The sequence below is a fragment of the Leuresthes tenuis genome, unplaced genomic scaffold (genome assembly GCF_036924035.1).
Source record: "Leuresthes tenuis unplaced genomic scaffold, fLeuTen1.0.hap1 SCAF_8, whole genome shotgun sequence".
Classification (NCBI taxonomy): Eukaryota; Metazoa; Chordata; class Actinopteri; order Atheriniformes; family Atherinopsidae; genus Leuresthes; species Leuresthes tenuis.
The window spans coordinates 10,442,914-11,019,629 of NW_027325362.1; the positions used below are offsets into that span (position 1 = coordinate 10,442,914).

Genomic DNA, 576,716 nt, shown 5'->3' on the forward strand with positions numbered 1-576,716 from the left:
TTACTTGTGTTCTCAGTGGATGAACATAACTGGGACCTTATGGGATTCACAATGTAAGCACAAATGCAGAGTACAACACAACTCCAGCTCTACATCACTCATGGCCATGTTGTCATGACAGTTTAAGGTGAAGGTGTCTTCAAGGTTAGGTTTAGATTAGGCTTACGCTTGGATCAACTTTAAGATGACGTTACAGCATAAGCAGGTTTAGATGGAAGCCATGGCAGGAGGGTGTGACAAATGGTCCACAAAACAGCAGATAGACACTGTTTGAGTTTCCTTTTCAGCAAGAGCAGAATTCTGGCTGTGCAGGAATGCTGATTAAAACCCAAATGTCTGAGTGAACAACATATTGATCAGAAAGGTACTGTTTTTCCTCTGCAGCTTTTCAGACCAACTCTGCAAACTTGCTGTGTTAAATGATGGAAAACAACTGGTGTGCTGCCAAAACATTCTGCATGGAGCTCTCACTCTGGCATTTTTACTTAAGTGGGGAGGTATGTAGACATGAATATACTCCTGACAGTGGTTGCTTGGCTCTCAGGACATTCTAAAATTATGGAAATTTCATTCAAAACAGTTCAGGACAATTACTAATGAATCCCAAAATAGTTTCTATTGCATGTTATTTGTAGTTAACATTTGCATATTGAAAACTGAAATCCAGAAAAAAAGCAGAATCATATGTATGACTTTACATACTATAGAAGACTTTCTGCATCATAATTAAATGCCAGTGGGTACATCAGTGACTGAAGTAATACACAGCAAATGTAACTGATCCAATGACGGTGTCCGATGGTTGAGCCATATTTTATACGTAATTATAGGTAATGTACTGTGTATTTAAAACCAATAATAATGAATCTAGGAAAGATTCCGAGCCAAATGTCTTTAGGCTGACAAACAACAGCTAGCTTTGCATATATGGCACTGTAAAATGATGGGGTGGCTGGATCTTTCTGAATGTTGCCCTGTATGCTTCCTTGTAGGGTAAAACCTCTGTGTCCAAATGCAGAGCTGTAACGTGAGTCAGAAATCAGTTATATTTAAAAGACAAAAGAAAGGAAAGTGTGTAGGATAGTGTTGCTGTAATTTGACCCTGAATTGCATTTGAACAGTGACTCTTTTTGTTTCTGCCCCTGAGTTGAGTTTGGGAGCTCTTGTCTGGCTTAAACTGTGACTCTTTTGCTAAAAGAAAAGCAAATTCTCTGTGATATTAAACTGGCAATAGCCCTTCATCCATGCTGTCATCCCCAGACACTCTTTCCAAAGTAGTTTCCTTTGTTCAGTTCCTTTTCACTGACCTGTCAGGAAATCTCTTGATGCCTGCCAGCCGGTGTTGTATGCGGGCTTCCTTGGGAGACACACAGGTTGAGTCTTGGTCATCCACATACAATAAGGCACATTCTCTAGTTTTAAGCCAGAAGGTTGTTTTAGCGATGGGGATTTACAAGTGGGTTACAAATCTCAAGTGGGTACACTATTGATTGAGAAAACCTACCTCAGTTTCTTACATTATTCCCTCACGCCAGTGAGCTGTTTTCATTGACCTTAATGTGTTATTGTTACTAGTATCTGCCAATCCTGTCACGATTCTGAATAAGTGCTTCTCCTTCAGTTGATTAAATATTTACAGCTATGTGTCCAGCACCAAAGTGCAATCTAATGGCTCATGTTGGTCCGCTGTGGTTTTTTTGATTGAATCGGACTACTCAACTGTTGCCAAACAAAGTGTGTTTCTGCAAAGCAACAAATCCAAAGCCACCCACATAGACGGTGAATTTGCAGTTTATACAACTGTGGTGAGCGTCTTTAAAACACAGTTTGATCAGGAATATATATATTTTTTTGTAAGGCATAATTAAACGGAGCATCGTTAATCCGTTAAGTTAAAAGATTAACTTAACGGAGTAAAAGCAACAAGCTGGCTACCTTTTAAAATGAACTGTCACCATGAAATCCTCTTGTGATTTAGGCAGATTAAGTACCTGCAACAACCATTTTATTGTGTGATAAAAAGGATTTCCCTTGATGCTTAATGCAGCTTCATTAATCCCTAACCTCACGCTTTGAGGCATTACTAAAATGCTTGAAGAATTTGTTCTTAAATTGACCATAAAACCAAGCATAAGCAGTAAAATGCATTACATTAATGAGCTCCTGCCTTCACATACTTTTTTCGTCATGCGCAGTCATGTCATCCAAAAGTAGAGACACACCAACACTGCAAGGTGTAACCAAGATGTATTTACCTTTGACATCATTCACTACATATAAAATATTGTACCGCTTCCCTTAATTGTGCATGTTTGTATATAACTCTAGATTAAAACAAAGTTATTCTTTGCTCCATTAAGTTTAAAGTGGACTTGGTCTTCCCACAGCATCCATTTGGTGGGAAACTGGCAAGCACCTTGGACAGATCACATTCATCAGAGCCAATACAAAGAGAGAGAAAAATTTATACACATATTGAAGACTTCAAAACACCTGTCTTACATGTGTTTTGAGTGTGGAATGAAAATGAAGCTCTCGGGGAAAACCCAAGTCAGGGAAAAAGAACACATGCTCTGCACATGGAGTACTTTGATAGTTAAATCAGGAGAATATATATTAATATATACAGTATCCTCTCTTTCTGGGCAACTGCTGTGCCTTAAAGGGTCTGTTGTTTATCCAATGAAGCGCTTCTGACCAAATTTTTACATGTTTTGTCTCGTGAGAGTTTGACAGATCCCTACCTTCTTGTTGCAACTCTTATTTTCATATTGATACACTGTCTGCTTGTAAACAAGCATTACCACCTTCCAAATTACCATTTAGATTGGACAGCTCCATGCCGAGGGAAAGCCAATTACTCAATGGCGTTTAGTTGTGGGGGGCGGGGGGGGTGCTGGAGATGAGTATATGTCCCAGCAGATGAGGTCCTGTTGCATCACTCTGCCTTGAATGTTGTATTGCACCAACATCTTATTTCATATCATTGGCTTTAGGTTCAGATCCGCAGACAGAGTAGATTTGGTCTCTGCAGGGCTGTTTTGCACAGTGATCTGTGTGAAAGGAGTCAGGTGCTACTTTTAATAATTGAAACTGGCAAGTTGGCTCACTCAGTGGTAAGCTCAGGTAGTTGATCCATTTTTCAGCCAAGTGGAATTATGTGCTTTTCAAAAACTCAAGGCTGAGAAGCACTAGTTTATTGGAAGAAAATACCAGAACATTTTGGTTCCTGTTGCTAAACAGAAACGGGAAGACTAACTTGAAGCCAAGAAGATGAATAACAATATTGTTATATTAAATTTCTTAAGACTTTGACGCAAAGTATCAAGTCAGGATTGGTTCAAAACAAAGTTGTCAAAATGTTTTTCACAGCTGTGTGGGCACCTGCCTCCTCAGCTGTTATCCACCTTGTGCTGTGTGTGTTGGTTGGGGTATTGGTGGTAGGTGAATTTCCATTACTGGGGATCAGGAAGTGTATTTTTTCAACACTATTCCAATATTTAGTTTCAAATAAAGTAATAAAATGAATTGAAATGTCTTTTTTTTTCTGACAAATGCATGTTATCAGACAGAACTCAAGTAAGTTGCTCACCCACCAATATCCATTCACTAACATGTTGTATGGTCAGTATAAGGTGGAATTTGAGAAACTTTTTTCCCCTTTTTTACACTCTGCATGTTACAGGATGTTTTAAGTTGCTGCATGAAAAAATACAGCTGCTGCAATTAGAGCAGAGGAAAAAAAAGTGTCTATGCTTCTCATTCAGTGAAATTCAGATTCAGCATACAAAGAAGTCATCTGGCCTAAAATATGAGACTTCAAGTCCAACCTCTTGCACAGAAAACTGACTCAAAATGATTGATCATAATCAAAGAGGTTTTGAAATTATGAAGTATCATTTTCTGGGACAAACTGGGATCTGAATAATATGTGTTTTATCTAGAGAAAAATCATAAATCAAAAAGGCAGGGCTGCATGTTGTACCTCACGTGTTGGTAGACGTCCTTCAAATGCAAGTCAGGGGCAGCTGCCTGATAATACACTTGGATGCAGAATTCTCCCCGTTCATTATGTCCTGAGGTTCAGTTTTGCATAGTAATGCGAATCATTGCATCCCATCCTCTCTTGCACTGCTCTTCCACAATAAATGGGACTTTTTGCAAGTGTCACTGTAAATTACATGAATATTCTATATGTATATTGTTACCAGCACACTGCACAAAAAGGGTCCAGAAATGTTAATTTAAAAACAGTTTTCCTCCCTACATGGCAAAAATGATAAGCCTGCACCAGTTCTGCCCTGCCCTCGGGTGGCTTTGGCTGCCTTTAATGGCAAGGCAAGAACAAGAGTTACTACGTTGGGTGTCAATACCCTCACCTCTGGTAAAAGGCTTATTTGTTTCTTGACTCGGCAAATAACCCAGATATATCCAAGAGAATTTGATCATAATCATAATTAAGAGTTAGAACAGTTTAATGAAATGCCATTAAGCGTAGATACACTTCTGAAAAGATGTTGATTTGATGATATGTTGTCTCAAAGTTATTAAATGGCTTAAAGCAAGTGGCCGACCTTATTTAGAAAAGTGTCATATATAGTAAATACTCAAAAGCAAAAAAAATTCCCCAAGTATTCATCATTATTGGCTAATCAGAGCCAGCACAGTTTGTCAGTCTGGCATTCTTTCATGGTGTAGCTGTTGGCTATGAATACCAGCCACTATTGATGCTGAAAAGCAGCGGTCTTATGTTCTCTTGCATGCAGCCACAGAGAGAAATATACCTGCACTGCACACAAGGTCATGGAGAAACACTTTTGGCCAATATCTGTCTGGAGGTTATCTATGTGATATTATTACGTATGATGGACAGCCTCGGTCACTGACTGATACTGATCTCTGATTTCTGCAAGGGTGACAGTTCAGGCTGGTTTCCCTTGAGATGTTGCATTTTTGATTAGTTGCTGTGACTTATAGCCTCTAATTTTTTAAACATTTTTCTTTCAGCCTGTACGATTAGTATCTATCAGTTAAACACCATGTAACTTATTGAAGCTTAGTAAACTAGGAGGCTTCAGATAGAATAGAATAAATCAAGGAAATCAATGTTTCAGTCTCTCCCAAATTTTTGTGTAACTACAGACCAAAAGTCTTATGACATAATTACAACACACTGAACACAGGTCGTCCTCATGGTCAACCACAACTTGGCTCATTGCCCCTCCCTCCATTGTATTGCAATCACATGCGCCTCTTGATTAAGGTTTGAGTGTGTGTACGTGTGTGTGGCCTGCAGAGGTTTCTGAATAGAAATATGGCCTTGTTGTTTAGCATCGTGATTTGGCTGGATGACTACTACTCCTGTCTGTCTTTGTCACTTGTCTTTCCTTACTGGTTAAAACAAATAAGTTACTAATTTCTTACACAGTACCAAATTGATTGCTCTTAGTTATCATGTGCTGTTTAAGTCCAGTTGTTTTGGTGGTAGTAGTTTGCATTTGATTGATTTGTTTTTATTGGTTTATTGTTTTCTCTCGGGGTAATATGCCTGATTTTTGTCATATCGATGTTATAATCCAGGACCATTGCTGTCAGCATTATAAAGTGTTTCTAGAAGGATGTTATGGATACGATGCTGAAATTACAATGACAAGAACTCCTTATATGACTTAAAAAAAAAAAATATTCAACATCAGGCTGATGATATCGGAGTTATTACAGTCAAGAAACTTCATATCAAATCAGAGAGAATATCAGTTTGCTTGAGGGATGCACAGCAGCAGGTTTAGTGCTTCCACTTGTGATAATAGTTAATATTATAAGTGAGTGACTGTAATAATTTCATTACCCCTTATAGTCATACAAAATATGTTACATGTTTAGAAAGCAGGGAGCTCTCTGTTGAATATTTTGTTTAGCTGTGAGTTATGTCAGAAATTATGCTGCCTGGCTTTCCAACAAGCCCCCAAATCAAAATAATCACATCGCTCAAACCAAAAAAAAAGACACATAATGGTGTTCTGTAAAGTACAGTCCTGCAAGCGAACGGAGTACAATTGGATTATTATAAGCATTTCAACATTGGAGCAAATTCTCAAAGTTCTCAATGGGAGAAAGGGTTGACGGTGCTGTTGTGCAGGGCCCATGTACTTTTGTGTGATATGAGGTCAAGATCGGATGGATAACAGTCACATGGATGGGCCTTTCACTTCCCAGCCTGTCCTCTTCAAGGTCTATGGCTGAAAGTTGATTGGGAGTGTTTATTTCAAGTGGCTTCATTTGTATGACATCACTTTACTAAGAACAGTTTTGTCACTTCATGGCTAAAGTATGTCCTTTTTCAACCCAGTCTCAGAGCTGTTTCAAGTCCACAGACATGATTTTTTTTGTTATTTAACACAAAGATAACGCCACTGAGTCACAGCATTTTGTGAAATGGTAACACCTTGACTTGTCATCACATTTTGTGGTGGAAAAAAAGTCCACATTTGGAGGTCAGAGGGGTTGGGATTGTGCTACTCACACAGTTATCAAATGGGAGGGTCAAGATGAAATCGCTGCCTGTGCCTCCAAGATACTTAACTTTGAAGTGTCATAGTTGCATTCAGTCTTTTTTTTACATCTTATCGCGGTTTTTTGGTGCTTTTACTCGCCGTTTTGCACTTTACAATCAACTCGGTGAAGGTTATGTATTAAAAACAAGATGCTTGTGGTCAGGCAGACATCATTGCTTGCAATAAAACTTAACCTGTGTTAACGTATTTCAACAGAATATCCTTTTTCCTGGATTACTGACTGCTGAGTGCCGGCCTCTTGGTTAAGCACATGAAGCGCATTGGAAGCACAAACCAGGTGTCCTAATGAAATACTGTACATCACTTTGAAAGCAGTACCAGATCGCATGAGCAGCATGAATAGATTGTTTTCTGTTACATGACTATTTCACTTTTTTTCTTTAAGACTGGGCTGTCTTCTTACAAACTGACCACCACCTTTTTGGTGGTTGTTGTGGTTACATGTATAGACGACACATTTTGACCAAATGTTGTCACTTACTATTTGGATTTTAGCAGTAACGTCACTTGGATAGGTATAGAAAACAGTTATGGTTAGGGCTAAAATAATTCTTTTTCACTATGTGAACGAACAACCACGTAAGACTTTCTTTCTTCTTAATGCTAAAGGTTGCATATTTTTGGAATGTCATAAGTTATATCTGCCCGCATGAACATAGAAATTGTGGGCATATTTTTGGAAGGAAGAAAGTCTCATCTTGGTAGGAGAAATGTGAAAATATTTGAGAAATGAATCCATGCTGCAATGAGAGTTTGATTAGACTTACGTCTAGTTACGAAGTGTAATATATTATTTGCCTTTTTCTCACCCTCCTGCCCTGATATTGATTTACATGGATGACAGTTAGAACAACCGTATGAAAATAATGAAGAAGCAATCTCAGTGTTATGGCAAAATAGGATTGCAGGACAAAATGATATCCTTTCCCTTCATAAAAGAGGGTCTGGTGTTTTCAATGCTAAATGCTATTGTAAAGGAATCACTAAAGTTTCTTACCTTCGCATTTTTGAGAATTCAACTAGCTCTTTTCCTAGCTGCCACTCAGATAATTGCAGGTCATTTAGGAACCGTTGGCAAAACAGACTTAGACTGGATCCCCTGTTTACTTTGTCTTGTCTTATCCCCTCTTCCTACTCCTTTCTCCGGTTTTATCTGTTTATTTGGCCTCTGATATACCTTTTCCTTAGCAACTACCTGCTAGGACACCTGCAGGTTATCATTCAGTCAACTCTCAGTAGTATTTCTACTCCAATGCTCACTCCAGTTTCAGCCAGTTTGTTCCCTCAGCCAGTTTGGTAGCAGGTGTGTTCTTTGCTAGAAGATTAAGTAAAGTCAATTCCCATGTTATTCTTTTTCTTTACTAACTGAATTTTCTCTGTCTCCATGGTCACGTCCAGCCAGACCAACTGATTGCTCAGCCCTCCAGTTTTCAGTTTGTTAGTCGACTTTCCAACAACCAAAAGCATAAATAAAAAATAAAACCCCTGAACTGCTTCCAGAGTCACCTGTTCTGCTTTTGGATCTGTTTTGTACTGTAACTTAAAATAAAAAGAGTGAGCTTATATCACCATATTGAAAAGAGTTCCAGTTTGCTGACAACACAGTTCTGTCCCTTCCCTGTTTGGATTTACAGGTTTATTTTACATTAAGTCAGTTATTTTTCACATTTTATTTGTGAACGTATCAGTGCTGCTCCCTCGACTGTATTAGATTCTCTCTTTTTTATCAGAACTTTCCATTAACATACAGTTCTTAAACAAATTAGAAAGTTTTGAAGTAGGTCTTTTCCCATACAGAGATGACTTGTAAATCCTGTAGTATTCACATTCAGTCACACTTAAGCTTTTTTTCCCCCACAAATCTCACTTAAATGTTTGCAGATTAAGGTGGGCGGTGCATTCCACTGATGTCCTGCGAAATGCAACCAGAAGGGGTACTCTTTGATTAATAACTGCTTTTGCTCAAAATGAATGTGACATGAGATGCAATAGAGTTTGTAACTTGGTTTTCAATAAATAAAACTTGGCACTCGAAATATTTTGATCTTAATATCCACTTCCTCTTTTACTTCTATCTGCACCCTCTGTATTTTAAAACGGACTTTCATGACATGCTTTGACAGACACTGTATTTTAGGATTTCAAACAAAGGAACCACTCAGACGTTTCGGTGCTTAACCCAATTGCCCTGAGCTGCTTCTTTTTCAATATTTGTACTTTTGGAGAGATTTACAGTTATGAAGAATAAGACTGCAGCTCTACTATACTAATACAGTTTGAAAGACGCCAGGAAAAGTTTCAATATTTTTTGCCCGTGGGTGCTTTTCAGGGATGTTATGTGATGTACAATTTTGAGAACATTGTGTGGCTGTGATAAGAATGTGTTGTCATCATTGGACACAGTGTTCCCACACAACTGTTGCAGTTAGCTTACTCTGTCAGTCAGTCTGTCTTTGTTCACTCCCCCTGACAGATGCAGAGTATGGTGTTGCCTCCAATCAGTGAAGGGGAAAGAGAGTGTTTCTCACAGAACAGCCTGAGTGTTGCAGTCTCTGAATTAGGAGCCCAGTTTCAATCTTGACACTTGCCATCGTCCCACTGTAATGCACCAGTCCCCCTTTAGTGCAGTTTTACAACATGCAGGATAAGTATTGTTTTCATGAGTGTATTTGAAGCCAAGACCAAGTATTTTTGATGCCGATAACCAAACAATCAGCATGGTGACATGCACATTTAGTCCAGCTGCAGCTTGACTTAATTAATTTAATTTAACTGGACCACCTTCCTTGTAACTGTTAACATGTGCGGGAGCAGAATGGTGTTATTGACTGAATGTGAATGTATATAAGAGAGGGAGCGATTGTCCCAGCAATCGTCTTACACTGGATTTGCAACACAGTAAAAGAGTGAAAAAGCATTAATTTCAGATATAATGTGAATCCAGGTCTTTAGAATTTAGATTATGCAATTTACAAGGCTATACTTTGTGCTTTGAGCTGAATAGCGTTCTTTACAGTCTGAACTCTTGATCCTTAAAGCAAGGGCATCTGGTGGCTCTTTAATGTTCACATTTGTCCTCTCTGAGAGAGAGATCACTGCAAATAGAAACAAAAGGACAAAATGAATACAAACTTATGCTAGAATGAAACATTTCTATCTTGAAGGGATTGGTCTCTTCCAGCATCATAGTGCCACATTTACAGGACATGATGGGTCACTATGTGGTTTCATGAGTGTAGAAAGGGCACTAATTATACCCTATTATACTTCCTGGGGTCTAAACCCAGTACAACCCCTTTGGTAGATTTTGGACTGACAATTTTCTTCACCGCTATTATCAAAGAACCAAATAAGGACATTTATTCTAAAGGAATGGTGGTCTTTTTTTGTTTGTTGGTAACATCCCATAAGTATCACGCTTGCACTGAGGCTATCTTTCATTGAAGAGTTTCTATGTATGAAGTAAGTTTAAATTTTTTTTCTCAACGTAAACACATGCTAAAAAATATCCAAGGCTTTATTAGTCATATATGATGACAGATAAAACTACTGTCCATTACTTTGTAAATTTAATACATAGCTGATTGGTTTTTGAAGATGAATAATTGCTTTACTTCGATCAATTTAAAAAAGTAGGGGTCAGATGATGCAAGGTATCAAGTTGTGCCAAAACACTGTCTTGTTAATCCCAAACACTGCAAAGCTGTTCATTAGCTTCTTTGGGTTTTTAACTTTTAATTTAATCCACTCAGTCCAGAAATAACAGTTAGAGAGAGTAGGTAGTACATCAGGGTCAATAATCTAGTCCAGTATATGGATCTGTTGTTTGTCCTTCCTTGGCAGTACATTCAATATCTCTTTGTGAGGTCAATTTTCCTTCTGCCTTCATTTATTCCCTTCTCCATCGAATTTGACCATAATGACGAGCATTTTAGCCAAACAAAACAAGTGGTAGTCATGTGGAAACTGTAGCAGGCGCATGTGAGTGCTCTTTCAAAATGATTCTCCCGTCTTAAAAAGCAAGCATGGCATATACCTTCATGTTCTCCTGCCCTCAGTTTAAAAACTTTTGCCCAGAGTGCAATATATCCCTTTTGCCTTTCAGTCTGTTTTCGTCATTAATGTGAGAGCTGGAGAAGGAGGATGTAGGGTTCAGAAAGGGGATCAATTCCCATTTAAAAGCACTCTTAGCTTTTAAATTAATCTGTCAGTGGATTAGCAGGGAGAGTTTTTACAACTTTAGGATACCAGAACATGTTGAATTAAACTTATAAAAGTCATGTTAATTTTTTGCAATTTTGCCAAGTTGCTAGAGCTGAAGAATAAAGTCAAAGAATCATCAAAGTTAAAAATCACCACAAAAAACACAAACATAAATTTCTTTATCTCCCAGACGCAAGCACAAAAGCTCAGGCAGGTCACCTAACTGTTTTCTTAGCATGGCTTCGAAAAATTCAAGTCAAAGCACTGTATTTTTAATGGCTACCAAGGGAAGGTAGTGGAGATGCTGTTCAAATCAAAGTGGCAGTGACTCGGTCCAGCTAGCCATGTTGCCCTCCACAGATAATGATTCTTTATCTCTGTGTGGCAGTTCCACACCAACATTCAGACATTTATCGATTGCTCTTATTATCTGTCCAGAACACTTGCCTTTCATTGTCAGCTTTTGATTCTAATAGGATCTGTTCTCTCACTGCTCCCTTAGTTTATCACCTTTACAAACTCTCTCATACACTCTCGTACACACACTTCACTACGTCTCTTATCTCAATCCTTTGTATGTTGTAAATCAGCTTCAGAAAAGGCAGACAGACAGCTACTCTGGTACTGGAATTGCTCAGTTACCTTGACCTGTGGGTGCTCATCTTCAATGCAACCATTCTGGATCCAATCCAGTTCTTCAACTGTGTGTACCTCTTCATTGCTCTTTTCTGTTTGCGTAAATTGATAGAGCGTAAGTTGATAGAGTTGATAGAGCTGTTTGTGTAAGTTGATAGAGCAAGGACTTGTATCATATAGTGGCTAAGATAAAGGTTTAGTCATTTGACTCCTTCATTCTTATTTTTTTCCAAGGAAAATATAACTAAAGCACGGTGAGAAGTAGAAATGGTGAATCTAACATAGTTTCAGATTCTAGTTATGTTGTCTCCACAAATCTGACTTAATTTGTGTGCAGAAATGACATTATGATGATTGGCACAGGAGGGCAAGAGAATTTTAACTGTTCTGTGCAGCACTAATTGGCTCCTTACAAGCCAATTTAGAGTGAGCAGCCAGCATGTCACAACCCTTTATCGCCTCTCTAATAAGGAAAACAAACAAATCACCCTGTCTGTTTAAGGCATTTTGTATAGTTAAACAAAAAAAAGTAATTCTAAAGTTCCTTAATTAAGCAGCTTTTAATTTGATGCTTTTTAACCTTGGCTTGGTGTTGTTAAAAGTAATGGGGAGTGCTTTTTCTTCTAAAGTAGAGCTTTTGCCCCACAAATGTAATACTGATACCATATATGTGGACAATAGTTTTGCTGCCTTATCAGACGGTGTGACCGAATCTGGATCAGATCCTGGCACAGTTCTCAGAAGGAATCCACTAGTGGGTTGACCGAGATGGAACGGCAGTGTGTGTCTGTATAATGAGCAAGAGGTGCAGTAAGAAAAAGAAAAGAAGCAATTTCTCATTGAGAAAAGAGGTTATTGATGGTGTGAATGCAGGCAATAATTGGATGAAGTGGGACACAAGAGGACAGAAGAGAGGCAGGACCAGAGAGAGAATGATGTGTATGAACCTGGCTCAATCTCATTGTTAAAGCTGAGCTTCATGTTAGTTTGGACAGGTGGGTCGTAAATGCCGGTCATGTCCCATTTTTTCCAATGTTACTTGAATCTATTAGCATGCTTTTAACTGGAGCAGCATCTATACATTCTTCTTGCTTTAAATGCTGTTTCAGCTCTGAAATGTATCTCCCCCACCTCCCAAGCCTCCTCCTGCATTAGCGAAATGTTTTCATTATTCACTCTGTGTTCATTCGACGTAGTGAATTGCTCAGCCATATTGTAAGGCTCTATCACAATATATTTTGAGGTGACATACTTTATCTACAATCATGTTGTCTTTTTACATTATTGAATTAAGCTATAAAATTCATTTTTGAGTTACATCAGAGACAGACAAGTGCCTGAGTGTGGGGACAACTGAGCCTCTTCTTGTGGACACTCTCCCTCCCAGATGTTATTTGCACCTGCAGCACATGCTGTGTCCTTCCTCTCAGTAGTGGCAGCATTTTGGCAGTCCTCGATGCAGAGCCAATAACACAGAGGTGTGATCCTATACACAACAAGTGGTACTAACATGCACACGCCTTAAACAGATTGTAGGTGGAAAGTCTCATGTTGCTTCCTCAGGTCCTTAGCCAGGTCCTGTTGCAGTCTGTTGTAGGTTTTGAGCTCAGCTGCTGGTGGTTTCTTTGGCTTATTTGAGAACAACTCTTGGGAGATCTGTTATGGTGAACAGTTCATTTTGCAATAAGCGTTGTGGCACCAAGGTATAACAATAGTTATTTCTGGGTTTGAATCTCTTCCCTGGTACATTTGTTACATGTTTTATTCATCTAAGGTGATACCTTTTACATACATCAGGCCTGATTTACCTGAAAGTGAAATGAAAATCTGCTGCGACTTGAATTCTACATTTGAAGCTCAGAAGCTATTAAAAACAGACATATCTGCCTAGGACATTTTGTATTTAATCTGCTTTTTAAATGATCTCTTGTGGGAGCTTTTTCAGGCGTATGTAGGTTTCAAAATCATTGCTGATTTGCTGCTAAAAAGTTATTTTGAAATTTTGAATTAAATGTACACTAAAATCTACATCCCACCTTTTCTGTATCAAATTCAAGTTTAAGTTTCTTCATGTCAGTTGGAAGATAAAGGCATTCTCTGTGTATCACTGAGAATGATATGATAGGCAGTGCATCAGTTTTGATAAGCTCAGATCACATTAAGATCATGTGCACATTTGCTAATTTATTTTGTGAGGCCTAATTGAGGGACTGCTCAGCTATGAGAGGTTTTGCCTGGAATATGATGCAGTGCATACCAGACTAATGCACTCTTAAAACACATTTGTGTAGCACTGAATGATTTATGATCTATCAATCTTCTATCTTGCCTGCACTATATTTGTATGTTTTTGTCTTTGGAAAAGGAGATAAGGAGCATTTATTAGATGATGTGAAAAATGATGAAAGACAAGTAGTGATCTTTTCTTAACTCTAACCAAGTGATTCTAATATGCAAACCTAACCAAGTGTAAGGAGTCCACAACCATGACATCTCACTTTCAGATATGGACTTGTTTCTCATTAAAACTGGTAAACACTCCTTTTGTGAAGGTTTGATATCTTTACATAAGGCTCTACTCCCACAAGTAGTAATTTAATGTTCACAAACAAAATTTACATTTTTTGACAGTTTCATAAACTGCTATTAGACAATGTTGGTATAAACATACACATTAGTTGTGCTTTACTTTATCTTCAATCTCTTGAAAAATCTTGGATTTCTAGCTTAGTGCCACCAGCAAGTTAAATTGTGTCTTGTTTGACTTGTGACTTTTATGAGGCCATTTACACACAAGCTGAGCTTGGGGTGAACTTTTAGAACATACACATCCAGGAGGATCAACAGCAGTCTTGATTTTTTTTCAACCTGTGAATAATCTTTCTTACTGTAGAATGACAGACTTGTTTGGAGATGGCCTTATATCCCTTCCCAAATTGATGGGCAGTAAATGTTGCTCTCTAAACTACAGTATCTGTGTTCCTTGAACACATTAGGGATGTTTCGTTTTGCAGCAAAACTCGCAGACTCCTGTAACGATGTCCTTTGGACGAGAAAACCAAACACAGCATATCAGCACAAAGACCTCATGCCAGCTGTGAAAAATTGTGGTGGAGTGTTGATGATTTGAGCTTGTTTTGCAGCTGGGACATACAACAGAACAGTGATTCCAAACACACCAGAATATTTACAAGAGAACTTTTGAAAATAAAAGTATCAGAGTGTTGCTGTGACCCAGACAAAGTACAGACATCAATCAGATTGAAATGCTGTCCTGAAACCTTAAGAGAGCTGTGCATAAATTAAAGCCCACAAACTTGAATGAACTGAGATAATGCAAAGAAGAGTTGAACAAAATTCAGAGACTGATAACATCCAACAGAAAAATAAGGCATCAAGTTATTGATGCTGGAGATTCTAGGGTAAACTTCTGAATTTTTAAAATACTTAAAACACTTTGGCCTAGTTTTGTACATAAATAATTGACCTAGTGTAATATGTCAGGTGTTGTTTTGAGATTTTGAGACCTGGTAATGTCCAGATGATTTTTCTTAATAATCCATTGCTACATAAGACTCTAGAATTGAGAGGGGGTGTTCTGTATTATTTTGCAGAGCTGTACAACAGTTTTTTTGTCTAACTTGTATCATCTCTTGTAGATTTTGCTTTACATAACAGTATCTGCACGTATCTCCTTATGATGTTAGACATAATGAACTTGTAAGAGAACTCTCCTAGTCCATCAAAACAGTATGATCCGGCATTATCCCGTAAGCCCGGTTGGGATGGCTATGATTAGTATTGCATGAGCAGATAAAATGAGACTAACAGCCGGGACCAGATGTGTGCCTTATTCAGAGGGCTGAGGAGCAGCAGGAGGGGGACATTTATCGACACTTAACTTGATTATATAAGTGCAAAGAGATTAACGTAGTGAATTTGAGTACTTATAGGTGGACATGCAGAACGGCCTGTTTTGTACATAGCAGCAGGCACCAGACTACTGCAACGTCCTCCTAACTGGTCTCCCAGCCTGTACTATGATTGTTGTCTAGCAGTGCCTACACCATACTCAAGACAATCCAGACTCTTTTCATGTGTCGTTCCACGATGGTGGAATGACTTACCGAGCGCTACAAGAACAGGGGCGTTCGTATCTTCAAGAAACTCTTGAAGACCCAGCTCTTCAGAGAGCATCTCCTACCCTAGCACTTACCCTGTACTTCCCTACCGCCTCTACTGCGCTTTCTCTTTCTGTACTTCCCTCTATGCCTGCAATGTCTACCCTGTCACCTCTGACAGAGCCTGACTCGTGGTTTTCCTTCTATGTAGCTAATTGTTAGCTTTAATGTTAACTATAATGTTATATCTTCATTTGTAAGTCGCTTAGGATGAAAGCATCTGCTAAATGCATAAACACAAATATGTTGAATAATAAATGCACACAATTTTCTTTTGTATTGCTTCCCTCTATTTGACTTTGCTTATCTTGATCATTTATTCCATCCATAGATCTTATTCTAACATCTAAATATTGTAGCCAAGCAAATTCTCAAGAAAATGCTTGAGAGACCAAATAAATGATCACTTTTGTTTTAGTCTTCACATATCAAGGTTCAAAATGCAGATATTGTTTTCTGTTATGAGTCATCCTTCCACTTCTTGTTTTTGTACAGCTTGTTTTCTCACAGTCGCACTTTCATTCCTTATCACAAACACACAGTCACACACACACCCCATGAGAGCTTGGGTTTTAAACTGCACCCAGTAAAACCCCCACTGGGTGTATTTCTTTTATGAATATTGGGAAATAAGTATTTGACTAACCAGGTGTGCAACATGTGGACAAAGCAGCATGTGGTGAGTGAGGGCTTGGTCGATGCTATACCGATACAAATAGTGATTCATGCTCTTTGGCATTGTGTTATTGGATGTGGGGAAAGCCCTGTTTTTGTGGCTCAGGCACGAAGTAGTCCAACTGAGTCTGTCAAAGCTCTGAGCCGTACTGTAAGTTATCTCAAGCATGGAAAAGCTTCAGTCTGTCCCTGTGTGCTTGTGGAACAAAGAACGCTAATGAATGTGATTTGTTGCTAAATTTCTTCTGTGAAAATTTGCAGAGTATTTATTTTGACTTTCAAGTTTATGCATGATGTGTGTTGATTGCAAACTCTCTGAGCAGCTTAGTGAGAGAACAGAGAGGTCAAAAGATAATTAGATCCATGCTATTTATCTAAAGGGATGTTCCGTACCACTGGTAGTGATAATTAATTAGCTTATTCCTTCAGCGTAATTAAAACCCTTGATAATCTGACTTTTGTTCTGACTGAAGAGCTTCTGGGTATAGTGACAACATGGGACATGGACAGACAGAGCTGACAGAATAGTCCAGGGTGACACATTGTGTTTGAACAGTTTGCTGCTTCCTATTGATGTTTTCAAAAGCAGAGTTGCCACTCGGTTCATTTAAGCAGTCATTTAATTTTGCATGACTGCATTAAGAAGCAAATGTGGGATTTTATGAAGAACAGGACTGTGTCAGATGCATCCCAATGAACCAGTCCTGACAGCTCCTTCACCTTGAGTCTGACACTCAACGATAGCTGACAAAACATGTGGCTATTAGGAAGACCTCAGATCGTCTGGTGGCTGTGTTTCATATGGTTTTTATGTTTTTTGAAGTGGAAACAAACTCAGGGCCTCTTGTACTTCAAAGGGACACTTTTGTCAGATTTACACTTGAAAGTTTGTTTACATGTTATAAGCACCAGCACTACTGAACTCATAAGATAAAAACAAACAAAACAGTTGTATAATGTCTACTTTGAGTCTGGGGGAGCCATCTTGAGCCTGAAGAAATAACCCTGGTGATGTAATTGAGATGTCTGTAGGTTTCAAGCTGAATTCGACTGAAATTATGAACCTGTATGGACAACCTTGAGTTGTGGAAAACATGGGACTTTGTCAGAAAAGTTGCAGGTTGCATTATGGAAAGGAGGCAGGTTTTCAGGACTAAAAGTCAGGATGATTCACCCTTGATGCCTCAGTTTTGTCATTCTTAGATCTCAGGAAACCCAAACTTTCAATTTTTGTGGAAATGCAACTCTAGCTATCAACCAAAGCTCAGTTTTAATAGAGAAGGGATGGTGTATCAGTATCAGCATTATAAAGATTAAAAAGGTTACCCTGCCTATAAGCAGGAACAATGTAGCATTACATGTTCGGAATATTGTGTAAGTATATATTTATTAAAAGTATTTTTTTTGTATATTGATCATATAATTATATCTACATATTTATTTTCTTATATTTCCTACAATGCAAGACAAAAACAATGCTAAGTTGTGCTAACCTTTTGCTTGGAATATGTCACTGTCCTTTAGATAAGTAGTTATCACGAGTTTGTGTTAATTAATTTAATATTTCAAAGCCGTTTTACAGCATTATATTTTCAAATCAAGTTCGGTGAAAAGATTAAGCAAATGTTTGCTTCATCAAGGCTGCCAACTTTTGAGATCAGCTTGGAGTGAGTAAACTCAAAGTGGGGTTAAAGAGCAGGTTATTTGAACAGCACAGATCGACTTACGTGTAGTTGTGTAAAAGCCTAACATTGCGCTATGATTGTAGACAGCTTTATGTGCAGGTTTAATGCTGACTTGTTTAAAGTTAGCTGGAACAGGTTGAGGTCAACAAAAACACAAAATATGATAAATGACAAAAGACACACAGGTCAAAAGCATAGACAACAGCTGCATGGGACAATCTTTATAAGTTCAACACTTAGATTCACTCCATTACAGGGAAGATCTTTGTTCAGCTGGCCTCTATCTTTTCCACAGTAGAGGAAAGCTAAAGGACCAACAACAGCACCAACACAAGAAAGAGCAGCCCACACCTCAGATTGTTTCATATATTTCTAAAAGTTCCCCCAGGTGGCACCGATATGCTGTTCGTGTTGCTGTTACCTTTTTTTTTCATGCTTTGTGCAGCTTAAAGTTGTTGCGGAATCTTGAAATATTGGGGGCTTAACCCACTTATATATTACTTATATTGGAGTAAAATGACTGAAATGTGACAGGTTTTTAGAACATGAAATAAAAACAAAATAAGCATAATCTGAGTTCTCATTAAACCTTGATACTGTTTTCATTGTCAGCAGCAGAAGTAACACACTACGAGGACATTAGAGCCTTAACAGTCATGAATTGTTAAAGTGTGCTTTGCTAGCACTGTTATTAATTTATTTTTCTATTTTACCAATTCATGTCTCAATGTTTTGCACTTAGCGTGTGACCGTGGATGCTTCTGAACTGTGACAAAACCTCCTCTTCCTCACCTGTTCAGCTCTCATGATGTTCTATCTGTCTGCTTCACTCCTCATGGCCTCTTCTCCTCCCTCCAATCCTACTCATAAAAATGCAACCAAAAATTAATTACAGTATACTAATACAAACAGACTACCGTGTGTAAACACTAAATAGCCTGTTTTATTATGGAACACCAGTGTGCTTTGAAATAAGTAGTATTGAGGATGACTTTGGCTTTGATAGCTTCTACTGTTTGTTCATGTACAGCTTTGCACAATGTATATTTCAAACTGTGCGATCTTTTTCAGGTTCTATTTTTATTGTCAGCTATTCTACCTCATTTAAGTTTTAAATGATGTGTTTCCCATGTTTCTATTAATCTGCTAACTGAAGACAGTTATTATATGTACTGTGTCTTATCCTATCTCATTTTAAAGTGTAATTTCTTTCTTATGCACAAATTTGTTTTCAACACAAATTGTAAGTGGTGTCTCTATCTTTACTTTTTAATTAGAGTCTGAACTAACCTACAATTGAGTCCAAGCGGAGTGGAAATTTGATTTACTCCAAACATTAATCAGCATGTGCCACCAGTCCAAGCACAAAAAGCACTTTCTCTGCATTTAGCTCTATTTGATTGTGATTACACTTTGTCACAACAGGGTACAAACTCTAACCGCAGGCTGTTGACCTCTGAGCGATTACTGACTGATTGCCCAGCCCGTAGTTTTCTTATAAATGAACCACTGAGACTCAAACACACCCATTTGGATGCCCTGCAATCCCTGGTTGTGTTTGGAATGATCTCTGCATACACTAATTTGTGTGGTGAGTTTTTAAGGGTGCTTAGTGCATTAATGAGAAAAATGTGACCGAACATTTTGTGTAGCAATTTTCCCTTTGAAGTGCTTTCATTCTGAAGGACTGAGAATCCAACTGAAAGGCTTTATGGCAAAATATGTTCAGCAGGGAGACGGAGTGAGACTACTTGTATATTCAACTAATAGCTTGCTAAAGAATGGGGATGACAGTTGAGATGACAAGTCAGGCTATGATCAAGGTCAGCGTTGAAATGTCACGCGAAAAACAGAAGAATTCTGTTGGCAGTGATAGGATTAGTTGTTTTATTCATGTTTTAAGAGGGATGAACGGTTGACAGCAAAAGAGAAAATGCTTGGATCAAATCTGTGTGGGTGAGGTATGAAAAACTAAACAAAATTAGAGGTTGGAGGAAACAGAAAAAAGAAATATTTTGGAGCTGGGATTGGTTGATAATTCAACACATTCATATGCTAATATCTTATTGCACCTCTCAAGAAAGGACACAGTCACACTGACACGGAAACCACACACCCTCACAGTGAAATCCTCCCAAGGGTGTTGGCTTGAAATTATTTTCACACAGACACATACACAGTTTTGAAATTGAAAAGCCCCCCAGATAATCAAAGAGTGATGGTATTCGTCATATCATCCACACCAGTGCCCAGCTTCCAACCAAACATGGGAATACGTACTGTCGCATTTGCTTTTTTAAAAATGTTTTTTATTTACAAATGAGTTCATCTTAAAGTTTATGTAAAAATGAGATAATTAGCTCTTAGTGGTAGTAATTCACTAATCTCTGCAAATGTGTTTATCAGGAATATTTACCAGCATGAGGTTTTAAGGTTTCATGTACATCTAATTTAGAGATATTGCAGAGAAATACTGTGAAATCACAAGTGTAATACTGTATCAGACAGACAATATTTTCTCAGAGTACAAGACTTAATAAACAGATTTTTCCTATGAAATATTGCATGATTAAAGCACACACACACATATATATATATATATATATATATATATATACATATATATATGTTTTCATGTTGTCAACTTTGTTCTTTTTGTACTGAAACACTTTTGCCTGATTGTATCTTTGGTTTCCTTTCATTTCTTCCCTGTCAAATGTTAATACCAAGTTCAGTCAACCAAAACCTAAACTATGTTGAAGTTTAATTATTCCAAACCACCACAGCTAATTAATTTATTTTCTCACATCTTCTCATACTGGATTTTTTTTCAGGATTCTAGAATTAAAGCTCTAATTAAATTGTTTAAATCCTACGTTTTACTGAAAACAGTAAAAAGGCCACACATGAGATGTTAATATTGAGAATTTCTTTCTCTCTTTTTAATTTTTTATTAACTTAACTTTTACATTTTGTATGGAACGTTAACTCCCCACCATGCAATAAACACCTTCTTTGGGCTCATTTTAGGTTGACTGAGTTGAAGACTGTCCTATAGTCTAATGAGTCAAAATTTGAAATAATGTTCGGACATTGTGTAATTCTGATCCTCTGGGGCCAAAGTGAAGAGGTATCATATCAGCTGGCATCTGTGATGGTATGGATGTACAATTAGTTTTGATAGGTTGTCTTCATGTTTAATTGACAGTTGATATTTATGTCTGAGAAGCTTTGGATTGGACTTGATCAAAATGAGCTTAACACCCTTTAAAGCCTGTTCATGTCAGTCCCTTTGTATTGAATTGATTGATTTGGAGCTTGAAATAATTCCTTTAGGAGCTTTAGCCTTTAGTGGTGACACTACTGCAAGGTCTTTTCCCCAAGATGCTATATGAAGGGTAATTTTATCATTCAGGTAGATTTCTTTCATGGTGTTTTCATACCTTTTATCAGCGTCAGTGTAACCATCATGAGAAAAAAAGCTGTGAGCATTTTTGAAAAACAAGAACTGGCAATGAAGAAGAATCCTGTCTGCTATGACTGATCTTTAAAAGAAGCTGTTGGATCAAATGTAGATTAGTTTAAGATATTCATCCAAAAAGAGAGTTCCTGATTCTAATCTTATGTGTTTATTTCAGAAAAAAATGCTCATGGGTATTTTTTGTGGGCTGAGAATGATCGTATGATAATAATATGAGAGTGAGAATATCACAAACATTTGTGGTAATTTTTTTTTCTGACTCCATGTTCGCCTTCTAGTACTCTGGCAGTACTCCTTGTGGACAATGCTCTTTATTCCTTTTCACTGAATGCTATTTCCTACAGGGGGAATTAGAATAGGAGTAGCATGCCTGAAGAAGGATTTATCTTTTTGTTAGAACGTCTTTAGAACCTCAAACCTTTCAGGTGAAAGCAAAGAGTTGTTTGGATATTAAAAAAGTAAGAAATCGTTACAGTGTTTCCAGAGAATCTCTCTCATCAGATTTTTGTAGACACTTTTCAGAGGGGAAGTTTATGGAAGAGGCCACGACGAAGGGAAAAATGGTCTCCGCAGACCAGTGGACTACTCTGTTATCAGTGTGTTCATGCAGTTCTTCAGGAATCAGACAGTGTGAAATTGCAGGATGGTGAATGTTGAGGCTCAGCGTAGAGTTTCTGTTTATTGAGGCCCACTTAACAGGTATGCTGGACAAAAACCACAGGTTCTCTTTGCTTGTTTCTTATTTATGATTGATCCTGGATCTTAAGTGGATATGCATGACACATTGTTTCATATTGTTTCAACACAATGTCTATATGATAGTTATGATAAACATAATGCACTGATTATTGTGCTTTAAGTCATAATTGTAGATATTATTTCCAGGCATCCTTTCAGTGCTTTCTGTCTCAGCTTTGACAGACTTTATCATAAAGTAAACTTACTGACTTTGTATTAGTATTTGCACTTATTTTGCTTTAATTATTTGTCTGTTGTTTTACATAGCTTCTTCACATAATTGAAAGATTCTTTCAGTACAGATAAACAGATATCCGGGTGGCAGAAGGAGAGTACACAGCACAGCCAATTTGAACTCAAGACCACTAATTAACAAGATCAGCAACTTTCTATCTTTCTCATCAACTTGCAACAGACACAGTGTTACATAAGCCTCCACACATATTATACAGACCAACATCCAGATAGAACGAACTGGTTCTCCCCTCACAGGATGCAAACAAGCTCCTGCTGGGAAAGTACACTCAGCCACTATGTTAACTAGCCTGCAACGCATTAGGTTGATGAGAGAACTGCAAATGTTGGAGGAAGTCGGCACAATATCCTCTCCATGTTTCTTACCATTCTGTGTTTTCATAGAACTGTTACCCTTTCATTGCATGCAACAGGAAATGTGGTCCCAGGGTCTGCACTAAGTCTAAGCAGGAAGCTTTTCATTCCATGTGTCCCTGCAGTCAGCCATCACTGGCTTCCACATTCCTCCAAGGATTTCCACTCACTCCTTATTTTTGTTTATATGAAAATATTAAAACATTTGCTTTGGCTCCTCCAGTTACATGCAGACAAGTGTCATCACACTCTCCATACTGGGTGAACTCCATAGCCTTATTTCCATTTTGGGTGAAATAATCAAGTAAATTGAGCTTTTCTTTCTTCTCTACTTTAATACGTTTCTATTGTATTTCTGTGTACATACAGTATCTGTGATATTATCTAGACTCACTCTACTTCCTCAAAGATATGCAGACCGCTAATTTCCGAAGGAAGCAAAGTTGTATCTGAAAAAAAAAACACAAATATGAATTGCTTGTACTAAAAGAAAAAAATGGCTCAATTTGTAATATCAAATTAACATTTCATGCAAGATTAAACGACTATAAATGACATTCTCGCGACTAAATGTATTTTACAGACGGAGCTGAAATTACAGGAGGCTAATGTATTGATCTTGTAACACTCTCATATACGTTTATACGTTTAATCTGTCGGTGTGAACTCTGACCCCTTTTACGTCCCAAGAGATAATGTCCATGAATGAATCTTAAGCTTTTTTTATTCGACGGGTGTGCCACCTGCCGGTGCGTCACGGCTCCTTTGTCCAATCCTGACGCAGAGACTCTCCGTGCGCCCTTGGAGATCCCACGGTGCTCCTCACATCGCCGCCCAATCCGTGGACTCCGTAACCGTGGAAGGTGGCGAAATGTGTTAGTTGCGTGCATTTAGCGCTTCGGAGGTGACAAGCTCGGACTGTCGTACATCTGCTGAGCCAAACATGGACCCATGAGAAGTTTGACTGGATTGTCATTTTCCCAATCTACTGGTGCTGAGTTTGACTGCGCGCATCAATAACTGACATGAGGTAGGTGAATGAAGACAAAAACTGAAAGTTATCAAAATATCTAGTGAAAGTGATTTGCTTGGTAAACTATACACCCAGAAACGAATTAAAACGTCTTTAGTGTGGCGCGTTTTGTCGTTCAACGGTGCACTGAAAAGTTGCAGAGAAATCCGATGTTAATATAAACATGCGCATATCCCTAAAACGAGCGTGTCTCGTGTAAAGCAAGCCTGCTTAAGACGTGCTTTTATTTAATTTGAAGTTTGGCAAACAAGTGCCGCGGCTGTTCCCCCGCTGCCCGGCTCAGCATCCCTGCCCAGCCCTCAGCTCCCTTCTTCCGAAAAGACGACGTGGCTCCAGCATATTCTCACACGAAGTTGTATGAAAACACGAAAATAACCAGTTGTATTTTACTTGAATTCGTCAAAGTTTTCTCAGATCTTAATTAAAACACTGTCTCCTAAAGTTGAGTGTTCTCCTACTCATGCAGCTTATAATTATTTCAGTGATGACGGGAAACCAAATCAATCGTGTCCTTACATGGGAAGTTGAAGGCTTTCATGAATTAGATTGAATGTTTATTTATGAAGGCCTTAGATGGAAATGTGGAGGAATGTTCTCTCTGAGTGACCAGAGGATACTCTGACATTGTGCTGCATAATGAGTGAGAGCAGAGGGAATGGCATCTGTGCCCTGGTGCAAATATTTTCCTTTTGGGCTGCAGTAATTCATCATCACAGGAACCAGAGCATGAGTTTGACGTTAGAGTGGTTGTTTATGAACCACAAACTATTCACCATGACTGTGAACCTCTATAGTTTCACATTTTATTATGTTGCTTATATCAACAGAACCAGGGTGTTTTTGTGTCAATATGTCAACAAAAGCCCTGCTGGAGAACATATACATATATCTGTCATGGTGAATGCATTATCTGTTGACACTCCATTGCCTCATGTGTGGAGAGATATAGCAGAAGACATTCAGAAAAAAAAATAACATGAAAGAAAGGTGAGCAGCAATAGAGCTTTCATGGAGTGATGTATTGTTTGAGCCCCGGTCAATAATATATTTTTTAAGGATTTCTTCTTTTGATAGATGGTTTTGTTGTGCATGATGCTACCACCTTATTGATCATGGTTATGACTTTCCCAAATGGGTTGTGGGTGGAAGATAGTACACTGATTACACCGACCCCGGTGACGGAGGTCTGAATGGCACCAAGTGGGATGAAAATGTCTTTGCTTTTACCTTCTGCTGTACCTGTTGTTCTGCGTGGATGATGTCTTGGCAGACTGCACAGATGCTGAGGCTTCCACGTACTTCAGATACACAGGATTTTGTATCGAGTGGGACACAAAGTCATTAGCAGAATTTTAGGCTTGCTCGCTCTTTATTTCAGTCTTTGTTCTAAGTAAAGCCTTTTATCTGCAGCTATTGCTTCATATTAAAGCAAGTCTCCTGAAATGTTGAACTGTTCAGTAGAATGACTATCAGCCATCCTTCATAAAATCTTGTTTAGTGCTTAGGCTGTTGAAAGTTTGATAGAGGTTTGAGGGAAAGCTTGACCTGGACAGCAGTTTCTCAGGAGACTGGTTAAATTAAAAATGTAAAAATATAACAGTACAAACTAAGCAATAGATGATGAAAATCATGTAAGAATCAGATAGTAGCTCTAAGAGTATAACCATGATGCTGCATTGTGCTCTTGCTGGCACCAGCAGGCTACTTTTAGAGCAGGCAGTAGGAGACAGTGATGGGTATTTTACAGGAGTCAGCTGGCCAAACAGACGGGCTAACTCCCCCATTGGGTTTCATTAGAGCTCATCTTGATGTTAAAGCCTGTTTAATCCACTTTCACGGCCATGCAGACCACAACAGAGCAAAGCACGGTGTCTATCTTTAGACAGCACACAGGCTGAAACTTTTTCATCTCAACTCAATTATTAAAACAACAGCATGAAATTCCCCGTCATTGGCCTTTTAATGTTTCAGCTGAAGAGGCTCTCGGTGCAAAGTTTGTACCGCTAGTTTCCTGCTTCAGATAGAGGGCTGTCAGTCACTGTCCGCTCAATTAACTTGTCCATAAGCAGCTGTGTTTATGCAGCCCTGCGCTCCCTCTCCCGTCTCCTCTGGTTCCTTCTGCAAGCGCACTGCTGCCAGAGGGTGTGATTACAGTAAAGCCTTATGAGGTGAGTGCTTTGCCTCTTTGTCTTTGTCTCCACTCTCTGGGCAGCTACTGTTGTTGTCCCACATTCATGGGGCCTGCTTTGCTTCAGAGACACAGTGCTGGAAAGACAAAGACAGACTTTAGCATGACATTTTTTATTGTTTGGGTAGAAATGCTTCATATTTCATATGGTCGTTGATTGTGATACAATACATACAAAAGAGTTTGATCATAGTTATATTGGCACCTTATGCAAATAACATGCTATTGACACAACATTTTTTTCTCATCTTTCATGATTATCTTACTTGCAGAAATGGCGCCTTGTGAATGCAATTCAGGCTTTTATAGCCAGTATAACATACCTCTTGAACTGACACTCATACTCCCTGACCTTTTACTAGTTGTTATAGCCTTAGTTGGTGAAGCCCCTTATTGGTGGCAATAAGGTTTTAACTTCAGGGCCGGTAACAACACTGCTTCTCTGTTTACTTTAGGATATTGTGTATGTTCAGCACATAACAATTTACACACAAATCAGAATTAATGCAAGTGAGTTGCAGTTCGAGGGTCAGGTATTAGGCAGGAAATTAAAAGGCAGCGTGGAAGTCAACAACGGTTCAAGTACAGTACGTCTTTTAGGTGAGCAAAAGTTCAAATCAGTTCGGTGTAAGTGTAAATGCTACTCTAACAAACAGCCCACAGTGCTGCTACGGACACCAGTATTTCTAAACAGATGATAAATGTCTAGCAAGCCCTGCTGCACTCCACTGCAGTCTTTGCTCTGGGTTATTTTTTCTCCCTCTTTCCTTATTTAACATTCTTAGTTTTGTCCTACGTCTCTTTATTTTTTTTTTAACTGAGTCTTCAGTCAGCCTTTCACTTTCATTCATTGCCTCTATCATGTGCCACTGCTTTTCTCAAACTGTCTCACTCTCTTCTGCTTCCTTGACAAAGCAAATCTCACTTGGGGGAATTCCTGTTCATGCTCGATGTATGACTGTTAGGTTTATGTAATGTCTGTATTTTGTATGCTCTTAGCAATTAGGTCAATAAACGTTACCTGCCATTATTTTCAGTGGCGGTCCCAAGGGATGGACTAAAGGCAAAAGAGAGCTGAGGGAAAAAAGTGGAGCAAGACAGTAAAGAATATTAGCTCACTATTGGTATGTGCATTCTGTGAATCAAAATGATCTAATATAAGTCATTGGACAGTTGTTATCGGTACATGGGAGGAAAAAGCATGAGCATGATAGATGTTTTTGATTGAACCAGCCTCAAACCCTCAGTATTCAACCACTTTTTTTACAAATAATGTTGACATCATTGATGGCTGGTTTATTATTCTGCGTTAATGTAGTTTCACACAGCATTGATTACATAAAATATTGCTTTATAGATTGAACTCCAAGATACATTTAACTTTCCCCCCTTCAATATAACTCAAATGCACTGAGATATCTACAGCAGCGCTGTGACATTGAGTTTGTGTAAAACTAACACATTTCTACAAGAATGTGCTCTTCCTTAAACATTTTGAGGTAACCTGAACTGAATGTTTAGTTGTCTTAATAAACTCTGTGGTTGGCCTACTACTTTCTTTTCATGAAGAGGTTGGCGGCTGCATTCTTAAGTGTTAATGCGATAGCAATTGTTGCTGTCTTCACTTTCATAATACTCCACAGCTAATAATCTTGAAAATAGCCAGTACAAGATGTGTTTAAAGAGCAGTTACTAGACGCCTGTAAGTGTGGGTGAAGTGCTGCTGTGGATGAAGGGGAGGTGCAAGTAGGAGAGAAGAAAAGAAGATAAAAAATCAGAAAATTCAATCATAAGTCACGTTTTAAAGTATTTAGAAATATTGATTCCTTTTTTATTTTAGCTGTACAACCAACTTGGACTTTTAAAACATATTATCTGACACAAAAGAGATGGTTGTTTTTCAACACGAAGGCAACGCTATAAGCCATGCCATTTGCATTCATGACTGCAGCAAGACAATGTCTGTTAGTGGGATATTTCATTGAATTTTGACAAATAATACCACATTTACATAACAATAGTGTCATGGTTAGTGGTATTATACATAGGCACGGTTTGATACAATAAGATGATCATATACATATATATATATTAGAAGTAATTTATTATTTGACATGAGGGCTTCTTGTAACAGTTGTTGTATATCTACATAAACAGATATTGGTGTGGACAAACAAGCAGCTCTTTTTCTAATTAAAGAAAAACTTCTTCAGCTCTTGAATGCTCTCTACAGTGCGCATACCATACAATCTGACCATGTGCAGGTGACAAAACCTGAAAAATAAGTGAGAGACACCGCTCAGATGGTTGCTTCCTCAGAAATGTTCTGCATGGTAATTAAGCAGTAACCATCCAGTCATGCTTTGTGGCTTGTATGAAACTGTAAGCAGGCACAGTTGATTTGTATCAAGATGAGAAAAAGAAGAAATAAAGGCAAGATCTGAGTGAGACAGTTCGTGCTCAGGGCAGTGACAGCAGGAGCCTCAGTCACAAAGATGGATTTAAGTTTGTAATAAATACATGGAATCCTTAAATATGGTTGGAAATTGTGTTCAACATGGCAGATTTGATGCTTGTTGTGCTCGTGCATTAGTGCAGTATGGAGGGAGAAATAGATGGCTGTCAATGTAGGTCGTGATCAGACTTTGTTAGTAAGACCAGTCCACAGACACTTACACAGCGAAGGGCATTAAAGTGGGGTTACAGTGCAGAAAACAGCATTCCAAAGATCCAGACCTACCAACATAGATGTAGGGAATATGGTTGGAATATGGTTGAATCTTTGATTCCACATGTTTATAACAGGTGAATATTTGACCCTTATGATGAAGAAACATAGCGGCTCTATTAATACTGTGGGACCCACAGTTGTCCCCTTAAATGAAAGTGCCACTTCAAATCAATACAAGTAGATCTGGTTGATGCTTTGAAGATACAGCTCTTTTCTGAAGGCAGTGGTCTCCTTTAAGATGAAAATTTTCCCATTCACATAGATCACAAAGGGCCAGTGATTGGTTTGATGAAAGTAATGTGAATCACATGCTGTGATGTCTGTCTCAGTGGCTGTTGGATCAAACCTGGACACCTGTTGGTTATTTTAGATTTACAACTTGGGACAATGCCGTCAAAATTATAGAAAAAACTAAATGAGGGACTATCATCAGGGAGAATGGTGCTCATCCTCCCAGTACACACAGGTTTTGTCCTTCTGCACAAAGAAAATGTTTCTTTTTGCTTCATTCCCACCCATTTGTGTGGCTAAGTGTGCACAGGCATATTCATATTCTTGGATCGGTAAGGATATATTTTCATTTACGGTGTGATGTGATTGCATATATATTCTCCTATGCTAATGTCAAAACAAGAGTCTTCTAATTCAGAACTAAATTGAAAGTCTTCAAAGTCAAATCATTCCTGTATAACGTTAGATTAGATTCCGCTTTATGATTTGGTTCCTGTCAGAATGAATCAGTGTGCAAGTCCCATATAAGATTCTGCCAAGAAATGTTTTGCACATCAGATCTGAAAAATGTCGGATGCACCTTTTGTCATTACCTCCATTTGTTTCTTTCTGTCTGACTCCCTCCCGTTTTTGTAATACAGTGCATCTAGCACATTTCAGCTGAGACAAATTGTATGCCAGGCATGCAGTTTTAGAGTATATTCTGGCTAAATCACATTTTTTGCATTTGTAATGGTCCATCTCTAAGTCATGACAGAGGCTGGAGGGAGGTGAAAAGCTAACATAGAGTAATTGATTTAATCTTTGCGACTTTCTTGTTTTGATTTTGTTTTTCTACAATGGGAAATAAGACCCTGTCTTAAAAGAGAATGAACGCTGTCATATTTGCAATGGCCCTGAGCTGCAAAAGGCAACATCATTGTATAAAACACAACATTAAAAACAACAACAAACGGAAAGGACAACTCAATTTCAATCGACACAGCCACCTTTTAGAAACATAACATTAAAAAAAAAATCAGAAAAAGAAAAAATGACAGGATTTCATGAAGACTGGGGAAAAAAATCTCAACTAACTCTCAGAAAAGACAACTGCAAGGACTGTATTAGAAAGCAAAATTAGTGGCTTAGTGAGTGATGATGAGCCAAATGTTATCAGTGTCAGTTGGCCTGGCTAGATCACCATGGAAACTTTGTCTCATCATGGTAACCTAGTTTATGTTCAGAGCTTTGGATTAAATTGTTAGAAAAAAAAGCAAGATCCTTTCACAAATTCTCATCCTGTCTTATACTGTCATACCTGACTAACTCACTTAAATGTCATCAGGCAGATAATGTTGCATTATCAAAAAATGGACTAAAACTCAATCATTCAACCGTCATCTTCAAATGTCAACCGGTGTACCACATTTAGATGTTGATGAAATGCTGGCCTTTTAATCACCAAATATTACCACAATACGACGCTGATTTGATGACACCTTTTAAATACGTAAAATATAAAGTAGTTGATCCACCACAGATCCCTTTTGACCAGAGCTCAGTGTTGAATTAACAACTTGCTATCTAGGTTTTTTAGCCTAAGGAAAACATTAAACATCCCAACCTGTTAAACAGGTTTGATTTTGAAACTAATTAGGTTTGCAGTTACGGTGAAACACATTGTAGGATGTGCATCATGTTTATATGGGAACCATGCATTCATTGTTTTTATGCAGAAGGTGTTAATCATGCTCTTGTATCGTGTTCCTATAAGCCAACAAGTCATTCTACACTGCTGATATTGGATCTGACATGCATTAGAAAATGAATCGGTCTAGGGCTATATATCCTTATATATGTATGTATATATATATATATATATATGCGATATTATGGGACAATGTTGGAGCTGAATGCATTTTGTCAATCAATCAAGTTGATTGCTTAAGAGCTTTATTTGTAGCTGTCATGATATAAATGGTAGACATGTAATGTTTTAGTAATTTGTGCGACTCAATTTTCTGACTGATTGCAGCAACTGTTCTTTCTGTGATGTTTTTTCACATCTCTATTCAAACAAGCTCTGCTTCTAATTTCTTATGAAGAGTGAAATAAAATGTCAGGCGATGTCAAATGATGTGTAAAATATCCATTTCATTTGTGTACATTTGGAGCCTGAGGGGGAAAGCCTGAGATTAAGAAAGAAAGATCGTAGTATCTATCGTAGAACCTAATATTTCTGAAGAACATTTCAGAGAGCACATTTTAGAAGACACTATAACATTTCAGAAAAAAAACAACAACAACAAAACCAGAACAAATACAGTTACATTGTACTGGTTACATTTTTGAGATGCTGTTTTCTAGAACGTTGTCACGATTTGTCTTGCTCTCATGTTTCCTGCAATTTTTTTGCCTTTTCAGGGAAGTTCTATTTTTGTTGATGTGTTTTGCATCTCAGAGCCAGTCGCTTGAACAAATTATATCAGTTACACAGTGATTTGCCTCCCTGTTTGAGAACTGACATCAACCTCATGCCTTTCATGCATCATGACTCCCGTACCGCGCTGTTATTCAAATGCATGATGGGTTGGCCTTTTCTTACCACTCGTTCATTTAGCACCTGTTACACAATTAAAACAGAGAGTGATCTGATTCTAAACCAGAACTAATCATAAAATCCTTGAGGAGCAGCATGTAGCACAACAGAGAGTGAATGGGCTCTAATGAGATGATCATAGCTGTGGATGTAAAACAAGGACACTTTTAAAGCATATTCACAATGTCATGCAGTTTTTAAAGGACAAGTGAGAGCTTTTTTAAAGGGATTTGAAGCTGCTGATTAACTACTGTGCCAACCTGTTACAGCTAATACTCTGAGTAGCTTCCACTGTAAGAATTGGCTTCTGTGCAAAGCATTTCTAAGCCTACCACACAATGTGTTCTGTAGTTTAAAATTCTGCTATCCATATCATTGCATCAATATATGTCGACTTCCTAACACCACATGATTTATCATATTTTGAAATTTTGCTCCCGTATTTGTGTTGACTCATGGTTGAAAACAGCATTCCAGGTTTTTTAAACACATGTTCTGTCTTGGGTGCATGCAGGCCACCAGGCAAACATATTAGTAGTGCTTATGAAGCCCTTCAGGATAACGTCTTCTCTTTTTTGTCTCTCAATTGTACCATTAAGAATTTGAGCAGATGTTGCAGTCATGCTTTTGAGACCAAATATTGATCTTTGAAGTTACAGTTAGGGCCAAGTCAGTTGTTTACACAGCTGATTTTCATTACACCCATTCACCTGAATAATCCACTTGATGAGGTTTGTTTGTTCTGCCTGTTTGCTCAGTGATGCGTAAAAGTGACTGTTGGGGTAGCGTTATACCTGTCACAGCCTCATCATCACCTTCAACCGAACGCCACAGTTTGACTCACAAATTTAAGATAAAGATAAATAAGCACCTCTGTTGATGTGAATCTCTTGATATTTCTCCCCTGTAGCAGACTTAAGTGAGACAGTTTGTGTCACGCTTTAAGTGAGCCTGACCTAGCGTCTAGTGTATTTCTATTTCCAAAGTTTGACTGACATTTTGCAAAGAAACAGGGAGCTGTAGAACTTATCAGGCTTGGGATAGCTGTAGAGCAAACCTTCTGGCTACACTTATTAATCCAGCAAGCCAGCAAGCTCCTCTGCCTCCAGGCACCTCGCATTTACATGAGTCTAAAGAACGCTAGGGGATACAAATTGTTTGACTCCAATTTGCTATCTTGTCTGTGAATACCTAGAGGTGTTTGGGTCAATACTTTGTTATTCTGTGCAGCACAGTTTATTCCTATTGGACAGGTTGAAGCTGAAGACAAAATTTTACAAGAGGGACACAGATGCATGCACATGCTGGGATAAAATTATTATAATTTTTTTTTTGTTATGGAAAAAAGCAGACACCATCTGATCACAAAAAGGCAAAGAGAAACTGTCTTATCCCTCTGTAGTTTGCCCCATTGTATGTGTGTGCGTGTGTGTTTGTATGACTCTGACCAAAATAGTTTTATCAATAGAATTTGTAGACCAGGTTCAATAACATCAATATTACTGACCCATTGGTGTGCAAAGCTTTTTCTTTGTCCACCTTTAATCTCTATTTTTTTAACGTGGGAGAAATAATGTTAGTTTTTTAATGGCAGTTTTAAATTTACCTCTGGCCTGGTGATAAGGATAAAGAAAAGTTTTCCAAGTGTCAATAAGAACCAAAGGCAGGGTCAGTGTGGTCTTGCAGGAGCCGTCTCTGACTGAGTTTCAGGTCTCAAAAATATTCATAACAATAACATTACAACTACAATGTGAATACTCTAGTGTGATTCTTCTTCCTCTGTTGCACTGTGCATGCAGGTTTGATAACAAGCTCACATACAGAAAATGAACCTTCTAAACTACAGCAAGAAAAAGTCAGTCAGAATGCAGTTACATTGCCAACTCCTGATTGTTAAGGGAAAAAAAAGACAAGAGAATCTGCCAAAGTAACTCAAAAGGACCTTTTTGATTCAGCCTCTTGAGTCAACCATCCCTGGGTGATGAGGGAGTGTCAGCTTTCCCCTTGCTGGTTTTCCACACCTTCATGATATGTGGATGGAAATGTGTAAACCTTTAACACGTCCACAGGGATTACTTCCACTTAGCAGGGGGATAATAATCTCAAGCTTATCACAGGAATGTGTGTAACTTGGCATGATATGAAAGTTTTGTTGGAGAGGTGCAAAAACATGAATCACTGCACTACTTTAGAGAAGCTGTCATCTGTGTTGTCTTTGTCCTCATCAGCTGTGCAAACCCTCTTCAAACAGCTTTATCAAGGAAATTTTGTACAAGTCATTAAAGTTATGGTGTATAGATTTAAAAAAGATGATGAGCAAAATTGACAGTTTCCGAGAACTGGATATAAGTGGTCGAGGTTTGAACAGTCAGAGTAAATTAACTTTGGTGGTGTCTTTGGGATGTGGAGCTGGCCAGAAGTAAGAGAAGATGGATAGAATTGCCTGGCATGTTTCCATCCAAAGGTTTTTTGGCAGGATGATGTTGGTAGAAAAAAAGAGAAACTGTTTATTGGCCTTGTACCCTCTGTGTTCCTTTGAAATGTAATCATAACCCAAGCTGGTCATATTTATTACATATACATGCTGCACACTGGGTTTATGGGAGCTTGTTATTTATTAATATTTTGTCAGCTGAAAATATGGGGTAAACATGAAAATACAACGGCTAAATCAGCGTGATTTATCAGCTTGGATACCCGGCATGAACTTAATTTAAATCTCTGCAAATGAAAAAAGGGCAAACAAGGAAGGCGAAGGACATGATGGGCTCCTGCTGTGGAGTAGTAGCAGAATGGGCAGGCGCACAAAGCCAGACACCATTTAAGTTTGGCTTTGGGAATTTTGCTGCTTCAACAAACCTCCAAGCTGTAAGGGAATGAAGGAGCACAGCTGACATTGTGTTCATATAGATTAGAAGGTTAGAGACAGATTTGCTAAACTTTGTTGGCATGATTTTGTGTCTTCAGATGTGTCCTTTGAGATGAGTTACATTTTTGTTTAGTGGTTTTTATTGTCACTTATATGACTTTTATATGACTTTTTGGAACAGATCTAAATTCACAAATATTAGAGTTTATAATGTAAATAACTATAAAACTTACCATCTTCAGCTGCTTGTCGGAAGTTAATGAATTATATAAATGCATGTTGGTGTTGAGCAAGAGTAACAATACACAAGTTCTCTATCTTTGATCTTCTAATTGGCTAAATATCCATCCAGCCATCCATTTTCTATACCCGCTTAATCCGTCGGTTGGGTCGCGGGGGGGCTGGAGCCTATTCCAGCGGTCATCGGGTGAGATGAATAATATCTGAATCAAATTTAATTACACGGCCTCCCATAGTTGTCAAACACATATTTCAAAAACTAACAAAGCAAACCTCCTGTAGGCGGAAAAGTTTCTCATATCCTCTCACATAGCAGCAAGACAGCTTCAGCAAACGGTTGTTAAAATAACAAACAATGCTTTTAGAGTCTCTTGTTCTTGCCTCCATCTTTGGTTGAGTGTTTAGTTCTCTTATTAACAATTTGTACGTTTATTTGTGATGATTTTACATTTCTTTTTTCCACCTTCCTGGTTAATCTCTCTGTTGTAGTTTTGAGTCAGTTTGTCATTTTTGAGACATTTAAGCTTTCCTGTTTTTGTTTTTCTCATTGTACTTGTTTTAAACTATTTTTTTTTTTGCTATTTTTGGGCCATTTTGAGTCTCTGTTGTTTTTGGGGAGGTTCTTTTGGTTGTTTCAAAAGGGAACTCTCGTATTTTAAACCTAGATCTTATTTCTGGCATGAAATACGTTCATCTACTCACTAAGAGCAGTTTGGTGAAAGTCGGCGTCCTTCGGAAGATATTTAGATTCCTCGAGATCCATATAACGGAGTGAACGGGGCCATAGACAATGCAGCCTCTAAATAAGGCATTATCTGTCTTTATTTCACCAATACTTTAAGACGAATGAATGAATGAATGCGTACTATTGCACTGTTGGTTCATAGCTGCAATGCTATTGTTATTGGCGGCTATTGGGGGGCTTATAGAGGGCTTTCTACACACTCATCTACTGGGATGACATCATCGACGCCCACCGCTGCAGCACAGCTCATTCACTCCGGTAAGGACATCCATCGTACTCAAAGTTATCGTCCACGTCGTCAAAATCTGATAAATATCCTGCCATGTTGCACTAAACTATCAGTAGCAAACTACATGTGAAGTTAGCTGACTGTCACAGAGCACGGAATAAATGAGCTTTGCTGCAGCAGCGCACATCGATGACGTCATCCCAGTAGACGCGTGTGTAGAAAGCCTTCTATAAGCCCCCCGATAGCCACCAATAACAACAACACAGCAGCTATGAGCTAACAGAGCTATGGTACGCGTTCATTCATTCATTCGTCTTAAAGTATTGGTGAAATAAAGACAGATAATGCCTTATGTAGAGGCTGTAATGCCAATGCCCTGTTCTCTCCCATTATATGGATATACGCGGATCTTGACTAATCTAAATATCTTCCGAAGGACACCGACTTTCACCAAACTGTTCTCAGTGAGGAGATAAACGTATTTCATGCCAGAAATAAGGTCAAGGTTTAAAAATACCGGAGTTATGAGGCTATTTGTGGTAGCTGTGAGTTATTCTTTGTCATTGTTTGGAGTCATTTGACATGTCTGTGGCCACAGAATAAATCTTTGCCACCAATTGTAATTGTTGTTAGTTATTTTGTATTTTCGGTCATTTTGAGTGTCTTTGAAGTTGTTGTGAGCTTCTTTTTGATTGTTATTAATCTATTTCTATTGTTTTAAATTGTTTTTTAGTGTAGTTGTAACTTTAATGGGTGATTTTTGAGAATCCTTGTAGATGTTGTGAGTGTGATTTTAAATGTTGTAAATATCTCATGTAATTGGTTGTCGAGAAGAGAGTGTCTTCATTCTCATTGTGGTTGGATTGAGTAACTTCCTCCTCTGTGACTGAGGCTCTGCACCACTGCCTCTCCTTGGACCCCCTCAGCCTGTGCCTTGGCCCCTCAATAATCTACCAAAACACACTGCTATTTGAGAAACAATTTATAGCAATTGTGGTACATTAACTGAGAGCCACAAGCATGTTTTTACCCAGATTGTTTAATCTTTTTACAAACAAAAGCTTATGTTTCCAGAACAATCTATTAAACACTGTAATTACATATTAATTCCTAACATAGTAGCTAGAAACGTTATTAGGATGCCACCGAGATATGGGAGATCCAATTAAAAGTGTGAGTTTTGATTGCAGAGAGCTTTGAGCTGGTAGGATCAATTGTTCTCTTCTCTCACACACTAGTGTTCACTATGTATTTTGATTAAAAAAGTTAATAATTTTGATGACCCCAAGTAAGTTCTCAAAGTTTTCTCTAAGGCTGTGCCATCTTTTTTGTTCAGTCCCTGCTGTTCGTATTTATTTAACCACTCTTTTTTAGTGAGATTAGACTGAATAAAGCTCTTTAAATGAATCTTATTAAAACACCGTTTTTACATAGGCACTATTGGCCAGTAAGGGCTTGTAGTCATCTGCCTAATTTTCCTTATGCTTATATCATTACATCAGTCACATCCTGCTTAATCCTCAGCTGGTGAGAACCACCAGGGGTGAGGAACAACTATGTGACCTCTGCTGCCTCTGTTTATTATTTGTAAATTGGATATAAGGATCTAAGGTGATATAATAAGTTAACAATGATCAACTGTTCTTTGGAGAGCAAGAGGAACAGGGTATGAGTCATTCCCCTGGTTTGGTAATTATCCCTTTTATTGTATCTCAGCTCTGGCAGCAAGTTTAAGCACAACACTTTGCTCTCCATTTATCATAATCAGGATGTGGCAGAGGTTATTTATATTGTTCACAATCCAGTGTTTGGACTTCGTCTTAATTCCATGGTTAGTTTCCGAGTACTATCTAGTGCTAAATGTTGAGAAAGTTAATCACATGAGTGCCAAGCCCATGTGTTTAATTGCTAGTGGCTTGATGGAGTTGGGGTTTAGGCCACTTGGCTGTTGTATGAAAAGCTTCATCAGTGAACAGTAAGATTAATAAGAGAAGAAAGAGAGAACACTGCAGACAGTTAAAATTTCTCGACTCATAGGTTTTGACTTAGTCTTTGCAATGCCAGGTGTCTAAACCAGGATTTATTTGTCTGTCTGCCGAATGTGGCTGAGAGCAGCTGAGGGGTGAAATGAGAAATCTATCCAAAATGCTTCAGATAGTTACATTCTAATCGGGTTATTTAATCGGAACAAATTGTCTGGACAGATGTTTCAGATGCAGCTGTTTACCTGTAATTCACAATTTGGTGTGCAACCCTGTAACTTCAAGCAGTTTATTGCTTCTTGTGTAATCTTATCAGACATGCTCTGCAACATCCTTGTTTGTTAAGCAGAGTTTTAGATCATACTTTCAACTTTCCTGTAAATAGGATTAGAATGAAAACCGTGGAACTATACAAAGTAAGGGGAATTGTTTTGATGCATGTGTGCAATCTTTAATGCAAGGACTATAGCTCTCTAAAATGCTGTAACCAAACAAACCCATTGATTTAGGCTGAGTCTATAAGAGACTGGGAGTTTTCCAAAATATTTTAGTAGTTTTGTGAAGAGGCTCGTGCAGCCATGAAAAAATGATGGCACAGTTTGCATCCAGTGGACACATTCTTCCTCTGGAGCTACAGTGACTTTCCATTTTTGTATTTTACAGAACAAATCTGAAAATATGTACCTAAGCAGAAACTTTTCTGTTGAATTATGCAAGTTTGTCAAAACTCTCCAGTCATTATGCAACAACTTCATGTTGTTTTCACATCTTTTTATCATTGTAACAGTAATAGCAGTAGTAATTTAAAACTAAATGTTATGATTTGCAAATCTAAAAAAACTATATCTTATTCATGATATATCACAGTCACAGATAACACTGAGTCATGAACAGTTTGTAAATGCTTGTGAACTCAGGTGCACAGTTACTGACCCTATTCTTGTCTTATTCTTTCTGCTCATCAGTCCTGGGTCTTCTTTGTCATGTTTTGAATTTTATGATACCACACACGTTTTCAGTTGGGGAAGGCCTGCACTAGAGACAGGCCAGTATAGCACCTGGACTCCTCTACTGGAAACTACATGCTGTTGTAATAGATACAGAATGTGGTTTAGCATTGTCTTACTGAATTATGAATGCTATCCCTGGAAAATGCATCATAACCTCTGTATACCTCACAGCACTAACAGTGTTTTTCTAACATAGGTACAAATACACACCCATACCATCAGAGATGCAGGATTTTGAACTGAGTGCCGATAACAAGCCTTTCCTCTTTTATATGGAGGATGCAATGTCTTTGATTTCCAAAAATATTTGAAAAAAAAATTCACCACAGAACAGTCGTCCTCATTTATAGTCAGTACATTTTAAATTAGCTTTGGTCCAGAGAACATGACAGCATTTCTGGATCTTGTTCAAAAATGGCTTTTTCTTTACATGAAAGAGCTTTAACCCGTGTTTGTGAACGTCACAGTGAACTGTGTTCACAGACAATGACTTCTGTAAGTGTTGCTGAGCCCATTCGTAGATTTCCATGATAGACTCAGACCTGTTTTTAATGCAGTGCTGCCTGAGGGCCTGAAGATCACAGGCATCCAATATTGATTTTTGGCCATGTCCTTCGTGCAGATGTCTACAGATCCTTTAAATCTTTTTTTTTATGCTGTTATGTACTACAGATGATGGAACATTCAGAGAAACATTCATGAAATTGCTCTACAAATTGCAGACTCAGACTTTTGCAAATTGCTGAACCTCTGCCTACCTTTACTTCTGAGTGACTCTGCTTCCCTAAGGTGCCCTTCTTAACCCCATTCATGACCTCCTGCCAATTAACCTTACTTGTTAAAACATGTTCTTCCTACATCTCCTTCAATGGCAGCTGTGATAGGCTCCAACCCCCCAGTGACCCTGAGTTGGATAAGGCAGGTACAGAAGCTAGATGGATGAATGGATGTTCTTTCTGCTGTTTCTTTTTAGTACCACTTAGTTTTCCAGCCTTTTAGTGCACGTGTCCCAAGCTTTTTGAGACACGTTGCTACTCTCACATTCAAGATGAGCTACTATTTTTCATTAAATACTTTAAACATTTGACATGTTTTCATTCTATTGAAGATAAAAATATGTCTTGAAGAGATTTACATATCATTGCATTCTTTTTTTATTCACATTTTATACCTTTTTTCAACTTGTTTGGAATTTGGGTTGTATGGAATTAAATGTTTTAATTGTGTCATATGAAGAGATTATTTTAAGAGGTTTCTAGATGACTCCACCACTTCTCTTCTTTAGTCTTTGGAGATCTAGTTGTCTAAGAGAAAAACAATTATTTCATTGTAAAACGATTCTGAGGACTCCAGGGAAATGGAATAGGTCCCTCATCTCTTAACCCTCTGAGGTCTATGATCACGCTGGCGTGATCATAGACGTCATTACAGCTCGCACGTCATTACCCCTCGCATGACGTCATTACAGCTCAGACCCCAGGGGATAATATTCACAGAATTTATTTACTGGCAGAGCTGCTGGGGCCTAATTTCTCTTAAGTTTTTTTTAAATTAACAGCCCACTGACTCACAGCTTTTACTTTCTCTTCTAATTGATCATGTTTACATGATTAGCCTCTTACCCTCCCTCCTTATGGACACTTGCTGCCATTAACAGTGCCTTGTCGTTGTGATTGTACAGGCGTTTTCACATTCACCTGCAATCAGTCAGTGAAAGTGACAGAATGTGGCTCAACCTTACACAACACTTGTTTAAACAGTGAAGTCATTTGATCTCTGCTTGTGCTTCACATCCAGACCTCTGTTGTATCTTTCTGAATAAGACTCTATATGTCTTTGAAACTATATGTCCATAAGATTGAAAGATTAAACATCTGATATTTATATGAATTCTCTTTAGTTGAACCACTGATAACAAGCTTTTCATACAAAAGCTCATAGGAAATCCTAGGATCTTATAATACCTTTGCTTAATTCATTTATCACTTCTGTGCTTTGTGTCAAGGATGGTGAGGAAATGTGAAGTTCGAAAAGGTAAGACGAATGGGTGATATGACATTTGTGAACTTGTGCAATGGTCTCCCCAAAATAGAAAGTAAAGAAGCAAAAATGTAATCTGCAATGCTTGGCTGAGTCTCTACGGGATCTGTGGAAACAGCAGATTATGAGTTCTGTAGACTTGCACATTCACGTGTAAACCTTATAAGAGCTTTTACATTATTGTAATGCCCAAGAGTTCTGAACCACAGAAAAAAAGTATCTTGTGTTTGAAACAAACGGTGCCAAAAGCACATCGTGAATAAAATCAGCCGTATTGCTCATAATGGAAAATGCATGTACAACACGTTCTGCAATTGTGCAGTTTTCTCTGTATTAATCGCATGCTGGAGAAATACTTTTGACATGGTGTATCAAAATTTTATGACGTCCTCTTTAGTGTCAAGCATCCCACAGACTCAACAGAATCTTAACTTTTTCACCGGTATAGTTGATCTTGCACCTTTAAACGTACAGTGAGGCTGAAATGCACTGAGAGCTTGTGTGACTGGTTCAATTAAAAAAAGAAAATGGAAAATACATTTAGCCTCAGGCTGAGAAATCCATATATCATTCATGATGAATAATTATGAGCATTGAAGTTTTTGGGTTTTAGATTTTGTCAGAAGTTGAATCTAAGCAGAACAGTTACCATACGCTTTTAAAAAAATCCTGTGGTTTTAAAAAACAATGCTGCTTTTAATTTTTTCCACATGGGCGTCTGAATATTTTTTAATAGATGAAGGCTTGTCATGGTCGGCGCTGGATGTGAGTGTAAATCCATTTTGCTCCATCACCGGCTCACTGTTTGCTTACACTGGGCATAATGAATCATTAATTCACTGCTGTCACTTGCAGCCCACAGTTACTTTGAGCAGAATTAACTCTTGATCCAGCAGAGCAGAAAAGCAATGAAGGCATGGAGGAGCACAAACCTCTCTGGATTTTTGTGCTGGTCCAAACAGCAAACCGGGAATCCGTTTATGAGTAGTGTTAATAAAGCTGTTATGCTGCTCTCGTTCATACATGCTGTTTTGATTGAATTTGCCATGAGTATAAACTCATTGTCTTCCATTATTCTCCAACCTGCTGTTCGTTTGTGTTGCAGAAAGTTTAAAGAGCAAGTGATTTGCTATTGGATGGTGGGTGTTGATGTGTTGCTTGAGGTGCTCATTTGATTTAGTTTATCTTGTTTAACTGCCCTCTCAGACTTTGGCTAGATGTTACTTCAACAGCTTCTGAGGGTAGATGAAAACATTTAGTGTTGTCCAGTTCTCTGGAATTGAAGATTGTAAAAAATGTTGATTCATAGTAGCAATTTGAGTACATTAAAACTCTCCAGGTAGTCAGAAAATTTGTGACTTAAATATTAAAAAGTTGAAATGAATAGCTACCACCACAAGTGTTAAAAGTACAAAAATACCTATCATATGTGAAAGTGGCTACTGTAGTATACTTTTACAGTACAAAAAGAGGCAAATAGTATAAAGCTATATGCTGATGCACCGACACACCAGTCATATTATGTCGTCAACCTGACCGACCAATCACAGCGAATTACGGGCAGTGACGCACTTTCTTACCTGCCTCCTTGTTTGTGTGTGTAGCAGTAGCTGCATGGAGAGCTATGACTGAAAGCCAAACGGAGGAGTTGGTCGCTAAAAAAAAAATCCACCTCCATTATATGGAATTGGTTTGGATTTTCCGCAACTGATCAAGCGCTAGCAAATGTAATTTTCAAAGTTTGCACAGAAACAGTTCGCACGCCGGGTGGCAACACGACGAACCTGTTCAATCACTTGAAGAGGAAGCATCCCAAACAGTATGCTGAGAGCCAAACAGCGAGGGGCCCGGTGGCACCGGCACCGCAGGCGGAGGCAGCAGCTAGCTAAGACCAAAACAGACAACATTAACACAGGCATTTGACAAAGGCACTCCTATGACAAGTCAAGCAAGTGATAGAAAGAGGTAACAGAAGCTGTTACCTTTTATCTCGCAAAAGATAAGGTACCGTTCAAGACGATAGAAAAGGAGGGGTTCGAACGTCTGCTTCAAGTAGTTGACCCGCGGTATGACCTGCCCAGCCGAAAATACTTCTGCAACACTGTCTGTTTTTCACTTTTCAATTTAAGATTGTGATAAAATCGAAATCGTGATTTTATTTTTAAAAAAAATCGTGATATAATATTTTTGCCATATCGCCCACCCCTAATTTAGAACTCATGTACCTTAATATCACTGTAATTTCACAAGATAATATAATGTATCCCAAGGATAATATCTTTGGGACTCCAATGGATAATGAGGCAGCATTCATCCATCCATCCATATTCTGTACCTGTACATACAAACTCCACACAGGAAGGCCTCAGCTGGAATTTGAACCAGGAAACTTCCTAATGAGACAGAAGCAAAGTTAGATATGTCACAGCTTGAAAGTTACTCTTTAAAATGAAAGGTTCCAGCTCATCTAATGATATTGTAAAGTTCATGTGTTGTTTGAAAGTGACAGAGAAGAATTTCTTGAGATGAAGGTATTTAAAACAAGTCAGCAGGTTGGGTCTGTGTAAGGCTCTGTAGCTCTTTGTTCAGTTTACACTTTGAAGATAAATAGAAATGGGTTTTTAAAATGGGTTTCACTTAGTTCAGTTAGTAATTACATTTTCCCCTTTTTAAAAAAAAATATTTCTTATCTGATGAGCAGCAGTTTGGTCAATGAGTTAAATATATAAAAATGACTTGACTTGAACTTACTTGACTTCATTTACTTTAAAGATTACAGGCCAGCAGTGCTGGCTTGGAGCTGCTGTCCAAGGGTAATGTCACCATCCATCTCTGATACTGATTCTTTTTTTGGTACTACCTCAGCAGAGGCTCAGAGCCAAGCTTATACAATACGATGATGTGGAAAGACTGCAGACGACTGGTTGAAGTGAAGGAGAATCATCATCAGTGGGTGTAAACAACTATATCCCTGCAGAAGCATACATTGATGGCTAAACAAATATAATAAATACACACACAGGTGAGATATCTTATTTCTGTGTTGCCACAACTTCACAAATACTGCAATAATAAACAGCTGATCCCGCCCATGTCAAGGGGATACTTTCTCGAAGAAAATAAGCATGGAATTGCTCTGCTGAGTTGAACTCTTCTGTATCATGTGATGGAAAAAACACTGTTATTGTAGACTTTAGCATTTTCTGCATGCAGGTATTTTGTGTCAATAACCAACATGCTGGATTAACACAATGAAGCTGTGTATATTAAACCTGAGACGAAGACTAAACAAGTACTTTTTAATTGTCGACTGAATTTCACTAATTATGTACAACATGAGTTGTGTCTTGATCAGATGGCGTAATGAAAGTAAGCCACTGGGTCCATGAGTGGCAATGGTACAATGTGACAACAAGAATGTAACAGAAATGGACGAGTAGAACACCAATTCATTGTTTATTAGTTTGTGAAGTAATAAAACTTTTCAATCAAATAATCAAAATGAGTGATATTTTAATGACATGGTCTGAACAAAAAGCTGCACACTGACCTGTTTTGCTAATATTCCAAATATGTATTCCCTTTTTTAACTGCAGGGGCCATTTTCTTTACCAAGTCATATTTTTGTTAATCCTGTTTGTTCGCTGTTTTGAATTACCATAAAACTTGAGTTAAATAAGATATTTTATTTTCTTACTTATAGTCTTACTGATTACATTATGTTCTTGATCTTGTTCTTTTATCCAATCAAGAAGTTTCTCTTTACCCGCTTCACTCACCAGTGTTGCTCACTTTTTAATTTGTTCTTGCAGTGGGGAGTCTGGATCTGCCTCTTACTGTTTATGACCATATGTTTGTGCAGCATTAAAAGGTCGAACTGCACAAATAACTTGTGAAAAGGCAAACAAATGGCCCAAAGATGTTGTTCCCATGATTTCTACAGGCAAGTTTTCTTAACACTCTTAAACATATGATTCTCTCTGGAGGGATTCTTTAAAGACGCAAGCGCCTCTTAGCATTATGCATGCTTAGTTATGGTCATAATATATTAAGTCACCCGATGAGTCTCACTGATGTGTGAGAAAAGACTTGGGATTTGTCTGTGTGTTTGTTGAGACATGCAGTGTGCTCTTATTTAAGACACCACGTTTATTCTTTTAAGTTAATGCTGTTAGCGTCAAAGTTCTGCCGAGATTTTTTTTTTGTAAAAAAGATCTAACGAAAGTTAGAAATAGCTTTTCCCTGATGGAAACCAACTTTATTTGAAAACAAAGAATATTCTTTTGTTGGTACTGGCGCTCTGACAGTGCAGTTAAATTCCTTTTTGCTTGAATAATTCTTTTTTAGCCTTTTGGGACATTGTAATATAGTCCTCTTGCTCAACCAGTCCTGAGCTTAATGGAAATGGAATGAGGTACAGTGTTTGGGAGTCAGTGTTCTCCCATTTCTGATGACCGATGGCAGAAGAGAGATGAAAGGCCTGATGTAAAAAGCCATACCTCTGCTTCTTTTCCTCCCCACCTCTTCTCCTCTTCTCTTTCCTCCCTCCTCACCTAAGCTGTAGTGCATCTTTTCAGTGTCATTAAAGAATGCAGGGAGGTGGAGGGGAAGGAGAGGGGGGGGCTGCCAGTCTAGTTCATGTACACAGCAAATAGATGCAGCCACATATTCTGCCTCCTCTGCTTTTCATCCCATATATCTTTATGCCTCTGCCTAGTCCCACTTTTCTCTCCACTGTTTTTAAGGTACATTATATTTCATGAGGTAAGTAACAACAGCCTAGACAGTTTTGGCTGAGTGAACACGCTTTTAGTGAGCTTTGAGCTATAGAGAGTTCCTTTATGCTGTATTGTGGTTTTTGTGATCATGAAACCTTGGATGACAGCTGGGTTGAGGAATTTCACTCATTGCAGCAAGGAAACACACAATTTATCAAACAAGCAGCCTTCAATGATCCATTTAACACAATATTAACCAATAGCTTGAACGTCAATGACAAGTTTATTTGTATACCAGCTGGATGTCACATTTTCAAAGCCCATGATGAACAGTAAGTGGCTTGTTCTTTGGTCATCTTGCTACCATATACGGAGAAATTTTACAGTTGTTTTGTTTTTTTCTCCCTCTGCAATACAGAGAGCAGATTTCATATTTAAAAATGTGCTCTTTTTGTTTTTGTCACACAGTTAGTGGTCCCTTTGAGAATAATAGTCACATTTGTTCACACCTCTGTGGCTCACGCCTCCTCTTATGCTGTCGGCTCACATTCAGAGTGTCTAATTGAGTTTTTGGACAGCCGACCCTGTCTCAAACGCGCCATGATAGATAAAAGAAATTTTGCATTACAACATCAAAGTGGTGCCCCCACACTTTCACCCCATTCGGCTTACACACTCACCAAAACATGAGGAGATCAAATGAACATCTGAGGTCAGTGTAGCTCTGAAGGGTTAATGATGTAGAGAACGTGCTTGGATTTTTAAAATTCACACCCCGGGCAGATAACTACCATCAACCGGGGTCTCATCTTTTTACTGATGACTCATGTACATTGCACTTTGCCAACATTCTGTTTATCTAAAGCATGTTGTATTGACTTTAATTTGAGTTGGCATGGCATAGACCTGTTATTATCTAACACTATCTATTTTGCCAGGATCAATAGGGTGTTGACAGCAGCAGACATCTAGTCGAGTAAATTCAGCAATGAAATATTTTGTATAAAGACTCACCTGTTTTCATCTGTAATTTACAGTAAGGAAAACTTTCCCCAAATAATTTCTTGAGTAATTTCTATCTCTTTTAATGGTAACACCGTGATTTCTAAAGCGTGTAGAGTGCAATGTTTAATACCAGCCACGTCTCTTACTCAGTTACAGTAGAACATGCTCCTGTTGCTTCATACAGTTGATAGAGATTTAGATAAAACTTCCATATCAGGCCCAACAACTGAGCAATCCATTGAGTTCAACTGAGGGAAAATTGCTAGATGAATGCAGGAAAGTGTGTTTTTTTCCCAATGTCATTTACAAGACAAAATATGACCGTCCATTCAGTTATCAACCCAGCGAGTATCCTAATTCAGAAATTGTTTATTGCTCTCAAAATAAGTAATGGTTTCTGGGTGTAATTACCATATCTCTGCCAACAGTCCTGGCCCTGATCCAAAGGCCAGAGGAAATTCAAAGTAAACTGCAGAGTAAACAACTGCACAATGTTATTCATCAGCGCTTGTATCTGTGAGGCCTTGCATGTATCTTTAATAATTTCCTTTGCAGAGATAACTATTAGAATATGTTAAGTCCCAGCACTGCTCTAAGCCTGTAACCTTCTTGTTTTTAATTGGACATTACTGTGTTTCTTTTGTCTGGTGCTCCTTCACTATCAGTGGAATAGTGCAAAACTAGTGAGAAAGCATCTGTGCTCACAGGCTGTGTTGGCTAATCGAGATTAGAATCCAAAGTTTATTTTTATCAGCGTGCGTATAGAAGTGAGAATTAATTTGAACACAACACAGGTTAAATTCATTATACATTGTCACATGTTCCTAGGCTACAGCATAGTTCATCTTAATGATGGTAACCAACAGCTGCTAAATTCATTGACAAATTTGATTAGGATGTTGTCTGGAGTGAGTTAAAAAAAATTAGACTGACCTTGTATATATATGGAGCTCCGATTATGCTTTTGAAGATCTTGACTCTTTAGTCATTCATGCTGTTGCTTTTGGAAGGTTGCAAAGACCTGTTCTGTCACCATTGTTGATACATCTGAAAACAAATTGAATGGTGCTTTAATTTGTCCTAAAATTAGCTGTGACAGCAGAGATATTCCTGTAAGTCCCTGTAAGAACTCTTTAGAGAGAATCCTTTTAACAGATGCGAGAGAGTGAAACTGTTTTGGCTAATTTTCAAGGCCTCTCTGATTTTTTCTTGTCTCCTGTTTCTTGGAAAGATCACATAAGAATGCATGTCAAGTGACAGTGTTGCAGATTATTTTCAACATTTTTATTTTGAGACAGTGGCAGTAAAAAGGGTTTTTGTTTAAATGTGTCAGTGAAAATTGTCGTTGTTCAACTTTGTCCGTTTTCTCTTAAAGTAGCACCAAGAAATATGCAGAGTGCAATTTTAAGTCTGATGACCTGAATTAGGATTTTCTTTTTTCTCTTTTAAGTTTTGAAAACTTACTTCTTATATTTCATCTTTTTTTCACTCTATATCTCACAGTTCCTTCCTTTACAGCCTTGTGGGCTTTTTCGTGGCTGCTTCTCTTCCATCTGTTTCCCAATCAATTTGGTCTCATTTCCTGCCAATTGGTTCACCTCCATGGGCTAAAGATCATTTAACAGGAAGCACCGCATGTTGAGATCATCGGTCATAGTTATGGCGATCAGTCTGCGAACCTCTTAGTGTCGGAGAGGCTTGCTTGGATTATGGTGTTTGAAGTTTTGAGTATGTGTGTTTGTGTATGTGCATGGGAGAAAGCATCAGTGTTTAGCAGATGGCTCATCAAATTGACTCTTTTTAACAGCACGAAATGTTAATGAAAAAAATAAAAACATTATTCCTGTGGTTAGGTTGCTGTCAAAGTGTTACATAGAAAACAAAAACCTATCATCCCAGTGCACTTCCTGTGACTCTTCATTACTTTATTGCCACTATCTTAAACACTTTATGATCTTTTATTATCATATGTGTGTTTAAGATGACCATAAACATGGCGCCTCTCTCATGTCTTAAAAAAGTAATGTTACTCCCTTACAGTATTTATCAGTTATGCTTTCTGTGCTGTTAGAGCTGCTGTCCTTAACCAATCCCTATCTAGAATTAATGTGGTAAGGCAAAGGGGAGTCTCACAAAACAATTCACAGTGTCCTCACTGGTGCTACATCGAGATATATTTTTTCTGTCCTGAATTTCAAAGCCAGCTTTAGCTCACAAAGTGTGGACTGTTGAACAGTAGAAAGCAGAGCTGCTATGCCAGTCAGTTAGTTGCACACATACTTACTTCTCTCATTAATATTAAAAGACACTGAAGAAAATCTCGACGTTTGGCAGTCTACGTACTCCAGTTAAAGTCTTATTATTTGGTTGAAGTTGTTCTGGCTTCTGACTGCTTACAATTGAATTTCTGATTAATATGCGTAAACCAATTAGTCGTTTGTAGCTGGAAAACAGTCTTTAGCAGAGAGGGGACTTCATGGTGCCTTGCATATCAGCTGCTTTTGCACCAGTATGTCATTACATATCTAAAAAATGAACAAACATCAGCATCTAAACTAAACATCAACCCTCTGTGTGAAGATCTTGCATTCATTTTTACAAAGCAAGAGAATACCAATTTAGTTTAATCACGCAATATTATGCACAATATAGAGCCAACGTGTCTGCCTGCTGCTCATGAAGTAGCCAGTCTTATCAGTGGGAGCAGATGGAGAGTATCCAAGAGAGAGGCTCAGTCTGGCTCCATGTATGTCATAAGTAAGAGGATGACCTTGGCTGTATCTCAGCCACAGTTCAGCTATAAGAAACACACTGTTTCTATCCTTTTCCGCATGTCTTTCTGCATGTTTTTTCCTCTCACAAACATACAAACTGCCTTGCTCCTGAAAATTCCTATTTGCAGTTTAACAACTGGAGCCAATATGCACTTTTCCAATCTATCATTTAATCTAAAAAGCCATTTTAAGCCACTCAGTGATGCACAGATACTCTTGCAAAGCCCTTCAAGGCAGGCTATGTGATATCACAATAGGATGAAGTATTTGGTTGGTGATTAAGATGATGCTTACTGGTTACTATCATTAGCAGTAAACATTCTTCCAATTTTTGTGAATGTTAAAAGATTTAGCCTCTTTTTTTTTATCATGCCCCAGCAGAACTTGCAGCGCTTAACTCTATCCAAGAATGGGTGCTTGACTCGTTTAACATAAATCCCAGAACACATTAATCAAGGGCAGTTTTTAACTGTGTAGTTCTTCCCAGAAGGTAGGATAAACAGTCAGTGAAAGAGGATATCAGTGGATTTTCATGACAGTAAATTCTGTGAGCCTTGCTAGCAGATTTATACTGGACCCAAGCTGAGTGAGATAAGGGGCTCCATTTAAGAAGTAAAAAGATATAGGACTCTGTGAAGAGGTGTCATGAGATTTGCACTGGTTTGTATTTAGTCTTCACAATCCTGCCTGTCCTGTTGTAGTTGCTGCCACTCTGGTTCTATGCGTACAACAGTGGCTGTGTGCTGCAATTGTTGGTTCCCACTATTGGTTTAGGAAGGACAGAATATCTCTTGAGCCCTTTTTAAACATGCTTATTAAGATCCTCATCAATCTCTTAAAGTATTCTGTCATTCAGACCATTTAACTGTTACTGAGAGAGCTGCGGTTCTCATGCAATATTTGTCATCCATTCATCAGATTAGAAGGTACATCAAACTAAATATAATGAACAAGGCTGGAGTTTTATCACAACAACATTCAATGTTGTCATGAGATTTCTTATATTAGTCTGGCAAGCCTACATGGTTGTGTAAAACATTTTGATATTAGCTGTTGAGCAGTTTTTTTGCACTTACAGTAACAAAAGTATTTAACAGCCACATAAAAACAACGTGTCTCCATTAGCCTGAGACAGTCTGCTGCTTCTAATTTTCTGACAGATGACAGATCATCATATATGAAATTATAGAAAAGAATAGAAAAATACTTTATTCCCCAGTTTATTACCCCCAGTGGGAGAAATTTGAATTCATCGAGTAGCTCAAATGAATAAATATTTACAATGATTGTATACTATACAACAACAACAACAACAATAATAATAATAATAATAATAATAATAATAATAATAATAATAATAATAATAATAATAATAATAATAATAATAATAATGATCAATAACGAAATGAATACATTCAAGAAGAACGTGTGCAGTTACTATTAAAGTTACTATAAAACAGCCTTATGGCTGTGGGGAGAAAGGACCTCCTGAACCTCTCAGTCCTGCAGTGCAGTGAGATGAGCCTCACTGCAGCTGCTCCTCTGACCTGCCAGGATGCTGTGGAGAGGATGTATATTATTCTCCAAAACAGAATACAGTTTCCTCCTCATCCGTTGCTCCACCACAGCACTGAGAGGGTCTTGTCTTCTACCTACAACAGAACTGGCCTTTTTTTACCAGTTTGTCAAGGTGCCTACAGTTTTTGTCTGTAGTGCCCTTCCTGTACACTGCTTCTATGTTGGCATACCACTCCAGTTTATTATCCAGCACCACCCCCAGGTATTTGAAGGGTCTGAACAGTCTCTATCTCCCCTCCATCAATGCAGACTAACTGGTGTGGAGTTTTAGATATCCTGAAGTCCACCACCAGCTCTTTGGTTTTGGTGTTCAGGAGCAAAAAGTTATTTTTGGTCCAGCCATAGAAGGACTCCACAAGGTCCCTGTACTCCTTCTCCTGTCCACCGCGCACACATGCCACAACAGCCGTATGATCAGAATACTTCTGTATGTGGCAGGACTCTGAGTTGTACCTGAAGTCTGATGTTTACAGGCTGAAAAGAAATGGAGCCAAAACGGTACCCTGTCAAGCCCCAGTACGGCATTCTAGTGTTCCTGGCGTATAGCCAGATTCACTACACAGATGTTGTGTTTATGTCACTTGAATCTGATTTTTGTCTGATATTATAAGATCAGAATTTTATTAGACTGGGGTGACAGTCTTAAAAAGCTTAAAGCAACTGCGAAGTACAGAACTCCAAAGTACATGTTTGAGTCTGGTTGAGTATATGCATGCAGCAGTGATTTGAACCCAAACTACATTGTCTGAGTGTACTCGTCCAGTTTTGAAAAGGTCAATTTAGCGCGATTTTGGTCAGACTGACTGAATTCCACTTTTGGTTGGAATAGCATACCTTTTTTTTTTTGTCATGTTTTGTCATGTTAACACATTTAGTGTGTGTGACATACAATGAGGAGAGGCAGCTGTAGGACCACATGAGACTAAAACAAAACAGAGCTGAATTTACTTTTCATTTATTTTTTACTGTCAAGTAATATTTACCATATATTAGATGCATCTCTACTTTACTACATGCTTCTCCATTTTCTGTTACCACGTAAACATTTAGCAATGTCTCATTGCATCGGATATTGAGTGATTCAAAGTCTGTCAAACTATTCTGGATGTTGAAAACTAACACTAGACTTCTGATCTTGCATCAATATGTGAGGATTTGGAGCGGGAAACGGATGGCAGATCTTGTGCCAAATTTAGACCCATCCTCTACTTGTTTGAGCCTATTTGTCAAAGTGTTTGCAGCCAGACTTCAAAGTGTTCAAAGTAATATCCAGATGTTAGTAGTACAATTGCTGTTCCAAAATTTCCGGAAATATGACAGGGGACATGAAGACATAGAGCCGACAACTTCAGTTGTCATCAGATTGATAGAAAAGAGTGCATGTCTGAAAGGGGCTGTCTTTTTTTGCAACACAAGAAGAGGCCAGATGGTTCTTTTCACAAGACACCAGCAAGCTTCACTACTGCATAATGCATACAGAGTTATACCAGCTCTTTATATTAGTACATTCCTACCTGCCTGAGTTTAATAGAATATCTTATTAATACTGTTTATACATCTCTATTCAAATGGGCTGCATCATGCTAATGTATCATCAGTTTAGAACAAGCAATAAAGAGATGAAAGGGTATAGAATTGCTGTCTAAATTGAGAAACTAAATACAGTGATAAATTGTTATTACAATTGTTACTTGTTGATGTGCTGGTGTTTTCTTGAAATCGATTACTCACTTACATATCACATTGACAAGCTTACACATTGCTCAAGTTTTAAAACCTTTAAAAGAGCTAGTAGGCCCTGAGACTTTTGGAAAGTCTGAGCACACAAACTTAACAGTTAATTTACAAATAGCTGATGAAAGATAAATTCAATCCCCATTATGTTATATTTGTTTGTATTTGTAAGAATTGCGAGATCAATGAACATAACATGATATCTGCACTGCGTCCCATCTTATATAACCACTAATTCTACCTCTGTTGCAGGGCAGTGTAGCAACCTCATGTGATTTACCCTGCCCAGGTACACAGATGCATATAGTCACAATGTGACAATGTTTCTTTTCATATCCCACTCAGTTGTTTTTTGAAAATTAGCAGTTCAGAGTTTTTCTCTCAGAATAATTTGATGGGACACTAGAAACTAAAACTTATTTAATGACTTGACCTTTTATCTGTTACTTTAAATGAGTACCCGACGCGTGCACTACAAGAAAAGTTGCTGTTACAGATTGGTAATGAGCTACTGTGCATGCATATTCTCTATCTGTGTAATTGCCATTTTATGTTATTGTGGGAAAAGTCTCATCATTATTTGGGTTTTTCATGTGAATTGAGGTTCAAATCAAGCCTTGGTACAGATTTAAAGTGCTCATTCCTCTTTATGGCTCACATTAGGGCACCTCTGCAGTCTCGGCTTAAGTTTGGGGCAGATAGGCCAAGCGAGGTCGTTGGTATTAGTATGAAGCACTCTTTCCTGTTGGGATGCCTTTTTTTAGATGCTACATGACAGTTGCTGATTTCTATTTAAATTACGTGCATTCATATTTAGTCTCCGTGCAGCCAGCGGAAATGTCAGCACTACTAAAAAAAGATGTAAAGAGAGTAATCTTTGCTTAGAAATGTCATGCAACCTCCCATTAGAAAAGACATGTTTCCTAGACTGACCTTTGAGGTATAATTTGTATTTGTAACACGAAAAGGAAAGAAGAGTGTTCATTGTTTTATATGACTGGAGATGAGCAAGTTGTTTTATTGTTAGTATTAAGCCACGATCTTGACTATCTGCTACTTTGTAACCCTTTTTCATTAACCCACTGGAGCCAGTAAAGACTTCCGTTTTAAATAAGTGTATTTCCAGTCTGGGAACTGCTCCATTACCTCTGATTATTTTTAATGGCAAGCTCATTCTTTTGTAGTACATTCATATTTGTCTCTCAAGCCTTGAAGAGCATTTTAATGAGCTCTCAAAAGGTCTCCTTCCTTAGCCCCTGGCTACATCCAGTTATGTGCAGCAGGCAACTCTACTAGACCCAGACTATATAAGGTATGAACACTTCCCTAGACATGAAGACATGCCATTCTTCCATTTGACAGATATTATCCAGTGGGGAATGGTAGCCACATAACTTGAGTAGATCCTTGATTAAAACATATTGAATAAATAAAGCATAAAGATTAAAGATTTCAACAGAGCTGCAGATGTTAAGGTATATTACATAGAGCAATGTGAGCTATCTGGCTTTTAGACACATGAAAAATAGACACTTGAGGTGCAGAGTGATGACTTTTGGCTTTATTCTATGATGGAAAATGTATAATTTCTGGTGAGAAAGAGCAGCCATTTTGGCTCATAGCAGATGTCTGAAGTGCGGTAGTTCTTCCCACCTGTTGATGTTTGACCTTAAATTCAAATGCTACAAAAATCTGTTTGGTATATGTACTCCACTTCCTAATTTGGACACTTCTTTTTTAACACATTCTCTCCTTTCGTCTCCTTTTCCCTCTGCCTCCTTGTTCCCTGTCTGCCTCTCAGACGCCATGATCTGGCTGGAGGAGGATAATCATGCACCCTTAGTAGACAGCCTGGACACCAAAAGGCACTCCGCTGAAAGGTGACCTCCAGACACCTCACCTCCCCACAATGTTTGGTGAGTTAAGAGTGAGAGAATTCCTTGTATTCCCAGATGACACCATTTCTCCCCTCGACAGCTGTCTGCAGCTCAGAGCCATTTCCTAATGTTCATGTTAGACATTTTAAATGGAGTCCTCTAAAACAGAAAACATTGTCTAATGTTGCCTTATAAAAAAGAGGGGATGTTCATTTGGGATTTGTGGTTTGATTTTTTTCTACCTCCTTAAAGCATTACTTTACTCATTACTGCTTAAAGTTCTTGTGTGGCACATTTAAAGATTATATAAGCAGAAATGCATTTTCTGAAATAATGTTTTATTTTTACATTTAAATGAGAATTTTGTATCCAAAGAAGCAGTTGTTTTCCAACCATACCTCTAAACTATGTCACCCTGCCATGTTTATGCAGTAGCCCAGAAGGGACAAACCAGATCTTGGCATTTTGACTTTTTCTTACATACTTAGAAGGGTAGGATGAGGAAGTTGGTGTTAAATTGATTGCAATCTGACATTAATCCTACAGGACATCACTAAATCTTACATTCAGAGTGTTGAATTGTTTCCTATTTGGCTTAAGTGGAGTTAATTTTTTTCTTTGAACTTAAGTCATGAGGTAAACTGCTACTCATTATCATTCTCACATTAATATATATTTTACATCCCATCAGAAACTTCATAAAATTTCTGGGTACATTAACCTCCTGTATAACATGCATCCCATATTGTTGTGTCTTTGTCACAGAAGCATCAGTGAATTCACAAAATGCAACCAGGCAGGAAAGTAAGCTTTGTTAGACCATAAAAACTGTGGACTGTATTCTGACAGGCTGTAGTTTGCACAGCCTTCAAAAACACATTATTCTCAGTGATGAAAATAAGAAGCAAAAGAAGAAGAAAAGGGCCAACCAAATAAATCCCACCTGCAAGTAAAAACGAATTCCATATGTGATGTAATATGACAGACCAAAAAAGAAAAGAAAAAGAAAGAAGAACTCAGAGTGGACTTTCTTTTGGATTTCTTCATTTATGTCTCATAAAATACCTTAAACTGATCAGTTACTTCGGAAATATGCACATTTTCATTTGATATAGTACAATCAACAAGTCACACTTTAAAGGGGAACTCCGGTATTTTTAAACCTAGACCTTATTTCTGGAATGAAATACGTTTATCTACTCACCGAGAACTGTTTTGTGAAAGTCGGCGTGCTTCGGGAGCTATTTAGATAACTCAGGATAGGCGTATATCCCTTAGAGTCGTCCCAGTAGAGTGCCTGTGTAGAAATCTCTCCATTAGCTCTCCTATAGCCACAAGTAGCCACCTAAAGGCACCTATGAGCTAACAGAGCAATAGTACTTGTTCGTTCATTCATTCTTCTTAAAGTATTGGGGAAATAAAGACAGATAATGCCTTATTTAGAGGCTGCATCTTCCCTGCCCTGTTCACTCCGTTATATGGATATATGCTGCGAGTCTAGATAGCTTCTGATGGATGCCAACTTTCGTCAAACTGTTCTCGGTGAGTAGATAAACGTATTTCATGCCAGAAATAAGGTCTAGGTTTAAAAATACCGGAGTTCCCCTTTAAGTAAGGCTGACATATTTTTTTTTAATGACCAAATTTACTCGACTTTTCATGTGATGGCACTTTAATAGCATCAGTGAGACTTGTACATTTGTAAAAGGCACTGTGAGAATGTGTAAAAAAGAAATGATATTGGGAAGTGATGATTTGTGAACTTGCTCGTCCTCTTTGTTGTTTGTGTTTTGTGAAAAGTCTTACTACTCCTAGTTTTGAAGAAGAGACCACAAGGCTGCCTTAAACTCCATACACTTAATGATTCCATTTTCGCATTGTGTGGAATGACACAGTCAGTCTGCTGAAATAAGCCAAAATTAAGAAAAGACGTTCTAGTCAGTTTCTAAATTCCCAACTTTCCTGTGGACTATCTTCACCAGTGGAAAAATGCAAATAAAGTGTTCTGATGTCTCTTTTTTGATCATAAATATAGTTTTCACTGAAGTGTAAGACTTATAAGGATTTGTAAAACAAGAAATACTTAGTGATAATAAATGGTAGGTTTTGGTCTTTTCATCAGCTTTGTTTGCATATATTGAATATCCCAAGAATGCTACCCATGGAGGTACCCATGTGCAAATGTTGGTGAATCATGTTTGATTTTAATTTGGATGCACATTCCAGGCAGTTTGTCATTAGTTAAATGAAGACCCATTTGTTAAAACAGTCTTCAATGGTTGTAAACCATCTGCAAGTTATTACCTGTGGAAATGTAAATGCACACAAGAGGGACAAAAAATAAACAGGGGAAATAATGATAGTAATTACAGCCTGACAACAATAATCACAATACCAAAACACTGGTGCTGCTAGCCCCTCCTTTTACTTTTAGTAATAGTTGTGTTATATAACAATGGGTAATGTGAAGAGGGGGCCCAGAAGAGCAGAGACCCTGAGATATGAAGGAGGCTTATGTGTGGTTTGACTGAGACAAGAACACTTGAAATGTTGATGGCAAAATTTAAGTGTCACAAGGAGGGTGACGTGCAGTTCTGTTGCAACTGAAATGAGTAAGTATGCTGGAAACACAACTGGAGCTGCTGGGATTTTGGTTTTATGACCTTAAATTATTCTTCTGACCTTGCAGCATCCAGTCCTCATATTGCTTTGGTTTACTATTTAGGGTGTCAAGAATGACAACAGCACACTATTTGAACTATTGTAAATACACAGAGACCAAAAGTGGAAAACTGTCACTGTTTTCACAGTGTAGCTCTATTCATTTATCTCCTAACCTAAAACTTTCCTCTATTACACATGGATAATAACCATAAATAAAGATTTTGCATTCATTTTAAACAAATTAGAACGAGAAGTAATTAGGAAGTGATACAATTCAGCCTCTGAGTGCAACTTGCCTACAGATGATATGGTGTGATCGAACAAATTGGACTGTGGATATTGTTGCAAAACTTGTTCTGTGATAAAACGTTGCCTCCAAACTTCCTGTAAAGTTAGTAACTAGCTGTGGGTGTAAACACCAGTTTATGAAAATGGGGTCTTGTACTGATTTGATGATTGATGTCAGACAATAAATTGAAAGTAGAGAACCTCTGGTTATAATCATTACACTCCCTGTAAATTAAACATGCAATAGAAACATTAGAATCTAGCAAACTTGCCAAAGGCAAGGCTCATTTGTCACTAGAGTTGTAGTACATAGGTACATTGTCAATGCCGACACAAAGTTCAGTGGGTTTATAGTTTGTCACCCAGCATATTTCTCATAGTGAGCACAGCAAATAAACTGGTTAAAAGCACTCAAGCACTGGACAGACTTCAGTACGCACCCATTTAATTTGGGTTTGTGGTAGCAAGAGGCACAGATATGGTTGTACAAGAGATAATGACAAACACATTTGTGTATGTGTAGGCAGAGACACATTAACCATTTCTGTCACTTCATCACACTGAATACGATTACCTGTGTGAATAATGTGTTTGTCCTGATTTGTTTGATCTTGTCTGATTTGTGCATTAGCATCCAGTTTTTTTTTATTTTAATGGACATTCGCTTTCTTTTTTCGTGTAATGCTTTGAGGAATTTTGTTTGTTTGAAACTGATTTTTAAAGACACACTGGATAATTGTTTCTCAGTGGCTCATTAATACTCTAGAAGCACTGAGACATGTTTAATTCAGTCTATTTCTAGTTAGAAATTGTAATAGCTGCATGCTACCCAGTCTCATGTCAGAACATGTACGAGCTACGTTGGTCCACAGCGAAAAACACTGCAGTGTCATAATAAAGGGTCAGAAATTGTGCAATTACAAAATTTTCCTCTCACTGTTCCTTAAAGGGATGCAGTTTAAGTTTTGTTAAGCATGTGATCGTAAAATGTCTCCATAATTGTTCTTATGTCATGGTGTGGTGTAATTTTCAGTGTCTTATGTTTATGGGGAGGAATGAGGGTGGATAGTTCCAGACATTCTGCACAGCATTTTCCATGGGGCTTTCAGTTTTCTACTTCCTTCCCACATCTAATTCCCTACTTTTATACGGCACTTTCACCCATGTACATTTAAGGTTTGAAGTTAAAAGTTCATCATTAGGGTAAGAATGAATATACATGGTTAGACCTACTTATAAAAATGGTTCAAAGGTTACAGAAATCTACATGCTCATGTTTTACACATTTACTGTTCGATGGTTGCAATTTCCTTCATGTCTGCTGCCCTGCAGAATTTACAACTCTGGATTGTGACACCATGGCGTTATGGGAATGGGGAAAGAAAGAAGATTTTCATCACATTTTCTAACAATAAAATTTTTTTTTTGATTTTCCAAGATATTTCAGAAAATGCTTCAGTAAATACAGGGACTGTCTTATCCTCAGCAGAAACTAAGAAAACTAACTGCTATAGTGACCTCAGCTTCAGTTTACAGACCACTTAAATCGATAAATGGCATGAATATAGATTACATTTTTTCTCTTATTTATTTGAGATAAACTACAGTGTTTCAATCTGTGCAAGTAAATCAGAACTACATACAGAATATTTTATAATTTATCACCTTTTATCCTTTTTATCGTTTAGTTCATTTTTATAAAGCCATGGTTCTCTGTTAGTCATCATTTCTGTCACATTTTTGCCGGATATCTGTGAAACTGATGAAGGGGTTTGTAAGAACAAAAGGTGAATTATAGTGAGGAAACCAGTCCAGTGGGACTTCATTAGCCAGTTTGGCTCTTTATTATAATACTTCATAGATTATAAAAAACCTAGTTGGTATTCAGATGTAGTTCTCAGGAGCTTGTACTTGCAATTAACAAATAATCTTTGACTAAGATAAGATTCCAAGTCTATTATTACACATATAGATATACAGTTAAATTTGCTGAAGTCTTTGCTGTCCGCACAATGTTGTAGAAACCTTAGGAGGATTAGTCGATTTAAAAACATAGCAGTGTTTGTTTTCAGCGTTTTTGCTTGAATTTCTACTGAAGCATGTTTATGTGTTTTCTCATACTCTCTGAACCAAATCATGAGCCTATTCAACTGAGTAGTTTCCACACTATTTCACATTACTTTACAGAAGCACAGCAGTGTGCTTAATAAACTGAAGTTACTTGTGTAAAATAATGGAAAAACATAAAAAAAAACTTGTTCTGCCTTTTATTTATTGCTTGCTTTGCATTATAATTTTGGTGAATCATTTTGGATTTCTTGAGACATAAACCCTTCAACATCGCCTTAGCTCAAATGCATGTACTTTGATCAATAATGCTCTTTGCTGTCAGTTTATAAATATCCTCATTGAAATTCTTGGCTGATGTGATTTTCTTCTTCGTCTTCTTTCTAAACGTTTTGCCTCTTTTCTCAGAGCTGAATTATTTGACACTCAGTGGGCTACATTAAATAATGGATCAGATTTCCATCATCAAATGTAGACCTGTTAGTGTTCACAGAAAAATATGTCATGCTTGGACATGTTGGTAGGTTTGGGACATTTTATTCGGAATAGTTCACTTGTTTCAGTGTAAAATTCACACCATTAGTTACAGACTTATCATCAAGATGTTATAAAACCTGTAGAGCAGACATGTTATGTGAAGAGATAGGCTGACTTATAAGAGGATTGTACAGGATAAGATAACTTACACTTCTAAAACAATAACAGTCTCCCATACTTGCGATCAAGTAATAAAAAACTGTGAATCACAGAGTAAATAAAATCCTCATAACAAGCATCAGTGATACTAATATTTGTGAGTATGCTCTAAAAACGCACCTGCAGGCCTGCTTCATCTTTTGCTACGGAAGGAAATGTTAGGAAACTTTACATAATCTGTAGTCATAGTACTAATAGTTTAATGAAAAAGGTTATATTTGACAACAACACACACTTCAGAAAAATTTGATATAATGTCTTGAATCTTGTGAATGTTCCCTCTTTTTCAGTCAGGTCTTTACGGTGTGCATCTGTTTATGCCATGCATATTAGCTGCTTCAGGGGACAATGGTGAACTTCAAAATCACACAGTATGGTTGCTGAGATGGAGGGGCCCTGTGGGTATGAAATGAGCCTTTGTGGATAGATTGAAGAAGTCATGGGTATTAAAGAAAGGAAAAGTACCACAGCTGGGATCGTGCAGAACATCAGCCGTGACATTGTGTCTGATGACTTTTTATCCTGGAGTCAGGGCTTATAGGCGTTGTCATGTCAAGAAAAAAAAGCTGTGTCATTCCACTAAAATATACCACAGAAACTGTAGTGCGTTATGATTTTTACTCTTTATTTGGGAAAAAAAATACAGACTGCATTTTTTCTCAACTGTTGTAATTGATGTTTTTAGTATTTATAACTAATTTCTCCTGCTATTCCCCTGCGGTCTTTACTCACCCTGACTCATGCGCTGCAGTTTTAGGTTGGCACATAATATGTTCAACGTAATGAGTCTGATTTGATATATCTCCATATTGCCAAGTCTCATCCTTGCACTAAACCAACTCATCCACTGAATGTTTTGTCCAAAGGCAGCTTTGGCTCGATTTCCTGCCTCTGTCACTGTACTTGCTCCACTGCAATCTGTCTTCACAATGATGGAGTTCTCTGCTGCAGAAAGATTGACATACACACAGCACTAATCTTTTATACCTTTGCTGTACTTGACCTAATATTTTGAGGCCCTTTATATACCTTCCAGGTGCTTCTTAAATGTCATTATTGTCATGCTTGCAATCAACTCAGTAAACCTGATATAGGCCACTTTAAAGTGATTTATCAGTACAAAACCGAAGCACTGCATGCTCCATAGGATTCTGAGAGTTTTTTACCCAAAACATTAAATGTCCAAAAGTAAAACAAATAAACATCTTATCTTATATCTAAAGAACTGTGATCTAAAATATATCAACTGTTTCCTCAAGATTCTTTTGCCAAAGTTCAGGACAGTTTGTACAGTACAGTGTACGGTACCAGTACATCCTGGTACTGCATCACATCTATAAAGCACTAAAGTACCAAGTCTCAGCTTTAATTTTGGTTCACATCAGTATTGAAAGACCTTTGAAAGAACCTTATCATAACATTTTTCAAGAAAAAGGCAAAGAGTAAAGTAATTTTGTAAGTTTTTCTTTTGGGTGAAATGCCCATCTCTTTCTCGTCATGAAATTCTGTACTTTTTAAAAAATTCTTCCTATTCCAGCTGCCAGAACTCACAGTACAATATCTGCAGACAGTTTCCAGATGTGACTTTTTAACTTTTCTCCTGTGGTGCAAATATATTTTTATGCAATATTTTGATTTACACACTTCTTGAGTCAACCAATACATATGTTATTCCGCGGGCAGGGAATGCTTTACTAGAAACAGCACCAATGACCAATACCTGCACATAGAATAGAATAGAATAGAATAGAATAGAATAGAATAGAATAGAAAAATACTTTATTCATCCCCCAGTGGGGGAAGTTCAAATTAGTCTAGTATCTCAAAAATGTTTGAAATATTTAATGCATCCCATACTATACTAGATACTCCAGGAATTGTAATGAGTACCTGCTATACTCTGGCTTTTTGAGTATAGTAGCCTTAGCTGTTACTAGTTAAAGTTGTCTTTAAAGTCTTTTTTTCCACACGATATGAAATATTTCTTGACGGGTAATATAATTTGGGAACTAAAAAGAACAACAGTACACTACAGCTTGAAACTATCAAAACTACCCATGGTCTATTGCTTCTTTACATAACAGCATGATTTAATTAAGAGAGAATTACTGATTTCAACATTTGTTAAGGTCACAGAGCTTTAACAGTTAAGATGACTAATATTATATTCAGAATGCTTAAATTGTATTAGTGATGAATGACTCAATCACACTTGAAGTGTTGTTTTAACACAAAAAAATGACTGGAACAAGGCAGTTGAAGTTGTTTCTGAACAGATAGAAAAAAAAGAGTTAGATTTCACTGTTAGAATTTAAATTAGATTATTTTCTAAATCTAAATCTAAATCTAAATTTAATTCTGTTGTATGAGTGAGCCCGTCTACTTGCTTTGCCCCATTGCTTATGCATGAAATGTGTCTCTGAAATTACATTATCCCCTCTATGCTAAATGCTGTATTTGCTTTGCCTCTTAATGCTTGATCAAGATTTACATTGCTGGTGCATCACTTCTAAATCAGCAAAACTGTCAAGCAGGTGTAAGTGAGATAAAAAGCAACTCATGAAGATTAGATTTAGTCACAGTAGCAGCCTATGGATTGCGTCTCAGACTGAAACATATACCTGACTATTTTGGTTTGGCATGAAATCTTGTACAGATATTAAATGTTACGAACTGATTCACAGTGCAAGTCTTTATTGTGGTTTAGTAAATCGAGATTTTTAAAGGAGAGAGTATGGGTGGGTGCAGCTGGAGGGTAAGTCTGGCAAGCAGAGCTCGTTCAGTTGAGTGCAGAGGATATCGAGGCAGCAAGGGTGAATGGAGTGAGTGGCCGAAGGAGGATTGGCATGCAGCTAAAAGCGTGACAGGTTGGTGGAGCAGCTTGGCAAACTGAGGAGTGAGACGGTGGAGCTGTATGAGCCAGGCAGGATGGAGACGTGACGTCGGTGAGGATCTGAAGCACAGGAGAAAATGAGGGATTACAGAAAGAGTCACAGAACAAATATAACCTATACTGAGCTATAAACTGAAAGTCTGTATCACATTAGTGAATTGACAGATCTGGCTTGAAGTTATGCAGTGGCCTAATGAGTTGATGATTCAGGTGCGCAGGATGGATTGTTAGAGAAACAGGAAAGGAGCGTCATTCTTAGACAATTATTACATTGCATTTACTCATGAGACAGATGCTTTAACCAATGTGACGTAAAAGTGAAAAACAACTTTCAAGCCTCAGCTCAGTAAGGGAACCTGGTGTAGGCATTAATTACTAAATCTGAGAAAGAAAATAGAGAGAAAGAGCAGGAAAAGAAGTCCAAAACAAGTGTGAGTGTTAGGGTGTTAAATGTATTAAGAGAGGTGTTCTCAGAAAAGATCACAGCTCAACTGATTCTTCAAAGAAGAGAGGGATGCCTCTGCTCTGTTGGTTTTGCTATTTTTACACCAAAGTAGCATGTTAAAACTTTTCTGAAAGCTGTTAAAATCCTATTGCATTGCCAGCTGTAGTGTGTTTAGCCTCTGAGCGCTAGAATATATTCAGAACCAATCCAGTAACTCCCACTCCCTCCAAGGTGACAAGCCTATAAACTACAACACAAAGGAGTTAGATTTTATTCTGTGCTGCAGGCTGTGGTGGACTCCTTTCTGACAAGCTCAACTTCTAAGATAATTAGGTTAGCTAATCATTTTTGACTGTACTGTGGAAGTCAGCCCCACATATCAGGATTGAGAGTAAGCTCTCAGTTGTCTTGTCTCCTTTTGTCTATGTGTTCTTGCTATTAGTTTTAGAGCTTCCAAGTGAGACATTGCACTAAAAGTATGTTTCAGTATAGAAAAAGCTCTGCCTATTGTAGGCCCATTGTAGGCCAGAATAATTAGTGTATGGACCAGACTGTATTGGAAATTAATTTCACTATTGTGGAAAGAGAACAAGATTGAGTGGGAGCATAAGCACATGTGATTGAGTTTAATTTATCATTTAAGGCAGCCATGGGTGGACAGTAGAGATGAATTACTAGTGGCGTAACCCACACCCTTGTTGGTTCAAAAAACATCAACCAAGCCACCACATTCTGGACCTTCTGTGATGTTTTACTCGGATGCCGCGAGTACTGTGAGCGATGCTTGAGAGCAGTTGAAAGCTACCAGTGACCAAGAACTATGTGGAATACTGAGCCAGATATGGTCTGATTTCTGATGTTGTTAAAAGCAAAGCAACATGACTAAGAGGCAGATAAGATCAGTCAGTTATGGTATCCAGGTTTCTCACAATGCACACATACACTCAAAGAGAAAAAATTAGGAAAAAAAAACTGAGAAAACAGTAAGTATGACGGTACAGCCTCAGTTCATGGCCTCAAGAGAATGAACCCTGCTGCCTTGATAGATTATTATGACTTTTCCCTTTAATGGTCAGATTTTATATTGATATTATAAAATATATTTATATTGTTTTTATTTAAATGTCTATCCGCTTTTGGAAGCAATGCTATAAAATTTCAAGTATTTGTATCCCCCTCCGGAAGACTTGGGATCAGTTCAGTGAAGCACCACAATCATGGTGACATTTGCATTTAGCTCAAAGTTTTTCTCTGTTTCAGCACAATGTCAAGGAGCTCACAGCATGGCGGTAGATGCTTAGTATTGTCAAAGGAAATGTCACAATAAATCCCTGAGCCCTTTGAGTAGAAGACAGGAGTTTACTTTAGTAGTTCTTATCTTTAGTATCTAGTGTTGAGCCAAACTGTGTATGCCACAGATACACAAATGAAGTGGAGGAGGGCCTGCAACTTTGCACTTCCAGTGCAATTTTCACATCCTCATAAATTCTGTGGTGATGAGTCTCATAAGGAAAACAAGCATGTTTAGGGCAGGCATGCTTCTCGTATATCAAAATTTGAAATTCTTCCAGCTTCTCTCAAGTTACTCATCAAATGACAGTAACACTTGAAGTAGAAGGTTGAAAAAGACTGATCGCTTTTTCCCTTATTTTATCTTTTGAACTTCTGTCTTAGCATTTAAATTATTTGGTTTTCACAACCCCTCAGGAATTTTTTTCCTTTTTAAAGTCTGTGATTGAAATCAAGACATGCGTCACAATGGTGTGGTGAAGAACAGTGCATCATTATGATGATAAAATATTACAGCTTCCACATTTGCAAAGTTGCTGATAGGCAGTAAAGAATAGAGACTTCTGAGCAGAGCATACAGTTATGACTACCAGGCATAGTCTTAGGTGTTTTATTCACAAACGTTTTAGTGAGATAGCCAAAGCAAACACAGGGAGCTCTATCTCTTTGACATATAAGATTGAGAGTCAGAGTCACTGAAGCAACTTCCTTATTAGAGCTTTTGACTCATCTTTTGTTCAGCATCTCTGTGAGGGACCTGTAGCATTTTTGCGTACTGCAAAATTGTTATTGAGCTGAAAGTCTGACACAAAATGTACAATATGTCTGCTCACAAAATGTCTGCTCATTTATTTTCTGTCATAGTCTCTTCATAGGTGATCCTCTTCTGTCTTACTTGTGCACCCATCCCTATCCTTCCTTTTTCCCTCTAATGCTCCCTTCATTTCTCTTTCAGCAGGTCATTCATTGTATGCGGGATGTCATTGAGAAGCCAGTCCTGATGTCACTCATTGTGCAAAGCATAATTTGCAGATATGGCTCCTGTTTGATAAAAACTGCTTAGAAAATAAGGGGACATCTGTCCTTGGGATCTTTTCTCTGCACTTGTGCTGCTCTGAAGTAACATGTACGCTGTATTTATTAGCAATAAGCAGTATCCTCCAATGAACCTGTGCAATTCCCTTTTCCCTTTACAGGACAAAGAAGAAGAACATTTATATATATAATGTGATAAATGCAGATTGTTACTTTTATCTTCAATGTTGTGTTGGCCTTTACATTTTTATACAAAAGGGTTTGAAAATTTGGTTGATCAAGTGCCTGTATTTTATCTTACACTTAACAACTCTCTTTCCGATGCTTATATTGCTTTGTTTCCAACTTAAGCTTCACTTGCAGCCAAACCACTCTTCCATTTTTAAGGAGTCAAGGTGTCTGAAGATCTAAATTGATGATTCTGGCTTTAATTAGTATAGCCTGTTTTAGTGATATCAGTAATTCTTTACAGGCTATGCTAATCTGTGCCAGAATCAGCAATGCAAATGGGATGGATGCATTTCTCCATGACATGAATTCAGATAGCTTTCTTGCACTGCTGTAATTCCCTTTAACTTCTTTTTTTAATGCTGTTTTTTAAGGGAAAGGTTTGAAAAGATGACTAAGAAAAAAAAAGAAAGAAAAAAAACTCCTCGAGATGGATGGTTATTGACACAGGCTTTCTGTCAAAGTGTATGTCTCCTGTCAAGCTATAATTTGTAATAACCTGAATGAAAAAATACCTGGTAGCCTATATGTCTTATGTGCTGCAATCAAGTGGCCTTTACTGAGACTGATGGGCAAATACTTGATGAGTGTAAATGTCAAAGATGATGTCAGTATCTCAACCTCACTGTTGGCAAAGGTGAATCATTGGTGTGAAAAACTATACATAACACTAGCTCCATAGTTACTACCACATTCTATTGGCGTTATTTCAATTAACCTGGTATGTAAGAGGTGTCTAACCTGTAGACACTTAATTAAACAGCATGCCAGGCCTTTGAAAAAGCCATTATCACTGCAGGATCTCATTTGACCTCTGCAATGATCAATGTGTAATTCTGTGTCTATTCATAAATTCACATTCGGGGAACACATTCTCCATAGAAAGCTTGATTGTGCTTTACTCTATCAAATCACCCTCTTTTTTTTTACTTTTGATTTCATTTGCTATTTTAGAGTTGTTGTTTAATTTGGTAAACTTGGCTTGTGTCATGGCTATCATTTGATTAATTAGAGTCTTAACTAGAGTGTCTCACAGAAGTTGTGAAATTAGCTTAATCTCTTAACACTTTAAGTGGTGAAGGCACATTATTATGAACCCATTTCCACACACATTCATACAGTACTTCTATTCTCCACACTGATCGCACACCCCAATCACACAAACTGGGTATGCTTAGCATCAAACTACTGTCTTAACTCCTGAGCCACTCCCAGTGTTGAGGCCACCTTTTCTTCTGTTGTGTCATTATCAAAAAAAAGCAGTGATTTAGTTTTTTGGTTTTTTTTGTCAAAAAAGAACAGAGAAAATATTAATTTGGTTAGAGGACAGCAGACATTAAGTTCTGTAGTTGCTTGTCAGATTTTGTTTGACTGCCCCTTTGCCATATACTTCCCTCAGACTGGCCCAGTATTTCTGATGCCTAAACCAAACTGTGGCGTGCCCGTTGCCACTGCGGGTTCTCTCAGGGAGACTCGGAGACAGAGGACGGTTCAACATATAGTTTATTTAACCCTTTGCACGGTGGAGTCGTTCGCAGGCCTTCCCTCCCAGTTCGTGCTGCCGACTCCACTTCAGTCTCGTCCCAGCTCCAGCCCCACGTCCAGCACGCTACTGAGTTTCTAAACAGAGGAGAGTGATTAGACAAGTGACTGCTGGTGTACTAATCACTCACCTAGTCCTGCTCCCCAGAGCTCTCTCCACAGCTCTCTCCTGCAACTGATGCACCACGCCCCCTCCACACAAACCAAGTAGCTTTTTTTGCCCAAACTGTTTTAATGACTAAATGAGGGCTCTACTCAGGAACTGGACCACTGTTCTGTCCACAAGCTGAGAATTTGTGTCCACCACGACTGTTTAATTTTCAATTGGGATTGTATCTATGATGGCAGCATGCACATTCTTGTCTCCACCATTAAATGCAGTATTTTTTTTTTACATAGAGGTTTTACATATTTTTGTGATATCTTAGTACCGTCTGTATACAAGGTTAGCTTGTTAATGACAAACTGCCTTTCCTGCACTAGATTTAAATGGCAAAGACATTCCCAGATAGCCATAAAACAGTGAATGCGTGTGTTTGGCAAGACAAGAAGAACAGAAGTGGTGCATTGCACAAAATTGGTATGCATGCTTGTATGCCAGGCGTACTGAAGGAGCAAAAAAAAAAAAGCTTGCTCATAGTGTTTTTCTGCCCTCATCAGTTTGTGTACATGTAACGTTTAAAATACCTGGGACTTTCATTATATTTATATTGACAATTACATTTTATGATCCAGATAGTTATTATTACTGTCCTATTTAAAGATAGTCATAACAAACAAAATACTCTTAGGCTAGAATATTTCATGACTGAAATGTTTTAACAGCGGTAAAAGGTCTTCCCTTTGTTTTAGGTATCTGCTACATGCTCAGAGCGTTTGAGTAACATTGACATACAGGTAAAGCGCCTGTAAACCAGGACTCTGTGGAACTGCCATTCCGATGTGGCCTTTGATTGGCAGGGGAGCAAATGGCACCAGCATCTGGAGGCACTCTGATCAGACTGTGATGAAAAAAAAAAATCACACACACAGGCATACTATCCAGCACACGAACATGTGGACACTCACACATACACAGAGTGCAGCTAGAATCACACTCAACCCTCAAGCCCTCTTAGCTTTGTCTGACTGAGCAGGGATATCAATCCACCTGTGTAGGCTTCACTTTGAAGCAGCAGAGAGTTAATGTGGTCCCATTAACATAATCACCCCATGAGTTTCTCTCATACACAAACTATAAAGCTTAATGTTTTAAGTAATTTCCAATTAGAGATTGTTTAGTTTTGCGAGGGGATATGATTAAGTTGTACAGTCTATCTTCATCGCACAAAATATAAGGATTGATTTTGGTATATTAATTAGCTGCCTGCTGCGTCATGCAATTTACATCTATATTTATTAATCATATTGTCTTTCTGGCCAACAGCAATTAACTTTGTTTATGTTTAAAATTCCATCCATCTTGTCCAATTTCGTTTAAAACCCTAATGTGGCTGCTTGAATCAGACTCTACAGAAAGCCAATGATTACATTACTCTTTCTCCTTTACATCAACTTGGACTCCATGAAGTTAATGCTGCCAATTATCTATTCCCCAATCAGGCTTTTATCCCTGACAGTCTTTTGTCTCTTCGGTTGTCTCATTAGTGGAAATATTGTTAGTGGATATTTGTCATTTGTGGAAGAAGTTTTCAGGTCCTTTAGTTTATATGAAAATGTGAAATTCTTTTGGGCAAATTGCTTTTGCAGAAACATTTCTACCTCATTAACATGTGTGTGGCATTTTAATAATATATGTTTAAAGTTTGAGGGGTTAAATCTACAGGAACGTATCACACTGTATGTGTATTGTTGCTGTGCAACACAAGACATTGAGATTATTGTTTTTTCTTAAGAGAATAAGGTAATTTTCTCAGAAAAAAAATAATTCACCACTTGTAAATGTATGGCTTTCTCAGGGTGGGGCATTAAAGAGAAATGTGGAGAACTGTGTACAAAAATATGTGTTATTCATATTGCAGTACGTAAAAAAGGATTACTTAAGTAATTTACATGTCTCTTGAATTTGTATCCAAGAATAGCACTTAATGTTTATTGTACTTTACTACCTCTGATAATTGTGTTAATCACCACACTTGCTCACTGTTTTATATCAAGTGAAACAAGATTTCTGCTGTGTGTTCTGCACATTCTCATTCTCAACTTGTCATGTCCGCTGCTTGATCAAAAGCATCTTTTTGGAATACATGGAATACCCTAATGCACAGGGACCTACTATTTCAGATTTAAATTTGACTTGATTGACGATGATTCTTTAAAAATCATACTCACGTCAGAGGATATTAGGAGACTCTATTCAAGAGCATGGGTTGACATATGGATTGCATTAATATCACTTTATTTGAACCTACTTTGCTTTGCACTACTTTACACTAAACGTCTTTGGTTTCAAATAGGAAAACATCATGGTTAGCGCTTGAAAAAGACAATAGTATAAAATGTGTTGTGGAAAGCTTTGTTGAGATTTTCCACATTGTCCTGGTGATGCATCCAGTGACTTTCATGTAACCAATATGGGAACTCCTGCTCTTGACCAACTGTCAGTATGTGACGAATTGGAAGTAAGAACAGGTTTGTGTATGGCAGGATGAAAATATTGGCTTTTTATTTATTTTTTTACCAAACACTTCCTTCTTAGTTTTATTACAGGGAATTTGCCAGTGTGTGATAATGTCCTATTGACCCTCGCTGACAAAATCCCAGCTGAATCTTAACCATCTGTAGACAGAAAGATTAAAATGCAGATCACCTCTCTGTGTTATATACCAGAGCTCCAGGCCCTTCTATTTACCATTTAAGTCAGTACCTCTCTGTCTCTCAACTGTATGCATGGGAAATGTTGTCTCTGAGCAGATATTAGCTCTTCAGCTGCTTTGAGGTACCTACTATGAATGTGGGTGCATAGGCAACAGCATATGCTGGGTATCTTTCCCTCTGTCTGCAAACAGCGATAAAGGACACAGAGGGAGAATTTCTCTGTTTTTCATCGCAGCCTGAAGAAGAATTGGGGGGGGGGGGGTGTTGGGAAGAAAATAATAGTAATCTCACTTTTCACTTTTCATTTGCATAGAAGAGATGATACCAGTAAATGCCAGTAAAAAACTGGCAAGTTCAGATATTCAGGATGGAGAGCCCAGGTTCTGTATTATTAAATATTACCCTTTAGGGTTTAGTTGTCTATATTCATGTAGTATATTTTTATTTTCGAACTTTCCAAGGAATCTCTGCCCTGATTCAGACGATTTTGAGTGATAATGTTATATATTAAGCAAATGTCAGAAGTACGGTTGAAGTGCTGATTGAAGTAGCTAACCAACAATTTGAAATAATTTTTCAAACATATCTTCTCAAATGTCAACTATGTATCACCAAATTACAACTGTCTTTGACTATTTTAGCATAATAAAAAAAAAAGGTGGTGGTTCTGAAAGAAAATGTTCATTCATTTCTAAACCATTTTCTTTTTAAGTCTAATCAATCAGAACTTGTCCATTAGCGAAGCTAAACACTTGCCAGTGTGATTTGTGTAGTGCAATAGTGCTCATGGCCATTTCCTCAGGGAATTATCAGAGCTGAGAAAACCACCTGTCCTGCAATTAATGACTCGCCATTGATTCAACACATTTCTCTTTGGCAGGAAAAGAAGAAGTCTCTGTTAAGGGTTGTACTTCCTTCAGAATCTCGTGTTGGGCATAGAACTATTTAGCTTGGTGCTCTTTGTTAAAATAAGTATCTTGGGTCATGATTGGTAGAATTTCATCAATATGTTAACATTAACAAGCCTCAAATCAAGTCCACCCAGCATTTATTGTGCAAACAATATCTGTGATTTATTTGTAAAACCATGCCTGTTAAATTGAACTTTTTCCTAGTCAAACACACCTGCCTTTCAGCATTTTACACCACCCAGTAGGACAGGTCAGTTCAAAATTGCTGATGGTTGAAAGTCTTTTTTTTCCCCCTTGTCCTCTCCAGCATTATGGCAGCAGAATTGTAATCTGAATACCTTTTATTCCAAACAGATTTGCTTTGCCATTTATAAAGCCAAACAGAGCTTTATAAATGTAAAGCTCCCCTTGATGCCCATCAACTGCCCATTTATTTATTTTTGTTTACAATATATAACATGTAATAGAGCCGAACCGGACCGGGGGACAAGGAAAGAAGAAGAGGAAACAGAACAAAAATAGAAACAAAAACCAGACAACCAGCTGCTACACCTGTAAAAACAAAACAGACGACAATCCACAGCCTCTGTTGGGAATCCAGCCTTAGCGCCACCAGGAGCACCTGAAAGAAGACAAGCAGACAAAAAACAAACACAAAAACAAGCACAAGTAGCGGCAATCGCATACAACACTACTGTGGATATAGATATCCTGAAACCACAGGATAACACATCAACTGCTTAGCGAGCATGCTACTGCGCTAATGAATTTGTATGTGTGTGTGTGTGCATGTGTGTGTGTGTGTGAGTATGCGTGTGCATGCGTGAACATGCAATAAAGGTGGCACAGGACCTACATGATAACCCTGCTTAATTATGAGTGTATAAGTAATCAGAAGCAGGCAGAAAGGGCCACAAGACCCAGGCCACCAGCAGCCCCCACAGAGCACAGAACCCAGGAAGCCCACCGCAGGGACAACCACGCATCCACCCAGAAGACCGCAGAGGAAGCCCCCGGACAGAGCCCCCATAAGCATGGGCCGTGAGCCCCCAGACATGGGCCGTGCACCGGACCCGGGCCCCAGGAGCCCAAGCGCCCCCAAACCCCCATCCAATGCCCGAGAGGGCCAAGCGCCCCAGACAGCCACACAGTGGGCCAGCACCTGCCCCCAAGTGCCCTGGTAGTCAAGATGTGCCCACAGGTGGATGAAGTCGTGAGCAGCAGGGAGAGGGCCCCCCCCCCCCCCCCCCCCCCAATCGGGAGCAGCACAAGCAGGCCATATGACAGCAAGTCCCAGACCCAGGCCCAGTCATCACCACACACACTTGCACTTCAAAGTACTGTCAATAATCATCAACAGTCCCAGTAGAAGGCTAAAACTAGTCACATTTCCTATGATACTTTGAGAAATGGCAGCTGATAAAAGGAAAGATCTCGATCCTAGTGCTAATTCCTTTCCAATTGCTGTGCCTCTGTCTTCAACGATATCGTCTTCCTCTTTTCCTTTAAACTACATATTGTACATGATGTTCAGTTTGAAATAACCTTACCCACACACTTGCATCCACACTCGCATATTCACAGAGCTGGTAGATAGCACAGCAAGCCTTCCATCAGCATTATGGGGCGTGTTGAGTGCGCCATTGGTTAGAATCCAATGGCGCCAAAGGACACACCAGGGTGAGGCAGCGGAGAATGCAACTGAGAGGATGAAAAGTAATACAGGAGGAAGGCTGAGTATAATTTCCTTGAATGAACCCCAAAGAGGTTTTCCTCCATTCTGTAACCTCTGTGATTGTCACACTGTGCAGACTGTAAGATAATAAGATTTCATTAATCTCATGCAGATATGAAATGTAAGGAATAAGTGTTGTAACATCGTGCTTTTATACAAGCATTTTCTTTTTCCTCAGATGTTAGTCTGCTTTTCACAATATTTTACTGCATTACTCAAACCTCTACTTGATACTTACACTTTACTGCATTATGTAGTTTCTCAATTAAGTGCATTTGTCGTATTTTATCTCATCCACAGCATATAATCAGTTCTGGTGAATTTAGAAGCCTAATTATGTTGAGTACATCTTTTAAGGAGGATGAAAATCTGTGTTGCAACTGAGAGGAAAAATGACTCACATTTCATTGTATATACACTTACACTTATCTCCTGAGTTTCCTTAGTTTCTCTGCACTTTAAGAAATTAATGTTTGGTTAATGTTGTATTGTGTGTGAACAGAAAGTCAGAGCTTGCCCTCATTTCTGTAATTTGCTCACCTTTTGCACATTTTGTTTTTTAATGATAATGAGTGTTTTGCTCTTTGCAGATACAAATGAAAGCTCTCATATCATAGATTATAATAGGTTGTATGTAGATAGGAATAAATTGCCTCCTTATGAAGCTTATATTAACAAAGAACATTCACTCTTATTATTTACTTACTTATTTTATTTATTTAACTGTTAATGAAACAACTCACTTGGATTTTTGTCTTGATATTTTATCTTGCCCGGTCTACAGATTGTAGTGGTTTGCTTCTGCATTCACGTCTCCTTTGCTGCAGTCTGCTCCTCCACAAGTTTGGAAAATCTCCTTTGCAGCAAGACTCTTTGCAGAAATAAATAATGTTGTTTGTGAAGCTGAATCTGCTACTGATGAAGACAAAAGCGGAGACAAAGAGCTCTGATCTGATGGGAATTCTAAAAGACACCTCGATGTGTAGCCATTGACCGGGAGATATCCCAGTGACATGCTGTTAATGACTTGACTCAAGCCTCAGGGCACCAAATGATCCATCCTCATGAATTTGTCCTTGTGAAGGCAGAGGAGGGAGGAACATGAATGTCAAACATGTTGCTGTATTTAAGGCTCAGTCTGTGATAGAGTGGGATAATGAAGATTTAATGAGTTAGTCAGAGATAGTCTGCCGTAACAGCAGCCTCTAATGTCTGAAGTCAAATACACTCATTTCAACATCTTCATAGTTGAAGTAGCTATGTGTTTTATTTTCTAAGAAGCAGATCAAGTCAGAACTAAAGTTACAAAATTGAACCTGATGATGGCAAAAGAAAAGCAAAGAGGAGGAGAGTGAGAATACAGCATTGTTGGAGTTGTCTGCTGTTCAAGTCACTGTTGCAAACTAATTAAGAAAGTATAGGATTGATGGATGTTTTAGTCTTTCTCAGACAAAGTATTGTGGCATGATGAATAGAGGAAAATAGATGAAACTGGAATCCTATTTAATGGCTGCGCATGTGCTGGATTTAATTGGAGCTTGACATTAGTGCAGTATGACATGCCTGACAGGTCTGTTTCACCACCATAGTAACCTTCCCTCGGTCTTCGCTCCCTCCAACTCTGAGGTATTTTCTCTAACATTTTACATAATGCTGTCAGAATTCAAATGAGATTTAAATCGCCAGAAATTAGACTTTTAAACTAATTGTTTGTTTTGTTAATTATCCTTTGATTATTTGGGAAATTCTGCAAACTACAATGGTCAGCTCTTTATTTGGCCACAGTGATTACAAGCAAATGGTTTTTCATTGTTTATCATTGTCTCAGTCTGATACGATTCCAATTGAAGCAACCGTTTTACTCACTGTTTGTCGTTATGTTTCACTACAAAATTATGTTGGCTATAATCAGTAAACAGCCTTGTGGTCTGCACACACTGTGATTCATTTCACTGCAAGGTCACTCTGTGCTAACATAATCACAGCAGCAGGACAGTAGTTTATCCAACACCTGACCTAGAAGCACTATATAGCAGGCCATATGTTTGTCCAAACACTTAATACAGATCACATGCACTGTTTAGTATTACCCAATTCAATTCTCATGTGGGTAAGTGGAGGAGAAGGCCATAAAATATGTTCTTACTCTCACGGGCCGGAAATCTGACTTCCAAATGGCTGCATGGATAATTTAAGGTTTGCAGCAATAAATGTCTCACATAGCAGTATTTCATTAGTCGAGGCTCTTGGGTTATAAAATGCTTACTCGATTCCATTGTCTCACCTCCCACAGTAAGAACTCTATTTCATGCCTCACATGAAATGTTATCTGAGCCTGTCCCATGTGCAATAAATGCATATCCACCTCACACTGATTTTATTATTATAAATCAACAAAATCAGAGAAAATAAGTGCTTTATAATGTGGCAGCCACCATCTGATAAACTGACCTGTTATGCTATAGATTGTCAGCACCATAAGCAAAAAGTAGAAGAGACACAATATGACCGGTCTTATTCTAATAAGTGGTATATTTTTGAACAAGGTGCACATAGTCTCTGCATCTTTGCATGAAATGACTGCCATTTCATCATAGTAATTCTAGCTTTCCTAATGAATTCCCTCCTTTTTAATATCAGCTACCCTGCTTCAGAACAGTCTAAATTTGAATTTGAAGTGACACAATGCAATGGACAATAGCTCACTTTAAGAGGGGAGTCTTCCCTGGTTCTCCTTGAATGACTGGAACCACTGAGACCTGGCAGAGTGTGTTGTGATTTTCACTACTTAGCTGTCGCTCCTTCTGAGATAACCTGTATGAGCAACTCGTGAAGACAGCCAAAAAGTTTTCTGTCTCAGATGTGTCTGTAGGGAGGTGGGTGTAACTGAGCTGCTAGTAAGCCTGTCTCCTTATTGGACAGCCTCCTGTGACTTAAAGAGGACGCTGCTGAATTTATTGGCATGTGCATTCTCTGTTAGACTCAACAGTTGGAAGGCCTCATGGCTGTCATTCTTAATTTATATTGTCTCTTCCAACCGTTTTGTGGTAGTTATTGGAGAATGACAAAATGCAGTTTGCTTAAATGATGCTGAAAATGATAATTGACAAAGCGATTTAGACAGTTTATGTGATAAACCAATTACATGTTTTACTTGTCCTGTTAAATTATTGCTTTTGCTTAATTTTACAATGCTGTCAGTGTTTTAATCAACACATTAAGTCATGACTGACAATTTGTAATGAGATGATTATTATTTTGATGTGTGCGTGCCAAAGCCTCCAGTATAAAGCAAAGATTCACTGTGCATTCTGATGTGGAGCACTTGTCATTCATCAGGGTTGGCAACGGCTTGATAGACTGCTAAAATGATCACCTTTTCTTAGTAATGAGCCCACAAAGGACAGTAATTCTGATTATCATCCCTTGTTGTGCAATTAGACTTCAAGTCTGAAAAGCTTTTGTAATGACTTCTTACTTTTTGCTGTTTTTGTTTGTATGAATACGTGCCAACATTTCTCTCTAGCTATCTGCAGGACTTTGTATTTCCTGAATGTTTCCATGTTGATGATAAACACCTAAAGGCAGTTTGGTTTTTGTTTTTTTTTCAGTCAAGAAGACTTTTTTCTTCTCTTTTGTTGATTGTTTTTATTTTCTATATTTTTCAGTTTGAATTACTCTGACAGCTTTAAAAAAGGGCATTGATAATGATAGGAGTAGGAGTTGAGGGGAATAATCTGTTGCTTGATGAAGTGAGTGTCACAATTCTATTATTTAGGTTCTGCAGATGAAGCGAAGTGTCACTTTTATTAGATATTAAAGTCAACAACTTTTCATCATGTTGTATTTTAGGAGCAGTTCTGGAAATTCTCAAGGCTTTTAAAAAAAAATCGTGGATGTTTGAAAAAGGGTCTTCACTGAGAGAAGTTTCTGCATCCAAGCACATAGACATTCATTGCACAGCACCATGTTTGACAATGATAAAGATGGTAGACATACCTTTCTAGATGAAGTAGCAGTTAGATTAGATTTAATGTTGCTAAACCAGGTATAAGTTTGTGTTTAGTAAATGTTGTAAATAAACATAACATTTCAATGGAATATAATTGAAATGACATGTAGACTTTTATTTTAAAAATAAATTCCTTTAGGAATTTAGGAACAGTAAACAACAGTCTGTTGTTTACTGTTCCTAAATCGTTCTTGGTTTTCTTAGTACCTTAACTTGAAAAATCTGTAAAGGGTTTGGTTTGGACCCAATAGCAGCACAAAGACAGGCAGGTATATCAATATTATAGTATCAATATTCGCCCGAGACGTCCACCTCCATCCCCTTATCCCCGACAGCAGGGAATGCGTTGTCCGCGTCAGAGTGGGGTTCAACGCTGCACCCATCAGCATCGGACTCGTCATCTGATGGTTCTGATTGATGGTATGGTCTGGGGATATAATTGGTTCTGGTGGGTTGATCGGGGTGACGCTGATGAAAGTCTCTAATGAGGTGGTGATCCAGTATGTGTCTGGCAGGGACCCAGGATATCTCCTCTGGGCTGTATCCCTCCCAGTCCACCAGGTATTGGAGGCCCCTCCCACGTCGGCGGGACTGCAGGAGACAGCGGACCGTGTAGGTGAGGCGCCCTTCGAAGAAACGAGGTGGAGGAGGTGGGATGGCAGGGGCCAGGGCACTCTCTTGGACCGGCTTGATTCTGGAGACGTGGAATGTGGGATGGACACGCATAGATCTGGGGAGTGTGAGTCTCACCGCTGCCGGGTTGATGATCTCGACCACCTCGAAGGGACCAATGAAGCAAGGGGCGAGCTTCGGGTGGAGAGCAAAACCTTTTGACCTAGCTGATATTCTGGAGCCTGGGAGTGGTGGTGGTTGGAGGCAGAGGCATAGCGACCAGTGGCTTTGAGAAGGGCTCGGATCCAGCACGGATCCAGGTCCTGTGGCAGCGGCGGATGAAGGCCTGGACGGATACACAGGAAGTCTCTCTCTCTAGGGTCGGGAACAGAGGTGGCTGGTAGCTGTAGATGCACTGGAAGGGAGAGAGGCCTGTGGCGGAACTGGTCAGGGTGTTGTGGGAGTATTCCACCCACAGGAGCTGTTCGGACCAAGATGATGGGGATTGTGATGTCATGCAGTGGAGTGCCATCTCCATCTCGTGATTCTTGCGCTCTGTCTGACCGTTAGACTGGGGATGGTATCCCGACGAGAGACTCACAGTGGCCCCCAGGAGCGAGCAGAATTCTCTCCAGAAAACAGAGGCGAACTGGGGACCCCGATCAGAAACCACATCCACTGGGATACCATGGAGATGGACCACATGCTTCAGCAACAGTTTAGCAGTCCCCTTGGCTGAAGGGAGTTTGAGCAGGGGCACAAAGTGAGCCATCTTGCTAAACCAATCCACAACGATCAAAATGGTGGTGTTGCCGCTGGACGGTGGTAGACCGGTAACAAAGTCCAGGGAGATGTGTGACCATGGACAATAAGGTACAGGTAGCGGGTGCAACAGACCAGCAGGAGCTTGAAGTGTTGGTTTATGTTGGTTGCAGGTGGGGCAGGCGTTGACGAAGGTCCGAGTATCCTCAGCCAGAGTGGACCACCAGAAGCGATGCTGCACGACCTCATTAGTCCGCTGGATCCCAGGGTGGCAGGTGAGTTTGGAGCTGTGCGCCCACTAGAGGACCTCGGACCGGAGGTCAGGTGAAACGAACAGGCATTCTGGTGGACAGGAACTGGGTCCGGGCTGGTCCTGGAGGGCGGTTCTGACTCTCTCCTCCACCTCCCAGGTAAGTGTGGTGATGAGACGTGAGGCTGGAAGAATGTATCGGGTTTGCCAGCCTCCCTCATCTCCTCCTGGAACTTTCGAGACAAGGCATCTGACTTGATGTTGCGGGACCCCGGCCGATATGAGAGGGAGAAGTTGAATCTGGTCAGGAAGAGTGACCACCGGACCTGGCGGGAGTTCAGTCTCTTGGCTGACTGGATGTACTCCAGGTTTTTGTAATCTGTCCACACCAGCAACGGTAGTTTGGTCACCTCTAACCAGTGTCGCCACTCCTCCAGAGCCAACTTCACTGTTACCAATATCATAGTTTCTTTCGGCCGGGGTCAACCGCCTGGAGAAGAGGGCGCAGGGTTGCAGCTTCTGGTCGATGGCGGCCCTTTGAAATTGAACGGCCCCAACTCCCACATTGGAGGCATCCACTTCGATCACGAACTGTTGTTCTGTGTCAGGTATTACAAGGATGGGGGCCGTCGTAAAATGTGTCTTCAGGGACTGAAAAGCCTCATTGGCGGCCGAAGACCACCAGAAGGGCACCTTGGAGGAGGTGAGGGCAGTGAGGGGGGCTGCCACCATGCTGTACCCTCTAATGAACCTCCGGTAAAAGTTGGCAAAGCCCAGAAAACATTGAAGTTGCTTACGGGAGTCCGGCGTGGGCCAGGAGATGACAGCGGAGACCTTAGCAGAGTCCATCTGGACAGTCCCCCTCACTATGACGTACCCCAGGATGGAGACGTGGAATTCACACTTCTCAGCCTTGACGAAGAGTGAATTCTCCAGGAGGCATTGGAGAACTCTCTGGACCTGGTGAATGTGTTCGTCCTTGGATTGTTAGAAGATCGGGATGTCATCGAGGTAGACGGAAACAAACTTATTAAGCATGTCCCTGAGTACATCATTAACAAAGGCCTGGAAGACGGAAGGAGCATTCGTGAGGCCAAAAGGCATCACCAGGTCCGGACCAGGTGGTAAGCGTTGCGTAGATCGAGTTTGGTGAAGACTGTGGAGGAGCTCAAATGCTGAGGTGATGAGGTGCAGGGGACAACGGTTCTTCAACGTAATGTCATTTAGTCCTTGATAGTCGATATAAAGGCGGAGCGTCTTGTCCTTCTTTGCCACAAAGAAGAAGCCCACCCTTGCTGGATAGGACAAGGGCCGGATGATGCCCGTGGCCAAAGAGTCGTTAATGTAGGTGTCCATGGACTCTCTCTCAGAGGTGGAAATGGAGTACAGGTGGCCTCTGTGTGGAGCAGAACCGGACTGGAGATTGATGGCGCAGTCGTAGGGTCAGGGGAAGAGAGGTTGCTTTGGCTTTGCTAAAGACCTCTCGGAAGTCTAGGTATTCTGCGGGGGCCCCCGACATATCTGGAGCAGAACTGGAACAGGTAAACGGTAGACGGGGAAACGGTGGCTTGCTTAAGACAGACCTGATGACAAGTTGGACTCCAACCCAGGATTGCCCCCGTGGTCCTATCTATGTGTGGGTTATGACGTCGGAGCCAGGGGAATCCCAGGAGGAGCGGATGACAAGGAGAGGGCAGGATGTGAAACTGGATAGTCTCGTGGTGGTTGCCAGACAGGAGTATGTGGATGGGCACCATCTGGTGGGTGACAGTCCCCAGTAGGTGACCGTCCATGGCATTGGTGGGAAGAAGAACTGGCAGGCGAATCCGACCGACACCTAGCTGAAGTGCTAGGTCGTCGTCAATGATGTTAGCGTCTGAACCAGAGTCTATGAGTGTGGCAAGAGTCTGAGAGCCTCGGGGTAGCAGCAGTCGGGCCTGACAAAGGGGACGTGAGATGGAGGAGGGTTTCGATGTTTGCCTCACCAGGACCTCCCTCCTCACTGGTGGACCTGACCTTTTGCCGGACATCTGGAAATGAAGTGTCCGGGCTGACCACAGTAGAAGCAGAGCTTCCCTCTGTGGCGTCTCTCTCTCTTGTGGGGTTAGACTGGCCTGGCCAATCTGCATGGGTCCAAAATCCCTCCTCGGTGTGCTGGTGGGCGTAGTTAATGGTCTGTGAGGAGCTGGAGGAGCAGGAAGCCGTTCCCCTCGTCCCTGCTGTCTCGCTCTGTGTCTACCTTGAATCTGTCTGTCCACACGGGAAGCCAGCTCGATGATATCTCCACCCGGTGTAGGCGAGCCAGCGGATCGGAGCTGTGTGCTGGGTCCATTCTTTGGTCAGATTGTACTGTAAAGGGTTTGGTTTGGAACAAATAGCAGCACAAGGACAGGCAGATATAGTTGGTAACAAACTTTATAAGCACATGTCCAGGAAACAATGGTAGCAGGCAAAACAGTCTGTCCTCCGGCCGCTGGCCTTTAACAGTCTCTTGTGAGGATTGGAGGTTAGGCCCAGCCGACCCAGACCAGGACACTGGTGAGTAATGTCTGTGAAACTTGAATCTTGTACTCACTCAGTGAAGGAATAATCAGAGTCACAGAACTGCAGGAAGCCACAGAGGAGACAGGAGTAACACTCAATCTGTAGAGCTGAATCAGGTAATCACTGGATAGCCAAGGGAGCAGACAGGCAGAATCCAGAAAGGGACAGACAAGGATCGTTGTCGGGGACGGAAGGTTGAGGTTATTTCCAGGAGATCCGTGAGGCAGGGTAGTCGGAGGCAAGCAAGGTCGAAACTGGGAGATCAGGCAGAGAAACGCTGGAGAGTCTGGTGCAAGCATTGAGAACAATCTGCCAATGAGTGAGTGTGGAGCTGGGGCTTAAATACAGCCAAAGCAGAGCAGAGAGCACAGATGAGTGTAGTTGGCTTGATGAGAGGGGTGTGTCTGATTGGCTGATAGAAGCAGGTAGGTGATGAACTCTAACAAAATCAACACTAGTGAATGTGGCTGATTCTTGATCCAAGAGCCCAGATAATGTAAAATTTCTTTTTTTCTTTTTTATTTCTGAAGTAAAATTGTTGGGAGCTCTTACACTCCTTTCTATCAACCACAGCCACCACCTAGTTCCACTTTTCAAGCCATCATAATGATCCATGCCTCTGAATGTAATAAAAATTGGCTTTTTGTGTTTTTCACAGTAAGTGAAAAGCAAAGAAAGAACTCACTTATTTGGCTGAGGTGCATTTAAATTTTCAGCACTTTCCAAAAAGAAATTCTTTATAGCTTTAACTTGTTATCTTTGAATCTCAGTGTGGTCGTATGTCACCACTCTCCTGCACCGAGGGGGAGGGAGCAGTGTAGCCAGGTGGAACCAGCTGTAATTAGACTGCAGAGAGAAATGATGGACATGCAAACCAGTCACAGACAATTTACTCCAGAAGAGAAGATACATTCCCTGCCTTTTCCGCCCCAACAACCCCATCCTGCACTGCAGCTCCCACTTCTCATTCAGCGCAGTCGAATGTTACAACCACATAATCACCTCACTCCATAATAGGTCATAACCAGTTTTTATGTGCTTATATCCTACCCTTTTCCTTGACGGGCCTTCTCTCGCTTCTAACATCCTAACGTTATGCCTCATTACTTGTGTTTACCTTGGCGTCCTTGGTTTCCTTATATTTCTGTCTTCAACTGCTGCAACCTGTTTGCACTTGCCTGCTCTTTTTTCTTTCCATTTCTTTTTCATTTGTCTTTCTTGTCAACATTGAGTAAGACTTCTGTTTACACGCTATCATGTGTTTATGTCACACACAGTCACATCTTTTTCACTCCCAGTGCCATCATCGTCATCACCCTGAGCAACAGTTCTAAATAACCTATTTCCCTAAAGATTATTTTTCAAGATAATGGGTAGTTTTGTACTGGCAAAATGCCTTTTGGCAATGTGGTGCTGAATTGTCTTCTTCCTAACTCTGCCTTTTCACATTTTAACAGCCTGACTATCCATCACACATGCTGTGTTTGTCTGTCTCTGGGTTAGAGGTGATTTATTGTCCCACTGAAAATGACTGTGCTGATGTTGTCATTTGGTTAAGAAGAAAACACCCTCACTTGAAAATTTTGTGTTGAAAAAAGGAGACCAGCTTTATTTTTTATTCTGCACAAATTTAGACTGTTATTTATTACAGTTTAGTTAGCTAGTATCTTTTCTTTTTTTTAATGTAATGAGGAGATTCACAACCACATAGGAATGGTAAATTTCCTCTATGTATTCATTTCACTCTTGTCACACCCCTGTAGTTTGCCAAGACCTTTTAGAGAATTGCATTCAGATTGCATCATCTTTGAGGCCTCATCATATTAGTCTGCTTTTTCTTACCATTCTATCCTTTAATCCTTCTTCCACTCTTTGACTTCAATACTCAGTATTAGCTTTAACATATACTTACAGATGAATACTGAAATTAACGGGCGTTGCTGCTTTCACTCAGTAACCAACAAGCCTCCTCCTGATTGAAGGGATATCTGAAGTTTTTGATACTTTACTGCTTTGTGTGATTTAAAACTTCTGAATTCTTAATGGCAACAAATTCAAAATCAAAGCTCCTGATCTTTGCTCTATCAGTCCTCCATCAGTTACTACTTTCCCAGGCTTTGATGCTGAGTCAGTAGCTCAGTACAAATACAGAGGAATTCCATTTGATAATTCTCTTTTCTGCCTCGCATACAACTGGTTGAAAGAATAAAGAAAAAGAGAATAACTGAGGCTAAAACAGGGTTTTGCTTCAGACCAAGTTATTTGAGGCCTATTGTTTTATCAATTTTGAATTATGATATTGTGATCAGCACGTTGGCATGCTTTTCTTTGATACTTTCTGTGACAGTGCATTGATGTTCATAACAAACATTAAAACCCTTACTCAAGTGGATCGTGTCGCTCCTACTTCTCAGGACCAGCGCACAAAATGATTTAAGTCTGGTAAACACTGTGTCATTCTTTGCTGTACCAGATGAAAAATGACCAGTGTTAAGGTATATTGGGGATATCTATGTTTATGGCTAAAAACAGTAGTCCTAAACATCTTACAACTACAAGAAATCAAGGGTGACCATCCTGCAGTGGAACTTCTGCTATTGCCTATGTCTCCTAACCAACTGATAGAATAGTAGCATGGAGTGACACGTTAAAGAACGTGATTTGTGCAAAAACTAAAACAGGCCTCAACCGTGTGTATGCAAGCAAAGACAGCAAAATGTAACTTGCGGAGTTCAAACAAGGAAGCAAGTATGATTAAATTGTGGCAGCGGAAACCTAGTCTGTATCATAAGTTCTGAGCTAATACATTAATACATACAGTGGTAAACAGGATAGACATTTTTAAGTTTGTCAGTTCATAAAACCTAGCCTACTTTAGATTGACAAGATACTTAGACTCAGTTTTGGCCAGTTGCTACAATCCAGCAGTGTACGGTCTGCATACATCAAATATAATATTGTGCCCAAAACTATCGCATGCTTGTTACACAATATGGCCTGCAGTGAACTTATAAATCTAAAGCTATTTCCCTGCTTCAATACCTAATTCAAAACAATGAGCCATAAACAGACTTCTGCAGAACTTGATATCAAGCTTGAGGTAATCAATTGATTTGAATAAGGTGTAATTGAGCAGGGACATATAGAAAACATGCAGTGTGTTTGTGAGCTGTATAAACTACTGGATGCCCAGAATTTTAGTGAAATTCATTCAGAATTGGGGCTGGGAAACTTTAATTTGCCCTGTTATCAAATATGACATTGGGATTTTAATTTCTAAAGTTATTCATTGGTCTGCTTTTATTTTTAATACAATTTTAAAACAGGAAATTGTTTGCTTTGCTTCCAGGATTTATTTGTTCTATTCTATACCAAAAAGGGACTAAACAGGTGTTTAATTTTGTTGCCGCCTCCACTTGGAATTAACTGCAAAACTACTTCATGGATTCTATGAAATTTCTAATAATTTTGAAGCAGGCAAATCTGGCTGCAATATTTGCAGTGACCTGTGACGTTTTTTAAATTTAGATTCTTCCCAATTCAGATGTTTCTGTGGCTCACTCTTTATGATATGTACACATGTATACTTTTTTGTGTATATTACTACGTGTATATTTTGTGTGTTTTGTTATATAGCAAGCACCCACTGCCCTGTTGCCTTTGTGAAAATGGTACTCTTGCAAACCTTTCCTGAGTTCTACTTTCGTAGTTCGATAAAATTGAAAAAAAAAATTGATAGTAAATAGGAATTAAATTTTTATCTAATGACATCTAATATAAATGGCTGTGACATCAGATAAATGACCATTAGTATTTCTGAAAGGCACTCTCACCTATACTTCAATTTGATAAATTCACAGTTAACTGTCTCAAAATAACAAAAAGTTCTCTGAGATTTGCGGAACTACTGCTTTAATGAGGGAGGAGGGTTTTTTTGCTGTTACCACAACAGCTATACGAATGATGGATAACCTTAGAATTGGGTTCACACATTCATGTTCCCCTCAGAATGGATTGTTGTAAGCTTATTAATCATCATTTTAATTTGTCCTGACTGATGACATTCCCAGCAGCCTCAGCTGTACTCTGTGCATAGTGCTAATTTGCAGATGTTACACTTTAAAGATGGTGACCACAGAAAACAGTGTACCATCTCAGTGTTTAGCTCAAATAACCTTCATACAGCTTCTTTGAAAATCTGGTGTAAGGATTCTCTTACACACATGATTTGGGAAAGGTTATGTTGTTATTGGTTAATTGGTTTTTGATAAGCAAAGCAATATCAAAGATACTGATTTTGGATTCAAAATTTTGGAATACAGGGTGATCTTTTCATATCGTTCAGTTAATTAACTTGAAAGACCTAGCAAACAAAATGGAATTTTGCCACTTGATGTTTGACAAAGTTTTTTTGGCAAGCTGGGATTTATGTGTGTGCGTCTGTGTGCATGTGATTTAGTGTGTGACAAGGAACAGGGAGGAGGGAACACAGATACACAGTTTGGCATTCGTTGTGTCTTTTGGAAGTGTTCTAAAATTTCACTTGAGTACCAAGAACACCATCAATCAGAATTAATGCAGATGTAGTGAACTTGTCAGTTTAATGCCTGAGAGCTAATGGAAAGGGTCATAAAAGCATATAATGCAATTATAACTTAATGTAGGGAATTAAAAAAATAAGTTGCTCCTACTGTGCAACAAATCCATAATAACTTTCTCCTTGCCTTAATGAAATCAATAACCTGCATCCCTAAAACATAATTTATCTTTCTCATGCACACACTTATATGCATTACTGAAAAAGAAATATGAAGCTGACATAACCTGCTTTTCTTTGGAAGAACTGAGCGAATAACATACAATACTCTTCATGTTTTCCTGCACATATGAGATTGGATTTGGAGCTTCAATCCTTTGGTTTCCAGGGGAGAGCTTCCCCCTCACCCAGCGGTAGATTATTAGGAGTGTGGAAGGATGAGGTCAATCGAAAGAGGGTTCTATCATCCGTGACAAAATCATGTACAAGAAAACCCATGAACATGAACGGATTGGCAAGATAAACAAGATGATGATGAGTGTGATTGAACTCTCAACAAACATTGGAACTGTGGTCTACTGAGCATTTGTCTTCCTTTGCTTTTCTCATTTAATGTCCTGGCTGGGTCAGTGGAAGTTAATTAATTTCCCCTCACATGATGTAATCATTGCCACACAGACATATTTAAAGGTGGATTCTGCTGATAAAACTTTTGAAACTTCCAATGGTTTCCAGTCATTTATCTACACAGTCATTTAATGCATACTAAATTCTACATACTACATCTGTAATGGAAATTCTAAACATTTATACAGTAAATACCAAACGGCTGTAGCTCAGGAGGAAGAGCAGTCACCCACCAATCGGAAGGTTGGTGGTTCGACTCTGGCTTCCCCAGGCTACATGTCGAAGCGTCCTTGGGCAAGACACTGAACCCCACGTTTCCCCCCCAAGTGTATCATTGGGGGTATGAATGTGTGTATGAATGATTAGAAAAGCACGTAGTTATGAATCTTAAGACGTGCTGTATGAATGCGTGTGATTGGGGTGAATGCGGCATGTAGTGAAGCGCTTTGAGTGGTCAGCTAGACTAGAAAAGCGCTATACAAGTACAAGTCCATATTACTCTCAAACTTTATGTGTACTGAAGACCTGTCATTCATTATTAAGGCAAAAACTGCAAAAACTGAGGTCACAGGCAGATTGACACTTGTGCACAAAGTCTGCACTTCCAACTGTAAACAAATTAAATAAAGACTTTATTCCCAAAAGCAATAATTTCAGGAAAATGTGAAGCAATATGCTCAACATATGCTGCTAAAATAATATTCAAACTTTCCTTATTCTTTCCTGACTGAGTCCCAACCTGTTACCCAAAACAAACACTGTGCAGATGGATTGTAATTATGGAAAGTTGAGGGAGAGTACAGAAATTGCTTGCAGAAAGTAATTGGGAATGCAGTAAACATGTATGAGATGAGCTGATACCATCCACAGCTGAGGGGCAGACCCAGCCAAAGAAACCCACTTGTCACTGACATCAGATCAATGAAATCTCATCCAACCCTGTCCTCCCTCAATTTAAACCTCCTGTTAGACTACTGATATCACTGCGCAAATCCCTCATCTCAGGCAACAGACCGATAGAGAGTCTGAGGAGCAGAGAAAGGCAGGAAGAGGGTGTCTGAGGGTACAAGCTTGTAAGAGTCAGAGGAGCAGAGAAAGGCAGGAAGAGGGTGTCTGAGGGTACAAGCTTGTAAAAAGACACACAAAAGATTAAATAAACAGCTCTGTAATTTCCAAGCCAATTTCCTTTAACAGAGAAAGAAATTTATAGAGTGAAAACCACTCTAATGACATACAGAGAAAAATCTAAAAAGGAAAATATAGTAATTTTTCTTATTTTCTTAAGAAATTGAGATAAAGCTTGACACAGTGGGAACATGAAATAACGACGCTGTAATAACAAACACGATGCTTACTTTTACACTTCTGCCCCAGCTTACTAAGTAAATATGAATGTTGTATCAGTAATGTTTGATTGTGTTTGTTTGTGTAAACAAAAGGATCATTGCGTGAGTACAAAGTGGTGTTACAAATTCAGCATAGTTGAAGTCAGAAAACAATCTAGTGTCTCTAGACACTACACTGTTGCACAGTCAACGCCTTCCCACTTCAGAATGTGTGATATCTTTGCTGATCCACAGTGCAAAATCAAGCTTTGAAATGAAAGGCTCAAAGAAGACACAATTGCAACATTTTTTCTGCCTTTTTTAAAAATGTTTTTGGAGTACTGGTGGCATTTATTTGATAGTCAGAAAAGAAACTCAAACCCGAGCTGGCTGCATTGAAGACCTAGAGCCTCTGTACATGAGGTGCTTGCTCACTCAGTCTGCTTTTTTAAATGGTGATATCCCTAAATTTTGGAATACATGAAGCTGTTACGAATGCTTAACAAATTGCCATAGTTTCAAGGATCCACTAATGTTACATAACTTAATTTTTCTTTTTCTATACAAATCATTACATCCCCTTTGCATCAAATGAAACTGTCCCAAACATGATATTGCACCACGAGTTCAAAAAATCTTTCAGGTAGAAAAAGGTGAACAGTGTTTTTTTTAAACTGTGGCCTATTCATGTTGTCTAGGCAGAGCCTTAAAAACTTATGGAAAGCTTGTGGGCACAAACACTCACTCTAAAGCTGTCACTTTGGACTATTTTGTATGCTAATGAGAGAAAACAGATTTTGGTAATAGTCAAGTAACTCCCTGATGTTAACAAATAGAATCTGTTAAATTTGATACATTTAGACATACTATAGCACCAAATTTAAAGACAAGCTCATTGATGCTATAATATTAGCTAATTGGTAAATTGATCAGGTGAACGAGATCATTAGTGTGACCCAAATATAGTAAATTAAATATTGTGGTTATGTTTAACATCTGTCATGATAATGTAAGATCATTAGGCGGATAAGATGCCTTGTGGTTAGTAATTTAAATGTAATCTCATCACAGTGACCCTTTGTATTTACTGCTGTAATTACAAAACTCTTCTCACAATTAGTGTGCAAAGCACAAAGCAAAAGTCCAAGAGCACAAAAGTAAGACTTGTATCTTTCAGAGAAGATTTAAAAAGAAAAAAAAAAGACTTACTGTTCAGTATGTCTGTTGGCTTAAAAATCTCCCCCATTTTTCTCCAGTTCAAGAAAAAAAACACCATATAAATCAGGTAAAAATTGCCCTGTCAGGTTCCATTTGCAGTGAAACACTCATCCTTATAAAGCATTCATAAGCAGTTAACTGCCAGCAAGTCAGGTCAAAACACAAATTAGATATTATAACTCTGGGTGAGCTTCATTAATTCATATCTCAATGAGCCCATGAAGCCTATAAGCATGAATGGCTGACATGAAAGACAATCACTTCAAAGCTCAAAGCAAAGCAGTTATATTGGTTCAGTTTTTCCGCAGGGTCCAATAAGCCCTAACTGTGCTTATATTCTTATGTTAACTTCCTCATCAGTTGTAATCTATGTTGTCCTTGGTTTAATATGACGTCTGTTTGATTGATGAATATTTTTCCAGTGGGGACCAAAGATTTCTTCACAGTGTTCCATATTATTCTGGAAACAGTCCAATAAAAGAGAAGCTACCATGTGCCCCATCCCTCCATTACTATCTTCAGAATTTTATCCTTGACTAATATATTCAGAAAATATGGATAGTTAACCAAAGTGCTGCATCATGAATGGGCCTCTCTGAATTAAAGTAATGAATTAGATGCATCAAATATGTGGGGGTAAAATATGAATGAAATAAAAAGCATCATGTCAACAACTGACACTTTAAGATTTATATATCCTCAAAGTTTGTTACCTTGAGACCTAACTTTTCAAGATATTGCATCTCTTTCCACTGATGTGTTACGAACAATGTGTGTGATTAATGTAAGATGTTCACACTGCACTAAGTGAAAGGAAGTCATACAAAAATTATGGGAGCATAAACTTGCTTCGGTCTGAAGGGAGCTTCTCATTTATTATTGTGTTTTTAAATCAATTGGAGATCAATTGGAGGGTTTAAGTTAGAAAAGTTGCTGTGACTGCATTTGTGGATAATTCTTAGCCTCACACTTATTGGACCATCTTAAGATATTGCATGTCAAAAGTCCAGGCACATTAAAAGGCACTTAAATTAAACCTGACAATAACTAAATGCCTGTTCAAATGACGAACGGATGTGCAAAAGTGCAAATAACAGTCATTTCACACCAGTCTACATTCCTTTTGTTGTCCACCAAGGCAGGCTGTAATCATTACCCTTCTTTATTCCTCACAGTCAACTAAGCCTGTTCTGCTGTGTTAATGTACAACAGCTGAATTGATAAAATGTCACTGATATTACAAAATTCAAGGATGGAGATTTTGATGGAAAATGTTACCAGCTGCTTTGCTTATGTGCTCGAATTAAATCTTGGTATATTTTTCCATGTCTCCACTCCAGACCTGACAAACCAATCATTTAAACAGCAATTTAACTGCAGTTAGGCCTGGAGAAGCAGCGACTGACTGTGACATAAAAACTATTCAGTTTGTTAAAGTTTTCAAGTTTTAGAGTTTAAGGGCCAATTTGATTTCTTTGATTTGTAGCGTCATTATATTTGACATTATTAAATTATTTGAAGCATCATTGTGTAATCAGCATGTCAATGTTATAGCTGCTGGATGTGGGCTACTCTGAATTTACAGGGATGCAAGATGTATCTGATGGGTCATTAGGTGATTAATGGGAAAGGAAAGAAGAAAAATAAAGTGCTTGTGTGAAAATCTGCTTTTAGTTTTTGGACTTTTTCGTTTTGAGTTTGGTGAGATGTGAAATGCACTTAAGTGAAAGTACAGTTGAAAGAATTACAGTGTACCATTAAATGGGAAGCTCAAATAGACTACAGTTGTACAAGATGTACAATATGTGAATTAATATGCATATATGCTCTCTATAACTGATATAACTAATTAAATCCTGGAGAATATATTCTGAGGGAGGTGACTTCAAACAAGGGGCAGGTGAGGCAAAGAGTAACTGAAACACTGGTGTGATACAGAGAGTTAACAGACCAGAATACACATGAGAACAAATCCCTTATAAAACAGGATAGAATAGAATAGAAAAATACTTTATTCATCCCCTGTGGGGGAAATTCAAATGCAAGTTATGGATGCAAGTTATGCAAGAGGGGGAAGTAAACTGGTGACAAAGAAGGAAATCCTCAGCATAGGAAAACCAAGAAAGCAAAAGCCAAAACACAAAAACTCACATCAAAGTCACGAGAGTTTCACAAAAAAGGCTTAAAATCATTTTCCCTTCACATATATAAAAATGCATATTGACCTATGCGCTCAACTGTTGCCACATGTCCAAGCACGAAGGCATCATGCTGTGACATCTTGCTACATGACAGTTTACATAAGTTACACACTTTTGTATTTGGTACTAAAAATGAGAAGAAGTAAGAGTAGATGGTGTTGGAGAACAGTAATTGAGACTTAACATTTCCACCGTTATTTCATTTTTCTACTTAGGAGTAAATATTACAATGTTAGAGGGTTAGAAGAACACATTGTTGCACATTTTCTCTCTTGGTCGCAGTTTCTGTCATGTGACCGCTCTTCTATAAAAAGTAACAATACACATGGATTGTTACAATACTATGTTTTGGACATGTGGATGAAGTAAGTGTTGCATGTTTTGTGGTGGGACTGGGCTGGTGAAGAATGTACATTGAATAATCTTACAGAATGATATGAAAAAAACAAAATCGGATGAGAAAAACTAGATTATTTTTTCTCACTAAGTTGTTGAGACAATACCTTAATTGCTTAGAGTCCTTAGTCCTTAGTTCTAAGTTTGTGCATCTGCATGGACGATACTGCAGACAAATAGTGTTTTGCAGTATCTATAAACTGTACAAATTAAAATAAAATAATTAATTTCAATCTGGATCTGAACTGTATCAGTCAACAGGTAGACTACATAATACCCTCTTTCTTTCTACCTACCCCGAAAGAGACTTCAGCTTAAAAATTACTTATTAATTGTGCACAGTGCGGACAGGCATGGAGAACCAAATGTAGTATTTTTGCTAAGGGTACATGAACAGGCTCTAAATTCAACACTACCATAACACTGGAAATCAGCCTGCCTGCCTTCTTGACACATGTTTTCACCTGTATGTTTAATGTCAAGAAATAAAAAAATAGTTTTGTATCAAGTTAAAAGTTTAATTTCAGGTTAGAAGTAGGAACACAGACCCCCATTAGTAGAGAGTTCTGCTAACATCAATCATTCTCATAGAATAACAGAAGCAATGACTTGCTCTTGTACAAATGTGACTTAAATAGAATTCTTGTTCTTTGCTTGAAAACTTTGTGGATTTTTAAAAACATTTACGGTTTGTAGCATTTTTTAGAATAAAGATCTGAAAGATGGCCTCGTGTTTTCTGCCAGCAAAAGTAGTGTTACAGTATACATCTGGTCACTTTTAGGTTAGATAATGAAATAATTGCTCAAGCAAGTAAAGGGTCAATGATGTAACTTGAGCGAAAGCCTCATTTGGTTTTACATAACTGTTAGATCTTTAATTAAGCTCTAGAATTAAAGGGAAGCTGTTGCAGGGAAACTGGTCATGTCTGTGGGCTGGCACAGCTCCAACTCAACAAAAAAGAAGTGCAGAAATCCTGGCATGATTAAATAAAGGCTTAATTACTTTTTCCAGATCAGCAGAGAAGAATTTGAAATGTTTTCTAACAGAAGAAAAAAGATCATTTGTTTTGCAGATTTTCAATGTGATTCAGAAATGTAATATGCACAGTAAATTTGAGCTATGTTTACAGAAGGGTTGCCCTTGATACCCAAGAAGCATTATGTCACAAAGGCAAACAACTCAGTGAGCTGCTATGCATCCATTAAATTGACAGGTCCCGGATGAGGATTTGTCATGAGATTCCTGGTTCAAATTCTTTGTATGCTCTATAATCTACAAATGAAAAGTCCCCTTTTATAGATCTTAGTAATTCATTAACTGAAGCAATAAGCAGGCGGTCTCATACAGCTGTTTAGAGACTGGGAATCAACTTTCACAAAAAGAGCAAAATTGATTTTTATCTTCCAAAGAAAAACTTTACTTTTTTTTTTACCCCTGATATGATTTTCAGCCCTGTCCAGAAAACCGGTTTTCCAAAAATGGCATTTCTTCCCCCAAGGCTTTGTGTGAAACAGATGAAAGTATCTGACATTAAGGCTTATTTAGGATTTGCACATGACGGGAGTGCAGTACTTCAATGTGACTTTTGAGTTTTAAATGGAATGATTCTATCCATTTTGGGACTTAAAAGAAGAATAAAAAGAAAAGAAAAAAAAAAGTTAATGAAGCATTGCGTTTATTCAGGCAAGACATGTACTCATAGTCATGTGCACATTGCAGCCGGTTGTCAGTTGATCCAAAAACATGAATCACATTCTGTGACTCTAACAAGACAATTGTCTGCTCAAGGCATTGGCATCAATCCAGTTAATATATTTAAGTCTCTTTGGGCACTACTGGCCATTCTTTTAAAGCGTCTGGAGAGGAAAGTGGGCTGTAAGAGTGGGAGACGATATGCAGCAAAGGACTGCTCTTTACACAGGGCGGCCACTCAACAACGCGAGCTACCTGGAACCCTATATATTAATGTCTTTTAGAATACACACTTTACTTAATATTAAGTCATGTAAAGTGATATGAATAAGAGCATCACAAATAGGGATTTTCAGAAATTAAGAAAAAGAAGAATGCTGTGCGAGACTGCATGGGAAAAGTTCAATGCAAAACAGCAAAGAAAATTTAAAAAAATGCAGTTTGCATCAACCTTCCCTATAGCAAAGCTTCAAAATGTGCACAGAAAACCTTTATAAAAACATGCCAATAGTTGCCAGTAGTGGAGTTAAAGCAACATAGATAATCCCTGCTGCAGCTTTTTAAAAACATGTAGCATATGCATTTCCAAAACAATAAATTGCCTCTTGTCGTCTTTGTTCTATTTTCAGTTGTCGTTTTAAAAATATATTGTATTACCTGGTCATTTTTTTAATGCCCAAATTCACTTCCTTAGTGAAAAAATTCTGACATGACAGTTGCTTTTAACATGTACTGAACATTGGATTGATTTAGTGCACCCAGTTGAGCTTCAACAAAGATCATTGATCAATATTTGTCCACAGAGTTCAATGACCCACATTTCTAAAAGCCTTTGACATCATATTAAATGGATGATCAACAAGTAGGATGTCTGCAGTAGTTGACTTAAAGTTTAAATAAGTAAGAGAGGGAAATATTGGAGAATTATGGCTCATGACTGACAACCCTTGGAAAATGTACTTGTCAGAGCAGAGGTTTACGGCACACGGGAAATGAATAGATGGTGGAAACAATATCATTGAAATCCAGCACACGCAAGGATTTTTCTTTCTTTGGCTCCTTTCCTATGTCAAACTTGCCCTATTCTCCAGTCTGCCTGTTTCTCTCATTCTAAATGAGTCCATTTCAGTGCATGAGATAAAGCTATTAGCTTTGGGAAGAAATTCTGTACTGGGGATGAGATAAAAAGAGGAGCTGTATTCCAGAAGGTCTGATTGGGTTGATGATATTTTGAAGCTTCAAGGCTAAAACATAGCTGCAACATCTATGACATAGTCTTCAGGAATTACTGGGACACTTGAGTAGTGATAGTGTTTATCTTCGGCCACTAACCTCAGCTTTGAGTAATATACTCACACTCAGAACTGTTTAAATAAGTTTAAGGGCCTCAAATCCTCCTTCTTTTGCCGCTGACATTAAAAAAAGAGACAAACTAAAGACTGTTGGGTGAGAAATGTTTTTTGTTTTTTTTTAAATTGAAAACTTGCCATTCCTGGTGTGATAGTGGGTAGAATTACACAACGCTGCAGATGTAATGAGATTATGATAAATGACTATTTTCAAGTTGGGGCAAATTTTTGATTGATAACACAATTATGAGAGCTATTTGTTATGTTACGGCGTGTAGTATACAGGGTGTCTTCTCAAAGTCTTAAGAGTCGGACGATTGTCTAAACAATTTTAAACAACACCTAAAAAAATAAATGAAGATTAGGTGAATATTTAACCATCACTGCTAAAATTGACTTTAGCTGTATCATTACTTTATAGCCTGAGAAAGATTTTCATGGCACAGTCGCTGACTCTATATGGTGTACTCTGGGTTGTGGGTTCCCTCCCACATTGGCCTGTTACAAGTACAATAAGAGTCAAAGAGAGTATTTTTCCACACAGCAGGGCTCCATATGGAATCAGAAGCTTATGAGCATATCATCACTCTCCATCCTTGTAATGTATCTGTCACTGTGCCGGATGGGAACTATTACATCCCACTGATCATCACTCAGTAGTTGCAGGGGCCCACATAAATGGCTCTAATTTTATTGTGTAAGATATTAGTTCATTTGTGTATGTGCACAGTGGTTCGCCCCGTTATGCTAATTTCAGAGGGTGTCACAAGCGGTTTGTGGTTTGTCCTAAGGATGGTGAAAGACAACAGGCTTCTTTTCGAAGGAATAACACTACTCAGAGTTATAATATGTCAGTTTTTGGCCTCTGGCTTCTTCTCAAAATGCCTTCATGCCAGCTTTCGCTCATGAATGGACTATTTCAAATATCTCTCCCTTGTTGGATATTTATTGACCGATCAATAATGAAAAGGGGTCATCAGTGTGGCTGATCCATCATTCATCTGTCACCATTAGCATTCATGGATCATTAGCCAGCAAGCACCCAATATAAAATGTAATTGTAGGCTATAAACTTTGTTGTGGCATTCAACCACTGGCACCCACTGAGCATGTTTTATTGTTTGGACTCTTCATGTGCCTCTATTCTCAGTGTGTGGACAACAGATTTTTCATACTATATTATTTCTTTCTCTCAATCTTTTTTGATGCAGCTTTCTCATCTTATGTGTCAGCATATAAAAATAAGCATATTGTTTAAATCCGAGACTCCTTCCAAAAACAACCCCATGGGTCTTTTGTTCGTACAGGCAGAATTAACTTCTTAAATTGATCAAAGAGTATGTGCCATCTAGTGGCAATGATAGCAATTGCGTGTAAATTGTAAAAATGTCGTTCAATGACATGAATCAGCAAAGGTATTTTAGTACGAACTAAACAAAAATTGTGATGTTTTTTTTTTTAACTCTGACCAAACAGTTTTGATTTATAACCCTAACCAAGTGATTTTGTTGGCTGGATCTAAGCAGGAATTGACAGTGTGACAGTGTGTTGTTGTGTTGATGTGTAACCAAGGCAATCAGCAAATGGCATCAGTAAAGGTGACAGTCACATTGTGAAAATAATGTATTTTAGCCCTACAATGATCTTTTTCAAACTTTAACCCTAAGTGATGAAGAGAATGAAGTTTGCTCTGATGTGAAACATATTTTACGAGTCGTATTCCTCCTCTGCCACTTGTAGGGGCAATGATTAAAGGACCCCATTATGGGTCGTATTTAATGAAAGGTATGTAAAAACTACTTATTTGGTTGTTTCAATTGGAGAACTTTTTTTCTGTAAGTTTGCGTTGTGCCACATACAGAGAGCCACAACCAATGAATATTAAACTCTGTAGTCCAATCCTATGTAACTGTGTATTATTTAGAAGATTTAAACCTACCCACATACATTAATACTAATGTGCCATGCATTTTTAACTCATAAGTGTAAACCTGAGCCGGTGAGAGCAAAGTAAAAAGTAAGTAATTGCTGAAGTACAGTGGAAGACGAAAAGTGAACAGATTGCGGAAAAGGTTGTGCGGGTCAGGATTTGAACCAACAATCTCACAGACCAAGGGATTAGATGCCACCCACCAACCCCTCTATCCCTCTTACATGACATTTTTTCCTAGTCCAGCATTGCAACTGTAGACATCCTTATGCTGTGAGTGTCAAGTTGTAATCAGCTGCTCGATGGCACTTGTACCAAAGTAGAGAACAGAGCGAAGAAAACATGGCTTTTGTACAATTTTTGTGTCTATTGTGAAACTGTAATGTATATTTTATGGACTAAGTTATGTATCTTCCAATCTGTAAATCGGCTGTTTGCTCATATTCCATATTCTGGTCAATCATATCCTTATATACATCGTCACTGAAGTATTCAGGTTTCTCGTCTCATGTTCTAGAGTGGCACCACACTCGTGGCAGCCTGCTGCAGTACCTCTGAACATAATGTGTCTGTCTTTGCATCTTCTTGAGGTTTTTCTACTGTTTCTACTAAGCTTTTTTTTTTTTTTTGAATGCTCATTCTATGCTGGTTTTGATGCTGTGCTGCTGGAATTATTGCTGCTGGTAATTCTGGCACTTTTTTTTTCACATCTTTTATGTTGCATAACCATGGCAACAGGAAAGTGGCTTGCATGTGGGCTGATTGAGCTTTCCAAAGCAATGCCTGAAATAAGACCTAAATTCAGATGAGTTAAAGAGGAGATGCCTAGTATGCAGAGTGAGAACAAAACAGAGGAGAAGGATTAGGTAGTTTAAAAGGTTCCTTCCCTTGTTCACCATAGAAAATGTGAACTTGGAGCCCTGTTGAGGATGCTGCAGGAATATCAGAAAGGATTTTTTGTTTTTTAACTGAAAACTGAAACTGCAGGAACAAGTCTACCACTACCTATCTACCTGACCATAAGACTGTCCAGACAGAGGCTACAGACAGAGGTAACAGTAAAACAGGAGAGATTACAGTGCTTGTTAACAACAGATGTAATCCTTGGAATATCTCTGAGAAGGAGCATTTCTGCAACCAAGATGTTGAACGGTTGGCTTGGAGTTTCTGTCCGTTGTCTGCTGATGAACTTCTCCTGCGTTGCCTGCCAACACTGTTTGTGCACTCTTCAGCTAAGTTGTTCCAAAGCCACAAAAAAACCACCCAAATCCATTCATGTCAATCCCTGAAGATTTCTACCACTCCTCTCTGCTACACTTCAACTGTCTCCATATTTCTCAGCATGTTTATTCTACTCATTTTAGGATATATCTATAACAATAGCATAACTTTAACTTATTCTGCAGCAATAATAAAGCGTGAATAAAGTATTATTGAAGTGAATTGTGTTGAATTTAAAGTGCAGTGCAGTGCATTTTTCTTGTTATCTCAGCCACTATGATCTTTGGCGACAGAGAATGTTAAAAAATGGGGAAGAGGTGTTTACATGCCACGGTGCCCTGGTTTCTATCGGAGTGCTCCTGGTAGCATTAACGTTTCTCACAACCATACGAGACCTTTTCCAGGTTTCTGGAAGTAGAATAGGATGTTTACATATACAACACACACTAGGATACACCAAAAAACAGACAAGCAGAAAATTGGTGCACTTGTAAATCCATTCATCTAGTTATTGCAGACTTTCTCTGAAATACTATATAATAGCTTAATAATGATGTTTTGGATATATTTATTCTCTACTTCCTTTGTTTCATGATGACTTTAGTTTGAACAAAAAGTAAATATTTCTCTTTATAATCAGATTTATCCAGTCTGTGTTTGTTGGAGTGATAACCCCAGAGACTGCTTTTAGAAGCTTTTTGTGTTATCTTCCTCCAGGTGCTTACTTTTTTGCTATTGAGTCTTTCAGCCTCAGGATCAGTGCGCTCAATTTAAAACATTTTTGACTTGCATGGATATGATTATGCTGCTCCCACTGCTTACAGTGAATTAACATCTGTTGATGTCCTTTTTAGTATAGACTTTATAAGGATCCCAAGGTGTTTCAAAACGACTACCTCTGTTTTAATCTCCCAAGCACTTATCTTCGTATTATCAAAAAGCACCTGAAAATTCATTTTCTCCTAATTTCTCCCATATAACCACATTACAATTTGGTTTAGAATTCAACATATGGTGTGAGAGTTAAAGGAAATAAAAACTGAGCAATGCAAAAACTTATCTATAAAAATGAATGATTCAATATTCTGATGCGCTACACTACCGTAACAGCTGAGATTCTATAACATGTGAATAAATGTGAGTGTATATGTCAAACAGCAACAGGATAGCATGTTCCACCCAATCTGTTCTGTGTATGTATGCCCACCCGAGTGCGAAAATGTTTGAGCAGGCAATTCTTTTTTTCTTATATCTTTTCTTTTTTCAGTTTTCATCAGACATCACCTGTCTCTGTACATCTAGACATTGTGTTTGGGTTCATCTGCAGCTGGTGAATGGAGAATGAGCTTTTGAAACACACAGAGAGTAATGAAACCACTATGACTTCCCCTGAGAATTTAAGGAATCAAATTTAAAAGCTATTTTCAGCTCCAATGCCAGGTACAGTCACGTCACCTGGGTTATTAATGGATTAAATAAGATACACCCCCTGTCAGTGTGTGTGCATGTGTGTGGGTGTGTGTGTCTGTGTGAAAAGAAAGACATAGAGCATGGAAAGGGTGAGGCGACTGGGTCGGCAATGTTTGAGTAAATGAGGCAGAGGGGCAGACAGCAACAGAGACTGTGTGTGTGTGTCCACATCCCTGTGAGTGTTCATGTTTGTAATACATTTAGTGCTTTGTTAACTGTCTACGTAAGCCTGTCTACATCCGCCAGGAGAAGTGTTTGGACTGTATCATAACCAGTCCTGTCAGCAGCACCTCTCTTAGTGGCCATACGGTACCTGGATCATTTTCAAGACTTCCTCATAATCACCTTGTTGACTCACTGCCCCATCAAGTGTTTGAGCTTTGGCAGCTCATCATGTGTGTGTTTGTATGCCTGCGTGTGGTGAAAGAGCTGTGGGACAGAGTCAGTACTGCTAAGGGTGTTATTTTTTGTAAGTCTAACTAATGTATGCATATCTGCAAAGTGCACATGCATGTATGATGTTCGGTAAAGAAGCACACTGTACTGTTTGCAGACATGGTCTCCATCACCTTACAGCCTTTCGTCCTGAGATGAGAGGTCTGTTTTGTTCTGCCTCTCTCACATAATATCCCATTCCTGGATAACTTACACTCCCCCAAGCAGGACGTGAGGTTACTTACATCTCCTCACACATTCCAACCCCCCCCACTGTATCCTTTCACCTCCTCCCCTTACTCTGCAGTAGCCCTCCACAGCCCTGCATCTCTGCCTCCAGCATTTAAAGACCCCTCTCCTCCTGCTGAAGCATGTTTACATAGAGGGGAGTGTGTGTTTTTTCTCCTTCTGCTTCTTCTTTCGAGTGCCTGTTCAATAGGCAGATGGTTGCACTTCCTTTTAAGGATTGATCCCAATAGGCTATTGCAGTGGTTACATGTGTATAGCATCTGTGTAGGGTTGTATTAAAGTGCAGACATGAAGAGCGAGGCAAAGGGTCAGGGTTGGAATTAGACTCACACGAAACAACTTTGTTTTTCAAAGTGTGGTATTTCATAGTTTGGGTTGTGGGAATTGTTAGGAACTAGCTGTCACTGTGGCAAATTTAATGCTCAAACTGTTTCTTTCTCCTCTGTTCCTCTGTGACATCCACCATAAAACTCAGCCTAATTTCATTGACAGCACCTTTACTTTTGTTTTAAAACGCACACAAAAGGTATGTGCTGGACCTCATCCAGATTCAGATTTACAGTGACAGAGAAAGAAAGGTTAACTTTCAACATTCTCCATGCAGTTTTTCTGAAGTGGCCACAGCTTTTTGGTTTGACATATTCCTGAGCCATTCTTCCACTGTCTCTATTTTGCCCCTCTGTTTTTCTTCCCGTCCCTTCCTTTCACATACACACATACTACACAGGCATGTCTAAGTGTCTAAAAGTGCCATGTCTAAAGAGTTCCAGCAGCTTGTAACAGAGGCTGTCAAAAAGCACAGACCCACCACAGAGGTGAGGATGTGTGTGAAATCCCATGAGTCTGTAGCACAACATCCCACTTCTCTTCCCACGTGGAGATTTTTCTTTTCGCACAGCAACTCTAATACAACAACTATGGTATATGTAACAAGAGAAATGACTTTTAATGTGCACACAATGCTATCAGATTATTTCAGTGTGTGTAGGTAGGCACTTCATAGGTTGCTTTTTATTCAAATCAGCATATATAAGATGAAAAAAATGTAAACTGACACCATTTTGTAACCATCAAATCTTTTAGTTAAAAGCCAAAAGAAATGTTTCAGATGATGGAAAGTTATGTGTGTCAAAATTATTCCGTTGTTAAGATTGGAAAATCTGATTTAGATCCCAAATCTGACGATTGGTAGAAAATGGAAATAGTTCAAGTAAAATTTTTGTTGACCCACCAGCTGCTCCAAACTCCTGTCTCTGGGTTATTTGCGCCTCCATAACGGCTTCTTATATTTCCCTCTTTTGTATATACACATATATATGTATGTCTTTATGGCCTTTAGAGTCCTGTCAGCAGAGAGTTATGTTACCTGCGTACAAACTGTGGATTCTTACTGAAACCACGACAGGCTCTACAGATAGCCCTATGGAAATGTTTTTTGCCTGGAAGCAAAACCTTTTAAATGAAAGTGTTCACTACATATAATTGATAGTACATTTTCTTTCAGTGGATCAACCAGAATGACCAGCAGTATTGAGTTATGCTTAAAAGGCTCTCAACTACCTGAACCAGCTTTGCGTAAATACCAAAATGTATCATGTGATAAACGTGAGGCCAAATTTTAAAAGCACTTACAAGCTGTTGGTTCACCGTTACTGTCTGATGATACATGTCAGATAACTGTCTATAGTGAGAAAAATAAGACTAAAACATTCAGTAATTAGTAACTGCTATGGGCCGAAGAAAGACATTTTTAATTTAAATGAAAGAAACAATGCAAATATTTATGACTTCAGCCTTATGCTTAACATCAGATATAATTTATTTTATTTAGTTTCTCTCTTATTTTGAGGTAATTGTGTAGCTGTAAATATTTACATATTCTTAATAAGGAAAGAAATCATTGTATTTTAATTACAGTAATTGACTGGTGGCTATGAGGACTTTTAAATGAACGTATCCACAGAGTCAGGTAGAGTGGGGAGCTGCTTTCAGTCAGATTTATTTTCCAATCTATTATGTCTAAAACTATGAGCATATTCTGAAGTGTTCTAGTATATACTGCATATAGCACCAAATATAACCATAAATGTCATATATGTAATTGTACATTAATAGTAGTTTTGGTTGGTTTGTTTAAAACTAAAATAGCTTATTAACATGCAGTTTTATAGTTTCTGTTGATGGCACAACTCTAGATATAATAAATAAACTTTTGAATAGATATGTTTCATCTGAATCAGGTGTGTTGAACCAAGGAAACATCTAAAACCTGCAGGACAGCGGCCCTCGAGGACCAGATTTGGACATACCTTTTGTAGACTGGCTTGCAAAATAAAGAACCTTATGTACAGATTCAGCAGATCAAAACTGAACTGTCCTAGATAAAACAAAGTAAACAAAAAAGACAAACATTTTGAACAAAAGAGTTTGCACATTGTAGTACTTTTTTACCAACGTGCTCTTGACACACCAGAGATCTCTCCAAGAGTTTTGGCTTCAACCCAACAATGCTCTCACTCTGGCACTGTTCATAACCTCTCACTCTGATTGTTTTTTTACTTCCACACATTGTTATTTTACCAGACTAAGCTTGTGTCAGACTGCAGTCTGTTTACGGTCTGTGGTGCCGTAAGCAGGAATCAGACCACAGTAATCTGGATTGCGGCAAAAAAGACACCTCAATAAAAGCAGATCTTCTAGCTGCTCACAGTCATAAAGGAGAATAAACAAGGTTAGGGCAGAATAATTATGCTGAGCTGCTTCCTGGTAATAAGGGACTGACGGGACTTCTTCCACTGTACAGACACTCCTGTTTTCTGAGGGCAGAATAGTTTACACTGATCAAATTCAGTTTCCTTTTGAAGAGGAATATTTGCGCTTGATTACATAAAATGTTGCTATTTTTGCTCATGTATTCCTAAAACATCTATAAAATAAACAATTTAATCTGTGTTGGCTCAGAAATACAAGAAAATATGAGCATAGATATGAGTATTCAGGTACAAATGTCCTTTCTTCCCCTAAGGTTTATTTTTAGGGAAAGCCATCTCAAATGTCTTAGAGTATATCTAACCCTAAGCAGTAACGGAACTTTGGCTGCCAACTATACCACTGAAATCCATTTTTTCTCCACAACAGACAAGATAACAATTAAATGAACATATTACAAAAACTTCTATATAAAATTTGAAGTTGCTGCACACTGAATGTGAACACTCACATGCACAGAACATTAAGTACTCACAGACTGTACTGTAGCGATAGTAACTGGAGTTACTAGCATTATAAGCACTCAGATAACATTATGAGCTTTCCTTATGTTAGTTTAAACAAGCTAAGCTTTCTTGACAAGCTTTATTCAACAGCTGTAGCTGTCACAGTAGCAGCAAAATGTCAGGATATGAATATCTTATTGAAAATTTTAGGTTAAAAAAATGATTAGATAAGCCTGTAGTTCCTGCGTCTTTCAATTAAAACACTTTGGACACTGTTTTCATGTTGGCACAATCGTTCCAAACTAAACTGTTGTACTCGTTGCTGCACCTGCACTTTCCATAACTTCTCCTCATGCTTTCATTGCCCTGTGTGTCTAGTATTTTGGTCTTTTATAAGCCCTTTGACACCAGACTGTTCTGAGTACTGCCGAAGTGGAGGCTAAAACCTGAGAGCTTTCTGGAGAAATACACAAATTTATGTTGTTTCTGTTTTAATTTTTGCTGCCTAATGAAATGCTGAAATAGGGCTTTAGTGGGCAATAGTTGCCATAACAACTGAAATCACGTTTTAACTTTTTGGCATATACTCAGTAAATCCTGGACTTCACTGTCTGACCATTACTGTATTTGTTTCATTTGTCAGCGCTGAGCTATTACACAAATAACATTTTACCAGTTTTTATGAGGGTTGTTTTCAAACTGCCAGAACAAGGATTGTCCTCAGATTGTGTAGTGTGGACTCCATCTTTCCTCTATCTTTTAAAATTCATCTTATCAAAATGTAGATTTTGAGATTTATACACTCATTTAATCCTTTATTTCATACTGGCCTATATATAAAAATATATATCAATATATATATAGACATATATATATTTATATATATGTTGTTTTCATTGTCGTTGATGAAATACAAACATTAAAATGAAATTGGAAATGACCGACTCACATTTACTGGGAATAGGCGTGATACTAGCAAAAGTTAGATACTTTCTCGTAAACATGTTCAATGTAATGAAATCCTAGAATACATTTATACCCAACACTAATATGAACACAATGTCATCAACTGGGGATGTTTCCCAGTCTATAAAAATCATCATTTAACTCAGAAGAAGTTGAAGTTTGTTTTTTGTTCCAGAGACGCACACACACCACTAACATAGAAAATGACTTGATGAATAAAACAAGTCCTATGTGAAAGTACACTGAATGCTTACTCCCAAGAAAGCAGACCACATGTACTATAAAAATTGGAAGACTGGAAATATTGTAAGAATTATAACTAAAAATAGAAATTATTCAGTGTTAATAGAATGGTTTTAGAATCTTTTTGAAGGATCTGTAGCTCAACGGCTGATTCTACTTGTTCATTCACTGCTACTCCTCGAACTGCTTTTGATGATTATTAGCTATGGTTGCCCTCTACCACTGCATGTTGCATTCATCTTTATTCAGAGAAGATGTTCCTAAGACTTCACATAATAACTCCCTCACTTAAGATTCGCCTCACTGGTAGTCTGTGAACTTTAAAGAATTGATGTAAAGTGTAGCTCATGTACTCCAACAAGTCCATCTTGTGCCAAGAAAGCACTAAATGCTTGTTCTGTCGGTACTGAACACCTGACAGATGGCCTCATGCTGTTTCACAGCCCCTTCCACCGTCTTCTGGCAGCAACACCATCATCATCAGCCTGTGACAGATTTAGCTCATCCTGAGTAACTACAAAAACGGCTTCTTCCCCAACCCTCCTTTAGTACATACATATAATGAAAACATATTTTTAGAATAAAAAAACTATATTTGTTTTTCCCAAATTATATTTAGCAAACCAGGAAAAATGGACATTGAACAATCCTGTGCAGATATATCATTGTTTGTTGTCTCTGCCTGTATTTTGGCATAACAATGCAAAAACCGACCTCATTGTGATTTGAATATATGATATATTTACATTATTCTCTAATGTAAGGTAGGGATGGGGATATCTGTGTTTTGTGTACTGCTGAAGGAACTGAAGGAAATCTCTAAAACTGGGAGCTTGCACAAGGGTCAATAACTTTAATTAGTGCCTTCAAGTTTTCTTCAGAAAAGTTTTCTTTTCCACCCTTCGGAGCATTAAAAACTTAATTTCCTGCCTGTATTTGAAGTTTCAGGCACCAGTTTGTGCCTTTTCAGCATCAGTTTATGATAGAAAAATCTTTTGCAATGGAAAAGACTATATTTAGACATCACACATGACAATTAAGAATTCCAACTTCTCACTTATTGAGTATTGATTCTAAATAGTTTTTGCCCTGCAAATACAGTTTTAATGAAGCTGAATCAACACACTTAAATCTGATTACTTTACCTCTTCTAATGAGGAAGTTGCTGCTTTAAATGTGGATGGGGAACTATTCACATAGCTGATAAAATCTTTTATTTTCACTTGAATACATTGCATGTGCTTCAGAGAGGTTGCTGCTAATTGAAATTAATACTTGTACCCAAAGGCATGTGGCTGCTCCCTGGGAAACTAAAAACCAGAGCACTTTGGTTCTTCAGGGCAGACATCGTATATACGATTGAGGTAATATCACTGGGAAACAACTATTGATTTATTCCTGCTGACTTCCACCACATGTTGTTTCTCCTCTCGATGAACATGTCTCTGTGTTGGTATCTTTACCAAGGGAGATTTGGTCTACACATTTATAGATGGTCTATATCAGATATTAAGTAGGGAAGAATGTACCAAATAGCATTTGCAAGCTTTCAGGGTTGTCTACTTCTTTCAGTCTAATTTTACCAAATGTGGTTATAAATTACTATCTATTGGAGTACTTTTTGCAGATGTAAGATAATATGCCTGGGTCAGAGAACTCCAGTTTGTGCTTTGCAGCAAGGCTGCCTCTCCACACACTAGACAAAATCGATAACTCTACACTGTTGTGGCACTGCTTGCCAGATCACATTTCACCCTTAAGCAAGCACCCTCTCTACCTTCACCTTGAATGACCAATAATAGGCTTGCCATTTCTATGATTGTTGTTCTTCATTGTGCAACGCCACATCAAACTTTAGAGACAAGGAGAGGCCTTACTAAGAAGATTTGTTGGATTCTTTTAAAATAACAAATCTTTAATGAGAGCAAAACTAAGGCGTTATTGCTTTTAACACATGGCTGGTGTCTTGACCCTCTCCCATACTAGATGTTCTTTCCACAAGCAGGATTCTGCTTATTTTATGGTGATGCAGTACTGTCCAGGCAGTAATCACAAAACCCATACATCGGCTGGATTATCCGAATATGTTTGCATTCAGCGGTAGTCGCTCTCTTGGAATTGCTAGTGTGTGAAATTTTGATATAATCTATGTCTGCTGTTGTTGATAAAAAAATTTTCTACTTTGTATGTAGGGTCGAATTGTTTTTTCTTTTGAGTTTGTTGTGTGTATTTCTGCCTTCTTTGGCAGAACACTCTTGTGTTCAGATTGCTTATGCCTGAGTTATTTTGGAAACAATGCCTGATTACAGTAAGTGTGACAACTCCTTTCTGCTTCAGATGTCTTTCTGCCTGGGGCTCCAGCAAAACGTGCACATTTCATAGATTAGAAATCGTTAAATAAAGTGTAAAATTGAAGATGAAGCAGCATTAAAAAAAAGCAGTTTGACAATATTCCTTGTATTCTTCAAGCACAGATACTGCTGATTAAGCTTCCATGACTTTATACCCATGTGAATAATGGGAAAAAAACAATATTTTTATCTCTTAATGAAAGGTATGTTGTGGATGTCATGGACTCAACTTTAAGCAGCTTTACCTATCTGGCCTAGTCCCCCAATTTAGATGGATCCTTGGACCCAAGCTTGGATCGCGCTGTCAAAGCAAGCTGGGACAAAAGCTCCGAAATGCTGGGCAAGAAATTGTGTTCCAATCCAGTAAATGAGTATTGATCTCTCTTTGTACAGGAAACTCTCCCATCTATGTGCCTGGGAGTCAAACTTAGTGTATACTATAGGGCCGAACACTGACACCACGATGGCATCATTGCAGTAGCAGTTGGTTGCTGAGATCTAGCTCACACGTTTGAAAAGTATGTTGTTCTCAGTCGCATAGTTCTCCATTGGGGAAAACCAAAATCAGCCTCCATCTGCTCAGCCAATTTTTGCTCCCTGAAGGGTACAGATGGAAATTTCTGGGAGTTCAATCAGTAGCAGCAAACAGCAAAACATACTTGATAAATATAATGTAGGATTATTTTACGTGTGGTATGATTTCATGTTCTGTAAATTCTTACATCAGGGGTACTCTCTTTCATCATTTTACATAGGGTCCAGTGTTTTCTCCCCAGCTCTGCAAACCTCGTATAATTGCGTTCACCCAAACAAGACAATGAGTGCCTGAAATTCCTTTTCATTTATTTTTGTGAAATCTTTCCACCTATCTTTCTGTTTACAGTGTGTCTAGGTTGAAGATTAAAAATGGATTTCCCTACCGTTTAAGCCCTTATCTACACACAAACATGTTTTTGCCCTAGTAAGCCAATTAAGAGATGCTGAACATTCATTAGTAACACATTGTTGTAGTACAAGCTCAGTAAAATTTGATTTGTGAAAAGTTTAAAGTCGACTTTGTTCTCTTACAAGGCTTTTGATCTTGCAATATATCATAAACGTTGCCTTTCTTGAAAGGCATTGTTCTTTGAGACTTGAGATGTGATTTGCCTTTTTCATTTGCTGTATTTGTTGCCTAAGAAACTATTCCTCAACACAGTTATAATGTGTTCATCTGTGCATGCATAAACACTGTATTTCCATGCAGATGTGCTTCAAATTATAAATACTGGGAACTGTGTATCTACATGTATTGTAATTTAAGTGGTATATGTGTGAAATGTGAAAGCATGCTATTCATATATGTGCATGAATGAGGTGGGTACGTGTTTCCAGCAGGATCAGCAGGGTGCATGCTGATTATAGTTGCACCAGAGTGCGTTCAGTGTCACAAACGACTATCAGACGCCGCTGGCTACTGGGGTTATTCAACAGCTCTATGGGAGGTCTGAGACTGTAGGCACAGGTGCAGCACTCAGCTTCAAATGTCTCTCCCCGTAGGATGAAATTCTGTGAGTAGGCGATTGCCATTTTATTTCTGTTTGTGAGAATGGGGTTTGTAGCCGTTTGGTTGGGTTAGAGGAGGGGTTAGATGTTTTTACTTGTGCCTGTCACAATCTGCACAGGCAGATTGTTGTTTGTTCAGTGGACATGGTTAAGTGGGCATCATCTATCTAAATCTCCAGACATTTCACATTCCAAATTTAAAAAAAAAAAAACCACCTGTACCTTACTTAGTTTGGACATTTCAACACATACAATGATTTATGAAACCATTGCTTCACTGTCAAATGTGTTTTCAAATGGTTATGATATGTCAAACAGTAAGTTTGCTGTGACATTTATTGTCTTAACATAAACAGTACTGTGTGCACGCTATTTTATGCCTAAACATTTTTTGAAATACGACTTTTAAAATTTTATGACATGTTTGCAAAAACAGAAAAGCTATGTTATTTTTCTTCCACAGAAGCATCAAATGTGTTGCTTGTTGTAAGCTTTGTTGGCTGAAATAAACTAAATTTGTTTTGCCTATGATGTCACTGCCTTAACTTGCAAGAAAACTATTACTTGCAAAGTCTGGGGTGTAATGGTTTCAATTCTTGCAATTTGCTTAGACACCAACAATTGCCTTTTGCTGTTGTTTTTGTTATTGTATCTCTTGTTTCTGCACAAGGAAGATGCACACACATCTACTTCTAATAGAAATTAATAAGGTGAATAATAATTATTTTGAGATTTCAAATTGAATAGAATATGCTGCTTTAAATAAATTTAATTGTTCTCATTGTTTTATCCATTATCAAGTATGGCTTAATAAAAAAAATCAGGCTCTATAAATCATTGATTACTTGCAATGATCCTTAATTTTAAAAAGCAGCATTGTTTTTTTTATCACTGTTTGCGCATGACGTTTTCTTTAACGAATGATTTACTTTTTTGGGGAAAACAAAAAAACAACAAGAATTGACATATCCAAAATAAACAGTTTCAGCTGGGTGTCATAAGAAACAAGTATTGATTGCATTCTTCCTTTTCTACTGAGAGCTGTCAAATATGGATTATTATGAGGTCAGGTTGTGTATGATACATTGTTAACAGTTCATGAACATTAGGCGTACAGATTGTTCTCAAATTGAATTACAAGTGAAAGACTAATTTGACCCTAACATATTTGCCAGCCATGCACTTCCAATTTGGTCTAACAGGTTTATAGCCTCACCTACTGGATATCAACAGGACTGTCAGTGACTAACCTTTCTCCATTTTATTCTCTTTTGTTACTTCACATCAATTTCTTCCTCTTTGCTGCTGTTTATGTACCATGTTCTTTTCCCCTCCCTCTCTCTTTGTCCCAGGTTAACTTATCTTTTTGTCTCTCTTTGTAGAATATGCCAGAACATAACAATGAGCTTCAACAGCACAGACTCTGGTCTTCTCCTGACTGCCATCCCCTCACCACCAGTGTCCGGAGCCTACCCACCATCCAATGCCCTCCATCGAGGAGAAACTGAAGGAGCACCCTGGTTGATGTTTAATGCAGATTCTGTCAATGATAATTCCTCTTTCACCAGCAAACTCTTAAATTTCACTTTAACAAAAGGGAATGAAACAGCTGCCACTGACTCCCTGGGTGGCCACCCTGTGTGGCAAGTTGTCCTCATTGTCTTGCTGACTGGTACGCTGTCACTGGTCACCATCATTGGCAACATTCTTGTAGTGGTGTCCTTCAAGGTTAATCGCCAGCTAAAGACAGTCAATAACTACTTCCTGTTGAGCTTAGCAGTGGCTGACCTCATAATAGGGGTAATCTCCATGAACCTCTACACAACTTATCTTATAATGGACTACTGGGCTATGGGCAACTGGGCCTGTGACCTCTGGTTAGCTATTGACTATGTTGCAAGTAATGCATCAGTTATGAACCTACTGGTCATCAGCTTTGATCGTTACTTTTCAGTCACCAGGCCATTGACTTACAGGGCCAAACGAACCACAAAGAGAGCTGGAATCATGATTGGCTTGGCTTGGTTTGTTTCTCTTGTTCTGTGGGCCCCAGCTATACTCCTCTGGCAATATTTTGAAGGTAAAAGAACAGTGCCTTCGAATGAGTGCTATATTCAGTTCCTCACAGAGCCCATAATTACATTCTGCACAGCTATAGCGGCATTCTACCTGCCAGTGACAATAATGAGTGTTCTCTACTGGCGCATTTACAAGGAGACCCAGAACCGTTCAAAAGAGTTAGCTGGGTTGCAGGGTTCAGGGTGCCGTGGTGGAAAAGGGGGCAGAGTTGGGAATGTGGGTGGCGAGAGAGCCCGTTTTCTTCATCAGACAGGAAGTTCAAGAAGTTGCAGTAGCTATGAGTTGACCAGGTTGTCTAAGAAAAAGAGCACATGTCGAGAGCTGGTTGGACGCTTCCACTGCTGGCCTGGGGTTCGTTCCTGGAGACCTGGTAGTATCCGGCAAGGAGACGCCGATCCAGACCAGAGCAGTAGTGACAGCTGGAACAACAATGATGCTGCTGTTTCTTTGGAGCACTCTGGGTCCTCAGATGATGAGGACTGTGCAGGAGGAGAGATCATTTCCCAGAGTCATGCTATTTTTTCTATTGTTCTGGGCCTCCCTGGCATTAAGGCTGCCGTCAATTCTCAGCTCACCTCATGTGAGGATCTAGATGCAGCCTCAGAGGTGGATCCCCTCAGGGTAACAGAGTACAACCGAGACAGCCTGTCAACTGTCACCACCAACACCACTGCCACCACTACACCTGAGGGAACAAACAGTACAGAAAATAGCTACCACCAACGCTTCTGCTCACGTAAGTCTCAGTCAATGTCTACCATTCAGGCAAACTGTAACCAAGGATTTCTGGATGGTACTCCAACAATCACTACAGCTGCCACTAACAGCACTACAACCAGCATAGCCACCAAGTCACCTACTGTCCCAATGTCCTTCAAAGAAGCAGCTCTGGCAAAGCGTTTTGCAGCCCGAGCTAGAACTCAGATCACCAAGAGGAAACGCATGTCCTTAGTGAAGGAGAAGAAAGCAGCTCAAACTCTCAGTGCTATCCTCTTAGCTTTCATCATCACATGGACACCTTACAACATCATGGTGCTGATCAATGCCTTTTGTAAAGTTTGCATCCCAGAGACGCTGTGGGCAGTAGGGTACTGGCTGTGCTACGTCAACAGTACAGTCAACCCTATGTGCTATGCGCTGTGCAACAAGACTTTCCGCACAACCTTTAAGATGATACTTTTGTGCCGCTGGGACCAGAAGAAAAGGAGGAAGCAGCAATTCCAGCAGAGGCAGTCAGTGGTCTTTCACAGGAGGATTCCCAGGGAGTCCACGTAAATGACTGAAAGTTTGATCGCAGAATTTAAAGGTTGAACACAGGACAAGGAAAAGAAAGAAGCCTCCATGTTGAGTTTCTTTTGACAAGAGATCCTTAATGTCCTTCTCTGCTGTTATGTTCAAACACAGCAAACCTATTTGGTAGAGTATGGTATGTGATTGTGTTGGTGGTTGTATAGTGTCTGAGGGTATGCCAAAGGTGAGGTCCATAAACGAAAGCTTTGACTTTCTCCTTGGAGAACTCTACTATTTCACACAAGTAAAGAGAAATTGAAGAATGTGGAAAATAAATTGTAAAGGGCTTGTAAGATGCATTGTAGGAGAACTGTTGAAGTGCAATTGACACAAATAGAAAGCATGTCTTTGTCACTGGGATGGGGATTCACATTTCTTATCATTTCCCTCTGTGGGTGAATAGATTTGTAAAGTGCAGAGTGGTTTTGCATTCCAAACAAAACTCTTTATCTGTAAGATGTCCCTGAAAGCCAAGGTAAAAACAATTTCATGTTCACAGGCCTCTACATTTTGCCGTTTTGCAGTGACATCTTCTTGACTGGCATGTGTTTTTATCACAACTTACAAGAATTACCTTTGTACTTGGATATAGTTTTTCTGTGTCTAATGGAATATAAAAAAGTGCTTCGGTTGTGTCCTTACTTTCAGTCAACAGAGATTTGTTATGTTTGTGATATTCATCTTTGGTTTTTTAGGTATTCCAGAGATATTGAGCCAGTCTGAAAATGATTCTTTTAATGAACTGAGTTGTGAATATTCTGTGTGGCACTACAGTCAGTGAACTGCTGTTGTGTTCAATGTGATTGTTGTGGTTTTATATGGTGGAGACAATAAGTACATTGATTGTGTTTTATGTACTTCCAGTTTTCTGTCAAAAGTAATGATTATACAATGATAATATTCTGTTAATGTGCATTTGGATAATTCTGACTTGCTGCTCAACGACTCGTTTCACAAACAAAGATTCTCATTTTTAAAAACAATGCATTTGCTTTTGCACCAGCCTTTACATTTCTATGAAATTACTAATTTATGGAACTTTTTGTTAAAGTACAACCATCTTTGATACAGCAATGGCGGCCTCTAGTGACTAAAAGAAAGACCTGTATCCAGGTTGTAATATTGCCAACGTCTTATACTGTAGTAAAAAAATTGCAAATTGTAACATCATCAGTGGTGCATTAGTTATTCAAAGTCTGAGGCCATCTTGTTTATTGTAATGGCTTGTACATGTTTGTCATGTAAAAAAGGATGGCCACAATCAATGAAGGTATCATATTTGTAATTTTCCTTCTTTTTTTGAATTAAGTATTTCTTCCTTGAAATGATTCTTAAGCCTCGCAGCATATGATTTGTATATACAGTGGACACCTGTCTTGGTATACAGCATCATCTGATTTTCTTTTACAGAAAGTTGGCAAACGCCACACACCAGCCACCAACAGTCAACATAGAGATGAAAACTTTCTTTGAATTTTTATTTTGTCATGCACTTTGTATTATTCTTATCTTAAGCTGACTCTTTTTGCAGTATTGCTACACCCACATCTTTCAGTATTTATATCTATCAAAGATACTGAAGGCAAATGAGAAACATATGATGAAAAAGTAGTTTATAAAGGAATAAATTATATAGTGTTGGACGCAGTGGTCATATTTAATGATATGAATTTGACTTACGTGTAAATTAGAAAAAAGAAAGAAAATCCCCAGCTTTTCAACAGTGGATATTTGCCTGCTTTGAACACAGTGTGCTCCAGTGACATGACAAATCATCATCAAAACAGGACTTATTTTGTACTTTGATATTGGGAATGTAAACTACCAAAATGATGAATAGTTTGTCTCATTTTAAATATGTCAATTATACTATTATTTGAAGTCAATAAATAAAGAAATTCAAAAAGACTTTTTGACAAATTATGTGTTTTGTGTGTCACAATAGCAAAATTCAGGTAATTGGTATTTATTGGGGTTAGCACCGTCGCCTCACAGCAAAAGGGTTCCAGGTTCAATTGAAAGCTGGGGCCTTTCTGTGTGGAGCATGTTCTCTCTGCGTAGGCTTCCTCCTACCATCCCAAAAGCATGCATGTTTGGTTAATTGTTGTCTCTAAATTGTCCGTAGGAGTGAGGGTGAACATGTGTGTGGCCTCTTGCCTAATGATGGCTAGGATAGGCTCCAGCTCTTCCCGTGACCCTACAGTTGGATTAAGTGGGTATAGAAAATGGAAGGAGTGATATTTATTGGTATTGCTCTTCCTCACATTTGGATCTGAGGCCTATTTAATGCTGCAGCTGCTGAGCAGTTAGACCAGTGTGCAAGTAATAAGTCTGTGTTTTGTTCAAGATTTATGGTTGTATAAGGTAAGCTTTGTCACATAAGTCATTACCGGTAGTTTGTTTTATGACTCTACCCCATAGATCATTTCATAAAATCATGAGAAAAGTGCAAATTAATCACTTAAATAATGCCAAAAATCTTTACGCCAGCTGCGTTGTCAGTTATGTACGTGGTTATTATTTGCTGTTGTGAGATATATTGACATGCTTCACGATGAACTCTAATTCTTTTTTAAACGTCCAATCAAATAATGTAAAATCACTGGTCTGTCTGTTATTCAGATAACATCTGCAGCATGCATGATGATTATGACCATGTTATGTCAGTGCAGGGTCAATATAAAGCAGTGACTTTTTTCCCATTTAAAAGAGGGGCATTGTGTTGCATTACATTCTTCATTATATCACCTCAGGAGAGACTTTTAATAGAAGGAACTTACAAGTGAGGAACACATTGGGATACATTGTGGTTCAGGACCTCAACCAAGGACACTTTAACATGTCAATTTGGGTAGTTGCAACCGAGTCAACAACTTCCGATCTGAAGAATGAGAACTGTATCTCCTGAACTGCAGCTGTCCCATTTTAAAATCAATCCTGATTCATGTAGCTATTTCCACATTCAAGAAAAATGTAAGCCCTTAAAAGTAGGTGCAAGTATAATTAAAATCCTTTCTTTTAGATTTTTGCTCAATGTCACAAAACTGCTTCTTGAAATATTGCATACACTAGTATTAGAATAAGAATAAATATATTTATTTGATACTTGTCAAGATGTTCTTTATTAAAGATTATTTTTGACATTTGAGTTTGAAGTTTTAGAGTAATGACTGAAATTGGGAAGTACAGACACATTCCATATGGTTTCAGAACTCTACTAACTATTATTATGTCAATATTTTTTTATATATTAAAAAACTATTTTCTTTTTGTTATTGATGACTTTAACATGATCTATGTAGCTGAATTAGCTATATCCAGTCCACAGGAAACCTGCAGTTTTTTTTCTTAGGTCACTGCTAGGTCTTCTGCTGGGTGGACACAGCTGAAGCTCATTTGCTGATTGGAAGGATGGACTTCAAAGTGACAGTGAGACACACGAAATCAAAAATGGAAAAAATTGGATGTGTGAAGCTGAAAGCATTGTCTTGCCTTCTAATAAACATGATTCATGTGTCACTGTTTAACAGTACCATTCTAATTTCAACAGCATGAACACAAAAGTGGTTTTTGACTTGTCCACATTTCTGTATGCTCTCGTGATGAGGCCTGATGAAGTTAGCGAGGAGAGTCTCAGACAGGGCTGAATGCAAGATGGCCATGGAGACTAGACATGTGATGAGGAAAATACCAACTTCATGTGACCCATGGCTAAGGAGCGGCTCATAGGCAAAGACAAACACCCATTTGTGTTGTTTTCCTCAGTCTGCACTAAACCAGTGAGGAGAATCCACCAGTCAGGCAAGTACACTGCAATTTGAATTATGTTAAACAAATGTAACAGAGAAGTTTGTCCAACTTTATTTTGCTATTTCATGTTGTTGAAAGCTATTGAAAAGTATACATTTGAAGCTGTTAATGTTGCTCACTTGTCGTGTTAAAGTGAAAATATTTTCTGTTGACTTTCACCAAGATCTGATGTAAGGACTGTTTAAGATGTTCTAGCTATTTGTGCATTTTAGGGAATTTGTGCATTTTAGCTCTATTTTTAGCAAGGATCCTTAAATCAAGGAGACATTATGATTAGTGACATCTGTATCATTACTTTAAATATATTTGGTTTGACTCTTAAACTAAGGAAAGAAAACGTTACAATTGCATTTAAGTGGCCCAACTTAAGTTAATGAAACATGTTATAATGCTGGGTCAGACACCAAAAGTGACAATTTGCTCAAAAATATTTTAAAAAAATGTTCTGTTTTGCAATAATATTTCTTCATTATGATGACAAGTGACAGTTTGAGATGATTTTTTTAAGACAAACCTTTTTACTTGGAAATAAATGAGTTTCAGGAGGATCTGATTTTCTTTTCTATTTTTAGTTAATCTGACATTCATCTCAATTAATCAATTATTTATTTTATGAAACCTCCAAAAGAAAAAATCTGTCTCAATTTCCAATAGCCGTCATTTTTTGGAAATTCTTTTTAATTTGCTGCCTTTTTAAAGTTTTATTTGTGGTTCGTCGTCATTGCTGAGGAGGATTTGACCCACGCCCATGTGAGCATTTATGCCCGTGCAACATTTTTTTTGTATCGGTTTCCATTTTTAAACCTCCAAAGCTAACTGCAACTGAAAACAATAAATGATAGATGCAGTAACGGGAGATTTTAAGTAGTTTTTGTGTATCCTACACCTTAGGAGACACATCAGCACCATAGGTTCTGCATATATCTTATTTAGAAGCAAAAGTCCGGTTCTCTAAAGATTACTTTTTTAACTCAATAACTGTGGGTTGTTGTTTTTTTTGCATTCTGACATTGCTAATAATAATGGGATTATTTTTTAATCTGTCCCCTGAAACAGGACATTTATTATTATTTTTTTAAATCTATTGACATTACAATAAAATAAAATTCTTTGCGGAATTCCAGGAACAATGAAAAACAGTTTGAGATGATTACACTTTATGTACAAAAAATGTATGAACTGAAGGAAATGCTAGATAAAAGGTTAAATTCAAAACTTTACCTACTTATTCAAATCAGTGGGCAGGTTTCTCCAATTTTTAGCATATTGCCTCCTCTCAGCTATTCTGAAAATATAATAAATAATAAACAAGTCAGTAAGATTTTGCTTTCTCCCTTTTCTTCAGCCTGTGCAGATCTGCTCCTTTCTGGATGAAGCCAGCGTGGTCATAATGCACACTATAAAGACAGTTGAGACTCAAGTTCCCTTCCTAAAAGAAAGTTTCTTCACTTCTACCTTCAAAGGCAGGAGGAAGAGCAGTGTCACGCACATCCTGCATAAACAACAGCACTCACTTCTTAATCAACAACAGTGCATTTTAGAACACCAGCAGCACAGTCCTCAGCATTTTAATCCATGTCCAGTTGAAAATGGAGCAGGGCAGCGAACTCCTGAGCATCAGCGGCTCGCTCGCTCGATCAGCAGTCCGTTATGCAAGACACCCGAGCTTGAAAGAGCAGATGGGGAAAGGAAGGAGGGGCAAAAAGAGAGAAAGGATCACAGAGCAAGTGAGGATGTGCAGGGGAGGGGAGGGGAGTCTGCAGCTGTCAGTACCAGTCCCCTCCTCCTTTCAGCATCAGCAGTGCTGGGGGAGCCAGCATCATCCTCACAACTGCCATTAGCTGTGGTGGGCAGACAGCAGGGATTAGCTATCTCTGGGAAAACTCTGACTAACATAGGACCGTTAACAACAGCAACCAGTGAGGATACCCAGCATGCCCAGCCCCGACCCCAGCAGCATGGCCTGTTAGCTAAGGGTGTTCGCTTGCTCAGGAATATGGGAAATCAGGAAACCAAGCCGAAGAAAGGAGGAGGTGGTGGAGCAACTGGGGATGTCGCCTGTGATGGTGAAGCTGATGAGAGAGAAGTGGACAAACAATCTAAGAAATCCCACAACAAGAAAGGTGGGGGAGAACATAGTGGTAAGAAGAAACCAAAGGCAGAGTCGAAGGGTTCTGTGTTTTCTGGAATGAAGATCAGGAAGAGTTTATCAAAGGTGAAAGGTTTGTCCAAGGATGACATGTTAGAAGATGCAAGATCAGGACCTGTTGGCAGAGCTGAGCTAAAGCCTGGTGCAGAGGCTAGCCAGTCTGCTGATGATATAGGCATGCTATCAGATGTCGAGGGGGCTCTCAGCCATTTGACCGCAGACAGTCAACACTCTGTGGCGGAGTTTGGCCGAAAGACAAGTTCTGGGTCAGATGCTGACCTGTACAGTTTTCATTCGGCTGCAGCTGAAACTGAAGACCTGCTCTCTGATATCCAGCAAGCCATTCGAGATCAGGGTGTGGTGAATGAAAAGGTACTGGAAGCTGTGCCCAGCTCTTCAAATGGAAAGCTGACCTCTGAGACAGTCATAGCTTCCCAACTGTGTCATCTGGATAAGGGGCCATTATTCTCATCTGTTGGTGGCGTAAGCGTTGATAACAGCGACATACCCATATCAAGAAATTCATCTGCTGAGAGTGGTCCACCATCTTCAGCTCTTGATACTGAGAGAAGCAGTGGCAGCATCTTCCCAAAAACTAACAGCACTTACAGCTTCCAGGACACTACTGCCACCACCAGCCCCTCATATGAGAGTGCTGAGGAGCCCCAGGATGACCTGGAGAGCCCAGTTCTGCGTCTACAGCAAACTCAAGGAAACCAGGCTGCACAGAACAAAATTATTTCTGGCTATTTGGATCCCATGTTTGCAGGCACAGGCTCGATTGGGACTCACAAAAGCGCGAGCAGCTTGGACCTGTCTGTTGAGAGGGAGGATGAGGAAAGTGTGAGACGGGACTTTTTGTCCCTTACAAGGAGGAAGAGTAGTATGTCTATCAGCCATCTGAATGCAGACAGTACTCCCATTTCCCAGCCTAGATGGACATCTGCCAGCTCCCCCACTACTGTCAAACTCTACCCTCCAGTCCACCCCTCTTATGTTAAGACAACCACACGACAACTTACCTCTCCAGTTGGTTCCCCACTTACCAGTCCCAATGTGCCTCGAAAAACTGATAACACAGTTGAGTCACTGGAATCCAGCAGAGCTGAGGGGTTGCTGAGGTGCAAGCAGAGGTCTTGCTCTATCGCTGGGCCCCACAGCATCTCTGCTGACTGGTCTGAAGAACTAGATGAGCTGGGAAGAAATGAAAATTCAGTGGCTAAATTCTCAGAGCCAGAACCCTCAGAGAAGAGTAACATAGGTGGAATCTACTGGACTTTGGGCTCCAAGAGAGCACATTATGGAAGAAAAACCTCAACTACTGCACCCTACCTGGATGTCTTCTCTGGTGAGTCACATACGAAACAAATTAATGATATTATCAGAATAATAAAAAAAAAGGTTTTCTAAAACGAATATTTATTTGTGGACACCCTCCCTGATTAATGCCTAACATTAGAAACAACCATGTTATCACTTAGCAACATGAGCACCTCCTAGTTATACTGGATGGTTCCCAGTGACAATGTTACTCTAAAAGGTCACATATATTGTGTTATTTAAAAGATTAAAGCGTCCTAAATTATATTTAAAAAGTTGTACAAAGTATTTGGTAACTTGTGAGGAGCTACTTCTGTCTGCACATTGGGAATATGGAGAAACAGCTGTACCTATGTTTGTAATGATGAACACATCACTCAGTATTACTAATAGTTTGACAATAATGGAGGTCTGGTACACAAATGAATGATATTCATTATGTCCCTGCATATTTGCTCTAATTAATGTGAGCAATACATTTTTTGTACGGTCTTATTGCCAATGAAGTAAACATGGAATATGAATAATCTTGCTTTTTAAATCTTGCTTATCTTAATTCATTTATAGACTTATAATTTAGTCTATAATTTATTCCTACATTTGCTGGGAGGCCCCAGTAGGTCAGATGTGACTATTTGAGGACCTTCAACACCATTGTAAATTCATATTAAATTATTATTCATTAGCATTTTGAACATATGATGTTCGCTTCTGATTTTTCTTTTTTTCTTTTTTTTTTTAACATTTTTATTACCTAAGTATGATACAAATCATTACAGCAGGAATTTTAACGTTATGAGGTTGAAGAAGAATGGCTCATGAAAACAACGATGAATCAGTAAAGGCTACTTTGCACTCTCCCACTCTGTCCTCCTTTGTGTTGTGGGGCCTTTCAAGAGCTCAGCTGTTGTCTACTGTCTGTGCTCATACATCAGGGAGACAAAGCTGCAGCAGCACCAACGGTTATGCCATCCTCTGATTCCACTGGCTCAGATATAAACACATGCAGTCACACAGACAGATTCACACTGGGTATTTGTGGATGTTAAACACAAGTGACAGTTTGTCTGCAGGACAAAAAGAAGTCATGGAATGATCCATTTGAATTTCATCAGGTGAACTCATTGTGGCGAAACATTGGAAATACACGGCATCTTAGAGCCACATGGAAATTCACATTTTGCTTTTATATAGGATAAGGTACTGATTTGGCATGTTTTTATAACACAAATTCACAGCCTATTTTAACCCTCCATGTGATATTGATCTGTTGAATTACTTTTCCAGGTCACATCTAACAATTTAGGGTTGAGTGTGAAGGCGGAGATGAAACATTCAACTGTCAAACGAGTAACAAAACCTTTGCTGTAATTGACAAAACAAAAGCTATATTCGAAGTCATTGACAGAAAGCTTAAAACCTAGTTAAGTTGGTCTGAAGCTTGAAGAATTTATCATGTACTGTGAATCCTTTCAAACACGGATTAAATAAAAAAAAAAGAGGGGAAATAATCCAAAATGTTCATTCATTAGGGCTTTCCAAACACTTCTAAACTACTCAAATCAATATCCACAGGCCCATAAGTCATGGGGCTTTATTAATTGATGTGACGTTGTCCCCTGAATCACATGCTTTACAAAAAAGGGAGGGGAAGTCAAGCTCATCCTACAGCATTACCAACGAACTGCACAGTGTTTTGGAGACTGTCTTTCAACACTGGCTGTGTTTTTGCTTTAGGCTCCAAATTCACATTGTCATGCAGTCAATATTTTTCCAACCCCTTAAGATCCTGCTGCTCCTCAAGAAGCAAGATATCTTTATCGTCTTAGGTCCAAACCTACCCAGGAGCTCTGGGATAAAGACTAATTTATCATAGTTCAAATGTACTACTTTTTACTCCGTCATAGAACCAGAGTCTGCTAACCAGGACAACATACTATTTTCAATGCGATTCTGTATATTCAAATGTAGAGTTAACAAGCCCTTTACCCACATTAAGTATAAACCACATTTTAAACCATAAAGTTTTAACAATTAACACCATATCTCATCGCCTTCGTGCAAATGGTGTGAGCAGAGTTTGCCCATGTAGGTGTTTAATTATCACATCTAAATCTGAAACATGCGAAACTGTGCCCTGATTAACATGAGGTGTCTTATAGTTATTGTTCCTCGACTTAAACATATAATATGTTATAGTAAGATTAAATATTTTTTTTAGAATATATACTCTAGGGTTCAAACTCCTTCTACTCTGTTGTCAGGTCGTACTCTGTTGGACAGGCTTTGTTTGTATCATGGAGATGGGTCTACAGAGGAGGAAGCAAAACAAATGTGTCTGAGAATGCTGGTCTACGGTCTGCTGCAGCCCTTCACTGACAGCACCACAGAGCACCACAGTGATGGCACCGTCTCAGCTGTCTTTAATGTAAGTAGCCTCCCTTCACCATCTGCCATCACAATTGTTTTACAAAAGTGACGACACACAGTAAGTTTGTCTGCATTAGCTCGGCCCAAGAAAATTATTGGAGCAGATACTTTACATTCTCAGTGTGCATTCATATTTATGTGCTGAAACTATATGAATTAGCAATTTTATTGAAAACATTTTAGATATTAAAAGGCTATAACTTGATTGTGAAAGTTCTGATTATTAATAAATGCTTATTTTTAGCAATGTGTGAAGTATATTGCTGGTAGGAAATAATTGCTCACCTTGCCTTCTCATAGTGTTTCAGATTGTGAGAAAATAAAATTTGAGCTGGTGAGCAAAAAAAAACTAGTATGTGCTGGTAACAAAAACAAAATAAAACTGCAAAGCTGTTTGTAGTCCTTAGCTAAGAACAATATGTTGCGCAAATGTAATCTGGTGCATTTTACTGTGATTCATGTAAGAGATTTCATCTTGTTACCTGATGAGCAGTGATGCATGTAGACAGAGAGACTATGTGAAAGTTGATTTCATGAATCTTTAATTTTCCATTCCAGTAATGCATTGCTCAAACCTTATCATGCATGCATCACATCCCCCTGCAATGTTCACCATGGCCTGTCTCCGACCCATTTTATCAAGTCCCCTTGAGGCTCAGTCATCCAACTGTACATCATTTTGTTGTGCTGTAGCTTTGCATTAAGAATAACTTTTGAAAAATATAGTTGAATCATTTGGCCATCCATCTATTTAATTCTGTTGAGTGCATACTTGCTCACATAGATTAGTGTGATCATGTCTCAGAGGAGAAGAAAATTAAAATGGTCATTACAGTGTGAAACACTGAGACTAGTTTGTTCCTTATTACAAATTCTACCCACACACCATATCTGAACAATTATTGGATAGTTTGCTATGACTTTTTATATAGGAATTCATATGCCAGCTACACAGTATAACACCCTCTCAGATGTATATGCACAGACATTAACATACTAATGCACTCAATGGCCCATTAGTGAGCAAATTAAGACAAAACCAGAAAATCTAAGACCTAAAGCTGCTTATTATAGTTTCACAGCTATCAAATACAGGCACATGTTATTGCTTGCATACTGCACAATCAAAATAGGCCACGTTTTGATGTACAAACTGTCATGCAACAGTAACATGAGTATGCTGAAGTCCCATGCACATTCCTATACAAAAGGACAGCATGAGGCACTCGTACATGTTCAGGCTTTTTCTCTCATGGCTGGATTAATGGCTCTCCCTTTGACACTAAATCTCGCACACACACGTACACAAATGTATGCTTGAGTAGACCATCTGCTGACCATGTTATGTAACAACTCCACGTGCCTTGGGCTCAGGCTGCCCTTCCCCAGCAAAAAGCTGAACATGTCAGGATTGGGTGGAATTGTCCCTGCTCTGTCTTGCCCTGAAGTCCTGTATTATTCAACTTGACCATGAATAACCTCTTTTGCTGCCATGAAGAGTGCAGATGTCATTATTAAGGTTCTCTATCTTGTAGCTACTTTGACGTACAATAAACATGTAAAATGTACAATAAATCATCAGTCTGTCTTTGCTTCTCTACAAATATGAAACATTTATGCACTCCTTTTGAATTGACTTTCCATTTTGAAAGAAATCACTTATCATATCTACTATTTCCTCTCTCTACAACTCCTCTCTTTCTTTATTCTCATCTTTCATCCTTTCTTCCCTTTTGCTTCCTAAATATGAATGTCTCCACTTTCATAGTTGTATTTTGATTGAGTGAGTATGAATGCTGTCTGCCTTGTTTTACATACAGCATAAAATTAAATTCCTTTACACTAAATGCCTTCCTTAACATTTGGTAAACCATTATTAAGCTGATGAATAGCCTATGGTGACATGAGTTTACATGAGTTTGAGCACTGAAAGAAACACTTGGAGAACATTTGTATTTGTCTTGTTGAGCAGTATAGGGCAAATATCTCTGAAAAAGAGTAGGCGTTCATGCTGATATGATTTGTCCACATATTCATACTGAACAGATTAGACAAATTGACTTCTTAGGATAGCTATACATCCATGTTATTCTAATACATTTTCTGAATAATTATATAACATGTTTACATATGCCCAGACCCATATTTGCCTAAAATGTGCATGTTTGCTAAAAGGACAGTGAGCACAATTTTACAACTGACACCATTAGATGCACAGTTGAGTTTATCATGAATGACTGTCACTATATTTGTGTGCCCTGTAGTCTCGTATGAGTTCTTAAAATAAATTCTGTACCATCATGTCTATCTAAATGAGTCACATATTTTTTATACTCTGCAGCCTGCAAGCATTAATTCCAAATTTCAGGGCTGAAATGAGCTTATTTTCAACTATTTACATAAGGGCATTTAGATCTGATGGCAATTTCTCCTTATTTGTGCACAAACTAACTCTTAGGCATCACAGAGATTAAGTTAAAATTTTGCAAATAAAGCTAGCTCCTCTCTCTGCCACAGGTCTCTTCTTTTTTTAAATGGTATTTTCTGCCAGGAAAGGTGCTGTCGTGTAGACGGCTTTCTCCTGTTTTATTAGCAGTGGTCTCTCTAGCAGAATATTGTCTGCTGTTAAACTCAACCCTTTTGTAATGCAACCAGCCGCAATTCCTGCAAGTGTCTCAGCAAATTGTTGCAACAGTTCTGAAAATCAAAAACTACTGCTTGTTTTTCTAAAGTTAGATTTTGTATTCCAACTTTGTAACATAACTGAACCTTTTCTTCACCAAGCAGCTGCTTCTGCTCACACTTATGCAGACTATTGCCCAACTGTAACAACTCACCTGCCTAATGACATCGGAATGTAACTTTTCCTGTTACAAATCTTCAGCTGAGATCTTCAGTCATGTTATCAAAAATGTATGACAATCTGAGCATGTCACAAATGGAAGTTTGTAACTGTGTTTTAATCACATCGAAGCTGTTTAACAGTTTCCTGTCACAGTGTTGTCGCCCAATGAGAGTCTGATTGCAGAATTATATTCTTGTCTGTATTTTTACTCTCAAAAAGAACAAAAAAAAAAAAGACAAAGTTAGGAGATATCAGCCTTATCCTTCATGGTGATGAAATATTAGTATTTATTTAGTATTTATAAAAGATTAAGCAGAAATCCTTGAACTATGACCACATTGCAATAAAACAATAACTCTACTTCAGCATTTGTATTTGCTATGGATACTGACAGTCCCATTTAACAATCTATCGCTGGGACTGCAGAATGAGACCTTTTTGTGAGATTTTAATTCAAATGTCCATGTGGTTATGAGGTGCACCATCTGAACAAAGATGGAGGATTGAGAAGAACTGCAGAAATATAATATAATATAATATATAATAATTTAGTTGCTTAGTGCTTAGTGAGTTTTTTAGGCTAAGGTTTTGTATCGTAGCATTGGCACTTCTTGATGGAGGTGCAAATCATTTTGAAATGATTGATAAGAGTTCATGATGCAACTGGGGGGGAATGGTTTTAAAACAATGTTACAAGTCTTCAGCTGAGATGGTTCATTTTCACTGAAAAGAGGAAAATGTTGTGGTTGTATTACTTGTGCTTTTTCTTTGTTAGTATTCCTGCAGAGCCAAGTTTGATGTTGCTTTGAAACTTTTAATTATGGCTACGTCCCGCCATGTTAAAAAGCTACTAGTCCTTGGAGGGAGAAAAGAGTGACTCCGGAGTCGAGTATAAAACTGACTCCATTACTGTTATAATTATATTTACATTTTCTTGTTTTCTAAACTATGTGCAGGAGGAGCAGCTGTACACCTGGGCATCTGTGGGCCTCCCAGTGTCCTCCCACCTGTGGGAACTGTATGGGGGGCGGACTGCAGGCAGAGTACAGCGTTTGAGATCCCCTTTGCATCGCTCATCAGCCAAAACCCCCAGTGCTCTGCACTTTCAGGTTGGTTACACCCTCTACTCATTAATGAATATTTTAAAGCATGTTGTCCCATCTACAGAGGTGGAAAATTCATGAAAATTCTTGTTTTGAAAACTTGTGGATGTAAAAACTTTCAGGTTTGCTGTACAGTATATTAAACGCTCCCACAAATCCTTACAATGTAAAGGAAAGAAGCATTGAATTAAATATTTTTGCCTCTTGCATTTGGATTGAGATTAACTTTTTTTTTTTAGAATTTAATAAAATACCATTACAACAAAATACTCAAATTTTAAACTAAATGCACAAATAACAGAATAAAACTATTACATAGGCATAAACAGTCCAGTGGTTTTGAGACTTAGTGGTTTTCTTGGATTTTTTTTTTCTTCCTCCTCCTTAGCAGTCTGTTTTGCTTATACGAAATATCCAACATTATGCAAAGGGATTTGAAGTTTTAGTTAAAGAGAAGAGCCAGCATATATATATAGATAGATAGATGGATAGATAAAATGTTAAAAAATATCAGACATTAAAGCTTGCATCTAGATTTTAAATGTAAAACTCAATGACCAATGTCAGTTTTAATGCCTCAGCTGTAAATTGTTCTTTTTCCACCAGAGGTCAGACTTGGTTTGAGAGAGATGTTAAATTATCACAGAAAAGCGCTCTCTGTTTTTTAGAACTCTAAACTAAAATAAATAAATGGATAAAAGAAAGGGCCCGCCTGACTGAGCATACACATTGTTAAAGATGCAACAATGTGACCACAACTGGGGTATGTATACAAGAAGACAATTCCTCCCTGTGCGAGGCCCAGCGAGACTCACTGTCTCTCGGGTCAAATCTCTTGGAGTTCCCTCATCCCTGCTTTAACCAGTCTGGAGCCAGAGGTCTAACGAAGTCTAGACATTCTGGATTTTCTTGACCCATCCACAGCTCATAGCTCTGCTGCTAATCTCCCTTAGTTGTGGGTATTTTACTGTGAATGAATTTATGTAATGATAAGGTGTCTGACATTTAACAGAGTTTGTGTATGTACAAGCACTTGATGTTTTAAAATTTTTACTACATTTTCCATTTTGGCCTTAATTGTTTGAATTCAAATATAACATAATTTTTTTTTCCTTTTTTACTCAATCTTTTTTCTTTTTTGGTTCACTGACAGACAGAATCCAGCAGGCTGAAGTCGGGTCAGTCGTCCTCAGAGGATGAAAGCTGTCTCATCCCTCAGCTAGAGAAGACAATCGATGACCTGCAGATTAAGATTGCTATGTTGCAGGGCCAGCAGGCCTCTACGGCAAAGAGCACTGTGGATGATATGGGAGCTCTGGGCAGTAGCCACCACAAGATGCCACAGATGATGGGAGGAAGATTGGAGAAGTTGAGCCAGGAGGTGTCTGTTCAGACCTCACCTGTGGAGGAGGGGTTTAAGTTTGATGTGCCTTTGAACGGAGGATCTGACAGCATGTTGTCCTCTGCTTCATCTTCCATCCCCAAATCTGCAGTAGGCTTTGTTTGCATGTGCCAGCAGAAGCAACAGAGCAGCCTCCACCCAGTTCCTCCACCTCCACCTCCCCCTCCCCCACCCTTTTCAATCTCAGGGAGTATGCCCCCTCCACCTTTACCAGGAGTTGCCATCCCTCCTCCGCCACCTCCTCCCTTACCTGGTGTAGGACCTTGTCCACCACCACCACCACCACCCCCTCCTCTACCAGGTTTCGGGCCTCCACCACCTCCTCCCTTACCTGGTGTAGGATCTTGTCCACCACCACCCCCTCCTCTACCAGGTTTTGGGCCTCCACCACCTCCTCCACCGCCAGGTATGGGCCCTCCCCCACCACCCGCTCTGCCAGGAATGGGCCCCCCTCCTCCAACCCCGCCCCCAGGCTTTGGTCCTCCACCACCACCAGGTCCCATGCTGTCCATGATGGTCCAGGAAGCTGGCCCTGCCAAGGCTATGATGGAGCCCCCCAAGCCAATGAAGCCACTGTACTGGACTCGCATACAGCTGAATGCAAAAAAGTAAGGATATGCTTTACAAAGTAAAGATGGATATGGATCATTTGCACAAAGATATACTCTGAACAGTAGAGATTTGAGAGGAAGCTTGTCCACTTAAGATAATGATCGTCCACATGCTGTGACGGTAATGGAGATGCTAACCTTGTGGAAAATGAAAGAGATGCAGTCCAGGCATTACGGTCTGCAGATAATTTACTTGAACCAGGTTTTTTTTTCCTTATTAGGGCTTGGAAGACTGTAGCTGAATGAAAGTTTACAAATTGACTACTTGATTTACTTGCAACTGAGAAACTTGATACTGATACTTGATACTGCTGTTGAGTTTGACATATATATAACATTTGGATTTTTACTTTACAAAAATATCAAGCACTTATAAATTGGCTTCAGTATACATTTATCAGAATAAAGCTGCAGATTTAACTCCTATTTGTAAAATAAATAATTGATCTCTTGCTCTGTCTTCAGAAATACTCACCCCCTGGTATGGGAGAACATTGAGGAACCTTCTGTAGATTTTGAAGAATTTGTGGAACTTTTCTCAAAAAGTGCTGTTAAGGAGAAGAAGAAGCCAATTTCAGACACAATCAGCAAGTCAAAGGCCAAACAGGTAGACATGTTCCTTTGTGTCTGTTTGTAATAGACCCCTCTTTTCTTTTCTTATTTTATTTCATTTCTGGAAATGTGTGTGTTGGTGACCAAATATGGCACTTTTCAGGGATTTCCCAATCTTCACTTTCAGTTCTCTCATGCCTCGGTCCTTTCCATTTCTCCTCACTGTCACTCCCAGAGTTGCTTTGAGTGACAGGAGGAACTGCTGCAGCCAGACAGTTATTATGTGGTGTGAGCTCTGGCTCCCAACCGACTCCCTTGTGACCATCTAGTGGCACCAAGCCAATGACTCGCGTGCGGTGAAGAAACCTCACTGCCACGATGACTGTGGAGAGAGAGTGGAAAGGGGAGAGGGGAAATAAATGAGGGAGTGGGGGAGCTTGGGAGTTGTATTTCATGCTGTGGTTCCTCCCATTGTGCTTTCTGAATGACTTAGTTTAATAGCCAGACTGTTTCCCTCCCCTATACACTTTATGTCACTCCATCAATCTGCAAGTCAAGCATCTGGTCTATGGTTCAAAACTGCTCTTGTCAAGATACTCAAGTCAATGTGCTGTTTGTCAAAAGTAAGTGTTTAAATCACAAATAATGTTGCACCAGGGAAGAACATTTCACCCATCATCCATAATTAAGACTCTGTGGAACAATTTGCAGTTTTTGCAGAGGTGAAATGTTAGCAACAGGCATAAAGATTGTTGGGAAATCTTCTTAGTTTTATGGGAAGTGTTGAATCGAAACTTAGCGCTAAAAAATAGTGATATATTTTAGTGCTGAGTTAAGAGAAAGTATTCTTTGAAAAAATTCAAGGTGAATCAAAGTTTAAGAGACAATGATTACATACAATGATCAAAGGAAATCACCTTCTTAGAAGACCCAATTTGTATAATACTTCATGAATAGGTGTTAGCAAGCATACTGTTACATTGATATGCATGTGCGGTTCACTGAGCTAGCGAGACAGTGGAGAGCTTGGCGTTTATGTCGTGGAAGTTCTCATATTATTAAGAATTTGTGGGCGAGAAGGATAAACGCTTTCACAGTGGAAAAATATCTTGTGCCTGGGTGTTTAAAAAGTGTCTATTAATACTAGCAGTGAAGAACTTTTTCTTCTCATTTCTCTAAACCTGGCTTTGAATTTGATTTTATGAGGAGGAAAGGGAAAAGATAAGCTTCCTCTCTGAGAAAAATAATTACTATGTTGCTTGTTATGTGGTGAATAAATGTATCTAAATTTATAACCAAAGTGTACCAGGAATTGCAAGAAAGAAAGGCACAAGAATTGAAAAATTGCACAAGAAAGGCTGAACAACATTTTTGTTATTCTGGTGTCTTCACACACCACCCAAAAACTTATGTTGCGTTAATTGGCGACTCTAAATTAAACGCAGGAGTGAGTGTGAGAGTGGATGGTTGCTTGTCTCGTTTGTCTCTGTGCCCTTCGATGGACCAGCTCCTAAGCACCCCATTTCTAGATCTTAACAGTTGATAATATCTCTCGCTATTTTGATTATCCCATCCTCTTGTACACTGTGAACTCAACTGTTTTTTGTTTTTGTTTTTTTATGAGAAAGAACATGCATCCTCCCAAGAGCCGCCACTAGAGAGCAGCTTTGACGTCAAGGCTTGGCCAGTTTAAAGGCCTCTGCTGACATAAGTAATAGCTGTCAAGAAATACTATCATTGCCCAGTGTCAAGGGTTGACTCTTTATCTATTTGGAAAAAGGCTTCAGGGAGAGCTGTCTTGCTGTTGCCCTTTTTACACTGAGGTGCACTGACAGAGTGAATATGCTGCAACTTTGCAGTATGAGATTTACATCTGTTCAATACTGAAGATGATGAATGGCAGTAGGCCGTTTGCATTTCCTCAGGCATAAAAACTAAAATCCATACAGGAATAGATTTTAGGTTCTAAGATGATGCATGGATAACAAATCTCATTCTACATCAATTATTTTCCTACTTGATAATTCCTCTGGAAACTTTATTGCTTGATTTGTCAATCATTTGGTTTGTAAAATGTCAGAAAATAATAAAACGGTCGCTGGTCTGAGCAACGGTTCACATCCCCAAAGACATTCAGTTTATGATCAGAAAAGATAAAGAGAAACTGCAAATCATCTGCGTCCTTGGCATTTTTGTCTGAAAAATTGCTTAAAAATCCTCTCCAGTCATGTTCAAAGATGGCTAAAAAAAACAAATAGTCCGCTCTGAATAGTATTTGTCTGTTTTTTCCATCAAAAAAAAGTTGAATTACTGGTTAGAAATTCCTTAAATGGTATCTGCATCTTCTCCTTCACTAAAGAATTCAAACATCTTTCATTTCCAAAGTTTACCAGTTGGATAGAGGATGTCTCCTACAACTCTGAAATACCACTCATGATGTATGAGCAATGCAATTTTTCAAATCTTATGTAAGATTCCTTTTAAGTCAGCACTGACCTCAAAACTAGGTGGGATGACACAGAAAAACACTGCTTGTCTTTAACACCTTTTTATTCTTTTTTTCTTTCAATTTTACTATAAGCTTTGCAATGACACTCCACCATACTGAAATATGTTACCTTTGAGTCGGTGGGGTCGGTCAATATACATTGAAATGTTCATAGGCTAACTTCTGACACCATTAAAGAGTGCAGTTATGACCACTGTTGTCTTTGCACTGGATGGATCTCATTCATTGATCAATGGATCTCACTGACAGAATGAAACTTTAAAATGTGCTGACTTCTGGGCGAGGTCTTATAAGAAGTGTCGTTAATTCTGTAATTTGTTCTGTTTTTTATTCTGATTTATTCTATATTAATTACAAAAAGTTAATGATATATAAGTAAGGCAAATCAAGCTTAATCTAAGAACAGCTACAACTCTACTTGCTGACAGTTATGCTAAAGGATTCCAAATTAGAAGCCAAACTTGAATAATGGTATACTCTTTTCCTAGACTTTTTCTTCTCCTTCATTTAGATAAGTAATGAAACTCTGCAAATCAATCTTTCTCACCAAAAATACAAATCTCCCCATTTGAACACATTATCACAGCATCACCTGATTCTTGTGCCAATATGTTGCCAATATATTGTAAGGCCTAGACATTTACTGCTCCGGTCATATTGTCAGGTGATTGGCCTCTTTGAAATATGTTGGAGGTCTGTGTACATGCACTGAAGTGTGTTAATCTAGCTCTGAACTCCTGAGTAGTTTTAGTTCAAGTCAGTGCTTGTTTCCAAAGTGACAGAGTAATCAGATAACTGATTACTTTTTGCAAACTTCAATATTGTTTCCTCTTAAAAGCTCTCTTTAAGCTTCTGAGAAACCAAGTTGTACCAACTCAAGTTAACACAACCTTATCTGTATATGTCTTTCAAATGCAAGTGTAACATAAAGTGCTTTACAGAGCAAAAACAAAATTTAGACAACCAGCCAAGGTAAAAAGATAAATAAAAAAAAATTGAGGCAATTCATTAAAGCAGTTAAAGTTGTAGTATAAGCAAGAAGTATTTAAAATAATTGTTGTAGGTATACAAAAGACACAACAATGTATAATAAAACAAGTAAATCATTGACGTATCAAGGAATATCAATAAATTAAGAATAGACTTATTCAAAAAAGTAAATTTTAAGCTTACAAAAGTTGGAAAATGAAGGCTATGCCTCCTCTTCTAGTTCTTGTGATTTTGGGAATAACAAGTAGACCAGAGTGCTGAGAGTGAAGTGTTCCTGTCGGGTGATGGGGAATAATAAGATCTCATAAGCAGGAGCCTGGCCATTAAGGGCTTTGTATGTAACGAGAAGGATTTTAAATTCTCTTCTAAACTTCACAGGGAGCCAGTGTAGAGAGGCCAAAACTGGAGAGATGTGATCTTACTTGGCAGTACCGGTCAGTACTCTGTCCACAGCATTGTGGATCAACTGAAAGATCCTCAGGGAATAAGTTGGACAGCCAGCTAAAACGACATTGCAGTAGTCCAGCCTGCATGTGACAAATCCATAGGCCAGTTTTTCACTGTGGGACAAGATGCTTCTTGGGTTTTGTCATGCTATGAAAAAAAGTGTTTCCCACGTGATTCAGAGCTATATGAGACAACATGAAAACCCATATTGACCCAGATTAAATGATTCACAGATCAAAGGGGCAACCTATAATTATTGACTAAAAGAATCTCTTTAAATCAGAAACCTATGAACAGTTGGTTCCCATGAGTACGTTAAGACATTGCATTAGATAAATCCTTCAGGGTTGTTTTGTTGAAAATGTTAGTCATAAAAATAATTTCAGTCATGGTTGATGAATCCAGTTGTTTTTCATTATGAAATAACACTAATCTATTTCAAAATCATGGGGGGGGGATTCTCTCTAATATGCTGTAAACTTTTTTCTTGTACATTTGAATCAAGTCAGCTCATAAGACATGACTGAAGACTTACATTTAATGCTTTAATCATTGCTATTAAGCAGTCACCCTACTCCATAGATGCCACCGGCTCAGGAGAGAAGCAAGTCGGTATTGCATCTCAGTCTGCCTGCCCCTTAAAACTTTGGCTGGGCCTGGCAAAACAGACAGTTGGGGCCTGGTGATATAACTTCCTGTGTGTTTAAGAGGTTTGTGGTCTGTGTGATCTGGTTTCGATGGAAGCATTCTGTCTGGATCACAGTAGGCTTCGGGTTTCCTGTCCTGTCCGTTCACTACTTTGCAACCCAGCGCACACTTCTGCTTACTCAGGCGAGCTGTGGTTCATAATATCTCCCTGAAGATTTAGTTCTTCATGCATAATAACACTGGCTAGACGTCCAACACATGGCTTTTTGACAACTGGGAGCTGTTATTATTCTGTTAACTTTTGCTAATATTCTACTTCGGTGAGATGTTTTACCCTGGGTTTCAATTGTTTTGACTGTAAGGTACGATTATGACTTTTGATTGACTTGTTTCGTCGTAAAAGAATGTTCCAAACGAAATAAAATAACAAACTGTAATTTTGTCAAAAAAAACTTTGTATAAGTCTTTGTAAGTTTAATCAGTTCCAGAGATTGAACCAATGTGATCATGCTCTGCATTGAAAATAAGCCCCTTTTTGTCTTAGTGATCTGCAAGTATTTAATCACCTGATGAAAGGATGATGGATATACAGAATTGGAGACAGGGAAAAAATAATGACTATAATTCAGCCAGACAGCAATATAATTCTCCTTATATTTGTGCATGAATCATTTTGAGTTTCCTTTCCACAGAAAGAAAATTGATTTCTTGTTTTGTTTTCAATCAAATATTGAATGTTTGGTCTGTTTTGTGTGCTTTGTTCTTGAAATGCTTTATAGAGTTATAATATTCCTCTTTTCTCTGACTTGCTATAGCCTTGCTGCTCATATCCCTCATCATTGTCTCTTAGGTGGTGAAACTGTTAAGCAACAAGCGCTCACAGGCTGTTGGTATCCTGATGTCCAGCATTCATCTTGACATGAAGGACATTCATAATGGTAAGTGTTATCATGTTGCCATGAACATAACTGTCTGTCTAATAGTCTTGACACTTTATGACACAAGTGATTGCAAAGAGAAGTGTTCTATGTTGGCGTACTGAGGAGAATTGAGCTGTTAAGGACAGCAGTCTAATATTCAGGTGGTGCTGTTGAAATTCATGACATGGATTGACATATTCATCAGTGACAGGAAGACTTAAATAAAATAAATCTAATTTTCCACGACATGATACACTTTTGTGTATGTATTTACATTTCAATGAGGTTTTTACTGGCAATGCTTGTAGCCTTGTTGTAGAGATGATGAGGTCCGTCACTTGTAAGCTTACTGGCCTTTCTGAACATTTTGGACACTTGGGTCCAGATTGAAATGTCTCAGCATCTTCCTGGACTTCCTTGATGATTTGAAATCATGAATGGCTTTAAATATTCTAAACCTTAATGAGGGGGGAAAAAAAATCACAATTTGTACTTTTCAACCCCCTGACTTTCATTCTCACACCTCATTGGTGATGTTGGTCCTTAGTTTTAAAACACCTTTTGCCAAAAATACGACAGGTGATTTTAGACAAGAACTTCACGCTGGACAAAAAATACTGTCACCAGGGCCAGTTTTCCAGCTTAGGAACCTTGCTAAGTTGAAGCCCTTTTGCACCTTTACTGACTTTGAGAGAATTTTGTCTTTATCTCATGCTGATCACATTTAGTCTGTCTTGGCTTCCATGTGCTGGCTCCCAGTTAATTTTAGAATATATTCAAGAATATTGATGTTTGTTTTTAAGCCTTTAAATGGGTTAGCACCGCTCCATCCTTTTTAGCTTTACACTCTCCTGAGAGATCACTGTGATCACCTGAGCCAAATGCTCTTGGCTGTAATAAGAGGTGGATTAAAGGACAGAAGATTTGGATTTCTCTCTAACCGGCTTTGAAATAATCTGCCTTTTGTCATGAAGACATTATCAACACTTGACATTTTTAAAACTAATTTAAAAACTCCTTTCTATTCTTTGGCATTTAAGCCAGACTAAGCGATAGACATTTTCTCATTTTGTTTCCGTCCGTTTGATGGTGTTGTGTAGTTTTTGTTTTTCTTATATTATTTTAGCTGTAAAGAACTTTAATGCTCAAAAATGCTCAGAAATTAATTGCCAGCTTTTCACTTACTTTCAAGAAAATGTGATTTGATATAAAAAAAGCTAGCAGTGTATAGGTCAGAGCTCACCTTACATATTGAGCCAAGGCTAATTGGCCGAAAGTTTGGTCCAGTCGGGAAGAGCGAACTATAACCGAATTAATCACAAAAAGAATCAAGCACCCAAATTGATAAATGAGAAGCATGTAAGAACAACATTGACTTCTGTCTTTTCCAAAGCTAAAGACCAACAACAGTTCCAACACAACTAATAATGGCTCAGATTTGTTTTTCAAATGTTTCTTATACTACCCCCAAATGGTAGCATGTACTCAAATATATATGCATTTGAGAAGCCCAACACAGATAACCCACAGAGGTATGTTTGGGCCTTTTAAGTTCCCTCATAAAAAACAAAAAATTTATTTATCCCATTTGGTTTTTGACTTAAAAACTTGCAATACCAATTCCAATAGGCCAAACACATGTTGGCTGTCTAACACACAAAACTAAAAACATGTTGAAGATTAGCATGATAGTGACTGATGTGAGCACCGCTGCAAGCATTGAGCTTAAAATGTGCAAACCGAGGCTTCTATCCGAGCTTTGCCAGTGTTCTCTTCCTCCTTTTGCAGAAAATAAACTTATTGCCAGGTGTATGGGGGGGGTAATACATTTCTACAAACAATTAAAAGCAGACAAGCATACAGTGAACAATAGGTCTGAATCACTCTCTGAAACCACAAAGTGCAAATGAGTGCGATTATATAGATTTTTACAATGCTGCTATTCTTGTTCTTTGTCTACCTATAAGGGAGTGAGATTCTGTATTGGATTGAAGGCCATTACCAAAGCATTCTCTAGTAGTTAAGGGTTGGCTTTATCACATGTCATAAGTGTTGAAAAGCATTTGAGCTATTTCTCCATTGTTACTCTCCGCCTCTCTGGTTTTCCTTGCTCTCATTTTGCGTAATCTCTCCCCATTTAACACCCACATTATGTTTTTCTGCGGCTCTCTATGTCTCTCTGATGAGTTGTCACCATCTTGTCTTGGCGGCTTTGTTGAAGTGAAGTCATTTCAGAGATGTTGATGGGAACAGACTGTCTTCCTGTTATAGTTACACTCTGATTGCTCTCCAGTATTCGCTCATCTGTGTGTCCAAACACTGTTCTCTGTTCCCCATTCATTCCAATCCTACTACAAAAGAGCATTTATTACCTCCTCAAACCATAATCTCACCGCACCACAAAAACCTGGGAAATGTGGTAATGTAAAATTTTTCTGTGGGGCAGTTTGATCTGTGGTGTCCTCTGCACTCTGTGGGACTAAATGTTGAGTCATTATCTTAAATGTCTTTGATACATCCATTTTAGGTCAGAATGAGAGAGCAAACGAGGGCCATTCTCATTAACACCGTCATTCATCTCCTATGTTAGGACAGTTTTGTAAAGGAACATAATTAGCACTAACTCGAAATGTCAGTATATCACAAAGGCGTAAGATCAGAGAGGATATCTTGGTGAAGTGGGTCTTGATAGTATGTACTTAATTCCCAATATATTGAAAGGTTTGCCATCTTTAAAAACAAAGAAAAAAAAACAAAGTGTGTTTAATTTAATTTACTGTCATTCCTTTTAACTGAATAATTTTCAAGGCATGAATAATTATGCCCCTTGATTGCTGTGTATTTCACACAAAGCACAAAGTTCAAAGAACTAAACATTAGTGTCACTATTGTCTTCTTGAAATGATTTCATGTTCTTTTGAGCCATTAGATATTTGAGATGATTTAAGAGTCAAAGTTCCATTTGTTTACAATATCTAAGGATTCAGTCATAAAAGCTTTGTAATTGTTCTGATTGGTGCTGTAAAAGAATGCTATTATCTATTGATTCGTTTGTATATCTATGAGTTGAAGAAAAACAACCTGTGAATCATTGATTTTGGTAGTGTTGGTTCATGACAGCTAAGCCTCTCAGTTAGAACATTTTTCCCTTTCCTTTGCTCACAGCTGTTGTTGTTTGTACTCCGACTTGGCCGACACTCTGCATGTTTCATAGGACACTTCCGTGCTGTGTCTGCTTCCTGTGAGGCTTTGGAGCGCCAGTCACAGTACTGGATGGTGGTTGCCGGCGCCGTGCTGGGGTTGAATGTGGTGGTAGGGGTAGATGTGGGCAGATGGTTCTGGCTTTTGGTCATAAGAGGGCCGCGTCCCATAAGCGTTTTCCCCATGTCTTTTCAAACTAGCCTCAAATCAAACCAGTCCGACCAACTCTGGTTCAGATGGTAATGAAAACCAAATGGTTAAAAAAAAAGCTAAAAAAAGTGACAGTCGCAATGGAGGATTTTTCTTTTTTTTTTTTTCTGTAGAGGCTTATGGAGAGAAGACTGTCTGTATGAAAGGTTACAAAGTAACAGTAAATGGTCAGAAAAGATGGCATGGATGAGGCTCACAACTAAAAAGATTAAAAATACAACATTATTACCTAAAAGGAGAGAGAGTAATTTTAAGGAGAAAAAAAACTAGTGCAGCAGCCACTGGAGGCTTTTTTTCCACATGCCTATCTGTTTTGGTAATTCTATTTTTTTCTTGTTTTTCTTTATTCCTCTGTACTAAAATTGTGTTGTGGAGAGCTTATAACATTTCCAGTCATATTGAATGTCTAAGCAAAGTCCTTTACTCAAAGTCTCTTCATCCTTTGTGACACTAACTTCCCTTCCTGTACCTCTACAGCAAATTAACAGATCAAAACCATGTGAATAATTTCAACACACACTGCATGATAAAATGCATATATAGGTGTTGAGTGTTTCACTTGGTGATTGTGTGTACAGCAACACCTCAGCTTCAACACCACAGAGCCCTGGGCTCTGTTTGTCTTTAAACATTTACTTTCAAAGGATTAATGTTCGTGGGCGCCAGGTCCTTGCGCCGAGACAAAAAGGCGACACCAGGAATTCAAACACAGAGGTTCAAACACAGATCTTTGTACCTTTTGACAGATTTCTAAGTCCTCCGTATTTATGTTTTTAGCATGTGGCCCCTTGCATGCTATCGCGATGAGAACTGATAATAATGTTACTCCCAGCGTATGGCACATGGTGTTAGACTTTTGCCCTTGTTTCATGCCACCTTCATCCCCAGAAAGCAGGAAACTTTGAAAGTTTCATTCTTTGTGGTTAATGTGTCGGCCAAAGAAATGTTGTATTTCAGTGTTGATGGAAAAACAGGGTCCATATGTCCTGGTTTGATTTCTGACTTGTTAATGGTGTTTCTTTGAAGGTAAAGAAATGTCAAGACAAACTTTGGTGTTAATATTAACATTGACCATGTCACCCTCATCTTCCATTCACAGCCGTCCTAAATATGGACAACACAGTTGTTGATATGGAGACTCTGCAAGCCCTTTATGAAAATGTGAGTACATATCGAAATTCTTTTGGGTTACTTAGAACTGAAGCTATGTCTTCATGGTTAAAAATGGAATTTTCAACTTAGCAAATATTTTGTTTTTATAGGAGGGATGATCGAGAATAATGTGCACAGTTTCAGTGAAATCCAGTAAAAAGACAATATCCCAAAATCAATTTTTCATGCTGACACAGAATCACATGAGTATGCAATGTGAGCAACAAAATCTGTATTATTACGCAAAGTAATATGTCTGTTTAAGTCATTTTGATTGCAGCAGTAGTTCTGGGAAAACCCTACAGTCACTTTTTATTTCCCTTGTGGTTAGCAGTAAAAGTGTTATTTTGGAACAGTTTGTATGTGACAAATGAAAATATTTGTTACACATATTTGGTCATTTATTAATAACAGGCAATTGTTTTATCATGGAATGAAACACAAGAGGACTTAGCAAACAGTAATATCAACAAAACAGCAAATATCTTAATCAGATCTTATTTTTCTTTTGTTTGGAATTTGACCAAAGATGAAGCACAATATAACAAATGCTTTCCACCAAAAGACAGCTTTCTGTGATGATCTAAACATGAATCTGTAATGTGAAAGCACAATTGCACTGCCAGTCAAAGATTCCACATCATGATGAACATATTTCTCTACAAGGAGTTCTTACTCCATGTCCCCACTTTAAAGGGATGAACAAAGGAAGTGAGTATTAGATACTAAAACAAACAGACGAACCACAAACCATACTGGTATGTGAGCTGTTTGGCTACAGTGTCAGTCATGTGTAGGTCTGTCTGCTGGCCTGGATGGGAACCAGCTCTTTTACGTAGTAAACATGTTTTCTACACACTGGATCTAATTCAATCAACTTTTGTAATGCCCCGGTGAAAAGGGAAATAATAGTTGGGAGACTCCAAAATTTGTGTCATACAGCTTCTTGTGAAAGTCCTTGTGAGGTATAAAAGGAAAAAAAAAGACACCACACTGAGATTTGCCAAGCCGAATTACCACACTGTATTGTATAATATTTGCAAGGAATTACTGGGCTGTCATCAGTACTTTTCAGTATGTCCATTTTGGCCAGGAAGGACTCCTTATATACAGTAAATACATATTCATCAATGTCCCCCACCCTGTGGAAATGGTTCAAGACCCTTTCAAAGTCAGGTCAGTAAATTATGGAACATGAAAATAAGCATGCTTTCCACATTTCAACCGTGATGCATTTTTAAGATGCTGTGAAATTCCTGTGAATTGCTTTTTGGCACAACTACACAGAAGAAGCCTGGACCTTTGGCTGCCAGAGGCATATTAATAATGTTGATCATGGGAATGAGACTGTGGCTTCAGACGAGCGGTAGTTATGAACCAATGTGTCATAACTAAGGATCAAAAGTCTTCTAACCTCTCTGCTCACCCTGAGACTTCAAGCCCCCTCTCTCTCTTTCTCCCCCTCATGGCCTAAGGCTGTGTTATTGAGTTGAGGAGCCAAATTGTTTCTCTTTTGTATTGCAAGACTCCATCCTGTCTGTGGGTCTCCAGCCCCCTAAACCACAGTTGGCAGCACAGTCAGCCTGTCTTGAGGAATGTGAGGGGCTCCTAATGGTTACACCCTCACTCAGTGCGCTAGGAGCTAGATCAGACTGCTTTTTCTTTTACTCGCACAAACATGCTCACAAACAAACATGTTGAACCACACAAATGTGCACAGACTATACTGCATTCACACAGAGACAGACACACAGAGGCAGGGGCAGAGTCGCTCAGTCTGTGTGCTGCAGATTATAGCTGCTCCTGCTCTTTGAACAAAGCCACCAACATTAAAAGGGTCACAGTGATAGTGGGACACTGCTCCCTCCCCTCTAATATCGAGCCATAATCTGGGCCCAGACTGGTTGTCTGAAGTTCAGACTCCTTTTTTAGCTGGTACTGACTAAATGTCACTGAGGTCAGTTCGAGCTGTAGCCTCTCCAATGAGCTTTAAGGGTACAAATGATCACCTCATACCACCTTTTTGCTACATGTTAGGGCTTTGAGAAGTCTTTATTACTTGAAGCAATTTGTCATTTAGGGCCTATTCATTGGCAGTTCAATGTACAATGAGTCTCACAAATGTTATTTCCTTGAAAATTGAGTGACATAAATAGTGATTAAGCCTTGTCTGGCTCTGTTTAGCCCTGCACTAGGAACCAGGCTAATGAATACCACTTGGCCACCGCTAGAATTCTGGCATCACAAATATCATCCCACTCTCCTATACATTTGATATTCCGCATGGGACTGTATTTCTCATGCTAACAACCATTGCAACATGCCCTAGCAATTCAAAGATCACACGCTAATGCCTACTTGTCCCCAATTACACCAAACACTGCTGGGCTCCACTGCTGCCCTTTGAAAGAGATCTGCTTTGTGTTAAATATATTTACACTTGAAAACATCTCAAGAGAAGCCGAAGGAGAGCTTGCCCTCACCGACACAAGGCAGCGGTGTGTAGAATACTAATCGGGCTCTCAGTATGTTTGATGCTGGTGTTTGATGTTTTCCAAAGATCCATGCTGTGGCCAAACTTTAGAGTGAAAGATGGAGGGAAACAGGGGAATAAAGCAGACTGCTGAGACTCAGACTTTGGGGGTCGATGGGCTCTGAAGGGGACAGAGAGTTTACATTTTCTTTCTGAGGATGGTTTTATTGTTTTGCCCATCTGCTTCAGAAACATTAACATCTATTGTCTTTGCCTCTTGTGAAACGAAAGGGCATTTCTAGCTTGCTTTTTCTTTTTTTTTTTTTTTTTTAAAACCACCTTGTATAAAACTGTGGTCCAGTGCCTGGCAGCAGGATAATGGTCAGGAATGTAGCCTGGCTGAAGGCAACTCTGTAGCATTTGTGAAACTTATATTGTTTAGGCTGGCATATGGTTGAGTTTATGTACAAAGTGAGATTTGAGAGTTCTTTTAAGTTTGATGTCAAAAAGTAGAAATTGAAGGGTGAGGGGGTTCAGGAAAAAGCCCAATCTGAATTAATTCAAAATGTTGTTGGTGGATTTGTACATGGAATAAGACTACATCTATTGATATTTTTGTTTAATAAATGGTTTAGAATCTCACTTCATGGCTACTTTGTTTAAGAGTACCAGCTCTTCATTAAACATTTGCTTCTCCAATTATAAAAAATGTAAAAGCAAAAGTCTTCCTGGAATGTGCAGTGCCAACAAAGCTTACTGACCCTTTCAAGTTTTCAATATCGTTCAATGTTCATACTCATTTTCCAGTTAACTTGTTTCTCATTACCATGCACAATCCTGCATAATAGCAAAGAAGAAAACAGATTTTTAAAAAGTTAATTTATTCATCCCAGGCCCATACTTCATCAACTTTCAGGTTTTGAGTCTGTCACAGGCAAACGCAGAGACAAATGAGACAAATACCATTGCGCACTCACTTCTACAGTCAGTTTGTAATTATCAGTCAGTTTCTTCCATTTGCGTTTGAAGAAAGATTCAAGCTCATCCAGGCTGGGCGGTGACTGTTGGTCCACAGCCAGATGTTATACTGTGTTTAAGTCCAGACTCTGTCAAGGTCAGTCAAGTGCTTGTACAGAGTTTTATTGAGGGTAGTCTAGTGTTTTCTTGGTAACACGCTTCAAGTAATTGTCTTGTTGGTATGTAAACTCTGCCCTAGATTGAGATTTGAAAGCCCTCAAGATTTTTCGTCCATTCGTCTTTCCTCTGCTCTGAGTCTCTTAGCCCCTATAACATGTATATGTTCAACAGAACTAGGTTCTTTTCACCAAATTGTTTGATCAACGTTTTATCAGCTATTTATTTAGCTTTTCATGATGTGAGACTTTTGGCAATATAAAAACTTCTGCGTGGTCACTCCTTCATAAAGGCTTGATTGGTGGAGTGCTGCACAAATGGTTTTCCCTCCATAGGGTTCTCAAATCTCCTCAAAGGATCTCTAGGTCTTATTCATATAGACCATTGGCTTGTTGCTCACCTGTCTGACCTGATGACCTATCCAGATCTGTGCCTTGACGCAAACGTATCTCACAGTTCTCACAACCTGAAGGCTTCTCTTTTTCTGACTCACACCATAAATAGTGAGACCTTATTCAAACCGTTAAGTGCCCTTTTTAGTTACATTTATTGAATTTTATTAGGCACCCGTGGACTTCTGTGAAGATGCAGAAGCATAAAAGATATCTAATAAAAGTAGGATAACCAGCGCAAATCAGTGAGTGTATCATAAGTAAGGGTCAGAATAACTTATTAAAATGTGATTTTTCAGTCTTTTTGCTTTGCCATTAAAGAGCAAATTGTGCACAGATACTTGAGGGGAATGCATTAATTGAATCCCCTTTTAAGATTAATGTGAAAGATGGAATATGGAAAGCTGAAAGTAAAAATGGACATAATCTCTTTTTTTTTACTTCAACCTTTGTCTTTCTGTCAGTTTAGTTTAGATTCTGTTATAAAGCAAGTCAAACAAAATAACCTTTTTCATCCATCCTTATTCCATACATTTTCATTTCAACTGAATTTCCATTTTCACTTGACAGAGAGCTCAAGATGATGAAATGGATAGCATTAAAAAGCACATTAAATCAGCCCAAGACAAGGAGGATGCCAAGCCTCTGGACAAGCCAGAACAGTAAGAGCCAAGCCCATCTCTTCAGCCAAATTCTGCACAACATATGAAAAAATGTGTTGGGCTGACTGATCTTGTCCTTTCATCAGGTTTCTATTCCAGTTATCACAAATCTCCAATTTCTCTGAACGGTTGTTCTGCATCCTATTTCAATCGACTTTCCATGAGTGTATCACCTTAATCCTGCGCAAAATTGAAATCCTGCAGAGAGTATGCAAGGTGAGCCATTGGACTTCTGATTGTATTTTTTTTTCTTTTGACTCAATCAGTTTATCCACCTTATCTTCTTCTCATTTGTGTAAACCACAGACTCTGCAAAGTAGTAAGGGCGTATTGCAGGTCCTTGGCCTGGTGTTGGCTTTTGGTAACTTCATGAATGGAGGGAATCGGTCTCGAGGGCAGGCTGATGGCTTTACCATGGACATCTTGCCAAAACTGAAGGATGTCAAAAGCAGTGTGAGTATGTGTTTTCATAAAAGTAAACATTGCTCATTTTAAAGAAGTAGATGTGTTATTGACAAGCAAACTTTGTTATAGATTTATGCTAAATAAGTGAGACAAGTCTATGTAAGGAAATTACACGTACAGAAACACTGCTTTACAGTTTTTACTGATTCACTTGTACAGTAGAGAAAATGGTGACTATTTATGTGCAATCTAATTTTAAAACGATTCCATCTAAGTTTCAAATTGAGAGTCTGGTATACAAAAGGTAACTTCACTGGTGTCAAACATGTAACTGAAGATTTAGGGGAGAAGCAATTCTGTTTACAATTCTGATTCAATATCACAACGTGCTCTGAGCACTGCCATATAAGGACACAGTGGTTTGTGTGTTTGTGGTAGTGGATGGAGTGAGGTATGCATAAAGAACATCAAACTTTCCACCAACTCTGAGTTATGACGGCTAGCACAGCACAGTTGTGTTTTGTTGTATTGCTATTCAGCTGCCATGATTTACTCCTAACTTCTAAGACTGCTGTCTCTATTTGTTCTTTGCCTTCACAAATTAAAACGTTGTGCTCCAAAATGATTGAAATTAATAAATAAAGGGGTTTTGGTTTATTTATTTGGATGTTTTTTTTTCACTCTTTCAGGATAACGCCCAGAGTCTTTTGTCCTACATTGTTGCTTACTATCTGAGGCACTTTGATGAGGTATGTTTTGGTTTGTGTTTATTTGAGTTGCTTCACTGTTTTGGTCTGATTTGCTTAGAAATCCTTCCAAAGCTCTCTTTTCATCTCCTTTCTTGCCAGAGGATATCATGGCTTATCCTTTTATCAAATTATTTATTTTCCCTTTTCTCCTTTGCAGCAGAGACAAATTTTGCCTTCTCTTTCACTCTTCATCTCCCGCTCATGATCTGCTTTGGTCTGGCTTCATTCAAACCTGCAGTCTGTTCACTGGCACAGAATCCAAAGGAGCGTTAGTGTAAATAATTAGAATCACCAGATGAGATGAACTCAGAAAAGCAGCTTGCCAAGATCAACCTGCCTGACATGGCTTTAACTTTTATAAGGGCCGTGTTGTAACTTTAATGGAGAGAAATTTCATGTACTATCTGAACAGAGCAGAATGGTTACGCTCAGTCATATTCAGCCATATCTTCCTTTGGACTAAAGATAAGTCCATTTGGGTCACTGAAGGCATTTATCTAAATCTTACCCTGGGTGTACAGAATAGTGAGGCCCCTTCCTGTTTGAGTAGGATTAACTTTGACATTATGATGTGTGTGTGTGTGTTTGCATCATATATTTGCATGTGTATGTGTGTTGTCATTTACCAGGATGCTGGCAGGGAGACCTGTGTCTATCCTCTGCCTGAGCCCCAGGACCTCTTCCAGGCCTCGCAGATGAAGTTTGATGACTTTCAAAGAGATCTCCGCAAGTTGAGGAAAGACTTAAATGGTACACTCATCAACCTACATTCAGTTTTTCAGTTTTTTTTACATGTTTGAAATGCCATTACCTTGATTTTATGGTTTATTCATCTATGAATTATGTATTAGTCCATACACATATCAAACAAATATATTGCACAACGATAAAGTATTTTTCAAACCTGACCATCTTTGGTATTGTGGGAACTGAAGAGTCAGCTCAACAGAGAGTGAGAGATGGCATCTGATCAACAGAGATAGCATCTGTTTGCCATACACTAAAGTAAACCAGAAGCAGATGTGACTTGTCAGATATAGACTCCTGCTGGTCCTGGCGAGCCTTTACTGTCCTCATGAAATAGAGACCAAAAAATGAACAGGTCAAGGTCAGGAAACTTTTGCCACCTGTGAACACTATTTTGTCAGCTAAACTAAAAGGGTCTTTGGCTTAGGAGATGGACCAGTCATTCACTTAACTGTAGGTTGATGTTTCAATCCCAGGCTTCCTCAGGCTACAAGTTGTGTCTTTGGGCAAGATATCAAACCCAACATAGTTTTCTGTATTCTGAAAATTGTTAGCCGCTCCTAATAAAAATGTCTGAGACGTGAACAAATGTAAGAGTTTCTCCTTGAGCATAGATTCACCACCATGCAACTCAAAATCCATCCATCCATCCATCGATCCATCTCCTGTACCTGCTTAGTTAAATTCAGGGCTGTTGACAAACAACCATGCACCCTCATGCTCAAACTCATGGTCAATTTAAAATCACAAATCAACCCTACACTGTATGTTTTTAAATAATGGGAGGATGCTGGATAACATGGAGAGAACCCAGACATGTCAACTCCAAATCACCACCATTAAAATTCATGTCTTGATGATGTGCATAATTACCTGCCCTTGGGGCATTTTTGGAAGGACTCATTATAATTTAAATTATTTGGTTATTTGTTGTTTCAGATCTTGAATTATCAGCTGTACATGAGTCTGCATTGACCAGCAACAACATTAAAGTGACAGGAGAAATTAATAACACTGATTATTTTCAATTTACGATGCATTGCTCTGCTGGGAAAGCTTGGATTTGGCACTCATGTGGACGTTACTCTGACACATGCCTCTCAATATACGTTGTTACCACCTAGTGGTTTTAGCAGGTGTTCCCTGAACAGTCCAGTTGTCAGGAAAATATGTTCACATCTTACCTATTTTGACACCAAAATTGTGTGTCACATATACATTCCCAGTCAAAGGATTTAGGTGTGCGCATGAATGTGTCACCAGATGATGTATTGCCGGTTTGAGAGGAAAGTGCAGGTTATGCAAGTCCTGTATTTAACGCCATATTTTGATGGTTTTTTTTGTTGTTTTTTCCCCTAATCATAACAGTCTATTTCCTGAAGCTTGACCAAGTTTTGAATTTTCTGCATGCATTAATTGATGTGTATACATAACCAAAGATAAGACAATACAGAAAAAAACAGAACTTGCAAGAAGTGAACACAAATGCTGGAGTATACGAGCTAAAAGTAACTCTGTATAAAAAGAATTTAATTAAAAAGCAATGTATAGGTACAAAAGTAACCCTTGAAGAAGAAAATTCAGCACTAAACTACTTTGAGTGTCACTTATTTGCACAACAATCTGCTGTTATGTAGCATACAACAGTGTATGCAATAAGGGATTTGGTTCAGTTTTACACACAGACCTAAATGAGAAGAACATAGATGGTCATCAGCCATCAGAAGTCATTGTGACGCTAACAAAGTTCAACAGTTAGATATGAAGGAATTAGAGTATCAATGTAATAAATCTCTAATTTGTAAGGTTAAAGAGTTGTGATAACAGACATTTTTCTTACTTCCTACAATATGGACAAAATATAAAAAATGGCAGTTTTTTTTTTTTTTAACTTGTCAAATCTGTTGCTTTTTGTTGCATTACATCATACAGGTTCTTATCCAATATTTTCACATAAATTGTATTTAAAGTAATATCAAATAATAAATCTACTTGATAAAGATAATATTAAGATTTCTACAACAATTAAACAAATGTTTTGGCCTCAGAGGGCTGTATAAACAGTGAACACATAGGTCAAGAGGCCTATAGAAAATTATGTACATAATGAATGTGTTGCGTTATTGCATGTCAAGACTGGAGGTAAAACACATGGAAACTGGGTAATGCTTGATAGGCCAAACCAATGGGCTGAGCGAAAAGGGTCCTAATGAATGAGACATTTAGGAATGACTCACTTTCTTTACTGTCTCAAGTCACTCAGCACTCAAAACCTTTTCTAAGACCTGAAGTGCATAGTTGATTTTAATAATAAAAATAAAATAAAAATGCCTGTGTATTTTGTTGGACAAGTCTGAATGTCCAAGTGTGAGCTTGTATGCTTGCAGCCTGATTGACAATTCCCCAAACCTGTTCTGTTCTCTATCATGCTCTATGTATCTTTGCTGCTAAACCATTCAGGTGCCCAAACTGTGTTGCCAATTAATGTTTTTCCTTTACTGTAATGATTATTTGGGCTGTTCATTACTTGTAATTCATAAAGATGGAGTTGCTCACAGGGGAAAGAAACTTTCAACCCCAGTGGCTGTGGCACATGCTGGACAATCATAAATACATCCTCACATGCTTCACCTGCAGACCTCTTCATTACCAAGCAGAGTCAGCTGAGTGCTCTAACAGACATGGGCTTTGATGACAGTTCCCACAGGGGTCTTCTGATTGGTAGATGGCGTAGAATTGGCCTTGGTTGGCCCTAAGGACATCAGCGAGGAACGCAATGAGGAGGGAGGTCACGGTGTACATTTTTGGCTGAGGCACCATATGGTCTTTGAATTACCACATGCCTTGTCCTGACCTCCCTGTTCCCGTAAGCATCTCATGGCCTCCTCACCTTTCAGGCCTCGAGTTGAGTTTGTGTATCTATTATGCTTGCAGATCAAGCAGAACGATAAGTTTCTCCCAGGATCAAACCGCAGGCTTATATAGTTCCTTAGTTCCTAGATATACCATATCAGTCATTCGGGGTCATTATGTCTTTGGAGACACTTTTTCAGCTGAAATTGTGCATAGATTTATCAAAGCTAGCTCAGCCTAGCTAGAGGTTGTAAATACAATACATATTCTGGATGAGAAATCACAGCTTTGGAGTACTCATTTCTCTCCTGTTGCGATCATGTCTTGTTGTTTTAGCATGCTTGGCTGAAACTGAGAAGGTTTTCAAGTTATCCTCTGAAGAAAGCCTGCAACCCTTTAAGGACAAGATGGATGAATTTCTCAGTCAAGGTGAGCCTATTTTTTTTACATCACTTGACATTTATTGCGGCAAAACCCTTTCAAAGTTTATTTAAAATGTGTATGAGTTTTTCTGTGTTTTTCTCCTTGTCAGCAAAATCATTTTTAAAAATAACAAGTCATGAATGAACTCTACCGTGCAACGTCTGTATAGTCTAATCCTACTTATCTTTTTGCTTTTACTGTAGTTCTTCACTGCTGACTAAAAATGTGTAGTCATACCTCATTACTCTGAGCACAGGAACCGTTGTGCACTCTGTGTCCCATTTGAGATGAATGAATAAATAAATATAATACTCCACTCTATTGCTATAAATACTCATCAAATCTGTGGTTTAACATAATCCTTAACAAATGCACTGTTTATCTGTGGAATGGTTATCTTTTAAATGCAAGCATTTATCCTTGTGAAATGAAAAAATTTCATATTTTTGAATTTTGTTTAAAGATTTACAGAAAACCCCAAATCATTAACTTTAGCGATACTAATTTTGTATTTACTATACATTTTTCTGCCACAAACGGGCTTAATCTCGCTGGACATTATGTAAACAAGATACAACCAACTCTAAAATGTTATGTTGAATGTTATAGATAAGTTGTATTTCCATTTCTTTACAATTCTCAACATGTTTTTGACCCTTTCTAAACAATTATAGGATCGGTTTTATTCATAGATAACCAAAAACTGTTGTGCGTGTCTCCACTGGATTTTTGAGACCACCAGGACTTTAGGGCAGGAAGGATTACTTGTGACCACTGTAGTTCTTCTGCAGATTTGTAAAGGGATTCAAGTCCCTCTAAAATTTTCCATTCAACTTATGTCAACAACTTATGTCTTAACAACTTTTGCCGTATGTTTCCAATCATTGTTTTGTTGGAGAGACTGATGCTGCCCAAGGTATTTTTTTTTTCTGCAGATACCCCAACTTTTTGCTTTGGAACCAAAACCAAAATTTATTTATTTTTTGTCCATGGTGCAAGTATCATCGCTGAGGCCACCCTGATAAATTTGAGCAATTCTGGTACCAATATCTAAAGGCAGCTCACACTTCACGTAGCTCAACTCAATGGAAGATAACCAAGAGAGGCTCCTCTTTAGCAAAACAAACACACTATACTCTGGCCTGGACAAAGAAGAACAAAATTTTGGACACTAATTATATGGTAGGATGAACTAAATATGGTATTGTTGCTACATCCCTGTTTTGCTACAGGGATGTAGCAATTGTTTGGCTAAAAACATTTAAACAAAAAAACATGGTCAAATATGAGGATGGGTTAGGGAAATGGAACTACAACATATAATCAAGATTAACGATTGTCACAGAAGAGATGCAGTTAGAAGTCCATCTAAAGACTTACAAAATGCTTGTCAGTAATTATTACCATGTGACTGCTGTGATAGCAAATTAAGGTTTTGGCAGTGACTACCAGTCAAGAAAGATAGAAAGGTTCTTAATGATTTAGACCGTGCAATTTTTACAACAGTTTACCTTGCAGTCTGTTATTGCTTTCCACAAGAATACTATTGCTCTATCAAAAATTCACCTAAACTTTGGTATAACGGGTTAATAACAGTAAGCGTTTTTGGCAGACGTGTTGTGGCTTGGGACTGAGCATATTGGAAATGAGAGAGTTCAATCAAAAGTTAACTCACCTTAACTTTTGTTATGACACTTATAATGGTGAGTCTATTTAAACAGTGTCGCAGTGTAGTATTGAATAAGTGGCTAAAACTTTTAGGGAAAAAAAATTGGGATATCTTTTATTTTTTTCTTATTCAAAACTTTATAAATGAAGTAGCTCTCAGAAACCGCAAGTAATCTGAGCCTGCCAACACATTGATATATTCTTTATACATTTATTAGAGAAAAAAAAAACTTTCTCAGTTTCAAAGGAATATTCAGGTGCACAGCTGTGCATAAAACCAGTTTAAAAAGTGCCTAATAGCACTTTTAACACTGGTTAATGTTAAGCACTAGTACACTGTGCTGGTGATAAACAAGTTCTGGAGAAATTGAGCATTTGACCTTATAATGGCGCTAGATGAAACATCAGCATTGTCAAAGTCCTTGCAATCCATCCTAAATGAGAACTAAATGTCTGTAGCAAATTTCGTGGCAATTCATTCCTTGGTTGTCCAGGCATTCCACTCAAAAACACAAATCTAAATCTCATAGTGGCATGAGATGAAAAGATTTGTGCCAATCCATCATGTAGATGTTGAGTTATTTGACAAGCAAAACGAAAACTTTGGGCAGCTTTTGCCATCAAAAGAAAAATTAGCGGTTCACCGAAGTGATTAGGATTCATCCTCTGAGCACAATACCAAATTTCATTGCAGTACTTGCTGGAATATTTCAGTCTAGGAGGCTGCTGGTACATTATTTGTCTACACATCATGTGAAAATCCACAGAGAATATAATAGTGTTTATATGTCATGTCTAACAGATGTCAAACAGTCAGACTTTTATCTTAAAATCTGACATGTACAACAATATTGGGATATTGTGGTCCACATCAGATGTGTAAGTCTTAGCATTTTATGCTTGTTTTAACATAACAAGTCAATTATCATTCTTTATGTAGCACTAGCTTTGACCCTTCGTACATTCGGTTAACTGTGACCAATCTTCCTGAAGGACCCAGCTCACAGGCCTCTCCCCAAATGCTTTTGTATTCAAATGAGAGTATAATGCATAGCACATGTTCTTCAGCAGCAAGGCTCACTGTCCACTTTAAAAGAAATCTGCAGATGAAAGCTCCTCTCCCTTTTTCACCTCCATCCTGTCTCTTTTCCTGTCCATATATGTGTGTTTGAAAGAAATATGGGAGCTCTCTCTTTGATGCAAATGATGAGGTTTTTCCTCTGAGAGCCGAATGTAAGCACTGTAGCATGGACATATAACTCCAAAGGCTCCAGACGGGATTCTTGGGGTTCCTCCACTGTAGCAGTGAAAAAAAGAAACAACAGCCAAATGTCTTATTTTTGTTATTTCTGTAATTTCTAAAGAGCCTGAGGTTAAACTGTTTCTGGCTCCACAGTTTAAACCGCTTTTGTTTATTTTCTGACCATGAAACTAACCACAGAATAACAGTGGGAGCGGACTTGTTGGAGCTCGGCTGTTTGGTCTAGCTCGATTTTCTCCGCTTGCTACACAAATTCTCATGCATGCAGGTCTTTGATGGAGCCAATACGACTAGCAGGAGAGCACTAGCCATGTGATAATCTGTTTCTGATGGATGTAAGAAAGAGTAGTAAGATTGACATCTGGCCGTTTCATCCAGTAACAACTCAACACAATGTGGTTAAATCAACTGCAAATCTTGAAGTTTTAGATTACATTATGATAAAATGGATTATTAAACGGACATGTTTATTGTTCACATACAATGGCTATGCTTTTACACTCGTTAAAACGAAAGAGTTCCTGGAAACGTTTGCCTTTTGTTAGGTTGAAAAAACAATATTTGCATGTTTAGTCACGCTAATATCGCGTTAACTTCATATGATTGCAATAAGATTAGTTGGTAAAAGTATTTCCACATTAAAGTGATGGTAGTCATCATTTGGAAGGGGAAGGAACTGTTATTCCATCTGAAATTATTCTATTCAACATTCCAGAAACTGAAGGAGCATCTTAAATAGTTTTGTCCTGAAAATCTTGTACAGTCATTAACTTTATAGTAAGCCCTTTTCATTTTACTACGGTTTCTCATTACTTAATGAGCTCTCAGCAGTAAGGGAAATGGTTGTGGACTGTTGAGCAATAAAGCATAGTGCTGTTCTCAGTGATCTTTTCTGAGATCTTGAGTTAAACACAGCAACCAGATATTCCCTGGAAAAGAGAAGCCCAGATTTGTGCTAGGAAAGATTCTGTCCCATCTACTGTCATGTGGACAGCCCTGTAAGAGTCATTGGTCATTTCTGAGCATTTGACAGTGACCAGAGATGCTGTCTGGAAAAGGATTTAGTATCTTACTTTTTGACAGTCAAAACACACTGAAGATGCATGTTGGAAAACACAGCTGGACTGACCCCCACTGTACAGCTGTATTTGAAAATTACTTTAAAAATCAGCCCATGGATGTCAAATGTGATTATCTATAACCTTCAGTCATTACTGCTATCATTTAGCAATCTATTACATAGTCTAAATGATGCTGATGGCACCCAGATAAGCTTTGAGGTCTGTTTTGAAATATCTTCTCGGGTGTACCACTCTCCAAATTTTCTTTCTTTCACTCACATTTCACACATGCTCTCAAATGTGCTAGCAGCGTCATTTGTCTCCATTTGAAGTTGCACTGGACAAAGAATAACTCGTTCTATGATATCCGGTACTCATTTGTCAGTTGTGTAACAGCAGATAATCTAATACTTAATAATGTCATAATGGTGTCATAATGTTGACCCTGAACAAGATTTAGTTAAGAAATTGTGACATTTTGAATCCTTTTGTGTTGATACAATTTCACAATGTAGATTGTTTTAAAGGATTTGTTTCTACAGGTAATGCTAAAATTCTGTATATACCAGTGAATGTAACTCTTTAAATTGCTCTCCTTTACAGCCAAAACTGAGCTGGAAATGCAGGAGAAGCAGCTGGCAGACACTCAGAAGATGTAAGAGCATTTTGTATTTGAACATTTCCCTACAAGATACTCTCCCAAAAATACAAATGTAGCCACCTCGGTTTCATTGCACTGGTTCACATTTGAACTTTTCTTGAGTGTCAAAGCTGTGATCATAGCTGTGAATTTGAAAGTAAAGGGTAATGCAATCCAATCCAGTTTCAAGTGATGCATTCTTGCTGCAAAAATGAAATATAATCTTGCTGCTTTGTCAATATTTATGCCTCCTGGTTCCTCAGTTACATGGAAGGTGCAGGCCATCAAGCTAGGCCTTCAGCAGACATGAGGCCCCTGATGCAGTGTCTACGTTGTTTATCTAAGTGGAGCAAGAGTAGACAGCCATGGCTCCAGGCTTCTGTTTCTGCCGGCTAGGAATGTGTTCCTATAACATACTCCAAACAAAGAGACCCTAACCTGTCCGCTATATTGATCCACTGCGAATGGCTGCCACGTTTAACACTTTAACGTGTGTCATCCACTTCTATGAGCATGCTTTCTTTTGGAAGATCTTTCTGTCTCCTTGTCATAGATGTTCTTTCCCAACCTAAATATTTTCATCATGATGCAAATGTTGTTTGTACATGTATGTGTGCACAAACAAAAGTAATTATGTTCAAAGAAAATCAGTGGTGAGCAAAAAATTAGGTAAGATGTATATTGAATTCTGTTTTACTCATGAAAGCAGAGCCATCTGATTGAACTATAATTGAGCTGCTTTTGTGCCAGTAATGGGCTTTTCGTGTTCACTATTCTCTGAAGTGCACAGTCATCACTGTTTTGGACTTTTTTTCTTATTCATCTATCAAATCTCATTAAAATTGCATTATTCCAAGACTTTGATATTTTGTGTATTGGTGTAACTCTGCCAAGTTTCACAACAATCAGTGTAAGTTTCTGTAATCTCATGTTGTAATAGTTTGGCCTTGAAGTAATGTTTTTGTTCTCTGTCCTCAGCTTTTTGGAGTTAAGTGTGTCCTTCTCAGTTAAACCCAAGGCAGGAGAGAAGGAAGTTTCTCCCAACACATTCTTCTCCATTTGGCACGAGTTTTCTACAGATTTCAAAGAACAGTGGAAGAAACAGAATAAGTTGATATTACAAGAACGGTGAGAATGTTTCAGAATAGGACATTTCAGTTGGCAAAAGAGATGCCTCTTTTCCTGACAATCGCTGAAATTATTGAACAAAAATCAAATCCTGTTGTGGAAATGCAATGTTTGTTCCTATCAGAACCTTAAAATATCATTACAAATGCAACAATGTTCCTACATTTTAGATTCTGCTTACTTACTTACTTACTTTTCCGTGCCATTAATGGCTTGTAGTACATCTCATGTTCTCTGAAGATCCTATCAGATTCATTCAAATTCATGAGGGGAAAAGAGGGCAAGTGACCCAAATCTTTGTCCTCACCCCAGTAATGAGAGAAAGGCATGTACCGTCCAGTTAGCTTCCAGTGGTTTTGATGAATATGAAGATATTGTACATATGTCAACAAATAGCAAAGTGGTCCATTATTTCCAATGAAGATTGACTTGTGATAACACATTTGTAAGAGGAGTCAAATGTCACAGGCTTTGCTTGCTCAGTAGGAAAGAATAAAAATAAATTTGAAAGCATTAACTTTTTGCCCTTTGCCACAGGCGATCATCCCAGTTCTCTCTTGGCTGCTTTTCCTTTCAAATTCCAGAGGAACAATATATCCTCACCTGTGCTGTGCGGACATGCAAACATGTAGCACAGGGAACGTATAGTACACAAGGAGCAGAGAGGAGATGTGCAAGATGTTTGTATAAACTGTTATACTCTCTCAATAACAACATGCTGATCATTTGTCTTTTTAAAGCACAAATGAGTCATGACATTTCATGTCCTCACGAAAAGAAAGCTGAATATTTCAGAGCAAAAATGACCCCTTTGACCAACTACAGTCATTATGTTCAAACATCACATGACCATGGGCTTGAAGGTTTAAGCTTGAATTTTTTGTAAAGGGTAAATTTCAGCTTTGTGAATGTGTGTCCTTTCACTTATTTGTTTTAGTAGCCTAAAGGAGCACTGATGGTTACGACTGGTCCTTCTTTTTCTTTTTTCTTTTAGGGTGAAAATGGCCGAAGAGAGCTTCAAGCAGGCCAAGCAGAAGGCTTCGTACAATGTGACATCTAAAAATGCCTCTGGAATAGTATGCTTTTTTTTTGTTTGTTTTCACTTCTTGTCACTGTATGGCATCCTCTGTTTCTAAATTTAGTGATGGTGGTACGCGCCTGTTTCTTCTTATTTTGTTATTGCAAAATGTTTCCTCACCTGAAAGACACTCATGGCTTTTACGATAACATGTCCGGATGAGTGCCGGGACTGCTGCAGACGGTAAATAACAAAGACCTGTTTTTTATTCCACAGAAAGCAAAACTGAGTAAGAAGATCTGAAGCAGAGAATGGAAAACAATCCTCACCAAGCCAGATGCACAAGTACAATCTGACATGGCTCATCAAGTCATTTTAACAATTACGTATTCATTACAGTTTGTTTTGAGTTTGTTCAAAGTTGACATTGTTGTGTTTGAAAGTTAAAAGAACAGTTGTATTCTTAGCCATACTTTTAATCGTGCTCATGTTTTTGAATGGAGCACTTTTACTGAAAAAAAAAAAATCCTTAAGATACGGTTATATGTAATAATTTTAGCACAACTAACAGGCGCACAACTTTGACATTCAAAGCACATTATTTAAGCTTTCTCAGTATTTTATAAACTATATGTAGCCTGTTGAAATTTTTCAAGCAGTTTTCCTAGACTGAAAAGCACAGATTTTACATTTCTACATGGAAGAGTAAGTATGTATCACCTGCTAGACAAAAAGTGCCTTATTGCACAATGGCTGCAAGTGAGGGCTGTAGAACAGGGCTTACTTTTGAGACACTTCATTTGTAATTAAATGATGCCTGTAAAGAAGAAAAATCAGTGTGCTGCAGAATCTTACAAACAGCACCTCTTCTATTGTATTTTGTTTTGTTTTGTTTTTTTATCCAGAAAGTTTATGCCAAAGTGGTCTAAGTCGATACGTTCCTACTATTTCATTCAGCAGTATTGTCAAAGTGCGATATTTTAAGCTAAATCCTGCAAATGGTGTTGCCTTTCCTGCTGTGCGAGTGTGTGAACTCTGGTATCATAAAGTAGGAAAAGGACCCTGTGACGTGACTTTCATGTGCAATACCAACAGTGTTCTGATAATATACCGTTGACCATGAAAAAATATATTTATTGAATTAAAGAAACTACATTTTTAATTGTTCTGCTGTTCTTGATTATTCGTCTCCAGTTGCGATATACAGAACATGCACTCTAAACACCAGTCTTGTTTTATATGAAATAGATTTAATATTCTTTAAACATACATAATTACACTCATACATAATATTAATATATATATATATATAAACTGTATATATTGCATTGCACCACCATTACACAAGCTGCATTATGATTTTCCTACTGGCTAGTAAATGGAAAATTTACAGTTTACTGCCAAGTTTGTCAGGTGGATGCCACTGGTCAGTGCTGTGTAGCCTGTCTTTCTTGAAATATAGTCCTCAACATTAACTTGAGACATCCCATACTTTATGGGAAAGATGGAGGGTGACTGATGCAATCGTTGTAAAACAAGGCACAAACAAGGCAGGCTGTTTAATTGTCAAACCACCTGCAGGAAAACATACTGCCTTACAGAAACTTAATTGGTTGCACCATTCCTAAAATACATATAAGACACTGAATTGTCAGCGTGCATGTTTTTTTTTTAGCTCTTAGAGACATTTGTAACTCCCTTATTTTGTTATGAAATGGCAAGAGGGGGGAGTTGCTGATTAAACCCGAGCAGCCTTATCAGTGTCACTTGCGCAGTCACATGAATAATTATTTTTTAGCTGCATTGACATGACAGCATGGTTGCAAATCTCTAAGTAAATCAATGCTGAGCCTTTGTTTCACACCAGTTCCATGTCATTTTACAGTAGGGCAAGCCATTATTTGTACAACACAATGTAGAATAGGTCCAGGCCAGTCCTTGTTTGGCACACGTGTTGTTCAAATTTCAAAAGATTTTTAAGTCCTCCTTTACAGTTTCCCATGACCACTCACATCCACGGACATACAGCGACACTGTTTGACCCTCTGTACCTTACGGTGTCTGAAAGGGGGCTGCAGGTCTGGGCAGTCGAGCTGCACTGTAAGCTGCGTGATGCGATGTGGCCTGCAGAAGGAGCAGGACTGAAAGGGTTCTTGGGCTTTGCTGTGGCTTTTTCTTCCAGAGCCTGCAGTCTGGCTTCGATTCTGTCCCTGACCAGAACTGGGGCCCATGTGACGTGGGATGTAGAAGGAGTTGCACTGGCCATAGCAAAAACGATTGACCACTGTGCGGCTGCGGCATCCCTCCTCACTGATTGTCTGGCGAAGGGGCTGGGTCTTGCACCAGTCTCTGCGGAGGTAACGGCGCTCTGTCACAACCAAAGCCTCTCGACTAGAGGACAGGACCTCTGGCTTTTGCTGCAATAACCTGTGGTGGCGTTCTGCTGACAGGTTGCCTTTGGTCTTGTATGGGGATGGGATGGAGCCCTGGGGACGGGTCTTTTTGGTCTCTGCAGTAATGCAGAGGACCCCAGCCAGTATGACGGGGATAGTTATTCTCCACAGCATTCTGCAAAAAGAGGGATACATTACTATGCAGTACAACAGCACAAGAATGAAGTTTCTGCTGTAACATGAACAATATATTAAAACTATCAAACAAGCTGAATCGCAATCAGGCTGTATGAGATGATATGAAACATTCCTACAAGAGCTAACATATTAGCCAATCATGTTTGCTATTGTGTGAATATGCCTTGCAGTTGAACCACCTTTGCTGTCCAGCCCTCCTGGCATCATTGAGAAAATGAATCCATCACCAGGGTCCCCATTTGTCAGCATCTCTGTGTCATTACTTCTATTTGCTTTCCTCTCGGCTATGCAACTCTTCTAAAAATAAACAAAGTCCTGCCTTCAAAGGATACACTAAAACACCCATAACGAGAAGGGGAAGTTGATTTTATTGGTCTCGTCGCTGGGTAAAATAATTAGGGCTTTGCTTACTTTAGTCATGAACTATGCCGCAGATATGTAAACAGGCATTAGAGAGGCCCATCTGTATGTTATTAGGGGAAGAGTTGAGGAACCGTACAGTTCCCTTTGGGAGTACACTCTTCTAGTCTTTAGTGATATACTATAGAGAAAACTAAACTGAGAGTGAATCATAATATCCATAATCACCATAGTGTCTTCTGTATCATGCTCGCACCAGAAATGTCTGGAGAAATGATTTCTCTGCCATTTAGGATGGAGTATCCATCCGTGCGCATGCTGTCAGTATATGTGCCAGCACATTTTTGACCATCACTCAAGCATCTTTTCAGCAGATGTTGCTCCTGACGAGCGTTTCATGACATCAAGTCAGAAAATCTGATGGTGAACCAAACTGCCTCAAGGTCATTGGCTACTACTATGCACAGACTTTTCTTTGCTGTGCAAATTTGTATCTTAACTTTCTTGCTTTCTTGGACATGCAGCTCACTCTAACATGGAACAAATTACTTTATCAGAATCCCCTTTGTTTTTTAAATTGTTTTCTGCCCTTGATCCTTAGTGTAGGCTTCTATGTCCAAGCTGCATGAGCGCACAAGTCTTTCTATCATTGTCCCAGCGCTACTTGCCATAAGCTAGACAACTGCTGTTTGTTCATCTAGAGAACTTGCATGAATTGTGAGCAGATTTCTTTTTCTGCCAAGCATCACAACCACATGTACCCATCATGAGGTTAGACTAACAAAACTGAAGACCCCCACCGAGTCATATCACCACCTACTGTAAAAAGATGTCCAGACTCCACTTCATCCTCCTGTGATTTCCTTCCATATACAACACAGTCTCATTTGTTTTAAACTGCACCATCTTATTCCTGCTGAGTATCAATTAATTGTATGAATTCCAGGTCAGGGGAACAAACTCTGCTTCTGTGTGGACGCTCTTGTTTTGTGTTTCCTTGTCATCCTGCTATCAGTTCCTCAAAGGCACCCTGTGACTCCACTGAGCTAAGCTCTGGATAGCTCTGGAGACCGAAGAGGGATGACCTGACCAACTGTGTACATAGGCCATGACGGATAGCACATACAGTCAGAAGTCGAGCTTCCGCTCCACCCTCAAACTAAGCCTAAGCATGATAGCACCCGCCCCAGCGAGGTATCCCTATCAATCTCTTCTGCAAGACAAATTGACGTTTTCGGGTAGGGATTCAGAGACTTTGGGGGAGCCCTGAGGTGGTTGGGTGGGTGATTAGTAGTTGGGGTGGGGGGTGTAAAGAAAAGGGTCAAAGAGAAGGTGGGGTTTGAGAAAAAAAAACAACACTGCTTGTGCTTCATGGTCAATATAGGCCCTCATCCCATAACTGTACATCTCTTCCTGTGCAGCTTGTCTCTTTATTTCTTCTTGACACTAATCATCACACAGTCCTGGAGATGGAAGGAGACTGTGGTTTTGTATGTTAATGCTGAGACAGAAGTGAGCTGGACCTCTCTGTCTGCTGAACACTAATATTGTCCACAAACACAGCTTTATGTTTTACCAGAACCACAAATTCTTTGGATTTGCTTCACTGAACTGTGGCAGATCTTGGTTCCAAAATTCTAACCTCTAATGAAATTACAAATACCAGAAACAAATACCAGAGAGACTGCTGAGCTAGACACAAGCCTTTTTGAGAACAACTATTATCATCAGTGGGAACTTGCTATGTTTTGTTTTTCAGAATGGCATGATAATGCCATGGTAATGTTTCCGTCTGGATAACAATGGGTCCTTTTTCCAATTAGTCATGACAGTCTCCAGTTTGGCTGCAAAATATGTTCATAGTTAAGATATTTGGCTGTTAAATGACAGAATAAAGAGAGTCTTTTTGAGTCTTTCTAATTTTTACACACGGATGTATTTCCACTAAATCATGTGAAACGTCTTCTCAGCATGTCTTCAAAGGCAGGTTAAAACAAACAAAACCTGATGCCTCAATTACTGGTGCGTCAGAAAGTCTCATACGGAGACTGGTAAGTGCAGTTAATTACAGTAGAACTACATTTAATTCACCGTGGAGCTCAAACTTCAGTCACACACGGGTAGCCACATACACATGCACGCAAGCACACATCCGTGTGGAACCACATGTATCCGTGCAGTCAAACACAAACACACACATGCACACAGACTTAAACACATACACAGGATGTACAATATATAGAAAGAGGGATAAAGAGGTGAATTAAATGTTTTCACTCTGAGCCAATTACACAAAGAGGAACCATGTCATTATCTGTGTTTGCGGATTGTATTTTCCCAAACTACACTTGGCCGTTGGCTCATTAACAGTTAGTGGTTGGGGGGCTCCTTTTAGGGGCTTTGCTGTGTAAATGTGTCGAATGCCAGCATCGCCAGGAGGCTGCTTTAGGCACTTTGGGCAGCTATTTGTCACCACAATCCATCTTGATAATGACTTGCAGCCCAGATATAATGCTTTCCAAGTTAAGTACTGGCAACTAAGTAAGGCAGCAGCTTCGCCTCAGTGACATAAAGTGCTGTAGTGGAGGATGACGGGCAATTAGAGATGCTGTGATAGCACAGGTGTTCCCATTATGGATCAGGATTCAAATATTTAACAAATAAAGCCACCTTCTATTTGCACTTAAAGTTGAACTTAAATTTGGCTTTTGTTTCTTCATCTTGTATGTAGTTTTATAGTAACTAAAATATCCTTATTTCAGACAGCTTGAATGTTTCACATTTAACATCTGTACCAACTTGTTCCAGATTTTGAAAGTTCAACACAGTACAAATCCATCAAATAGAGAGTATTTGGTGTCTTTGGTAAAAGACAAAAAAAAGCAAGTCATAGTGTTGCTATGAGCAATGTTTGGCTTCCAGGCATCAGTTTTCAATGACTGATGTACCAGCAGGCCACTGCATGCTACAGGGTTTAGAATAATTCTTGTAAGCCATATTTTGCTCATATTGTAACAGTTGTCACAAGTGCCCAATATAAGTATTAGCCTATCCTGTTTTTTTAATTAACTATCTTGAGCTTTATTCAAGTGGCTCCTTAATATGTAAAGTTCAAACTTCATATCTTATTGAGGTCTTATCAAATACCAATTTCAGTATCTGTAGAGGTTGTCACTGAAGTATTTTCTGTTGCTAAAGAAACTGCAGTGTGTCTGTATGCTAAATCCTCTTTGACATCAGAGCAGATTGTACAAGGTGGTGCAGTCACCGGGGCCGTAAGCAGGATCAGAAGGCATACTCCCCACCATTCACCGCACGCATACTGTAGGAACACACACACTCATGCACTCATATGTTCACACACAAACTTAGATACATATTAGCACAGAAATATAACTAAACACAATACAAAATGAGCATGCACACATGAAAATACACCTCTACAATTGAGCAAAGAGAAATAGAGCAAAGATTATTCAGTACATGCACAACACTAATTTCTTATGTTCATCATTATGTCTTTTTCTTGTTCACTGGAAAGGCTAAACTGACTCTTAATCTCATTGAGAAGCACAGTACAATTTACTGTCATCACTCACTAATTCTCTTACTCATAACACTAATTATCTGCAACCTCAAGCCACTAATTATAGTAATTCAGTAGACACTTTTATCCAGGACACCTTACAGTGCCTTGAAGGTGTATATTTTTTACAATGGGTGGTCACAGTGGGAATCAAACTGTCTGTGTTGGCAGATATAGGAAATAGCTGTACAACTGCTGCTTCTCTAATGACATGGTTCTGCACTTAGTCACACTGAGACCCAGTCACGAAGCCTTACACTCACGTGGAATGTGTCTTAACAGCATTGAGCTACTCTATTTTCAGTTTATCAAAATGGTAAATTGCACTTGTAGATATATAATCCCTCGTCCTTGTATGTGCTGAAAATGTCCATCTCTAAACATTGTTATTATGCTAAATTTTGTTATTTAAAGTTCATGCTTAGCCAGAAAAGAGGGTGTTGTTTGAAAAACAATTTTGAATTAAATTACATTAATTTAGTTAATGTAGTAGTTGCTAATTAAAATAAGTCCTTTAACTTGCCTGTCAATATAACCCTTTAATAAAGTGTTAAAATGTATACAAGTATGTTACCACAGTAAACATGACATAGTTTATTTACCTCTCACCACAGTGTGCAGCGGGATAGTATTGTGCTGACGATGCATTCAACAGAGATTGTCCACCTTCAGTGGTCCTAGCGTTTGCCTCCAGGTTTTGGTTTCCATGGTAACATAATCTGTAGTATCCTCAGGCTTGTCTTTGCTCCTCTTTTTCCCCGCAAACAAAACTGTGAAAAGTGATGGACCTGTTCAGTTTTCCATCGTCCAAGGCAAGTCACGTCTCATTTCTTTTTATTCTCTAGGAGTTGAATTTTTTCTTCTTAGTCTTTTTGGCCTTAGGTTTAAGAGAGAAGCTCCAGTTCAGTCACATTAAGCCCATATCTTAGTGCTATGGAGACTGTCTGCAGTCTGTCTTTGAGAGTGTTTGAGTCACGGTAAAGCCTGCCTTAGTCAGAATCCCCACCACCCCACCTCCTCCTCAAGACTGGGAGGGTTTTTTTCCTATTGGCCCTGGTCATTGTGTGAATCAAACCAAGCTTCACTGCTTTAATTTATTTCTACCTCTTCTTTTTCTACTTCTGTCTGCCTGCGACATTGATGTAAATATCAAAATATATGTTTACTTTTTGTCTTGCCCTTCGATCCATCATCAAACCATTCAAAATAACAGCTTTTCCCTGAACCTTTCCTTTCTTCTGCCCTCTCTCTATGACAATTCGACCTCCATTTATAGGAAGTTTAGGCGATCTTGCAAACAAAGACAACAAAAGGAGAGGGAGTGAATAAACAATGGTCCACTGCCATTTCAAGGGACCAGCTGAGGAGGACAATTTTTCAAGATAAAATTGGATTTATCTGCAGTTTGCTTATCTTTGCTGAAGAAACCCTACTTATTGAGAGTAGTCAGTGGGAAATAAATGATCACCCTCTGGTGGTAGAAAGTAAAAGGGCATCTCTTCTGGATTCTGGTGGTGTAGTCAATGTCAAACTCAATGCTATAGTTGACTTGCATTCAGACTGGGAGCTTTAGAGCCAGTACTTGGAAGATATTGATGATTGCAGCTAAGCAGAGGTGAGCAATTTAAATTTTTGAAAGGAAAATACATTTTTCTATCACTAATCCCAACATGAACTCCTGTTACTATTTCTTCTGCCATTGTTAATAATGAATAAAAGTTAGAGTATAAAAGAGTATTTTGCCATGAATATTTTTCTGCTTCTAAAGTACCAGAATAGGTTTGAGAACCACAATTATAATGGGACCTCATGCAGTCCACCATGAAGGTAAAAATACAACTCAAGACCATAGTAACAGAGAGAGGGCCAACTTTAATAATACAAGTAAGTAAAAGTGTCTTTAAATATGGTATAAAAATAAATGCAAGAGAGAATAACAAAGAATTATGTTCTACAGGAGACAGGAGACAGCATTTTTGTAAATCTCAATGACTTTACAGGTGCAATGAAAAACATGTGCTAATTATTGTAGTGCAATAAAACAATGTAAAGCAAAATAAATGCACAGTAAATTATAAACAGAATTATAGTATATATATGTATATATATATATATATATATATATATTGTATATTCATTCTGCACAACACTTCCCACAGCGTGACAAAGTATCTGTAACCTCATATCATGTAAAGCAATGACATTGGTTAGATTGATCGTTTTAAGCTTTCTTTTTCTTTTTCTACGTGTTTTTTTTTTCTCTCTGACATCATTTGTTTCAGCTGGAAGTTAGAGAAGGGGCTCCAGTCCAGGAGTATTGGTGGAAAGTGCTGGCCCAATGGATTTCACTTTCTTGTTTTACATTTCAACAGTCTCTAAGTGTCCTCACAAGTCCAGCAGTGCCTTCTTTCTGAGAATACTGGAAATACATCAGGTTCTGAAAGAGTAGAGAGAATCAGGAACATCCTCTCCATGGACATGCAACATCCCTTGAACAACAGACGAACAGGCTGCTTGGCTCATCATCCGGCTGAGACAAGAGCAGATGACAGACAACAATGATGAAGAGATGAGATGGTCCCCGTCTCTATATCCCAGAGAGAGGGAAGCTGTTGATTTTAGCATGATGGCACATGACTTGTCAATCTCTCGTATGCCAGTGGTTTCCCCTGTGCTGGGAGAAGAGAAAGGAGGGCTGAGTAAACAAGTTGAAAGGAGAAAGTTGTAAATATGTGACATGCAAAAGCTTTTTTTCCTATTTTTTTCCTTAATGTGTGTCCTTTCAGACTAGTGGACAGCTAGGAACCAAAACACACTGTCCATGGAACATTTCACTTTTATCTCTTTTGTTATGACTCTGTGGTTAATTGCAATTATTTTCAGATCAGTCATAATTTTTTACAATGTGAATTTCTTCCTTGAAAAAATGCTGTTGCCATACTGTAGTTATTGTGGGAAGTGAAGTAATGGCTAGAGGGACGCAGCAGAGCACAATCTGGCAGCAGCTGACAGATGCAAGCCAACAAAGGTGATTAGATTATTCAGTATTGGCCAGCAAGTCAGTCCATAAAGAGGTTCCAGAAGGACTTTTTATTTAAACTTTGGAGGCTGTGTCCAGTGGCTCAGAACCATAAAAGCAAGCCAGGCGTCAGTAAAGGGCTACATTCTCCAAGAATATTACTGTTCTGAATGTAGACTATCTGAAATATACATTTACAAACTACTAGGGGAGACTGTTCTCCCTAAAATGTACTCTTGTGGCATTTGTTCATGCAAGTAGATATTCAAAGAATATGAGACCTCTTAGTGGTCGTGACAATGTATGTATGTATATGTCTATAAAGTGTAAAAAAGGAAGTGACTAGGTTTCATTGTAACATGTCATATTTACATGTAACTAAGGCAACCAGTAAAATGACTGTCATGCGGGTGACAGTCGAGTTTTCTCACCCTAACCAAGTAATGTAGCCGACTAAACCCAAGCAGGACGTATAGTGTTACTGATGGAGGGTATGTTGGTCTCGATCTCATGTTACACTAAGTGCGCCATCCATCCTTATGAGGACCTTGTGACTTCTTGAACCAAAGACCTTGGTATGACATTTGCCCTGATATGGAAACGCTCATATGAGTCCCATGTTCTTGGTGGTACTTTATCGGACTTCATGTATTGAAGAGTATAAACAAATGACCTATGACAGTTTGAATTGCAGGACTTGTGGTTTGTGTTAGTTTTCTATTTGGTTTTCCTGTGATTATGGTCTGGCTGTACTCCAGTGATAAATAAACTAATTGATTTAAGAAATGTAGGAACAGGAATAATTTCTTCTTTCTGAGTTGTGTTGCAGTCCTCAAACAACTCCATGATACCATGATTACCTGAAATGGAGTGTGGGCCGGGAATCTAATCAATTACATGTTCACTTATGTTAACAGCATTAAATTATTCTTACAGCTTTGAAGTGGGATTGTGCTATTGTATTAAATTTGACACCCTGCTTTGATGAGATAATACCTCCCCATCTAATAAGCTGTATGTGCTGAGCAAAAATATGTACACCATCAGCTGAAAACAAAGTCTGCACACTGTCTTTCATTAGATTTATCCCATAAATAAATCTAATGAAATCATAATGGTGATGTTCTTTCATTTGGATAAACATAATAATTCAGAACTCTTGCAAATGAGAGGTATGCAAATTTTTTTCTGGATGTATTTTCTCATTTATGATTGTTTATTCTAAAAATGATTTTCAATAAGGCTTTATCCATTGATTTTGCTCATGTGAGCAAATTACAGTACATCTATGTATATCTCATTTTAGCAACAATTGTGTTCAAGCAAGTAATCAAAGAAGTTTCATCGTAATGTCTATTCAAAAATTACTTACTCACTTGTGCCATCTACTCTGTGCAAGTTTAGACACTGTGCTGAAATATATATTTTGTATTTCAAGCACTGTTCAAAATGGAAAGCAACCTTACATACTGTTTGCATTTTTAATGCTATTAATAGTTGCTATCACAGGACACCTGCCACAGTTGGAACTATTACTGACACCAACTAACTGACGTGATATAAAAAGATTTCATGTTGGACATTACCTGGCAGCAAGAGGCTTCAGAACAGATTCTTACTTTTCTGTGGGGACAGAAACGGACATTAATGTTGCAAGTTTACCATGCAGAGGACTCAAAGGGCAGAAAACCATCAAGCTAGATATCCAAAAGCTACATCTCCCTTGTAGAAGAGATTTTGTATCTCAATGACTCCTTTCTGGCAAAACAAAGGAAATAAAACACAAAAGGTGGTGTTTTACAAAGCTAAAACATAATCTTCTTTGCCAGAATGACGGGCTGGAAAAGTGTGAGTGAAGTGAGACACAGTAAGTTTTAGTGTATACATTAGTGTTTTTAAAGAATTATTTGTCATTTTTATGACAACAACCTCTTTTGGCACTATTCATAATGCTTTCTACGGGCCCAAATATGACATACATAATTTAGTTTGACATGTTCTTTGGTTTGACCTCATACATTGCTAAATTCATGAATTAATTACATGTTGTATTTCTAGTAGTCTTTTCTGTGGGACTCATTACACAACAATATTAATCTAAATTTAAGTTACATGCAACGTCAAGGACTTGTACTTCTCTATGTCTTACTCAATAAGAATCAGGAATTCAGTTTTTTACCTTCTTCTTGGCCTGTAATAACTCCTGATAGGCATTGGAACGGATGAAACGGCTGTAAGAATCACTCTTCATCAGTTTATAGATGTGTTCCTGTTGCAGAACCAAAATGTGAAGATAAATTGTTAAAGCATCAGGTACTCGTATATGTACATAAAATGTTATTGAATGACAACTCACCTGTGCATCTTCGAAGGCATACCGTCCAGGATCTTTGACATTCTGGGTAGTTTTGTCGTAGCTCTTGGAGTCTACGTTGATGGCACTGGGTGCTCCAGGGGCCAGAAACTCCTGCCATATCTCCTGTACCCTAGTTGGAACTTCTCTGATGGGTCGCTTCTTTAGTTCCTGAACCGCTAGCCAGAATCTACATACCAAAGTAAGATGTATACTTGTTTCTTATTGAGACAATAACTTTTGGAACAAAAAAACGAAAGTAAAACATGTAAAAATGATGGTCTGATGGTAAAGTATTGCAAAAAATAAGCAAGAGCCATTCAAATTCACAATAGTATCACAACTGGACGTTTTTACTCTCTGACAACTGTTAAATTAAATATATTTTCAGTTTCTAAAGTCCGACAAACTGTTGGAGAGGGAACTGCAATCAAACTGACCACATAATCAGTTTTAGGAAGAGACGGTTCAGGCATGTACCATCAGAGGGAGCAGAGGAGCCATCCTGCACAGCTACTTTTCTCATATTTACCCATTTGTATGCAACTTTGATGCTCTGTTGAATTCTGTTACAAAGAGTATATTGATTGGAATAACATTCCTGTCTACCTGGATCTACAGTAGGGCGTTTTTTAAAAAGAATTAGATCCACCAGTTTTCCCTTTTCTAATAACTCAATGTTATGTTTATATGTACATTAAAAGTCCTCTCATGAGTTATATTAAACATGGCTCTCACCATTAGAAAATTGCAGTAAGCTGATTCAACCATATGTCGCTGCATGAATATGAAAAGTGTAATTTACATAATGTATAGACAGAACACATATTTGATTACTTCATACAGTGTATATAAACATCTTTATTATTTTACATGTGTTCTCATATATGTATGAGTGGGAGGAGAAAGTGTGAATTATATTCAAAGGTCCCTGTATGTGTGCACATCAATTATTCTTGCTGAGTCAAGGAAAATTGGTTAACCCAGGCACATTGTGTGAACCACTGAGAGAACAACTGCACAACTGAAAATGCTGTATGTATGTCAGTAATCCAAAGACAGAAATTACGTAATGTAATAAAAGTATTATTCTGAAAAACTGACAGAGGCCATAGTACAGATTTCTTATACTTCCCCTTGTGTTTGATGACAATAAGTTTCCACAACCCTTTTTAAAAGGAGAGGGAGTAGAAAACATTTTTACACAACTGTATAACTACTTATTTCCCCCCTCAAATACTGTTTGAAAGTCTTAACATTCACTAATTACATAAGATGACAACTACATGTTATTTATAATGCCAAAAATGATTGATTGATATCACTGTGGTGTAAAAAAGGTCAAATATCCTAAATTGTGACCTGTTAAAAAAATATCCTGGTATACCCTGGTGAGAGCCTCAAATTATGCTAGTGGTATTAATCATGTTCATGTTCATATTTTAGGCACAAGAGTCCTTAGGGTTAGATTAAGTTTCTATCTAATTAATTTAGCTTTGTGTAGATAAGTTTAAAGTGTAATTCGTCCTGTACCTGAGATTCTCGGAGCTGAACTCAGACTCGAGGAACTTGAGAAACTGCTCTCTCCCCACAGGATCTTTGAGAACCTCATCAATGCCAAAAGCCCACCTCTTTACCCTCTGTTGGCCTGGTTCCTTACTGGAGCATGTAACACAAAAATACAGCACACCTTTCACAGATCAAGTATGCATGCCACAAACAGATTCAGATACAAGAACATATCAACTGATCAATGTATACATATTTTCTGGTTACATGTACCCACCTGGCTTCAAGCTCCCAGATTGTGGTGTCATCTGAGATCCAGGGGTTGGATGGGTCTGGAGATGTGAGGAAGGGGTCATATTCAACATACTGCTCCGTGTAACCCAGCAAACTGTTGATGTGAAACAACAGAGAGCACACAAACTCTGTAACTGTGGAAATTTGATCTTTTTTTAAAAATCTAGTTAGAATCTCTGACAAAACTCTGTGCCATACCTCTCTGTGAGTGATTAATGGGTTGCTTATTTCTAAGCTCTAGTTGACAAAAGGAGAAGTAAACTTCTATTGAGAGCACATATCTGAAACTATCATGAAAGGTAGAGGTGTTGACCCCTTTTTGGACACAAGGATAGAGATCTTGTTGCTGAATAAACCGAAAATGTCTTTTCAGTGAAGAAATAATAAAACGACACACGTAGTATCTGACATCATCAGTGCTGGCGACAGCTGAAGGCATTGTCTGCACACTTTTCAAGGTCATTGGAGTTCTTAATTCCACGGCATGTTAAGCGGATTAACAGCTCAATAAACAGATCGATGGCAAAACTCAATAGACACAAAGAACATCACTTACCTCTCTGCCACTTTGGACATTTTCAGTCGATGCCTGTCTAATTGTAATTGCCAAAAGGTGATCTGAAACAATAGCAGGCAACAATTAGCATGCAGTTGTCTCCATAAATCACAAAATATTTTTTCACAATTATAGATAAATACAAAGAGCATGATTTTTCTGTTTTTTTATTAAATTTTGTGTGTGCAACTTTAACTTCAGTCTACATTTTTTATATTTATGTAAAACTATTATTTTGATTAAAAAATAATGCAAAAATGATGTAGCAATGAGCTAACACTCAAATTAGAACATCAACATTTAAATGTAGACTGCCACCTGCAGGTCTAACCTGTTCCTGCAGTTCTTCTTCTGTAGGCTGCTTGGCTTCTGGCGCGGGGGTGTGAGTTGGGCTGTGGGTACGGATATCATTCTGCAACCCATACACAGACTACAAACAAAAACAACAAAAAACAATGATACAGAGGTATCAATAATGTAGCTTTATACGTGTTGTTAGTAGTCCTGAAATCACAAGAAAGGAAGATGTACTGCACCTTTCTAGTTTTGTGTGGATTTTTCATTCTGGAGGACTTCTTTATGTCTACTTCTGTTGTATTCACACATCCAGGCTGTGAGAACAAAGCAGGGGAAAGCAAGTAATTACGAGGGTATTCTTCAACTTTAACTTATCCTCAAGTATGTACTCCTACAGTTGCACAGAGTACTCTATGCTATTCTCTAGAGTGATACAACAATGGGTAAAGGGGATATTTTTCCACAACTTTGTGAGTTTCTGTTGATATAATCCAATATGCTTTGCTGGGGTGTGAAGTATCCAAGACAATGTGTCAGATGCTGGTTAATTAAACATGGAATGTGCCAGTTTTTGCAAAACAAGTAAACCAGCGAGAAATCAGAGTCTCAGTTTACATATACTGGCTGATTGAACAAGTGGTCTAATCTAGGCTTCTTCCAGGGGAACAGAGCTAAGTAGCTTGACAATGTTACTGTGAAATTTGAATTAATATTGATTATGTTGCTCCAAGGACGCATAAATTGAACTTGTTATTTTCCAATTAACCATCAAGCGGTGGCTTTGGGAGAAACACAGCGGAGGAGACCCTTTAACCTCAGGGGGAAACTAAATGCTAATGTTAAGCAAGTGTGTGAGACCAAGGTAAAGAGCAGCGCTGAGGCTGATGTGTTGTGACAGTTATCGATGTGGCATTTCATGTGTATGGAAACGGTAAATACACAATGGAGGATTTCAGTGTGTTTGCCTATTTACACTATTTAAATGTTACAGGTAGCATATGCAGCTCATATATAAATTGTACAATCCAGAGAGTGCTTGTAACTGCATGACATTTTCAAAACATCATTTATTTTTCGCACAGCTTGATGCATCCCTACAGAGAGTGAAATGTGTGGAACAGATTAAAATAGCCCACTGGGTGTCAATTATTCACCAGATGTAATTATTCTTTTCATTTGGGAGGTGGAGCACATTGTGGTCAGTGTTAATTTTTTTTTAAACATTATTCTCTTTTGCAGGAACAATTAAGATGACAGTAATACTATCAGTAATAATATCAATACCAGCAGAGATTGATTAATTACAGTTAGCTATTTCACTCACCACTGGTCTGTGCACGTCCCAGAATGCTCTTTCCTGACTGTCAAGAATTTTCCTCTCAATTTTGTCTCTTTTCTTGTCAACTCTGGAGAGAGGGGGAAGGAGCTCAGAACAGGTCTGACAAAGCATGCAGCTTGATCCAACTCTCATTTAATCTTTACTTCATTAATGTGCAGTTCATTTGTGAAGATGTATGGTGGAACTACAAATAAAAAGCTGTAGCAAACCTCTAGGTTTATTCGTGTTATAATGACCATATAAGAGTACTCACTTATCATGGTTAAATGTGTGTATGGTTCTTATAGAAACCTACTTCGCTTGTGCTTCTGCTTGCATAAAAATGAATTCCCATTTTCTGGCGAAAGCTCTCTGTAGCCTTGCTAAGCTCTCCTGTAAGTAAAACAAAGAACAAACAAGACAAGAAAGGCTTTTCAAGGAGCTGGTCTGTTTATGTTTACTGCACATGGTGTGTACAGTGCGCAACTAGATGCCATCTTTAATGATCCCTGCTCACATGCATAATGAAAAAGCCCTGGGAATAACTAACCCACCAGTTAATATAATAGCCTTTTATTTTCATTTAACAGTAACATGAAAGTTACAAATTATTTATGAATCAAAGTAAAAACAATTGTTTTTTTTGTGAGTATGTCAGAAAAGAGAATACTAAATGCCTCGAGAGGAGTGCCAACACTGAAACAAAGCAGATTTGTGAAGTGGGGAGCGGTGACACCAACAGACCACTTTCACTTACCGCTTCATAGTCTGCAAGCTCCAGACGTGCTTTATTTTGCATTGTTCTTTTGCAGAGGTAAACAGCTGAGAGAGACAGAGAAAGAGTGGTAAAGGGAGTACACGATCTCCGCATGGTTTTAACAACCTTAAGTGGCCCTGAGTTTATTCATTCAATCATCTCAACTGCGCATTTAAACTGGCCTGCACGGTCATTTACTGTGCATGGTGTGGATGCGTCTGTTACTACGTGTGCTTTTATGTGCACGCCTGACTTTTGCTGTTCCTGTGCCATAATCGTCTCTTCATCTTTTTATTAACTGACCATAATGTGGAGCTTCATTATGTCATTACACTGTTTTCATTAAGGGACATCATTCACGTAAATCAGTTGCTACATCTGACTTCCACTAATGCTCACAGGATTATTCCCACTGTGCGCACAAGGCTTTTCCTTCGTCGTCAACAAATGAAAGACCTGCTTGGGTGCAGCTATACACCAAACCATTTCTGGTGTTATGAAAGGTTTATTTCCATTCTGCTTGGCTGTAACAATGAAAAGCTCATCTCTGTACCCCCATTAAAATGCTCAGCCAACTGTGCACAACAGGTGCATGCATACAGACGCATCCCTGATTTCCTTCACAGTTATCAGGCTGCATCAATAAAACAGTATGACTGAAGCAGGCATGTTTGACTGAGGTTGGGAAACATATATGAAAGGAATATATGAAATCTAAATTAAAGCATCACAAGTTATTGCATATTCCCTGAACTATCATCAATTCTAACTGAGGGCCAAATATTATAGCAGATCTAAATGGGATTTGAGCATTTCCATCAACCATTCTGACACTGAAGATTTTTTTTCATCTCTGCTAAATTCACCATTGATACCATGTCTATTTATCAACCCCAATTTATGTACAACACATAGTCAGCATGAACACTTCAAAATGCCCTGCACAATGCATAAAAACAAAAATCTGACTAAACAACAACGCAGCACTCTCACCATAGTCTGTGTTTTCAGGTTCCCAGCAGTTTGATGGCCAAAAGTATGGAGTCTGAAAAGAAGATAGCTCATTAAATTAAACTAAAAGAAATATTACAGCTAATACAGCATACAAGTTGAAACATGGTTTAAGTCAAAGTGTGCACGGCCACGGAAGGTGGGCTACAGTCACAGCATGGCATCTGCCACAATGAAACCAATAAAACACTTTGTGGGATTGGCATTGTTTCTAAAAGACATAAGCTCTTTGCAGAAAGTGCTTGGAGCAGACAAAGTTGGCAACAAACAGTCATTGATTGACTCAGGTTAGTTCTGTTCAGCATAGTTTGAGAACTCACTGGAGGGAAAAAATCATTAAAACTGGCTCTTTATTGACATCCAGGATTATGTGCTCTTATTTTCATCTTCATTTATGAACCAGTAGTAATGAAGAAGTACAGCAACTCCTCATAAACCTTTTTTTCAAGTAAAGGAATGGAGCACCAGCCATTTTTCCTATGAATAAAAATACAGCATCTCTCAGACTAAATGTAAATTTCTGTACTGAAAAATACATAAATCAAACATCTATTTATCATCTGCAGACCTATCACCATGTCTCATGACTTTGGACACTGAATTGAATTCCTCTGTTCATACATAAGTAAAATGTACACTTCTAAGCATGTAATAGCATAATATAGAATGCAACCAATAAAAATATATAACTTGGTGATCTATTGTACTTTGTCACCTTAAAGTATTGGGGCCAGTTGCATAAAAATCTATGCAGTTCCATGACTTAAGTTGTTTTTATGCAAAAAGAAAAAAAAAGTGAATTTGCATTAATTGGTCAGATTCAGATGCATGAATAGATTAATTCATTTTTTGCATATACAAATAATCACTGCAGCAAAATTAAGTATAAATGACAGTAAAAGCAACAATTAAGAAGCACAAATTTACCACATTTAAAACTGAGAACTCATCAGAGAAGTAGAGAAAAGGAAATCTGATTTATTTGAAGATCTAAAATTGTAAATTAAGCAAAAACTGTAACATGGACATGGTAAGTTCAGAGCCAAAGAAACTGTAGAAGTGAAATGGTCAGGTTATAAATGACAGGCAAAAAAGCACATCTGCTCACTCAAGGACAGCATCACAGCTACAGCTTCTCTGCTACAGCTACAGTTCCTCCCAACACTCAGGAAAAACAGCCGTATGATGCCTGAAGCAGTCTAAAAGCCAATTATCATCTCACGCCAGAAACTTATAGCACTATAATACTAATTTTCTTCTTGAGGTCACTAAATTACCAAATTCTTCCAACAACGTCAAAGCTACCTTCCTGGTCCCTGAAATATTAAATACAGCTGCAGCTATTTATAGTACCAAAAATTAAATAAGACTATATTATTCAAACTTTGTGAAGTTGTTCATTTTGTTTTATACTGAATTACGCTGCTTATTTTATTATTTCCACTTCATCATACGAGGCTTGATTTGTTCTAAAAATGTGAATATGGAAGCTCTAAAGAATGTGTGAGGTATGCACATTCTTACTGCTAATTCTCCCTTACAGACCAGCACAAAAATCAAAGTCTTTTAAAACAGTTTCCAATTTCTTTGTCTTTTTTTAAAAAGAAAATCCAGCAATGCATTAGTATTCTTACCTGAAACCTATAGAAAGTGCCATCATCTTTGAGAGTGAGGACATGGTCTGAGATGGGGAAGAAGTAACCATGAGCAGCCATCAGTGTTCCTAAGTGAAGAGCCTCCACTGGGAGGAAACACAGACAAAAAGTCAATTTACAACTTGTTGTACTTGTGTTCACCTGTGTTTCTCCCAGTTCTGTTACATATAAACACACATTTAGAGCCGCCATATCATTCCTATTGGGATATTCTCTTTTCTTCTATTTGTGCATGTAAACAGCCTGCAAAGTTACAAATACTCACACCAAAGTCCACAACAAAAGGTAGTTATTTCTTGCTGTTGAACATCTAGACACACCTGGTTTATTGTCCATTTACTTAAGTATACAGGCACTAAATTATTACTTTTAATGTTTTCAAGATCTCATTGGTACCAGTTCCTATGGTGCTGAGATAAAAATCTGTTTTGTAGTCTTTTTCCTCCTTGCTAATCACACGTCCCTGGCCAGTATGATTTTTATTTTATTTAATTTTTTGCCCCACCTGCTAATGAATTTTATTCCAAGGTTCAAAATAATTCTTGACTAAATTATCACAGTGAACACTGGGACCTGAATTGGGAGCTGCTGCCTTACAAGCCTCTGACTCTGCTTTGACAGATGGATAGGCAGATCTCCTTTCCAACCAAACAGCACAGCAGGAGGTCCTGCTGATTAGCCCACCTTCAGCAGGAGAGGCGGAACTCATCAGTCAAATCACCTGGTGTTGTGCCTAGTTGGAGTGAAAACCTGCTTCCTCCTGGTGCTCCACAGCACATGGTTGACTGTTCCTGATTTAAAACCATGAGATAATGAAAACATGTCATCATCATCAACTGTGTCTCATCTGCCACCAGCTATTCCCTGCTGTTCTGAACCTGTAAGTCTTTCGTGGTGTTGACATCTATCACTCACGTTTCCTTTAATGTGTTGACAGTTCTCTGGTAATACTGACACATTTTACTCATTAGGAGCAGCACTGGAAACAGTTTATTTACATACTGTTTCATACAGCAGAGTCCTTGTCTGTTTCTACCACTTAAACCTTCTTAATAGGCAGCTAAGCCAATAGAGGCAGAGGTTGAAACACTTCACACAGTCTAAGAAGGCAGAGCTTAGAATGCAATAACAGAGGCTTACTGAGTGCTTGCATAAAACATGTGCATCTCAGCTATCTCACCCTCTGACACATGCACACATCCATACACACCAGGTGTATGTCAGAGGTCAGGATGTTATGTGTATGCGTGTGTGCACATGTGTGTACTTAACTCCATGGATAGCTCCATTTATCAATAAATAATGACTCTTTCGTTATCCAAATCTATTTTCTCACAAACCTAGCTCCTACTCTTCTATCTATGCTATTGCTTCGAGCAACATTGTCTGTTCTATAAAGTATATGTACTGTATTATACCATTTTGTGTCATTGAGTCAAAAGGGAAATCATTATTTTCTCACTGAGAGGACAGACTATGCATTGCACATCTTCTGTAAGTACAAACTTGTTCAACTACAGAGAAAAAAAATAATCTTCTTACTTGTTGACATCGTCCGTGCTTCAGCCACAGAGCTGTTAGGTTTAGTTATTTTAGGTAGATGCCACACAATGGTGGGCACAGACAATTTGTTTAAGAGCAATAAGTGTTTATCTAATATCCAGTACAAACAATTATTTTCATTGGTTTAAAGAAGAGTACAGCGTGATAAGTAAATTAATAAATCTAAAAATACAAAATAATACTAATGTAATGATTTTATTAGATTTTATTTTATTTTATTCAATAATTCTTTATAAATCCCAAAATGGAAATCATATTGCCGTGGTGTCAGTTATCATGAAAAATATGCTATTATTATAGATAAATATAAAACTAAATAAGCATAAAATAAAAATCAGCAGACAAACATTTGAAAGTTTAGAAAGTTCAAGTATAGAAGAGAGAGGTATGGTTGAAATCTATAGAGATCGCTATAAATGGATTGGGGTGTTGTTTTTGTAGCTTGGCAACAACTTAGATGATGAGGACACACATAATTGGCAGGTAACACAGGGGAACTCTCCCAGATGACAACTTGGACAAGAATACACATATTCCCACTGCGCCACCACCAGGGATCTAAGCTCAGCCATCCCATCCGCCAGTGATCCCACATCTCCCTTGATGATCAAGGGAAGAAAGTGTCCAAACCCACTCTTCCTCCTTTTCTCCATTTTATTCCTCCCCTGCATCCTCAGCATCTTTAAATCATCTGGATTTGGGATGTTATTCCAGGCATTACTTGGGCTTTAGAAAGTTCAGTCAGCTGCTCCCACATGCAAACAACTTTTCTGTTGCCATGGTTATGCATCATAACAGATGTAAAAAAAAAAAAAAAAAAGTATCAGAATTACCAGCAGAAATCCTACCAGCAGCACAGCATCCAATCAATCCCATATGTCCGCAGTTATATCAGCAGGCTGCCACTTGTGTGGCACCAGTCTAGAAAGAATATAGAAAGAATTGACCAAGATTCTTTGTGTTTAGCAATAAGAGCTAAAAATATCAGTTCCTGTTAGCAAGGGAGCTTTAGGTTCATCTTATCATAACATATCATAAGCTTTTTTGCTGACTACACCTTGGACTGGAATTAGTCAAGTTGTTGAGAAAGTGCATCTTCAAAATCCAGGGGGAAAATACTGTTCGATTTCATCATATTACCAGCTATGTGACAAAAACCAAGCAGTTTGGAGCCCTGCCAGGAGGAGAGTGGGAGTATTTCTCAAGCTCGGCTTTATCTGAAGACAAGAGAAAAGATTCTGTACTTGTGGTTATGTTTTGATTATTTCTAGTTGAATTACATATTAAATAGTAGTTAAAAGCGTGGCATTCCCAAATCAGCCAAGAGATGCAGCCTGTTTGGTGGGTTCTGGGTGTGCCCTGAGGCCTCTACCCAGTGTGATATACCCAAAACAACTACCCTGAGAGTATTATAATACTAATAATCAAACCACCTGAACTGGCTTATTTCGATGTAAAGTAGATGTGACACTACTCTGAGCCCCTTCACAGATGACTGAGCTCCTCAACTTATCCTCAAGCCACCCCTCAAACGAAACTCGTTACCACCTCTTGTATTCATGAACTCATTCTTTCAGTCACTTCCCACAGCAGGTGACAGTTGGAATGTAGAGCGACTGATACAAGCTCTTCACCACAACAGACCAGTACATGTGCCTGTATCTCCATGGATGCTGCCCAGTCCACATGCCAATCTCACTGTTGTACCCCTGAGAAACAATACCCTAAGATACTTAAAAAAATGAAAAAAATGTTTTTCTCTTAGTTATCTTCAAATACATTTTATAAACAAACCTTTGGAGGACTTGTACTAGAGCCTTTAAGTGAAGTAAATAGATATTTTACACCAATGCTTTTGGAGGAAATAATGACTTAATTCAAACACTGTGTAGAACTGATCTTTAAGGGGCTTGATACAAGAGACTATCACTGTTTCATAAGAAAGGAGGTTGCAAGTTTTTATACATACAGTATGCCAGCTTTGCAGTTTACAAAGGAGGGATATCAGGAGATGGAAAAAATGATCTATAGTGCCCCACTGCAGGAGAGTGTTGACTCTCATGAGGGGGAGGTTCAAAAAGAGGTTGACAGTGAAAATGAGGATGATCATAGAGAATCATATGAATCCTCCAAAGGCTTTTCTGATGAGCCACATGTTCTCCCTCAGATAACATGTAAAAAAAAAAAAAATCTGACTCTAAACATATACAGCCACCGAAAGCCAGACTAGTCATTTTTGCTTTATTTGTTTTGTTTTTTATGTTCTGCTGCTGAATTTCTCTTCTGTGTTTATGTAGTGTTGTTTAGTCGTGTTAACTGTTGTGATTATTACTATTTGACAGCCAAGCATCCCTCATTTATCTTAACAATTATATGATAGGCTATTTTTGTTCACATGGTGATGAATAGCTTTTTGACAGCTTTATGATATTTGTCAAAATATGATTCTTTATTTATATTTACTTTTCAATAAATGTTTTGAGTATTTCTTTTTTAAATAACTAAACTAAAGTTTAAATAATATAATATAATAATAAAAGATCTTATTCTAAGTGCAAATATTCTAATGGCAAATAGTGTTGTATAGAGTATCAATAGTGTGAAAAAACAGATAACTTTTTATAGATTTTTTATTTTTCCCTGTGGGGTCAAAATATTTTAAGATTGTTCCCACCAGGATTCCCATCAGTCTGTGAGAGATTTAAACAAGATGGATAATGCTGGCTTGAACCTGAACCCAATTTTCAAACATATTATATTGACATTTGCATGAATTATGCACCATGGTGAGTCATACCAAATCTTCTATGAAAATATCCCAAAAGACATCTAAAACTTTTGAGACGAACTTTAGGCACAGGAATGTCTGCCAGAAACTGATGCAGAAATGAATTAAACTAGGATTGGACACCACAGAGATTTTCAAATAGGATTATGAGTTCAACTGAGCTGTGCAAGTGTATAAAATGTGGCATTCATTTAGGAAGAAACTCTTGATCTCCAATCAACTTTAAATGTACATTTGCACAATAACTTGATTTATATTAATGGTATTGCAAGACTTTACCAAACAACACGAATTAGACTTGAAGTCAAGCAAACAAGAAAGAGCTGATTTGGCTGGCTTTTCTTTAAATCATGAAAGGTTTATTTTTGTTTGTTTTGACACACATGTATATATAGTCAATAGCAATGCTATCTCTTGGGCAAATCAAATGTTAAAGACTTTTTTTCCTGTGGAAAATATTACAATAGTACAGAGATCAGTCAATAGATATAAAATATTTCAGGTTATTAGTAAGAGTTTCCTTGCACCTTTGATTTTTTTTTTTACCTGGATCTTCAATATCCAGATTCTTGATCATCCACTGTACGATATCAGAACCTGAAATAAGAAAAAAGCACATATGTATGAATCCTTGGCATATCTTTAGCGAGAATAGACTGCTGAAACACTTTTTGCATCTATATGTGAATAAAAGGGAAAACAATGACATTCTTAACCCTACCCTATTCGGCTCATTTTCACAATGCATATAATTCCTCTCACCTTGCACCATCTAGGTGGGTAATAGGCCATCAACTAATAAATACTGTTTTTTGACAAACTCTCCAAGCCAGCTCTCTCTGGCTGAAGGCCATTAATATGAACAGCCAGAAGTGCTGCCCAATTTGCCTAATTCTGAGCACTTAATAAGTCAGTTCATCACATTCTATCTTGCATACCGTCAAAAACAAACTAGAATGTGAACCCAGGAGAAGAGAAGAAATAGGAGGATGCATTTTAATTTTTGAGTAAAGTCTACAGATGACTTACCTATCACTTTTGCGAATATGAACATGAAACTTTTTTACACGAGGGATGTCATCTTTCATCTCTTCCATCTGAGAATGCTACTGAATCATTTTCACATCTCAGAAAAACATAACAGCATCCTCTTCCCCCCCCGGGCATTTTCACACTCCAGTGCAACATGTGACTTTGGCACTTTGGCTATATATTTTCCAAGCTATTATTACTGCCTGTCATACTGACAGGTGAGGGTATGTTGAGGAGACGAAAGCCACAGAAGGCAGAAAAAAGGTGCAAAATGGAGACATGGGGGAATTCATGCAGTGAGACAGTCTAGCCCTGTGGCTGTCTCTATGTCCATCAAACTGCCACTCAGTCTGTGTTTTGTGTTTTCATTTATTTTTCACTGCATACACCTACTTTTCAGTGCCTACATAACTAGATGAGATTTTCTGTTGATTAACATAAATAGTATGACCTTATTGTCACACTATCAAAGCTGACCCACTTCTAAGAGAGTAAATAAGTTGAGCAAGTTATTCTGTCCCAAGGTTGTTCTTCAGATTGATTACTACCACCTACATTCATTTGAAGGTGCAATTGTGTGTGAGTGTTTGTGTGTGTACAGCTGCAAGCATGTGTGAGCATTGGAATGTGACAATGATATATACAGACTGGTAAACAATCATGTTCCCAGTGATGGCAAACATTGGATTATGTTTATTCACATGAGGTTGTATGTATTGTCCTGCTCCTGTATTAAATGTATTAAAATGCACATCATCATTCAAGTTTTTAACCTTCTAAATATGCCCTAAAAATGATTTTTTTTTATGTTTTACAAGACTTGTCATCAGGATTTTTGTTTTGAATCTGCAGAAGACCACCTACAGTCTCAGTAAAATGTCACATTAGACAGCCTTTATCTTTCATGTAGAAGACTGGAGGAACGAATCACAACTGCTTGTGGGGTGGGTGGGGCTTTATAGCCAATTTTGCATGCACTGTGAGGAACCAGTGAATGAAAAGCAAATGCAAACTATGAGGAGAGATTAGGACAAGATTTGTGGAGAGACAATTTAATATATTTTGCTTGTTGTGAAGATGGCTAACCTGACATGTACTGTTTATGGGTGAGATATTTCTAAACCCACTTTCATGTCTTTCAGAAAGATGTTCAGCTACAATAAAAGTGGATTCATTTAGTGGATTTATTTAGAGAAATTTTAGTATCCCATCAAACATATCAAGTAGGACATTAGCCTGCTGTCTTCGTTTTTTGGGCAGCTGTTCTAGCCATTTATCCAGGCGAAATGAGTACTGGTAGGCATGTGCGTCCCATGGTTGTTATTATTTTTTTCTCTGCCCCGTTCAATCATTGAGGCTCTATCTACGTGGGGTTAAGGTCTGCAGGTGGTAAGAAGCCACAGGGCTCTACCAGTCCAGCAAGCTGCCGCAAGCTGTGCATTCTTAAGATTGCTGTAAGCGATAGAAAGTGAATACATTACCACTGTGATTCTTTTACTTACAAGCTAACTGATATAATTTAGCACACTCTTCCTGAGAATTCCTGTTTTGTTCAAACTTGAGTGGCTGAATCACCCTTATGTTCATATCATACCATAGTCAGTATTGCAGAATGGAATAGTCATATAAGGGCAGCATCTACTGATAAGCAGAGATGTGGGCTGAGTAAAATCAGTAGAGTCTTACCCAAGCTGAGGACAAATACTCTGTGCAGAAAAATAGTTTAATCAATATAATGTATGCAGAAAAGGCAAATTAAAGGATAATTGGCATATAAATGTGTGAAACCAAACACAGCATATCAGCACAAACACCTCAGACCAGAGGGATATTTATTTGGACTTGTTTTGTAGATACATGACCTGGACACCTTGTTATCATTGCGGTGGCCATGACCCGCTCTGCATACCAAAGTATACCAAAGTATTCTAGAGTCAAATGTCAGGCCGTCTGTTTGAGAGGTAAAATTTGGCCAAAATTTGATCAAGCAACAAGACAATAATCCAAAGCACAGCAGCATATCTACAACAGAAAAATAAAAGAATCAAGGTGTTGTAATGGCCCAGTCGAAGTCCAGAACTCAGTCTGATTTAAAGGTTGTGGTGGGACCTTAAAAGAGCTGTGCACAAACAAATTACTACACACCTCAATTAACTAAAGCTATGTTGTTAAGATGACTGGGCCACAATTAATCCACAATGATGTGATGGACTGATAACCTCAGACAAAAAGAAGTTACTTCAAACTGTTGCTGCTAAAGACTTTGTGGGCTGTACTTGGCTTATCACACACAGATTTAGCTTTTTTTGGCCTAGTTTTGGTTAAATAAATAATAACGCAGTGTAATATGTCTTATGATGTTGTTCCTGAAGTTAATTTTAAGTCCTGATGAGGACCAGATGACTTCTTGTTATTTCATGTTACATGAAACCCTAAAACTGAAAGAGTGTGTACTTTATTTTTAGCATGACTGTATGTTCAGATGTAACCAATATGATTATTTGATAGCTGTGTTGGCTGCATTGAAACTGCGCTGGAACAGAGCAGAGATTAGTTTGACCTGATCCAGATGGCCTGAGGTTAGATTTATCAGTACAGTCAACCCTTGGGTAGACTTGGCATCATAAAGACAAAAAAGTGAACCATGCATCATTTCCCCTTTTTATGCCTAAAGCATTTGCCATTTCTAATGTTTCATTCATTAGTTAGTTCTTTAAATCAATCTTTCTGGGTCCATACTAATGTTATTTATATTTCATCAGTACCCTAACTACGTATTGAGCTGGAGGTGTAAAACAGATTTGGCAAAAATAAAATTATATAAAGTATTATTAGGATTTTATGAGGGTAGTGTTAGGAAATATATCAAATGGCAAAGTTCAAGACTGCAACCAAGTGATTACAACTCATCTATTTTCATTCCTAGAGAGTATAAGTAACTATCATACAATTACTTTCAAATCATACTTTTAATACTTTAAGAAAAATGTACATTTTATTAAGTCGTTGGCTAAAATATTACCAAAATGTCTGGCCACTGTTGTCACGGAAATACAGTCTGTGAGAAGAGCCAGATATTCTTGCTAAAGTGGGTGTTTTGAATTGAATTTTTCAACTTTTACATAGATATTAGGATAATATCGTTAACATTATTTATTTTGGACACTTACTACTCATGTGGTGACATTCTGATAATTGGACTGCCCTGGTTTCAATATATTGTCAGCAAGGTTTGTTCAGATAGAACAAAAGAGAGTATCTTTGTGGGATCGACATGGATGGGAAAATGAATGGAAGGGCAGAGAAGAGAGTAGAGATAAAAGCCTTACCTGAAAAAACACTGGGGATCTTGGATAGAAAACTTTTCACTGTTCGTATGGGGATTCCATTTTTCTCATCCTGCATGCGTGCTATTACTTCCTCCATCTGCACAGCACAGTGACAATGGAAAAGGAGATGATGGAGGAGGGAGAGATAGCAAAAAGAGAGATTGAGAAGGTTCCATAACTTTTCTCATAGGTGGAGGTTGTGTGAAAGCAAAGACAGATAGAGATGAACAGATACAAAAAGTTCCTGTGCAGTTGAGCTGTGTCTACGGGGGACAGAGAGTGAAGCGATGAGGTTGGTGACTAACAATCACAGCTGTCAGATTTCTGCCTCCCTCTATGACAAATCGCACTGATTTGTGTCATTAGTCGCATAAACCCAGCAGTGAGATGCTAAGAAGTAATAACGTTTCCTGTTATTATCCATGCAGAGTGTCCTTAAACAGCCACACATACAAAGTTTACAGAATGGAGACAAATAATTTTAGCTACAAAAGTTTTGTGTTCGGCTGTTGACAATTTTCAGTCAAAAGTTGACATGACATGAGTAGCCGAACAGTCATACGCTGGCACACACCCAAACTCACAGACGTTTGCACACATGGCTGTGACAGAAATGCACTGGGAGTTATCTCAAAGGCCTGGCATGGCAACACATGGCAACCATGTTTCCAGAAACATGCAAAAGGGAGCAATGTGGAGAGTAAAGCATAGCCGTCATACGCATAAAGCGGACCAAACACCAAGCTGTCTGCTCTAACTCCTCCCTCAGAGTAAAAACAAACATATGGAAAACATGTGCAGAAAGGGTTTCGGTCTGGTTACATACTGAATTTGATTTTATGTTGACATTGAGTTCTGTTAGTGTTTAAAAATGCTTCCTTTTAATCAAATTGCAAATTAATTCATGGTGTCTGGATATTATGACTGTGACTATGAACAGAAAAAATTTCATATTGTTCTCACAGGTCAGACTGCAGCAATCATCCGACTCAGTTTTTGTTTATTTTCACATCTTTTATATTTTTTGACACACGCAAGCCTTATCAGAGAAGCTCATCTGGGAATGCAATTTGAATGGGGACAGTTCCATTTCATACAAATGAGGGTTTTGTGTGGGTGAAAATTAATTTCTTGGCCATATTGGTGAGATATAGCACTTTTGGTTAAAACAAGGCTGGGATTGATATGTAAATATGTAACCACTTGGGTTTGGCAGTTCATGAGCCAGTACTGTAGCTTAATGCTATAATGAAAGCTTTTAGCTAGTCAAAAATCCCTGAAGCTGAGGACCATCCCAGTTAGTGATTGGAGCTTAATTGACAATGATAGAGCACAGGCAAATACTGTGACTAAAAGAGCTGCTGGGGAGATGCCAGCAAGAACGTGAGAAGGAGAGATCAAAGGAAAAATAACCCAAAATGAATGTATACAATATTTTTTAGATTGTTTTAGTCTTTTCTATGAAGTCCTTTCTCCAGCATAGGTTTTTAACTAGGTAGATTACTAAACAAGCTCAAAGATAATTCTGCATATGAACCATATGCATCATAATTAGAGTTCTCAAAACAGTTTTCTCACACTGAAAAAAAGATTTTGGCTGAAAAATCTGTCCTAATTGTCTCTGGCAGTCCTTAAATTTCTGTTGCTTGCTGATAGATTTTTCAGAGACTGTCTTCCACACAAAAACAACACCATGGGTTTTTTGTGAAAGCTGTTAGTACAACCTACAGTATCTATTATCCAAAAGACATTACATTAAGAGGCCATGTACAAAGTGCATGTAAGATCTTTGCTAGACTTTAACAAAACAAGCTAGAAAATAAATAGTGAAATAGTGAAATGTAACCCCACAGTAAAATACCATTCCTATAAACAACAGTTCTTAACATTAGCCCTTTAAAAACTTAAAACGCGGAAGAATGGATCAAAAATTAAGTTCAGTGTGCACCTACCAACCACTGTTGTGGCATTTCAGTGTTTCTTTCTGCGGTTCAAATGCAGGCAGAGAAAAAGCGAAAGCACTTTAAGGTTCTCCTTTGGGGAGTCCCCATTACCTTCAGCAATACCTTTTCACTGTTTGGTCAGATTACACCTAAAATGAAGAACAAAATCCAATGGGCTCAACCTCTAAATACGGTCTTATTTGCTGCTCGATCAAAACAAAGTGACTGAAAAAAGACCTCATACATTGAGGCCTTGGCTCTCTGCTTTTATCTCACAGTAAAGACACATAGTCATTTAGCTTGGAGGATTGTTGAGTTTTCTTATTCCAATATGCAACTAGATAATCTGGGAAATGTAGGAAATAACTGACTGAATCAATGGGCTGTTAGGTGAGAAGAGGAAAAAGACTGAAGGTGCAAAGAGGGTTTGTTGACCAAAACACAATACCGTTAACCTACAAAAAAATGTTGAATTGAACAGTTTAGATTTCAAAGATAGAATTTTCTTAAGCTTTTGTTCAGCAACAGAGTGAGAGAGGATGACATTCAAAGATAAAGCCAAGAGCTTAATGAAATCAGCTCAACCAGAAAATAATTCCTCTATTTTCTATGATATTGTATAGTTAAATGTTGCAAAGCAGCGTCATCTAAAATCATCCCACATAAAACTTTCAAGACTTTCAATGCAACCTCCTTTCATATGTTGGATTCCATCATATCTTCTGCTGTTTTTTAAACATATTTCTCAAAATCAAACCTATTTGTGTTCAGCTAAGCCATTTTGAACAAAAGTTAATAACACTAACCATCTCTCTGTATGTGACTCTATCTCACTATCTTGCTCAGAGAGTAAGCTGGCACTGTGAGACAGAGCAAACAAGGACAACAGCAACAATAATCAATACTTTACACGCTCTCTCCTATCTCTGCAAAGCCTCACTGCCTACACATGGTAAAATGCCACCAGCGTGAACATGCAGAATCTGAAGCGCTTGATGCTCTCTGGCTCCATGTAGAGTAAAGGAGGAGAGAAGAGTCATTTCCCACAAGACAACATAGAGAGCAAGAGTCTCTCTCCATCTTTCTGTTTCTCCATCCCCCACCCGTCCACCCACCCAGAGCTGTCTGACTGCATCTCCGCAGTCTCTCAACAGATAAGAGTGAGTGTTTTGGCTGCACAGTGTGAATCACTGAATAACGATGGCACAGGACTCAGTACATATGAAGTGACTAACAAAAGCTCCAAATATAAGCACATACTGAGCTTCGGCACACAGCTTCAAACACTTCAAAGACCATCTCTGAGGGCACGGGTGGTGCAATCAGAATGTTCTGAAGCACCATTTGGAGCATAAAAAACATTTCAAACTGGGTTTGTAAATCAATGCTGCTCTCTTAGATTTCTTTTTAGCCACTGTTAAGGACATCGAGTCCACTTATTTGAGGGGCCGATTCTAAAAGTGTTAGTCAATGAAAAGATAAAAGGAATTTTGAAGGGTGCTATTGCGGGTACATCAGCAAGGTGGAACATTCAGTAGATCTTTAGATAATCCATTAGGAGGTGATAATTATCTTTTCTTGCAAGAAAGAAACAAAGCTTCTTTGATGAGGTTGGTGAAAGGTAGGAAATTAGGGTCACACTTAAATTAAGAGCTGACCGTTGTGGTTTTATCAGATTTGATTACAGAGTGAACCAGAAAAAAAAAGGAAAAAAGAAAGTAACATGATAATTTGGACTGTGTTGATTATACAGAGTGATGATGGATACCTCTTTGGGCTCAGTGAGGCAGCTGACAAGATTGCCTGGGGAAACATGGCTTAAAATTGCTGTGAACTGCTACGACCTTGACATTTGAAGTGAGCTCTACATGCCAGCCAAGAGCAGTCATTTGCTGATTGTGCTGCACAACCTACAGGTTTTAACCACTGGTTTCAGTCCTTAATTTATGATTGCGATTTGTCTCCAGTGTTGACCTAGATTTAAGTGATGGAAAGAAACTCTCAGTGCTCGATTAAGTCAAACTTGATTTTTAGGAGGCTTTACTCAGAGCATCATCACCTGCCGTATAAGTGTGCATATGTCTAACCATGGCATCTATTAACAAAATTTATACATGTGCTGCTCATAGACAGTGGAGGTGACAATGCATTTTTTTTAAAGAAATCTCTATATATGGTCTTTCTTAGCTCAGCTTATCTTATGAAGCTTGTCTTGTCAGTGAACTAGAAACTCATTTAGAGTTTGTTCTAGTCTATTCTAGTCTATGTAGATGTAAAAGCCTCACTGATTGTTAAAGACAGAAAATTAAAAGATCTCCTGTTCCTCCCATCTCACTTTTCTCTGATGGCTGAATGTAACGGCTTCAGATAGACAAGGAGAATGGTACTACCTTGAGAGTGTTATCTGGGCATAAGTGTGTCTATATGGAGAAAATATATTCCTTCCAACTCTGGAAGGAAGGTATATAGAATACACACACACACATCATGTGATTACACAATGACACACATAAACTCAGTCACAATGAAAGAGCTTATTTAATCACAGGATTCAGGCACACATACACAGACACACACACACACGTGCATACATATAAGTATATGGTACCATGAGATGGAGATTGTTCTGTTTTGAAATGCACAGCATCAAAATAGGTGAGCAACCCAGATAAAGTCTGGCTGCCTGAGGCGGGGTGAGAGCAGTCTGAATAGAACCTGTGGCTATACAGCATGACAGCGCGAGTAGATAAAACAGTCTTTGCAGCTGGTTGATCTCATTTCCTTCTAAGCTGCGGTGCTTGGTTCCATGACTGAAGCTGAACCAGTGATGGAGGCTAAGAAATAACATTTCTCTTCCTTTCCCTTCAAAAGCCAACAGTGGTTTACAAAAAGGTCCTAACTTGTAACTTCAGATACAAGGTAAATAACTGCCAAAAGACCATGATGATTGTATTATATTATTAAGAAACAATTTCAACCAATTCAAATTGTTTTTCAGTTTGATAGGATCAGTATTATGACAAAAAATAAAAAAATAAATCTCGTGTTGTCTACATCACAGCTGTGTAAAATCACAGGCTATGTTTCAGCACACAGGAATCGCTCATCCCTTTTGAAAAGGCTGGTGCATTTGCATATTGCACCAGCCTTTTTGCATCTTATTGCAAAAAAACATTCTTTATGGCATTCTAAGGGGAATGTGGCTACAATGCAGGAAAAGCCTGTTGTTAACAACTCCTGCACAGCTATTTTATGGTTACAACCAGCAGCAATTGTAAGAAGTGGCAATAAACATCACAGTTTGACTAACTGGCTACTGTGCTCCAAGATACAAAACATTGTTCGCTACTGCTGGCTTAACACAAACCAAAATAAGTGACATTACGGGATGCACTGATGCAGCTCTACACGGCTAAGGCATTTGAAATAAAATTACCCTGCAGATAGGTGAGTGAAGTTACTGAGCTTGTGCTGACAAAGCTGTTGAATAGACGCCATGAATCTTAAGTCTTTCAGAGGGTGCCATATGAGTTACCACAGCAACACGTTCTGGGACCAGTATCACAAGGACATCTTTGGCAGCTTGCCATTGCTCATTCATAAGAGCAGAAGAAAGACTAATAGGGGTAGCGGGGGCATGCAATGTAAAAGATTTTTTTTGCTGGTATTTGTTTCCAGTTCAGTTGTTTTAGTTGGGACTGTAACAGACTTAATATTGCATATCATATTGTTATTGTCTTCTTTTTAACTATACTTATAGCAATGAAATTGTTAAGTCACTCGTTTAAGATAAACTTTTCCCATGTACCACCAAAGCAGCAACTATTATTTCATTAGTGATCAATACTGTGATTACTTATTCAATCAACTGATTATTTTGACAGTTTACACTTACATTACTGATTATTTTGACAGTTTGCACTTACATTAGACTGAAAGAAGCAACTCTTTGCAGTTGAGGAGCTACACTTAGCATTAAATACACATTTTTCCAAGAATAGTAAATGCTAAACACAGCATGTTAACCATCAGAAGCACTCAGGGTTGTTGGTTAGGTGGAAAAGACCAAATATACAATGAGAGAAAAGCCAACAAAATAACTTGTCTTGGTAACAGATGGTAATGTTGTGTTTGCTTTTCCCACAATAAATCTTGCAAGTTGCCTCTTGAAATCTAATCAGTTGAGGATTTTTGTTCAGCTCTATTTTTATGTCTGTCTATTTTTATATCTGCATTTTACATTTTTTTCTATCTTTCGCATTTTTTTTTATTTGCACAGCCATTCAGTTCTCATAAGTTTGTACACAGTCAAACTCAGATGGAGAATGGACAACAGTCTGCCTCACAACAGGCCATGGTCACATAACAGGAGGAGCAGATGCCCAGGTGAGAACGCTGCCTGGAGTGAGGGCCATTACTCCATCCAAGCTGAAGGTTGATTTCTGCTCTCTGTGAGGCGAAAAAAAACACTGATGAGCTGTTAAACAACATCTGCAGTTTGATGCTTTATAAGCATTTCTTTTGGTTGAATTCATCAATGCAGTTCTGCCTCTGTGTACACAATCATGCTCCATTGAGCCATCAGTCAAATGTAAGCATCTGTTTCTTAAAATGTCACTTTACTCTTTCACACTTCAGGATGATCTGTCTCTGTACACTTGCTGCCTTTGTTCTCTTTATTTACCATCATGTGTCATCTGGAATAATATCACATAGTAATATCGCGGAGAAGAAAAAAACTGAGGACTCAAGGGCTTTGTTAACATTTGCAGCTCATATTTTTACAGTATCTATCAGGCAAACTGCAGAGGTTTATGACATTTTCTAGATGAGAATTATTCTTGCCGAAGCCTCTCCTTCCTTACTGCTCATATCATTAACATGTTACATAATGTTCCAGTTGGTGATATACTTATTCGTCCATTCTTTCCACAGAGGAGGACTGTGATGTGAAAAACCTGATGCCACCGTAAACCACTGTTGTACACAGCAATTCTTTTAGGCAAGCTCTGGTAGACACTGAAGGGCAGATGGCTGTCTTACAACAGGCATTGATTTATATGGATTGATTACAAATGGACGTTGTCAACCATGATGCCTCCTCAGCTTTGAAATGCTGTTCGAGGTGTGACTGAGAGCCTGTTAATGGCTTGATCTGATTTGGGCTGAATTGCTAATGGATGAAAGTGAGGCTGATGTTTGCTGGCAAACAAGTAGATCTTTGATTCCCCATGTGATGTTTCTGACCGAACATTACCTGAGTGGCTTGTGTTTGTTTTGCTTTCTATGTGCTTAAATATAGCAGGCTTTTTCTGTTTTTGTTCTGTTCAGAGTTAAAGCCAACATTTTTGTGAAAGTGCATTAATCAATGAATCGACACGCTAAGTTGAATCAGCTTCAAAGAAAGTACAATTTGGATTGTTCTGTGCTCTTAAAGGTGCTGATGCTCTGCAGACTTGTCCTTTGAAAAATGAAGTTATGTTACCTTGCATGTTGCGTGTTAAAGCAAAATGTGCATATAAAGCACTGCTTTCTATAATCTGCTGATAACTGAGCATTTTGGTGTCATAAGAGGATGACCTCTGGTGCTTTTCCATAACATTTTAAGACAGATTTATGACTAAGTTGGACATGTTAACATGTTCGTATTGATTTAAACACAGCACAAGTGTGAACTTCTGCATTCATATAAACAGACAGAAACAAATAGCTACAGTGGGTTTATCTGACACATAATCAGCTTTCGAGTGGAATCCAACAGGTTGTGATACTAACAAAACATATAACAGCATTGCCCAAGCTTTCCTCCACCATCATTTTGCATAGAGTAATTAGCTGCAGCAGCAGTTCTTTCTTTTACTCAGCATCTGACCATTATTTAGAGAGAAGTGCTTGAATAGTAGCTGAATTTTCTGCTATGCCCACTGGTGTTTTGTTTAACATGATGTTCCATGTTGTTTAGATGAATTCTTATTGCAAAATGATGTGTTGTTAGGAGAAAGTAGTAACTATTGAAGGGACTCACAGTCTTTTCAGGCGCAGCCTCTCTTCTGACAAACAACAGTGATAGGGTCATAATGTTTATAGAGTCCCCAGATAAACATTATGTTTTTCTCCAGTCTATAACAACTATGCCACTGCTGTCGTAATACGATTGCAACAAAGAACAGACTTTTTAAAATGTTTAAAATATAGAAAAGGGATAGTTTCAGTTGCTTCCACTGTGGCCATGTTGCACACAACCACTAAGCACTTGGCCTTCTAACATGGAGATACGACATGTTGTCAGAAAACCGTGGCTCTATAAAGAAAGGCTAAAGAGAAAGACTGATGAAAACTCAATGACATACTATCTGTACCTGACCATGAGCTACTCCTGTTTCAGTGGTTTACATGGTTTAAGTCTGCAGTAAATGGGAAGAAAGCAGTTAGTACCTACAAGTCCCTCAGAAAGTTAGGGCTCCAGTGATCTCAAATGTGTTTCAAGCATTTGGTTTAAACTGCCTCTCTGTTGACACTACAGCTTGTGTGCACGATAGCTATTTTTAGTGCAAAATGGTGGCTTCATGATCAGAACTTAAGGTGGGTAATGGTCTCTAAACAAGTTTCTAATATTTGAATTTATGGCACTGAATGTATTTATAGTTGACCTGAATGACTTTACTTGAGGTGAGATAAAAGGCCATAATGAAGACAGAATACAACCAGCACCACAAGTGAGAAAATGATTGAAACACGTTACCTCAAAGCTTTCAGATATATCCAGGCTCAACTAAAGGCTCAGTTCATGAAAAAAACAAAAGATGCACTCAAAATCAGTTTGAATGATATCGAGGAATAAGTGAGAGCTCTTTATTGTGTCAGCTTGTCTGGAAAGTTTAAAAGACATGCATAAAGAACCTTTAGTTTCAATCCAGTAACCATAATCATCTCAGCCTCATTTGTACTTAGCTGGGGTCATATTTTTAAGTTACGTCAGGACTCTTAGTGTAACAAAAGAATACAGAGTGGAGCCTCAACATGCCTGACCTCATGCCAGACTTGGAAAACTTGGAAAATAAATTGATGTTAATCTGAAAACATAAAATGTGGGGGAAAAAAAGGAAAATAGAAATTTATAATAAGAATGCACTGAGGAACAAAAATGAACCTAATTCTAATTCAAACTGAGATAAACGTTTGCTGCAAATACATTTTTTTGTTTTTTTAAAAATTAAGAGGTCAAAACTTGACATTTGGTTTCCACTTAGTAAACAAGTAAACAAACATTATTGCACTGATTTGACTCCATACCTGACTATAAGCAATAAAGTGTGTTACAAAATCAAAATGCAAAACAAGAAAGTGAAAAAATATCTGTCCCTTGAAATCCTGTTGCTGTTTGTAGATCCTGTGACCTTTCCCCACCTCCCCTCCAGCTGGTACCTGACGGAGGGGAGGTGGAAGTGACATATGGTCTGTTTCACCTTACTGTCTGGGAAGTCTTGTGCAGAAACTGTTTGGTAAAAGGCAGACATTTAAAAAAGAAAATGTCTAGATAAACAAATGACGCATCGTTCAATCAAAATCTCAAGCTCACTTCAAACAATCTGCTGAACCAAGCAAAGCCAATCAGAACCAGTTATTTAAAGGGAGCCATGTTTGTATTGTCATAACACTTAAACCTTAACAGAACTGGTAGGCTGTAATTATGGTTGCAGGTTTGTCACTATAGACTACAATTACCGTCTTCAGTTTTTGCCTTCAGATTTAAAGAAAGACTAATACAATCCAGAACTAATAGCAATCATTCTTATTACCATTGACTTAAATCTCTAAACTTCACAAATGTTGAGACATAAATCTAAACATGTAATCTTCTTGGCTCTAATTTATAACTAAGCTATCTTCAAAAGATTTGCTTTTTTTTTTGATAGTTGAAAAGAAGCCAACCAGTCGCAGCTCTATTCATCTAATCGGATGCAGGAGATTTCTCAGAGAGCTGCAAGTCACCTGTTCTATCTCTTTTAATGTTTGTCAATCTATTTTTTTCAAGGCCTTGCAAACCACATTGAGTAACAATACTCATGACTTTGTCAGGTTCTTGGTCCTGGTTTCCCTCTCTAAAGTTATCAATCACGATACCAAGAATGTACAATTAAAGGGAACCCCTAGTATCATTAATCATACTCCATAATGTCTCCCCCACTGTTTCCTTCTTTGCTGGAAGTGTAATAAACCAACTCAGTGGTAGAACATCCTATTGCACAGCAGCAGAAGTAGCGGGTCTTGTTTTGTCATCTCTCTTGATGGACAGATGATATCACTATTTAATTTAGAATGCTTTCCAGATGGTTGGAGATGCTCATATCCACAATGCCCTTCTTCTTTTTTTTTTTTGTTCAAGATTTACAACGCACAGCCTCTTTCTTCCTTATATCCCCAGAGAATCAACATCCCAGACGTATGGCTTCAGCAGGATGTTCAGATTTCCCTTGACTCCACAACAGCTCCCTTCCCATGGGATAGCCTGCTACTAGAGAGTAAGAGACAAGCATTGAATCATGGATGAGCTACAGTCAGACAAATATGCCAGCTCCCTAGAAAAAACACTGGCATTTATCCTCGTTTGACATTACTGCAGTTAATGCAGTTCTTGTTCCAATTTCGCCAGTCAGTAGGTTTCAGCCGTCTCATGCTTTATGCAACCGCAGCACATTTTAGAGTATCATACAATTCCTGAAGGGTTGTAGAATAGCCTTAGATTCCAGGGCAGATTAAAGCCTTACATGATTACTTTTTTGTGATTAAACTAAAACTTTTAACTTCACCCTTATTGTAGTTGACTCTTCCAGGATATAACAAGCCTTTTATCCTCCACCCATCCATTTTCTATGCCCACTTAATCCGTCTGTCGGGTCACGGGGGGGCTGGAGCCTATCCCAGCGGTCACTGGCTGAGAGGCAGGGTACACCCTGGACAGGTCGCCAGTCCGTCACAGGGCCACACAGAGACAAACGAGACAAACACATGCTCACACTCACTCCTAAGGACAGTTTTAGAGTCACAAATGAATCTAACATGCATGTTTTTGGTCAGTGGGAGGAAGCCAGAGTACCCGGAGAGAACACATGCACACACGGGGAGAACATGCAAACCCAGGTGGAGATTGAACCTGGAACCCTCTTGATGTGCGGCAACAGTACAACCCACCGCACCACCATTTTTGGCCGTCCTGAAACATAAACTTACTCTTCTCATAAAAGAAATAGCGACTTGAAAAAGGCATACTGTGCCTTCAACGCAAAATTGACCAAAAGAGAGAATGTGTGCAGAAACTTTGAGCCAGGCATGCAAACATTGTGGAGGTAGCAAGGGAGTGACCTCATAAAGCAGGATCTTTGAAATTACAGCATATATGAAAGACACACATTTTATTTCACTTCATAAAACATGTAGCTCCACTTTATCATCAACATTTGAACCGACAGTGCTGTAATCATATCCAACCATAGTTCAGTTGAAAAGGGAGATGTAAACTCAGATCTCCAAACAAATCATGCTCAACATTTCACTCACATTGTATAGCCAGTCAAATCTTTCAACCTCAGACCATGTAATCGAAAGCTGGACAGCCATCATGCTCAGTGTGGCAGTTGTCAGAATTTCGGATTCAGCGAAATTTGATTTGCTTTTACCACCCAACATCATGAACATAGTGAGTTGTTTTAACCTCAGCCACATTTACAGCCACATTTACCAGGCTTGCTTACTATCATCATCAGTTGCAGGAAACCAAGATCGTAACAGAGTGTCAATAATGTTTAATATGATCTCTTGATACTGTTCATATCTCAGATTGACTGAGCTGAGAGATGCACAAGAACACACTGGAGACATTGAAGTAGCTGCTGGAGATAAGAATCCTCTCCAGTCACTTCACCTGATGCATCTTCACTCCACCTGATCCACAAACACCTCAAATCCCCATAAACAACCACTAATCAGCAGGATCATTTCAGTGTGTTTTTGAGTTGAACGTTTCTGTTTGAATGTGGACATGTAGAGGGTATGAAATGAGGCTGATGCATGTGTGCATATTTTTGAGGTGTACCATGGTTTATAAAAAGAAAATTGCTGCTTGTGGGCGTACTCACAGTTTCAGAAATCTGATTGTCTTTTAGTGCTCACCCATTTTAGCTGTTGTGTGCCATGTACACATTCAGTGTGGATGTTTAATAAATGAGGTAGATATTTTTTTCTAACTTGAACATATATTAAAGGTTCATTATTCAGTAAACAACTGAGAAAGTCATGCACCTGACTGCTATCATGATATCAATCACAATAACAAGAATGTACATTTAAAGGGAAGCCCCAGTATCATTAATTATGCTCCATAATGTAACTCCCCCACTGTTTCCTTCTTTGCTGGAAGTGTAATAAACCAACTTAGTGGTAGAACATCCTATTGCACAGCAGCAGAAGTAGCGGGTCTTGTTTTGTCATCTCTCTTGATGGACAGTTGATATCATCCAGCACTTCGCAGCTTTTACCCTTTTTCAGTGGAGCATTTTAGTTTCACTGCTTGGAAACCCTGTTTTGGGCTACTTTCCAGTACTAAACTCTGGGAGAATATAATCAGTAGTTAAACAAGTGATAGTAGACCATTTGCCAGCTCAAGAGCCGGGTCAGAGACAGTGGCAACTTACCTGAACAGCCCATTTGAATCGAGCCATTCTGTTCAACTTCTTGACATGAAGTTAACAGCTAAACATCCTGAATAGTGGGAATTCAATTTGTATTTTGTTTTCACAATATAAAACTTACAATATGTTACCTGAATCTCTTTCTGTCTACGTCATTTTCTTTATGAGGGAGAACTCATAAAGCTTAATCTCTGCATTATTAATGCGTTATCATACGCTATCATCTGCTGAAGTTTGTATCTCATAAACTACTGGACACACCTTTAAATCTGATTCAGTGCTGATTTACATCACCTCATATGCTACATCGTCCCTTTTAACGCTTTTTGTGTCATTTTGATGTGTTTTATCTTTTTTTCCAAAGAGGTGAAACAATTACCTGGAAACTCCATTATTCTTACATAGCAAAAGCCACTGGCTTTATGAGTGTATTCTTTCTCAGTGTCGTTAGCAGTTAGCAGCCACTACTCTGCGTATTGCAGCCTTATGCAACAAAGCCTCTATGTCATCACTTGTTGACAATGCTGCATGGCCTATTTTTATGGACTTCAAACAAGTTAAAAGAAGCTTCCCTGATGTGCATTTTCAACAAAGTAGGATTTCAAAAGTTCAGTCTAAATTCACCTGACGACAGAATGGAGATGTAGCTAATGTACACTAAGTAGTGGCGGTTTTTCGCTTTCAGCTCAGTCAGCAGAGCACTTGTTTCTCATCTGCGAGATTGGTGGTCTAACCATTTAAAGGTTAGAAATATAGTAAAGACACAACAAATGTATTGAAACTAGACTGCTATTTAATGTATACATGATGCCATAATATCAAATTAAGGAAAAACTGTCTAGGAACATTAAAGCATTACACTAATTATAGAAGCAACAGGAATCTATAAATGGAGAACTGGAATTAAGTACACAACACTTTCTTTTGGTGCTAGCACTCCTGCAGCCTGACCTTCATCTACAATTCATTCTTCTTCTATTATTTAGTAGTTGATTTTTTTCTGACTGTTTATGTCTAAATGTACTATGATCTTGTGTTCCTGGCAATTGATGGGATAGTGTTTGAAGGGCGAGGCCTCCCTGTCTCTATCGCATACTTTCACTCTCAGTCCCTCTTTTGCTCTCTTCTTCTTGGTGGGCGGGTAGTGGGCGCGATGACTAAGCCAAGGTTAGCTGTGTGTTCCATAATCCACTGGAAACCCATATCGCTACTGCCCACCTACCATGATTTCATCACTCAAACAGCATGCTATCATAAATTAGAAGATAAAAAAATTTGAAAAAGCTGCATCAGATGTATAGTACAAAAGTTTTTTCTGAAAACTCACTCAACACTTCATCTAGTTGCATGTGGCTGCTAGATCACAGAAGAGAGTAAATAGGCTACACACTTGATAAAGCATGTCATCATCTGTTGATCATGTATTTACGTATGGCTAAATAAAAGATTAGTGATTGGCTTAAAAATGATCATTTTAACACTTTTTCGTGATAAGCAATTATAATAATCTCTTATTTTGGGTGATTTGTCACTGTAAACTAGCCAGGAGGACCTTGTATTGTCAAATGAGAGCAACCCTACAGTTAATCTTTCATGAAGACAAGCCTTTCAGCCGAGCCAATACTGTCTGGCGGTATACTTGAGTAGACTTATCTTAGGGCACCAGCATGCATGTTTACATAGACCAGACAAGGAGGAAAAGAAGAGAAGAAAACAGAGAGGAAGAAACATGGAGGGAGGCTGGGTATGGAAACAGAGAAGCACTGGGAATAGAAAAAAAAGGGAGGATGCTTTCTATTTTTAGGTCCAGATAACATAAGAGAGAGGAGGCTTTACTCCTCCTTTCACCATCCCCTCATTTCCCACATTCCTCCTTGGCACGTGCAACAGACACTCAGAATGGCTCTGTGTGCCCAGAATACCAATAAGAGAGAAGCAGCTGGATACTGGCAGGTTGACAGTCTTCTGACTTCTCCAGTCTGCAGAACTGAGACAAGGACTGGGTGTCCGACAGGACAAGCACACATGCACATCTTAGAGGACACATCAGTCAGGATGGACAATAAACCAATAAGGGCAGACTGGTCGATGCAGGGGGAGACTTGAATTTTGAATATCGAAAACACTATTACAGTGATGCTACAGACAGAAAGCATCTGTATCATACCAGATTACAAAAAGGTGCCATTAAACCTTCATCACTGTTTTCATATTAAGCAAAAAAAGAAAGATTATTATCAACTTGTTAGAAATGTATTATTTTATGGACTGGGCTGTTGCATATGAAAACACAAAATAAAATGCCTCAATTCATACACTCATGCATATTTCATTAATGACAAATCTTATCACCCTCATACTGACACAACCCAATACTGGCTACTTCATGGACTCACAGAGCTTTGCTGACACAGACAAGGAAAGCTAACAAATCAAATCAATTCTTCAGCAAGGAACAGAATAAGACTTTTCAACCATATTTGAATGCATTGTTATACCAGACTTTGTCATTTTTTACTCTGTGAAAGATGAGATAACAAAGTTTATCTTTTGTCCAGCACATGAATATTGTGTGCACCTATATTGTTCCTCTATAATGGGGCTTTTTGAGGAGATGAAAACCCTGTTAACAATGTGCAATCACTGATTTTCAGAAAGAGCTGAGAAGAGAATCTGCTGTACGGTATGCTCTGTTTGTCAGTGAGGAACAAAGTATTCTTTTTGCAATTAGGAAAATGTAAGAAGAACCATATAAAAAGAAGTAAAAACAATGTCTCAAATGGTAAACTATAGTGAGCAGATCCAGTTTGTGCGCTCAACAATTGTATCCTTATTACAGACACTGAATAACTACCTCCCATTAAAAAGTATTAATAAAATGTGCATATGCAAGTAGAATTAGATGACATAGTTTAGGTACCTAGTTAACAGTAAGTATTTGGGTTCTTTAATCTAATCAACAAAAGTACAACTGCCTAACTGCTTAGATTGATTGCCATTGTTATAACTAAAATTCTAACCAACACTGTGCAATAAAAAAGTAAGTTAGAATATTTCTTGCAGGAATGTAGTCGTTACGGCAACCGGTTTCATTAAACATGAAAAAGCACGAGAATTTAGGGTGATATACTGAACTTACTGCAAGTGGAAGCTTTTAAGCCTTTTGCCCATGTCGTGACAAGGCAAAGTTGTTGGTGAAAGGTATGCAAAATCAACTCTGAAAGCCTTTATGGACTGAGCAGCACAATTTAAAGTGCACAGATGTTTGCTCACTCATACCAAATCCAGTAACAAACACACACACATAAACAAACACGTTCTGTCACTTTGTGGCTTAGGGGGCTCTGGACACATAGATAACAGAGATAATTGCATTTGACGGACTGCTGGCTTGGTTGTCATAGGGATCTGATCAAAACAGCCACAAGCTATAATCATAGTAAAAACAAGAGAGATGGCAGGAGAAAGCACAACCCTTGCACACAGCTTTCACCACAGGAATGCCATCTCTCAATTATCAAATGAGACAATATCAGAAGTCAGTGTCTGAGAGCAGAGGAAGACTGAAACAACATTAATCGAGTCAAAGTTTTCCAATAAAAGAAGGAGGACAGTGACTTTGTTTTGGTTGTTGGTCTGGAAAGAACATGTACAGTCATTAATCTTTCAAATGTTGGGTCTGAACCAAAGGAGCAAACAGATTATATTCAGAATTTTGACCGAGATGTGACACAAGAAAAAGGGATGACTGAAGAGGTTGCGCTTTATCCCCTAGGGTATATTTAACTTCCAAACTAAATTTAATTTCAATCCATCCAATAGTTTTTAAATCCTAAGTTAAAATGGGTGACTTAAAGACCACCATTGTTATTCACAGACCCGTACTGTCAGCATGGCTGAAAGCATAAAAGTTGTTTTAAGTCTGTTAAGACCCAAACCTTCCTTTAAATAAGCATTCTGACACTGCTTGAAAACAACCTTTAAAAATCTAAGCTGAACTATAACTGTCTATAGCTTTAGGGAAACCTTATTTCATCCTTTCATCCTTATGTTCATTATCATTGCTGAGGAGAATCAATTACAATGCACTTTGGTCTGACAGGAAGAAGCATGCTTATGCTGCATATTGTCTTATTGAGTTCAAATGTGCATCAGCTATATCAGAATACCTGTGACTCACCAACTTGTTCACATATCAGCATGAACTAGAAAGCCATACTTTGAATTAATTTAATGAGGCCCGTTTTCTTCCAAACAGGTCCAAGTTTACCTTGTTAAAAGTAGCATGGAAATAAGACTGGCTGTTAAGTACTTGCATTCAGAATGCGTGTTGTGTTGTTGGCATCAAATTCAAAATGTGTACATTTTTCTGTAGAACTGTAAACACAATTTGCAAACTTTTGCATCTGTTTTTGTTTTCACTTTATATAACATTTTTGGAAACAGAGCTTTAGTTTTCTGCAGTACATGTATTGGCATTAGACATAAGCACATGTACTATTTAAAAGTATTTTAGGAACTTTTTTGCAATTGGGGATAATAGATTTTTTTTGCCGGAAAAGTAAAATTGATTAGCTGTAATCATAGAAATCATAGAAAGAAGAAGCAGCAGGTTAGGTCAAGATGGTGCCTGAGTGCTTGGCTATGCTGAACTAATAGTGTGACACTGTGACACACAACAACATGCATACCTGCAAATCTGATTAGCTCTGATGTGCACATTTTGAGACAAAGTCTGTGTGCTTGGGAGAGGGAAATGTATGTCTCAAACTTATGAAAACGTACCCTTTGGAACCATTGCTGGTTGACTTTTATCATTTTGGCAATATTGGATTTGAGCATTGGCCCTCAGTGATGGCAGGCTAATCACTGAGACATGATTGCTTTAGGGAGAACAGCTCCTCATTGCGGAGAGGGTCACTGAGCTGCAGGGGGATAATCAGGCCAACATTCTCAGTTACAGTTACAGTTAATTTGGATAGAAAAATGCCACATCCAATGGTTGTTTGTTTAGAGTGAGTTCCCAATAAAGCTGTGAGTCACAAGTGAATCATTTCACACAGAAGGGGAGATGACTGTGCTCCAGCAGGGTCTAAATTCATTCCTCTCTTCTTCTGTGTGAGGATAAAAGCTGACTGGAGTGGCACCAGGCTCTGATGACTTCAAAGAGAGCAGAGGGGTGTGAGCGGAGGGGGCAGACAGAAGTAGGTGGATGGATGCCTCTCTGACAGGAGGGGGGTGCAAGCAGTGTCAGCGGCAGCGCATGAGAGACAAAGAGAGAAAGTTAGTGTGATCTTGTGAGTGTTTGAGAAACATCAAAGACCTGAAACTGAACAAAACAGGGCATGAAAGTGGTAGAGGAGAGAAAGAGGGGCTGGAGGGGGATAAAAGAGACAGAAATGAGGGGCCAAAGTGTGAACACCACGAGTGAGAGACAGACGGTGATGGAAACTAGGATGAAAAAGTTGGGACTGAGAGAAATATCTTCACAGGTCTGCAAAGACAGAGAGACAGAGATCTGTGGAGGGATATCTTACAGGAAAACAATATTTTTACTTAGAGCTGCCAAACTATACAGCAGAGCAATGAGGTAATGCAATAAGATAAGATTTATAATTTCTGTTTGCTTTTGAAGACTTAATGTGCAAATATGATTTCATCTTTGGCAAATGTTTTGAGGTCAGTGTGACAGATATTTAGAATTTGTTTCTGAGAACCTCTAAGTTTGTTTATCCTTTTGCAGAATATGTAACGAATATAATCATATACTTGAGATGTATTGACATTTTCAAACAAGCAGTAAAGATAAATTTGTTGGCAAGTGTCATAGTCTATGTTTCACCTCTGATATCTTTTTATAAAAAGGAAAATATTCCTCACACCAAAGATTTTACCTACATTGTAAAACTAATGTGCACTTGACTGTTTTCACATCTGACTTCTAAAATCTGCTGTTGTAATAATATAGGGAATTACTTACCAAATGTAACTAGATGTTAAGATATTTCAGAAGAATAAACTGCAAAAGACAGGTAGAACACCAAGTTTCTATAATAAAAAGACACAATGTCCAATACATCAAGAGATAGAGACAAGAAGGCAAGTGGGAATTTAGACAATGACGGTGTGTGGAAAGGAGAAAGCCATCACAGGAAATGATTGGGTAGCATGTTAGAAGTAGAGACTACACGGGAACTGTAGATGGTGTATGTAGAGATGGAGGGATAAGGAAAAGGGGCACAAAGTTGTGAACAAGGAGAGAACAAGGAAACAAGCTGGATGTTTTGGAAGAACACACTGTGTTTGGACGTGTTACCTTTCTGATTTCTTTTAATTTTTTTGTTCAACAACACACACAAGATGACAGAGCATTCAGTTACAACTCTAGTTCAAGGCAATCCTGTAATCTTTTTTTCTAAATGTTGATCTGGACGTAAATGACTTGACAGAGGCAATGCCTGAGTCAGCCTCTATCTTAATGCCCAGGCTTCCTTAGACTGTTATATAACCCTGACAGACAGGCCAAAAGACTCCAGCTGTGGCAGAGGTATATAGTTGGAATAGCTTAAAGGAAGACTTTATTCACAGATGCCAAAGCATTCATTTACTCCAAGCAATGTGGATATTTTTTCTATTTCATGACCCAAATTACATTAGTTTAGAATTGTGCCTTCTATAATACTGATCATATATTTGTGTTCATTTACAACAGTTATAGTCTGCTTTGGATAGCCACACTACATGCATATGCCTTTGACCCTCTGTAAACCCCTGGCCAAGTCACCTACATTAAACCATAAAAAAAGGAATTAATTGACACCACTCATCTGTCTTCGTATAATAAGCTGAACTATAACTGTCTATGTTTTTATATCAAACTGAGACATCTAACTACTCCCTCCAAGAAGGACAGTGAGTGTTTCCAAAAGTTCCCAAACTCTGCCAGGAATATGTTCCAAAAAAGGTGGGACAAGAGCATGTTTACCACTGTGCTGCATCACCTCTCTTTAAGGCAATGCTCAGTAGGCATTTTTGGTCTGAGAAGACCAACTGCTAAATTTCAGAAAATGAATTGTTTGCCCATTCATCTGCTCAACAGTCAGGGGTCTCTTTTGTTGAAATTTCCATTTCATATTGTGCCAATTATATATAAATTAACTGCAGGTCAAGACTGCAGGCAAGCCAACTTATATCTACAGAATTAATTTTGGCATTGTGTTGCTGAAATGAACAGGCTGTAATTAATTACCTGAAAAAGAGACAAATGAGACAAACAACCATGATCACACACTCACTCCTGGGCTCAATTTAGAATCCCCAATCAACCTAACATGCATGTTTTTAGACTTTGGGAGGAAGCCATAGTACCAAGAGAGAAACTACACATCCATGGGGAGAACTTCCAAACTCCACAAAGAAACACCTCAGCAGATATTTGAACCAGGAACCTTCTTGTTGTGAGGTGATTATCATGTTGTTCAATATCATTGTAGGACTTCTGTTACCCAGACTGTGCTATAATGTCCCCATATCATCACTGATGCTGACCTTTGAACTGTGCTTTTGATTTATTTGTTTTTTAACATAACTTTTTTGTTACCTTTGTCCCAGCTTTGTGTTGCTGGAATCAAATTCAAAATAGGCATTAATCTTTTTTTTTTTAAAAAGAGATCAACATTTCAACATGTGATACTCTATATTTTACCATTATCCATTAAATGTAAGGTTTAGATGATTATCTATGTTTTGTTTTTATTTACATTTTAGAAAATGGTCCTGACTTTTTGTAAAGAGGCTTCTATGAAAATAATTATTTGCAAATAGTTGCAGATTGTCAATTTAATGGATCCCCAAGATCCCCTATATTCGTTTTGCTAAGCAATAAAGTAGTATTGAAATGTAGAACATAGAATGACAGTGATAACATGTCTCTGATAACAGCATCTCCAGTGTCTATCATCCTGTGACCTGCTTCTTGTTTATTTACGACATTTCATGTTCCCTTAAAGGCCAAAACTCAAACTAGGAGAAAGGAATTTCCCAAAATAAACTGTCATGCATTCAACAAATTGGCTTCATAAAGAAAGCTTCAAGCCACTTATGATATTTATTTAAAATGGTTATTAGTTTTAAAAAAATTCCCCCAAAGCACTCCCCCCTCTTGGAGTTCCTGTCTGTTATAAAAAAAGTGCACATCTTCTGTTTCATCTAAGTATAAAAATGATCAGACTAACTGGTCCTGCAGTGACACTACAGCTTTTGGCTCACTTTTTACATGCATCTTTGCTGTATCTTTACAATGTGCAGATGTTCGACTCCTCTTGGAAACCTGGAGGTTTCAATACTAAGAAACTGCAGGTTGGTTTCAAATCTTCCCTTCATGCATACAACTATTATTATTGAGTTTTCTCTGAAAACTAATTTCTTATTGACAGATCACATCCTCAATGACCCACAGTTAGGTTTCCACTCATACTACAACTGAAACTGCGCTCATAAAGACTTCTAATGACATTTGCCAGAATTGTGATTCAGGGAGTCTAACAGTCCTAATGTTATTAGAACTCAGTGCAGCATTTTATAGTGTGGCTCATTAATTAGTTCTAGACCAGAACAGAAAACTGGGTCGAGCTCTCAGGAGTGGTCATTAGGTGGCTTGAGTCACACATAGCGGAGAGGGAATTTGTTGTCGATGTCAGTAATTATTTATCTGAAGGAACTGCTGTGACATACAGAGTCCCCCTCATTAAAGCTTTTCATATTGAAGCTGATAACTGTTAGATCTACCTGGCTTTCTCATCAAAATACTAAAGTCCTATAGATCTTCCAAACTACCTTAGGCAAAGTAAAGATATGACTGACATGAAGATAAAATAAAGAAGAAAGGCTGCGCTCAGTCCCCCCTTGATTCTGGGGCACTCAAAAGTAAAGTGTGATGAGGACTGCCTCAACCATTAAAAAGTTAGCTAAAGTCTGTTGTTTTTTCTTCAGCTTTTAATTGATATGCCACTTTTATCATTCTGATTAAAACTGTAATTTTGTAAAACTTTTCTTACAGAACATTCATGAAAAATACATTTGCAATATCAACAGTCCTGCTCCCACGGTTAGATTTAAAAAATTTGTTAATTGCCATTTAATTCGGATTTTACAGACATCATCGAAATGCATTTTATAATGTAAGTAGATTTTCTTTCCTATGATTGATGAAAAGTACTTTGAATTTCCTCTGATGAAGAAACATATTTTATTTATCAACCTTACTTCAATTATTCATTCATTTGGGGGATAATACAGCACCACTGGGTGGATTATCTTGGCCTCTAGAAGCACAATGTGATACCAGGACTTCACTACTATAAACTGTAGCTCATGTCACTGAAGCCAGCACCACATATTGGTGTTTAAGCACTGACGTCAATATAAACAGAAAAAAATGGATTTGTCTGAAATGCGTAAAGCCATAAACATCAATAATCTATCCAACAGTGTCTGCCAACCCCCTTCCTTTCACTCAAAAACTGTGTGGGAAAAAAATAACATGCATGTTTTCATACACAGGAAGCAAATTTGTCTGGTTGGCAAGCTGACATACAAAGAGCCCTACTTCACACACAAAGATTTCTCTCTGATCTGGCAATTATGGATCATCCCACCTCACCCCCCTATTCCTCTCTTTCTCTCGGTTTTAGTGATCCTCTGATTGCACACTGAGGGAGACAAGCAGTACAAGAACCCTTCAATCTGGCTCTTAACTAAGAAAAAGCTGAAAATGTATTCAGTTCCCTCTGCTTTATGACTCACGAACAATGTAGGATGGTGGAGAAATTGCACTGATAACAGAGCAGGCTGAAATGGGGCTGTTTGAAAGATGCAGATTAGTCTTAAAATGATCCAGTGAGGCTATCTATATGAAATTTGTAGGAGTCTGACTATACGTTGTGTCAGGTTTCTCAGCAGATGCATTTGTTTGTTACTTGAGGCCTCTGACTACAATTTTGAAGAAACCAAACTTATTCAGTTTTTTTTTAGGTGAAAAGTGATGAAACTGCCATTATTCAGATTGATCTTTTTTAAACAATCAATAATATAATCTGGTATTATACTATCATACATATACATAATCTGCCTGCTTTAATCTACATTACAGTTTTGTGGGACAACAGTAAAATGTAAACAGTGACAAAGACCCCAGAAAATTAGAAATAGTATGTTACTCTGATGCAGGGCAGACGGAATGTCTTGTTCCCGCAAAAGGATCTCTTGTACACATCCACTTAATCAAATGACAAATCAATAGTATTCAGTAATACCTTTGCCCTGTTTGTCTTTTCTGTTTGTTCATTACTTCATTACTGAGTCTCACTAAGGGGAAAAGGTTCAACTCTCACTGCGCAGCATTAACACCTTTTTTCGAAAGTGTGAGGGACAAAAATCACTGAAGCTGAGAACACAGAAGGAATGTTTATCAACCATTTAATTTGACATTTGACCAATGTGATTATTTGCATGAGTAATTGCTATCTTATCATATGTCATCTGCAAAGGCTTTTTTGTGATGAGAACTCTCTAAAAACAGCAATACCCAGTTTGTTTGTTTTTTGTAGTTGCTACATGGATGATAGAAAATCTTGGAAAAGAAACCATCCTCCTCACCAAAACATGCACACATAGTGTTTGTTTATACGGGCAGACAGTGATGGTTGGTTGAAAAAAGAATGTTTTGTTTTTTATAAACCTATCCAACTATTTTCTTTCTAATTAACCAAGTGATGTTTTTTTTTTCTAAAACCAAGCAGAAAGTGAAGTTTTGTCATAAAATGTTGTGTTCACACATAACAATGGAACCGTCAACATGGCGTCAATTAGGGTGACAGTCATGTTGTAAAAAGAATGTATTTTAGACCTAACTGTGATTGTTTTCTAACCCTAACAATTAATGTTATTGCCTAAACTCAACCAGAAAGAGATCATTTGAATGTAAATAAAGATAAACTGTCGAGAAATTATAAAAAAAAAAAAAAATTTAAAAACATAAAAAGTGTCTGATTTAATTGTGGTTGATAGCAGCACTTAACTGCATGATCCATCACCTCCTCCTTCATCCTTATGAGGACTTTGTGGCTTCTTAAATGAAAGACTTCACAGGGATGTCTGCTTTGATGTGAAAACACTCATATGAGTGTCATCTGTTGTTTGCGGGGATGGTACTTAGCAAGACACCATTAGGTGCCATAGTGTAGGGTATAAAGAAACAATGAACAAGAAGGATGCTGCATGTTGTCAATGGGAAAGAAATGAGAGGAAAGACATAAATATACAGTAAAATATTAATGCTTATTCACAAAGATGAAAGTCATGCTAGCTACTGGAAGAACAAATTACTGGATACCTGTCGGCAGCTACAATTTAAATAAGAATGTGCCTCAGCTGTCAGGTACCACATCAACAGTGGAAGATCAGACTCCAATTTACAGCACAATATTTAAATTTTAACAATGTTTTAATGTTGTATGAAGTGTGATAATGATACATTTTCTAGAGACTGAAAATAGGCTATTGTTGCAAGGCAGGTCAGGTTACAATAAGTCTTCTTTGAGAAGTGTTTTAAAGTTTGTCCAATTTTGAGCTGTATCAACATTTTCGATGTATTGATTAAATGAGCTCTCAATTTTATATGGCTGGAGAAGCAAAATAAAGTTTTAAATCAAGAAATATAAAAAAAAACAAGAACAGCAAAAGAAGCAAAATACTATTTCATGTATACTGCACGTTGAATATAATCATTTTAGAATACAGGATGTTGTAAATACTGGACACATGATTACACATAGACGTGTACATGGAGACACACAATCACAGATCCACACAAAATGCTGGCTGGTGAGAGATTAAGTTCCTTCCTCATGCTGAGTGGCTATGAACCAGAGCTGTTTTAGGCTTGCATAAAAAATTCAGAACTCACTCTTAGCAACATTCGCCCTACATACAGCACACACACACACATGCATCATTATTTACGGTGCACATGTGAGCAGGTATGAAAACACAAATATAAAGTATAATCTAATGCACTCTGTCATATGTGATTGATGTGTGAGCAGTGAGACATCACAAAGGGTTTTAAATGACACGTAATGATCAAGATTCTTTGAGACTTATCTTTTATATTCAATCATTGAAGATTTTATTGGATCTTTTTTTTATAACATAGCAGAATTATAACTTCTTTGAGCCTTTTTTTGAGTTCTATAGCAGATGATGACATTTTCAGGGTCACCAATGACTGTTGCCAATAAATCAGTTCATCACAAAGGCATCTGTGTGTGTTTGTACATGTATCTCTAAATATGTAACTATACAAATGATGTGTGCTTACCTGTGGATATACAGTTTCAGTATGAACTATACATGCATTCAAGTATGGTGTTTGTGTGAGTGTGACCTTGAAGAAGACACATCTTGGTACACATTTCCTCAGTAAGCAGGTCAACACATCAGCTCACCCATCCCTTTTCATTAGAAGTTAACGACAGGAGTGGAAGGATGGATGGGCCGGAGAAAGACTGAAAGTGAAAGGATATAGTGATGCTCCCTGTGGAAAGTCTATCAAACCACTATCAGCTTTTCTCAACCATAAAAACTCCCTCTGCTCATATTATATAACACTTCCACGAATGTACAGTTCTCACACATTGTGAGATATAGCGTGGATGTGTCCAGTCACTCTCTATCAACATTTCATACAGCTTTTTCACTGTGTACTCATGATACTGACGTAAAAGAAGCCTGAGAAGCAACAACGGGGCATAAAAGCCTGTTTTCCACTTGAGATTTCACCTCATCTTAGAGCGGCCCAGTCAGTGTGGGTAGCAACACCTCTGCCAAGCCATCTCCATCTGAAAAGTCTTTGAGGCACCTGTTCATTCTGGCGGTGTCTGCAGTCAGTGCTTTTCAATTGCAAAAGCAGGTAAACCCACTTGAGAGGCACAACTTAATCCTTGCTGCCCTCACTTTGCTCATCCTTTCTACAGTGCAGGCCAGTCAATGTAAAGAGCTGAATAAATAAATCGGTCAAAGTTTGAAATCATTATCTATGTTCTCCTAAATTCTAAATAAATTATAATCAACTCATTAGTTTCACTTTGTCGCTAATAAGCATGTCAACATGATTACATAATTGCATAATTAGGATTATTTAAGATAATTGTGATGATTTTGCATAACTGAAATAATACTTTTCACTCAATTTCATAAGACAACTGGGTGAAAGTAGCAGAATTGTTATATTTTCATGTTTTTTTCAAGCTTTTACTGTTTGATAGAGTCGACTGACTAATAGAATTGCACCCCTGTCTTATCATTTTTTTGTATTTACCATGAATTATTGTCATAATATTTTCATGGAAATTAACAGATGCAATCAAGTCATTACAATTATTTCTATGACATTTGAATGTCAACTAAAATTTTATAATAGTGGCAGCTCTTGTTGCTGAAGGTAAAGGATGACAATTAAATGCACAAGCTAACAACATTTTCCTTCTTTGCACACTTAGTTCCACAGATCATTTGATGTAGTGTATAATCAAAAATACAAGACTTACAGATCAATAGCAGGGCAATGGTAGAGACATCATATGTAACTGAATATCAGGACAGAACTCAAGTCAATGCTCAAAGCACCTACACAGGATGCAATTGATTTGACAAGACATGACATAGTTTTGATAGTGTATACCCTATGTTAAGTTGAAATTGAATAACATTCTTCCTTCCCATTGTCCATTAGTCTCATCAATCCATCTTCATTATCCTCAATATGTGACCCACTTAAAGAGAAGCCAGTTTTCTGAATCTGTTGTTTCACTTTGGGAAGATTCTGAAATTTGTGACCTCTAAAATAGCAAACATTCACTTCTGCTACAAATACCAAAATATTTCCTTTAAGTAGTGTTCCATACTGGAAAAAAAATATTACCTAACACACAGTGAGTGTCATAAAATATAGATTTATGATATCATAGTAAGCACTTCCTCTTTATGGTGTACAGAGGCTGTCATAAATGGCATAGGGAATTTGCAGATGGGAGAGGAGAATAAAATTCTCTCGATGCTTGAGTCCCCCACAAGCAAAATATCACTTTAATAGGGGCATCCAAAGAGAGATAGAAACAAGAAATCTAGAATTCAGCAGCACGGAAGTATTTAACGCTGGGTTTTGTTTAGGGTAGATTTGACACACAGCGTGCTTTACATTAAGACAGATCAGGAAAAAAAATCTCAATATTCAGACAATAGCAGTGCCACCAGAGAACAGAATCCTCCCCTGGTGGCAGCAAAAGCAATTTTCTAAATGGCTTATTTGTAGGTTAATCTTAAATCTAGCTTTACTGTTTTTGTCCAGAGGGAAGAGAAGATTACAACTACATAAATGCACACAAGGAGCAGTGCATAATTACCTTCTAAGTGTATATTTCTAACCAAAGTTTTGATAAGAAACTATGGTTGGATGTCAAGCCTCAAAGTAAACAACTGTTTATCTTCGGTGGAGATTATTATCTCATTAATCTGTTTAATGTTAAAGCACTACCGGATTAAGGTGTCTCAGCAGTGGCCCATTTGACTCTCTCCCCCTCTCTTAATTATCTAATGTAGTAACAGATTTAGCAGTGAAGAAATACACCACTAACAGTGTAATGAACAATGCTTAAAACCCCTTCGGCTTCCTTTCTGTTCCATTAATGTCTGTCTGCTAAAAGAAAAAAGAAAACACATCCTTTGATTAGAACGAATGGTTCATCTGTAAAATGCTTGCATGCATGTCATGGTATGTGTGTGAGTACATGTGTGCAAGTATTTTACTCAGTGCCATGTATGTTGTGAGATTAAAAACTGTACATCATCTCCATGCTTTCATCAAGACAATATAGCATTACAACCCCAAATCACAAAAAAAAACACGCTGTCTTTTCAATTTCCATCTCACAGCTTAATGTCAAATAAATTGATGCAAGAGTCCCACACGCTGACACACAAGCAGACTAAAAATAACAGCTGCCTTACCTTTCTGTACACTATCATGTTGGGGGACTCATCCGCTACCCCGTTGGTCCCTTGCCCGCTGCTGTTGGTCTGTGCCATGATCCAGTGGGTAAATCTGCCACAGGAAATGTCAGGTGCTCCTGTTGTGGACAGAGGCGCTTTTGGTCCATCAGAAGAACAATGCATTGTGAACATGGCTTATCCTACCTTTGCAAAAGGAGAATATTCACCATAACTTGAGGTCTGGATCATACTTTAACACCTTTGCCATTTTTTTTTCACATGGAACAGATGTGCAAACCTTCCAATTTGCAAATGTGTACTTGTTTCACAAGGTCTTGACAAGGACATTTTTAGGAGAGGGGGCTGATTTTACACAAAATAGGCCTTTGGTTTCTGATGCCCTGTAAGTTTCCTGTGAATGGGACAAAAGTTCAACTTGACAATCAATGATAGGCACCATTTACAAGCCTACAACTGCTCTCTTCTCAAATGGATCCATCAATGTCTGCTACAGTAATAAAATTCTACCGCCTGCTGACATAGAGGGTTCTTAACGCACTACATGGCACCTACTATGAAATCACTCGATGATTGAATTGGCAGAATAAGGTGAGGTGAAGACCCGGACCATGACAGCGGTAAATGCAGTAAAACAACACACCGTCCCTAGAGGAGGTATGATGTTCCACTGTGCAGACAGGACACATCCATTTGTGTAGAGATATAGATTTGGCATGCATGTTGCAGCTTCATCATTCTTTCGTCCCTATAACACCCACTCGCCATCCTTGCGAGGTTTATTCTGCATCACTAGATAGCCTATAGCATTCAAACAACGAAGTCGTGTAACCTGCTCTTAACATAAGGCCGTTGGCGCTTCTGTGTTGTGTTTTCATCGCCTCGAGCCTGTTTCAGCACCTTGGACAGCTACCACAAAACGCCCGCGTTCGTTATCGTTTTCTTCCCTCAAACGGCGCGTAAATACACAGAAAATCCGGAGAAAACGGTCACCGGCGTAGAAGAGAGGGGGGGAGCTTACCTGAAAAAACACGCAGCCCGCTTTAGGACTCTTGAATCCTCACAGGGGTGGAAGCCTGGTCCTTATCGTTTAGTTTGTCAACTGGCAGACATAGGAATGTGAGGGGTATTCATTGGCAACGTGCAGAGGCAAACATTCGGTGAACACTCGGTGTGTTACAGCTCTATCTCAGTCTCTCCTCTCCTCCCCTAAAAACGATGCTCAGAAGCGCGGGCGCGCCACCTCAGAGGCTGTGAGCGCGCATTGATCTATGACCAATCGCGTGTGAGGAATAAATTACAAACCGTTTTGGAGACGAATAGCTATTTTTTCCACCTCAAATTTAGCTGTTATTTACTGCAGCGATACCTCAGGAATCTGAGTCCAGATAAAAAAAAAAACAGGCCAGCAGCTCATAAATATTCCACCAATTGCGATCTTCTTTAAAGGTCAGTAAGGGACACAGTATGACACAGATTGCATTGACTTTTTTGCTTTACATGAGGTGAAATACACATCATGGCGTTGAGAAGATCATGCATCTGTAATAATAATTCTGTAGCATATTAATCTAAAAATGATGTCCTGATGCTTAGTTGCATTGCCATTTGCTGATTATACTTTGAAAGTATGAAAATGAGCTTCTTCCACCATTGTCCTTCATAACATTTCCATCAAGCTATTTGTTGTTACTTAAAAATATGACTTAAACTCAGACCAAGAAAGACTATCACACCATCAACAAACAAAAACAGATCTTGTAAACCAAAATTAAATGAGTTGTATTACTGAGAGATAGTCCACTTTGACATCAGGCCAATTATAGCTTAAATTTGAATCCCATTCAAACAGATTAGTGTATATTACACCAAATTGAATCGCTGTTCTGTGTAGCTACTTGAACAATGTTTTGTCTCATTCAAGTTCAGTATTTGTGCTCTGTGAGGCCATATCCAACCAATTAAAAATGCAAGAAAAAGTTATAATTCAGCAATGGATTTCCCATCCAGTGGTACAAAGATTAAAACATAATAAGTATAATTTGCACTCATCTATCGCATTGAGGTATGCAACTCTCCAGGTGTGAAATATAACAGATGTAGCCCTTCTCCCATTTGTGCCTGCATTCTATGTAAAATATAAAATGCTAAGGGGAAGCTAACTAAATCATCTTTGCATGATAATTAGTTAAATAAATTGTGAAAACCAGTCTTACCTAGCTGCAACTTCTCAAATTTTAACGAGACTTTTGACAGGCTTTATCTAAGTCTGCTCTGATAAAGGCATTCATTTATCCATTTACTATACGTGCTTCATCCTATTCAGGTTTACAGGTCTGATAATAGCACCACAATAAATTACTTCTGTCTGACCTGGAACATTGTCAGGCTATCTTGTCAAAGACTAATGAAACCTTTAATACTGGTAATCAGAACTGTTGGGTAAACTGGAAAAAAAAGGCTAATTGCTTTTCTCCCCAGTTTGTTTGAGTTGTATGAATTACTAGGCTATTTTTACATTTTAAAAGTGAGCCATTAAATCCACATTCATCAAAAGATCATCCTTGGCCTCTACATTTAAACCCGTATCAGAGCTTAATCCTGTAATCCAGTAAATTACTCTAAACTCACTTCATGGATGCAACTCAAGTACAGAACAAAAGTCAGTTATAAATTTTTTAAGGCCATCGCTGCATTAGCCTTTTATGTCTATAAATAGCGACAATTAGAACATTCTTGTCCACTCAAGATTTAGAGGAACTCATTCATGCCTTCATCTCAGCAGGCTGGATGTAGTAACGATTTCTGGTTTAGTTTTCCCAACAGACCACTAGCTCACTGCAGAGCCTTTCAGGGAGCTGCGACAAAAACAATCCTTACATCTTTATACTGGCTTTCAGTTAGTTATTGTGTTAGTTTATAAATCAGTGGCTTACAACTGAAATAAATCTTTTATGTGCTTGATAAAAATACAAATGCACTACACCCATTAGATCTTTAGGAAGTAGTCGGATAGTGTCTGCGGTTAAAACAAAACACCACGTTGGATTTGGATATTATGTTGAACAGAGAATGGATTAACCTCTGGGCAATAAAAACACCCAAACTGCACACTTTCAGGGGTAAAGTAAAAACTCCTTCATCAAGTATTTTCGATCGATTTTATTTTGCCCCTTATTTATGCCAATTATTAAATTCATCAACAGTTCTCAGTCTTCGAATTTATAACCGCGATGTTCAGATACTTAATGTACTTCTGATCAATATTTTGCGAGCTAATACTATTTGGATACATTTGACCATTGATTTGACTGTAGATGTTATTTTTTCTCTTGTAATAGAAAAGTATGGGTAAAGTATGGGATGAAGATGGATTCACTTATGTTGAAGTACTAATGCAATACAGTAGAAATACTCTAGTGTACGTGATATTTGTCTTACAAATGTATGATTTACATATGCAAGTTTAATATATGTGGAGCCTATTCCAGTGATCATCGGAGTACACCCTGGACAGGTTGCCAGTCCATCACAGGGCTATACAGAGACAAACAACTACACATACGCTCACACTCACTCCTAAGGACAATTTAAGAGTCACCAATCTATCTCTATTTTTCTATACATATAAATAAATATAGTATATGTGTGTCCCCCCCCCCAATGTATATGGTCATTTCAGCCTTGGGGGGAGGAAGCCAGAGTACTGGGAGAGAACCCACACACGAGGAGAACATGCAAACTCCACACAGAAAGGTCCCAGCTGGGAGTTGAACCTAGAACCCTCTCACTGTGAGGTAATGGTGTTAACCACCACACCACCATGCATAGACATGAATGCAGTATTTTTCTGTTATGATTGATGGTACTGGAGCACAACCTTTACAAACCCGTCTGCACCTTAGTGTTATCATGACAGTCCTTGCTTTGTCCTAGCAGCAGTCCAAAACCTTCACATAATCAAAGTTCAAATATAGGGTTAGATATTTAAAGAACTGTCAAATCATGTATCTGTATAATATTTTTTAACATTAGAACAAGTTAACTCTTCACTAACAGCAGTGCTTTATATTTCATAAGCTCTTCGTGCATTTTCTGCATCACAAAAAGAATGATCTTGACAAATGTAGTGGAGTAGAAATATAAAGCATGAAAAAGTTTTAAAACTGCAATTGTAAATTATATTTAAAGGAATGATGTAAATAAACCTGCAAATATCTTGTCATTACTAAATAATCCCATTGGTTATATCATTCCGGCCACCTTCTATCAGCATGATCACAGACATCTTAGTCAGATCTAGTTGACCCATTATATATTCCATAATGTTCAGATATTGGTATAATATTGATGATAGGACATTGGGTTACAGATTTAAGTGAATGATAGACCCAGACACCCTTATGTTGAATACATCACTGTCAACACGCAGTGTCATCAGACTTAAAGCCTGCTAAAAATACGTATGCCCCTCCTCACCAAACAACAACAATAACAATATTTTCAAAACCACTTAATCCAACTCCGGGTTGGGGTGGGGCTTAAATCTGTCCCAGCTGTCATTGGGCAAGAGGCAGGGTACAAACGGGACAGGTCGCCACTCCATCACAGGTTCACACAGACACAAGCAAGACGCTCACAATCATTTATGGGGTAAATTTAGAGACACCATTTAACCTGACGTACATGTATTTGGGTGGTGGGAGGAAGCCATAGTATCCAGAGAGAACCCATAATGATAATGATAATAATAGTTATCAATTAATAATTAATTAATAATAGTTAATAACAAACTAGTTCACAGTTGCTTTGGTGACAATTTAAAAAATAAATTAATATCCCCTACAATGCGGGCGAACAAGTACATTTTCATAGTAAAATCTATCTCATAGCAAATAGCATAATATAATGTCGTGTCAGCTTTTTTATTTGTTGTCTGTAATTGCTTTAATTTATTTTCTTGTTCCTTTATTCAGTTTTCTTTTTTTAATCAGTGAATTTAAAAAAAGAAAATCAGTCAACGGTTCCTTTAAATGGCATGACGAAAACGCCAACTCCCACAATGCAACACTCCATCCTTCGTTGCCGAACAAAAACGCGGAAACAAAAGAAGTAGTCAGTTTGTCAAAACAAATAACACCGAGTCGGCATAAAGTGAGCGTAGTTGTGCTTGACAGCCCTCAAAGTCAACACTGTAGCTTCTCATAACTTCTCTGAAAGACTTGCCATGGCTCTGAAGAGAATACAGAAGGTAAGAATAGTCGTATTTCCCTAATTTGTTTAATGTTCAGAATCGGCTGGAGCTATGCGGAAACGCCTCTGTAACGTTAGCGAATCTTCTCATAGCATTTTTGCTAACGGGTCGTGACCGTTTTGTAGGCAATTTTACGCCATATAAGTAATTCTCGACACCGATTTTTAATTTTTATTTTTTTTACTGTCAGCAAGTTGATTATACAGATGACTGTAATCTGTTGTGATAGGCAGCTAATTAAACTCCTAAACTTTTGATTGATAATCAATCAAAGCTTTAATTCCTGTTGTCTTTCCTTTATGCTGTGTATCTGTCGCCGTCTTTTATAGGCTAGTGAGCCGTAAACACCATTAGTAACTGATAATAAGGCCAGGATTGTTTCGTTAGATCCATGACATTGTGTCAGTTATTGAGGGCTTGAGTTATTGTCTGATGTACTGAGGTGTTGTCTTTATATCTGATTATAAACCCAAAGCTAACTTTGTTATCAGCGAAAAGGCCCAAAGAAAACTGACGTTACAAAGTTATTTTACGTGTTTTTTCCTTCTATATTGCCATTTCCTTTATTTTGACACGGTCATTCGCATACATTGGCTTATAGTTTACAAAAATACACAAATGTATGGCCTTTTCAGAGGTGTACTGCAGTGTGAGAGCATCTTAAATGACAAAAATAAAAGATGAAATTGGAGTTTATTTTTACAGGAGTTAAACGACTTACAGAGGGATCCTCCAGCTTCATGTTCAGCTGGACCTGTCGGAGAAGACAGTAAGTATGATAATTCATATCTAATGGTTCATAAATAAACCTGTACTTTTTTAATCCTCAAATCATAGCTATGCCTTTGAGTGTGTTGCCATGTGGCTTTGTGATTAATAATGTTCTCACGTGCTGTTATTTTGTCTTTGTTTCCTTAGTGTTTCACTGGCAAGCTACTATCACAGGACCGGTGAGCTTTTTCTGGATTCTGGATTTGTTTCCTGAATTTTTTTTCTTTTTTTCCTACCAAGCTGCTTCTGGATCTCTAGACAATGGTGTTTTATGTTCACTTTACAGCCCTTTCTGTTATGTATGGAAAGCTCAGACTGGCGCACTTTACTGCAGTGTTATTGGCTGAAGCCCATGGCACTATTGAGACACAAATATTCTGCATATTTAAGCAATAATTTCCTCCTCTGTTTCAGAATGACAGCCCTTATCATGGAGGGGTTTTCTTCCTCTCTGTCCATTTTCCCACTGACTATCCCTTTAAACCACCAAAGGTGAGAAAATATTACTTTTGTGATTGATTTACACAGAAGTACACAGTTATTGGTACACTATTACAACAGTTTTTTTTTTCACTACTTTCTGGAAGTCTTTTCTAGGTCATGATTAATCGCTTTTGTGAAGGTTATCATGGGCAACATTTCTACTAATATTACCTTCTACAACGACCCAACCACCTTCAGAATCAAGAATTAATTTTTGTGCTTTGTTTCCATAGGTCGCCTTTACAACTAAAATCTATCACCCCAACATAAACAGCAATGGTAGCATTTGCCTTGACATCTTGAGGTCGCAGTGGTCTCCTGCACTCACAATATCTAAAGGTAACCAAAGTCTACATTATTGCCTTCTCGTTGGAATTTGTTTTAACTGAACGTTTATTTTAAAATGGAAGTGTTTCAAAGATGGGTACATTGTGCTGAATTTGTCATGAGGTGTTTTCGCACGTGGACACCAGACATTTTCAGGTAAACGTGCTGACAATCGGTCTGGGCTTTTCCAGCTGTTGCTATTCACACAGGCACTTTACAGTGGGAGGTTCTGTGCTCAAAATGTTCTCTTACAACTAGAAATGTGAGTGGGGTGTGGGGGGATACACAGATGGTAGTACAATATGCGAAATTGTGCTGTGGAAATTACTGCATTTTGTGTACTTAACGTTGAGAATGGCAGATAAGGTTCCTTTATGACTGACTGTTTTTGAGTTTATATGGACACCCCATATCCTTGGTCATTTCCACAATATTGTAGATTGTGTGGAAAGTAAAAGGACAGGTCAGCAGAGTATGAAGCAGAAACCTTTTTACCAGCGTACATCTACTATGGTCCGGAAGAATGATAACGCTTTCCATTTAAACTCACAAGTTAGAATTTCTTTGAATCTGGTTGGAAAAATCAACTACAACGTCTCCCAAAGTCGGATTTCTGATTAGGAAAGACGAAGGAACCTCTCCAAACCCGACTTGAAAATAGAAAGTGGCTGCCCTACACATAAAAAGTGGTGACGGACACAAAAGTAAACTGTGATCATGGTTTTCAACCGGTGTCTTATTTACCTAATCATACACGTGCTGTAGTGTTTGTATGTGCAAAATGCATCACGCCTATGCTGTGATTAGCCTTTATTGCTAATAAAAGGCAGCCTGGTCATTTAGCACAACAGTGAGCAAATCTTGTTGGTTTTCCTAATTTCAACTGAGACACGTTCATCTCATGCACGACGTCATTCCCACCTCCAACATCTGTGGTACATGGACTGCACATTATCCCACTTGGTGATCTTCTAGAGATTTTACTAAGTAGCTGGCTGGAAAATCTCAGGAGTGAATGCCAAATATTTTTTGTTCTCACATGCCACCCTGCCAGAACATCTCTGGGAAATCTCAGGAGTGCAGTGCATGTGCGGAAACCGCTATAATGAGGCATTGAGAGCCCTTTTGATTAAGAAATTCACCATTCTGCCACCCAATCTACATTCTCTTTAATCAAAGATTTCCATCACCAAGGAACAAAGGTAACTGTATTTTACTTTTAAATACAACAACAACAAAAAATAATTTCCTTGTGTAGTTTTGTCACAAAGTTTTGAGGTGATGTTTTGTGGTGTATCATTAGTGGGGCAAAAACACTGGTAGGATAGGTGCCAAAGTAATGGCGGCCAAAACAACTCTTTAATGAGCTAAACCAACTTTCTCATGATATAGTGGTGCTTGAAGCTTTCTTATGTGTTTTAACTGGTTAATTGGTACACATTTAGGTGACATGGAGAGAATGAAAGGTTAGATTTAATGAAAACCTCTGTGCACACTGGTTTCTGTTCTTTTTCCCCCCAGTTTTATTATCCATATGCTCCTTGCTATGTGACCCAAATCCAGATGATCCACTGGTCCCTGACATCGCTCACATCTACAAGTCAGACAGACAAAAGTAAGCATCAAAGCCAAACGGCTCGACGTGGAAAAACTGGATGAATACATGAGTCTTTAATCAGATGTTCTGTCTACAGGTACAACAAATTGGCCAGGGAGTGGACCCAGAGGTATGCAATGTGACGGAGTGGTGTTCGAGAAACAGTGACGCCTCCCAGAACACCTCAAAATATGATAGTACTGTTCAACTGCTTTATCCACACTGGTGGTAGCTGAGGTGTTTGATACGCTTGAAGCACTTTCTCTACTGAGATTTTACTTGACTTACCTGTTTATTTTATATTTACCATTACTTTGCCATTATTATTATTTTGATTATTAGATGTGCTGATATGGAGTGCTTGTAAGTTTTCTTTTAAGGTATTTCTTTTGTATAAGACTTTACTGAATTTATTTTTCATTATTTTGAATTAAAAACATTAAGCAAAAAGTGAATATCAAATCTCGTCTCTGCATGAGTGACCTAAAATTGGAAACTATCTTTGTGTACAGCGTTTGGTTGGTGAACACCTTCATTTGACTTATCGTTCTTATTTCATCCTTCACATGACCACTAGGTGGCAGCATTTACTCTTTACTCAGCATTTTTCATATGGCTTAATGTTCTTGTTGCATTTAATTCAGGTCCGTTTGCTAAATGGCTGCTCATGTGCATTGACACTATTACAGTGTCCCGCTTCAACGACGAAATGAGTTCTGTGAATTGAAATTAGACCAATTCTCTATCATCATTATCATCGCCATTATCATCACTGCTGGCTGTCAAAACATGCTGGTGAAGCTTTCTTTTGGAGTTGTTCATGATGAAATGCAAACATGCTTCGAAATGATTTCACATTTCACAGTTTGTTTTTTGTTTTGTTTTTTTTAGTTTGCAAAAGGCTCAACACAAAATGTTATACTTGGGTAAAAATTGTACCGCGCACTGAATCAACATGGATTTTAGTCTTTTCTGTGTTTTTAAATGACACAGTCCTTAGAGAGTACTAACTCTAAAGTGTTGTGAAAAAAATGCATCAAGTTTGGGTCTATTCATCAAGATTAGATTGAAGATCACAGAGGTACATTGTGTTTCTCCAGAAAGTGTTTGGTTACTTTTCATAATGTTTATGTATACTTTTAAGTCATACATGGAGATACTATAGTCTGGTTTTAGGTTGCAGTATTCATGCATGGTGAAACTATTGTAACGATGCTGACTACTCTTTCTGTTCTGTTGCAGAATACAGTTTGTTTTGAAGACATAAGATAGCCGTTCAGTAAGCTCAAATGCCAAACTGCTGCAGTGTTATTTAATGTTCCTTGATTAGACTATTTGGTATAATATGGTCTAATAACAGTAATATCAGTCATTTTCTGGCATTCTTCCATTTTTTTATTCTATTTTTTTTCTTGTCAGAGGGAAAGAGTAATTGGTTGTTGATGATTCAAATTAAGTATTTTATGCCTGTTCTACAAGCTGAAATGCTCAAAGATCAAAGCTCATCTGTTCCAGGTCATTTTCACCTTTTAATAATCAGATATTAGCATGAACATTGTGATGAAGTGATTAAATCTGCACTGTATAAGAACCAGAAGTGCAACACTGAGGTACTGTTGCACTGTGGTGTTGTTCTTGCCTTGAACTCGCTGTACCAGCTGTCAAATTAAGAATGTTTTTGTAGGTTATCTGGAAGCCGGCATGCAGACTCGCACCACATATTCATTTGAGTTTGACGAATAACAAGCATGCAGAAAACATCACTTGCCATTAGCTTATTATTGGCTCCTAATATCGAAGACAAGTCACAAAGCACAGTCAGTGGTGGGGAAATGACTGAGATTCTTTAACTAAAACTGAAATCAGACTTTTCATATAGAAGCATCAATGTGTGGCATGTTACTGTTTCAGCTGCAGGACCTGAATAGAACACACAAAAAAAAGTTCTGATCAACCGAATTTGATTTTGGACGTTTCTCTACAAACTTTCCATTGCATTACTGAGCACCTGTGACCTTTAAACTGTGGTTTCTTTGTTCACCATAAGCAATTAAAAGAAATGTAAATCTTTATTTGGATTGAGGGCTCATGTTGAGATTGTTTGATTTTAAAGGGCTTGTTCCACATTTATTTGGGTTTCTCTTTTCTGTATCTTTACGCAATCAGAGGATGATAGAGGTGTTTCCTCTATAAATCAATGAATAAGTCAAATGGGGCTCCATACCAACCTGCCTGGCTGTTAAAGTGGCAGACAAAAAAACTTGTATGCAAGTCAACTTTGTTTGTGGCGACACTTCGTTTATGTATGGATGTTTTGTAAACTTATAGACGATATCATTGACGTAAGGTCTCCTCAAAGTGATGCGTAAAGTTGTGAATCGAGAGAATAACCGAAATAAATCCAGTGACTTTCTCAGAACCAGCAAAACTTAGATATCGTCACAGCAACCCAGAGGGCAGTCGATGCTCTAAAAGTTTCTGGGAGGAGTCCTGCAGTTTTCTTTTTTTCCTGCAGGATGACACGTGAAACTTTCCTGAGGAGTTAGATGGTATGTGTGCTGTGCGGCGCTCCGTTAACTCGGCAGACAGACAACCTACAGCGAGTGGATCAGTGTGCTCCTGCCTATTTTTAGAAGTCTGTCCAATGGGGGAAAACGAAGGGGCCTGAAGAAAACTGCAGAGGGAAAGTCTCAACCGCGCTGCCATGAGCTCGCACGACGCCACAAAGTGACGGAGGAAAAAGTTCAAACAGACGTCAAGCGCTTTGTTTGAGCTCGACTTAACTTGAAATAAATCGCAGTGGCCCCTGGAGAAGTTGGCGTGCAGCGCAATGGCTGCCCAGTGCGACACTTTAAGTGGATACTTGCAGCAGTCGGACCAGGGCTCCAACAGCGAGCGCAGCACCGACTCTCCCCTCCCGGGATCAGAGGAGGATCTCAGCATTCCCCATCCGCTGCCAGACCCGGAGTGGACTGAGGAGAGGTTCCGAGTGGACCGCAAGAAGCTGGAAGTCATGTTGTTAGGTAAAGAAATTGAGTAACTAAGTGCAAGGTTTGCATTGTCACTAGTAAGGCTTCACAACTTGCCCACTTTACAGCAATTTTTTTGACCGAGACTAGTTCTGAGGGCTTTGTCGGCCCTTTGTTTACTTCACAGGCATACAATTTAACATTTAGTCAGTAAAACTTTAGTTTTCCTCGGCAGCATGGGAGAGAAACCTGAACGTGTCATGCGAGTGAACCGGAAGAATCAATTAAAGGCAATTAAGATTAGTCAATTAGCTCTGTGCTTCCAATTAGTGCAGCAACACTTAGTCAAACACCAAATTACAAACTAAGAAAATTAACCAACGTTGAAGCCGAAAGAAAGTCGAACCACCGAAAGAAAAATGTGCATTTTGAAGTTACATGGGCGTGTATTCTGCCTAAAATTTAAACACGATGTGGAAGGCGTCAGGAAGATGTCGGTTAGATCATCAATGTTGTCCCAGTTGTGCCTCTCTTGTTGAGGCAGTGACACGTTGTAACCACAAGGTGTCTCTACGCAAACTTCTGTGGCGCGCATGTGTTTGCAGACAAAACTGAAATTGACCTGAACATTCAGTTTGCTTAGTTTTAAGCAAAATAGTCCGCTCACATAAACAACGGATGCAACAGCCTTGGCTGAGTTTTGGCAAAAAGCGACTGAACGCTTGAATGTGGAAGTATTTACGATCCTAATTACGTTGCACTTTGATGACTCCGTTAAAGTAGTCTGCCTCAAAAGTATAACAAGATTTCCACTGACTTTCTTGGTGTTTGCTTTGGTTTTGGGGAAGGATTCGATTCAGTCTGTGATTTTCTTTAATGATGCGCAAGTGACGGTGAACGGTTAAAAAAGAAACTCAGGTTTGTCAATTATCACACATTTCAAAACACATGCGTGTAATATTTGAGCATTGGGTAAGAGGGCTGGACTCTTTATCAATTCCAGAGGAAGACAGAAAGTTGGACAGTCAACGTGAGGCAGCCAACAAAGTTCTCAGGAGAAACCGTATCAGTCATAAGCATGTTGAAAAGAAAACAAGGACGATATCAAGTGTTTCAACATTGCTGATAGCATTAGATTATTTTCTGTTTCCTGGTGAAAGCTGCACATCAGTAATTCTTAAGGTGTTCTTCCTTGTCTCCAAACTCTGAAAAGCAGCTAGTCTTGAAGTGTGTCCTACACACACTGACGCATGCACGCACACTTGTAGCTCCCCATGAGAATGTCCTGGTTGCAGCCTCACTGCTCAGTACATTCCTCAAAGCTCCATGTCATCTCAAACTCTTCCAGGAAAACAACTTAACCAGAGGCCGGCCCTTAATCCGAGTCTTCCGGACACACCATGCGCCACGTCACACTGTTAGTTTACCTAAATGTGTCTGTTTATGCCCAGTTGCATCAGTGTGTGTGACAGTCAGTTTGGTCTCTATCTGCCAACATCTCTTTTCCAAATCGGTCCTTTATGACATCACTGCTGACACCACTCATGTTGACATGGAAGCAGAGTGGAAATGGCTGATGTGCTCCAGTCTCCTGACCTCTCTGGTCAGTTGTAGGCTAAAGTTTAAATGCCATACTATCTCAGCCGTGAAACTGCTGTAACCTTTGACCTCTGTCCCTCTGCAGCAATTGAGGAAGTCTGGTTCCTTCGTTTGTACCTTGGTTATGTCTCAGTTTATATAATAAAGTCCTATAATGTGAGTTTAGTAGAAAATTTGTTACTACAAAGGGCCACAGTCATGTCATCTTGATTTGTTTCAGCTCACTGGATCAGGGGCTCTCATCTTTTTTTTCTCTGTAGGTGCAAATTCAAATCCTAATAAATGATTCTTTCTGCCTCATCCAGTTTGCTTAGAGCTTTCTGACATCTGGCTGTGTTTTGATTGGATGAGCTGTACATTTGGATGTGGTACATCATGTTCTGAAGGCCAGAGTTTGGACCATAAAGAAATCATTTTATGGGATCTCCAGTATATTTTTTTTTTATCCAGCTTTATATTGTCAGTAACAATCTCTCTGGCTTGTCTTTCCCGGAAAATTAAATGTGACTGACCTTTGAGAAAGAGCCACTGGTCAAAGACAGCTGCAGTTACTTCCTGCACACTTCCAACTGGTTTAGAATTGCTAGATATTCAACATGCATTCATTAAGCATGTTTGTGTTACACTAGAAAAAACTGAAGTCTTGTGTTACTTGGACCAAAAACAGACTTTTGAAATGCATGTAAACATGGAAGTCTGAATGAAATCTTATGAACTTCCCAATAAAGCTGCTCTCAGCTGTATGTTTTAGTATTTATTTTCAGACAACTAAATGCATCAGTAATTGTGACTGAAATGCAGCCCATTAAGAGTGCATGTGAACTGGTGGTCTCCTGAAATAGTCCCAGACCATCACTCTACTCTAATAAATTCCTGATTTTAAAACAGAAGTGTCATCTGACAAAATTATTAAGTCCTTTGAGGACGATATCTGTGAACTTCAGTCGTACTTTTATATATGAGAAGGGTTTTTTTTACACAGCATGTTGACATCGAATGTACTTCAGCCAATACGTTCTTTTGCATCCGCTTTCTCAAGCTGGGATTGATGTGCCTTCATTGCACATTGTGTCGTGTGAAAGTACAGAGGAGGAACATGCAGTCGAAATTGATTTGGCGCTGAGAAGGGTCGCTCTTTAATGGTACTCGGCTGACTCTGCGACTCCAGCATGTTGTATATAAAGACACAGCGACGCAGGACTGAGACACCAAGTTTTTTGGCATGTCAATTATGAGGAGAAATGGCAGGGGTTTAACAAGGATTGTTCACTGAATATGTGAAAGATGGTAATAACTTGGTTCCCCTCCCGCTCGTGTACACTGGTCGAGCTGCTAACCATAGTTTGAATCAACCGGGTATGTAACTGTACTGACTCCCAAGTTGTGTCAGACACACATTTTATAGGCTGGACATTGGAAACTTAAAATTCTGAGGTTTGGAAACAGAACTTGTATCCTTCTTTGTTATTGGTTTTCTTTTTTTTTTTATTATTGCTGGTGGCTTGTCTTAAAAGAAACCATTCTGGAAGTTTGAGGTAGATTACAGTTGAGTACTTGCACAGTATTGCTGAATGAATAGTATCGACTTATTAATGGAAACATTTTCATTCAGAAATTTTTCATATTCACTTGTTTGAAATGATTCACAATGGAAATGTTAGTAATTATAGAGATCGATAGCCTTTGTACTTTTCTGGCACCGTTTCAGCTCATTTGCTAAACAATATTTTGTAAATGATTGATTGATCTTGCAGAAAAACCATTGTTTTTTGTACTATAGCCATAGAATTATGATCACTCGTTAGTGCATTAATTGGAGCGTGTCTTAAGCCTGTGGCCATAATTGAAGACGTGCAAAAGTGGAATTTTGCTCGACTCAGAAGGTACAGGTTAAGGGTCAGAGTAGGACATCGGACTAGTGAGAGCTGTAAAGTCAGGGGTTGCATAAATTCTAGTGAATAAAAAAATACCCAGAAGCTCTCTGTGCCCATTAACAGATGTTAGTGAGTCACCATCATGTCTCTGTACTGAATCCCAGCATACACACTTACACTACTCTTTGGATTTGTCATTATTTACAAGCCTCTGCTTTGGCACAGATTATTTGAGGAGAAAATGGAAATTATTAACTGCTCGACAATTACAAATTTACCGTCTGTAGCGTTGGCAGGGATGCAGGGCCCTGGGTTAAGGTCAGTAAATAGTGAGAAGTGACAACAAAATCTTACCCTGACTCCTCTCTGTGTTACTGCTGTGCTCTTGGCACCCTGGAAAAGAACTCCAAAGTTAATGGCTTGGAGACCTTAACGGGGCATGAATGCTTGAAAGATACTTTTTTTATGTGTGTGCAGGGGACAGTGAAAGAGAACATTTGTGCTGTTTTACCTTTATTATGAAGACACCAAAAGCAAGTGTGGGAAAGGGGTAACATTTGCTCCAACAGTGATTATCCAATTGGAGCATGTCTTCAAGGTGTTCCATGTTTTGTATGTGTTTATCACAAGTGTTGTCCAGTGAGTGTTAGTTATGTTGACTAGCTCCAGCTGTGGGTTTCCTTGTGCAGACTAGTACTGATGATAGTTTTGTGGTGTTTGTGACAGAGACTCCCGGTGGGCTTGTGCATGCTCACATACTAACAACATGTTTCCCGAGGAAAAAGTGGCAACAACCTACAATTAGGCTAAGTGAATTATTTTCCTCATTGAACTCCTTTGTTTTTCTGCTCCTAAACCACAGACTGTCATTGGTTAGCGTTGTTACAGAATGGAGAGGCTGTTGCACATGAGAAGGGGGCAAAACAAGGTTTTTGCAGTTATTTTTAAGAATGAATTGATTTGATAATGTAGTTAATATGATATACAGTCAGCCCAGCTAGTTCAAACAGTACATTCAAGGCAGATCATTGTAACTCTAGTGCTGAACTAGAATGTTAAAATATATTCTGACAAAATACATTTTTTGGCTGTAGGTTGTGCACAAAATCAGACTTTCATTTTGGATTCCAGTGGAAACAGTTTTCAGAGAGGGAAACGTGAACCTCAAAGATGTGAATATTGTTATTCAGAGAATAAAAATGTGATTATTACTATTCAAAGAGGGACCTCTCTGGTTTTTATACCCATATACGAGGGTGCATGTGTGAGGGCCTCATCCTCCTCTTCCTTCTGAATGCTGAGTAAGACTTACAGACAGGAAGTGAGCGTCTTCTGGGGAATGTGCTGCAGGCCTTTTCTTTCTCTCGTTCTCCCCTTTATTGCTCCCTCTAGGATGTTCAAACACTGCTCTGTTGTTCCAGCTTCGATCAGATCCACTGTGGAGTCGTCGGACTTTCCCAGGTCTTTGCCTGACACCACAACACAATCCCCACTTTAATCTTCCAACAAAACTGACCCGAGGAAAAAAAAAGAATAGAAAACTGATAACACTCAGGGCATCAGAGACTATATATATATAATCATATGTTGTTATTATGACCCATGTTTTGGGACTTTGTTTTTTTGATTATTTTGATTTGTAATTAATTTCTCTGCATATCATGTAGTCCTTTTTTTTTAGTCTAAAGTGTAAGTAAAGATGGGAAAGGAGAGAACTTCACACAGACTCGGTAAAGAATGGAAAACAATAGACGGTGCCAGCACGACAGAGGAAAATCTTTCAATATCTGGATGTTAAAATCGTTTGCCATTTGGAGATATTGTGATCTTTATACCAGATTCGGATGAAAGTCTCTGAAGAATGCCTGTTTATATTGTTGAAATTACTAAAGCATTGATTGCTTTGTTTTGTAGTCTGGGACCAGAATAAGAACTGTTTAGATTATCAGGGCAAAGTCCACTCTCTTAAAGAACACAGAGATGCACTTCTTTTCCATGGGGTAGAATCTACCTCGGTTGCCTTGCAAAACGTCAAATTAGTTTCACAGTTTGTGTTGCATGGCTCCCTGACAAGGGCTTGTTAAATTGAGTAATTGTAAGCTTGGCTTAGTGCCTATATGAACATGACCCTCACGTCTCTTCTATGTTATTAATGAATAAGGTACGTGTATTTGTCTCTGAGAAAGTCACCGTGGTTAAGATGGCTTTAACCTGCTGCTGTCGCACCTGTGGTGTGGTATTGTTTCTGTGGGAAAAAAAAAAATCTGGAAATTATTATGAAACAAGAAAAACACTGAGAATTGTATAAAATGCTTTTGAGACACTACAGGATATTGTACATGGTATAAAAAAAGAGTTTGTCTGCTAATAAGCGACATAATTTTGAGGCTTAAAGATAATTTACTAGTTCACAAAAATGATGGTTTTATTTAATTTTTTTCACGTTAATGTCGGGGCTGCACGGTGGTGTGGTGGTTAGCACTCACAGTGCCTCACAGTGAGAGGGTTCCAGGTTCAACTCCCGGCTTGGGCCTTTCTGTGTGGAGTTGGCATGTTCTCACCGTGTATGCGTGGATTCTCTCCGGGTTCTCCGGCTTCCTCCAACCATCCAAAAACATGCATGTTAGCTTTTGGTGTCTCTAAAGTTGGCCTTAGGAGTGAGTGTGAGCGTGTGTGGTTGTTTGTCTCTGTGTGGCCCTGTGATGGGCTGGTGACCTGTCCAGGGTGTACCCCACCTCTCGCCCGATCACCGCTGGGATGGGCTCCAGCCCCCCCGCGACCCGACCGACGGATTAAGCGGTTATAGAATATGAGGATGGAACATTCTGGTCGACATGGGAACATGCATGTTCGGGTTGAGCTGCCGCTGGAGCTGAACTTGGCCGGTTTAGTGGAACATGGCCTTTGTGCCATTATAAATGCAAGAGAGTAGAATCGAGTTATGGACCTAAGTATGTTTGACGTCACTTTGCTGTGGTGCTTCTTCTGTGGGAGATCATCATACATTTAAGTACAGTTGAATTCACTGCACAGACAAGTTCCTGGAATTGTGTTTTCTTTTCTTTTCTTTTCTTCAGATCACGCTGCGGTTAAAGAAGCAAGATTTTAGGGAAGAGCTATAGTATAGAGTATAATTGCTTGAAGAGCCCACAAGCTGACATGGGCTTTCCTGTCACAATTTGACATCCTTTGTCAGACAATATAAACAGAAAAATATGTGAATTATAGAGGCTACATTGGGAATTCATCTGTAATAATATACAATTCCGTGTAATATGAACTAATGGGAACTATCCCAAAGACTTACGTTACACTCCTTATTATCTGAACATCTTTGCTTTGGTAGTGGGTCCAGCTGCTTGTGCATATGTCCCTTACTTTAAAACTGTTGGTCTTTTTGACATTGATAAAGTCATTGATTAACTCCCATATTGTGTTGCTAAAACAATATGGCAGAATTGATTCTGGAGCATTTGGCATGAGATGACTTTCCAGATTTTCCTCCACCAATTAGATTCTTTGTTTAAAAAGGCTTCTCATAAAGGGAGGGATAAGACCAGCGTGAACACTGGTCTGGCTTTCACAAGATAATCGTACAATGTACTAAACGGCTCCCTTTTTGTTTCTGGTTTGGTTTCAACTCTGTTTATATCGCTCTGAGATGCTGGTGCAAATGTAGTCGGGTGTAATTTTACTATAAAAGCTAATCTGAATCAATCTTTCAAAAAGTCGCAAAAAAGATTTAATGTGAATCACATTTCCTTTCGACTGGTTTAAAGGGAGTAAATTAGGCTGTTTAATGTCACCAGAGGGTGGGGCTATAGATCATCTAGAATATTAAATTGTCCTAAGCAGAAATTAGAGCACTTACTGCAATGAGAAGAAGGGCAAAAAAAAACTCTGCAGTGGACATCCACAAGAGTTCTTGAGGAATCTCTGGTAACATTTGCAACATTTATATCATATTTGGGAAGTGTGGTGGATCACGTGAGTTTGTCACACCAAGACCAGAAATAAGTGATCAGTAACTCCATTGTAATCTTTCCCGGGTCAGATGCAATTTGAGCAGTTGTTTCTATTCCCCTTAATGTGTTTCTAGTCTTCTTGGAAACTAGAGAGTCTAAATCTTTTTTGCCCACTGGTGAAAGTTTTTTTTTATTTTTGAATGTACATAAGAATCAAAAATGGAGCCAATGGAAACCTGGCTGATGACATCCAGTGGTTCAAATTGTTGTGTGCAACACCTTTTGATGTTAAGAAGAAACATAATTTCTGTGCATTGTTCAAATAAAGTGTTTAATCTTATAAATAAATGTGATCGAGTCTACTGACCTGTGGCCATGTATACCACATTTTGAATTACCGTTTAATCATTAAAGCTGTACTGAAAGTAAACGCATGCCACCGTGTTCTTAATTTCATGGAAAATTCAGTTTAATTACTGGCTCTATTATTCTCTGAGCTTTGCCTTGATGCATCTTGCCTTTCCTCTCTTCCCTCTTTTTCTTTCTTGCAGATTTACTGAAACATGCTGATACAATTAAACAGTTCTATTCGACTTTTGCTTACACGTTGAATTCCTTCATCCTGGGCATGATGAGGCTTTCAGGAGCTGTAATATAATTGAGCTTCAGTCGGCAGAAAAACCTGTAGTTCATTACTCAACAAAATAAAACTAGGAGTCCTATTTCCACAGTCCGAGTCAAGCCGGAGTGCTTTGACCCATTTCTTTGCTCTTGGATCTGTAAATGGGCTGAAATGAATACCTGTTTTTCTACGGCCCTCAAACCTCTTTTTCTTCAACCCTTTTCAAAGTGCAGATTTACATTCTGTCTGGTTTGTGGTTGCTATTTTAGAAATGTTTCTGGGGGGGGCACCCCTTGACTTAGCCTGCATGCATGGGCATCCACCACACTCACATGAATGCAGAAACGCACACCAATACAGGCGCACTGTCCAGGGCTTAACCAGTCCCCAAGAGCTTCCAGTATTTATATATGGATAACCTTGGGTTTTGGTTTGTTGTTCTCTCTCCTCATTCAACATCAAGTACAATCTGCCTTTTCTCCACTTGCCTTGATCGGAGCAGAAGCTTTTTTATGACGGCACCTTTTGAATCTTGTCCTGACTGTTTCCAGAATATTCTCCACATGAGCTAAAGATAATGGGCGGAAAAGAGGAGAAAAGGAAATCTAATTTAGTTAGTTCTGTAGAAGGCACTTGCCAAAATATTAAGTGAATTAGGAAAGCTGTACTATGGCACACAAGCTATTCTTATAGGGTGCATCAGTGACGATAACTCAGCGGCTGAGTAATTAATAGAGCTAAGAATTTTAATTGTAAAAAAATTTTCCAGAGATTTTTCACATCCTTAAAGGAGACATTATCTATCCTGTTAAAATGCTGTTGAAGATTAAATTGAAATGATTTCCTAATGGTATAATGCAATGTTTACAGTGCAGTTTTCGGCATGTTAAGTGAGATTGACTCCCTGTGCTCCGTGGGGGATCTAACGTCGTAGATACCAGGCACCAGGAATGTACAGTGTTGTGTAATGACTTGGCAGTATTCACTGAAGAGAGATGAAGTAGAAGAACCCAAACACGTTTCCAACAACAGCTTGATGCTTGATGTCTTTTTCTTTTCTTGAAATAGATGATTAACAGCAAAACTGAATGTTGCTGGTATAATTTATTTCTAATATGAGTTGATAATGGAGTGTTTATGAACATAAGAACTGTTGTAATAGACTGTCACCACAATCCATTTTTGATTATGTTCAACTGCCGGTCCTTGTGACCTTTGTGTCAGTGAGTCTATTTTTTTCTGGTAGGCTTTCATCTTTGTCAGACAGCAACATCTGGCACCGAGTGCATTTTTTTTTGATAACGTTGTTGCTTGGCAACCCTGCCGGAGTTAACGGAGAGGAGCTGTTTTGTAAACAGAGAGTGACTTCTGCTTGATGCAGAAACATGACAGCTGTTCAGTTATGTGGGTAAGAACTCTATATACAGAAGCATGTGAAGGGATGTTAGGATCAGTGCATCAAGTCGCATTTCTGAAGATTTTAACCCTGGTGATTCAATGGTGTCCATTGCTCCTGATAGTAAAATCAGAAAGGGGGTTGAATTTCTAAAATCTTTAAATTGCCCATGAAATCAGATTTTGTGTTATAAGTGTGATTTAACATGTCTTGAACTATACTTCACCAATAGGCTGGGAGACAGTTGTTTGGAAGTGGTTATCAGTAGTATTTAAAGTCCAAGTAAAGGGGAAAAAACAAGTTTGTCCTGAGTTTGTCTACATCAAAAGACAAATTTTACTGACAATCCAGCCAAAAGACCAAAAAGTCTGAAAATCTATTTTCAGGCTACAATCTAAATATCTATGGTAGATATAAAGCGAAACAAAACATAAAAAGTACTCGAGTGATCTCACGTGATTGGTTAATGACATCATCTAAATAAATGATTCCCAAGAGCAGGATTGTATTGCTCAGCATGTTTGTCTGCCACAAAAAATAACTTTTTTTTTTTTAAGATAATAATTTCTTTTATAAAAACTTTGGAAACTCCACAGGCAGCACTAATTTGAAAGCTAATATAAAGCAAACAGCTGGTTGTGCTTTAGTTGTATAATTCCCTAATCCTGAATTTATAATTAGATACTGCTTATCCTTGGAGAAACAGCTGAAGTGTGTCTCAGGTGCTGGAGTTGGTTGTTTAGGTGCCAACATGCATGAAATGTGCCAGAGTTGTTCACAAGAAGACTGAAGTGTTGTCTGTTTTAACTTAAAACAGACCTATGATAGCAATCTACTTGTCAGTTATGAGATGATGTACTTGTGGAGACATTCTGTCGCTGAAGTAAATCTTTAAAGCTTGACTTTTGAACTGTTTGGAAAATTTTAGATATTCATTTTCTTTGTAAGCCTCCGTGTGCATGAGTAGTATCGGTAGTGGTTGAAGTCATTAAGCAGTGGGATAAAGTCTGGTATTAAATCCTATGTGTAATGTTCACGATAAGGTCTGTTACTCTGTTGGAAACATCTCCACTATACAGTCCATTACACAGTGAAGCAGCTATTTGGTAGTACTGTTAGAATTTCCAGCTCGAGATTTCATCCAGTATTTAGTGTACAGAAAACTTGAAATGACGCACACCAAAGGTGATGTACAGAAGCTGCTTTTCTGGTGTCCTAACAGCACGAATGTTATGCTTTCCAATCTATGCATTGCAGTAAAGAAAATAGAAATCACCAGCTCGGGTGTAAATGCATCTGACGTTTTATTATGTTTCTCTCATGTCTTATCTTATCTTTGTGCTCTTTTCCAAAAGAAAAAAATGCGGGAAAAACAGTTTTTCTCTTGTCAAACATTGTTTATATGTCCGGCTTTTGTATAAATCTGTCTCACTTCAATAGTGGTGAGCAGAAATACCATGGATGTTTTCCTACATTGTAGGAGTTGTCATTTGTTATGAAACCTTAGCCGCTGGAATTAAGTGTTCACTGGTTCACAAGTGTTCACAAACTTTTCTGTGACTGTCCTAAGTCACTCTAAGTCCTATGGTCAGTATTGGCAATGTTGTTTAAGCAGTTCTGTAGTTTTCTGAAGTCATTCTGTGCTTTTTAAAAGAATCGCTTAATATCGGATTGATTAAAAATGTCATAAATTCAGGAGATTAACTACATTACATGCTTTATAAATTCCTGACTAAAACTCTGTACACACAAGGGAATAAATATGTACATGCATTCTTTTCATCAGATCTTTGCTGCTGTGCTTGTCCTCTTTTATAAATCTCCATCATGATGACATTGTATGCACTTTCACCAACCTTGTCTCCACTTTCATCTCTTGGCACAAATGGAGGTAGAAGCTCCTGTTAGTGATTTGCATAAAAAAACCTCTTTGCATCACAATAAAAAAGAAGTGCAGTTTCACAACTGTAAAATTGAGACACAAGAAACTGGAGAAAAGAAAATGTTCTATTTGGTGGTTTTGATTCTTGAATCAATTTCAGAACAACAATACTGGTTAGGCCAGAAACTGTGAAACAAGTTTAGATTAGAGTGAGGGGTTATCATGATTCTTCAAGGTTTACATGTAGGCCATAAGCAGAAAATGTATCGAAAAGTCTGTATTTGTACATGTGGATGAGAACTAAGAAATCATCAGCACAGCATGTTTCCACATAGGAGTGTGGAGATGTGCAGGTGTCCATGAGTTAACTTTTGTTTTTTTCAAATTATACCTTTGTTCTGTGACTAACTTCAGCATTTCTCACTCTCCTTTCTTAGCACCATTGCCACTTATAGTGTTAGAGGAAAGACCGAGTTTGAATGATATGTTTACTACAAACAGTATTTCAAAAAGGAAGCTTAGTTTTCTGGTCATTCATTTTACAAAGTGATGAAGGTGTCTGTGAACCCAGAAAAAAAAACAAATGAAAAGGAATGCACAAACAGTTTTTCTCACTAAAAGTTTAATTCTATTACACCCTGTTTTTAATTTAGTCACATTAGGCTTAATGTGACGCATAGTTTGAATTGTGCATGAGGTACGCCTTTATAAATCACTTTTATTTAGTTTTTGTGTTGGAAAAAGACATACCAGTAGTTAATGTGCATCCACATTTGTTTATATATGTGGCCCCAAGTGTACAACCCCTGATTTATTATTTGGTGATGACTGAAAGACTGATTCTGTATAGCATGTTAAAGTAAATGGATAATGTTACAATGACTCCTGAACCATCAGGAGTCATTGTAACTTGGTTTTTGTTGAACTTTTGCTCACTGCCAGCCCTCCGCTAAATCTTGGTTGTGTACAAAAGAAATTCTGTAATTGTGAAAATATTCACTTCAAAATTGTCTTATGATTTGATTTATTAGGTTCTATTTCTCTATTGTTTGCTGGATTGTTGTGTGTGGATTGAAGTCATAACCGTAGAAATAAATGCTGTTTACATTCCTTCAGTGTCAAAACAGCGGAATCTCCCAGAAACTTGGTCTTTCCGCAAAATAATGAATACCAGACGCTGCTCCATCTGGCAGCACGGAGTCCTGTTTGCTTTCAACTGCAGTTTCTCTCTGTCCTTTACATGCAGTGACACTGATTGGATACATTAAGTAATTACGTGGAAGGAATTTCAGGGCGTGGATCTGATTAACGTCAACTATCCTGTCTATTCTCTCAAATGAATTTAAAATCATATTAGTTGCTTGAAGTTAATGGTACATTATTTGCTCCATATTTTCCAAAATGGACCAAATGATCGTGCTGATCGCAACATTTAAACAGTATTGAATCAGACGGTTGCTTTTCTGCAGTGACGCATGTGCTGGAGGCAGGAGAAATGCACTTGTCCTCATCTAACCTATAAGAAAAAAAACAACAAATTAAGTTTCCTTTTTTTCTGTAAATCACAACTGAGGAATATGCTTTAGAGTAGATATGTGTGCTTTAACTCTGGTTGAGATCTTTAGTTGATTTGTCCTAAAGGAGGCCTATAATTTGAGCTGGGTTTTTGTGTTGGCAGATAAAATAATAGGGTTTCTGGTTATCTTGGTAATGAGGCATGAGCTATGCATTTTTGTGGGGGAAAAATGCTTGTTAATTCTTTGAGAAAGAAAGCAAATATATGCAAAAAATCTCTCAAGTCATCTTCTTCCTCTCTAGTTTTGTTGTTTGACAGTCAGATCCTAAGTTGAGCCAAAATGAATGCTGTGAAAGTGAAGTTTGTGTTTTTTGCAGAAAAGGTTGCCAGTAAATGGACTGCTTTCAAAGCTTAGATGTCAGTGTGCCCTTAACATGAAAAAAGAAAGAAATAAGAAGCCTTTCAATCATTAATTTGTTCACGTTGGCAGTTTTGCTCTTGGTAGGGGAGGTTTTATTTTATTTTGTTTTAACCAAATAGAGACTGACTCATCTTTACTGTCCGCATAATTCTAAGTTGACCCAGACCCTCAGTTGTGGTTAGAGGTTTTTAGAAGTAGCAAAGTGCTCCAATGATTTACTCTTTCTTTTCTTTAACTTTGTTTGACTCACATTGAACACTTTAAAAAAAAAAATAGGAAAAAAAAGCAGAACAGTAGATGCCATCTTTTCTTATTCCATGCATTCTTCTTTGTCAGATCCCTGTATCCCACTACCCACAAAGCATCTTGACCATTTACAGTTCAGTTAGATATTTGGATGATAATCCCAATCGCCAGAGTTCTTGCCTAGAATGTGAGGGCTCAGGGCTCTGAAGTGAACGAAGTAGCCATTATACTCCCTTTCTGAATCTAAAATGTACTCTGAAGCAAAACTAAGGATGGATTGTGTAGAAGAAATCTGCAAATAATCTTATCTGTCAGTGCCAGCATCTAACTATTGGCTGTTAATTGATTCCAAGTAGATCTCTCAAATGTCTGCATAGGATTTATGTTAATGGCTTTCCTGACATTTGATCTTTTGCCAAAAAAAGTTATTTTTTTTGTTGTTGTTGTTTCTCTTTTTAAACTGGTAATTCATTAGGTCCAAGCAATGTGCGGTGTCACAAGTGTTTTTATGAGACTTCAAGCCCCCATGAACAGAAACAGAAACTTTTAACTTGCATCACAGCTGTAGGCTCTGTGTTGTTTTTAGTCTGTGAGGGTTTAGTGAAAAGTCATTGCAAATACTGGTGGTGGCCTAATGTGTTGCGTTTTACTAGCGACGGCTAATTAAGCCTCCAGCTGAAAATTTTAAGTTGAGGCACAGGAGTTAAAGACACCCCCCCCCCCCGGGCTCCAGACTTTTTGCATCCATTGCACATTACTGTTTCTTTTAGGTACATCCATAATGTTCAGTTTGTCTTTAGCAACACAATAACAATTTAAGGGTTACTACTTTTCCACCACTGCTGTGATTATTGATTATTGTACCCAAGCCATAGAAATGGGCTGAATCTGATGAAGCATCTAATGTTCAGCCAAGGTAACAGTTTGCCATCTTACAAATGACAAGCGAGACAGAAAGTTCAAGTTTTCTTTATGTGTTTGTTTTACTATTAAGTAGGATTTCCTCTCCCTTTTACCAGTTGGTAGCATGTATCACGTTTGGAGAGTAGCTTGCAGATCATATTTTCAAAAGCATACACATCAGAAGAGTTTCCAGGGCAGAGCCAGTCAGAGGTGAAGACCTGCCCCATGTCTGCCTTTGATTGGCTCTGGCTTTTATGTTTTTCTATGCCTGTGAGTTTGGGGGGAAAACACACACACACACACACACACACACAGAAAAGAGAGTAAAAACAGCCCCTATAATTGTTAAACACATGAGTGCAACCCAGAAAAAAAAGATGTTAGTCACACTCTACAGATCTTTGATCACATGTGGTCAGAATTGGTCAGACTGTGGAGCCCTGTCCTCACCCTTGGTCCCACCTACACATCTCTCATTAGTTGTTGTATTACCAGCCAGTGAAACAACCATTAAAAATCACTTATGGGGTTCAACAAATCGAAATAGAAGGTTAAGTGCCAAGTGAAGATGGTTTATCTCCCCACAGATGATCAAGCGATGTCTTCAAATGCCACAAGTAGCTATTACCCTACATTAAAGCAAGCAGAGCCGAATTTGACTACTTAACATTTTTAAAAAAATTTATTGTACACTATTTAGAATATCACTCTCCGTATTCCCAGAGTTCACAGGACACCATGCTGTGCTGCTCCTGTGTCTTCTCATGGCCAGTTTACACGTGCCAACAGGATGTTTTGCTCTCAACACACGACACATTTTCACTCATGTTCCATATCAGATTCCTTTTAGCTTCCTGCACTTGTGTGCCAAAAATGCTGTTGTGCTGTTTGCGTTTGACTTTTGTTGTATGTTAACAACCATTCACGTTTTTAGTGTTCATCTCCATCTTTATGTTAATATTTCCTTTAACTCAGACCTCTTACATTTATGTATATATATATATATATCACTTTGGTTAAATCACATGAGTGACTTTTTCCTGTTGAGGATGTTTTTTAATGATAAGATCAACATCCTCTCTTTGATTCAGATCAACATTCAGCAGAGGTTGTGTACTGTGTCGATCCAGCTCAGTAAATTGAGTATTACTGATCTAGTGCAGTTAAACTGTAAATAAGTGGCACTTTTTTATTGACTTACCGTGTCCTTAGTTTTATATTTGTCCTCATTTCTCCACCGAGAGACACCTTTTCCCTTTAGGGTTTGCTATTGTTTTGTTAATAAAGGAAAAGATTGTATACGGATAACTGGTCTGCTGTATAGGTTTTCATTAACATGCGGGAGGAAGAAAACTGTCTGCTGTTGCTGCACTCATTTTTTGTTTGTCTCCACTCTTACAAGAAACTCACACAGTTACAGTCTTTCATAATCTTGAATAACTTCAGGTCACCAAAGAACTGAGCACTTCTTTCAGTGCTGCACATTACAAAACTAAATACTGGATGTAAACACTTAAACCTGCCGTCATTGAGATGAGTCATGAATGCACTTAATGTTTATATATATATATATATATATTTAAAAATTATTATCCTGTAAACATCCCAAATGTTATTTGGTTATTTTTTGGCACCAAAAGCTTCATGTGAGTGAAACAAGAAAATCCAACAGATGTGAGAGTTTGGGAAGTATTTTGTATGAATTACTGTGGAGGAATTTGTCCTGACTTAAAATGCTAGATTTAATCTACATCGGTGTTCACAGTGCACTGGCTTACCTTTTCTTTTGTCCTATTGGTCTCTTGACTGATTAAGCACAGCATTTGGTGGCGTGCCAATTACATCACTGTGAGCATGAAGCAGACTGAGACTAAGACTGAGACTTTAAACAAAGATCAGAGACAGCTGGGGAGGCATCCAAGATTGCTTCAACCATTATATTTCCCAATCAGTAATGTTACTCATACATGAGTCTAAAAACAGTCTGAATTTTCTCAGTTTACAAAGCAGGTGATGCGATTAAGTCAGGGAAAGTCCAATTTATTTATGAAGCATGCCTAAAACAACCAGAGTTGACCAAAGTGCTGCACACAAAATAAAATTAAGGCACAACAACAGTACAACAGAGCAGAGAAAACAGGAACTCATAGGACAATAGACAATGATTCAAAGTTTAAAAAAAAAAAGGGAAAAAATGTTATGAAGATTTGTTCTGAGCAAGTCAAAGGTGAGAAAGATATGTTTAACCTTGATAAAGCAGTCAACAACTATTTCCTATATAAGGATGTAGTATATTTTCGTGGAAAAGTAAGTTGTATTCTGACTTTTATATACTTTGGAAGTCCAGAAGAGCAGCTCTTGCATCAGCATGTGAGTCCTTCTCATGCAGTATCGCGTTAGTGAAATTTTCCATGAATCAATTAACAATGTTGGTTAGTGTTTCACAAAGGGAGGGATAAAGGATTGCTCTAGCTTTTCTGTGACAGAATCCTTCCAACTGCTTGAATGGTGCAGAGTTAGGTTTTATATATTAAGTTCCTACCAATTTGCTCTGGTGTGGCGTCCAGTGGGTTTTTTTTAAAGCCATTTTCAGACTACCAGATGTTCAGTGTTGTCGTATCGTTGTATTGTTCACACTACATGATGCATTTCTCTTGTCTTCTAGAGTTTTGAAGTTACAGTGATTTCAAACCACATCGCTGATCTCTGACAGTCCCACACTACAAGATGTTAGCCAGTCGTTGCCCTGACTGAAAGCAGTTCCAAATGTCCTGCAAATAAGTCCCTTTTTCTTGTCATTAACGTTACACCAAACACAATACGAGTAGCTCTTATTGATTTGTTGTGTTTTACTCACCTGGCAGAGAAAGTGGCAGTTTTTCTCCACAGCTTCTGTGTCTTGTCAGACATGCCTGATATTCAGCCAGGGATGTTCAGCCAGGTGTTCAAACACCTCACAAATCATGCCTTTTGACCGTTACCACATAGTGAGAGGTAACTCTGGTCAAACTGCACATCTTTCCCAGGTTGTTGCCATTTGTCTCTGACAATATTTGTCTGCAGCATGAAGCAGAAATGGAAAATTCATGCTCTCTAAAACGTGAGGGTTTACTGGAATACTCTAAACTGTTCACTAAAACCTATTTCCTCAGCCACTGAAGAGTCTAGAAATATTAATTGAAAATGATTTGAGAATTAAATTTTTTTGCATAATTGTTTGCGTATCTTCTAAATGTTGATGTGACATTCACGTTGATCCAGGCTCTAAATTTAAAAGCTGATGCATGTTGCATTGGGTTGGGATGGGTTAAAAAACTGGTTTATTAAAACTGACTGCTGTCTTCCTAACCTTACATTAGCCATCAGTTTTTAATCAACCTCCTTCCTTTAATTACACCGCTGTTCAATTTTGAGTGATGAGCCAAGGGGCAGCCAGAATGAATCTTTTATCTGGTGTATATATATATATATATATATATATATATATATATATATATATATATATATATATATACACACATTTCTTCAGAAACTGACCTCACCTGTTGAGACAGCCGAGGCCTGTCTGCCTGCATAAACTGTAATCTGGAAATGTTTACTCTGGAGTCTGCTTGAGCACAAACACGTGTTTAAGGCTCATGATGTAGGCATTCTGGCTTTTTTGTTTGGTTGAAAATTAAACTGGTCATTGAGGGTTTTTATTTTCATGTTTGCTATTTGAGATGTGGTGTGGACGGGGAACTCTCAACATTGATCTACACGCCCATGTTTTATTGGGTGCATTGTTTTATAAGTAAGTGGAAATTTCACGTCTTCTTTGGAAGAAAACAATGGTTGGGTGCTATGATTTGGCATGTGGTTGGTTTTTTTTCTTTTTTTTTTGAGTTGTACTGCATCTCTTAAGAAAAATAAATGGGTTTATCCTCGTGCAAATGTGACAGGACCTAGGATACTAGTCCGGCTAAAGATAAATTACAATCAGCTGATCAACTGAAAAGTTAATCAGCAACTTTGTGTTCCATCTAGATGTCGGTGGCAGTTAAAGGATTTTGGTTGCTTTTGAATATAACATCATTCTGCTTGTTGCACTGAGATTATTCCTTAAGGCTGAACTGTATAACCCACACTGCCTGTGCTGCTGCTGCCAGATTCACAAAGACACTGGCTTCAATGCATCATTATACTTTCCGCATATTCCCAAATGTCAGAGGAACATGAGAATTCTCCTTGGACAGCAGATATGTATTTTACATCAACAGAGCTGCCACAGTTTGAAGGACTTGCAGATGTGCTGGAGTGACTTCAGGCCCGACTTACTCTGGCGGTTGGCTCTCTGCTTCTATCCTGCATACTGTATCAGCTGAGGGAGTTTCTTGGCATATTCACCTGCTTGGAAAAGTACACTAACACACCACAGACATTTTAAGTGCTTAGTTTGTTTACAAGACTTTTTGGAGCACTTTTTCAGCTTTTTATATCTTATAGACTGTAGTTGATAAAGAGCAGACGTTTACAATGTGCTGACATATTTTCAAAAGAAGGAAGCACTTTTTAGGAAATAAGAAACGGACACAATCTGACCCAAATGTGGTATGAAACACCCAATTATCGGCTACTGTAAAATGCTCAAATATTTTCACAGTTTTCCATCAATTTGTTACACGGAAGCTGTATCCAATCTCTGGGATTATAGAAAATGACTTGGAACATTTTATTCCATTCCTGCCAGTCAGCAGTATCAGCGGGCCTTCCAAACACAATATTCAAAGAAATGGAGATCCACCATAAACGCTGCTCTGACCAAAGACACCTTAAATTTTAGAGGACAGGATAATCGATGTGTGATTTGGCTGTGTTAGTTACATTGTGTCTTAAAGACTGAGGTTCTATGTGGTTTTATATATTTATTTTTCTCTTTCTCTGTCTCACTCTAGCTGCCTCTGAGGGGAGAGTCAATGGCGGTGAGGATTTCTTTCAGAAGGTGAGTGTGTAGTCTGTACTCGGATAATGTTTTCTTTGTCTTTGGGTTGTGTTCAAGCCCACTGAGCAGCACTTCTCTCTTGTTAGGAGAGCAGATGTCAGGTGCTCGTCCTCTTGCTTCTAATTACGTATCTAAACAAATAGAAACAATGGAACGTCACTGACATTAAACCGCTCCAGGGCTCTGATAGTAAAACACAGCTGACACAACACTTTGGGCTTTTCCACTTACGTAATATACTATGATATATAAGATTATCTGGAGTTTAAAGTGGTGTTAAACATGTACCTTATCAGGGCAGCACGGCCTCACTGACTTTTGTTTTAATAACTGCCTTCAGGTTTCTCTACAATGAATAGAACAGGGATTTTTCTCTTTTTTTTTCTAACCTGAAACAGCCTTCAATGGACTTCTCAACTTCTTAATAATCCTTTAGTGATGCTAATTGGTCAGTCAAGTGAGACAAACTGGATTTCATACAGTTCAAATAGTTCTTGTATAAATATATGGTATTTTGTATTAGTTATATGTACAAGGATTTGTTTTTATAAAGTACAAAGCCATCAGTGAAGTAATTTCCAATTACTCATTAATGATGCTCTAGTGTCTTTAGCTAGGTTTTATTCCTACAACTTATCCTTAGTGTTGTTCAAACATCAATAAATGATTGCCATTAAAGATTTTGCCCCCAAAATAGAAACCGAAAGGCTGATTAGGTAGTGAAACATACATATTGTTTCAGTATCAAAAGTCTGATTGATTTAGGGACTGGCAGGTCTCATCCCTTCTCATCCTCTCAACAGTCAAAAAAATTGTACATTTGACGATCTGATGTTAATTAATGAAAACAGTTGATGGTGTAGTTAGGCTTCAGCTATTGAAGCACTACTCAAAAGGGATTTCGGATACTTAAAGCCCAACATGAAACAAACTGGTGATGTATAGTACTGTGAAAAAGTCCTGATGCACCCTTCATTTCTTTATGTTTTACTTCCAAGGAGCCAGACTTTCTTGTAATTGTTTTAAGTAGTTTTGACCAAATAGATCTCCAGGCTTTCTGAAGGTCTTTCAAAGTTTTTCTTTACATTTAGTTCCTTTCTCACTCATTTACAGTCCAGTCTTTGTAGCTGACCATTTTTAGACAAAAATGTTTGTTTAGGCCACTTAAGACTGGCCTATAAATCGTTCAAGTAAAACAAAGCCTCTTAAGTCGGGACATGAACAATGTTTTGTCTACACTTAACAAACAGCTTGGCAATGAACATATTTTAAATTGTATCTTTAAGTACTTTGTTACTAGCACATCATTTGTTCGCATCTCTTCAGTCACATCTGTGAAAAAGACCTACCGTATTTTACGCACCATAAGGCGCCATCAGGTGCGCCTTATGTATGGGTTAAGTACAGAATTGAGGGTGCGCTTTATAATCAGTTGAGCGTATAGTGCGGAAAATACGGTAAATTAACACAGTTTGACAGATCCAAAACAGTATTTGTGACACAAGAACTGGACTGGAGATGATGAATTCTCCCGTTAGCCCTGGCCTCAACATTGCTGAAGTAGTGTGGGACAATCTTAATGGAGAATGGAACAAAAGGCATCTAGAGTTTTGGATTGTCTTTCAAAGAGTTGGTGAATTATTCCTTGGACGACTAGGAATGTTTGTAGACCAGACTGATCAGATAGGTCTGAGGAAAAAATGCATAAATAAATAAATACATTTACATTTTTCAGTCTTGACACCAGATTCTGTATTTTTGAAGTTTGTTGCCAAGTATGTGGTTCTCTTTGAATATCTCTTGTGGGTACTTTCTTGTTTAAATCTCAGCCTCCTGATTGTGTTAAACTTCCTTCATAGTATGTTAATTGTCTGTAATAAAATAAATGGTGGATAGCGGTTTGTTTTACCATTCCTCCTTTGTCTATTTTCCGTTTTTGGTTTAGGAAGCAGATTTAAATGTCATAGAAAGACGCAATTTAACTGTCCCTGAAGCAGTTTACAAAACCAAGTAATGCAAACCAGGCGCCTTCTGATTCCCCTGGTTGGAATTTTAACAAGGACTCTAGATGCACTGTACCGAAGCGCTGCCTCCACCTCTTTTGGTTTGAATATGAGCGTAATGTTAAAACATTCAGTGTGACTATTTGCCTCATTCCAGAAAGCTGTCCTGACAAAATACAGCTGTTGTTGTATTGCTTTTTTTTTTTTTTTTTTCCAAAGGCATATTTTCATTGTAAGATTTCCATGTGGATAACTCTTGATAGCGTGATCAGGATATATGCCCAATTATTCAGGAAAATAAACAGAGTGTGACTATAGACTATATTGTTTAAAGAAAATGGATGAGGTGTGTAAAATACCTTGAAGTTGATGAAAATGGAAACTCTTAGCTGGACTGCTTCCTGCCCATCCAACACACCCATGTGCCGCACATACTCAGTGAGACATCAGTACATGTGAGAAATTCTCTCCCTCGTGCAATAAAGTCATTTTTTTGACGCCACACTTTTACACATTGTGCTTTGGGAATGAGATTAGGAGTTCATTTGCTGACAACAGCAGCATAAAATGGCCCACCTCCGCACTTTCTCCCCAAGCTCACTTGCTTTTGTTGATCAAACCCTCTTACTCACCGTCTGTTGGACTTCCTTGAGTTCACGGCAACAGTCCACCCTCTTCATGTAGTCAGTAAGGAAGGAATTTCTCCAGCTACGTCCCTCTGTCCGTTCAGGCTTTCACTTTGGTCTCTCCTTCATGTTTCCCTGCTTGTTCTTTTCCTGCTGTTTTAATGCCATTTTGTCTGCACTCGATTAAACTGCTAACATCTCACTGCTGTCAGTCTAGTGTAACATAAGAATTTCTTTGAAAACAAGGGTCTTGATTGTTTAACAAAAAACACGTGTCAGTGAGCAGTTGAACACACAAGTTTTGATCTGTTGGAGTGTAAAATCATGGCACAGACCAGTAAGCCGGTTGGAGAGCTCTGTAGAAGTTGAGTCATGGGGCATCAGAGAGTTGAGAGGCTCGGCTGGTTAAGACGATAACTGTGCACCACAGAAGAGCTTGGAGTGGATTTGAGTTTAGACATGTCTTTGAACCTCTAGCCAGTTCATCCCTGATCCCTATTCCATCTCTCCTTCCCAGAGGTTGTGGTTCTGTAAATAATGCCAGGCGTGACATAAAAGCACCAGTGCACTCAGATCTGAGGCCAGGAGTCGTTAATTTCATTAGGTTTATAGCACCGAAGCAATATGGATTTCTCTGCACTGACATAGAAAGTCTAAAGAATTAAGACTGTCCAGATAAAATATTTAGTTGTAAAACAATTGTGAGATGCTGACATAAGTAGGTCAGTGTGAGAAGCATTAAAACGCGTAAACAAATGTTTGTGTTTAATGAACTCGTTCAAATAATTGCATGTTATCCAGCAGAGGATGTGTAATCGTGACAGAATTTCAGCAGCAGAATGTTTTTGCAAATTCGCCCTCCTTGTAATGTGTGAAGCCCTTTCATATCCATATGTATGTGTTAGTGTTGGCCAAGAGGGGTAATGGGGCTGTAACTGTGAGTTAACACTTGGATTGTTAACATGGCTGTTAAGTCTCGTGGGGATGGTTCAGTCAATGCTCTTAGCCTCGAGTTCTGCTGTTCTCTCAGTCTCTGAACTGGCCTCACAACTGTTGTACACCCACCAAAAGCTCTCTGTGTCCAACTCACAATCTCATACACACACACATTGCAGCTGAATCAACAGCTGCACCATTGCAGCAAGATCCAGGAAACAAGCCTCTGCCATGTCAATTTGCTGCTGTGATATATGTACATAAGCAGTCACGTGTATTGAATGCATGTGCTGTCTATGTGGACATTTCCTTGATGGTGCCCTGCTTGATGTTGTACACATCTGCACACACCAGCTGCAAACCTCTAAAAGCCAATCACCATGTCAGGGTCATGCCATGGAACTTATCACAGACATTTTTTAATTCATTCATTTCGGAAAGGGTGGAGTGGCAGAAAAGGGGTGGAATGGTAAATGTATAGGTTACTTAATTCTTACAAATATATCTTGACCCATTTCAGAGGTATTTGCAAGCCCTTTTGTAAAAATAAACACCATCCACCCTTTAAAATGGTGTGTGGTCTGTCAGAAATCAGTCCCATCTGCTGAGTGCTGCCAAGAACAGCAAAGCTGGACAGGAAACAGGTTTCTCTGAACAAAGCCCTTTTTACAGAAAATGGTGACGACGCAAATACCATAATGTATGATGATTTTGGGAAAGTATAATTTAAGGTCTGAAATTATATTTTTTTTATGAGCTTTTGACTTGACCGTGTTTATACTCTGAATTTTTATTTCCACATAGCTGTAAAAAAGAACCCCTTTTTTTTTTTTTTTTTTTAAATAACGTTTCATGTGGAACTTCATCATCAGTCATCTGCATTTGTTTCATCATTACCCCAGTAATCATAGTGACTCCTGAGAGCTTGCTGCAATGTCTTATTTGTTAAATCGCTGCTTTTTTAAAGAATGCTTTCATGACAAAATCCAGACGATGTCACGGGATTTGAAGAAGAGAAATCAAACAATGGGAAAGTTAAAGACCAAAGCGCTGTGAAGGGGGGAAAAAAATCTCCATATCACTGGGAACAGAATGTTCTTTTAATGTTGTTTTTAATGCATCCAGCTGCTGGTGCGAGCACTTGACTTCAGTCGGAGTAGACAATTTTGCATCCAGCTCAAGAGTATGTGTGATTTAATTGTCCTTTCTCATATTTGCCAGACAACAGTGGGAGGGTGTCATGTAGTAGATTAGAGTTACTTGGAACCTCAGGATAGCTTGAAACCCAGTAAGAAAAAAAGACTCCTCAGGTTTTGGTTTCTGGCCTGAATTTCACAGTGTGTATAGGCATTCTGAGTGAATAGACTGATAATATTATTGCAGAACTTGTGAAAACACTGTAGAAAGGAGGGATGGCGGCATTTACAGCAGGAGGACAATAATGGATTATGGTTGGCAACACCGCGTGCTAAAGCTGGCACCTTTTTCAGCTTAATGAGATAACAAATGAATTCCCTACAAAAATAGTTAAGCAAGATCATATGAGAAGAATTTGCCTTTAGGTTAATTGTTCAACATAATGCAAACATTTCTCGGATTCCCCCAGTAGAAGCTGAAGTGAATCAGCAGAATCACTGTATGTGGTGTTTCTTGAAAATGTGCATTTTTGGCTATGAGCTAAAAAGAAGGAAGAATGTAACAAAACATTGTTTGAGTTACATTTGTTGTACAAATGTGTTGTGCAATGATTTTATTGGTCTCCATTAATATCTTTTTATGAGTTGCTATTTCTGAGGAATGCAGTCTTGTTTTAATGAGAAAGAAACCAGCTCACTTTTGAAAGAATAGTTTCTGCTTGTCAGGCCTAAGCGTTCACAGATTGGTGTTGAAAGCTTGAAAGGTGCTCAGTCGAAGTTAGGTTTTTGACCTCAGCCTATTCTGGTGATTTAATTTTCCACTTGAGGAATAGTGGCAGAGGTGCCCTATTCTGTTTGTCATTAAGGCTTTCCATCTTTATATGTGATTATAAGCTACAATGTATAGAATCAGTGAGGCTTGAAAGGACTTCCAGTCAACCATCACGGACTCGGAGTTCATACTTGCAAAGTATAGAGGGAGAAGCACGCGTTGGACCTTTCAGAGCTGGCTTTCCGTTTCACAGGTGTGTGGAACTGGCAGTGGATAAGCTGTCAGACCTTATTTTAAAGGATGCCAAACAGATGCAGATGCTACTTCCAGAAAGCCATGTTGAGAAATTTAAGCACTTCCCCTCTAGTTGTGCACCAGTTAAGAAGACAATATATTTTTCTTCTTCTTGGACAGACAAAGAAACACAATGTTTCAAGAAAACAAAAACAAAAATCTTGTGATTTGCTGTAAAACTATTATTAAGCTTCAAATCTGTAGGGAGTGATGATGGATCTTAATGCACTGTCACTCCCATTTGCATAAGACTGTTTGGCTGTTGGCTTAATGCATTTGGCCACTGAGGTATATTTAAGTGGCAGCCGCTGCTCATGTAATGGTCTTAAGCAGTCCTCTGGTGCTTCATCACGTGGCTAAAACACCCTGAAAACACAAACCCCTGGAAAGGATTAAAACAAACAGAGGGCCGCGGGACGTTCATGAAAACAAGGATGGGGCACATTGAGGACAAAGTCATTAGAAGACGGTGTGTGTGGGTTTTTTTTTTGTTTTTTTTTCCCCTCTCCACTACCATCAACTACTTCCCAGGACAAGGCAGGTTTGAATGGGTTTGTTTTGGGATTTTTAGCCAGGAAATCAAGCAAGGTGAGCTTCCTTCTGGTCAAAAAGCAAAGGTTATATTTTTCCCCCATTTTCCTTTTAATGAAACGCTGGCAGCCTCCAGCACATTGCTTTTTCTTTTTTTCTTTCTTACTTCCTGCAGTTTGTCTTTTCCCCATTGATACATATGCTCCTTGTTACTGTGTGTAGACCTGTCAAAGGGCTCTCACATAGATTGGCTTTAGTTTTTCTCATGTGTTCCAAAGCCAACTCCTCTTACTCTTCTATTCTGTTTTCATTTTTAGTTAGATGGAAAGCATTCGGGGCTGAGCAGAATCAGATAAGTGTCCTCAAGCATCATATAAAGTCACCAGACATTTCTAAACTAACATCTATATAGAGCACTGATAGATCTCAGGCCCTGTACACATGAACACAGGTGTTTGGATAACTGTAGATTTTTCTTAGTCTTTGCACCTACCATCTTCATGCAAACACCGTTTTGGCCACTGAAGCTGAACTTTTTGGAAAATGGCCTTCGAGGTTGACTCCAACTAAAGTTTATGTGTGAACTGGATAACTGGAGCTTTTGGCTTGGAATGTCAGATTGTGTGCCATTATTCCTTGGTATGATGTCAGAAAATGTTTAGAATTCCTGTTTGTTGACATGGCGATGGGAGATTTTCCCAGACACGTGTGCACATAAGTGTACAATTAGTCTCCAAACTTAGAAATACTGAATTTGTGTGTACTTGAACTCAATGTGGGACATAATCACAACTCCTTTTGACTGCTTCTGGTTCCATATTATATTTTGACACTTTAATGTTCTCCTTCACTTATTTTACTTTCTTTTTAACTGCTGTTGAATACTAACACCTTGTTTCATTTGTTCTCTAGTTTTCTAGTTTGCTACTTATACCAAACTAAGCTACATCCACATTAAAACAACACAGCGGTCCTGTAAAGTGCCGACTAGCGTTTTCAAGTGTGAACAGATCATGATAAACTTATATTTAAGCTGATGATTTGTTTTCACTTTGAGAATTTTCTGCTTTGAGAAATGTAGTTTGGAGTGTTTTGCTTAAAAACTAAAATTATTATATCCAATACTGAAGTACCAAGATTGTGTGTTTATTTTTTCCTGCCAGCATACAGTTTCTGCCAGCACTGGTGTCTGTAATAAACTAATGTCAGTCCTTTATTCTGTTTCAGATCATGGATGAGACCCAAACGCAGATAGCCTGGCCGTCAAAACTGAAAATCGGAGCCAAATCCAAAAAAGGTGGCGAATCTTTCTATTTTCTTTTTTGTTTTTTCTTTCAAGACTACCTCTATATGTACCTCCTATATGACATGGTAACGTATCAAGGTATTTATTTCATGTGTGTGTCTCATCTGCTGTGCTCATTAACTGCGTGGCTTCAGCAGACAGAACTGGTGAGGAGTGATGGTTCGTCATGTTGCATATCGCATTACCTTGCATAGCTGTTGGTCTCCTTATGCTTAATGAGTGAGCAAATGTGTACAGCTACTGTTGTAGAATATGCCAACAGGATTTTTAAGGTGTTGAAATAGAGCAAATAAAAGTATTTAGTCCCGATTCTCAGTGGGCCCCCCTTTTTTTATTTTTATTTTATTTTTTTTAGTGAATAATGATAATAATCAATCTGGGTTTAGCATTGCTTTGCTGTATATATCTACCTGATACTTCTACTGACATTATGAGGTTCAAAGTTTTTTCTTTTAATCATTTCCTCACAAGTGTGTGATCTGATCTGCATTTGAAGCTTCAGTAATGGCTTCAAATGAGGGTAATCAAAATATCAAAGAGACGGTGCGGCTCTCCCTCTCATTTAGAAAAAAAAATCAGATGGGCTCTTCTGATCATCCCCTCACAGTATTTAAAACTATTACCATTTAATGGTCGATGGGTAAACAATTGAACCACCCAGAAGACAATGTAGTTTTAGGGGTTTTATCAAAACTCGCACTATTCTTAGGATTGTGTAATGCTTCCACAGGTTTTACCTGTCCAAATGTGCCATGTATCAGATGCAATGCATGTAATTTGTTGCTGTGTTAAGACTAACAACTAAACTTGACTTGTGTTTGCTTTCCATTAGAGTTCATATTTATGGTTATAAATCATTGTTGTTTTAGCCAGAAATGTGTTCTTGTGACAGGAAGCATTTCAAAGTTTCAATACCATTCTTTATTAAGAGGATAGTTCAATAGTTGAAAAAGATGAAAGCTGTTCATCACAAGCCAGTAACTTTATCCGCATGCAGGACTTTTGGATTTAGCTGTGGGGGCGTTGGCGGAGGTGTGGAAGTTTTTTGTGCTGAGGCCCACGCATATATTGGCAAAGTTGTTCCAGCACTCTGTTACCAATAAAAGATTATCACGGTTATTTAAAGCTCTTCCGGGAGAGAGTGGGGCGGGGATTGAGGAGAGGAATGATGGGGGGGTAGGTGTAGCTGTGCCCACTTTGTTTCCCTCAGGAGAATTGCCAGCATGCGTCTTCAAACCAGATGTGCAATCCATTGACGTTATGTAACTTCCTCAGTCATTCCGCTCAGACAAATGTTGATGGGATTGCGATGGAATCTTTTGCCATTTTTCTTTCTTACACTTAATCAAGTCTAAGTCTCAGCTATTTAGTCGCACCCAACCCTTCATTCATCCTAAATATTAGTTCATTCATGAAACCTCTGTCCAGAACCACCTGGAAGGATGTTATGTGCACAAAGAGAGAATTCTTACAATTCTGACCAAAAATTTGTGGCCTGGCAGTGTTTCCTGCTGTGTTGTGTAAACTCAGGCAAGCAGAAGGGAAGATAATGTTGGATAATCACGTTGTTATCTTATGAGTGAACACATTTGTGAGAGAAGAGACATGTGGAGCTGGCCGTACACTTTAACGACCTGGTCTCATGGGACTGAGAGGGAGGAAGACGGGGCAAGATGGCCGAGCAGCAAACAGTTCACTTCTTAAAGGCTTAGATTCAGCTGAAGCCAGAGGAGGATGCTTCACCTGGTGCTTTGAAACCTCACAGAAGTCATCATTGAAATCACTCAAGACAATTATCTGGAGTCCATTTGGCCTTTATCATGTCACACTGTGTGTAACACAACATTAAACTAGCTCACTTTGCACTTAAAATAGCAGATTACATTGCTGTTTTTGTTTTGGTGCATTGTCACAAATTATTTTTGGCTATTTTGGCTAAATTCTTACTCTGTTAGGGTGTTGGTTTCTTTTGGTTTATTGGGAATCTGTGTCAAAGCAGTCTGGAATCAATTACACTATGCAGGATTGCAACAGATGTGAGGGGATTTGTACATTTGTAACCATCCTGCAGACAGGGTCACAGTCCATCAAAATGGCAGCTACTCTATTTCATTCATCACCTGCAGATAGTTATCTCTGCCACCTGCATATGTGTGATTGGAAACCAGTTTTTAGCTTTTCTGGAAAGCCATCAGTAGCTGCAAACTGCCAGTGATTTAACACAGTGAGGACCATTATTCTAATATGAGACAAGCCTGTGCTGCAATTTCAGAACTGTGTGACACACTGGTCTGCATAGTGAGATTCTCTTTATGTTTTAAGCATATTTTAAGTCTGTAAATTTTTATGTTTTGTTTGTATATGAAAATCATCCTAATTCTACTTGCCAATTGTGAGTTTCAGTGTTTCCGCAGATGTTTTGAATGGAAAAGGCCGAGCCAACTGAGCTTAATTCCCTTCATTTGTGTGGTATTTTCAAATGTAGCTGGAAAAATGCTTTAGCTTTGCCAGCTAAAAGCTCTGGGTCAAGAGGTTTTTTCTCCATCGTGTGGAACTGTGTAAAATCTGTGCGACTGAAAAGACTCACTTTTTGCAGCTGCAAGTCTACACTTGATGTTGTTTGTTTTTTATAGGTGTCATGTGTGCCAAATTAGGACTAAAGGTGTTCATTTTTTATTCCAAAATCAATCATCCAGAGGTGAGAGAGAGAGAGAGAGGAAGAGACAGAGAAAGAAAAGAGCAGAACACACGCCACTTCAAAAAATGCGGGGGTGTTCTACATCACGACTGCAACACTCGTTTGAGATGGCTAATGTTTGCCAGATGTGCTGTGCAGGTTAGAGGGGGGACACATGGAAGAACCATACTCCCTCTAATGGCTACACTTGGTGCCACAGGAGAAGGTTGAGAGATGTGTGTGTTCTCAGCTGAATGATGGATAAACTTCCAGGAGCCAGTGCTGAGGCTGTGATAAGTCTCATCCCACTCTTTGTGCTTTTTTCCTTTTGTTTTTCTTTTTTTTTCTCTTTAGTACTTACGCCCTATACAGTCTAAGAGCTGTCATCGTTCCCTTGCTTTATGTCTCATCTCTGTGAAGAGTATGTTGAGATTGCCTGACACCTTTGCCACTTGAAGATGAATGCACATCTTATGGTCTTCCCTGACTGTTTTTCTAGGTGTTCACCTGAAAGTGTCAACACGCAACCATGAATTTTGTCTGAGGTGGCAGTGAATTTACAACAATAGATCTTATTCAGAGCTTCGAGTTTGAATGTTTTACTGTAAATCTGAGATTCCGTGTGTGCAAGTTTGCCATTATGGGGAGGATATTCCTGGAAAGGGGCTTAGTGAACTTCCTGCTGCTCAGTACAGTTAAAACAGAGGCAATGGGCTGTGAGAGTGGAGTGTAGTGGCTTTTTTGGGTTTTTTTTGTTATTGTTTTTATGTGTGCGTGCGCACTCACGCTCAGTCATGCATGTGTGCACATTCATGTGTTTTGTATTTGCATTCTCCAGGGGTTCGGCATGCTGAAGGCCCAGATGTAAGCTTATCCAACGCTACCCAAACACAAGCATTAGCTTTGAATGTGTGCAGTGTTTTGTTATTTGAACTGAGACATTTAGAGGAAGATGCAGAGTTTACCCAAGCCATTAAGATGTTATTTGATTGATTTTGTGTGTCCTCGAAGTGTATTTACACATAAAATTTGGATGCTACTGTTGGATGTATCTCTTGTAAAAGCTCTTTGGCAAATCTAATTGCTTCCTCGAAGTTACCGGGGTCTCCTGAAAACCCATTGTCAACGACAATGCTATGCAACAAAATCCATAGCATTAATGTTAAAGATGTCATAGATGCCAATTGAAATTAGGGATATCCCCATCAATATTTTTTGTCAGGTAAGGATTATCTTTGTTTATCTTAAATTACCATTTTGATGTTATTGTGCCAATTAACAAAAATTATCAAAAATGAATTCTACCTTTGTTAGAATCAAGAGCTTTATGCAAAAATGCTTTTGTATGAATTTTTTTTCTTAGTTATTTTTTTTGTGTGAAACAGTTTAAATAACTACAATGTTCTTCCGTTGTGTAGTTTGCAACTGTGTGCCATAGGAAGTCCAAGCATCAAATGGTGACTCTGAATTGGCCAGCATTCAATCATAAATGATCAGATCGGTAATAACACTTAGTTTAACAATGCAGGAGTAAAACTTGGGAAATCTAAAACATGGAAATTGGAAATCAATAATAAGACGTGAAATAAGCATACAATCCAGAATGTTGATTATTTATTTATTTATTTTTCTCAATGACGTTGAACGTGGCGTTTTTGTGTCTTGATGACGTTGAACCCAACATGTCTGAGCTAGTTACGCCTGCTTTATGGAAACATGCTTCTCTGTTGCTGGTCTCCTATTTTCCCCTGTCTCCGATTATGTGACAGCAGCGTGTTGCCCCTGTGTTTTTACTTTTTTCAAGTTTGAAAAATGAGTGCTCTGTGTATGTTATCATTGACATAGAAATGTCTTCGGTATAGCGAGTTTGTGTTGCTATGCTAATTAGCCACGTGCTAATTATGTGTCAATTAGCGTTCATTGAACGCAGCGGTAGCACCCATGTAAAACAACTGGGAAAACTCTTGATTGTGACAACTCTATTGGAGATGCACTCATGTATTTAAACAGCCTCGAGATTAGCAAGTAGTGTTAATTAAGAGGAGGTAAATATGGACGAAAGAAAATTGCACGAAAATGACAACACAAATGTTTGTGGCAACACAAACTTTGCAATTATCATACCATACATTGTTATAATTGTTTTGATCTGGTATGTTGTCTTTGGTCGAATTTGAGCAAAGGTCCTGTCAAAGCTAAGAACGAACATTGTCAGTAAAATATATGGAAATACTTTTTTATTTGATTTGATTTATTTAGAAAGAAACTGAAATGGTTTTCTTTTTTCGGTTGTATGCAGAAATATTCTGCAGCTGTATGTCAGATTGAGGTGCAAAACAACATGTCCTTCTATAAATGCTTTAGATTAAAGCAGCACAGTAGTGTTTTCTTTAAGCTCTGCAGAATGACAGATTGGCTGAATTTAATTCCGCTGGGACACGCTCCTTGCAGACTTCAGTGACACTCCTCAAATATCAAAGCTGCAATTATTGCCGCAGAGCTTTTCTCTGATTCTCTGTAATTTGCTGACAAATGCAGACTGCTGTGTCTTGTTGGTTAAATGGTTTGAACTTGTGTCTTATTTTCACATCCTCTGTCTGTGCCTTATCAGCTGTAAGACACTCATACACAAACTAAAAGTCCACATGTTCTGTCTTTTACTTGCAGATCCACACATCAAGGTGTGTGGGAAGAGAGACAACGTGAGAGAAGCCAAAGACAGAATTATGTCTGTTCTTGACACAAAGGTATAGTTAACACCTTTTAATACCATGAACATGGCATTTTTGTACTTCTCAGCCTAACCCTGTTCTTCAGTTTAACTAAATGTGTTTCACCTCACTCCAAGTGACAGATTGCACACAGCAGTGTGGTACAGCTTGTCTCAAGTCTAGCAGATACTCATAACCCAGGCTTGTCATGGATTACTGTGTGTGCATTGCCTCTGTTGCCATGGTAACTTAAGAAATCACATACCTGGACAGCAGCGCTGTAGCACCCCCTGGGGGCAGGAATACATCCATGCACTTTGGGCAGCTATACAAAGGGGAGTGATGTCAGATTATCTTTGTTTATACAATTTCAAATTGATCTATCACAAGAAGGCTCTTTTAGTCTGATAGACCAGCTTTATTATTTGCTCGCTTTTTTTTTTTACATTGCTTATTCTTTCTCTGAGCAACGATAGATATGAAGCATTTAAAAGAATGGAAATTGTGACTGTTTGGAGTAATTTTGGGTTATTTTTGATGTTTTAAATCTCTCTGATTGCCATAGGTGAAATTAAGTTTTAAAGTTTATTTCTTGGTCAGACACTTTTACCTCAAACATGCTTCGATGTCTCTGATATTATATTTCACCCACACTTCTCTTTTTTTTTTTGCTCATCAGAGTAACAGAGTGACTCTGAAGATGGATGTTTCCCACACAGAGCACTCGCACGTTATTGGCAAAGGTGGCAACAACATCAAGAGGGTGATGGAGGAGACGGGGTGCCACATCCATTTCCCAGACTCTAACAGGAACAACCAGGCAGAGAAAAGCAACCAGGTTTGACCCTTGTTTTTTTGAGCTTCAGTATTGCTTCATAATTATGTTTTAGTGGAAACTATTTGCATAATCGTGCCTTGTTTCCTGTCATCATCCCTCTATAATTGATCTCCCTACATAGAAGTTTGCTCAGTTGATCTGTGTATGTATCCCTGAAGTCCATTCACTAACTTTTACAGCTTCTCGGGCTGGAGGAGTTGGTCCAATTTCTTTTTTATTGTCTTTGTCTCAAATGAAAAGTATTGTTGCCCAGCAGAGCATCAGATGTGCATCTTTTCCAGCTGGTCTTCAAGTACTGAGAAGTGTATTTATCTTTTAAACATCTGCTGACTTCAACCTTTTACTTAATATTCAGAGTTTGAATATTCAACACCATTAAACTTCTCTGTATCTCATCGACTGCCCCCTCCAGTTTTGCTCTGATGATGCAAGTTTAGACTGTTAAGTAGCAAGAGACCAAAACCCCTTAAGCTGTCTTTTTTTCCATGGTTTTAAGAGGTTTTATTGGTACAGTGTTGTACATTTGTGTTGATAGGCAAACTGGATGAACATAAACAATGATACGACAATGATGATATAACACTGTAGGTCATGTGTCCAGTTAATTACTGTGAAGATTAACTAACCTCTCATCTTTGTGTTGAAAGGTTCCCTAATTGCGGAGTTGTTTTTTTTTAAATGTATAATTAGAATTATTCACTACACTGCTACAAGCAAGATTTGATTGCATACCCGCTGTGGTGATGGCTTTCAAAGCGTTACTGTCAAAAAAAAATCACACAAAGGGTTTTGATTTCAGGTGTAAGCATTTGCTCTTTGCAGTGTTTTCTGCACATATGCAGCTGAGTGTATCACAACCATTATTCAACTTGCATTGGGGTAGAACCGACTAGCTAATTTCCATATTTTTATTGTTAACAGGTGTCTATCGCAGGGCAGCCAGGAGGGGTGGAGGCAGCTCGCGTTAAAATAAGGGTAAGTTGGAGCTCAGCCACTTTTGCCTGAAAAGGATACTCCACCCAGAATTTTGAGTAGCAGACTCTCATTCCTTGCTGACATGTAATTATGTACTTTTGACCCTTGTGAAAGAAGGGGAAAAAAACGTGTAAAAGCAAAATGATCTCATCATATGTTTTCCAATGGTATGATGTATTCTGCATCAGTTTACACAGACAAATGTGTTCATCTTGTGAGATTGGTTATACATTCTACAGTTTACTCAATCACATGTAAATTGAACAAGGTTAAAATCTCAATAAAGCTGCTGTCATTCACATGTTTTTGTCTCTTATGATGGCCAAGTGCATCAGAAATAGTGTTTTTTAAAATCTACCCATTAATACTACATGTCAACTTGGTTGCTTAATACAATGAACTGCTGTCCAATAACCTGGAAAAATGTTAATTCATAGGAATTTTCCATTAGAAAGTGACAGAAATGTTTGTGTTTGCTGTCAAAAAGAAAATTGGCATCTGCCTAGAAAACTGCAATCAGTGCTTCTCTGTATGCGTTTAGGATGAAGAATCTGCAAGTCAAGAAATATTTTATTTATTTATTTATTTTCCCCTGCTTTTAATAACTGCTCAACAAAATGATACAAGCAGCAGGGAAGTAGGTTATGCTGCTTGCCTTTAGTTAGCGGACTGTAGGTATATTATCAAGCTTATGGATTTTATCTAGTTAGCCAGTTTGCTCTTGCAGCCCTACCTATGATCTATCAGCTTCTCTGTGCCTTTGGCCACTGGAGCAAGGCAAACCTAAACCGTAAAGACCAACTACAGCCTTAGAGTGATCGTCCACTCTTCTATAGCACTATTACTTTCCTTGATTTACCCTCTTCCACTTCTTTGTTTGTCTGACATTTTGGTTTAAAGGCACAGGAAAAGGGAAAAATTAAGATTCATACAACTAAGAGTACTATGCTTTTGTCTTTGCCAAAACCCAGCCTCTTATCTGACTAAAGATAAGCCAGCATTATGATGGCAGTGAGAAATGAAAAGGTGAATACCAGTGAGTCTAACCCTGCGAACCACTTCACCAGCTTGACAATAACATGCAGAGGCTGGTAAAGAAAAGTCAGCAGGTGTCTGCATCTCTGTGGTCGTCAGATCAGCTGCCCTTTAAGATTATCTGCCCAACACGTTATATTTACTCTGACAAAGTCAGACATTGTCACACTTATTGTCCAAAGATGGCTGGTGGTTGTGACAGATTATGAAGCATAGAATTGTGTAACCGAATAAGCAAGAGATGTCTGGGGTCATGGAATGAACTGTTCAGAAATAGTCTCTTAAATGAAGATTTCGTATGAAGTATTGAATTTTTACAATAATATAATATTTTTACTAAGCTCTGTTTCATGTTTTTAACTGGATCCGCTTACACCGGCGTTGTTTTCTCTGGTGTTGTGCTTTTTTAAAGCTGTTTTTGTTGAAATGACACCTTGCTTTTTCCATCTGATGAATTTCTTGTTATTCATTGTTAAAATTCTCTTATGAATAGTTTTCTGGCCAGTTACTAGTTGATGTTGTGATGTGATACATGACTAGGAGTCTAAACTAAACTAGGCGTGCTTTTTGCTGGGGTGGGACACTGATTCTGTGACACTTGTGGTGGAAAGCACAGGAATTGGGGCCGTTATCAAACCCAGCAACAATTACCCAGCCGTTTCCGTGGTATTCAGTTTTAAGAGACGGCTGGCTTGACCACAGAAATGTCTGCATCATTTGATTAATGTTCCCTCTTAGCTTTAATATACTAATGCCCAGGTTAGCCAGTGGGTTGTTGGGTCAGACCCATGAGTACTTGCTTTTTTATTTCTTACCACAAACCTGTTAGTTGCAGATGCTGGCTGAACACGACTCATGTCTGTAGTTTATGCAAAGTTATAACCTGCATCAGCTTCTTATTAATCTTGATATTTCCTCTGTCGTATGTGTATTTTGTTAATTAGCTTCACAAGTATAACGGTTATAAATAAGCAGAGAGGCTATAACATTCCCTACCCAATTCTGCAGTGGAAGAAAGGTGAAGGAGCTGGTTTCAACACTTCCTTTAAACCACAAGCACCATTCCTCACTTATTCCCCGACCACTTCCTCAGACCAATTGTAAAATTGCCTCAACGCCTTTGGCAAGTCCACCTCCAACCCATTTCTTAGCCTCTTTTCCATCTTCAGTTTAAGTCTGATTTGAAGCCCAATCTTCAGCTTTAGTGGGCTGAGGACCTCTGCGCTCGTTTTGAGCTGTAACATCTTTGAACTTTTGCTGCGTTTCAACACCACAGCAGTTTACTGCAGCGAACACGCTTCTACACTGTGACCTGACCAAAACCAACAAGGCTGTGTTTGCTTGCGAGAATGGCTGGGTGAGTGAGATGTGTGCTGGAGAGAGAATCGGGGTCATGTTGGATTTTCATGCAGTGTTTGTTGGCATGCATGTCCATACCTCTTCGTGCTGAATAGATGTTTTCATTTGCAACAAGGCACAACCCAGTTCATCTTTTGGTTGGGTGAAAAAATAATTAAACCTGACCAGCATCAGTGAAGTACAATGAAGTTTATAACATAAGCTGCTGGAAACCACAAAGATGGCTCTGGCTTCAAAGCAGACATGGGATGCTTCATTGGTAGGATGAGACCTTCCAAGTGTCATCTTTCTTAGGCTTGGAAATACTCCTGCCTTGTACTCAGTCCTGACAAGTAAGCAAATATTACAGCAACGGTCCCACCTTCTATTACACTCAATACACACAAAACAGCTGAAAGATTTACATGACATGCAGTGACAATGAATGTGATGGAGGAAAGAAATGAAATATTTTGCACCAACCGTGATCCGTCTCACGTCATCACAGCATTTGAAGCACGCATAGGATTGTGGGTGCTTTGAGAACACTGAGGAAAGATGGAAGCATCATGAAATTTAATGGAATAACTGGCTGAGTCTTTCAAAGGCTCCAGGACATAGGAACACTTTTTTTTGTGAGATGTTATGAGACTTTTTTAGTGGCATCCTTGAAACATTACGTTAAGTAATGCATTTTCCATCACTTGCTGGACTCATGTTCACAGGGACTTGCTATATCATACTGGTTCAAAGTAGAATCTCATAAAAGTATGGTTAGCCAGCCAATCACCTACTGTCATTGTAAAACAGTATTGGTGTTTTTGACAGACCCTCATAGCTCTTGTCAATTTAAAATGTTTTAATTATTATGATGTCATTATTTTTTTTAAATCAAGATAATTACAAGACAAACTTGTAAAGGAATAGTTTACCATTCTGGGAAATATATTTAGCCATTTTCACTCAAAAAATCTCAGCCTTGAAATTTTAAGAACATTTCATTCAAGTGACTGTGTGAGAGAACACAATTGTCTGCCTTAGCTGGACCAAAATATTTTAAGTTTCCTCGCCAGCTCAAAAGCTTTATGTCTGGAAAAAGAACATAATTCTCCGTAGAATTTCTGATGAGTAGAAAGTAGTTGCTTCATTCTTTTTTTTTTTTCCCTCTCCTAATCTACAAATCAGATTCTACTTTTGACATTGCAGGTGCATCCAAGTCTATTTTTTGACATCAACAGAGTTTGGAGCGTCATCCACCATTCACAATATGCTGCTTGTAGAGCACCGACTGCAGCCAATAAAAAAGCTGAACTGCTCACCAGCACCCATAGAATTAACGGATTAACCCATTAAGCATTTGCTAAGTTTTTTTAAGTCCGAGTTGTGCACTGTCTAAGGAGTTTCCTTTTATAAGCGGAGCTGCAGCTGTGGGATTAAATTGGACTTGAATACAAGAGGATCGAGAGTTTACCTCAGTTTCTTGTCTCTTCTTCCTTGTCCTCATTTCTGTGTGGCCATAACACCAAAGTTTCCTCCATTTCTCTTAAAACCAGATGTGTTTGGGTTGTATATGCTGACATACTTGTAATGTCCCTTTTAACATTCAAGCATAATGTCTGTGAACTTGTAAGGTCTACTGTATATGTGAACCCATCGTGGGTGGAGACCTATTTATTTCTGTAACGTGTCAGTTGTTACGATGATTGATACTTTGGGGGATTTCCAGCAGCATTCAGAGGCAGAGCTGACACGCAGGTGATGAAAGCTCTGGCCAGTTACTTTTCCTCAAAGATATTTTCATTTTTCTTCATCTCTCACCCTGACAGTTGAGGCCTTTAAATGGCACTTTTTGATTGAATACATGTGAAACTTCTATTTGCCAGATGGACTTCATGAAAAGAAAAAGAAAGAAAGTTGATGTTTGCTCCACCGTAAAAATCAGTCTATTCTTCATTCAGTGCCCGACTCCTGCTGCTCTGCCTGTCTCTTGCATTTTCCTCTGTGCTGACCTAAATTTCTCAAGCCCTCAGAGAGCGAGTGCTGAAACGTGATATAAATGTAAGGCCAAGCGCATATGGGACTGATCAAGGGTGCATTTCTTTGGTCAGAGCAATTCATGCTGCTTGCCCTTCACTGGCAGCCAAAACCATAGTGGCCCTCTGCCCAGTAGTCAGTGTTTGGATAACAGTGTGTGCGTATTCATCTGTGAGTGTGTATGTGTAAATCCCCTTTCAAGTTGTCTGCGTATGGATCCGTGCGTGTGTGATTTCTCTCTCATGCATGCATAAGCATGAGTGTGCATGAGGTGAAGCCTTCCTGTCAGGATCAGAGTAAGTTAAACCGAAGTCCCCAGTACCACCCCAATTCAATGTAGCGTACTTCATATCACAAAGACCGCCCATCTTATTGCTTTACCTTTCTGTTTTTATTTGAGCTGACAGATATACATGCCCATTTCTACCACCTTTTGCTAACGGAAGGGGCTGTCATGTCAGTGTCGACTCTCATAAAGGGTCTTCAGTCTGAATGACGGCACAATGTGGTTCATGCTTCTCTTCTGTTTTATAAATTTTGTCAAGAAAATCTGGTTGTACATGCTTTATTTTTCTTGCACCAGTCATAACAGCTTAATAAGCCATCCAACAGAGCATAACTGCAGTATTTCAGCTGCCATCGAGATCTTTCAGTGACCACACAATCCAAAAAATAACAGCATTTTCACTCACTGTCTTATTGTTCATCATTCCTCTTCTTTCTCCTCTTAATGTCCTTGCATGTTACAGGAGCTGCTACCTCTTGTGCTGTCTTTCGAACTTCCAGCCATCATGCAGTCTGACCCCAGCTCCCCCACTGTGCAGCACATCTCGCAGACCTACAACCTTACAGTTTCCTTCAAGCCCCCAACACGCCTCTACAGGGCCACCGGGGTTGTTCGTGGCTCGCAAAATAACACCAATGCGGTTAAGGTGAGGAAAGGCTTGTGAAATTATGGCCGATGACAACATCATCGGCCATAAATGTGTGTGTTGCCTGAGGTCTTCAGGTTTTTCATCTGACAAATTATCCAAATCTGTAACAAACTGAACTGACAAACATGACATTACAGCAAATGTTTTACTTTGTGGAATATTTGGTTGGTTTGTTTAAGAAGGTAGACAGTCTCTTGATGGAGATAATGGTGCATCAGTGGTGATGTAAACCAATAAACACTTTATATCCCTTCCATTGTCATAACAATATGAATTCAGTTTCAGTCTACATTTTCCTTTTAAACTTATGGTGCTCCTGTCTCTCCTGCAAAAAAATAATTGGAATACTAACTGATCCCTGAACTGAGCACTTTTGTCAGCAACATTGGAGTTGTCCTCTTCTGGTTTATAAGGCAAGCCACAGACCTCTCCAAATAAAAGATTTGGTGAGCTACAAATGAAGGGCCACCAACACTGTCAGTGTTCCTCACTTTTCTCATATAAACAGCCACATTACTTTCAGCACCACAGGGTAAGGGGATGCCAAGAGATGTTTTGTTGCTGCTTCAATGGAAAGGGTTGGGGTTAGACATTGTCCCACTATTGCACCAACAAGTCCACAAGTCTCTCTAGGATTAAACTTTTCTTCTAAATTGGTTTTGGAGTTTCTCGCTGTGCTTCCTCTCTCCATCTTGGCTATGTTAATGTACATTTCTTTATCTGGCATCTGAGTTGTGGCTAGTTAAAGCCTGCCAAAGAATCTTCTCGTTGTCTCAGCCAACAACTCATGTCCACCATTTTTTTTCCCCAAAAGCGAGCCTCCGTTAACAAAATGGAGCTAATTTCAGATTGTCAGCAGCTGCAGTTGGAATACATGTATCTCTGCATTTAATCATTCACAAATACTTGTTCAGTTCAGTTGGCATCATCATGCTAAAGTGTAGTATGGTGTTCTACATGCAGCAGAGGAGTCGGCCTGAGAATGCGGTAGGTCTGAGGGGTCAGTGGGTGCTGGGAAGCATGTCAGATGAAGACTAAAGGATCACAGGGATATGTGTGCTATGTTGTGCGGTGGTGTGAGACCCTTGGAACACCATTGAGGATTGCCAAAACCACTGTGGATTGTTGTCTTTTGCTGGCCACAGTGTGTGGATTCCTTTTGCACACTGGAAATGACTTGCTTTACTGGGCCTAGTGAAGCCTCACAGAGGCTCTGAGGAATGAGACTGTTGGACCAGCCAGTAGATGCAGTGGAAAATACAATAGTTTCCATTAGTTACTGGTGTTTTCTCTTGGAAGTGGAGGAACATAGTCCCTCCACGTTTCTAATTTAGTCTGGATATTGCGCATGATTAAGTGTTTTAGCTTTGTTTTTAGTATTTTTAAGCATGAAATCTTCACCACATATTCATCACCATAGCAGTAACACTTGAAGTGTTCATTCCCTTGTTTTTTGGTTGCTGATAAACATTTTCTCTCAGAAAACATGCGTCTGTCAGCATTAAGTCAGATTTTTATGTTGGGGCTATTCCACGTCAGCGCAGCTACTTTAGATTGTTGCTTTTTGTTATCTATTTCATATGGACTAAATCATGTTTGAAAAAGCTGCTTCTATCTGTTGTCCAACCTTGCAGATTAAGAAAAAAGTCTCCTAATTCTGAGCTAAAATGTCAACACTACATTGGATCTACAGGATCTACAATGAGTAGTTCAGCAAACTGCATAATGAAATATTTCATTTCCAGATTGTTTTTTATATTATTGTGATTTTATTTTTGTATTTGTTGTTTATTCATAACAATTTTAATCAACTGAATAATGCTCAACTTTTGAAAAAATACTACAGCTTTGTCCCTTCTGGGCTACCATGAAATGGTGGTGGCTAAAACACTTTTTTCAGTTCTACCTTAGTAATAATATAGTTATGGATATTACATTTCTTCTATAGATTACTGTAAATGTTATACACTGGAACATTGATATGAGGTTACGTTTAGCCACAGAAATAACATATTTTAAGGAATTTAGTTTATTTCAGAACAGAATCATCACATTTCCCAAATTTCATTGTTTTCAGATGGTGTTCTCATTTTATATTTTATTTTTGTGATGGCTTCAAACAAAACAAGCATTTCAAAATGAGAAACGTACAAATTACTTGAGGCACTAGCGTTTGTGTTTCGGTCTATTCATTCATGTAATATAATCATCCTTGTTTTCCACAGAGAGGCACAGCTCTGTTGTTGGAGCACCTGGCTGGTAGCCTGGCGAGCACCATCTCAGTCACCACCCACCTGGACATCGCACCACAACACCACCTTTTCATGAAGGGTCGCAATGGCAGCAACATCAAGCACATCACCCAGAAGACAGGAGCCCAGATCCACTTCCCTGACCCCAACAGCCCCCAGAAAAAATCCACTGTCTACATTCAGGGCACCATTGAATCCGTGTGCCTCGCACGGCAGTATCTCATGGTGCGTACCCTCTGTGTGTGTTTTGTTAATGGACATCCAATTAAATTATGTTAAACTAAACTTTGTGTCTGGTTAAGAGATGACAGTGGTAATATATTCCTTACATATCCAGATTCCATATACATTGTGGTAACTATAATGGAATAATGGATGCCACTTTCTCATTAACATCATGGTGTGTAAGAATGATGCGTGTTTTTTTTTTAGATTGGGGGGGGGGGGGGGGGGGGGGGTTGCGATGTAAACCACGATTGCCTCGGGGGTTTTGAATAGCATTGAGAGAGGTTAGCTTGGCTCTTCTCGCTATGCTGAAATATCCATGCTGGATAAACAACAATCTGTTTCTGATTCAAGGCTGGCCGGCTTGATTTATAGCCGCTACATACCTGCATCTAAGATGGACACACATTTGCATTAATTCAGCTTGAGGTCTTGATGTTCTGGCCATATACACATTTTTTTCTCATTGGAGTTAATGATAAGGGTTTGGCCTGCATGTACAGCTGATGCATTGGAATTCAACCCCAGTCCCTACTTCCGAAAATGCTCTGTTAGCTTTAGTGTGTTGGAACAGGGATTGCACCTTATATTTAGATTTCTTTTGACTGAAAATACTCAATGGTCATTCTGGTGCTGTTGCCCATGACCGCTGAGGCTACCCTAAATTACTTCAGAATATAATCAGAGGTCTGTTTCATAAATGTGTAGAAGTAATGGCTGTTTAATCACTGTTGGCCTAAAGCATCTGCTGAGCTGGTGTGTATCAGAAATCTCAGCTGTAAACAACTTTTGCTTACTGTTTGGAGATACATAATGTGGGGTAGTAATTCTGCAAGCACTGCTTGTCTTTGTCTGCGGTCTCTCTGTTGGCCCCAAAGACAAAGTGAATGCCAGAGTTGTTTCAGAGGCTAAACATGACTTTCTCTTGGCCTGCAATTAGAACACACAAGACGGAGCCTCTTTTCTATCACTTTGTGGAAGAATTAAAAAGACTTAATAAGAGTTGGTTTAGGTGGTTTGTCCAGAGATGATATAGGCTTAAAGAGAAGACGGGAGTCTCTCTTAACCCAGGAGAGTGGACTTAAAGGACGGGGAGAGGAGTCCTGCCCGCAGTTGTGTAGTGTGTGATTTTGGCCTCTTCAAGCCAGACTGTAGATTACAGCTCAAATCCTGTGCCCTGTCGGAGCTTGCCTGGCTCTATATTGTGCTGCTAATTACACCCACTCATAATACGAGTCCTGTCCACTTCTCAGCCCAAAATATAGTTTCTGCGGTGCTTGTGGTGATCATGCAAAACAGATTGCTCTTGGTGGAATTTCCCAAACTCTGTGTGGGATGAATCAAGACACAAATCTTGGATTTATTGGTATGGCTGACATATTGGTCTATAAATGATACAGTGTTAAAGAAAATGTGTAATTCAAGACCAAAGTAATGTTGCAGTGTTTAAGCATTATTTTAAAAAGTATTATTCTGCCAGTGATGCAAAAATGAAAGAGTTTGTTGCAGATACATTTTAATCTTGTTTGCTCCACAGGGCTGCTTGCCTCTGGTGTTAATGTTTGACATTAAAGAGGACATTGAGGTGGAGCCCCAGTGTATCACAGCACTAATGGAGCAGCTGGATGTCTTCATCAGTATCAAACCAAAGCCAAAGCAGCCCAGCAAGGTATGGTACCATGCTTACACTCACAGCACAAAAAGCTTTAAAGGAATGTTTTGTTTTTCTCGCAGCATTTATCGATTTCTGACATATCTGAAAATCTGTCTGCTTCAGTCTTTCACATTTCTCAAGTATACTCTATATACAGTGTTAATATTTATTCCATGGCCATTTTTATTATAATTCAAGCATTTCATCGGTATTGTCAGTGTTATTCTTTTTCAAATACTACATATTGCAGCATTTATAGCCTAAATTAGTTTACAGAGCATGTTTCCAGGTAAACGTAATAATAACAAAACAAGTACCCAACTAAGTATCTAGAGAAGAAAAAAACAATCCTATCAACCACACTTTGAATTTAGTCACAGTTGGTCATTCTTTCCGCATAAGCTCATTGTGTAATGGACATTATGAACATTTTAACATGCTGGATGGGTGAAAGGGGGAGATTGGTCTGAAGACCAGTGCACGTCAAAGTGAATCCATTTGAATGCCAGGATGCAGGTTTTTTTTACCAGCACAACATTGTATTTTAACAAGATGAGCTGTGTGACTCACTTTACCGGTCAGAGGTTTTAATGTTATGGCTGACCATTGTATGCTCAGCTGCTTCAATCGGTAGGAGTTGGACATTAAAATTGGGCCAGAGAGAGAATTGCTTCTTTTTTAAATAGAATATATGTATGAATAAACATGCTTAGGATTTAAATGAATACTATTCCTGGGAGAAGAGTTGGAAGTGCTGGAGGACTAAAGATATCTGGGTGTTCACCTGGACATCAGACTGAACTGGAAATACAACGCTGAGGCCATCTACATGAAGGGACAGAGTGGAATCTTAGATTATTTGGTGTTTCTTGCAAGATGTTGCAAATCTTCTGTAAGTCTGTGCTGGAGAGTGCAATCTGCTTTGCAGCCATCTGTTGGAGCAGCAGTATCACAGCCAGAGACTGAAAAAATTGATAAAGAAGGCTGGCTCTATGTTCTGGAGTTTCTTGAGTTTCTTGAGTCTCTGGAGCTGAGTTGTGCCAAGAAGAACATGATGAATATTACACCGAGCTGACAACTGACCGCTGGACACCGTCTGCCTGTCTTGTATTCTTGGTGCAAATGCCCCATCAACATCTTCTGAATTCATCAGTGTTTTTCTTTTTTTTTATCCTTCTTTTTTTCACTTTTGCTGATTTAACCCTGTGTGGGAGAGAGTTCCCTTCGATTGGCTGTTCAGTTTAGCAAATAAGTGAATAAGAAAGGGAGACGGCATGACTTGTCATCATCGTTTCTCCAAAACAAACAACACTTTCATAACAACATACGGAGTGAAGAAATTAAAGACCAGCTGATAATCATGACTCAAGAGAGGCCAGCTCTGTTTCACATTACAGAAAAACACAAGAATGTAAACTAAGTCACGTGTTTTTTATCTACTCAGCCTTCCAGTTTCCCTTATTGTATAATGTCCATCCTGTTGCCCCTTTCTGCACTGACAAACTGTGTCCTCTTGCCCAGACATATATTGCACATCCTTGCTGGCAGATGGACGCAGTCTTTGTGATATGTACATGTGCTGTTTTGTACAGACACTGGCGACACAAGGAGACCAATCAGGGGGCCTCTCATCGCTGCTGGTTCTTCACATCAGTTTGCTGATTAAGGGCCCTTAGAGGCAACAGCAAGTGTTTGAGTTTCCAGTGTAGCTAGAGTAAAAAAGTCAGATTATTGTCTGATTTTAAGATTGTGCCTGCGCAGACCGTTACGTTGGGTCTTGCTTGCTGTCCACACTGTTTACCTTCACACACGAGGACAACACAAACGTGATTGGTCAATACAACTCAGACTGCTAAGAAACTACAAATGGAGCCAGAAAGCTTTTTTGTATCTGTTTTTCAGTGTATAGAGAATACAGTGATGGCTTTCACAAGAAATGACAGAATGAGCCATATATGTTGCCATATATTTATATATTCTTATGGTACATATAAGTCTGCACAGTCCCTGATCGGAAAGATTCCCAAAACGCGAGATGAGTAAGATTAATCCAATATTTTTTCACTAAAGCCAAAGTAAATTTTAAAGATTGGAAGAAAATGTTTGCTAACTTTTCAGCCTTAGGAAAACACAGCTGCTACTGTTTAAATGTCATGTCAGTCAGAGAAACAAGGCAGCCGCAGCTGCACCAGAATGACTCTTGATCAGATGACACAGCATGGCATCAAAGTAAATTCTGCCTGCCATGTTTCATCACTGTTTGATGGAACTGAGAAGGGAAAAACTCGAACCCAAGACAAACACTGGAAAAGGTGCCAGAGTTGGAATCCGGTCGGTCACCTGTCTCCTCTGCATACAGCCTGTCGTGCATGTTTCACCTGACAGACTACAGCGTTCTTGTTATTCCTCATCTATTCCAACTTTGTTCTTGGGTAGTCATTTAGACGTTTTTTACTTTTCGGTTTTTACTTTTCGGTTTATACAACCTGCATTAATGTAATATGTTGCGATATTTTCAAATTATACAATGACATGTAGACTCTTAAATACACTTGGCACTTTCTTTTCAAAACATACCTCCAGTGTAAGTCATGGTCTGCCTCTCAGCAACAGTTAATATTCCTAATAATATTTCAGAGCTTATTCCTGTCAGTCTCTTTGAGGTGCCCACATCCCACCCTGAGCCAGGGCTCGATGCCTAAACCAGACAGGCCTATGGGGACAAAAGTGGAGGTGCCAGAGTAAACACTGACCCAGCCCAGATCCACTTAAGAACCCTTCACTCAAACATTTTAACGAGGTGACAGCAGTCACCCAAAAGGCCTGTCAGAGTCCATGCCATACCCCGTGTGCTCCCGGCCGTTTGGCAGACCTATAAAAGCTGTATGGGTTTGGGTCGGAGAGAGCGATGGTGTTTGGAAACCATTTTTCAAAAGTTCGCTAAGAAGGCAGAAAGAACATGATTACTGTTTACTTTCTTTTTGTATTTGATATTTATGAAGGGCAGGGTTTTCCGGTGATGTTGGAAATGTAGGAATTTTTCATTTTTTTCTTGTTATTTTTGATTTTGTGCCTCATGGTGTAATCGTCAAAGCATTTACTATTTCTTAATCAATTTCTTAATATTTTTCTCAGTCATATCGGAGACAAAAATGTTTTGAATGTTTATTAACTGATGTAGAAACGCTTTCTCGCAAACGTTGCTCCTGTGTCTTCTTGTCTCTCCCACACTGGTTCAATGTTTATCTTTCTAATCTACCCTTAATTCTCTCTTCCTTCCTCCCATTTATGTTTGTCTCCCGCTTAGCCTCCCTTTCACTCCCTATCTCTGGTGCCAACATTCCCTGCCCTATCTGTCCCTCCCTCCTCCCTATGTGTTCCTCCTTTTCCTCTTTCTCATGCCCCCCCCCCCCCCCCCCCCCCCCCCCCCCGCCTCTTCTTTTTTGTCTTCTTTGCTCTCTTCCCTCCCTTCCATTTTCCTGATGTCTTTGTCAACCCCACTTGTTTGTTCTCAGTTTCTAAACATCTCTTTCTTGTCTTTTGATCTCTTCCAGTCAGTGATTGTGAAGAGCGTAGAGAGGAATGCAGTCAACATGTACGAAGCTCGAAAATTCCTTTTGGGTCTTGAGAGCAACGGAGTGTCTTCTTCTTCACCCTCTGTGGCACTGAATCCCACCACTAACGGTCAATGCCCGTCCCTCATCTGCCCCGTTGGCCTGGACATCCTGACCTCAGCTGGCCTGGGGCTGAGTAATCTGGGTAATGAGAAGAATTAACGTCCTCATACATCAGTATCCTTCCCATCAGGACCAGTCACATACTCCATTTTTTTTACAGATTGTCCTTTGCTGATTCCCCCACAGATGTCGCAGAAAGCCTGCTGTCACTTTGTTTACTGATTTATTGTTTGTAGTTGATTTTTAAAGGCACAAATATTACAGGCAACATTATCATAAATCACAGGCGGTGAGTCATGTCATGGCATCTGGATGCCCTTTACTGTAGGAGTTGTTTGCAGTTCGGATCTCACCGTGATGATTTGATTTTCAAACCAAGAAGTCCCACATGCACAGATCTTTGATCATCCAACCATCAGAAAATAACCTCAAGACAAATGTGGCTGCTCTGCTTCAAATGAATCGTAACCTTATGTATCAAAAGATTATTACAAATCTGATCTTTGTATGAGTTTGTCTGCAGCACAGACGGCAATATAGAGGCAGAGATCAGCTTGGAGCAGATGTCAGGAGGTGTTTGTCTGTAAGGGTGATTGCAAGTATTGGAAGACAAATATTTTTGCTTCATTTATCTGCTTTATGCTGATATGTGATAACATATTTGGGATTCAGACCATATTTAAAAAAAAAAAACACAAAAAAAAAAAAAAACAAGGACATGAATTATGTTTCAAAGGCAGATAGAACAGGAAGTTGCTCATGGCTATAAGCACATGCCAATAGGAGATTAATCAGAGTTTATCTCTATAATAAGTGATTCAATCATTTAATTGAGTGCCAACCATTGAACCATACTGTAACATTACTCAGATATTCCTGATTGTGTTTGAAGCATGTTTATTTTTGCAGCCATAGGGTAATGAGTAAAAAGGTCATGCGGTGTGAGTGACCACTGGCTCAGTCTGTATTTGTGTTCATTTGCTTTTAAAAAAATTTTTTTTTTAAATTCCATCACAGAAACGTTTACATTTTTCAGTTATGTAGGTATTCAGTGTATAACTTTTTTTTTAAATAACTATTTTTTGTTTGTTTGTTTTTTTCCCAACAAATGTAATGAGCATATTTTTGTATATTTTTGTATTATTTTTTGTAAAAAAAAAAATTTTTTGTAAAAAAAACAAGGGGTGAAGCTGTGGATGGCCACATCCTGGCCTTTAGTAATTGCTACATGCCTCTATTCCTCAGATTACAGACCAGTCTGCCAGAGGAATCCCTGGCCTTATTCCTGGAGCCAAAGTAGCCCCTTGTTAAAGCCACAGACCTGCTTCTTTCTGTTTTCATACACTGTGTTTGGGTTAAAGCACCATATTGTTGGCGCTTTCAATAATAGGGTTTTATTGGGTATGAGGATACGCTAGATATATACTTTTGTATCCGTGACCTTGTAGAAATGTAAGAAATTCTTTCTCTCATTCGTTGTCTGGTTGATGGCAGTTTGATGGAATTCCAGTTAAATTGCTGGAAGACTAAGATTGTTTTCTGTGGGCTGCAGCGTAACATGTGATTAAATTGAAAAATGGCTCCGTGCGTTGACAGGACCACCGCTGATCTGTTCCTTCCATTCTTTTCCCCTGTGTCTTTCTCTTCCTCGCAGGTTTCCTGGGTGCGACGGCGCCACACTCTCTCCCCAACTCTGCCGCCCCAAATGCTGTACTGAACAGCCTAAACTCATCTCTGAGCCCTCTTCAGACGCCGAGCACCCCCGCACCCTCCCCCTCACTCTGGCCCAGTTCACTCACCAGCACCCAGAGTTCGTATACAACATTATTAGGATCTTTTCTTTTAGAACATTGGTTCAATTTGGAGGAATTATTTTTCAATCTGCTGTAATACTGTGGAGAATCACTGTGCACATGATGTAAAATGCATGCAACTTGTGGATAAATGTGCACTCTTTGATGTATAACTACTGATATTTCAGTTATCGTTCTGAGTGAACAGGGAGATTCATAGACACACAGGAAGCCTTCAGATGGGCATTTCCTTTATGAATTATTCAAATGTTGAAAATTGATGATCCTCCCATGCTTTTGATTCAGGCTTCTCATCTCAGCTGTTGCTGCACCCTGCCACTCAGGCCACCCTGAGCAGCATCCTGCTGTCAAGCGTGCAGGGTTACACACACAACACACCATCTCCTCCACCTGGCCTCGCCCCCATAGACAAGCAGCAAAACGGGGTCCCCGACTGCACTCTTAATGGACATGTCAAGGTTGACCTTGTTTTCTTACTGTATCTTGTGAGTCCACTTTGAAATTCTTGAAATTTTTATTTTGTTGTTGTTAACCGTCATGTTTTCCCCACATACAGCATCCTGGTTCAGTCTATGGGAGGTTAGCAACAGCAGCACTTGCAGAAACAGTTTTGAGTCCAGCTCCATGTGACTCTGCCCAAGAGGCCAGCGGACACAATCCGTCAGAACCGCTATCGAGCAAGTCCAACCCAGATGAAGGTAATTTTCATACAGAAATACAACTGGCCTGGCGTAGGTACCATAGATAGCTCATGCATTCTCAGGTAATTTTCCAAATAGTAAATGAGGAATGTGATATTATTTTTGAGTTTCTTTAATGTACAAGACAGCGGTGAGGATCTGTACTCTAAATATTGTTTTCTCAGCCTAAGTTTAACTTTGTACAAGCGTCAAAGTTTGCTATAATTTCTTTTTAGGTATCTTTTAAGTTTTAGTTATGTTAATTCTTAAAAAACTTTAGGAACCATCGTAATATAAACAGAATTTATCAATGAAGGACATACAAACCACCCACATGTTTTTGCTCATGTTCAAATTTTCTCCTTCCTTCCAAATATCAGTTCTGTCCAGTTTCTCATTTGTTTAAAACAGTCCTATGATTTATATGTTATTGCAACCTTGGATGGACAAAAAAATGTAACTTTTTTCAACTTCAGCCTTGCAGAATGAATATAAATGTCCAATTCAAGATTTTCCTCTCGAGATTTATGTTACTCTGAAAACCACACTGAGGAAAATGTGTAGAGTAGACTTTTCTCTGTTTCTCTATACTGTCCACCTAACCTCATGCTCCCTCTGACTACATTTATTGGAACGGAGACAGATTAACTGCTGGTCTCCTCGCGGTTCAGAAAGGCCCTCATTTCCTCTGTGTCTTACACTCGTGGTTTTCCCCTCAAACCTTCACTCTCACGCATCTCATTTTTCCCCACTGTTTTCTGAGCTGTTTCTCCCCCGATGTGGTGCGTCCTGGTAAGTTTTCATCCCCCTCCCTCACCTCCTCCTGTGTTGCAGAATGTGTTTGGACTGGCTGTTCCAGTCCGGTTCAGCTGTGCATTGTGGATTGAAGAAGGTCAGGGGAATTTTCGAATGTAAAAACTCCAAAGGGTTTTAGAACATTGACTGACATTGTATTATCTTATTCTATGCGGTTCATGTGCTCACATATTCTTGAACATATGCACACATATTCACACACACATGCAATACCTTGTTACACAGAGCAGGTTCCTTTGAGGCTGACGGCAGAGCAACCATAATCACAGCTGCTGTGGTTTTAATTAATCCAGGATCCAAGTGAGACCTGTTACACTTTCATGGCCCTAAGCCACACTAAACGGTTACACCGAGTGACCCCAATCACTGCTGAAAGGAGACTGTGTATGTATGCAGTAAAGATAAAGAAATGAGATGAGACCTGAAATCGTTCTGCTGCTGTTGTGGGTTTTCTGTACATAAGACACTCGATAGTTTAAAAAGAAAAAAATGTTTTGTTCCTTCAGGCTCCGATACATTTGTAGAGGTGGGCATGCCGAGAAGCCCCTCTCATTCAGCTAATGGGAATGAGCTGAAACAGATGCTGGCTTCATGTAAGACATCATCAGGGAAACGACAGGCTGTGGAGCTCCTGCAAGGCACCAAGAACTCCCATCTACAGTAAGTTTGAATCGAGCGATCGTTCATAGTTTTTCTTGTTCCTGTTTAGCACCTCTTCGGAAAGCTTTCACAGCTCACGTTGGTACAGTTTGGAGTCCTCCATTAATTCCTTTACGCATAGATGAAAGGAAGATGTCTCCCAGAAGCAAGCTGTGCATGTCTTTGTTTTGGACAAAAGTAACGATGTTGGTTCTCTCCATATTTAGATGTTAGAATTTTAGGTATTGGTTGTCACATGGACTATGTTCTACTGATATGGACAGCATTGTTACTAGAATAACTAGATGTTTGTAAATAATAGAATCCCATCTCCACTTAAACCTGATGAGTGTGGAACTTATCAGGTAAAGAGTAATCTGCTGGGCTCATTTTTTTCACTCATGATACACTTCCTTTGTAATTCCAACAGTTCCGACTGTCTTCTCTCGGATGCTGAGTCCAGCTCGTCAGACAGTCCTGTGGCAGATAAGAGGGCACCAGGGAGTGAGCGGGCAGCCGAAAGGGCAGCACAGCAAAACGAGAGGGAGAGAATCCGACTGGGACCGCAGACTTCGTTTGCAAACATGCAGGTAAACTGTCAGGCATCAAACACACACATTTATCTTACACATTTTTTTTTTCTTGTTAAGATTAAGAGAATTAAATTGATAAAGCTGTCGGCTGTATTTTCAGGCATTTGACTATGAACAGAAGAAGCTGTTGGCAACCAAAGGTAAGTTGACGTTTGTGTCCCATCTGATCCTACAGTACCTGAAAGCTTATCAACGGTTATATGTCCCCTGAAAAAGAATACTTTCTATTCTGCTTTTAAAGTATAGGATTTGTTTGGTATTATCTGTGTATATATTTGCATCACTTGCTGACTGTTTTTTACAGCTATGTTGAAGAAGCCTGTGGTGACTGAGGTGCGGACCCCTACCAACACATGGAGTGGTCTGGGCTTCTCAAAGTCCATGCCAGCTGAGACCATCAAGGAGCTGCGGAGAGCCAATCATGTCTCATATAAACCCAGCATGAGCACCACGTATGAGGTGAGACACGCAAGACCTTAATGTTTTCATCAAATTAGTTCACTTTTCTAGGATTTATTGTGATTATGTGTACAATAAATATATATATATATTTTATATATATATAATCAGAATTAATGGAAACATTGGGTTACTTACCGTAATTACTTGTTCTTTGATAAGAGTGTGGTGTTTCACCTCGGCGTGACCAGGTCATAGTGAAATACTGAGCAAAGTTGGAAAAATAACTATATATTTTTTAACCATAGATTCATAATCGGTGCAGTCAGCTCAGCTTTTCTTTCATTAAGAGCAACTCTCTAAATATGAATATTTTCTTTGTGTTTCCTCTCAGGGTTCCCCGCTGTCCTTGTCTCGATCTAGCAGCCGAGAAGGTGTGGGAAGTGGTAGTGATTCTGACAACTGGAGGGAGAGAAACGGCACCGGTAATGGCCTGCCAAACCACACTGAGTTCCCCTCCGCTGTCAGCAGTCCAAAGAGGAAGCAGAACAAATCTGGTCAGTATTTTTGTTGCATCCTTGTAACCAGCACTTTACATTTTTGGCATTGATTGAGGGACATCATTAAGAAGGAAATGTCATATTTTGATTTATTTTTCTGTATAACGAGCTTGAAAATGTAACATGTAATGTAATGATGAAATGAAAAAGGGAAACTTCAGAGAAAAGCCAAGTGAACTTGTTTTAAGTTTTGCTGTGGACACTCTTACCTCCACACACAGTTTCAGGGTTTGAATCCTTGTTTGTTTTTCTGGTAAATGTAATTCAAAGGGTTAAAGGATGACAGTTCAGCTTATTTCCAAAGGAAGTGTTTGTTATACCAAATGTAGCTTGTCAAAAGCACAAACTTCTTGTACTTTTTATATTTGATCATATACCTTTTGATACAACTCCATTTCTTGACATGGAACTTGTCATCACTTAAAGCTACATATCATTTCTTTTTATGACTCTACTTGAATTGACAGATGTCAATGACTAACCTTTTGCTTCATCATTGTGGGGTTATTTTCTCTCTTTTTCTTTTAAATCTTGAACATGTAGCTGCAGAGCATTACCTCAGCAGCAGCAACTACATGGACTCCATCTCTTCAGTAACTGGCAGCAATGGCTGCAGCCTGAACTCATCCCTGAAAGGCTCCGACCTGCCTGAGCTCTTCAGCAAGCTGGGCTTGGGGAAATACACAGATGTCTTCCAGCAACAAGAGGTAGTAAAGACAGTCAGCTTTCTAGCAGATTTTCTAGCTGTATGATTTTTAGTAATGGTCTGTCAAACTGAAGGAGGCGTTTTCCAAAACAGCCCAAGGTGTTAAATTTTACATTTGTTCATGCAAGAGCAGCAGCCGTAGAGATGGTAATTATGTGGGAAAGACCAACAGTTTGAGACGTATATCGTTTTGTTTCAAACTGCTGATCGCTCTGCCACATTGGTGGTCCCATAAGGATAAATGTTAGTGACTTCATAACTTTTTCTTTAGTGTAATTGTGAGAAATTTCTCTCATTTACTCATTTACGCATGTTGGGGCACAAATGATTTACAGCATATAATGTCTATAGAAATATAAAACATATGATAATAATACGGCATTACAAGACCCTTTCATTCTAGGGACTGTGAGTGAAACAACTTTATAGCTGATTTCAGCTTAGGTGAACGTGATGAACCCAAAATAAAAAACCCCGTCCATATACATCATTATAATAAAGCTGGAAACGCAATGGAAAAAGAACAAGAATATTAATCAATGAATAGAATAGTGAAAACAAATATAAAAGACAACAACTAAGGATAAAAAAATAGACTAAATAAAACAAAGAGCGTGACTAATCAATCAGTACAATAAGTGTTCTGCTAAAAGAAAAAATGTTACTCTTCTGCTGTTCTGTGAATTATGTCACTTCTCAAATTCTTGAATTCCCTCAATGCAGTTAGTCACAGTCCTGATTGTTTTTTTTTATAACGTGTTTTTTATTACTACATTTCTCTGCATGTGTATGACAAACACACAGCATGTGCTGAAGGATGTATTGGAGGTTGTTATGCTCTTACATTCCATTTGTCCACATGAACATGCTTTGTGCGCAGTATTTATCATCAGGTCATTTGTTAAAAGAAAATATTAATAATGCTGGATTTAGTTATTGATAAGGAAACCATTTGTTATTGTCATGACATTTGTGGTTGATCGTGATTAATGTTGAAATGTTGGTAATAAATGGGTTTGTTACTTTTTCCAGATTGACCTCCAAACATTCCTGACTCTAACAGACCAGGACCTGAAGGAATTAGGAATCACCACCTTTGGTGCACGGAGGAAAATGCTCCTGGCTATTTCAGGTACACATGAAAAAGTGCATGCACATCTTACATGTGTTACATTGTCTCTGCATGCTGTTGGTTGTTCAGTAAAGATAAAATGTTGAAAAAAATGCACCAAAAAACAGACATAGCCACATGCAGCCACCTAAGTCTCAAGTTGTCCCTGCACTTCGCTGATAGTCACTGATACTAGCTGGAGCCTGATTCCACCAGCTCAGCCTTGCAAAAGGCTTGTGTGTTTCATTATATCTTCTATTTTGTCTGTCGCTGCAACAAATCTGAGTGGAGCCCAGCTGTGCAAAAGGCAAGTAGAGCAATCCAGCGGACAGAGGTCAGCTGCACAACCAACCACTGGAGATGAGAGCCCTGTTATATATAGACAATTACATTAAAAAAAAAAGGTTTAGACAGTTTATTGTAACTAATTTATCTTGAAAATATGTGTGAAAACCTGCTGCAGTAATTTCCACCAGCAGCAGTAAATGGATTTTAAGCAAATTCTTCTCAGATGACTGCTGATGTTTGACCAGCTGCTGCAGCTGCCCTCCTGATGTTGATTTGGACTGTTGTCACGCTTGCTCTAGTGTTAATGTGATGGACGTCACACTTCATTACTGACATCATATTTTGGACATGGTAATAGCTGAAGTTGTTGCATGAGCTTCCTGTCACGGGCTGTCTGTACAAGCTCAGTTCAGAAACCTCAGACCAGCGCCAGGGTTGACAGTGAGCTTAGCAACGTGAAATGTTGAGGCCAACTCTGATTATTAGGGATGTAGAATTATCCAAAGCCAAAATTGCTTTTGCTGCCTGACACTTCAGCCAAGTATGGGGTCAGCTTTCCTCTCTGCTGACCGAAAACAGAGATATGCACGCTTCTGTCTGTCTCAGTCTTTTTGCATTTTTGCCTCTCATGAAGACACAGAATACCAGTAAGGGCAACCCAGGTTTCAACTTCCTGTCAGTCTGCCAGTGAAAAGAGCCGCGAGTTGCCGGTCTCCACGAATAAAAGTGAAGGTTTATGCTGGCAACAACAGAACACTGGTTTCATAAGAATAACTTGGAGATGCCAGGGTGTCCCTCAGACATTTTTATGAAAGTAATTGTCTGAAGTACTGTATAAAACCAGAAGAACTCAGAAAGAGCTTGTGTTTAGCTGAGCAATTCTGTGGTGATTTCAATCAAATTTACTTGTCATTGTTGATCAATGGCGGCTGACGAAACATGTCAACATACTCTTGGTTGTAATTATTTCTTGTTTGATTTGATCCAATTCCCACAGCAACATAAGGAGTGGTCATACCACATCAAAAAGCACATTTGTATCACCTTTGAGTCTGCTGATGTTTTGTTGTACTTTATTTTTTCCTCAGAACTAAACAAGAACCGGAGGAAGCTATTTGAGCCACCTATCAGATCCTCCTTCCTGGAAGGGGGAGCAAGCGGCCGCCTCTCCCGCCAGTTTCATGCCGACATGGCCAGCGTCAGCGGGCGGTGGTAGAAACTCCTAGACCTCTGGGCCATCTTAAAACCGTCCATGGAGACCAGCCTCCAATGTCTTTGAGTGGTGCCCAAGTTTCAGCAGTTGTTTGTCCTATTTGAGCTTCAGCTGAATTAAGACTGTTCAGTGTTGCGTTGCCATGCAGTAAAAACAAATATATATAAATGTATATGTTAAAAAAAAAAAAAAGCCATAGTTTTACCTGATGTGCCAACTAAAAAAAAAAAAAGGGATTTCTCAGATACATGAAGTTAAGTGTTCACTCCATATAGAACCACTGAGTCTATCTGGAGTATTTATATTTGAAGAGTGGTATTGTGGTTCTTAGGAAGGGTACTGTCCAGTATTTTTGTCCACTTTTTTTGTTTAAGGGAACAGGCAGAATGATCAGTACATTCATTTTATAGATTGATGCTGTTGGTATCAGTGACATGCACTTTAATAATACTAGAGTTTTGCCTGTGAGAGCCGTACTCCTTAGACTGAAGTTATAAGAACTATGCATTTTTTTATTGACTAAAAGCACAAATGCATTTTGTACCAAACCAAAAGTAAGCACTTAGCCAGTGAGATTAGAGCGCCACCAAATGAAGTGCAAAGCAGGTCAGCACACATAAGCGATGACTTGATCAACCTTAACACTTATACCAAAGGAAAGTATCATAGTGGCCTTTGACCTTTGGCTGCCTTCAGTGTTTCGATTGGTGGACATTCCTCCGAGGTCAGTGTTTGTGTTCATCAGCAGTTTCTGTGTATAGCCAAACAAAACAAAACAAAAAAAAAAGTAATCTTTTGTACTCCTTATGCATTATGATTTTATTTTTAGTTTTTATTACTATTTTAGGCGAATAAGTTGAATGTTTATTGATAATCAGTTTACATATGTATTTTTTTTATATATGTTCATGAATGACTTTCATTGATTTTGTAATCGGTTTACTAGTAACTGACTTTTTCTGTCCCTGAATCTGTGGAGCCATGATATGGCTGTGCCATATGACAGCAGCAGAGAAATGAGGCAGTTGGGCTAAGCCTTGTAGGCCTCTCTCTGATTGTGTCAGCAGGCAACTTTCTGTGGTTTTCCTTCTGTTTATAGTGCATGCTGTCTCGTCTCATCTGTTAGTTGTCAGTAATTGCCACCCTCCATGCGCCTTAAATCACCCAATATGCTCTTGCATGTATTGGGAACGCAAGATGCTTTGTTAAGAGTTGCATGCCGTCTTTTTTCCATTTAGAGCAAGCAAGGACCTCATACTAGAATAAAGTCATGCCTTTTGTAGCTTAAAGTGCCAATGTACATAACTCGGTTTTCAGCAGGGAGATATTTCGTTAGGAACACTAATATTTTGGTCTGACCTTATGCTCTAGATAGGTGTGTCGCACGAAAATCAATATATTCGCAGCCAAGCTGGTCTCATAAGAGAATTTCTGCTAGACACAAATACGGAACCAAAGTCGGCAAAAGGACTGAAATTTAGTATGAAAACAAATACAGATCTGGGATTTTCTACTATCAGCCATGCAATCAAATATCCCAAAAACCTAGTTAAGTGGTCTTTAATGAAGTTACAGGATTATGCATGTGGCCTTGTTTATCGTCTGAGCTTTTGCTTGTTCTGTATTCCTGTAATATGTTCAGTTTGAGAAGGGAAACGTCATTTCTCGGCAGTTCATTTACTTTGGATAACTCAACATTTATTGTGTAATATTCTTGAAATATCTCGGATTTACATTAGAAACGAATCCATCTTCTAATGTCTTGAGCATTTTTCAGTGCAATCAAGTGCCTCTTTGTAAAGTTGCTGTTTATATTTGCAGTACATCAAGTGTAAAAGCGAAGGCTGAGATTTTTTTATTTTGATTTAAATGAGAGTACAGTGTATAAAATCTGTAAAGTATGAAGAGACATGGCCCTTTTATCTCTGCAAATTTAATTATAATGGAAAGTAACCGCAGTCCATTTAATCATCTGTCCCTTCTGTCAGCTATGATGATTCCCTGCAAGGTGGTTTGTTGCTTATCATCTTCACTTTTAACAACTCTGCAACCCTCCCTCGCATCTGATTTCAACCATTTCTAATGTGGTTGTCAAGTTAGTAAAACTATGCTAAATACTATTCTGACACGGTTGCTGATGCAGACCAGGTAAAAAAAAAAAAAAAGTTTTTTTGGTTTTTTTTCTTTGAAGTCTTAAGACATGGCGAAGAGGGATAAAACTAATATAGAGAGGGCTTCTTTATTCTGATAGGAAACCCGGGGCTGGTTCGCCCCTGCTCATCATGGTACTACATTGAAACTGTTGAGCACTGATTGTCCCAGTGCTGTGACTCGTGTTCCTGCCTAGCAGACATTTGTTTTCATCCTTCACCTCGTTGTTTGCTCAGAGGGCAGCAAAAGTTTTTGTCTTATCAAGTGAATGTTGTTTAGAAAATTATTGATGCATGTTATTGCAGCTTGATTACGGATCAGTGAAGGGATTCACCAAGTCACAAAGTTTACTGCCAGCTTGTCCAGTCATTGCTCTTGATGGTGTAGTTTCTCAATTATGTCCTTGATGTGTTGTTTTAGTCGTATTGTTGTTCACAAAGGAAATCTTTGTACTGCAATCAAATGGTACATTTATAGTAAATGTAAACCACTACAGAAATGATGTAACGTTTGTACAACTTCATCTTATACAACCATTGTTTTTTTGTGAAAAAAAAAGGTACAATTCTTCACAATGTTCCAGATCCGACCTTTGTGTGTGTGTGTGTGTGTAAACATTGCCATGAGGCCAAAGCTCTGTTCACTACGGCATCTGTTGATGCTATTGTTATTCTGAATTGTAGTACAGAAATAAGACTTTTTGGATAATCCATCAAGCAGGCGGAAAAAAAAATGTTTGTTCAAACATTCAAATTATATTATGATGGTAATAAATGTATGCAAAATCAAGAGGGGCATTTGTCACCGTAATTCTGTAAACTTTAAACATCCATTACATGTAATACATTAGCAGCACAAGAAAATGATTAAAGTGCATCTGCCGGATCAGATGCTGCAGAGTTGTCAAATAGATGGGCTAGGATATGACAGTAAATATCACTGACTGATTTAGTGGCCATTGACTTCTAAATATTACATGATTGTTAAGCTTGTATGGTTCAGCCACACTTTGCATTCAGTCTGTTTTGGTATTACAAAGCAGCTACTATAACTAAGCAAGCAAAAATATTCACCCCAGCAGGTTGATGGAGACTTCATTTCTGTGCCATGAGGTAATGGTGACATGCATAAAGTCTAATCCACTTCTGTCTAATCCAAGAAAATTAATCTAATGCAGACTTCCGCAATGACAGCATGTCTTATAATACACAACAAATTCATTTAAAGCTTGCGTTTGTCCTGTCAAGCTGGCTTCTGGACCATGGAAACACAATGTGGTTGCTTCCATTTTCTTTGCTTTTCAACCCCAATGAAGTATTCAGGTCAGATGATCTTTTGTGTATCTTGTTAATTAATTTATTTTTTTAGAAGCTGTTTAAAATGTGAGATCTTTGGCACTAAGGAACAATCACCTACATAAATAGCTACTTTGTTCTTGTGCTGAATTATTTCCACTGCAAAGCAAAAATGCATGCAGTTTTATTGAAAACCTCTAGGGGGCAGTGGTGTCCCTTATAATGACACCTTTGATCATTTTTGAGAATATGGTTACTCAGCAACAGATTATTCAATGTTTAGGAATTAAATGGCATTGTACAAGCCCTGGTGTTTTATTTGTGACATTAAGCATAACATGCTTCAACAGATCTAGCAGTTTCCTGTTAGGTTGATCTTTTTGTTGGAAAATATCCTATATTTTAAAATGTTTTCAATATCAGAATTTAGCCATTGAAACAGACTTTTTCCTTAAAAAAAATTACACTTGCAAGTTCTCCTGTGACTATGTTACTACTCACAAAATACAAAACAAGCTGACAAATGGAAGGTGAGTCACATGTCCATTTCACTTGTGATCCAAACCTCCCAGGCCTGTCTGGTTGTGGCAGCAAATTAATGTTCAGATGGCACAGAGAAAGTCCCTCATCCAATGCAAATGAGCCCTCAACAGAAACAGGTGGCGCCGCTGAACTACGTTCTGCAGCAGCCTGTGACTCACCAACGTTGTCCTCCCATATCATTAATTTAAACAGGTGCTTGACGAAGTAAAAAATGCACAACGCCTTTGTGTTTATATAACACCACAGCGCTGAATAGGACGTAAATACTGGTATGTAAAAACTGAGGAGCTCAGGGTTAATGTGTGGGAAGGATGTTAAGAAAACATTCATTATGGTGTCTGTTTCCAATTCTTTGTAGGAGAAACAGATTAGAGCTGTAGTGAAATCACAGATTTAATTATAGACCGTATATAACCTATGAATTTTCTTTACTCATAAGATAATCCAATCAAGTAGGTCTGTCTAGGTTGCATAAGACACATTTTTCCTTATAAAATCTTTTCATTGCTCACATAAAGGCTATTAAATCACACAAATCAATGTCTCTCCTCATCTCACTTTGAGCAATTGCATGTACTAGCAATCATTCTCCAACCCCAGCAGCATGACTAATTCTAATTTCATGTTCTATTGTGGGTGAAAGACAGTTAAATTGCTTGGAGAAGAAGTGGTGGGCTTTTTCAACATGATTGTTACCTCCCGGTTTAAAGTCCAGCAGGTCCACACCGTCACATATTGTTCTAATGGGCAGCTTGCCTCTGCAGGAAAGGTGTAAATGTGAGGATCTGTGACTTGGTTGCTACCTGGCGTTTATCCAGTGGGCATCATGCATGCAATCTGGCTCATTTTATCTTTCACTTTTCCTCTCTGCTCAGTCTTTCTAATTCACAACTGCGCACACTAATGTATCTCGCTATGGCAGAAAATATTCCTTTTATCTGTCTGTGGCTGTTTGTGCAGTGTTATTATTGCTTTATGAAACTGTAAAATAATGTATTAGCTACTACAAGCGCTCAGTGAATTATTGCAGTTCTCTGAACATCTTAACCCTGTGATGTGTCAAGTCATCAAGACTGTTTCCTCTCAAATACTTCTGATAAAAGCGAAGACAAAATTCTAATTCAGACCAAAAACTGTTTATCACATACATGTCCTTATCCCTCAAGTTTTAGCATCAATTAGTATCTCAGATTTAAGCTTACGTAAAACCAGGAGTCCTGTTGTCATTTTGTTATGCTTTTTCTGTTTACTTCCAACCCAGAGAGCATCAAACTGATAGATAAAGCTGAAGCAGATTTACAAGTCTGTTGATTCTTACACAGAATCAGTGATCAGTGTGGTGTGGTGTCAGAGAAAAATACTCCTATACAGTCCAGACACCTGGGCAATGAGTCAGCTGAAGTCGTGCTCTACATCTTTTGTCTTTGCGATTTGTTTGTTGATTTGTGGGTGGCACGAAGGGGGCAAACTCATGCTATTGTGTTGAGTAATGATATTTAAAGACAATATTGAATGTTGAATTTAAGCTTTTAATTTCGACCTCTCCCTTTGTGCCAACTCTGTTAACCTATTAAGGAGCTGTTGTTAGTTCAGTGTCTGACTGATGGGACCAACCCCCACCCCCTTTCATTAAGAGTGTTGCAGCTTTGAGTTCGACCCTTGTTCTCTCCCTGTACAGCACCCACCCTAAACATTTTTTTCACAATGAATGTACCTGGCAAGCAATGATTATATAAAAGTGGAACGGTTTTCTGTCATTTGGCATACTTCAGCCTTTTCTCCCTGTTTCCCTTCCTTAATAGTGGCTTATTGACAGCCACGCTTCTGTGGAAACCATATCTGATGATGCTTTGGTGAACAGTGGATGGGTCAACTGAAGGACCAAATACATCTCTCAAGTCCTCTGTCAGGTCTTTGCTGGATACGTTTTTTTCCTATTTTTTAAGGACATCACTTTACTGTTCATCTGCCGTAGATGTTTTTTTTAGGCCAGCCGCCTCTTCTTTAGTCTTCCACTTGTCCAGTTTTCTCTTTTTATTTTTTTTAAGACATGCTGCATACCTTGTCGATTTATGCAAGGTATGCAGCTAATAGCTCTTTGGGAATCGTTTTGTTGGCGCAAAATACAAAAATACAATTTTGTGTCTGTCAAGCTGTGTTATCTTTGGCGTTTTTCAGAGATGTAATTTAACAGATGGGAACAAATTATGTTTTTTTTTTGCAACAGCCTGCTGGTAACAAAGTCCCTGAAGATACACTTTACAAACGCTCATAGATGGGTTTTCTTGTCTCCATATAAATCCATTTTAACTGTCCCATCATGTTTCCAGTCTTTGTGCTCAGATAGTTAATCAGCTTCTGGCTATAGGTGTGTTTTTATTTCTTCTACTAACTCTCGGCAGCAAAGCAAATAATCTTATGTCCCTAAATGTCAAATAATTCCTTAAGGCTTTTCCTACATTTTGCAACCAATTAAATTAATTTTCTTAATAACCTATCCAGACCTGTTTTTAATTCATCTTTCCTAATTAAAATGAGTAAGGCTCTTGTTTTATGAGCTCTATGAATACATTTAATTTGAATTTCTTATAAGCTCTGATAAACTGGCATGTCACTGGAGACCCAGCGACATTCTTCTCCATTATCAATCAAACTGCAGCTTAGCTGAGGCCTAACTGCTAATCAATGACATGCTTCATTTGCTACCCTCAAATACCGGACAAATGTGTTTGTGGTGTGAAGTGATCCACACACACACACACACACTCTCTCACTGAACCCTGGAGACTTTGTATTCTTTTCTCACAATGTAAAATGTTGTGGCCTGTGCTCTAAGTACCGTCTCATAGCCGACTTGATGTGAGAATTGATGTATAGTGACTGCAGGGAGTGTGTGTATGGGGGTGTGCAAGAGAAGAAGAAGAAACCAAGATGTAAATATAATGAAACATAAATCTGGAAATCGGTCATTTCTCTTCCTTCATCCTCTCTTAAATGTTCACGACTATTTGGCCTGCAATCTTACTACACCTTTCTCCCTGCTATTTCTCCATCTGTCATTCTGTGAGCACTTTGAACAGCCGAGTGGACAAATCGGAGTGGACAGCCAGAGCAGAGCCCACTGTGGTATGTAGTTGCCTGTGCTCGCACACAAGCAAACACAAATTCTGCACAGTAAGATGAAGACGACAACATCAGGAAAAGAAGAATAAAAAAGCAAATGAATCTGGGGAACATAAAGGCAAAAGATGTGAGGACAGCAGGAGGAAAGATGCGGATGGAGGAGGAGAAGGGGGTGGACTTGGCTGAGTGTGCCTTACATGGGGCATGGTGTCGCTCTCCTTCATCCTCCTGCATCTCTGCTTGAAACACTGATGCTAACACAGAATGACTCTCGCTAGAGGGGATCGGGTGGGTGGAGAGAGGGATGGCAAAGAAGACGGATGGTAGTAGGTTGAGAATGAATCCTCCAAAATCGGCTAGCCTCATCCTCCACCTCCTCCTGCTCCCATACCAGATAAGCACAAAAGGCAGAGAGTGCGGGGATGATGCATACGTTGCAAAAAGGTTTTTTAAAGTTGTTGCGTTTCGGGCCGTTACTTACACCCCAGTTGTTTTTGTTTATGTTTTGACTACTTTCCATTAGCTGTTTAGTAATGATTGCAAAAAGAGAGGCTTTTAAACAGATGCTATCTTAATCTCATGATATCAGCTCTCAAATTAAACCAATCTTAGACAGCAGGAGGTCAGCTGGTAAGCCAGGCTCATAGTAAACACATTAAAGCATAATGCTCCTTTCTGTTTGGCTTGGCAACACTAGACATTCTTACCAAGAATAACTTGGGCTCCCATATTAGCTATCAAGTCATCTGTTGAGCCTGAATCTATAGCAGCATCTTCTCCTCAGACACAGATGGCTGTATGTTTACAGGGAGTCCTTAGCATGATGACCTTCACTTTTGATGAGTTTTATTTCCTGAGCAGGAAATTTGAGCCAGATGCAGCAATGCCCTCATGAAATCTGAGCGTGGAATATATTCAAGCTGCATCTGAATGCCGTGGTGATTATAGGCTTACCAGGAGTTTAATTCGCCTGTCTGCCATAACCCCATTTTCTAATCCTTCGAGTTGCATGAAAATGCAACTAGTTTACTGGAGCATATCGGGAGGAAAATGAAAATAAGAAATAGGCGAAGGAAACAGACATAGAAATTGTGTCACTTAGTTTCTCCTTTTAATGGCACCTGCTTCAGAGATGATGATGCTGTATTAGTAACCTCCACCAGATGAGTTAGGGTGGCTCCCATCTTAAAATTCATAGTGGAGCCTATCATGCAGCAGTTGTTCTATGGCCACTTTGAACAGCATATCTCAGGGGTTCCATAAGCACAGTTTGGGAGTTTGTTGTCCACTGAATAGATAAACACTCTGTGGCCCCACCTAAGACTGACTTTTTTAACAATGTGGTAGACAAAGAAATTAAGAGTGAAACTGCCTCACGCTGGTGCTCCACTGTGTTGTATGGAGACTCCTTAAGGAAATACGTGAAAGACAGTGACTCCATCATGATCAGCGTTAACTTCTGTGTTGTATGCTGTTACTGAAGGTGCCTGATGCATTGTATAGCCACAGTATGTGAGGGTGGTTGACCTTTCAAGCTTTGGCAACCCTCCTCCTGGGGACCACTGATAAACAGGGTGTGGAAGAGTAATTGAGATATTTTTTAACACTCACAAACCAGCATAGAGTATAGCCATAAAGTGGCATGGTTTTCCATTTTTATGAGTCATTATGTCTGCAACAAAAGAGATTCGTCTATAGTCTGTATAATACATTCATTATGACGAGTAATAGCCAATAGTGGTCCCTCAGCTCATTATTGTGGGGTCCTCTTGCACCTGCGCTCCTTCAAGAGACGGCTACACCTTACCAAATAAGGACATGTGATAGCCTCGTTGGGATGACGTTGGATGTGAAAATAACGGGACTGTGTGCACCGTTTAGATGGAACACCAAACCGTAGGGGAGAACACCAGGCTAATCTGGTTACATAAGTAGCCATTGAGTTTGCAGACTGCTCTGCACTAATCCGCTGAACTATTCATGTTCAACTGTCCCGTGGCGCCGTAACACACAGACACGCGCGCACACTTGTGGCTGCTTGTTGCAGGCGCCTGCGCGCTGTAGCGTGGAGCATTTGATATAAACTGAACGCAAATACTGGTATCTTTAGGGTGTACAATCGCATCTCTGCAGAGGCTGCCTTTGCTTCAAGTTGCAACTGGCGGTTTGCGCTGTTCGAGTCCGTGACGATTCCTCTGACGCGTCACTAGCCGCACCACCCAGGAGACAGAGGAGAACTGTGAGCGTCGGAGCGAACAGTGGACTCACCGGACATCGGACTCTCCTTCTTTTGTCCTTCCTTGACGACCGTGGACGGCAGCCTGCTGTTGTGCAAGTCCAGTGGACGATATTTACCCAGCGTCAGCAAACAACCCATAGCATTATCCAGACTCTTCTGCAGTGATGGAGGTACCAGGTTTGGCGCACAACATCACCAGTCCATTAAGTCCCTGCGAGGGGATGATCAAGGACCTAAGCTTGGACGCCATACAGTTATGCGAACGAGATGGTAAGTGGGGGGGTATGTCTGCTTTTCAGAGGGATGCGGGAATCTCTCCGCAATAGCTGTGCGTTTGGCCAATTTGTTAATTTCAGAGCCGCTGCAGCGAATGCGGTTTATTCGCCGTTTTAGCTGCATGCCGTACCTTGATTGTGTGTTTGAAGGGAATAGGGGCCGGTTACTCCGCCGGTTCCTTGGAAGGATGTGGCACCAGGGCGTGGGATAGCTGCGTGTACTTACGCTGAAAAAAGGTTTTCATAGGAATCAGAAAGAATTGCATATATATTTCTTAAGTGAGCACGCACAAGCGAGAAAGCAGCGTTAACTAATGATGATCTTTATTTCAGCACCACAGGCTGGACAGAGGCCGGCAGCCACCCCTCCTATCATTGTTTCTAGTATTTTGTTGTTGTTGGCTGCCTTATTCAGTTTATTTTCTCTTATGTGGCACATTTTATGTCAATAAGTAACTCAATATTTAATTGTATTCTCTCCAAACTCTCGCCTCCGTTTACAGTTATTATCAATCAAGTCTTTCAGATGCGTCTTTGCTTACTGTCTTCGACTGACTTCTCTCCGAACTCAAAGTTATCTGAATATTTAAAATTCATTCATAATTAAGATAGCGTCTAGGCCATATTTATCACATCAAAATGGACAGTTATTTGTCTTCCCATAATGACAGGCTTTAGCTCTGATGCGAATGTGATGGTGCCGATGAAAAAAGCAAGTCATCATCAGGAGAGAATGAAAAGCTAAAACATGGCTGCACCCACATGTGTGTGTGCACAGGCGGTGCAGCCCTACACACCCATCAGGGCAATGACACACCACTTATTCCACATCCGAGGCAAGATGCATGGTCACAGATGCCTTTTAATTAGATTCATTATAGATTAATTCACATCATGACCATGAAATTCCGTGGTTATAATTCTCTGTCTGATTTCCTGTCTATATTTAGGTCTGCTGGCCACTGTTCCCAGAGGAGTCAATGGTGTGTCTTCATTAAGCCACCACTGGAACCCCAGCATCTGATCACAGTGCAGTCCTTGTGCCACACTGCTTTGTTTTCTTATCTGCCAGAGCTGTTCCATGCAGTTTAAAGCAACGTGATGCATTTATATCCTCTTAGTGCTTTGCTGGCATGATTCAAAAGCTTCTACTTGAATAATGGCATATAGGCTGGGCTGCACTTGTCAAATGGACACCCTGCCAGCTTATGGTGCAAGTTTACTACTGAGAGTTTTTGGATTAAGTCTGGCATTTGCTGCCCAAAAGACACTCTCATATACTTGTCGAGTAAAATACCTTGTGTTAACAGTGACTTATGTCCTTGAGACACCCTCACACTCTCTGTGGCTGTATTGCTCCATAAACATTGTTATTATTGTTCACAATATTCACGTATTGTAGAAGTAGACTACTTCAAACATTCACATCCCAATTAATCTATATTAATCTGTATCACTTCTTCTATACATGCAAATACACTGTGGACTAAACTTGAGCTTCATGACTGAAACACAGAAGATTAGAGCATTTCCATTAACACAAAGGGAATCCTGTGAAATGACTTTGTTGTGGTTGGGTTGATTTCACTATCATTGTTATCTCTCCTTTAGTTTCTAATTGGCAATCTGCACCTAAAATGACTTCCAGGAAGGCTATATACTTTTCAAAGTCCCTGCCACACCCTATGAAGCCTGCATCACCCTTTTTTTCATTCTCGGAAAAGGAGTGTCATCGTCATCGATAAAGACTGCATTCATTTCAGCAGTGCATAGGCTTCTAAATTTATCTCTCAATTTCATTAATATTTGATAACCTGCATTAGAAGCTTATATACCTTTGCTAACCCAGCGAATGGTTGCATGCAGCTTCAGTAGACCTACTGTCTGTGGGAAAGGGCTCTCTGTCACACACACACACATACACACTGTGGTCTGGTTGAGCATTTCAATGCACAACACAGTGAGAAACAATTTGTTTCTGTGTGTTCACTATGTTACAGATGGGGTTAATGGTTCAATGTAGTGATGGGACTGCGACATGCGTACGTGCTGCACATGAGGGTGGGACGTTTTGTCAAGGAGTAGTGGGAAAACTACAGAAGAGGCACATGTTAATAATTTCTTCTGCTGGAGTTAGGTTTTGTGTGTAGTCTATGGATACACAGAACTGCTTCTATGAAGCTGTACTGGACAGTTTTTGTCAGCAACCTCTTGGTAGCTCACTCATGACCACCAGTTTGATTGTTTATCTGCAGTTAATGTGTATTTGAGGGGCGCAATGAAATGCACACTACATGTCTCTATATCTTTTGGCCGTTGTGCTGTGGGGCTGACATAATTAATTTGCCATGATGGATGGCTGCCATTTATGCAACAAAGTAGTGTGTCTGTACTCTCTGCAGTGTCTGGCATTGTGTAAGTGTGCCCATGATAGCTGGGTAGATGGATGGAAACCATTCACTGAGGATTACTTCTTGTCACTAAGTCACTGTCAGGTCTGAAGAAACTTCATTACAAGGAACTGCAACACCTAAACTGTTCAATACCTATGATACCACAGTGAAATTTTACAGTTCACAGTGGGAGGGCACTTTAATTGCACAATACAGTAAATAATCTGTACCAAAATGTAAGGTGTTCTCACTTATTCATTGATCCACCTCTACATCACGTGAAATTTGGCGATTTACTTTTTTTTTTTCATTTACCATAACTATTGTAAGAGGGGCTTTTCATGGGCTCTCCTTTTGCCATAAAAATGCTAAATTAAATTGCAAATAAGATAATAAACATTAGCACCTACAAAACACGGTCATGTTTATTGTCTTGTGAATATGATAGCATTTAGCACAAAACACGACTGTGTCTAAAACTGCTAGGGAGTCTCTAGACTCCTGTGACAAGTGCTCCTCAGTGGTTTGTATGGAGCTGTTCCAACTTGCTCCAACATAGAACAAAAGCCAGCATCAAGACCTTCAAGCCTCTCAATTCCATAGTTTAATGAATAGTGTAACAGGTTAACAGATCTGTCACATATCGAGCAACAGCAGGCCTGCCTTATGATATACAGCAGCCATCTGAATATGCTGGCAATTTATGTTTTGTGAGAACAGTTGGGTCCCATGACTGTTTTGGCAAGACATGCAGGTAAAACAGCCACTTACAGCCTGCTTAATAAGTTCACCTGCCATAACTGTTGGCTATTAAATACTCTGAGCTTGATTGCCGTCAGACCTTGAAAAACTGCTTCAAATATTTTTGAAAGTATTCGTGTTTTTTGTTTCCTTAAAATCATGCAGAAAACCAAGGCTTGAACACAATAATGTTTATGGTTTCAAGTTCTCTGAGAAATTATGACTCATTCTGGTGTTGAAAAAAACATTTGTTGGCCTGGTTGGTCTTCTGTGTAAAACAAATCTTTTTCACTGAAGCAAGTTATCTATTAGGTGTTTGAGATCTGTAAAAGGTGGAAAACAGTGTAACCCCGATGAGGAGGACTGTTTATCTCACTCTGAGATAAAGATGTTTTTCCATTGGCAGCTTCTCTCACTCCCAGCATGGTCTCTGTCTCAGTTTAGCCTGTGCAATGACAGGGACAAAGGCATGATTTTTCAAAGGCCTGCAAATGTCTTTGCCTCATGAGTGTCTATTGAGCTACTCATTTCTACAGTTTAAAATCTTATACTACAACTTAAAATGTAGGACGTTTGTCTGTCTGAGCCAAGTGCTCACTTCTGCAGTCATAAACCTTCAGTGTGACTATCATCTACCAGTTCTTTTTCCAAGTAATCACCCACTATGAGAGCACTGAAATGAGATTTTTCATATTCTATATTCAAGAAGCCTGGACCTTCAATTGGAGCTTTAGTCACATATGGTAGACATGCCTACCACTAAGAAAGTCCATTAGTACTGTTCAGACAGACTGAATGGAAAACACATCACTCTCCTTTCATTGGAAAAGCCCACTAACAGATAATTCACAATATGAAGCCAGGTGATACTGGAACAAATCCTACCACAGAGAGCCATTAGGAAGGTCCAGCATATGCATGTTAACAAGATTTTCATCGATCCTTTCGCATTTTTTGCAAATCCAGCATGGCTTCGGACTGCACAGAGTAAAAGGGCAATAGCCAACAAGAGTAATTTGTTTGGGTTTACGGGATCCAGCTGAGTAGTTTAATGGTTTTTCCGATAGGGCAGATATTTTTGCATTATGTATTTTGTCGTTCTTAGTATTCACGGCTCTTCTACGTCATTTTAAAGTCCTGCACGTGTGCACAACATGAGTAATCTCTCCACCTAAGCTATTTAACTAAAGAGCAAAAACTAATTCTCATTTGCTCCTCTCCTGCACGAAATTACACTACAGCACATCAGATAATGATGCAATATAACCATGTAACTGATTTCTGGTAAGATTATTACTCTGCAAAATTAATTTCAGCAACAAGTGCAAAACTGACGCAAGAACAAAGAGCCAAGGGTGCAATGCAAGCACATTCATTTAAGTCTGAGTGAGGGTTTGGGTCTCCTCTGAGAGACTGGGAAAGGTTTACTTTCTCCCTCGTCACCTAACCTTCATCCTGCTCAGCTCTTGCTCCCCCATCTATCATCCTGCACTCTCAGAGTCCCTGAAGATTCAGAGCGTAGCATTTCTCAAAGCAGGCACGCCTCACTGATACAGTACACAAAATTCACACTCAGTGTTTTTAATGGGGTTTTAACATTTGTCAGATTATTGGCATAATAAAAGCTGAATTAGAATCCTCACCCTATGCGTTGTGTCATTTTCATAGCTATATATTTTTCATAGTATTGCTTTTGCAGGCAATCTGCATGCATTAGCAAAAGTTTACTGTCTTGGTGATAATATCTTTATGTACAAGTTAATTAGGGGAGTATTAGAATGAACGGGAGACAAATCAGTGTGGCAGAGTTACAGAGAGGTCGGAGGGTAAATACCTACATGGAGTTTATTTTGTAAGGAAAACAGTAATATTTTAAAACAAGAAGGATAAGAACCTGCTCTGTTTCAGTTGCAGTGTAATAAGAAAGTTTGCAGGTCTTTCGTCTTTGGTGTTTTTAGATTAATATTCACAGACGTATATGCTACAGTTACCCTGAGGTAGGGATGAAAGAGGATAACATATGTAACACATGTTGATTGTATTGAGAGGCATTTTTATTCAAGGATTTCACTCAAACTTTAAATAAATCATTAAGGTTTGACCTCCTGTATCATCACTACCTGAAGCAGCTGTCAGATAAGCAGACAGCAGACCTCTTCTTCTTTTTCTAAGTTAAAGCTCAGCAACAGAGGCTCAGATGGGACTTTACCATGCTGATATGGCTGTCTGGTCTGTGCTGACTTGGTGGAGGATTTTGTTCTCTGAGGTCTGCTCGGTCATGTTGCGCATTGACCGTCTCAGTCTGAGCCGGAATTAATCAGCTCAGTGGGGTTCAAGTTTAATGAGTCAGGCTTTTAAATGCAGAACACCAGCAGGATGGGATGTTTTCCCAAACTGATGCAGAGAGTTGTAGGAGTGCACCAGTGATGTCTGAGAGTCGAGCAAAAATGCTGTCATGCTGAGGATTTAATCACAGGCTTGTTTATGCTTTTTCATGCTCAGGAACCCCTTTTACCACAGTGCTCAGAAAATCTAGTTCAAGCTGTAAGCAGAAGATACAGATGATATATACTATGAACTGACTTTATTGTAGGATTATTATTTTATTTTAAGACAGTGATCTGTTATTTTTTATATCCGTTTCCAATGCACAAGATGCTCATTGGGTGTAAAAAGGGTGGGGGGGGTGGGGGGCTCTGGTTGGCTATTTCCTAAAAAAGAATCAATCTAAAGATTGTCCACACACCCAATTATAAAATTACTCTTTTCTCACCTTCTCTCAGCGGCTGAACAGAGATGGATTTTCCATGCTCCACTACTTCAGCTATTGTTAACTCTCTGTGGAACTCAGTCATGTTGAACATTACCCCCCTTAAATACCACATTCTTGAATTTTACTCACTCTTGTGTTTAGACCCACAGAAAACACATTGTTGCCATGCCAAGTGGGCGTCATAGTGTGATGCAAGGTCCATATTCATCCTAATTTGACAAAGCTCTCATTCAGCTGTGCTCTGACATTTTCACTCGCCTCTGTTTGCACTCTGAGTTGTAAGCCTTTGGGTATCGTACTACACGCAGCTGAGAGAAATGTGAGATTTATCCAAGCTCTTTGATGAAAAGCAATGGGCTTTAGGTCGAGGCCAAATAGGCCAACAGTGGTGTGACTAAATGTGACCCTCATTAAATGAGCAGCTGAAGATCTCTAACATTTACTGATATTTCAAATGTTTTTGCAGGCTTGTGTGCAAAGCCTGCTCTGTGGTTCATAAACGGAACAGTCTCTACTGAGAAGATGCTCTGCAAAGCATAGGTGCATAAATGTTGAGAGACTGATGTGTTTCCATGACAACATATATAGTTGTCAGCAACACAGGCAGCTCTTTGTGCTTCTATGTGACACAGAGGCTATACTACAGTAGATGCTCTCTGTGGGATAAATACTGAAGTAGTGAGGAAGAATTACGGTCACTGAAATGGAAGACAGAAAAAACAAAATCTCTGCAGGATGACTAAAAGCTTGGAATCAGCGTTTCAGGCTGTGCACCGCTGACTTACTGTGGTCACAAGATCCCCCTTCACAGTCTCAAAACACTCATTATGGGCAAAGATTATAGAGCCACATGTGAGTTCTCAAAAGATTCATTCAATAAATATGAACTGTGTAATTCCATTTTGGTCTGTTATTGTTCTCTTTGACAGTGACAACATTGCATTTTATTTTTATTTGATCTTACAGGAAGTAAATCCCAGGACGGCAGCATATCTGAGATGGAGGAGCTCCCTGTTCCTCAGAATATCAAGATCAGCAACATCACCTGCGACTCCTTCAAGATCTGCTGGGACATGGAGGCACGCAGCAAGGAGCGCATCACACACTACTTCATTGACCTGAACAAGAAAGAGAACAAGAACTCGAACAAGTTCAAACACAAGGTAATGCTTGAGTCAGGCAGATAAACACCTTTTAAGGGAAGCACTACTGTGAGATGACTCACCAATGAATGGAGTTTGCTGCATTTTGTAAATGTATCAAGAATAAGAAGTGTTGCCCTGTAAAGGAACAATTTAAGGACTGAGTCTGTACCTTTTACTAGATTACAGAACAAAGATTTGATAAATGCCCTCAGTAGCTGTTTATCTTGTTGTGATTTAACCAGGTAAGTCTCTCAGATTAGTCACTTTATAAATAGACAACCAATCACAAGGGCATCAACAATAAAAGCAAATATAATGATCAGGCTTTGGACAGCTTTCATGTGTAACGAGACAAGGGGTTATGGCACACATATGTAAGTTTCCACAGAAAAACAGAAAGATTAGCAGCTGTATATAGCAGATGTATCTTGAATTCCTGTTGATCGTCCTTAAGTCAAGGTTAGGTTGCTTTAACCTTAACTAAGTAGTTTTCAATTAATAAATCCACAATGAACAAATGTTGTTTTTTGGGGTCAAATCTGAATTTACACAGAATCAATCAGTTGGATTTCAGTTGCATAAAACTTTATTTGCTCTGTTTCTATAAAAGAACCACTCTATTTGCTCCTATAGATAAATAATACATTTACATTAATACAATGTTTCTGCAATTAAAATTAAATTAAAATTCCGCTTTGCCTTCAAACCAGCATAAATTCTTATAGGTACACTTGCACAAAGTCAAGGATACTGTAGGATTATAGTCAGGTGTATGGTCAACTATTATACCAAACAGGTGCTAATGAGCAGCAGTTTCACAAGTAGGTTGAAACATAGTCATTAACTGATAGAGAAACACCTGGGCAGGAGGCTTTGAGGAAGCCTACATCCACAGAAGATCTGTGGTTAGTTCTCCAAGATGCTTTGAACAACCTACCCACAGCATTCCTTCAAAAACAGTGTGCAAGTGTATGTAGAAGAATTGATGCTGCTTTGAAGGCAAAGGGTAGTCTAACCAAATATTGATTTGATTTATCAAATCATTCATTGCATTTAGTTATTTGATGAAAATAAACTGTTGACACTTCAACGTTTGAAAGCATTCTTAGTTTACAGCATTTTTTTACACCTGCTTTTGCACAGGTGCTGTAAACCACAATGAGAACTTAATATTTAGTTTATGATGAGCAAAAGGAATTCATGATCCACACTGTATTAATCAATGCAAAAGTATATATTCTCTATTATTTTAGAAATATTCATTAAAATCAACATTCTTGAAATGAGTGTGTGTTCAGATCCTCTTTAAACATACTTATCTTATCTTAGCATTCTTTAGTTAATGATATGATTTATAATCCTATACTAAAGTGTTACCATAAAGACAGATATTGTGAGATGCTTGTTTTGAAGCAAGGATGCTGCTTCCTTCAGGGTGACCTTATTTTCAAAGTTTGAGACAAGATAGCTCATTTCAAGGTGGTTTTGATCAAAGACTCCATTGCAATCCATTCCTTTGAACTCTAATAGGTTAATAACACTCTCACAGCCCTTTTTTGCCTCAGGATAACTAAACCTGCATGGCAGCTGCTCCCTCAGACCTGCTTTGGCCATCTTACAAACCAGTTACATTAGCCTTCTTCCTCTCTTCTTTATTTATTTTTATTTTTTTTACTTCTGGCGTGTTGCATACTTCAGTCAATCTTCCCTTTTTCTTCCGTCAGAGCAGGCTGACTCTGTTGCTAGGCAGGGGCTCATGGTCCAATCAATGAACTGCTAAGACCTACTAATACTTATGTGGTAGGGGGATTGCTAAAGGGATTTAACAGAATAGTCAACATCCATAAAGTTAAGGGACTCTACAACCTATAGTCGGCAGTATATGAAATGTGTGGATGTGTGTGCTTGTAAGCAGAAGTCTGCAAATCTCTGTGTGGATAAAAGAAAGCCATACATGGACAATCTCTTTCTGACTCCTTCCTTCCTGTCACCACACACCTCTTTTTATTCTTCATCTCTGTCATCTTGTTCTTCCTCCAGGATGTTCCTACCAAGCTTGTGGCTAAGGCTGTGCCTTTGCCCATGACTGTCCGGGGTCACTGGTTCCTGAGCCCCCGTACAGAGTATACCGTGGCCGTCCAAACTGCATCAAAACAGACAGATGGGGACTATGCCGTCTCTGAGTGGAGCGAGATCATCGAGTTCTGCACTGCTGGTGCGTAATACACAACTTACAGTGCCATAAATGCATTCATTTTCATGACATTTCATGACATTTACCCTCAATTTTACCCTTAATTTTTGCTGAATTTTTACTGAATTAGAGGGCAATACTGGAGGAGAGTACAGTGAAGTAAAGGACAGACCACAATGAGGGAGAATATTAAAGTGAGGCTAATGTGGTGAGTGGAGAGAAAGATGAATGGAAAGATGGAGGAGGGGTAGATAAGGAAAAATAAGGATTAAAGGGGCGAGGGGTGCTGTGCTGTATATTTTCTGATGCAGAGGTCACAGACTTTAACGTCACAAGCGAGAGGCTTAGAGCGGGGGAAGGGAGATGATGGGGAGAAGACTTGAGGGTGGAATTTGTCAAAAAGCGTGGGGATGGTCGTTCCTGTGGCCTAATGGTCTAAGTTAACGTCTCGGGTTAAAAGCCAATTTATGCCCTTTGTTGCCCAATCCCTTCTGTCTGGGATTTGAACTGCTTTGAACTATCAAACCGTCATAGTAGCAGCTTCGTGAGGCTATACAGTCTCAGAATAAATCTACTTATTTCTAACAGACTTATTCAATTCAAATTAGGTTCATTTTGAAAGCACCAGTTATAAAACCAAAAGTCATGTCAGTGCATATTGCAAAGAAAGAAATTCTGTGGATTCAGATTTTTTATTATGTAGGTCAGCAGATGAAACTAACGATTTTAGCAAAATTCCAACCATCCATTTTCTATACCCACGTAATCCAACTAAGGGTTGGGGGGGTGGAGGGGTGTTTTGGCTGAAGCCTATCCCAGCTGTCACTGGGCAAAGAGGCAAGATACACTCTTGACAGGTCGTTAGTCCATCACAGTTTTAGCAAAAATGTATGTATTAAGCAAGTAGGAATTTTTAAAAGATAGTGCTACATAAAGTTTACCAAAGTCACAGTCCATTCTGTGGGAATAATGCATGCTTACACCAAATTTCAAGGCATTTGATTCATTAGATTGTGAGCTGAGACTGTCTAGGAGTAACAAATGTCCTACATAGTTCTGAAATGTGCTATATCTCCTGTCACCTTTAGGGAAGCTCACCTCTATTTTAGGCTGCATGTTAGGGTATGAACAAACAACCCACAAGGTCTGATAGATGTGAAATATATTTATCTAAAGAAACGCTCAAAATGTTAAACCTGCTTGCGGCACCAGAGGAAAAGACATAGAACTGCAACAGTCTGAAGATTTAATCTTCTTAAGGTTCTAATTGCCTGAACAAATTTTCAGGACAATCCTTCTAATAGTTGTTGGGATGGTATATTTCAGTCTGTATCTAGAGTTAGTGCTGCTAGAGTGGCTGTAATCTCTTAAAAAATTTAAAATCATAGGAGTAGGACAGTTATAAAGTGGATTAAGAGAAGCAGTATGATGAAGAGCAAATGGGTAGGGGAAAAGTACATGGACTGCACTTCTACAGCACTTTTCTAGTCTTGTTGACCATTTAAAACACTTTTACATCACAAGCCAAACTCACCCATTCACACAAACATTCATAAAGCCCTTCTTAGTCTATACAGTTTCCAGTCTTCAGCGTCATGTGCTGAATGTGTTTCCAGATTATTCCACAGTGCATCTAAACCAGTTACTGGAGAAGGCAGAGGTCATTTCTGGGCGGATGCTGCGATTTTCTGTCTTCTACAGAAACCAGAACAAGGAGTATTTTGACCATGCAAGGTAAGCATCACTGTCACACTAAAAGCTCTTTTCTCTGTTTTTTGGTTGGTTTTATTGTTATGTGATACGTGTGTGTATTGATTTACTTTTTCATTTCCACTTTGCTTATCTAAAAGTTATTGGTGCGATGATGTATTGTTAATGTAGGTCACATGACAGTAATTACCACTGTATCCATATACTTTGAGATTAAATCATGAATGTAATCCCACACATTAATTCATAGTATGATTGCATTGTTTTTTAATTATTTACAGAAACATACCTTAAATTAGACTTTGACATCAGCAATTGTTGCTGCTCATCAATCTGGGAAGGGTTATAGTGCCATTTCCAAACATCTTTCTGCAGTGATAATTTTGTTCACATTCAAGATAGTTACCAATCGTTTCCAGGGGTGTATGTCCCTGAAAGTTTACACCAAGGTCAGACTGTTCAGCACTTAGAGGAACAGCAAAAAGACTCTACAAGGCTCAGTTAGCATATTAAATGTTAACGTTCATGACATTACAATTAGAAAAAGACAAAAAAAGTGTGACTTATTTGGAAAGGTGGCCAGTAAAAAACATTTTTTCTCTCTAAAAACAACATGACAATAAAGCTTAGGCTTACACAGTTGTCTCTGAACAAACCACCATACTTGTGGAACAATAACCTTTGGACAGACCAAAGCAGTGATGTTTGATCACAAAACACAGTGTCATATTTGTGCTGATATGCTGTTAGGGTTTTTGCCAAACACCTCATACCAACTGTTAAACATGGTGGTGGAAAGGTGATGATTTCGGCTTGTTTTGCAGCCACAGGACCAGTGCAGTCACTGAGTCGACTATGAACCCCCTCTGTATAACAAAGTATTCTAGAGTCGAATGTGCGGTCATCTGTCTGAAAGCTAATGCTTGGCCAAAACTAAGCCATTCAATGGGACAATCATCCAAAACACAGCAGCAAATCTGCAACAGAATGTCTGAAAAAGAGAAGAGCCAAGGTGTTCAGGCCTCTGTCTGATTGAAATGCTTTGGTGGGACCTTAAGATACCTTGTGCATTAATTTATACTTACAAAACTCAATAAACCGAAGCAACATTGGAAAGAAAAGTGGACCAAATTTCCTTGTCAGCAGTGATAAAGATCAGATGATAATGATAAAGAGCAATGATCAAGGCGGTGTACAAGATATTTTAGCTCCACCTTTTACACGGTATAATGTCACGTGTTGTTGTTCAACTGAAGTTTAAGACTAAGGATCTAAGGCGAAGGCCCACAATTTCTAAAAAAATATCCTTTAAACCCTTGAATAGGAAGACAATGTTGGTTTGTGTCTGGTTTTATGCAATTACATAAACTCCTACAACCCTCTTATTCCCCTCTTTTAATGGTAATGCATTTTTCCCTCATTTCCTCTCTCCACCCTGTTCCTTCTAAGAAAAGCTCACTGATTTACAAAGAACACTGATTATCTATTCAAGCCACAGCTTCTGAGCACTCTTCTCTTTTTTTGTAGTGCTGTACAGCATGACGTCATTCCTCTCTCCCTTTTGCTTAGCTGTATCTACCACAGCACACTGAGAGCGTTTCAGTTAAACTGCACCATCATGTGGGGAATAAAAGTACTGACATTAACACTCAATAGGAACTGTACAATTCCATAATTCCCTCAAAGCATTAATCAAGGATGCAAAATCAGTCTCTGGCGTTATAGCTGCATAATTGCAATTCAAATTCATGCAATGGGGACAGTTTGAAATGTAATCTGCTAATCTGAAAGCTGCTTGTGTTTTGTAGCAGTTATAATTAAATTCAAATCTTTTATTTTAATCTCTTGGGATTTATGTCAGACACACTTGATGGGGCTAATACAATTTCAACTTGAGAAATAGTGTAACTAAATAAGATTTCCATTAATCTGCATATGAGGGTATGAGAGACTTGGTGCCAATCAGTGAGGAGACAAAGAATAAGAACCTACGATACTGTCTGAACTGTGACATCATCTGTGACAGATGCCTAGCAACAGGGGTGACTTAAACCCTGCTTTGCCAAAAGCATTGTAGAGACTATCGCTCATTCAAGTTGAACGGATATCAACCATATACTCATCAGAATGAGTAAGGTTGAGAGAAAATTAAACAGAGTCAACCTTACAGAGATTCCTTTGTGAGATCACTTTGACTGCCACAGTGGCACCAAATACTACATTTAAATTGTAGCAGATTTGTTATAGATTGCCTCGAAGATAAACTGGCATGTTCAACAGCTTGTTTCAATATTTTTTTCTACCAAATTCCAGGGAGGTGCAAGAGAACCGGATGCTGCCATCAGTGAAAGACAACAGTGGGAGCCATGGCTCGCCCATCAGTGGCAAGCTAGAGGGCGTCTTCTTCAGCTGCAACACAGAGTTCAACACAGGAAAGCCTCCCCAGGATTCTCCATACGGTCGCCATCGCTTTGAGGTTCGGGCTGACACACTGTTCAATCCCGACACCAACCTCTACTTTGGAGACTTCTACTGCATGTATACGGCCTACCACTATGTTATCCTGGTCCTGGCACCCAAGGGTTCCAGGGGTGACGAGTTCTGTAAGCAGAGGCTTCCTGCGCTCGACATCGGCAACAACCGTTTCCTGACCTGCAAGCAGGAGGAAGATGGTCTGGTGTTTCACCATGCCCAGGACGTCATCCTGGAGGTGATCTACACAGAGCCTGTAGACCTGGCGCTGGGCACTGTGGCAGAGATCAGCGGGCACCAGCTGATGAGTATGTCCACAGTAAATGCCAAGAAGGACCCCAGCTGCAAGACCTGCAACATCAGTGTGGGACGCTAAGAGGGAGCAGAAGAGGGAGTGAAGGACTAGATTTGACTGACTTCTACACTCAAAGGAAGTCCACATGTACTGAAGCAGACCAACACATGCATGAAGCAGCTGATTTATTAGGCTCCCGGCCATGCACATAAACATATCTGACAATGCTCTTTAGTCCCAAGTGACCATCATTCCCAAAGAAGAATGGAGAAAAAAAAGAGGAAGGTATACATCCCAACACCTGCACCGCCTCTCCTCATGTGAAAAGGATTGCAGTTCCACTGAAAACACTGAAATATCCGAACATCGCAAATCTATACATCCATCGAGCAAGTCCCACTGATGTACAGACTAAACCCTTTAATTGAACTAACAAACACTGGCTGCTTCTATTCAACCTTCTGTTTGTTTGAATCAGTTGTCACATATTTCATTAATGACCTTTGCCTTGGTGTTATTGATATGCTGTTAACCGAGTGTCCACTACCTGTGGACAAGAATTTCTTATCTTCCTGATAACATTGACTGTTTGTTTTGAATTCCACAGTTGACAAATTCAGACTTCTTTTTACCTCCTACTAGTGGCATAGACTGGTACTACAATTTTTCGAGGGCTGCAGCATCTATGGTAATCTTTCTTTATACCAAAGGTATTAAAAACCAGACATCAAACCGCTGTGGAATCTAAACAGTACTAATGCAACAGCCTAAATGTGTTTTCACAAAGTCTTTGATTTGAAGTGTGAGCAACTTGTTAACCTTTAAAAAAAAAAAAAGAAAAAAAAGAAGCATGATGCAGTTCTGTGCAGCATGAGTTTGAAAGCTGTCAGTACCTCCAGCATAGCAACCTTCTGTGCTACAGTCACTCTTATTTTATCATCAATGGAAAGATAAAGAAAGTAGAACCATAAACTGTGTTTAGGAGAATAAATGTGAAAAAAATATTTATTTTTTATTGATACATTCATATGTATATAAATAAATAGAAAACTATATAAACCAGAAGTGCACAATGTTAAAAGCTCTGATCATTGTCAACACAGGCATTTAGGGGGGCATTAATTTCATACAGGCAAAAAAAGAGGGGGAGGGGTGATAGAACACGAATTTGACAGCATATTTAACTTGCACTAAAGATGTAAATGCAATGGTCACAATTTAGATCAAGTGTGAAATTTTGAATGCATATCATAGCACAGCTGAAAAAAAAAACTGACATGCACAAACACTGCAGGATTGTCTCACTAGTTGCATTTAAGTTTACACCTTTTTTTTTTTTTCTGGTCAAGACAGAACCTTTAGAAATCCAGTTTCTACATCAGCTATGGACAAAAACTGTTTTGGGACAGGAAAAAAGTGAGTAACAAAGTGCCATAATATAGATACAGTAATTATAAAATTACTCAAACTTAACTAACACCGAGTTGTTGGAATGCTTAATCCTTGACGTATAGAGTTGTGCTACATAGCATACACTTGCTACATCAAGTTTATAACATGTAGTTACCCAGTAATAATTCAAGCTGTCAACAATCTCCTTCAGTTTTCTTCATGTAAAGTGCATTTACATAATGAGCATGGCATGATACAAGACCCTTCAGCTTCACAACCTGTGATCAAGATGATCAGAATGATCGAGTCCTGTTAGGATGAATAAAAGTCCCACTGTGAGTAACTCAACTTGTCTTGGTTGAGTCCTGTTGTTTACTAAGCAGGACCTCCAGTAGACGCAGCTTCGCTTTGAGGTTCTTGTACTGGCAGTACTCCTCTGCCATTGGTCCACGGTCCTCCTTTTGACAAGTCCTGTTAACAAAACATGGAGGTGAGAGAATGCAAATGAAAAGCAAAATGTTCTCTTTTTTTGTAGTTTTGAAACAACCTGCAGCAGCGTTCACAACTGGTTGATAGTCCCTATGTTGCCTTACTCAGATAGCTTTGTACAGTGTGTATTGTAATCGAAAACTTACTGTATTTACTTTGGACAACGAACGTGTACAATACAAAGGATGTGTACAGTCCAGAGCAAATGTCTTTCTCTTTGTCTTTTTCCTGAGCTCTCTGTGCTGGATTAATGTTACATGAGTGTGCATTACACAGTCATACCATTATGATGACATTTCTTTTGTGGATGTTTTTTCTTTGTTTTTTTTTCCACAAGGCATTGTTAAAAACCAAACGTTCCAAGTTTATTAAAAGACTAAATAAAATAAAAATGCCAAGTACTCGGAGAGTGATGCGTGTGTGGTTTGTGTGTCTGCTACCTGCCAGTCTGTGTGTAGAAATGGTCCTCAAACTCCCGGAGCGCTTGGTGAAGTCTCCTCTTCTCTAATCGAACCATCCTGAGATGATCCAGTAATTCTTGTCTGCGTAAAGGAAGACTCAGTTTATCCTTTTTTTTTTTTTTTTCAAAAATTGGATGTTAATATGTGTAATAAAACTGCCTGGAACTCTGATGATAAACAAGTTAAAGCAAATCTGAGCTTCTGGCTGCTGTCACACACACACACACAGAGAAGCTGTACCTTGAAGCTTCATGTAGCGTTGCCATGGTGATGATCTGTGGCTGAAAACTCTTCACCTCTTCCAGTGGAGACACCAGAGGTGTTTCAGATGTATCCAGGGAAGGCAGACATTGCCACTCGTCTGAGGACACACACCTGGACGGAGTTAACCAAAGTGGCTGCTGCCTGGGGCTTCGGTGTTTGGAATGCTCTTCGTCCGAGTCCTCCTCTTCCTCCTGTGTAGACACATCCACAAATGCAATAAAGTATCCCTTCATGAAAAGGAAAACATAAACCACGAAAAGAGCAGAGGCTATCGATGCTTACTGAGCCACCAGTTCTGTTCAGTCTGTTTAAAATCATCTGCTATATGTTGGATAAAGTCTTATTTATTAGCTACCAGCATCAGTTTCAACAATGTTTATCCAGGCATTTATCTTATCTGTTTGAATGATACATACATTGATACATTTCTCATATTTGACCACTGGAGGGCAGAATGACACCACTGCACTGAATTTCTCTCTTCTAAAAGATGACCCACTCTATTTGAAAATTGAACATCTGAGTACTGTTGCTCTTCAAAGCAAAAAAACCCCAAATCATTTACAAGGTTACTCACAATGGTCGTAATGGCAGCGGTGGAAACAGAAGCGAGCAGCTGCTTGAGAAGACGGTACCGATTGTAGAAAGGTTTCATCAATGTGCGCTCCTGCCTGCTACTCTGAATTCACACAGACACAAGGACAGAAGCTCATCGATTTTTTTCACAGGAGGATGGAAACTCAACCCAAATGATGCAAAGAGATACAGAAAAGAGCCAAAATATTTTTAGCCAACAAGAAAAGAGGAAAAGCTGAAGAAGAGGCTTGTCTTACCGGGCGTCCATGCAGACCCTCAAAATACAGCAAACATTTCTGCATGCAGGTTTTCTCCATTATCATCTGGACATGGGACATCTCCTGTACATACAGCACAGTGAATACGATTAACAGGTCATTTCATGTCGATTTGCAAAAAGCAACATGTAACTTTTTAGTACTTTATTCAACCTTCCATCAATTGTTTTTCATTACAATCTTTGCGTGAGCAGAGGAAACATTTCTGCAGTAACAACCTTAATGCTGTCGGGCAGGCCCAGCTCTCGCCGTCTTTCCTTCAGCCTGTTGGCTATCGTGTTGACTGTTTCTTCTACATCCGGTTTGGTGTTGCTGTTGTTATTAAGCTGCTGCAGCTCAGTTCCTGCTTCTCTTTGGTCTATATTGGTCCTGCATGTGTCAGCTCTGGGGCCAAAACTTCTGGGACCCTTCGGTTCCGATTCTTCTGGCTGTCTCAGCTTCATCTCTGAATAAATAAGGTACAGCATTCAGAGAAATAAAAGAAAAGCAGCAGCGCATTAATCTAAAAATGTTTAAATAGATTATACTTTAGTAGAGTATTCTGGTCCTTATATTGTAAACGCCTATTAACACCTCTACTACAATAAATATAATTGTGCAACAGATATTTGCTGAGTTATCTTTTCTGCCTCATTATTCATCTCCCAATAAACCAACTCAACATGATGTTGCTGAACTAGCTTAACCTCTACTATCTACTGTTCAACAGTAAAACACATCACTAAAAGCCATTTTCCTACAAAAGTTCTATTAATTAATGATAAGTGATGTACTTTCCATATATAACCTCTGTGCATTCAATTCTGTAGCATTTTAACTCTATTAGTAACTTTGTAATTTCACTATCTTTGTGCTGGTAATTCCACTTAAGATCCCCTCCAGTTAAATTGGAAAAAATGAAAATAAAAATCAATGCTTTAAATGACAGTTTAAAGTGTCTTTAAAGGACACTTTAAGGACTTAGCCACAGAAAAATGTAATTACACATTTGACACTGACTCTTTCTCTGTCATTGAATCTATTCATTTGCCCCCCCCCCCCCAATAGTTTTTAATCACTGAATGATAAGTTGTCACATCATGCATGAATAACAAATGTGATGTAATAAATCTACACACCTTCAACTCACATTTAAGCTTAACTAAGGCCCATTTTACACTGATACCTTTTTTATGGTGAAGAGCATGCTTCCACAAGAAGAAACTTGGACTGACTGGGGAGTTTACACAAAAATACTTCTCCCACCACTTCAACCACATATCAGTGTATGTTGGTTAAATAACAGACCTCTCAGCTGCTTGCGACTCTTGATGAGCTCCTTCATCAGCTTGGCCACCTCTGGATTTGCTGTCTTGTCATTGTGGGCTGGCTGGAAAAAAACAAGGAGGCACTCACATCATTAGCAGAGCGTGGACCATCTCCTGATCCGTTGTGCAACAAACTGTCATTTCAAAATACACCAGTAGATGGAGAAATGTATCCTAGTCTGATATTTGTTGTTCACTTCAGTAGCATCATTTTAAAAAAGGGCCTCAAACATACCCAGTCGAGTAACTACCATAAAAATAAGTAAAATAACCCCAACCCTTGACAAATTGTTAAGAAAAGTTCTATGTAATCTAAGTTTCCATTTTTATTATCTAATGAAGCAGGTCTGATTTCCTCCCTCACCTTGTAGTGCCTCTCCTGTTCAAAATGCTCCTCAAAACGCCTGATTCTCTTCCTGAGCGTGTGAATATGTCTGTTGAGTAATGAGATGGACACAGAACCTTCATCTTGCTGTGTAGGAACACTGCAGCGAGCCCTGGAGACAGAAAGTCAAAAATGGTGTCTAACGTCATATGGCATTAAGAGACTCCACTCTATTTTTAGAATAGCTGATAAAAAAAGACACGTTCATATCAGTTGTTAATTGTGCTACTGATGAATGGCAAGATGAAATTAGATAAAGTTGGTGACAAATTTGTAAGCAGCAGTGACTGTTTCCTTACATGCGTATGTGCTGTGAACATGGTGGCGATGGAGCTGCTTCAGGGTCGAGGTTGTAGCGCTGGCTATGGCTGAGGCTGGGACAACGCGGCGAGGGAATGGGGCAGTCACTCGTCGTAAAACGAGAAAGGAGTGGGCTGGCGGTAGGGACTGGTGGGCACATCAAGCTTCCTTCACCTGAAAGTCCCTCAGAATAAGAGGCAGTGGAAAGGACAGGGCTGGACTCTGATGAAGATGGAGATGCGATGTGTTCTGTAAGAAAAAAGAAGACCAATCATTCTTTTCAATTTATGTTACTTATATGTGGTGTTTTAACTTGATCTGTACGTGACAAAAACTGCTAATAAGTGGTTGTCATTTAGAGCAGGTATATTCTAAATAATAAAAATAATAATAATACACACTGGTTTCTTGCAATGTTTAGATGGACTAAAAACATAAAATCATGAGAAAAAAAACCAACAACTTCAGTGTATAGATTGGAGAAACAATAATTGTCAGCACAGTATTTGTGATTATGATTTGATTCCCACCGACATTCACTGAGGCTGAAAGTATTGTTAAGTGGGGTGTCTTGAATTAAACAATCCCCTAAATAAATAAATAGAATATTAGATCAATTCAATAGTCTGAAACAAGTTCTATGATCACAGTGTGAGTGATATTTTATTCCTAGAAGTTCAAACACCTGCACTATTGTACTGTGTCAGTGTCCTTGTCTTACCAGGTGGTGATGGGTCGCCGGTGTGCTGTTCCTGAAATGGTGATAAAGGTGGTGTGTGGCTAAAATGAAGGCTCTGCGCTTCAGCGAGAGGTTGTTGCTCAGCAGGCAGGCTATCCTGAGCTTGGGGGTCTCCTGGTTCTGGCGCGGGTCCCGAGTCAGCCTCAAGGGCTTGTAGCTTGAGGGAGGGGCTCTGGAAACAGAAGCAGAACATGGCCTCAAGGATGCAGAAGGGAAAGGGCAGGTGAAGTCTGGAAGAAGCGCTGTAGCTTAGATGTGAGGGAAGGAGTATTCAGCATTTCATTTGCTGCTCGGGAATCTTGAGAAGTCCTCCTTCACTGTCTTTCTGTGAAGACAGATGAGGTTAGATGGGTGGTTGTCTTTCTGAGAGAGGTTAAGATTCAGGCTTCTTGGCTGAAGCGCAAGCAAAAAAAAAAAAGACACAATAAGACACAAAAATGGACTTTCCTTTGCTGTTTCTCCTCTCAGGTCTATAGAAGCTAGTCAGCCAACCAAGCACCCAACCAGCAAGAGATTAATCCCGTAGTCACTCAGTGAGTCAGATTCCTCACATGCACGAGCATCCAGCGTGGGAATCCTGAGGAGCAGCCCACCCTTATTCCATTAACTGTGCCACCGTGATTCCCTCATCACTTGATCCATGTGTTTGTGGTCAAATAGATGCAAGAGAACATGACAAGCCTGCTAAGATAATCCTTATATCGTCCTGACCGGCATTCCTGACACTGCTGCTGAACAGCCTCCACATGGTTTATTCATAATGCATAGAGGAAGGAGGGGTATGCTGGGAGTATCGCTTGGGTTGCTGTGTCTGGTGTGGGAGTGTGCGCAAAGAAGGAGAGAGGTACTGTATATGACGAGCCGTTTCCACAGCAACGTTATTGGGGCTGAGGTAAGGAGTCGATCTGATGGAGATGCAGAGAGTCACGTAACTGTTTGCCTTGGTGAGTGTGTATGTGTGTAAGTGGGTGTGTATGCAGTGAATTCTGCTGCGTAGATATATGTGCTGCAAGGAAAATATTGTGAGCACACGAAGGAGGCTGGAATATGAAGCACATCAGTTTTGGACATTATTCTGGTGCTTAGACACCCCTCATCGTCATCATCATCAACAGCAGCGGCAGCTTGGCTTCTTCCCTCTCATCCTCTTTGACGGTTCATTCATAAAAAAAGACTTTGTGCGTCACACAGATGAGGTGGAAGGATGTAAGCGGAGGGGAAAAGCGAGGCTGTTGTTGCTGAAGCAAAACACCTACAGGCAGACATGCTTACACCTACTAACACAGGCGTGCACATCAACACATTGTCACACAGTTACTGGAGGTATCACCTGTCATGCTGCCACAGATACTCTGAGGTAGGAGAACTTACGTCATAGCTGTTCCTGCCTCTGCAATCATCGTGTCGATCAGGAAAACAACATCCTCCTCCTTCTTTGCTTCTCTGAAAGAAAAGAAAACATGATCACTGATGAAAAAACACACCAGTGTGGGCACACACACACTCCCGTGCACGTCCAGGATTGTAGGGTACAATGACAAGAATATAAAAATGATTATGACTATTTCATTGACAACAAAACAGTTTCTTTAGCAGGAGTTAAGATCATATAAACAAATCTAACACTGAGTAAGAGTTAACACCTTGTTATCATCTTCATCCAGCTGTGTGAGCCTCTAAACTTGTTCAGCCTTTGCTTTTAAATTGGCATTATCAATAAACCCCTTTGGGTGCCAGTTATGTTGCCAGCTTTGCTTTTTTTCTCCAGTCTGCTCTGAGAATCTACCAGAGCACTGAAACTTTGACGATCTGAAGTCTTAGATGAGCTAACTTATCTTTAAAGCTCTCTTCCTCTCTCAGAGGTGGGGTTTCATGTACATTTGTGTAACGCATTTTTCAAACATCCAAGCCTAAGGCCAATGCTTTGCTTTTTCTCCAAAATAAATTGTTCCCTTAAGTGTGCTCTTATAGATAATTCACTTAAGTACCCATGCTCAGACAAGGTTGTTATAGAATGGCTGCAACCAGGGGATATGGAAATTGAAAACAGTTTTTTTATGTCCAGTCTGTTTCCCTATAGAGGTAACTGAGCTCAGTTTAACCTTCATCAGGAATTTTCACAATTTTCCACACTGCTTAAGCCATGAGGAAGTTGAGATTTAAGACATTAAATAATTAGAAATTTGTCTCAGTGATTAAATGAAAGTCCTAACACTGTGTATTCTACCTCCACTTTGACACTTAATCATCACAGTTACCTAATACTGAAATCTAAACAATTTTGTTGCTTTGACTATTCATTGCTACAAATGGCTGTTGTAAGAATAACTTTTTCTTACAGTTCTTTCTCAATATCTATTCTTGGAGGTGTTGGAGGAACACAATTTGAATGGGAGGCTCTAAAAATGTCAAAGCTATATTTCCCAGAGAGGCCAGTTTACCTTCGACTGACACATTGTGGCTTTATCTTCTGTCTTGTAATCTAAGCAGCGCAGAGAGCTGAAAAACAGAGGTTCGTCAGTAATATACAAACACAGTGAAATCACATTGAAATAAAACATATTAATAAAAACAAGTGACGTATTGGTAGAAAAAAAAAAAAGACATCATTTCTGTACTAACGGCCTCTGGCCCTGCTCCAATTTGACTTTAATATTGAACACGGGTGTTCCGTCTACATCACAATGAAAACTGTACTGATTCTGCTCCCAAACAAGACCATGTTGTGCTCTATGCATCTTTTCAGAAAGAGGGTCATCTGGCACTGGCATTAGGGCTATTGCTTATTCATGCCTGATATTAATGAGGCATAACTGAGATGATGTATCCTCTCACTCTGTGGAGGCAACTCAAACAAAAAGCCAGCATGCCACCATGCTGAGTGGAATCATGTAGTTAGTTAGTCAGCTCCATGTGATCCCCTGTGGCAAGTCAGTGTTATCTGAACTGGAATCATATCAAAGCCATAACTGTGAGCAGCACAATGCTCCAATAACCCACTTCTCAACTGACTGCAGGGCTCAGCAGTGAACTGAACTGAGAGTCAAAAAGCAGGAGTGGAGAGCCAAAAAAAAACAACTGTAGCCTCAGATCAAATCAAATCTGGTACACTACTGCAACAAAACCACTAACATGACCCCTTTTAAATGATAAAAAGAAGCTTGTGTTTAACCATTGCTCTTCTACTTAAATTATCTAAAATGCCCAACAAACAAACAGTCAGTACTATAAAACAAAACCCAGCAGAAACACATGGAAAAATGTGACACAAACAAAATGTCATCTGCCATTGTAGCTTTCCCCTCACCTCTCTGTGTGCTGACCCTGTGTTTGGGTCTTGCTTGGTGATTCATTTGCTATGCAGCAGTTTGAAATAGATGAATTATGTCTTGCATTAGCAGAAGCCTGGAAAACAGTTTAGTCCATGTCATACAACACTAGATCAACAAAGGGATCTTTCGATTTTAGCATTGAAGCAACTGTAATTGGTACAATGTAATTCAACATTTCTTGTTAGGTGTTTTGTAGCAGCAGTCTGCACATTGTTACTCCAAAAATAAATAAACAGGTGTAGCTGAAAGAATATTCACAGTTAAAGAGCGAGTGCTAGAAATGATTGGAGGAAAGATATGAGAGCGAGAAACTGTGAAAACACACAGCATAAAGAAGCCAACACATAAACAATGCACACTGAAGAAAAGTAGTCTTTGAAAGATGAGCAAACCTTTTCTTCTACTTCTTCCTCTTTCTCCTCTGATCTTGTGTTGAGTGTTGGCATGTGTGCAAAGGTCCTGTTGACACGTTTGAAAAGACAAATTGAAATAAGAAAATGTGCAAATTTCATCTTTACTAAACCATGTGACTGGACGTGAAACAGCTCTAAACTCATCAAACTGTTTGTGAAAAATTCACCCATGCATGGCACACTCCTGCGACCTCCCCTGGACAGTCTGAGAGGGTCGACTCTGTGGCCGTCGTGCTGGCCCTGGGTCGGTGGGGCAGAAGAGCACACGGCCTGCCTCCGTACTTTCACCGCTCTCCTCCAGAGACTCCCGGTTTGCAATCAGTGCCTGAATGTCAGCGCTGACGTCAAGGCTGGTTTCACAACCCTGCACCAGTGTGTCAGGCCTAAAGAGACACAGAAAGAGAGTGTGAGATAAACAAAGGGGCGCATGCAAAGGAGGGGATGAAGAGAAGCGAAAAGCACTAACTTATGAGTTATCTTTTATAGTGTATACGAGTTGTAAGTAATGGCTTTATTAGTAAGTAATGGCTTTATTAATGACATTTGACATTATTATTTTAAATAATAATGTTTCTGTTTCAATGTTACCCTCCTCAAACAACTTTGATAACAACTGATCTTTGTCAAAAACTTCGACTGAACAAATAGGAGAGAATGTTGACAACAGTTAGTGTGATACATGTTCAATAAATCAATAAACTCTTAGAAGCATATATTAGTCACTGCTTTTCAAACCACAGATTTCATTGTTGATAAATGTCAGCATGCTAAGAATAGTTTTATGCATTACTGCCCCCTGCCTGGCTTAATCACTTGTGGAGGACTGCTGATCCATGGTTGTTGTCGCTGATGTGTAAGCAGCCAAGACAAGAAAACATCCTTTGCAAAGAGTCAAACATGCAGATTACACGTGTCAGTAAACAGCTTTCTGTTTTGGAGGGACGGAGAAAACCGAAGACATAAAGAAAAGAGAGCTCAGACGATGACTTAATGGTCACGAGTGAAACCCAGGGGCAGGGAACTGACCCACCCACTTCAATTACTGGCAACTACACACAATTACAAACAGCTGCACACAGACACTAGAACTGACACACTTGGTCACATTTAGACTCACAAGTGCGGTGTGGATGGAAGCAAGAAACATACGTGTAACTGCACAGCTTCACACCCTTCAGCAACACTGTTCAAATTCTGACTGATGTGAACATAATACGACTCAATACTTATCTTGAAAGAAGTGACCTATTAAAAAACATATACTCACTATTATTAATTCTTAGCCACATTTGTAGAGATGCCCTGAAAACAGGTCATTTTAGAATATAATGAAAAGACAGCTGTAGACTGACTAGAAGCATATTTGCTATTGAAAACTGTTCAGTCTGTCAAGAATCAGAATTGGCTGTGACATTACTGAGAATCACAGGGGTCCTGACACACTACCAGATGGAACAGCACACAAATGTTTGGAGACAGAGCAACATGTCAGGGAAAGATATCACTCAGACAAGTGCAGAGGTAAATATCCCCAAGATATCCTCTTTCTTATGTGATTGAGCCTAACATTGTGAGTGCTCTCATCGTGAGGGAGATACATAGATAGACAAACAAAATCATTTTTCACTCCCTGAAATCTATTGCAGTTATTCAGTCTGCTACCCCATGTTTAATTGAGGTAGCATGACAAACATTTGGAATGATGTAGCATCTTATGCCTGCAGAGCAGATGAGTGTGGGAAGCTGTTGATGAGAAATGATTGATATTTGATTGCCCTATGGCAGCTGAATGAAAAAAAACAAACACTTAGTTGTGCAGTGTTAACTGGCTTTTAAATTCTGCTTCTAATGCAGCGTGTCACTCCTTCTCTGCAGGTGTGACAAATGTACAGTGTTGCCGTCTGTTCGTGTTTTATGAAATTACTGGAGATAATGATGCAGAGACTCCAACTGCCACCAACCCTTCTTGCATGAGCTGGAAAAGATGCAACTTATCAGACCTGTTTAGCTACATCTACTGATGCCTCCCTAAATTACCACAACAGTGTTTAACAATAGTCTGGGAAGTCTGACATCAAAATAGTTATCTCCATTGACTTAAAGCCAAGCTCACATCCATGCAGAGATAGAAACAAGGCACACAGGGGTTCTCGCATACATGAAAATGAATGACAATACTGTGCTGATGAATGCCACTCTGCATACAGATGATACATGTACCTATATCTTTGTAATGCACCCTCACAGTAGCCCACATTATCAATTCAAAAATAGTAACAAACTCAGCAGTTATGTGTGGGAAAGTTGCCCACAAGCAGATGGCCGTCACCATGTAGATTCAGTGTGGGGGCTGATTTGCCAGCTTCCAGCTGCAAAGGAGAGATGATATCTTTACTGGCCATTAGACTAAAGGGGTAGTTAGCTGGACAAACACCAGCTTTTTTTTCTGTCCACTATTGGATGACAAAGTGGACTGAGATGATGCTGCGTAACTGCTGAGATGCTACTTTTAAGTAACTGAGTTGACATATTCTTTCAGTGGCCACTTGCAACCTGTCCCTACTGACGTGGAAGTTAAAATAAAATGATCAGCTGAATGAATGCATAACTAAACTGCAGTGTAATAGTCTTAAAATGCATTTTGCTGTATGTCATTTCCTTTTTGTAGCATCTTAAGAAGCCTGTTATTAACTTAAGCTCTTTGAAGGATCACATCAGAGCACTGAAGTTGCCTTTCTTTGGTAGCTGTGCATAATTATAATGGTTAACAGTAAACTTCATTCAGTTGAGGTTCAAAATTTTACTGAAGAGAAGATTAACAAAGGTATCATGTCAAATACAGCAGTGAGGTCCTTTGAATAGATTTTACAGTGAAACATAGTTTCAAGAGAAGTATGTCAATCTGACAACGATATATATACAACAAATGAGACCGTCAACACAACATGATCTATAGGTCATGATAGTACCTGTTGAGTTCAGATAGCATCCATGTTGTTTGTTTAGGAGCACTAGTCCTGAAAACTGAGGCAGTTTCTTCATCCAACCTCCAAATGCTGCTATACTCTGAGTGACAGCTGTTGGGCTCAACCTACCAAGGACAACAAGACATTATTAAAGTGATGTCAAAACTTTTAGAATTGAAGGAAAAATCCTGAAATTAGACACTTTGACCAGCATTAGCACGAGCTACAGGGCAGTATGACTAAAACCTGTAAAACAGTGACACATTCTTAAAACAGTTTATTAGAGCCAAACTGATGATCAAAATGCTCAAAAATGGCATAAAATTAAAAAACAACCACAAAACAATTACTGTCAAAAAGAACACGATTCACCTCAAAATGTGAAAGAGCAGAGAGAGTAGGAGGAGTGGGGGATGAAGAGGCAGTCAATGAGGCTGCAGAGACCTCGGCTGGGCCTGGAAAGAGAACTGCCTGATGCCTCAGAAGGTGGAGTAACAAGGCATTACACACACTCTGCTCCTCCAGAATCCTGGGTCCTGCTGGAACACTGCAAACACATGAGATGTGGGAGCAACAACACAATGTCAAAATGGCCCTCCATTTAGTTTTGTAACAAACATAATGACAAAGGGTTCCATCTAGTGACCAGAGGCACATACAGCACTACTTTTGCATGAACTGCTCAACCAGCATCACGTGATATAAAGCCAAACAAAATTCCCCCTTCCGTAAATGAAAAGACCATGGGTGACCACTTGTAAAGCATTACTTTGACACGGGCAACCTCTACTGTAAATAAATTTCAGGGAAACATCAAGCCTCTAGTCAGAACACTCACAATATAGGGAGGTAATCGCCACCTCCGACCAAAATAGACTTTGCTTGTTTACTGCAATTTTGATTCGAATTTGCAGCGCAATCATTGACATCTTCCATTCTATTTTCCTACAGGTTATATCCAGTGCATCATGGTTAAAATGGCAAACAACCAGCAAAGAGAATGTGAAAAATCTGAGTATTAATAGATTCGTTTCCGTGGCAGACAGCACAGTTAAAACGACAGGGCAGAAGCAGTCTGTCTCGTGGACTATATAACACGCACGAGGAGAACTGGCTGCTAGGTTTAGAACATAAATATGCCTGAGTTATGGGAGGCAGACGGTGGCAAAAAAGCTGTCACACACACCACAAGGGAATGTGTCATGATGTTGTCATACACAGTCATAAGCCATCTAGCCTTACACTAGTCTGGTAGCAATACTATTTATATCGTAGCAAAGGGAAAAAAAAGGAAAAAAAAGTTCTTAAATGTACCTTTAAAGCTATTTTGGAGCAAAATGATTGGTCTATTTGTACAATTAATTCATTCATATGTTGCTGCTCTAATTCTTCTGGAAGCAAAGGCGTATTTTTTCCACACACCCCCATCCAGTTTTTTTCCATACTTCTTTCACACATTCCCTAACCAACTCTTCATCCTGAGGTGGTAATCATCTGACATTTTCCCCTCAAATGCTGGATTTCATGGCCTAACTGCCATGCCACTAATAAACAAGAGTGAAATACATCAGATAGTGAGATCAAAGGATGGGGAATTGACTGATTATAATAAGTTCTTTCAACAGTCAAACTGTGTGTGAGTCTCCTTAGAGATCGTGCTTGTTTACAGTGGTGGCTGAGTTCTGTAAACAGGAAGGGAGAAGCAACCAGCAAAGTCCTGATGACCTCTGTTATATCTGTCTGTTGTTTGTGTACCTTGCTCTGCTTTAGAAGGCACTATCCAGACCCATTTCTTTAAAATGAATGAACTTCCCTACACACAACAGACACACAGTCATTGAGGATTTTGAACTGAGCCAGACACTTAGTAGATTTCTATCATAACAAAGAGGCATGTATGTACATTTACACAGCACACTTAATAGAACAGAGGTTATTCAAAAAGTTCTCCATAAATAACATAAAAAGCCTTCAGAGAAAACAAGGGTGAATGTACTCAGGCAGCGGTGACTTTCAATGTGCCACTACAGCTTTGAAGAGCATTTGAATGTGGCGTTAACAACAGCAACTTACTGAAATATGCAAGGCCCAAAGATGGTTGCCAGATTTTCCACAGGCATGTGATTTACTTGGCTGTGAGTAGCCACTCTGGACAGAAAGTGGATGAGGTAAGACAAAATGTTGAGGTTGGAATCAGGGAGGTCGCAGAGATCTTTTCTCAGCTTCTGGCTCCGCTCTGGCTCATCTGCATATCCTAAACATAAGCAAACACATTAAAAACTGAATAACATCAACACCCAATCACAAGTCTTTTTACTCAATCTTCAATATACTGTATCACCTACTTTTTGTATGTCATTTCTACCTTTCATTATTTTAAGTTGCTCTTTAAAATACCCAGTCGTTTTCTCTAGTACCTGTAAAGCTCAGAATCAACTGTTTGCGCTGGGACTCAGGAACTATGGGGACAGGCAGTTCCCGAAAGAAAAGCTTGAGGAGCGAGGCCACAGTGGGGATATCCCCCTCATGCTTCAGGTCCACCCTCTCTCCTTGATCCCACCGCTGCCTCAACTGCCTGGTCCGTGCCACCGACCCACACAAGCGAAACAGACCTCTGTAGTACAGTCCTAGGATAAAGAAAATAGATTCAGTCACCATACATACAGGTGATATTTGAAGATTCAATTTAACCGAGAGCAAGAGAAGTGAAGGGGAAAAAATATGAGGGAAATAGTGATATATAGCAGACACTAATTGTAGAAGAGTGAAAATGAGAGAAGGAAAAACGTGCCTCATTTACCATTCTTATCAAGGAACTCCACCATGTCTCTTAACACAAGAGGTATTCCACATACCATCTGCCCGTCCTCACTGAGTGTTTCCAAGGCAACGCCAAATACACACCTGGCTGAGACCCCAGGCTCTGAGACAAGGTCAGGAACAATGAGCTCTGGGCTGACCTTTTTGCAGGGTCTCAGGACTCTCACTGAGGATGGGTCACTCTGTGTGGAAAGAGAGCATGTTGTAACAGATTAACCAGAGAAATTATCAAGTAGTTTACTCTAGTCATGTGCTGGTAACCACAGGTTGTGCAGAAAAGTAATAAGGGGCAGGGTTTGTGGTCATCTTAAAGCTTCCTAGACATGATAAGGACAACCTCAACTGAGGCAGAGTAGATAAGGATTATTTGTGATTAACAGATGCCCAGATTATATTTGAAAAAATAATTTCCAAAAAGATGCAGTTAGATTGCAAAATGATTACATGATTTCACTTTTTTGCATCACACACTTAACCTGAAGAAACAACACAGTAAGCCTGTCAAAGATTATGCCATCACACACAACTTTAAGGAAGAAAAAGCACTCCACATATGTATATCTATATATCTATACGGATTAAAGGTTTAAAGTGGAATATTTTCAATATTCAATCTTTAAGTAATCCAAATATATTCATATTGAATTTCAAAGCAACCATGTCATTTGTACTAAGTGACTTTCAAAGTAATCTTATCTAACCCTTTCTAAGTAATTAGTGTCCTCTTCATTACATCGGAATCTTTGATTTGAACCTCAGTGATCCACGTTGAGTCAAAAACTGCTTTGCAACAATTGAGTACACCTGGTTAGAATACAACGACGTAACATTCTTCGATACAAACAAATGTTCATGATTAATTAATGTTGAAGCACAAATGGCCAACGTTAGCTGTTCTAAGGCGATAGAATGCACGTCAAAATGTTAAAAACATTAGCTTTTTTATGCCCTCACGGCTGATATTGAGTAAAACTGCCCTAAAGGAAGTGTTATCAGAGGGGAAAGTCAATTCGAAAAACCATATTTAAAAAATGATATTAAATGCTACTTGAAGCTCAACTTACACAGAAGGATAGTGACGCGCTTGCGCCCATTTTTCAGCTCAGCGGACCGGTACAGCGCTCCACTTTTGAACTGTTGACGGATTTTTCCCTTCTCGACATAATGCTCCACTGACTGAAACTATCGGAAAATGCAACGCATTAGCTATTGCCATCATCATCACATCCCAGCGGTTAGCCCGTAACAAGTAAGAATACCGGCGTTAAGACAGCGTAGTTAGCTAACTTGTCACCATAACGACAGCTTTCCTGGAAAATTGTTTATGTTGCTAGTCACGTGATACACATGTAGCCATGGCGACCTGTGGTAGGGTTGCCAGGAGAAGTTGGGTGGCACAGGCTTGTTTCCACAAGCTGAAATGCTGCGGAAATCGTTTCTGTCCTGATTCCCTCCCTCTTGTTGGAGTTTTACCGGAAAGATGTCTTTTTTTCTTTTAATTATTTCATTTTCATGGGAGTTTCCAACGTAAATTACTTTTTTTAAGGTTTCAAACTGGTAAGTTGTCATGACAAATATGTGAGAAACCTAAGTACTCAGTGGCATTTATTGAAATACTTTATTGGCACCTTTTAAATAAAACAAAACAACAGAAAAGCAGACATAAATATTGCAATACTGAAATTAGAAAATGTGGTGGCAACATACAGTTTCATTTCTACAAACAGTACTTCACCTGCACCCTGTAAATTCCCTCTACGGATATAAAAAGCAAACACTAATGTCCCAGATTTACTTTCACATCTGAAACTGGAACTATCAAAGACATTTACATTGGTTTATTAACATCCAAGAGATTCTAAAAGCCACAATTGAATCAAATAAACAAAGACCATTTTCAATAGCTCTATGGCTGGTTTTGTGCATATAAAAGTCACTAGCACATAGGGCTTTACAAACTAGGGTTAATACAAAATTCTATCAAACAATCCACACACACAAATCTGTGCACATATGTGAACATGCGTGTGCAGACACATACACACAATGTACAAACATACACAGACACACGCTGTGATGGAAAAGGACAAGGCTGGACAGACTGACTGTCAACAAGGTCATGATAATCATGCCACAGAGAGAATCAACATGCAGTTTAAGGTCGGAAATACAGTAAGATCTCTTCAGTGTTTTACATGTTTTAGAATCAGGCTAACTTACATCTGACTGATCTAGAAACAGGTAGATCTAAATCTGTGAAACAGTTCAAATTGATTCGATGCACTTGAAAATAAAAATGGTTAAGAAAACAAGGCTTTTGTATTGTTCCAGCAGGCATTATGTGTTGACAGGCAGTGATTATCACGAATGCTTTGGTAACATACAAATAACGTAATTAAGGTATGGATTAAAACCAAAATACAAAATATAATGTAATGCTTCTAGTTAGCAAAAAAGGCTCCCACCCTCATTTAAACACTTCATTTAAACACGAGTGGTTTTAGATGTTGCTATAGTGTAATATTAATAAATCACAACTTTCAGGATGCTTTTTTTTTTTTTTTTAAGGAAAGAGCGGCACCACTTAATGCTTTTGGAGCTACAATGAAGCAAAGAACATACTTTAGAATCTGGGATTTTAACGTTGTTCAGGTAACCTCGTAAAATGAGGCAATAACAAATAAAAACTCAACACAGGCATCAGTCAAACCTTCAAAAAGATCCATAGTAGATAGTTTCAACGCGGGCAAAGAATGACAGAAAGACCTGTATTATAGAAATTTGGTATATCAAAACCTGGCAGCAGAAGTAAGGGAGATACCCCGGTACAGTTGGAAAGAAGATTCCTCTGAGAGGTGGTTCAGGTATAGTTGAAGGACAGTTGAAAAGCAGCAGGTGTAAGATCCGGGTCCTTCTGAAAGGTGCTCATGTTCAGGCTACTGAGGCAACTTTGTCACAGCTGCTGATATATTGGACCTCTGGTCTGTCATTCTCGATGTGCTTCCTGTTCCAGCAGGGAAGGCTGAGGAAAGTCAGAATGCATGCTCCCAACAGCACACAGCTCCCACTAAAGTAGAATGCCAAGTCATATGACTGCGTACAGTCAAAGAACCACCCTGGAAAATGATGACAAGAGCAGACATAGAAAGCACAGTCAGCAGAGCTTCCTGGTAGATGAAGCTGTCAGCTAAAAAAAAGGACAAGTTGGTTCCTACTGAAGTAAATATTGCTCTAACTGCTTGTCTGATTTTTTTTTTTTGTCTAAAAACATGGCTTTACGACTAAGTTGATCTCAACATAAAATACAAAAAAAAAAAAAAAAGATATCAGTATCTCATGGCCTTAATGTGTGGACAAAAGAAAGACTCTTACCGACAACAGGGGGTCCAAGCATGATCCCAAATCCCCCGAAGAACATGAGGATACCATGGGCTTGTGTCAGTCTATCCAAGCCAACTATCTTAGTGGTGATGTAGGAGGTGATAGACCAGTTTCCAGAGAAGAAACCGAGGATGGCAGACAGGATCTGCAGTCCCATATAACTCTTCGTAATGGGGATAAGGAGCAGTGCCATACTACCTGAAAACATAGTGAAGGCGTATAGATAGATGCCGTTGATCCAGCTGATGTCTACCAGCATACCCAACACTAGTTTACCAATGCAAGTGGCAATTGCCCCTATTGATACAAGAGGAATGACACTAACTTCTTCAATAAGTCCCTGACTTTGTGCAACATCCTCAATAAAGAGAACTGGTGGAAATGCACCCAGACTGAAAAGGAAGACAGCAATGCAGAAGGCCACCATGACTTGGTCCTGCAGGATTTCATACATGGAGTGCATGTACTTTGAGTAAGCCCTCTGCTTCTTCTTGATCGCCTTCATGATGGCCAACCCAGCCAGGGGACCATCTTTCTGCTTCTCAGTCTGGATGGCTAAGTCCTTGGGGTCAATGGTGATGAGCAGCTCTTTCACTGTGAGAGTTTTCTCTGGAGTAGTAAGGTTGGAACCTGTTGTGACCTTCAGGTCATCCAATGGTGGCTTCACAAAAAGCTGCTCCTCTGTGTTGCGTTCCAGGGCCGCCTTTTGTTTGAGGTAGTACCCTGGCATGTTGAGGGGCCTCATGAAGCCAGCGCAGGCCATGAGGTTTAGCGCTACAGCTCCAATGATAAGCAGGCAGCCGTCTAGGCCGAACAACACGATCAGCTCATTCTGACCGGTGGCATAGATGAATGCGCCGACACTTGTGCCTGAAAGAGCAGAAAAGACAAAAATTCAGCATTTGTGTAACAAAGTGACACAAAATAAAGTTTGACAGAAAGCTGGCTCTCTACTTTGGGCACAACTAACAACTCTCCAAAATATAGGCAGCTTTGTCTAATAAAGCTTGAGAATATAGTCTGACATCCCAAACCATTACCATAGAAGTTTTAATTCTCAGCCAGACACTGGTCACTGGCCACTAGTCCACGTGTCTACATAATAGACCACTCTGCCTTTGCTACATTACAAATGTTTACCTCAGCTTCCTAAGGCTCCCAGCAGCTCATACATGAAAGAAGTGAGCATGGAGAACTGGTGTGTACCCAGAGATCTCGGGGCAGAGGAAGGCGGGAGTACCTGTGGTGACAATGCCGAGGGCGAGGCCACGTCTCTTGTCAAAATACTGACAGGTGATTGTCAACGTGGCTGCATAGACAAGACCACAACCCAGTCCTAAGCACAGATAGAAGGAGAAATTGTTAAATAATTTAAAGCTTTTAACCTTAAAACTGTTTAAAAAAAGAGAATGTCACAGCAAGGGGAAAATATACCATGTAGATGTTGAATACTGTGGAAAAGAATTATGTTTGAGCATATGAACCCCCTACAGAATACATCTGCAAGTTCAGAGCAAATAGTATACCATGACAAGCAGTAAACAAGCTGCACGTGCGTCTTCAGCCTCAGAGAGCTATCTAAGGGCATCTCTAAAAATAAATTACTGTCTTCAAATATGCATACACTACCCTCTCCAGCGCCCCATGTGGAAGGCAGCGCAGACGGTGAGTGGTTCACAGTCAGGATTAGGATGTCTGGACTGAAATTTGATTTGCAATAACAGGTGGTGCTGGACCCATACATGAACACCGGTGAAGGCACAAAGACAGTAAAGAGCCAAATGAGAGTCAGTCCACCATAATGTTGTTTGCTGCCAACAGCTCAAACATTGATGTAAAACAAATGGTGCAATCGTTAACTGTGTATCTTGTCTGCATGCCATCAGAGGCAATGATATTCATTAACTTGTAATTGAGGGTATAATTAACTTCTGATGTTACATAATAGCTAGACATGAAATGAGCGCTTTCTTGTTTCCAGTGATTACACAACAGGTTATGAGATCCCTATATGTTAGCACGATAAGAGGCTTAGTTAACTCCCATGACCAGAGAACATTTTATTGTTCACTCACAAGATCCAAGTCCATACCAGACAATGTATTATGACAGAGGTGAGTTAAATCTCTGGATGTTCTGTAGTATTATCTCTGGCTATGGCAGATTACTGTATAAAAACATACAAGAAGATATCCTTTAGGGTTATTATTAAATATTTACCAACAACAATCCCATAGGAAAAGATGAGGAACTGGACATTTGGAGCAAAGGCACTGAGCATCAAGCCACCCGCCACCATTACACCACTGAAGATGGTCACGGGTCGTGCCCCAAAGTTGTCAACGCAGGCACTGCAGACAGGACCTGAGGGAGAAGATGGTGGAAGAAAGACAAGGGGTAGAAAAAAAGAGAGGGTATGGGTAAAACTGTGTCAGAGGCAGAAAAATATATCAAGCTAACAAGGGAAAGTGATGACATATGGGCCTGTATGTGTTGTGTTATTGATAACAGAGTTTCTGGGAAATCATCTGACAAAGCCCTGCTTCCTCTGACCATGACAATGCCACATCCAGGTTCATGTTGGTGACCTGTCAGAGGTGTTGTCACCTTCAGTTTCACTCAAGCTTCCTTTCATTTTTATTCTAATAGATTTTAAGACTGAAAATTCCACTCTTTCCTCACTATTCAACAGTATCCAAGTCTTAACATTTTGAAACTCAGATTCAATGTTTCTTTTTGTTTGTTTGTTTTTCCACTGATCTGAATGCTCATATATCCCACAGCTGCTTGACCCATACGTCATGCAACCTATACTGATTCCTTCCCCTCTAAGACCTTGATGCTGATGCCTTCCCCTGTAACTAGGGGGTGGAGACCCTGCTGTCGTGTAGCAGAAAATTGCAGTGATACAGCAAGCTGACTGCTGGGACACGTGCCCAGGACTTGCCCAGGCCCGAGGCCAGATCTGTCCAGTCTTGATTTTCACCTCACTCCTTTAGAGAAAGACGGCAAGAAGCCAGACTGACAGGGCAGCTCTGCCTAAGATGGAAATATCAGCCAAAGACACAGTATATCACTGCTCCTCCTTGGTCAACATTTCTGGAATTCATATCATCTTCCAGGCATTACTGGCAGATGACGTATAGGTTTATTTTTTATTAAGTATTATTAAGTATTATTAAGTATTATTTTATTTATTAAGTATTTTTTACATTTAAACTTCAGCAGCCATGCTGTTACATGACTGGACACTTTCTTCCTTTTTCTGCATGGGTTCAACTACAAGGACAACTACAGTACTTGAGTCTCTGTTCTCTCTGTTTCTTCATCTGTCTCTTCTCCTCTCTCGATAGTCAGATTAAGGACTAAGTGATCCTCCTACATTCATAATGTGGCTCTCTTGCACTTGTTTTCTTCTTGTAGAAAATCAATAATAGCAGCTCTGTTCGGGGAGCCACAAAGTGCCCATTTTTGTGACGCCTCTTTTTCCATCTGTTGCTATATTGCTGTAAGCAAACTGTTCTATAAACTTTATGAGTAGTTAAATTGGTCCTTTAATTAGAAGGCACTGTTCAGACTTTGAACATGTATTAATCTCCTCTGTAATCTGCAGCATCATGTGGGGTTATGACTGGGAAGGAAACAGGTAGACAACAGGTGTAAAGGTGAGTGTATGGGGCTCTGCTATGAGCACTAATTGCATGTAGTATCTCTACTGCATTACATTAGTCATAATGATATAGTATCAATGGACTAACTAGCATAGACATATCAGATTCTCAAAATAATATAATTTCCATCTACTGTCTGCAGAATCAGGACTCTCCATCCCTCTCTTGAACCGCAATATAGAGCCATGTCAAAGTTATATAATATATTATACTCACTGGCAATCAATCCAACTCCAGCCACAAGAGAGCCCACCCATGCTGTCATGCCCTTGCTTTCCTGGAAAGCATGCAGCCACTCCGGGTACAGGACGCCGACAGACTGGGGCGATCCATAAGCCAGCAGCTGGGCCATGAAGGACGCTGCAACAATCGCCCATCCCCAGCCTCCATCCAGAACTTTATCAGACGAAGTCATGGTGCTGATATTACTGGTGTCTGTTGAGATCTGTTACAGCCTTGACAGAGGAGGGGTTCCTGAAAAGAACAAGAAAACATTCCAGCCGTTAGGCCACCGGCAAAACAATCCAAAATAGGATCCACATAATGCATAGTTTACTGTCCTGTGAAAACAGCACATACAAAAGCCTCCAAACTCGGTATATACTTACTCCTAGATGTAAGGAGGGCTGCTGCAACACCTGTCCGGGGTAAACAGGCAGGGCACCTGTGTGAGGTCCTAAGCTCAAACTAACTGCAGTTTGTCCATAGCCAGCTGCCCTATTTGTTCTCTTCTGTCTAACCACACCTTGGAGGAGGAGAGAGTGAAGCAGCCTGTGATTTCCCCCCCCCCCCTTGCACTTTTAACCTGCTTCTTCCATAATTCACCTCCGATAGACCTATGGGCTCATCCTCTGTGCTGACCATAACTTTTTCAGACCGCTCTCATAAATTATTTGTGCCCATCGCAGCTTCACACATCACTGTAACAGCATTAAGCCCCTCTCATAAAGTCATTGTTTACTATGCGGCAACAAACAATAAAAGTTGGTGCAGAGCTCCTCAGATTGCGGATTGGTTTGCTGACAACGCAGCGGGACATGACAGTAAATAAGTGGGATGTCAGTCAACAATATATTTTTCTTTAAAAAATGTATTATACTCTGAAGAAAATCGAGGCGGCCTGATGACTCGATATTTACCGACAACACTGAGGATGTTTTTTTTCTTCTTTGTATTGCCTTTCTTTGTAAACACAGGCATATTGTACTTGTTATTTGTTAAAAACATGCGACACTCACCTCAGCATCTACAAAAGCAGCAGACGCTTGCGGAGCTGCGCGCCCTGCGGGAACTTTCCATGTAGGATGGTTTCCCTGTTAAAATCTCTTCTAACTAAATCTTTACTTATGACACCAACAACAAAGGATCTCACACGAGCGTCAGTCTTTTTGCGCTGTGTTCTACGTGGTCTGTGTGCACAGGAAGCGCTCTGCATCAACAGTGTTGATAGAGCATCCGTTTCTTGCAGCTTTGTAGCTGGTGACAAAACCGGTTCAAAGCTGTTCTTGCTGGTCCAGCAGCAGCTTGAGCGCAGACATGGGAGGAAGAGCGCCGCTTCCTCCTGCGCGCCTGGAGCGCAGCACAGAGGCAGTGTCTCTGTGCTCAGAGGTAAGGCTGCTGTGTAGTTTTTTTTTTTTTTTGTTTGTTTTGTCGTGTGTCTACTTTTTATCTACCCAACAGCAATTCCGTATCCCTTAGAAAATTAAAAGCTTAAAAGATGTGCACAAACACAACCGCATGCACACACAAATCTGTTTACCCGTAAGCCCCCCGGTCCGTGCGACATACATCAAGTTTTTTTTTTGTTTTTATTCATAATATATAATATATTTCTAATATATATCTTATATATTAGAAAACTCAGATTCGAAGCAGCAGGGGAAAGTTGCAGTGATAACCAGCAGCCAGCTGGGTAATCATATTAACTTGGAAAAGGGAACTAACCCATCCAAAAATACTGCTTTCATCTGTTGAGCTTTGTGGTTGGTAGTTCTCACGGTTGGTGCTGGTGAGTTGACTTCTCTTTAGTAACATAGTTTGCATCAGTCCAGTCTGAACCGGTTGATGGATGAAAATAACAACACCACACTGCACCAGTAGGGCGCACTGCTTGGAGTCATGGCCGCGGTGGGAGCAGCTTAAAGGAAAACATGCATACAACTCTTTACTCAGGGCAGAATCAGTGTCCCCATTTCTAACAACATAGAATATAGTAATATATTAAAGATAAGATAACAGCGACACCCTCACAGAATGCAAAATGAGGACAGTCTGCAATAAATATCCTGATTAGAATCCTCCAGGACACAATTCAGGGAGTCAGAGATAGTGTTAATGACAAAGAGTTGATGCAATGTTGCAGAAAGCATGACATGTATTATGTAAATAACATGTTCAGAGACCTATAAAGATTAGGCATAACAGAGCAGGGAAACATAATGGATATAATCAAGGAAACATCTGGACTTTTATTAAATGTCTAAAGATTTTGACAGGCTGTTTTAGAAAACCTATTTAACATTTACCTTTATTGTCTATTACACTTGAAAGATGGCTGGTTAGGGACTCGTTTTCCTATCTGTTGTTCATTCATACCGAGGTGTGAGTGCAGAGAGAATCATTGTTCTTTGTCACACTGCTGCAGCATCATAAAATTATATCAGCAAAGTGATTTCAGGTCAGACACCCAGTGGAAACATGTCAGCTGCGAAAAGCAGACAAGTGTTGTAAATGAATGTGACGGGGAAAGAAGAAATCACAGATAAGAGGATGTGGGAGATGAAAGGCGACAGGTAGTACAGTAGAATGCAAGAGGGATAAAAGGAGAAAAATAAAAGCTTTTCACAGTGATTGAAGATAAGATTCTTCAGGAACTTTGATGCTTTTTCCCACAACTGAGGTCTATGGCCGGTAAGGGTATTACTGAAAAGATTTAGGCTGCATAATCTCCTTCTGTCTGAAAAATGAAGTGAAAAAAGAACAAGAGAGACAAAGTTAATTGTACTTTACACTGGCATTACACTGACATGCTGCTCCAGACCAGTTTCAACTAGATTTAGTGCATGTGGGGGACACGGAGTAAGAAACTGAGGGAGGTTGGGGAGTGGATTATTAACTGCTGGAATTAGTGTTGGTTCTGAATTTTTATGGGCCATTAATTCTGCTGTGTTAATGTGGTGGAGGCCGGGGATATACATTCCTGACGCAGGAAAGTATATTTTCATTATCTAACCCTTTTCTCACTCGCATTATTGTCTTAATGATTATTGAAAACGCTTCACTGCTGACAAAGTACAACTTTAAAAAGTGGTTCCAAAGTTTTTGCATGAGAAAAAAGCTTCAATTTGTGATGCAAACAGTTTCATATTCGTGTGCAGATACTCAAAGATGGCAGTTCAGCTGGACTGGGATGACAAACGGCACATAAGGGGATCAGGACTACAGGTGAAAATCCTTTTGACATGTGTTGTCCCTATTTTACTAAAATATTGCAGCATCAGGTGTAGCCATTGACCTGGATAATAAGTGGCCTAAAAAAGTTGCCTATAATACACTGCTTATCATTTAACTTATAACTGTTCTTGCACACCCATGAAATGTAGGAGCCCTTAAGGGATTTCTTTGTTTGGCACCAAATAGTTGGTAAAGGCTCAGGGTTGATGACTAAAGATTCTGTGATCCAAAACATTTTTGGTGAGATTTACATATCCCGGTGACATTCCATTTAAATCTTAAACTTTTTAAACCCATTTTTCTTCCAGACTTTTGGTTTTGCCACAGTTCAGTTGCAGTTACTTGAATACAAATAATTGAAAACCGTATTTGCACACTGGAATCTTACCTTTAAGTGAGTTTGAGACAATGAGAAGGATTGGGTAATAATTTTGTCAATGCGTAATATGTCATCAGAATATATATATGGCTTAGAAATTAAAGTAAATTAAAATAATCTAATTGATGAAATATTTTTGTTACAGTCATACATTTTTTGAAGGTACTTCCTTGATAAAAAAAAACAAACAAAACAAAAAATTCACAGACATGGTTGCTTTGTTGTACTTCAGGTAGCCTCCACATAAACATTCCCAGCAGCTGACCTGATATGTTGAACATTTCTTTTTGTCTGGTACTTTCGTGACACCTGAGAGGTAGACGCCTGCTGTTCTTTCCGTAAGAGGCTTGGCAGGTGTACGCACACACAGCCACCCTGCAGTCTGGGTAAATCGCTCTTAATTCAGCTGCCAAGCTCGACGGAGCTGCAGAGGTGAAAGGTCACCGTAGCACCCTGCGTGGCCACCGCGAGTCTCCAGCCTGGATTCCTGCTTAGATTAGGTCAGGTTGCTGAGAGAACTCTGCAACACAGCGTGTAAAACAAAGGATACACTTTAGTTGTATCAGAACTCTCAGCAAGTCTTTGCACAAAGATATGCTTATGTCACACATAGAATGAGGAGTATGTTTTGATTGTGGTGAGTTGAAACGAACTGAATGTGTGAATGAGCTACAGTTACCTGCAATCACCTAATGGAAGCCTAATGCGTTTCACAGGCCATCATTCTTGTCCTCTTTTCCTCCCACCTGCTGTTACTGCACCCTCATTACAAAGGTTTACCATGTTAAATGATCCTGGAATGATTGATTTATGGAAACCACTCCTTTGGTGGCCAGCCAGTTAGAGCCGGTTAAAACCATGTCGACAAAATGAAAATTAGATACTGGCACAGAGTCTGGACTGAATGGAACTTTGGATTTGGTTGTGTAACGAGAATAGACTGACATTACCGGGTAACCGATTCTGCATTTCAGCTTCTGCATGCAGCACAGAGGTGAATGAGTCTGCCGGTCACTTTTATTTCTTTCCTGCAAAGAACCTGAACAATATTGATAAAATGTCACGGTTTTATACCCAACAGCTGTTGAGATATTTCTGAACCAAAGCAGTAAGTCATAAAAACAGACTTAGCAGTTGTAAACGGCACCAGAGCAACGTTTCCTTTACTGTGTGCACTAATTTCTCCCTTATAAATATACAATGTCTTTTCATCGTATGTAATAAAAGGGAACTCCCTCCTAAGAATTAGTCATTGTTTTGTACCATTTCAGGTTGTGAGCTTTGATGGTGCAGGTTTATTTAAAAGGCACAAACATTTTCCATCAACTACTGTTGGGGTTTGGCAGGATGTCACTTCCACAATGAAGCATACCAGAAAGGCTACATACACACAATGAAACCCTGTACAGATATTTGGATGTATGAAAGTAAACCTGTGGATCAAAGCAAACGTTCTCCTCAGGGGAAGAAAAACCATAACAAATGGATTGTCATCCAGGTTAGCTGTAAACGCTTGTTCTCACATTACAAGTAAGCAGCAAATGTTGTGCATAAAACTGACAATTAAAAGCAGGAGTTGTCATCTCAAGAGCTTTAATCATACATAGAAATTTAGTTCAACAGTACCATTCAATTAGAATGTTGTAGCAGTATGTACGTTTAGTGTAAAGAGCATTATGGTTTGTTTTTTTTTCCTTTTTCTGATGAGGAATAGCCATTAGGATGAAAGAAGCTTTGAGAAATACACCAGAGAGAGAAGATCAGAAAGAGACCGAGTACATGACTAAGTTGTAACACCTCAGACTATATTTTTTAAACACCCCAAAAGGCGACATTTATCTGTGGTTTATGTACCAGTGTCCATCCTCGTTGATGCTTTTTTTTCCTTCCTTTTCATTTTATGCGAGGAGGAGCACAGCCTTGGATGCTTTCAGAAATTGAAATAAGTGTGCTGAAGGCTCTGTTTGATCAATGCCCTGTAATGGAGAAACTCCGAGCAGTCTGCTATGACACCTTTTGTAGACCTAATCAAAGCCACAAAAAACCAGGGGTAAGGGTGAATTGTTGACACTGCTTAAAAGACAAGGAGTGAGCTGGAGTGGTGGGCATTACTGCTATCAAGTGTCATATCATAGGCATGAAAAGAATCGACCATCTTTTAATCCGTCCGTTTCTCTAACCGTACATCCATTCAATGATCCAAAACATCCAACCTATCGGAAAACATCACCATACTGAAACATTCTGTCTGTGCTGTTTGTGCTATCTTAGAAGCGCCACAACAACAAATCCAACCAGCTAAAGTCCCAAGCAAAAGAAAAAAAAAAAAAACATGTACAAGACAGAAGGTGGAACAAATAATTATCCTACAAATCCCAGAAGCATTTTTTTTAAAGTCCAACCATTCCTTTTAAGAGTAGTTAAGTAACGCCACATGTGGATTTGGCAGGCGGCTACCTTCACCAAGGCCGAGTTGCCATCTTGTTTCTTTTCGCTCTAAAACTTTTGAAGCTGCGTCTTTTGTGGACTTTGTTAAGAGTAAGAAACTTCACTTCCAGAGCTGGTAATGATGGAAGTTGCTGCGGTAGCGTCGTGGCATTCAGTGGGCGCATTCATGCGCAAAGACAGAGACTGTGTGTGGCATTAAGGCTGGGAGGGAGGCTGCTGTGGTGCTGCTGCTGCGTGCTGCGACATTGCTGCCGGGGAGGACATGGACTGCACCATGGGCTGAGCTGGTGGGGGGAGTGGAGGCTGAGCCTGTTGGGCCCCTGAGTGCGTGTTGGGAGAAGGTGGAGGTGTTGGACGTTTAAATTTGTCAGGGCTGTTGCTTCTTCTTGGGGAGGGCCTCTGTTTAAGAAACAAAGAGAATAAATACATAAGTCCAAACTTGTGCAACACCAGACGACAGCAATCAAGACATTTCATGCAGAAAACTAAGTCACGTTTCCACCACTCAGCTATTGGAACCAACCACACTACTATTTTAGTCAAACAAAGTGAAGTAAAGGAAGAAAAAAAAAGCAGTGAATAGAAAAAAAAAACTGTGAGGCCCAGGCAGAGTTTTTTCACAGTTTAAGTCCTGGGTGGGCTGAGAGGTGATGGAGATGCGGTCTGTACCATCCACAGGCAACAAGAGAAAATTAATTGATGTATGGCACAGGGGAGAAAATTAGACCAGTGGTATACTTTAGTACCAAACACTAGAAGGAATGGTTTAACAAGAAGACTAGGTTGCAACAAAAGGGATTAGAATATTTTGGCATGAGTATTAATTATTTCAGCTGCCTGGTCAAAAAAATTAAAATCTACCACTAATCAAGTTAGGAAATTCATTAATGCTGACAATTATAGGGAAAGTCAGTTACTGACCAACTTGATACTGAAGTATGACGGTACTGAAGCAGTCGGCTATAACTGGTGTAACACTAAACCAGGCCAACGCTCCAACTGTAAGAAAGATCATAATACCAATGTGCTGATGTAATACAAAGCATGAAGAAATCTGAATAGGGAAAAACTAACTTGGAGAAAATAGGAGCCTCACATGGTCTTTCATGGAGGAAACTAAAATCTGAGCAGGTTGACCATTACTTTGTCCCCAGATTCACTTAGATTTGCGTCACAGTGACCTAAATCGTATTAAAATGTCAGTGTTCCCGTGAGAATGACCAAGTGAGACAGATGTTTCATAACGAGTGAGTAATGAACGGGTTGAGAACAGCCCCGTCAAGCAGGTCTCCTCCTCAACATCCTCCTTTCTGAAAAATGTTTAATCTGGTTTAAAACTGGCAGACAAGCTACATTTTAAGATCCAAACTAACAACACATTTTGATACATTTCTAAAACAACGCTTGAGATGTACACTGATCAGCCATAACATTATGATCACCCGCCTAACACTGATTTGCTTCTCTTGATGCCTCCAAAATAGCTCTGACAAAGAACATCTGGGTGTGTCCTGAGGTGTCCTGAGACCGCTGCGGCCACATGGGGGATGGGACTGGTCTTTAAAAATGTTTAGGCTGGTGACAAAGACACAGGTTTCCCCCTGCAGAACATTACACTGTAACAAAATTGTCAGCGTTACTCCCTTTACCCGTCAGCAGTCTTACAGCTGAGCTGATCGATGCATTTCTTTATGGTTGTGACACACTGTTTAGGTGTCGCAATCATGACCAACGCAAGAAACACAAAGGCTGATAAGGAAGGAGGGCTTTAATGTAACACAACACCGGGAGTGTATATCAACAGGAATATAAACTCCAGCTTAAAGAAATGTGTTATGTAAATAAGATGAGTTGATTATGTTATCAGTGTGTTATTGAAACGATGACTGTGCAGCCGTTTATGAGCTCTGGTAAATGATCAGTCTGGGGAAACAGTACCCGAATAAGAGTCAAGACAGTTTTCTTTTTTAATTTAGCATGTGTTCACTTCAAAATTGTATGAATAGTGTAACTTTTGACAGGACACTTCACTGCATATAGGTGTTAATACCCCACACCGTTTAAATCACAGCTGAGAGGCAGCAATTAAATTAGCAGCCGCAGTTTAAGGCCAGATTCAAATACCTGGGGGGGGTATTACTATTAGCAACATAAGAAGCTTTGACATTTAAACTTATCGGCATGGCTCGAAATTCAAAACAAGAACGAGCAGTGCATGTACTATAAACACTATCATTTATTCATAATTAATAGCACGCATCTCATAAAAAGTCCTTCCAGAACATACTGAACATACTGGTTAGAACATACTGTCAAAGGTTTTTTATTTTCTTGCAATTAAAAATACTAGTAAATAAATGTACTATAAAAAAGGTTAAATTTTACAATATAAGATTTGGTTATAAAAGTTATCAATGATTGTCCATATGTATTCTAAAGAAGTGATCAGTAAGAATGGATCCTTTAACTTTACAATCTGACACTTAATCCATCCCATAATATCATTACATAATTTCTGCATCAGGCAGTGTGTCAGTGTGTGTTACAAAAATCTGTTGCAACACAGAAGTTCAGCAGTTGGAGTGACAAAGTAGAAAATGATTGTCAGGTGCAATCAGAGTTCTGCCTGCTGTCTACTGCAGATAAGATACCTGCTAATGACACTACTCAACTTAATAAGTGAAAAAATAAGTGTTGGTGGTGCTACTTACTGCTACGGCATGAGAAGAGCTTCCATGGATGTGCAAGGCGGGGGTGTTGTAGTGGGAAATGGCAGCTCTGGACAGTGTAGCAGGAGGGGTGAAGCCAACTGTGTGAGTTCCATATGACAGACCTGTAAAAAAAAAGGCACAATCAGGGTAACTGAGGCCATTTAACTGAAGTATAATTAATCAACTTTTGTTGTTGCTGTATTTAATCTATAATTGTACGGGCCAAAAATAGCCCGGCAGCTCTTTAAAGCCAAAAGACAAAACTGGGGTGGAGGAAGGGTTGGATCACTTGCATTTGGAAGCCATCTGTCAAAAGTTCAGCACTGTATTAGTGTTATTTACCCATTTTGTGAAGAATTGTCTCTGCTGGGATTTGAGCTATTTTTAAGCTTGTGATAGTTCCTCTCCCTTTTTGCTTAGTGTGTATCTGACCAAGAGGGGAACAGGTCTGCGAGAGGTCAAGTAGGCCTGTTACTCAGGCTGGCAATGTCTTACTGCAAGAGCAATAAAATCTCAACAAAAGTCCTTGAATAACAAAGACAATAAAGATAAATGGATGATAACCTACTGGGTTGTGCACACAATGCAAGATATTGCTGACCTGAAAATTCACTGTACTGTATGTGTGCTGATTATTGGGGGTGTGGTTTGTGCGTTTCATCTAAAGTCTAGACATGAATTTTGCGATTTAAAACTAACACTAAAAAACACGTAAACACTGAACAGTCAAACTTTAATTCAACCATCACCAGACAAGAAATAATAACTGGAGGGGGGGTTTCTGTCTTAAGTTCAGTGTGAGATCGACATTTACCCTGTTTAACAGAATCAGGGCTTTCAGGTGTGCAGTGCGAGTAAACCTGAGATGGAACCTACTAAATAAATGTAAGCTGCAGATAAGACACTGGATATGAATATTTAGTAACCTTTGTAACAAAGATAAAGCTTGTATCAACTGAAATCAAAGGTGCTTTTTATTGTTATGTTGTACATACCAGGTGATATGGGCCGGCTGGAGCTGGGGGACGGGGTGTACGGGATGGGACTGGACACTGTTCTGGCACGCAAACCTTGTGCAGACATCTCGTTGAAGTACCTAAAGAGATAAGATGCCCATATTGTAAAGAATCAGCGAATTCTTTATCGAAAAATGAGTTCATCGTTGGTACTGTTATTGTTTGACTCATAAAAGTTTTTTCATAGCTACTCGAGTGTTCAAATGTGCTTGATTTAGTGGCACGAGGAAAACTGCAAAATACATTTTCTTGTCTCTGAGGAGCGCATAATTAAATACACAACCGAGTGTGGTCACAGAGGAATCCTGTGAATGTAAGCATGTGTTAACAATAGTGCAAGCCAAAAAAAACCCCAAAAAACAAGTGTTTCCAACAGATACTTAAGTTTTGAAATAGATACTGATACATTCTGCCTTCGGGAAACAGCTATATCATTACATCCTCAAGTCAGTTATGACACAAGCTCTCCTTTCTTATGTTACAGCTACCGGTGGCACAAACGGAATCATGTGACCTAGAACATATTGTTTTACTTTCAGTATCAGCATATTATGTTTGTGTTCCCTGGACTGTGAGGCGTCAAAGGTGTGCCGCACCCTGTACATGAAACACGTCTGATGCAGAGAACATTTAGGCGCCCGAACCCAGAACATACAGGAAAAAACACCAGACTCTGTTATTACGTTCATCTTAAGCCATACTGGTGCCACTTTTGTTAATAGAATATGTCAATAAAAGCCAATACTCTGCGTTAAAAAGACTTACGGGACATTTCCTTTACCAAACTATTTCTTTCAATTCTGTTCTATCTCAACTGGTTGGAATATTTTAAGAAATTGTACAGAACTGCAAAAAAAAAAAAAAAAAAAAAAAGTATAAAAATCACAATTATAGCGAACCATACAATGTAGTGAATACAAACCTTGCTGGATGACATAATCAGGGATAAGGGTGTTTGAGCGCTTTGGTGGCAGCGAACCGTAGAGCCACTACAAACAACTCAGCCCTGAAGGGGACCATCGAGATACAACCTCTGTGCCTGAGCTGTTCAAGTAACGGCTACCAGAAGAAGAAGATTTTTCATACACAAGAGGCTATATTTGGCTTAATTTGCTGCAATAATTGGTCTTCGCTTAATTTCAAAAGAAGACCTGAAATAAATGTTGCTTAACATTTAGATGCTTCTGCATATCTGAAGCTATGGACCAACTTGGGCCCAAATCGATCCCCAAAACACACCAACATAACATGAGCAGTGTGTTCTTTAGATGAGGATTGAGTCAGGCATGCAGTCAAGGGCAATGCTAAGCAGACACCATGTTGTCTCTCTGGTGATAATGAAAGCAGGCTAGAACAGCAGCTGCTGTTTTCTGAGGTTGGGTAATTTCCTGCTTTTGCATTGCACACTTTTGTGCAATTTTTAACAGGTTCAAGTTCCATTTATCCAACTGGTTATAAGTTTTTCAATGTCAGCAGTTTAATAGGCCATTAGAGCAAAATGCTTTTCCAGCCTTTCTCTATTACCAGGATGCAGTACATGCATGAAACTATTCACCAACATAATGTCATAACACACTTACTGATACATGTGATTTTGTATCACAGTACCAAGCAATTGTAACCTCGACGATATTGAGTCCCACAACAGTATGCATCCTCTACCTCTCATCGTCCATCTCCAGACTGGATTCACTCTCTGACAGTTGTCTGCAAAGGGCCTCCCGGCGCTCCATTTCTCTCTGAAGCTTTCTCTGCAGCCGGATGTTTTCCTCCCGCATCTGTCGCTCCTCCTCTATGTACTGGGCACGCTTCTCTGTGTCTAGAAGGGGGCAGACAGATTAGATTTTCTCAGTGCTACAGTTTTGCCACTTTATACTAAAATAAGCAACAAGCGCATCACTGTGCAGAGAGTCAGATTTTCACATAAAAAATACAAAAAAAAGAACAAGCATCTTTCTAAAAATCTACATACTGCAAATTCACCCAATAAACTCTGAGTAACCCAGTTTGTGAAATACAATGTTTTCTTTTGATCAACTTTGTAGAAGTGGTCCACAGTCCATTTTGTCTGGTTACTTAACTCAGTTTCTTAAAGCCCATGTTCCACGGTGGACGGACATCGCCCTCTAGTGGTGATATCAAACATTTTCCCCACCATAGTATTTCAATCCATATCCTAGTATTTTGAGCCAAGCTGCACCAGAACTTCTGGTTGTACAAACAGATGTTTTTAACTTTACCAGGATTGCTTTCACCACTGTGCTGTTGAGAGCTTTGTTTTCAGTGTGCATCTAATCACTTTATGATGTTGTGACTTGATGATTTACAGATTTATTTTTAAAGGCACTGATTTGTTGCGATTTGACGCAATTAAAACTGACTCAACAAGTGACATATTTGGAGGGCATTATTTAAAGTTCAAAGAAAGTTGGAGTTTATAAAAGGTTCTTGTTATTTTATTTGTGTAAAATGAGGTTCTTCATCCAATAACAAGATGTAGGTAAAAAAAATTTAAAATAAGTTTATCACAAAGTTACAAGAAAAATAAGTAAAAACTAGATTAAATTGAGTCACTTACCGATGCACCCTCAGATGATAAAACAGGAGTTATGAGTCTGTGTTTATACACGCTTCTCTCACTTCAGGGAAGTAGCTCATAGAGCTCTTATCCTCACAGGACTCTCATCACCAAACTTTACAAGGCAGCTTAAATATAAATTTTAGATCATCTTCATCATCTAATCTTAAAATATATGAATACTTTTAGAACCTTTAAATATTTATGACATTGGTCATAAAACTCGGTGAATATTTTGAATCCTAATGCCATGTTCATCAGTTTTCAAAACAGCAGAGTCCTAGTATTACTCTAGACTGTGTTTGATCGGTCGATAATAAAAAATTTATTTTCTCTCTTTAAATTAAAAAAACGGAGACAGATGTAGGGCCATGGATACTTATCTAAATCAACCAGTTTCTTCGGGGACAGAAGAAATTAAGGATTCAGTGTAAATAATATGAGACTGTAATCATTTCAAATAAAGAAAAGGGGATAAACTGCAGTTAAAAGCTAATGTGGTCTTTCTTAAAGACTTGGTGACCACAGTGCGGTTCTTCTCAACCCGTCTTTAGATGCAACTTGATCAGTGAAGAACAAGGAGGTCAGAGAACAAGGCAAGAAAGTATCCTGTCCAAGATAAAAAGAATTGAGATTGAATGAATCCGCCCCCTTTGCTTATCTGAGGATCACATCCCTCTTCAACACTTAAGGCCATCTGCCCCTTCAGAAAGCACCCCCCTGGAGTCATGTGATAAAACAAACGGCCACTTACGCTGCAGCTCGGTGGTGCGCAGGCTTTTTTTAAGCCTCTCCACTTCATTCTTCAGGAAGCGGATATGCCGCATCATGTTCTCTGGTGAGTCTATCTCCATGGAAACATCTCTTGGAGAGGGGGGAGCTGATACAGGCTGGTCCAACTTCTCCTGAAGGATTCTACATTAGAAAACAAACCAATTACAGTGTTAGTGGGTTTTTTTTTGTTTTGTTTTGTTTTAAATGTAGGACATAATCCAAAGCTATCAAAAGATCAGTTTTAGAATTAAAAGCTTTTATGTAAAAAAAAAAGACAACTACGGGGCCAAAAGAAGATGATAAAATAAACAAATTAAAAAGAAAACTGTTTTTCTTTCTACTTATAATTAGACACAGCTAACAAATTCCATATCAGAACAATCCTATTGGTAGATCATGACAAACAAACAACAAACAAACAACTGCTTTCATAGTCTTATTTTCACTTATTCTTAATGAACGAAAACACTTGCACCAAAACAATTTTTTGCATTACTGCAATGTTCAATTGAACTAAATTTTAATAAAATATACTGCAATAATATGCTTTAGATTCCAAAATGTTACAGTAAAGTACTGCATGACACCTTTAAATATGATCTGAAACGGTCTAATATTGATGAGTTTTCTGCAGTAAAATAACATTTTAAAAAAAAGTTTCAGACATCTTTCGATGTTTGTCCTCTCCACCATGTTGCCACTGCAGCACTGATATACCATCGGGTTTTATGTTACTTCCCCCTTTCCCTGGCCGAGCCAGATTGTAACAGTGGTCACTAAAAAGCCCGATCAGAAGGGCCGATTGAGTAAAGGGGTTTGAGACTTTGGTCCGAATCAACAACAAAACAAAATTGAAAATAAATTATTAGGAAATGCTTCAATCTCATTTCCTCATCGTAATTTGGGGTTCATTTAGTGTATTGTTCTTATTCAACTTGTATTCTAATTATTTCTTTTTAATAAAAATGGCTTATTTTGTAATAGAAAATAATAGAAATAGGCATGAGACAGAAAATACAATAGAAGCACGTCACACCTCTTCTCAGCCTCCAGTTTGTCCATCCGTTTCCACAGTCTGTTGACCAAAGCTTCTTGTTCCTGCTCTAATGTGTTCTCAAGGTCGATCTTCTCCCGCCTCAACTGGGAAATGACAGAAAAAGCAAAGAGTGACGTTCAGAGACATAAAAACCTTGACGTTACCAAGCATTTGCAAGACTTCACAGAAACACAGTGCTTTAAATCCAAGGTCTCTGTCCAGATGAGCTTTGCTTTCATAGAGTTCCTATGCTGGTTTGTGATGGTACCACTGTTATCGAAAGCCTCTTCATTATTGTTAGTAAAGAGTTGTTCTATTTCCAATTGATATAGGAACCTAAACTTGAGTCGTTTAATCAAACATATTTAATTACAAATCCATCTGGGGAAAATGCACAGTGGCATTGCAAAGACATAAATCTGACAGAAATGCATTAGAGCACAAAAAACACCAAAAATACTTTCATAAGTAAAGTAAAGTCCTATCAGAATATGGACGGTTTGACAGGAACAGAACAAAATGTTCTTTCCAGGTAACAATCACTGGGAAGAGTTAGTTAGTGAAATTTTGGCACACTGCACCACAGCAGTAACTGTGCACACTCACACTTGTTCTCAGGGAGATGTTATACCTTCCGGATGCTGAAATCTTATCCAACCAAAATAGGCATACCTGTTCCAGGGTCAGCTGCTTTGATATGGTTTCATTCTCCATTTTCTTGATCTTTTTCATGAGTTTGTTGACCTGGAACTCCTGCTCTTGCTCCAAGTGCTGCTCCAACTCTGCTTTTTCATGCTGGAGCTAGGATGGAAAAGGAGTGAAACGTGCACGGGCAGAGGAAAGGACGAGGTAAATGAAACAGAAGAAAAAGAAGGGAGAGGAGCCAAAGCACAAGAAGAGACAGATGGTGAGTCCAGAGAAATGAGATGAGTGGTAAAATCTTTTTTTTAAAGATTTTAAATTTAGCCTACAGGTTAAGAATAAAATCATATGGGTACCAACAGACAACTTTACCGCAGTGTGGGTTAAACCTCCATGTAAAACAGACAGTATAAAATAATTATTTGGCAACCAAAGTACTTTTGGCAGCTCACCAGCAGAAAAAAGGGTGTTGTCCAGCACTGATTCAAAATGGGACATCTCTGTGATGGATTATACATATATGAGATGACTCATTATGGAGAAAGGGATACAAATTCATTTATAGGAAAAAAGCTGTGGAAGGAGAAAGAACCATTTCCATTACGTTACTAAAATAAACAAGAAAAACACTGCTAAATATTGTGGTTTGTATGAACTTATGACAATATTCATCCGAGTGCTGCGCAGTATCCTATCCGAAAGAACACATTAAAAAATGCTGACACACCCAGAGCAACCATTTCTAATCAACACAACAACAATTTTGGTTTTGATGCCTCTCCAACCTCATTGTACTGCATAGTGGGTGGCACCGAGTGTTTCCCACAGAATCACACCAACTGTGGAGGTAGTACAGTTGGGAAGTCGCAAATGGAAACACCCACACATTCTTAATATTGGAATAGTACTGAATATAATGTGCTTCACATCAAGTCCTCTAAAATCCCTGTTCTGTGGGACACGTAGCTTCTCATCACTCAGGACTGATGTCTTGGACTCCAGCTGGCAATGATAGTCTGCTTGCTCACGAGAGGCACATTTTACTAGTTCTGCTCTAAAAGCCGATGAAAATACACTTGATCAGTTTCAGGTTGTGGACACACTGCAGAGGTATCACATTCCTATTAGGTTATTCTGTCCTTCAAGCAGATACCGTTTGTAAGCAAAACCAGAACAGTGGCAATGGAAGTTCAGCACTTGGACTGAAAATGTGCTAATCAGACACCGTCAGTGCAACAACCTGCAACTGTGAGTTGTTGAAAAATAATTCAAATCATCTATATGGGATTATTTTGATTGTAAACGGGATGAATGTGGCAAGATAAACAACCTTATGTCAAGCAATAGCCTTTCTTTCTAGACATTGTGCTGGTGTAAGTGATGGCAACAGCTACCTCTGCTCATAGAGCTGGGCTTTACAAATGCTACAAGGCTATCTGCTCATATGCACCGAGTGTTAGACGCAAGCAGCTGATACTTTCACCCTTATGCTGCATGTCCTTTTAAAAAGGAACACAGCACACAGAGAAAAGACAGAGCAAGCACCACACTGCACACCACCTGCACTTTGTTCCATCATCAACAAACCCTTTGAATTGCAATTAGCTGTTGTGCGGTTTACCAAGTTAAATTCTCAAAGCTAGAAAAATTCCCAACCAGCGATAGCATTAAGAGATATTTGTCCAAACAGCCAATCTTTAATAGTTTTTACACCCAGAACTGTGTGTTTAAATTGGTTTTAGATAATCATAGTTTTAAGTCAGATTGCACATCAGCCCCTCACAGAGAATAAGCTGCCAGCTGTCTTGACGAAAATAAATAAAAATAAAAAAACGATTAACCTGGTTTTGTTTTTTCTTTTGGTCTGCAAGATGTTGCTGTCAGTTTCAGAGCCTCTATGCAAGACACTGCAGACTGTAGACTAGGGCTGCCACAAACGATTATTTTAATAGTCGACTAATCACGATTACTTTTTTCAATTAGTTGACTAATTGGATCATACGTATATTGAATGTTCTTATATAACCATCATTATCTTTCAGCTTGGAGTGTTTAAGGTATATGCTAACTAAAAAAAAAGAGACAGTATCATAGTTCGTCAACCCTTTCATGAAATATGCAGCTTGTTGCAAAAAACAATTATTAAACTGTAACAAACACACAAAAATAAATACTTAGGGTTTTTGGGATTTTTCTTTCCTTCATTTGTCTCTGGCATCAAACATAGCTGCATTTAAATCAAATGAGGTAGGCACCTGAAACTAAGGAATTATTCACAAAAAGTTTTGGTCTCACTGACTCAAATATAACACCAACATGTTCAGTATGGGCCCGATGACTGCTGGGATAGGCTCCAGCCCACCCGCTACCCGATCGACGGATTGACGGTATAGAAAATGGATGGATGGATGTTCAGTATGGATTCTGTCAGTACATTTGCTTGCTGAAGTGTGCATGCAGCTTTGTAACAAAGCCGTCCATTGAAGTACTTTTTTCGCACTGAAATGTAACGCTAGAAAACATTAGCGTTCCTATTCAAACACATCACTGTTATAACGTTACAAAAAACACATGAAATATGTGTGCTAAGGCTAATTAAGCTAACTAGCCAGTTAGCTTACCAAGATGACGTCAGCCACAACAACATGCTTCCTTTTCAGGTGCTCGTGCATCGTCGTTGTGCTGCCGTGGAAGGCAAATTCTGCTTTACAGATATTGCATTGCACACATTTGTCTTTAGTTTTCTTAAAATGCTCCCACACTTCGTTGCCAGGTAGCCAGAGCCCGTCTGGTTTAACTTCCTGTGACATCACGGCTGACCCCCGGTTACCACTACTGCGCATGTGTGTCAAGGACAGAAAGCCAGCCGCAGCAATGGAAGGTGTCGCAGCAGTTTTGAGAGAAAAAAAAAAAAAGATGTAAAGTTGTCGACGATTTTAATAGTAGACATAATCGTGACTAGTCGACTAATCGTGGCAGCCCTACTGTAGACATGCGTTTCTGTGAAGAAAGAGTCACCTGTGCCTACTTTATTCAACCCGCAGCAACCTCAGTGCCAACTAGCGCCTACACTTGGATACTATATTGACACAGACGTTGATTTGGTCTGAAACTGAAACTTAGGCCTACTGCAGACTCGTTTGAACTATTCTCACACAGCATTCAAAAGCTACATTAGCAGGTTATTTGACAAGAGCTTAAGAAGCCAAACCTACTTTGGTTTATAACAAGACTTTTAAAAAGGCCACAAAAATGACACTGAACTGACAGTGATTCACAGATGAGGGACTTGCATCATTTGGCATATTACATTCAGAAGACTGAATACAAAAAGTCCTTTATTAAAAGCTATGCTGGAAAACAGCATCATTTAAATCAAGCTGGTCACAAATATGCCTCTGAACTAGAGCATTTAGATGCGCTGTATAATATAGGCTCATATTGGTTAATTATTTACTCGTGATTACAAGGATAAAATCCTTACACATGAGATTATAATCGGGGCCTACTGTGAGAAACAAGTCTTCAGGCAGTGGGTACAGACATGTCTGTTTTATGTTCAGTGACAACAAATGCCATGTAAAACCTGTATATTCAAGTGACCTTAAGCAGGGTCTGCTGACACATTTGCACTACTTCCGATATCAACCCACCATTACATCAGGCATTATGTAACCAATTAAGAGTGTGGAAGTCGGCAAGCAGGTGTTATGCCCTCTGCAAACATAAGACACATCTGCAGTTGAGGACATAGTGCACACTTAGGCACACATTGAAATAAAATGTGGAAAACAGACCTAACCAAATAACAGTCAGAGAGGAGGAGAATAATTCGAGAAACATTTAGAGTTACTAGCTGCTGCAAAGGAGGATTCTTGAGCCTTCCCAGGCTTCGGGCAAGTAGCAGTGTAACAGATGAGAATGAACTAGCTTTTCAGTCAGTCGTTCATGGGACAGTGTACTTTCCAACTACTCACATGCATGAGTTTCCTTGATAATTCATTGGTGAGAAATTCTTCCTCCTTTTCATAGTTGACCGCCAAGGTTTCCTTCTCCTTCTGGAGAGCCTGGATCTTCTTGAACAAAGTGTTGCTGATAAATTCTTCCTCCTGCTCTGCTCTTGCTTGCTGTGAGACAAAAAACATGTGACACGTTTACTTAGGGAACATCAGTAAAGCAGACCCTTTTACACTCTGGCACAGCAAAATGTTTATCCTCATAAGGTTGTAACAACCAATCAGTAAGTATAAGCACACATACACACGCCAGTCAATCAGAGTGTGCTGCAATGAAGACTGTGGGCCAAAAAGAAAGCATAATTTTCCCAAATGACTCAGAAGACATTGCAGTAAAGGCTGAGAAGGGAAGAGTGAGGCATAGGGTCACTAGAGAAATGTGTTGGGATGGCTACAAGAGCTAGCATTACAGCGTGATGATACGTCTGTCCTTGCCAGTCTCATTCCCCATCCCACATTCTTTACTGACCTCAAGGCTAATTTTTGTTCAACAAGCTGTTATGATTAGATAATCTTTGAGCGGAGCGAACAATGATAGAAACATATCAAGCTGTTACGCTTCACGACTTTACATAGAGGGTGGGCAAGGTACGGGGAGGTCGACTTGCCAACGTCAATAGCGTGGCATTTCGCTAAGTTTGGCCTACATACCGAACTCTCCATCCATCCAGCGGATCGGTTACACATTTATATGAAGCTGGTGCTGATTAACCAAGCAGAAATACGTCTGACGCGTCAGTCCAAGCCAATGTTGCTGCCAAGCTATCCATTTCCACTCTAGTTATCGTATCCTTACTGATCATAACGTGGTGACAATATCTATCAGTGAGTTATCAGGTGATCGAATAGCAAACAAGTAACTTGCATAGTTGCGTGTCCGCCTTATTTGTAACACCTCTGAAAAACCGTGTAGCGGATGCAAGCCAGGATCAGTGGCGCAAAACAAAACAAAGCAAACTAGCTGGCTATCATTGCCCAACCACCTGGCAAACCCCATCCCGCTGGCTAATTTAGCAACATATTGAACAAGCTAATAGTAGCAGGGCTAGCAAAACAGCAAAGACTTATGCTCAAAAAGACTTTAAAATTCCTATTAACGCCATAGACGTGTTAGCATGGCTCATTTAGCATTAAAACAACAATACTAACCAGAGCTAACTTACTGACATATGCAATGCACTCTGTACCGTGGACATAGCATCGAGCTAGTTAGCCTGCTAACGTTACTCACAATGGTGACGCTAGCTTTGCGGAGGTCCCGATTCTCCTCCTGCAGGGCTTTGCACTTCAGTTTAAACGTCTCTAGCTCAATTTTCAGAACTTTGTTCTCTTGTTGTAACGAAGCAAGGCGATTCGTCAATTCCTCCAAACGAAACTGTGAAATGACTATGCTCGGCTTTCCAGAATTTGAAGTAGAGGACGACATCGGGGTGGCTGAGCTGCTCCCCGCTCCGTCAGTGTCGCTCTCGCTCGCACTGTCCGCCATGGTTGCACGACAGTGTGTGGAGTGGGGAAGGGAAGACGACGGCAGCTGCGGCGTTTAGTTTGAGGAGAGCACGCAGCAGAATAGTACGCTGTGTGACCTTGCCCCCGCGTGACGACATAGCGCCACCACCAGGAAGTCTCCAGTACTACACGTTGCATCCACAAGTCATGACAAATGATGCTGGAACAATCAATGCATTTCTACCAAATCCATCCAAGACTGAATTGACATGGAGGCCAACTAAACCCGGATCACCAGGCCCTAAAGCACTTTCTATGCATCAGTGACTAAACTCAAAGAGTGCTGAATCATCAGCGGATTATGAAGCCCCTCTGCCCCCCCGAAGTCCAGATGTGGAAAAAGTAATTAACCCATTGGCCTACCGCCTCAAATGCCACTTTTTTGTAAGTTTGTGCCTCAAACTGTCAGTTTCGTATCCACATGTAGTTGTTTTGACTCTCATCGTGAATTCATATTTCTATTCTTTTTGTCTATTGGTCATTTTCAATTGAATTCAGTTCAGTTCATTTCACTTTATATAACGCCAAATCACAACAGTCATCTTATGGCAAAATGTGTGTATTCTGAAACATGTGGGGCACTATTTAATGTTGTAGACGTTTTTGTTGTGGCTGTTTTTAGTGAAATACTACGAACAACAAATTCCAGTCCTCCATTGTTCTGAAAAATAGATTTTAGTCAGGTGACCAATTTACTGAGAAATTTACTGCAACATGTTCTGTTTCAATCAGATTACCGTTTAAAAAGATGCAGGTTTAAACATTTACATGTGCAGTGTATTGTTTCTTTAATTTTAGCTTTGCATGTCATTTTTCAAAGATATTTAATTGCAATTTTGTGTTGCACTGTTGCTTTTGTAAAATAATGCATAATAGTAACCATGTGTAATACATTACCACACAACTTAAGGTAGGGTGCTTCTCTTTTGTGTTTATCTTCAAGTAAAAACAAGCACTTTTACTATTTTCGATATTAGTGTTAGTTTCTACAGATTAGTCGTCACATAATTTGCATACAAAAACTTTGTCATGCTTATAAAGCACACAACTAATCATGAAATAACTACAAATCACAATAATTATAAAAGGTTTGGCAGACTTGTGAATAATGAACTCCTAATTTATCAGGAATATTCACACAGAGAACTATTGCTGCCTGTCCCCAAAAGTCAGTCCAAGGAAGGAAACGAAAGGCCCTGAAGATTTTGGCTCAAGGATGCTTTGGTGGGAAAGAAAGGTATCATCTCCCATGAGGCCACTACATCTCATTACTCACAAATGAAACAATGTTCATGGACACAAAGACAAGAAAAGACACAACTGTTCTGCAAAATCATTGCATTTTTATTTTTAAGTTGATTTTTTTTTAAAGACGTCTGAAACATTTGTGGTGGCATCATTGCTGCTATAGCCTCTAAAAGTCCTTGAATAACCAAAGTGCTAGAATAGTTATATTTCAATGGCTTCACTCTGTTAGTAAGAATTGTACATCAAAAAATCTGCTCAGGTGAAAACACATATCAAACAAAATTGATAGTTCAACCATATCAAAGGATCCTTTACCCCCTGATTGACATAGTAGTGGAAGGGGATGTGGTTTAGCACCCTAACTGACTTCCTTTAAACCCCTGCCCCATCCCAAAAACAGAAAGAAAAAAGTTACATAGTTTTCATGTCCACAGCATAGACATCATCAGACTGAGCCATCGCATCAGTAGAACACCACACTTGAACTACATGGGCATCTAATGAAAACCAATACAAAGATAATTCCTAATGCAAAGTAAAATATTTTCAGTGAACTAGTGAAAAACAGTTCTATTCGACACTGCATATACAGACTCTCAAGCCTAAAGAGATCACACAGTTTCAGAGTTAAACACAATTTATTAATGCTTAAATTATTATTTTTGACCATCCAGTGTTTTGTCATACATTATGCTATTTAGAGCTACAATCAAATAATGTCTTTATGCATCCTTAATGTGAGTAGGTTTTTAAATCAAGGAGATACTTCACCAAAAAAATACAAAGTGAAATGCCCCAGTTTTCCTTCGATACCACAGCAGCCATTAGAAAACCAAATTGACACACTGCTAAGATGATTACAAACAGTCCAACAGTGTACAGAGACTCCAACACCTTATAACCAATACACACAGTACAATTAGAATTTTACAGCGAGCCAGCCTACTAGCATTTACATTCAGATCACTTCGTCCTTGTAGCAGAAGCTGCCCTCCAGTTTTACACAGACAGACAAGACATCACATCCTCAAGAAGCTATAGAACTTTTTTCATCCTCACCCCAGCATGATAAATGCTTTAATGGCATCCTTTTTCAATTCAAAATATAAAATCGGTGACAAATGTTTGGGCTATATGTGTACAGAGATAAAGGTTTTTGTTTTTTTCTCATTTGAATACAGTGTTTGCAAACTTGTAAAAATTGTACTTAAAATAATGTGAACAGCATGCATGAAAATATGAGTACTCTGAAAGGCTGCTTTTTGCAGGATTAGATCAATTCCCACCTTGGGAATTGTGATTTTTCTGGAAATTTCCTCTGTTAAAATCAAACCAGCTTTTTCATATACAAACATTATACCTGCTCTAATAATTAATTATACAAGAACTTGTGAAGTTTCACTCAAATCTTTGAAAGTGTAACTGTTTCAGTAAATTATGAAAGCACTTGGAAAAGGTCATTCTCCTCGGTGCATTCTCACAAGAAGCTTCCCCTTTCTTAAGAATTATACACACTGTCATTTTATATACAGAAAAAAGCTTTTGTGTTAGTTTAGGTTTTAAAAAGGAAGGAAAAATATCCCAAAACAATTTACATCCTGACAGCAATGGGTTCAAGAAAAAACTATAAGGCGAGTGTTGAAGTTGGGCCAGAAGTGTTCCATTTGATGTTTTTGTGTTACTGTGTCTACTTCATTCTTTTCACCCAGCATGTGGATTGAGCTCTTGTGCCATCTTTGGTCACAGTTGCACCTGTGTGGAGTCTTTGTCGAGGCTCCTCAAAAAAAGCTCTAAAACCACCAGTGGACCCATGGCACGTATTGTTTCACACCAAACAGGAAGCGGGATCGCTGTCCACTGGCCCACCACAGTCAGAGAGTGTGAACTGCCCGGTCCTTTGATTGACCAGTAGAGTTTTTCATGCTCATGCGTAAGTCAGATGGGTTGACTTCTCTCACGTGAAAACCATTTTTGTTTTTTGAAGCAGAAAGTTGCACACTGGACCTTAACTTCAAACACTGGAACTCCCCAGCCCTTTGAACACTTGTTCCCAGGAAACATCTAACTTGGTTCCTGTAAACCTGCAAGACACAAAATAATGCAACATGTATTGCAGCACTCCAATTCTGGACAAGTGCATCAATTATCACATCATCAAATTAGCATCAAATGTAAAGAATATATATAATTTCAACCTTTTTCTCATAGAGAACTATTTCTACGCACAAAGACTAAAAAGCTGTCACATTCGTCCAGTTTGCTGTATCAGATAAGACAACTTGTTAAAACCTAATGATAGGGGTCACCATAACAACCCCTGTTACCATAGAAACTCTTTGCCAGACATCACAGCAGAGACATTTTATTTCTAAATCAGCTGTATACAGATGGAATGATTCACTACAAACATGAGGGTGAGCAGCAGTGGGGATTAACAGTTGGGCCAGTGGGATAACAAACTCTTTTTGGATGCTTCAATGCTGTTGTGAGTCAGGGATTTAGTGGACAAAAACAGGAATGGAGAGTATTAGCAGGGCAATAAAGTGCTGAGGTGCATACTGCCCATCAGCCCAGTTCTCTTTGTAATTCTTGCCTGTTCACACACACTCAGAGGGCAGAAATGTTGCCAAAAGATAAGCAGGCTCAGACCAGTCAGCCTTTTGCATTGAATGTGGCACAATGACACAGAACCACTGTCTGGTTTCTGAAGAAACGTTTGGTATTTTATTTAGTTTCTTGTGGGGAGGTTTGTTGAGAAGATAAATACTACTATTGTGCACTACACTGTGCAAAAGTTAAAGTTATTTTAGATGTTTAGATTGTTAATGCAGCATTTCAATGATCCTAAATTCATCCTGAAACATGGCCACAAGCAAAACATGCAGCTGGTCAAACAGTCCACAGCTGAAAGAAGCACAGGAACCATGCAACAAGTGAAGCCTAATCACACCAAACAAGGTGGTACGTGCTTGGTCAAAATTTGGATTAGATCAAGACGCTGCAGGGCTCCTTGTGGCTCCTTTTGTCCTAGTTTATACTCCTCCATAACGTTGACGGTGTCGACGTGACGCCGCCATTGAGCATTCGAAGTTCTGCGTTGAGGGAAGACATTGCTCTGCAATTCACCGTGCCGGTAGGGAGGTGTGGCTGTGTGTTAGTGTGGTTTCAGGGGTTATAGCCGAATCCTTGCTTTTTCTTCCAGTCACAGTTAACAACAGTAAACAATGGCAACCAAGGTGGAGCCGCTGTATTTGCAGTTGGAGCTCATCAATATTGAAGAACAAATGCTTATATTGCAAATGTTGAAGCAGGCAACAGAGAAGACGATTGCAGAGGTGGTCTGTACAACCGGCCGAGGCTGGGAACGGGGGAATTTACAACACTGGTGTGAAATTACGTTCTGAGCGGACCAATCGCAGCCCTTAAGTCCCGCGTCTACGTGACGTGTAGTTAGAATTTTTTGGAGGTGCACATCAGGCTACAGTGTTGAAATGACGGAGAATCATAAATGACCCTTTATTTTTTTAATTTTGAGCACCACAGCTCTTCATCAGACACAGTTACCATGCACAGATAACTTTGTCTTTGAGTCTAGGTTTATCTTGGCGAAGTAACCTATACAGAGAAGAACCAATTTTTTTTATATAGTTGGTTGTTTTTTCTGACATAGGTCTTTGTTCTGTAGACTTACATAAACATTCCACCTATATAAGAATAAACAGAGGTCTGTTATTAGCATGTTATCCCGTCATGATGATGGCTTATATGCTTGACTGTGGCCAGGTCTGTCCTATTTTATTGTCCTCCTCTAGTTAGTGTGGTGATTGGTATTTCGTATACACCTTCTTATATTTTATGTTTATAAATACTCTTTTTATAATTTTTTTTCTGATGACGTGGATTTATACATTTTTTTATTTTGATATAAAGCATGTTTTAAAACCTAAGTGATCATATTGATACAACTGTTTGTATCCACAAATACAAAAATGAAAACATTTGTGGACTCGGGATGTTTATTCAACTGCCCAGCATATCTAAAACTGGAAAATGTGTTTTTCACATTGTTTTTGTGTATTAGACCCAATGTGCATCATAATAGGATGAAAAGGACAGCAGAGCCTTTTCATTGTAGACATTTCAACCTGTAATAACATTAATGGTGAACCAAGTGGAATTTAGCCATAATTAATAAACATGTCATGACGTGTCAAAATGTGTGCTGTAAAAAAGGTACATACCACACACGGAAAGGTACTCTTTGGCAACACATTATGAGGAACTGCATCATGACTGTGTTACAGAAAAGACAGTAAACTTCCCCACCTGCTAGAGTACAGCCATCCCTATGAGTGGTGCTTTTTATCCCCTGATCTTCTCTCATCCTTCCGCCGGCTTTTCCTTGACCCCTCTCCTTGCTAGAAAAAAAAAACAACAAACACAGAAAAGCAGTTGAAAAATGTAATTTCTATGTTGAGATAATAGAAAAACAAGTTTAAACCCCCAAAAAACTGAAACAGCAAACCAAAAAAAAACCCCAAAAAACAGCATAACTCCCCACATTGTGGAAACAGCAGCCGGAACTTTAAATGGTTGTACTTCATAGCACTGTTATACAAAGCAGTTTGCAATTTGACTGTATGAAAGGTTAGTAGGATCTTAATGACAAGAAATATAATTAGGACCCACACCAACAAGGTACCTGGAAGAAGAGAAATTATGGTATTGTGAATAGTGTTAGAAACAGCAAAGTCACAGCACTCATTAGTCATCACATTGGCTAATGGGTTAAATTCTTAAAGGACAATTAAAACCACAGTCAGTTGCAGTACCATTATTATCCCCTTTTGTATTCAGGTACAGTATACACCACATATTGTCAAAAAACACAGCATGCAAGGTTGCACTTCAATTGGAGAGATAAACACAACTTTTATCTTGAGCTTGCCAATCCAGTGTTAAACAGCAATTCACCTGCAGCACTGAAGGAAATGTGACTGCTTCTATTTATGACTTAAAGCTGCAATCAAACAGAGGTGAGAGGGACAATTAAGGTCTTTAACATAGAAACAAAATTTGAACTGAGTGATATATAATGTATTAATCTGTTTTAAAGTGTTTCTTTCTTTACCAATTTAACCCCAATTTCCCCTTATTATTATCCCCTCCAAATCTTCTTTAAATTTAGGAGAAGGTTTTTTATTCACACCAGTGGACATCACAGGATTGAGGACAGTACTTGTGACTCTACATAACATCATTTTTTTTTAATTTAGCCTCACTGTGTGATAATTGTTTATTAGTCATCCCGGGTGCAGCTTTAAGTCATACTTTGGAGTCTGATGTTACGCAGTTGTGGTCATAACATCTGACTCACACTCTCACATGGGGATAACATTATCCCCTTCTCGATTGAACTTTGAAGGAACACAGTTAAAGAGAATCTTCATGCCAACCTCTGACCCTGGGCTGTGCTGAAGGTCACTGAACCACCTATCGGTTCCTTGGTTATCTGGTGTGGGAGATGTCACCCGTCGAATAACCCTCCTGATCACCTGCCCAAGATGGAAGGATGTTGACAGAAGAAGAAAAGATCTGAAGGATTCCACTTTTACAAAAACAGTCAGCCTCTCTCTTTGTGGTATTTCAGAGTGAAAGGGGACATAGGAAGAAAGCTAAACATTACTTTTCTACTGACGAGGTTACCATCTTGGTCCATATAGTGTTCCTCTGTTACAGACTCGCCTGGGATATTCTTTGCCTCTTCTCCCTGCAAGTGTTTGTGGTTAGCGCATGAATCAAGGATTTTTCTCTTCAAACATAACAACAGAATAAAGAAAGACTCCTCCACCAGCACCACACAGAGAGGAAACCTCAAGAGAGAAGAATGTTCATGTCAGAAAAATGGCCGGGTTAGTCTTCAATCATGAACTGGGACAGGGTCAGTAGCACATGTACACAAGTATATCTGATTGAACGCTTATTAACTCACACAGCGAGAGAATAACTATCAGTACACCAAGCAAAATGACTACTGCACACACCAGACTCAGCAGTCTAAAATAAACCAAACCAAACTAAAGCCCAGCCAGCCTCTGTTCCAGGCTTTCAGGGTACCTTTAAAATGAGACGGCGTCTGAAGATTCTGGTGGTTACGGTCTGTTCATCCTCTGAACCGGAATCTACACTAACTCGCTGCAGAGGAAGGGGTTGTAAGATCATTACACAACAAACAAGTTTGTTAGTTGAGACATTTTTGTTGATGCCCTGGATGTGATTTTAAAATCCATGGTTGGCTGTATCAAAAAAGAGAAACTTGGAATGACACAACACATGACGTACATTCAGGCGTTTCTCCTGCAATAACAGACTGCAGTGTAGTGTTTCAACCTAGAACTAAAGATACTGATATGCTGTACTCTTACAACTAACATTCAGGAGCTTTTCATTTGATTCTAATCATTGTAATTTGAAGTCAAATTACCTGGACTTTTTTCTCCGACACCAGTGGTCCCTCTTCCTTTCTGCCATTTGATGATTCAGATGAGCCGTCCTGAGGTGAGTGCTTTGAGTTATCGCCATTCTGTCGGGACCTCCCTGATTCCCCCCTGGATGAGGAGGTGATGGAGTCACTTGAGTTCTCTTGGCTGTTGGATAAGAAACAATTTTCTGGAGACATTTCCAATTGCAGTAATAGTATTTCAAAGTTATAAAATAGTCAACACTTTGCAAAGGATTCCATTTAAAAAACATTGTTGTGTTAGACTTCTACCTTTCCCGTCTGTCAAGCAGGTCGGAGCTGACACTGCGGCCTGGCGTTGGAGGTTCCACGTTGACGCTAGATGAATCACTGTGCCAACCTGAAAGTGAACATAGGTCTTTTTCTGCCTTTTCAACGTTTTCAAGACCCTTGTAATCCCTGGATTCAGTCTTCTCTTTGTCCTCCTCCTTCTCCTCTGAGCCTTCTTCTTTCCTCAGCTCTTCCAGCAAAGATCCCAAAGCCTCATCTGGGATTTCTTTGCCTCCCTCCTCTTCTTCCTCATTAGATCCAGACTCACTGGGCTGGAGTTCACCAAGTGCTTCAACCCAGGCCTGAGGAGAAAGGTCAGCAACAGTCTGGTCCTCAGCTGCCAAGTCCCCTTCTGATGTCACACAAATATCTCTTTCATCTTTAAACTTCAGGTCTTCATCTAGGTCATCAATTCTGTCTTCAAGTTGAGCCTTTTTCCTGCAGTTCCCATCAGATTTTTTAATGTCAGGTGTTTGATCAACACTTTCTTTGACACCTGCTGCTTCAACTGCACATTTTTCTACTTCATGTCCAATTTCTGTCAGACTATGGGGCTCTTTCGAGAGATTCTGCTCATCTATATCCTCCTCTATCTCACACGCCGAGCTCTTACTCCCATCTTGAATAAGGTCACACTGCTCAATTATATATTTCTCTTGCTCTGCAGAATCCTTCTTCTGTTCTACCAAAATTATATTTTCCTCAGAAAGCTTTGACATGTCTTTTATAATCATCTCACACTTTCTTTCCACATTTTTTATCAAGTCCTGCTCTACCCACTTCTCCACTAATCCATTTCCCTCTGCTAACTCCACTGCAACCATCTCAACAACTTTCTCTATTTCTTCTGACACTTCCTTTTGACCTGTTTTCAAACCTACACCCTCTTGTAGCCCATTAAAGGCTTCAATATGCACTCCTCCATCTCCCAATTGTGCTCTGTCAGGCGACAATGGGGTTATTGATGACACTGAGGACAGTGAAGGGGAAGATGTGGAGTATGCCATGTCAAAGTCTAATTCACACATTGCTGGGAAGGAGCGTGACCTGGGCTTTCGGGCGGGCTCCATTTCTTGAAAAGACTTGTCCTCATCCTCGCTCAAAAGCAGCTGGTCGTTCAGAGCGATGTGGGGTTTTCTAACCTTAGGAGAAACAGGATCAGGGAGTTCAAAGGCAGGGACGGACAAGGCAAGCTCACTGGGTCTGGGGGGACTCCTAGGGGGGCTGTCTGGCTCTTGGCTACTGGCCTCTATCTTTGGAGTCCAAGGAGGGGGCTGAGTGTCGGCCTGGAAAGGGGTATCTGGTTCTGGATAACGATGTTGCTGATGGTGGGCAAGGGAAGGGTTGGGGGTGACGGGGAGTTCAGGTTCCAGGAAGTAGGGGTTAGAGTGCAGTGCGGCGGGGGACTGCAGTTCCGCTAGAATGCTCTGATAATCTGTAGGTGACAGGATGACAAATGTACAGACATACACACACAGAAGCATGCCACAAAAGAATATAACACAATGAAATACACCCATACCCTACCACAAACAGCATATGACATGGAAAGTGACACATAGACCAAGTTGTGGAGCATGTATCCAGGAAACCACTAGCTGAGAGGTGATATATAATGTATTAACAGCTCCTGTACAATGAGAGTATGGCAAAAATATAAAAAATGTACACTAAATTATAACAAATGCAAAGATGTCATACTAGATGTTTGAAAATGCAAAATTCTTAAAACCGAAAGTGTTAATTGTATGGTTTGATTGAGGTAAGATGTCAAAAGGGGAGCGCATTAGTGGCCACATAAAGCTACATAGATAATAACTTGGGATGTAATGACTTCAAGACTTAAATATTTGCCAGGGTGTTCTGTTACTTGCTCACATGAGACAGATGACAGATGAGAGAAATAAGGAACAATCTAATAGAAGGAACTAGAAAAAGGACATAGCACGCTAGATGAATATTTCCATTTTCGAAGGATCGATGCGGTTCTGAGCTGGAGGTGGGGGCACTGAGGGCGCGCATGTACACTGACAAACAGGACAGGGAGACAGGGAGCGGAGAGGTGGGGAAGAAGGGCTGGGGCTAGGACAACGGGACCCTGAGGGGGAAATGGGAGGTAGAGTACAAACGGAAAGAGGGGAGACAGGGCGAGAGGAAGAGGAGGCCGGCTGGGCCACTAAAGAATCTTTGCTTGCTGAGGTGGTAACAGAAAGTGAGGCTGTGAAATGGGTAGAAGATAGGATGGGTGAAACTGGCATGGTGATGGGCTGAGAAAGGTTGGGGTCATTAGAAGAAGGTATTATGGTGTGGTTAGTTGGAGTGCTGACTGTTTTGACGTGGGCAATAGTATGACAGGACATGTCAGGTGACAATTCAGATAATTTGAGAGAAGGGGTGACTGACTCAGCTTGTGAGGGGGATAGAGTGGGTATGGGGGGAGTCGGCGAGGCTGGGACTGATGTGGGAGATGTTGGAACAGATGTGGCAGAAAAGAGGTAGTTAGGAGCAGGTGAGGAATGTAATGGTGAGGTGATGGGGGGGATAGTGGAGGACATGCGGGAAGAGAAAAGGAAGGCAGGTGATTTATGAGCATCAGCAGAGTGGCACTGAGGGATGGGGCATTGCAAAAGAGGGGTGAGGAAGCTAGACTGTGGCAGCTCAAATGGTGCTGAAGGTGCCAAGTCTTTCAGCGAAATAGAGGACTCATAACTTGGAGAGCGGCGTGAGGACAAGGGATGATAGTTATTTGCCACCGCAGGTGTGAGGGGAGTGGGTGGAGGAGTTGGTGTAGGTGTAGGAATGATAGGACTTGTCTGCAGTATGAAAGCTTTTTCAGTGCTTCTGGGAGTTAGGGGGATAATCACGCAAACTATGGGATGGGATAAGGGTGAAGAACATGCAGAAAAGACAAAAATAAATAAAAGGTGAATTGGAGAAAGATGAAAAAGAACACATAAAAGACAAGCAAACATGGAACATGCTTGTGAAACAACAAAATAATGAATAATGTGGATGATTAGGAGCAGGCACATATGGATGACTCTTAATTAGTTAAGAGCTGTTATGTGCTGTAATCAGCGGTTGATACTGCCATGGGGGAAGTGGTGGGATGCAGGAGGAGGAGAAGGAGGAGGCAGTCTGGTTTCACAGGGGAAGAGATTCTCTCATCTATCCAAAGAAGGCTCAGAGGAACTGGAGGAGAACTAGGAGAGCTAAACTAAATCAACAGAGAAAAGCAGACTCTACAAGGTTATATAATTTCTACTCAAGTCAGACATAATTGAAAGACATTTAAAGCAGTCTGTAGTATGCAGCATGCACTTAGAAAGGGAATTTAGCAGTACAATTGCTCATTTGCAACAACTGGATACATCGTGATTTGTAGAAAAGAGTGCACACCAAGCACAACCTGATTTAAAAGAAAAGGTTATTTTAATTCGAATAAATCCGTTGAATTAAGTAAAGGGGCTTAAGGGTTATTAGAAATAGTCCTAATTTAAATTGGAAAAGCCAGAAGGGTTGAAATTTTAAATGCAATATTGTAATTTTTTCAGTGGCGAATATGCTGTAGAATTACAGAAATCAGGAAGGCCTTTGAAGCCATCAGAATCCAGTTGTCCAAACAAATAAATCAGACTATAAAATTTGCATTAAGATGATGCATATGTTGTCCATGCACTGGCACAACAAAAGAGGTAGCAGGGAGAGGTAAGAGGTCAGCTAGTAGAGCTAAACTTTACCATCAGCCTGATCCCGGAAAACAGCGTTATCATCGGCAAAACATCTCGTGCCTGAAATGTTACCATAGTCAAATATTGGGCCCTCCAGTAAAGTCACAATATCCATCCGATTGACTTTGGTCAGCACTGCAGTTAAGGCATCCGCTGTAGAAGAAAAGAAGGCAGTGAAATTTGAATGAGTCACCAGATAAAAAAAGTGAATATTCCAAGGTTTTACTAATCATAAATAAAAGCTTCTTGTATAGTTTGTTTTTTGGAGGGGTTAGGAGCAGATGGATGACAAGTAAGAGAAGCACGCCAGGAAGGTAGTGAGGAGGATTAACTCCTGTTAAGGAAATGTATTTCAACAGAGAACAGTAGCTTGTCAAATCAAAAAGTAAGTTTTAAAACTTTAAAAAATCTTTGAGATAATAAACTTTAATCCTTCAATTAAGAGCAGAAGAAAATGAAAAATAAAAAGAAGACAGCAAAGTAAGATATTTTTTATAAAAATATTAGACTTACTTGTGGCATTTTTCCCTTCTCGACTGACCCACTTTTTAAGAAGCATGAAGCTCTGTGCTGTTAGAGAATTAGGGTTCTCTAGTCTTATGTGGTTGATCTCATCCACTGTGAAGTTCATCTCTCGAGCAAGCTCTAATATGATACAAAAAGTAACACAACATAAATACTCAAATTTCAAACACAGACATTACAAGGGCTGAAACACAATATACTTCACACAATTATGTAAATCCTGTGATGAAAAAAAGCACTTAGTTTTTTAAAATAATCTTTAGCTTGGCCTGTCAAGGCCACAAGGCCACACACGATTCCAGTTCCATCTCAAACTGGAATCATCGACCTTAAGAAATCATCCCTAAACCTTCAAAATAAACTTTCAAGCTGATTTCTTTCCTTTTGTGGGGGGGCAGGATACCCTTGCTTATACACCACCAGTTCCACAATGAACCCCTGGCAAGTTCTGCTGGAGAGTGTGAAAATGACTCAAAAAGAGTCAACAATGGCATTGTACTTGATGACTTGACTGCTAAACAGCCCTGAACGCTCACATACTTAGAAGGAATGTGCCTTGAAGTCTGAGGATGGAGATTGGGATTAGGTCATTAACAGAATATACTATAATAAATAGTCTGTAAAACATTAAGACAGCCTGAAGATGGCAGCAAACAACAGAGTTTAAGTATGCCAGACTTAGAGAGTCCAGTCTGATAGTCAGAAAATGATCAATCATCTTTTCCTGTGGGGAAACATCATGGGGTTGAGGAAGGGTGGTTAGGAGAAATTCATAAGGACTTAGAAAAAAATAATTGTGCTGAGAATCCAACCACACTTACACTAAACTGTGATGTGGGTCTGCATCACTGAACTACAGTTGTTTAATAAATATTCTACAAAACGTGCTTTAGATAGTTTATTGCAATTTTATCACAATGTTATATGAAGGTTATCTCATATATTTAGAAATAATATAAAGTCTTACTTTATTATCAAGGTCTGTAATAAAAAAAGGAATATTCAATTAAACAAAGGAGTATTGTCCTGTCTTCATATTTATCAACACAAATTTACAGTTAGTACAATTGGATGATAATAATCAAATGTAGCTGTGAAAGTTGCGGCCACAAGGAATTGTGGGATTTAGTAATCTTCCCTTTTTCAAATAGGATGGTCTAGTGTATCCTATGTTAAAGAAGATTGTAAAAGAAGTATTGGAACTCATTTCCTTAGCATTTGGAGAATTCAAACAACTCTCATTCTGGCTGCTACTCAGATATTTCTGATTCCACTCAGAAAGATTCCTAAGCTAAATAGATTTTTCAAGAGGACCCAGAGAATGTGGAGACAAAGAAAAAAGCAATACAACATGACTCGTACCTGTCCAGCTTAGACCCAGGTGATCTGCAACAATAGCCATGCGCAAGTCTGTTCGCTCACATGGACTCTGGGGACCTGGAGAAGATAGAGGACAATGATAGATTAATATAATTCACATCCTTCATCTCATGTACACTAATGTAAAATAAGAATAAATGTGTAATTTTCCTTTTCTGGCCATTTGTTCTTCTCTAAATTTTTTAATCTATTCTTATGATCAGAATGTCAGTGAATAGATTATGCTTAAATATGCAGCTGAAAGCCATTGTTTATCAGAATTAAAATTTTGGAAAAAGTTAGTGTGTGAATATAATAAAGCTTAGTTCAGTTATCCACCCAAGATGGCAAGAAAAGGATTGTTCATACTTGAGACATTATGGGCATATAAATGTGTCCGTAGAGTAAGTGGTGCTCTGTGACTGTTTGTGGTATGTATCCTCTAAGCAGGCAGTAACTGTCATGAGAACCACACAATACAAAACAAAACATAACATGACTCTCAATGACAGACTCATTGTTCTACAAATCTAGGGTGGAAAAGTCTATGTTAGAATCTAAAATGTCAACATGCGAAAACACTTTTGTGTTTTTTGTAAAAACTAGTTAGTTTCAAGGACAGTTACATGAAAAAAAAACATATAACAAAGTACCACAAGTATCACAGTCAGTAACCACCCTGCACAGACAGACAGACAGTTGTCAAACAGGGGACTGGTTGTGCGAGTGGCCAGCCATTACTACTGGCATGCTCACTCCCTCATACAGAACATTAACAGGGTTGAAAGGGTAGAACAGAGGAAAGAGAATCTTGCAACATGGACAGTACAGTAGACAGTACATCAATGGCAAAAAAGAAATTTAAATGACAGCTACTGTTCTTAAGAGAATATGTAAACACGCCACAGGCATTCCAGTCGATCACGATGTCATGCAACCAAAGGTGAAATATTTAAATATATAGATGTAGTTTAAACATAGTGTGAAAGTTTTACAAACTAGGCTTGATCTCCGCGATGGGAGGCGTTCGAGACCCTGTGAGTCCCTGACTGCCCTCCTTCCCACCAGTCCGCCTACTCCTCCTGCTCCTCTCACTGCCGGAGGCCCTGTCCGTCGTCGCCACCTTTGCCCTTACGGACGCGGCCCCGGCCTCAGCCCTCGAACCTCTACCAGACCTGGATGAGCGGGAGGGCTGGGAGGGCTGGGAGGGCTGGGAAGGCTGGGAGGCGTCCGACAGAGAGGTGCTCCGGGAGGTGCTGTCTTCCTCCGACTGCTCTGTCTGCGTCTTTTTCTCCTCGTCTGATAGGCGGTCCACCAACTTTAGCGTTTCCCCGCTAATGTCTTTAAAGTATTGGATGGTGCGCTTGCAAACCTCACTAGGGTTATCCTGTCTGTCCTGCCTACACGCTCCCTTACTTGTGACACTGCTGACCTGATGCCTGTCCTTAAGTGGGAGCCTTGTGGGCAACTGTATGGCTGATCTCTCTGTGTCCAATGTCTTAATCGACTGTGAGGTAACCCGAACTGATATAGTGCTAATTGGGGCAGCAGGACTACTTTTTTTAACATCCTTGATTGGTATTCTAGATCTGGGCTCTACTTTGGCTATGGCTGGCTCTCCTCTTTTCCTGACCTCAGCTGTTACTGCTTGTTTGGGCTTCTGCTTGCCAATGGCTGTTCCCTGTGTATGAAATGACCACCCTGATGCTTTCACTGGAAGTCTTGACTTGGGCTGCTTCACCTCATTTTCTTTAACTGTTTCATTTTTTTGCTCCTGCACCTGACTGCTGTTGTGCACTTCTACTCTTTCATCTAAATCCCTACAGCACAGTGTTTCTATCATGCTAGCTTTCTGAAGGGTAGGCTCAGAGGAGGACTGCAAATTAAATACAACACTACCACACTGAATGTAGTTGGCCTGAACACTGGAGGACTCCAGGTTATTATTGTTGTTGCAATTCTCTGAGGGGTAATCTCTTCTTTCTAGCCTGGACTCAGCATGACTACTTGACTGTTTTTCTGTACACTGACCTTCTATACTAACATATTCTGGCACCATCTGACCCTCTGACATCTCAGCTTTACATTCAGTGAGATCCCCTGAGTCTTTTTTCACAGTTATGGAGGCAGCTATACCCATCTTAATAGGAATACGTAATTTGGAATCCACCTTAGAGGCTGTGATTGTACATGAGGAGGCAGTTTCAACTATGGCTTCACAGGCGGGGATATCAGCACCAGCGTAGCCAGTGTCACTGCCAGGCAGTGGAGGGCTGCATTTTGCTGAAGCTGCTGCTGGTGTTGTTGGTGTAGTGCTGCTGTCTAAGGTAGTATCTACAACCTTCACCTTCCCATCTACTGTGGACCTCTCCCCTGTTTTTGACTGAGAGGAAAGTACCCCCAGGATCTTGCCCCCTCGCCCCTTTTCCCCTGTATTAGGGTCAGAGGAATGCTCACCAATCTGGAAAAACTGAAGCCTCTCTTCAACAAAGTCCCGCTTGCTCATGTCAATAGCACCACTGCGGGTCATCTCAAACATCTTCCCTTCGTGGAAAGGGAAGGGGTTAGGCTCACTAGTTGGTGTGCTCTCATCAGTTGGTGTTCGAGCAGGGGTTGTATCAGGTGTTGTAGCCTGAGATTTGTCCTCCACTGATAAACCAAAGGGTTTGGGGTCCTCCTCTTTTGTTTTAGACTCAAAAACCCCTTCATTATCAACCCCTTTTGTTGACCAGGGATCAAAGTCCAAACCTTTGGTGGCAACAGTCTTAAAGGTTGAATTCAGTTCCTCGTCAAGTTGGTAGCCAAAGTAGCTTTCTCCGAAGCCCTGCCTATCTGGATGTCTTCCTTCAAGGGTATAATCTTTTTCATCTTCACTACTTTTCGCTGCAGATGTGCTGCTTTTAGTTTTTCCATTATCATCCCCTTCTTCACATTTCTCTTCCTCAATCACTTCAAGCTTAGACTGACTAAATGAGCGATCAGTGGTTTTTCCATCAATGGACAGACTGGAGGTTTTAGGGTCCTCACTCAATCCATCATCCTCATCCTGAAGGTCATACCCATCTAAAGAGTCTATTTCAGTTGCATCTGTATCATGGGAAAACTCAGCTGTGGTTGCTATGGAGCAGTCAGTGATTGACTGGTCATTGCCATTTTGTTCCAAATCAGCATCCTCCCCCTTTACTACACCATTAACCCCAGACTCTTTATTATTTCCGTTTTTTTCTGCTTTTTTGTGTTTTGGATGTTTGTCTCCTTCTTCCTTCATTTTAAAGGTGTACTTTTTGATAGGGATGGGATGGAAGACAGACTCATCATCACTAGAGTCACTGTTTTCAGCTCCGGGTGGTACAGGGGATGGAGGCTGGACCCTGATGATTGGTTCGGCCAAGAGGTGCCTATCATGCTCCTCTTGGAGGTTCACCTCCATCATCTCTGTTTCTGCTTCAGATGAAGCACATGAACCCCTTTTCTCAGGGTCGGACTGCTCTGCCTCTAGAGGAGGAGGTGGTGGAAACTCTATATAAGCCACTCTTTTGTCCTTTGACTTTCCTCGCTCTCCATCCGGCTTTTTACTGCGATTCTCTGGGGAAGCAGGCTTGGATCCCTCCTTTGAAGGCTCTTTGTAAATGAAGGTCTTTGCTTCTTCCTCCTCAGACTCCTCTGGGATAGGGCTTGGCATGCCAGGCATGTAGCCTATCACAGAGTCTGGCGTTCTGGAGGTCAGACTAACATCCTCTGAGCTGGGGGTCTCAGGGGTAACAGGGCTTTTCCCAGAGCTGTCCATGAATGTCACTTGTTCTAGAGTGTCATCTTCTGGACTTCCTTGAGGAGATGGAGACTGTTTTTGTTTGACAGTATAAAATGCTCCCCTAGTCTCATGCACTGTTCTACTCTCATGGCTTACTATCTTTTTGTATGTTCCCAGCTGCCCTGAAGCTGTTTCTTTCTCATATTGCTTTCCTACTTGGATGCTGACATAAACAGGTAAGGGTTTAATGTCTTTGAAGCCCTCAGTGACAACTACAGGAGTTACTTGATCCAAATACTCTACCTGCTCACTGTCAATACCGTTACACACTATATTTGACTGGCTACCCTCCAATGACACTGTGGATTTTCCTACTGATGATCCACGAGTAGACTTACTCGATTCAGAGCTACTGTGTAACGGCTTTCTAGCTAAAGTAGGTGTATGAGACCCAGGTCTCTCATGAGGTTCATCTAAATTTAAAGATGTGGATTTGTTAATTTCTGAGAAATTAGATGTCTTTCTTACTGGAATTTGCGATTCCGAGTTTTTTTTTAGACCATCATTGCTATTTGGACTTTCTCGGACTACAAATTCTGTATAGATTATTTTCTTTGTTGTTTCTTGTCTTTGGGAATCACTGTTATTGCAATCTTTTGTAGTATCCTGGATTGAAGAACGAGAAAGTCTGGGAGACTGGGGTTTATAGTGTCCATACCCTTGGCTCTCCCATGTTTTAAACAACTGGTTCTCTTCCTGTTCTTTTCTACTGATCTCATGCTTGGATGAAAACTTGTTTGATTCACTCTCCAGACATTTCCTCTGATTACCTGAATTGTCCGGTGCTTTAGGAATATTAGAACCTGCAAATACCTGATACACTGGTAGCTTACTTTCCTGTAGTTTCCTGATAGGAGGGTTTGGATTTTGGCAACCCTGAGGACTCCTATCTTGCCTTTGAGCCTCTTGCTCAAACTTTAGCCTTACAGCACTGACTTTGGAAGAAGACATTTGACAAGGTTTAGAATTATCACCTGCATTTCCCTGTGGTTTACCCTCTCCTTGTTTCCTTGTGTCTACATCACTAAACTGCAGCAATACTCTCCTTTCAGGACTGCTGGGTAAACTTGCACATTTTCTTTCACTGGAACCAAACCTATCTCTTAGCCTTTCCCTGCTCCACTCTTCCCCACTACCCCCACTTCTATAGGGTGACCTCTCTGGGCTACTTTGTGTTGAACTGGGCCCTGATCGTGATTCCCTGAAGTCTGGTCTGCGTGATTTTTTCTCTGGAGACGAAAGTTCATCATTGAGCTGCTCTGTTTTATCCCGAAAGAACTGAGATACCTCACTTAGTTTCTCCTCTGCCTCTTTTACAGTCCTGTCCACTCTGTCCTCATACATAAGCTGTTTACTATCCTTACTCTGCATGTCATCTGGCACACGCATCCAAACAGATTGCTTTGGGCTACCAGGCTCAGAGGAATACTGCAAAAGTGTCAGTTTGTCAAAGTTATCATCGACATTGGCCATTCTTCCAGATTTGTCAAATACATTTCTCGAAGACCTAAAGACATACTCTGTTCTGGGCCCAACTGACTTACCCTCGCTATGACTACTTCTGTCTGGTGAGTGGAAGCGAGACCTATCTCTCAAATACTCCTCTGTGTCAGAATGAGATTGGTCAAATTTCTCAGAAAGTAGCATTTTCTCTGCAAAATTGTAAGATTCCCCTCTAAGCTCAGATAGTTCGTCCTCATTGTACTCTACAGATTGTTGGCTAAGTAGCTTTAATGCTCTGTAGGAGTCATCTGCCATGAGCTGGGCTGAACTAGGACGACTGTCTTCCTCCTGTGACATAGGTGTGTTCCCTCTGGGTGAGTCAAGGTACACTGGAAGTGACTCCTCAGGTTCTTCATCTTCATGTCTATTCCCTGGGTAGTAGTACATTTCCTTCTCAGTTTGGTTTTTTGTCTCTCTGATGATGACTTCTGTTGGTTCTGTTTTATTGCCCTTTTCGATGTGAACTTCAATTATTCTTTCAACCTTAGGTTTGGAGTTGATGTCATCAAGGACTCTTTGTGATGTTTCCTCATTGCTAGACTTGTGTTCAAACAGTCCAGCCAGCTCTCTAGATGGGTCCTTGCCTGACTGAAAAGCCTTCATTATGTCATGCACAGACATTGTTTCCTCGCATCTCTCTGATGCTGCTTCTTTGGCAGTTGGTTTGTGGTACACCATTCTGGTGGTGGTAGTGATATGAGTTTCCTCCTTTACCCTCATCCCTTTTCCCATTGGATCTTCTTCAGAGCTGACTTTTATTGAATGACATTTATTCTGGTCTGGGGTTGCTGGAGATTGAATTTGATGCCCTTTACAATCTGAATCAATATATCTGACAGGATGTGCATCCTCCATTGCAGGCTGTTTGTTATCTTCTGGCTCATAGCTCCTGATGACATGGACAACCTCAGTCCTAGTCTCAGTGATCACTGGTGGAACTGGGATATCCTGAAAAAGGGCCTTGGGACCCATGCCTTCTGCACTTTGGGGGGCAGAAGGTGTCCTCTCACTCCTGGTCTCAAATCCACTGTCTGAGAGAGGACTTTTATCCTGTTCATGTGAGATATCATCAGGGGATTCTAACACAGTGTCTGCTCCAAAAAGGGCATCTGCTACTCTACTGATTTCTTTGTCTGAAGGTGAAGACCGCATGTTTGTTGGGGGCATTTTGAGCTTGTGCTCCTGAACTGCTATAGTTGGTTTCAAGACTCGTTTCTGCTTCTCCTTGCCCTCTCCTTCTCTTTTGCCCTCATCTGCTTTATGCTTCGTGTCATGCATTTTGGAAAAAGAGCTACTGCCCACATCATTGGCCAGGTAGTCAACCACTTTAGAGAGATTAAAATCTCTGTCCGGTATTATTTTTGATTTGGCTTGAGGAACCACTGTCTCATATCTCGGTGGATAGCTCCAGTTGCTTGGTGGTTGTTCAACTTGTACTTTTGCGAAGTGTATGTCATCCAATGAACCCCTTGCAGGGGAGGCCCTACCATCTTTCCCCGCATCTTTGGTGAGGATTTCACTAACTTTTACCAAGTCTTGTTTAACTTTCTCCACAATCCGATATGGCTCCTCATCCTCTATCTTACCCTCTTTGGGAGAATCAGACTGAAATCCTTTACTGGCTGTAGAATTTGGGTCTGTCTGCAAAATGGCTGACATTCTTATTAGGTCCTCCTTCATTTCCGCAACATCCTTTAGAATCTCTTGGCTAGATGACAGAGGTGATGTAGTGTTGGATTTGATGCCAGCAGAAAAAAGGGGGGCTTTGATTGGGGAAAGAGTTCTGGCAAAGGATGAATGAGCATTCACCTCGGAGGGCAGAGTCTTTCTCGGAGACAGAAGAGCAGCAGCTGATTTCGACACCTCGGGTAACTTTTTAAACTGGGACTCTGGCATCACATTAATAACAGAGTATACTGGAACAGTCATCGTGCTAGACGTTACAGCAGTGGTAGCATTAGGTGGGGATCTGAGAGAGGCGTAAAGGGAACTAGATGCTGATGATCTAATAGACTGATATGAGGAGGATGCAGAAGAAGACATGGACTTTAGGGTGCCATAGCCGGCAGAGCAAGAATTGAATGTCTTTTCAACTTCATCAAAGGCTGCATTGACACTTGTAGTCGCAGCATTGGTGGTTGCTTGTATTCTCTCTTGCAGACTGCTTGTGAGAAGAGATGTTGGGGATGAAGAGCGGTACTGTGTCGGTGACACACTACCATTGATCAGAGCTGCGGCACTTGGAGAGGTGTTGGATTTCAGTGGTGGTGAAAGTGAGGAGAACAGGTTTCTTGCAGAACCAGTGGCATCTGAGGCAAAGGAACGAACAGAAGAGAGACCAGGGACTGTTTTTATGGGTGAGGAGGAAGATGTTGTGCCACTTGAGTTTCCCAATATGGTCTTATATGGCAGAGGAGAATTGAACATACTTAGAGAAGATTTGGGGGAGGTTGGTGGGGTCAGACACATGGATGGTCTCTCAAGAAGAGTGTTTCCTCCACCAGAGGAAGTTATGGGGGAGGTCCTTGCAGACAATGCCGCCAATCCTTTCATAGATAGAGGATCTGGCGCACTTTTGCCTGGTGAGGCCAGGGGACTGGGGGTGATTTGGACAGGATACTGGGCTTGCTGGACGACAGTTTTTATAGGAGAGGAGATGCTTCTGTAAGATCGGATGGGAGAGGCTGTGTCACTAACTGACTTTACAGAGGAGGCAGGTGATCCAGGGATGTTAGTCTTGATGGGGGAAGCAGAATTGATAGACCAGACAGACTTTAATGGAGAGGCAGAAGGTGTGTTGGACGATGAACTGGAGAGGGAGCCAAACCCAGATTTGGCTTGGCCAGGGATGGCGACAGGAACAGGCGACCACGCCTGATAAGATCTCGTTGAAAAGACAGGTATGTGAGGCTGGCTAGAAGGCTGTGTTCTCGACGAGCTTCGATCAGATGTTTCTTCAACAATAATTTCAAATAAAAAGCAATAAGGTGGCAAACATAAAATTAACATAAAATAATTTGAAATAAAACATAAAAACCAGAAAGAGAAATTTTAGTCAGTCAGAAAAGGCAATATGCACAGGAGCAAGGCAAAATTTTTGAATTAAAATGTAAGAAAGCCAAATATGCCAAATGATGATGGCTCGATGACAAAATACTCTTGAGACAGAATGGAGCGTGGATAAGAACAAAAATGACATATGGTACAGGTGACAAAAGAGACATGATAACCAAATAAAAAGATTCCATTGACTTTTGATGTGCTTAATCTATTTGTTTTCAGGCAACAGTGCCTTTTACTGCACATATCTGATGAAAATGTGTCCTTTCATTTATATATATACTTTCTATGTATATTTTTTTCAATGCCAGAGGACCCCACAAGTATGTATTATCAATAACAAAAAACAAGTATCACTTCAATTGTTTCATCATGACTTCAAATATGAGGTTGCACTTTACAAAAAGGAAATTCACTCATTTTATTACCCGTCTAGCTTGCCACGCAATATGAGATATATGTTACCAGTCTCAGTTTTGAGTTTTATCAACAACTCTGAAGTAAAGCCTATGAAAATATTTCATATCTTATCAAGTAGTAAATAGCAAAAACGCAAAATTCTTCCTCTAACACAGAGTCACTGTGCAGGAAATCAAGCCAATGTAAAGTGCATCCTGTTAGGCATTAAAATACACAGCCACACACAATCATAAAGCCAATAAAGGAGTGAAATGGCCACCAAAAGAATGAGAACAATTCAAAAGAATATTTTTATTCAACATGAGTTATAACACTTTTTCCCTCAAATGGTAAATGAGCAGACAGACATTGATTTCCAGTGTTCCCACAAATGTAAAAATAACATAATAGTTGAAACAGGGAGACATTTTTTCCAACATGGGATGGGTAAGCAAAGCGTAACACACAGTAAACCATGCAAATGTTTCATGAAAGGCAGATGATATGTGAGCATGTGTCCGGTGGTAGGAATAAATGACTGACGGACATGTTTTGTCAGGTAATCTCTTTCTAAACTAACATGTATATGAAAGAAATATGGTAAAACTACATATTGTGACCATCATACACTAAAACTGATTAATATTACAACAATAACTAAAATCAGTTAAAATATAATTAAAGTAAAAATGGGGCACTCACTCGCTGCTGGATCGGTCAAATAGCTGTAGCGCTTACGCAAAGCTAAGGAGGCAAAGGTATGACGTCGCTCTGGCTTTTCAGTCTGAAACAAACAAAAAAGAACAAAAAAAGATTTAACATAAAAATATGAAGATGTGTGGTTTTAACCTATCAGAATTAGGTCTAACTATTAATGTCAACTTAGATACTGCAGTGCACAGAAGTAGTCTGTTTTTAGTGAGTCTATACATGCCGTTAGTACTGGCACAAGGAGGCGCTGCAGGTGTATATTATTATGTTCGCTGGAGAAAAACGGATTGTTTCCCTGCGTCCAGACTTGCTACATGTGTCAGTGTCCCTGAAATTAGTGTAGACTATATGTGGCCAGCTCCAATTAGTTGGAGATATGGGCAAACTTAGATTTCCAGTTAGGTCTGGCTTGTCAATAAATTTCCTCTCATCGTGAAGATACATTCCTCAGTTCATCAAATGTGATGTCATGGCAACCCTATTAAATCATAATAACAAAGAAAGCCGTGTCAATTTCATATCATTATGAGGCTCAAGGAAAGTTCTGGTATAACCAAATCTTTTCGTCCAACTTTAATTAAAACATTATCATACACTAGTTGCAATGTTTGGTTATTGTCTGAAATGTGGGGGCTTTTTTTGTTTCATCCTACAACAGCAAAACAAAGCAAAACGCTTTTGACTAAACCATCGTAGAAATGTTTTTGGTATGTAGTTGAGTGTTAGTATTTTTGTCACACAAGTCTAGAACACAGGGGAAAAACAAGGGCAAACCCCAAACACAACAAAACAATGACTAAGTGGACAAATGATATTAATCATGGCATCATCTTTAGCTGGCAAAAAAAGCTCCTATGAGTTAGTAATAGTAATGGGGTCCTGTTGAACAAGTATGAGGACGAAGATAGACATGAAAAACAAGCAGAGATGTGGCAAAGCAATTTTCTCTGCTGGACTTGGGATGGGAACAACAATAGATAAAGCTTTGCTGATTTAAACAACTGCCATTCTCAATCATGCACTACACTGGGTATTTCTAATAACATCACAGCTGTGTAAGAAGGAAAAAAAGCAGTCAGCAGCATCTTACAGAACTGGGTAGAGCACAGAGACAAAATATTTGCAACAGGCATTTTCATTACAGCATCTGCAAGCAAGCCAACAGAAAGAACGATAAAGAAGCAGTTCCATGTGATGATGAAGAATCTGTTTACCTCATCATCAGGATCAGACTCCATATCCTGTGGTATTCCAAGATGCATTGCAGGAGAGGAGAGAGATGACACAATGGAGAGCAGGGAAGTTATAGTGAGCGGGGAGGTGGAAATAAAACTCAGGGGATGAAAATGGAGCAGCAAAAACAACAAAAGGCATCAGAAAAAATCTATGGGATTAATAGATAAAACAAACAAGCAAAATAACCAAAGCAAAAGCAAAATAATTATAGTTTCTTGTGATCAATCAACACCACAACAAACAAACAAGAAGTATTGTTTTTCTTTTTGCATAATTCTTGTGTGCCCCCAGTGAGCCAGGCAACAGAACAAAGCATGGTGTGCATGTGTGGCTGCATGTGTACATTGTGGGGTCTTAAGACTGGCACAGGCTTTAACACTAATAAAAGACACAAGCAGCAGGCAGTCATCTCTGAACCAAATGAGCTTCAGTGGCTTCTCCTGATATCAGGACAACATTACTCTCAGTCTAGAAACTTTTATTTACACAGAGATGATATGATATGATATGATATGGCCTTACAGAATGAAAAGCACAAACATGGTGATCCTACCTTCTTGTGGGTTGGCAGTGTTATATTCAAATTGCATATTGCAGTCTGTGAAAGGCCTTTTGTGGTTTTGGGCTCTCTCAGGAAGGAGAGACGGCCACATAGCTCCTGGCCCATATCTCTGATCTGTTGGTGATGGCAAAAAGGTTGCATCAGCAGCTGAATGACACTGCAAAGAGTGAGAGCCTCTCATTCCAATTCCAGAGGCAGGATTTCTGTGTTTTTTCTCAACTTTTTGCTTGAAGTTAAAGTTGTCATTCTCTATATATCGTAAATGAGAAAATGTAACAGCCAAAAATTGTATTTTACTCTAAGCATGCAAGCCAAAGATCCGATTAAGAATCTGACTCTTTCACTTGATTCTACAGCATGACGTCAAACCATTTTCAGTTTTCTTCTATATGGAAATTGCATCGAAAACGGCAAAATAACTTTTCTTCTGCTATGAAAGTCAGGTAACATGCCAAATACCCGCTAACAGATAGAAAGTTGATACGGGGAAGAAATTCTTTACCTTGACATTGAAAGGAAGTCTGTTTTCCTTGAAGGAGTAGAAGTTGAAAACCAACTGCTGCCCACTTTTTGTGAGAGGGGACAGGTTGCCATAGCAATCCACATGAATGGGCTTGCCCTCAAGAACCTGCAGCAGATCAAAAGTTCATTATGACAGCATGTACACACTGTGAAGAAAAGTACAACAAAACTGATTTGGTATTGCATGTATTTGTTATCTATTATGCCGTGTTATCGTGTTAATTTACCCTCTTAGAGCCTTTGTATATCATTCTGACAAGGTCAGACTTAGTAACATATACGTAAAAATGTAGTGTCTGTACACAAGTCTGAACTGAAGCGGTCACATTAGCAGACAGGCACTCATAGCAGCGGCAGGTTCATTTGACTTCTGATCAGTTGTTCAGAGTTTTCTGACAGATTGGATTACTAAACAAATAAACAGCACAGTTGAAACTTTCCAGAGTTTCGTGTGGTGGTGCAGCATCGCATCTAACAAACATCACTGCTGGTGCAGAGAACCTGTCCTCGGGTGAATTAAATATCATCTTTTGCCTAAGCTGATAACAGCTACCGTGTAACATTAGTGCACTTAAGCTTTTTTTTAAAGAATACTCTCTTTTCAATAAGCTTAAACATGAATAAAAGTGATATTTTCAGCTACTACCATCTATCGCAGCTATGTTTTACACAACCTCTGTGCACTTTATGTGTTAAAATCCATTGTTATGGTGATACAAAATGTAAGAAAACTGTGACTGTATAAAGACTGTTAAATTATACTGTAGCCTGCACTGTCCAACCTTGCATAACACAAATATCATGTGCATGCTGTGGCTCTTTCTGTCACTTTTACAGGCATGTCTTGAAGCATGATGTACATTAATAGAAGACGGGCCAATGTGTTCATATCTGTATGCCATCACTTTAACAGACTGATGAAGCCATAAATTGTATGTATCTTATGTGCGGGAAGGCTTTTAAATGCTTTTATTGCAGTACAGTGTTTGCATATGTAGAAGTGTCAGCACACCTCAATGTCTTTGCTCCGGGCCACTTCCTCAAAGTTTTCCTGCTGCTCCAGTGTCTTGTCCACCTTGTCGTCTGTCATGCAGAAGCAGCGCAGCCGAGCCTCGATGGCGTCGTTCATCTTGGCGAACACCACAAACTTGGCCAGGTACGGCACGCAGATCAGCTCCCGGTATAACTGAGACGCTAGACTCACCGTCTCAGGAATCTGGTGACAGTCTGCGAGCCAGAACCTGATGGGAAAATATCCAAGTTGAGGGGGAAGGGAGAAAGGGAAAACAACACAGATATAATTTTTAATTCAAACATTTTTATATGGCTACAGCTCTGTAGTGTAAGCAACCATTCATCATAAACAATAAATCAAACAAGCTGGGCTCTTTTTCTAAAGGTGGCCCACAGACACATGACAGTGTGTTGCAGTCTAACTGCAGAGTACCAAAGGAGCTCTGTTAATATCAATCTGAACACACACCACATGATTCAAATCTAGCAAAGACTAGAGTTCATGACTTTGTTTACTGTAACCAAAAAGCTGCTTTCCGGAGGTCAGTTCAACTGAAAGTCATGACAATCTGCAATTTAATTGTAGCCCTGTCTGCAGAAAAGAAACACATGGAAAAATGCTTGCTTGTAATAAAAAGGTCAGAAAGAAAGAAAAAAACAGCCTGAAGTCTCATGATTAATTCAGTAAACAAGTTAGAGTTATCCAATTACACGTAGATTCGGACAAGTAAGAGAACGCTCTCTCCTTACGTAAAGAAAGATGATCCGGAGAAATGTATGACGTAGAATTTTGTCAGTTTGGGTGCCAGTACAAAGTGTTATGGGCTTCTCCCTTGTGATGTGTTTTGAAATTCCCTGCCAACTTCTCACTCATATTTGGTGATATACTGTCACTATTTAGAGAACTACAGAGATGTTCTCTGGTAATTTAATACTTCCAGAGCAGCAGGACTGGACGCGCAGTGAACTCCTTTTTTTATTAACAAATAATCTATCGATTGATAGTTGGTCTATGAAAATATCAGAAAACAACCACTATTTGATCATGGAGAGATTAAAAGTGAGGCATTTTTGCTTGAGGAATCACTTAATTCATTCAAATTATTGGCATTTTGATTATCTTTTTTATTGCAAAAGTTAAAAAGTTTGTAGAAAAGACCAGTGTGCATATTTGGATTGATATCCTCTGGAAACTACTTTTCTGCATAATCTCAAAAGAAAACTGGAGGAAAGTCAGTACAAAACAACTGTTGTTACGATTAACACATTTTTCTCCTCTCCTAATCAATAAATTAATTGAGTGCATAGAAAAATATTTATCTTTCAGACCTAAGAAGATATCTTCAAATAATGTATCACCAACATACATTACAGCTATTCTTATTTAGATATACAATATATATTAGTCATATGAGTGTAAGTATCTATACGGTATTTTAAAATGCATTTATTGTCTTTGTATTCATAACATCTATCTCTGGATTACTGTGTGTATGGGATGTGTGTGTGTCTCACCTGGCCGACACATTTGTGGTAAAGGAGACGCAGTCTGTTACAAAGGACAGTGGAGTTGTTCCTGTGATGTCCTCCCACTGTGCAGGAGACGTTCCTCCTGTAGGAAACAGGGCTAAAGGATGAGCTCACTGCCTTTCCAGCACAGCCTGTCTTTTATCTTTCAAACATCCTTTGATCTTCTAAGTTCTTCATCTTCCCTCTATGAACCGGTGGATTGTGAAATCAAAGCAGGCCTGAGGTGACCACTGCTATCCAATTCTGTGTTATTGCAGCAACCAGTCTTACAAATTCAAGGATGCAATGATTGCTAAACTACTGTCAACGCCTAATTAAGTTACTTTTGACCAGTTCAGTGGAGGCAGTTTGGTGAAAAGCGATGCTGCTACTTGCCTGTGATGCTGCAGAGCAGACGCAGGCATGGTGCAGCGTCACCTCGATGGCCGCTGGGATGACCTTCTGCTGATCTCGGAGGGACGGGGATCGTCATAGTGATCGGCTTGTGGAACTTTCTCCTTCTTGGCTCTACAGTGACGATGGGGCTGAAGGTGGCTCTGTTTCCAAGGACCGCCCTCGCCATGTCATCTGGTACAGGCTGGGCCTGAAAAACACAGGAAAGAAGAGACCAACAAAAGATAAGGACTTAACTTTCAGTCTGCTGATCAAACTTTAAAAAATGCTCAGTCAGACTTTTTCTGAATATTCTATGAAAGTAAGGATCCAGCCACGTCAGACAGAATTAAATTTTCAACAAAAAATCAGGTCATGTATAAATAAAGAATAAGTCAGTGCATGATATTTTCAAAGGATTAAAAAGGCAAGACTAGAATGAAATTAAGTCTGAGGTTATCCATAGAGTTGCACTGTACCTGCAGGCCAACCCGGATTCTCTTGGTGAGAGCCCCTTGTGGGAATGAGGCTTGGACCATGGGCACAGTGCTGCAGGACAGTATGCCTCCGTCAGGACCCATGTGGTTAGACTCCTGCTTGATCCTTGACACCACAGCAAAATACTGAGGAAAATCTCTGGTGACAATGCGGCAAATGCGCTTCTTCTCCAACTCAGCAGGACTGTCCAGCTCTATGTCAGAAAATATCATTTTCATAAGTAGAAGTAAAGTAAATGCCTGTAAATAAGTTGTTGAATGGTTGTTTACCAAAAATTTGGAGTACAAAACCATTTATTTTTTCAAAGCAATTTTTATTTTTATCTTAAACAACTACATGAGTAAAGTAACTTAAACACCTTTGTGGTTGAACTATCAAATACTTCAGATACTTAATACTTGGTTAGTATTATTACAGAAAAGAGCACTAAATAGGTTAAACAGCCTAAATAAGAAAATAATATGAAAAAAACATACTTCTGGAGCAAACATAAAACATTTTCTAAGTCATCGACAGATATATAGCCCTGGGTTACAAGGTCCGAGTTTTTCTGAGTGATTCAGTTCACCTTTTTCCAATGACTTGTTCGTAAATAATATTCTCTTTACCTTCATCCATCCCAGTAAGCAGCTCAGTGAGATCCTCTAGTCTGGCATCGGTCTGGTGCTCCTTCCATGTGTCACCATTATCACTCCTCAACACAATCAGCTCCCTTTCTTTCCCTCGCATTGAACCAAAATGAGGAATCTCAACAATCACAGGACTAAGAGAGAAAAATAATTTTACTGATTAAATTGCTGGTCTGAAAATCCAAAACAAATCTGAGTTGTGATATTTTGAGGAGGTTATTTCCAATATCTCCTGTAAAAAACCTACCCAAGGAATTGAGCCCCAGCAGGTCCAACCTCCACCAGCCGGCTGACAAGCCCCTCACCCTCCACCATCGGCGGTGGGTAAGCCAATTTGTGCTTTTTGGCCAAACGACAAGTAATGCGTGTCGGTGCTGTGCACTTCCGGGGAGGGATGATGATGCGCATGCCGTTGTGGCGGCTGCCTCTCATTGAACCACCACGGGCATCCACCATGAAGCTGACTAAAAACCTGCAAGAGAAAAAGAAGAAGTCAAGGGTCAGAGGAAGAAAAACGGTACAAAAGAGAAAGATAGACAGAAGCCATGGACACAAGTGAAGAGAACGATTTCCATGCTGTGATCACCGTACATCCAAATAAGGTAAGGTAAAGACAGAAATGAACAAAAACTGAAAGAGAGCAGGAGGAGAGGAAATAGATGCTTTAAGCTCTGAAACTTGGCAGTTCTCACCTTCAGCTGCCTCAATCTAGAACATCAAATACTGTCTGAAACTAAACAGGGTGCTAATGAAGCGGCGGAAGGTTTAGTTTACAGTTCTGAGGCTCAAGGTGAGACATGTTGTCAAAGATTCAGTCCCTCTAAAGCAGCATTCAGTGATCAAGGATTAAACACTTTTCACAAATGTTTCACCAAGACTGGTTAATGTGCCTGCTATCTTATTATCTGTCTTATTATTCAAATCAAGAGCATGTTAAAGTTAACCCATTAATAGAACCAAGATAACACAATAAGGGGAAGGATAAGGTTGTGTGTAGGCATAGAAAAACTCTTAATACAACTGTTGCTTTTTCTATGCTGTGCTGCAAACAGCAGTATTCCAGAAAGGTTTTGTGGAAGATTTATCCTTAATGTGCACCATGAGAGAGCGAGATGGCACAAAAATGAAACTCCCAACACACTTCTAACATCTAGGCAGTGCAGATGAAACACCAGATCACTCAGATGATGAGCACAGACTGAAGAAAGAAGAGACAGTGGAAAGATGAGAGAGAGAGAGACAAAGGTGGAGGAGTGAGTGACATCACTGCGTTATCATGGGTGTAAGCAGCAAACTCAGTTATCACCTGGAGTCATACTGAGGGAGCGGGGAGGAGAAGCTGCAAAATAAACACATGGAGACAATGGAGGAGGCAAACCCCCAGGACCTAGTTTTAGTATCACAGTTTCACAAGCACTCCTGGGATCTGTAATGTCTACTGAAGATGAAAGACGACAAAAAACGAAAGGAGGATAAATCAAGGAATACATATAAGTAAGAAAGCTTGACTGACAAAAAATGACAATGAGCAACATAATATCTACCCGTACAGATGTGATTACAAGCAATGAGTCAAGAAGGAAATAAAATACCAAAATTGGACATAATAGATCCCAGTATTTCATTTCAGAGTAACACCAAATACATTTTCAGTTTAGCTCTGTGTAAAGACAGTACTGTTTATTTAAAGCAGACTTTACCATTTTATGATGCCAGATATTCAAAGTGCGCATGTGACATGAAAGCAGCATTTTATCAGTTTATCCAAATTAAACACATAAGCCACCGTGTCATGAGTTCACACAGAGCCTGTAGTGTGTTTTTGTAATGACAAAAATAGCACAGTGCCAGTGAACATGGAGGGACTTCTGTCTCCAGACTTGTGCTACGACACAAGAGCTTTAGTGGATGAAATGCGTTGCTATAATGTAATGTGTGAAGTAGGAACACTGCAGAAATCCCACAGCCCCACGCCTTGTCTGCATTAGTGCTGCAAGCTTTGCTGAATATTGACTCTTTGAAGGGAGAGCAAAAAAACAACACAAGAGTTTGTTCAGTTGTCATGAGGATGTGCATGCATTATATGTGCCTCGTAAGTCTTCTGTATGCTGGTGAACGGATCTTAGCCGATCCAATGAGGAAATACAACTGTGCTTACCCAGAGTGAATGGGACTGGACACAGTGTTGTGGCTATGGTCCATGGTGTCCGGAGTCCAGCTGTAGCGTCGCATACATTCCGAACTGTGGTCTCTGGTCACAGCGAGGTGCTGGAAAAAGAGGATCCAAGGATGTAGGTGAATCGAAAAGGTATAAAATAAATAAGAAGGGGGGGTGGGTGAAGGGGTAAGAAGAACAAGGATGAATATGAAACAAAAAGAGAGAGGAGACAAGTGTGATCAACAGCAGACAAACCAGTGAGCAAAGTGGAATAAAACAAAAGGAAAGAAATCATCAACATCAATCACTGCATGGAAAGAAATATGGAAAGAAATGACCCTCCTCAATGTTTTCATGACCCTAGTGTTAAGGATGGTATGGAACATTTACAGCTTTAGTTTCATTGGTTAAAACTGTTCCCGGCCTCACTACAGTTGGGACAAAAAGACACTATAAAGGAAATACAGTAGTATATATCTAATGTGGGCAAAAATAACAAGTACAAATATGAAGCACAAAGATAAACAAAAGATCATGTATGAAAATACTAATTCATGGAAGTTATGTGCACTGACAGGAGCATGGGAATGACACTGCGGTAAAAACAGCAGTAATGAAGACATGAGAATGGCACAGACCCAAAACCACCAAATACATAAAATTACAAAACTCAAGAGAAATGGAATCTGAGCCACTGTGATAATGATTAAAAATAACAAATTGCCATACAAATGGACATCCATCAACATTAATACCTTATTGAGTGGGTCAACCAAGTAGGAAATGTCTTTACAGACACTTTGAAGCTTAGGGGGAAAAGAAAAACATTTCAGAATTTGCACTGGGGACACTGTGCGGTCCAGTCAAATAAAGGTATTATACTCCTGTTCAGATTTCCATCAAAGAAAACAATATTTTATCTCCTGGAATATGGGATCATCCCACAGTCACGCCATGTGCACATAAACGCTCCATGTTGATGTTCAATTACACCTGTTCATAGGCACAAAATGTGTTTTTGTAAGCTGTTTGTGATATTGTGGCTATCTTCAAATCAAAACCGTAGGTGGTAACAAGTCTTAGATATTGTTTATAATCCAAGCAGCTACAGTTTCTGTCTTTGCTTCTGCCTACCAGTGCAAGCAATGGACAGGCAAGAAGAGCTCTGCAGAGCAGCTCGCACTGCAGTTTTCCACAAGGAAGCAACATGGGCCCTCAAAAGCCCTTAGGTTTGAATAAACTCTTCATCAAGGAGCTGTGTTCTCATCCTTAACATCTTAGCACAAACACACATGGCTTTAATATTATGTCCTTTGTGTGAAGTTAAGCTATCCCTCTCCCTGCTTTGATAAGTCCAGCCTGTGTTATGATAAGGCCACTGGTATAAAGACGGAACACAAAAATCAAACATTCTCCAGGAACTCTGACAAACAAAACACATTTAAGCTAGAGGGTAATCAAAGATACCAAAAGAGGAAACGGTTCAAAAATTGGGCAGAGAGAAAGAAAAATGTTGAGAACAGAGGATTAAAAAAAGGCAATGTAGATAAATTTGATCTTACCGTGTCTTTAGTGGGGGCCAGAATCTCCTCAATCATCATACTGTCTCGTGCAAAGGAACTCCGGTTGAGCGTGTTGGACCTATCCGAACTGAAGGAGCGGAGGCTACAGGTTACCATGCAACCCAGCGCCACGGGCAACAACAAGTGACGGGCAGGGGAACACGGCAAAAACAAAAAGCAAGGAATCCATTACTATATGCAACTTCCAGGGAAACGGGATTTACTCACTGGACAGAGAGTCCAGTAGTCAGAGGGACAATAGAAAGAGGCGGAAGAGTCCGCAGTTAAACGAGGCTTAGATACTGCAGCAGGTTATTCAGAGATGGAAATGTCAGTGAGCTCGGTTTGTTTGCATTAACAGATAGAGGGAAAGAGGAAGATAAAGAGGAGAACCGGGCATACAAAAAATAGTTTCTATAAAAAAGATGTGTTGAGTGTGTATCACAAACGTGTATGTAACTAAAAGTCTAAATGATTAAATTGTACATGTATGCACTTGGTCAGCAGGTGAGAGTGAAAAGTTTAGAAATTGTGAAGATAGCAAAGTAAGAAGATTAAACTTTAAACTCACTTGATTGTCAGTAACTAACAAAGCTTTCTTCTAAGATAAGCTGACCAGGTCCTGGTTCAGAGGAGTAAAATCCAGAAAAGGGCATGCTGGTCTTTTCTATCTGCTTTGCTGCAGTCTGCTTTATGGCTGCGTGCAGTGACGTGTGCTTATTTTTGCAGCCTCAATGCAGTGCTGTAGATTACGTTCAGGTTTTTTTCTTGTGCTGTTTGAATGCACAGTTTATTAGGTATTTTCTTATGATTTTAAGCGTAGTATGTCCCACACGAGAGCAGCATTTCTGCATGTTTATGCATGATGAGCGGCTTGAAAAATGGTTTAATACCCAGAAACAACTCTGTGCTGTATTTCCTCTGACTGAATACTGTATGTGTGTATTGATGCACCATGTGCGAAAGCGCAAAGGGGGAATCGAGGGGGAGAAATTGCAGAGCTCAGCGGGTTTGAGTGGGCACACTATTCAGCACAGAGAGAAGCCCTTTATTCAGCAGAGCCTGCGTACCCCATCGAAGTTACCAAGCAACTCTGAACAGACTGAATGGACTCGCTGGCATGGCACCCCCCACGCCAGCCGATCCCCACCCCTCACCCCTCTGGACCCTATTTGTTCTTCACAGCTTCCTCTTCTTTCTCATTCTGTCCATCCTCTTCTCCTCCCCAGACATTAATCTTTTCCCATCAGTGTTGTCAATTATCTATTTCTGTTTCTGACTCTTCTTTTTAATGCTCTTCTATCACCATGTCAGGGTCATGTTGTCACTATACCGTGCCGTACTCTCCACAATGCCGTTTTTCTCTCACCCCATCCTTCTCTGTCATCTTCCTTCCTCTTTTCCCACCACTCCATTTATTTTACTGGTGATCACCCAGTTTGACTTACTGTAAACTACACTTCCCCTTTTTCTATCTAATATCTCCATGTATATATCAGTGGTCTGATGGTTTTAAACTGTCATATGGGTGTGGACTCACAAAGATAACTAATAACAAATGAGTCATTGTGCATCCGTGCGAGGGTTTCATGAATTCATCTGAATACAAGTGAATGTATAAATCAGGCTGTAATCTTTCCATCTCTGCAAACCATTATTGAACAAACCATCTGGAACAATTCTGGCCGTTTCCCATTACTAACATGCAGGCAGAGGGGACAAGAGTGGTGGATAATCAGAACAATGACGTGTTTGATCCCTGGAAGTTACACTTAGTGGCGCTCCAACATATAATGTAAAATTAGAACAAGCCACATTGAAAAAGTTAAGGGGATTAGTCCACACAACCCAAACTGAAGAAAATGTGGCACAATAAACAAATGCTGGGTTTTTTTCTCTCCTTTGCAGCACGGCTGCTTCTTTACCCACACCTGCATAAAAAAGGAAAAAATGTACTTCCAAATTGCAGACATGATGGTTTTTGTTAGACTGATGAAAAAATGAGGTGAATGTTGATCAGCTAAAATGGAATCACAATCACAATCAAAATCCAACACCAATAATGTGACAAATCTGCCATCACAAGCAGAGAAACGGGAATACTTAATGACAACAGTGTGCGATAAATGACTTGTGGTTTGGGTTGGAGGTTTTATGGATGCAGGGCTGGGGTATAGAACTGGGGTGACGAGGGAGAGACACAATTCAGAACTAATGTTTCCTACTTCTACAACTACAACTACAGCTACTACTCTTTCCTTACCTGATTCTAGGGCTAGAATGATGGAGAGGGCGCAGGAAAACAAGAAGAAGAACAAAATAGAAGAGTGAAAAGCAAAGCATTTGGAAAACATCTGCGCATGATGTGGCTTTTTCTTTTAATCGAATGGTTGGGCAACAACTAAGCACAATATTTTCTAGGTTTATGTGAGTGCCTATGTGCACGGAGCCCAATAAAAGCAAACCATGCAATGCCGATGTCACAAACAGAAAGGAAAGAAAAGCAAAGAACTTGCACTGCATTATACACAAACTAATCAATACATCATTTGATATATTTCACAACATTCACACTCCTGTGAAGAGAAATGCCAATAGTTTTCATATTGGTTGTAGCCTAAAAACAGTATTGTTAAAGTAGATGCAGTTATGAATAACAGTGGAATAACACAGGAATAATTGGTACAAAAACAAACCAAAAATATATCCACGGTCTCTTTGATTGCTAGTGTAGCAGCCAATCATCAACAAAAATGATACTTTCAAATGTAAAGATAAGCACGCAAAAGAAAATCAAAATTCAGACTGTTTAGTGTGATCAACATCACATTTCTAAACATTCTTTCCAGTAAGTATCAACCCATCAAACAAACTTGTTTACGTGGAATTTCTCCATCTATTTTAGTGTTTCCCCTGTTTGTGGTGCCTTGCTGATGTTAGCAGGTTCCTGTCACAGTTAGCCTAGTTGTTTTTATCAGTCCAGCCATCACAGTGCATCTACCATCTGTCACTGTGGCCACAATACACTGATGTGTTTTCACTGCAGCCTGCCAGTTTTCCACTACACACTTTGGCCACTATTTGAAACTGTGGTTGTCCAGTTGTGCAGCTGTTCACTCAAACAAAAAACAGCTTGTGTTTCTGGTGCTACTCTATGACCCATTTGCAGTTTTTGCCTGGTTTTGAATGAGGTCACACAAAACGCTGAATCATTTTGTCGGGTTGAATCAGTAGATGGCAACTTTCCAGCTACCTTCTCTGGTGGCTTCTGTTACTCTGGAGGAGTGATTGTATGTTGGATAATCTTCTCCAAACAAACACCCATCTATACCCATATATGACATGTCTGACATTACATCATAAATCTATGTGCTTAAGATAATCACAGCATCAGTGCTGATACAGTCACCTGGTACAGCCAAATAGGCACATATAGGCTTGATTTGAATGACTGGTGCCTACCTGGCTGAGCGGGCTCCTATGCTGAAGCCCATGTAGCCCTCCTGAGGGAGAGAGTCATCTCCCAGCTCTTTGAGGTCCTGAGGCCGCAGGTATTTGTCCGTGTCACCGGTCATCGCATCCTCACCTGGTGGAGGGATGAAATCATAACATCCTCCTGTTAACTTCAAGGGCCAATACGGGCGAGAGAGGCGATGCGGCACCCCAGCAAAGAAAACAAACCCTCAATACCAACACCAGCCTCCCTCATAATTAATTACAATACTTAGAGAAGGCCTTATATAATTATCTGCACTATACTCCGTCGTTAAGCCCAAACATCACCGCAAGAACGTGGCCCAGCGCAACTTTTCCTTTCACCTATTAATCTGATTGTGGCACAACAGGGTGAAATGCTCTGCAGCGCAGATGCAGTAGTACTTCTTAAAAGATAAATGCCATCGGAAGCAGCAATAAAGCCACTTTGCGGTATATGTGGAGCTCCCTTTTCAAATCAAACGCAGCTCCTTTCACGCCATTCAAAGACAGAGCGCAGCTACCAAAAGCAATGAAGCTCAATAAGCCCAATAAGCAATGAATGTGCAGAAACATCAGAACCGCACCGCACCTCGATCGGCGGACCGGTGGACGATGACACGCCGGTCAACGTAGCCGCCAGAGCGGCTGTAGTGCTTCCCCTTCTCCCTCATGTCCGGCTCTGTCCTGCCTGCAACACTCTGCTCCTTCACCGCAGCCCCTCCCCCTGCCTTCGGTACTGCCGCACTCCGATCAGACACCACGACCGTCATCAAGGTAGATGACACAAGATGTAATTGTTTCCGGTGTCAAATTTCAAAATAAAACAAGTTGTGGAAGCAGTTCAAACAAATGACTGCGATAAACCTCCCATAACTGAGGCAAAAACACCAATTCATCAGAAAGCTAGGCCCGCTTATTTTAGTAACAAACACTTTTCTACTGATTGTTCTGCATGTGAAGCGACCATAATTTTAGGAGGGGACAAATACAAGAAAACGTTGCGTTTTAAAGGTCTACAGAAACTGTTGCATGAGCACAATTACTGCAAGTCTGGTGCATTTCATACAATTCATTTATAAAACAGTGAGACGACAACACTTTTTTTTGGCACGTTCCACCACAGTGTTTTACAAGAGAAACAAACACAGCCAGTAAACACATAATAGTGATTGTTAAGCAAATTATGTGCTGAAAAACTATTTAAGATAGTAATATCACCAAGACATAAAAGGAAAACAAAACTACTGTAAGATCCAGAGACAGAAGAAAACGAATAGGTCTTCGGCTTTTTACGAAGAAAAAAAGCTCAACTGAACTTGCCAGTATAATGTTTGGCAGTCCAACATTGTTGCTTCATGTTTAAAATGTGCCATCAGTTTCCACAAAGGAAGAAAACATATATGGAAAACAGTCAGAGCTACTAAGACAGACCGTTGTGCTAAATAGATGGTAAAACTGAAAGCTGAACTTCCTGTGTTTTTCCAGCCGTTTCTATCTGACTTGACACAACTGAAAAACAATCGGCTTCCCGCAGCTACAGTATCTACGGTCCCATTCAAGCTCACTCACCCTCTACACACACATGCATTCATACACGTACACAAATACCCTCCTGTTTTGGCCTGTATTTTGAGATTAATCATTTACTGGATTACAAAGCATCCCATTTGTCTTTCTCTCAAACAACACATGCACAAAATTACAATATAACTAAAATAAGATTTTTTACAAGTGATCTGAGCCACTGACCTCCATTACATGACAGAAAACTACGGATAGTTAGGCTAAATATGTCCTTAAAGTCATAATGAGCGTTGACGTTTGCCTTTGGCTTTCACGTCATTTCACTTCCCTGTCTGTCTGACTGTCTGTCCGTCTGTCTGTCTGTCATCCATTCGCCCTGTCTTCATCACATCGGCTACTCAAACTCGTGTTAATGCCCAAACGACTTACCTTTTTCCAGCGCAGCCATATTGATCACTACCCTTCTTATATCCTTTTAGTGATTTCTGTTTCTCTCCGAAGGACTCGCAAAACGTCCTCAGATTAGGACAATTCAGAGAGAATTTAAGACAAGCCAAATCTATTCAGCTCTTCTTGTGCTGATGGAAAAAGTTGCCCTCTCCTCACCTCAAGTTCTTAACTCGACTCCAACCAAATTGCGCGTTTTGTAGCCGCTGTGCGCATCTCTGCCGCTTATTCTGTGCTGAGAAATACAATTCAAACACCAAACTCTTTTTGGCGTCTCCTCGCTGCAAACTTGGAGCGAGCAGAAACATTAGAAGTCAAAGCCATCTGACTTATGTGGCCACATCGGGGTTAATTCTCCTGCATGCGGCTCAGGGAAAGCTCATCTAGTTGGATTTTAAAAGAGGGAATAAGTCTCCGTGCATCCCTGGCTCAACAGCAACCATAACAAACTCTGGGTGAGTAGCGTCACTGCAAGCAAATGTCTAGGCACCTCACTGGAAAGGACAGTGAGTGGATAAGAAGAAAACGCTCAAAGAACAGCCTCTGTCTTTTCTTCTTCAGTGGAGGAAGTCAAGGAGGCGGTCTGGCATGTGAGACTGCATCGTTTTGCCATCCCATAATCTTGAGCAACAACTCTGTCTAGTTGTTCCTTCTAAATGCTGCACCCACTGACAACACTTGCACAAAAAAAGTGAATTCATGAGCAATTATGCAAGACAGACAAGAGCCAGCTGTGGTAATATCCTCTGTAATATCCATATTAGAGATACTCTACCGAGTGATGATAGCTGAGGAGAACAACAAGTTCAGTTTTTTTTCCCATAGACATTGCAGTTAGTGGCCACCGAAGTGTGGAGAAAGCATGATATGTGCATGTGATTACAAACCACACAAACACAAAACAGCCAGAGACTACAGTGACTTGTAAGAGTCACTCCAACCTGCAGCTTAATAGGATTCCGTCATATGGGATTAAAAAGAGTTGTTGAAAGTCCCTTCTTCCTAACTCCTTTAAACACACATACACGCACACAGAGGAAAACATCCCACGAAGACAAAGGAGTAAAGGAGGCAACAGCTAGCTGAAGCCAGCTGGTCCTGCTGCTATGCGACCATCAAGGCTACACAGCACAAGCTCACAGCTGATGAATTATGTACACAGTACAAACAGTTTATGTGCAGCACCAGAACATACATCTTCTTATTTATAATTCGAGCATAGCAGTGATAACACTCTAAGCCAATGACGATATTCAGCATAAAGCTACAGAACCAACTCATCCACTATCACTTGATATGCAAGTTGAGTCGAGCTGTATCACCTGGCAAAGAAACTCCACACACCCCTCGACTGTCCTCTGAGCAACAGCCCATGAACGAGCTCATCAATTTTACAAGCATGTAGGTTCTGTGGTTCCAAAACAAAGTGCAGAGGACTGACGTGGGCAGCTTGAACAGTGTAACTTACTCTGTAAACTTGGCTATGCAGAGCTACAGCAGCTATTCTACTGCTATCCATACAACTGCAAATGTCATGTAATTAGTTTTACACACAGAAACAAGTTTAGATCTCTTCACAGCCCGTCATCTGAATGATAAAAGAGTTACACTGACCTTGTTTTCATTTTCTCACTACAGGTTTGGATGAAACTTAACAAAATGTCTTTGATGAGGAGAATCAGACAGCATGAGACTCATGGTGGTGAAAAAGAAAAGAAAAAAAGTGTTTTGCAGCCAAACAGATCAGCAGTGTCAGTTTGCCAACAGAAAGAGGTCCTGCGGGGTTAAAGACTAAAACTCAACAGAATTGAATGTTTGCTGAAATAAAAACGGCAAATGCGGATACCTTTGTCTTGCTCTGATAATGTAGAGAAGTAAACAAATCAGGAAGAAGAGAATTATTGCTCTGTCTGATCCTCCCCTTGCCTGTGAGTAGCTTTATTATAAGCATGATTAACAGAGCTTACAATTATAGAAAAAGAAAACACAGCACTCATAAAAATTAAAAACGTACGAGATATGGCTGTTAATAAAATCTGACATCCAAATTAAAATGAAAAGCAAAGCCTAGTGGTAGTATTGCAAAGGTTTGAGAGGTAGCTCTAAGCAAGGGAGCTCTGCTGATATGCGCTATGCTAAAGGAAAGCAGACAAACAAGAGAACAGCAGCTTGAAACTGATGACAAATACCTTCATCAAAATCTGAAAAAGACTCCTCTTTGAGAATTTCTGGCACATTTGCCCGAACTGTGTGATTTGGATACATTGGATACAATGAATCATGCACATGTTAATGAAAATGGCACACAGTTAATGGACACTGTGCAACAAACTCATGATTAAAACAAGTCAAACAACTATTTGTAATAATCCATTAAATACTTTTTCAGGACTCAGTGTATGGAAATGAGAATAAGGGGATAGTTTTCACATACCTTCATCATCTGACATGTCAAGAAACTCATTCATGGTCTCCGGGACATTGATTTTGTGTTTTTCTGATGCACTCTGCAAATATGACATAAAAACACATGTACAAATGTACTTCTTTTGGGACAACCTTTAAACCAGATGTAAATGAATAACTCTGAGCTACAATGTTGTTGTATTTCTGTTCATGTTGAATTACATTAAAAATCAAATGTTCTAATGCTCAATGTTGATATCTAACTATGACATAAGAAGGGTTTTAATCCACTGCTGCACAGCTACTCATCATGACAGACAAAACCTGAAGCTTAAAAGAGTGCTTCCTCGTATTTTTACAGCACTCAATAACACAAGTTCACTTCAGCTAACTCTTCAGTGAGCAGAGAGAAAAAAAATTCAGGGAAAATCCAGAATAAAATGTTGAATATTATTCAGTGTTCTACAACATCTGCAGCTCAGGCATCTGTTTTAGTGACAGGTTCAACTTGAGATCTTTACATATATTTCCCTATACTGACTTCAAAAGAGGCCCTGGCCACTTTTACAGCAAGAGGTAAAGACTTGGTATGTTAGGCCTTTTGAACCCACATAACTAACCACCAAAGATCAATTGTGGATTCATAAGACATAAAACAACAGCAGAAGTCTGTACTCAGTAAAGAAATGTCCTTGTTCTTTCAGTTGCACGACTGTGCTGCTGAATCCTTTGCAACCTCTTCCTTAACTCTTCATCATCCCACTGTCTCTTTCTCTGTTAGTTTTTCTCACCTCTTTCCTTCTTTACACACATGGGTTGATAGGATCACTGTTAGTAACCTAGGCTAAATGAGGAGAAACCTTAAGCTTCAATCTAAGCCCTCTCTCTGTCTCCTAATCAGGACAACTTCACACATGTGACACAGCGTGACTGACTGAGTTGCCAGCTGATTTGCAGTATTCACACACTCGCTCCATTTACAGCATTCTGCTGACTGACTGGCCAAGTTTTAATTTGGGTAAGGTGGCAGACTTGCAGTTTGTTTAAGCATAGCTGCTCACACTCACACTTAAAATGACTTTTCTAAAAGATATCATAGGAAACAGCAAATATTCTACTTCAACAACAACAAACGTGTTCACACAGGTAACAAGATACAAACTTTGAGTCATTTCACATATGTGCCTGCAAGATGCAATACTTTCTGTAAGATGGCTCTTGAATCTTAGATACTAGAGAACCATAGCAGATTGTACTTGCAACTACATCAACATTCAAAATATCTCAAAACGATAATACTTTAAATGAGACACAATTCAATGTAATTCTTAAAATATTTAAGGAATATCACATTTTTCACCAGAAAGTCTGAAATTCCATCATGTTTAGCTTCATGCTTTGATAACTAATACAATTTCAGTCAATTAGAAAAAACAAACAAGCACCCCCTTTCAAATGTAAAAGTGGGTGTAGTGGTTGATTGATAGCTGTGGTGTGAGTTTCATATGGTTGTGATGGTTATTTGTATATTATATGTATATTGTATTTGGCTATTCTGCCTTAAGGTTGTTGTTTACGACAGGATAATGATGTGCCTTACTGATGTCTTACTGCACACAAACACAAAAGTGTCTGGACCATATGTTACTGATATACTTAAAAGTCAGCAGACATTTGGACTTAAGCAGAAGCTTTTGACTGTGTGTATATATCTATAAGTATAAACAGAGCATAAAATTATTGATGGACCAGATTAGATGTAATTTTTGATCAACTGCCATGATTCTGGAATTATTACTTAAATAAACCTGGGTTCAAGTCTTTCTTCCTTAAGTATTAGTGCACTTGGGCGACACTTATAAGAGGCATTTAACAAAAGGAGACGTCCTTGCTTCAGAGCTGTCCTCTTAAACTGCTGTCAACAAAATATGGCGTGTGACACAGCTGCATCACCTAACGGCTGTTTTGTTGCATCACACAGCTGTATTTAGATATTTCTGTCAGATGAGCTCTAAATCTGTTTGTAACACCGTACATATTTACACTAAATTTATAGTATAGGATACACATGGCACGCCCTCTTCAGATGTCACAGGTGCCAAAAAATTGCGCTCAAAGGGCACACCAGTATACCCTTGTTTACAGCTCCTCTGGCAAGCCTTCTCTTTCTTCAAATCCTCTCTACTACAGGCCAATAGATTTCAATAATAATTAGAAAATGTTGGTACTCATTTTTAGAGTTTTGCATGGTCAGATGGTCCTTGATCTGATTCACCTTCATGCTCCCAACGGTAGTCTGAGGCAATCAGATCAGAGATTACTAGTTGTTACCCACACCCGTTTTAAAACTCAAGGGACCCCTCCTTTCAAGCAGTTGCACCCAGATTGTGGAATGCACTCCAGCTCCCGCTGCACTGCCTAAAATCTGTTGACGTGTTTAAAAAGCAGTTGAAGACTTGGCTGTTTAAACAGACTTTTAGTTATACGAGGGATTTATTGTTGTCTTAGTTTTCATTTATGTTTTATTGTGAAGCACTTTGTGATTCTTATCTGTGAAAGATGCTATATAATTAACTTTGCTTGCTTGATTGCTTGCATGCTTGCTTACAACACTTGATTAGAATGTTGTTGAGAGGAAGACATTGTCTCACCATTGCGGTCAGGTTTTCATCCGTCATGGGCCTCAGAGTGTCCACCACAGAGATGTACCCAAGACGACGGGCGATGGATAGGGCAGTGTTCCCGTTCTGGGCAGTGACCGACAAAGAGGAAGTTAGCCACAGGAAGGACACAAAAGACACTAACACATACGCAATAACACCTCCGGCTCTGTTGGAAAGCGTGTATCTGTGTCAGTGTGATTGTGAACTCACCATGGTGAGCTCGTTGGCGGAGGCTCCGTGCTGAAGCAGCAGGTTGATGATATGGGTGTGGCCCTGCTGAGCTGCTTGGTGTAGAGGAGTGTAACCATTCTAGACAGAGACACAGACACAAATATAGTTAGTCCTGGAAAAAAAATTACATTAATACAGGAATATCTTTACTTATGTAGTTATACAAAATGTGTATATTTGTGTTTGTTTGTCTACCTTGGTTTTGCCATTTACTCTAGCGTGGTTTTGCTGCAGGAAGTTCACCATCTTTGCATTGCCATAGTGGCAAGCCACATGTAGTGGTGTGTAACCCATCTACATGAAGGACAGTAGATAGAGAACAAGGCACAGACATAAAAAAGCAAGAAGATAACAAGAAGAGGGAGAGTTAGTAACATTGCCTGATTAAAGACCTTTTGTTGTTTTTGCAATATTACAGCTTCCAAAAGCAGTGTCTGTTTCTTACTTTCTTAGTTTCTTAATTATCAAAGTGTATTTTGTGAGCATTTGCTCAGGTAAGCCAATGGTTTATCAGGAAACATTTAGTTTGCCTTTACCTTTTAGCATTCTTCTGTATAAAACAAAAACTTGAAAACTGCATAATATTTCATGTCCCTGATGAATTATGTATATGAGCTTCACTTAATTGAGATCAGTGAGCAAATAACCTATTTGCTGTAAACAACTGTTCTGTCAGCAGAAACACACCCCAAATAACCTTGTGTTGGCCCAACCTTCATCTGCTACACATCAGTCTCAATGAGTGTGTGCCACTTAATATGACAGAATGTGTGTGTCCATGTGTGTTTGCTGCAGTGTGAAGCACATTCTTAAAGACATGAACACCATCTACTCAGATGTCACTTCTTCATTTAGATGATAGATAATCACAGACAAGAGCGCCTGAGAGTATTTTTTTCCAGTGCACTAAATCCATACAGAATTATCTCATTCAAATAAAGAAACAAACACCAATACAGTGAAGTGGGTGCATTAAGCCTTAACTACAGAAAGAGGATTAAAGACCTCTATCTTTTGCATGTGTATCTGTCTGTGTGTGCTAGCTGAGAAAGCTTTACCTTTGTTTGTGGGTTTACATCAGCCCCATTGTTGAGAAGAACTTGTGCAACATTGACCTTATCTTCCTGAGCTGCTAAGTGCAGTGGTGTAAGTCCACTCTGCATATGATGAAAGTACACACACACACAACACGAGTGAATGCATAAATATGTTCAGGTGGGAGAAAATAACAAGATGAAAACACATTTCTATCAGAAAACAGGAGGTTTTAAAAATCTCAGAATCTAAAAGCTTTTCTATTTGGTTGAGGGGCCATCTAGGCAATAATAACAAGGACTGCATGCCGGGTGTGTAAGCAATGTCTTCATTTAAGTGCAGAGTGTTAAATTAGGAAAAAATGCTGTGCATTACCTTATTGCACACATTGACGTTAGCCTTCTTGGCCAGCAGCAGGGACACGAGGTCCACGCTGCCCTCCTGTGCTGCCAAGTGAATGGGGCTGATGCCTTGTCGCGTCACTGCATTGGTATCGGCACCATACTCCAGCAATGTGGTCCCGATGTCCATTTGGTTCTTTTTGGCAGCAATATGGAGAGGCGTGTAGCCATTCTGGGGTAGGCAAAAGAGAAGCAGAGGTTAGAGTTCAATCAATTCTTTGGATTTGACAGCTAGTGCATGATTTGATCTATTTCATTGTCATTCCAAAATGCCTGGTTAGGTTTATGATCAGAACTGCCAAAAAGCAGAGAGGAGGTTCATTAGGTGTTTTCATCTGTATGCATGAACTCCTTCCTCAAATCAAAAGGGAATTCTCCTCGTACATTATGGAAAGTTTGGCTGTCATCTTAATTACACCTACAAATATTAGTTTTAAGATAGCAACAAAGACAAACAACATCAAGACAGACAAACAAATCAATAACATTAAACTGCACTCCAGGAAGTACACTGGAAAAGCCAAAATCTGATTCAAGTTCAGAGGCTTTATTAGACGAGTAGATGATATTCAGAAAATAGACATTTGACCACAAACAACGACTTTTTGCTTCCTGACATCTAATCTGTTTAAATAATAATAGACAACACAAAACAAAAGGCAACATTGCTCATTCAAATAATAATAAAGCTGTGTAAACTTCACAATCACTTGATAATTAGTGGTAAGAAATTATCATTTCTCAAAAAGCTTGTGAATGCACATCTGAGACCTCAGAGAGAAGCTTTCCCTCAGCTGGCTAAACACATACATGGCACAAAAATTGCTTGTACACAATGTGAACAGATGCTAGAGAAGCAAAAAAAAAACAGCAACCTTTCTGGCTTTCCTTACTTTGACCATTATGACCAGTACCTGCATCCTTAAAGCAACACTAGAAAAGTTTGTGAATCTTAAAACGATTTGCTTCTAATGTGAGTTGAAGCACAATGCCTTTTGTTATGAACATTTCTGGGTCTGAAAATGTCCAAGAGCGTTTGGAGGCTGAGATACTGCAGCTCACAACTTTGGTTTCTAGGCTTTTAATGGTTGCTTGACATTTCTGTGGACTTTTGACAGCGACTTTGTTGCAATTCATGCCTTTGTCTGTGCATTTGCAAGGGTCACAGAGTTTTTTTTCATAACAATGGTGTTATTACCCACAGCTGTAGGAGGAGCCAAAGAGCAATAAATCTTTATTTAAAACAGAGGTGGCATCTACTGTAAATACATTGTCGCGTTAGGAACTCCACTGTTCGGAGTAAGAGGGCTTTATTTAAAATTTCTCTGCAGCCCTGAAGTTCCCAGAGGATGGGGAGATTTTAGCCAAAATGAAAGAGAGAGAGAGTAAAAAGATGAGTTCAGTGTGGAAAAGGAAAAGTAACTGCATTCTGCATACTAATAGCCCCTCTTTGTCTCCACTTTCACTGTGTTTTTCACCGTTTGCTCTAAAAATAAATAAATGAGGACACACTATTTCCAAACTGTCTTCCTTCTTTGAATCAAATAGGATTTAATCTTTTTTTAGATTACGTGAAGCAGGACCTATTTCATTAGTTTTCATGCTTCCTGCTCCTCCTGTCAGAGAGTTGACAAATCGCACATGAACCAGGCTTTATGACATCACTTGTGATAATTCATTGCCTTCGTTTGTGTGGAAACGCATCTGGACAGCTCCCCTAGTGCACCCAGACCAAGAGCAGCAAGTTTAAGACCAAGCCAAATGCCAAAACAATTTATGGAGGGAGCAACTGAGAGAAAGACAGCCAGGGAGGAATGAATACGAATGTGGGAGTGAGGCAAGAAAAGTACAGAAATAAATAGAGACAGAAACAGATTAAGAAAGAGAGAGCTACGAGGAGGGAACAAAGGACACAAAGATAAATTTGTCTCTTAAGTTTTGGTCTCCTCTTGGAGGATATCACTTGACAATCCAGCTAAAACAAGCCATAGCTCACCATCTTTTCACTTGTCCTCCTTTTATACTCATAAGTGTCCTGTGGCTTTGACACACTACTAAGGCCTAGCAGGGTATAAACCACAGCCTGACCATAAATTATTGATCATGTATATTTTTATTGGGAAGGCTATTTACAGCTCTAAAATATACAAAAAGTGAGTGGTTTTACAGTACTGACTCTGGAGTTGTTTGCTGCATGTGAAATGCAGAATTCTGTTTTATGAGAAGTATAGCATCTTGAAACCACCAAACCCAACATGCTGGCAGTATGAAATAAATTCTGTCTGGCTGAGAGACTAAGAGGCATTATGGAAAACTCACATTATATGGAAAGAAATGGATTTAAGGGAAATTAAGAGTTAGCTCTTCAAACATACACACAAACATCACATGCACACATAGTTAATGATCGAAGATGGCACTGAAAGCATAAGCCAGGTGAAATCACTCTGACATGAGTGTTAATGTGTGTTTGTGTGGATACCTTGGCGGCAGCGTGAGGGGAAGCTCCCTGATCCAACAGCAGCAGTGCCACTCTCTGATTATCGTAGTGAGCGGCCACATGCAGTGGTGTTAGCCCACTCTGAAACACCCACCCAAACATACAGACACACACACAAATGCAGAAACCCATCCACACAAACAGGCATGTAAAACAACAGCAGGTTAGAGGGTTACTGAAGACACACAATGAAAGAACCAGAGCAAAGGAATGTTAAGCGATTGAGGAAGATGGAAGTCAAACCGAGTAAAAATGATTTAATACGAGGAGAGACTTCATGTGGAAATTTAGAAGAGGCCAGAAAAAGATTGCATTATCAAGAGAAACAGACACAAGTAGAGCATGGCCTTGCTATAAAACATAGATTCAAAATGTCACCTTTGCTGCAGTGTTTCAGTTTTACACCTTACAAATGTTGCCACAATATGAGGCAACATGACATATTTGTTTGATAATTTAAAGCTCTGTATGACAAGTGTAAAGCCAAATTAAATAAAAACAATTGCAACTTGTTAGTTAATTGACTTTAGCCTGGATTAACAGAAGTATTCTTCGAATATCGGAGACTTGGTGAGTAAACGGTTGAAATACTCGACCCAATTTCTCCTTCAAAACCATTTCAAGGGTGCAGTCAGAGCATAATGTGAGAAAACCAAAATCTTGATTGTCTTTGTTTCCACCTTACTAGAATATATTTCATTAAGCTGCAATAAAGTCCCGATATTGCTTAGTGTGTTTGACAGTGGGGCTTGTATTAGCGTGACACCACCATCCATTGTGGAAGCTTCATTATCATACCTGACTGCCATTATGTTAAATGCTCTCAGATGGTGGCACAAAGTAGTGCCAGCGGGCCTGTGCTAAGGAAAGTGTGTCAACATGTGTGTGTGTGTGTGCTTGCATGCATATCAGGGGAAAAAAGGCAAATCTGCCTGCAAGATTTTTTGTAACAAGAAAGGCATCTGCTGGCTGTGTTACTCTAGATCAGACAAAACTTGCCACTCCTTCTCATAATTATCCCCACCAGCCTTGTGTCCAGCTGCAGCTTGGAAAACACATCTCCATAATGGCTCTATTTACTCTCTTAGAGACAGGTAGGATATTGGAAGCAGACAGAAAAACTTGCAGAATGCTGAATGGTCACAGTGTTTAAATAATTTACTGATTTTAACCATTTGTTAGTCAGCTCTCAACAGAAAAACAGTACTACTTGATAAAAATTTTTTAACCCTCACAAAACTTAAGGAAAACCAAATAACTACACGTGTGTAATTCTTTCCTAGATGTTTTGTACTTCATGAGAATATGTATATATCTTACACTTTTTCTGACATTGTCACAGGAATTCGGAAGATATATTTGCAAAGTATCTAATCCTGACCTGGCTTTTTGCAGGAATGAAGACGTTTATGTTTAAACTCAAAGTCTTTTCTGCTATTGCTGTGGCTGAAATGCCATACCCCTCCATCCTGAGACAACTCATGCTTTCTAGCAACCTGCACATCTGAAAACGTTTTTAAAGGTTAGTCAAGTTTAAGACTGCCTGTCTAAAGCGATCTGTGCACCAGGCCTCTGCAATTTTTAAGACATCTCACCTTTCCAGCAGCGTCAGGCGGGGCTCTCTTCTGTAGGAGCAAACTGGCCACCTCCATCTTGCCATATTTTGCTGCCACGTGCAACGGACTGAACCCTTTCTGTTGGACACAGACACAGATACAACATTATAATTATGATTAAAAAAAACTGAGGGATAAGAGAAATTAAAAAAGTTCAGAGGAACAGGAAATGTATATTTTAAGCATCAATATCTCACATACTCATAATCAACTTATCTACAATATTAATTCAATGAAAAAATATTTTTCTTTAGGTAAAGCCCTGACTTTTAAATGAGCATCAGATTGAATTGATTTTAGCCAAATGAAAAAATAAATAAATAAAAATTAGATAAAAAACATATCTCAGTTAAAATGTTTGGATGACATTTTACAACTGTGCTTATCACCAGTTTGTTTGGTTATTCTTTAAATTCGTGAATTCTAAAAATCATATACACTGTATAACTGTAAAACTTTGCATTTAGTTAAAACAGCAAAAAGGTAACGATTGCCTCAGAAAATATGCTGCTAAGGGTGCTTCTACTAATGACTGTTGCACAATGTGATCATGCTAATCTTGACTTCCTTCCTGTGTGTATGTGAAGATATTTAAAGACATTCGGTCATATTTTCCAGAGGAATGTGGTACTCCCACAGTTTCCCATTTGCTCTGAAACACATGACCTAATTTGCGTGACTGATTACCGTTAACATTCACATGACCTCTACAGTGAAATACTGTTTTAGAGAGGTCGCAGGATAGAGACGTTGGTTTAAATCTTTAAAAATTTAGCTGCTCTGATAAAAAATAGGTTTCTTAACTATCATAAATGGCTTGGTTTGTGTTTCCCATCCACCAGTTCCTCTATTTCCACATTGCAATGACATCATTTCCCTGAATAGCTGACTCAGGTAAGGTCCCAATAGATGCTCTGTGTGTGTGTGTGTGTGTGTCTTACAGAGAAAGAGAGCACGGCAGGGTTTACCCTTCGTTAATCTGCTTCACCCACAGAGGTGACCTTTAGATATAGCCCTCAGCCACAAATCACACACATGCACAAACCAGTTCCATAAATTCTCTTCCGGATTTAGTTATATTAACCTTGATTTGTGCAATTTCTAGATTTGCAGAGACCACCACCCAGATTTGTCCCAAGAGTATTCATGTTTTAATGCATCAGTGAGAAAAAAAACCTCCTGAGAGAAAAATAATACAGTCTTAAAATACCAGACCATCACAATCCAATATGTGTACACAATATCCTGGAAATAGAAATTGATGCCCACTGGTGGAGATGCATGGTGCTGAAGTAGGTTGAAATCCTCTGTAGTAATGTAATGTAATGTAATGTAATGCAATGTAATGTAATGTAATGCTTGGATCACGTAATGCGAGTGTGTTTCGAGTCATGCCATAGGAGCTAAATGAGCTCCCCATTAAGAAAATACCTTTGTTGAAGATGAGAGTGAGGCTCCATTCTCCAGCATCATGGCAGCAACATCTTGGTGTCCTTCGCGGGCGGCCAGATGTAGGGGAGTGTAGCCTGAGGTGGTGGCAGCGTTAGCAGAGGCACCGCAATGCAGCAGTTGTTGGACGATGTCAACTTTCCCCAGTCGACTGGAGATGTGCAGCGCTGTCTGATCATCCTGCAGAGAGGGAGAAGGTGACTTTTGGCTCTGTATTTTATCATTGTTTGTTTCCCCTTGACACAGTGACTGAGGATAAGGCTCAGTGTTCCAACCTTGGACTTGGTCTCCACCTTGGCTCCATTCTTCAGCAGGTATCGGACTACATCTGCCTGCCCTGCCCTGGCTGCCATGTGGAGAGCTGTCTCCCCTCGCTGGAGGATACACAGACATACTTGTCAGAGTGGCAGTCATGTGAATCTTGAACAGAAACATGTTTAAAAAAAGGCAGAAACAACAAAAACACATATCTAACACATTACAGAGCATTAAATATCAAACACTCACAACATTGGTGGTGTTGGGTGATGCTCCGTGGTGTATCAGTGCATTGACAATGTTCTCATGTCCCATGAAGGCTGCCACATGGATGGGTGTTAAGCCAGACTGCGTGGCAATAATATCATATTAAAAACAAAATCAATTTGTCCAAATTTGCGACATTTTAAAGAAACAACGTCTGGAGGAAGATAATGTGTGTTGTGGTACCTCAGTGACAGCCTGGAGAGATGCGCCATGTTTAAGCAACAGCTCCATCACTTTGACTCTGTTCTTCTTGCAAGCGATATGAAGCGGAGTGAAACCGTTCTGCACACAGAGGAAAAATTAAGAAAAAAAACATAATTGTAAAGCTTTTGTATCATCACTTTCCTCATAAAACATCTGTGATTGTGCGATTGTGTTTATTAGACAGACAAAGAAAGCAGATTATCATCTACTTGGAAATAAATGTGGAATTTAGAGTCTGCTGTAGATGTGTGAAGAGTGAAGAATAAATCTTGAGTCTTGAATCAGTATTCATAAAGATTGCCCCCCAAAAATCCCCTTTCTCTTATTTTCTGTTTTTTGCCCTCAAAATAATCTGCAATTTGCAAAGCTATTCTCATTCCCTTTCAGTCGTCAGATCAGAACAGCAACAGCATAGTAGAGGGTTCATTTTCCACCACCTGTTTAAAACAAAAACCTTTAACCAAAAGCAACATAATACAACTGTAGAGTATCATTTACAAGTTGTCCCTCTTGTCAGGCAGAATATTTTCCGTGAGACACTGAATCCATAAGGAGTTGCCTTTGTGTCTTCATTATCCAATCTAAAACTGTAGGTATGCACTCAGAAAATACATTTTAGAGCACTGATATAAGATGTGTCTCTATTGGCCTGTATTGAGGGTGACACCATGGCAACATCTACTGTTAGTCTAAAGAAGAGGGAATCCAAAGACTGAACAAGTGCACAACACACAAAAAATTTTAATGAAAGAATTTTAAAAAAATCAATGTATCGGAATCATTTCACATAACTCTTATCTTTGTAATCAGAACAAAAACATGATGCTTGAACTAATGAATGCAGAATCTATATTGCAGATTATGCTTCAATCCATACTAATCAATAAAGATGTGTCCTAAATAGTTTGGCATAGGTTCTCCTGATGAGATTCAGCCTAACAGAAAATAAACAAAACTTCTGAATTTGCAAAAAAGACTGCAAAGAAAATGTTTTGAATTTCCACACAAAACTGTAAAATTCCACTGTTATTCACTTTTAAGATATGTTTGATTCCATTATACAGACATTAAAGCAACTGCATACTTCCCTCTGGTTTTTATTATTGTCTTTTTTAGAAAATAGTAAACATATAGGAAAAAATACTTCTTATGGCAACCAGCAATAAACTATCATAATCAATATTTCACTATGGTTTTCTGAACGTCACTCTCTCCACTCCTTATCCCTACCAAAGCCTTTGCATTCGGGTTGGCCTTCTTGTCCACGATGAGCTTGGCCACCTTGTAGTGACCACAGTGTGCAGCAACATGCAGCGCCGTCAGGTAGTCGTTTGTGACGTCATCCACTGGCACGTCATGCTGAAGCAGGAGCTGGACACAATTCAGATGGTCCCCCTGAGTGGCCATATGGAGCGGCGACAGGCCATTCTACAAGGGGGTGGAAAGAGGGAAAGAAAGAGAGAAAGAGAAGGGGAGAGAAGGAGAGAGGCAGACAAAAAGACAAACACACGCAGACGTACACATAGACAGGTGGAAAGACAGACACAGGAAGTTAGGTCTAGGCCAAATGCTGCACAGAAATACTGTGAAGCAAGTTGCTGAGAAGGTTACAGAAGCATTGTTATAACGAGGTCATTACAACAATGTCTATTTTGTTACACTGGTTGTCCTGCGTGGTCAAACCGTAGGACTACGCAGCGAAGACAGGCTGTTCTGGAGAGGTCGCACAGGCGTTATAGAGACAATGCGACAACACTACAGCAACAGCAACAGACCTGCTTTCTGATTGGGTAACAGATTTCAAATCGCTCTGTGGGGTTAGGAGAACCAATTTAAACAAACAAATCTGTGTTATCAGGAAAATCTGATATGTCTCAACCAAAATATGATCTATTCTATTCTCTTCTTTTTTCTCTTCCGCCATAAAAACATGACGTGTTTGTGACCTTTTGTTTCCTATTCTTAGCAAAGCAGCATCTCCCAAATTTATCATTATAGTAGCTACCTTGGTTTTGGACAGGATAGGAGCTCCTCGGTCTAGCAGGATTTCAACCACCTGTTCGTGTCCACTCCTCGCTCCACAGTGCAGGGGTGTCAGACCATCCTGAAAAAGAATAATCACATCAAAAATGTTGATTGATCACAGGGGACAAACAATTTCAAATCCTTGCCCCTGATAAAACTTCACACTGTTAAATAAATGTAATTGTAGGTGGAAGGAAGGTGCTGCAAAAAAACACCACAAATTTGACATTTTACTTGTAGGGTCTAAGCATCATCTTCATATCCACCTGCCTGGTATAATCAAGCTGATTAAAAATCTATGCAATACAATCGGAAAAATAGGTCTACCCATCTCAAAAATACAGTTTCACCTAGCATCATGTGTCACATTTCTTATCATCTTGCAGCTTTGTGGTGACAGTCGGGTCTTACCTTTGTCTTGGCATCAATTTTGGACCCTCTGTCTAGTAGCAACTTGACCATGTTGCTGTTGCCCCTTTTTGATGCCACATGAAGCGGCGTGATGTCATTCTTAATGAAAAGAAGGATAGCCGTGACATGAGTATGGTGTAAATGTAATTGTTTAAGATTTACAGAAAAAACGTTAACGTCTATAAAGGAAAGGATTGTTAGAACATTTATTCAAGAGGTCTGCAGACAGACTGCTTTTTAACCTGTTATCAGAGTAAAAAAAGCAGCACAAACACCAACACTGTTTCACACACCAGCTGATACAATAATTATCAGTTTACTGCTCACTCTGGGTGGGGAGCATTGAATGTGTCAACACATCCTAATGGCACGTTTGCTCAGATCACAATGTTAATTCAGCAGTAAATAAGCTGCTGTATGGACAGTTAGAATGAATGATAATGATGGTCTTTGTTGGTAACTAACCAGCCGAATGCACACAGAGTGAGAGTCTGACAGTGGTGGAAAGTAGCATAATAAATGAACTCAGATACAGCCTGAGAACAGCTTTGAATAACATGCACTTGAGAATATCCATTCTATACTTTTTAATACTTCCACTTCACAACATTTGAAAATATGATACTATGATCCCTTTTACAAATATTATATTTTCAAACAAAATAAATCTGTTTATCACTCTTAGTAACAGTTTTAGGAGGAAAATTGGACAAAACTATGCAAGGTAAGAAGTTAAAAATGAAGCCAGTGATTCCACTCTTGAGATGTTTTTGCTTTTGACTTTGATATTACCAAAACATGTTAATCCCACTATTTTTTGATAGACAGCAGCAAATTATGTTTCATTCTTTTATTTATTTCAAGACAAAGTTGTTGACCCCTAAAAGTCAATGAAGCTTCTCATTTACTGAGCACTTTCTCCATGTATTTGACAGCGATACCTTCCCGTTACGTACATATTGTGTTGCTATAGGATTCTTTTTTATACATTGTACAATCACTGGTAATGAAGTGTATGACTGTGTTTTAATCTTATTGTCCTGCAATGATTTCGGTTTTTGCTTTTAAGATCAGAGACTCATAGTAGATGTAAACCAGTTTTACTTTATGTTAATTAATCCATTTTGGTTTGCAGGAAGCCTAAACATGTAGGAGTGTAATAATGAGATTGGAAGGATAGCTTAAGTCACAGAGATTAAACTGCTGTGTACGCTTGTTGTTTCAGCACCATACTGTAAATACAGCCTGTTTACCAGAAAAACTTGTAACTCTCCCCCCAGACAGCAGAGGGCAGAATAAACTCACCCGAGCCATGAAGTCCACAGCGGCCCCTCGGTTCAGCAGAAGAGTGGCCACATTAATGTTGCCATAATGAGCTGCGATGTGGAGGGGGGTGAAACCACTCTGAGGATTGAAGGAACCCGACAAAACACAAACAGACAAGCAAACACATCATATCAGAACAAGTGACGCACATCATTCTTGAGAAGTCAAGACCTCAGGCTTTATAGAAGTCTACAGTCCTGTGCTTGATGAACAATCACTCCAAACAAGGACGCAGTTTAATATAAACTGTTTCACTAACACTTGAAGTCTTTTCTGAAGCATCAAACATGGGGCCAACTTTGAGGTTTTTTTTCCACATGGGCTTCTTTGCATTTTTACAATTCTGAAATATAACTCATCTGAGCAAAGTACACACAAGTTATCAAGATCTGAGTGTATGACTGACAGTTCAGTTTTGATAGTAAATCTATTCAATGCCTTTTACAACATCCTGGTTCTTTTTAGTATTCAAAAACTATTTTTCAAGTCAATCCAATATCCACTTGTTTACATTTTGAATAAGAAGGAATTTATCTCCTGATTTAGTGAGAAACAGCTGCGAGAGCAACAAAATGACACCGGAAATAATCGAACTAATAAGCAAGTGAATCTCACATGAACCCTTTTAATCACTGGAATCCCTTTGTCAAAGCACCAAGAAAGGAAGGCACGTGTTTTCCACATGTGTTTGGAGGCAGCTGATATCCAGTATTCCGAGCCAAAAACAACTACACAGAATTTCAAATAGTTCTGGGGAAGTAAGTTTACAAAATATACATTCTAACTACACAATCAGCATTTCAGTACAAACTTAGTGAGTATGTAGAAGATTCTAATCTAATGTACTTTCTATAAAATCCTCAAGAACCTATTTTTTCCATCTTCCATCTGAGTGGTATGCAAATTTGTTTACCACAATGTGCAAGCCTCAGATCAACAAAGCCATTTTTGGGTGAATCATACCAGATGACTGTCAAGCTTGCCAAAGCCAGAAATAAAGCCAACCAAAACAGGCACACACAGAAGGTGGCCACCTGGCTTTGGTGTGACCAAGCAGCCCTGGTTAACACAGAAGCAGTGTCATGTTAGCTTTTTGCTTTGGTCCCATGCAAAATGCTTTAGGTGAAAGGACTGAGAATTAGAAGAAGAAGATGTACATAAAGGATCAACTAGAAGCAAATTTGACTAGATGTCTGTCGACAGCTTAAAGGGAAGTTGATTGCCATGCAGGTTACGGACAAACTGCTACTTTTAAGTAAATGATAACCACTCTTCATGCGATCACTGGTTATCATGTTTTTCAGTTTCATGGACAAAATGTATTAGGACACATTAAGACAATATTATGTCAACAGTCACAGATAATTTGCCAAAAATACAAAACTTTGGATAACTTTGGAAACCATGAAACCATTTGAATCAAGGAAAACCTTGATAATCAAGCCTCCAGTCCCAGGATTAATCAGTCAGTATTAGTGAAACATGCGCTATCGCTCTGATTTTCTCCATGACTAGAGATATCCACTACATTAATTAAGCAATGAAGAGGAGGAAGATGGCACTGAGCTAAAATGGAAAAGGGAATGTCACAACGGGCTGCAGAAACACTACTGCATCAAGTCAGGGGCACTGAAGTGTTGTTGTTTTCAGAGTTTTTATGAACTGCGATGAGGAGACTACATAATGTACAGATAGCGGTGTACCTCTGTTGTTCTATTCACCATCATCTATAGAGTCAGCCAGAAGAGGAGAGAATGAGCGGTTAGTCAGAAAATAAAGCAGAAAAGGGGCCTCCATTGGTATGAAACGGAGGAGCAGAGGGGTGAATGAGCTCAGAGCGAAACAATACTTTAACACAAAACGTTTTAGATGAAAAATCTGTTGCTTGAGACTTAAGTGAGATTTTTTAGGATAAGATATTAAGCAAGAAATTCTCAAACTAAGATAATTTTCTGGTGTGATAATACTGTGCATTCAGAAATTATTTTGTCTATCATCCAAAATAAGTGACTCAAGTGATTAAATACACAAACAAGAAATGTAATTGTGCTCCTTTCACCCTTTCTGCAAAAAGAGAGGAAAAAAGTTTCAAACAAGAAAAAAAGAAATGAAAAATTAAGCGAGAAAGAAACATTCAAAGAGATTTAAATACCAAAACGATCAACTTAAAATCCACCTGCAAAGCTGGACTATATCAGCGGTACTGCTCACCTTGGACTCGACATCTGCATTGTGGTCGTTCTGCAGGAGCAGGGCCGCGGCCTTGGTGTCGTCCTTGCGTGCAGCGATGTGCAGGGCAGGCAGGCGTACCTTGCCCTTTGTATCGTTCTCCAGTAGCAAGGAGACCACCTGGTCATGGCCCTGCTGGAGGGCCACTGCCAGAGGGGTGAAGCCATCCTGCACACGAGAGGAGAGAAGAGCCATTAATGCTGAATGGAGGCTGTAATGCATTTCTAGTGACAGAACTAATATAATATTTGAAAGTGAGCCTGGACATTTGATGTGAAGAAGAGATTATGAAGAGATAGTACTTATATATCATGTTTTAAACATTTCCTTAGTTGTAAGCATGGGGCAAAGAAATACAAAACCTATGAATCCACTATGAGTGTAAAAGGAAGGCGTAATGCCAATAATTAAAAAAATTCAGGTTGTTCTCTTTGTTTCAAGAGATAAACCCTCTCTACAGTGCTCCTAGTGACAACCACTGTCATAGATAAAACATGGTTCTGTTATATGCACACACAAAAATGAAATGCATGAAAATACTTACTAAGTATTTTTACAGATTCACAAGGTATGTGATATATTTTATTAACAATATGTCCAAGTGAGTACTTCCTTAGTGTGCAGATCTGTGTGCGTGTGTGTAGATGTTCCAGTATTTGCACATGGATGTTGGGAAGGGCAATGTTCTAGGATATACACCACTGATACCCCACTGTTTCAGCTTTCTATCTATGTTTATGCACGTGTTTGTGTGTGTATACGTGTGGTGACTGGTAAGCATGCAAGTGTATGGGTTCCACAGACTGAGCAGCGTAAATCACAGCCGCAGCGGTGGAGGGGAGGCAGCGAACGGAGCGGACCTCATCTGTGACCAACTCAAGGTCACTCTGCCTCCACCAACATACACTACCAATCAATGAGGCTCTGCCTAGGCTCTCATAAAGAGATAGGGAAGATGGGGAGAGAGGGGGGGGGCAGGCAGCAGAGGGTGAGGAAAGACAGGTAAACAGAGTGAGAATGTGAGACAGAGAGGATGAGGAAAAAGACAGGAATGTGAAAAGAGGACAGAAAGATGAGGACAGAAGGAGACACAGGCAGATGCAGGGTGAGTGAGGGTGGGATAAAAGGAGGAAGGGAAGGAAACAAAGGAGGAAAGGAGATGAAGGTGGTTAGTACAACAGATGTAAAGACCACTATGACTGAGGCAAATGCATGGAGACTTACTCTACTGTATGACTGTAGAGAGGCGGACACAGGACTGACACATACATACATACATATTAATGCACGCACACATACACCCAAACAAAACAAAAACATGTACACGTGCACAGTACCTCTGTGGCTATACTCTGGCTGGCACTGTTCTCCAGAAGGAAGCGTACCACCTCCAGGTGATTCTCCTGAGCTGCCATGTACAGAGGAGTGAAGCCATTCTGCACACAGCATGGATCAAAACACCCTTATACAAATATTTCTAAGCAACTCTACTCACACTTATTTAAAATGTTCCCTTGCTCTCAGTTTTTATTGAATCTATTTATTCTTCTTTTAATCTTAATTTGTATTTATACTTTGTTTGTTTAATTTGTACTTTTATACTTAAATCCACAACCTATGTTGTGAAATTTCTCATCAAATTTATTTGAATACAGTGGTCCTTTATATATGCCAAAGGAGGAAAAAAAATTGTTTTTTGTTTGTTTGTTTTGATTTGGCATGATTTCTAAGATGTTGTGTTTTGGTTTTGTCATTGTGATTTCTAAAATAAAATAATTGTGTTTAGCACCTCTGGGCCATCGTACTTTTATTATAAAATCAAGTACATGATCTTTTAAAGTGATGGATACACAAACAAAAAGATGTTCAGATGTTAACTAGTCTGTTAAAAATGCTAAAAACTTTGTGTAATTTATACATTTCTCTGCTGTTCTGAGCATTGACAGAACCAAAGAGAAAGGCTCCTGAAATCTTTCCTCTCACCTTTAGCCAATAGAGGTAAATGTTAAATGCAAGGACAGCAGTTTCCAGGAGAGGCCCAGTTGGCATGATGCCTAATTCTGTCAGCTGATATCTTTCCACTAAGTGATTCCCTCAATGTCACTGATACAGTATCATCTTGACAAATGTGTGCATCACAGTATTGTAATTACATTATGTTTGCTTCAGGTTCTAAAAGCATATCAACAGGATCTCATTGTCATTTTGACTTTGTGTGCAGATACATGTGTGTACGCTGAGTATATCCCACCTGAGACTGTGCATTGACATTGGCTCCATTAGTGACCAGCTCTTTGACGACTTCCACCTGGCCAGCCAGTGAAGCTATGTGCAGAGCAGTGTTTCCTTTCTGGATTACATGGAACAACAACAGGAACGTCTGTTAAGCTCTGGCCCACCTGTCGCACAATTTTGCTTACGTGTGTGTGACTTTTTGCTACTACTGCCTGTATATATATCCATGTCAGTATCCATGTGCCCTACTGAATCCCATCACACAAATCACATGTTGGAGCTGCTGGCATTCCAGCTCTGGCATCCTCCGGGTTGCACTGCCAACAATGTGTCACTTCCGATCCCCACGTCCCACACTTAAATGAGCCTCGGCCTTAAAATAAAACTACAGGAAGCTTAATATGAATGTGTACAGGTCAGTGTGAGGCAGCATTGACTCTCAAACTGTCCCCTGGCTGCATGTTACTGGGATTTGCAAGTCACAAATGCATTTTGCAACAGGGGAATAACACATGCATGTCTTCTCGTACCCAAGGCAGGCTAATTAAGAGACAAATACTTATTTCTAGTAGAAAAATTAATAAATAAATAAATAAATAAGGCACTTTCTACTGCTAGTCTATGCCGTTATGATGGTTTAGAGGCTAGTTATGCTTTATGTTTGACACTTACAGCCTGTTGTACAGACACACACGTGTGATTTACTATTACTTTTTCTTCATAATCACTCCCCCAGTGGCTTTACTGTAGTATGTTTCTGTCTTTAAAGTCCCCACAAAAATCTGATTTGATGTTTAACTGTTTGTGTGATCTTGCATAGCTAGTCACTTATACACCAGTATCTGGTGCAATAATTACATAACAGTATTTTAAAATGAGCAATTTCCTGAAAAACAATTTTAAAATGTTCACAGCTCATCATCCACCTTTTGCATATAGTAATTTGAATGAAATTCTTTTTTTTGCTATAATAAGTAAGCAGAGCTTATTTAGAGTAGTGGATGGTGTCTATTCAGGCCACCAGAGCTGACCAATCAGCAGAGACTGGGCTTTTTGGTAAAGGACCAGCCGCCCAAGTGGCCTTATAGGAAGTGAGATCAGTGACTTTGCAAACCACATTGAGGTGAAAGTCAGATTTTATGTGTCATAAAGCTCACTTTATTTTAACCTGACAAGCGCAGCATTATAAATTAGACTTAACTAATAGCCTGCAATGTCTTCACTGGATTGCTTTTTCTTACTTTAAGTTCAAGTTTTCTTGTCAAAAAAAAAGAGAGAAAATCTGCACGATAGGAATAATTTTCGAGGAGACAATGTTGGACAATCAATATATTTTAGGTTAGTCCAAATCAGTGGAATGACACCATTACAGCTTAAATAATGATGAAAAACAACAGTATTTCCGACGGTATTACACACTGAACAGTCAGTTCTCGCAATCCAGTAAAAATTAACACAAATCACAGCACGCACAATTACAACAAGTTAAATCTACAACTCTCTGACACATCCAGCATCCCAAGCTTTACAAGGAGCTATGGGGGTAATGAGCCGAAGACAAGTCCTCTTGTTTAATTCTCCTCAAACAAGAGCAGCAACGTCAGCGGGGCGGTCACACAGTTAACTCAAGCATCAAACAGCCATACAGCCCTACGTTGCAAAGTCAAGGTATCCACATTAGTATTGCCTGCACAAACTGCATAAAGTAAAAATTGCTACCATTAGAAGGCAGGCAGGATTTTAGACTAATGCCTCAACATACTCCAGGTCACAACAGAGGGATGCTTTAATTGGGAGACTTTTTTTATTGATGTTAAATATTTTATAGTGTCTTGTGTTCATGTCAGCACCAGGCATGTGGCCCAGGGCAGAGAGGCTGAACCAGACGGTTAAATGGGAGTGGAAGCCTTAAGGGCTCAAATATGAATAATGTTTTGAATGGCTCCATAACTCAGTTCCTTTCAGCATTAGAATAAAGATGCATCCTTTGAAGAAACCTTCCTTATTATAAATATCATACTGTAAAGCCCAGAAGACATCAAAAGATTTGCTGGCCTTGTTTTCTTTTTTCTTTTATCACATCTTCATTCAGTCAATACCTCACACTGAACACCATTCACTTGATGACAATATACATTTTATCATTTTCTTGCTTGATTCTCTCTCTGTTTGCAGGAGTAATCCCCATAGGGGTTATTAATTATTGACCCAGTATAAAACCTGAACAAAGGCTGCACACTTAACAACAGTGGTGCTGCAGCTGCATGCAGTTTAATCCCATTCAGCAGGCATGCTTTGCACTGGATCCAAATATAGCTATTTGTAACATCAGTTGGGGATGTGATAGGTTACAGAGGGGGCCTTACCTTAGTGGCTGCATCCACAGTGGCTCCAAGCTTCAACAGCTCAGCAACAACCTCCACATGTCCCTCTTTGGAGGCCAGATGAAGAGCGTTCAGGCCATTCTGAGAAAGGAAAATATTTTTAAAAATGATTGTAGCTCCTACATGAAGATATGCAACAAGATCTTTGTTCAGTAATATTCAGCTGAATAAGCGCTAGAGTGTGAGCATACATTGTAAGAAGAATAAGTTAAAAACAGATATCACATTTTCTTAGTAAGTGTAAAAAAAAAAACTTGCCTGATTGCAAATGTTAATCTCAACCCCAGACTTGAGGTAGTCAAGGACCTTTTCAAGGTTCCCCGCCCGGGCTGCTCGCAGGTAACTGGCATTACTATCAGACTGGAGATCAGAACACAAAGAGAGAAAAAGAAAGACCAAGAGGCAGAGAAGAGAGAGACAGTGAGAAGAAGTGATGTGATGTGAATATCAAACTGTGACTATCACAATAAAAAACACACACAGGAGAACAAAAGCATATGTATAACTGTACCAGGTAGAACTCTGTCATAATTTCTCAGACATCAGACAACATCCTCATAAAGGGAAAAACAAAGCCAATATCAACAAATACACGATGTCCATTGTCCCTCAATAAAGCGATCCAAGTCCACATGTGTTCATACTTCAAAAAGGAAATCCATGATAGAGCAAACAAAATCCACAGCAACAAGCCCAAAAATCACCCTCCAACATCCATCAGATCCCACCAGCCTGTTTTTACAGCTTCGTTAAATCCAAATGTCTCTGATTCCCCTGTGTAGGAAGTTCAATGACCGGGTGGTCCTTACAGCTGCCACAGAGCCCTCCTCTTTTCCACAGAAATCTCCCCTGAATCCACCAGTGAAGCAGTTGTGAGACCATGTCGCTGTGCTATGAGAAGCTGAGCACCCTCTATTCTGTTTGGCTGTCCTTTATTCCACTACAGAAATAGGGCTTTGCACACCAAAATAAAATGATGAGGCAAGCATGTTCTCAAGCCTATAAGGAACATGGTGAGCATGTGCGTGCATGAGAGATGAGAAAGAGAGGGAGAGAGATGAAGGATGAGAGCAGAAAAGACAAAGACATGGAGAAAGCTTAAAAGAGGAGAGAAGAGATGGAGGCTGCACATCTTGTCTGTGGTCATGCTAGCTCCTAGGACATTTGGTTTGACATGAAATGACACACAGCAAACTCTGCAATTTTTTTCTTTCTTCTTTGCAGCAACGTTGCAAAGACCATTTTGTAAAACTCAGCACTGGAGCTGCTGAGAGGAGAGAGAAAGAAGCTATATATGCCACTTCCAAATAGAAGCTCAAAACCCAAATTCCCCTGAATTATCAAAAGGCCAGACGTGCTAAATTTAGCCTTGCTCCCAGGAACACTTATGTTAAACTCAGCAGGGCCAAACTGTACAATCGGTTATCCAACATTGTACTATCTGCTTCCCCCTCCGCCATGCCTGCCCAAAATAACCCTGATCCAATGCCAAAATGTGAGTGTAGAAAAACATTCAGCATCAGATTGTTCCATGGATAATCTCAGTATAAAAGTGTGAGAGGAAAATATTTGTCAATGTGCGCTCATGCAGGCATGTGTAGACAAACAAATTAAGAGCAAATGAAGCAGCGTTAACTGGAAGCCGAGTCATTTCCTGATTACAAGAAACCATTATACTAGAACTCATACAGTATCTCTGTGGCCAATCTGCAAATTTCTCCTGCCTTTTTCCATACTGTCAACTCTCAGAGGACTGTTTGATAGCACTGGATTATATTTTTGCTCTTGTGGCCTTGCGAAAAGTCCTGGTACAGACACAGTTCAAGCTTGAATCAGCACAATCACTGAACAACAAAAATCAAATGTGGGTTATGAACAGTTACAGAAGATATTTGATAGATCCATATGCAAAATTAATCTATAAATCTAGATAGCCCTCCTAAATCAGCTACCAATTATTTCTGTAAGAATCAGACTCTGACTGAGAGTCTCTGCAAGTGAAATTGCAAAAGAAACATTACTATTGATGCTACTGTACAGAGAAATAGGCCATCGTAAGTAAAAACATCCAGTCCATGTATTAAACATCCATAATAAAATCAAGGACAGAAGTGCTACGCTGAATAATGTTGTCTGGAGGCTGAGGTTTTCTAGTCATGAAGAGGGATACCAAGAATCAGTGCACTTCATAATCACCCGTAAGACACTTTGGCTCTCGTGGAGTTCAACTGCAACTCCAACACTATGTCAACACTGAGTGCCACATAGCACACTCGCATAGGCATATTCCCTGCACTTTTTTTATCATGCAATGATACAAGTGTTTGCAAAGTTATGTCTATGTGGGATTTATGGCACAGGTAGTGCTCTACTGGAATGTAAACAATGTTGCGTGATGAATAACATGCAAATGAAAGGGGGAAAGATAAGTGAGATCAACAAGCACGTTTATCTACAAACAAAAAATAACACATATCGGTCATTTTTACATGTTGTATCTTTCTTTTTTATTCTTGCCCTTCCCCTTCTGATTTTATACACAATTTAACACTATTTGGCATAACAACTAGTGGAACAAATAGCTGCAAAATCCCCCTGTGTTTCTTTTCTTATACTTAATAAGAGTCTGTTTGTTTTATCTTTTTCGAAAAATAAATCTCTGTTGATAGTTAAATCATAGGATTGTTGTATTTAGTTATACATGGATTTATGTCTGATCTGTGGATTTTGTTGTTTTGTTCCCTGTCACTGTTCTATATTTGGATCTTTGCATTTCAATATTTTGTGGCTTTTTCCTTTTGTATAAAACTATTCTACCAAGTTTTACAGGTCCAACAGGTGCCAACCATCTGCCTTATATTTGACATCCCTTCCCTTAGTATATATACTATCAAGTTTCCTGTGTTCAGGGCCTGATCTTTGTTATTCTTTGTCATTGTAGTGTTTTGTTCACCTTTGTGTCAAGCTGAGTTTCTGATTCGATCTGTATTCTGTATTTCTATTTCTTTTATGCCGCAGAACTCTAAGCATGGTCCTGGACTTATTCTGAACATTTGCTATTCACACAACATTATTAATTTTCAGTTAATATTTTTCCTTTGCCAGTATTTAGAGATATGTAAACAGGGCTGCATATGTAAACATGCAGGACAAAAACTAAACTGTTTACACCATTAAATATTATATTATTTTGACATGATATGCAATGGAATTGATTAATAATTTAATACAGATATCTAATGGATGCTGGTTGGTTTTTACTGGCATACAAAATACTATATAACAGAGCAATAAAATATGAACATGCTTACAGAAGCACAACATACAGATAGACTTTTGAAATACCGTAGATGCAGTCAAAATAAAAAGCAGGAAGGTCAAGAGCACCTTTACATTTCACATGTCTTTAAGATAGTTGCTACTTTTCAATGGTCCTTTAAATATGATTCTGTGCTCTTTGCTCCTTCCAAGAGATTAAATAGTTCTCATCCCTGTCCACAACATTGCTCTTGGTAGTTCATCTCCCAACATGTCCCTCCCTTCATTCGGATCCCATCGAAGTCCAATACGAGGAGCTTTGCGAATGAAGTATTACACACGACATGGCACGAGGTTAGTGAGAGAAATATCTTTAAGCCTCCACAGATCTGACGTTCAAAGAAAATGGTGCTATTAAAGATGAGTTTAAGTCTGAAGGAAAGCATTAATCTAATGTTAGATAGGAAAGGATGAGCGACAAATCTGACACATAAGTGAAAACTGGCAAAGCTTAAAATTACACCACCATTTCACAGTTTTATAAAGCCTCAAAAGCAGCTATTGTAAGACGGTGTAAAAACAATCACCTCAATCCTCTGGTCAATTACTGGTGCTTGTGTGTGCTTTTACAAAGAGGAAAAACTGAATAAATAACAGTGAGGTCTTTGTGTTCACACTTAAAGTGCTGTAATATGTTTTGATCACATCACTAGACTTCCATTTAAGACTTTTCAATGAAGCTCTCTGAAGATGAATAAACCATTGGAGCTGTCTGCTACTTAAACTAAAGGCAGGCCCAGCAGACACAGACATTAAAACCAAGGGTACAAACATACTCAAGTTATCACCTCTGGACTTACTGACTGACAAAGGTTTTGAAAATTGAGCCAACATTATTACAGTGTTTTACCAGTGGGACAGTCCCGATATGAAGCATACCCACAAAGGATAATATTCCTGTCAAGGAAAATACACATTTGATCGATATATAATGATCTTTGCGTGCTCCTGATAAATGCAACCAGGCAAAATTGAAACTACTCACATTGTAAAACAATGACAGAAGGAGCAGGATTGATTGATAGTTTACTCACCAACCTTCAGTCTAAGAGGGAATCAATATATTTAGGAGCTTAAAAGCAATTGTTGTCATTTCTGCTGAATCTATGCTTGGCACTTTTTGTCCTCATGACATCAAGGCAGAGATAGTCGAGATAGATAGAGGATATTTTGGATGGGCAGCGAGACCACAATGATGTCAGCTTGGCACACTGTACTGAGCTTGTAACAACACTGAAACTTGTGTAACCATAAACTATTTATTAGAAGGTGTTATTAGACATGTTAGCACATACTTTTGTTTGTTGTATTTACATAGGGAGGAAAGTATGATTTGACAAATACAGCGACATGTTCATGTCATTGCTCTATGTTCTCAGTGAAGTGAGGGAGCTTAGAAGAGAAGAGCCAGAGACAGAGCGGCAGCAGTGGTATTGTTTCACTTTATCCCCACTCTCCTGACAGCACAAAACTCATAGAGCTACACAGCTCTGATAGCTCAAAGCCAAGGACAGCAGCCTACAACATCCAGTAGTGCCAAAGACGTTTATTCTAGAAACCACCACACCACATCATTTCCTCTCATCTCCAAAATGTGGAATTTCTCATATTCTCTGACCTGGACAGTTCCACACAGATTCCTAATTTCCTTATTCCTCTCAAGGCTAAATAGTAAAGCAACATGAATTAATGCCGCCATAGAGCTGCCAACATGCTCACAGCCGGTAATCATTATTAAGGCTTTCAGAGGAATGGATGCAAATGATGTTATTGACAAAGCAATGAATGACAATCTATATGAGGAGTAATTACATTTCAGAGCCTCCTCCAATTTCAAATGTAAAAAGGACTGTAAAAGAAGTCCTATTGCTATATATGTGCACAATGCAGCACTTGCTCACAGCTTTGATAACTATTTGTTTGTATGTTGTTATGTTAAGCAACACCTTCACCACACCTTTCAGAAGAGAGGTTAAAATGTGTTATATTTTCTCAGTCCTACCAGGAGAAATAAATGAATGGATAAATGAATGAGCGAAAAAGTAAAAGACTTCCTGCATTTATGAGCAAATAAAGCAATGAGCAAATTAGTTTATATGTGTGAAAAGGGCATAGTAAAAGAATAGTTTTGAGAACATCCCTACTGAAACAGCTTTACTGAAAAATAACGCACGACAAAACCTTCAGTTCAGTATTTTCCAACTCATATTTTTCAGTTTCCTTAATAAAGCCCTATGTTGCAGCTCCACATGCCATGTGTTAACAGCTTAAGATACAGGTGAACTTGCTTCATCTTTAATTAATAGTTATGCATGCTGGGACAATAAGTGTGTTCACTTTGTTGTGGAGTGTTAGATGTAAGGATCAATGCCGGTCCCATGCCTGTATGTAGCTTAGCATAAAAACTTAGGAAGGAAAAAAACAATAAGCCTAGCTCTCAAAAATTTGAAGACCAAACTATGAACACATCCTAAAAAACATCAAATTTACTCAATACAAACAATATGCTTGCGTAATTTGCAGGTGTATGGGCAATATAATCATGCATGCTTGAGCACTGTTCATCTGACTGCAACACACCAGCTGACTTTCCATGCTAAAACAAACCCAAACACCCTCGCAGTTCTAACAGGACCAGGTCATTCTGGTGATTTGATGCACCACTGCTTTCACAACCTCAATAACACCGAATCATAGCAGAAATACAATTAAGATAATACATTTCAAATGTGAAAATAAATCTGAATGTTAGCACTACTCACTTGGGTAAGGAAGACGGCACCTTCTTCCACAGCCATGTTCAATTTCTTTCCCTCTTTCTTTCTCCCCTCTGAATAACGGAGAGTGAAACCTGAGCTCAGAGTGGCCAGGCAGCCAAGCAGCCAAACAGCCAACCAGTCATCTATTCAGTCAAGCAGTTAGTTCCTATCTCAGCTTCATGAACATCCATCCCCCTTGGAAGAAAGTGCAAGGTGCCATTGGCTCAGGTAACGGAGTAAAAAAGAAAAAAATCAAAAACAAGAAATGCTTACAGAGGGGTTAGTGGATACAGCAGCTCCTTCCGCTATTTGATTGATTCCCTGAACATCAGACAGAAGGGTGGAGGGAGGCTGAAGAGTGGAGTGTTAGAGGGTAAAAAGAGGGAAGAAAGATGAGGAGAGGGGGTCTATATAACCCTGCAATAGTGAGTAAACAAAGCTCTGAACGTTTACTAGTCTTTCACGCTGCAGAGAGGATACATGCCAAATCCCATCTGCTGTGTCTCTCTCTCCTCATCCCTTCCCTGTGGCTTTTTTTAAAAGATGAGTAAACAAGGGTAAATCCCTACCGCCTCACAGAAGCTGGCCTCTGCCCCAGAAAGCACCTTCAAATGGGGAGGGTGAGGGAAAAGCACCCTGACTTACCATGATAGCTGTGCCTTTTCCCTCCCTCTCCTCCTTCCTTTTCTTCCTCATCTTCATTTAGTCTGAGGGTGGGTGGGTGTATGGGGGGTGTCAGCGTGATCTTGATATCCAAGGTTGTGTAGGCAAGGAGGGAGAGGGGCCAAACTGAAAATAGCAGCTGAAACAAATACTTGCACTGTTATCCCACCCACTCTCCCTCTTTCCCTCCCATTCATTGTCCTCACTCTCCCTGCCTGCCAGTGTCTGCCAGCATGCTGCTCTGTATTGTCAACCTGCTTATCAGCTTTTTCGCCTCAACAGAGGCCGATGTCAGTGCTGTGAGTATAAGTCCAGGCTGGGCTTGCTCTACCTGGTGGCATGGAATCAGTCAACGGGGGGGTGGGACTGATGCAATAGTGAGTTGACTGGTGGGGGTGGGGTTGGTTATGAGGGAACAAACAATAACACCAGATGCTATTTTAGGGCAAGCAGTCCTGTGGGGCCCCCAACTGTCAATGGGGACATTTCAACATGGGATTAAAGAATTTTCCTTTATTATTAGGGACAACCTATGTCTTTCCAGCTCTCACCCCTCACCAAGCAACACACCACTATAGTAAGCTGAGTGGAAGCTGTGCAAGAGAAGCTCATAACCACTGGTTCTTCCTCGCAATCCTGCTCAAAGCTAAGTCCCAGCACAGCAAGATAGCATCCAAATATCCTCACAGAACTACTGGAAAATGTGCTTGAAAGTCTCTGGATTCTCAAGAGTTTTTAAAAATTCTGTATAACTGTGATATAAAACATCCTCAAATTTTCATGCAAGCCATAAATGTATGTATAAAGAACCCGAACAATGATCTCATACAGCCATTCAGTCATTGAGTTAGATAGCCTAATATAACAAACCTAAGTGGAAAGATTGCTTGAACTTTGGGATTCCCTGTTCAACTGAAGGTGAAATTAGAGTCAGGTGTTTTCCATTAGTAGGATCAGAAGGAAATGTCCTGTTCAATTTAAAGAACAGGGCTTTATCAAAGTCTGATCCTCATTAAGCGTATCTGTGGATGAATATCAAGGCATGGGCAACTCAAATTTAAAAAAAAAACACGGAGAAGGAATGTTTTAGATTTAACAAGCTGGAAAAAGCCACAATGTCACCTCTGAAGAGTTTGGGCTCCACAAAGATGACGCCTAGAGCAACTAAAGGTTTCTCTTCTGAAATTATATTAGTCTTCATATGTCCACCATTAGGAGAAGACCATGTTAGTCCTTTGATCCAATAATTCACCCACGCTTTAATAATTTGTGGCTCTGAAATAAAAAAAAAAGTTCCACAAATATATTTCTTATTCAATTTTATATTGAGGGCTTTATTAAATGTGAACTCACTATATTCAGACATTTGTATTTATAGAGTAGTGGGTTTCATTTTCCACTTAATGATGTACTTAAATACTTTTAGAACAGATCTAAATCACAGGACAAATCTATAGTGTGGTTTTACTATACATCCAATCACCAACCTGTCACCATCCTTCAAATAATCTAATATCAAGTTTAAGGACAGATTGTGATTGTGGGAAAAGAACAATGGTTAAGAATGGCTAGAAAAAAAAATATAATTATCACTACAATTTAGCTCATGCAAAAGCCTAGAACACACTACCTTGGGTATTCTGACACTGATTAATAAGCACAGTTCGTCAGTGTCACAGATACGTTATTTTAAGAAGGAAGCTCCTGTCCATCCTGCCAAGGCTGCCTGAAATATCACAAACACTTATGCACACATTCACAAAGACTGAACAGTCACATGCAGCAATCCATCCCTGAGCCACTGCTTTCACCTTGTCTTATGTTTATGTTTATGCGTTTGGGGGTCTTGCCTAAGGAGACAATGGGAGGAATTCAAATGAAGGGAGACACAGAGAGTGTCGTACGTGAGAGCTGACAGAGGGAGTGACAGATGCTCTGGACCAGAAGAGGCCAGTTGGACAAGTGATTGGTATATCACAGGCCCCTTCACACTAACACTGTAGTGAGCAGCCCTCCTTGGAAAAGGCAGGGTTACCATGGTTACGGGGGAGGTTACAACAGAATGGGAGAGGAATCAAGCCTACTTATGAAAAATTATCTTTTTTGGCATTGTTGTGGTAATACCCTATCTATCTATCTATCTATCTATCTATCTATCTATCTATCTATCTATCTATCTATCTATCTATCTATCTATCTATCTATCTATCTATCTATCTATCTATCTATCTATCTATCTATCTATCTATCTATCTATCTATCTATCTATCTATCTATCTATCTATCTATCTATCTATCTATCTATCTATCTATCTATCTATCTATCTATCCACCATCCATCTCCACACAGGGAATTCCACCAAGACTCATTCACCAGGTGGGAATGTGCCATAGAGGATATTGACAGTGATTGTTACAACAAAATGATTGTGCATTGCAGCACAACAACAATGACCAAATCAACAGGATCATTTCCTGCATATTCCTGCGAGTTTGGCTAACTGTTGTAACCCACTGCCATAAATTTGTAGTAAAGTCAGGATTAATAAAATATAACATATTTCCATTTTACATGACATCATTATTATATCGATTTTCCACATCAACCACAGTACCAACTGAAAACATTAATAGTTCTTGAGAAGCTTCCCTCCAGCCCTTCATTATCCCTGAAAAAACAAGTATGCTTATAAATTCAAAAGATGCAGAAATTGCTTTGGGCTACTACAATAGTTGCCTGGCATTTTCTTCCCCTGGTTTCACTAATACAGACAAGCTCAGATGTCTCAGAGGAGCAGTAAACTATCACACCATCCTCATGCTGTGGAGCAAACTCTGTATTTGTAAAGAATACACAACACACAGAAGGCAGATATTTGCATCTCCTGCTGCAAGGAGTGTGCTCAAGGGCACAACTCCCCTCTGTCACATGGGACGTAAAACTGGTGAGGGGAGAGAGGAGACAGAGAGGAAGTGAGCTTGGAGGAAGGGTAAAAATTAAAAGAGTTGACGAGGAGGTGGGATTGCAAAGGAAAATATATGAACAACTCATGCTCTGACACAACTTGCAAAAAATGAATATTTGTACAATTTAATATCCAGCTGTTAAATAACTGCAGCCAGTACAATACAGAGCTAAATAAAATATATCAAATATACAGTTTTGTTTTTTGCTTGCCTTATATTAATGTCGCTTTTATCCAAAGCGACCTACAAATGAGGATATAACATTACAGCTAACATCAAAACCTTGAAACTTTTGGAAGCTGAAAATAAAATTAATATTTCATCAACCATGGCACCTTTAATAGGCACACCTGCACAATTTAAATGTCTTGTCTCATTACTGTCTAGGACCAATAACGCTGACACAGAAATGGGGATAGCCTGAATGTTGCATTGGATTACATCCAACTGACTTGTCAGCTGTACAGGTGAAAGCTACACACTTATGCACCATACTGGATCAATACCTGTCTCACCAAAGTGTCACTCTAAAACAAGACCCAGAGGAGCAAAGGTCATACAACACAATACATGGGCGGGGGCAAGAAGCAAGCTGACAGTTCAGGGGATTGATGAGGCAAAAAGTCAGAATGTCATCAACGCATAGAAAAGGAAGGGAAAGAGTGAGAGTAAAGGAAAAATATGTGAGAATGTGAGGGAGAAAGATATGATTAAAGAGACACGGCAGACAATCAAACGTAATAACAGTTTAGCTGAATCTTGAATAAAGTCAAGAGATCTCAGCCCCCACATCCTCCTCCCCTCTCTGCTCTCCGTCTCCAGCCTCAGTTTGACCCTGAACACTGATCAACAGTCAAACACTGGACTCTGGTGGACGATCTCCTGCATCACAACTGCAAAACATTACAGGCGCCACTGTGTCATTTTCTGTGTTAACAACTGGTAAGTTATTTTCAGAATACACGATCAAAAGTTATGAATTCAAAGTGATGTAAGTAATGTTTGTGGACCCGTCATTGTGTCTTAAGAGGAGTATGTCTCAGAAGGCATCTGAATTTGGTATTATTTGACATATCATATTAAATTTTAAAGACAGAAAACTCAAAGCATTAAGTGTAAAAATGCACTTAAGTATTTTATGCTGCAGCTGGATTGTTGGATAACTGATTTTTTTGGTTGTCTTACAACTAACACCCGTATGCTACATGAAATTGTTCGATCTGAATTAAATCTAAATTCTTAAAGCTTTCTTGATCTTCATTCCATATACAGTATGTGTTTAGTCTTAATTTAAAACTGACTTAAACTGTTTTCACATGTGCCCTGAGGAAATGTTCTAGAAATGTTCCAGAGGGGTGACATGTGAGAATACAAATGTTCGCCATCGCTGTGTGAGTGAGTGAGTGTGTGTGTGTGTGTGTGTGTGTGTGTGTTGAAGAGAGTTTGTTCTTTTTGCTGACTTGTATGATGCTTTCTACTTGTTTCCTTCCATTCAGGGTACATACAGATACATCTGTATGATTAACACAACAGGGAGCTTCATTTGTTACTCTCAACATGTTGTAATGAAAACAATAATTTCCACAGCGTAATTTCTGCCTCCTGGTGCTCTTGATAGCCATTTTCCCGCAACTCCTCCCTTGTATTTCCACACCATTTCCAACAGAAAGCCTTCAGCTGGGATGGACTTCCGTGAACAACAACTTCGGAAAAAACCCAAGACCAAACTGTACACACTTTCTCCTAAAAATCTCCAGTATTTACAATATATATTAAACTGGCTTTAGTCTAACATTTTGCAGAGCTATTTAATGTCCACTAAGTCCTGGCAGGAATCTCTGCTTGTTTAAGAGTGGGTGCATGGTTTCTACATCTGCATGCACAAACCTAACAGAACTCTGGAGATATGCATAAGGTTCTACTTATATGGCCTTTTTGGTAATCTGTGCTAATGGGCATCTAATCATCCACAGCACATTATAAGTAGTACATCATATTGACTCAAAGTCATGTTACTCTTCTGCTTCTCTTTACTTTGTCTGAAATGTTTTTTTTTTTTTTATGTGTTTGATGTGTTTGCGTGCTGTTTGATGTCTGCGGTAATACGCAATAAAGTTGTGGAGAATAAAACCAAAACAATTAGCTGTAATTTATTTTAGATGCTTTAGAACTTACTATAATTTGTGAATTTTGTTTAATCATTGCCACAGTGAAACTATTACAAGAGACAGACTGCGCCAGAAATTGTCAAGAAAAAAATGGAGAATTAATAAAACAATTTAAATATATCTTTTGCCAAATGGTCTTCTGCTTTCAGCTATGGAGAATTTCAATAATCCATAATATTCACTGCTAAGAGGTCAAGCCATGTCAAGTTAATGACTAAAGTGAAGTTCATAAACCATGTTCAAACACTTATTGTGTGAGGAAGGCAGTCCTCTACAGAGACATTTTCATATAAATGAGTTACTACCCACTCTTTGTGATATGGTCATTGGACATAAAAATGCAAATGACTACCCTTGTTCTCAATAACAAGAGCCAATCTCAAGTGACCAGCAGGTGATGGCTGATGGGAACTGAAGCTGAAGTAACCTGTACTGCAAGTGTGTGGCTTAAGTTACAGAGAAAAATGTAAATGTGACATATAAATAGTGTGGGTAAAGCAGGACAAAGAGAGATGAGTCATTTAACAGACTGGATGAGACAAAAGGTGACAATCTTAATGCTGAAAATATCAAGACTCCCAAAATCTGAAAACATTAAAAGAAAAGCAGACTTTATACATGGAAACATGCATGTCGGAACTGCATACACACACACACACACATTTCATGAACAGAGAGGTACTTGCATAAGCTCATACAAATAGCAAATCTTGTCAAGTATTTTTTTTTTCTCTTTGGTTCTTTTGGTGTCATATAAACTGGATTAGACTTGATTGATATGACATGGCAAATCCCATCACAAGAGTGACATTTTTGTTTGAAAGGGGCCTTGCCCAGTTTGACAAGTAGGCTTTATTTTGCTGGGACATTACATCAGCCAATAATCCAAAGGAAAAGACAGAGTGAAAGACTGACTGTCCATCTGGCTCCTAAATTCATCAGGGCGTGGTTAAACTGAAGTCAAAATGACCCTCAGTTATAATCAAATCGAAGTTGGTGTTTGTGAAGTTGTCCAACTTGATCTATCTGTCCCTTTCTCTTTCTGATGCTTTCTCTATTGCCAATGTGGGGCAGTGAATTGTTCAAGCAAACCACAGGCCTTCCTTAATATCACTTTCTCATCATTTTTCAACCACCATGATATCAGTTTTGTTGTAAAAACAGAATATCTGGTGCACTAACAGGTATCTTGTGTATACTGTTTCTTCAACAATTAAGGTATTAGTTATTGTTATTCAAAATGCGTTTAACCTCAAGACTAAAAACAAATAATTCCTTGTGCTTTACGGTTATCACAAGTCTGCAGCTGATGTTCTTGTGAAGTGATGTACAAGTAGTTCTAAGTCAGCTCTTGTCACTATTTCTGGAGATAGATGTAGCTTCCTTTTCTTCAAATATATTGAGGATTTTGAACATATTTTGCACACATTCAGAATTTCAAAGTACTACCCTTAACAGTATGTCTGTCAGTGAGTTGAAATCATGTTATTACACTATATTTTTCTCCACTGAGGTCACATGTCTCCTCAGCTTGAATATGTCTAAGTATCTATGTCTTTTATGAAATTATGAAGTAAGGTGACTGGAAATCACTAGAATACCACAGTGAAATTATTGTACTATCACACTATAGTAAGTATACAAATGTTTAAGACTGTGTATATGTGTGTGGCAGTGATATGTATCTGTCTGCTGAGACCCCAACAGAAGACCAACAGGGTCCTCTTCAAATCTTACAAAAGAGCAGATTCCATGTCTGAACGTTCCTTGTCCACATTATCAAAGTCAGCAAACAAAGATGGCAAATAAACACAAACCGCTCTGCCAGTCACCAACAGTGTTGTCAACTTCAAGTTGAATATTTTACTGCAACATAGAGTCAAACACGAAAGTCTTACATTCTCTGTCTGTCAATGATAACAAAAAATCACTTGTGAATGTAATTTCTCTGGTTTCTGCTGGAATATTTTGACAGTTTCATAATGTTATCTATTAAACTGGAGGATGAAAAAGTCAGTTTGGGCCTGTAGAGCAGATCTAAATGAGGTGGAGAGTGCTGAAACTGTTTTCGTCTGATCTTTGGCAGGCAGAAAGCACCAGACGAGTACAGACCACAAGCCATCTGTCCCCTCTGAGCCCCCCTCAGTTTCCACAGAGCACACACACTATCACTCACAAGCAGACATGCACAGCCACAGTCTGCACACAAACAGCTAAACTAATCAAACACCTGAACATGGATAGCAAGTTAAAACTAGTGGAATTAATTCTCCAAGCCTACCTTTTGACTAGAGCCAAAAATGTAAGACTGAAAAGGGATTTATGTTGGATTTATTCATCACCCTGCTTGCTCACCTATATAACTACTGATTTCTCATTTATTCTTATTAAATCTGTGTACCCTCCTCTGCAAATACAGAGGTTAGAACACATTACTGCCCTCTATACTGGAGTAATGACCTTTCAGATCCTGGTGTGTCTGCTTGACAAACAGACCACTGTTACATGGTAAAACAGCCAGCTGCCCCCCAGGCAACACAAAGTAATAGGCTGTTGAATTGGCAGGCTGAAATCCATAACAACAGCTCTTAGGAAACATGGTAAAAAGACAGACAATGTGAGCATTGAGAGTAAAGAAATTCCCTTCTGTTTTGTTGCAATGAAACAGTCAATTTCCCAAAAGACAAACCACAACAACTGCTAAATGGCTTTGATATCAGTCTTGAAAAAAAAACACTTTATATTTTATTCTCATTCATTTCAATAGCAGATGAATAGCAGAACAAACTCAGGCAAAAAGATGGCATGACACAAGACCAGTCCCCAAAGCCATGAGAGGTTAAGGGGTCAGATGGGTCAAGCGTGGTCTGAAGAAAGATTTCAATACACTTAAGGGGATAGAGCAGTGGAATGGCCATTAAATCCGCCTGCTTAGAGCAACTCATTTAGATTAGTGACACCAGTAGATGTCAGTGCACACAAACAATCCAAGTCACTACAGCTGAGGTGGTATGACCCTGAAAAGTCACATCATGTGACTTTCCTAAAGAAAAAAAGGAAAAATTGGAAATTTTAACATCTTTGTCTGTTGCTATCATTCTGTGTAATGCAGTACCTGGTTATAAAGTGTGTCCCGCTCACAACTGAGCTGTGTTTAGCTCAGGACACGGGACACAGAAATCAATACAGGGAGGGGTACAGGATGATCCAGAATATATCCCTCTCTCCTCTGCTTGATTTTGGTTAGCTATTTTCTCTCTGCAATACACTGCAATGTTAGATACACTGGTTTAGAGTAAAACAACAACCTCGACTTTACACTTTACACTTCTGGACTGCTCAGGCTGCATTACAACTCACTAAGATCACAGAGCACTATCATAAGTATTTTGCTGAACACCTTGAGCATCACACAAGTTAATGTCTGGGAGTTTGTAGAATTCACAGACAAGTCGGTTTAAAGAAGTTTATTGAGGCCATGGCTAGTGACAGACTAGAGTAAAGTTTTCCTTGCTCAACTTGCGCTGGCCAGATATAAGGTTGATGTCAAGAAAGAATCACCTCCCACTCTTCTTCTGAACATCTACCTCTTGCCTGATTCCAAACATCTAAAATAATAATTTTTTTTGTGTGGTTTCTCTATGAGATCCCTGGACCACTGTTTAAAGTTCTAAGGGCACTGGCAGCAATTTTTAGGTGTTGCTAAAGATCCTACTTAACTCCCAACCTATCACTCCACAACAAAACCTAACAATTTTTTGGAAGTTCTTCAGTAACTTTTGAACTTACATTTTATGTTAAGATTTCCCATAGTACCATGTGAATTTCACATTGGCTGATGTCACAGTCCCATTCTCTTTACATATATCAATTTACAGTATGCTTGAGCTGTACTGAATAGGGTAAATAATGAGGATATTGAATATTTTACAAGCTGGTTAGCCACTTACTTTGAAGAAATGGTTTGACTGTTCATCACTGTCTGCTCAGCTGTGGTTTGTACATCTCTATATGAGATGCTGTGTAAAAACTCTTGAATTCAGTCGAGACAGAGTCAATTTGCTAGACTACTATGTGTTGAAACCATTTCTAAATTACTCCATGGAACATTTTTCCAGGATGTGTTCTGTAAAATAAGTATATAAAAATCCCATCATCTCATATTGGATGGCTAATAACATAGAAATAGATGGTACTAGGGCTCTACAACAAACAGCTGGATCCAAAAATTAATGTGTCAGATTACCATATGATAGATAATATAATCACAATATGATTTACAACAAAAAAAAAAGTTTAAAAAATCTGAATTAAAAATTTTAAATGACCAACAAACGTTTCTACAGGGGCTTTGTCACATATCCCCATGATTATTGTGCATTTGTGTAAAATCAAAGGTCAGGTTGCACAAATGCACAAAATCCATCAGAGACTTGCTCAAATACAAGACAAAGTGCAATGCTGATCAAACTTTTGATCTCCAAGTGTACTGAAAATGCATTAAAAAAAAATTATTCATTAAAAACATGTACTTTCCCTTACTGTGAATATTAGACATATATGCTTTAAATCAATTTTTAGGAGAAGAATTATAACTTTCAGTCTCACTGTTAATAGAAGATGGGGCCTGATTAGTTACACAAACATAAAACATTGGAGATAAAGTTTTATTTCATTACATTACAAAAAACATCTTGTTTTTATAATAAGACAAATTCATACGTATAAAAGACACAAGTACAGTGCTGGCTTTAATGGAGTTTTTCATTCTGAAGCAGAAACTCAATGTCAACCTATTCCTTTAATGCATCACATAAGCAACATTTTTGGTGAGAAATTGATGATATACCATGGTTTGCATAGCACTGTGTAACTGTCAGAATGGATAAAAGAAAACAGCCAGTAAATGGTTGCTGGCAGTTGAAAAACAACTCATTGTCCTGCATGGCAAACAATTTTTTATTGTGGGTGGCAGCACTTTTACTTTACCAACATTAGTGGCTACTGTTATAGCACTGAATCTGTGAGTGACATCCTTCCCCTGCCCCCTCTGTAGCTGACCCTTTCTGACCCAGTGTGCCCATCCATCCATCCATCCATCCATCCATCCATCCATCCATCCATCCATCCATCCATCCATCCATCCATCCATCCATCCATCCATCCATCCATCCATCCATCCATCCATCCATCCATCCATCCATCCATCCATCCATCCATCCATCCATCCATCCATCCATCCATCCATCCATCCATCCATCATAGCAAGAGTTCATCAAGGCTGCAGCAATGTGTGCTGTCACATGCACACCAAAAACACAAACAGTATTCTAAACACCTTTTGTGTAAACCAATACACTATAGTGCACAAAGCAGCCTAGATACACACACATATACACACCCTGATTTTGCCTACTATGGTACATATACATGCTCCAGCAAGTAGTTCCAAGGTCGCAGCTGAGCAGAGCGACTAATGACCTATAATAAGACACAACCTTGACTGATGGGGACAGTCAGTTAACTTGGCTGTAGCAGCCAACAGCTCCACACATACACACCCTCTGCTCTTTGCAGCTCAGCATCATCTCTGTATCAGCTCTTGTCCCTGAGGTGGATTCTGACCTGCTGTACTTCATTTTACCTCATATTTTTCAGCACTTGAACCTCTCCTTCTCTTTGAGTGTTTCTGGCTTGTTCTTTTTTTGTAGTTTTGCACTCTGGCCAGCAATGATTTCCTGTTACTGTCCAGAAAACACAGACAGAAAAAAATCTATTGATTTAACTAGATGACGTGTTTGTGACACATTTCCAAGATGGGGAAGACTTTCATGCAAAATTGCTTTTGAAGTCCCTGGCTTGTTACTACAGCAAAAAAGGGGGGTGTAAAAATCTCAATAGCAATGGCAGAGTAATTGAGGTTATCTTTATCAGGTTAAGTGCTGTATTGTGTGTTTCGGTATGTACGCTTTGAGGCAACTTCATAGTCTGCCCTCTTGCACTCACCTTGAACTGCTTCCTTTAGGTAACATCAATCTATCAAGCAGCAATTACTCAATCAGTAAACAATCAATTATGCTGAAAAATCCAAGCACAGATATATGTAGAACACACTTGTACTGTATTTTATTAACTAAATTTATACACACATATCAATTCACCCCTCTGAGTAAAACAGTCATTTGCACCACACCTAAAATGTCCTGCATCTGAGGAATAACATTTCTGGAAAAAAGGTGAAATTGAATTAAAGCGCTGACTCTCAATTCTGTCAGCACATCATAATGTGATATGACAGACTTTTTGCAGGCATTTTGTGCAGCTGACTGTCACCAAACACTCACATCAAAAATACTTCTTAATATTGTTTAGTCTCTTTAATATCTATACATTGAAACCTACAATCAACAAATTCTAAAGGTCGATTCAGATAACACCCTGACTCTGTGACAGTAACAACCACAGCCTTTGTTTCTGATGGTGTCTAATGTGTCATTTCAGGTTAGTCAAACACTTCTTGTAATTGGCCAAATCAGCAGTTCATGTTTGTGTGTGCACAGTTGGAGCTGCCATTTGGCTGTCCAAAAGGAAGGTCCCAGAAAAGTTAAAAAGTGCACTGTGGGTGTAGAGATGGCTGACACACAGCTGACAGTATCCCAGTCAGCAACACACACAAACGCACTGGGCGACAGCAACCTAGTCAGCAGCACCACTAACAACAACCTGACTCGTATTGCTGCGTCTCAGTGTATCAGATCAAACCTTCAGCCTGACAGATAGAAAAGTATGCAAAGAGCAAGAAGTGATAAACCAAATGCAACCATGATGGCTTCTTCTACAAATTATTTTACTGAATACTTTTTGATGGGTTGATAAAACAGTCTGAATGTTGAGCTGAGATCCAATCTAGCATTTATCATGGATTGTTGTGGCACTAAACACTGAAGTCATTAAATGCAAACTCAATGTTACAAACTGCAAAAATTGTGAATTTCATGACAAAACATCAGGAATACCTGATACCAAATTCTCAATTTTGGGAAATTTAAACCTGAAATCAAACAGTTTTCACAATCACCAAGAATTGATTTTTTTTTACCTGCACAAACTAAGTTACTTAGCTATTTGGTCGACTATCATACAGTATCCTGTATGACAGATGTATCCACCAAGTCTAAAAATACCTCATCAGTCAGGAGGCACAAATAGACTCCCATTCCAAAAGCGCCAACATCTCTCAAGAACTCACCCTAAAATGTCTCCTTCATGAAATGATTTCATCAGATATTTTTTCTCCCACCAATCAAAATGTACTTGTGGTGCTCTTGTGAATAATTCTATCATTACGTGGGCTACATAGTAGGACTCAGGATAAGGTATTTGGGTGAGGGTATGGGGAAAACAACTGGCATAGGAGTCCCTTAAAAGTTATTCAGAGCCAACAGACCAGAAAGCTCATTCAAAGGGCTCTTTTGTAGCACAAAAATAGTGATAAATTCAAAATCATACTTTGCATTCAAGTGTGGGGAAAGTTGCTTTTATCCCCTACAGTTTTTTTTTTGATAGTGACAAAATGAAAGAAGATCAGTCATGACAGCTATAGGATAACACACGGATAAGATGGATCACAAACAGAGGATGGGGTGTCCCTGACCAACAAGTCCCAAAAGTGAAAGGCTCATAAAAGTCCAAGCTGCTTTCAAAGTAACAACCAGGAATATAAAATTAAAAAAAAATCCGATGTAAGAACGTCACCTTGGAAAGATACATCATCAAAAGGAGGCAGTAGAACACACTGTAGGGCTGCTCTTTATTCAACATGCTGCATGTTTGTGAAAGAGACAGAAACTTCAGATAAAGTACGAGCAATCTAATCAGAGAGTTGGGGAAGGAGGATAAATTTCCATGACTCAGTTATGTTTGGAAGAGCTGGCCTATGTGTTGGTAATGAACTGACTGGGTGAGGTGAAAGCTGATACTACAAAGATTAAGTTTCACCATAATCATCAGTATGATAGCAGTCTTCACTGCTCCTTAATGATTACCATCAGCTGCCTGTGAACGGTAATAGTCCTCTGTTTTCTCTGTAAGATAGCAACAATTTTGATTATTGACAATTTTAAAAGATATTGTTTTCATTAACATGTCTATCATTTACTCTACAAAATTAAAACAGGTGTCACAACTTCCAAAAACTTAAAAAGACCTATTCAGGGACCGATAGTTCAAAATACATATTTGTTGAGTTAACTGTCATAAACCAATAGAATAACAAGCCTCTTAAACTGTAGCTCTCTTAATAATTTTTTGTTCTCTTTTTAGCACATCATCTGCTTTCACCTATTCTTTTTGGCTTCACTTTTCATGTAATATTGTGCTCTCCTCTTCTCTGGTGTTTTTCCCTTTCTCTACAAATTGTTGTGATAAATCTGTGGCAGGAGCAGTGAACCTGGAGATACAGTATAACTGTTAGACTCTGTGGGTAAATGCTCAGATAAAGCCCCATGTAGCACCAATCTTTTACTTTCTAGTTAAACTATAATTCAAGCTAACCCAGAAAACATGTTCAAAGGGACATTAATCAACTGAAAAATCACTTAAAGATTAAAAAAAAGCAAAGTAACATGCATAACTCAAGCCAGATATAAACTAAATAAATGTTGTGGTCAATATCACATCTTGTTCAGCAATACAGCTATACAAACCAACAGAAAAGTTGTGTCTGTGGAGCTGAGTGCTTTATTAATCAAAGGTCAGAAAAAAAATAGAGAAGTCACTGTTCACTACATCAGTGACCTAATCAACACTTCAAATACTCACTAATGAAAATGAGGAAGACAGCAAATTCTGAAAACAGCAACTCAGTGATGAAAAATATGAAGGTTTGCAACAGAGGTCATCACAGAGACAAAACTCTTTGCTAACAACTCCAGACCAGGCATTGATTTCCCTTCTCTGGTTACTCTCAGGATGAACTGGGAAGAGGGCAAGAGGGGAGGACAGAAGAAAAAAATCTGATAGAGGAAAAAAAAAAACTCAGCAGACTGTGGGTTTGAAATTGAGGACATTGAGGGAGGAGGAGGTGGGAGCATAAAGCAGGCATGAGATATATCTTGGCTTTGCTCTGCTCCCAGCAGCATTCCTGAATTTCAGACATAGCATAATTTGATTCTGTCAAGCTATGGCGGGATTCTTCTCTGTCCTCTCTGAAGCCACCAATTCAGTTAGCCTACAGCCCACCAGGTGCTGTTAATGCCGACACTGTTAAAATAAACATCCACCCCACAATATGTTGATAACAGAGTGAAAACATGCTTGGCAAAGCTGCCTGTGAATAATTTAGTATCAAACGTTGAGAAGACAGAATGCTTTCCCTCTTTTCTGGCTGTATGCACAACTGTTAATTAAAAGAAACACATGAACTGCAGCCAAAGATTGCTCTGGTATTTATGTGTTTGTACTTGTGAGTAATATTCTCTGTCTAAAGGGCTATTTTTCTGTGATCTGACACAGTACCAGTTGAGTAAAAGAATACCAATCCAACCTTGGAGCTACAATCAACCTTTCCCCATCAGTTATGCTGGATTGGAGTATCTTGCACATACTTGCTTTAAATGCAAACACTACTTGCCTGGAGATGACAAGAACGATAATTTCATTCCTTGTTTTACCTTCCACTGTACTGCACATAGCACCCAAGACCACACACGCACTGTGAAAACTCAGAATTTCCATGGTAAAATTACACTGCTAGATTTTTCACACTAAATTACCTAATTTAAGGTGCAGTGGTATCTTTCCCTCAGGGCAAAACTCAAACAAAACCTCAGTTTATATGTTGTGACACAGTGGTATTAAGAGTTGTGTTGCTGCTTAATCTATAAGCTGAACGTTGCAGGAGGTATAGTGTTCTACAAAGTCTAAAAAACCCAAAACATATCAGTGAAGAAATGCAGCTCACTAGCAAAATTATGTGTGGATGGATTAAGTCTGCAAAGTCAAAAACTATTTCTTAGCACAGTCTGGTTGAAGCATGTTCAGACAGAAAGGTGAATCCCTGGTTGAGTGCTGGTATATGGAACAGGGGGAATGTCGGAGGAAATTTTTTTTTTTCTCTCATAATGAAATTAGGTGCTTTTCTATTCCCAAGGGGGGCCCTGCTTGCATCCCCTCCCATGCTGCCACCTCCTCCTTTTATCCACACACAGGCGCTCTTTTGCTCCCCACCTCTCACAATTCTTTCCTCTCCCTCCCCCCACGTGAGAGAGCTAGCTGTGAAGCGGTGTGATTACCATCGATCTGTCCTAACACAGCCCATTTCCTCAGCTCCAGAGCCTCTGAGCTCCAGTATGCGTGGCTGGGCTGCCACAAGGCCACGACCATATGCTTTTGTCCTTGGCCAGGAGCAGAGGCTTTCTTTTTTTAGTGAAAACGGTGAGTGAAACACACCCAGAGCTGCATTTGAGAGCGTGTCATCCATTTAAACAAATTTGAAGCCATTACATCAAAGAAGCTGATGAAATTGATGGCCACATGATTCTAGTTATCACTGCACATCATTGTGAAGTGGCAGGTGGTTAAGTAGAGGATGGGCAGACATGGTGGGGGCGGGCAAATGAAAGTAATTATCAAGCTGTACAGGCGTGAGTCCCAAGGGTCAACAGAGTGTGGCGTGTGTGTGAGAGAGAAAGAAAGCATTATTTCAGTGGGATAAGCTTTTTCTCTGAGTGTACGAGAAACACCTGCCATACATGCATAAATGTACAAATGCACACATGCCCGTGACATGCCATTTAAGGGTCTGATGGAAGAGATCTGGCACTGATGCACAGTAGGGGATTAATGAGTGTGATTTTGTAGAAGTGGGGGCATCAGCTTTCTCTCACACGCACTCACACATAGTGAAACAGTGAGTTGTAATTGACCAAACGTATGCATCAAATGGAGGAAAAAATATAGAATCTGAAGGAAGCCTTTAAACATAGGTAGAGCTAAGCTCTCACTGTTATGTGTCTGCATTGTTTGAGTGCTTTATGAATAGGAGGCATCTTCTTCCCCAACCTTTAAAAAAAAAAACTCCAAATGCAGAACGGCCCAGTTATCTACTCTTGCCTCTCCTCTCCCTTATTCTTGGTTTTCAGGGTTCCATCTTATCTGCTCTCATCTCTCTGCACCACCCCCACGCCTGCAGCCCCTTAGCCTCTCTCCAACCCTCTATCCTCACTCCATCGAGCCCCTGCTTCAACATTTCCTCCTCTTTGACACTTTGAATGAAGCTCCCTGCCTGTGCATGCTATATGTTTGACACTTCTGCCTTGTGAAATTTCATATTGTTTGAGTTGATTTGAAAGTTGTATATCAGTTCTGTTAAGAGAAGCTATTGATTGAGAGAATTTCTCCTCTTTATCAGGCTAATTGTTATTACACTAGGCGAGAATGCACGTCCTATACTTCCACACAGGGCATGAAACATCAGTAACAGCTGGCAGGAGGAAGTGGGAGAGTGCTCATGGTTTAGAAAAGCAGCAAGAAAGACACTGCTCACCTTCAAATGACATTTAGGCATGTGATCATGCTTCACTGCCCCTCTAATTCACAAAAAATGTTCCTTATCTCTTACTCTCTCCTTTGTATCACACACTGTCACACCATCTATTAGTCCCTATCTCTTCCTCTACATTTCTAAATGTGATTCTTCTGAGAAAACAGACAGAGTCCAGTGCTCATGTGACTTTGGAATTGAATTGTCTGCATACAAAAAGGAAGAAAGAGTTAAGAGACCAGGAATCCTAACAATAAGTATTCTTTCCCTCAATAGTAGGACAAACAAATCCTCACATACACTGGTTTCCAGTTCCGAAAGCTCCATAAGAAATTCCATCACCGCTCTCAGACACCATAAACATGCCATCCACCCATGCAGCAGTTCTCAGTAAGGACCCTTGAAGTGGTGGATCAATAATTAGAACAATCCTTATTACATGCTCTCATTTCCCTTTAGAGACTGAAGCTAATGTAGAACAATAGCAGCATACAGAGGAGAGAGGACGCTCTGTAGCACACTGAAGGATCCTACACGTTTCTGGCCATGTGAAATATAATAATGAGGATTAAAATGGGCTGATCAACTTGTGCTATAGTCTGTACATGAGAATGGATGATACGGTCTTGCCACACTGTCCAGATTTAGGAAGCATTATTTCTTCTCACATCTGAGAGGGGTCTGATTTGAACTCCAGATCTCAAGACTTGTTTTGGGTTTGATTGACTCACAAGATGGTGGCTGTGACAATAAGCCCGATAATTGGCTGCTCACTTCAAGCAGCATTGCAGCATTCACCTCCCCTATGACTATCTGCCTGGTTCGGTTGATAAGATCGCCCTATATATGGAAACAAAAACCTCTTACTGAAAACCTCCACACTGAAAATGACAAGTTTTGAAAAAGATTTGGATTACTCTCTTTAGTACAGGGCTGCTTATTTTTTATTTTCTTTCTTTTTAGTAAATGGTTGTAAATCTCCATAATGAATATCCCAAACAGATGGAAGTATTCTGAAAATTCTATAGTAAAAGTAGATATTATGTTGAATTTCAAATTAACTTAAGTAACTTGAGAAGCAGCTTATTTACCATAGATAAGTTCTGAATTCTGCATTCTTTGTACCTCTAAGAACAAAATTATGGTCAATCTCAGTATCTGCAGCGATACTTTGGATTATTCATTATAAACAGAAATAATTACTGGATGTAAATAATGAAATAAAAAGTATCAACAAAGCTAGTATGACTTAACAATAAGTGTATAGATGATTAACCAAATCCACATCTTATTTCTATAAAGTAAATGAAAATACTATATACACACCAACAGTAGTTATTCTCATGAACAGAAGCTAGGCAGTATGCTCTGTGGTTGGTGGTGGCCATCTTGATGGTGAAAACATTTTGTAATACTGGGAGGAGTTCCCAATGCCAATGCAATTAAGTGAGGCATGCATGAGTACCGAATTCATTAACCTCCATCCTTCATGGGCTGATAGTGTGGGGGAGGAGGGGAAGGAGGGGAAAGCAACATGCGTCCCAGCTTTGTTTCAGTCTAATTGGTACAGTACATGAGCAATAAGAGAAAATGAAGAAAAATCTTTAGAATAAGGATTGAATGTTTTCCTCTCTGCCTGGTTACAGCCTGAAGACCCTTTTCTCCACAGTGTAATTTTCCTCTGAGGCTAAGAAAGACTCCTGCAGTGCCACTTTTGCCATGGGCCTGGTCTGAACACAGTACAAGGCTTAAGTCCAATTTCAACACTGCCATTCTCCCTCCGGCCTTCCCTCCATGGTCTTTGCTTTGGAGGGAATGTTGATTCAGACCTCTAAAACTAGAGAGAGATTAGGATGATGAAGTTAATATAGCAATGTTAAAAAAGGCACAGTGCACAAACTCTCCAAACAGCCACAGGAATTTGTTTAATGATGAAACATTGAATAAATTGCAAAATTGTAGGAAACAATTTCCACATGGCCTATATCAACCTTATGGGAGAAATGAGAGGTACTGTAACAGTGCATGTCTTTGTACTGGAGCAGTGTGTAAAACTGGGACACAGCAAGAGGAAACCTTTGCTTTGCTTAGCTCCCTCTCTGGGAATCCACTGGGGGCTCCTGGCTCTAGATAATGTCATTAGAAGTAAAGCAGCTTGGAGAATTCATGTAACACCATAATGGGGGTTTCCTGTTAAGATGACCACTGTGGCTACTTATTCTCAGACACAGCACATGGAAATCAGCTCCATCTTCTTTGCAAACACACCTGGATGCATACACAGAGCATCTCAGTCTCTCAAGTTTTGACAATTCCCAGTGTGCCAGTGGTAAGAGCTGAGGAACTTCATCTCCCTCTTTTCAGCTTTCCTGAGCAACAGTATGAGCCAACACACACAAACACAGACATACATAACACTAAGTTGTTAGGCATCTGTAACAGGCTCCCTCCCTAGACTCCATTTGGCCTTGACTCAAATGCGTGGTATGATAATAGCAGCAAGCCTCATAGCAAACTATTTCTCATCTCTCCTACGTGAACATTGTTGATGTCTTTCCGTATTTTTGATTGTCTGTGTCCAGAATCACTCCCTATTTATTATATAACCATTTACCATGAGTGTTTCAATGTGAGGTGTGTACTATACAGGTCCCTCAAAGATCCCCATAATGGGATAAACAATAAAAACTATCCCTCCGTGCAATGTGTGGTATTTCAAAGATGAAATCATCACAGAGTGATGACAGAAACCAATATCAAAAAGTTCAAACCGAAGAGATGTATTCTCTCCCATAGAGGACACTGCTCCTCCACTGTCTGTCAATGCCTGATTTGTAGTTCAGCTTTTCTTCTGTTACTTAATGACATCACCATGCAGTATGTTTTGATAATGACTGCCTTGTAGCCTGTTTGGCACACATCAAATATACAATGAGAGGCTGTTTGTACTTAACCATTTTTGACCAATAAACTAAACAATTATTGTAGATTATGCACTATGGGAGAGGGTTGTTAGGGCTGTTATACACCAAGCTGACAATGAGCCATAGGGAAAGTCTGGATCAACAGTGAAGGCCTATCTTTGATGTCTCTTTGGTGTGTAAAGCACCGTCTATACTGTCAGACCTAATCAACATTTTTTTGAGCTGATTCAGCATGTTGGACAGAGGTCTGTTGGTGGGAGAAATCATTCTATTTTGCTTTGTGGTGTACTGAACAGTCGGTGACTTCACCAGCTTAGAGCAGTTTCTCTTTATCTTTTGTCTTCGTCTCTTCCCATCTTGCTCTGCAACCAACAGACCAAGCATTGCGAACACTACTCCCGCAGACTACTCCAGCCATATCCAAAATCCCAAGTTTTGGCCATACATTATATACATCACCGATCAAAGACAGAGACTTGAAATATAATCTATTTTTAATGGATTGCATTATACTTTGTAATTAGGCTTGAGATCAAAGAAGCCAGAAAATCATAATCATAATGTTAATACCATTTCCTGTTGACTTTATAGTGACAAACTTGATTCAAATGAAGACAAGTTGTTTTCATTATGCTTATATTATAGGACTTTAATCTGTTATTACTCCCAGGCTGACTTACTGGCAGGTCCGTTCAGAGAGGAAATTAAATTTAATAGTGTTTAAAAGTAATAGAAAAAAACATTAAGAACGATTGCTGTCAGATTTAATAGCTATAAGAAGGAATTAAACAAACCTAAACCTTATCTGTTTTAATCGAATTAAATCTTCAAATCACAAGTTTTTAACCTTTACTCAGATTAATGTTTATACAATCATTAAATAAGCATAAAACTTGACAGATTACAAAAGCAAAATTTGAATATCTATACAGCCTAAAGTAAATATGACTCTACGAGCATATAAAGCTATATTTTATGACCTATACAATAAAAAAACTGCTTGGTGACTAATGCAACTCTGCATTTACAAGTGTTCTCTTCATAAAGTTTTGTACCTGCTCTGTTTTCTAAATATAGGCTGTGAAAGGAGTGACTCAAAGCAGTTTGTTGTGCAATTTGCGCCAAGGCAACTATATCAGTTTGCTACGATCGCCAACAGGCAGACGTAAAAAAATGACACAAGCTTTTGTTTAGGCTTTTCATGAATTGTACTCCACAAAATTGAGAGAAAATAACACGTGGTATCAGTTAACAATGCTAACAATAATAAAAATTATGTTCTTTGCAAATCTTTCACTATGTCTCTGTCATTTGTTGATATTCCTTGTAATGGTGATGTAATTTTAATGCTTTCAGTTCCTTGCATGTGTTTTTTTCTTGCTATCTGCAACTATGACTGTGACACTCTGCAGTCAGTCTGTATGCAGGGACAAACTGAGAGTTGAAAGGCTAGCAGCAGGGGTAACAAGTGCATGAGCAAGGCCAACCAAAGAATAAAATCATAAAGTAAGCAAAAGAGAACTCGGTGTGTGCAGTGAGATTCAGTGAGATGCAGCTTAGTACATGAGTGTGTAAGTGAGACTAAGAGTTTGACCCTCGGGAATGATCAACAGCTCACCACCGAACTTTCAAGGAAAAAAAAAAAAGATAAACAAATTGACTTTGGCGTTTGACTTTGTTTTGTCACAATATATCATGTTAAAGTAGCAGCATGAGCCAAACTACAACGCTAATGATAGAAAATAAAAGTCACCATGGGAGACATGACTGGAGTGATGATGAAACAAAGGAACTAAGCCAAAAGTGAAGAGACCAAGGTAAACGAGGACAAAAGATTTTTAAAAAAACAAAAAAACAAAGAAACAAAGGGACAAAAAGCGACAGAAAAAAACCCCACGAAGAGCAGACTGGTGGACAGACTGAAGGACACAGGGCAAGCCGAGAAGAAAAAGCCGATTATCCTCATGGATGGTGCTATGCACATCCAATCAATACAACCTTCTCCTCTTATCTCCATCTCTTTCTCTTGTTCTCTCTGGTGAAACACGACCCTTCATTAGGACAACAAACTAAAGTCTTAAAACATACTTGGCTGCATGGAGTTAAGTCCATAAACTCACCTGACCTCATTAATCTTGCGTTGGTTTATAAAAGATTTGGCCATGATCACTCACTTCTTGTTTATGCTAAGGTCAAATAACGTTACCAGCAGCATAATTCAAAACCAGGCTCCCATTGGCGCAAAGAACAGTAAATGTCACTGTTATTGAATTGATCTCACACGGTCAAATATCCCAACATCAATAAGCAAAATGCAAAGAATGCTTTCTAAAATAGTCAGAAGCCGAGGCATTTTATTTGATACCTAACAGCAGTCAAATGATAGGCTTGTGTTGTAGTAGAAGCCCGTAACATTCAACTCCTCCTTATTTTCTATGAGTTACTCCCTCTGGTTTGTCCAAAGTGAGAAGCTGACATGTAAGAGAGGAGGAAGAAGAGGGAGATCCACGTGCATTTCACTTTCATTCTCCATCATATGAAAAGCTTTGTCATCAATAAATCAGTTGTGTATGCATTATACATGCCTGTCTGCGCATCCGAGCAAACACACACACATATATGCAAGAACTGACAAAAAGTCCCTAAAGCACTGTTCCAAAACCATGGTAAAGTGAAAAGTATGCAAGAGTAGTTATTTACACTTGCTTTCCATTTAAGAAACATGCAAACATCACCTTGCACTCTATGTAACTTCTTGTGTGGTATGAAGCCCACAGCACAGTTGGGTTGTGTCTAAAACATCACAGGTGCTTTGAGAAAGCCCTGTGTGACGTAGTTTGACTGAAGACAGACAATATTATAAAGGTGGAAAGAGTCAGAAGAAAAACACTGTTCATGCTGTGTTCACCTCATCCTGAGGTAACTGAAAAAATCGCACGTAAACATATAAATACGATTTTGACTTTGAGTTGAATTGCGCAGCAACAATGTATACAACTGCCAACATGAGAGTTTCATCTCACACTTTTAGCTTTCAAGGTTAGAGACGCTGTTTAAAATGGACAGCATGACTGGTATCAACTATAATCACAAGCTCAGTAAGGACCCTTGAAGTGTCCTTACATCCACATCTTGATCCATGCACAAATATGAACACTTGCATGAATGAATTTATGCATATGAGGCATCCCAATATTTTTGATATAGCTTACTGAGCACACACATACACACACACACACACAGAGTCATGCTCCAATGATGCCAGTGGAGCAGAGCAGATGAAGCCACCAGCCAGCCTGACAAATCCGCCAGCCCTCGTCTGTTACCTTTCTCTTTTGTTCCCGGGACGCTGCTCTCCTGCTCTTCCTCCGCTTCTCCTTCTCGTCCTCTATTGCATTCACATCCACTTCCCCCCGATTCTTCTTCAATTGGGAGGCCGCGTGAGCCATGATAGGTAGTAAAAAATTAAGAAGCACCACACACTACACACGCGTGCCTCACCTGAAATCCCAGAGAAGTTCAAGGGCTATTGACAAAACCGGGATCTCAGAGGAAAAAATCGGGGCAGAAAAGGAAAGGGGGGGAAAGGGAAGAAAAATGCCCTCCTTGAAAAGGAGAATGGAGAAGAGTAGGGTTTCTTTGATATAAGTATGTATATATATCCTGTGTCCTCTCTTTTTGGTTGTGTCCTCTCTTTTTGGCTGTTGCTCAGCTCTGTCTTTTCTTTTAAAGTGATGAAGCGATGAGAGAGAAGAGGCAGCAGCTTCTCTTCATCTTCTCTTCCTCCTCCTCCTCCTTGTGTGTCATCCGCTGGCAGTGTGAGAGGAGCGCGTCCAGGAGAGGTGAGGACAAACCGGATGGAGAGAAAAGAGACACGAGCATCACCAGCACAGAGGTGGAGGGAGGAGAATGAGGGAGGGAGGATGGAGGTGGAGGGAGGGAAGAAGCCAGGGGAGTGGTTACCATGGTAACAACGCTCTGTTTTAGTCCATTCTTTTAAACTGCCATTTTGCTTTTTTCCCTCTTTTTTTTTCCTTGCTGTTCTCTGACACTGAGCATTGTTTGGTGTATCAGTGTGTAAGAGAGATACAGGGTGAGTAGGTGAGTATATGAATGAACAGCGGCATGGTGGTGGGGATGCACAATGAATGTGTGTGTCTTCCGCTATCACACATACATACACACGTTACCAGCTGGAGGTGGCCAAGCAACGAGATGGTGATGGGGAGACCATGCGAAGGACATGTGTGAGGGCAAAGAGAGATGGAAGAGAAGCTGAATGACTGATGCACATCACACACACATACACACAGACTTACAAAGGTATGCCCACATAACTTCAGACATCAGTACTGATAATTTCATTGTTCAAATTGTGAGAATGTGCGTAAATCTTGATTTATATGTTCATACCCAATGAATAGATAACACAAGCAACATGATAATGAGTAAACCAGTCACCACATGGTGAATGATTTAGGGAGACAAATTAATTAATGATTTAATAACTAGCCATTTAATGCCCATTTCTCTGATTTCTGACTTCTCAGTCCTGTGCTTCTCCAACCTCTGCGTGGCCAACCCATCAGGGATCACTGACACCATGATGAAAAGGTCAGAGTGGACATGGGGACCTTTTGTTTCACTAGATCACTCGGGTCTTTGTTGAAATTAGACAAGAAAAAGAAAAAAGTGGGAGGAGGGAGAGACAGGAAAGAAGATCTACACACAGGGAAAAATGGAGGGTCAACAAAAGATTTGATTTTGGTGACTGAGGGAGGGAGAAAAGCGATAGGATGAAAAAAAAACATGTCTTTTTCAGGATGCCCTTCACAACGGCCATGCTCACGTCTGACATGTACAGCGTGGAGACAGATGGAGCAGGCAGCAGCCATCTTTGTGTTCCTTCCCCTGCCTGCCTGCGTGTCAAAAGCACCTATGAGCGTTGCTGGGTCCTCTCTACACAGAGAGGCTGCCTCATCACATGCCTGTCTGCTGTTTACAAAACCTACTGTATTTGATTGTGTCTCTAAATATGCATATGGACCAAATACTGACCATATGGAGAGAAGCTGGGAATAAGAAAGGAGATGATAAGACACTGCTGTGACAGAAAGAAGAGAAGAACTCTCTTGGGAGAGAGATGATAGGTTTAACCCGTGGACACCAGTCATGTAACAATATGAGCGTGAAATTCCCTTTTCTCTCCCTTAAATCTATTCATCCTCGCCACTTCATTTTTCTTTCTTTTCAATCACAAGCACCAGCTACCAGCAATAAAAGGGGGGTGAAGTTGACTTACAGCCCCCATCATGCATCAGGGGGTGTCACATTATGCCAAATTATCATGTGGTTGCTAGGTGAGAGCCAATGGGATGGCTTTGGGGAGGATAGGATGGATGGATAAGGAGTGTGGAGAGGTAAGAAGAGGGATTGAGATTATAGAGAGCAGGGGGTGGGTGCATGCATGCAAGTGTGTGTGGATGCATGGAGAAGAAATATGTAGACATGATCGTGATAAACATTTTGAAAAAAGGAAAAATCCTTTGTCCAAGAATAAATATGCTAACAGAAGTGCTGTTGAATTAAGCAAAAATGTAAAATTCCTACACAATAAGGAAACTGCTGAACAGTACAGTACATGAGCAACTATTTCCCTGTGCAAAAGAAAGCATTATGCAGCTGCTAGTGATTTAAAAAAAAAAAAATCTTCTCTAGTAAAACTCCATTCACATTTTGACAGCCAGAAGACCACAACCCCCAACAGCTGTAGATGTAGTAAAAGCCACTGCCAAGGTGTCCAGTATTTGAGACACCAGCATTTTGCCAGGAAAGAGAAATGACAATAACTACAATAAAAAAAGAGTTGGCTGCTCTCCGCTGAACTCCAGAGGTTGATCATTTTTGGATGTTTTCCACCATTTTCCAGGCACAATGCCATATGCATATATACAGCCAGAGTAGAACCACCACCATTACACTCAGCTGAGGTTGGGAAATTATAAACAAAAAATTAAAAAAATTAAAACTGAGAAATGTATGTAAAAACTGAAAAGCAATAATAAGCAAAAGCCAACTTTTGTATAGCACTACTTTTTTTAAATGTTAAGTCATAACATTAAATCATATTTCCACTACTAGGCATGTTGCAATATACTGGTATGATGAAAACTGAGTTAGTTAGAAAATTAGATATTGATATAGTGTTAATCAAAGACATATTGTAATACGGAAAATGATTTAGTTTCAATTGACACCGTACTTACAGCAGATATTTAGATATGTGTCTCTTTCATTTATCAGTTTTTCTGGTTGTCATTTCTTTGCCCAGTAGGACAAAATCTTATTAATTTTCCTATATTTTCAATAGACATTGCATGCTACCTTAAATTTCTCTGTTTAAAAATGATTTGTTGAAAACCTGTTGTTGTGAGACCTTGTTGCTGTGGAGGAGGTAATACAAACAACAATGGCTTTGTAATTTAATCAGACATTTTATATGAATTAATATATTCATTCTTTTAAAATGACACAATCAACAAAATAATAAAACAAGGGAGAGTGGAGGCCATCCTGCCTTTTCATGACGGGTATTACAATTAGCAACTGGTAATAAATCTAATTGTAGAGTGATAAATGGCATCAAAGGTTTGGAAAATATTGTATAAATCTCATTATGTACATGAACATGGATGACAAGGACTCTCTAAATCTTCATGTGGATGTCTTTGAAAGCACTTTATTTGGCTCCATGTGTGATCTGTGGGGAGCTACCTTATAGTGGAGCTGTATCCTGCTGCTGAAACTCCCATGGGTGCAACATGACCAATCACAGCATCAATCTCAATGGCCTTTTTGACCTCTGTGGACACAGCAGTGTGGCTCAATACAATAACAAAAACAAGCAAAGCAAACACAGCATCTGGAGGGCTTGAGCTGGATGTGTCACTTTGAGGTTACAGAACAACACACTTGTTATTACACTGATAGCACACATTAGGGATGACTGGATGGCTTTTTTGAGTGATGCTGCTGGGAGAAGGTGGGTTGCTATCTGCAGCCACATGAATGAGTTTTACTGTCTCTTTTTTAACCTGCTCATGTTATGCATAATTACTTGTAAATCAGAAATAAAGTCAAAGAAGTTTTGCCTTCCTCTTAGCCTAATCTACGTTATTAATTTACTGACATAAATACAGTTATCATCCTCCAGCATCTACAGTAAAGAAACTGCAGTTTATTCACGGACAAAGTCAAGTTGGATATACTGTTATGAATCAAAACCTGCTTTTTTTTTTCATCTACAAATTAAATATGTCAAGTGAATTTATGTGTCCCTGCTTGGATAAGATGGACCACACATATTCTTTGTAGTTTGGTGTCCTCTAGTGGTAGAACAGTACAACTGTACAAAATATGTCCTGATTATGCACCCGTAAGCCTGTGTAGTTATCTTAACCTTTAACCAGTTTTGTTGTCAGAAAGCATAAGAGGCACAAATTATTAGCCTAAAAAGCACTGAGATTTAACAGCACTTTTAAATAAAAAAAAACCCCATAATTCCACGGTATTCCCATATAAAACGGAAGATTTTTTTCACAATTCAGCTCATTTGCCATAGTTTGCAATAACAAGACAGCATGATCTGTCTCAAAGTTAGTTATTTCTCAATCTAAAATTCCCTCTTTGCTCTTTCTGCTGTGGAGAAATCAACATCTGTTCTGACCGATCTGGAAAAGCCTACAGCAAGTACAAAAAAACCCCCAAAAAACGCACAGGATAAGGTGTATGAAAGGTCCCTCTCCCCACATAATGCATCAACATGAGGAGAATTAATGAAAAGAAGAGGTTTGTTGGGACAATGTAAAGGATAAGTTTAACATTAGAAGGTAGCGCAAATCAAGGCAAGCAGCTTGAGGCTATTTGAAAATCTATCAATGTATCAGTTACAAAAACATACAGCAGATCAAATTAAATTGATCATCAAGCATCAGCCGTGCAGATTCAAACCTGTGTGTGGAAGGATGCTTAAAGAATTAAAGCAGGCAAAACACATCGTTTTGGTGTTTTGGCATTTATCAGTAGATCAACCAGTAACACTAACTAGGCCTCTCACACAAACATGCACAACATACTGCTGATTTTTGTTATCCCTCTCAATATCTCCCATGTCTCTCTATTCCATCATCTAAATCATTCTAATGTCTCCCCTCCAGATAAACAACATGTTCTGTGAGATGTACGGTTTAACCCAGTTTGCTACCAATAACCAACCCAAATATGTGTCACGACCGAGCAGTCCCCTAAAACCAGAGCAAAATGTCTTTGCATGGTTTCCCCACTGAGGGGCAGACAGACATTTATGGTGGAGCAGATAAACGTTCTAACACACACACAAATACACATATGGTGGAGAGCTATGTCTACCCTGGGTTTTGTTGTGGTGTCTCAGTTGATTGACTGTAAGGAGAGTTTTGTCCTTCTAAACTGGGGCAGATCGTTTGTGAGCATTACTGATTGTTATATGTGGGTGGCACTGAAGCCCCCAAATGAATTCATTATTAGGAAAATACTTTTGTGACTGATAATATGGTTATAATCCAAAGGAGTGTTTTCACAGAATGAGAATGATGAATGAGATTTAAAGCAAGCTCACTCTCCACAGGGAAACCATCCTCATTTCAAAGTCCAGATAACACTTTTGAATGCTTTTAAAAAATTAGGCTTCACCATGTATCACAAATGCTTTGCCTTCTCCTCCCTTTCATCACAGCATGAAAAAAGGAAATAAGGTGACTTAGAACAGCGGGCCACACCTTGCATGAAACCAAAGTTCATTATCATTAACTTCCTTTGAAGTTACAGTGTAAAAATATCATTAACTGCTTATATCTATGTTGCATTATCAGCCAATTCATCATGGAGCAATTTCTAAGAAATTAACCAAAGTCAATATGTGGAGAAGCAAGAAAATCTAATCAATACTTTACCTGACAATATCTCTAGGCTATTATGATGACTTCTGTAGGCCATATGATTAAGAATTTCCAGTAATCAATGAGCAGCTAATTTCTTGGCTGAAACAATTGTCAGTCTGGCTGTAATGTCAGTGCAGCGGAGGAAGTGGACCCATTTATGTTTCACACAGAAATGGCAGCAGAAGAATAAACAATTTCACGCTCTGTTGGAAACAGTAATACACAGCATTGCACAATCATAGCCAGTGTGTTCCTTTTCACAAGCTTCTTTATATCCCCATACTGTACTGCAATAAGTCATTTCATCAAGCCACGATACATTTGAGCAGCTTTAAAAGTTTGCAATCCTTTGTACAAATGAGCAACAAACGGAATTTGTTCATTTATGCAATTACATTCTCCAAACTCTGCAAGATAGATCTCCTTTTCCACCATTAAAAGCAGCTATTCATTTTTAATCTTGCCAGAAAATTGGTTGTGGATAGATTGATTACATTTGTTGTGGAGCAAAATGTTCAGATTGACTATTCGTCAACAACACCCTTTCCTGATGGGAACCATTAAGATTTAGAGTGAGCCTAAGTGGTTTTTAACTGAGAACATTAGCAAAATACTTTCCTGACTTTATTAATGTATTCTAAATTTAGCAGAAGGACAGCAGACAAAGGAAAAGCAATAAAAGAAGACAGATAAAAGTGGCATTTGCTGACAAATGCTTCTTAACAGCACTTGAGAAAGACAGATGAAAAGAGTTGCAAAGTGCATATAGTTGCTGGGTATTTTCTTCCGACTGTACTGCAAATTCACTTTATTTTTTTTCCATCCATGGGCAGACATCATCCAGGGGGGGGGGCTTTCCCTTTCTGTGAGAAAACAATGAGCTGTTCGATATGTGATTGTAATAATAGCTTTCAAAATTCAAATTAGAAAAAATTTGTATTAAATGTGTGTTTATGCGAATTATAGTCACAACAATAGGCTCGTCCAGAAAATAGCTGCTTTGAAAAAGTTTATATAAAACAAAGTTGGGTGATTGGGTGCTACTCACATGCATATAGGATGGTATTTATCGGAACTTAAACACAATTAATTAATTTTGTGAAGAGTCATATTGATTAAACTGAGGATCATGCTCAAAACCTGCTTCTGCAATGACTTTCAATGGATAGTTTTACAAACTTTTATCAGCGATAGCTCAGATTACAGGATACCGGTGAACAGGTGTTCACTTACTATTACAAAACAACATAAGTTGCCAAGGTGATACACTTCAGTAAGATGTCAACCAGCATAGTGATAACCTGAAGTTAACTCATTAACACATTAATCCTGCTTTGCAGAACAGGTGCTACATTTTTCTATTCAGTGCTAGATCCTCACCATTGTGTAGCTGCAGCTCACCTTGTTCCTTGTCAAAGTTATGTTCCTATAAAGTTTATTCAGTGTTTGGGGATTTTATAGTTTGGGGATTTCCAGCAACTGCAGTGCTTTTGGTTTGTTTTAGGATAATTTTGATAATTTGCCCTGTTCTGCCTGTCTCCTGCTTATAAGGTTGCTTTTGGGTACTCTTTATCCACTCACCATTACATGACATATTTATCAACTTGTGTGCAAGAGACATACGTAGAGTACGTAGAACGTAGAGTAATTTGTTGACTTTAGTATATATCCTGTGATCATGGAATCACACACAAATGAAGAAAGTTGGACAATATTTTCTTTTGATTTATTTAGAAATAAAGGGCCAAATCGATGCACCCTAAACAGTTAGGCTGTACTTTGTGTGCTGTGCTCTGTGATTTTGGAGTCTGATCAAAGGCGAGCACAGTGCCTTACTTTCATGCGAAGCAGCAGAAGCCACCAGCACCATATGTGTGTGCCCATCAGTGGGTCTACAGGCCATATGCCTGAAAGTGCTGCTGTAATGCTTTCTGTGTCCCAATCATCTCACTGTACACTCACTAATGGGAGTGTTTATCAGGACAGTCCTGGGCTGGAGGTGGGTGCACGGCAGCACATATCTACATCTATAAGCCTATTTTATATTTCTTCGCATGTTTGTGTGCATTGACTTCTCTGTTCAGATGATAAGGAGCAGGAGTGTGTGAAGCTCTGTGTATTTCACGAGAATCTGTTACTGGAGATGGATGTTTGTGCAGCCTTGTTACACTCTCTAAGCTGCTGGGCAGTGGAATATCCTCCCCAGTGTCAAGTTTCCCTGTCATGACAGGATCATAGAGATGTGCCAAGAAGCGCTGTGCCTGGGGAGTCTTGCTCACTCTTGCGCAGTATGCCAGACCCATATCGAAGTATCATAACACACGCACGCACAAACATACAAAGCAACCACCTGGAAAATACTGTCAGAACCATCAAACTCCAAAGTCTTGCGTTACCACATGAGTTCACACACAGCCAAGCAGACAAACACACTTAAACACATTAATGCTGTTGCCTTTCTTCACCAAAGAAAGGGCAGCTGTCACCTGCACAATCAGGGTCAGTTTTTTTCTTTTTCTCTTTTTGACCCAGGAAATATGTACTATCAGGCAGACTTGTGGTTTGGCAATGATAATTTATGGTGGTCCAAACACTACCACCACAACTATAATAAGGAGACTGAGAATTTTTTACATTTATCCTTGTACAATAATGTACAAGAATACAGGTGAGTGATCTTTATATGTCTTTATATTCACTGCAGACAGATTTATGGATTTCATGCATAGAATTAAAAAGAAAATATGTGTTCTCAAACATGCCCACTTATACACATCACTGGGCCCAGAGATCTTTCCTGATCATGGCTCTTATTGAAGTACACACACGCAGGGTGCAACATCATAGAAAGACAAGAATCAAGCCCAGGTTTTCCTGTAGTAACCTCTCGCCTAGTAACAGTAATTGCGAGGAGGTTTTTATCGCATGCAGGCTTCATTTTCATTCACTGGAAAGAAGAGGTCGACTGTCAGCCAGAGATGCTCGCCATCCAGACAGACGACTCTCTGTAATGGAAATGTAGCACTACTACGCTTAGCTCATGCCACTTCTTGTATAGTGTTGCCAAAAGGTCGACATGCTGTCCAATATTGTATCTGGAAATTGGAGAGCATGGAAAGGTTACAGACAGAGTTCTCTGACGTTTTAATAGGATGTTAATCAACTAATTGTGTTTGCACAGTAACACCAAAGCGGCAACCTCAGCAAACTACATATGCAAGCATATACATACGGCACATAAGATACTAACAAAGTCTATGTCATATGTATCCAGTCACCTCATCTTTCTCACACCTTAACAATGATCACCATGCACAAGCACATGCATGCACGCAGTCACTGGATGGCTTGGATGTTCAGAACAGGGTAGGGCAAGACAGTGGTATAAAGGTCAAATCGCCTTACTAACCGTATTACAATTTACGGTTATATCTCCATTATATTCAGTTCAGTCACGTCTATATTTGAAAGTTCACATAAATTTTACTATTCGAGCATTTGTCCAAAGATATTCAAGTAAAACAATTAATACAGGCTCAAAGTGCAGGCTCTCTGATTTAATTTAAGAGTATCCACAAGGGAATTCCATCTCTTTGATTTACTGAACTTCCATTTCAAGGTATTAAAAAGTAAATGAGCAATTGCCACAAAAACTGATTCATGAACCAATGTGGGCTATACCTTCAATATTGCTTAATCAGTTAAACAGGTAAGACGTATGAAGTCAATTCCAAGGGTGTCAATTAAATTTGGATTCTTTTGCTGTGATCTCACAAAATCTGGTGAAAGGAGCTCACGATCCAAGTAAAAGACCATCTTCGACTGCGAAAACAAATACAAATCTATCAAAGAGATAGTAAGAACATTATAAATAGGCCAATGCAATTTTGTAAATTCTGCAAACAAAGGAACTCCCTGGATAGCTCAGCATCATAAAACGTACTGGATATTTATGGGAGAGGGCTGCTTTGGAAGTAAATCCCCCTCACAAAATTCAAGTCCAACTCAGCTAAAAAGAGATGAGTTTTCAACCTCCAGAGGGTTCACCACTCAATATAAACCACTAATATCACTCAAAAGCCTCAAGAATGGAAGGGCAAGCAAGATGTCGTTCTCAAGTCCTTGCTTTAAGATGCCACAAAGTCCTTAAAGGCATGGTTGCATGGTGCAAATATTTGCAAACACAACTTGAGCTTACATTCATTTAATGAAGAAAAAACTAAAAGCACAATGGCCAATGCATAAATAACTATTCAAGGCAGCTGCAGTAAAGGGCTGAAAAAATAACAAAAAAAAATATACCCATTCTTTGGTTATGTCCAGAAAGAGTAAAACTCTTCTGAGCAATGGATTGATGTGGTGATATTAACATGGCTCAGAAAACATCATTTGTTTCATCTTAGGGAGCTCAGATAGACTCAAATTCTGCATCTCGCACTGCCAACAGCACCGAGACTATCATTTGCTCCATCGCTGAAAGCAGTAAAGCACACAGGCAGACAAAGAAATGAAGGGAGAGAACTTATCATTGTTCTCCCCATAAGCCAAAAAGCTGCTAGATCTTGCCAAGTCTGATAAGCGACATCCAACGCTCCTCACTCTGTTCTACTCGTTTCACTCCACACAACCCATCCCCTCCGCTCAAACTTGACAGCTGGGGCCTCAGTCCCACATCAGTGGAAATTTCCTGAACTGTCACTCCAGTAGATGGTCAGAGTGATTACATAGCGTGGGGAATATTGCTGCAAAGGCCTTACTCAATTCTCCCTCAGACCATTGTCCCTAGTACCCACACGATGGCTGTCACCCCAACTCCAGTGCTCGGAGGGAAAAATTTGTCTGGACACGGGTGTATCTTTCAGTATCAAACCCCCACTGAGACTCGGCCGCCTCAACCTCCTCATATTGTCTCCTCACCTTCATGTTTTTAGAGTTCAACCTGTCATGATAACTCAGACAGGAGCTTAAATGAAAAGGTGATGGGTCAAAAGGGGGAATGGAAGTCCCCTGTGCATGGATCCTCATGTAAAAGAAAATGTTGTTTAACATGGGAAAACTAAATCTTTTGTTTATACCTGTTCCCTGAAGGAGAGGAATGAGGTACTTCATATGATCAGACTGATTATCTGTAAATGCCCTTTAGTTGTCATGGTGAACTAAATGTCTTTTCCTCTTACATGGATCCAACAGTATTGTACATTCAGAATGAAGAGACCACTTTTTATAACTATGATGAAAATAGATCTAGCATTTGTGCTGGCTTCATTTTCAAAACTGCCATCCCTTTGGTGACATTGACAAATCACGTCATCAAAGACAGTAAGATTCAACTTCTGGGGAATATTTTGAATATATATCTATCTATATATATATAGATAGATATATATTCAAAATATTGAAGTTAGTTATTAGTTATTAAAGTTAGATAAGTTATTAAAGCTAAAAAATGACAAAAGAAAGTAAAAAAAGATCAACAGAAAAACACCAGTCTGCAATACAAAGAAATGAAAGGGAGACTATTTATTTCTATAAGACTTGGAGCAAGCTCATTAAAAACACATGTTGATAAGAGATTGTCTAACACAGTTTTACCTCACTGGCTGTGAAACTAGCAGGCTGTGAGTCCTGCTTAACTTGACTTCACCTTTAATTACTTACACATACACTTATCCATACATATAAATAGGTTACCAGTGTGCTGCAATTCTCCTGTAAGCCTCTTGTTAGCCACACTTTGGGGATATTTGTACTATAAGTAGGCCAGCCTTCAAACAGAAATCACAGATTTGTAGAAAAACACACAAGCCCTTGTGGTTGTGCTTTGAAACTCACCCTTTCAGCTGTTTGCATCTTCAATTAATCCTGCCCGTGTCTGACATTGTCTGCAAGTTCACCAGGTGCAAAAAGGGAAAACGTGTCGGAGGCCATGAACCGATTTAGGACACGACACTAAGAGCATGAAGCCCTGCCCAACCCACTTCAGCTTCAAGCAGCAGTAGGGGTTACGGGCAGTTAATCAGACAAGTGCTAATCTAGTTATGAGATCAACAAATGAGCCTCTCAGAGTGCTGAAAAGGAGGACACAAGCCCACAGACAATAGAGCAGGTCAGTGGCATTGTCTTACAGAACAACAGGATTGATAAAAAGGGGGTTTTACTGTCACAATCTCAGAATCAAAATGAGCGTTGAGTGTACAAAAGGAGCATTAATCTGTGGGAATTTCTGTTAATGATCTGATTTGGGCTGATTGCTGAAGTGACTTTGTCTCAAATAGCACGTTTGAGGTTTGAAAGTGAAATAGATGTGTTTATTTTAATTTATTTTATAGTTTAAATATGTGATCTTTTAGATGTTTTGAATAAAAGATAACAGAGGGGCTAATCCTTAGTTGATATATCAAAACCACCTGTTCCCTCTTGTTGACATTGTCAAGAAACTGTGTCTTTGCACAGCGTCTGGCTTTGGAAAAAAGGTAAGTGCTGGTGGCAGACGGCACATGTGACAAAGCCAGCGACCACATAGTGGCTTCAGGATTCTCCACACTTCTTTTGGTCACCATGGAAACAAGGACAGGCACAGGGGAACTGCGAAGAGACCGTCACAATGAAGGAGGAAAAACATGGAATTTCACAGACTCTAGTTCAGACATTTTCACACCTCCTGGGACCAAAGTGTTGTTCATATGTAACAAATTCTGAACAGACCATTTCAGCGTACATCTGATGCCTCCTGTCTTTCAATGTTTGTGTTCTATAATTAAAAAGAAAAAAAATATGTAGCTGGAGAAAAAAATATGTCAGACATAACAGAGTCTGGCATATTTAACTACTGGCTGAGCTGCCAGTCATTTCAATCCATTTTTTAAGCTTGCACAACCTCCTCTTAGCAGGATGGTTCACAATTTGCCTATTCAAACAAATTTAGACCTGAGCTGAAAAGATAGAAAAGACACACTTTTCTTTAAGGGCAAGATAGGATGAAGATACAAGCTGTATTTTAACAACTCCCATTACAAAAACTGTTATGCTTCCACGAAGAGCATCTATAAACAGCCACAAACATACTAAAACAGTGTTTGTTAAAATTTGCAGCCACAAAAGTGGGAAATGGCTTTCAGTTCCAGACTTAAATACATTTACTGACAATACTGAAATTTACCAAAAAAAAGGTTTTTCATATTTTTTCTGTCAGAAGGAGAACAGCTGGCTGTATCTATAGCATTTCATTACACCACATCTTTGCTCACATATCTAATTTATTCAGTTTTACAGTATGCTTTGTTCCATGGAGCCATATGCTGTATGTAGACACATACAGTGATAAATGATCTGAGAACAGATGATAAAGTATCAGTGGAAGACCCAGAGAGAGGAGGTGAGCAAATGAGACAGGAATACGTACAGGGAGGATTATGGAGAATAAGGCATCTTTCCTTATCAACAGCAGGAAACATAATTCCTCTTTGTCTGACCTGTATCACTGCTGATGCTAGTTGCTCCATTTTAGAACCAACATATGGATAGACAATAAGAAGCTGTGAGAGGGGATATTTTCAAAAGGAAATATTTTCAGTAATGGTTGTGAAAATTTGGGATGTGTCAAAAGCAAATAGAAGAAGACTGCAAGGAGTAATCAAACTATACATTTGAATGAAATGGTGAAAATAACAAATTCTGTGTCTTTAATATATGTTTTTTTCCCCTTTAAATTTGATGCCAGCAACAATTTTCAAACAATTGGGCAACAAAAAAATAAAAAAGACATAATGGGTCATCCTACAGTCAATTAGATTTTATTGGCAGTGTTTCAGAGGTAAAGATGGGGACAAAAAACTAAGTTCTAACTTTGGACCGTCCAGGGTGAACCCTGTCTTTCATCCGAAGTCAGCTAGGATAGATTGCAGCCCTTCCACGTCGCTGAATTGGACTGAGTGGGCATAGAAAATGGATGGATCGCTAGTTTAATAGTTTCTTTACTTGAAATCAGTCCTGACATGTCAGCCACTGAAAATATTTGAAGTGTTATGTAGCAAAAAAATACAACAAAAAATTGCGTAGATTGTTGGGCAACAGAAAAAGCTAGATTTGTAAAACATTTCATTTTTATAGCAACTGGTCTCTTCTGATTCTAAAAAGTCATTTTCACCATCATAGACATCCACACACACTCTGGAGGCCTTGTTAAAGAGTGCTTGCAGGTGGGTTCCAGATGCCACATGCTGGGCTGAGTGGCTGCTAGCTGTGCCAAAGAGTGAACAGACTTAGGTCTTGGCATTATGCACACACTTCCTGTTCTGATTTGTCAAATGCAGATTAATCGTTCTGATGCTGAGACACAAAAACATAACATTTAAATGGTGAGATGTTTGTTTTATATTGTCTCTACAGCTTCCTCCTCTTCCGCCTCCTGTTAAAGGTCTCTCTATGCTCAGCTGCCCGGTAATCGAGCTTGTCAGCAGGCAGAGAATGATGGGAGCTTTGATGCTGAAGCAGTGATTCTGTGAGTTACTGCTTTTTGGTCAAAACCTTTGCCTCTTTTAGGTTTTCGGTTTTCTCTTGCATCACAATGAGGCAAGAGCAGCAAAACAAGGCGACTGAAACTGAAGAGGGTAGCACAAGAGTAAAAAACATTTAAGAAGTGGGAGAAAAAAAGTAATCGAAAGTAGTACATCAGGAAGCTGAAAGTGTGAGGGGAAAAGGAGGTCATACTTCGGATAATGTTTTTATTGCACTGAGCCGTAGAGTGTGACTCCCTGAAGGTGGATGGATTTGCTTTGGCTTGAGAGGCAAAGAAACACAGATGGGTGCATTGATCGAAATAAGCAGGACAGTAAAATTAAGCAAATTATGTTACATGATTGACTTATCTTAAGAAATAGACTATTTCTAAGATACTTTATCAAAATATAAATCACAACACAAGAATGTGTCCTGGTCCTTTGAACAACAAGTTGTGATGCCTGTTCTTGTACAGAAAACTGTCAAAACAACTTTAACGAGTCACTGACCCATTTCAGAATATTTACTCTCAGAAAAAAGACTGTTTCCTTTAATTCTTTCTGCCACTTGTACATACATATGCTCAGCCTTTAATCACCTCTTAGAAATGTCTGAGTTTGTGCAGTGCCTTTTTGCATGGCACACAGTCTGACAGCTTCAATTAGCTGGTATTGTAAGGTAAAATCCCGCTGTAGAACTCAGATCATTTGCCTCCTCCAATCTCATCCTTAAAATGAAAATCCCTTCAGATCTTCACTTGAAAGCTACACTGCAGGACATTCTAACACAAACATAACTGTATGACTGTAACATCCAAAAAAGGTCACTAAAAAGACAGATTCTCACTTTTGGCCTCATAAGCCTCTGGCATCATTACATGTTTGTTTTGTTTGTGGTGGGAGCTGATTTAAAAAATGGAGCAGAAGTCACATTAACTTTATTTGCCCTCGTCAACCACACTTTCAGCAACACACTTCCAGCTCTTAGCACATTACCCTAGTCTCAGACCTGTGCAGAATCAATACTAATGCTTTCTCTATCCAACTCTAACTGTGACTATGCGGGTGGAGCACACAATTGGCAAATGTCTTTTTCAGTTAGAAATAATATAATATAATAATGATAATAATAATATTGCTTATAAGTTTAAGTGACAGTGACAGCCTTGTCAATTATTACAGGGATGCTAATGATAAAATGATCAGGGTGGGGGTGTTATTGAATTTAACGTATGCTTCAAGCAGCTTGCTGCACATAAAACTATAGAAGAGGCTTCTTCTCAGAGATCAGTTGATTGATAAAATTTGCTGTTTGAACTGTCTTTCTGGTCACGTTTCACACATTTTAAAAAATGTACACCATCTGGATTATTAAAGTAGGAGTAGGAATGCTCAGAAGTTAGTTACTCAAGATGGTGTTTTAAGCATCACGTCTGTCGACCACTGTTTGTCAATACTGGTTTATGACTGGGCTCTAGTGAACAAAAGAGATGACATATGTGATAATGATAATCCTGCAAAGCATAGCAGCAAATTGGGTCTAGTGATCGTGATTGAAATCTGTGTCATCCTGTGCAATTTTAGGACTTGACAGATGGTGCAATCAATTCAAAGTGCAGCCCACTGCAGAATGTAAACACAAGAGAGAGAAGTGACAAATTCACATCTTTGTTAGTATTGAAAATTCTGCCACAAAACCTTGAAAGTGCATCCATAAATTAGCTCAAAAGATAAAAACTAGAACATGCCATGCTTGTGGTAGAAGCTAAAAAGGAAAGTTGAACATTTTCAAGGATTATGCTAACTCTGATGTCTGTCTTTTCATGTCAGATGTGATTGGATGGCTTTAAAAGTGTGACTTAACAGCGTTAAAATTACAGGATTTGTATTTAAAATTTCTATAAGAGAAGCTTCTAATAACATATATCAAACAGTGACATTCTTATACACTGGATTCATATTTTTTACAGTCATTTTTAAGGTAGTCAAACAGACTTCAAAAGAAGTCCTTGAACATCTGAAACACACAACAAAAGACCAAAGCCTAACGTTTTCTGCAAAAAAAAAGGTAAAAGGAGGACAAAATAGCTTCAATCTATGATGGTTTTCTGCTCAAGTTCTTAAGTGGCACTATACTTGAATTCCTGAGTATGGTGAACCCACTGATTATGACTCCTTGAAATGAGCAAACAGGCTAATGCCTTTAAAAGTTTCATAATGTGTTTGCTTTATTAAGTGTCTCAAAACAGTGGGTCAGAGTAACAGGTGAGAGTTCCTTATAAGATAGTCCTCTCGTGTCAACACGCATCCCAGAGTGCCATAGCTTCACTCGCTCATTTTTGCACTTTTGATGGTTTTTGTTCTTCAAGATGCCGTTGAAGAGCATTATCTCGCTGGTCAAAGAATGATGCTACAGGGGAAACTTGTGCATCAAAGTTGGTCAACAAAAAAACAGTCAGGTGAGTCAGAATGTGCTTTTTTAATTTGGAGGAAAATCTTGTAAAATTGACATCAATAATATAAATAAAAAACATTTTAAAAAACTGTTTGGAAGAAAGCTATCATATTTTTTGCTTTAAGTGTTCGGACAAAGTTTCCTTGGAGAGGCACCTCATTAGAAACATGACGTAATCATGAGATTTCTTTGTCCCTCGTGAACTGTATTTGACTTCACATTCACAAACCAGCATTTTCCCATCTATATGGTAGAATAAAAAGCACCCTCATGGAGATCCTTGAGCTGCTAACACTGACCAATAGGCAATCATATTTCTCAGATGACTCAAGAGCTTTTACCTTTAAGTGAGTGATCACAGACTGCATATTTACATTATATTTTGACTTGATGAAGTTCATGATGATGTTGATCACTGGAATATCTTGCTTTCAGTTGCACTTTGCAGAGCTTTATACACAAAGACAAAGACACAAACAAGCTCTGAGAAAAAACATTATCCATCACAGTCATGGCGGAACGTGGGTCTTTCTAGAACCTTTCAATCTCCCTCTGTCTTGGCCAGTGTGGAGGAAGTCTCCTTTGTTTAATCACACTGAGGGAGGAAATGGATTCTTTTTGTTCCCTTACAACTCAGTCACTGTGTATGTTCAGAGCTGTACTGTGCTCAGAAGAGTTTTTCATTTAGTAATTTTGACTCAATCTTTCTTTTTTGGCAGTGATTTGGTCTTCCCACTCACTTTTACATAACACACTCCTCTCCAACTGTAAAGTAAGAGATTTTTAGAAAGTACTTCTGTGTTTAATGGTACAGGACTCAAGCACGTGTACTGAAGTCAAAATTGTGATACTAAATAGTGGGCGCGATATTAAATCCCTCATACTGTCATTTGTCTCTGATATTACATTGTTCTTCTGTTGTTCTTCTGACATAGTATTTGGAATTGGGGGATGCCCTCGTTGTCTAACTGGTGTCCCTCGTATTTTTCAGGCATGCTGGGTAATTTATGATGGCTGAAGCAATAAGGAAAAGTCTCTGTCTGGTAAATTATGACTTGGCCTATTCTCTGTGGGTAAACTAGGCCATCTGGGATGAGCTATAATAGCTATGAAAGCATACAGGTCTGTGTTCGGCTAGACAGTAAGGGAATCTTAGCAATGATTTATTCTTGACACAAATGGGGGAGCCTTCCTCTCTTGTCTGCTCCCTCAGCTTCCTCCTCGACAACATCACATCATTCTCACATCTCCTGTGTTTTGCAGGATCTCACCATATTTCCCACATTTGACCTCCTTCTCTCTTTTCTTTGTCTACCTACTCATATTAGTCATGTTAAATTATCAAGAGGAAGGGACAATTCTGTTCCTCTGAACATACTTAGTGTTTCTGACTCCTTTAACTATATAATCGCTTCTAATTACTGAATTTAAAGCATGTGCTTGAATCTATTTATCCTACACAGACTTTGTATGGCCAGATTATGTTTGAGGGAATAATTTTTGGGAGCTTAAGTGTCACTTTTAATATTCAATCAGTATGTTATATAACATTAAAAATAATTCTAATCATTGTGTTAATCTCACTTAAACTGGACTTTAAAGTACTTTAGAATTTCACAGAATTTGGCTAATTAGAATTTGGCCATTTCTTTTGCTCTCTGGCTCCCACTACGGTTGTGGGATGTAACATCACAGCTATACATATTATTTTGTTGTCAATGATGAAAATGTCACAAAGATAAAATAAAAAGTTGAAGAAAAATGTCAAGCAACCTAAAGCTAAATTTTTTGGTGCAAAGAAAGTCGTGAACTGCAGTATCCCAGATCCCAGAAATGGCAGTTTCAGGCCTGGGCCAGAACAGAACATAAGGTCTAATATGTGTTCAAACAAAATGTAAACATGTCAAACCAGTCGATATTCTGCTATGTCAAATTTCTCAAAGTCGGACTAACACACCTAAATAATGTGGCTGGGAGTGTAATTACTCCTGCAGGTTATGTTCACTTGCACTAAAATCAGCTGCGTCACTCTGTACATGCTCCACAGTTTTTTGCCCCAGGCTTTGATCCAAAAATAACAGAAGAAGCCTGGTCACAGAAGAAGAAGTTGATTAGAACAGAAAATAACCACGAGGAATGACACGCAGCTCATTTGTTGAAAAAAATAAATAAATAAAATGAAAACCTACAGCAAGTATGAGATATACAGAGCTCTAAAGCTGTGTAATTCATGGCTCAACATGATATCAATTTATCGGCAAATAGCAATTTTTTTCCTTAATCAAATATTTTGCTTCTCAACCAGAATAAGCCCAATACAATCAGGCTACAAGGGGGCATACTGTCATCTGTCGTTGTGGAGTTGTAAATAGTTTGTTCAATAAAATTATTCCAATCCCATGCTTGGATACTGTGACAAGGGCAGTAGTCTGAATGAGCTCAACTTAACTGTGCCTGTCAGTATATTGAGTGTCTTGTCTTAGAATTGGGTTGAGAAGATTAACATTGCATGAATGCATTTTCTACAGTCTTATTAAAGTCTCTGCTGCATTATTATGATGTGGCAGCCAATGACAAAACAATCAGTATCACCTCTTGTAAAGTGCCCATTGAGGTTGTTCCATGAAAAAAACAAATGGACACATACATCCACACTCGCATACACAAATCCAAAGGGTATCTCATTAGCAGACTCACACCCTCACAGCTGGAGGTTGTCATATTTTGTGTTTGCTGTCACTGGCAGGAGAAACCCTGCCATTGTTAGAGAAAAAAACACCACACACACCAGCACTCTGCAACCACAGAGAAATTTCATGCAATATACACACACATTGTGAAAATAAAACTAAACAGAATGACTATATATGAGTGAAAATCACAGTTTCAATGTATGACTCCCACCTGCCTCATCTAAGCCTCAGGCAGAGCAACTTTCATGCCTCAGCTTATTGGAGCCAAGTAAACACAGTTCACTTACAGTGTGTTTATAGAGCACTAACATATATGCCAAGAGACCACTTTTCACTGAGGCCATGATCAATGCTTAATTTCAAAATCCATAATTTCCATTCTGTTTCTGGTAACCATCCATTTAATGGTGCTTGTCAGTGGAGAAAATCAAGCTTTAAAGAAAGCACTCCAGAGTAGAGATTGCCAATGTCAGGTAAGCTTAACAATGAAAAGACAGCTTTTCATATGTTTTGATGTGACTGTAAACTTTCACAATTATTCGTGTGTGGCGTCAGTGGTTTGCAGCCAACTTCCTTGAGAGGTTCTCTGTGATATCAGAGCATTTTATTTCATTTATAAGGGACCATATACAATCATAAACATGCTGTAAAATCTAACATTTGATGCAGAGTTATATTAAAACATCCACACAGCACCAGGGCACAAAAATGAGCCAGACAAACAAGATTAAGCGCGTGGTACAAATTAGACTCAGCAATACATCACACCTACCCACGCACCTTCAGAACCACAATAAGACAAATTAAAAACAAGAATGTAAAGGACATCCAACCAAGTCCCTTTCTATGTTTACTTGCAGAGCAATATTCTGACTATTGACCTTTTTCTCAGTAAGACAATATTCCAATTATGGTTTTTACATAAATTGCATGTAGGATATTACATTATTAATGTACTAATCTTGTTTACATGAGCATAATCCAAAATATTGCTCAGATAGACACTAAGTGCCCCTATACCACTGTGTTGTTTCCACTCATCAAGAGCCTTTATTATACTGCGGTTTTTTAGTCTCAAGTCAAACGAACGGCCAGATAAAAAGAAAGCAGACAGCCATCTTTACCCCCATCCCTGAGGAGCATGGACTATGATCAAATCAAAACCACATTAGGGTATCTTCAACAGAAAGGTATCAATATCAAGCTGTCTGTCTCATCTGCTCTGCAGCTGTAAGAGGTAAAGAGATCAGAAGAACTGGATAATAGAAATTTACTTGCTTGCTGTAAAACCCGGCAAATATCACAATTTCTACAGGAGAACAGAGGACACACAGGAGACTGTTTTTAATCATGTAATACTGCGATAGAGAAACATCCTCTGTGCCATGACTGTCACTGAAGCATCAGTGGAATCATACATCCCAACAGAGTTTTATTTTAGGTGCAGATCTGAGCATTCGCTTACATACAGTTTTATTCTTATTCACTTCTTTTAAAGATGCGATCCCTCTGGTATACTCGTGCCTCTCATCTATCATCTTCACCCACCTTCTCAAAACCTACCCATTCTGTCCAACTCTATTGTACTCAGGTGGCTCAGGTGATGTTGCCTCAGGGCTCACATTATGCTGCTGTCAACCCCGAACTGAAATCTGAAATCAAGAGCATTTAACATGGCGCGAGCAGTTGGCATACCCCTGTCCACCCCCGCACCTCTCCTTGGTGCTGTTTCAAGAACCCCACTGATAGGGTTTCCTCTGAAGAAAATAACCAGACAGCCAGGGAAAAAAAGGACATAAAACTATGAGCAAGGTAACAATGTGGAACCCCTGCTGATGGAATTCCAATGGTTCATACAAAATTTTGTATGTACACAGTATTATTGGCAACTGTTACCCAATTTTTCATTGACTGTCAAGACGATACTCTCATTTCACTGCGATACCTGTGTTTGACAAGTGACCCTGACTAGTGGCCTGCTATTTCATTTAAATAGAACCTTTCAAGGCAACTTATTATCCTAAACATGATTATTTCTACTTAAAAACTAACATCTCCAGTAAAATAACAAACATATCTTTCGGAAATTACTTTTATGATTTCCCTATGTAATTTAATTTAGAAAAATAACATTAGATTGATTAATATATCAATTATACTAATAAATAAATCGTAACCAGCTCTTCTCCTTTGTAGGTAAAAATGTGGTAGTAGTGAAAAACATGAAAGGAACGCTTTAGAACCAGCTTGGTTTGTCCATTCTGAGTTACTGTAGTAGCATGGCAGAGCAACATGATGGAGGGTAACCTGCAGCATCTTTGGATGTCAATGCTCATTCTATGGCAATACAAACACAATAATTCTTGATTTTGCAGTCATGAAAGCATAGTTCCAAATATTGTATTACATTTCTGTTAAGACATTATCCTGAATATTTAACACGGCAAACACTTACATTTATTTGAGTGGATGCTTTATTTTTTTTGGTCAAATTCTCAACCCTCAGTGAAGGTTAAGAATAGATACTATTCAATGATCTGCACAAACTTATTGCCTTTCAAGCTTATCTAGGTTCTACAAAGAGCTTTACAATTTGTTTCTCATACACTCATTCATACAAACATACTCAGAAAGCTTTGTGTTATGTATTTTCACTCTATAGCACATTTTCTCTGTAATCACACATTGATGAGCATTGTGAGGGCAGTAGGGGTTGAGGTTCTTGTCCAAGGACAGAAGTGGGGGTGCTGGGGGGTCAAACTGCCTACTTTCTGATAGGAGGTTAGAAAATACCCTGCCACCTGAGCAAACAGCACTCCATTGGTTGCAGACTCAATTCTGAGACAACAGAGCCATGCAAACTACAATCTTTTCTTATCCTCAAATAAAGCATGTTCATTGTCAAAGCACAGACAGGAGAAAAAGAAAGTGCTGTCTCCAAGGACATTTTCTGTGTCTACCATCCATCCCAGCCACCTTCTTTTAAGCACAAGAATATGGCACTTTTCTTTGCAAATAAATGTTTGCACTAAACAGAGTGCAACCCATCAGAAAAATAATCAGGACAGTGTTGACTTCCACTCTGGAAGAAGGCATGGTTTGAGACATGCAAAAATACAGATCCAAACAGACCATCAATAAACGACAGTTAGATAAATACTGCTTAGACCAGAGGGTCTCCAGGATGTCTCCCTCACCTGGTTTTATGGCAGCAGCTTAGCCGGAAAAGAGCTAAACTGGCAATCTGCTTTATATTTCAAAACACAGCCTCAGTTCTGTGGCACTCTGTCAGACATTTTGAATTTTAGAGAAAGCCAGATCCTGCTGTTTAGTGCATAGTCAAGCTGGGAGCCAGCAGAAGGGTCTTAGCACATTGCAGTTTTATCTATGTCATTCACTAGGAGGCTTTCATTCTTCATCCCATGGAGGAAGCAGGGGTGAGCCATCTGGCATGGCTCCACTGGATGTGTTCCTGATCCCAGAATACATCATCTGATTTAAATAAACAACACCTGAGAACCAAAAGGAAGTGTGGGATGCAGATCCCAGTTTCTCCTCTTCAGTAAGCTGTCTTCTTTCAGTAACAACGTTGTAAATGTCACAGGCTCCATTCAGGTCACGATAGGGCTACTGCTCTAAAATCTGAAACTGAAATCTGGACTGCTTGCACCCACAAAGCTTGCTATGCATATTCATTGTGAAAAAAACACAATCAGCCTGCACATCAGACATGACAAATAGGAATTCACATCACATAACAAGATGTCTTTACTGCGGGAATCAGTGTGGGAATAGTGGGATCATTGTTATTGCCTGCACCACAACATAAGCCTCATTAACATCAGTTCCTCAGTTGTAAATTGTCAGAGAACAATTAGCAACAGTGATTCAGTTATTTTAAGTACAGGCGAGAAAAAAAGCATTTGATTCTGTGTTTTTGTCAGCCGCTGTAGAGCTACTGATGGTAAATAAGAAGTGTGAGAGTCCTGCAGTCACAACAGGGTCAGCAGACAACACAGTGAACATAAACCACTGTTATTGCTTTTGCTTCAGAACAAAAGCTTTTGTTATCCTCCTCTGCTGCATTTAATAGTTGCCATAGCAACATAAGACCAGGAAAGGCTAACGAGGATCCCAAACATGATAAAAAAAGGTTTCTAAATCTGTTTGATCATCTTTTTCCTCTCGTTTTTCCATACCACTGAGAAAAAAAGAGCGCAACAGAGTGAGATGTTAAAAGCCATACGGACAGAGACGTGGGAATTGGAAAAGACTCAGAGGTTCAGGCAAGAACGACTGCCAGCAGAGGAAGATACCAGTAAAGTGGACCTTCAAACACAAATTAATACACCGTGGCTGCTACATTTTGGGTCACCATGCAGCCCAGGTTGAAAACGTTGAGCTGTTTCACCCTGAAACTTCATGGTGATTCAGTTTTTTTTTTAGTATTTTAATTAAAGGTACATGCCTAAAATATTATTCAGTACTCCAATGTTTAATGTTCATACAGAGTCACCCCTTTTTTAATTACAGACTTTTATGCAGGTTTAAAAGCAGACAATCTAATATGAGATCACAACCCGACTCTGGCTCTAGACATTCCTGAAAGGAAAATAAATTTGTACTTTAAATTGCACTGAGCTCTCTTTGTTATTGATTCATTTTCACAGGCAGACTTTCACAGGCAAAAAAATGAATAAATAACCAAGGCATTTCCTCAAACTGCTTGCTGTTCTTCATGGTCTGTGACAGAGGTCGGGGTGGTGGGTAAGGAGAGAGCAAAGAATGACAATTCCTTGTTAGGCCTTTTGTTGATTAGGGTCTGGTTCAACACCTTGATAGCTGGCCAAGGCCCCTCTGTCTCTATCTGTGGTCCCCTTGTGTATCTGTTTGCATGTGCCTGATCATATAGTTTCTGTTTCTTTGTGCTGCCACAAATTTGTATCCATAAAGTCATAATCACAGCATGTCATACATTTGTAAAGGAGTCTTAAAGGAATGATTATGCTTTCCACATTTGTTCAGCTTATTGACAAAACCATCTCATATGACAAAAAAAATGTTAGATCCTTCAAAGTTTAAGTTTAAACTGATTATGTGAAGCTGGATTGTATGAGACGGGAAGCAATAATTATCCGATACAGGGATATCGATACATACCTTCTCATAGTCTCTCTTTAAAAGACAATAGCTGGGTTGCCAAGGACCTGTGAAGCAAATTTGAAGATAACTTTGGAAAGAATAAACAAGGCTTTGTTGTGTCAACATGTGACATATAGAATATATTATACATTGTAGTTATCATGGTACTCATGATAAAAAGCAACCAGTTGCATTGATCATACACTGTATGAGGAAAAAATGGAAAAAGGTCATCAGGGATTCTTTCCAACTGAGACCATTGTGTTAATTCTTCCAAATCAGAGAGTATTGGACATGTTTAGTTTCTTCAGACAGAAACAGCTGATCGTTCATGTGATCTGCCTTTTTTTTTTTGCAACATTGAATGTATTTATTTTTCTTAATCAATATAAGTGGGTTTTTTTGCACATCAAAAAATGTTGATAGAAAAATGACAGCTCATAGAAAATCGTATAATATATGGTAAAAATAAACTGATAGGACTTAGCTCAGATCCCTCTAACTTTTTCACGCCCCCACACCTGTGCTGGTCAGTGTGCACATATCTCAGCTTTGGAAAGCTAACAAGAGTGCAAGGCATAGCTCCCACCGGTTGCAAAGCCAGAGCAGTGTGTGTGTGTGTGTGTGGGGGGGGGGGGATTTCCCCTCTGATAAGCACTTCTGATGAAACACACCAGTCCCTTAAACCTCCCCTACAGTTTGCAGTTGAAAAGAGAGCTCTGAAGCATCTGAGTATCGGAAAAAGAAGCACTCATTTTTCACACTTCCTTTTTCTCTTCCTTTCCCTCTTCTGTGTCACTGCCCAGCTCACACCTCACTCTAATATATCTCCATCTTCTGTCGGTCTTGTCATCTCTCTCTATTTCATCTCCCTCTCTCTTCCATACCCCCACTTTCCCCTGGCTCCTTTCTTCCTTTTTCACCTCGCGCTCCCTCCTCCCTTTTTTCTTTTTGAGTGGAGAGTCGGGAACAGAGACAGTTCATCTGAGAGTGATTGGGCTCTGACAGGCTGATCCCTCTGCCCTCTCCCCAGGGCGTGCAGCTGTGCCCAGGCTCTGAGACGCCTACCGACCCAAACACATCCACACAGAAAGCATAAACCCGCCTACGCACATGCATGCATTCATTTATCGAGTTAACGAGGGATCACACGTGTATTTACTCACACCTCCACACTCCAACTATCACAGCACATGTATGTGTCTGTACAGCTTTATGTAAGTCATCACGTTTATTTGCTGCATCTGAGATATACTGCAGAAACAAGGGAGGTCAAGGAGAGTGATGATAATATGGGATGATTTTGGCCTTATACTACATCCTACAGGTTGACACTACAAACAAGTCTTTAACACCAAACAAACATTTGTAAAGTTCAATGTAATTAAATGTTCATTCTTAACATGGTTTAAAAGATATAATTTGGACATCTGAAATGGTTTCAGTCTTGCAGTACATGTTTTGATTGAGAATTTTATTCCTTTTTTAGTATTTATCAGGAACTGTTATTTTCATAAATGATTCGCCTGATGCCTGGTCTCATTCATTCATTCATTCATTCATTCATTCATTCATTCATTCATTCATTCATTCATTCATTCATTCATTTTGAAGTCCAGTGATTTCGGACAACATTAACAAATCTTTACATTGTTGCAGCAAAAGGGAGGGAATATTTATCCTTATGTGTGAGGATAATGAATGATTATCCAAATATTAATCAACTCTTCTCTTTCACTGCAGCAATTAAAGTATTTTCCTGTCTTTTATTCCAGATACTCTGTCCAACACTCCATGAAGCATAACCTCTTAAAGGATTTGATCTGTTCCAAGTCCATTAGCGTAATCTAAAATACAAGCAGCACTAGCACTGCTCTCTCCTCTCAAACACTCACAAACACACACTTCATGTCTTCCATCAGCACATTCGCCAGTGCCATGCTGTTATCTGGGGGATGTGATGTGCCATTTCTCTTTGAAGGCACTGTCACAGAACGGCTTATTGCACCAGTCCTCCAGACGCTGTCCTCTCCGTCTCTAGCAGGGTTTTTCCAGGCAAAACAAAGAACAGAGCTGCCCAGGCCTTGCTGCTTGGATGACTGGCTGTCTCATTAGGAACAAGACAACAAAGGCAACACAAAAGAGATGATGTATGCTGTCCAGTGGAAAGTGGAAGGATCGATATAAAGAGCTTAAGTCATTATTCTTTTTTTAATATTTTCATCATTTTGCTGCCGATAAATATTACAAGTTCAGTCAAGGAGCAGCTGTTTTTCAACAACATGTAAATGAACTTTGTGCCTCTTGTGGCTGTGTGAGTTCGAGAAGCAGTGGCATCATGTGGAGAATTTCCAGTTTTTCAATGATACCATGTTTCTTAGCTGCCTCTGCTCATCAGCCTGGACAAGACACACTGTCAGAAGTTTCTACTGAGGCAGCTCTGCTTAGGTTTTTCTGACACAAACACTATTGCTTCTTACACAACGCTTACACAATCATCAGGAAGTGTAAACATACCGTACATCTTGAAGTTAAGGTTTATTTGTGGTAGGTGTGAACGTGGTTAAAAAAAATATGGTGTTCTTAAAGTATTTCAGAGTGAGCAACTCTTATGCAACATTGTGTTTACTTTGCTGAGAAGATTTATTTGGTGAAGCCACTGATGTGGGATAACTGTGCACTTATCCTTGGCACAAGCTGCTCAATATATATCATCTAGCTCACACCCGATCACTCAGTAATCCACACTTGCTTACTCTGTGTGTAGATCAGGGTAGATGAAAGGTAATTCCACCATCCCCATTATTTTAGTTTGTCTTCTTTAAATGAAGAAGACAAACTTTTTGAGTTTATATTACAAGGATTCTGGAAAGGGAAATACCTCAATGAAAGTCCCCTGGGGTCCTTTTTATCTCGCAGGCACGTGTTTCTCTCCAATTTCTGTCCTTTTTATATGTAAGTGAATGTCTTTATGTGCAATTTAAGCTGCTAAACTAACCAAACTGAAACTCAGCTGAGCGCAAAGAACCAGATGTCCAATGACAAGCTTGTGGACGCACATTTTGCACAAACCAGAAAACACATTTTCAAATATTTGATCGAGCGGCGGCTTCTTTGTGAAGAGGAATGTGTGTAGCTGACTTTCCTGTTAATACTCTGTGTGTGCGTATGTTTGTGTTATGTAAACCTCATTATCTCTATCACTTTATCAAATTCTTGTCATTAAGCCTCTCTGAGATCATAGAACATTTGGAGGAACATCAAAGTGCTACTCACACACACACACACACACACACACCAGACATGCTACACTTAAATACATATATTCACACACTGATGAGCATAAACAATCACAATAAGTAGCAAGACTGTGATTGGTGTTGATTTACGACTCCTGTCATAATCAGGAGAAGTCTGGGACCTTGAGTCAAAAGATGTTTGATTGTATCCTTGAGCTTCCACCCGTCACAGTCGCTGCCTCATGAAAAATATATTTCTGTTCTGGCTACCAAGTTCACCAGTCCACCCCCTCCCTCCTCCTGGTCTCTCCTGCCTGTCTCACCCTCGACATCTTTCGCTCAGAACAGAAACTAGTTGCCATGGCTACAATCATTAACACATCTGGCATAGTTTTCCTGGCACACACATTCATACACAGTGAAACACACTCACACACGAACGCACAAACAAACAACATGCACATGTAAAAAGCATAAATATGCATTATTTCTATGCGCCGTGCTTAGTGTCACGGTTGCATTGTGGAGCTTGTGTGAAGGAGATAACGAGTAGAGGCTTGTTGGAGAAAATACTCAGAACTTTGGGCCTCTGTCTTAATCCCATTGCTGAATTTAACCTTCTTTATCTTAATCCCTTTGGAAATGGAGCTGGGGAATCGTCATGATACAGGTATACTCTGAACCAGTTTTTAACATTCTGTTTAATCCAATAATTCAGATTTTTTTGTCCTTGTGTAATAAACAAGAGCCTCACCCATACTAAATTATTGAAACTGAAATCATCTCAGTATTTAAGAGTTTCAGAATCTGATGATATTGGTTGACATTCCTGTAATGGAGATAAAGTTTCTATAATACATGATGTGTACACACAGTCATTGTGTTAAATTACAATGAAATCGAACATGTGCTGGATCCATCGGAACAGGAACCATCTTAAGAGACCCTATCCTGAAAATGAAAGGATCTACTACCAAGGTCCGAGTGCTATCCAGGTGATCAAGTGAATTGTTCAGATTGAGGCCAAGTGTTAGTATATTTATTAAGGTTTTGGCTGTGTGGATTTGTGCTAGCTGGGGCTGAGACTTGGCTCATTAAGTAGAAATTGAACTGAAAACCACATTGGGGGAACTGAATTTGGGAAGATACAGCAGTTAAGTTTCAGCCCCCAGACATGGGCCTGTTTCAGGGTGTTATATCATTCTTGAAGCAAGCAATTTCTTCTGGACATCAGAATTTAGCCCAGTACTGGACCAATCCATTTGGCTCTCTGTTAAAGCTGCTTTAACAGCCTGAGCTGGACAAAGACATGTGGGTTTTATGTTAATGCCTAAGCGTACATACTCAAAACATGTTTTTTCATAAGTTTTTTTTGTTTTCTTTACTTTCCATTTGAATTTGCTGATAATACTGACTCTGTTGCAGTCCAGCTGATGGGCTGATGTGGTGGGCCATAAACTGAGAAATAAAATCTTTACCAAGAACATCATTTTGTTACTCAGACATTTAATTGAAATCCACTTCTATTTTTCAGGATTTTATTTTTTTGTGATCCTGTTAAAGTGGTAAACAAGGTGCTGATTGCACACATTTACCGGACCATGACATTCCACTGTGTAAACATTGTAGAAGTCAGTTGTTTGAGGAACCAGACCGACAGCATTGCTACTGAAGGTGGCACATATCATAGAAGCAATAAATTATTCAATAGGAAACACAAAATGCGTTCTTTAGAGCTACGTATACTACGTAGCTATAACTCTCTCATTATACTTTGGTCTTTTCCCATCTTACAAATACCTGACCTCAAGGGTCACCTCAAAAGTAGTAGCTTAAATAGTTCAGAATTAGATTAGAGTTAGATTGTTTGTGTTTCACCAACCATGCACATTTGTCAAACCCTTCCCACGTTGACACAATAGCATTGGCAGCCCAAAATCATTTGCTTACATCATAAACAAATATGCTCACGATGAACTGCCAACCACATCCAGAAAACCACATAGAGGTGCACTCATGCAAACACGCACACCAACATTCCACGCCATAAGTCAAAACATGTTTCTGTGGTGAACACCCTCAGTCAAAAGCGGTAATAACAACTTCTGATGAACACAACAGAACATATACACGCACATGCACAACCAATCCACACACACAGCTGTGAAGTAGTTTGAAAGCACAACAGATGCCTGTACAGTACGTGCGTTTGCTGTCCCCCACCCTAACCCCTGAGGACATCCCCCTGCCTTCCATTCTAAACTCTCTGTCACCACTGCTCTCCCAGTCAGTTACCCCTAGCAAAACAACCAGACTGACCAGTAACAACATCAGGAAATCAATTACTGTTGATTGACATGAGGCATTTTAGTTGACTTAGGTAGCATTCCAGTGGAGGCGGAGCACATATTTCCCATGTCTAAGTGACATACAAAAGGACATGGAAATCAAAGAAAACAACTGGGTGTACAGATTGTGCTTTGAATATGACTTATTTACTTACATAAAACAAAGTGACTCACTCATACGAAAATTAGACCTGCTGCTCAATCATCACTTAATAAGAATAAATCAATAAATGATCAAACATAAAATCTCTTTAAAAAATGGTAAAATATGTCTTCCGTCACTTTGTCATGTCTACCTCATCAGTGAGTCTCACCTATAACATTAACCTCTTACTTCCTGTACAAACACATGAAAGATCTTTCCAAGAGAAAAAGGAGGCGCACCAAGACAAAGACAGCTCTTTCTCTGTCTTACCTTTTTGCCTTTCTTCTTGCGATGGGCTGCTTTCCCGCTGCCTGCTTTCTCTTTAGCTTCCTCACTCATATTCAGAGATTTCCCCCAGTTCTTCTCCTCTTCTTGCTTTTTTTAAAATCCAGCATGTAGCAGCTTGTGGAATGGAGCGGCAGCTGTTTTCTTCACTGGTATAGCGTTGCCTCAGAAATGTCCATTTAGGAGCAGTGAAGGAAGGATTGTTCCATTCAGACTGGGAGTGTGCGAGAAGAGAGGAGAGACTGGGAGGACTGTGCTGATGCTTTCTCTCTCTCTCCTCCTCCTCTCCACGTTCTCAAACACACACTTGCAAGCACGCTCACTGAGGTCCACTCCCACTTGCTGCCTTTGCCGTGCGCAATTGGCAACTCTCTCCAGCGCACTCAAAGGCAGGGTGTGAAGGAAGGAGGAGAGAGGTAGAGATGGAGGAGGAGGAGGTGGAGTAGGATGTTGATATATATATATGTATATAGAAAATTAAGGAATATATAATGAAGGAAGGAAGAAAAGATAAAAGGAAGAAGAAGTGTGAAGAGGGAAGAATGTATGTGATCCTGGCTGGATGTGGTGCTGCCTACCTGAGGTTGGAAACTGTTGACACCTCCCAAAAAAGTAAGAGACAAAAACACATAAGAATTGAAGGGAGACACGAACAGAGACAGAATGAGAAAAAAAGAGACAGAGACAGAAAGAGTTAATGAGTGAAAAGAGTGTGGTACTGGTGTTAGTGAACAAGACAGAGGCTGAGATAGAGAGGAGAAGAGGGCGTGATCCAAGCAGTCTCTTCAATCTGCTGGCTAGATGATTTCTGCTGTTGCTCTCCGTACAGACGTTGTGATATGAAATGAGTCTCCCCTCAGACGGGCCAGCAGAGAGACGGAGAGAGAGGGGGAAAAAGAGAGAGGGAGAGGATCATTAACACGATGCATCAGGTCCTTCCAGAAAAGGAAGTCTCCCCACCAGAGTCTGCCAGCAGGATCAGCTTACTGGAAACTGGAACAGAGCAGAATTGCACTCAGCCCAGACTGACTCCCTGAGTTGAAATGTGTAAAAGTCTTTTTGGAACATAGAGAAAAAGGCTGGCATACACATGCACACAAGGTTGGTATGATTCAAAGAATATCTAACCAGTAACCACTAATGCTGATGAACTTTGAACTGAGAGAAAAACCACGCCTGCTGAGCTTCAACAAGCTACAACGCTCCCCCAAAGCCAGCTCCCGCTAATGAGGTAGGGGGAGCGCAAATGAATCAGAGAGTAGGGAGAGAAAATGGGAGTTAAAAGCCTTGGGAGACACATAGCGAAACATAAGAAACATGGGTGGGGTAAGTGAGAGAGGGTGAGAAAAGGGAGGAGAGAAATGACAGTAGGGAAAGGGGATAAGGGAGGTAGGGAGGGCAAAAACAAATCGTGATCAGTGAAACCGTCAAACCGAGGAGGCAAGGATAAGATGTAGAAGCAAATGAAAAATAACAAATGAGGATCAGGCAGAGGCACAGAGAGGCAGGGTTTGTCGTGACTTCTCTCCAAACAATATGTTCTTTATTCTGGGGGAAATGCACTGCTGTTAATCCCCCCCTCCCTCTATCTCCTGATGAGCTGCCATTACCACCATTCTGTCAGAAGTCAATCAGGCCTGTCTCCCCCAGCATGGAAAGATGAAGAGCTGGATGTCCAGAATTTTCTAGAATAAGTTTGACACATTCAACAAAAACATAGACTATTTTCTTAAAGCTGTTATGCTCGAACTCCACACTGTTAGCTCCGCTCCAGAGTGGAGTTTATTACAAAACACCCCAGTGGAGAAATGAACAAACAAATAAAGACCATTTTTTCACTTACAGCTAATCCATTTCTACTCTTTTTCAATATATTGTGCTATGGAGTGAAAGACAGGACACCATAAGACAGGTTGTCATTTCATCACAGACTTATCTGTGTATTCTGGCCTGTAGCTAACCCCGAGTCACCAGTGATAAGTGCTCAAGATTATATATTTTATAGATAAGCGGTTTAAAGAAAGCTGTCATCAGCTTTTTCTTTTTAAATTGTCCCATTAGTAAATAAATATAAGATATTCTTGAAAACTACATATACAGTACATATACATATATTATATTATATAATATACATATACATATACATATACATATACATATACATATACATATACATATACATATACATATACATATACATATACATATACATATACATATATACATATGCATATATACATATATATTATATACATCACTAAGGGTATTGCAGATTGCAACATCATTTCATTTTTCTTCCCACAAAGCAGGTCTGGGGTTGATTCTTTTTAGAAAAAATTGCCTCCAGAATAGCTATAGTTGACCAACATAGCAAAATGTTACTATTTGAGTGGAATCGTTTTTAAATCTCTAAACTGACCACTGAGGGTCTCCAACTTAAATCCCACTGTGCTTCCAACTAAGGAGATAAGAGACGGAGGAGATGGAGGGACTGACCGAGCAAAACTATCGCAGCACATTTGGGTTCGGGTTCCAATAAGTAAGCAAGCACCCACATGCCTCTGAACATCCTGACATGAAGCCATGGGGGAAAATGAGAGAGAGTACACACCCAGAGCCAGGAGGCCACCGATAATCCACCTCCACTACACGCCACCATCAATGACCTAAGGGGAGAGATCCTTAGCTTGATATACCTAAGGTTCAACTAGCAAGTTTTGCTGTTTGATGACCTATGTCAAGGGTTGATACCATTATTTTTATAGCGCATTTTCAACATCAAGTTCATCAATCCATCCACCCATTCATTAATTTTCTACACTTGCTTAATTCCTTTCAGGGTCAGGGAGGTTGCTGTCTAGCCCAGCTGCCTGTGGGCAAGAGGTGGGGTGCAGCCTGGACGGGTCACCGCTCTATCACTGGGCCAACATTCAGTTCAGGCTCATTAAATCATGAAAAAAAAAACCTGCAGTTAGCCTATCAATCCTATGTTGTCACAAATTTGCCGTCATTTTAGCAGTAATTCATAATTGCTTGATGCAAAAAACACGAGGAAAAAAATCAGCACAATTCACTGTTTACTCAAAATGCTGTGACATGTTTGAGGATTGAATTGTTTATTGATAGGGGGAAAAAAACCCACCTTCGGTTGACAGCATTCTAAGAAGATTGGCTCTCCCAAACAAAAAAATCTTCCCTGATTCTCCAAACTAAGAGCATGCTAACTGCTGTCTACTGCACACAAGACACTGAATACTCATAAGTAAAGTATTTTCCACAACAGGTCTTTAAAAATACCAGTGTCCCTTTGTTGACAGGTCACCTTACCTGACCAGCAAATGACTGTGAGACAAAGGCGTTTTGTTTCAATATTCCAATGCATTAATCCTGATCCTAAACTCCCACCCATTTCACTGACTTTGTTGACAATGTGGAGCAAAGACAAGAAAACACACACACACATTAATATAACACAATGCAAGTGATGAATCTTGTCCCTTGACAGTCATTAATTATCCAGTTCTGTAATGATATGTCCATCTTTATAACCTCACCCTGCCCTGTATTGTCTTGTAATGTTCAATCTCTGTTATGTCTTATGTCTTGCAAAGCTGCAAAAATGTGGTAATTGTGTCGAATGAACTCATTTATGAGAAGTAAATGCACACATTTAATCTCTTGCTGTATCCACAAAAAGCTGTTAACCTGACTCTTGTCAACACAACAGATTGTGGAGTCAGGATTCACTTCATTCCAGGTCTTCTAACCTCAACGCTTCATTGAAAGTGCCCAACAGATTATGAGCTCTAGCACCAGTGACAAATGTTGTCCTCCAGTGAAAACCATCATCACCTTCCCTGTCATCTTCTCCTCACTCTACCTACTTCAGTGTACACTATCAAGTCCTGAGAGTGAAAGCAGAGAGGGATTACACACAGCTTTGCACATCAGTCTGTAGCTAGGAAAGTTGTCTTCTCGCCATTTTGAACGTGTACTGAAGTCGATGTGTGCACATGTGATTGTGAGGGTGCTTTTGATGGATGTAGCCAACACTGTGCACATTTGCCTGTTTATGTGTGTTGCAGGGTGAGCTTTGAGTTTGTGCCAGCAGTGCTAATTATTGATTGCCAGAAAGCAGCTCCATTAACTGGGCATTTATTAGTATTTAAAAGCCCTTCACCTCATGCAGGGACACACCCCATGTTCACATAAAAATTAATGCTATTCCCAGGTGTTTGTCTCTGTAAGCAATAAAGTATCACCATCTTGAAAAATGAAACACTCCATGTAAAAACAAAAAAAACACCTGCCCGTGTGGTATTCACACATGGCTGCATGTAATGCTCTCTCATAGAACAGCCCTACAATGGATCTTCCTTCATACCTAATTAGTTTTGGACTGGTTGTGACGTTGGTCAAAACTGAAGCAATATTGTCAAAACAGCTGATTGCAATTTCAGGTGAAGGCCCTCTGAGATGTCCTTCTGGCTTTTGAAGGCGGCCTATTCATTCTTGTTATAAATACTTCAATGCTTTTCATCTCGTTGAATGTATTAGTTCTATTCTAGGATGAAACATGGATTTATATGAAAAATCCTTGAAAGATGAAAACTGAGTCATGTTGTGAGTCATGTTGTGTGCTTTTGTATAGTTTTCAATGGAAGACTAATAATGAACTAGCTAATTTTAATAAATGTTTACTATTTTTGGGGTCCTAGTAAATTTTAAAATTCATTGTAAAAAGATTATTAGTACTGACTGATGCTTAAGAACTATTGATATTTACCTTATTCAAAACATTACTTTATACTATTGACGTTGCTTGTATTAAAATGTGAAACTCGTGTGGAAAAGTGCAATGTATGTGGTTTTGGTGTAGAAGTTTGATTTCTATCAAAAGAAGCTGATAAGTACATGCACACATGTATTATGTATGTGATTGAAGGAGGCTGGGGTAAAAGATTATTCCTGTAAAAAGATACTCACGAGGTTATCTCTAGTACAGTAGCTGGGTTATCTGCAGGATCATCAGTCCCTTATGCCATCCCTGGTTACCAATCCATGAGAACTGGGCTACAGTCACAGCGTCTTTTTTTAATTGGACGAGCTCTGATGAACTGCTTGTGATAAACCTGTGAAAAACTGCTTACTTTTTTATACAGTTTAATGTTTGAAATAAAGCAGAATGTAATAAAATAAAATCCTAGCAAAATCTGGGGCAGGATGATAATGTAATAACGTGAAAACAATCATAACGTTCATATTATTCCCTGATTGTCATGCATTTGTCCTCACAGGGATACAGCACCAATTCAAATAACCTGCACAAATCAAATATGCTACACTAATACATAAAGGTACCAGTTACAGTTACTAGAAATTGATTATGTATTTCTACTTATAAATTTAGGCTGAGCCTTTTCTGACTGTTGCTCAAACTGATCAATTACAAAAGACAATCATCAAACAAATGTGCAGTTTCCATTATTTATCGTTATTAAAGTCTTGTCCTTGAGGCAAAGACTAGACAATGTCATGGGAAGAGACTGTGATCTTTTGGCTGCAGTAATATTTGTCATTAGTGTGACTTTGATCACAAAGACTGTCAGACACATGAAGGGACGCACATAAATCTAATTAAATAATCACTACTTTTAGAAATAAAAAACAGACATATTCACCACACATTACATATAACATGTTTTTATGCTATTCGATCCGTCACATTGTAGATATTTCACAAATATACAGAAACATCAAGCTGTACTGTTGCCTGAGGTTGGCAAAAGCGACTCATCTAGTCCTCTGGGGATCATGAATGGTTGCACAGAATTTCATGAAAACCTATTTTGAGAAATTTCAATTTGGACTCAAGTGGTGGACAAACTAATGCACAAATATATTTTAACCATATGCTTTTAGTAAGGCAGACACATTGATTATGCAGACTGCATTAATCTTCCTTGGGATTTGCTATAGATTTCACAATAATCCCGAAGCTTTACTGACAGCAAAGGCCCTTATCAATGCCTGGGCTTTGTTAATGTACATGTAAATCTGGGGAGGAATCTCAGCCACAGCTGTGACTCAGACATGTCAGCGGCTCTGACTACGACTACAGCCACTCTATAAGACTCCGCAAAGTGTCTTCTTACATCCATCATGTTTGTAATCGAACATTTCTGATCAAAGTGATCCATAAAGAAGCCAGATAGAGTCTGACAGACAGCTCTAGAGGGAGTTCCAATCCCAGGCTCACAAGGGAGGGGTTCAATGCAAATCAAACACCCCCTCACTGGACATCAATCATAAGATAAGACATAAGATAAGACATAAGATGAATGCTGCTCCAAGAACCCTTTCATGAGTCATACTAAGCTTAATGTCAGTTCAGTGATGGTTCCCAAAATAACAGTGGATGCAACATTCAGTACTTACCTCAGTATTATGTGATGTATGTTTATGAGGAATCAATTATTGCAAAATGATTATTATTGATTAATCAATTGGTCTATATAAACTGCTCCCATGCCATAATCTATGAATAATATGCCAGGTCACAATCTCTCACAAAGATAATTTTTAAAATTATTATTTTGAATAAAGATCTTCCAGCATGTCTTCTTCTTTGTTATATTTAGCTTGTTGACTGGAAATGGCCAATCAGCAAATTGAATAACATCAACCGATGGTGATGGCTGGTATTTATTGTGTATGTTCTGGCTGTGTTGGATTTACTTTGCTCTGAAACTGACTAAATTAATTTACATTAAATTTTGATGGGCATGGAAATATTATGTTAGACCAAGTGAGCAATGAGAAGAACTGGAGTTGGTAAAAGTTTATTTGGCTGAAAAGTTATTTGACGCTTTTTTTTTCTTTTTAAAAACTGCAGATGCAAAGAGTTTTTGTGGGTGAAAGTGCAGTCATGAGTGGGAAACAGGTAAAAAAGTGAAAGGACGTTTTGAGGAACATCCACACTGGGAACAGAGTGAGGAAAATGTGAGGATTCTTTGAATTTTTAGGCTTTATTGTGAAACTACAACATTTTGCACTGTGGATCAATGTTGGCATTTCACCTTCAATCATAATATGGGTTGATGATTCATGGAAGCTCCTTTAGAGATCTGGAGCAAAGCTTACACACAACATACATTATACATTGTGTCTTCTGCAGTGCTGTAGCCAATGAGGAGCCTACAATAACTCAAACAATGTCCTTCTGCATAAACAGCAGCATGTGAAGAGAGGTTAAAAAAGATCCTGCAAACATCCACATGCTGTATTTCTCAAAGAGAGAAATAAAGAGCTGAATAGAGCTTCCCTGTAATTGTACCCGAACCTGTACAGGCCAAACTGGAGGGGCTCATTTTTAGATGTGTCCTTTCAGGACACAACAGTTAGGGTTTAAATCAGACCTACTTTACTCAGTAATTAGGTCAGGGTTGGACAGGTGCTCCCTGACTGATAACGAGCTGTAGGCATTAAGGACTAAATTTTTACCAGTGAGTCTAACATGTGATTGAGGTTAATTTGGATTACTCACCAATATCAGTGCACAAATGAGAACAAGTAAACAGATTCCCTTCAGTAGGGCTCTGACAAAGTAGAAATGCATGTTTTTAGCCACAACCCATACGGATATAAGGTAAGGAGAGGGTAAGAATGTTGTACGCCTCATCTCTGATATCATCAAACAAATCTATACTGTTCTTTTGAAACTGAATTACCTCCAGAAGAGAAACATCACAGTCTTCTCAACCAAATTTGAAAAAGAAACAATTGAACAATAAAACTCACATCCATTTTAGCAATGAAAGTACAGCACAGATAATGATGTATGCATGAAAACTTTTAAATTGTAGCATCAGATAGGTTTTCAAATAGAAAATACAGCCAGATCAGTACAAAGGGGCTTCTGGGTGGTCAAGATTAACTGTGGCAATTAGAGGGCTGGTGACCTTTTAGAAAATAAAGATCACTTAAGATCAAGTTCATGGCTAAAGTTAACATGGCATGATTAACTGTAGATAAGTTTTGCACCCATGACAACATGAAATAGTTTGTAATTCATCCAGAGCAAGGGAGAGCTTATTCTAGGGGAAAATCACACAACTAACTGCCAATGCAAAGACTACAGCAGGACATCTGCTTCTATTATTCATAGAAATGTTTCTCATGCCAAGCACTTTCATCATACCTGTATGCCCTGAGTGAAAATTAATGCAGCATTTGACGCAAACATGACAAAATGCCTACAACTGAGTTTTGCATTTGGATTTTACTCTTGAGTCATTTTTCTGATTGTGGTGCAGTGGCAGAGACCTCTCCCATGCCTCTGCATACATTCATATGCAATATGTGCACTTGCAGCCATCTGCATTCATCTTTCTTGTGAGAAATGGTCTCTTTGACAAAAACCTGCATTCCTCTCAATACTTGCCTGTATCTGGTGTGCACAGTGTAAGTGGAAGATTTGCTGAGAATCTTGCGCTTGCCTTGCTGTTGCTGACACTGCATGTCCAGCGGCCGCCTGATCTCTCCAGTCAATCCAGTCTCAGCATGCTGAAGCTGCTAGAGTGGGAGATACTTAAAGTACAACAACAGGCAGACAGAAGACTTGCTCAAACACGAAAGAACACTAGAAACTGTCTAATTACTCTCATTTAGCTAAATAGGTGCTTCTATGGAAAAGTTGCCACTCCCAAAGTAATAACAGTGTGGTTATGGTGAGATGTGACACAGAAGACCAGCTCACCCCAAGAGTCACAGAGAATAAAGAATGCTAATAAATGTGGTTTATCACCTGAAAACTCGTAATAACTCTGTTGGTCCATATTTTCAAAACACAGAACTGTAACTCTCCATGCCTGGAAATTATAAGATGAAAACATGCTGTGTCTTTTGGGTGTTGTTTTGTATACAGCAGCATCCACGTGAGATCACAGTGCCTGTAAACTGTGAATAGTAAAACATGTGTTTTTCTAATCTTATCCATGTATAAAAATTGTAACCTAACCAATATGCAAGTTAGAGTAAAATAAAAAATGATTGACTGATTTGAAATTTTGTCAAATGGATGTGTAATTTGTGTAATTTGGCATGAGGCGACACCATCCTCCAATCGAAATATGGAACAAAGGTGTCGTCATATCGCGACATTTAAGCCAAAAAGTCCTCCAGCTGAAACAGTCATATAAGTTGTTTGTTTCATACCCCTCAATACAGCTAATAACAACATGCTGGAAAGTACTGGCCCTATAAGCAACAGAAGGGAAACGTCACATCAGAGCAGACGTCATTCTCAAGAATTTGGTTTAAGAAGCTGCAAAATCTTTATAAGGAGGAATGAGGAGGGGTTTGATGGTACAATTAAGCACTTTTAATCAAGAGCAGCATGTGTTCTGTTAATAAAGCAACAATACTGTTGTCACATATTGGTCAGATTTAGGCTGTAACAAGACTTGCTTGGGATTACAAAACAATCATGGTTTAAACTAAAATACATTCTTTGTACAATATGAAAGTCTACCACATGGATGCCAATTTGATGGTTGCCTTGGTTACATGTAAACACAACACATTACTCAGAAAACACCAATCTCTTGGTTAAGACTAGCAGTCAAAATTACCTTAGTGGGGATAGAAAACAGTCCTGCTTTGGGCTACAAAATTTTTGTTCTACCAAGCAACCATTACAGTCACAGTTCAGAATTGTTCACAAAAAGGCTAATATGTTCCTTGGTTGACATTAAACATCAGATATAAACCATTCATTGCCTACAAATAAAATTGATTACCTAAATGAATAGCCAGTCCTACCAACCTTTTGTTGTGACTGACATTCTTTTATTCCAGAATAAGACTTATTCTAGTATCATAGTTATGTTTTATATTCCTCTATCAAATAATTGATGTGGAATGTAAAAACCTTCCAGAAAGCCAAGCTGAATTACAGCAGTGTCACAGCACTTTTTTTCCTCTCTAATAATATACATATATAGTTCTTATATAGTTATACTTCAAAACAATAATGACAATCAATGTTGCTTTTCAGAGCGTTTGTTTTCTACGACAACAGCAGTCAGACAGTGATTGAATGAGGCAGTATATGGATCGTACCTTTCTATGCTGGGAATTGTAGTTATTTCTGTGACTCAGCACACAGGACCCATTATTTGCTATTATATATTGACATAAGGTTGTTTGAAATAGCACAAAATTACATTTACCTGCTTAAATGGGCCATTAATGTCAGGATAGCATTCCCACAAGATGGAGAACCAAACTGAGAGAGCTCTGTTTTTTCCAGGGAGGGGAGAGATTGAACACAATGGCCGAGGTGATGAGAGGAACAGCTCTGTAAAGGAGGCACATTACCCATTACCCAGTTAGTTACCCATTACCCATATTTGTTTGAAATATTTTTGTTTATGTATGATCAATTCAACCTGGACCTTTTTATGTACATTCCAATTAGATCCTTCTTATCCTGTGAGACATGGTAACTGCATCAATTTGTTTCCATACTGAAGTAATGTGTTGAGAAATCTGATTACACCAGAGGTCTGTTACCCCTCCAGCTCTAAACATCAGTCATTGCTGTCCTGGTTAATATCATCATGATTTATTCTGCTGTTAACTCTACCTTAATATCCATGTTATCCCGCCTCTTGCCTGCTACAGCCCCCCGCGACCCAACCGACGGAGTAAGCGGGTATAGAGAATGGATGGATGGATGGATGGATGGATGGATGGATGGATGGATGGATGGATGGATGGATGGATGGATGGATGGATGGATGGATGGATGGATGGATGGATGGATACTGATGATGCGTGAGAAGCGGCAGCTACCTTGTTGAATGTTTTGCCACTCAGGGGCTGGCAAATTCAAGCACTCTAGGTATGTCTACATAGAGGGGTGATGCAGGAGCACACCCTTTATTCTGTAACAGGTTACACTGACACTGCACTATAAAATAACATGAAGTTTCTTATGAATGAACAGCATGCATTTTATTGTTAATTTATAGTGCAATTTTTCACAGTAGATTACTCTCAACAGGATTACAGCATATGACAGTCAGATACTTGAATTTTTTTGTAAATCTCCTCCGTACCTACTGAAATGCTGAGACACACAAAAAAGAAGGAGAAGACCAAGTACCTGTTTTATCACTTTAAGAATTAATACATCACTACGCCAGTAATTTACTTCACGTTGTACGTGACAAGCAAATTATATTTCAAATTCATTACTATCAAAATTACAGAGCCTTTTTCACAAAGAGTTCTTACAACTTGTCCATTATTTAGTCAGACATTATGTTTAAAAGCACAGTTAAATCGTACTATTTATAGCGCAAATAGGTCATTAAATTTGACTACTTGCTCCGTCGACCCTTTAAGTACACAAGTACAGGAACGGAAACAATTTATTAGTTAAATTGTTATCAGTTAGTCTTATTTTGAGAAATTTGACTAATCTTTTGATATTTGTGTCGAGCTTCATTCTGTCAAACAGTAATTAGATTTTATTCCAATGTCACAGAAATGCACTGACCGAACCAAGCAGACTATTTTCTGCATATAAAAGCCTGGTTTGTCTTCCTGAGCAATGCACAACTTCCAATCCGTCTGTACTAAAACAGGGATCATCAATCCAGCAGCACTCTGCACCCCTGGTGTTCATGTGTCACTGGAGAGGTCGTTTGTCACAAAACACAGGTTTATCCTGACTGTATTTGTCAAGTGACTACATTAACTGTTGATTTGCATACAAGCTGTGTGTATTCAACTGCAATTTCTAGTTATGAACTAGAGTAAGTTAATGTTGTAAATCCTTTACAGTAATATTCCACAGTGGGGTTTCTTAATATGTACAGTGGAACCAGTCAGATCAGTTGCCACAGTCAAATCTAAGGTTGGAGAAATCAGTTTAACCTCTGCATCTGGCTTATGTTTGTATACATGCAGCATGAATAACAAGCACTTAGCAGAAAGTGGAGAACTATTAATGCAATTATTGTGTATACAGGCTGGCAGGTTTAAGTATTTTCATTCAGCTGTGTCACCCGGATCCTCAAATGTTTCATACAGTATGATTACTGTACTTATACTGTACTTTACTTATGACAGTAAGGGATTCTTTGAATGATTTTTCAAATCAGAATGTCATCTAAGTGTATAGAGGGCTATTATCTGTATTAGTTGTTTTAAGACATTAGCATTTCATGACACTGCCAATATCTCACAGCAACAGAATTTGCAAAACTTGCCTGTTGTGTTCAAAGTCTGCCTGCAAGCCAAATTTGAGACAGACTCTCAGTTTTTGTTGTCTGGTCCATTTCTTTTGGGGGAAAGTAAAGAGGTTACATTTAGTCTTTTTGACAGCAAACATTTTTACTAACAAGTTGCCTGTTGCCAATTTATTTACAAACCAAACAAAGAAAAGTAGAAAGTTTCCTCAAAAATCCTGTTCCAGCTCATGTTTACTTATGACACCCACTGACTGTGACTCCATAAAATCAGCTAAAATGTGTCATGCCAAGTCTGTGTGTGTGTGTTCCTTGTCCCTGCTTTATTTTTATAGTACTTCCTATCAGTCTTATTGTCATCATTCTAATTCTTTTCACCTGTGCATCACTGTCTTCCCCTCTGTTCGTGTATTTATACCCTAGTCTTTGTCTTGTTTGTTGCGTGTTCGTCTTGTCATTTAGTCATTTGTTCAAGCAATTACTTCAAGACTAGATCTCACTTTATTTGACCTTTTGCATGTTTTTGACCAAGGATTTTGCCAGCTGATTTTGTACTTCTGCCTATCTTCTCTTGCCTACCCGTGTACCAGACCTTGGAATTAATAAACCGACATTGATTTTGGAATTACCATCTGTCTGAGTCGTGCATTTGAGTCCACCAGTTCGGAGCGTGATAAAATGTTAAGAGTTGAAAAACTATCAACCAGTATGTGTTCCTGCAGTTCTAGATGGCCGGTAAAACCAAAATGAGCTATGACATTTTCAATTTCCCTTAGAACAGTCCACATAAGCAAGTAGCTTCCATACATAGAAGAAAAATAAAAAGAGAGAAACTCACTGATAAATAAGGAATAGTCAAAGCCATTGATAGAAGCCACCTTTAGATACTTCCAGGTTAAACTACTTGGTTATTATCAATGGTAAAATAAAATGGACAGTTAAAGTTAATGCATCCTTGTCAACAAAATCAAAATCAATAAGACTTCAATATGCTCAATAACACAAGACCAGTCAAGGCTAGAATTATTTTTACTATAACATGGTGTGAAAAACAGAATACATAGATAAAACCCTTACTTCCTTCTCCCCATTCCCATAATCCTGCTTGGTTCAGTCCACATTGTCAACACATGGTGAAGCCAGAGTAGTGTAAAAATACTTTTTTATCATTGTATAAGGATCTGGATGAAGCAAGGGGCACTCATGCGCTCATTAGAGCACCATACTTATCTTAAAAATCTTAAAAAGACAAACTGATGCAAAACGATTTAATTAAACATACAAAAATAAATTAATGGATACATCAACCAAAGTGGATCAAAGATTGAGTTGATAAACACACAGCATTGATACTAATAATGAATTCAATTCAACTTAGACATTAACTGATTAACTTACTGCTGAGGCAGAAAGTGGTGCTCCCTCACAATTCAAAGCTTTGGGGTTTTAGACATCTCATAAACACAAATCTCATCCTAAACAATGACTAACTGCTCCTCTCCTCACTTTCCACATCCACCCCCTTCAAAATTGCCATTTACACCTCTCCATTACCATGACATCAAAGCTTTGAGCTTAATTGTAGTGAGACAGGTTTACAGCAGGTCAAAAAATAACGTTTTTCTGTGTGAAAGCCTAGTGCAACTGCACCATTGTCATCATTTCCGTGTGTGGTGGTTTAGGTCCTCTGAACTCAGGCCTTGCATAGGATTTATAATTGTTGCTAAAAATTCTTCTAATTTCTATGAAGATCAACAGTAAGGATGAAAGATGTGACCAAACCTTAATTTTGTCATACCAGTTTGAAGTCTATCTATAATCTAAGAATATGTATGTCACAGCAAATTGGTCCCACTCTCTGCTTGTCACAACCTGTATCATCAATCAATGTTGTGCATAGCACTGCTCATCAATACAAGCGGTTTATCTCTCTGGTCGGATTTGACTGGTTATGTCATGATCCTGAAAATCTGCCACCTGTGCAGTGCTAGACAACCAAATTACCCTTCTTTTGAGAGAGAAAAAAAACTAATCTCTGTCTGTCCCCTGTATACCCACACGTTCGCATAAACACACAGCGAGACACATGGTTGATTCAGGTCTGCTGTTCTTCCAGCAACATCATCACTCTCCTTGCCACCCTTGTCTCCATGGAGACAAGCTTCCAGAGCCGGCTGGCTCCAGACCGTTGTGAATCAGCACAGACTAAAAAGGGAGGGGGGGGTCTCCTTGTGTTTAAATATGACTGAACGCTGTGAGCTCTCTTATCTTGGTCCCCACACTAAGGTGATAAAACCATTAGATAATTCCTGAATTCAGATGTGAAAAAGAAGCACAAATACTCCAAAAAATGTCTGAATTCAACATCAGAGCAAGATTAACATGATACAGGTGACAATGTCTTGATGTGCATTCAGTAAATATTCCCACATCTTCAGCTAACTTGGCAATATAACTAATCAATATTACATTGGATTTGGTTTAATTTTTTATTGAGTCATTCAGTGTATTTTCATCTATATGTCATTAATTTATTCAGATGACACCTCAAAAAGCACTGTGACTTAATAGTCTTTAACTGGTCTTACTGGCATGGTTGACCGTAAGCATGAAATACTGCACAGTTTAATTATCACGATATCTGTATTTTGCCTGTCACAGTAATTAAAAAAAAAAGAACATTTACTGAATGTGTGTGAAGTTTTTATCTATTTAGCCTTTGAGTGGCTAGTTTTTACTGAATTCTGATGTTTTCTTTTATTATGAGTGACAGAGCTGAAAGTAAACTTAACCTGTATCACTGTTCTTCCAGTTGTGCAGCCACATGGCTCTAAAAACAGCTAACTCTGGCTGGGTCTGCAAATATCTCAAAATATCTTTAAAAATCATTTTAAAAGATTTAAAAATGCCTGAAAATGTTTTGCTGTCTGGTTGAATATTCTTGCTTCTCATGTTTACTATCTCTATGAGTTTATGGAAGGTCAGTAGACTTTCCAAAGTGTTGCTTTCTTCTTCTTCGTGCTCTACTCCCTGCTCATGCTACGCTTTTTCTTTGTGGGGAAAGTCAGTGCTATACATATTCTACCTTCAAGATAATTTAATTCATGTAAACAATTTGACTGATTTTGGACCCTATTCTTTTACCTGTGCCATTTAACTGGAGTTGACTGTGGTTATTTGATTAGACCCAGCCTTGCCCTCTCACACTCTCCACTCCTAGTCTGGCCTCTCCTCCATCTTATTGCTTCCAGCTCCGTCTTATTCATTCACTGCATGCGCTTGCTCAGCCCTGTCATTACATCTCCTCCCTCTAAAAAAAATGTCACTGTCCCTCATTGTCCTTCTTGCTTGTCTCACTGCCGTGAACTCCTCAGATGCCCACCTGCAGGATCTTTTTCATATTTTTCAACTAACTGGTCCATATCATTGTAATGGTGAAGTCTCGTCAAGTTGAAACTCACTCCCCGTAGTATGGCCATTTTTGATACACAAAGCAATTTTACGATCAAAATAGACTAATTAAACCCACTGAGTTGATTTCAGAAGTAGCTGATATACTCAGAGGTGGAAATGAGTCAAATGGTATGATTTGACTCATTTAAGCTGCAAAAACAGGATGGTCACTGGACACTACTCAGAAAGAGTAATGGAGCACAAAAACAGGTTAGGTAAGAACACAAGTAGGCAGAAAGCACAGGAGAGTTACAAAAGAAGACCAGTCTGCTAAAAAAAAAAGGCCTCCCTCTTGACTGTTGAGTCAAGGAAACGTCTTCCTGCTGTGTCAGTGTTGCAGAAAGACAACCAGAATCAGCTTAAAGCCTCCATGATAAATACACTAACAGCCGGACGCTTCCACAGTCAGGACAATGTCGGAAGTGTTTAGAGAAGGCGGTTTAAAAGCGGATGTAATGGATTGGCCGCAGCATTTGTGTATGTCTGCAGAGTTAAGATAGAAGAGCAGCTGAAGAGAAAACTTTCATCAGCTTAACACCTTCACCTTAACTAGAGGTCTCAATGGGTACCCTGTGTTCATTACATTTATAGACACAAGCGTGCATACAGATGCATAAAAATAACCCCCCCTGCTCACGAAGGCATGTGTTCATGCCATACCTTGTGTGTGTACAATTACAGAGGAAGTGAACCGTATTAAAGGTCAGAGGACACATAGAGATTCCTGGGAGTGTATTGAGTGCAACGCAGGGGCAAGGAGAGAGAAAGGTATAGTTTATAAAAGAAGAAGACAGCAATGGAGGCCGTTTCCCAATCTCTCAACATTCTGCGCATGTAAGTTTAAATGAGGGTGTCTGAAGTGTGTCAGACGTTCATCTGTGCAAACCAGCAGGAAACGGAGTGGATAGGAGTGAGATTGAGAGAATAAAAAAGTCACAAAAAACCTCATAATTTCTAGAGGACTTTTGGAGTGTAAGTCTCCTCAGATGTACCACAAAACAAATAAGTTTGTTCTAAAATGGCTTTAAATCTCTACTGAGGCTGCACTCATTTACAATTGACCTCAAATGAAATCCCTCCATGTCACATAATCTGAGGTGCTAATCATATCTCTGTCAAAAGTCTAACAGTAGAAGAACAATGTGTTCCAAAGCTTTTGTAATTTGTTGACAAGGACAGGCATAAGCAACATAAGTGACAGTTGACAGTGTCCTTGGACATAGATGAGAGAGACAGAGCAGACGGTGGTTTTCAGGCGCAGCCATAGCCGCAAATTACTGTTTTCCAGTTGGGCATCTTGAGGAATTGTGAGTTTTTTATTATGTGGCTGAAGTAAGTCCAGGTGCGGCTCAACTGAAACACATCAGCATACAAAAGGAAAAGAAAAAAAATACCATAGGAAAAAACAAAAACAATTTGCCCATCCCAAATGGTACATGAAGGTCAGGCTGTAAAACCCACAATTCCAAAACTGAACTTTGCCAAACCCTAATGATGAAAGAAGATTGCTCTTCTTTGCGTAACAGGAGCAAGCACAGACTAAACAAAACACAAGTGGCATTTAGGAGCTAGCGCACAATGGATGTGAAATACCAGACCTCTGAATTGCCTGAAGGCAAGTACACTGTTGTGCTCCATTAACTATAACGTTCCTGCAAGAATGACTTGAAGAAAACATCAGTGGCCTTTGCTGCTTGCTTTCTGTCCTAAGAAAGCGATGCTAACATTCCCACGTGTTGTGCACTGTCCACTCAGACACAACCATACATGCACACATGTACTACACTCTCTGTGGCACAATACACAGTTTGAAAGAAACAGATGATATGTAGTCATTAGAATAAGTCAAGCAAACAAAAGATATCATTATCTGAAAGCGTATGAGCTTGAATATTATTACCATCATCAGTGGGAGGCATTTGCCATTCTTGCCTTCCATATCTGTGGATTCACTAGTGTGAAAGAAAAAGAGACAGTATTGTTTTAAATGACACATTTTTGTTTTTTTTTCCCATGTGAAACATGCAAAGTCACAGTGAGAAGACATTCCCCTGTTTTGATATTTTTGCCATGCTATGGAACAGCGACAGGGATACCGGTTCGTGTTTCTACTGAAAGGCAACCCCTGAGGGCAGTTCCCTGTGACACCAATGTTTATTAAAGCATTAGCATACAGGAGGCTTACAAATGATCATCCAGAAACCTGATGAAACCAGGCGATGGGCTGTAATACAGAGTCTCCATGGCAACCACACAAAACTGCATGCACTCACCATGGCAACAGAGCTGTGAGGGAATATAGCGGACACACCACTGGAGCTGGTGATGGCTACTGGGTGTTTGAAGTGATACATGCATGCCAGCAGCAATGCATCAGCAAATAATTAAATCACCAAAATAAACAAATTATGTTTGACATCGAAAATGTTTTTCTTTTTGAATGATAAATGCACAGATCCAAATATGTTAAATTATGGTGGACCTTAAGCTGCACAACACAAAATTTACATGAGGCTGTAAAATGTAATAACTGTATCATGTTCAAGGCAGCTTTGCAGCACTCTTGAACATTTTAGCATCATTCATAGTTTAGTTTTGATGTTTCTCACATTTTTATTTTTATTTTTGTTAATTTTTTGTACATTTAGCTTAGAGACAGTTGTAAATTCAGTTTGTTATCCTTCTGGAGTCAGACTGCTATCCCATGTTTTAAAGGCTAAATATATGATAATTTAAAAAGTAATAGAGGAGCAAACAATTGTTTGCAATGTGAAGTTACAGAGCTGCAGTCATGTTCTCACCAGAATGCAGTCAAAACTCCCTTTTTGTGTATAATAATCACATATTCTTTGTTGTGCTAGCTGTTCCGACTAGGAGCGTTTGCACATGTGAGTCAGTGCTTTGCAGTCAGAACAAACAACCTTTCAGATTTCCCTTCACTGAATAAACCATCCTCTTCTGGTAATGGTCTCCCTCAAAGTGGGGGATAAGACAAAATCAACCTTGCTCTGCCACTCTAGTGTCACACCCAGAGGGCTTCTAATTTTGGTTAATGGACCTTTAAGTGGAATAGCTTAATTCATAACAGACATGGCTGTATATAGGATGTGGACGTAGCAACCATGATGTCATCCACTTGTGTATGACTGTTTTGAAGCTTTGAGGCAGAAGTGACAATATTTGGCCATGACTATGCATTTAGACAAGTGCAGCTGGTATGATTCTCTTTTTGAAGCCTAAAATCTAAACAACCTTAGAATTATTATCGAGACGTTGATGCATTTTTTACCAAAGTCCAGGGTGGCCTTACCTGCCTACATTTTTTTAAATACTCCATTATCTTTAGATCACGAGTAATTTATTCCATTAGTATGTGATAACAAAGCTTATTGTAGTGTTATAACAAGTTAATTAATCTGGTTTTCACTTGCCTTTTGATTTCTTGAGATCACAATGTGATTATGGTGAGTCTGAAAATGAGAGATTCCTGTGTAAACACTGGATTTCGCTGTGATAGTTCATAAATGTCTGTCTGAGCACAGACAGTGGCATTTGTGGACATAGACAAGAGTTTAACCGGCTCTGTTACACCTCAGCCAGTAGTTTCCCATCAGGCAATCTCACTGTTTGCTTTAGCTGATAGAATGAACTTTACTTGGCCAAGTTAACAAAATACATCAAGCTCCTAACTCAAGAAGGCAAGTTAATGATAATGAGATATTTATCCATTATCACAAGAAAACAGTCCTTGTTATCTCAGCATAATGACATAATTAAACCATTATCACTACAAAACAAGCTTTGTTATCTCAGGAGAATGAGATAATCAACTCATGATCTCAAGAAAATATTAAAAAAGGTTTCAAGCATGGCCTCTCAGCTTCCATAATTTTACATTTAAAATTTAAAGACAGAAATGCTTTGAAGGCAGCATCTAATGACTCTTCATGACTACATCCATCTTTTATACATGGCAACAATGGTTGTGATAGTCTTTTTCTCAGAGAGATCAAGCTCTAATGGTGCAAAGAAAACCCCTTTCCTATACCTTGGTGCTGATCTTTACTCTTTCACACTGACCTAAACGTAACTTAACAGTTTATTGGAGCTCAGACATGTCTTAATTCAATATTGAAATTGGACAGGAATGCCCCTTCAAGCCTCAAAATCCAATATGGCTGCTCCATATGTAATAAAAAAATGGTGAAATAGTTTTCTTTATTAGTGCTTCAGTCTCTAAATACCCCTAAATTGGAAACTAAAACTCTTTCCACTTTTCTGCTGGAGCAAAGACACAGAGGCCGATCTGTTTCTTTACAGTGGCAGTATATCATGATATAGCGCAGTAGGCCTTAGTTAATAGAGTCACAGCTAGCTAACCTGAAATGACAAATAACACCACACAACTGCTGATGCTTCAAGACTTAATTTGGCTGTACTGTAAATGATAATGGTTTTCCTGCCAGACAAGGAGAAAACCCTTAACATCATACATCCTCGTTCCACTGCGATGATCCCAGTTAAACTCAGGGACATACTACATTTTCACACAGAAGCTGAAATATAAAGAAATACTACATATGAACTCAAAGCCATGCAGCCATCATGAAACAAAACTTACTCTCATTTTGAATCACAGAATCACATCATCCACCGATAACTCCTGAAATCTAAATCATAGCTGCCAAATAAAAGATGATTAATGCTGCACATTAAGTGGGCATTTCACTGAAGAATCTTCCTGATGAGGTTGGCTGTCAGTGCATTTTATTTCTTGAAGTTGCCGTCTTTAATTAAAAACTGAAACATCGTGACACACAGAGATATTGATCACTCAGGTTTAAGCTGCTTCTTAATTCAGCAGCCATTTAAAATTGCAGCGCATGACCGGTTTCACCATCAGCTACGGTTGGATGAAAGTGTGCCACTGTGAACTCAGGAGGCCTTTTTATAATGGCAACGAATGTCTAAAGGGGTTCGGAGGCGCTCTCAGACTGCTCAAAGAACAGTTTATTCTTTGTGTTTTCAGGAAATAGCTGGTGATTTTGAAACTCCTTGGTTTGAGGATGTGCATAATTCCTCTGCACTGATGTTCATCCACCCTGGAGCGGGACTGTCTGTGGGAGCTGTCTTCTTCGTGGAGACAGAAGGGAGCTGGTGGGTGTGGCAGAGGAATATTTTGAAAAAACACCACCACAGACCACTGCCCAATGTCTCCATCTAGTGGCCAAATGAAGCTTAAAATGAACAGGTGTTTTTTTTTTTTAGCTGTGAAGTCTATGTTAAGTCTTTAAAAGCATGCCACCTATCTGTTGAAGTGTCTTGTAAGGGCAAATGTAAAATAAAATCTAAGAGATACCTCTCAAGAAAGTTATGAAATCCTTGGAGCTAAACACCCAAGAAACAAGTTTTCCTTATTATCTAATGCTTTACCTTAGAATATACACAGTGTAACCCAATATATTACAGCGTTAAGTGTAGAGCAGTGGAAATTAATCCTGCTCAATTTCCCCCTGATACAAACAAACTCGTGTCTCCTCTCAACGCAACAGCACCATCACGTGTTGAAAATTTGTCCCGCAAAAAACAACATTGAGGTGATTCCTCAGCAAGCCAAAGATGGGCAACAGCGATAATATTCTGGAGAGCAGCTCTGTGCTTGCAGTCCTGCCATGCTCACCACTGTCATTCTTTATCCTACTGATGGTGAAACAGAGGCCAATGTCAGAGTGACTTTACGTTGTTGAGAAGTTGTGGGACATTACTGGCCTTGGTTTTAGAGTCAGTACTAGCTGGTGGGGCATTCTTTTGAAGGGTAACAATGGACTTAATGTCCCTGATTTGTGCAAAATCTGAATGATCGTGGATTGGTTGGGTCCAAACGTTACAGGTAAGGTTTTGTAACTCTTTCCAGCCTGATGAGCATCAACAACTTGTTTTCTGAGCGAGAAATCTTTCTTTTATATATTCATGTTTATCTTTTTTTTTTCTTCCCTCTTTTCTATTTTATACTTTCCCCATTTGTTTTCATTTCTCACAAGCCCTAGTTGGGACTCAGTGGAAGTCTCAGTGTCTCTTTTAAGAAACAAGTGATACTTGGAGTTTGTTTTCACTACAATACATTATTATGTATTTGTTTACTCACATACTGTCAATTTTTCTGTATACTTTTCATCGACTCTATCCACATTTTCATTAAACAGATTAACAGAAAATTCAATCTTTGTGCCATGAATCACTTTCAAAGATGTGTTGTGAAGATTAAAGAGCTCTATATTTATTTATTAAAGCAAGGATATCCCTTTTATCGTTTTACCCCACTGACTGACTTACAACTGGCCCTAATCTCACCATCAAATAAACGACTTTTGCAAATTACAGGCATGCAAATCTATTTATGTAATAAATGGCCAACTAAATAATTTTTCTCAAAAAATAAATTGAAAAAAAAAACTATGATAAACAAAGACAAATATACAACTTTAACTTCTTTTTTTACTTGTATGTAAATTATAGAATGTTTTAAGTCTTATTGCAAAACTGTATAAAAAAAATCCATAAGCTCCAGTCAGGAAGCATTACTTCAATTTGGCATTGGCTGCATAAGCAGCAGGCAGTAATCTAAGCCATTATATTTGTTCTAGATTGTATAATTTGACAGCTGTAGCAGTAAAAGGAAATACTCACATCAGTATAGTATGAAGTGTAATAGTATGAGTCAATATTTTGTCCTTATAAAACAACAGGTGAAGCACTCTGCCTTCCCTTTATATAAGAAAAACGATGTCCCCAGTAAATCGATTTAACTTTTTGAAAGGTCACTTAAGTTCAAATGCTTTAAACCAAGAGTTAGAAATATAGAAGACACTGGAACTCAATTTCAATGCAAGCTCATCATAACAAAAACAATTAAGTCAGGAAGTCGATTTATTCCACAATTCGAATACAATTCTTTGCAGTTCAATCAGAGAGTTGTTCATGCAACAACTCCCTCATCACACCCACATATTACAGTATCATTCTCAGAAACATACACACAAATGACTTATTTCAATGGTCAATCAACAATTATGCCCAAAATATAAAACTAGCATCTGTTTGACATGAACACACAGTGGCTGCAATATTACTTCTCTTGCATGTATGTTTATATACACAAAGTAGTTACTATGCAGTGCATAGCTTCCATAAATTTCTCTTGTCATGACATTGCATAATAAATAAACAGACCTTTAAGACTGACATTTCAGACAGGAGTGCTTACAGCCAAAATCTCTTGTTAAGACAGAATAAATTAAACTTAACATGACCTCCTGACAAGCTACTCTGCATCTGTACAGGTGCCCTCATGTCTGTAAATATGATGTCACTGACAGAAGAAGTCGCCTTACAAACCCTGAGATAGCCCATCTGACCTCTATCCAGTCTGTCCCACAATGTCTTTGTTAAAATGGGCCAAACCAGTCGACTCCAAAGAAGCGTGGCTCATTAAGTAGGTGTCAGTCAGGCCAACTGCTTTGTTTAAAATTCTCATGCATGAAAAAGTTAAGCTCTGCCACTTCCATGAAACCCTGCCCACAAACAACTGTGTGGTAAAATCATGGCGAAGGAGGCTATGATGTTCACTGAATCTTCAAACGCCTCCATGTGCAGAATAAAACCTTCTGTTTTAGACGGTGCTGTAAAAACCCACCCACAAGTGGATGTTTGTAAGAAAAAGAACTTCTCCAGGTTTCTCCAGGACAACATGACGTGGTTTAATGTTCTCTGACAAATTGCTACTGAAAATTGGTGATTTTTTTCGTCTTCATCTCTAGACCAGATCTAAAGTTTTGGTTTCATGGTAGCCATTTAGAAAGTGGCACTACGCGACATCAGGATACATGAAAAATGTATTTCACAAAGCTTGGTAAAGTTGACATGACTCACATGAAGTGGGACATGACTTGTTATTTAGTCCCAGTTTGGCCCCAGTTTGTTTTCAAAGAACTAACCAACTATACTGTACGTGTTTGACTTCTTTTTTTGTATCGTGTATATTTCACAGGTCATCCCTTGGAGTGAGAGCTCTAACTTGAGCAACAACGCCTGTTTCACACTACGGCGGCCGTCAGAGAGCTATGACGCAAATAACGTTCACCACTTTGTGCTTCACACTTCTCCAAAAACCAGCCTGTTCTCTGCCTAGGTTCAGGTTGGGTTAGCTTAACATTGCTTAAGTGAGCAGCGACATAGCCTTCAGATTATCTGTACAAACTTTATTTGCCTTCTCCCCTATTCTCAGTCATTCATGCTCATTAATTCTGTGCAGCATTTTTCCTCCGTTTTGCTACTCTGCTTTTGTTGCTTTTTTTTTTTTACAGCTTATTTTTACGTTTGTATTCCACCTCTTTTCCCCTAACCGTTTCCCTCAGTGTTGCAGGAGGAAGTTAGTTGCCATATTTATGTCGTTGTTTGAAGCTCGGAGGGCCTCAAGAGCGTCAATTCTGGAGAAGCCCATTTCCACTAACCTTGCAACCTGTGAGATGAAAACACAATCAGTTGGCTGCAAAAGACAAATCACCAGAGTGGCCTCTTTAAAGTTTGACATAGATGGGGCCGAGCTGATTTTGGTACGCAGCAGTGAGCACACTGTGTTTATCTATGCAAATTCAAATTAAATAGGATAATACCATTTCTAACCAGTGAGGGAAAAACTCCAAAGGACACAGAGCAAAGGTACAGACATGCAAGCCAAATCCCACCTGCTCCTCTGCGACGGGAGAGTTGTCTAGTAATGGTGGCTGTGAGGATGGGTGTGTCTGAGCCTGAGGCTGGGGCTGCACTGGGGGTCGGTTCTGTCCTCTGCGCCTCAGGGAGGGGAACAACCTTGTCCACTGTAACAACCCTGCCTGCAAGCCCACATGCACAGAGCAGCAGATTAAGTCAGTATTCCAGAAGGATCTTTCACTTTATGACACAAGCATAATGCTTAGGACATACTTTTTTTAAAATGTCCGACTCACAAAATGTAAATAATTTAAAAAAAATTTAAAAATTTAAAAAAAACACAGAGCGTATGGATGGCCAGATGGACATATTCTAAAGATTTAAGTATTAAAAGATTTACATATCTATCTTTTGACTTTACAAATTCAATTGTGCCAGTACAATTTCAATATGTTTGCTAGTTTTCAAGATGGTTGGCCAATTTTTACTCATAATCACAGTTTCCCGTCATAATTTGATCAGAGATCAAGTTCGGACAAAGCAGTAGATCAAAATGCTGATAAATAATAGCAAAAAGATTGCATGGTTAATGGTTAGATTGCAGGCATGCCCTGAAGTGTCTGATGATGCCATTTCACTTACAAGTGCTTCTCTTGCACCACATTTAAAACACGCCACATGCCAGGCAACTGTATGTCAACTACATACAGAGAGCCATGACGACTGGTGGTGGTGAAAAGAAGGTTAAATCTGGCAAGCAGTGTGGGCGTCACTCCCACCAATCACCCAGAGCAGTCAAAAAATGTAAAAAAACGCAGGTAAAAAAATATATTTCTACCTAGTATTGCCTGTCCAGGTAATATGTCAAATTCAGCATCGAAAGACACCATTTTTGCAATGAACTGGCTTCAGAGTTCACAGTTCACAACCATTTTGACCTTTTTAATGCAGTATTTATTTTTTTCATTCTCAAAAATCTTTATTTTAAAGCCAAGGTCATCAAAATATGATGATCCAGTCACAATCCAGGTCATAAAACCGCATAAAATGGCTTTCGAAGGTCGCCATCTTGGGAAATTGTGGCCTTTTGTTTTTTTTGCATGGCATCTGGGAAAAGTAGGTCCTACAGACAACTGCAACACATTGTTCCACTGATTTGCTGCAACATTTGTGAAGGCAGCACAGATGATGCTGCTGCAGTTGCTGGGATCCGGTAATTGAAGTCAATCATGTTCTGACATTGTGTGTTTATGTTCATGGGCTTCAGTCTGTAAAAAGCCTGCATGTTTACCTACCTGTGGCTGAGGTCTGGTGTTCCTCCTGGCCTCGTTGTATTGGGCCAGTAGCATCTGCTGGTCCAGCAGATCCATTCTTTGCTGCCTCTGAATGTCAAGTGTGGCTCCCATCCCCACAGGTGTCTCATTGTTTGGCTGGGAGCCTTGATTAATCACAGAAGTTAACACGTTAATAAGCACACAAAGAGAGACTCCTAATACTTTATACTATATCAATGAATTAGTGGAAGATCTAATGTTACTTATATGTTGCCCCACCACTCTGATACATTATCATTTGGATACAGAAACAAAGCAGTTCCCATAATACATTATCATGTTTTATTTCTGTTATGGAGCTAAGCATGGAAAGTAACATCAGACACTGGCTATTTTAGGGCAGATAAGCAGACTTTCAAAGCTGAAAGGCTTAAAATGGTTGGACAGGACTTCAGGGATTGGAGATGAGCAGCCACTTAACATTAAATGTACACAACCTTTCAAGGAGAAATGTATTTAAAAATAGTGTGTGTATTAACATAAAAAAGCACATCAGTCAACTACTTTTATTCACAAATCACCAACGTATGCTCTTATATTATGAATACAATAACAGAGGCTTTGTGAAGCCGGTCAGATGTTCTTAATTTTTGCAATAAATAAAAACCAAAAACAACAGAAGATATTGAAGTAAGTCCTGAAAGCAGAAATAGAGAAAAATTGCTAAAAGAAATGTGAAACTTTGGTGTTAGTTTTGTTTGACCCTGCAAGTCAACTATAAACATTTCCTGCAAGTAAACCTTTCCAGAAACTGCTGATCTGCTCTGCACATCATCTTGGGATAAATTTTAGCCCATTGCTTCATACAGAAAAGCTTCAACGACAGGATGTTGGTGTTACTTCCCCCGGAGCTGCTTGTTTAAGGTCCTTTCACAGGTACTTTTCATGAGCTAATCCTCTATCAATGATGGCATCACGTCTAAACTCAATACGCAGCAAAAAGGGCCCAAACCATGATACTTCCACCACGTTTCACAAATGGGTTTAGGTATTCCCTTCTCCATACAGAACACCTCGTTTTAACCAAAGAAGGTTTATTTTGGTCTAATCTATCCACAAAACCGTTTTTCTCAGCATGATCTTTAGCAGAATGCAGATATGCAGCAGAGATTGTTCTGGAGAGCAGTGGCTTTATCTGTGCAGCCCTGCCATGAACACAACTGATGTGCAGTATTCTGCTGATGGTGTGCTAATGGGCATTAACATAAGTCAGTGTGAGAGAGGCCTTCAGCTAAATAACTCTTACCAGAATTCCTTTCGTGGAGAACGATGGAATCCAAGCTCTTCAGACGTGATTTAAAAACCTTATTTCAGCCTGATTAACATATACAAAAGTTTTCTCAGTTCTACTCAGACAATTCCTTCATTTGTGCCATACTACACTTCCACTTTAATAAAACAAAGCACCCACTCACACTTAATCGTCCCTCCACTGGCTGGCCTTCAAACTGACTACTGGACCAGGGATTCATTTTGAGGTTTTCACACAGTGGAGAATGTGTGTTTGAAATCATTCATTCACACGTGCGCAACAACATCATGACAGATGTTCATCGTGGTGCCTTGGTAGAGCACACAGGGAGCAGGACGTGTGGAAACATCAAAGATTTCCAATGAGACTCCCCATTTTTCTGATAACAGCTGATAATCTTAACCTATCTTTAGGTGAACATGATCGATGCAATTTTTAAAAAGAAGAATAACTAAAACGTGTGAAGGTGAATCTGACAGAAAGTCAATGTTGTGAGTCATTCTGCATCACAGCACTGGATAAATGGCTTTTATATCAGATATTAACCACTCCATAACAGGCCCCACAACACTGTACAAAAGAAATGACAGGTTTTGTGTTTACGAATATTAATATTGTTTTTACGGCTGGACTCACTTGAGAAGAGTGGCTCCAGAACATACCGTCCAATACAAGACACCCAGGCAGGAACGAAAAGGATCTTCTGCAACCAGAGAACATTGGAGTAGTAAAGCCCGCCTGAGATCTGAAAGGCACATTTAGAAAAATACATGTGTATATATTATGGGTACAAGTTTACTTGATGTAATCCATAAAGCGCTACATGGCTCAGGGAGTGGGGCAACAATACTGATTCTGGTGCTTCCACATATATGTATACTAAAAGAAACAAAAAGATAAGTACAGATGCAGATTCATTTTGTTCTCGCTCATTTGTTTCGTTGTTGTGTTAGCGTTGAATAATGTGAAATTTAGAGTAACAACACACGTCTTTTTAAAGCAAACACTGCATCTTTAGTCATTCGTCACAATTTTTAAAATACTGGTTCGAAGAGATTTTGGATACTCACCAGTCCACTGAGTGCAAGGAGCCACATGAAAGGACTGGAAGTCAACAGCTGTAGGATGAGAGGCCAAAAACAAAGAATGAAGGTGACAGGTGAGGGAAGCAAGGCAGATAAGCACACGTGTTCACAAACTAGAAGAATGTGGGCTTACCTGCAGCCCAACTATGTAAACCAGAGACTTGTTGGTGATGTTGATGTGGCCCATTATCTGGGTGACTGGCATGCTGGGGATTGACTGGTAGAAAGGCACAAATAGAGAAAAGACTGGAGCAAGCCTGTGGAAGGAGGGAAGGAAAAGTTACTTTAGCCAAAAATAGATAATAAGTCAAGCAATTCAACAAAGCCATCCTGGCTTTTGTAATTAGTTACCTTATTGAATAATAACCAACTATTTCACCAAGTCTCTTGAAGCGTTTATAATCTCCTCCTTTAGTGGAGGTAGATAAATACTGTTGTTACCTTTCACCACCATCTAAATACTGTATACTCAAATTTTAAGCTGGACGGGGGATAAAGAAACTACCAAATGAACACAGCCCGAGGCTTACATGGATTTATGTGGTGTTATAAAGGAGGATTTTCCACTTAAGTGACACACACTTTAAACATTGCTTTAAAACATCATAAAGTTGACCAAATAAAGCTGCATAAGTTGTAATTGCAGATCTTCAGTGGTTACAGAAGTGAAGAACTATTCTGCCCCAGACATGTGCATTATAACTGCATGCTACTCACAGTCCTGCAGGCAGTTCCTCCACTTCATAGTCAAATAGATACTCAAAAGCCTGGGCCAGCAAGAAGTCCATCAGCGCAGAGAGACACCAAGTACCCAACAGGAAGGACTAAAAGTTAGAAAAATAAAAACGATTAGTACATTAAATACCCAAAGGTCTTCAAATATTTCAGTAGAAACATGAAGTCAGCCACATGAGGAAGTTGGATGTTATAACCTCTAAAAGGTGAAGTTAGAAGACTTAAAGGTCATATTCCTTCCAAATGATGATCATATGTACTTACTGCAATATTTGCTTTTGAATATTGCAGTAAGTGAAAAATAACTCACCCACAAAGTACAGCAATGAAATTACTCCATTTTCATCTAATTACATGCATCCAATTCATTTGCTGGTTTGGCTAGAAATACTGCACTTTTCCCCATTTCTTTTTGACATAACTATGGCTTTGGTTCAGCCTGGGTGTACAAAAACAAGACTATCCATTTTGAACCTTCATTTGAATGATGTGATATTGATTCATAAAATCCAAAGATCAACATCAAAATACACCTTTTTCCTGTGAATGCTGCGTGGCAAGTCAGGCATTTGGTTGGTCTTTTTCATTTTCCAAACTATTCAACATCCAAATCAAATTGAACATGAAATTGCTTTTGGATTCTGAATCCAAATTAAAACATGCTAGATTTTCAGTAGCAACAGTGAGCCGTACTTTTAATACTTACGGCAAACTTCCTGGTGCCAAACCTCCTCTCAAAGATTCGAAAGTTGTAAATCAGCAGGCTGCTGCAGAAGGAGTCCTTCACGTCCAGACAGACCAGCCTGCCACACAACAACCGCCACACCTACAGCACATGGCAAAACGGCGTTTTCAACCCTCTCTTAACGCACAGAGGTATAAAGAAAATGTAGCAGAACATAATAATGAGTCCTCTGAGTAACTTAATATAACCCAAGTGTTGTGCAATGCCACTCAAAGATCAAACTCACATCAAAATATAAAAATAAAAAAATAAATGTGGCTCAAATTCCATCGCGTGACCCAGATAACAGGTATGATGTGATAACAGGTGGTCATGTCGAGGCAAAACAGAATTCCCAACTGTTTGCCCCTCCTTTCTAACAATTAGAAGAAAGCTAAAAGAAACCTTAAAAAAGCAAACAAAGTAGGGATCGTCTTCCACAACTTTGCGTTTGTGCAGTGTTTAAGTGTACATGCACAACAACATCGTGACTATTGGCCCAAATCAAAATAATCTAGATTTAGATGAGACAATATTTCAATTGTGACGTGTACATGCGTTGCAAAGATCCATTTATATTACAGTTTACATGTTACACAAAATATTCCATTCATTGACTCACGCCCATATAATTTCCCCTGCATAATTGTAATGTTTTGGCCCATCCAAAACTTTAATCATATTCCTCAAAACATGGAGTGTTAACGTACTTTGGTTTCTCCTCTGGCCCAAAAGTGTTTTTCTTTGTTTTGTTTTTTTTACTGTCGTCTTTCTGTTCTGGTCTTAACAATGCCAGAGTTAGTGTTTGCGAGATCTTGTGACTTAAACACAACCTGAGCTATAAACACACATCCAAAGAAGTGATTGCGTTCTAAAAAAAAAAAGAACAATTTCACTTATAATAGGTGGACCTGCCAACTCTGAAGCCACGAGCCTGTCGTTGAGCAGAGGTGTCTGTCACAATATGCTGTGAAAACTTAAGCATTATATTGTGACAGTATAAATGTGCAAATAATCCAACTGAGACTGGCACACTCCATACCGTAACGTGATTATTGCATGAATTAATCAGGTTAAGATGATCAGTCAAGACTGTTTACATGGCTGTGTGTCGCTCAAAGTGAGGCCTTAACCAGTTAATTGGTTAAAATCATGCTGTTCATGTTAACGTAACTAGCGCCTCTTGTCCTTGCTCTTCACAAGCGTACTTTACACTACACAACACTGATTTCCTCGGTTATTTTATAATCGATCACAGAGGTCACACAATGACTTAACACGTAGGTGAAAGCTCCATTAGGACGTCTGCTCTGTCTGGAATCGAGCTGATGGGAATGTTGATGTTTTCTATTAACTTCTGTACAATGAATCAGTCTCTTCAAATAAAGAAACCCACATTTCTATTGGTGTTATCAACCAGTCAGGACCACACTGAGTGGTACTCTGATCTTCTCCTCTCTGGGTCACACTGACAGGCAGATCTATCCCGGAGACGTACCTGGTGCTGCTGTATGACAGCCTGCAGGTTGTAGACGAACATTTCTTGGTACTGTGGAAACAGGGTGAGCATCACAGTCAGCCCATTGAGAATCAATAGAAGGCCTTTTGACAGAGGAGCCTTGTCTGTGAAACACATATAAAAGAGTTTAGAACAAAACGAAACCGTGACACAGCTGTTATCTGCGATAAGTGCCTCTGGCGATTTAAATGTGAATCAAGAGTTTCCTTAACAGGAGATAACACGGGGATTGTTTGCACATGTAGGCAATATAGACCCTTACGAATTTGACTGGTTGGTCATATTATTTGAAAAAACAAACATAAATTGAATGAGCAGACCGACTGGATATACGTAACGTAGGTTGCTGATTAATGAATCGCAGCTGTAACTGACAGTAGATGAATGACAGCGGAATGCTAACAACAATTAGCTAAGCTAGGAGTTAACGTTGAAATTGACAGAAGGGGCGTTGAGTGGACTGTGACAGCCCCGCTGAGGTTTATCGGGTTGACCCGGGATACTTACAGAGGCCCCGGGAACCGGTGGTGGTAAACATGGCGCCCAACGAAGTACAAAAGGCTGGAGGAAGGCCGTTGAGCCAAAACAAAACCAACTAACACTAAAACACCGAAATAAAGTTGGAGAGCGGATCCATGCTGTCACCGGGCGAAGGAGACAAGCGGAAGGAATTTCCTACGGAAACCCCACATGGACAAAAGGCGTGCAGACGAAGTTGGAATGAATTAGAAAACAACAAACCAGTAGAGGACGCTGTTACTCCGTGTCTAAGATTCTCTGAGGGCACTTTAATAGATCTGCTCCGTGATCAATCGAAAAGTTAGTCATACAAATCAAATGACAAATGTAGTATTCATAAATAGCATTGATAAGTTATTTCTGAGATAAGTCACTGAATGTGTTCAATTCTGCAAATTCATGTTACACATAAGATCATTTACAAATGCTTTGAGATTAGGTGTAATTATCAAAAAAAAAAAAAACTCGGACTACTACTACTTCTCTGACTATTCTAAATTAATGCGGGGATATTTTAATTTCATGTCTGATCTTTTATATCACCCATTCCCTTGATGTTATTCATATTTCTTAGCTAACAACAGACCAAACAAACCAAACAGACCATAACCATGATCATTATCAATAACAACACTTTCTTTAACCCAAACATCGGCAAAAACATCATCCAACCGTAAACCTCCCACAAATAATGCTTCAGGAGAAATTCCACATTAGACATAAAGTAAATATACAATCACACAAACACATTAAAGCATAAAAACATAAAAACATAAATCAAAACCAAACAAATGTCCGTATATGCCAAACATTCGATGTTTGGTTTAATAATAATAATAATAATAATAATGATCATCATCATAGAAAATAAGGGCAAACACCAAACAAAATGTAAATCAGAAATTAAATTAATAAAATGTTTAAATTTGAAGTTTTGTCAATTAAAAATTTCCTTAGAAGAAAAAGAGGGACTGTTTAGAAAACAAAACTAAATCCATGAAAGAACTGAGAAGAGCAAATATATATATATCAATCTTAATATTATAATATATAATTAATGAAGTCCTTGTACACTACACCACAGTGCATCTACACAGCAGTGAGAGCAGGGTCATTTCTATCTAAAACCTTTTCTCTGTCCAGTCACCATTAGTCATGTCTATATCGTTGGGCTGATAACCACTGATCTAACAACTGTACCCCCCTGCAGCTGGGATTTAGGGCAGCGTTCATAAGCATTTTATTAGCGCAGATCAAGTACCCGGATTATCCTCGTGATGAGCAGTCTTCTGACTCGTGATACCACCCTGCTATTATCTTATGAACCTCAGCCGTCATTCCAATGTCCTGAAGCTCAGATCTAATAATGTTTTATCTGCAGGCATGTCATCTATGACAAAATGCGCAGAATGTAAATTTATTTCTGGTAGGCTATGCATCCAAGCAGTGAAGGAAACATTTAATGTCCTGAAGTCATGTGATTTGTGCTCTGACAGACTGGTAACAGTGCTAATTTTCCTCAGGGATTTAACCAGGATATGGCTACACAGAGTACAGATTAATGACTTTTGCTTATGGTCCCTTGGCCTTATGTGCACAGTGTCATATCTTGTCAAGGTCCAGACTTCCTTTGCAGAGTTCCTGCTTTGTCTTACAGTGAAATAGCTGCCAGTTTTATTCACATCAAACAGTGTGTATCCCTTCTGGCTTGACAGTGTTTGCTCCTCGGCCATTTGATCCAATGCTCACACTTCATCCAAGTACATCTGAAAAGATATGGGGAACAGCTGTCTAATAGTGCTGCATTTCGCCATCATCCACAGATGCAGTTGTGTTAGTTCCCATTGGTTAGTTCCCACCCATTAGGTCTATTTGGCTGCCTGTGGTCAGATGTGACTGCAAAGCAGAGCTCAGTAACAGCTTGCTAATTGTGTTTCAGACCTTCTCTGTCACTGATGTGGGAGTGAGGTCTAAAAAGGTTGCTTTGCCCCTGTTCTCAATCAAAGATAATCAGATTAAACAGCACAGAGATGTGTGTATGTGTGCATTTGTGTGTGCTTACCAATAAAGAGACTCCAGATTTGGAGACAGCCTTGACTCCTGCTGTTTGCTTTGTTCATTAAGAGGAGATGAGCAGATGGTTTGCTGGTCTGTTGTGCAGTGCACACATGCGGGCACACACACACACACCCACACACACATGCAAACACACATGCATGCTCAGTCCTGTCACCTTAGCTTTATCCTCCATTTATCTTTTCCATTACACATCTCTCGGCAGGACAATGCTACTCGGTGAATTGTGAGGGATGTGTGTGTGTGAGAAACAGAAAGAGATACAAGGGAGTGTGAAAGAGTAGAGAGAATGAAGTCACAAACCTTTCCCGTCAATATAGCCTATGAGTTGGTCATCTGAAAAGCTGATGACTCATTCACACATTCATCTATGTGAATCATTGCTATTCACTTGTCAGCCACTGTGTATTCAGGAAGAATTGCTTGTAGCAGAGGTATTGTCTTAGTCCTGCTTCACACCTTATCTGCCCATGTCCAGGAAATGGCACACAGTATATTTAGACAAGGTAGCACGAGTAAAACCTGGCTGACTCCACAAATTTCCTTGGCATACAAAAATTTGGATCGGAACAAGGTGAGATATATTATGTCGGACTTTGAAAAAAAGTTCATATATATTGAAAAATTGCTTTAAAAAATCTAAAGAAGTATGTTTGGTTCCTAACAAACACACACAATTTGAGTGACAAAATGTTCTAACTTTCTTAGATTTACAAATATATAGATATGGAGATTTTTTCCCAATTCTTAACAGAGGAAAATACTGAGCTAGATTTGACTGATATTACCTAGAATTTACAATAAGTCCGTCATCTGTAGCTATTATTTAGAGGACACAGATCATAAAATAACCACAGATTTTCACACAATAGAAAAGTCAATACTTTTGACTTAATTAATTTAATACCTTTTCCTATATATTTGCCAAACATCATGATCTTAACTACTTTCTGACCAAAGGTCACTCTGTAAAACCTCTAAGCCCTCTCTATCATGAGGGGGAAACGTCAAAAAAACGTGCATCCACAGACAGAAAGCTTACACGTGACCCTGCTTGCCACCTTTCTGTGTGTTTGTCAATACTTACATGTTTTTTTGGAGGAAATCAATGCCTCTTCATTCCCCACACCCTTACTTACAGACATCACAAGAAAATGGGCTTCCTTTTCCTCCACACCCTGAATCACACTGGATTTGTCACAATAAACATAATATACTGTCATATAATCCCATTTCAGATACTGATGAAGTGACAATAATTAAAGGACCAACTCAATTTAAAACTGTACTTGTGAAATAACGAAACAAGCAACGGCATAGTTTGATAAAAAGGATTTGTATTGTTTGTATTGTCAAACTGCACTACTGCATAACATACACAATACAAGTCATTTACTGACTGTACAACATGCCATTATGGTTTTTTTTCATAATAATAATAATAAAAATGATGACTATATATATGTACACAATTCTGTTACAAGTTATATTCATCACTTGTGTCCAAATAAACAGCACAGACAAAAAAACAACTATGGTCATCCTCATCTAGGATCTAAAAACCTTGATTGAAATAAACACAGTCAAACACAACATCAGAATAAAGTACTCTTCCCACTACAGCTGAGATTTGGTGATAAATGCAATAAATTAAACAAGAGAGCAATGAGAAAGTTCAGATGTAACCCATGAGTTGTGGGGGAGGTGGGGATTTGCGTCTCAGATGCCACTGCAGGACTAGCATGCCTGTAAATTGTTTAGTCATAAATGAAGAATCTTCATCACTCTGTTCTGACATCCATCCAGCCATTCATCCGCTCTTCAATCTCAAACTTAGTACATCCCGGTAGTTTGAAGGAAAACTCTGCCCTCTGAAATCCAAAAGAAATCATATATCAAATTATAATAAAAAAAATAGATAACTCAACTCTTTAGTTATGTGAGGGAAAATGCTGCGAGAAATAATCACTTCATATAAATACTGAAGAGGCCCTTACACAGAAATGACCAAAGATCAATAACAAAGGAGCATTATTAAGTTCAAAGCGTGTTTCTAGCCCTGATCCTCAGTTTTAGTGATAAAACTTCATGGCACAAAGGAATCACATTCTACCCTGCTGTATGACAGACAATTCCCCTTTAAATGATTTATTACTTGGTGTTAATTATGCAAATAATGTCCAAACAAACTCGTCATGAGGACAATTAAGACAGCCATTAATTAGTGGCCAGTTCTCTTCTTGCTTCACTGACATTCAATTAAAAATTGCTTTTGAACAAGCACACTGTCTGGTTTGGTGGTTTTGGCACAGTGCAGCGCAGAGGTGGGCTGGAACCATGCACTCTTTTGATGAGGACGGGCTAGAGATCATGGCCGTTACTTTTTCTGTCTGTTTAAGATGTTACATGTGGGATTTTCTCATTAATCTGTCCCTGTGAAGACAATAATGTAGGCAAAATAAATATACTAAAACGCCTGTCTCCATTAAAACGGTAGCCCCAGTGAACTGTCTCATGCTTCATTTAATTTTGCTCAATTTCTCAGGTGCGGTCTCCCTGTGAAATCTTTAAAAACCCTTCCAGTAGACTGGTCAGTTAAGCATCAAAAGCAGGGAGTAGGTGAAATAACAAAATCTGTTGTTTTAGCTCAGTCAACAGGAGCTAAATAAATTCCAACCAGCAGGCATACCACTATTCTTACAGTGAAATGGAATTTTTTGATTAATTTTATCACAGCTAATAATAATTCCCACAAACTTGGTACGGTGCCTTCACAAATGTGAACATTTCTGAGTTTAATGCTTTTGCTTATTGTGTGAACATCTATACTTTCTATTTTGAGAACACATGGAACCAAAAAAACAAACCCGTGAACCTCTGATTTTGTGATAGACTGTTTTAGCACTGATGGTTTTTCTACAAATAAAATTACTCGTATATTTGCTGATCAATTTCTAAGGCTGTTTTCACAGGTACACACTGAAACAGCAGTGTTTGTTATCTGGACAGCTGCACCTTGTACTGTCGCCTTGGTGTCCAGCCGGTTGTCATCGTGGCTGCTCCCATCCACGTCTTGGGTCACAGAGTCTGTGTGAGGAGGGGCTGCCGATGATTGATGGCCTGTGGTTTGGTCATTAATTAATAAAGACACCTAATTAGAGGCAAATGAATATTCAAGGCTAAGTTGTACTAAAAGCTCAGTGACATCTAATCTGAAAAGGAGAATTAGCACAGTAACTTTATGCTCAGTTTTGAGTCAACAGAAATACAACACATAGTATTTTGTTTCTGTACCTATGTGTGAGTTGGCAGAGTGTAGCAGGCTGTGCTCTGCCTGATCACGGAGTTTGACCTCCTCCTCCAAGGCCTCCTGAAGTCTCCTCTTACTCCTCTTTTCTTTCTTCAGGCGTTTCTGGATCAAAACTGAGGAGGAGAGAGGACATATGAGAAAGGATGACAGAAAAATACATGTTTAAACATAAGCTTGCTTCGCGAGCAAATTACCAAGATGCTTCTAATTTTCAATACTTTCCTGTTTTTGCCGTTTTTCTAGACATTAGGTTATTATATTTCTTGTGAGGCCACCCAGCTTTCTGAATTTAATAGAGTCTTTAGATCAAAAGAGTTTGAGGTACTATGAAATTATTCTGAATTGGGAGTGGTGTATGGTTGTGTTTTTACAGAGATATTCTGAGAAGGGGAGAAACTGCCTTTGGCTCAAAGAAACAGTAAAATACTATGATTCACAGATGGAATTTGAAAGTGTGTGTCACAACACATCATGGTGCTGGTCTGAATGATCAAATTCCCATTTTACTGCAGTTCCATACACCATCAACAGGTATGCAACATCCTGGGACTGGTGGCTTGGAGTTTACATTTTACAGTAACCTACTTTGCCACCTGGTGTGACCTCATCAAACAAAATGCCCTTGGTTGGAATTCTCTCTGACTGCGCTGCAGATGACAGCTTTTGTGATGCTGCCAAAGTTGATTTAGTTTGTAGGATACTGCCAGCCTCAGTTTAATTCACCTCTGCAGCTGCTTTGAGGGGTAATATACTGTAGGTGTCCTCACTTCCTTATCTGATTTTCAAGTTAATGGACGCCCTGTCAGCTCTGAAGTGGATTAAACCAACCTTGTTTAGCTGCACAGCAGAATCGTCAGTGTTTGGTGTTAAAACACACACTGTGTCAGTGTTAATAAACTCATGGGGGAAATGTAGCACTAACCAACAATTACAAACCATTATGATAACATCTGAAGCTAACACTGACAGTCGTACCTCTGTTTTTTTGTTCCATGCTAAGCTGTCTCTCCAACGTCTCTCTGAGCTCCCGCTCTCTGACAAGCTCCATCTTCAGCTCCGTCCTCTCCAGCTGGTCCTGCTTCTCCTGTGCCCGAGCATTCTCTATGGCAACCCTCAGCAGACCCTGCTTGGAGACACAGAGGCACACACCAACAGGTTACACACTGAACAAGAGTCAAGAGAGGTGTCTGCCGTTCTCAAGTGATGTAAATACACCACAGTGAGCTACTACTTCAAAGGATCAAGCAAAACTTCAACAAAAGGGTTGTGTGTGATTCTAAAACTTATACAATCATGCTGACTGTGTAAACCATCTCATTGCAAACGTATCTGTGTCTTGTTTAGGCAATATTCTAGTCCACTGTTTGAGACATGTTTAATTCCTGAAATAAGTTGAGCATGAAAAAAGAGGATGAGGCGAATTAGATTATTAACACGATGAAAGTCAACACTGGTCCTTTAACTACTTGTTAAAGGTGAATCTAACAACACATCAGGGTCAGATGAAGCGGTTTTTCCCCTTTTTGAAAACCCAGCCAAAGAGGGCTCTCATTGTGACTGCATGATAACAAAGACATGTAAAATCTGAGAAGCAGGTCAGCACACGCCCAACCCAATTACTGCATATCCTAAATGTCTGCTATTTACCATTTCAGGAAATCCCATAGAGTGGCTCATCTCCCTTCCTATTCATCTTAGAGTATGATAATAATAAAGCCCCAGCAGAGCCTCACCTGGATGTTCGTGAGCAGGGTCTCTATGGAGGACAAGCCTTCCGGGAAGATGAAGGGAGCGTGGTGGAGACCTGCTGAGAGCTTCTGTCCTGCGGGGTAAGATACCCTCTCGCAGCTCTCCCTGCCTGATGGGGGTTTCTGGTAGACTTGTCTATCACAGCTCTCCCTGGTTGTCTGAGCAGCCAAGGAGCTGTTATCTGGAGGGCAGAGAGACAGTTTGATGTCTAGTCAGTCAGGCTGATGCACTCCTGACTGAATCAGTTTAACACAGAGAGCGCTGCTTCACCTGAGCTGACACTCTTGGGAAATATATCCAATGGTGACATCACTTCTTCATTTGAACACATCATTAATGAGGGCTAAATTTGGCCATTAAACTTAAAAGAATATGTAGGTGTTGTGGTTCAAAGATTTGAGCAAAATAAAACATGATTGTGATATCTCTAGGAAATAAAAAAGTTAATCAAAATGCTTATTGTAAAATACATTTTTTTAGAGTGTCTAACTGTGCAAAAGTGCACAAAAAGAACAATCTGCCATCCGTACGATGTCACAACAATATCACACTCTCTGTATATCATTGACAGAATATCAAGGTTTTTGTTTTATATTCCGGTTTTCAGCAACACCAGCATTTTGCACCACTCCTTGTACATATACTGATCTAAATGAGACTCTAAATCTAATCTAAATGAAAAGTTCATTCCTCATCCTTTGGACACAAAGGATTTGACTCGCATTCAACAACTTTACACATTTTTCATGATTAACATAACTTAATATTTGCAAGCATTCGGGATTTAATGTATGTATCTAAAATATGGAAAGGGATCAGTACTCTTGCGACAACATGTAATAAAGCGCAAAGCAAATTCCAAGCTTTCTGGTAAATTTAATTACTTGTAAACATGTCAAGCCCAACAGAACAATGGGTGTTTACTCTAAGTACTGTGTGCAAGAGCATGCACACATACACAGAAGTTCTGGTTTGGGGTTTTAAAAATGTGGTTACCCTTTATTAGATGGCAGTCTGCCTATTGATAATGCTTCACAGCTTGACATCTCCCATAAAAGCAGTTAAGAACCTGCATTATGGATGACCATCTGTTTGTAAACCTGAGAACTGCATGTTCTGTATTCGTGACAGTCAGGGAGCTGAAGATTAGCCATTTTCTGCATTTCCCCCCCCCCGCATCAGGCAGTTGCTCACTTTACGCGTTGACTGTCATCCGAGCCACTGAGGACGGAGACGTCCTGGGAGTCCGGTGGTTATTGGAGCAGAGATGAGTGTGAACGTGCGATGTGATATCTGGCACTTTTCTCTGTCTGTGACAAATGACGGTGTTTTCCCTACTTAGCTGACCACAGCATCTTCTGCTCCAAATCCACCCACCTCCCCTACTCTGCCTCGGCCTCACGTCTTGGCAACTGTCACATTCAAGGTGTTTCACAGATGAGAAGCAATACCTTCCCCCTCCTCCCCTTTCTCCCTCTTTCTTGCTAAAAGCATTGCTCTGTAGAGAAAGGTAATTAGCAGGTGCTGGCGAGCTCAGCGGAGGGCATCCAACTACACTCCTGTGGCTCATACACAGACACACACACACACACACACATTCATAGCTGCTGAAGTGCGCAGTCAGCAGCGTGGGCTCCCTAGGCTCCTTGGATGTGACTGATCCTTTATTGAGTTACTGTTTTACGCCTACTTTACCTCACTCTCTCACACACACACACACACTGTTTGGCATAAATACACACACGCACACACAGCTGCCAGCTTGTTTGATCATTTACCCATCTCTCTAACCAAGGTCACTGTCTGTTTTTCTCTTTTCTCCGAACTTCATCTCTCTTTTTCCCCCCTCTTATTCCTCTCCCGCCCGTCCCCAGGGCTAATGAACTTCACCACGTGAGGACTGCCAGTCAGCGGAAGAGAATGGAAAGGCAAGGGGGGAGCGAGAGAGAGACAGAGAGAGAATAAAATTCTGCTGATGTTTGGTTAATGGGAGTGAGGTGTCAGGGATGGCCTCTGATCTCTGCTGCATGGATATGTTGTTCAAAGACCATTGAAACAGCACACACAGCCAAAACTGCCTCTCTCACAGATATATTATCATACAATAGACTGACAGAATGACAGCGCTGAAGAGCTCTTTGAAACTCTGTTCAATCCAAGATAAACCTATCCTGTGATGTACTAGGTCAAATACAAAAGCTTGCAATCCAGAAAATGTACATGAGTTTCATTTGCATGCAGGAAAATCAATTGAAAATCAATCACACAAATGCGATGTGTGATGCATGGCATTCTGGTGGTTGGTGCCATCACTGCTTTGTCAATATGTTCACAGATACCTGACAGCTTCTAAAACCTTACCTGGGAGGCCTTTGTCATTTTTAGATTCGATTACTCAATAATGTGATTCAGTATTAGAATACATCTAAACAGGCACATGCACATGCATGAAAACCTGCATACAAACATCTCGCCGTCTCCCTTACTCTTTCTCTCACTGTAGATTTCTGCTGACTGTTTGTCCTTGAGCAGTCCTCATTAAGCTAATGCAAACCTCCCTGACAGAGAAAACCAAACAACTGACGTTGCAGCACCGTGGCAACGCGGGCCCTAACGACAGGGAGGCGGTCGTTATGCAGATGAGGTCCAGCTGAGAGCGCGGGAGGCCGCCTGGCTCGTTAGGCCGCGGCCCGGCAAATGGCTCGCTAATGTAACACCGCTTCCTAGTCTAATGGAGTCCTGTTTTGCTGAATTATTTGTCTTTGCTCACCACGGGAGGCCGGGGGGCACTGACAGCGAGGAGGAGTGGAGTTGGAGAGAAAGGGATAGACAGTGAATACTTATCGACCATTTACTGATATTTCTTTCTTGTAAGAAGATTACAGAACCTCTCTGCTTAAATAAATAATAGCAAGGAAACTCACACATTTTCCACAGGTGTTTAAATCTGCAGAGCATAAAGATGGCAAAGATGGATGGATGGATCGCAGGGAAACTGAATGCTTGTTGTTCAGTATTGACAGCCTTAGTGCAAAGGCAATTGATTTTTCTGAGAAGTAATCATTACTCATTATTATTACTAAATGATTAATGCATGTAACAAGAAATTCTCAGAAAGCAGTAAGACGTTGACCTTCAAAACGAGGTGGACAATGTAACTCAACAAATTTGATTCCTGTAAGACACTTTAAAAGAAGACATCTAAATCGAAAATGAAATGTTTAGATTTTGTATTTTTTTTTTTTCATTTTTTAAATCTTTGCAGAGCTGCATCACATATCAGTAATAATCACCCCTGTCAGTGTGGCTCCTCTTGTTCTCCTTATTGTACTCCACTGAAGTCACATCTGTCTCTCTGGGCCCTTGCACTATCCCAGGAGAGTGTCCCAACACACTGTGACTCGACGACAGGCCCTCATGAAGTGAATCTGGAGAGAAAATACAAAAAGTGAAAAACTCATCATTTCCAGTATTAGATATGATACTAAATCATATTTCGTGTTTGTGACAGTGTGTCAACGCCACCTTTCAGTGTTCAGATCACACAGAAGAGTACGTACGTGTGGTCTCTGCAGTGTGTTCTGTGTGCGACGGTGAACTTGATACACTGCTGCTGTGATTGGATGACATCTGAGCTTCCTCCATTGAGAGGGAAGGGGAGGGACTGTCCCGCACTCGCTCCTAACAAAAAACACGATAATATATAGTACACAAAATGGACAAAGCTTACAGGCAAAGACGACATGAAAAAATTAATTAAAGATGACATTAGAAATTGTTAGTTGGTAGCAAGCTAATGGGTTCTTTGATGGTTGTTCATCTGTCTTTCTATCTTTATCTATTATATCTTTATCTGTATCTGCAGAGTGTGAAGCCAGATTATATCAATATATGTCAGACAAAATATAATTTATACTATTGTCAGTATATTATTATTATTATTGTCAGTATATTATAGTATTATTCAGATTTAGAAATATATGTCATATAGCGATGTTTTGTTTCTGCAATATGCCAGCCAATCAGTATCAAGTGTCGACAAAGCATTGGCAAGATCACTTGCCGGCTTCAGCGAGGATGCAGCCTATTCTAGCTTTTCAGCTGTCTTAATTTCTGCACTTTTACTGCACCGCGTAACAAGACATAATACACTAATCTACAAATTACTAAAACAAATAATATTCTTAAGGACAAAGAAAAATTGAAAAGAAAAAAAAAATTGAAATGTTTGTGCTAAAGCATTTTTAACGTCCAATGCACGGTTTTATAGCAACAGTCTGCATTTTAAAAAAAATTAATAAAAAAATGATGCCGTGGAACAATTTTTTCAAATTGTTTCAAATACTTCTAAACTTCTGCTTTCTTCCACAGCTCAGAAGTTGCATGGACTCAGACGGTTCCTGGCTGATTGTCAGGTTGATGGGCCTCTGAGTTCACCTTAATGACGGAGGTGGGAGCCCTGGCAGGGGGGTTGGCGTGGAGCTGTGCCACGCTGGCCATGCTGGCAAGCGTGCTTAGTCGGTTCATCTGGCCCATCGCCATGGAAACGGAAGCCGGCGCCAGGCTGGCAGGTATCAGAGGATGTGACATCATCATGAACGGTAACTGATCCAGAACTGGAGCCGAATATAATAGAAAAAGAAGGTGCAGAGTTAAGAAAGTGCTGATAAGTTATTTGCTTCTCACATTACTTGCAGCATTATTTACAGGCCAAAAAGACAACCATACAAGCAACCATCATGAAGGAAGTTTTGTCTCGTTGTTTTTTATTCTTATCTCAGGTGTATTTTCAGGTGTGCTGACCTATTCAAATTTAAAAGGCCATGACACTGGTGTCAATCCTATACTTCATATTCCAAACCTGGTCTGCCTCTAAAGCTAGACTTGAAAATATATGTGTATGTCCCCGTCAAGGATTTAGCCATGTGCGTTGTGGAAAAAAGATAAGTAAAGGTGTAAAGTGGAAGAGGGTGTGACTTTGTTTGTTTTTATGAGCAGGACAAGTGCCTCTCAAAGATGTAAGGACTATAATAGCCTCAATGTGTTGCTATGGGCAAAAACAGAAATTCAGCTGCTCTGGAATTGAGATAAGATTTATTTTCTTAAATGACTGTGTTCTTTATCTTGATCCAATGCATTTTCTGCACTTGAAACTAAACTCTTATTATCTTTGCCAATCTGTTGTTCACACTCCTCTCTTTAAGACAAGCAGTCACTATCTATGAAGAAAACCCTTCCTCTCAACAGCACCCTAGTGGGCTGTTGCAGTCCTTGTATTCATGAAACAAACAATCCAGTTGGGGGGGAGAAAATGACATAAATATTTATCATTTAATAAAAGGAGAAACAAAAACAAAAGAAACACAGGGAGGAAGTGAAACAAAAGAAGCTGATGGCAGTCCTGGTGCTGGGCCAGCAATGCACGCTGGGTAATTATAAACACAAAAGAAAAAATCTTGGACTCTATTCCACACAATTGTCACAAATAATAGAACGAGAGGAAGCAAAACAAAAAAAGCGATCCAAAGAAGAGAGATGAAACAGAACAAATAAAAGGGGAGAAGGAGAGAAAGAAAAGACTGTGGAAGAAAGGAAACGAGCAGGCAAAGTAAGAAATAAAGGGTGAGGCGTTTACTTTATGAGTTGGGCTCGCTGGACATATGTGCAGTGCTTTGTGCATTTTGGCAGATTAGTTTGTCACTTGTCCAGAGCAGAAACCAATCCAAACAAAAGATCTGTCTGAATGGAGTTGAATAACCAGATGCTCTGACAATCAACTAGCAGCCAAATATTAAGCCTCAGTTGGAAACCAATGCTCCACTTTTGCCCCTCTGTCCAAACCCACTTCCCTCAATAATTTCATTTTCACTCTCATTCTCTCCCTCTTGGTAACCCCCCCCCCCCTTCACTTTCTCGGCCCTCCCATCACTTTCTCTTATGTTTCATTAAAAAACATCAAAAGTCAAAGTGCCTCTCTTATGTTTATCCAAACAAACCATTACTGTAAACAAACAGTTACTGTAAATTTCCCAGAAGATCTTGTTAAATGCAGAAATGGCTGCTCCCCGCTCTTCCACAGCCCATAAGGTGTCACACTCAGCATTTGTGAGAGTGTGCATGTGTGTAATCTGAGATTGCCTTTGTAGTGGTTAGAGCTCTGGTAGGGGCCTATCCTTCCCATAAGGCGGTGGGTGGCGGTATGGAAAAAACACATTGTGCTTATGTATTTACTGTATGCCTGTGCTGTGTTTGTCTGTGTGTGTGTTTCCACTTGACTCTATCATTAACAGTGATTAAACTTTACAGGTTTATAATGGCTGGTGGTAACTAAGCCACCTAACTGCACACAGATGCTGGCAGTCGTGGTGTACACAACGGTAAACAATGCTTAATGCTGGTGGTGTTTACCGACATGAGCACAGAGAAGAACACACAAAACCAAAGACTTCAAAGAAGGGATTTTACTTGTATGTCTTTGTAATTTTTGAAAAACAGCAAGGACAATTTCTCATTTCAATCCTAAAGCCATGCAGTGTGCTCCACATGTTAAGTGTGTGTGTCCCAGGCTGATAGTGTATTCCACACAGACCTCCATAAGCCCTGTCATCTGTCTAAACACACTGATGTCACTTTAACCTGTCGATAACAGTGGGGATGGTGCGCCCGATTTGTTTGTGTGTATACATTTGTGTTTGCGTGTGTGCATGTGTGTGCATGTGCCCGTCCTGCCATCGATTGTCCAGCGTTTGTCGTTTGCATTCAGGATAGTGAATTAGAGAGAAGACTATTGATTTGGCTCCAGCCTCTCATCTTATTCATCTCTCTATCATCCCGGTGTGCTTACTCTTGTCCACTGATGCTCCAGTTTTGCTGGCTGCTCATCCTCACTGCAAAGCCAGGGAGGGGAGCAGTGAAGGGGGTCGTTCTTAATAACTTAAGACTAAAAAGTATACCTGCACATGTAATGAGCAACCAAAGGGATTCAATTCCAAAATTAGGTGATTCTTTGCCTTCCAGGGACAAAATGACTTAACTGTAAATGAGGACATACTGCTTTCTCAACCGTGAAAAGCAAAGACTCGTTTCCCTTTAATGTTATTCCACACAGGAGACAACTATTACAACTATATTTAAGAGCTCTTCAACGAAAATTAAGGCTTTGAGATTGTTTGTACATCTACAGCATTTTTTAATCCAGTTTTCTATATGATAAGCAAAATAATTAGCTATGGCTGAGCATTTCTGCATTTGGCCCCCAGCATACCAACATGTTGGATTCATACAGCCAGTGTTCATACGTAACAAACTTAAGAAATCAGTCCTGGTGATTGTGACAAAGGTTTGTCTACCATTAGTAACAGATTATGAGCTGTTTGCTAACAGTCAAGCCAAAGAGTCAAGGATATTTGAGAGGAGTAGAGGATAAGCAGCTGCGGTATTGGCAGGGCTAATTTGAATATCCATAGCTGCTGTACATTAAATAAGGTCCAAGTGAAGAGCTAAATATGAGCAATTTTAATTCATGAAGGGCTTATTATATCTAAAACCTGTTTAACATACCCAAATGCCCTTATTATTGGCTACTGATGGCATATTACAGATATTTTGATATCTGTGATTTACTCCAGTGATTACAACACTGTCTGCAACGGATATAGCAGAATGCATGACATGCAACATAAGTTCCTAAGCGCTGAATTGGTTTGAAAATATATTGCTGGGAAGTCAAGTATTTTTTCTTTTTTTCTATGTTCAGAGTCATTGTTTTTCCTAACTGAAATCTGTATCAGCATTAGTTATACTTTAATATCACACAGGCTTGAATTCAAATTGGGGAAAAAGAGTTTTCTAAATATTAAATTTTCTTTGAGGAGGAGTTAAAGCATTAGTACATTTCTGTTTATACTTTCTCAATACGATGACTAATAGATAGGAATGATTTGCAGATGATGTTTTGAGGCTACAGTGTGGATGTTCAACTGTGCCTTTCAGGAGATGTTTCTTGAATCTCACTGAATTGCACAAATATGAAAACAAATCAAAGCTTCAGGAAATAATAATCCCTGCAGTCACTTATTTTGGGAAAAATATATACAAGAAAAACCTGTAAGGCACACTATGTTTTGATTATTTGGATGACTTAAGCCAGATGTCTTGTACTAATTTCTTCTGAAGAACCGACTGAACGCTGCTGTATTTTGCTTTCATTTATCGGCTTTCAGAGGAAGCAAACAGGCAACAGAGGTGATGTCACATCCTGGTTTTAATCAGCGTGATTCAACAGTGCCACAGCTGCTTAAGTTGTACTGACTTGAAATCACAGATGTGTTCAGACAACAACTGTTTTATGACTGTAACTGAACATTTTGCACGCATACATGCACGTGTGGGTGGGGACTGAAAAAACAAAGTGAGTGACTCACCCAGTCCGGTGTTGTGGTCACCATTCTCTCCATTTGGTCCGCCATGTTGGTGGTTGCTGTGGTAACTGGCCATCGCCTCCAACTTGATCTTTTTGGCCAGGGCAGAGAGATCTGAGACAGAAACAGATATAGAGAGGGAGAAAAGAGGGGAAAAAGAATCAATAAAAGCCAGATCAATGGCCCCCGGTGGAGGATTAGAGCAGTGGGTAGGCAGGAGGTTGTCATGGGAAGACAGAGGCCAGCCATTCATTCTGACTGCACCGCTGCACTGGCCATTTAGTCTGCCAGGGAATCGGCAGTGATAGGAACAAGCCAAGACATTCATCTCACCCACACAGGGATATCACATCCCACAGCACAGCACACAGGATGACACCCAACGGCAGCAGCAGCTCCACCTTTCAACCAGAAAGCCCTTCCTTATCAGAAATAAAGAATTGGAGACATGAAACAAAATGTGAAAATACCTTTTAATAGAGGTTGTGCACTTTTGGATAATATGTAATTGAGAGTGACTTAATCTGGCAGGAGGGTGGAGACCCGTTTTAATTTGTGCCTTGAACCTTGAAAGGTAGCGTGACCCACAGGGCAGCCTTGAAAACAGAAAATTAAATATCTCTTGCACTAATACAGACAAACATGGTGAATTATTAAGGTTAAGACAAACCACACAACTGTGCAAACACAACTAAGGAAATGCAAACAAACCGTAAGTCTTAATTTCCTGATCTTGGATACATCTAAACATTTGCAACAAATTCAACTGCTGAGTGCTATTTTTTCCTTAGACAATGGGAGTCTGAGGTGAATAGTTTGTCTGCCAAAGACGTCGACAACCAAAACAAATTGTTCCTTTTCTTCTCATCTTCTCTTTCTCTCTTTCCTGCCCTCTCCTCCCATCCCCTCTCCTTACTTTACCTTTTCAAATGTCAGCATCACAGCGGGACATAAGCCACTGTGTTGCATGTGTGTATGTGTGAGCACATGAAGGCAAGAAGAAGCGACTAAGGAGGATCACATCAAAGATCTTTCCTGCCTTTTACGCTCAAATGTCCTCCATCTCTCTGTCTCCTTCTCCCCTCTCATGTGGCCATTTCTAATCAGTGGTGCTGACATTGCCGTCGTGCCCTCTCCTTTGGTGGAAAAAGACTCTTTTCCCACTGAGAAAGATGCTCTTGAGCGCTCATACAGACACAACACACACACTCAAGCACCTTTGAACAGTGAGAGGAAGCGGAGGCTAATAGAAAATGGCTTCTTTTGAGGCGGGGAATGAAAAGATCAGGTTGCAGTGAAGAGCACAAAGCCAAGGGCAACTTTGAGAGCGGTGAGGTGCTAACAATTACTTCTCTTCCTTTCTCTGTGCATCAAACACACACACACACACACACACTTACACACATGAAAACACTCTACAATAGACACAAACACAGAACTGTTTGTAGCTAAACAAGCAGCATTATGGTCTTTAGCAGCAGTAGACTAGGATAACATGAAGAAAGGCAAAACATGATAGTAAAAACACAAATATACAGATTCTGAAATCACGCACACCCAACATGAGTCATCTGCTACTACCTTTAAAAGAATCTAATTATCCCAAAACTCGATTTATAATTGCAGAGGCTAATAATGAGAAAGAGGAACAGGAAGTTTTACAGTGACACATTAAACATATTCATAGTCATATTTCAGAGGTCTAAAGATTATACTGCTTACTCAACCTAGCAGAGGACTTTGTGTACTTTTAATTCAAGAAAAAAGACCAAGCTTGCAACTTATGAGCTGTTTCTCATGTGTCAGCAGCATGTATGCTAATTTTATTAATCAACACACCAGTCACCTCCCAGATCCCCACCTCTTCATGCTATCGATGATGGGCAAAATCTTTCATCACGAGGGGCTGCACAACAAGTAGTGAAAAACGCCCCGTCCTCTATCTATTCTGCATAAGCGTTCTGTTCTTTCTTCAAACTGATGGGACAGAACAGCTGGTTGCAACATCATTTCATTTCATGTCATGTTCTAAAAAACTAAAAATCTGAAGAAACACTAAATCTGTAAATCTGTTCATGGAGTCAAAAGAGGGATTTCTACTTTTCTGATGATTTGGAGATTTAAGGAGTTCAATTATTGAATTATCAATTGACAATAGATTTTCACATTAAAGTGATTCTGTTTTTATATTTTTGGTAGTGATGTAGTCTGTGAAAGAAAGATTCTAGTTTGACTGTTAGAGATAGCTTTACGATATAAACTTTGAGTATTCCTACCATGAGCATGTATGCTTTTTGATCAAAATGTTTATCAAGATTCATAAATACTTTACTATCTTTATACTATATTTATGTCCATACTATATTTGTGTTGTTAGATGTCATAATGTTACTGACTTACCCCACAAAACAGCTTTAACAACGTTATTCTTTAATGTATTCTAATCGGTTAATGTTTCATATTCCCACATATTTAACTTTTTGAACTGAAACAGAGTACATAACCACATGTGGAGCAGTAACAGCAATTCTTCTTCCAAGTGTTGAGCATCTTTATAAATATAATTACATTATTTTCCATTTGCTTGTTCCTTGATTAAAACCTAATGTTCCTAAAATGCCATGGAGTTGGACTAAAAACGCTGACTGATTCATTACTCAAATAAAGGTTTTGACAAAAGATGTGAGTTGATTGTTTGATTGGCCTACTTTGACTTAAACATGTTGAAAAACAATTTTTTTAATGAGCAGCTGTTGCTTTTTCTTTAATAACATGAAGATTAAAAGGACAAAAAAAGAATCCTGATCAGGACTGTTTCTTGTGCCTCTGTTATTGTGAAGCAAAAAAATTAGGGCGATAACACAAACTACAAGAGGGCATTCACAGGGAGGAATCTATCAGAACTGAAGATTATGGCCCATGAAATAAAGCAACTATTTAAGAAAATTAAAAAGTGATTTGTGGCGAGTAAGAACAAACAGAATGGAAATTAAAAAGTTCCTCAACAGAAGAACACTTTCTGGATTAGTTTTGGATCTTGTATTTTACAGCTGATTAGGAAATCTAAAGTGCAAAGTGTAACAACATACTTTCCTATGATCATGCGCTTGTGTAATATTGTTTCTACAGCACATGTATGTACTGTATGTGCATGGTAAGCCTTGGGTGGTCACCTGCAGGAGGCATGATCCCAGCGTGCATCAGACCACTGTGAGACAGCATGTGGTGAGTCCCGCCCTCTGTCACACTCTGCAGCCTCTTGGGCGGTCGTCCAGGCCTCGAACTGCAGGCAGAAAACACAGAATAGCATTAGTCATTAGGCAGCTTTCCATGCTGAGACTGAGATGGGTGGCCTGGTTAGACGAAGTGTCCTTCAGTCTGTAAACCTCTGATCCTGCTGAAGCGTCAACAAGCAAAACACTGAAACCTGACCGGTTCCAGGAAGACTGCTGTACAGCAAATCTGACCTCCCTGTGGATACGAGCAAGCAAAAAAGGAGTTTCCCTATGGCATCAATAAAGCACCTCATTACTGTTCAGCTTACTCATTCATTTGTTTGCTTATTAAATGTGTTCGCTCGCCTCCTTCACTTTCAATCCTCTCCTCATTTGGCCATTCATTTCCCTTTTCCCGCCGTGTCACAAATTTCCCCAATAAAGCCTGTGACTACAAGCAGATTCACACAGATTCTTGTGGGTATGTGCGTGTGTGTAGTTTGATTGAACCGGGCATGCTCAATCAATCCTGGAGGAAGTATGTGAAAAGCTGTCAGACATCACTTCAGCTCTGACTAAATGGTGTGAATGTCCTGACAGTGGAAATGACACGGGCAACATCAGGCTTAATGATAACCAGCGTACCTCATCTCCTTTCATAGCAGCTTGACATAACACAAGTCTGTGGGCAAGAGTGTGTCTGTCTGTGTCCGCGTGATATTAAAAGACAGTGAGTGAAAAGGGGGAGAGGAGGAGGGGAGAGACGAGACGAAGAAGGTGTGACAGCAAGCAAAAGAAACTGAGAGAACAATAAAGTTGAAAAAGGAGATAGAGTGACGGATGAGGGGGTGTAAAGTGAGAGGATAAGATGATATAGAGGAAGAGTGCCTGAGAGTAAAAAAAAAAAGGTGTGAAAGAGGGGGAAAAAAGTAGGGAGAGAAAGACTAGAAGCAGCAGCTTCCTAGCGTGGGGCGTCTTTGAGCAGATTTTAATTAGAATCTAATCCAGCCGTCATTAAGGCCCCATAAACGAAGCTGTCAGTCAGGAGATTAATGGCGTCTCATTTGCATATTGCATATAATTCATCAATTACCCAGCAGAAAGGACCAATCCCCTGTTGACACACCCACTGGCTGAGAGGGGGGAGATGAAGAGAGACAAAAAGACAGAAAGATTGTGTAGTCACTAACTGTGGGAGAAAAACAGGTAGCTTGTGTGTGTGTGTGTGTGTGTGAGAGTGGGGTCTCGTCTGGCTGGTGTGTATGTGTGTCTGTATGAAGTGTTCAAAGGTTAATTTGATGAGCCGATGAGCTCCACAGTTCCTGCCCTCGGTTTTAATGAGTTGTTATTATTGTCTCTTATTATGGGCCCAGACCGACTGGGATGTGACAGCTGACATCAGATATCGTGCACACACACACACGCACAGGTGCACGTACAGTGAGAGACGCACACAAACACACAATCCTGTAGGCAGTGAGAAAAACACACTCGGTGGATACACAGACATACGCACGCCCAAATTCACAGCATGAAAGACAGCTATCAGGAATGTGCAAGAGGGATAGAGTTGTAAAAACGTGTGTGTGCGTATGAGTGTGTGGTGTTTTAGTGGAGGTGGATTCAGATTGCACACAATATTTGTTGCAGCGCATATTGAGAAGCACACTGAGCTTAACAAAAGCAGGAAATGTATTTTTAGGTTTCAAGTTTGAAGGTAATGCAACACAGTTCCACTGCAGCCGATGTTGAACCGCCTCGAATGGACGCACACACTCACACAAACACACAGATGCAAAAGTGAACATCAGCGGGGGGAAATAAAATACACAGAGACCAAAGACTGTGGTTGGTTTTTTACTGCAGCCGCTTCCCTTTCCCTTACTACTGTTTATTTGCACTCACTAATTAATGGCCTCTGTGTGTATGTGTGTGTGTGTTGGTGGGTGGATGCGTAGTGTGCGTGTTTGTATATGTTGCATTTTAGGGGGCATAAAAAACTGGAACCTAATTTTGTGTTTAGTCTGCAAGTGCGTTGATACATCAAAGTGACCCACGAAGGGAGGTCTATGTGTGTGTTGTGCATGCAAGTGTGTTTTGAGTGTGTGTGTGTGTGTGTGAGGTTGGAGAGCACCGGTTCCCTGAGGTAGGATTAATGAAAAAGCCTTTCATGGAAAAGTCATCAAGCTGAGGGGATGGAATGAGGGAGAGGAGGGGGGAAGAGAGAAAACAGTTCATTGTGTGTGTGTGTAGAGGAGGGGGTGTATGGCTTATGACCTCTTTGTCTCAAACTTTAATTAAAATCTCACCCAGACGTCCTCCCTCATGCCAACACTCTGGCCACACACACACAAACACACACATATTTTTTTCAGAAAGGTACTCTGTACATTGAGTTCTGCCCTCTAAGCTTAGCGAGTGTATGTTACCTGAAACATGAAACGCCAAACATGGCAGCTGGAGCTTAGCACAGGTGGAACAGAAACAAAACACAACAAAGATGACAGATCTCTCTGTTTCCCTCACACACACACACACACAAAGACACACACGTACGAAGGAAAGAGAAAAGTAATGAAAGAAGAGGAAGTGTTACAGTCAAAACAGTGGAACAGCTACTGGCTTGGAGGGACTGAGGTGCTGATAGGTAGCAGCTGTGTGTGCCTGTGTTTATGTGAGTGTGAGTAGGAGACAGAGAGGGGAAAAAAAAAGAACTTGCTCAAACAAGATTTTGTTTGGAATACATTAGCAGCGGTTTACAGCTCCCATGCTCCCATCCTTTCTATCTGCGTTCATCACATAGGTTTGTATTCGCCGTCACGGTCCGGTTTGATAAATCATAACGTCGTCGCTGTACGCAGGAAGACTTATGTTGCTGGTTATAGAAGGCAGGGAAAGATTGATGTTGTGATTTTCCTCTCAAATCAAGGACCAAAAAGCTTTATGCGCCATTGTTATGAGGAAAGCCTGTGTGATGATGTCATGAAAGAAGCAGGCAGGACAACAGACACACACAGGACGGTTGATTATGGCAAAAATCTGATCTCCTAAACTGATACTGTCTTGCATTCCTCTTCCACATTCCAGGGTCAAGACGATGTCAAGACTGTGCGTTTCTGTGAAAGTATGCGCGCGCTTTCCATTAAAACCTGTCACAGGGGAAGATACGGAGGCCCTCTCTATCTCATCGTGCTCGTCTCTATAAAACATCAAAAGAGATCGGAGGTTAAAGTTGAGCTAACATACCCCACCCTAACGCACACACACTTGAACACACTTGAACACAACCCTCCTCCTCCTCTTCATCCTAACACTGCTGACTTTGACAATGAGTTATGGTGTGGCGGTGGGGCTCAGCTTTGAGGAGTCCACCTCCCCATGCACACACACAACGCCAACTGCCAACTTGCAAGGCCGAACTTTGCCACTAAGAAACACAAAGAGAGGGCTTTTGTTGTGCTCGGCAGGCCACTTTGACTCATTTATCATTCATCGCTTGATTTAGCTCACTTTTCTTCTGCAACGCTTCCACCTGTTTTTCTTATTAATTGTTGTTAAAAAAATTTTTAAAAAGCTAAATAAACCAAATTTACAAAAAAAAAAACCACACATTTTGCTTTTTACCTCTATTAGTGTCTGTGCCAGTTTTAGGGTGCAGAGGTTTTTCTTTTACTGCTTGCACCCTAAAGAATTTGTAGCGAATGGATTTTGCTCATACTGTGCAAACCACTCTAAACCATTTCAACTCTCTTAGCAGTTTTTATAGAGAGAATTGCTTTAGAAGAAGTTGTTCCTCTGAAAACTGTTGTCACATGATAACGAGTGGCCTGTTCACAAGCTCCTGTGTCATTTGAAATGCAGCAGCTAAAACAAAAGAAAATGCCCCTCCACTGCAGCAGGCTGGGAGCAGAAATTAAATGTAAGCAAACAAAACTGTCTGTATGGAACATATCAGGTGGAATACCAACTCTTTGATTAAGCATTGCCTCTATCTTCTGGTTCTTTTCAGATTCTGCATGCAAAAGATTGACAAGCACATATGCAAAAGCATACGCTGTAATTAACACATTCTTGGGGGTAATAATTAGATCTTGTTCTTCGCCACATTACACCACTTTTATGTAACATGTGGGAGGGGTGGCATTTTTGGCATCTGCATAATGTATACATATATGTGTAATACACACACACACTGTTTGACCCGAGTGAGCTGTTTGATGTGTGTTACCGACAGAGAATGAAACTGTTCCTTTGTGAGGGAGAAAGAAAAGGACGGAGGATCAGGTTGCCTCCTACACGCCATGTTCTCTCTGTGGAACTAATGTCATTTAGCAGCAAAGCCAGCAAACACACAGGCGTGACCGTGCGAGTTTGTGTGTGTTAGCCGACGACAGAGAGTTTGTGTGTGTTTGTGTGCCACCTATGCATGAATTATAACTGTGCTGTGAGTGAGGGTGAAGTCGGCCCTTCTTCATGGTTTGATGAGTCAGTGGTCAGAGCGTGTGTGTCCGAGTACACACATCAGGGAGAGAAAGAGCGAGACAAAGAAAAGAAAGACAATGATAAATAGGGCACATTTTCATGTCCACTGCTTAAAAACATTTTGTTTTAATATGTTTCAAAAAGAGCAAACAAATAAGCAAGCAGCCAAAAGAATAGGCCGCAGGAATCCATGTTAAGCTTTCAGTTAGTCATGTTAAACTACTGTTAAACGCCAGGCCTGTTCTTTTTCCTCCAGCCGGTCCCTAGTGAACTAGAAAATAATAAGTGATGTCTGTCTTAATCAGTAACACAAACCTTAGTGAGCCTTGACGCCGTCAGAAAGCCCCATCATCATGTTCTTGAAACTTTAAGGTTTAGTCAGGCAGTCCTCCTGCTTTAACGAGAACCATCTTGGGTCTCACTTTTTACCTGCTACTGCACGGTGCTCCATCCACACAAGGGATTACTTAAAACTTCTAATGCGGGGGGCTGATACTAATGGCTACCGCAGCACATTTGAAGCCCTCAGACAAAGAATCAGGCAAGTTGTTTGAAGATTTCAGACGAGTGATGTTTTCAGATCTCATTAACTAAAGGCTGTTTGAGTGTTGTGTGGATAATTAGAGATGGCAGAGGCTGTATATTTTCAGGGGTTGTATAACAACGTTCCTATTAACACCAGACATAGAAGAAATCCCAAAGCAGCCAGAAGATGCATCTGGATTTTGTCTTGGTTGGAGGGCCGCAAAAGCTTAGGCGCAGGTGTTAATCCACACACACAGGGCTAGAAGATGTTTCCCATAACTGTTAGTGCTGTTTTGGAGTGTATCTGGGTTTCCTCAACAAGTCAAAACTTGTCTTAAAACCTCTAATCTGGTAACAAAAACAAAACGCACCACCAATTTGTAAAAAATACCACCATGCCAATGCACTGCAGCGATGTCGGAAACAGGAGGAAATGTAGTTCATACATTGTTTTTGTTTGGTTTATCTGTGCACATCTTGATGCATGCTGTATCTGCAGTTAATGGCAGGTGTAAATTGGATCATTCATGCTCCAAGGAGCAAGGATTAACTATCAAACAATATAAATTCCCAAAACTAAGGCTAATCCACACTCCTCTGGATTCAAACTCATGCTGTTATGAGCATGTGGCCTGCATGACAGCAGGCTGAGGCACCAGGAAACCACAAATCCCAGCCAATTTAGCTCCTTTATCCAAACATCTCTGCGCCGCACTGGATTGATGACCCATGTAGTTGGTCACCATCGGAGTTCTGCAAAACAGCTCATTTACATAATCGCATCATAAATACCGAGAATTCATTTAATCATCTCCTCTGTTCTGATGCTCAGGGCTAAAGAGTGTTGATATGATAAGACAGCAAGTTATTAAGGAGGGAGAGGGAGGCAGGGAGGAAGGGGAAAGGAGAGAAAGCAAAAGGATCAGTGAGTGAGTGAGTGAGCTTGTCCTGATTTAAGCTGCCGCTTGGGGCCAAATGAAAATTAATTAATTTCTGTGAAGAATCAATTTCTCAGAATGACAGTGTCAGATTCAGTGTGTGCAAGTGCGAGTGTGTAAGAGAGGAAGAGCATATGGGTGTGTGTGTGTGTGTGTGTGTGTCAGAGTGAGGCACAGATCACAGCCTGTGATAACGTGACAAACTTTTAAGAGTGTTTTTCTTATTAAGATTACTAAAATTCATTATCGTCAACACCATCACAACGTTTATCATCCATTAAGATGGTAATTGGTTACAGGCCTAACAGCAGTAACGTGACCAGTAAAAGGGGGTTAACTGGACCTACAGTCAGTTGTGATCAAGTCAAGTCAATCATGTCAATCTCAAACAAAAGCAACAAAAGCTATTTTTGTTTAATGAAAAGTGTATTTATGGAAAATGCATCTATTTTCAGTGGCTTTCAGGGAGCTTGGTGGCTTCAGAAATGAGTGAAGCAATAACAAGTCCAAACATAATACAGACCTGTTTACCCAGACTATGGGTTATAAACCACGAGATGACATCACCACAAGTGTAACATTCATAATAGGCTTTAATTGATATTATTGTATACCTCTGTTATGATTTGCTGACCGACAATCAAATGAATAGTATTAATTTTACAGGTCAAAAATCTGTCATTGTCTCTAGTTCTTTTGTACCTGGTAACCCCAACCTGTTACACCAGCCCCCCCACCTCAATCAAACATCAACCGCATCACGATAGAGTCACACTGTCACCCCCGCCTCTCTCCCTAACCCCCCATACCCGACTCACCTCGCATTGGTACAGTCGTTGTAGAGCGTCTCGAAGTCCTGCCTGGAGATAAGTTTGCAGCGGTTCACCCCGGGCTGGATGGCTCCGAGCCCCCGCAGCACCCGGACCTGCTCCACGTTGCACACCACCGGAGTAATGTCCAACCGTTTCAGCTTGGTGTAAACGGTGTGAAGCCCGCCGACCAGGTGCTTGAGAAACACGTCGAAAGCCTGGGGCAGGCAGATGAGCTCCGTGTCTCTCACCGTGAACGAGGCCAGCTTGGCACCTTTCACCTCCACCAGTTTGCACTCGTTGTTCTGCGGCGTGCTCTCCACGGGCGACGCGGTGGCGTACACCGGCTTAGCGCTGTTGGACACCGGGGCTCCTCCGCTCTTTAGCGGGGTCCCATTGGGTAGTAAGAGATCCGGCCTGAACTGGTGAAGCAACGCCGGATGCGCCACCGGAGGAGCCGGGGAGGAAGCGGCGGAGGTGGCCGCAGGTGGCGGAGAATTGGTGGCCGGAGAGACAGAACTCGGTGCCGGGTGGTGTCCGAGAGGAGCGGCGGGGAGCAGAGTCGGAGCGGCAGGAGTTGCCATAGTGGTCATGTCGGAAAATTAGTGCAAAAGTAAACTTCAGAGTCAAACTATTTAAGAAAGTAACTTCGCCGAACACACGCAGATGCTTTGCGAGTGTGAGTTGCGCATTGAGTGCGCGGAGGTGGAGAGGGGGATAACAGAAGAAGAGGACAGGAGACAGGGTCCGTGTGTGGAAAAACAGATCACATAGTTGAATCAGAATGAGCGGAGGCTTGTCTCAGAGTGGAGATGCTACTGTCACATTATCATAAAGAGGAGGAGCCTGGACATATTCTTAGAGAGTGAGACATGCGGCGAGAGGGGGCGAGAGCAAAGATTAGCCTACATAAACTTTGGATAAGCTTATTTATAAACGCTTAACGAAAAGACACCTTCACATTAATGCCCCTGATGGCATGTTTGTGGCAATCTGAGGAATTTACAGCATTTCCAAAGCGCCTCATTAATTTGTTACGGATTAATATGTATTACCCTTTAAAGTAAAATTATGATTAGATTACTGAGGTGTTTTCCCGAGAGAAAACGTTTTCTCTGTTATCACTCTGTTATGATGATCTGAGTATCATCAGAGATATGCCAATGTGATGTTTTATATTACCCCAAAATACAGAGTAATTCTTGGGCATGATTATTTGAGAAAAGTAGGAAAATAAGTATGCTGGAGATGTATCTGTTTAGAACGAGCAGATTGTAAAGAGATAAATCTCAGTTTCCAATTAGTATTTGACCTTTATGCAGTATGAATGTTATTAATAAGGGTTTTCGCAAGGAAATGAGAGTCTTTATCTTTTACATGACAGCTGTATTTTTTTTATTTTTTAGTCAAACAAAGGGGGTACTATCATGACATGTTCTGGGGGGGGGGGGGGGGGGGGGGGTTCATAATAAATATATTGTTTATCAATACAGGTGCAAAAGCCACACATTTAGCTTAAGGTGTCTTGTTAGAAGATTTTTTTTTTTTTTGAAAATCACATTAATGTTGCACCAACTGTTGTTTGTTATGTTTTGATTTTAAATCTGAATCTGAACTGGGAGGGGGGTCAGGGGCAGTAGCCTTGTTTTGACAAACTGACCTGTTCACCTGCCCCCTGCACTGCCTCCTCACCCACTGCACACATGCACTAAGACACACACATGCTCCCATCATTTACATGGAGCTTGCAGTCCTTTCAAAGTGGCTTTCACGGAACATTGTGTTGATAATGATCTTGAGGGAGAGAGACACAGATCTCCAGAGACCATCTCACCAAAAGACAAGGGGGAAGAGGATAAAACTCTGACTGTACTCCAACTCAAAGGACTATAACGCTCTTCCCCCACCCACAACCCCCTCCTCTCTCTCGAATAAGCCCTCTTGTGTTTTTTAATTGGCAGAAATTAATCTTTAGGATGTAGATGGTAGATTTACATTCATTAAAAGTCAAGAGAGGAAGCCAGGCTTGATGCTAATCAAATCTGCTTAATTATGCTTAACATGAGTATCTCCAGGGGAAGAAAGAGAGGGGGAGACAGAGAGAGAGATAGCTAACTCGAACTTTTTACTTTTTGCCTTTGATAACTCCTGCTGAGTATGGCCTTTTCCTCGCCAAAAAGAAATGTCACGACTCTCTTTTTCCATCTGTAGAAAACAAACAGATAAAGCCATCAGTGTAAATCAGAGCTGATTCATGTGGTAAATTTCCACCTTAAAGTCTTTATTAGGTGGTAAAATGATCAGTCTAAACCTCTCAGGCCAGCGCTTTGTAACTTTTAAGGCTTGTGGCACCATCTGATAATGACATATGACGAACTCAGTTAACTTAACAACAGTGGCATATATGAAGATCTGATAAATAATGCACCACCTTTCAGAAACCTGTTCCTATAACCTTGAATGTGTGTTTTTTATCTATTAATATTTTGTACTTTAGCTCATTCATCCACAGTCTTGTGGAGATTACTGCTTCTGGCGGGTTGTTGGGTGCCCTGGTGGGAAGTGACTTCCAATCACAACAGGAAGGTCGCAGGTTGAATTCATGCAGCAGTCATTGTGCATTAACTCCCCTGAAAGGAAACAATGAACTAATGCAAAATCTCTCTTGGTGCTTAAGTGTAATAATACAATGTGCCCTACAGAAGGGAACACACTTTTGCTTCACTCAGTTTCGAATCAATTTGTGTTTCAGGTCTCGGAGTCTTATCATCTCCTCTCTAGGCTGCATAAGCCACTGTTAGCATGACACACCTGAATATCCAACCAAAGTGCTGTATTGTGGGTTTTGTAGGCGCCAGGTTTTAAAGGCAGATTTGCACAGAGAGAAGGGAACAACTTTGCTGCATTGATTTTTATCTGCCTTTATCATCTTATATTGCCACTGGAGTTCAATTCTAAATTGGTGGAGTATCCTGTCTTTGAAGTGCTTTAAATTCCTGAGACAGTGCAAGCCTATCTATCTTCACTGCCGGAAGAGTCCCCTTTCATTGAGTTAATTAATGTTTTATATCTCCTTCGATTGCTCTGATTGCTTCAGTACTGTATGATTAAGTTTTAACCTCCAACATTTGCCTCACTTTCTTTTTTTCCCCTTTTTTATATCATATTGGATAGTCCTCATTAGTGGGCTGTTTGAATGTTTCAGAAGGAAATAGGTGACCTGTGGCTGTAATTTTTTCAGCATGCTTGGGTGGGCTTATTGATACCACAGAAACAAAAGACAGGTTTTCATCCAAAAGAGTGCGGGCCAAATACAGACATCTGGAGTCAGACAACTTATTCTCTTACTGCCTGAAACAAACACGCAGAGCTTCCTCAAAGAAACTAAACCTGCTGCAATCTTCATACTTTAACAGCTCATATTTATGTTGCCGTGATGCCATGGTGAGCCAGAGAGACAAAGATAATGGTCATGTTGTGTCGCTGCTTGAAAGCTGAGCTCTGGTCATTTCAGTATGTCTGTTTTGGCCAGAGAGCAGCAGAAGCATGAGGGAAATGTGTAGGTGGTTAGATCAGCCGATGAAGTGTAAATACCACTCAATCTGTTCTCATTAGAGGAGCAAAAACATACGAATCACTTCGCCTCTATTAAAAATGCCCCAGGGTCCTAGTTAAGTGTCTGTGTGTGTCTGTGTGTGCTCATATATGTGATTGTGTGAAAGAAAGGGGAGAGGGGGTGACAGAGTGATGTTTTGGCATTTGTGTCTGCAGTGGGGATCTGAAATGCCACCACCATCAATGCTGCCTAATTCTCAGAAACAAACTCTTAATCTGAACAGACAATCCGTTCCGACAGCCTCTGTTATGATTCAAATCAACTTGGAGTGAAGGGTGTGTGTGTGCTCTTGTGAGTGAGAGAGTATGTCATTGTGTTTTGGTATGTGATTAGGTGTGTGTGTGTTTGTGTGTGCATGGCCAAGATATCACACATCCATTCTGCATTCCCCTATGATAATGTGGATTGATTATGGATATGATAATGAGAGGCCGGCGCGGCGTCACGACCTTCACAAGGTCTAATTGAAACAAGCGTTGGTCCTCCGAAGCACTTATCAAGTCACACAGCACATCATTAATCACGGAGAATACAAGCTGTCATTGTAACACACATGCTCACGCACACACATCCTCTGTATTTTTCTGTTTTCCTAACATACTTCTCTCTCGCGTCTCCTTTCTCTTTTAGAGTCACACACACACTCTCACAATGCAAGCTGTCACTACAATATGGCTGGTATTGTCTTCTTTTAAGGAGAGTGGACAGCTCGTCCACCCTCCGTCTCTATTTTCTTCAAGAAAAGTTGAACAGGCCGTTGGAGTTAAACCTTTACAGAAAAAAAAAACAAAAAGAGTGAGAGGAGGGGGATTGTTCAAACATTTCCACAAATATGAACAGCTGTTCACTTCACCCAAACTCGCCTGAAATTGAATTAGCCCAAGTTGTTTTACTACCTGCTTTTATTAGGAGACAATTTAACAACCAAATGTGATTCCGATGTCTGATTAAGGCAGCATATGGTGCCTACCTGTTAAACACAATGTGTTCAGTAGGAGCTTAACGCCTCGGTGAGCCACTCGAATAAACTAATAAGCCTAATATCATCTTAGTCATTACATAGTCCAACACACACAATTCCAATCTGATAAAAAGGTGGTTTCATTATCATCATAAGGAAAACACAAGGGAGTTTGCATGCGCTGTGTTGATACCATCATCAACTTTGTTAATTGTTATTCTATTAAATGCTTTTGTTAATGAAATCAATTAATACATTAAAACAAGCAGGGAGATATATGATTATTATGCATCTATGCAGAGTGCAGCTAATTACAACTGTAAATCAATCAATTCTACATTAATCAGGTTGGAAAATGTCCAAAAACAACAAAGTCACCAAAAGACTTTGAAAGTTTTTTTCTTTTTACATATTTTGATTGCCATGCCATTATCCTGTCTAATGATTGTTAACGATCCTTTAAGGAGTTTATGATCCAATTTCCTTGCTGTGAATTTAATTGGGACCTAAATAGTATCTTAGGGAGTAAAAGTGTGCCCCGTATTTAATCAACAGTGATGTATAGGGGAGAGCTCTAACAAGGTCACAGAACTCTTCATAGGGCAAAAACAGCCCCTGAAGCTTCATATCGCTGAAGGATGAGGGTCAGAGAGGCTTGATCAGTAACAGAAATACAATAGATCCATCACTTAAGCTCCAAGAGACACACCTATAAACACAGCCTCTACAGGATATACAATACTGCAGCTTTTTAATAACTGGATGTCAGGGCTCAACCTAAAGTAATACTACATTTTTTGGAGGAGGAATTAAATATTCTCTTAAAAAATTAAAAGTGCTGTCAGAGGTAACTTAAATCTTTTCTGCCCTGCTAGTCTAACATAGTTGAGCATTACTACTATATTAATATGATGGTTTATGTAAACTAATGTATACAATTTGCGTGAAAGAGAGTGTCTCGTTGCTGTACTTATTGTTCAATATAGCAAGATCAAAACAATCTAAACATAAAGAATTGACCCTTTTTTTTACACCCTGCTTATGATCCTATTACTCTTGCTTTCAGTCAGGTTGCCAGATGATGATGATGATAAAAAAGTAGTTGTCTGTGCCTATGTCTCTGGGTTTAAAAATTGCTGGTAATATTTGGGATAATATAAGTACACATTTCAACAAATTACATAATGTTGGTGATGTCATTTGCCGACATTTAAGGCTAAACGTTTGAGTAAAAACATAAACACAAAAAAGAGCCTACAATGTTATATTTCATACAGCTACATATTAAAGCTAATGCTATTACGGGCTGCTGTGGAGCAATACAACACATTTTACATCACTTTATGCATGTTTTATGTGCAATTCTCACAATCTGCAAAATAATGATAGCACAGTCATCAGATAAATGCAGTGGGATAAAAATATAAAGTTTGCAAAAACATTCATATGTATAGGCCGCAGTCAGTCTGAGATAATAATGCATGGACAAGGGAAATAAAGTGGTGCCTGATGGGAGTTTTGTGTCTTTTCGATTAAATTACACCCACATAGAAATAAAAGTGCCTGGCAAAGGTTCTATCGTATTGTGGGCTGTTTTTTTTTTGTTGTTGTTGTTGTTGAGGTGTTGAATTTTTTAAGCAAATTATTACATTAGAAGATTACCAAGGACTTCTGGAGCAAAATGTGTAATCCAGTGTCTGAACACATTGAATAACGCATTGAGCTGGTTTGCAGGTTTGAGGGGAAGGTCTTGAGTCTTAAACTAAGCAGCAGTGTGTCTCTCTCTCAATCCCATTGAAAACCTGCGAGGAGGCCTTAAAATCTACTATTGTATAAAGGATTCCAGCAAACTCACATGAACTTGAAAACATATTGGAGTTGCCAAGACTATCAGCAGACAAATGCAAGAAGATTGTGAAACGCTTCAAGAAACTTTCAGAAGCTGTCGTCATTGCCAGTGGTTCTTTCACCGAATTCTACGACAGGAAAAACCCTGTGTCAAATGTTGTTTGTATTATTTCACTACGATGCAAGGTTTTATTTTCAATGGGTCAGTAATGTTTGCTATTTTACCAAAATATTACTTTAACACACATTTGATCATTTTTTGTCTGAACATAATAATAATTCTGGCCAGTACAACACCACCAAGGTAAACATTCTTTTGTCAATTTTCACTATTGTGTGTATCATGGGAATGGAAGCTTTGTAATATGTGAATATTTTAGAAAGAACTTTGTCTCTTGTCCAGAAATTCTGCAAAATAAAAGTTTTTACTTTTTTTTTTACAATCTCAAACTCACAAATATTATCCCTGAAATGACCATATAATGAGTAATAAGACATCAAATGAACAAACAAAGCCTGGTCTCAGCAGGGAGACCATTACACCTTCCTGTTTATTGCTAACGATAATTAGTGACCTGTATGTAAGTGTGCTCACAGAGATCTTTGGCTTTTGGTTTAATACAGCGTCAAATTAAGCTCGACACTGTATGTGTTTTCATGAGACAATATGGTTGTAATTTAGGTTTGGAACAAACATAAACAGACCATCTTTCTTTATACACCAGGAGCCTCTGATCAGTCCAGTCTAATTATTATCCTAATATCCATTGCACACACCTGAACTGTAATTGCTACTCATAGATTTTTCACCCATAAACGAGACTGCCCTCATTTATTAGAAAAATAATTCTCGGCCTGGATAATTATCAGACACGGATATAAACACCTTTAGAAGTTTGGATGCGAGGACATGCTTACCTGTTAAGTTGATACAGTCATGTGACCTGACCATTGCCCTAGTTGAACACCTCTTAGATGTTTATGCATATATGGACGCTAATCTCTGTTAGGACTATGGGATTTGGGAATATTTTGTTTAACAGAGATCAAAGTGGCTGGCTTGGATAAGGACAACCCCTCCAAACAGATCAAACAGACCGCAATGCATCCTGAATCGCACGCCCTTAGTAGCCAATCAAGCTGTGCATAACTTTTTTTTTTCCTAAAAGAAAGGGATTCTTGTTTTGCGTCTAACTCTGTCAACATCTCATGCAGCCCACCCCCTCCCCACCAAGACCTGGGTTTGCTCAGGCTTATGGACTATCAAGGAGAGCCACTGCACCAAATCAGTATGTCTCTCATGCTTGGCTGACATGATGCTGGTATTGAGGAACAGAGAGATACTGTGTTAAGAGATCAAAGCAGCGGTACAGAGATTTAGACTCACAGCCTGTCAATCAAGATGGCGAGACAAAGCAGAAGAAGACAGAAATGCTTACACATACACTCCTGTGCACTTGCTAGCTTGCTCTAGTGTGCCTGTGAGGCGTTACTGTCAGATGGCTTAGAGGCTACTCATTTGTAGACATCTCCAGCGATGTGCGAACAACTAAACTCTCACATACTGAGGGACACGCACACACACAAGACACTGATGAAAGCCTGTGTGGATAACAGGTTGCTCCTGGCCCATATATCGGCCTGTGGAGAAATGTTCTGTGCTCTCAGCATTTTCCCTCATCTAGAAGATGAATTGAGTTATTTTACAGACAGTGGAGAAACAAAACAATGCCGTGTGCTCAGATAGGCGATCTAGGGGCATCACTTCTGGTAGATCAAAGACAGTTTTAGTCAAGTTTGCAATATATCTCAAATACTTTTTGTGGATGGTGTGCAGGCATAAAAGAGCAAGGACTTCAGAATCAACAGGACATCCTGCTGTAAGGACTGACCTTTGCTCATGTCTTCTTTGTTGTGAAGTATGTTGTTGGCTGTTGATGCAATCACTCTTCTATTGTCTGTTTTTGTATTGTATTGTGTAATGTTCTACCAGTCTGTTGTCCCTTTCGCCTAGTCTGACGGGAAAGATTGTTTCCTTTGTAAAATCCTTTGGAAAGATTTACTCTTAATAAGGCGAGGCCTGAGAAAATGATATTGCAGGGGGAAAAATGCTTTGTTAGACTCTGAAATTGGACTAAGGCAACAAAAAATGGGAATGAGGTCATGTGACTTTTGGATGAATCTGATGAACAATATAATCTGTGACTTAATCAAGAAAGCTCCAAAGTTGTAACCTAACAAATTTCTGAACACTAAACGACCTGGAACTGGGATTAGAATAAGAAAGACACACCCCCACCTTGTGGTCACTGTTGGTAACCTTTTAATTCAGATTATTCTATCAATGATAATCACATAAACTGTTATGAAAAAAAAGGATAATTTCCTTGGTGAAAAATTTTAAACAAATGAAAAGCGAAACAATACATAACAAATAATACACATTCGAAAAAAAGTTTAAAAACATTTACATTTGAAAAGTGCAATCCAAGTTGATGATCATAAGAAGTCGGTGACATCCTCCTTTGACTGACGGCAGGCAGGATGTCATTGCAAATTTGAACTCACACTTCACAATCTGCGTTAGAAAACACTTAGTCTAAAGTTACACACATTGTGGCAGAGCATGCCCTTATTTCATATTTCAGGGGACGACTTGTGTTTAGAGAAGTGACAGATGTTGGCATTTCTTCACAAAAACCCAAACACAAGTCTAAGCCCAGAAGATGACAGCACATTAGTGACTGAGGAGGCACAGAGGACAGAGCCAAAACAAATCTGAGTGGGCAGGAAAAGCCAATGGTAAGTAGGTGTCCAGGAGCAGGGGATGATCCAATTACAGGTCCCAATCTGAAGTGATCTGACTCCATCTTCAGTTTGTGCAGTTCTCAGAAACCTGAAGGAAGACAAATTCATTCAAACATTATAAATATACATCATTCCTTGTTTCCTTCCTAGCTGCTAAATCTTAGCCCCTCCACATGTTCTAAGTGTTCTTGGACGTTAGACCCCGAGTTGATTCTGATGAGACGAAAACACTTTTCGGCATTTCACCTCCACCACTATTGGTGTGTGTGTGTGTGTAAGTGTGTATAGGTGAATGAGAAACTAAGTGCTTACTTGGACATGGCTAATGTTAAAAGGCAGAATACAAATGCAGGCCATTTACAAAATAATTGTAAATTGCACAGTAACTTTGCAAAACTGCATGAAAATGAACTGAACAGGAGAGGACAGCTGAGAATGTTTAACATGAAAAATGCAGCTTATGTTGCGTCTTTTTCAGTATTTGTATATATTTATATATTCACAATTGCGCACTCAAGTCTTGTAAAAATAAAAAATCCCTTCCGATTAAGGGTGTGTTCACAATTCACAAATTCAGTTTGATTAAAATGTTTGGCCCATTTAAAGAATTGCAGTCATCCAAGCCTTACTATGTGCCAAACAAGCGATCCAAGACCCCTTAAAACAGTAAATCTGGGGCCACTATCAACTCAATCCTGATGCTGTTCCATTGAAATATGACCACAGCACAGACAGACAAACAAACAAACAGTACTTAATTCCTTATTCTAATCTTACATCTTTCATGCAAATGAAGGAGCAATGCTGCTGATTAGTTTGGTTCTGGTGTCAGAAGCAGCATTTCCTTGAAGAACATCTTCGATTGTGTGTATTTTGACTCATTAAAACATTTTAAAAGTTCTTACAATTATACAATACAATTACAATACAGTTCTTACAATACAATTATATATAGCATCTCCAAATCCAGCAAGCATATTCGACCTGACATACAGCATTGCTTTGGAATTTTGGAAATTTCTTCAACACATTATACATCAGAGAAACTGCAGTTAGTGTGACCTGATCCAAATCTGTCGATTCGATTTTTAAAGGAACAAAACAACAAACCCTTCGGTTTTCAGTGCTGGTTGCTAAAATGGTCAGAACTTCTGAAATATTTTGTAAAATCACAGCAAATTGAGGGAGTTCCAATGAGCTAAACTGCTCATTATATAGCACAAGACATTTTTAACATTTTGAGGTCAGATAACTCTATATCTCCACAATGACGAATCACCACACTTGGAGGATGTTTACTCAGGTTTTTTCTTTAACACATAAAAAAAATTTAATAAATGAATGTTCGGGCTTTGCAAAGCATTTAATTTTTCCTCAATAAAATAGTTCAATCATTTGCCATTCTTCCTTTTTTTCTTTGGATCAAGCAGAGGAAAGAAGTTGTAGAATCCCTAAATTATGAGGGGAAAAATTATGGAGGTCACCTTGTAATTTGAATTTGCAAAAGAAACACCTGCATAAGTCTCGATACACAAATAAGTCTGTGGTTAAAATATAGTGCTTGCAGAGCTGAATGAGCTATTGTACCCGGCTGTTTGGCTGGAAACATGGCCAAGACAAGCAAGATGTCACTGGAAACAATGGAGAGGATTATAAACGCCTTCAAAAGGGTAGTTTTCTTCTGAATGTAGTTAAAAATGTTGGCTGCCTCCAGTCAGCTTTGTACAAACAACTGATGATATAGGGCTGATGTGAGGTAAAGGACCAGAGGAGATGGCAGTCAATTTTGGAAACTTTTCTCATTCCATCAGTTGAAATTCGGTTCGGTGATGCTGAGGTCATTTTTTTCAGGATGATATGCATCTTGCCACAGAACAAAGAGCATTAAAACTTTTCTTCAGATAAATGTTTCTCTTAACCGTTTGCTGTCTGTATCAACTCAATGACATAGCCAGCTAATGGTCCACAAGTTATTTCAATTGAAAAAATTTTTTTTTTTATTAGAGTCCAATGTTTTACAAAGCCAGAACGTTCAGGCATTAAACAAAATGATTTGTGTCATATAATCCATTTGTCTATTTTAAACTAAATTAAAAAAAGCTGAATGAACATCCTCCAAGTGTGGTTATAACACAGTTGTTTGTCAAGGGTTTGTACACTGGCAAATAATATTATCTCTCAAGAATTACTTTATTGAATTAGTTGTTGATGCTAATCAAAAATCAATCAACAACTACTGGTCAACAGGGATGGGTGCTATCCTGCGACTTAATGACCCCAGCAGCGCCATTCTCTTTAATCATATGAAGAGGTGAACCTGTAATGTACCTTCAGGGACTCAGAAGCTTTACGCAGCTCTTTGATAACTGCAGACAGGGCTTCAGGGTTGATGCCTTGCTCACACAGTCTCACACATATGGACAGAGACTCCATGTCCAAACCAGTGTTTAGCAACCTTGAGATTTCCAGCAGGACTGTTGGGAGAAAATGAATAACGAGATTAATGACATGACGTGCTAAGAGTTAACTCTATATGATTAGAAATTAGTCCAAATGTATGTCACAAATAAGTTGCAATAGTTTAAAATAAATATTTACCATCCATTGTCTCTCGGACTGCGTTTAGGTTTGCATTTGCTGCACTTGCCATAGTGATAAATGGAAACAGTTAGCCAAAGCTAGCGAGCAAGTGGATCACCTATGGAGACTAGAATAAGTCTCTGACGCCACGATAATTGGTTTATGCGAGCAAGTTATGACAAAAGTTCAGCCAGACTTCAAATATATCCTATTTATTTTACACTGAACCAGACATGCTTATAAACACACATAACCGAATGGTAACATTAGCAGCTAGTTAGCAACGCTGCTTTCTAAACACGGCATCGAAACTGGCGGAGGAAGTGACGACATAATTGTCTTCATTGGTTACCAAGAACTTCCTGCAATATTTCTATTGGCTGGAGGGCTTTGTGGGCAAAATTGAAATGAACATTTGAACTGCCCTTGAAGCTGGTTCTTTGCTGCTGGCTCTCTTGGGAAGACTGTTGTTTGAGTTCGTGGTCTATGTCTTGGCTTAATAACAGTTGTAAGTACCAACGGCAAAATATATGTTTTACGTACCACTGAATTTTAAGTAACGTGATTAAACGTATGTAAAACTGAAAACTTCTTTTCTCGTCGCTTGCTTCGAAGTCAAGTAAACGCTATAGAAACGGGGAGAGTTATGTAGATAACGTACTCAGCTTGAAAAAAAATCACCCCACAACAAAATAGATTGTCATTTTAGTGTATTATGTTTCGATCCTTTGTTGTGTCCTTTTGTTTTCAGCTAAGATGGGGGACCACCTTGAACAACAGATAACGCCAGAAACTCCTGGAAGGCCTTCCATAAGAAACCCATTTGAGAGTCCTAATGACCACCACCACCTGCGTGAACCCCTGGTTCCGAGCCCATCGGTGTTCAAGTCCAAGCCTTGTAAAACTGTAAGTCCGAACACATCTTACACCTCCACCCTTGAATATTTTAGACCCATTGCAGTGTAACACATGAATTATCATATACTGTACAATACACACTGACTGCAAATACGTATGACGTTTGTCTTTAGCTTTACTTTATCAACTTTAACCTTACTTCCCCAAAAAGTATATAAGTTGTCCTTTATGTACTTCCTCATCTGTCTCTTCCCCAGACTCCACCTAAGTTTAACTGGTCTATTGATGAAATGGCCAGTCTTCTGCCAGTACACATAGACCCTGAGGAAATCCAGCGACAGTCTTTTTACCTCAGCCAGACAACGTACGTACTGAAAACTCTTAAATTCCCAGAGTAAAACAGTTGGTTGGCCTAACTAAGAACAGCTTAAATCAGTATATTTAATAATGTAGAGACTTGCTAGAATTGCAGTGATAAGACCATGTTCTTCTTTATTTTAGGATGGATTCTGACGCTGAAGAAAAATGTCAGAATGCTATTGAACAGGTAAGGTATTCAATCTCAGTCTGTTTTTTTTCTGTATTCATTAAGTAGTTATTCTATTTATGATTTATCGCTTTATTTTGTATTTGAATCTTTGTCCCTCTTTGTAAAGTTTTTCACCAAAGGAACCATTGTGCCTTCTCCCTGGGCAGCACCAGAGACCCGTAGAGCCCCTCAGTTTTATAAGAAAAGTAAGCTCTACTTTTGAGTCTTTACATTTTATGTATTCTGATTCTGTACATTTAAGTATGTTATGTTATGCATGTTCATTTGCCTGTTTTTTTTTTTTAATTAAATTTTTTTTTTTTAATATTTATTTATTTATTTATTTGTAGGTCCTACAATTGCAGAGGAGACAGAAAAAATCTCGGGTCAGTACACCTCCTTTTAGAGGGTTTAACAAAACGTAAAACCCTCTTAGGGTTAGATTTGTTTTCACAAGTCTGTACATGTTCCACACAAACGATGCAGACAACTAAACCACAACATGAAACATCAGTTTCTCTATCCAAACCTGTGTGACTGAATACAAATGAACAGTTTGTCAACAGCTGAACTGGTTACAATACTCTGTAGTTGCCTTTTTTTTTTTTTTTTTAACTCTGGAATATCTTCTAATTTGTTTTTGTCTTGTTAATTTACAGTCGCTTGCCAGACAGCCCTTTCCCTGCCTTTGGCTTTTGACATGGAGAAAGTACTAGGTAAGCCTCGATTAAACTCCAGCATAATCAAAGTCAGAAAGTTTCATATGACATTTTACTATTAAGTCATGTTTGTCCATCTTAGGAGAATATTATCGTTATGAGGAAGTATGTGATGCAGTGCAGGAAAGCCTTAGTTCCTCGTCCTTAAGACGAAAACTCTTCCTTGATGGCCACTTCAGTTATAGCAGCTCTGACAGCTCCAGCCCACCGAGTCCGGAGAGAGTCCTTAACAAACTGGAGAAGACGTCTCCCCAAACAGAAGGGGCTGTCGCGAGAGCTGATCGTTCTCAGGGAGAAGTAATATCGCCTGTCTTTTCCTCCCCTTTGACACGTGGTACGGCGGCTCCGACTCCCTCTACGGTGAGTGGTGACCTGTTAAGAAAGAAATTATTGGTATGTTTGGGGCTGACTAGGATTTAGAACATCAGATGAAAGATAAAAAATGATCATGGAAGAAAGGAGAAACAAGTTACTCTGGGTATCTGTAGATGGCAAACATTTGTTTCTACCTGATCTGTCTCCTGCAGTTTTTTAATCAATATGAACATTTTTAATTTTGTCACAACAGAAAATTATGCTTTGATTTATTATTATTTCTTCTCAATAAAAAAAATACATTTCAAGTGATGTTAGATGAACTGTTGCGCACCATAACAAATGAATGTACAACCTTTTAATCACAGGGTCAGTTCTCATCCAGTCCCATCCAGCATGGTCGCTTCATGGACTGCAGCCTCGGCAGCATCAGCAGTCCTATGTTTCCTCATGGGTCATCTCCCGCTGGACACATCTCCCCTACTATTTCCCCTATTATTGCCCATGTGGCACATACACCCATAGGCTCAGGTAGACAGCTATTCTTTGTAACTCAGACATAGTTTGATTTATTTTTTTCATGGGGGTAGTGTTATTTAATTTCTTTTTTTTTCTTTCTCTGTGCACTTCTTTCAGCTGAAAGGAAGCAGCCAAGCAGTTTGACCCCACGCGGCAGTCGGGATACACATGTCACTTCCTGTAACGAGAGTCCATTTGTTGAAGGTTGCTCTCCCATTCGTAGCTGCTCTCCTCATCAGCTTCATTACCAAAATGAGCCTCCGCACACCTCCAGACACAAGCTCAGACCCAGAGTCCGCTGCTGGGCTTCACCTCCTCTCATTTCCCCAATCCTTAACCCAAAGCTACTAGACAATCAGGAGGATGAACACCACCACCCATCCACTTCTACCTCCTCTTCTCTTCCCTCTATGGAACTTGATCCATTGTTCCCTTTGGCTCAGGACACTCAAACTGCTCCTACTGTAAAATTTTGCCTTGATCCTATGGAACCGGTGAAAATGGAGGAGGGCAAAGACATGGGAATAGAAAGCAGGCTGGAGGAGGAAGAGGAGGAAGGTGGACGGCTGACCAGCTCTCGCATGGGCTATGTGTCTGCAACAGAAAGTTCTCAGATGTTTATGTCTCTTCTGACAGAAGGCAGCAGCACCCCATACGATTCCAGCATGCAGGTTTGTGAGGGAAATTTCACCCCAAGACAACTGAGAGCTACCTTCTTTCTGCATTTCATTATATTTTTAACTTGTATGAATGACCTAATTGTTCATTTAGGAATGATGGGTTTTTCTGAGTACTTGTGACTGACTGCTGTTTGTTTGTGTTCAGGTGGATAGCGGCTATAACACTACCTCAGCAGGTACTGCTAGTTTAATTGATGGCCTCAGCTCAGACTGTCAGAACAAAGAGTCCCTCAGTTCCAACCTTGTGGAAGAAGCCTTCCTCATCACTCGACACACTAAACTTAAGGTAAGGTTAATCCTTCACACACAATCACAGCATTGTGGTTGTTGTATTGTGTCTGTAAAGCTAACTAATCTAATGACTAAGATGGATTGCTAAAATTGCATTTCGTTCCTGGGAACTTGTGACTTTTGAAGGATCCTTTCTTCTCCCTATATTCTATTGAAAGAAGCTAAACAAAACTACAGGGGCACTTGTTATGGAAATACACCATTCAAACTTGGTCACTTGTCCTCTTTCCATGAAGTGTGGCTGAAGCACTCTTCTTCCTTTTCTGTACACTAAGTGCAGAATACTTGGTCAGTGGACTAATCCACCTTATTTTACCATATTTTAAATTGCAATGGAAACGCAGACAACAGCAACGTGAAAAAATGTTTTACTTGAATGCAAAATGGTCCCTGGGGATAAAAGTAATGGGTCACAATGCAGCTTTGGAGACAACAAGTACCAGTGTACAGCGGTCTAAGTCCTTTTGATATTTCACTGAAAGAAGTTTCTTATTTTTCAGGGGTTTTATCCTCAGCACTGAGCCGCCTGAGTTCTGCATTAAAAGGGACATCTCTTCCAGTGGAAGCTTAAGATGATTGCTTTGGAATCCAATATAAAAACAAGTTTACACTGTTTGCAGCTTTTACAGTAAATTAAGACTGAATGTTCAGCTGTTGAAGTGGGTTTGCAATGAACTGAAGATGGTTATTTGTTCTTTTAAGGTTAAAGCTACCAGACTTAAAGCAAATGCTCTGCCGCATTATATTTGATCAAAAGGGAAGTCTCACTTAGCCCTGCTGTAAGACACTGAAGTCTAATTCTCCATCAGAAATGTTTTGGGCCCCAATATATAGTTGTGATTAAATGTCAGTTATTACAGTTCTGTATCAAACTCGCACAACGACCTTCTTGAATGCTGTATCGATGCCTAGGAGTTAACATTATTTGATGCTGACATGATCAACCTGATTGATCCTGCGTTTCAGATGACATCAGATCTGTACTGTATTTATGTGATTATAAAACTGTATATCATGATGTTTTTGAGCTTTTTTTTAAATTCAGGTAACTTGTTATTTGTTTTGTTGGACTAAATATTCCACGTTATAACACACTGAATAATGCCACTCATGAATTAAAAGCTGAGCCTTTTTTATCATAAACAAAAGCATGGGCTGGATCTTTGTCGCATTAAATTAACTTTAAGTCTTTGTTTGGCTTCAGATGTTTTTGACTTGGATCAAATGCATAATAGTCACAATTCCACTCAGCCGTTCTCTATACCAGCTTAACCCGTTCAGGGTTGTGGGTTTATTACTGGAGACAGAGAAAAATGTAGATTAATAATAATATTTAATAAGTAACACTTTTAGTTACACTGCATTTATGGCATGCAGTCCCTGGCACTCATCCATGTCTATACAATGAGAAATGTTTCAAATCATGAAAGGATAACGGTAATAAAAGTGTTGCAACTGGCATACATAAATTTAATAAAATGACTCTTGAAGTTGCTCTGAGCATAACACTTAATCTTTTTCAATACACCCAAAAAGTCCAAACTGATTGTAGATTCTGGATCTAGAAGATAGTCGTGTGGTTCTGTGGTGTTATGGAGCTGCTCCGGTTTTAGCTGTCCAGCTTTGGTTTCTTGGCCTGTGGTTCGACATCGGGGGCAGGAACACTCACACCAGAGATCTAAAAAAATAACTACTGTGTTTTTGAGTAAACTCAACATATTTCAAATCTAAATACTGCACATTATTAGCCAAAGCAACAGACGAAGGAGGAATAATATCTAAAGTTGTTCAGCCTGTCCTTACCACAGGTTCAATTAAAGCCATACGGATCTTCTGGTGCTGAATGTTGGAGTCGTCTAGGCTGATGGTGACCTTCACTTGATCAAATATGTGAAACGTGTGTTGTTCCACCTTTAGAGTTGGACCCTACACATATGCAGAGGAGATATTTGAAACACAGTTCGTTTACAAATGACTAAAACTAACCGATGACTGCTGGAGTTTCATATTCATATTCATAGTAAGTAAAATTAATTCAGTGTTTATACCTCTTCCTCAAAAACAATGTTTGGGGAAACTTTGCCCTTGGTGTCAAAGAAGACTGTTCCCTCCAGTCCAAACCTCGGGATGAGAACAATGATCGCATTCTTCCTCACAAACAGAACAAATCCTTCTTCATTCAGTATGCCTCGGCTCTTGAAGAACAACTGAAACACATTTTTTTTTTACAAGCATGAATTTGTGGTCATGATAAGGGTAACAGGACATGTACGCACTCAGTATTACATTTCACCACTTGTTTAGGATTATTTCTTTAAATAAATCAACTCCATATCACAGAATATTTGCATTAACAGTGACTGAATATTTTACTACTGTTGACTACATAATATTATGTTGAAACAAATGTTTTTGAGGTATACATTAATTTAAAAAATCATCCTATATAATAAAAGTGTTGTGATTTTATACTGCTTAAATATGTCAGGGCTGCAATATAGAGCAGTGTGTCCATATAATTTTACCTGTGTGTGGAAGGCCACAGATGCTCTCTGTGCATACTGAGACATTTTGTGTCGGTAGTTGAGGTTGTTGCAGAGGGCCGACTGCTTATGTTTCTCCATCAAATCTGGGTAGGTGCTGTCTGCTCCGATGGCCACTGCCAGCAGGCGGTGCACTATGATATCTGCATACCTGTGTGGGATCGCAGAAAAGCAGAAAGTTGTTTATACAGGATAACAAAAAAGTTTAGGAGAAGGAATTGTTCATATTTCTTTGTTAAAAAGCCACATCCAACATATCAAGGCAAGATGAGTAGTGTGTCTGTTTTCATACCTCCTAATGGGTGATGTGAAGTGTGTGTAAATGGGCGAGGCAAGACCATAATGGTGGAAATCACTGTCCATTCCAGAACAAAAATAGACCGCCTGCATCATGCAGCGAGTGGCCAAGATGCGCAACAGTGTGTTAAAGTATGGGAAGCCATCCACTTTTGCTACATCAAGGGAGTCGGCCAGTGCCTTGGCTGAGTCTGTGTGGATCTCCACATCCTGATAAGCGATAAACAGAACTGTATGACATGGAAAGCTAGAACATGGTAATCCTTACATACACATACACTTTGTGCTCACAAACACAATACATCCTGCATTTGTCCAGAGGGGGGACAGAAAAGCTGCACCTAAATTAGTTAAATTACCCCCTTATATTTGTTCAGAGTGCTCACAATTAAATTTGCTGGTGAGCGGGACAAAGTTTGCTAATACGATAAGTGATGCATACGGATGCTAGAAGAAATGGCTAAACTCTTCGAATAATCTTATTAAGAAAACAGTTAAATTTGTGCTAAAACGTTGGTTATGTAAAACAGAATGGCTTGATAAGGAAGAGGCAGATTTCCTCTGCTAGGAATGATTTTACACTTTTCATCTGTAGAGCAGCATGTCTCTTTATTTTTTTCTGACCATCTGACAATCTCAAAACCTTGTTAAAGTGCACTTAAATACTATACCCTGCCCTTAAATGTACATTTATAAGAACATTCTTATCAGTTTCATTCAACTATGTTTGATCACTGAACAAATCTGAGTTGCTGGCAGCGATCACCTTGTTTTGTAAGATTCAAGATAATTTGAATGATCTTACTGCTTATTAGTGAGCATGTTTTCGTTTAAGACTCAATACTAGCACCGGACACAGGAATATGAATCAAACTTAAACAACTGCCTGAACTCACCTTGGACTTTGCAGCCTTGAGCAGCACGTCATAGTTAGCTGGAGGTGGTGCTGGATGCTTCCTCAGTAGAGCACATTCTGGAAATTCATCATAAATCTTCTGTGCAACTGAAATATTGGCCAGCAACATGAACTCCTCCACCATAGAGTTTGTTTCCCTGATTACACAGAAAGGTTCGTTTGCAAAAGACAGAATGACGCACAAATACAAAAGAAAAAAGTAGCTTTTGCAGAGGGAAAGTTTCAGCTTACATGAGTTCTTTGGTCTGGAGGTCTATGGGGTCATGGGTTTCACTGTCCATGTGGAACCGAACCTCTAATGATGACAGTGTCAATGCCCTGAATGACATAAAACGTGACACAAAAAGCAATCCCTGTCAATTACAGCCACTTTAAAAATATAGTTCCCGTACTGCGTTTCATCAATCCAAACCTCTATTACTCCCTCGTCCTTACACCTTACCCCTTCTCTATCCTCTGCCTCTTGAGGATTTTGGCTAGTTTGTTGAGACCCCGCAGGCTTTTGGTGATATCATCATTCTTGTTGGTGTCGTCGATCCTCATCTGAGCCTCAGCATATGTCTGAGATGCCTTGAATAAAACCAAAAGCAGAGAGAAAATCAAAGAACTATCAAATCATGTTTGAAAATATATCGACCTCATAATGTTCATTTATCCAATTTGATAAACAAAGCAAGGGGGTGTATCGACTGCAGGAAATTAAAAAAAGTAAAGAGAAAAGGAATAGAATAAATTTTTTTGTGCTCGTGTGTCGGTACTTCACCTTGGAGTTGATAACGCTTTTTGTAAACCGAGTCTTTAGAATTTCTGCCTTGTGGTTCATTTCCCAAATACATGAAAAAGCCAGCCTGGTAAAATCAGACAAACAATGTGCATTTAAATTATATCAACTGGAATTTGATCGGGGGGGGTTATGGCTGGTATTTACAAACTGTTCATCCAGATGTTCAAGTACAATGAAAGAAAATCACTCAATCTGTTCATTCAGAGGAAAGAACTAAGCTGATTGTTGTGAAAGTTTGTGTGTGAGTGTGTCTTCAGTCCTCACCTGTCCACATCAGAGCGTAAAGAGCAAAGATTGGAACTGAGCAGTTCAGGAACCATGTCTATCCTCTGTTGGACACAATATTGAAAAAAACAAAATTAAAATCATCTTATCCACCATGCCTGTCTTTAGAAATGTCATACAGCCTTTATGAAGAGACAAACAGAAGACTGGGATGGAATCAAATAGCTAAAAATAGAGCTTACTTTTTAAAGCAAGAAGTCTGAGTAACAAATATTAAGTAAGCAAAGATTACCATTTTTCAAAAGGCAAGTTTATAATGAAAACAAGGCTGCTTTTCTAGTTTTTATTGTCAAAAAAAAAGCAAAGTGTTCTTTCAGTTCAAGAGTTTCAAGAGTGAGTTCTAGTTTAAGAGATTTTTCTCCCATTTTCTTGTAAAAAGCCTGTAGTGGAGATTGTTGTGACGTCTGGCATTCACTGCTCTTTACAGGTCTGTCTACAATATTTCGATTGTGTGTTTAGATATTTTCTCAGAACATCTTTATGCTGTGGATTTAATGCAGGATGTTGTGAAAACACTGAGGATTTCCTTACTTTGCCGCACAAATACACGGTGGTACCACGGTTAGCAGCCTCTTTGTCCAGCGCATTGCCAGGTCTGATGAAGTGACTGACATCAGCGATGTGGACCCCAACCTACAGAAAACGGATCACATGCCAAGACACTCACCTTTAAAACAGACAGAGAACTCACTGCTGTTCCTGATAATGTATGTGTAGAATATGTGCACCTCAAGGTTTCCATTTTTCAGCTCTCGGCAGTGCAGGGCATCATCTATATCTGTACATCCTGGAGGATCCACACTACACACTGTCAAATGCCTCAGATCCTCTCTCTTCTCCATGTCCTATTCAACACATCCACATTTATTCATATTCAAACTCCTTCTTAAACGTGCAATAGAACTACAATAGAGCTTAGTTTGTCTCAAAGAAAAGTGACCTCGGGTGTGATGGCCCAAGGCATCTTGGGGAGGAAACTGAGCACAGCCTGAGAGAAGGCCTGATGTGGAACATCATGCTCCAGAAGCAACACTTCTTGCTCAGTGTCCTTCTCTCCTGCACCTCCCAGACTGCGGACAAAGTGACCCTGAAAAAATAAGAAAAAAAATAAAAGACACCCCTATAGACTTTGTGTTTTTACTACCTCATGTAAGAGAAATCAACAACTATGTCTTGCTATACGTCGACAAGTCAGTCTGAAGGGGATCCAACTTACATTTGGATATCTGGAGTTTTTTGGCCAGCCATCAATGGCCACCATGATCCTCTGGCCTATGAGTGAGGAGGCCTGTCGTGTTTCAATGCGAATGCGTGGGATACGGCGGTCTGCGGGTGTGAAAAGATGGCGGGTGGACTGGAAGAAAAATGGAAAGAAAAGAAACTCAGTGCTGATAACAACAGACTTGTAAATGCCAGTTAGAGCTTTAGCTTTGTATTCTCAAATTAATGATAGTGAGCTCTCTAAATCTACCTCTTTGATTTGGGAGACCATCAGCATGCCGCAGAATGGCCTCCAGTTCCTTTTGATGATTCCCACCACTTTCCCTGTGGGTTTTCTGGCTGCCTCAGCTGCTGATATCCTTAACTGCTCAGACACACAGGAATACAGAGGTCACTAATGTACTGAATTGTGCTCAGGCTGTTTAAAAAATGCACAAGTTCTTTTTCCATGGTGCAATCACTCTTCCTTTCAGTAATAGCAAAATTCACCACTTTGTCCTCCTCATCTTCGTCCGCGTTATCGTCCTTTGCAGCACCGTCATCCTGCAGCACGACCGACGAGGGTGCTACCCACTGACTCCGTGGCAACAGCTGCACAGCAACCACATCCTGGTGCACTGCTCTGTTGAGGTTCTGAAGACCCTGGATGAGAACCTGGCAGCAAGCCAAAAAGGACAATACAGAACTTGAACAAGATGCAATTTCTCTGTCATTTAACAAATTGTTATTCTTCAAACAGCAAAATTAAGTCTTATATACATAGCACGACAAATTCTGATTCCTATAGCATTGCATCCTCACAGACAAATGTCCACACACACCTCTGTGCTGTCTTCCCCCTCTCCCTGAATAAAGACTGTGGCCTCCAGATAGTTGTCCCTGCTGGCCCTGAAAGAGCCCTGGAGGAAGGAGCCGCTCTTAATCCCCGCTTGAATCTTGGACAGAGGAAGATGCTCCGGAAACAACACTTTACTGCTTGTGATCTCATTCTGAGGAAGGAAAGAAAACGCAGAGTGGGAAGGTGACAAAAGAAAGAAAGAATAAAAAATAGGAGCTAAAACAGGAGATAAATATAAACAATCTGCATGCAGTGTCACTTTAACAACAACCAAAAATTGCATTTATTTCTGTGCACAGCTACAACAAACTGTGCCACTGTTCACCTTATCATCACTGGATAAAGCCAGACGATCCACGAGCTCAGGGTTTGCTATTAGACTCTTGATGTATTCCTCAACTAGAATGTAAGCAAATAAACACAAAGCATTCAGATGATGCCACTTAAAGGCAAGCTTGTATCCAACTAAATGTAGTGTCTAAACGGTGGATTAATCTAATAATTACATTTGTACACCAACAGGCCGTTATCCTCTGCTTTCTGCTTGTTCCCTTGATCATTGGTGAGGAGGACCACTTTCAGCCCATCTGTGTCAGACTCTAATGTTTTCAGATGCTGGCTGTACCATCTGACTGCCACACGGATCGCACGATCGTTGCGGTCATTAGCGCTCTCCCCTGGTTCACGTTCAATGAATGTCTCTCTGGAGGAAAAGAAATCATAAGAAAAATCACTCAGCAAAAATATATATATGTGTGTATGTGTGTGTGTGTGAATGCTTTTCGATAGCACCTGTACAACAATATTTCCAAACAGAGTGCTGCATCGTCTCCTCTTTTAAATACAATTGGTAAGAGTTAGCTTTTTTTTCCCCCATTCTTGCTTGATAAAGAATTTTAGCTACTCAGCAGTTGTTGACCTCACATCTATTACAACGCTCCAAGATTTAATCTTTAGCTAAATATAGTATTTATATTCAATTTGCAGTTTGTTGCATTATATTTTTCTTTACTTTAACCCAGCTATCTATCTTTTCTTTTCTTTTCACCTTTTCAACAATCAGTATTGTGTAAATATCATGATGTGATACCTGTGGTGTTCATTGGTGAAAGTGTAGAAATGTTTCTCTTTCTCATGTATGATGTCCTTCAGGCGTTTATAGACCGGTGCACTGCGGTGGCGTACCTCCTGCAGAACAGTCTGAAGGATTATCACATTACGGATCACTGGATCTTCCAACACGTCAATCTACAGGACAAAGTGTATCCATACGGATGAAGAGAATGAGGGGAAAACACGTAATGAATACACTTGATCCAATGGATGTTGAGACTGACATAAATCAAAGCATCATCCTATTAACTCAAGACGTATTAATCACAAATAACATGATTATTATGTCGGATAGCCCAGCAATGGTAGTCTGGCGTGGCATAATAATAATTCTTCATGGTGCATAACGCTGCAATATCAGGCAGAAACCTGTACTTTACTTTCTAAATTGAAAACAGATGAAATTATCAAGAAATAGTCACGCTAGATAGTACAAACACACATCACGCGTAACAAGTGAAATCACCTGATGTAGCACCACATTCGTGTCAGGTACCAGATAGTGCGGATAAAAGCACAGATTACTCTCAATACACGCGTCTTTCTGCAGCACCGTGGAGTCCTGTTTGCATTCAGTGCAAACTTCACTTCCGCACCAAATATCATCTCTCAGGTAATGCTCACGCACGACCTTCATCACCCCACCCGACCGGGTTTTCTTAACGAAGGTTTTGGACTTCAACATGATGATTTTAGAATGCCCGAAATGTTAAATCCTGGTGTTTGAATCACAGCGGTAGATGAAGCCAAACAGACTGCTGCCCATGTGTAAACTAACTCAGTGGGCCGAAAAAATCTTCTAAGAGTTTAATAAACCTGTTTCTTTTCAGGTGTTTTTGGTAACATACTTTTAATTTATCTTCTATAAAGAAGTCAAATCAAATCAAATCAAAAGAACAAGTTTGCTTTAAAAGCAAAGCGATTTGTTCTGGTTTAGGGTAAAATACTATATAACATCTCCTGTTAACTTTGGTTGTCCATCTAATTAGCCATGATGAAAACAAAGCAGAGGAAGGCAGAAGAGCGAGTGATTGGTAGACCACTTAATTTTACAGCGACCCCAATGTTAGGAGGTAGTACTGCAACGCTGTCCATTGCAACTTTCTGTCAACGAAGGCGTGTTGGTTGCATTTCTTGCTTTCTACCACAGAGGGCGCTGTAACCAACCCTGAACGGACATAGAAGCTTTGGCGGTTAACAGTCGGCACGGAGCGGGACCCTTGAAAATAAAAACAATTGACTGTACGTTTCCGTCATCTCCCGGGTACGACTTATTTTATATCTCCTCACATATTTATTACACAATTACTTAAGTATACGTACTTAGATCGCCAGTGTTTAGCTGCTTATCTTGGATGAGTGTTCGATTAGGTTGGGGTTCTTGCCTCAAACTAACGTATCGCGATGTCTGTAGACACTTGATTGAATTTCTAAACTCTTAATAATCTGAGTCGTTAACCGGGTCACTCACGGTGCTAGTGAACATCAGAAGGAAAATAAGAGGGGTCAAAGTCGTGACCCGAAAACGGTATAAAATGCCTCCGAAGAAGCAGCAGTTCAAGCCGACACCAGCCAATGTCTCCAGCTCCTTAGACCTGGAGTCTGAGGATATCAGTTTAGAGACAACGGTACCCACCACCGAGGATATCTCCTCGTCCGATGAGCAGCGGGACGGCTCCCAGAAGGTGACCCGCCAGCTCATCGAGAGGAAGGAGCTGCTGCATACAGTCCAGCTGCTGAAAATCGAGCTTTCTCAAAAGAATCTCATCATAGACAACATGAAGGCCGACCACATGTCAAAGGTACATGTTCAGATGCTGCACCTCGGAGGAGGTGTGGTTGATGTGGTTTAAGTTAATCCTTGGTTGTGTTGACAGATTCAGACCAAGAGAGGGAAAGGCTGCCATCTCCATCATAAATCTCTTGCAATACTAATTCAGATAACTGTTTTTATGCATGTGTATATTGAAGTGTATTATGTCACGGTTCAGATTGAGGAACTGGAGGAGAGGCTGAACGAAACCCTTCATCAAAAACAAGTGTTGGCCCTAAGACTGGACAGCCAGCTGAAACTTACTCAGGAAGAACAAAGGTTTGTAAATAATAGAGTAAATATGCATGCACAGAAAAGAAAAGCTAATATCTTCATGATAGTCTAACAGCTCTGTCTTTGCTGCTTTGCTGTTGCATCTCCTTGTGTTAACAAAAAAGTGGCCGATGTCTATGTCATTCAGCTGGATTGAGTCTGGTGGATGGACTCCAAGTCCATCATCTTTAACTGTAGCAGGCCACATTAGAATCCTTAACATAGCTAATGGTTTTTCCTCTGACCTCCATGATTCCTCGACTCAAACTTTTTTAAAATCCATGAACATACCTCAAAGAGCCGGTTATTGGTAGATCCCACTGAACTAGAAGCTCTTTGCTGGAGGGATGTGGGAAAATCCCCTGAACAGAACCAAAAAACAGTCTGACTACTGGAGGTATTTATAACTTGGTGTTATAACTTAACACAAACTTGAGCTTTGAGGCCCTTCCTTTTGTTTTCATTTTGAAAATCTAAACGATGGAAGTGGAAACGGTTAACTAGCAGAAACCATTGAAAAACATGTCTTTCACTTTATGCCTTTTTGAAGAATTGGTTCATCTGTTATTTGCTTTGATATTTACGGCAACAAAAATTTGAACGGCCATGAAGCTGCTACGCACAAACAGGAACTGTGTTAATGAAGATTCAAATGATTAGGAAACAGCAGGCTCTGCGTAAGCAGGAGATGGAGGCCATCTTGCTCAGGCAGCAGCAGCTGGAGGAGACTAACCGACAGCTCTGTGAGAAGGCTGGCGAGCTGCGGAGGTCTCTGAGGGATCTGGACATCTCCCAGGACCGATACCAGGAGCTCCGTGGCCTCCCTGACGACAAAATCTCCATACAGGAACACGTAGCTGTAAGTATGTCGGCGCGCTCTATCATAACTACGCCTCCCTGTTGAATGTTGGACCCTGCTGACGGCCACCAGAAAGACAAGATATTCACACGTTGAAGCTGTCAGGGAACATGGTGCCTTTTTTTCCCTCTTTAGATGCGTTTCTTTGAGGCTGTGACTCCTCTGCGGACTCAGCTGGCTCAACTGAATGTGCAGAAAGGCTACTTGGGCGAAGAACTGGACCTACACAGAACAAAGATGAAGACTTTGATGGAGGTACAGAACAGAAGCTCAAGCTTGGAGCACAACTCCTTCGTGAAATAATAGTCTACACTTCTAACATTTCCCATCACAACAATTACGAAAAAGGAAACATGCTGATCTTGTATGTGCAGTATATCATTAAGGCACTACTTTAAGATTTCCATATGTTATAAGAGCACACGTAGTTTGTCCAGAATACGGGTCAATAGAAGAGATGCAGCCATTTCTTTCAAACACTCACTCTCTAAGCTAAGATGTGAAGAGAGGAAACTCATAGGTAGGTAAGTGTTTTAAGCCATCTAAAGCATGTCCACAGCAGCGGGAGTTTACAAAAAAATAAAACACCCGGTTCATACAATCAGCAGTAACCCTGTAGGCATAAATGGCACATTGATGAAATAATGATGCAAAATGTCAGAATGTGTTAAAAAGAAAAAAAGGCTTCTGCTGGAGTAATGGCACTGGGAATGTTTTCCCAGCAGGGGACACTTTTAGATAAAACATGTATTGTTTAAATGTCACTGAGATGTGGCTTTTACAGGTTATAGAATCCATAGCATGGAGAAGTTTTATAAGGACTTCCTAATAAAAGTTTCCCTAAACAGCATGTAAACAGAAGCTTTTTTTTTTTTTTTTTGACAGCGATGCTCAATAAATGTCCCTGTGAAGATATTTAGGACGGCATCTGATAAAGTTCTCGTGGTAACTGATGCATGTGTATCCACAGAGCTACGAGGAGGAGCGGCGGATACGTACAGAGCTGGAGCTGAGGAGCCAGAGACTGACTTTAGAGCTGGCTGATACCAAACAGCTGATCCAGGAGGGAGATTATCGGCGAGACAACTATCCAAATATCAAACGGTGTGTAAATGCAGCAAAGAGAGGGCTGACTCCTCTGAACCCAACTTGCCCTTTGAAGACCAGAACGCAGTACAGCACGTGTTTATCGAACAGTACATGCAACAAACTTACAGTTTCTGAGAAAATATGACATTCATTTGTGGTCATTAATAAAAAACTTCCCTCGTATTTGAGTGCTTCATTTGTAAGGGTTAACTTTAAGGGACTTTTACCTTTTTTTTTCCTGTGGTTTATAGTGAGCGGGACAACTTTGAAGCAGAGCTGAAGGAGTTGAAGAGGCGGTTTGAGACGGTGGACTTGGCTCATGCGGCGCTGACCAGAGAAAGGGACACACTCGGCAGCGAGGTGCATCACACGTACCCGCCCACTTACCCACTTACCCACGCACTCGCGGAGCTCGGTCTCGTTTATGCTCGCAAAATGTTCCCGGGTCAGTCGTGTTCTTTCTGCCCTGCAGGTGGCAACGTTGCAGCAATCAGTAACTCTCCTGCAGAAGGACAAGGAGTACCTGCACAGGCAGAACATGGAACTCAGTGTTCGCTGTGCACATGAAGAAGACCGCCTGGAGAGGCTGCAGGTGCAGGCACATTGTCAACAAGGAAGCGTGTCCGATGCAACACTATGAGGAAGTCACCTTTTGGGTTTTTTTTTTTTTTGTCAGGTTCATTTAGAAGATGCAAAGAGAGCCAGAGAGGATGCCTATGAAAAATATGTAGCATCCAGGTCAGGTTCTACTCTTTCACATCACTCACCCCTTTCCCATGTTCCAGTGCTTGATATTGAAGAACTGAGCTGTGCTTAAATATCAGTGAGACACCAATCAAATGCCCAAATTTTGATTTCGGTTAGCATCTCCCAACTTCTGCGTTATGATCCCATCTGTGATCCGACTATTTTGTCTTATTGTTTCCCTAACAGAGACCACTACAAGTCTGAGTATGAAAACAAGTTGAGAGAGGAGTTGGAGAACATCCGGCTGAAAACCGGTCAGGAGATTGAGAACCTGCAGAGAACCTCAAGAGAGATGTATGAAAGAGAGAACAGGTATCAGTCTTTGTCTTTATATAACCCTTCAAAAACTACTAAGAAATCCATCATGGATGCTATTCAAACCTCAGAAAGTTACCTTTTTTTGTAAGATAGAGATAGATAGATAGAGATAAGATAACAATTTATTATTAACTTGACATTTTTCATGCTAGACTTTAGCTATAGTGATGTGATTGTTTGGATATAATGATTTTTCCCCCTCCCCTTATTAATCATTGAAAATCAATCTGTTTTCCAGTCTCATAGTGACTGAATGTAAAGTATTTTTACAAACTGGAGAGTTTTGTTTAGATGACTTGTCTAAACTGTATTCATCCACTAGTTAAAGGAATAATACAAATGCAAATATCCAAGAGCACGAAGAGCTAACAGCCGGTAATACACAATAACCTCAAAATAAAGGAAATATCTACATAACTTTGAAAGAAGGGAAGTCCTTTTTGTTTCCTCTGAGTTTTTTTTTGTTTTCCAGGAACCTGCGAGAGGCCAGAGACAACGCAGTGTTGGAGAAGGACAGAGCGGTGGCTGCTGAGAGAGACGCTCAATCCAGATATGACCAAGTGCTGGAGCAGTGAGTTTTAACTTTAAAGGGAAAAAAACACACATAATTAAAGAAAACACACTTTGGAATCATCACATTTTTCTGAAGCTGCATGTTGTCTGGTTGGTTCATCCACTGTAAGACATTCTGTCAGCAGTCACCTTTATTTTGGTACGGAGCATAAAATACGCTGTGGAAATATGGCATTTCTGCTAGTTTTATCAGTGTGTTTTATACAACTGAATAAAACGGATTCTGATTATCCGAAGTGTGCATTTATTTGATAATTATATTATCGCGACACAACTCTGGCTGTTTTTGACCTCCACTTTTTTAACATAAAGCAGCATTTACCTTCATCCCATGTTTTAATAACAAAGTCTACATTAATAATCTCATGCACCCCAGTCAGCTTTCCATTCCAGACTCCTGTTAAGAAATCCTGGTGCAGACAGCTTTTTGCTGCTGCTTTGATTACAAGAAAAAAAAAGATTTGCAGGGTCACTGGTTTTTAGTTAGTTTGACGCAAGCAGTAATTAGCTCTTGATCAGCAAGCTATTGGTGCCTCGCTGGAACCAGTTTTCCTGGCTGAGAGTTGGTTTACTGTCGAAACGGGAAGAACTTGTTTAAGATTAGGCTTCAAACAGCCCTGGAAAAGCCTGTCTAAAAGTGGTGTGTAGCAATATCCCACTGTTTCTAGTAAAAATTCCCAAATATAAAGCAGATCCAGTAAACTTCTATATTCTACTTAGTTTAATTTGCATATTTGCTTTCAGTTCCTAAAAGCTGCGTTTATACAGTATTTTTAAATGTATCATACCTCTTGATGGAAAGCCAAGAAACTTTATTTGAGGGCAACCAGGGCCAGCTGGTACAATTCACAGTTAACCCCCTCATTTCTCATATTCATATTTCATATTCGTCGGTCAGAGCAGTATGATGGATATGCGTGCAGCATTATGTCTTCACTGTGTTTACCTGCAAGCTTGTTCTTGCTCTGACGCTGGAGTGTGAGCCTGCTGCAGTCCGTCACTGGTGAATGCTGTGGGGCTGGCGTTTACCGTGTCTTTCTGAAGAGGACATCAACACTTTGCTGCAATCGAGTTATTCGAAGCTAACCTGGAAGTCAGATTGGACTGAAAGTCTGTGAGGGTCTGCCTCCCAGAAGTGGAACACCTTCAGAGCTGATGAAAGCAGGATGCTTCTGAAACTGTGCCTCATGAGATTTTTATTTTTATTTTTTTTAGACCTTCTTCTTCTACCTCCAATAGTTTTATATTCAATATTTAATTTTTTTTTGTAGCTACATGAATTTATTGTTGCTGCCTTGTTATTTCCATACTCAGTCATCTATCCCTGCTCCAGGCAACAATGTCTGTGTCAGGACAGCCTCGAAAGATGCCGTGGGGTCATGGTTGTGTAGGAATTTTCTAAATTTTCTCTGACATTGCAACAGATACTGTGAATCCCTCTTACTCACACTCGTACACAGAAGCACACAAATACTCAGGCATTCATTTACTGTATTACGGGAGCAGGTGTATCGGTCGACTTCCTGTTTTTGTGTCACACACATGTTTTGAAGGTGTGTCGAATTTAATTATGGGGGGGGGGATACGCTTTAACTTTGTGGCCTAATTTACAGTTTGATTTTAACTGTATGTGTTCAACAGAAACACAGGAGCAGCAGCAGTAGTGGTGTCCCCATCCTGGGTTACTACTACATACCTGTCATTTCTCTAAATCCAAACCACCAGCTGTTGGTCTTGCCAAACACCCCCCCCCCATCCCCGCAACACACACACACACACACACATTTCACTCTCTCCCAGGCACTCTCTCTCTGCTGCGATCGCATTCCTTTTCTGCGTTGCATCGCAAGCCAGCAATGACAGATGCTAGCCTCAAGCCCTTCACCCCTAACCCCACGCTTGCCCCTATTTTTGGGGCGGAGAATGAGGGGGAGAAGATTGAAATGGCGTCAGATGATTGAGGCATCGAGGGCCAGCTTAAATCTCTGCGCTCTATTTCGGAATACAGGCTAACCAACTATTCACTGTGATCAAATGGTCGAGCAAACAAAGCAGAGTGTCGAGTGTGGTTTTCAGTTATGCCTCAAAAGCAAACCAACAGCTACTATGACAAAATGGCCTCAGGGAAAAAATAAAAACACGGCAAACTTCACCTCTCTGGAAAAGTTAAAGCTTTTTCTTTCTTTCTTTATTGAGGAAAATGTCGCTTCTTTGCTTTCAGATGGCAGCTGCCACTTATGAAAGAAGGCATGAAATGTCAACCATGTGTACATGTCTGTCACTGTGAGTGCATAGCTCAGGCCTGCGCACTATGGATGATGAAATCTTACCAGGTCAGCTGTAATCGAGAGTTATTAATATTATCCAGCCAACCTCCACGGCTTGATAGAACTTGTGTGAGCATGCCTGAAGGCTGCCTGAGGAGGAATCGCTGCCTTCGCTTTTAGGGCCACAGTAGGTTTTTAATTTCTAGTTCTGATAATCACGTAACCTTATCTTTGAGCTGTTGTTGTTTAGTGTATGAAATTTGACCACAAACAAAGTATTTTTTTGTTTGTTTTTTTTTTTAAATAAAGTACACACGGTTGTCTTTATATTGCGTTTGCGTCCTTTGAAAACAGGAAGTGAGGGATACGTTCTGTCTCTTTCCTCTTTTCTAGTTTAGCATACGGAAAAAAAATATCTTTCTCTGCTAACTGGAATCATTCATGATCAAATAAGATTAAACACTGCTGCAAGCACTGGGAGAAATGATGTTGAAATGATTTTAAGACTTGGCTTTGCTGCTTGGTGGCATTGTGTAATACTGCAGTTGCCAAACGGTTAGATGCCACCTCGACACTTTTTGTAAACTGCTCGTTGCACAAGGCATAAAAACGACTCAGTTGCTTGCTAAATTCTAAACAAATGTCTTTGCAAGCAAATCATTAACAAAAATAGCTGAAAACGAATTATGTGGAGGACGATGGTACCATTTTTTTGAGTTGAGTTTGGTTTCACTGCTTTTTTTCATAGACATAATCTGCATTCACATAATCCATGTGAACAAACACCCATTTTCTTACTTATTCAATCCACCTGCTTACGGTCATGTTGTGGGGTGTGTGACCATCCTGTTTTTGCCCATCCATTTATCCCGTAGGTATCGTCAGCTCCAGTTGGGGACTGACAGCCGGGTAGCAGAACTTTCCAACCAGGCCAAGCTGCACTCCTTCGAAGCAGAGCGCGCTCAGATGCTCAAGGAAGAGACCGCTAAGGCCCTGGCCCAGTGCCAGGTGGAATGTGAGAAACAGCAGAAGAAGCTGGAGGTACTCAAAAAGAAAGCATTCTCTAATTATACGTCTCTCCAAATTGGTATTCCTTGCTGGTTTGAAGGTCATACCCTTGTATGATCCAACATGAAGATTCTTTAATAGATATCAATAAATGTACATATTGTATTCACACAGTAATAAGTTACATGTGAGTATTGTGGTTCTACAGTTATACTGTGGCATGTTGTTGATTGGGCATAAACTTATTGAACAAAGTGACGCAGTATTCTGAACTGTAGTGTCACTGAGCCAGATTCTACAGAGCGAGTTGATTTGTTGTCTTTTTTGTGAGGGCAGTGTGTAAAAAGGATTATAGTCACTTTTAATGAGATAACCTTGAAAGTTACCTTCTTCCTTCCTGACAATAGAACACATTCTCACCTTTTGTCTCCTCCCCTTTAACAGTATAACATCTACAAAAGATCGTAAACATCGCATTGATTATCCGATCTGAGGCTTTGTTTGAAACACGGCTTCTGAAAGTTGAGGGTTTTCTGCTAAACTTCAAACTCTCCATTGAAACTTTTTGTTTCTCTGCCTCTCGAGAACCTCAAAACATGCCAAAAAAAAAGAGAGAGAGAGAGGTTGAACCTTTTGTAGCTTTTGTTGTTGCTTTTATGTTTCCCACCGTCCTTAAAATGATGACGTGATGCTCTTGTGGCATCAGGCTTCAAAGGTAAAAGTATGAATGTGTTAAACATGTTGCATCACGTATGAATGGATTAATGCAGCCACACATATATTTTATTTACTGTATTTTCTGCACTATAAGGCTCACCTGATTATAAAGCGCACCCTCAGTTATGAGGTCCATTTCTGTATTTAACCCATACATAAGGCGCACATATTACCTAATGTTCTCTGATTGGTTTATTGCTGCCAGCACACGTAGTGCATGTATTACGTCCCTGTGTCTGCGGGAAATGGTCCGACGGTCAAAGACAACAGACCGTTGGTCGTTTTTACAACTTATAAACTTATAAACTGCACATCGGTCTGCATCACCCATCTCAGACTGAAGAACAGGCCCTCACTGGGACATGGGCAAAAGCATTAATGATGACACGATTCAATCGCTAAGTACAAGCTAGATACAATCTTCGCCCCATTCAGAGTGAATGGCTGGGATCCGCCTGACCCTGGATTCACACCGAACGCAAGCGAGCGACGGAAGTGGCCAGTTGCCATTCTTTTCCAATGTACGAGAGCGAAGAGGCGCGGCAAAAGTGAACGTGGCGGTAAGAAGGGACAGCGGTGAGTGACGCGAAGGGGGATTAATGCCCCGAGGAATGCTCGGCGCTCTCCGCTGTAAATTCAAAATGGCGGTATCCGTGACAGATTTTGGAATCCGGTGCACACATAAGGCGCACCGGATTATATGGCGCACAGCCATTTTTTATGAAAATTTAAGGCTTTTAGGTGCGCCTTATGGTGCAGAAAATACGGTATATATCGGAGTTCACTGTTTAGTCTTGATTTTGAGTTCTTTACATTATGAAGTACTTTTTTTATCTTTATACATTTAACATACAGATGTGCTAAAACAAAAAGTGCTGAATTGCTAAAAAGAAAAAAATATGTTTTGAATATTGATCTGGAACAAAATCCACAGGTTTGTATGTTTGTTCACTAAACGATGAAAAAAGCAGACAGATCTGTCATTTTCCCTCCTCCTCTCCTCCCGTACCTCAGCTCCTCACTCAGGAGTTTTACAGGCTACAGACGTCATCTGAGAAGCGGCTGGCTGAGCTGCGAGCTCAGAATGCAGAGCAGGCATCTCGACTGGAGACGTATGAAAAGCTCGAGCAAGAGTTGGACCAGGTCACCATGCAGGCTGCCGAAAGTAAGATCATGGCATAGTTCTGCTCCAGCCAGTACATTATACACATGACTGTGAAGTCAGAACAGACGGAAAACAAGCTGGCACTGACAAATTTCAAGTGCTCTGAAATGACGCCATGCATCTGAGAATGTCTGTGGTAAAATGGGAGACGATTTTACTGCAGCGTTCTTCCAATATATTTGCAGTAGCTGCTTGACTGACATGAGCACGACGAGTGAAATCCATCGCACTGTTGTCATAGTAGGATATTTATGCACCCTTTGTATTGTTATTTTTTGATGCCAGTTGAGAATGAGGAAGAGGCCGAGAGAGTTCTGTTCTCATACGGCTACGGAGCCAACGTTCCCACAACAGCCAAAAGAAGACTAAAACAGAGGTAAGGGTACGTGGAAAACCCCACATTTCAGTCGTCGTGAGTGATGTCAGCAAACAGGTTTCCTTTGGGACCACAAAAAAAGGCCTTTCAAAAGCTGCATTACTGCCATGTGTAGTTAATGTGGAATTCATGGTGCATGTTTGTTCACAGATCCCCACTGGTTATCTTTTAAGAGTCCCTTTAAAAGCAGTGTGCATTGCTGTCATTCACACAGGCTCTCTGAAACTTTCAGGTAGCAGTATTTATAGTACAGTTCAGAAACCTCCGAAACTTCAACAGTTGATTGACTGTAGTTTCTGTTGTTCTTCTTAAAAACAAACTGGCATCAGTTTTTTTATTTGAAAACATGTATGTGCAGCCAGAATCCTGAATTGATCCCACCGTCATGGGAACGCCACATTAAAGAGATAAGATGGAACTGCACAGGGCGATCGTGTAAGTTTTGGAATTGCCATAATTGTGTTAGTTTTGTTTTTGGGCAGTGTTCACTTGGCCCGCAGGGTGCTGCAGCTTGAGAGGCAGAACACATCGCTGAGGAGAGAGCTGGAGAGACACCAATCACAGACAGGACAGATATCTGAGGAGGTACACACACATCGGCACCCAACACTCACACGCACCTTTGCCTGGGAACCATCATTTATAGGCAAATGTTCAGTTTTGCGTTCATTTTCATAATCGCACTGCAAGTCCCCACACGCACGTATGTTTGTTTTCCCGATATGACCTCAACTCTCCCACAGCAACACGGTTTATGGCTACTCCAAAGTGTCTATCAAAGTCAGAGTGATTTACTACAACCAACTTTTACCCTTCACCGATTAACAAGTCTTTATCACAGAAGAAAGCTTGGTGGCTCCTCTCTCATTTCCCATTATTTACCTTCTCACATCATCACAGTGCCCTCAGAATAGGTCTGACAGAACGCCTCTGCAGCCATGACATTAAGCCACACTTGTATAATGAAGAAAGAAACTGAGCAGCCTTTGTGAAAGTTTTAGGTATTTTACTGGTTGCTGTAGGTACGGGTAACCCACAACATAAGTGCAAGTAACTGGATGAACAGCGAGTGATGGGTTTGCCACAGAGCTATGAGCATGTTGTTTCGTCAGTTTGGGATTCCACGAAGAGGAAGAGGGAACCAGTGGGGCAAATCCTCCGAGATCCTTAGAAGAACCTACCAATCAAATACCTTAAAAGACTGCTTTGAATGGGCTATTTCATCACTCATTTCACGACGCAGTGAGGGTTACCACAGTCTTTCTTTTTTTTTCTTACAGTGGCTCCTGCCAAATTTGAGTCTATTTTGAAAGTCAAGCCAGAAAAAGGACACCTTGTTTAACAGTAGAGATCACAGACTTTGTATGAGGAAAGCATGAAGTTAGTCCTGCTACCTGTCACACTTGTTGACACAGTGGACATTGGTGCCAAAAACCGTCACAGCCACACACCTCACTCTCCAAACAACTCGCAGCACCAATCACCGAGCTTTTGTTGTGTTTTGCACACCGTGTACGGTACATGTGTACGCAACAATGAGACCTTTGGGTGTATTTATTTTGTCTGTCTGCGACTTTGTGAAGTCACGTGTACACCACTCGTGCACAGATTTCTAAAAACACTCAAATCATCTGGCAGCCAGCGCACTTGTCTCTTCTTCGCTGCTTATTATAATCTCAATGAGAGGGGAGGTTGTCCAAGTCAGAATAGAGTGGGTGGGCAGATCTGAGAACAAATAAACCAGCCGTTTAACTGTCAGCAGTGATTGATTGGCACTTGCCTGGAATAACTCATGATTCATTAAGTATGAAATATGAAAAGTCCTACTTCCTTTCAACTAGAAAGAACCAGGGTGTCGACAGCTTAAACACCCACACAAATACCCTGACTTACTCACCAGTGTCCTTACTCTCCCAGTTCTGCTCACTACTGGCTGGCAGTAAAAGTAGTTTAATGTGTAACACCCTAACCTCTCACCCTTAACTGATTTTAAGCACGATACTGATTGAGAAATATTGCAGTGGTTTTTAATAGATAAAAACCGATCCAGCTCAGATATGCCTTCAATAAAAACACACGTTTATGGGCCCCTGATGCCACCAGAGATAGCGACTTCCAGACTGTGGTTGCTGAGGAAGAATAATCCGAAGATATTTGCCAGATTTACATTATTTTATTCAGTGATAACCACGTGTGAAACAGTTTAGGTATTATGTTATGTTATGTTTATGCATTTGGCAGACGCTTTTATCCAAAGCGACTTACACAGGTAGACAGGTAGGGTATGGGGGTGTTGCCTGAGGACCCCTACTGGAGGAAGTACTTTTCATGCTGGGAATTTAAACCCATGTCACCCACATGAAAGGTGGCAATCTTACCACTACACTATCCAGACTTATTCCTTGATTGCCAACATCAGCTGATACAAGTGTCAAGAGTTTTGTCCTCTTGCATATTAAGTAGAATAACCAATCAGTATTTGCTCAATATGCAGTCAGTTTTTCAGGTTTTTACATGTCAAGACAGTAATAGTTTTTGAAAAAAGAAATTAAAAATCTCTGGTTCTTACCTGGTCTTAAAATTAGGCAAACACAACCTTAGATGACAACAGTCATCCTCCCAAGAGTGGAAGTTTCACCAAATTCACCCAAAGATCAGACTGTACAGTACTAACAGAAAAAATCTAAAGCTGCATCTCAGTCTCTGCAGTCCTTAGTGAGCATGCTAAATGTGAAAGTTCACAACAGCACATTTAGAAAAAGACGAAACAAGTATGGCTTGTTTAAAAGGCTTCCCTTTTCTACATGGCAGCACAGCTTGGGTCTGCAAAGTCGCAACTAACAACAAACCACAAGACTCTGGAGCAATGTCTTTTGGACAGATGAGACCAAAGTGGTGTGTTCGGCCATAATGGCCCAGTCAAAGTCTAGACCTCAAATTGACTGAAATGCTGTGGCAGGACCTTAAAAGAGCTGTTCAAAAATGAATCCCTCCAAACCTCACTGAACTGAAGCAACGTCATAAAGAGAAGTGGGCCAAGATTCCTCCACAGCAATCTGAGAGACAGATAATGCATGCTGATAATACAAAGAATGATTGCTTCAAGTTGTTGCTGCTAAAGGTGGTTCAACAAGCTATTGTATCACGAGAGGTACTTAGTTACGTAGTAGTCTTTTTTTTTTTTTAAATAATGACACTGTAATATGCCATTGTTTATCTCAGGTTGTATTAAACAGATTTTAGGACCCAGTCATAATTATCCTCATTTGTCCTTATGTGTTGAATCATAGAAATGGAACAGGGTGCTCTTTCTTTTTCTGACAACTGTGTGTGTTTTGATCCTTAGTTGTCTGCAGCCAACCAACTGTTGCAGCAGACACAGCAGCCTTACAGCTACCTGATCGAGACAGTGAGGCAAAGGGATGCACAGATCAGCATGCTTAAGGAGCGTGTCTCCTCTCTTGAGGACGATGTCAGGTACGGTCTTGCTCACCGTACCTCCTCCGGTAATGTCATTTGTTTTATATCTTGTTGTTTCCTCGCCATACCTCCCTGCCCTTGGCTGTCTCTGCTTTGTCCTTATCTCCCCTTGTCATCTTCTGCCCACTCTTTCATCCTGTCTTTGAGCAGCTGTGTGCATGAGTTAGTCTGTGCCCAGTAACTATTTCCCATCAGCACATGTACAGCTACCTGGCACTGACCTAAATCCCTGTTGTCACCCTCTGTATTTTAGCTTGACAAATATGCAAGCTGACAGGCTGCAGGTTTTTTCTTGCTGCTCACTGACATTGAGTGCTCACCTTAGGGCAATCAGGAGATGGTGGAAAAAAAAAATCCTTTTTAAATGCCGTCAAGCTTCTCTCTGAAGTTTCCCTGTGGCTGTGCACAGCTATCTATTCACAGCAGAGAAACTGCTCACAGGAGATTCTCTCTTCATGTGCTGAAAGTCTCTCTTACAAGAAGTTTAAATCTTTTTTTTTTCCCCAGATTTCCCAGTGGACCGTGTTGAAGCTGTTATTTTACAATCGATTCAAGATGATTTGCTTTAAAGTCCCCTGTTACCGGTCCCTGCTTGCATGTTTCACAGCCCCGGGGACGGAACATTTTAGCAGGGATGTTGTGAATCTTAGAAATCCATGATTTGTGTTTCTGAATTCTGACTGATTGTTGTATATTCTTGCTCTTTTTTTGTGGGTTTGTTTTCTCCCTCCTTTCAGTACAATCATAAAAAAATAGATGACTTTGAGATTCCAGTGTAACTTGTAACTTTGTTGATCCTTGCCAGACTCCACCCTCAAACACAATAAAGCACATTTTAATTAAGAGTACACATCTGCTGCATGAAGAACATAGCGTTCTTAAAGAATCATATTAGTCATTGAGCAGCTCCTCAGAGTACTACATTTTTTAAAGTCCATACCTAACCGTAAGCATGGTAATATTGTGTTTCCTTAAGATGTGACGTCTGCCTGTTTTCTGATTGACCCCAGCTCCTTGAGGAAGGAGCGCAATGCTCTGCAACAGGTGAAAAACGACATGGCGGCTGACCTGGAGCGACTTCTAAACCACAGAGAGGTGCTTATTCAGATGATGATGTGGGCTTTTTGTTTGAACCAGCAAATATTAGCTTCTTTTCTGTTTGTTTTCTTGAAAGGTCTAAAATGATTAATTTTCCAAATTGCTAAATAATCACTTGACTTGTTTATTTAATGACTCATTATGGCAGCTCTTGTTATGTTTAATGCGATTTAATGTTCACCCCAAAGTTGTTGTGTAGTTATTAGAGCTGCATTCGGTGTCCTCGGTTCTGCTTGAGTTGACTTTGCTGTTTCAAATTTGGCTAGTTCCAGCAAAACCTTCGTGGATATGTCAACTTCTTACGTGGGCCTTAAGCCATAAATATTTAAAAAGAAAAAGGAAAAAAAGAACACAAAGTCCGCCTGTTATGCCTCCCTGCCACCTTTTTTTTATTTTTTTATTACAGCTACAACTGTATTTACGTTATTGATGCATTTTCCAGTGAATTCTTTAATCATTAAAATATAATAGTAATCAAAATATCAATCAAAATATGATAGTGCTATTTTATTTGAGCTAAAGCCAATCTTCTCAGGTTTTCTAAAAATCCCCAAACCTAAAAGAAGTAAATTCTGATTCAATACGTGGAACTGTTTCTCACATCTGAGAGCATATCACAGTTCAGTTTGAAGTATTCTTACTTAAAAATGACAAACAATTTAGAAAATGTGTCCCCAAGCCAGACGTTTGCTGTATTAAGTATGTGCACTGTCATAGACAGCTGTTCCTCAGCTTGGCTGTTTGAGATGCCACTAGCTTGAGTCTGTTTGTGTGGATGCGTGTGTGCTCGTGCGTGTGTGCGACATGCCAGGGCTCATGTCCTCAGAGGTGATAAATAGAACCGTGAAAGGGTCCAGAGTCCTCCCCTCTGTCCCGCTGCTGCTGCCACCCCTGCAGACCCTTGAGCTTGTTGAACTACCAAATATGATAAGAGTGCAAATACATTTCTTGTGCAAATTCATAACAATCCTTTTCTATTTCTATTCTATTTTCCTTGTTTCCTTCACCGTGTGTTTCATTGTGATTCACCAGGAGTTGGCCATGATGAAGCAGGTCCTCATCAGCATGCGGTCCAGGCAGGGAGACGCTCTGAACGTGTGGGAAACAGAAAGAGCTGGGATCGGGGCCTCTGGTTCAGGAAAACAGCAGCCCAAACGCACCAACAGGACCACGGAAGAAGAATCGCCAACCAAGCCCAAACCCACTGTGTTTGTGAGTGTCTCACGTGGCAACACTCTCTTATGAGTCACACCGCCTTAACCTGCCCGGACAGAAGTTCAGACAAAGAAACGACAGAGATTGAAAAGAAATTATTAATCTCTTTTTTTGTCGTTTAGTTTCATTTGAGTGTGAGTCAACAGAGCAAAGATATGCTGTAGAATATTCTGTTGAGTCATGTGAACTTTGAATAGGTAAAATGCTCCTGCTACTGCATTTCATACTTTCTTCTCTCTTATTTGCAGACCAATAAAGACGTTCCTGATTGGTACCAAAGGCTGAAACAGAAACCCAAATGAACATTTGTGTCACCACCGGTGCTTACTCAGGACTTGAAAAATTGTACGTTTTTTTTTTTTGTTTGTTTTTAAAACTTGTGAGTTCCACCTGCTTTCAGCTGTGATCATAAACGGATGAAAAACTAGCTGCTTCACGTGTTTTCTGTGTTCTGGTTCTTCCTGATTGGTACCAAAGGCTGAAACAGAAACCCAAATGAACATTTGTGTCACCACCGGTGCTTACTCAGGACTTGAAAAATTGTACTTTTTTTATATATAAAGGCTGTTGTTTTTAAAACATGTGAGTTCCACCTACTTTCAGCTCTCAGCAACTTTTCAAATACAAAAGCCTAAACAGCTGCATCTTTCTGAGTGTTTTGTTTTCTTTATCTTTGCTTAGATATAATTCAAAAGATAAATGTCCTTCACGTTAGTCTAAAATCAGAGGTATTACCCTCCAGAGGGTACAAATTCCTTACTAACTGACTGCCCAAAAATTCCTTTTCCTTGGCAGTGGTCTATTTTATTAGGTCTGTCTATCATTATTTCCTCAACTTTTCCTGGCTTCCACGTACTGGTTGCTACAGACAAACAACTCTGCAGGAACCTTAGCCTTTGATTTGTATGGGCCGAAGCTCCTTTGGCTTTAAATATAGACATACTAGGCATACCTTTATCATTTCAGACCATGTTCTTATTGGTGTCATATTAAACTCGTCCACACGGCTGCTGTAAAGCTGTGTTGTCCCCTTTTTTTCATATCCCAATGCCTTTTTGGCTAAAAGCTCACAAAATGCACCCACTGCCGTCATAATGAAGCGCATTTTCCTTGAAAGATGATAGTTTTTTTCCTGTTTGTACAAAATGAACATGATTGTCCAGGGCTTCATAACATGTAGACACAGCAGCACAAGTTCATAGCACAAGCATGACTTGATAAGTTGAACTACAGACTTATGTTAATAGGAATCCACCATTAAATGGTGTAATGTAGTTTTTTTAGTTGGTTTATTTTCAAATGGATCTCTACTGAGTTGTGAAGTTGGAGACTAAATCACTTGGAGCCATAGCTCAGGCCAAAACACTTCTTTTACTCTCCTTAAATAACGTCACCTCATTTCATTGTATGAATGTATTTGAAATATTTTGCAGTCTTTAAATTATTCAGCGCAGTATAACGTTCCCACGATTAACTCCACATTGACCGGCTCCAACTGTGAAACCACTAAATGGTTTGAATCCATTAAATGTGTCATGGATTCGAGGTACTTTTTTGGATTCTAACAGTTGTGTATTTTCACATTTCACCGTGAAACCGTCATGGTGTCTTGTCTTTTTTTACTGAAGAGAACAACATTTCACTGCGGCCAAGGCCAAATTTAAATCTACTTTGAATGTGTGGAAGACTGTGGCTGCAGCAGCTTCAAAACAGCAAGAGACGAGGGGAAAATGTGTCGTTTGAGAAGGCTGGAGTTTAACCCTCGCCCCCTTTATGTTGTCCGGCCGGTCCCGCACACTTTACAACACGGTTGTTAATGTATTTAGATGGAGCGAAGGGCGGTGGCCGGTGAATGAATGATCAAAGCGGTTTTAAGGCTCGGTGGGCGGTGCGTGCTCTGTATTTACTCTGGGCTGCTCCGCCCTGCAGCGAGAGATAGAAAACTGTCTGTGGGCCGGAGGGATGGAACAAGTGGAAAGAGATGTTGCCGACAGGCACACATTAATTACTCCACCACACGCACTACACCTCTTCGGCTTCACTCCTCTGTCAGCACGCTGTGGCATCCTCCTTTCTGCATAACGCTGAGAGCGATCGTTTGCGCTGCTGCGTTGGAGCTTCATGGCCGCAACACTGACGATGAGCGGCGGCTGCGTGCAGGAGGACCCCTTCTACCCGCTGCAGAAGGCGAATCTACCCGCTGGATTCACTCTGGAGGACGCGGCGTTGTTCGCCTTGGACTGCAAGATCCCCGGATCGGACAAACCGGGACAAAATGACTTCACACAGGTAAACCAGGCTGAAATGAAACCGACTTCACATGTTATGTATTTCTTTGAATGGGCGTGGCAGATCGGTTGTGATCCCAGGTTGTTTCTGAGATGGCCTCCGATTTTAACTGGGCCTCGCTGCGTGATGTTAATCATCACTTTGTTTTGCACTATTTTCGGGAATAAGCGAGCGGGCTGCGAGCAGCTGGACGTGTGGCAGAGCCGCTCCGCTCCGCCCGCAAACGCATTCACCGCATGTTTTCTGTGCCAGTCAGCCAGTTGGTCACCAGTTGTTGGTCTCCCCTTGGCGTCCGCTCACACCACCATACCACCCTCACGACAACTGACTCCAGCTTCGGACAGAAATGTCCCCGCAACTCTGTCCCCAGTTAGAAACTTGTGCAGCGGGAGAGAGAAGCCTGTATAACAGCTGGTAGGATCAGGAGCCTCAAATAGCTGCCCATCCCCAGACTACTGCTGCTGCAGCAGCAGCGGACAGGGAGGCATGGGTGTTTCCCCATTCCCTTTCATGTTGCTGTTTCATCCTCTGCTGCAGGGCTTATCTAACTTTTATACTGGTTAGATCCACAGGAGTGATACCATTAGGCACAGTATGAAGGAGACATGAAGTTGCTCACCTCAAGTGCCAGTTTGATTTGTGCCAGGCTTACTCTTTATTCCTGTTATAAGTGCACATGTGTAAGTTTTACACTCTTTATGTGAAAGGTCTGATCCCTTACATGTTCGGATCTGTTACTGTCGGCTGCACTGAAGGAAGGTTTCTGAGTTCAGCCTTTGCAGGCAGAGGGGGAATGTTGCAGCCGCCTATTGATGACTACTTGATAAATGTTTTAGCAGTGACTGTTCTATCAAATCTTTGTCTTCTCAAAATAGTGCCAAAATAGTGCCTAGTGGAAGCTAGAGAGAAACTTCTGCTGAAGTTTGAGCTAAGCAGATTTGATTTACAGTTGTTAAACAATTTATTTCTGTGCGTTTGCCTTTTTACTTACAGGCAAAGTGTGAGATGGACAGATATCTCTCCCCTCAGCCTCCTCCCTTCCAAGCAGGCAGCCAGCAGAAGTCACACAGAGACAGTACATCTGCAGTGGATCAGTTCTTTGCTGACGATCACACTGGGGCTCCCTACACTCTCAACATGAATCTTTACCTCCCTGACGTGGCCTACCTGAGGATGGGTTTGAGTCAGCAGGTGCGGCACTCTCAGCACCAGAACCATCCAGGTCTCACGCAAATTAAAACTGAAACTGCCTCTTCGTGCTTCTCCCCCAACCTACAGCCTCACTGCCCTAACACTACACCCACAAGTAGCTGCAGCACATCTGGGCATGACCCTGGCAATATTGCCATGGAATCCTCAGCCATAAACATGACGTTAGCAGGGTTACCAGACTTCACCAGTGTTTTCACCCAGTCGGGAGGCAGCCGCGGTGGTGATTCACTGTCAGAAGTGTTTGTCAAACAGGAAATGACATCACAGTTTGATCAGCACGGTCTCAACCATGACAACAGTGGCTCGCTGTTTCAGCTCCTAAACTCCAGTTTGGATCATCACCATGGCAATGGTATGGAGGCTCAGCATCATCATCATCAGCAGCAGATGCAACACAATTCCACCAGCGCAATCCACGCGCCTTTCCACGATTTACCTGTTGCTTCCTCTGCCTCCCAGCAAGAGCAAACTGCCAAACCTGCCTACCGCAGCCTGGGCAGTGGTGTGTACACACATCCTCACACTCAGGCACATCCCCATTTCCTGCAGCAGCAGGTGCCCTACCTGCCGCCCTCCCCGCCAAGCTCGGAGCCGGGTAGCCCTGACAGGCAGAAGGAGCTGCTCCACACAATGTCTCCTCCTCCTTCATATGCAGCCACTATTGCCTCCAAGCTAGCAGGCAGCACCCCGGGACTTGGACCTGGCCCGGGACCAGGCAGCTTAGCCTTGTCCCTTACTGCAGGTCCCACACCGGTCCAAGGCCCATCTACAGTCCTTCCTCAAGTTCCCACAGCAAGTCCAAGCCCAACTCAGAATCCCATGCCGGTCCGCTACAATAGGAGGAACAATCCAGACTTGGAAAAAAGACGGATCCACCACTGTGATTACCCAGGTTAGAAATACAACACATGCCCACCACTGTACGTGCACGGGGATTGTTACTGCTGTAGTGTGTGTGTGTGTGTGTGTGTTTGTTTTTTCACTGCACTGTGGTCAGGTGAATGTCAGGTCACTCAGAAAGGTCAGCATTATGGCAACCAGATTCATTTTAAGAGTCCCATGCATTTTTTTTAAATTACATGTTATGCTTTAAATGACTTTCCCAGACCTTTTGGTCACCATGCCTACTATACACTCTTCTGAAATAACAATATTATGGCGATGGAGACTGTCAGCCACTGACTTTCACTTAACTATAAGGTCTGAGAAGCACTTTGCATTTACTATTGCACCTTAAACAATTGTGTCAGTCTCAGTCAGGAGCTCCCACTCACTACTGCGGCTTCTAAATCATCGCTGGAATGATTGTGGAATGATCTTGTGTGTGTGTGTGTGTGGGTGTGTTAATTACATAGATGTTCTCCTGTAGTCTTTTGATCTTTTTTTCCCACACACACATTTGTATGCATACTTGAGATTGCTCACTCAGGTTAAAGTATTTTCTTAAACTGGCTTACACAAATACATAGAAACACACAAACTGAAGCTGTAAGATGTGCAGCTACTTGTAGGACGTGTATTGTTAACTCGCCTGTGGCGGCATGTAAAATAGGCTTAAGCAGAGCTCTCCTGAGCATGTTAGCGCACGTCTAACTTCTTTAAAAGTCAGATGAAGCAAATCAATCATTTCCACAGATTTGCAGTGTCTAGCAGTCACTCTGCTGCAGCTGCTCAGACAATTTGTTGAATCGTTTTTTAAAAGATCATTTTATAACCCTTTTTACTCCCTTTACTTTGCAATTTACATTCACCTATGTGCAGTATTCTGTTTGGTCAGTGGCTTAGCTATGAAAGTTTCATGACTAAATCAAACAATCTTGTCTGTTTTTGAGCAACAAGACCTGGAAAAGTCCTGTTTTTGAGTTTCTACAAAATATGTACCATATTTCATTCCAAACAGCTTCTGCTCTTCATTAGTTGAAATTTCTTGCATACCACAGCTCAGTTTATTGGGTAAATACATATCTGACACATGCAGATTATTTGGCCTTAACCGTCTGTTTGTGTTTATCTCCATGTCTGTCGTCAGGCTGCAAGAAGGTCTACACCAAGTCATCCCATCTGAAAGCCCACCTCAGGACTCACACGGGTAAGATGTTCCTCAAATTAAGTTAGCTTTTTTTAAAAAAAGACCCATAAAAAAAACTAAGCTGCCAATAGGACTCAGATTTCAGTATCTGCACTGGCACCGTGTTGCTAGGCAGAGTGTTGTGTTCTTGGCATGTGTGTGTAAATGTATCCTTCCCCATTCCCATCCTCTGCCCAATATACTATTCCATCAAAACAGGTGGAAGTGACACACTTCTGCCAGGGGATGACTCTCAGACTATGTGGTCAGAGCTACACTTGTGGTGCCATCTTTTTCTGAACCACATTACATAGAGCATGTTCAAACACATTTTTTAGACTAGGTTGGCTTTTTTTCCACAATGAATATATAAGTGTTTTTACACAGACAAAAACTATATGGTCTCATCTGTATATCTGCTCATCTATGCACTTTACGGACAGTTTTTCTCTATCTTTCATCCCCTCTGGCTCCCTTGTCTTTATCGAAATCAGTCTCCTTCTCTCACATTTACTTTTGAGCCATTTGGTTTTGGATGAGCAAAGTCACCAAACAAGTGCTTAGGTGTTGGGCCCCACCTCGCTCCAGCTAACAAAACAGAGCTTCTGTTGATATCTACACATTCCTCCCTCATCTGGAAGCACACACAAAACTCACTCTCACCCAGAATGTGTTCCACTTTTGAATCTGAACTACATGTTCAGAACAACATTGTGGGTGTGTGTTCATTGCAATTCAGTACTGGGAACATGACACGACAATTAGATCTGGCGTCATTCATGCTGCAGGCTGATTGTGGTTATTGCAGTTATTATAGACCACAAAATGAGAGCACAACACGTAAATGGTTATGTAGCAGAAACTACATATCCTCTCTGCTTTTGTCAGCCTTGCTCAGTTATCGTCTCTTGATTATTATTATTTTTTTCCTCTTCATCCCTTTCATTGATCTAATCATTGTCGTCTCTGTTTTTTCTGCCATGCTCCCACCTTCAAACCTCCTTGGATCCCCCTCCTCCCATTTATATCGGTCTTTGTCTCTTACTCGCGCTACTTCTTTTATTCAGCTGCTTGAATGCACACTGAGATGCACTCATACACACATGCACAAGCGCACACACACACAAACACACGTCCTCACTCACACACCTGTCAGTAATCTGTATGGGATGATTCCTAATGCGTTTGGGTCCCTGTGGGAGTTCCCACTCTAATCTCCATCAACATCCATTACCCTGATTGTAAGTGTGTTGGATGGTGCGTGTGTGTGTGTGTGTGTGTGTGAGTGGGTGGATGTGTTTTAGTGTGTCTAGAGTTCATTCTTCTTTGTTTTTCCTCAACGTCTTTTGACCGTCTTTCCACACTGTGTTCAGTTTCAGGTGTGTGTTCCTCAGTTCAGTTTGGTGATTTATTTTGGAACAGCTTTATCTTTGTTGTTTTAGCAACGCTGTGGAGCTCCCTGCGCTTGTTAAGAGACTTGATTCAAATGATTAAACATTGACGGACTCAACTCTCGTCCGCATGGAGGATACAGATGTTCCACAAATTTATGTAGATCTGTTCTGTCCTCCTTCTTCAGACGTTTTTTCAGCGACTCCATGCCTTAAGGTTTGCGTTGTTTTTACATTCGCTGTGAAATACAACTAAGGTGTTCTATTGGATTCAGGTTAGGTGACATACTTTTCTCGGTCACAGTTTTCACTTTTTTGTTTTATGTTCAGGGACTCTTGTGGTTTTGGCTGTGTCAAAGTCATCTTGTCAATCAGCGTGTTGTTTTTCCAACAGAGAGTATAAGTATGATCTCTCCAGCACTTTTTGGACCCCTGTTGCTCCACAGCATCACACTCCCACCTCTGTGCTTTACTGTGACGGCTATGCACAGTAAACAGCAAATAAATCTCCTTTCTATTTATTTTTTACTTTATTTGTGTGTGAGAGACACCACCACCCATGCACACATAAGTGTAGAACAGCTTTTTATAATATTGAGGTACAAACTGTTGACGCTCACGTTTGGGCCTGTAGACTTAAATAGGTGGTTGGTCACTGGTTGAGTTTCATGCCTTAGACAACAGTGGCCATGAAGGGGGGAGGTCACAATCAATTTCTAAAAAACCTGCTGCTGTAGATTGGCGGGAATGGCAGACTTGCAGACAAACAGGCTGAACCCACCAGACACATACTAGAAGCAGAGGCAGACAATACAGATCAGTCGCCGTGAGAAACTTGCAGCGTTAGTGTCGGGGAGCTAATAGAATGCCTGTGAGTGACAGCGTTGTGACTGTATATTTTGTCAGACAGCTGGAGTTTTCTGTAAAGCCTGTTTTCCCAGTTTCTCCACCCAACCGTATGAATCATTGAGTCATTAAGGAATTAGCTTGTGTTTTCACAAAAATAGTTGTCCTCTGTGTGTGTGTGTATTGACACGGCTCTGATCTGTCATCGCTCGTTGGAGATCTTGTGATTATGTAAGACATTTGACTCAACTTTGCTGTTCTCTCAGCTGGACTGACTCTCTTGTTCCCCACCCTGTAGGTGAGAAGCCGTACAGGTGTACGTGGGACAGCTGCGACTGGCGCTTCGCTCGTTCGGATGAGCTGACACGTCACTACCGGAAACACACGGGCGCCAAACCCTTCCAGTGTGCCGTCTGCTCCCGCTCCTTCTCACGATCCGACCACCTCGCCCTGCACATGAAGAGACATCAGAACTAGCAACATTTGCACACACGCTAAAATGATATTGTTCAAGCACTATTGTGACACACATAAAACACTCACTCCGTCTCCCACAGCGACAACGTCGCAGGCTGCGTGATGCAGAGCGGCTTTCATTGACGTCACTTCTCCTCCTGGTGCTGCTATCGTGTGCCATAACAGTACGATAGCCTAAAAAAACCATGTTGCTCCCAACCCAGAGTGGGACGAGTAGGAGGTTGTAAAGCAGGAAGATAGCAGCCATCCTGGTCCCTTAACCTCCACATATACCTGGTTTAGATAAAGTATGACAAATACAAAAAAGACAGATGATAATAAAAAGAAAATGGTAGCTCTTAGATGTGTTTCCTCTCCATTTTGGACTTTGTGTGACTGGAATGAAACCATTGAAACATCATCATCTGTCCTTACTGTAATGTAGAACTTCCTGAAAACTAGCCAAACAAAATCTATGTTTACTCATTGGTTTGTTTGTTTATATAACTGGAATATCCAGATTTTTTTTTTTTTTTTTTTTTTAAACAAATCCTTAGGTTTGCACTAGAATCGATTATCTCTCAGCCTTTTTGGCCCATGCATCTCATTCACCACTGGAGCAACCATTATCACTACTGGACTGAATCTCTGAGAAAGCCACATAAGTCATTGCTGTTCAGATATTAAAAATTGAAGGCATTTATACTCTGGAGACAAGGAAGATAAAGCAGGAAAAAGAAGAGAGTGGGGTGGAGATGGAGAGATAAAAAGATTTTTGATTTTATAGAGAGGAGATGTGCGGAAGACTGAGTAACAGAGGAACGTGGATGGATACTGAAGAGCAGCAATTAGGTGATGAATTATTTAGGTGTTTTTTTTTTGTTTTTTTTCTTCGATGGATTTCCAACCAGACAAATGTAAGCAGAACCCATCTTAGAGATCACTCAGTTAAAACAGAAGTGACTGTATTTGATGCACAAGCTTGAATTAAGAGTCTTCAAAAATATTTCTGTACAGATGTGTCATCAAACGGTTTACTTCCTGTAAATGTTTTAACCAAAGTATCCTTCTTAATTATCAACACCTTATTAAGTGCCTCCTTCTCTGGTTCATGTGTTTCTGTTCTGTGGTAACGGAGCTGTGATTCACGTGGGTGGTTCCTTTAAACACACATGGTGCTGTTTTTATTTCCTAATCTGTCAAATGTCTGGACTCGACTTGGAAAAAAAAAAGAAAGAAAGAAAAACTTTACCGTTTTGATGTTTGCCATTGTTATGTGACAGCTCAGCTCTGGCCACTTCACAGACATCCTGACATTGTGTGGAACTTTTGTACAAAAGTGACAGTCAGTCCTTTCTCCGAGGGTTTTCCATTCTCTGACTCTGAACGCAGCTGACTAGCAACTCGGCTCTATCGGTCAATCCAACATGGACACATGCTCTGTTAAAGGACAGGTTCACTTTGTTTTTAACTTTGGGAGATATCCATGTGATTTTATTGTTGGCTTCTTGTAACTTTGGTTAAATCTGAGTGGTTGCTTTTTTTCCACAGAACATGGATTTTTTATCCCCTTATCACTTGTATTGAAATCTCTCGAGGACAGGATTTATGATATTAGGATCTTTTGACCTTATCATTAAAAATACCTTAGAAATACTTACAGTACTGTGCAAAGGTCTTAACCCACCCCTCATGTCTTTATATTTTGCTTCCAATGAGCCAGACTTTCTTGTCTTTTACCGTGGTTTTGAGCAGACGTTCTCCAGGCTTTCTGAAGGTCTTTCAAAGTTTTTCTTTTGACTTTGGCAGATTACTTTTCTCATTTTCAGCCCAGTACTTGTAGCTTACCATTTTGGGAACAATGTTTTTATATAAATTATTACCTGCTTAACACTGACTTGAATCATTCAGGTATAAAAACCAGTATGGTGTCCATGCAAAGCAGACAGCTCAGCTAAGAACCACAATTTTCTGGCGATGCATAAAGACCTGAAGGGTGGCTTAAGACTTTGGTACAGTAATTTAGCAACAAATATATATATATAAAACTGAACTGATCTCATTAACCAGAAACCCTGTAAACACATTAAGATCTAAATCATCTTTTTAAAAAGAATTCCAAAAAGAAAAACATATCTCAGCCTGTGGAGCAAATGGAAACATTAAGATAAACCCATTTTGAGAGCTTATTAGATGTATATTTTTGTTATAAATACCACCTTTTGCTTTAATGCCCATCAAAATTTAAAAGACAAAAGAAATGTTCATATGTCTTATGAAAAGAAACATTCTTTTAAAGGCACCGACATCAGGTTTGAATGGGGTTTACAAGCTTTTTTGCATTTGGTCTTAATGGGATATTTAGTATACTGAACAAAAGAGTGCTACAAAGGGGGGAAAAAGTGTGTACCTGTCCTTTACTATAATTTAGGGTGTCCATTTGATGGTGTGACTCAGCCTGCAACTATAAGTGTGTTTGTTCATTCACTGCAGGTAGCATAAAGACAATATAGCACTGTAATGTATCATGGTAAATCTGTCTATTTATTTGATTGTGCAGAAGTGGGGGTTGTATCAGATCAACGTTTTTTCCCCAACAAAAATGCCTTAATGTAAATATATATGCACTGTAAATACGTCTCTCCCCTTTTTTATTTTGTTAACAACAGGACAAAAGAGGAAAGTGTCCTGCATCCCAAACTATTTGAGCCTCGTTTTCTTTTCTTTAGTTTTGTGCTCTTGTCAAACCATTGTTTTATATATTGTCCTTCCAACAACTTATTTTGTAGATTTTTTTTTCCTTCCATGATAAACGTTCCAAAGACAAAAGTTGTTTTTCTTCAACTGAGTGAAGCCGATGCTAATAAAGTCAACTGACACTTTTACAGATTTGCTTTTGGCTGAAATTAATGGGACATGAGATTTCTTCTTTAACTTGCTAACGTGTGATGATGTGCAAATATGTTCCAAAGTGAGCGGTTTCTCTGTGGGTTCTACATCAAAGCAAACACATGCTGTGCAGATAGAAAGTGATGTACCTGAGGGACATTAGGACAAGTCTTGTCAAGACTTAAATAAAACAAATGACACATAACCACACTTAATGTTTCAGAATCGAAACATGTTTTGTATGCAAGTGAACACCATGTTTCTGGGATTTTCTGTGGTAGAGCTGACATACTTTAAAAGTAAGTATAAGCAAAGATAGATGAGAAGGGAAGATGTGGAGGAGAGGCAAAGCGATCTCGTCCAGGACCTGCAAGTAACCTGCAGCACCCTTGCTGATCAACAAACAATAGTCCTTTGATATCTCAGCAAGAGACAATGGACAAGAAAATAAATCTGACCGCCACTCGGGGACCGCAGGGGAATCCCACTGTATTGAAATGGACGTTCAAACATGCACACAACACCATATGTTCTTGGTTTAAGTCATAAATGTGACCCAGGGTCTCTGCTGTAATCTACCTCAGATGTCAGAAAAGAGGGAGGCGGAGAGGAGAGAGTGAAAGACGTGAAATGCAGAACAATCTAAACAAAAGAATCTCTGGGGGGACCCAATCAACCACTTCCGTCCTCCTACATCTCCCCGTGTCCTCCTCCGCTCTTCTTATTTGATTTCATTTTTTCTCCCTTTGTCTTTGCATGCACCGTATCCCCCTCTGCTTCCCGGTGGAAAGTATTGTATGAAAGTCCAGGGGCGCTGCTCCTTAGGTCAGAGTGAAGACTGTTCTCATAACCTGCTCCACTCCTCATCTTTTCCCCCTCTTTAAATCATGCACCTCTTCTCCCTTAAGGCCTCTGCTCCATCTTTTCCTCA

The 576,716-nt window shown here is 39.4% G+C and overlaps 18 protein-coding genes across 27 annotated transcripts; 8 read left to right on the top strand and 10 right to left on the bottom strand.

Moving 5' to 3' along the window:
- The first annotated feature begins 23,629 nt into the window (after window positions 1–23,629).
- On the top strand, window positions 23,630–113,090 carry chrm3a (cholinergic receptor, muscarinic 3a). Its single transcript, XM_072390795.1, has 3 exons — window positions 23,630–23,813; window positions 54,273–54,387; window positions 109,493–113,090. The coding sequence occupies exon 3, from the start codon at window positions 109,512–109,514 to the stop codon at window positions 111,462–111,464; it is 1,953 nt and encodes a 650-aa protein (XP_072246896.1). The 5' UTR covers window positions 23,630–23,813; window positions 54,273–54,387; window positions 109,493–109,511; the 3' UTR covers window positions 111,465–113,090.
- A 3,589-nt stretch (window positions 113,091–116,679) lies between these two features.
- fmn2a (formin 2a) lies at window positions 116,680–155,537 on the top strand. Its single transcript, XM_072391558.1, has 17 exons — window positions 116,680–118,786; window positions 121,023–121,186; window positions 124,990–125,142; window positions 126,290–127,146; window positions 127,615–127,756; window positions 133,146–133,233; window positions 137,726–137,787; window positions 142,348–142,439; window positions 142,526–142,655; window positions 142,746–142,892; window positions 143,534–143,593; window positions 144,223–144,343; window positions 147,530–147,622; window positions 152,210–152,261; window positions 153,225–153,374; window positions 154,369–154,450; window positions 154,669–155,537. Exons 1-17 carry the CDS (start codon window positions 116,680–116,682, stop codon window positions 154,693–154,695), a joined length of 4,527 nt encoding a protein of 1,508 aa, XP_072247659.1. The 3' UTR covers window positions 154,696–155,537.
- Window positions 155,538–155,624: 87 nt separating this feature from the next.
- grem2a (gremlin 2, DAN family BMP antagonist a) lies at window positions 155,625–161,932 on the bottom strand. The gene is made up of 2 exons (XM_072390798.1): window positions 161,532–161,932; window positions 155,625–156,960 (listed from the first exon to the last, which is right to left on the bottom strand). The coding sequence occupies exon 2, from the start codon at window positions 156,957–156,959 to the stop codon at window positions 156,381–156,383; it is 579 nt and encodes a 192-aa protein (XP_072246899.1). The 5' UTR covers window position 156,960; window positions 161,532–161,932; the 3' UTR covers window positions 155,625–156,380.
- An 872-nt stretch (window positions 161,933–162,804) lies between these two features.
- On the bottom strand, window positions 162,805–211,319 carry rgs7a (regulator of G protein signaling 7a). Of its 2 annotated transcripts, none has more exons than XM_072390797.1 (18): window positions 211,129–211,319; window positions 210,108–210,226; window positions 182,411–182,507; window positions 178,596–178,646; window positions 173,678–173,784; window positions 172,026–172,077; window positions 171,033–171,097; window positions 170,592–170,668; window positions 170,282–170,363; window positions 169,197–169,271; window positions 168,992–169,090; window positions 168,661–168,722; window positions 168,088–168,198; window positions 167,835–167,960; window positions 166,305–166,491; window positions 166,128–166,217; window positions 165,535–165,571; window positions 162,805–163,598 (listed from the first exon to the last, which is right to left on the bottom strand). In XM_072390797.1, the coding sequence occupies exons 2-17, from the start codon at window positions 210,183–210,185 to the stop codon at window positions 165,551–165,553; spliced, it is 1,380 nt and encodes a 459-aa protein (XP_072246898.1). In that variant the 5' UTR covers window positions 210,186–210,226; window positions 211,129–211,319; the 3' UTR covers window positions 162,805–163,598; window positions 165,535–165,550. The 2 variants fall into 2 exon arrangements, with proteins under 2 accessions (XP_072246898.1, XP_072246897.1); XM_072390796.1 differs by having other exon boundaries at window positions 162,805–163,603.
- A 3,864-nt stretch (window positions 211,320–215,183) lies between these two features.
- Window positions 215,184–219,001, top strand: LOC140312913 (ubiquitin-conjugating enzyme E2 D4-like). Of its 2 annotated transcripts, none has more exons than XM_072390799.1 (7): window positions 215,184–215,358; window positions 216,067–216,130; window positions 216,280–216,311; window positions 216,547–216,624; window positions 216,849–216,954; window positions 218,464–218,557; window positions 218,637–219,001. In XM_072390799.1, the coding sequence occupies exons 1-7, from the start codon at window positions 215,335–215,337 to the stop codon at window positions 218,680–218,682; spliced, it is 444 nt and encodes a 147-aa protein (XP_072246900.1). In that variant the 5' UTR covers window positions 215,184–215,334; the 3' UTR covers window positions 218,683–219,001. The 2 variants fall into 2 exon arrangements, with proteins under 2 accessions (XP_072246900.1, XP_072246901.1); XM_072390800.1 differs by having other exon boundaries at window positions 218,506–218,557.
- Window positions 219,002–221,074: 2,073 nt separating this feature from the next.
- On the top strand, window positions 221,075–280,627 carry LOC140312917 (protein bicaudal C homolog 1-like). The gene is made up of 21 exons (XM_072390804.1): window positions 221,075–221,562; window positions 240,867–240,913; window positions 248,439–248,508; window positions 253,862–253,941; window positions 254,585–254,743; window positions 255,665–255,718; window positions 260,875–261,057; window positions 263,286–263,537; window positions 265,075–265,206; window positions 268,746–268,950; window positions 270,523–270,678; window positions 270,968–271,140; window positions 271,239–271,380; window positions 272,685–272,838; window positions 273,248–273,407; window positions 273,511–273,550; window positions 273,715–273,869; window positions 274,204–274,366; window positions 274,913–275,076; window positions 276,108–276,207; window positions 277,563–280,627. The coding sequence occupies exons 1-21, from the start codon at window positions 221,370–221,372 to the stop codon at window positions 277,688–277,690; spliced, it is 2,910 nt and encodes a 969-aa protein (XP_072246905.1). The 5' UTR covers window positions 221,075–221,369; the 3' UTR covers window positions 277,691–280,627.
- Window positions 280,628–286,686: 6,059 nt separating this feature from the next.
- LOC140312914 (phytanoyl-CoA hydroxylase-interacting protein-like) lies at window positions 286,687–303,318 on the top strand. Its single transcript, XM_072390801.1, has 5 exons — window positions 286,687–287,308; window positions 294,187–294,383; window positions 296,406–296,580; window positions 298,176–298,293; window positions 300,583–303,318. Exons 1-5 carry the CDS (start codon window positions 287,203–287,205, stop codon window positions 301,115–301,117), a joined length of 1,131 nt encoding a protein of 376 aa, XP_072246902.1. The 5' UTR covers window positions 286,687–287,202; the 3' UTR covers window positions 301,118–303,318.
- LOC140313479 (protein FAM13A-like) lies at window positions 302,014–318,073 on the bottom strand. The gene is made up of 21 exons (XM_072391582.1): window positions 317,823–318,073; window positions 316,739–316,940; window positions 316,356–316,565; window positions 316,012–316,192; window positions 314,311–314,485; window positions 313,942–314,063; window positions 311,140–311,355; window positions 310,835–311,018; window positions 310,535–310,641; window positions 309,669–309,726; window positions 308,599–308,670; window positions 307,210–307,399; window positions 306,488–306,737; window positions 306,168–306,300; window positions 305,784–305,865; window positions 304,715–304,941; window positions 304,476–304,559; window positions 304,220–304,321; window positions 303,619–303,833; window positions 303,358–303,459; window positions 302,014–302,899 (listed from the first exon to the last, which is right to left on the bottom strand). Exons 1-21 carry the CDS (start codon window positions 317,850–317,852, stop codon window positions 302,773–302,775), a joined length of 3,069 nt encoding a protein of 1,022 aa, XP_072247683.1. The 5' UTR covers window positions 317,853–318,073; the 3' UTR covers window positions 302,014–302,772.
- Window positions 318,074–318,361: 288 nt separating this feature from the next.
- On the bottom strand, window positions 318,362–325,316 carry LOC140312915 (monocarboxylate transporter 9-like). 2 transcript variants are annotated; one of them, XM_072390802.1, is made up of 6 exons: window positions 325,049–325,316; window positions 324,027–324,284; window positions 322,360–322,503; window positions 321,380–321,475; window positions 320,131–321,009; window positions 318,362–319,874 (listed from the first exon to the last, which is right to left on the bottom strand). In XM_072390802.1, exons 2-6 carry the CDS (start codon window positions 324,223–324,225, stop codon window positions 319,690–319,692), a joined length of 1,503 nt encoding a protein of 500 aa, XP_072246903.1. In that variant the 5' UTR covers window positions 324,226–324,284; window positions 325,049–325,316; the 3' UTR covers window positions 318,362–319,689. The 2 variants fall into 2 exon arrangements, with proteins under 2 accessions (XP_072246903.1, XP_072246904.1); XM_072390803.1 differs by lacking the exon at window positions 325,049–325,316 and adding an exon at window positions 324,419–324,555.
- Window positions 325,317–329,218: 3,902 nt separating this feature from the next.
- LOC140312918 (coiled-coil domain-containing protein 6-like) lies at window positions 329,219–344,446 on the bottom strand. The gene is made up of 9 exons (XM_072390805.1): window positions 344,095–344,446; window positions 342,825–342,974; window positions 338,878–339,006; window positions 338,206–338,309; window positions 337,150–337,310; window positions 335,480–335,636; window positions 333,797–333,897; window positions 332,802–332,923; window positions 329,219–330,489 (listed from the first exon to the last, which is right to left on the bottom strand). Exons 1-9 carry the CDS (start codon window positions 344,347–344,349, stop codon window positions 330,286–330,288), a joined length of 1,383 nt encoding a protein of 460 aa, XP_072246906.1. The 5' UTR covers window positions 344,350–344,446; the 3' UTR covers window positions 329,219–330,285.
- Window positions 344,447–345,692: 1,246 nt separating this feature from the next.
- Window positions 345,693–436,862, bottom strand: LOC140312919 (ankyrin-3-like). 5 transcript variants are annotated; one of them, XM_072390806.1, is made up of 49 exons: window positions 436,345–436,850; window positions 406,936–407,037; window positions 406,660–406,758; window positions 404,310–404,408; window positions 403,396–403,494; window positions 402,041–402,226; window positions 399,809–399,907; window positions 398,504–398,602; window positions 398,073–398,171; window positions 397,298–397,495; window positions 396,047–396,145; window positions 395,846–395,944; window positions 395,614–395,712; window positions 395,321–395,518; window positions 393,869–393,967; window positions 392,256–392,354; window positions 389,748–389,945; window positions 389,396–389,494; window positions 388,533–388,631; window positions 388,317–388,415; window positions 388,095–388,190; window positions 385,472–385,544; window positions 381,052–381,175; window positions 379,853–379,864; window positions 377,590–377,677; window positions 376,783–376,833; window positions 376,028–376,137; window positions 375,176–375,208; window positions 374,117–374,341; window positions 373,849–374,003; window positions 373,222–373,433; window positions 372,746–372,953; window positions 372,356–372,452; window positions 370,839–371,067; window positions 369,807–369,932; window positions 369,296–369,418; window positions 368,721–368,747; window positions 367,498–367,579; window positions 359,022–366,290; window positions 358,026–358,100; window positions 356,652–356,783; window positions 356,148–356,291; window positions 352,390–353,842; window positions 352,102–352,264; window positions 351,735–351,812; window positions 351,304–351,387; window positions 351,074–351,172; window positions 349,944–350,035; window positions 345,693–347,698 (listed from the first exon to the last, which is right to left on the bottom strand). In XM_072390806.1, exons 1-48 carry the CDS (start codon window positions 436,465–436,467, stop codon window positions 349,964–349,966), a joined length of 14,031 nt encoding a protein of 4,676 aa, XP_072246907.1. In that variant the 5' UTR covers window positions 436,468–436,850; the 3' UTR covers window positions 345,693–347,698; window positions 349,944–349,963. The 5 variants fall into 5 exon arrangements, 4 of the variants coding, with proteins under 4 accessions (XP_072246907.1, XP_072246908.1, XP_072246909.1 ...); XM_072390807.1 differs by lacking the exons at window positions 351,735–351,812; window positions 379,853–379,864 and having other exon boundaries at window positions 377,590–377,692; XM_072390808.1 differs by lacking the exons at window positions 351,074–351,172; window positions 351,304–351,387; window positions 351,735–351,812; window positions 379,853–379,864 and having other exon boundaries at window positions 377,590–377,692; window positions 436,345–436,848.
- A 52,561-nt stretch (window positions 436,863–489,423) lies between these two features.
- Window positions 489,424–498,542, bottom strand: ubac2 (UBA domain containing 2). 2 transcript variants are annotated; one of them, XM_072390811.1, is made up of 10 exons: window positions 498,380–498,542; window positions 497,852–497,976; window positions 496,336–496,455; window positions 495,612–495,718; window positions 495,028–495,151; window positions 494,880–494,927; window positions 494,446–494,512; window positions 492,519–492,661; window positions 491,259–491,405; window positions 489,424–491,032 (listed from the first exon to the last, which is right to left on the bottom strand). In XM_072390811.1, the coding sequence occupies exons 1-10, from the start codon at window positions 498,408–498,410 to the stop codon at window positions 490,925–490,927; spliced, it is 1,020 nt and encodes a 339-aa protein (XP_072246912.1). In that variant the 5' UTR covers window positions 498,411–498,542; the 3' UTR covers window positions 489,424–490,924. The 2 variants fall into 2 exon arrangements, with proteins under 2 accessions (XP_072246912.1, XP_072246911.1); XM_072390810.1 differs by having other exon boundaries at window positions 494,446–494,554.
- A 3,245-nt stretch (window positions 498,543–501,787) lies between these two features.
- dachc (dachshund c) lies at window positions 501,788–524,716 on the bottom strand. 2 transcript variants are annotated; one of them, XM_072390813.1, is made up of 11 exons: window positions 523,925–524,716; window positions 517,120–517,229; window positions 513,950–514,060; window positions 509,964–510,142; window positions 509,087–509,207; window positions 508,820–508,954; window positions 505,511–505,707; window positions 504,753–504,900; window positions 503,762–503,890; window positions 503,483–503,587; window positions 501,788–502,338 (listed from the first exon to the last, which is right to left on the bottom strand). In XM_072390813.1, exons 1-11 carry the CDS (start codon window positions 524,506–524,508, stop codon window positions 502,301–502,303), a joined length of 1,857 nt encoding a protein of 618 aa, XP_072246914.1. In that variant the 5' UTR covers window positions 524,509–524,716; the 3' UTR covers window positions 501,788–502,300. The 2 variants fall into 2 exon arrangements, with proteins under 2 accessions (XP_072246914.1, XP_072246913.1); XM_072390812.1 differs by having other exon boundaries at window positions 504,753–504,903.
- Window positions 524,717–532,796: 8,080 nt separating this feature from the next.
- Window positions 532,797–536,038, bottom strand: mzt1 (mitotic spindle organizing protein 1). The gene is made up of 3 exons (XM_072390817.1): window positions 535,747–536,038; window positions 535,477–535,622; window positions 532,797–533,236 (listed from the first exon to the last, which is right to left on the bottom strand). The coding sequence occupies exons 1-3, from the start codon at window positions 535,796–535,798 to the stop codon at window positions 533,213–533,215; spliced, it is 222 nt and encodes a 73-aa protein (XP_072246918.1). The 5' UTR covers window positions 535,799–536,038; the 3' UTR covers window positions 532,797–533,212.
- A 96-nt stretch (window positions 536,039–536,134) lies between these two features.
- Window positions 536,135–540,659, top strand: bora (bora aurora kinase A activator). The gene is made up of 12 exons (XM_072390816.1): window positions 536,135–536,236; window positions 536,480–536,634; window positions 536,844–536,950; window positions 537,088–537,133; window positions 537,243–537,321; window positions 537,466–537,501; window positions 537,775–537,831; window positions 537,917–538,194; window positions 538,518–538,680; window positions 538,786–539,339; window positions 539,494–539,634; window positions 540,140–540,659. The coding sequence occupies exons 1-12, from the start codon at window positions 536,215–536,217 to the stop codon at window positions 540,158–540,160; spliced, it is 1,659 nt and encodes a 552-aa protein (XP_072246917.1). The 5' UTR covers window positions 536,135–536,214; the 3' UTR covers window positions 540,161–540,659.
- A 341-nt stretch (window positions 540,660–541,000) lies between these two features.
- On the bottom strand, window positions 541,001–548,629 carry dis3 (DIS3 exosome endoribonuclease and 3'-5' exoribonuclease). Its single transcript, XM_072390814.1, has 21 exons — window positions 548,103–548,629; window positions 547,614–547,771; window positions 547,030–547,226; window positions 546,849–546,922; window positions 546,507–546,674; window positions 546,175–546,339; window positions 545,936–546,049; window positions 545,681–545,818; window positions 545,405–545,551; window positions 545,193–545,309; window positions 544,996–545,097; window positions 544,444–544,508; window positions 544,159–544,243; window positions 543,838–543,965; window positions 543,627–543,713; window positions 543,376–543,532; window positions 542,475–542,689; window positions 542,165–542,333; window positions 541,688–541,846; window positions 541,443–541,565; window positions 541,001–541,317 (listed from the first exon to the last, which is right to left on the bottom strand). The coding sequence occupies exons 1-21, from the start codon at window positions 548,319–548,321 to the stop codon at window positions 541,249–541,251; spliced, it is 2,856 nt and encodes a 951-aa protein (XP_072246915.1). The 5' UTR covers window positions 548,322–548,629; the 3' UTR covers window positions 541,001–541,248.
- A 173-nt stretch (window positions 548,630–548,802) lies between these two features.
- On the top strand, window positions 548,803–565,213 carry pibf1 (progesterone immunomodulatory binding factor 1). The gene is made up of 18 exons (XM_072390815.1): window positions 548,803–549,438; window positions 549,628–549,728; window positions 550,383–550,581; window positions 550,717–550,836; window positions 551,552–551,685; window positions 551,922–552,030; window positions 552,143–552,262; window positions 552,347–552,408; window positions 552,604–552,729; window positions 553,208–553,306; window positions 556,451–556,616; window positions 558,315–558,465; window positions 558,751–558,841; window positions 559,324–559,426; window positions 562,188–562,318; window positions 563,332–563,416; window positions 564,452–564,631; window positions 564,883–565,213. Exons 1-18 carry the CDS (start codon window positions 549,172–549,174, stop codon window positions 564,934–564,936), a joined length of 2,298 nt encoding a protein of 765 aa, XP_072246916.1. The 5' UTR covers window positions 548,803–549,171; the 3' UTR covers window positions 564,937–565,213.
- Window positions 565,214–566,488: 1,275 nt separating this feature from the next.
- Window positions 566,489–575,781, top strand: klf5a (Kruppel like factor 5a). Its single transcript, XM_072390819.1, has 4 exons — window positions 566,489–566,923; window positions 567,917–569,027; window positions 570,165–570,224; window positions 572,739–575,781. The coding sequence occupies exons 1-4, from the start codon at window positions 566,756–566,758 to the stop codon at window positions 572,915–572,917; spliced, it is 1,518 nt and encodes a 505-aa protein (XP_072246920.1). The 5' UTR covers window positions 566,489–566,755; the 3' UTR covers window positions 572,918–575,781.
- Window positions 575,782–576,716: the final 935 nt, after the last annotated feature.

Excerpts from the sequence above, each read along its gene's own strand:
- fmn2a (XM_072391558.1), top strand. The coding sequence starts at position 116,680 with ATGCACACTATAAAGACAGTTGAGACTCAAGTTCCCTTCCTAAAAGAA. Across the intron at positions 127,147-127,614 it reads ATACAGCTGAATGCAAAAAA|AAATACTCACCCCCTGGTAT; the intron begins GTAAGGATATGC and ends CTCTGTCTTCAG. Across the intron at positions 152,262-153,224 it reads CTGGCAGACACTCAGAAGAT|CTTTTTGGAGTTAAGTGTGT; the intron begins GTAAGAGCATTT and ends CTCTGTCCTCAG.
- LOC140312913 (XM_072390799.1), top strand. The coding sequence starts at position 215,335 with ATGGCTCTGAAGAGAATACAGAAG. Across the intron at positions 216,312-216,546 it reads AAGCTACTATCACAGGACCG|AATGACAGCCCTTATCATGG; the intron begins GTGAGCTTTTTC and ends CCTCTGTTTCAG. Across the intron at positions 216,955-218,463 it reads TGCACTCACAATATCTAAAG|TTTTATTATCCATATGCTCC; the intron begins GTAACCAAAGTC and ends TTTTCCCCCCAG.
- dis3 (XM_072390814.1), bottom strand. The coding sequence starts at position 548,321 with ATGTTGAAGTCCAAAACCTTCGTTAAGAAAACCCGGTCGGGTGGGGTG. Across the intron at positions 546,050-546,174 it reads AAGATGAGGAGGACAAAGTG|TTAAGGATATCAGCAGCTGA; the intron begins GTGAATTTTGCT and ends GTGTCTGAGCAG. Across the intron at positions 544,244-544,443 it reads TTACGCTCTGATGTGGACAG|GCTGGCTTTTTCATGTATTT; the intron begins GTGAGGACTGAA and ends TGATTTTACCAG.
- LOC140312915 (XM_072390802.1), bottom strand. The coding sequence starts at position 324,225 with ATGACTTCGTCTGATAAAGTTCTGGATGGAGGCTGGGGATGGGCGATT. Across the intron at positions 322,504-324,026 it reads TGGAGTTGGATTGATTGCCA|GTCCTGTCTGCAGTGCCTGC; the intron begins GTGAGTATAATA and ends CTTCTCCCTCAG. Across the intron at positions 321,476-322,359 it reads TTCCTATGGGATTGTTGTTG|GACTGGGTTGTGGTCTTGTC; the intron begins GTAAATATTTAA and ends ATCTGTGCTTAG.
- pibf1 (XM_072390815.1), top strand. The coding sequence starts at position 549,172 with ATGCCTCCGAAGAAGCAGCAGTTCAAGCCGACACCAGCCAATGTCTCC. Across the intron at positions 549,729-550,382 it reads CTTACTCAGGAAGAACAAAG|GAAACAGCAGGCTCTGCGTA; the intron begins GTTTGTAAATAA and ends TCAAATGATTAG. Across the intron at positions 562,319-563,331 it reads TCTCTTGAGGACGATGTCAG|CTCCTTGAGGAAGGAGCGCA; the intron begins GTACGGTCTTGC and ends GATTGACCCCAG.
- dachc (XM_072390812.1), bottom strand. The coding sequence starts at position 524,508 with ATGACCACTATGGCAACTCCTGCCGCTCCGACTCTGCTCCCCGCCGCT. Across the intron at positions 509,208-509,963 it reads CTCCCACCTCCGTCATTAAG|GAGCGAGTGCGGGACAGTCC; the intron begins GTGAACTCAGAG and ends GTTTTTTGTTAG. Across the intron at positions 503,891-504,752 it reads CATGGAACAAAAAAACAGAG|TTTTGATCCAGAAACGCCTG; the intron begins GTACGACTGTCA and ends TCTCCTCCTCAG.
- grem2a (XM_072390798.1), bottom strand. The coding sequence starts at position 156,959 with ATGCTGTGGAGAATAACTATCCCCGTCATACTGGCTGGGGTCCTCTGC.
- LOC140312914 (XM_072390801.1), top strand. The coding sequence starts at position 287,203 with ATGGAGGTACCAGGTTTGGCGCACAACATCACCAGTCCATTAAGTCCC. Across the intron at positions 287,309-294,186 it reads ACAGTTATGCGAACGAGATG|GAAGTAAATCCCAGGACGGC; the intron begins GTAAGTGGGGGG and ends TTGATCTTACAG. Across the intron at positions 298,294-300,582 it reads GAGTATTTTGACCATGCAAG|GGAGGTGCAAGAGAACCGGA; the intron begins GTAAGCATCACT and ends ACCAAATTCCAG.
- ubac2 (XM_072390810.1), bottom strand. The coding sequence starts at position 498,410 with ATGTTTACCACCACCGGTTCCCGGGGCCTCT. Across the intron at positions 496,456-497,851 it reads CTGTCATACAGCAGCACCAG|GTGTGGCGGTTGTTGTGTGG; the intron begins GTACGTCTCCGG and ends CATGTGCTGTAG. Across the intron at positions 492,662-494,445 it reads TCTGGAGCCACTCTTCTCAA|GCTCCCAGCCAAACAATGAG; the intron begins GTGAGTCCAGCC and ends TGATTAATCAAG.
- rgs7a (XM_072390797.1), bottom strand. The coding sequence starts at position 210,185 with ATGGCACAGACCAACAGCAGCGGGCAAGGGACCAACGGGGTAGCGGAT. Across the intron at positions 178,647-182,410 it reads GATCCCCAGTGTTTTTTCAG|GTTCTGATATCGTACAGTGG; the intron begins GTAAGGCTTTTA and ends TTCTTATTTCAG. Across the intron at positions 166,218-166,304 it reads ATGCCTTCGAAGATGCACAG|GAACACATCTATAAACTGAT; the intron begins GTGAGTTGTCAT and ends GTTCTGCAACAG.
- klf5a (XM_072390819.1), top strand. The coding sequence starts at position 566,756 with ATGGCCGCAACACTGACGATGAGCGGCGGCTGCGTGCAGGAGGACCCC. Across the intron at positions 566,924-567,916 it reads GACAAAATGACTTCACACAG|GCAAAGTGTGAGATGGACAG; the intron begins GTAAACCAGGCT and ends TTTTACTTACAG. Across the intron at positions 570,225-572,738 it reads CCACCTCAGGACTCACACGG|GTGAGAAGCCGTACAGGTGT; the intron begins GTAAGATGTTCC and ends CCCACCCTGTAG.
- LOC140312917 (XM_072390804.1), top strand. The coding sequence starts at position 221,370 with ATGGCTGCCCAGTGCGACACTTTAAGTGGATACTTGCAGCAGTCGGAC. Across the intron at positions 255,719-260,874 it reads CAGCTCGCGTTAAAATAAGG|GAGCTGCTACCTCTTGTGCT; the intron begins GTAAGTTGGAGC and ends TGCATGTTACAG. Across the intron at positions 276,208-277,562 it reads AATGCTCCTGGCTATTTCAG|AACTAAACAAGAACCGGAGG; the intron begins GTACACATGAAA and ends TTTTTTCCTCAG.
- mzt1 (XM_072390817.1), bottom strand. The coding sequence starts at position 535,798 with ATGGCAAGTGCAGCAAATGCAAACCTAAACGCAGTCCGAGAGACAATG. Across the intron at positions 535,623-535,746 it reads AGTCCGAGAGACAATGGATG|TCCTGCTGGAAATCTCAAGG; the intron begins GTAAATATTTAT and ends TTCTCCCAACAG. Across the intron at positions 533,237-535,476 it reads AAGCTTCTGAGTCCCTGAAG|GTTTCTGAGAACTGCACAAA; the intron begins GTACATTACAGG and ends GTCTTCCTTCAG.
- bora (XM_072390816.1), top strand. The coding sequence starts at position 536,215 with ATGTCTTGGCTTAATAACAGTT. Across the intron at positions 536,237-536,479 it reads GTCTTGGCTTAATAACAGTT|CTAAGATGGGGGACCACCTT; the intron begins GTAAGTACCAAC and ends TTTTGTTTTCAG. Across the intron at positions 537,134-537,242 it reads GTCAGAATGCTATTGAACAG|TTTTTCACCAAAGGAACCAT; the intron begins GTAAGGTATTCA and ends CTCTTTGTAAAG.
- LOC140312918 (XM_072390805.1), bottom strand. The coding sequence starts at position 344,349 with ATGGCGGACAGTGCGAGCGAGAGCGACACTGACGGAGCGGGGAGCAGC. Across the intron at positions 339,007-342,824 it reads TATCAAGGAAACTCATGCAT|CTCCAGCATGAAAAAGCAGA; the intron begins GTGAGTAGTTGG and ends TTTCCATCCTAG. Across the intron at positions 338,310-338,877 it reads AGCAGCTGACCCTGGAACAG|TTGAGGCGGGAGAAGATCGA; the intron begins GTATGCCTATTT and ends GTCATTTCCCAG.
- LOC140313479 (XM_072391582.1), bottom strand. The coding sequence starts at position 317,852 with ATGGGCGCAAGCGCGTCACTATCCTTCTGT. Across the intron at positions 307,400-308,598 it reads GAGGCAGGAACAGCTATGAC|AGCCCCTCCCTCAAGCTACA; the intron begins GTAAGTTCTCCT and ends TTCTGTTTCCAG. Across the intron at positions 303,834-304,219 it reads CCGCTGCCATTACGACCATT|GAGGAAGAGGAGGACTCGGA; the intron begins GTGAGTAACCTT and ends GTGTCTACACAG.
- LOC140312919 (XM_072390806.1), bottom strand. The coding sequence starts at position 436,467 with ATGGCTCACGCGGCCTCCCAATTGAAGAAGAATCGGGGGGAAGTGGAT. Across the intron at positions 398,172-398,503 it reads AAATTGATGCCAAGACAAAG|GATGGTCTGACACCCCTGCA; the intron begins GTAAGACCCGAC and ends ATTCTTTTTCAG. Across the intron at positions 389,495-389,747 it reads ACGTCAATGTGTGCAATAAG|AGTGGACTTACACCACTGCA; the intron begins GTAATGCACAGC and ends CATCATATGCAG.
- chrm3a (XM_072390795.1), top strand. The coding sequence starts at position 109,512 with ATGAGCTTCAACAGCACAGACTCTGGTCTTCTCCTGACTGCCATCCCC.